The sequence below is a fragment of the Manis javanica genome, chromosome 12, assembly GCF_040802235.1.
Source record: "Manis javanica isolate MJ-LG chromosome 12, MJ_LKY, whole genome shotgun sequence".
In the NCBI taxonomy this organism is placed as follows: Eukaryota; Metazoa; Chordata; class Mammalia; order Pholidota; family Manidae; genus Manis; species Manis javanica.
The window spans coordinates 6,858,944-7,435,659 of NC_133167.1; the positions used below are offsets into that span (position 1 = coordinate 6,858,944).

General features: G+C 43.8%; 7 protein-coding genes, 1 long non-coding RNA gene, 2 other non-coding genes and 1 pseudogene across 18 annotated transcripts; 6 read left to right on the forward strand and 5 right to left on the reverse strand.

Annotated features, from left to right (window-relative positions):
- Positions 1-6,526: 6,526 nt before the first annotated feature.
- On the reverse strand, positions 6,527-11,192 carry ALPI (alkaline phosphatase, intestinal). The gene is made up of 11 exons (XM_036997834.2): positions 10,166-11,192; positions 9,966-10,082; positions 9,737-9,852; positions 9,368-9,542; positions 9,117-9,289; positions 8,724-8,858; positions 8,553-8,625; positions 8,282-8,416; positions 8,008-8,199; positions 7,666-7,782; positions 6,527-7,565 (listed from the first exon to the last, which is right to left on the reverse strand). The coding sequence occupies exons 1-11, from the start codon at positions 10,230-10,232 to the stop codon at positions 7,267-7,269; spliced, it is 1,599 nt and encodes a 532-aa protein (XP_036853729.1). The 5' UTR covers positions 10,233-11,192; the 3' UTR covers positions 6,527-7,266.
- A 3,708-nt stretch (positions 11,193-14,900) lies between these two features.
- DIS3L2 (DIS3 like 3'-5' exoribonuclease 2) lies at positions 14,901-384,679 on the reverse strand. 5 transcript variants are annotated; one of them, XR_012123461.1, is made up of 22 exons: positions 384,545-384,679; positions 336,322-336,467; positions 335,664-335,821; positions 327,528-327,581; positions 315,154-315,255; positions 263,068-263,302; positions 232,266-232,366; positions 227,903-228,150; positions 205,214-205,387; positions 165,840-165,919; positions 137,550-137,662; positions 110,907-111,014; positions 92,772-93,005; positions 60,237-60,316; positions 28,723-28,906; positions 28,032-28,118; positions 25,025-25,172; positions 24,508-24,638; positions 24,236-24,340; positions 22,802-22,903; positions 19,340-22,155; positions 14,901-18,497 (listed from the first exon to the last, which is right to left on the reverse strand). XR_012123461.1 is itself a non-coding variant. In XM_073217987.1 (22 exons), the coding sequence occupies exons 3-22, from the start codon at positions 336,371-336,373 to the stop codon at positions 22,006-22,008; spliced, it is 2,646 nt and encodes an 881-aa protein (XP_073074088.1). In that variant the 5' UTR covers positions 336,374-336,467; positions 351,442-351,598; positions 384,545-384,594; the 3' UTR covers positions 14,901-22,005. The 5 variants fall into 5 exon arrangements, 3 of the variants coding, with proteins under 3 accessions (XP_073074088.1, XP_073074087.1, XP_073074089.1); XM_073217987.1 differs by adding an exon at positions 351,442-351,598 and having other exon boundaries at positions 14,901-22,155; positions 384,545-384,594; XM_073217986.1 differs by having other exon boundaries at positions 14,901-22,155.
- Positions 112,692-112,818, forward strand: LOC118968232 (small nucleolar RNA SNORA25). Its single transcript, XR_005055789.1, has one exon. It is a non-coding gene; the product is annotated as a small nucleolar RNA SNORA25 (small nucleolar RNA).
- On the reverse strand, positions 375,865-375,998 carry LOC118968238 (small nucleolar RNA SNORA62/SNORA6 family). Its single transcript, XR_005055795.1, has one exon. It is a non-coding gene; the product is annotated as a small nucleolar RNA SNORA62/SNORA6 family (small nucleolar RNA).
- Positions 384,596-388,144, forward strand: LOC118968225 (uncharacterized). Its single transcript, XM_073217989.1, has 2 exons — positions 384,596-385,283; positions 385,836-388,144. The coding sequence occupies exon 1, from the start codon at positions 384,596-384,598 to the stop codon at positions 385,265-385,267; it is 672 nt and encodes a 223-aa protein (XP_073074090.1). The 3' UTR covers positions 385,268-385,283; positions 385,836-388,144.
- A 28,085-nt stretch (positions 388,145-416,229) lies between these two features.
- On the forward strand, positions 416,230-421,123 carry NPPC (natriuretic peptide C). Its single transcript, XM_017678328.3, has 3 exons — positions 416,230-416,597; positions 417,062-417,375; positions 420,531-421,123. The coding sequence occupies exons 1-2, from the start codon at positions 416,508-416,510 to the stop codon at positions 417,353-417,355; spliced, it is 384 nt and encodes a 127-aa protein (XP_017533817.2). The 5' UTR covers positions 416,230-416,507; the 3' UTR covers positions 417,356-417,375; positions 420,531-421,123.
- Positions 421,124-469,273: 48,150 nt separating this feature from the next.
- COPS7B (COP9 signalosome subunit 7B) lies at positions 469,274-494,544 on the reverse strand. 4 transcript variants are annotated; one of them, XM_073217992.1, is made up of 7 exons: positions 494,229-494,544; positions 487,733-487,910; positions 484,197-484,272; positions 481,623-481,711; positions 479,706-479,908; positions 477,335-477,440; positions 469,274-471,022 (listed from the first exon to the last, which is right to left on the reverse strand). In XM_073217992.1, the coding sequence occupies exons 2-7, from the start codon at positions 487,892-487,894 to the stop codon at positions 470,864-470,866; spliced, it is 795 nt and encodes a 264-aa protein (XP_073074093.1). In that variant the 5' UTR covers positions 487,895-487,910; positions 494,229-494,544; the 3' UTR covers positions 469,274-470,863. The 4 variants fall into 4 exon arrangements, with proteins under 4 accessions (XP_073074093.1, XP_073074092.1, XP_073074091.1 ...); XM_073217991.1 differs by having other exon boundaries at positions 494,184-494,543; XM_073217990.1 differs by lacking the exon at positions 494,229-494,544 and adding an exon at positions 489,490-489,636.
- A 211-nt stretch (positions 494,545-494,755) lies between these two features.
- Positions 494,756-539,774, forward strand: PDE6D (phosphodiesterase 6D). Its single transcript, XM_017678325.3, has 5 exons — positions 494,756-495,004; positions 535,609-535,697; positions 536,290-536,415; positions 537,126-537,231; positions 539,027-539,774. The coding sequence occupies exons 1-5, from the start codon at positions 494,955-494,957 to the stop codon at positions 539,106-539,108; spliced, it is 453 nt and encodes a 150-aa protein (XP_017533814.2). The 5' UTR covers positions 494,756-494,954; the 3' UTR covers positions 539,109-539,774.
- On the forward strand, positions 495,015-535,600 carry LOC118968220 (uncharacterized). Its single transcript, XR_005055757.2, has 3 exons — positions 495,015-495,724; positions 528,212-528,292; positions 529,948-535,600. It is a non-coding gene; the product is annotated as an uncharacterized lncRNA (long non-coding RNA).
- Positions 539,775-551,309: 11,535 nt separating the features above from the next.
- Positions 551,310-556,169, reverse strand: PTMA (prothymosin alpha). Of its 2 annotated transcripts, none has more exons than XM_036997790.2 (5): positions 555,953-556,169; positions 553,224-553,295; positions 552,860-552,953; positions 552,321-552,394; positions 551,310-552,065 (listed from the first exon to the last, which is right to left on the reverse strand). In XM_036997790.2, the coding sequence occupies exons 1-5, from the start codon at positions 555,995-555,997 to the stop codon at positions 552,018-552,020; spliced, it is 333 nt and encodes a 110-aa protein (XP_036853685.1). In that variant the 5' UTR covers positions 555,998-556,169; the 3' UTR covers positions 551,310-552,017. The 2 variants fall into 2 exon arrangements, with proteins under 2 accessions (XP_036853685.1, XP_036853684.1); XM_036997789.2 differs by having other exon boundaries at positions 555,923-556,169.
- Positions 556,170-558,713: 2,544 nt separating this feature from the next.
- On the forward strand, positions 558,714-566,324 carry LOC108408353 (tubulin-specific chaperone A pseudogene; annotated as a pseudogene).
- The last annotated feature ends 10,392 nt before the right edge of the window (positions 566,325-576,716 follow it).

Sequence of the window (576,716 nt, forward strand, 5' to 3'; positions counted from 1 at the left end):
TGGATGTCCCAGCTGGGGAGCAGCCACCCTGCTGGCAGTACTGTGGTCTGAGGCTGTGAGGCCACCAGAGACCCCTCAGCCTGACCAATCTATGCTGGGCTCCAAGGAGGCCATGTCACTGTCTGGCCCTGCTGGGCTTCTCCTCTGGGGAGAACCGAGGGAGACCCGAGGGCCAGAGGCAGCATAAGCCAGGGCATCGTGGGGACAGAGTCCTGGTGCTTAGACAGGGCCCACGAGGTTCAGACACAGCCACAGAATCCAGAGCCAAGGTGTGGTATGGCAGGGAGCCGTTGTGATGTGGTGGGTCACCCACTGGTTTCCACACTTTTCTGAACAGACCCTAAGAGCATCCTCGCTGCAGCCCAGTAACAGAACAACAGGAATGCCGTTAACAGATGGGAAACTGGAGTCATGAGTTGCCTGAGGTCACACTGGTCTCATCGGCTGAGGGGGGCCGTTGGCTGCTGAGTCCTGCTGGGGTCCTGCTGCCGTGCTGTACTCAGCCTCAGCTCTCAACGTGCTGTGTTAGGAATCATGCATGAAGGGTAGGCACTGGCCATTTTGCCGTCTGCCAGATCCTGTGCTGGCAGCCAGGCTGAGGATTAGCTGGCTGATTCTGCTGGAGTAGAGGATTTCAGCAAGCTCAGCACGGTTGCCCGCTGGGCCTCGGTTTCCCTTGTGAGCGAGAGGCCCTGAGTGCAGTGGTGAAGGCCCTTCCGGCCACAGAGGGGTGATTCCAGAAGTGCCTCAGGGTCGGTTAGTGTAGGGTTGCTCCCACCCATCTCCTGAGGGCCGGCCGTCCATGGAGGAGGCCTGGCTAAGCACCGGTCATTGGGATGACAGAAACCGGTCTTCAGCTAAGCATCTACTGGCAGGGAAATAGAGGAGCTCAGGGATGGTTTACACCTGCACTGAAGCTGAATGCCCACCTGTGTGCCCATGAGCAGTGGGCTGCACAGACCCCCACTCCTGCCCAGGGTCCCTGTTCTGCCACCCCCAGCTCTGAGACCTGGCCTTGAGCCAGGGGGTCCCTGCTGGGAGGCCTCTGCAGGGGGCTCATGCTCTACGGGCTCCAGGGGCATTATCAGCAGGCCTGGGGCAGGGTGAGCGGTGGGCCGGCCTGCAGTGGATTGACATGGCCCCCTACCCCCACCCCACCCAGGACTGCCCTGCGGCTGCCCCTGCAGGGTGAGCTGGACTCTGAGTCCTCAGGGCAAGGAAGCCAAGCCCTCGGCGCAGAGCCTGCGGGTGCCAGCTCTGCACAAACCTGGGAGTGAGCTGAAGCCAGTTGGAGAGGTAGGCTGGTGTCTAGGCTTCCCTGCCCAGATCCTGGACAGGACGTGGGCATTGGCAGCCCTGGGATTTCTGGGGCACCCAGGAAGGGCATGTGGTGTCTGGTGCCACTGAGCAGCCCTGAGCCCCAGACCTTTCTAACCAGCTCAGTGGAGCCCAGATGCAGGTTCCTGCCACCCGTGTGGTTGCTTCTGTGCTGACCCGGATGCCCTTCACCCTGCGGGTCCCAAGTGAGGTGACCTGGATGCAGTGTTTTAGTGGCTTAAGCTCCATTCCAAATGTGTCAGGAAGCCAGGCTCCCCCTTGTGCAGACACCTCTGGGTTGGGGGGGTTCTCAGGGACTTGGGTTTCTCCTCCTGCCCTTTCTTACTATCGTGCCCCCCATGGTGGATGGGCAACCCAATCCCTTTCCTCCCAAGACCCCCCATAAGCCTGGGTAAAGTCACAGATATTCCTGAGGTTTGGGGTACCGGGGGCCTTCACTGCCCCCCGCTCTCCTCCTCCCCTACGGATGCCTTGCCCCTCCCCCTTACTGCCTGAGAAACTCACTTTTCCTTGATTTATTGAAAAGAGCTGCTTTCCCTTCCCCTGCCGGCTCCAGGCTTGCCCAGAGGCTGGGCACTGTCTGTGCCCCTGAGGCTGTCTCCTCAGCCCACCGTGCAGCAGGACAGGGCAGGTGGCAGGGTGTGTGACATCTGGCTTCCCTCTCGTCCCCACAGCCTCCGTAGGAACTTGGGCTGATTGAGTTTGGGCAGCATGTCCCCGAGGGGCACCCCGGCAGTCTCGCTCTTCATTGAGTCCGGGGACAGTGGCTCTGCCTGCGGCTCCGCAGGGTCGCGGGCCCTGCCTGGAAAACCGCCAGAGGCGGGGACTCCCATGTCCCAGGGCCTCCTTCCCTTTGGGAAAACTAGCTGGCAGCTGGCCTGGCCTTTCCCGTAGAGTCCTGATACTGATCTGGGCCCCACCCGGGGTCCTGGTGGGGTCCCTGGCCTGAGACCCCTCCCTGCCTTGCTGTCACCCTGCACACCATTCATGCTTCGGCTCTGGGTCCCCTGAGGAACTCCTCCTCTGAAAGCCTGGCGGTGTCCAGCGTGAGCTCCTCGGGCAGGAGGGCAATGAGGCAGCGCCCGGACCCTGACCTCAGCTGCGGCTCATGAGATGGGCGCCTCTGGCAGCCGCTGACGCTGATTCATTGGGCAGCAGGCGGCTCAGATCCCAAGCCACTGTCACATGGTGCTGTTAGGCAGCATCTCTCCTTGTCTATACTCTGCATAAATAATAATAATAATAATAAGCAAACCTCCCACCTTCCTGCGGGACCAGGATGTCACGGGGGCTGCTGAGGGATCTGCCAGGAGAGGGTGACCTGGCTATTTCCCTCTCACCTGAGGAACCCAAGCTGGGAGGGCAGGGGAGGGGAGGGGAGGGGAGTTGAGGAGAGGGGAGAGGAGGGGAGGGGAGGGCCAAGCTGGCTGATGTGGAGGAACTTGCAAATTTGGTGAGCAAAGGAAGGGCCAGAACAGGACGCTGCGGCCTGAACGCCTCCTTGTGGAGGGTGGATAGAGGTCTCACCATTTGGGATGGGGTGGCTATTTTCTCCCTAAGGGGCAGCTCAGGAGACACACGACTGGTTCCTGGGCCCCACGCCAAGCACTGTGGTGCAGACTGGGTGTCCCCAGTGGCAAGGTTAGATAAAGGGGAACGCTGGCTGCCTGTTGTCAGTGCTGCGGCCTGCTGAGGGCATTGGGAGCAACACGCCAAAGCTCTCCCCAGCTAGGGTAAGCAGGCCCTGGGCCCCTTGGCTCAGAGGGCACGACTGAAAATGCCGCACAGCTTCTTGCAGGCCCCTGGGGGCCCCGCAGGGAGGCAGGGATGAGGGGGGCACCCCCAAAGGGGCAGCGGCCTGACACGCAGGTGCTGACCGGGTGGAGAGGCCTGTTTCTGGAACGGGAGGGCTCACAGCATCAGAGGGGCACGTCAGCGCCAAGGCCAGGAGGAGGCACACTGGGTATCCTAGCTGAGGCCCCCCCGAGAGGCTGCGAGGAATTGTGCCTTTTGCCCATCATGACACATCCTGTGTCAGCCACGGGACCTGTGCTGGGCTTGGGGCAGGGACAGGGGCCCAAGGGGACTCTGTGTCCTGGGAGCTCTGGGTGGAGGTCTGCTGGGAGTGGCCATCCGCAGTCAGAGGGTGTTGTCATCTGAGTGTCTGGGCCCAGGCACACCTGTCTCCCACGGATCTCAATGGATTAGGCTAAAGGGACACCACCTTCCTGAGTGCCTACTGGTGCTGGGCCCTCCCTGGGAGAGAGCACCCTAAAAACAGGAGTGAGCACTGTTCCTGCTTAATATCTTCCTCCATGCTAGCATTGTGACCCTGTCACCCGGGCCCCACCTCCAGCAATGGTGTCCTGGGGGCAGAAAAGGAGGGTGCCACAGGCATGGGGTGGCACAGCGCCCACCGCCATTCGCTCACTCCCAGTAGTTTGCAGCATAGAGTTTAGTGTGTCTGGCTAAGTGGATTTATGGATTATATGATCTAGTTTAAAAACAAACTAATCCTTCAACATGATCGAGTAGCTTACAAAAGATTCCTGTCAAGGAACTGCAAGTAAGACCAATAATCCACACCAGGTGGACACGCACAGAAGTGGCAGTTCTGACCTACATCCTTCCTGAGGAATGCTTGTCATCACCCATGTACGGACCCCTCAAGAAGCCCCAGATATAAAAATAAAACCAAACCGTTGGCAGCACCCCCACCTGCACCGTCGCTGGTGAGGCCTTTCCTGGGTGGCCTCTGCCTCAAGAGCTTGGTCAGTAGCAGCACGAAATCCTCCCAGGTTGGCAAGGCATTTAAAAATGAAGCTTCAGAACATGAAAACCCCCACAGCTTTTTCCCGGCAATGTTTAAAGTTATGTGCTGTTCAATCCGGTGCTTTTTGATACCTCCCTAAGCAATGATAAATATGTGGAAAGCTCTTTTAAAGTTCCTTGCATAATAGCATAAGACAAAAAACACCTACCACCAGGCAAACACTTATTCTTTCTGCTGCAGTAAAAATGGCAGAAACAATGGATGCAAAATGATCTGTCGGCAAACCAAAAGGCATTCCTCTGTCAGCAAATATTGTCGGAAGATGTAGAGACAACACTGCCGTAGACTGGAAGAAAGTGTTAGAGCACATTACCCAGTGTGGGAGCTTTGCTGCACAGTTGGCTGTAAGGACACATGAATCTTAGCTTAAGGTATTTGCCTGATTCTGTTACAATAAGAAACTACACAAACTATATTTTTGTGGGCATGTATGAGCTACCAAAGGAAAGACAGAGCAGAGAAGATATATCCCCTACAGTAAAAGCCTTGTTTAATAAAAAAAAAGTCACAGGGGGAACACAGCGTAAGTGTACCCACTGATGGATAAGGACAGGATTTTGTTTTTAAGGATTCTGGATAAGAAAAAGGTACAGAGGTAGCAGCATCTGCCAGATTCACGCATTGGCCCATCTGCAGTCAGACCATTTCAGGAAAGAACTTTAAGCCCATGGACACGTAAAGTGCTGTGGGAGCCGTCAGTCGTGTTAACCTGACAAAACGAAGACTGTCCTAGTAGACGCTTTTTATTTGGTAGTAAGATTGGGTGAGACCTTTAGTGGCATACAGGTGTGTGTGCATGCACACACACACACACACACAGACACAAGTGGCTTGTATATTCATTATTGGAAATAGAATTGAGCTCACGTCTTAAGCTAAGATGTGCAGAAACATCTTAGAGCTATTAGTCTGAGGCACCCAGTAAAAAGCTTGAGAAAATAAATGTACCTCCCCTTCAAGGCAAAGATGTTAAAACAGATGCTTGAAAAATGTTTCCATGGACATGTGATTTTGTGGTCAACAATGTGGGCGATTGATAGAACCCCTCTACCTACACATTAAAAAAAACTTGGATGCAGAAAATGTTTTTAAAAATTTAGATATAATTTACCTGCTATAATATTCACTCTTTTAACGTGTACATTCAGTGGGTTTTAGAATATTCAAAGTTCTTCAACCACCATCATTAGTTCCAGAATAATCTGTTTTTTACGCCTGTAGAGTTTTTAAAAGTAGACTTTCCTTGGGTTTTGAATCCGTTTATGAAACATAAACATACAAGACCCTCTCAAATAATTGACAACAGGGAGGACAGAAACATAGGAGCTGGATTTTAACAATTTTTCATAATTGGTGGGTGCAGTTTAAAAAGGAGTAGGTGGTTTAGCGAGCTTGGCTCCTGATGCCCTTGTCCCGTTCAGCTCCCATATTTTTGTGATAGCCAATAAAATCCAGAATTGAACTAAATTGCTTGAGAGCCAGGCCTTCAAATTTATGTTTTACCGTGTTCAATCAAGATTTTAGTAAATAAGAACAGTGTAACAACCTTGTATGGTGACAAATAGTAACTAGACGTATTGTGGGGACCATTTCCTAATGCATGTCAACATGGAACCCCCATGTTGTGGGCTTGCACACCTGAAACATAATATTGTGCCAGTTGTTTTGCCATAAAAAAGATTTTAGCAAGTTAGTAAGCATACTCGGTCATATGAATATTTCTAGTGAGTGCAAAAATGTTTTTTTGTATCTTTGTAAAGAAGTTTGTAAAATCTACTGAAAAATATGGTTGACTTCACCGCCCCCCCCCCCGAATTCTTCTACATGCTCCCTTTGGGCGAGATGCTCGATAAGCGGAGCTATATTGGAGTGATTGCTGCAGAATGTTTTCGGAAGGTCAGAAATGCCTGGGGTCTGCAGCCCCCCTCTGGCTTCCCAGTCCGCCCTGCGCCCCCTCCCTCCAACGAAGGAAAGCAGGACACTCCTCACTGCAATAACCAGTGCGACATTTTCCAAGAGTCCGGGCGGGTCATGTTTTGCCCTGCTGAGAACCTTCTGATCACAGACCGCCCTCTGGATGAAGTGCAGCCTCTTCACCGCCTTCCCCCCGCTACTCCCCCAGTACCTGTTAAACCCCTCAGATAGCACTTGCTGACTGCTGCCTCAGGGTCCTTGCTGTCTGGCTGCCCGGCTGTCCGTCCTGCGTTGCCTAACCCCTCACTTCTCTTTCCTCCAGGTCTGCTCCTCAGGCAGCCCCTCCCCACCCCCTGATCTGAATGATCTGCTCCCTCCCCTCACTCGTAGAAACTCTCTGTGCCCCCACGTTTTTCTTTTTTGAACAAATCCCTGCTGGCATAATATATAACAGTTTATTTGATTATTGCTCGTCCCTTCCAGAAGAACAGAGGCCCCGGGAGGGCGGGGAATCGCCTCTGTCCACAAATCAGTGCCCAAGGGGCCGCAGGGATGGGGCAAGGGCTGCTCTGGGGCTGCGGCCCTGCGCGCCCAGCCTCCCGCAAGCCCCTTGGATCTCCCGGCCTGGAGTGGGACTGGGGTTGGTGGTTTCAGGAGCTCAGTGACTTGAGACGCGTCTCCTCTCTGTGTCCGTCTCCTCTGCGTGCAGTGGTGCTGCTGGGGCCCTCGGGGGGGAGGGCAGCCGGGGGGCTTGGTGTCACGCTCCGCCTGGGCGGGCGGGCCTCAGCAGCCTGGGGGTGGGGGGCAGCAGGGTGCCTGCCGGGCCGGTGGCAGGTGACAGGAAGCCGCCCCGCAGCTGGGTGCCCGGAAGTGCCGAAGTCCTCGGGTCCCAGGGTGCTGCGGCCACGGAGGCCGGGAAAGGGACCGCGCGGGGTGCGGGACGGCGGCCACCGGGTCCTCCGGAGGGCGACCTGCGGGACGGCGGCCGGTCCCAGCCCCCTCCCTACCTGGGGCGCCGGGCGGGGAGTGGGCAGCAGCCCCGGAGGCCCGCGGGCGCCGCAAGGAGGCCGCAGCAGCAGCCTCAGCGGGCCCTGCGGGCGGGCGCCACCGGGCGAGGAGCGGTCCGGGCGGCGTGCGGGGGGAGCCCCGGGGGCGGCGGCCGGGGGTCGTGCGCGGGGCGCTCAGGGAGCGGCGGCCGCCCGCAGCGGCAGCAGCAGCAGCAGCAGCCCCGCCAGCAGCGGCAGCGACGGCGGCCCGGACCCTCCCCTCCCGGCGGCGGCGGAGGCGGGGGGCGCCAGGTCGCAGGCCGCGTAGGGCTCGAGGCAGGCGGCGAAGGCCATGACGTGCGCCACGAAGCTCTGCTCCTGCACGCCGTGCACCAGGTGCGCCTGCGGGCCGCGCGCGAACACCGCCACGTCCTCTCCGCCGTGCGTCTCGGAGGACAGCGGCACCGCCGCCTGCTGCTGGTACGCGGGGTCTCCTGGCCGGACGGGGAGGCTCAGGGCCGGCGGGGCGGGCGGCCTCCCTCTCCCGCGGGGTCCCTGCGGGGTGCCCACCGACCGCCAGCCCGCCGCACTCACTGCTCTGGCTGTCGTTGACCTCGGGCCGGAAGGTCCCGTTGAGAGCGAATCCCGGGCCGTTGCCGTAAAGGATGGAGGTGTAAGCCTTCATGTCGGAGGCCTTGCTGGGGGCGAGCCCTGGGGGGGCAGGAGGGGCCTGTGATCCCACCGACCGCAGCCTGTGCGGTGCCCTCTGTGTGCTACGCTCAGGTGCTTCTTGCCTATCCACTGCCTTGATCGTCACAAGAACCCTACAAGGCAGCTGCTGTTATTACCCCGTTTGACAGATGAGGCAGCTGAGGCTCCCAACAATTTCTGCCATATAATTAAGGAAACAGAACCTGCTACTCCCCCTGAGCCTACCGAAAATGGAAGTCCCGCGAAATGTGTAGCCACCAAAAGAGAAGACGTGAGAGTGGTCAGCAGTGACAAGGGTCAGTGTGTCCTTCTCGCTTGTGAGTTGGCTGGCCTTGTCAATGGCAGAATCGAACATGACAGCCTCGGTCAGGGCCAGATAAGCTGTCCCATCATGATGTCCATGGTCAATGCGGCCTCCTGCAGGAAGGCCACGTGAGAGGCAGGTGGTGTCCGGCTGCCCTCACCTCCCACCTCTGCTCAGCCAGGGGCTGCCACTCACCCTCCACAAAAAGGTAATAACCGCGGGGGTTCCTGCTCAGCAGGCGCAGGGCTGCCTCTGTCATCTCCATCAGGGATGGGTCCTGGGTGAGGTCTCGGTGGGCCTCATATTTTGTGTCTCCTGGCTCAAAGAGGCCTGTGGGGAAAGGGGCTGGTGTGACTGCAAGCTGAGGAGTGGAGAGGGTCGGTGGCATGAATGTGTGTGCATGTGCTTGGCCTTCTGAGGACTTGTGGGGCCAGGGCAGGACCGTGAGGGTGTGGGGGGTCATTACCCATGAGGTGTGTTACAGAGGGGTCCTGGGATGCCCGAATGAGTGCAGTGCGGTTCCACACGTACTGGGCACCCTGTGAGGAACAGAGCCAGGCTTCAGCCCATTGCCCTGTGACTTGCAGCCCCTGCCCCTGCCCCTGCTGTACCCCCTGCACCCAGGAGCCCCCATCACCTGGTACTTGGCCTGCCACTCTTGCACCAGGTTCCGCCCATCCAGCCTGATTCCACTGTGGTTGGCATTACTTGGGTACTCAGGGTCTGGGGTCCCCTTGGGAAACATGTACTTGCGGCCTCCACCCAGGATCACCTGGGGCCAGATTAGGGCAGGTGGGCTTTGGGCCTGGTAGGCCCTTTGCTCCCTCCTTGGACAACCCCTACCTCCCCCTACCAGGTCTATGGGAATGACCTGTCCCGAGCTGTACCTTCTACGCCCCCTGCCCCCCACACAAGCCCCCAGAGACCCTGCCAGGCCCCAGGGCTCAGGCTATCAGTTGCCTGAGACTGTGGCCTGTGTGGGGCCCCACCCCGTCTGGCTGGCCCTTGCTGCTTGCCCTTCATGTCGCACGTCAATGTCCATGTTGGAGATGAGCTGCTCAGCTATATCCTGGCAGCCTTCATTCAGGGCCTTAGGAGGCATGTTGGCATCCGAGTACCAGTTGCGGTTCACCACGTGTGCATAGGTGCCGGCTGGTGAGGCATGCTGCACCCTCGTGGTGGTCACCACCCCCACTGACTTCCCTAAGGGTGGCAGAAGTCAGGGTGAGTCATTGAGGTCTCTGAGCCTTCCCCTGCCTGCTAAGCTGGCCCCAAACCCACCTGCTTTCTTGGCCCGGTACATCACAGAGGTGACCTCATTGCCACGTGTCGTGTTGCACTGGTCAAAGCGGGCGGCTGCACTTACGCCAATGGTCTGGTAGTTGGCCTTGACCCCACACAGGTAGGCTGTGGCAGTGCCTGCACTGTCTGGCACCTGTCTGTCCACGTTGTATGTCTGGGGACAGAGATGCCCTTAGCTTTGCTCTGGGACAATCACCCAGATCCTGACCCAGGCCGCAGAGGTCCATCCTCACGGCCCCAGTACCCTAACTCAGGCCCCAACCCTTCTGGGGCCTTCCCTCCTGCTACGCTCCCTAGCCTTACCCTCACCCCTCTGGAATGGAGCAGCTTGTGGCCACCAGCTCTTACCTTGGACAGAGCCAGGTATGGGAAGTGGTCCATGGCCAGGGGTGTCTCAGGTCCCAGTTTGTAGTTCATCTGCCCTTTTAGGATCCGAGCGGCTGTCACCGTGGGTACCCCCATGCCTAAAGGAGCATGCTCAGTCAGGCCTGAGTACCCAGGGTTGGCCTGTGTCCACCAGCAGCCTTGGTGCTGGTGTTGTGGGGGCTACAGAGGCAGACAGGCCTTACACACTCACCATCCCCCAGGAAGAGAATGAGGTTCTTAGCGGCTGTCTCGATGGGCTGTAACTTCTTAGCAGCATCCAGGGCCTGGGCCGCCTTGCGGTTCCAGAAGGCTGGGCTCTCCTCCTCAACTGGCCAAGGGGAGAGTGGAGGCTGGATCAGCCGGGTGGGGGGAGCGCCCTGCCTTGGGGGTGACTGGGAGGCACTCCATTACCTGGGATGACGCCAAGGGAGGTCTGTAGCCTCAGGCCCAGCAGAAGCAGCACCCAGGTGCCCGGCATGCTGGGGGATGGTGGGAGGGCCGCAAGGCTGGGAGTCAGGTGAGGCTGGGACCCTAGTGAGGCCAGAACTTGGGTGCCAGCTGCAGTACAAGCTGCCTGGGCTGAAATCAGGAGAGGACTTTGTCCCTGGTGTAAAAGTCTCCATGTCCCTCCTAGTGCCCCAGGTGGCCCCCCTGACCCCACCCCTCCCTTGTGACTTTAAGCCTTGTTGGCAGAAAGGAAGTGGCAGGGTGTGGCTGAGCGAGACTAGGGCAGGGGCCCTGGAAAAGGCAGGTCCGTCCTGTAAAAGATGGGCCCCAGCCATCCCCCAGGGGGATCAGGGGCAGAGGTCCTCCGATGAGGAGCATTTGCAGTGTCTTGACAGGGGCCCCACCCAACCTTCTGCTCGCACAGTCTTGTGGGAGGACTGCTACTCCTTCATTCACTTCACTTGTTCTGGGTTTCCTGAAAGCCAGCTTCGGCCAGGCTTGCTTCTGGGTGCTGAGGGACCGCGGGCGCAAAGCACACAGCCTGGGCCAGGGGCCTGCATTTAGCTTCCTGATGCTGGGAAGCCCAGGCACACGGGAAAGGAGGCATGTGGGTGGCCTTGCTGCCCACCATGCACTCAGTTTCCCATCAGGCTTGGCCTGGGTGGCTGGATGGGTGCTGGCCTGGACAGGGCACCTGAGAGCCTGGGCCCAGAGTTCTCAGGCTGTGGGAAAGGGTGGGGCTGGTGGTGACAACAGAGCGGGGGCCCTGTCTGTGTCTCCAATTACCGAGGGCTGGGCCGGGCCAGCCTTCAGCGTGTGTGTGTGTGTGCGCACGTGCATGCGTGCATGCACCCACATGCATGCAAGGGGCAGGCAGGGGTGGGGCCTAGTGCTCTGTACATGAGCTTGACCTCTGCTCCCTTGGACAGGTAAGTAGAACCCAGGGTTGAGTCTGTTCTCTCCAGCGCCATGCACACCCACAGGTACTGCTTCTGATAAGAAGCTAAGCAGCGTCAGTCACTCCAGGCTGGGTTGAAAAGCATTCCTCCAATCCAGCAGTCGCACCCCTGGGTATTTATCCACAAGAATTGCAAGCAGTGTCTCTGGGAGAAGTTTGCACACCATGTTCATAGCAGCATTATTCACAGTAGCCAAAAGGTCTGAGCACCTCAGTGTCTGCAAACACATGAGTGGGTTATCGGAGTGTGGTCTATCCAGGCGAAGAAGAGCCTAAAAAGGAGGGAAATCCTGTCACTGCTGCAACATGGATGAACCTGGCGGACGAGATAGTGCTTGAGATGAGCCCGTCACAAATGGACAAATACTGTGTCGTTCCACTCACACAAGGCATGTAAAGTAGTCAGATGCCTTGAAATAGAGAGCAGAGTGCTGGCTGCCAGGCGCTTGGGGAGGGAGCTTGGGACTTTGTTGTTTAATGGGTACAGAGACTGGGTTTTACCAGATGAAAACTTGCTGCAGAGCAGTTGCATAACAACGTAAACAGATTGAACGCTACCAAACCGTACCCTTAAAAACGGTTCAGATGGTGAATTTTATGTTGTGCTTTTTATCTCAATTTAAAAAATGTTCCAAAGAAGAAAGCCTTGCTCCCAGCTCCGCCTGCTCCAGTGGACAGCGGTGGCCCCTTCTGTGCTTGCGCCTCCTCACCACCTGAGCTGCAGGCTTGATCTCCAAAACCAGGGCCATGCACTGGACACCAGCAGGTCACTGCCAAGCCCCACTCGCCACCGTGCCCTCTCATCAGGCAGACTTGCCCGGTCCTCCTCCCTTGACCTGGACCTGCTGTCCTGCCAGCTGGCCACACTACCCTGGGTATCATCGAGATCTCAGGAGGCGTGTCACTGGGGAGCACGCCTCTGGCCTCAGTTAATTGCCTGCGCAGCTCCTGTCTCCGGCATCATCTTGCTGTGCTAGGGGAATTCTTGACTAAAGGTCAGGGGAGAGTAACTCCGGGACGGACCCTGAATTTATTAATTTGTTCTTTTTACCAGGTTGTAGGTTGTAGGTTTGGTACTCTGAGATCAGCCATCAATCCAGAATCCCAGTCCCCTTTTTTAAATTGGGATTTTTGACAGAACTGTAGTTCACATGCATTTATAAGAAACAGTACACAGGTCCTTTGTATACTTGGCTCAAATTTCCCCAACAGTATAATCCGCAGTTTTCCAGATTTCAGTTTGGATTTCCCCCATTTGCAGGTACTCATTTGCCCGTGTGTGGGTTCTATACCATTTTACTGTATGTGGTGTTTCCTTTAACCCCCATTCCACTGAATGACGCTGAAGACGCTGAATGACGCTGAAGAGTTCCAAAGCCCCCAGATCCCTTTATACCACCTATGTCCCGCCCAGTGCCCAACTCCTGTCCTACATTTCTAAAATTTTGTCATTTCAAATAAGTTGCATAAATGGAATCATACAATCTTTTGGGATTGGCTTTTTTTCATCCAACATAATCCCCTGAAGGTTCATCCAAGTGTGGATCAATAGCTGACTCGCCCTTTGTCTTACTGGGTAATATCCTGTGGGGTACGTAGACCACAGTGGGCTTAACCACTCGCATGTCAAAGGACAGACATCTTCACTGGTTTTGGTTTTGGCTATTATAAAGCTGCTGTGAATATTCATGGGCAGAGTTTTGTGTGGACATACATTTTCATTTCTCTGGGATAAATGCCCAGGAGTGCAACTGCTAGGTCATATAGTAGTTGTTTGTGTATATATGTGTCTGTGTGTGCACGCGTGCATGTGTATTTTAAGGAAACTGCCAATAAAAGGAACCACCCAGCTGTTTTCTATCATTTTATATTCCCCTCAGCAATAGGTGGTCCAGTTTCTCTGCATCCTTGCCAACATTTGATATTGTTACTATTTAAAATTTTTAGTTCCATTCTGATAGGTGTGTAGTGTGAAATCCCTTTTCATGTATGTCTTATGATGACATTAAATAATCATCAGCCATTATCTGCCATGATTTCTATGAGTTTTGTCATGTGCCTGAGCAGGACTGGAGACCAAACATACAGTATGTGTCCCTCACAGTAAGCAAAGGATGCTTGTTCACATACAAAGTCTGGGGCCACTGGGGCATCCTGCTCCCCCTTCTGGACGGAGCCACCTGACTGTGATGACATCTGCAGGGATTACAGGGCAGCAGGCAGCAAGCTCTTCTGGTGTCAAGTGTGAGAGCACCTCCGGGGATCCTCATCTCGGTCAGGGGACAGCAGCCTCCTGCAGCCGGCTTGCTCTCCTGCTGTTCTCTGAGAAGGGATTGTCTTGTGGGGCCCCCATCTGGAGCCTTGGCACCTCCACCTTTGTCCCCATTTACCACCTGAGACTGCCAGGGCTGTGTCCCAGCCCCTAGCATGGTGCCCACGGTAGGCACTGCCAAAGACGGGTGATGCTGAGCCAACCCACAGAGGAGGGACTCATGCCTGCCTCCTGCTCTCCTGAGCTCATGATGACCTGCCTCCAGGACATGTGGTGACAGCCCGGTCACTTGGGAGAGAGCACACAGGAGCCGGCAACCGCTGTGATCAAGTCAGCCCTCCCCCCAACACAATGGGGAGCACTTCGGGGAGACAAGGCATCCCTTTCTAGGGGCTAACGCACACTGGGCCTCTTCCACCCCTTCTCATCTGAGCCTCCCCACAGCCCTGTGTCCCCTCACGCTGGGACGCTGGAAGCAAACGCAAGTTATGTTTTGCCCTCGTTTCTCTGGGCACTGTGTCGGGAAGACCTCATAGGGTTGGAGGTGCCCAGCCTCCTGAAGCCACCTGGGGGTCTGGCAGGCAGTGGGGTGGGCACTGGGGGTGAGGGTATTGTCTCAGCCCAGCTGAGAGTGGCCGTGCCTGGCCCTCCAGCGCTTCTGAAGACGTGTCCCCTCTCTGGCCAGGTGTGCCCTGCAGTTCTGGGGCCAAGAGGGGAGCCTGCCTGAGTAGAGGCCATCCAGCAATTAGCCCCAGGGAGGCTCACCATGTTCGCAGAGCAGGTAACTGCCTTGTAGCTGGGCAACTGATGCCCTAGGACAGCTGGAGAGCAGGTGGCCATGGCCTGGAGGTCACGGGCTCACTGGGGGGTCAGGTGGAGGTCACAGTGAAGGTGCTGACAGCAGGGGAGGGAGAAGGCCCCTGCCTTTTTTTGCAACTCCAGTTTGGGTGAGCATCTGCGGTTGTGCTGTGGGCCCAGGAACCCGGGCTCGGCATTTCCTGAGGGGCAGATGGGCACTGACTGGAGAACAGCCCTGGGAAGGGCAAGTTCAGGAAGGAACCAGATGGAACCACAGAGAGTTAAAGTTTGCTGAGATATGTTCTAGGGTTCAGCACAACTGAGCGCATCTAAGGCCGTAGCTGAGAGTGCACATTAGGGTGCACCTGGGGACCCCAGGGCTTACACTTTTCCATGTCACTTGCCCTCACAATGGGAATTTTGACCTGCACAAAGGTCAGCACCTGACTGGCATTTGGGGCTGGAGAGAGGTCACAAGGCCCAAAGGGCTCCCGGAAGGCAACTGTTATTAGAGGGAGCCCATTATACTGGCCTTGGAAATAGAGGCCCGGGAGGAGGTGCAGAGGCCCGAGAGGTGCAGCAGCCCGTGGTGGCTGCTGTCACCAAGCTGGCTGGGACAGGCTGGCCTCAGGGAGGGTCTCAGGGACAAAGACCAGAAGCTGGGCCGCTAGTAGTTGTTTAAAGGAGAGTTTAATCCAATTAAAATTTCTTGAGCACCAACAACATGTAACTCATCCTGGAGGCCAAATGAACCAAATCAGGCCTGACCCTCTTCCTGGCTCCCACCCTGAAGTGCCCCTCCAAACAGCCACTCCCCAAATCCCTCTTTTGAAGCTGCCATTTCTCTGCTAGCCAGTCTCCAATCTGCCTCTGACTGAGTTCCCCTTTCTCCTCCTACTGGACACGTTCTTCACACAGGATGATACCAAAAAGGTGTTCACATGATGGTTGGCAAAGACCAAAAAGCCCAGCCACAGCAGGCATTGGAGAGGCAGTGGAAGAACAGGAGCAGCTCACTGCAGACATGCATGTTCTCTGATAGCATTAGGATGTTCCAATCTGATGATGTAGTGCATCTCTGCCTGCCCAAATGTCCTGGAGAATCCATGGCACATGTGCCCCAGGATGTGTGTGCCAACACATTTAAAGCAGCAGCAGCTAAGCAGCAAAAAGTTATCAACAGCTCAAATGTACATCAGCAGGAAAAAGGATAAAGGTGGTTTAGGTCCATAAGTGGAATACTATACAGCAATGAAAATGATAAAACTTTTGTTACATGCAACAGAGGAACTGAATTTCACAAGCAATACTGAAAGATGTAAATCACAAAAGAATGCGCACAGCAGAACACCTTTTATTTACATGAAGCTAAAAAAATAAAAACCAAACGGTATGATAAGAAAGTGATTAAAAAAAATTTAGTAGTTCTTTTTGGTGGTATGGAGGGAAGTGTATGGGGTGGGATGGGGTGACCCTGACCACATTCTGCTTCTTGTCTTGGTAGTGGCAAATTCAGTTTTGATTTGTTATTTATTCTTTAGAATCATTCCTGTATGTTTTATGCACTATTCTGAATGTCTGACATATATCAGGAAGGATGGAAGGGAAGACCTTGAAATCTGATTAAAATTAGGTGTTTCTTTCTGTTCCTGCTGTTTGCCATTTTCACTTCAGCATTTTCCAAAATGCAGAACACCTGTATTTCCAGCCTGGTACTTAGTGAGATGGGGGATGTTTTAGGGAGTATCCAGGCAACATATTGAATAGCACTGCAGTTCAAAATGAGAGTTATTGTCTTTTTGATTTTCTCTCAACCTTTCTGAAAATGTCAAGGAGAGAATCTTGGTTCTAGAATGTCTTTGGCGGTACCCTGAGTTTGGCATCTCCCTTTTAACAAAGATGAAGTAGGCCTGAGGCTTAGAGCCCCGGCAGGCGTAGGGTGTAAGAATTTACTAGTTTTGCTCTTTTGTTTAAAATATACACTTGGCTTCTATTTATGATGAGATGGTGGTCTTCTGTATCTAGTGGTTTTAAGTTTCCTTCTCTAAATAAATTTAAGGAAAAACAGTTCACTTAAAGAAAAATATTACATAAATATTAAGTAAAAAAATGGAGTAATAATACAGGCAGTTTGTGGCTGTGGCAAACACTCATCAAGGTGATAGTGAATAGCTGGGTTTTGAGAAACACTGATTTGAAAGGAATGAACAGACTTGGGGCACGAGTCTCGCCAAGCTCTAATGCCCTCAGCTGCCAAATGGGGAGACTGACGGTCCTTACGGCACAGGCCGGTGTGGGGACTTACTCAGTGCAGGGCGGGGCAGCCGCCGCTCTGGAGGGGAAGCAGAAACCCTAAACCTTTGAAAAAGGTCCTGCTCCCTGTTAAGGTCTGTTTTACAAGCTGTTTGAAAGCCAGCGATGGCCAAGTGTTAGGCAGAGAGGCTCATCCTTGAAAGCAGGTCTTTGGAAATTCCTCATTAAGGTTCGTGCAGGCAGAGCGGTATCTGGGCCGCTGCCCCCACCAGGGAGGGCCACCCAGGAACTCTGCGTCCACAGGGGAGCAGCCGCCCCCGCCCACATGGCTCCAGGGGGCCCAGCTGCAGCCGCGGCTGGGCCCCCACTCCTGCTCAGTCGTCCTGCCCAGAGCCATGCAGGGAGGCAGGCTTCGGGGCTGACAGGTGCTCTGGGCATCAATGAATAATGTATGAAATGAAAGCCCGTGAAAGTCAAGGGCCTGTTGTGTTCAGTAATTTAACTGATTTTGTATCAGAAGAACCAGGAGGACAATTTTATTCCAGGAGCACCGTGGTCAGTTTGAAAACCTATTAAGGTGAGATAATCCGACAGAGTTTTGTTTGGTGTTGTTTTGCACTTGTTTCCATTGCTTTTCCACTACTTGGCTAACGCTTTCTAGCGCTGATGATGAACAGCTGATGAACACAACACAGTTCATGGAGCTGTTGGAGTAAAACAACTTTTTGAAGTAAAATAAATTATTTCAGGGGCTGTCCCTCTAAAGTGGCTCTCTATATAAAAACAAAAATGAAAAACCCCAAACCATAAAAACCCACAAAAAGAGACAGTTTAGGGATTACTTTAGGTAAGGTTTTAATTTGTAACCTAACTCATTATGTGCAAATTCCAACTCTTAATTCCAAGAGCGTAACGCACCCTCCGCACATCCCCAGAAACTTTTATTGTGAAAGGCATCTTCCCCCTCCTCCCATTCACCAGGGTTCACAGACTCAGCCTGCCTCCCACGCCTCCCAACTGCAGCTGACCCTGACATCTGTGATGAGACCTACGAACTCAGCTCCTCCGCAGCTCGCCCTTCCCTGGGACAGCGGCCCGGGGCCAGCCCCTCACTCGGGCCACACACAGCGAACATGGCCCCGACAGGCGCTGCTGATGCACCCGGGGCTGGTCCCCACCGAGCCTGCTATCTGAGTCTTAAGGAGATCTTAGGCAGCATTTTAACTGACTGGGTTTATCAGGTTGCTGGTCAGCAGGAATTGTACCTTAGTTTACTGGAATAATGGATGCTTTAATACATCCTTTGCTGAATGTACAAGAAGCCTTTAAACTAATTGTAGATCCATTCCTGCAAAGGAAAAATTATATATATCTTTTTTGTTTTAGTTTTGGCTTTTATTTTTATCCAGGTTATACATAAATGTAGTTTAAAGTATAAAATAGATAGATCAGGTTTGTTACACTCAAACAGAAACAGCCATTCCCTGTCTCCCTCCCTGCATTTTACCATCTTTGAGGCAACCACTTTTCACCTTCGGGCTTTTTATTTAGATATTTACCACTGTTTGTAAATCACATACTTCTTTACTTTTCAATTTTAAGCTATACCATTTATATTCTCTTCTTGGTACCTATGGTTGTGTAGTGAACCATCCCAAAACAACCTTAAGTGACATTTATTTGATCACAAACCTGAAATTCAGGCAGGATTTGAAAGGGACAGCAGTCTCTACTCTGTGTCTGGATAGGACCTGGGGGACTCTTCCAAGATGGCTCAGCCACATGGTGGGCAAACGGGCTCCTCTGCAGGGGCCTTCTGCACAGGAATGCTTGAGCCCCCCAGACAGGGCAGCTGGAGGCCAAGAGGCAGAAGCAGAGGTCGCCAGTATCTTCAGGCCTGGAAACGGCAGGGTCACTTCTGCCACATTTCCGCGTAGCAGCTGTCAGCGCCTGGCCAGACTCAAGCAGGGGGCACACAGGGTCCACTCGTATTTATTTATTTCATAGCTTAATTGCTGTATAATTGACAGATAGGAATGCACATAGGTAAGGTGTACAACTCTATGTTTTGCTGTATGTATACGCTGTGAAGTGACCACCACGATCAAGCTACTTAACACATCCATCACCTCATAGTTACCATTTCTTTGTGTGATGAGAACACGTCAGATCCACCCTCCTAGCAACTTTCAAGTGTAACACAATATTATCATTAACTGTATCACCGTGCTGAACACTAGGTCCCCAGAACTCCTCCTAAGTGAAACCGCACCCTTTGGCCAGCATCTCCTGGTTCTTCCCCTGCTGCAGCCCCAGAAACCCCACCTTACTCGTTCCCTTTATTAGTTTGGCTCTTTTAGCTCCCACATACACCCGAGAATGTGCAGGATTTGTCTTTCTCTGGCTTATTTCACTGAGCATGAAGTCCCCAGGTCCATCCATGTTATTACTGGCAGGACTTCCTTTTCTCGTGTGGCGAAATATTCCGCTGCGCACATGCACTGCCTCTCTATCCACTCACCTGCTGGTGGACACTTAGGTGGCATCCGTGCCTTGGCGATTGGGAATTGCTGTTTCTCAGTTCCCACCGACTTACCTGTGCCCTCCTAACCTCACCCTAGGGTTCTGCCTCATTCTATGAACTCCCAGCAGCACCCTCACAGGCTCTCTTGTGCCCAGGACCTCTGGCTTTTGCTTCTGCCTTTCCCCTGGCCCTTTCCTTTCCCTGTCCACTCCCCTGGGGACACTCCTCCCTGCCTGCTCGGTTGGGGGGAGCCCATCCTCCTTTGTGACTCCAGCACCTGGCCAGGTCCGCCTGGACCTCTTGGATTTGCTCCCTCTCAGACCTTCATCCCACCTGGTGTATGTGACCTGGTGCCAGCTTCCTTCCTGCCTGGTGGCCCATCGCTGCTCTGTGGTCACCGCAGCTGCAGCGGGCATCTGGTGCTGGGTCTCTGCAGCGGCTTCCCCTCCTTCTGGGACCTGCTTCCCAGCTTCTTGCTTCCAAACCACATGGGCCCCCAGGAGCTACCACTCTGTACCAGGACGCCTCTCTGAGGGGCCCGGGGGTGGGCATCTTCCTGGGGTCTCTCCTCACTAAAATTCGAGAGGGTATCAGACTCTCTCCGGGAGGGCAGGTTGCAAGGGATCGAAGCTCAGGTGTCCAGAAGGTCACTGTGGAGGAAGCAATATACACCAGGAGGAAATGAAGCAGAAACAGAAGGGAGACAAACGGCCACGGTGGTCTGAACTTTTCAGCATCACCTTGCACATCCTGCCTGCAGTTGGATGCTAGGGACCTTGACCTTCACAGCTCATGCTTATGCTAAGTACCTTCCAGCTTCAGTTCCTTGGCCCATGTGGAGCCACCGCCTCTACCATCTTCTTTCACAGCTGGGGATACACTCTCCAGCCTCTGAACATTACTAGAATCTCATCACAGAATCCTTGAGAAAGACAGAGCTCTGTGCTCTGGCCTTTGACCTGGGTGGGTATGCAGGTGTTCTGGGCCAGCTGAAGGAATGGACAAGTCTTCCTTTTTAATGAGGTTTTGTGTCTCATTACCCCCTTTTGTCAACAGTTGGCCACAGAAGAGGCTGTCCCCCTCATTGGACCCAGGGGCATGAGTCCTGCCAACACCCTGCACATGTGGACAAAGATGTTTGCTGAACAAATGGATGAAGGTGGAGGATTCAGCTGTCAGCAGCTGGGGAGAGTGCTGGGCCCTTTGCTTTGAGCCCACAAGCAGTGGGATGTGGTGGGCAGGTGCCTGAGCCCTGCTGTTGGCTGGGCACCATCTTGCTGTGTCCCCTTGGCCAGAGACCTGCCCCCTTCCTGGGTGCAGTTTCCACTCCTGCCCTATGGGCGGGGGCTGCTTGGGCATCCGTGCCCCTGGGCTGCATCAGGCGAGACCTTCTTTGCGGATGGAGCTGGCTCTCCTCACCGGGGACTGGGGGTCTGGGGTGGAGAGGAGGGCTGTCCCACTGGGGTCCATGCTGCCCTGCTTGACCCTCAGCTCCCACCCTCTGCGGGAGGCCTTGGGGACAGACCGGGGCTGCTCCTCCCTGGGTGGGGCAGCTGAGGGGACGGGGACAGGGCTGAGATGTCTCAGCCCGGAGCTGCAGGCCACCTAGGCTGGGAAGCACCTGGTAACCTCATCCAAATACCAGACCTCCAGACTCATCTGTCACCCTTCCAGATGCTTGATTCCAGGAGCAGAGACAGGTGGTGGCCTCTGGGACAGCTTAGGGGTGGCAGGATGGACAGAGGGAAGGCTGAGGGGCTGGCTGAGGAGCCGAGGGCAGGTTTGATGACGTGCCGTTCGGCCCCCTCTGGCACCCAGCCCAGCAGTGGGAGGACAAGGAGCCAAGCTGCCCAGCTGCCCAGCCCAGGCACTGTGTGGCCCTCCTACGAGGGACTGAAGTTTTCTTTGAAGAAAATTCACTGTAGCCAGATCAGACGAGCTTGCTAATGCCGACATCCCAGCAACGGAGCCAGGGGGACTGGGCCTTGTCCCGTGGTTTCCGGCAACCCCTCGGGAAGCCAGCCTGTGTCTCCCGCGTTTGGTCCGGAAGGAAAGCAGGCAGAAAATCAGGCCACCTGGGGAGAGAGGGCCACCCAGTGGCCCTCTCTCTCCCTGTGTTGCCAAGGCTGGGGCTACCAGTTGCCCGGTTTCCCCGCCCTGGCTGAAGAGGCCAGCCTGAGGCCTTCCTCCCCTCCGCAGGCCAGGCCTCTCTGTCCCCATGCCTGCCTGGCGCTCCTGGATACAGGACTGGCACTGGAGGTGCTGAGGCACCGGCTTGAACCAAGGTGTGGGGCCAGGGCCACCTGGAGCTCGGCCCTAGGGACTTGGGGGGTCGCAGGCCCCGTGCCTCCTCCTCAGGCTGTGCGGGGCCTGCAGGCAGAGAGGAAGTGGTGGGGGTGGGACGGCCACCCCCACAGGCAGCAGGGTGATGGGTGAGCCTGCCGTCTTGCATACTAATTACACTTCTAATCAGCCAGAATGAGGCGCTGACATCAATCTGCCAGGCAGCCAACTCTGCGAATCATACTGGGACGATGTTAAGGCTGAGGGGGCGACCCCAGCCAGCTGTGAGGGGCGGGGCTTGAGCCGGGCCCCTGTCCTGAGCTCTGAGCACCCTGCTGCCCTGGCCTCCCAGTGGTGCCCCACACACCAGATGGCACTTCACACTCGATTTTATTCCATGACACTGATTTGCTGAAAACCCCCGGTTTCCTGGGCTTTAAATGGGCAGGGAAAGCAGTGGACGGTCTGGCAGAGGGCGGCCGGCCGGCCAGGAGGACTGGGTCCTGCTCTGCTCAGATAAGCACTGGCCGGGCATCAGCCCCACCCTCTCCCCTCCAGTTCACTTAAAAACTGAATTGCAAAAATAAAATAGAATGAAAAAAATAAAAACAAAACCCTGAGTTGTTAAAAAACAAATTAAAAATCCCCTTTGGTGTCAAAGGTCCCATTCCTAAAAGCCGGCAGGTGGGGCAGGGGCATGGGCGGCGGGATGGAGGTCAGTCCTCTTGCTCGCTGTCGTTGTCACACTCCTCGTACTGTGGGCCCAGGAGACCCTCAGTGCCTGGCCGCTTCAAGATGGCACTGTACTTGAGGGCCGTGGCCTCCGCCTGCAGCACCACCTCCACCAGGCTGAAGATGCTGACCACCTGTGGCACGGCAGAGCCCACATGGTGGGCAAGTTTTGAGGGTGGGCCCAGGGGGACAGGAGCGATGGGCTGCAGACAGGAGGGACGGACTGCCCACCCTGGGACCACATGCTGTGCCCCTCCAGGCCCCCATGCACCCATCTGTAGGATGAGCCCACTCAGGTGCTGAGGACACGGGGAGAGGTCAAAGAGCCAGAGCCCGGTGCGCGCGAAACCTGGTGCGTGGTGAGCGCTCAGGGTCAGGGAAGGACCCTGGGCTCGGGCCATCTGCAGAGCTGCAGGTGAAAACCCTTTTAGAGAGAATTTCTTGGGGTAGGAGGTCCATAGCTTTTATCATTCTCAAAAGGACCCCAAAAGTTAAGAACCTTGATTTCGAGGGATAGGCGGAGCCCCCCACCTCTCCCCACAGTGGGTGCCCCAAGGGAGGAAGGTGGTACCGGAAAGCCGCGGCCCAAAGGAGGCGGTGTGGGTGAGCCATTGCTGGCCTTGGCATGTAGAGACTGGACTCCCACCAGGCAGCCCAAGTGCGGGGGTCGGGGGCCGGAGGGGACGCGCAGGGTGGCAGGGGGAGAGCCCACCCGGAGCTGGGGGGTGGGCCGGGGCACAGCGCTGGTCTGGAGAAGCGGCCCTACCCCCCGGCTCTGACCTGCCGCACCGGCTCCTGCTCCAGGTCTTCAGGTTCCCAGACGAGCGTGAGCTCCGGCTTCTTGCCCACCTTCTGGAAGTGGTGGGACCGCAGGGGCAGTGCCTGCGGGCGCACACACCGCGACTCAGGCCTCAGCACAGCTGCCCAACCTCTGACCTTTCCGCCGCTGCGTGGGGGCAGCTTCGGCCGACCTCTGACTGGGCTGAGGACCCTCCCTGCCCTGGCCCCCAGCAGCTGGCTGCTCGGCCACTGAGCGGGGACTGCCCCGCCCTCCTCCTGCCCCTGGCCAGCTGCGGAGACGCCCTCTCAGGGCATCTTTGGCTGAGGCCTCAGCTGAGGGTGACCAGGTACACAGGGACAGGGGCTGGGAGGGCCAGCGGCCCCGCGTTTCGCGGAGGAGGGGGGGTCTGCCCAGGCTCCTCCGGGTGGGCCCACGTGGGGCCGAGGGCGCCGGCATCTGAGGCTGGGGAGCGGCTGCCCCCTGCTGGCGCAGGTCTGTTAGCACAGACTGAGGGCGGGGCTGTCTGCAGAGACGGCTTAGATGGGAACTTCCTCCTTCAAGACGAAGGGCCTGCCCGAGTCCCCCTGGACTCCATTCTGTCTCTTCTGCTTTCCTTCTTTTTATTAATGCCATGTTTAGTCCACACTGTGTGCTGGGTTCTGCATGCCCCAAAGTGCTTTGGATGTTGGGAAATTCAAAGCCAGGGCCAGGGGCCACGTGGTGGTCTGCTAACCACAGGGTCAGCTGGAACAGGTCCCTCAGGCACCATGCACCCTTGGAAAGAACCTTCAATGAACAGCCACTTGGGGCAGGACCCAGGGCAAGGGCTGGCCTCCTCCTCCTCTTCAGGGGACACAGCTTCCAGAGTGGCCACGGACCATTGTCTCTGGTCTTTCCTTCCCTTACATCCCTAACACAAACACCTCCCAAGCCTGCGTGCTCGGCTGGGTCTTTGGGGAAAAGGCCCAAGTCCAACTCTTGGCCTGGATGCCTCATTCCAGGCAGGTACCACTGGGTGTCTTGGCATGGCACTGGGTCAGGGAGGGGAGCAAGGCGAGGGCCTTGGCCTCTGTCGCCACGTGCCCAGCACAGCTCGGAGCCAAGTGCTGGGTGTGGTGTCACCACCACAGCCTGTGTTCTCCGCGGTGGATGGGACAAGGCCTCTGCTCCCACCCTCCAGGCTTGTGTGTCTACCAAGGGTTGTCCCTAGGCCAGGACCAGATGCTAGGGACGTACAGAGGAGGCCCCAGCGGGGGAAGCAGGGGCAGGCAGGTGAAACAGCTGGGTGTGCCTGAGAGAGGAGGGAAGGCCCTCCACTGCAGCCTCGAAGCTTCTGGGCATTCATGTCATGGCAGATGAGCTTCTGCACCCACAGCTGCACTCTGCCTGGCCAGAAGGGCCCTGACCTCGGCCTGGGTGGCCCCCACACTCACGTTACAGTAGATGCGCTTCTGCACCCCATAGCGTAGCACCAGAACATCGAAGGCTTGGTTCAGGACACCCAGCACCATGGCTTCTGACTCCAGGGGGCCACTCTCCTGCGGGACAGAGCACCAGCCAAGGCTTGGCCATGGGCTGTGGCATCGCCCAGGGCCCCCCCAGATGTGGAAGCCCTTGCATTCCTTGAGGGCTCCTTGTAAGCAGGTGCCCAGGAGGGGAGGTGGGGCAGGGGCGGGGAGAGCGGGCGCCAGGCTGGTGGTCTCACCTTGACCAGGACGGCAAAGAAGAGGCCTGTACTGAGCTCCTGCACGCGTTTGGATGCCATGCGGCGGTCGTTGCAGTGTTCAGCCAGCTTTTGCAGGGCATCGGGCTCCAGGTCTGGCAGTTCCCTGTAGCCTAGGAGGAGGGTGGTTGGAGGCTTCTGACAGAGTGCTGTGTGTGTGCCGGCTGCAGCAGGTGATGGGCGGCACGGTGTGCCCGGCCCAGGCAGGCGGGGGCCTGGGAGGCCCATGCAGACCAGAGGCCTCCCTGATGCCCAGCTCCAGAGGGCTGGCCATAGCTGGGCCCTTGAGATTGGCCTTGCATAGGGCTTCACATGAGCCCTGTTATAGCTTCTCTTAGCACATGCTCACAGGAGGCAGAGTTTCCAGGCCCAGGCTGGCACCCCTTGGGGCCTCCGCAGCCACAACAGTATGGCCTCTGGCCACTGGGCACCCACTCTGGGCACTCACATTACATAACCAGGCACAGGCCTGCACTGCCCCCCGTGTCACGCCCCTTACCAAGCGCAGCGCCCAGAAGCCGGTGCACTATGACGTCGGCAAAGCGGCGGATGGGTGAGGTGAAGTGTGTGTAGAGTGGCACGTTGAGGGCATAGTGCCGGAACTGCGCCTGGTCCTGCAGCACCCCCGAGCAGAAGTACAACGCCATCTGGGGGTGGGGTGAGTCTTAGAGCCTAGCCAGGCTGGTCAGGTTTGATCTGCCAGGCTGTGTGACACTTGGGCAGTCTTGGCGAGGACTGACCCACCAGGCCACAGGCAGCTGAGCAGAGCCCTGCAGGCCCGAGGAGGCCAGGGGCCATGCCATGTAAGGGGACACAAGAGGGTGGCATGAGGCTGGGTGGAGCCACATGGTGCCCACGCCTCTCTCCTGATGAAGGCCTTGCCCTGGGCTGCCCAGATGCTCTTGTGGTAGCAGCACTGAAGACAGGCCAGAGAGCCCTGCAAGGGGTCCAGCCGCCTCCTCTGAGGACAGGGGGATGCTGGGAGCCCTCATGATGCTGGATGGCCTCCCTCAGAGCCCTGCGGGGCCAGCCACCTGAGCCCTTGCGGAGGGGCTGTCTATGTGCTGAAGTCTGAGGGCAGCCAGGAGGGAGCTCATCCCCCCCCAAGGCCTGCCACTGCTGAGTTTAAGGGGGCTGCTAGTGCCAGGAACACGGGGAAGAAATTTGCTGTTCTGCCCTTCCCCAGCAGGGCTGGGTGGCTGACCTGGGAAAGGGGAGGGGGTGAGGCGGCCTGTGGCCACGCTGGGCCAGGGGCTGCAGGTGCTGCCCTGCGGAGGCAGAGGTAGGGGCTGAGGAAGCCGCGGACTCTGCGAGGCCGCCAAGGCCAGCACCACTACGTGGCCGGAACAGGAGGCAGCAGAGAAGGTGTATCACCCACGAGAGCAAAAAGGGCAGTGGGCGCCTGGCTCTTCCTCTCTGGCCACGATCCCTGACCTACTGAAAGCCATACCCGCACCCTGGCACCTCTGTGTCAGGCCAGTCAAGGGGAGAAGTCTGCCGGTCTGCCAGCCTTAGCCTTTCTTGTCCCTGACAACCTGTCCTGGGGCCAAGACCCAGAGGTCTGAGTTCACAAGGCCCTTCTGCGGGACAGGAGTTACGACAGAGGCAAAGAGATGCTAGGCCTCTCTAGGGTCCAGCAGACGGCCCCACACTGGGGTGGTCATGCTGTCCTGGGGGCCTCAGGGGCCACAGTCCCTGGAGCTGCTTGCCCTGGAGTCCCCAAGCTGTCCAGGGTGGCCATCAAGGGTGCTGAGGCTGTCCAGGAGCAAGTGACAAGCTTCTTCACTGAGGGCCAGAGTCACTAATGCGTCCCCTGCTCGGCCCCCTGCTGCTTGCTCACACTCTTACACCCTCACGCCCTCCTGTGCACTTGGCCAAAGGGACAGCCGGCTCTAGTCACTCTGTGTAGGTCAGCCCTGGAGTCCAGGGCGCAGCTGGTGGTGACCTGCTCGGCTCCCCACGTCTGCTTCCCTCCCAGCGCCTGCTGGGCCCTGGGTTATACCCAGGGCAAGTCTCTGGGGGAGGTGGGGGCAGCCTCCATGCCCAGCCGTGTTTGGGCTTTGTTCTCAGCAGTGGCCCCACTCCCCAGATGAGCTGCCCAGAGGGCCGGGCTCCCTTCCTGCCTGGCGAAGGCATCTCTGGGCAAGATGGGGTGGGTGGGGTCCGTGGCTTCCGCACAGTGGCCAGCCATCCGTGGCATAGCCCCGGTGTCCTGTTTCAGCAGCTTGCTTGGGACTTCTGTGCTCACTGCTGCCTCCCCTGCCTGGTCCCGTCCCTGCCCCAGTTCCCAGAGCTGGGAGAACAGGGCAGCACAGACGCCCCAGTCACCCCTGCCAGCAGGTCCCCAGGCAGAGGCCGGCCTCTGAGGTCACCGGCAGGCAAGGCCAGTTGTCTTTCACAGGCTCTGGGTGACTCAGGAGAAGGCTCCTTTTCTTGAAGCTTCAGGGCTGGTTTGACCTCAGAAGTAGATGACATCTGGAGGCTGGGAGGCAGGGGCCGGGGCCCTGACGGTCCTGCTAGGCACGGTTGGGGGGCAGCTCTTGGGACCCAGGGGCTGCTGTGTCTTGGGTCAACTGGATGGCAGAGTGGGGTCGAGCTGGCAGCCGCTGGCACCCCTGCGCCCCACCATGGGGTGCTTTCAGGTGCTTAGTGGGGGGCAGACACTTGTGACTGGGGGCAGGATAGAGGCAGCCAGGCCCAAATGGGCGCTAATGGCTCCTTTGTGGCAGAGCTATGGGGTGTCAGAAAATAAATCAGCTGCGGCAGGGTGAGGGGATCTGGTTCTTGTGAACAGGTTGGATTTGCAGGGTGACAGAGCCCCCAGAAATGGTCTGTCACCTGGCTGGGCTGGCGGCAGACCGACCCCGTTAGCATCCAGCTCCTGCTGACCTGACGGTCCGCCGGGCTGGTTCCCTCCCAAGAGGCTCAGGCCTCAAAGGGCCGGGGCAGGCTGCGGGAGCGCCCATCCTCTACCTCCCGGGCTGGGAGACGGACATCGTGCCTGCGGACAGGCCCATAGCCTGACTCCTCTTCTGGCTGGTGAGAGGAAGACTTCTCTGCCTGGGGTCCGCAGGCCACACTGGGGGCTGATGAGCACTCCCCTGGGCGGGCAGCCACGGGAGATAGTCCGCTCCAAGGTCCCCTGGCCCCGAGTTGCTGAGCAGCCTCCACTCCCTTCCCCGAGCTGGTCTGGTCTGTGGGGACGGTGCACTGAAGGCTTGGTGCATGCCCTGTGGCGGCTCCCTGCTGTCTGCCGGGAAACTGAGCCCTAGAGGCCGTGGAGGGGGTGGGGAGCTCAAAGTGGCCCTCTGATGGGCCCTTGCAAGCTGTTCTCTAGCAGGGGAGGCAGGCGTCTGCATGGGGGGCAGATCAGGCTCCAGAGCCTGGGACCCCCCCATCCTAGGTATTTGCCAGGGGTACCCTGCCCCCTCCCTGGTCATCTGGCTGTGCGGAGGGCATGGGTGCTCCTGAGAGAAGGCTGGGGAGGGGGCCAGAGCTCTCCTTACCTGCATGGGCCGGGAGCACATGTTGGTGAGTACCTCCTTCCGGGCCAGTGAGTACTTGTCATCTCCAAATGTTTTGGTCAGACTTTTCTAGAAGCAATCCCATGTGATACGCAGTCAGGCTTGCGGAGAGGCTCTGGGGTCCCTGCCACCCACTGACCATGTGAGACCTGGCCCGGGGAAGGGTCAGCTGAAGGGCCCAGCCCTGCTCAGATGGCCACGGGTGGGGTGCGGGGGCCCCAGCCTGTGCTCCGAATATGCCTGCCTTGAGCGTCGCGTCTTCTTTGTCTAGCTGGCTGGCTAGGACAGACTGGCTCTCAGCTGTCTGACCCCTTCCCTAGTCCAGACTTGAGGCACAGATGGGAACGGTCTCCTTCTGTGGTCAGAGCTGAAGCATGGGTGCCTGAGCCTTATGAGGGTCAGTGCCAGGCAGGCAGCACCTGACACCACCTGCCACAAAACACATTCCCTGGCCGCTGGGTCCCTGCCCCTCGGCTGAACCCCGAGTGGCTTCCCTCGGCCTGGTCTAGTGGAGTGCGCAGTCAGGGCCTCTTTGAAGGCCTTCTTTCCAGGGCCTCCCTCCCTTGCAGGGAGAACCTGCTGGAACACAGTGGCAGCCACACCCCACCTTCCAGGCCCGCCTCCTCCTCCTCAAGCAGGGCTTCTCCCTGGGCCCCAGGCCCCCGGCACTCACATTGAGGGCCCCAGCGGAGCTGAAGTCCATGGGCAGCCCCATCTGGTCACAGAATTCCACCAGGTCGCTTAGCATCTTGGTCTGGGGTGGGGGGTGCCGGCGCAGCAGGGCTCGCGCGGGGAAGGCACGGTGGATCTTGTGGGCCACTGCCATGTTGGCCAAGAGCATGAACTCCTCCACTAGCCTGCGGGGGAAGAAGCTCCGGGTCAGGGCTCCAGGCCGGCTGGTGCTCTCGCCCCTTCAGTCTCAGCCTAAAAGTGCCCCCCTGCCATCCAAACTGCTTTGTTCTTCCCAGCTGCTTTCTCTCGCATGCCCCTCACTCTCTGCTGTTCCTCCCTTCTGATGGAGTAGTTTGTGTGCTGTCCCCCCATAGATGGGGCTCTGAGAGGGCAAGGACACTGGCCAGGCCAGCAGAAGGTGCTTGACGGAGGTCTCTGCTGAATGACCAGCACCCAGAACGCTCAGCCGTAAGGAGACAACGTGCCTGGGCCCGCCATGAGAGCCCAGGGAGCTCCCCGGGGGTGTGCCGAAGGAAGTGAGCAGACCCAGGGCCCCCTGCTCCCAGGAGTGTGGGCCCCCTTTCCCCTCGCCCTGGGGGAGATGAGGGTTTCTGAAGATGATCAGGGGAGTCACAGACAGCAAGAAGGGAATCACAAATTCTGAGACAACGCAAACATGTTGGTGCTGTGCTCCAACCCCAGAGTCAACCTCTTAGGAGTTAACACTCTAGCTTTGCTTCATTTGAGTGTTAGAATCAACAATAAGCAGGAACACATTACAGCTCCAAATGAAAACACCAGGGCACCCCAAGGACAGAGTGGGGGCGGTTATGGGCAGGGCAGGGACTGGTGGGTGATGGAGGAGGTGCACCCAAATGGAGGAACCCAGTGAAATGGGAAACTGGATCATAGAGGCCTGAGGCCAGCACACCCCCAACCTCCAAATCTGGAGTGGGAGGCCCATGTGCTGTGCTCCCTACTTGAGCCCTGTGGAAGGATAAGTGTAAGTGGATCAAAAGTGTGCGCCGGAGCTGAAGCCTCTTGGAAGGGGGCTTAGGCACTTCCTGAGCCATCATGGCTAGGGGACCTCGTGTGGGGAAAGCCCTGCCCAGTTTAGGGGAGACTCCTCTGCCTTTAATCTGAACCTCCAGGCTGCATGTCAAGTCTGTGCTTCTCCCACAGAGGAGAGAGGTCAGGGAGGGAGCTCTGGCTGACCTGGCAGCAGCCAGAGGCCTGAGAAAAACTTCCGCTCCCTGGAGGTGTGGGTACTGCTGCAGGGTTGGCCTCCTCGCCTCACCAAGCTCTTGGAAAGAAAAGCAGTGAGTGACAGGGAGAGAGGGCGTGACTGTGCAGAGCCCCCTTCCCCTCTGACTGGCCTGCCTGGGCAGAAGTGTGGCTTGGTCCGCAAGCTGTGGAGGGCACACCTTTCTCTCCTAGAGCCCTCTCTACACGGAAGAACAGCTGTGGAAATGTCGTGCTGGAAGTGTGGAAAGGTACCACCAGATGGGCCCGGGCCAGGCCTGGGCCTGGGAAGGAGGCCGCACCAAGTCCTGCTCTGCTAGTCCCGAGTCTGCAGGGCCAGCTTTGGATGGGCCCACTGTGGGCCAAGGGTACAGCTTGGGCATAAGACTGAGCGCGTCAGGCCTCCGCTGGTCCTTGTACCATGCAGGAAACCCCGTGTGAGGGATGAGGAGTTTCTTTATTCCCCCCGACTTAGAGCAATGGCCATTCTGCCTCCCACCCACAGTCCGTCTTTGTGCACATGTCACTTCCTGCTGAAAAGCCTTGAGTTCAAACACCTGAACCCAACCCGCACGTCTCCTACGAGCCAGCCTGAGTTCTGGCTCTACCATGCCCTTGCTGCAGGACCCTGAACAAGGCCAGACCTCTTCTGAGCTTCCTTTTCTCAAATGCAGAACATGGGTAACAGCACCTGCTTCATTGGGTGGCTGTGAAAACCGATGGGAATGATACACATCTTAAGGGCAGACCCTGTGCCTGGCATGGCATTGGCCTCAACACACGGGCGGTGCTTTCCTCTTTCCTTACCTTCCGTGCCAAAGAGCTGCCCCGGGGTCTTCCCAAGGTGCCCTGTGATTTTCATAACCGCCATTCATTCCCCTTTCTTGCCTTTCCCCACCCTTCCTGTAGGCCCTTTCCATGCCTCCGGGTACTTACTGCTCAGCCAGCCACTCGGCAAGAGGGGCCAGGCTGCTCCACGGTCACCCGCCAAAGTCTAGCACCTTTTGGCACTTTGTAGCTGGTTCTCATATTTACATCTTGTCAACCCAGGAGGAGTCTCCGTTCCTGCCTGACATATGTCTGGGTTGATATACTGTCTGCTTTTGGTCAGACACTAAAGGCTTTTTATCACCTAAATGTTCCAGATGCATACACTCATTTATTAGTTCATTCAACAAACATAACTGTGTGCCAGGCACTTCTACACGTGTCTTCTCAAGTATCTGGGAATCCTTGAGAGCAGGGGCTACACAGTCCACGGGAGCCTTGCAGTCTCCAGCCCAACCACAGGCCCGGTGAGGACGAACACCATAACCTTGGGGCTGACCCTGGGTTGCATTTTGCCATGGTGGCCAGCAGGGGGCAGCATGGCTCCACGGCAGGGTTGTGGTCAGGCTGCAGGCTAGGGATTGCTGTGCAGGGCAAAGTAGCCGGGCTGCGCTGGACCGGCTCCAGTATGTTCCCCGAACCCCCACTCTCACCTCGGGTCAAAGGCACTGGATGCTGGGGTCCGTCAGTCCCCAGGGAGGGCCGTGCTCCTGTGCCCAGTTTGCTGCAAGGCTCTCCACGGGGCCTCTCATGGTCTCAGGTGAGAACAGGAGGGAAGGGACGGGGAGGGTGGGGCCAAAGCCCAGGGCCCCAGGCAGTGTGAACAGAACCCAGTTAAGGTACTACTCCAGTGACCCCACTGCTTGTCCTCCCTGACCCCCACTGCAGTCCCACAGGTCACCTGAGGTGACAGACAAACAAGTGTGCTCCTGTTAACTCTGAGAAAAAAGTCTCGCAAAGCTTTGGACACAGGCTGACCTTGACAGGTCCCCTGGTGCCCCTGGAGGATTCCACTCTCTTCTGAGTGTTTCAGCCCCATCCTCACGACAGAGGGGCAGGAGTTACGAGGGCAGCCTGTGGAACCCTCTCTGAGACAGTTCGCTGATGCCAAGCATTCACCCCAGAAAAACATCAGTGTTACTGAGCTGGGAGGTGGTGCAGCAATAAGCCCAGATTCCCTGGGTGCTGCCATGGCTCATTAGTGCTCTAGGCTGGCTGCAGGGACCAATTCCCCACAACCTGTCCTTAAAATCCTTCTTCTACCAGCAGGTGGGAGCGGGAGGGGTAGAGAGAACACACAAACGGGTGAGCATGAGAAGGCAGAAGCAGCCGTGCGGGTGGAGCTGTGCTGGGGTTCGGAGCGTGCGGGCGCACAGGGGCAGGGAGGCCGAGGAGAAGCTAGGCGGCCAGTGGCCAGCTACTGAGCCCTGGATTCACTGCCCAAAATGCGGCCAGGCACCCCCAGGAGGGAGAGCTGGGCTGGCCAGTACTGGGGGTGGGGTTCGGGGTCACTGCCCTGATGTGGGGCCAACATAGGTCCCCCCTCTCACCCAGCTCAACAGGTCCCTGCCACAGGTCAGTTCCAAGGACAGGCAGCAGGGGGCCCCCAGCATCTTCCTTCCGCGGGACCTGGGACGTGGCAGGACCCACTCAGACTCCAGCAACTTGTGGGCAGGCAAGAGCCTTAGTTTATGCACTGCAGTCCTGCAACCCAAGGTCCAGGGGTCCCTGCGCTCCCAGTCAGTGTTCTTCCCCTTAATCAAAGGCAGCTCTCAGGCTGAGGGCTTTACTCAGTCGGGGGGAGAAAGGCAGGGAGATGAGGAGAGCAGCTCCAAGAGCCGGCCCCGGCAGCAAGCACCCCTTCACTCTTAGCTCCTTCCCCTTTCGGGGGTCGGAGCTGTGGGCACAGGCCTGGCAGCCACACTTCAGACGATGCCCTGCGCTATCCTAGGTGGTTAGGATGCACCCCTGAGAGCAAGCACCATGTGCTCAGGCCTGGGAACCCTGGCCGCAGCCCTTGCTCCTGGACTTGGGACCTGCCCACTCACAGCCCACCTCCACTCCCACGGCAGGAGGTGCAGGCCTGCCAGGGGGTGGGCAGCGGGAACTCAGCGACTGCCCGGCAATCTCTAAACAGGGGCTCAGGAATGGACACCACAGATGGAGATGGAGACAGGGCCATGGTCCCAGTCCTGGCATCTGCGGAGCAGATGGAGCCTGGTGCCACCGGGGGGCCATGACTCCCGAGGGCTGGAGTGGGCTGTGCTGGGGCAGGCAGCCGTAAGGCCAGCTGTGGGCAAGGCCAGCAGGTAAACCGGTCAGCAGGCATTTGCAGCATCCCACCTGCCTGTGTTCTGGGCCTCTAGGAGCCGGAGGGGAAGGCAGAAGGGGCTTCTCATCCCAGGGAGGACGTGAGCAGGCCTAGAGGGGTCAGAGCCCCTCCCTGCTGTGGCAGACAGCAGGGAAAGGCCACAGGTCACCTACATACAAGTATGCACACCTCTCACACAACAAAGATGACTTTGGTCTAGAACAGTTTCCCAGCCTGTGTTAATGTTATTTAAAGGAGAAAGGCTGAACACAAATGAAATGCCAGGCGGTTATTTCATCTAAAGTTTTATTACAGGAAATCCCCTTGCCTCTCAGATGCTAGTGCATCCTGACTTCACGGAAGGACTAGAGTGGCGTGGATGCAGTGCTAGGGGCTCACTAATGACTGAGCCTGTTTGTATTGCATCTTTAAGGACGATGTTTGGGAAAGGACACTACCTGGCAGGAATCAGACAGTGGCTACATAACAGGTGAAAACATCTGCCCTTTCTGAAGAAGGCTGCCCATCCTTCATTGTCAAGGAACTGGATTGAATGTTCCTCTGCTTATCTAGACGCCTGGCTCTGTTTTGTTACGAGGGGTCTGGTTTTATCTGTGGCCACGGAAGGCCCTCGGGTGGGATGGTGGAGTGGAGGACTAGAAATCTAATCGACATCGCCTGAATGCAAACCAAGTACTTTCATGAAGCTAAGTCTGGTGGCGGGGTCCTATGGCGAGGCTCCTGCTCCGCACCTCTCTGACCCCACCTCGCTCCTTGCCCCATGTGCACAGACCATGCCTCTGGAGAGGAGGAGAGGCTAGTGGTTACTAGCTCTGCACCTGGCCTTGAATCCCACCTCTGCCACTCACTGGCTGTGTGATTTCAGATAAATTTCTTAACCTCTCTGAATCTCAATTTATTTTTCTGAAAAATTGGGTTGTAATATATAAGTGCCTTGTCTTAAATAAACATTATGTTATTATGCATTCCATGGATGTGACTGGCCTGGGTGGCCTGGTGCTAGGATTCGGGCTAAACACACAGCAAGGTTCCTGGAGGCTTCTGCTGCTCTCCCAGCCTCTGCCACTGCCTTGGTGCAGCCCCCCACCCTTCCTAGCCGGTCTCGCTTCTCTGGTCAGGCTTTGCTCTGTTCCCTTCTTCACATCAAATGGTGCATTCTTTCTGGAAGGCAAATTTGGTCACATCCCTCTCCTGCCTAAAGCCCTTCAGCAGCTACCACTGTCTTCACGACAGTTCCACCTCCTGGTAAAATGAAGTTTTCCAGGTTTTTCTGTCCGGTGCCTGGGTCGCCTTCCCCTTCTCCCTGCTCCCATCCCTCACACTTTAGTCCTCCTGAATTCCTGTGGCCCTTTCTGGCCTCTGTCCTTTGCACTGCTGTTCATTTAGTCTGGAACCCACTCTTCTTTCATTTCTTTTTCTTCCTCTGGGTAGGCAGCATGAGGAGCCCACCCCATGCGCTTCCTGGGCATCCCAGGCGTGTGCCACCACAGCGGTTAGCCCACACCACTGTGACTGCCTCCTTGATCACTGGCTGCATCTCCCATCCCACAAGATGCTGTCTGCCCTGGTCCCAGTGCACAGTGTGGACACTCAGTGAATCTGTGAAGAAGGAAGGCTTTCTAGGACAGGGCACATTCAGGAGTCGGGAGGGCTGAGTCCCCGCCACCATGCCCTTTTCCACTTGGGGACACAGCCCACATGCATATACTTCTGACCCCTATCACTTGCTGCCAGGAAGGGTTGATAACTTAGAGCTGCACCTAAGGAAAGAGCTTGACCAGGTCCATTCCCAAACAAGGCGAAAGAAGCAGTAGCCCCGTCTGCAGCTCCTTCCCCATTCCTGTCATCTGGAGACCGCAGGGCCCCTCTTACAACAAGATGGGACAATGTTATTCAAGGCAGCCCGCAGTGGTAGGCCTCCCATGTGGGGCCATCCATCTGCTGGTTTGCTCTCACCCTCAAACCTTCCTGGAGCCGCTGCTCTGGCTTAAGTCAGGCCCCGGGTAAGAGAAGGAGGGGACACCCACTCGGCGCCTGTGGCACATGTCATGTCAGGTGCAGCCACTGAATCCCCCACAACCCCGGGAGGTGTTTCTATCCCTCTCTGAGTGAAGGGCTACTGAAAGTCCAGAAAGGAAAGGGGACGTGCCCCCCAAGTGCCTGGGCGGCAGCCGAGGCTCACACAGAAGGCCTGGGCCCGCCCTCGAGAAGCCGCCCCCTTTGTGGGGAGATACATCCACAAATGCGAGATCAGTTCCAGGAGATGGCAAGGAAATATTTAGGTGAGAGGGGTGACACAGTAAAGGCGCGGAGGTAGAAACACCACAGTGCCTCAGCCCTGCTTGAAAACTAAAGACGTAAGGGAAGAAAGGAGGCCTTCGTGGAGGGGGAGGATGAGCGGCAGGGTTTCGGAGAGCCCGGTGCGGAGCTGGACGTGGAGAACAAGAGTATGGTGCCCGTGGGGCACGGCGGGTGCAGCTGGGAGGAAAGCCGCAGCCTGAGGCGGCAAGAGAGGACAGGCTGCTGAGTCCAGAGATGCAGGAGGGGCTCTGGGGACAGGAGAGGCTGTCACTGGGCACAGAGGGTGGCAGGGTGGCTGAGAGGCGAGTGGTGAGAGAGGAGGGAACAAGGCCCAGCTGGGCAGTTGTCCACGGTGCTACCGTGTAGAGACCACTGGGTCTGGCAAGTAGGAGCACGTGGCATTGGCGATGGCAGAGGGGAAGCTGATTCAGAGGACCAAAGGGTAGAGGGTGAGGGGGGCCAGCCAATGTAGACAGCTCCAAATAGATTTGTTTGAAGGGCGGGTGAGGAGGAACTCTGATGATTTCTGATTGCCGTTTTAGGATCCCGAAGACTGCTCCGAATGTGTTTTCGGAGGCAAAGGACCTAACGCTGAGCAAGAACGTAGGGGTGAGCATGCGAGCGGCCTGTGTCCCGGTGGAGGGGCTGTCCAGGCAGGAAGCCCGAGGCCCCCGTGGGCTGAGAGCTCCCCGAGTGGGGGGAGGCTGGGCGGGCGGTCCGGGCGGAGAGGAGTAGCAGTCTGCGCAGTCCTGCCGAAGGGGGGCCCGGCGCGGCCTGAGCCTCTGGGAAGGGAGGGATGCTCCCTTCTGGCAGCCTGGAGTCCCAGTGGCCTTAGAAAAGAGCCTTGCCCAGGGCCACAGCCAGTCAGGGGAAGTGCGGGGCTAGGCCCCACATTCCCTGGCCCTTTGTCCAGAGCTGTGCCAGTGGCGCAGGGGACAGGCAGCCCCAGAACTCCTGAGTGAGAAGCAGCTGGGTAGCCTTGGGGCACTGTCCCTGAAACTGTCTTTTCAGGTTCACTGGGCATAGGTGAGAAAAAAAAGGCTTGTACCCCTCAGGTCAACAAAGACAGTGGCTACCTCAGAAAGGCCTAGGGACAGGGCAGCCTCCTTGCACTGGCCTGCACTGTGGCAGAGGCCGGCACAGACCAGACAGGTTAGCACTGGGTTGACCACAGCAGAGCTGACTGTTCTCCCCTCCGAGAGCTCAGCCCATGTAGGCGAGTGGACAGCAGCTGACGCTGGCGGGAGGGTCTCTCTTCAGCACAGGCCTGGCGCTGACAGGCAGGCTGCACTCCCAGCCCTGACGGTGAGGGCCCCTGACCGGCGCACCTGCCCCTCTGCACTTACCCTCTCAGCCCTGCCTGGCCTGAGTGGCTGGGCCTCCAAAGACGTTCCATTTCCAGATCTATTTTACCAGCTAAACCAGATGAGAAACTCACCCTGCCCTTCCATACCCAGAACACTCAGAAAGTGGCTCTGGAAACAACTGGGAAGCTGGGCAGCCAGGGAAGAGTGGCATGGCTGCTGCCCAAACCTGAAAATGCATCAACTTTCAAAGACCAGAACCAAGCAAGAGACTAAAACTGCCTCTTCTGCCCTCAGCCCCCAGGGCACGTGTCACAGCTCTGTGGGAATCTCATGCAAACAGAATCAGGCCATGCACGGAGACTGTTCAATTAGCTCTTCGTGAAAACTGCTAACTTGGAAATTTGGTAAGAATCCTGTCAGCCACTTTTAAATTCCTTTCTTCTGAAGACCAGTTCTCCTCACTTGGGCACATCCTCACCATGGGCTGGGAGCCCCTGGGCCCTGCAGTGACCGTGACGCCAGCTCCTGGGCCTCTCGGCAGAGCTGTGCACCCGTCCTTGGCCCCTTTTCCAAGGCTGAGCAGCCTTGGGGGTGGGGGCGGTGGCCACCCTTGCAGGGGACCTGCTGCTCTCCCAGCTGCCCTACGTTGAGCGTAGTGTGGTGGGAAACGCGAGGGCCCTGGGAGCTGGGCGAGAAGGGAAGGCAGCGGCCGGGTGAGCAGTGATGGGAGAGGTGCCGGGGAGGGGTGACTTTAAGAGATCTTTGTTCTCTCCTGGCCAGGCCAGGGTGGAGCTAGTGGCCTGGGAGCTGGAGAGTGGAGGCCTGGAGAGAGGGAGCTGCAGGCAGAGTGGGTGGGGTGAGTGGGGGCGCACCAGAGGAAATGTGGCAGACCGAGCAACGGGTGCCCACCCACAGCCTGCTGGGCACCCTGCTGTGTGCAGCCGAGTGGAGGGAGCTGCCACCGTGGGCTGACCACATGTCACAGCTTGGGCCTCTTGCTGACCCCTTTCCTCTTGTGCTTGCTGCAACCTGCTGAGCGTTTTGGACATTCCCATGAAACCACAGGGAAATGAATGGGGCCTAGTTCACAGGCATGGAAAACCCCAGAGGAGAAGGCCTCTGGAGCCAGACATAACAGGCCTGCGGGTGAGGCCGGAGCCAGGCTTCCTCTTCTGTGAGGCTGAACCCACTCCAGGGCCTTCTATAGGTTCAGCAGGCGGGGCGCAGCCGCTGCAGGCACGTTTCAGCCGCTTGTTTTTGTAGCTCAAAAGGAAGTCTCCAGGGGCTAAGCGTCCGGAGCAAGGGCCTTCGGCCCTGCCAAAGGGAGGCCCAGTGGCTGCAGCAGGACCGGAGGGGGCCTCCCTGGGAGCAGGTTGATAGGCAGAAAGCCCTTTGTCAGCATAGCGCCAGTGGAGCCTTTCTCCCTTACCGAGGCTCAGGGCTCTGCCCGAGGAGGCAGAAAACCCCCCCTAAGCAGAACCAGGTGGCAGTTAGTGCCGTGCGGCCTTGCAGAGCTGGGCAGTTAGGGCTTCTGGCTCTGCGGGTGTCATGCCCTTCTCCGCTGCTGGCTGCTGTCCAGTTGGAATTAGAGCCGCTGACCAGGAGGCGTGGCCAAGATGCGCAGACACCCGGCCACCTTGGAGAGCCACTGTGGTGTCCCCCAACAGCTTTGCTGCCCTGCTCGGACTCCTACGTCCTTTTTTCATGCCCCCGTCCAACAATGGGGGCTGGCTCTGTAGCCTTGGACAGGGGACACAGCCTGGAAAGCTCAACGGGAGCCAGCTGTGTCGTCACTGACATTGGGAGGGATCACTTTTTATTTTAAAATTAGGCTTTGGGCATGAAGAAGGTACTCAGGAGAGAAGGGTTTTCTGGAATGCAGTCTCTCTCTCTCTCACATATATGTGCACATAAACACTACAAAGGACAGGTAAGATAGGACAAGGTACATGTTCCTGGCAACCCACTGTTCTGCTTTGCAAGTTAAAGCCACTTTTCTCACCTCCCCAGGGATGCTCTTGGCCCCTCCGGCAGGGCCGCCCACCCAGCCATACAGTCACTTTCAAATGCTGCAAGGAAATAAGAACAGCGGAGGGTCTCAGGCTGGGCTTCCTGTGAACATCCTCTCGTTGAATCCTCAAAAGCCTTGCACGGGAAGGGGCGCGTTGGTCCCAGTCTACCCTAGGGAAACCAAGTGTCTGAGAGGTCAAGTCTGGTGACCACATAGGTCATATAACCAGACTGCACCAGGGCTGTGTCTGGACACTGTTCTTTTTGACTCCAAAGTCTGTCCTCTGCCTTCAACCAGCAGTGTGGAGGGGCTGTGAGGGTAGCTGAGGCCCAGGCCTACCTGGTGCAAATGGAGGAAAAGGAAAGGAAGAAAAGGGTTTTCTCAAATGAGCAAAACAGGAATCTGAGTCCTTTAGGTAAGCAATGGCTCCTCAGCCGTAAAGACATCCGTGTTTCTGTGTCTCCCTAGGCCCAGAGACTGGGACCTGAGTGGGCAGCCCCGGGCAGCAAGGCCTAAGGAGGTGCTCAGTGCGTGGGAAGCCCTGCGGTGGGTGTGGCGAGCTGCCCATGGGCTGCTTCCCTGCCGGCTGCGGCCATCAGCCCTCTCTGCCACCCAGCCCCCATCACACTGACCCCTGTGTGCACCTGGTCCAAGGCCAGGGTTAAGGAGGAACAGGGGCAATGCCAGGCAGGATGTGCCCTGGCCTGGGGACCTGGTCAGGGCTCTATGAGCTGGGAAGCCAGCTCGGGAATCTGCCTGGGCATGCTGCGAGGGTTCCAGTCTCCCAAGGCACCCGAGGGATTCCTCACGACTTAAACATTCTCTTTATGGTTTTGGTGGTGAAAAAGACCCCAGAGTGGGCCACAACTCCAGTCATGGGCGGCGGGTGGTATCGCTTCCTCAAACACAGTACGTCTTATACAATCTTGCAGCCTGGTCCAAGGCGGAGTGAGGGTCCTCTGGGAGCCGGCGCTACAGACATTTAATATGTTCAAGGGCTCCGGGGGCTTCTGCACTCCCTCCCTGCTCCACAGCCTCTGCCCAGTCCAGCCCAGATGGGGCCAAAGACTCCACTTTCTGGTACTTTCTTGCTTATGCCCCTTTGCTCCTCGCTGACACAACCTACCCTCTCACACTGAGGCCTCATCCTGGCCCCGCTCATCGGGGTCTCCACTCACCAGCGCCTGGGATTTCACCTCCTCACGGGCCATTGGTACCTCTGTCCAAGACTAACCACGCTGGCTGGTTCAGACAGCTGTTTGCCTTAATTCCTAGGGCCTAGGACAATATCTGGCATATGGTAGGCACTCAACAAAATACATGTTTTTATCTGCAATTATTTGCTTTGTCTATACAAGACTAAAACCTCATATTTCTATGGCAATATATTGTTTTTTCAAGTCCTAGTGAGATCCCTCATTGTTCATATGAGCAAAGGGAGGCTCCAAGCTTGTGTGACTCCCCCAGGATCACAGACCAAGGGCACCAGATGCCTGTCCACTGCTTTTTCCTCAGGTGATGTTATGCTGCCTGCCAGAAGCTTCCTGAGAATTGGGCAGCGGGGTTTCCCTAGTGTGCCCGTCCAGGGCTCTGCTGGCAGTGCGGACTCAATACAGGGCCTGCCCCAAGGCCACACTGCTACCTGGGAATGGCCGCCTGAGGTGGTCTGCCACTTCATCACTGTCCTTCCTCCTGTCAAGAGCACCTCCTCCCTTCAGCAAGGGTCAAAGCAGCTGCAGGGCCAAGGTCACTCACCTTGACCTGGCTGTCTGCCTCCCCAGTGACCTCAGAGGACGGAGCTTCCCCCGGCTCTGCTCTTTGCCTCTGTGTTGGTCGCACCAGGCAGGCAAACATGCAAGGCCACCTTCGGGTGTGGCTGGACTGGGACACTTCCATGACCTCGGAAGCCTTATTTGTGGCTCTTGCTTCGCCTGTGCTTCTCTCTGGTTCAGCAGGACAAAGAGGGCGAATAGTACTAAAATCCCTGCACTGCCTCCACCTCCTCATGCAAGCTCTTCATCTCTGCTGGGGCTCTGGCCTCTTTTGGTGTCTGGGGTATGACTGGGATGAGCACAGGTGTGGACCACATTTGTTCTTCCTGTTCCGTGACCCTCCAGCCCTGCCAGTAGCTATGGGCTCAAAGGTTCTGACCACTTCATCCTATTTCATCTGTGGACCTCTTTTTGGGTAATGCTGCTCCCACTCCAGCTGTGGAAACGCGCTGGCGCACGGGGTCACAGGGAGGGCAGAGCCGTCTGTGGGGCCATGGCCGTAGCGGCCCTCAGACGCCTGGGTCTGGCAGCTTACCCTGGGAGCTGCCGCGACCCCTTGGCAGCTTCACACAGCCCTCTAGTCGGTCCCACGGGAGTAGTTCTCACTGAACTCTGAGCTGGGCAAAGAATTCAGCCACTTGTCATGTTTACCCTGGCAGGTCCCACGCTGTCAGAACAATTTCAAATAGCCTTGTAGGTCAGCCCCTTGCCCAGCCCCTGACAGGGGACAGGGTCCTCAGAGGGCTGAGCTCTGAGAGGGCTTTGGCTTCTTGCATCAAGGCTGCAGCTCACTTGGCCCTGCACACTGCCTTTGGCCTGCTCCTGGCCTCAGCCCAGCTCCCCACCAAGTGACAAGGACACTGGCACCTCCACTCCCTGGCTTTGGGCTTCCTCTTGGGTGACGGGCGCCCAGACTCTCCAGGACCCCTCTGTGGCTTTTATGCTGCTCCTCTGCCTGCCACACCCTAGCCCACCTTTCTCCACTCAGTCATGTTGAGTTTTCAAGGTTCAGTTCAGGCCCAGACCTCATCACTACATTGCCACGGCCACTTTTCCAGTCTGGGGACCAGGCCTCACTCATCTCTGTATCCCAGGGCCAAGGGCACAGGTAGATCCTGGCGAAATGTTTGGGGAACAAATGAAGTATCTCCGAGAGACAGTGTGCTTGGTGCTCTGCAGAAAATGCAGAGGGGAAAACAAGGCCTGTTCTTGCGGCAGAAGGAGAGTCCCCCCCAAGACAAGGCCTAGGCATGGCGGTCACAGTATCCACAACTTCCATTCAGCTTAGCCCTGCTGGAGCACAGGCGCATGAACTTGGCAGACAGAACCTATGAGCTTCTGTCGGCCTAATGGGACAAGTTGAATTTTGTTTAATGAAATTCCCACTTGCCTGTAGATGTTATCATTTAGATCCAACACAGGATGACACCGTGGCTGGGGATCACTTGTTAGGATATCTCACAAATGACTATTCTTGTCCAAGGGCAGACTGCCTCACTCTAAATATGAAACCCAGCAGACTACAAAAAAAACATCTCCTCCTGGGCTGTTTCCATTGAGCTAACACTTGTCTTATCACCCACTGGGATGCAGTCTGTTGAGTCTGGCAGAGCTCTTCATCAGTTAAGTGACTTGTAAAATACTGACCCCCAGTTTTATGAACTGGCTCCGAGTGGTTTAAGTGGCTATATTCCCGTCCAGGGCCTCTGGGCTTCCCCAACCTTGTCATGTCCCAGCACACAACCTGCCTCCAGGACACACTGAGGCGCTGGCGCTCTCTGCCTTCTGGAGAGGTGGGCGGGGGCGAGCAAGGACACTGCTGGTTTTCAGCCCCACCTCCACCTGTGTCTGTGTGAAAAGCACTCTCAGACGCAGGCTGTGTGAGGTCTTCAGCCCTTTCTGGGTGCCACCTTCAACTCTACCTTAGACCCAAGGCCAGAACAATTTGGATTAGGCCCTTTATCCCTCCAGGTGAGCTGGGTTGATGGGGAGGCCAGAGGATGCCAAAGCCTGACCGACTCCATGGTTCCACTCCACTGAGTTACCACTGCCCGGGATGCAGAGGAGAGCGCTGTTTACCCAGGACTTAGAGATGCTCTATGAATACTTGGTAACTGGGATGCTGAACAGACTTCTACATCAGCAATGGCCTCTGCGAGCTTCTTCACAGACAGCTCAAGCCAGGCCAGGGCAGTCACTCATCACTGGGTGGACCAGCCCACTGCATCCAGGCCTCCCTCAGGGGAGAACTGCTCTTCCTGACAGAGGCCACAGCACCCAGGGCCCTCCAGCCTCAGCTGGCTTACCTGGGAGGAGGCCTTGCCCAATGCCCTGCGGGGTCCTATGTGGCTCTCTGGCTGTGGTCATCCTCCCACGATTGGGCCTCTTATGTCTCCTGTGCAACCACTGCAGAGGTAGGGAGTCTGCACTCCCTAGTTAATGGTGCCTGTGCCCGTCCATTTACCAGAAAATCACTGGGAAACTCAAGCCCAGTGACTCACATGGAACGTTTGGGCACTGGCAAAATTACTGCCAAAAGTCATTTGTAGTAACAGAAAGACCTGGCTGCTAGTTTCGCTGGGGTGCCATTACAGGCAGCGGGCAGCTCGGAGACTGCCTGAGGGCTGCTAAGCTGTGTGCCCAGGGATGCTGCAGCCGGCCATCCCGGGCAGCTCGGGACTGCCTGAGGGCTGCTAAGCTGTGTGCCCAGGGATGCTGCAGCCGGCCATCCCGGGCAGCTCGGGACTGCCTGAGGGCTGCTAAGCTGTGTGCCCAGGGATGCTGCAGCCGGCCATCCCGGGCAGCTCGGGACTGCCTGAGGGCTGCTAAGCTGTGTGCCCAGGGATGCTGCAGCCGGCCATCCCGGGCAGCTCGGAGACTGCCTGAGGGCTGCTAAGCTGTGTGCCCAGGGATGCTGCAGCTGGCCATCCTGGCAGCAGTGACACTCATCCTGCCGAGCATCAGGGTAGAGTGCGCCTCACACCTGACACAAAGAGCTCTGAGAAGGAAGTGGCTGTGGACGGGCCCCACCCATGTGTTTTATCTGGGAATACCCCTGCTGGGTGGGGAGAGCCATTCTCCTATTCACAATCCTTAGAAGGTCCCTCTCATTCTGACAAAGGCTGACAAGACAGAACACAGACGCCTAATGAGCTAGTTCTCAACACTGAGCTCACTCACCAGGGCCCAGCCAGCCTCCTCTCTCATAGCTCCTGTCCCCTGCCCTCGGCTTGCCACCTGCCACGCAGCACTTGTCCTACAGCCTGTGGGGCCCCCCACACTGATGCCCCAGCAGAGAGGAGATGGAAAACCAGTATGTGGGCACGGAGTGCATGGGCTTCCCCATGGCAGGTGGGTGTGTCACCAGGAACTTGCTCCCCATGTTGTCCTTTGTGCACCTCCGCCCTGCCTTTGTCACTGCTTGTGAATACTCTTTCATACATTCTGTATTCCCCAGTGGGCTGTGTGCTTCAGGGTGGAGGGGCTTTCTCACCACCCATGCTTGGCACAGCAGGTGTCTAATAACATTTGATGGATAAACAAAGGAATGGTGTCTAAGTCTGGGCTGAAAACACCCGGCACCTGGTCCTCCGATCCAGGAGCCCTCAGGGCCCTTCCTGGCCTGTTGAGGAATTTGCTAAGTTTGGCAGTAGGAAATGAGCCATCTGGCACGTGACACATTCTGAATATAAGGGTTTCCTGAAGATTTCTATGGTTCTCCCCCTCCAGTTTAGCTTTAACAGGGCTCTGACCAGCGCTGGTGTCAGGTTCAGCTATCAGAGGACGGTCAGAAGACGGTCAGAGGGCTCTAAGGAAGAACTGCCGAACATTGGAAATGCACTAACCATTCAGTTCAAAGCCAATTTAAAAAGCATATACTGCACTTATCTGGAACTCAACCACACACAATCTTGAATATTTGGAACATGGGCTGAACCAGCAACCAACCAACCAACCAACCAAGTCTGTGAGTGGCCCACATGGGTTCCGGAGCCAGAGTCAAAAGGGATGCACAGGCAAGTGGCCCTCCACTCCCCACCTCCAGCCTTCTCTCTTCTCGGGTGACAGTTCTCACCGCGCCACTTGGCTTCCTACACCCGCCAGGACCACATGCTCACAGCCGGCCTGGAGAGGGAGCTGGCTAACAGCTTCCGGACAGCAGTGGAGGACAGCGAGCTGTCCCTGGATGTAAAGGGACCCGAAGGCAGACAGGCCAGGGCCTCAGAGAGGGCAGAGAAATGCTGTGGCACCGTGTGCACGCAGGGGGGTGGCAAAGAGCACTGAGCAGTGCAGGAGACCCGGAGGAAAATACTGTCATGTCACAATATAAATGTTGCAAATAATCTTGAATCATTAGCAAGGGCTACTTTATGTCCAGTACGCCAACAGTAGGCAGATAAATTAAAACAGAAATTCTGGTGCTTGAAAGAATAAATCCATGTCCAGGTGAAAATATGGTTCTACAGAAGAATTCATTCTCTGAGGTCCAGAGAGCTCAAACGTGAGAGTATTTATCTACTGATGGCAGCTGGCCTTGCCCTGTGTGAGACGCTGAAGGGAAGCCGTGGGGAAGTGCTGTGTGAGGAAGCCACAGGGGGGTAAGAGCTGGGGACGCTCTCGAGTCTGGTACGTACTCCCACTGACCACTGGGCCTCGCAGGGCAGACACTGCGTCTTGCACATCTTCTGCCTTGGACCTGGCCCAGCAGTGCCTGGCACAGCCTGGGGGCAGCCAGAAATGGGGTCACATGGGGCTGGCCTGGGGGTGGCTCCAAGTCAGCAGAGTGCTCTGTGCTCTGTACAGAAGCTAGGCTGTGCTCTGCTGGGTTTTTGGAACAGCTGCGTAAGGTGCCACTTCCTTTGCTGGACTTGATGGCGCTTGCTCTGAGTCGCTCTGAGATTTTTTTCCCACCCTGGCTCCCCACCACTGGAGAAGTGTGCTCAGAAGAGGGAGTAATTGTGTTCAATTCCTCCGCAGTAACTGAAGCGGCCTCTAAGTGATTTATATCAATTAATGGCTTTTGTCATCAAGCACAGCAATTCCTTCAGGCTCTGGAGGCTTCCTGCCTAACCACCAAGAAAAAGCCACAGTGCCCCAGAGAGCTGAAGAGTGGCAGTGAAGACAGATCAGAAACAGTTCCTCACGGAAAGCACAGCCAAAAGCTGAGAGTGCCAAGCATGGTCTGGTTACCTGCCAGGCAGCTGCAGGAGGTGACAGCCATGGGCACCTTTCTTTGGGCTCACCCCCCCCGAGAGCATCTCAGACCTCTGTGTCCTAGGTCTGGGCTCTGGACTTCCAGGTACCCAAGAGGGGCTGTTTATACAGAGGCATTTGCTACTCTTAGTACCTAAACCGCTGGCATGCAGGGGGCCACAGGCCCATGCCCGTGCTGCTTCTGAATGGGCCTGTTCCCCAGAGAGGGCACTGGCCTGAACAGCACCAGCTTCTTCTAGAAATCCCTTAGGATTTGCAAAGGCACAGGCCCTCTTGGGTCTAAAGACTGCCCAGCTGAGCCATCAGCTCAATAAGCTAGGCTTAGGGGCCAAACAGCAATCTTCCCCCTGGGGTGGGAATCCACTGGTGGACAAATACCCAGAGGCATAAAAAAGACATGATTTGTGCCAGGAGATTCTGCAAAAGGTGTGGACATGACGGGTAGGGGTATAGAGAAAACAAATGTGTTAATTCTCTCCATCCTTTCTCACTGGTCAAAGCATGTTACCACATGCTGAAAAAGCATCTAGAAAAAAACAGCTGAAGGGCTCCAAGTCCCACTGGGCCGCTGCAGCCCCAGGAGGCTCCCTGGGTCGGAGACAACTCAGTCCGTTGCAGACGGATGAGTAAAGGGAGGGGCAAAGTTGTACAAAGGAAATGTAACTCAAGAGGGAAAAAAGTTGTTTGCTTAATGTTACCCTGTGTTAAATCAACCAAGGAAACATTTACTCTCTTTATAAATCTTTGAGAGCTTCAAAGTCTTTAATTTTGAAAGATCTTGGTGTCCTAGAATTCTCTGTCTTGCAGGGAAATCTCCTGGGTCATCCTTAGGTCGCCATGTGGCTGTGACAGGAGGAGTATGGTCATAATGGGGGGCATTCTCACTGAGGCCGTGGTCCAGGGAGCCCTGCCAGCCCAGGGCCTGCTTGGGATTGGATCTCTACTCTGCCTGTACTCTTCCTTTCTCAGTCTCAGCAGAGGAAGAATCTGTGTGCACAGGATCCACCGTCCTCAGATTGGATAGCTGAGACTATGAAGGGCTTAAATATGCACAGTTCTGCTCCATACGCCAAGCAGCCTGGCTGGGAGGAAAGCCCTCAATCCCCGCCTCCCGAGCCCTGGAAGCAGATGGGCCCAAACAGCAGCAGAGGCCAGCGAAGGAGGCTGAGGGGAACTGTGGGGGCGGCCGCAGGCAGGCAGGGAGGGCTCCTTCCAGCAGGACATCCGCAGCCACCCAAGCCTGTGTCCATGGCAACAGAATCCGAGCAAGGTGGGAGGGGGCCCATGAGGCGACACAAGGAGATCCACAAGAGGGGGAAGGAAAGGATATTAAATATTCCTGTGAGGCAGTTTAACAACCCTTCTCCTGGAGATCTATGACAGAAGTGATCTTCTTTGTGACCTCAGGGTTTTTATATGTTCAGTATTCTACCATGGAAATCGGTGAGTGGGACGAAGAGCCTCTGCTTTGGGTCCAACGAGTCTGTGAGAATCCCTGCTCAGCTGTAACAGCCAGAGAGCCTCCTGTGGAACGGACAGGGCAAAACCTTCCTCCCAAGACTAAATATGGGGTCAGTGTTGTGATAAACATCAGTTCCTTTTCTCTTAAATAAAAAAACCAATTCTGTCGCCTAGCTCCTAGCCTATAAAGCACCACTGCCACATTTCAAACTTAAAAGCACTCTATACTGAATGCTCACCTTGGGGAAAACTAAATCAAGTATATACTAGAGGGAATTCCAGTGCAAGCTTTCATAATCTAGAAGTCACTTTTGGTAAAAAACCTTCTTTCCCAGATCTGGAACAGCACATGGATGCCTGCCTCCCTCACTTCCACTAATCACTACACTGGGTAATATGGCAAGTGAAAGACATGCACAGACGAGAATGGAAGAACAAAGGAAAACGGTTACCATCTGGAGATGATCTGACTGGGTATACAGAAAACCAAAAAGAATCTAGAAACAAATTATTTGTATTTAATAAATTTAGCAAGGTCACTGGATACAGGGACAATAAAAATAAGTTGTATTTCCATATATCTGCCAAAGAGAAAGGGAAACTTTAGAACAGTATCACAAATACCCAATAAGTAGGAGTAATCCAAGAAAAGATGAGCGAGACCTCTATGCAGAAAATTATAAAACACTATTGAGGAGAATTAAAGACCTAAATACGGAGCAGGAATACCATGTTTGTGGTGTAGAAGACTCAATATCATGAAAGTGTTAATTTTTCCCAAATTGATTTATAGATTTAAAGTGATGTCAATGTAAATCCCGTTGAATTTGTGTGCATGTGTGTGGCTCCTATCTGATTCTAAAATTTATACGGAAACAGAAAGGGCCAAGGATAGCCAAAAGCCCTTTACAAGAGGCGCAAGGAGGAAAGTCCAGCTCTACTGGCTCTCAAGACTTTTGACAAAAGTACAATAATTAAAAGACAGTGTAGTACCGACACAGAAATAGACATCCAACTCAGGAAAACAAAATGAGTGCAGAAATAGCCCTGTGCATATATGGGCACCTTTTGACAAAGGGGGCATGGTGGAGTGGTGGGAAATGACGCTGGATCAATTAGACATCCATATGGAAAAAAATGACACTTGCTCTACTACATTCAGCTACCATTTCTGAGCAGATTACAGATGTAAAACTTAGAAGGTATTACAACAGAATTTCTAGTAGACAATGTAGGAAAATTTTGGTGGTTACTTTTATGTATTAACTTGATTGGCTGCGGAGTGCCCAGATTAAACATGATTTCTGAGTGTGTCTGTGAGGGGGTTTCTGGTCTCTCAATGAGCCTTGAATTGGAAGACTCACTAAAGTGGACTTCCCTCCCAGTGTGGGTGGGCACCATCCCATCTGTGGAGGACGTGAATCGAACAAAAAGCAGAGGAAGGAGAAATTCACCCCTTTTCTCCTGTCTCATTGCTTGAGCTGGGCATCTCATTTCACCGCCTGCCCCCAGACTGGGATGCACACCGTCAGCTTCCCTGGCTCTCAGGACTGTGGGTACTAGATGATGCCCCTGTTGTCCTGGGTCCCCACCTGCAGCTGGCAGATCATGGAGCTTCTCAGTCTCTATGGCCACACAGACCGATTCTTCCTAATAAATCTCCTTATGCATACACGGATGTAATGGGTATCTATTTATGTATCTACACCCCATGGTTTTCTTTCTGCAGAGGACACTGGCTAACATGAACATGTCTTCAGGATTTTGACATAGATTTCTTAAATGGGGTATAAGAAGAGATAACCATAAAGAAAAGACTGATACATCGACACGAATTTCTGTTTACCAAATTCCACCAAAGAGAGTAAAAAAACAAGCTACTAAGTAGAAGATATTTGCAACACATACAACCAACAAAGGACTTATATCCAGAATAAAGAGAACTATAAATCAACATGAAAAGCAGAAAACCAAGTAGAAATATTGGCATGAAATATGCAAAGGCACTCTACTTTGAATTTGAGATTTGAATGGCCAAAAAACATATGAAACACTGCTGGTGAGTGCATTAAACAGGTACAACCACTTGGGAAACCTGGCAGCATCTACTAAAGTGGATATTTTCTCCATGATTCAGCCAGGTATACACTAAAAAAAAAAATACATGATATGTGCACCAAAAGACATGTGCAAGCAGAATTACTTGTAATTATCCCAAATCAGAAACAACCCAAAAGTTGATTAAACTGTGATGTCACCATACAAAAGGAATTCTCACAGAAATGAGAACGAAAGGACTATAGGTAGATGCAGCAACCAAGATAGATTTACACGAACATAATGCTGGGAGAAAAACGTCAGACACAAAAGAGAATATACAGAATGATTCCATTTATATAAAGTTCAAAGCCAGGCAAAACTCATCTTGGCGTAAGAAGTTAAGATGGTAGATTCCCTGTGAGGGCACGAGGGAAGCTTCTGGGGCACTGGCTGAAACATTCTGTTTCTCAATCTGCATGACAGTTACATGACAGTTTCATTTTTAATACTACTTTGAACTAGATGCACACAGTTTGTGTACTTTTCTCTATGCATGTCATAGTTCAGAAATAAGCTTTACAAAGTGAATTTAGTGTAAAAATCTATTTTTCAGTGTGTGCACTACAGAAGAAAATAGAGTGCCATTACATCACGCTCCAAGCTTAGACGTGGGTCGGTGCGTCTGTGAGTGTGGCCTGATGCGTCTGCATCTGGTCTCTGTCCAGCACTATCTCCGCACTGCTGCTGGCTGCCACATTTTCCCATTCTGATCAGTTCTGTCTGGGCTTAGAAAGCCTGCAGGAGCCAAGCAGCTAGTGCTTTCTCTAAGGGGCTGAGCACCTCGGTCCAGCAGCACAGGAAACCTCCACTGAGGCAATTCAGTGCTTTAAGCCATGACCGTGGCTCCAGTCCACCCCATCCTCCCAGTCGACAGGGAAAGAGCGCTGACTCAACACAGCTGACGAAGAGCTTCTCCCTGCCCTGGCCACTGGTGGGTCATGTTACATTTGTGGGAGACTGGGTGACTGCAACCCAAAGGTAATGTAAGCAACACGGGAGGCAGCACGCTGACCCAGGGCTCTCTGCCCTGCCTGCCGGGACCCACCGGCTGCTCGCCATCACCCTGTGTAGCTGCCCCAGGCCCTGTCCACCATGTGTCACGTGGCTGAGGCAGCATCCCAGGGAGAAGCCTACTGGCTCTACCTCTTGTTTACAGCTTGACCTTGGGCAGCGCACCACTCAGGGCATCAGTTTCCCTCTTTGTAAATGGAACTATTCTTATCTGTTTCCCTTCCTGTAGGAAAAATGAAGTCAAATGAACACTGCATTTTGGTATCCCAGCTAACATTGTTGCTGCTCAGGGGGGAGGTGATGGGAGGGAATAAAGAGCCACCCCACCATGTCTCTGCACGGTGTGGAAAACGGGAAATGTATCCTTCACTGACTGTCATCTTGAGCAACTTCCCAGAGTCGTGCCTCCATCACGCTGATGCCCAGCACACAGGCTGTGAGGGGCATGGAGAGCTGGCACCTGCACTGTCAGCGGCCGACTCCAACACAAATGCTACGGCTGTAGGCTCACTCCCGGGAGGTCACTTCTGGCACCTCTCTCTGGTTGCACTGCCTCCAGTTTCCCCCAAGCCCCTCCTCTCCCTTGATTTCCAGCTCCCCTTCTCCTATGTTCCTTCATCAGGAACAAGAGAGACGTTCTTCATTCTGGCCTGGCAGTGTTGGTGGGAGGTCTGGAGGCTGTCAGGCACATCACTGCTTAGCCTGAGAACTGGCATCGGGTCCAAGGTGCAGACACAGTGTGTCATTTCCAAAGTACTGGGAATGTTGGTGTTGGTCTGAATTTGTCAGGGCTGCTGGGAAGTATCCCCTCTGCTTATTTAGGTGAAGGAAGAGGACAAGAACCTCTCAGGCAAAGAGGATGCTCTTCTGAGTGGCATGTAGGGCATGGAGAGTCCCTGGCACAAACTGGTGGCCCAACTCCTCAAAGATTTGCCAGCAGTGACCTGGGAAAAGCTTTTGCTTGACTGTGTTGATTCAAGCATGTGAAAGCCCAGCAGGCTCAGTGTCTGAGCCTGTGGAGTTGGCTGGTTCCTGGGAGGGTGTACTGATGCCCAGCAGAGGGACAATGACAGCCTGAAGGCCCTCCTCAAGCAGGTAAAGGCTAAGTGGTAGAGGCAGGGGACAGCTTACCGAAAGGTGAGCCATTCTTCCCTCAGCAGGCTAATGACACCCCTGTGCTGGAAGACCCACAGAGGTCTCTCCCCTCTCCTCAGGGGTGTCCCCTACTGCCTTTCCAGCTGCCAGGCCCAAATCAGAGTAAAATGCTAGGGTTATCCTGCTGCGGGCCTGATAAGGGAGGAAAGAGATTCTCTGTCAAGAATGAGAAGAATTTGCTAGCAGGATTTTTGAGGGCCTTGATCAAGGGAGCCAGGAAATAAGAAGAGATGAACAGGACTTCACTGAGTTGGGGTATTTTCATGGGATGCATGGATTAGCATCGTGGCAACGACCAGAGGATAAGGCAAATCAGCTCTTGGGGTGGCCCTCCGACACCCGGAGAATGTGACAGCTGAGCTTGCGTGAAGTGGAAGGCATGGATTGCCCCGGCAGACAGCACAGGAAAGAATAAAAAGGCTGACAGAAGGGGCTGGAACGCACACATTACTGAATCCAGAAGAACCAGAAAGGCGGGTCTATATTTTGTGGGAGGGCCCGCAGGACACCCCCTTCACCAGGGTCATCAGAAATGCACCGGGGAAAAGGACGCCAGCATCATTAAGGAGTCTGGCAGCAGCATTCCTCTGCAGGCTGGAGAGGACGGCAGGAGAGGCTAGGCTCGAGAACACCCTTGGGGATGATGGCGCCTGAGGCACTAGAGGCCAGGGGGTCACGTGGCACAGGCCCCTCTGAGCTACCAGGACAGCTACTTCCAGGATTCTTTGGACTCTGTGTGTCCAGGGCCAGCACATGAGAGGAGTCATCATCACGGGGGAGGGTAATCAGCCCAGATCAGGGGAGGGTGGGAGAGCTGTGTGGAACCCAAGGGAACGTCCTGGTACTCTCTTGCCCCCTGGGAACAGACATGTAGACATATGTGTCAACCCTGGCAGGAGAAGGATATGACAGTCAAAGGCTCAGAAATCTCACACTGAAGGTTTGGGTCACACCAGATGAGCTGCCAAGACCTGCGGCAGTGCTGGCTGAGGGTGGGAGGAACTGGAAATGAACAGTGCGCGAGGGATGCGTAGAGGTGGGCCAAGTGGCCCTTGCGTGCCATATGGTAAAAGTCGTGGAAGTGGTCCTAGTAACTTCTTTCTGAACTCCTCCTGGAGAAGAGAGCCCATGGGAGCCACAGGGGAATTGCTCCCTACACCAGAGTGGAGAAGTGGCTCTGTGCAGGGCAAGGGGTAGACTGTGACTGTCACAAGAAGGCGCCATTTAGACAGATGGCCCGGTCCCTTTGGAGCCACATGGCATTCGCACAGGCTGTGCCCAGCAGTGACTGAGCGTGGCAGGGTCCCGAGGCAGGCCCGTTCCCACAGGACGTGAGACTCCGCGAAAGAGCACTGCCGGCTTAAGGATGCTTCACTGGGCAGGCCGAAGCCTTCCTGGAGTTGTGCTGCAGGCTGAGACTCTGCCTACCAGAGCAGCCTTGTGCACTTTCCTCGCCACTGTGCGCAGCCTCGCGTCCTCCCCTACTTCCTTCCTTCACCCCCACTCTGTCCTCCTGCATTAGTCCTGTCTGGACTCTACCATCCCTGGACTGGAACTGACCCATGCAGCCTCCACGATGCAGACGAAACAACAGGGTCCCTGTGTGACCCATCCTCAGCTTTGCCTCTGGGTTGGTTCTGCCTGTGTGGAGAGTGGCCTGAGACCACGGGTACTGAGCCAGCCCGCCCCTGGAGGCAGGGCAGCACACTGTGAGGCTCTCGGACCCAGAAAGGACTATGTGCTCAGGAGCTGGGGAAAGAATCAAGGTAGGTTTGCAGGGTCCCAAAGCCCCGCCTCTGCCCTGGCTGTTGCCCTTGACCTGACCTACAAGATGCTCATGGGCTGCAGAGAGGAGAGGCTGTGAGGGCCAGAAGTGCCCTCTACTCCGCAAGGCCAGTGTTGCTGTTCTTCAGTGTGGGTTTATGAGGGTGGGGAGGCACTTCAGCTGAAGAAAATCAGTCCCACTGGGAGCCTGTCTGATAAGACCTCTAGATATTGGCTATTTGATGATATGAGTTTCAAGGTACCAAAATGAGTCATCTAGCTAGGCAAGAAAAAACAAAACATCTAATTTCATTAGCTTAGCAAACTAACCTGTCCCAAGAGTAAGGTGGAGGTTGTGGGCTGGCTGTGGGCATGGAGGGAGTCTGCAGACTACAGCAGGGCACGGCTGCACTGCAGGGAGGAGAAGAGCGCACCCTGAAGCTAGAGCCTGGGTCTGCCGGGCCCAGAGCATGGGCCACTCGGCGGGTCCAAGGGCAAACACCATGCCCAACTCTGAGGTACCTTCCAGTTTGCAAAGCCATGTCCCACCCCACCTCACTCCACTGACCCCCAATTTCATGTTCCTAATGCAGAGGCTGCCTCGCAGAGTGGAGAGTGACCCGCCATGGAGAGTGACTGGCCTACATCACATTTATGAGGATAAGTTGGGAGATCCTTCTATCAGACAAGGTTGTCCACCCACCCAGGGGTCTACAGGGACCGGCAATCCCAGGAGTTCCCAGACTGAGAGTTTCTAAGACAAACCCTGTCAAGAAGAGGCTAGAATTGGAACTCCCTCTAGTTTTAAGTCACAGAGAGGAAGTCGGGTGGTGTGAAGGTACAGCATGCGCTCTGGAATGTGCAGGAGCTGGGGTAAAATCCAGGCTTTGCTCTTGACTCGGGTGTGACCCTGGGCAGGTTAACCTCTCTGATGCTCAGTCTCGTTTTGTTTTTATTTTGTAAGCTGTAAAACTGTAAAAATAATACAACCTCTTTGACTCTCAGTCTTTTCCAACCTGTAAAGCTGTGAAAAGATCTGTCTTGAATGGTTGGGAATTAGAAATAACCTGGGTAGCCCCTAGCGCACTGCTAGTGAGTTGCGGGCATTTAGGAGGCGGTAGCTCCTGTCACTCTTATACTAACTACACGGATCGGAAACTTAGGAGGTTGGGGACAAAGCACAGCCTTGCAATCAAGTCAGCATCCATGACTTTGCCTGGCATATCTAATGCTCTTTGTAATTACCACTATGCCTCACTATCAGGCAAAACAGTGGTAGGCCTTTGAGGTAAATAACAATATTTAAAGACTTAAACCGAACTTTTACAGCTTCTTTCTTCTACATGGTAGTTCTTCAGAATTCATACACTATGCAAGGACAGTTTTCTCTGATGTCATCTGTAATGTAATCCTCATCATAATCCTACGAGGGAAGAGACAAAGGCTGGAAAGAGATTTGGCTCCCCAGCAGCCAGGCTCCCTCTAAAAGGATTAAAATTGTTGCCCCCACCCACTCCCTTCATCAAACATTGTTTGCCAGGTCCTGGCATGGGCACTAGTGTACTGACCTGAACAGAACAAGGCCTTAACTGTAAAAGGACTCGACGCAGGGGAGGCAGCAGACAAGCAAACCAGTGCCCGAAATGCACTGTGGTCAGCAGGTGTAGCACAGGACCCGGCAGAAGGTACACCCGAATCAGCCTTCAGTGATGCTTTCTGGTGGCTGGAATGGCTTCCCAGAAGTGACACTTATGCTGAGAGTGGCAAGAGGAGCAGAGGTTACCAGATGGGTGGGGAGGGAGCTGTGGGAAAGAGCAGTGTTCTAGAAACAGGGAATGACCTGGTCACACAGAGACTCACTGCCCACGGGAGGCTCGAGGTGGGCTGGTGGAGCTGACCGAGGCTTCGCTGGAGCAGGTCAGCGCCCAGGCGCAGAGCCGTCTTGCTGGTGATGGGGGCCCAGTCCCTTCCACTAGCTCTGAGCCTCTGAGGGCCACGTGTTTACTCAGCTCTGTGGCCTCAGTGCCTAGTACTGTGCTAGTACCTAGCAGAAACTCTCTGTATGCTTGCTGGATGAGTGAATAACCAGATTCACATTTTAAAAAGTTTATTCAGACTTCTGGTTTTGACAAGATGGTAGACTGAATGGCTGTGGACCTCTTTCTCAACAAAAATACATAGAAAATATACCGAAAGAATAATTCAAATATATAACTAAGCAGGAAAGAATAAAGAGAAAATTCCCAGTTACTTGAAATAAATAGGAAATGAAATCAAAGAAATGATCTTTACCACGGCAATGGGAGCTGAGAGCGTCAGACTTTGACATAGGAGCTGGGATTTTACTGCCCACAGGAGGTAGAAGACCTGGCCAGGGAGCTGGAACTGAGAGCCCCACAGGAAACCAGGAGCATGCGAGGCTACTGGTTTTTGAACAGGCACCAGGAAGACCTTTCCACAGCCCAGAGGAGAGAGGTATGTAGTACAGAATGGAGACATCTCCTTGGTGGAGTGGAGACCCCATGCCTGCCTCACATGTACGTGTGGAGGCTGGGTGCACACACCCAGATTCTGGGGATCCTAAGCCTAGAGGTTAACGCCAAACTAGCAGGACTTATGGAGCTCCTGGGGCCTGGGCTGAACAGATGCAAAAGCAATGAAGGACACATTCACAGTCCAAGGGTGTATGGGGCTCCCACAGTAAAAACAATCCCTGCTTAAGAGGAGCTCCTGAAAAAGAAGAACAAACCACGTGAGGAAGTGAGCCTCCAGAAAGGTGAGTGAACAGACACAACACACGGGAGAACTGGTGCACTCACAACTAGAAATGGCTGAATAACCTGAAAGAGGCCATGATGTAACTAAAGAGATGAAAGGAATAGGAATCACAGGAAAAACTAGGACACTAAAATATGAAAAACAGAAAAATAACAGGCTGATTTTAAAAAGCTCCAAAGAGAATTTCTAAAAGTTCAAAATAAAAGCTAAACACTTAAATTGGGAAAGAGTATTAAATAGCAGTTTATAAACAGCTACAAGGGGATTAGTAAACCCACAAATATTTTTGAGGAAATGTTCCAGAAAACTCCACTGGCAGAAAAAGAGATGGAAAAGAGAGAGGAAAGACAGAATAATATAGTAGGTTTCTAATAGAAGTACAGGAAGGAGAAATTGGAGAGAATCAAAGAGATAAGAATTTCTAAATGGGAAGAACTACACTGAGTCTTAAGCCAAGTAATAAACATGAATATACTCTTAGACATAATGCAGTAAAAGTGCAGAACACCAAAGACAAAAATAAGGTCTCAAAAGCAACCAGAAATAACAGACATGCAAAGATCCCTCAGGCTGCAGAGAGGATAGGCTGGCAGGCAAAGAGCTGAAGAAAGGGGGACAGTTTGCAAAGTAGCTCTAAGGCCCTGACAGTGAGAAGGCAGGTAGTGGGGATGGAGTGAAGGGAGTGTTTGGGACGAAGCTCTTTATCTGTGGAGGTGACTACCATCCACATGGTTGCTTGGAAGTCAGAAGCAGTCACTTTCCTTGTCATTGCTCCTACAGCACTTGCTTCTTACTACCCTGAAGCACACGTCATCTCAGAGGGTGCTGTAGTGCATTCTGCTACTTATATGAACCCCTTGAGGCTGTGGACCATGCCTAATTCATCATGTGTGTACTAGTACCTAGCACAACACATTGTATGGAGCAGGGGCTAGGTAAATGTTTACCTGAATCCTCATGAATCACTTACCCTTTCAGGCCTGTTCCTTGCCCCATGAAGAGATCTCTAAACCCCAATTTGAGAAATATGACCCTCACTCAGTCCTTGACTCACTGGATTTCATATTAAAGGCAGGCAAAGTTTTCTGTAATAGAGAAAAAGGACGAGGTCCTCTGGTCCATGGGTGGTGATTGGCAGTACCTGCTGGGGTGGAGGGCAGGGCCTCACAGCTCTTAGATGCAGATTTGAACCATTTCTGGGAGGCTGACAGGATAATTTGGGATGATGAGCTTTACCAATCTAACCCAAGGCACAATAGGGCAGCTTCTTTCTTCGACTGACCTTGGAGCTTAAGAATGTTTACCTGAGAACAATGCCCTCCAGCCCAAAGGGAGGAAGGGTCCAAGTCCTTTCAGAGATGGCCAAGTCCCAGGGCCTGTCCTCTCTGGAACCCAGAGCCAGATATGAACCCCTTTACATAAAAGAACGAGGTAACATGAAGCCAAGGAGTAGTGCTACGAGGATGTTCCTGGGAAGGAAGCTGATAGGCAAATCCAGGGAAAATAAAACTGCGGTGCCTGCTTTCAGGGCCACTCCATCAGCAAGGAAAGACCACGAGGGAGGGCTGTGCAACGGCCTCACAACTTCTTTGCTGAGGGCCTGAATCTGGCAGAGATGAGCACTAAAATGATTACGAATTATACTGCAGGGACTACCCAGGTTAAAGTAGTAGTTTCAATAATTAATTGTACTAAACTAATATTCAGATATCAAGCTAATTTCTCTCACAGGCAGAAGTTCATCTCTTGGCTGCTGTTGCCTTCGTGTGCTGAGACAACACGGGGTCCTTAGGGCCTGAGGCAGAATATCCTCATTTCCTAAATGCCATGATTATACCAATAATGGAATTCAGGCACTCCAGATGAAATGCTCTAAAAGTGCACAGAGGAAAACAGACAGAGCAGAGGCAGGGGAGAGGAGAGGGTCACAGGCAAGCTCGGGGTGTTCTCGCCAATTCACCGTCCTCAAGTGAGGAAGGGTTTGCCTTTGGACAGAACGCACTGCGAATGGCAGAGAGCTGTCAAAGGCGTGTGCGCCTGCCTCCGCCCTCCTCAGTACTCTGTCAGCTGCAGCGCTGGCTCATGGATGCAGGCCTGATGGCACTGGGAAAACAGAGTGGGAGTCAGGAGATGACTTTCTGTTTGGGAAGGAGAGGCTCTCAACACTCACTGTGGGCATCGTCTATGCTGGGCTGGTGAGGATGACTTTAACATGTCATCCCATTCAGTTCCCATGACAATCACGCCAGGAAGGTATCATTAGTTGCACTGTTCTTAACAGATGAAGAAACCTGAGGCTCAGAGAGGTCAGGAAATTTGTCCACAGACCGAGAATGAATTCCAAGACTGCCTCTAAGACAAGCAAGAGAGAGCCACAGAGAGGGGTTGTGGAGGCATTTGATTGCCACACTTGCCTAGAGCATGGCGCCTGTCCAAATGCTTTCTTTTACAGGTTTTTCAGGGCTCAAGCTTTTCAATACTTACAACCCCTAAATTCTCCCCTTATATCGCTTACCCTGATAATATGCCAGGAGTTGGGGACTAAGCTGAGAAACCGAGCTAGGCTATTTCCTTCTCTCAGCTTCAAAGACAACCTATGTTTTGTTGTCACTGGACCTCTGAACTGACAACCTGAAGAAAGGCTGGTGCCCTTCTCCCACTCAACAAAGACCGCGCCAACCTTTTGTCCAAATAGCAGAAAGTCACACTGGGATTGGAATCTGTAAACACGTCTGGGCCTGAAGATCTGACTGCCATGATCTCTGTGTGTGGGGCTGTCACCCACTGTCACCCAGTAAGCACCAACCCAGGTAGTGCTGGGTTGTATAGCCCCTCCCCTCTTTGGCACAGACACCTCCTTGACTGTGGAGTTTGTGAGGCAAGGAAGGTGGCAGAATGGCATGCCAAGCAGTTTGTGGTTTATGCTTGTCTCACTTCCTAGCGATGCATGCCCCTGCTGTCATGGGACTCATTCCATTGTCCCTGCCAGCCCCTGGACCCTAGAGAAGTCCAGCCTTACTTCTCTGCTGAATTAAGCATTATGAGAAGCTAAAATGGTGTCTCTGACACAGGGCCTAGGAACCCTGGAAGTGTCTTACAGAAACAGGGCCATCCAAGAGGAGGAATGATGGTGTTAAAGGACAACCTTGGGTCTTTTCCTAAATGATGAATTTGATGGAAACTGAGGAGACACAATGGCTTACTATGGAATCCTCTTCAAGATAAATTACTAAGAGGAATAACTGAAATCTGAAAAGGAGATTTGGTCATGAAGGCATCTGCTAACCCATCTTCCACCCTCAAGAGTTCCTGAGGAAGCATGAGTTTCTCTTCTGGAAAGCAGAGTTCCACTGGCATGTGCCTATTGATTCCTTCCACTGGATAAAATTACCTTGGATACTGAAACAATAAGTCTTGGGGCTCTTCTCGTCATTGGGGTTTCCAAGAGTAGCAACTTGGGACAACTGTCTTTCATGCAATCTCTTCCCAGGGTAGATGTGATAATGTTGACTCTGCCTCAGATGGCTGCAGCAAAGCAAGTGGCCTTGAACAAGTCACTCACATCCCAGACCTCAGCTTCTACAAACCCAACAATAAAAGCAAACTCTTCAGGTTGTTCTGAGGATTAAATGGGATGGATAACAAATATTATGTCTCAGTGTTTGCCTAATACATGGCAGAACTCAGCGGCGGCTGTCATCAGCATCCGTCACCATCGTCATCACCGTCATCACCAGGCCATACTCCTTTGGCCTCACTCACCACCGCTGACACTGCCTCACAAACTCCACAGTCAAGGAATGTGTCTCTGCTGAAGAGGGGAGGGGCTATACAACTAACAAAAGGTGCCACCTTTCTAATAGCAAGGCCAGCAACTTGAATCTCTGTTAAGTACCCAGAAATCCCCCAACTATGACATGCACCAGGTAGATTATCACAACAAAACCTATAAGCCTATGTGTAGTCAGAACAGCAACAAAAGCTGAAGTCCCACAGTCAGCCCAGCAGGCCCGTGACTGGAGACTAAGTGGGGCAGGGAGAGTCCCATGACGGCAGGAGAGCTGGAGCCTCGGAAGGTGGCCTTGCTCTTGAAGACGCTTCCAGTACCTCCTGTACAAGGACTTCAAGTCCTATGTTGAGGTGCAAGAGAGATTTTATAGGAGTATTTTTATGCCAGCTCTTACGTAGTGCATTTGTAAAAAGTGATTCCCCGTCTGACAATCCCTTTGAGTGGCTTACTTGTTGCTGTCACGGTACTCGTAGATGTGACATCCTTGAGGCAATCCAGTCTCATGGTCCAGAGTGAAAGCAAGCTTTAGCTGAATGAAGAGAGAAGAGAAAAACAAGTCAGTTTCAGGCAGCAGGCTCTATTCATTCTGAGAGCTGAAATGAAAAATAAAAGTCAAGCAGAATCACACTCCCTCCAGCTGCCGTGCTATGGAGGACCTGGGCCTGCCCTCTCTGGAAGAGCCCACACCTTCCAGGGACACTCCCCATGGGGAATGTTACCAGGACTCTACTTATTCATTCCGCATGCAACCAATTAGTTATTAAGCACTTATTCTGTGCCACACTCTGAGCTCACTGGTGGGGAAAGAACAGTGAGCTGTAGCCGAAAGGGGCCTCCTGCATGGATCTTAAAGTCTAGTAGCGGAGACCAAAGGTCGTCAGATAATCACATGAATGAATGAATATATATATAAAACATCAAATGAAAATAGGTTCTCTGAAACAGGAAAAGAACTCCCATGTTTCTATAGAAGTAAATACCCTGATGTAGAGTGGGAATGCGGGAAGAAGGAGGGATTATCTAGACCATGGGGAGGAAAAGGAGGACAGAGAAGAGGGCTCGCTCCGGCAGAGCATGGCCTATATATAGAGAGGCCCTGGGGCAGAAGCTCCAGGAACCGAAAGAAGGCTGGTAAGCCGGACCACCACAGACACAGGGGACATGGTGGGTGGGATGTTGGACAGGAAGGCCACAGCAGAACCCGCAGGAGCTTGTTGCACATCAGAATTTTTTACTTTTACCTTCATAGAAAAAGAAAGTCTTTGACATGTTTTAAGGATGACATGATCAGAGTTATTTTCAGCAAGATCCTTCTGGCTACGGTGTAGAGCACAGATGGGAGGGGAGAGTGAAGATGCAGGGACCATGCAGGAGGCCACTGAGCAGTGCAGGAGAGCAGTGATGGGGCAGGGACGAGAAGGTGGGTGGGCGGGAGGCAGGAGAGAAGTGGGCAATATGAGATGGATGCGAGAAGTACACTTTTAGGAGTAGAACTGACAGGATATGCTGATGGATTCAATGTTGGGAAGTGGCCAGGATGGAAAAGAAAAAAATCAAGGACTGTTTAATTTTGATTGGAACAACCAGGGAGGTGACTGTTCCACTGCTGAGTGGAAAGACTGAATTTGGGGAGAGGTAGGGAGTTAAATGTTTGATTTTGGACATGTTAACTTGGAGGCACTCAGTAGTTTTCTCTGATTAGAGAAGATGGGGAAAAGGAGCTCTGGCGACGAAGTCTCGGTTTCCCTCTGGATTCTGGTGGGGGTGCTCGGGTGAGTGCAGCCCTCCGCCTGGGCGTCCCCGCCAGCCGGGCTGTGTGTCCTGCTACAGTCCAGCTGGTTAAGGCAGCTTTAACATTTCCAAACGCAAAGCCAATAACCAGATGTCCAAATTCACCGGGTTTTAAAATCACCAGGAAATTTTAACTAAAATTAACCATACATTAGGAGGATATATTATTATAACTTTTTTTTTTACTGCAAGGTTGTTAACAACAGATCTGCATCATTAGATGCTAGATGATTTTTTTCTTCATTAGAGGGAAACAAGCTTGTATGAGTGGCTTGTCCTCTTATTGACCCAGATGAAAATACAAAAACAGAAACAAGCCCTTCTTTACCATCATGAAGATAGGAACTTCAAGTTGAAGTCATGTTTTCCCTACAGAGCACTGCTTGGATCTTCCCAGACCTTTTTCAGTAAAACAGAAAATAATTATTTTAAAAAATCTGTTAATTATAGCCCTTTTCTCTTCACCTCCCTCTTTACAGCTGAGGTCAGGCTTATATTAATTTAGTCCATTTTGAAGGCTTTAAAAATATTAGAAATATTTGACTCAGTTCACAACTGACACAAACTCAATTCAAGTTGTGAGTTTATGGCTTAGCAAAATTATGATAAATGTAGGAGGAATATAGCTTTTTTTTTGCAGAACTGCTCACCTCATTATTATTTAGTGGAAAGACTCTAAAAGACCAGCAATCACAAAATGGCTAAATGAACTATACTAGAGTCATATGCAAAATAATATGCAGCCATTAAACTGTTGATGAAGAATTCTAAATAACCTGGGAAAATATGTGGGTTAGATGAAAAAAAATAAAGCAGGATACATACTTGATTATATACCAAGAAAACAATGTGAAAAAAGATAAGACCGTATAAAAGAAAGATTGGAAGGAACAGTATCAAATTAGCAAGAGTGATTGTTTTACTTTCTTTGCATTTTACAACTTCTTTATAAGCATGACGAGATACAAGCTGTCGTCCTAAATCACGAAGGAATTATGGGAAATTTAAGTCCAGGGGGCTTCTCAAGGTCAAGAAACTACATATACACCAATTCAACAGTAGGGTGAGTAAGTAGAGATGGTAATGGGGTGGGAGGAATGGAGAACTCGTATTTATTGAATGCTACCAAATAAAAGGCTCTCCTTTATCCTCAGCACAATCATTTGAATTAGGTATTGCTATTTTTTCTCACAGGTGGGGAAGCCGAGGCTGAGAAAGATTAAGTAATTTGTCCAAACCACAATCAGAATTTCAACTCAAATCCACGTTTTTTCCACCTCACCAGAATTAAAGGACACGGTGGTGGTCTGGATAAAAAGTGCAAGAGAGGGAGGAGTGAGGCCTAAGATTCAAGGTCCTTTGCCGCGGCCGGCAGAGCGGATAGCGCTGCTACTCACTGTGACAGGGGAGAGGAGCAGGTCTGGGAGAAGAGATGGAGCTGACTTTGGGAGTGCTGACTTTAAGATGCCTGGGAGGCACCTTAGTGGAGATGGTCAGTAGGCAGTGTATAAACAATTCTGAGTTTTATAAGCAAGACTGTAATTTGGAGGTACAAGTTTGTGAACCTTTGGATGGTAAAAGTAAGATAGCAGTTGAAGCCATTAGAGGAGATAAGGTTGTCCTGCAAGAGTATGTAGAATAGAAATGAGGTCTTCGGTAGAACAGCTGTACTTCAGAGCTAGACAATGGGCTGTGAAGGAGCGGCCATGGAGTTACGGGTTATGATACAGGAGCCAAGGGGAGAACATGTCTTAAGGAGGGGCAGTCAGCATCAGTAAATCCTTCTCAGAGATCAGGGAAAAGAGGAACAAGCATCCAAAACAAAGAATCCATTGGATTTACCAACAAGGACTCTTAGGAGAATGCTGGAAACAGAGATCAGGGTGTGATGGGTTGAAACGTGAGAAGGTGAGGAAATGGGGTCGTGAGTGTGCGTAACTCTTCTTGCAAATTAGACAGTAGTGCGGCAGAGCCAAGATGAATGGATGGAGTGGGATAGGACACTAGGATGAAGAATCAAAGGAAAGTGCATTACGGGGTGACAGAGACCTGGTTAAAAGCTGATGTGAAGGAGGCACTAGAGGGGGTGGAGTTGAAGACATAGGGGAGACAGATAACTGGACAGTCCGGGTGGCTGAGATGACAGGAGGGATTAGAATCTGACACACAAGTGGAAGACCCTTTCTCCACTGCAGCAGTAAGGAAGGCTGGGCAGGGATGCAGATATATCTGTGGATTTGGCAGGGGGGTGATGGTGGTGGTTTGGAATGTTCCAGTCTGATTTTTGTTCTTTTCTGAGAATTAGGAGGTCAAATTATCCGCAAGGAATGGAGGGTTTGGTGAGGGAAGGAACGGACGTTGGAGGAAAGTGATGAAGGTTTGAAATTGCTTCTTTGGAGAATAGGAAAAACAGTTGACAAGGGAAGAGCATGGGCATTGCCAGGGAGTATTCAGGGTCCATCTGAGGCCACAGGATCTGAAGTTACTGTAGCAACCATCTGCCCCATTGTTGATTTTTTTTTAGCAACCTAGGCATTGGCATGAAGAAAGTTAGGTTGGTCCGGAGATGAGCATTTGCCAGGAAGGTTTGAGGGAAGAAGAATGAAGCAAGGGATTGGAGATATGATATTGGCCACAGATGGACCAGGGACTCTAAGGAGGAACAGGCAGGAAATAAAAATGAAAGGGGCTGGCTGGAATAAAACAGAAGGGTCTGGGTAGCAGATGTCTCGTATGGAGCTAATATTTATTGAGCATGTCTCTATCCTAAGCATCTTTCATATGTGACTTGATTTCATCTTCCCAACAGCGCTTTGAAGCTGCTTCCTATCCTTATGTCATAGAGAAGTTTGAGTATTTAGATGAAATCAGCAAGTAGCGGAACTGAAGTGTGTTCTACTTTGCTAACCGCTGGGCTAGACTGGCTTCCTCAGTGTCCATGAGGTCAGACAGGGAAGTTGGATGAGGGCATCCTCACTACTGGGTGAGGGCATGGGAGGGACTGGAGGCTGTGGTCAGGAAGTAGCCCTGTCTGACCTTGGAGGTGAGAAAATCACAAGATCCAAGGAGAAGTCAAGGGATGGAGAGTCAGAGGTCAGGGTTGGGGTCCTCCCATGAGAGGTTTGAAATTCACCCAGGATGACATGTTTCCCAGACAAAGTGATGCATAAAGTGTGTCCCTACAGGTATGTAGGTGTGAGTGTGTTTGTAGGTGCCTAACATGTGCAAGGTTCAGTGATTGAGTGAATAAGCCAAAGGCCTATGTAGCAGACATGGATGCATGTTTAACCATCATTTCCTCCCTCCTAAGGACACCCTAGTATCACTGAGCTAACTACCCTCTTACCCCAGTCCAGGGAATCTGGTGGAAACAGACTCAATCTCCAGGGCTGGGCCCGACAGTTCTAAGGTAATCTCATATACCTTTCAGTAATTGATTAGGAAGTCAATCCAATCAGTGCATGGCATTTCCTCGCCCTAGGAACTGGTTCAGGAATGGAAATGTGACCCAACTGAAGCCAACGAGATATGAGGGGATGTTTGCTAAGAGCTTCTGGGCATGAGGACTGGAACTGCTGCAACTGGCTTGCTACCAGCCTAAAAATGAAGCCAGCTCACAGAGGAAGCTGATTGAAAAGACCTGCTGAAGTACAGAACCAGAGCCTTGATCAAGCCTGGTATCTGCCAGCCTTCCAGACCTTTACTGTTCTTCTGTTAACTGCGCATCATTTCTCTTGCAGACACTGACACATGTCCACCCACTCCCTAGGTCCTGGCCTTCCTAATCCACTCTCCATAAAGCAGCGCACTAAATTACAAGCCTAATGACACTTTTCTCTTTAAGCACCTTTGGTGGCTTCCTGCTGCCTACATGTCAGATATAAAAATGAATTAAATGCAGCCCAGGCTTTCTGGGGGCAGGCTGCTTGCATGAACAAATATGGATGAGGTGGGCATGCGCTGAGAAGGTGTACCAACCAGGGAGAACCTCAGGGCAGATGACAGGCGTCTTAAAGGAGAAACACGAGTCTGCCCAAAAGGGAAGGGCACCCCATCCCTCCTCCTGCAGCAAAGCTCTCTGCACCCCTCCTACACTGCACACCTCACTGCATGAGTTCGGATCATGCCACACAGTCGGGCCTCTGTGCTCTTCCTCATGCCACCACTGCTTCCAGGAGAGCCCTTCCTGTCTATCCTAGCAGAACACCACATATCCTTTGAGTTTCTCTCTGTAAATGTGGGTCTTACTTTAGTCCCTCCTCTGGAAACTGGAGGCAGGAACTCTCTTCCCAGTGAGTCCAAGGGCTCAGGGTGGGTAGCCTCACCAGGTACCCTGGGCACTCAGCACCCTTATCACACTTTCTACAGCAGGTGCCCGACACATATCCTTGAGCTGAACTGCAGACTTGGAGCGTCTTGCTGGCCTATTCCCAACTAAACGCTCCAGCCATCGAATTACCGATGCCCCTGGAGGCTTCTCAGCGCGTTCTGATTCTGGTTGAGCAGATCTCTAGCCACGCGGTTTCACCCCTGAGTTCGTTACTTCTCCTTTCATGTCAGCAAAGAAGTTCTGCCTCATACTCGCACCCCCTTGGTAAAGGCCACCAGAAAGCAAGCAGTGGCTCCCATCTTCTCAGTGTCCAGATGCTCCTGGTTGGCCAGCGCCTCTGGAGAGGCACACAGTCCTTGGTTCTGCCAGTACCCACCAAATACGGCCTGAGAGCGGGCGTGCCTCCTGGCCGCCACCTGCGCCTGTGCTGGCTGCCTCAAGGCCTGCAGACCCTCCCGCGGAGCGCCTCAGCCTGGGAGGTCTGAGACCTCACAAGGTCCATTTTTCCCATTTTTGAAGGCAGCTGCCAGCAGTCAACCTTGTCCCTGAGAGGACAGTTTCCAACTGCACAGCATTCCTGGTACTGGCAGAGGAGGGAAGGAAGCACAGGGCCCAAGAGGCAGTGACAAGGTGACAATATGACTCCACTGGCCTCCACCAGCAGAGGAAGGAGGCCTATAAATGGTCTAGTCAGAGGCAGGGCTCTCCTCTGGACACAGACCAGACCAGTCTCCCCTGGGCTGGAAACGGAAGAGCTTTCTACTTGCAGACTAGATCACAGAGGAGGGCAGGCTCGGGGCAGCTGGAGTGTGACACCCCTGCCAGGACCCCTCTGGGCCAGCCCTCTTGCTCCAGGGTGGACCCCAAGAAAGTGGCAGTGTGGGTGAGTGGAGGCACTGGGGAGTGGAAGGGGCGAGGACCCTTGGGAAAGGAGAGTCCCTCCCCATCTGCTCTGGGAATGTGGGCTAAAGCCCTGCTGGGGCTGCTGGGCCTGCAAGAGGCCCTCCTCCAGCCCCTCAGCCCTGGGGGTGGTGGCAGGGGTGGCGAGGGAGGGCAGCAGGGCCGTTCTCCCTGGAGGTGGCAACAAGAGAGAAATAACAGCGACCGAGTCAGGACTATATAAGGCTTCTTCATGTTTCTCAGATGTTTCTCCAGGAAGACACTTCATGAAAACCTAAGGGGAAGAAGGAATACCCCAGGCTAGATAGCAGAAGGGTCCACTGAGTCATTTAATGTAACTTTTAGAGGAAATGGGACCCTATATGTCTACACAGTGAAGCCAATGGGCAAATGACATTCATAAGAATAAGCAAAAAAGTACTGGGATGGGACAGGAAAGGTGGTTGAGGGGGGTGTACCAGAGGTTCCCCTGGGCTAGTGGGCAAATCAGGCTTTGATACACTCAGATGCACAGTTGGCATTCCCAGACAGCCATGTTCCTGGAGAACATGAGGCACAGGTTACTTGGCTTTAAATTCCATTGCTAAGGAAGATACCAGCTCGGAGCTTCTGGTGCTCTTGAAAACATCTGCTGACCTTGGAAGGTCAAGAAATGCATTAGGAAGTTTAGGAGTTGCCTGTGTTGTCCACTGTAGCTCCAAGATGACCTCTGAAGGGCAACTGGATCTCTCTCTGACCATGGCCTGGACGGTGCCCGCCGGCTACTCCATGCCTGGGCATGGGGACCTGGGAGCCTGGCTCCGATTTGCTCCCAAAGGGGTGTAATGAGAGAGGTAGCTGGTAAGAGCAGAGCGCTAGTTCTGTGGCCAGGATTGCTCTAGTTCAAACCAACACGGGCTCTCCAGGAGGCCTGTGAGCTTGCTTCAATCTGCTAGCTATTAGGACCAAGGTTCAAACGCAGGTCAAGGACCAGCCTGGGAAGCCTCCAGCTGCTCCATGGTCGGCTCTTTCCCTCACAGTCCACTGGGCTTGCAGGGTGTCCAACTCTTTCTTAAGCCGAAAGTGGTAAATCCCATCATAGTTCAAACATCTCAGGTATGCCATTTATGACACTTAGAAAGGACACAAATCACCTCTACCTGAGCCTTGATTTTGTAATTGAAAAATCTTATTAGAAGAAACTCTTCACATTCTCTGAGGTGATCTTTAGTTTTTCTTCTTTAGTTTTCATTGTTTGGTTTGGATTTCCTAAGCATTATTTCTTTTTTTCCATCTCCTCTTTGCTTTCTTTTATAAGACAAAGATGCTGTGGACTTGGCTTTCACTTGGTTCACAATGATTCTATGGCAATGTATTAAGTTTCTTTCTCCTAAGTTCACTGAAGTCTTTTTGGACTTGGAGAGAGCTTTTTAAGAAAGAACTTGCTCATTCAGCAGGATTTTCCTCCCCACCCCAAGCTCTGGTTCTGACCTGGAAAAAATAAGAGTGAGAAAGAGCAAGAGAATCCTGCAGTCCTGACGCTCAACTTCACAAACCACAAAGAAGAACCTCGCTCCAGTAACGTAATCATGGAGATTTCTGGCACCTTGGCCTTTCAAGAAAAATACATCCATCTGCTGGCACAGGGACCCATCAAACTCAGTCCTGTTCAGCATGGAGTTCCCGATTCATTAGTGCTGGAAAGCCTATAGTGAGGCTGGCCGATCCCCCTGGATGACGCCTCCCTGCAGCACCGTCTGTGAGTCCCACAGCTGTGTTTTCACTTAAGGCCACTTCTCCTGACTCTGTTGCACCTTATTTCAGAGGCTCATTCTATTCTCATTGAGGTTAAAAACAATAGGACCAGAATTCTTCAATGCTGAGGTTTTACTTGCTCAGAAGCAACACGTCAGTCTTTAGAGCTCTGGTCAACCCGCAGGGAAGGCAGCTCTTCAGGAGGGGCCTCTGAAGTGACACTTGGCTCATCCTAGGTTTGCCTCAGTCCCCAAGCCTGTCCCAGGACAGAGGAGCCCTGGCTTCTCTTGCCTGCCTGTCAAGCTGCCTCTCTGCTGAGGGTCATTTCATTGCTCACCAGGAAGGCCAGGCAGGAGAGCTCTGTTGGCCACTGCCCCACACCACCTCTGCCTCTACTACTGGGTGAGCCCAGCACAGAAGAGCTCATTCTCCATCCCAGTGTTTCTGTTATCAGAACAGGAGCTCTCTCGCCCCAGCGTCCCTGATCAGGCCTTACCTGGTCACCGGGCTGCGTTTTTCCTCTCAAGTGTCTGAGCAATATGGCAACATTGAATACAAAGCATGGCAAACGAGTCTGCCTGTGTCATGGATGTGCGGCCAACCTGCTCACAGCTGGAGCCCTCATGGCGCTTTCCCTCCAAAGGCCTGCCTTTCTGACATTGATATCAGAAAATATGACGATCACTCACAGGCACTAGGCTCACTCTACAGATGCCAGATTACTTCTGCCTCCCTTCCTTGGGTCTGATTTTTGGTCTATACTGTACTCATTTCACTGTTTATTTCCTTTGTTGTAAGTCTTCTCAAATCCTTTTTGGAAATAGATGAGGGTATGCATACATTAAAAAAAGGTTCTCCAACATATAAGCCAAACAGACATAAAAGTATGAGATCCAGGCAGGTTCAAATACAACCTGATTAAACAATGATCGTGATGGTAGGCATTCAGTTTATGGAAGAAAAAAAATGGGACGTTTTCATACAATCCTCAGAGCCAGTGATCAAGCTGGCTCTCGTCTTGAAAAAACAGAAGAGAACAGAATGATCTTCCAGGAACTGGCCTCAGTTTCCAGGGACTTGAGGAGTTGGGGAGTTATATAAGCCCAGGCTGGGAGCCAGCAGCCCTGGCCTTGTCTCTGTTCTCTCCCAGACTCCGGGTGATGGTGGGGTTCTGATGGACTTAGCCTTTCCACCTGTAAAATGGAGCTAGTTCCTCTGAGGTAATCCTTGTGGTTTGTTTTATGGATGAATGTGGATACTTGTTAGGTTTACTAGAAGAAAACACCCACAATAATAAGTCCCTGCTACATCTGTTAGAAGAGAAGCTCTGAATATTTCAGAAGGACTGGTACTCACATCTTTAGATGGTTTAATGGAAGAGATGTGGCAATGAAGAATGCTCCTGCATGAGGCTGTCTTATGAAGCCAAGAGCAACTGTCAAAGTTTATGACTTGATTCAATGCTAATTCTGTTTCCTTCTTCCCAGACAAGGCCAAATGTCTGGATAACATATTCCAGGACAACCTTCTAAGGTCCTTCCTGGTCCCGGGGCAGCAGCCAGTCCGCCTTTCCCCTACTCCTGCAACCTGGCTTCCATCTGTAACAGAGGGCTTAGTATCAACTCCTGGCAGGAAAATCACTGTCAACCCCTATCTAGTCAGAAATTGCCTGTTGATCCGAGAATGTTTATTGGATTGCTCAGAACAATCTGGAAGGAACACCTCAGAGGCCCCTACCTGAGGTTACCTGAGGTTCCTATTCTCAGCCAAGATAATTACATCTTAAACAGACATCTTCTTTATAGAACAATGTATCTAATAGCAGTTTAATTATGGTAAAAACCAAAGAACATTCAGGTGTTATAAAGTTTTAAAAAAGCATAGAAAGAAGTTTACAGCTAAGATGAACTGCAAAGACCAAAAAAATTTACAGAGGTTAGTGGAGGGTATTAGGAAGGGCCAGGATCCAGTAAGAAGGAAAATGAACAGGCTTTCTGTTTGCCTTGCTAACTGAAAAATCAGCTTCAGTAATAGAGAATCCTTGGATAATCTCATAGTTGAAAATCACTTCAGATACTAGACATAATGTTAAATGTTAAAAAAATAAGTTTCACAATAATCTTAGGGGAACATTTTCATTAACCAGAAACTTGTTTTCCCCTAACCTTTGTTTAATATAATCTCTCTGGGGCTCTGGGCTGGAACTCAGGGCTTTCACGGTCTGCAGGGACCTCGGGAATCCTCTGGTCTAACTTTCTGCCCATTAGACTGGACAAGCTCTTTTTCCAGCACTCCTAAGAGCTCACACTTTTGCTGCAATCCTCTTGCCTGGGACACAGGCCTTGCTAGATCAGGAAGTTCATTCTACTCTTGAGCAGATGTACCATAAACCACAACCAGCACTGGGAGGTCACGCGGTACGGAAAAGGGTAGAGCCTCCTCAGGCGGTCTGGTTTTGAACCCTGGATTTACCCCAGGCAAGGTACTTTACCTCTTTGTACCTTAGTTTCCTCTTCTGTAAAATAGGGATGATAATAGTACCTACTTCATAGAGTCGGGAAAATTAAATGAGGCAAAACCCATTAGAACAGTACCTTCCCATGGCAGACACTTAATACATGTTCCTAATTTAATAAGGTGGTTGTTTCTAATAATGAGTTGAAGTCAAGATTTAAAAGATGATGCACTGGAACAAGCTGACTGGGACTCAGCAGCTCCAAATGTGATTACTCTAAAACTGAGGAATTTCAACAATAATAGGGTTCAATTTTTTAACTTGAGTAATATTTGGGAGGTTGTGATGCCTCAAAGCCTCATCTGTCTGCTTTGGCAGCCCTGCCAGCACTTGCGGTGCTCTTGGCAGCCATGCTGACACCAGGTGTCCTATCACAGGCAGCCCTGGCTGCATTCTCTGGTGACCAGGTCTCCCCTGAGGCAGCAGGCAGGGAGGCTGGTATGCCCTTAGATGAAGCTCACTACCCAGAAGGAAAGCCTCAAAGTCCCTGCCAGGTTGGCACATAGGTCTCAATGTGGAGGTTGCCCAGCACCTCTGCACCTGCAACTTCTCTGTTCATCTCCACCCAGGAAGGCAAGGCTGCAGTGACCTGCTAGAGCTGGCAGGGGGCTGGCTTCTGATGGTCTGGATGCAAGAATATTGATTCTACCATGGTCCAATTCTTCTCATGTGCTTTCAAGTTGGAACATGACCTCAGCTGTCTATTTGTTTAACTATCATACTGTCCCAACTAGACTGTAAACTCCAATAGGGAAATCCCAATTGATTACTCTGTGACTCCCCACAAGCTGTTATTAAATGAAGGATTTCCAGATGATACAGGGCCCTGCAATAAGCAGTAGGAATACAGGGTCCATATTCAACCAGACCCAGTGCCAAGAACTTCACGTGTACAGGTACCACCACTCCTAATTTAAAGGAGAGGAGACTGAGGCTCAGATGTTAAGGGCCTTGCCTACGTAAGGTCAGGCGATGTTTAAAGCCACCAGCTGGCAGATGCAGAAATGGAACTTAAACCCACCTGACTAAAGTCTGTGCATTTCCCCGGGGCCACACTTGCTATTTCTTCTCTCATCAGCAGGGCACAGTGGTGGCAGCCCCGGGGCTCCAACAATTTACTTCTCCCCTCTGGATTCTAACAGATATAGGACAGCAAATGGCATTCAGAGTGTCAGCTTTCCAAGGCTCGCTGGCCAAGGCTTCACTAAAGAACAAAGAGGGCCCCTTCCATCCACAGGAATTTAAGAGAAACAGCCTTAGTGAGAGGCTGAGCAGCCGGGCCCAGCTAGCTTCAGGCGGAGAAGCCGCACTGGAGGCAGCAGACTCCCAAGCAGGCCTGCCAGAGGCAGTCTGTGCTCGGAGACTGGCGGTGCCAGGTAAGCCCACTAAGTGAGATCAAGTGAGAAGGAGAGAGACAGGCTGGCTCTGATTTTCCAGTTCAGTGAACCTGCCCTCCAGTTGACATGGTTAGTTAGTAATGAGACCAGAGGTAGATCAAAGGGCTTCTCACCCTCAGGGTCTGCAAAAGGCTGAAAGAAGAAACACTATAGTCAGCTACTCACAATACTGGACAGCAAGAAAAAAGAAGAAAAGAATAGCAACAACAACAAAAAACTAAATTAATACAGGATCTATTATTATCTTATTGAAAAAAAATGGGTTGGGGACTCACAGAGCCAATTTCTACTACTTAAGTCACGGGCCCCTCACTAGGCATGACTTCGTCTGTACAATGACAGCCTCAGGAGAGATGTTCTCTTTGGGTCCTTCTGGCTAACCATTTTACACTTCTGTGAGCGAGCACTTGCTGAGCATGCTCCGTGTGCTGCTCGGCAGTGTGCCAGGCACCACGGGTGGTAAGGGGGAGAAAGGACAGACCGGCTGGCAGACGAGACTAAGTCACCCGGACTCCACCCATCAGAGTTCAGAGAAGGATCTGGTAGAATGGCCTGCATGGAGTAGATGATGTCTGAGGGGAGTCTGGCAAGACAGCAAGGATTTGAAAGACAGATGGGAGATTCCAGGTAACAAGAAAAAAACAAGACCTTTAGCTCTCCTGGGGCACAGACCACATGGGTCACGTCCATCGCTATATACCCAGCACCTACCAGAGTCTTCGGCAAAGTAGGCCTTCAATAAATAAACGTTGAAGGAATAAATGACCAAAATTGGAGAAGAAAGAATGAATATGCACTGTTTTGTGAATGTGTATGAGACGGGTCTGACTACAAAGTGGAGGGTACAATTTAGGAATAAATAAAACAATGCTGGTTATGGCAACAAAAATGGCCAATATTCGTTGAGTAAACTCAAATTTTACACAACAAACTTTCTGCTAAGCACACCAGTGTGTTCCCTTAACAACCTCATGGGGTGGGTGTTGTTCCCATTCCCGCTCTATAGCTTCACAGAGGTTAGGACGCCTGTCCCAGGTCACAGCCCCGCCACTGGAGCCCAGGGCCCAGGCTCTCAGCTCGGTACTTTCCTGAAACACCAAGACACCGGACGGGCTAAAATCTGGACCCTCTTCTACTCTGTGCTCTGCCCCTCTCCCCAGGCTACCTGTAGCTTCATGATGTGGGCTGCTTTCTGACAGCAGGCAGCCTGAGCTGAGTGACACCTGGCCTCCTCCCAGGTGTGAAGCTGGTGGCCCACACAAGTGCATAAAAAAACCCACTTTTGTTTGAGATAATTCTATATTTACAGAAATGGCAAAGATAGTAACAGAGAGGTTGAGTATACTCTTTACCTCATTGCCACCAAATGTTACATCTTACATAATTATAATACAATATCAAATCCAAAAAACTAACACTGGCACAATGTGTCTGTCTAGTTCTGTGTCATTCGGTCACACGAGGAGATGCATGTCACCGTCACTGTGATGGGGACGCAGACCTCTTCCCTCACCACAAGGATCCCCTCGGGCCTCCTTCCTCCCCCGCCAGCCCTGCCTCGTGGCAACACCACTCTGTTCTTTCTCCAGCTCTATGATTTCGTCATTCAGTAATGTTATATAAGTGGAATCATAGAGTATTTTATTATCATTATTTTTTAAATTTTATTTTGGTATCATTAATCTACAGTTACATGAAGGACATTATGTTTACTATCATAGAGTATTTTAAAATAGCTCTTCAAAGTTATCCTAAGAGTAGGACTTGATCCAGTATTTACATCTGTAGGAGAATACACAACAACAACCAGTAAGAGAAATTTGAAGACTAAACAGCGTAAGGACTGTTTCCATCTTAGTGCTGCCCCTTGTAGCTATGTGCTTTCTGACAAGCTACCTACTTCAGATTTCAGTTTCCTCACCTGTAAAAATGGGTAGAAGGTTTAGGGACTAAGTGAGGCAGCACATGAAAGCACCTGGCCAAGGGCAGGTGCTCCCTAAATTCTGTTTGTTATTATTTATAACAAGCCAAGGAAGCCTCTGTGCCTCTTTATAGAAATTGAGCCTCTTAACGGTCACAGGCGATTAAGGAAATGACCAAGTCAGCCCTTAAATGACCCCAGGCCATTCTTCCCTTTGCTTCCCAAGACTCCACTGTGGAGATGACTGGGGACTTTTAAGAGGCACTTCCAACAGGCGTCTTCACGCGCACCCACCCTGAGAGCAGGGGCACTCCCTGTGCCAGATTCGCTTGGGGGCCTAGAATTCCGAGAGCAGGAGAAAGGGCCAAGAGCGCTCTGTTCAGCACAGAATGTCTCCAGAGGACAGCCAGGGTTTATGCGGAGGCTCCCAGGGGCACACTGAGCACAGAGAAGGGGCTGGTGCCAGAAAGAGGCAGGGGTCAGATGTGTGATTGAATTAGGTGCTGCATGGATACCCCACAAAGCTCAGCATCACTCAAAGGCTGGATGTGCGAAGAGCGACAAGGGCCTGCACTACCCATGAGGTCATCTTCACTATGACTAGCTATGGAAATCTGAAAAAAAAAATTCTCCCCCAAATCACATGTGCAACGGCTCCATTATATAGTCAAGAGAGCACTCAACTTGGAGCCTTTGAGTAGCTGGGAACCCAGCACAAATGTCTGGCTATATCTTAAGCAATATGTCTGAGGCCCATTGAAAATGGACAAAAACGGGTATTCAGGATCCTTCATGATTTATTGAAAGTGCTATTGTTTGTGCTGTTGCATGGCACCAGCAGGGGTGGGGCTGAGGGCGCTCCTCCCGATGGCAGGGTCACCCCATGTGTCTCCTGTTCCCTTGGACTTTTCAACTGCCCTGGCCCACAGTCACTCACTCAGTTCTTCGCCTTTGAAGTTAAAGAATACTGCCTCATCTATCACTGACATACTGGTTTTCAAAAGGACTGGGAGTGAATTCACTCTTTTTTTTAAACAAATGAGAAGGGCTCAGCTGGGAAGAGAGAAGGAGGTAAGGAGGGAGGCAGGGAGGGAAGAGAGGGCTACGGATGGCCACTCTCCTCCAGCTCCACGCTCAGGGAAGCCCGCACTTGGTGTCTTGGCTCATGGTGGGGGACAGAGGCTTTCGTGCTGTGTCACATGCTGCCCCTCAACACCTGTGTGTGCACACCCAGCTTCTTTCTCATTAGATTTCCTATGTAGTGTCTGGTCCTGCTGACTATACTTTGAAAGGCACATGTGTTTCTGGTGCTGAAGAGAGGAAGACCCCGTGGCAGGTACTAAAGGCACAGGGGACTTGTGCGGCTGGCTTCCCTGTGGGTGTCTTTAACCAGATGGCCCCAATGTCCTCAAGCTCAGAGGGCCCCTGACTGATGCCTGCTCTTCCTCCCGGGGAGGGGGCACTCTCCTGGGTGGCACCACAACCCCCCGACTGCCCAGGCAGAAGCCCAAGAGTATCCAGATGCACTCCCTTTGTTCTTTGGTTCTGATTCCACCTCCTCAGTATCTTATCTGTGTCTCCCAGCAGGTCTCACCTGGATTACTGCTACAGCCATCTAACTGGATTTCTTGATGTCTACCTTGACCCCTTCTAATTTCTCCTTTAAAAAGCTGCCAGAGATCTTTCTAAAAAGCAGGTCCCAACCCAACACTTCCGTGTGTAAATGCTTCAACAGCACCAAGCTGAATTCAAGAGAACACTCATTATCACAGGGCACAGCAAACAAGGTAATCCAAATCAGACCCTGGTTACATCTCCAGTAGCATCTCCCATAGCCACGAAGAACCCTCCCTACGACACAGCCATGCTAACAGCTGGCACATCGCAGAACATACCAAACACCTACACTGCTCTGCCTGGAACATCCTTGGAAAAGCCATTCCCAGCCTGCTCTCAACTGTTCTCCTTTACAAGAACAATCTTCTCCCAGCTCATAGAACCCTGCACAGAGCATGTTCCAGACCATGTGTTCTTGGAGACAGGGCTGTGTTTTGCCAGTCTTGCAATGACTGACACAAAGCTGATAATCAATGTTGTTTTCCAAATCCTTTTGCTGTAGTGTATTTTCCCATGGATGAAAGATGGCAGGCCTCTACTTAGCTTGGCTGAGGTTGGCCATTTCACAGATTTCTATCAAATGTTAGCTGCACATCCTTCCCAGGCAAGCAATCCTTGGCCTCTCACCCACATCAGGCTTTCTTCCCACCGAATTACACTCCAGCTGTTCTGAGGAAAACCCAATTCCAAAGGCAGTCATAACTGCCTTGTTGACTATAATTTTTAAAAGCCTCTCAGTTCTGAGATTAAAGCATGATTGGGTGAGTCACTGACATGGGTGTTTGCATGTAATTGACAAAGTACTGGGCTTGGCACCATTCACCATCCTGACTTTGTGCAGCAGTCAGAAGGATTTATCTCGAAAGTTTAGAGGTTCTTCTCTTATCATCCTCCCTTAAGATATAATCTTCACTTTTATGCCAAGTCTGAAGCCAGAGAAGCCTCATATCTGTTTAAAAGCTACTCACCAGGCAGTTTTTATGTTCACACCTCCTTTTCAGATGGCTCCTGGAGGCCACCATGCCTGGCAAGGCTTCCAGGACCGACTCCATCCCAAATCTACTCAGGTATGCCCATCTCTGTTATTGGAACTGTTTTCCAAAAGAAACTTCTAGGCCTAGGAAATTATTAAAAAAAGAGTGGAGAACCTAAATGTAAATCCTAAAACTAAAACTTCCAGAAGAAAACAAAGGAGACAATCTTTGTGACCTTGAGTTAGTCAAAAGATTCCTTAGATTAAGACACCAAAAGCACACTCCATAAAAGAAAAATTTGATAGAGTGGACTTCATCAAAATTTAAAATTTTGCTCTTCAAAATAGTATGAAAAGACAAGCCAGACAGAATGAAGAAACAAGAGAATGAAAAGATAAGCCAAAGACTGAGAGAAAATATTTGCAAATCACATATCTGATAGATTTATGTCTAAAACATAAAAACACTCAAAAGTCAGTAATAAGAACCAAACAATCCAATTAAGAAATGGGCAAAAGATATGAACAGGCACATCACCAAAGAAGATATGCAGACAGCAAATATACACATGAAATTAATATTAGGGAAATACAAATTAAAACCACAATGAAATACCACTACCACCTGTTAGCATGGCTAAAAAACAAAACAACAGAAAACTAACTACCAAGTGCTGGTAAGTATGTAAAGAAGCTGGAACTTTCATACCTTACTGGTGAATGGTATAGCTACTCTGGTTTGGCAGTTTTTTATAAGGTTAAATATCCACTTGCCACATGATCGAGCAACTCCCCCTTCTAGGTATTTACCCAAGCAAAATGAAAACACACAAAAGATGTAGGCAAATGTTTATGGCAGCATTATTCATAATCACCCCAAACTGGAAACAACTCAAATACCCTTCAACTGATAAATGGATAAACAAACTGTGGAACATCTATACCATGGGATACTACTCAGCAATAGAAGGGAATGACTGCTGATACACATAACCACATAGATGAACATCAAATGCATGATGTTGATGTCAAAGAAGCTGAACTCAAAAGGCTACCAACCATATGATTCCATTGGTATGACATTCTGGAAAAGGCAAAACTATAGGACCATAAAAACAGATCAGCGGTGGAGGGGAGGGGAGGGGAGCAGAGTACAAAGGGGGACACGGGGATTTTCTGGGATGACACAGTATTCTGTACCTTGATTGTGGTATGTGTAGCTTGCAGAACTGTACACTAAAGAGAGTGAATTTTACTGTATGTAAATAATATCTTACTAAAGGAAAAAGGAATTCTGGCTAAAAATGTGGCTGGTGGGTCTAGTGCTTAAGGTGTTAGGAGATTGTAAGTGCTAGTATACAAAATCTGCCCTTTCGGAGAAATGGAATGAGGAGACTCGAGAGTTAATCAATCCCAAAGCAGTAAAACAAATGCAAGTCAAAACAATCATAAAGCACCATTTCCAATATATCATATTAGCAAAGATTAAATAAAACCACAAACTCTCAATCTGGTGAGAGGCAGTGACAATGTACTATTGTTACCTGCTGGGAAAAGCCTAATTTAGTCTGAACTTTCTGGAAAATTATCTGACATTATACAAATGGGATATTCGGTATCTCTTATTCGAGTAACTGAGAGCATGACGTGCCCACTCCCAGTTACTCCTTCCCTTACCTGCTCACAGATCTTGCAGGGTATCCCGTTAACGAATCCAGTACCAACTCCCAAGTGCTTCATGCCCCAGTGGGGTCACTTTCTGCTGCATTCCCTCCACACACCCAGTGGTTCCCTGCTGCTTCCCTGGGGAGCTAGGAGAAGACCCTTCCTCACCTGCACCTCCATTTCAGATCCTCCCCCTCTGCCCAGGCCCATTTGAAGGATCACAAACAAGGGTAAGCTTTTCTAGCCCATGGCCACTGGAGGCCACCACCCTAGTACTATTTGCCCTTGCTGGGTTCTTCCTGTTAGATGGCTCTTTTGTGAGGACAGAAATGGGGCCTTTCTTAGCATCTGGTCACACAGCTAACAGTGTTAGGCTCAGGCACTGTTCTGAGCATCTTATGGGTACAACTCATTTAACCTAACAATGTCCTTTTGGCAGGGGTACTAGTATCATCTCCATTTTATCAACTGTTACCTCAGGGACATGGTATCTCATTTTACTGATTATTATCTTAGGAATCTGAGGCACAGAAAAGTTAAACTTGCACAGCTAAGTGATAGGATCAGAACCCAGGTGGTCTGATGCAGGGTTTACAGCTATGCACTGACTGGAAGCTGGTGGCAACAGGTGAACTGAGTCTGGGCCTGAGGCAGTCTGGAGCAGAAAGCATGTGCCAAAAAGTAGTTCGAGGTTGGCCCCTGAGCAAACAGGACAGATCTCCACAGGGACCAAGAAAGAGCCCTCAGCAACAGAGAGTCAGGACTCCAGGCCAGGAAGTTGGCCAGCGGTGGGCAGAGGACAGGGAGAAGTTCCGCGGGGCGCTCTGCTCCCACTCTGCCTGAGCTCAGAAGCACGTTGCTGCAGGCCAGCCAGAGAGACAGGCAGCACTGGGAGCTTGGCTGGTAGGAAGGGCTAAGTCTCAGCACTTGGCTGGGCTGGAGGTCAGGGGAAGCAGTGGGGAGAGCTCCTTGCGATTTAGAGCAAATCAGTTTCAAACTGCCTCATGGTCCAGCAGACGCTCTTAGAACTCAGTAATAGCTCTCTGTTCAACTGTACTTCAAATGCAATAGACTGTTATTCATTAGCAGATTTTCTTATTTAGGAGATTGCCAATTTAATGCTGACAAGCAGATAAGAAACCTGCTGGGATTCCCTCCCTGGGTGTTGCCCTTTGGGTCTGTACTCTCGCAGATTTCCTTTACCCCGGGGGAGGGGGGGCCGTGATTCAAGGGGCGATTGAATAATTTCTAATTCATTTTCATCATTTCTAGCATTTTCTTACAGCAAATGCTAGTTTCTATTTTGTTTAGGAGAAAACTTTTTAAACAGATTGACCCTGTTTCTAATCAACTTTTAAAGAAGCCCCTTGAAGCAAGAGCTAGCGTTCTCATGTAGAACACCAAAGCAGCCCCTTCCACACTCCAGCTCAGAATCAGGATGCTGACCGGGCTTTCCCCTTGTTCTGTTTGTGTCTCCATTTCCTCCACGAAGCTAATCTGAGGGCTGGGACCATGTTCTCTTGTCTTAGCTTTGTCCCCAGTACCCAGCACAGTATCTGTACCTGGGAGATATTTAAAAAGATGTGGGAAATTAAAAAGATAAGCCAAAAGGGATATTCTACAGTCACAAAATACATTTTCTTAAATGCTCTTTAGTTAAAAAATGTCTACAATATGCTACTTAAAATGGGAACGGAAGAGGAGTTAACAAAATAAACAGTACCATTTTTTAAAAGTGTGGGAATTTCTTAAGGAATAACAGGACCACATCTGCACGTTCTGGACTGTGAAATGGGCCTGGTAGCCTTGAGCATCACTGACCTCGGGTGACACTTGGAGGGCTGGGAACAGCTTTTCGCATGCCTCTTCTGTGCCAACACCATGGATTTATGGGTGAGAAAGAAGTTGCAGTAGGTTTCTCTCTTCTACAAGCTGATACTCAAGAATGCAGGCAGGGGGGAGAGGAAGGGAGTAACGAAGCGAACTACAAAATGAAATGAATGAAAACTTCTGAAGAACTGCATCAGGCGCTAAGAAGCGGAGACGGGAAAGGAGGTCAGCAATATTTGGAGGGGGAGGCAGCCTTGCGGGAGCAGGCTTCCGGAGAAGTGGGGTGTGTGGGACTGGGGGAGCAAGTAGAGGCCCAGGCCACATGGAGGCAGGGAAGGACAAGCGAACAAGGTGCAGGGCCTGGTGGGAAACGGGAACATCAAACACAGGCCGCATCACAGAGGGCCTCCAAAGCCAGGAGGCGCTTGGATCTGATGGAGCGATCCAGCAGTTCTCAAAGGCTGGTCTGAGTCAACAAAATGAGAAAAAGGTTTTCCAGAAAGCTCAATCAAGTCAATGTAAAAGACTTCCCCATCCTGTGAAATTACGTCTTTCCTTCATTTTGGTGCAAATTGTTTTCATTTATAAAATCATGGAGATAGTAGACAGTAACTGGCTTTTAAAGAAAATATCCTTGTTTAGCAAAATAAAAAACTAGCAATCTTATATCTTGTCCCAGGGTATTACTGGAATTCTACTGGTCCATGAAATTTGCTTCATGGGAGTGCAGATTCTTGAGTGACACGTGAATGCAGCATTTGGGGAGACACAGTCTAGCAGTGGTGTTTAGGACAGATAGCAAATAGGACAGATGCAAGGGCCCTGGCTCACTGAACCACAAAAGCTGAATTCAACTGGGCCTGCCCCCAGCAGCAGTCACGGTTGATATCTAAGGATCAGCTGCAAGGGTTCCCTTTTCCCCAATGCAGGTTTTACTAGCGTCAAAAGATTCCACATCTCTTATGTAGCTGTTTGGCTCACATTCGAGTGACGTGGGTGTGACATGGGGGCAGGGTGAGGATGTGCGGAGCATCCTGTGAACAGAAAAGGGAGAGTTCAAGTGCTTCCTAATACTGAGCATAAGTACCTGAAAGACAGGGCCTGGAGGAGCCAGATCTGCCTGTCTGTCAAGGCCACTACCCTGAAAGGCTTGAATCTCAGATATAAGCAGTGCCAGCCACTACCCGGCTCGGCCCCCAGCAGTTTATTATATATCTTCTTGTCCGCATGAGAGCCTTTTGTCTCATATCACTGTCCCCTGGAAAGGCTAGGAACTTAAGTTTGAGTCATCTGGGCACATTCTCAACTCTGACTGTGATGTGAGTTACCTTCCCTCCTCAGATGGTCCAGCAGCAATTAACACAGAACCTCTGTCTTGTGGAAATCATTTCCATTAAAAGCAAAACTAGGCTCTGATCAAAATTCAGAGGCAGCACCAGACTGGGGACCCCACTGGGGTACACAAATCATCTCCACCTTTGTCATGTGGGACGGTGATGGCAGCTGATATGAGTTCACCCCATGCGGAATCTTTCCAAGTGGGAGGTTGGGAATTTGATGCCTCACCCACCTTTCCCTTCTGGCAAGCCAGGTCCCTGACAAGCCTAAGCATCTCATTTCCCAGGGGGGCACCCTGGGGGTCTCTTTGCTCTCCTCTGGAAAGCTTTTTCTACCAGGCTCCCAGAGGGGCACGGCTTGGTCTGAGGACATAGAGGTGAACACAGAAGTGCCCAGGAACACCTTAGAAGCACTGCCAGCCCGCTGGGGGGCTGAAAGCTTCTTGGATCCTCACACCTGTCCAGGCAGCTTCACCCTCAGAAAGTCCTCATTTCGCCCTGTTCTAAACCCTGTATGCCCTGGCAAGTAATCAAACACCTAACCCTTTTGTTCAAAAGGGGAGAAACCTCCAGGATTTAATATATGCACTTATTTCTCTTATATAAATACTCCTCTCTTCTACAGCTTCTCCCAGATAGCAAATATCATCACCTTTTTAAAGAGACCAGTATGTGGAGATGCTTAGAAACACTGAAACACCCAGAAAAAAAGGTATTGTGCAGGGGCTGGAGGTGCAAAGATGAATATGATGCTGTCCTTATGGCTAGGGTCACAGTCTCAGAGATGGAGACAGGGAAGTAAAAATGGAAATGACAAGGCAATGTGACAATGTGAGCAAGACAGGTGGTGATCGGCATAAATGAAATGCTAGGGGGACCCTAAGTGGGAGGACAGATGGGCTGGCTACCCAGTGCAGGACTCTGCAGCAGCATTTGGAGTTTCAATCTTCAGGTTCCCGGAAACTAAAAGGTTTGGGCGGGTGAGGCAGCTTTTCACCTCTGTAAGAGATGAGCCTGGGTAGAGGCAAGCAGGAAGAACCAGAAGGCAAGTGAAAAGCTTCTAGAAGCAGGGCAGGAGCCAGGTTCTCTTTCTAAAGTTATATAAAAAGCAGTCTTCACAGTTCTGCTGAGGATCTGCACTGGCCATTCTGACCAGGAGCAGAAGCATCAGCTGTTGGTCCTCAGCACAGCCACCACACTGGGGGGCAGCTAGTAGCAGAGATCGCACTGGGGCTATCCCTGGGCCCCCCGTCTGCTAAGGCGCGCACTTCTCTCCATCTCTGGCTACTTTCTGCTCCCGCTAATCACTCCAAGCAGAGTTTCTTTTTACAATACTAACTTCGGGGCTGTTCCAGATGCTTGAACCTGCTCAAGCTGCTTTCTCTAACCCAAACTTTCTCAGTAATACATGGAATATTTTGATTGCAGTTGGACTTGTGTGTTTATTTCCCTGTGGCCTCAGAACTCAGAGGAGAGAGGAGTTGATGGAATACATCCCTTGAATCTCAACAGGGCTTCACTGCCCGTGCTAGCCTTCTCTCGCTAATCCCATCCCATCCTATGGCCACCAAGTCTGGTAGTCCTGCAGCCTGTGTAACTGGCGATGCCCTTCCTTGCCTTTGTCTTACTGGAGTTTCTTACAAGTACACAGAGTTCCTCGCAAATCCACTGTGCACCTTTAGGATAGAAAGTCTGTCTTCTGCTGCCTAAGGCTCCGTCAGAGAACTGGGGCAATACTTGTAACACAATATGAACTCAAGAAGTATCTGTCCAGTGAGGGCTGGAGATCATGTCTGAGTGTATTTTTAACAACTTCCAGAGTAATACTACCCATATTCCTTCTAATTCTTGAAAATTATGAGGAAATGACTATGTGTCATGCCTAAAAGGACAGTGAGCACATGTGGAGGGCAGGGTTGTAATAATAAGGTTCTCAGCAAAGTTTTTACTCTGTCACTTAATGATACAAGTTAGTTTTTATGTGTATGTTAACAAGCCACAAACAGTGATCAGCTCACACAAGTGGCTGTAATTAGTATTACTTGTATACGACTAGGTCAAGTTTTCAAGTCTGTCTCTTGTTCATGCCTTGGGATGCATTAGTATGGGTTACCTGCCCATGAAACTGGAGTATGATAGCTAAATCAATTTTCTTCTCTTAAAGGAAATTCTGGGGTCCCCAGACTGGGAATTCCTGTGCTTCCATGTTCTTCCTGAAGCCAGACCTGCAGCTCGTGCTGCTTCAGCCACTCCCCTCCCCCCCCACAGGGGCCATCCAAGGTAACCTGGGTGCTGAGTGGCTCAAAAGAACACACACTCTTGGCTGTAGATTTATTTATAAATGAGATGGATACATTTGAGTGAAAAACTTGCTAATATGTTATGAAACTGGTAATTTGGAAATATAGGAGGATGAAATACAAGCAGATATTCTTTAAGCCTCACTGATGCTGTAAGTGTCTCAATGGCTGAAGTAATGGCCTGTCAACATTTAAATAGAAGCCCGGAACTTCCAGTAGAAACCTCCCTGTACTGTTCATCACTACCCTAAAATGAGGCACAGCAATTCTCATAGTGACACAGATTTCACAGAGCCGCTCTGCTCTTTAGTCTTGATTCAACCGGATTTCCTTAAAATTATTCCCGTCAAGTCAGCCTAAACAATTCCTAAAAGCTATTACACACAGGAGGTAAGAGCAGCAAAAAAAGCTAGTGAAGTCACCAGTGTCTCTGAGGATCTGAAAATGTAACAATATTTCTCAGCACCATTTCACAAATAACGGGTGTGCACCAATGCTGATGAGAGGAAAGGACTTCACTTTGCTGCAGGAGGCCTCTCTCCAGCCTCCACTTTAGGAAGTTTAGCAAGCTGCTTTCAACCACCTCTCTCAGTCATTTTCAGTTTTAGGACCTGCAAACAGGAAGAGTCTATGGGATAACACATTGTACTCTTTGTAGGAAAGACTTCATGAAAATATAATAAAATATGAGAGATGAGGGAGTAATCCAAGACCACAGTCACTGGGACATTTCAGGAGACCTAGACATGACTTTGAGAGAAAGAAAGAAGAGACGGACAGATAGACACCCCATGCAGTCAAAGGACTCTTGACAGGTGTTTCCACCCGGGTGCCCTTATTCACAACTACTGGAAGGAGTGTAAACTAGTACAACCTTTCTAGAAGGGAATGTGGCAATGTTTCAAGATTCTTAAGTATGTCTATATGTTTGACCCCATCATCACAGTTTCAGGATGGTCCTAAGGAAATAATTAGAAATCAGGGCATATATTTATGCACACAGGCCATAAAACTATTATTCATAGTGTCAAAAAAAAATCACAATCTAATAATCTACAATTGGGGCGTGGTAATGTGTAAGACTATATTCATAAGATGGAATATTAGACTGGCATTATAATGTTTTTGAAGGATTTTGAATGACATGGAAAAACTTATTCTATAATATTAAAAAGCAGAGTATAAAAATTGTATGTGTTATGCTAACCACTTCTCCCTTCTGCCATGAAGTGGTATGGGGAAATTCATAAGGAATTATAATATACCAAAGTATTAGCAGTGGTTATTTCTGAGTGATGGTATTATAGGTGACTTTGAGTTTCTCTCTACACTCTTACATTTTCTAAAGTTATAATATTAGAATATACTTACATACTTTTATACAAATATAAAAATATACTTCCTCATTTATAATCTGACATAAAGTTTCCTTTCTTAGGAAAAAAAGGGGATCAGAGGGGCCTAACCAAGAACTGGGACAGTCGGACGTGTCTCACCCTCTCCTGTCCGCCTAATTCCACGCGGCTGCTCTTCCATCCAGAGTCAGGACCCCGCAGGTGCTGCGGGCGGTCGCCTGCAGGCCGGCCCTCCCAGTCACCCCGGGCCTCTATGCCCAAGTGCTTCTCCCACATTCCCTCCTACCTGTCTGTCTCCAGCTGGCTCCGCAAACTCAACAGCTGCTTCTCAACTCTCCTACCCAGGTGTTTCCTGGTCAGGACGCGGTACTACGTCAACCCAAGTGCCTAAACCAGAAACCTGATTGCTCGCCTCCCCCTCCCTCCCTGCCCCCCTCCCTTCCACATCCAATCAAAATGGCCTATTTGTCACAGCTTGCCAGTTTTCCTTCCTCTCCTGGATTTTTCTCCTCTCCTGTCATTTTCTCTCACCCCTTAGGCTCTGTCCCAGGCCAGGCTGTCACCATTTCTCTGGTGGATTACACACTTTCTCTGTTTTGTCCTCTCTCAGTCCGCGCTCCGAACTGCAGTCAGGAAGCTCTTCTTAAAGCCCAGTCCTGATCATGTCACTTTCACATTTCAAATCATTCCATGGCTCCCCAGCTCATTCCCGCAGGCTGCAAGGTCTGGCCTCTGCCTTGTCCTCTAGCTACTCCTCTTTGCATCAACACTACGCAATCTGGAACAATCTGCCACTGCCCAAATGTGCCTTCTCAAACCCCTTCCATGCCCGTACCAGCAGTTTGCTTGAAATGCCCTCCCTATGCCCTCAGGCCTTTCAAAAAGCCCTAGTGCACACACGGTCCTTGCAGGGATCTTCCCTGGCCCTCTGCGACTGAGCCAGGTCTCTTCAGTCCAGTCTGTGGCACTCTGGGAGAGCTGTCACCACACTTTTAATTCTCTGTGTATGCTGGCTCCTTTACTACGCTATGCACTTGGTAACCAGGACTGCGTCTTATTCCTTCATCCTTATTTCCAGCACTTAGCATATACTATGTAACCAGTGGCTGCTTCCTGAAGATGTGCTGAATGAAGGCCTCTATGGCTAAGAAAATAGAGACCGATTCTACAAACATATCCAACCACCTAATCAACAGCTTACTCTTGTACGTAAGTGATAGTAAAAATAATAAGACCAAGGAAGAGCCAGACAGGGTGAATCTGCCCGTCTTACTTACCTTGCACCAAATATCATACTGTACAAAAATTAAACAGCAGAGAGCTGGGAAGCTCATTTCCTGAAAACCACTACATTGGAGAGAAGCAAAAGAAACATTCTGAACTATAATTTTTAAATGCATGACTCAAGAAAATATATTGTTCCTTATAGCAACAGGAGTAGAGCAAGGGAGAAATGCCATACGGCTTCCTTACAGCCATGTTTTGCCATGAGCAGACCCCACTTCTGCTGCGGTGTACACCCTAAGATGGCAGAGCCAGCATCTCCGCAAGTGGGCTGGGCACTCAAGGGAGGGGCTCGGGGACATCGGGTAGGTGGGATGAGACCTAACTGTGAAGAGAATGCCAAGCTCGCAGAGGTGGGAAATTAGAACCACAGCTTTTTGGCTTCAGGCTAATTAAAGCTACCTGACTGTAAACAGAATAAGAGAACTAACTGGTGCTAAACAGATTCATTCCTCTACTTCTGGCCTCCAACTGGACCTGCTGAGCATGGTGCTCATCAAAGGGATAATTTACTTAATTGCATGGTACCATCCTGAGGGCTAACTTAGCACTGACTGTTCCCCATTTACCCAGCCTGCTTCGCCAGAGCAGTCATGATGAGTTGCTGCGAGCTGGCTGCGAGCTGAATTTCACCTAAGCAGGGGTCAGCAAACCATGGGCCACAGGCCAAAGCCAGCCTTCTGCACAGCCATGAGTTAAGAATGGTTTTTACATTTTTAAATGACTGAAAAATAATCAAATGAAGAATATTATTTTCTGACACGAAACTTATGTGAAATTCAAATTTCAGTATCCTTCAAATTTTATTGGAACACAGCTGTTCTCACTCGTTTGCCTGCCTCTGGCTGCGTTCACACTACTGTGTTCACACTACAACAGCAGAGTTGAGTAGTTAAGACAGAGACCATACAGCCCACAAAGCCCCAAATATTTACTATCTGGCTGTAGATAAAATAAGAGTTCCTGTGGCCAGGATTCTCACCTGGCCCTGGTTGACTAGCTCACTGCACACCTGTGGGCAATACATGGCTGTTGACTCTGTATAAAGAGCTCCACCCAGTGCTCTAGGCACAATATGTTGGCAGAGCTGCAAGGCTGCAGGAGAGCAGAGCAGATGCTGGAGGAGTGGCAGCACTGAGGACAGAGGCCCAGAGGACGGCTGTGTGGGATGACTGTGCAGAGAGGCCCAGAGGACGGCTGTGCAAACAGAGGGGCCCAGAGGCAGAGACTGGCTTGCTGCATGCAGAATCGCTCTGAGTGAACGGGATTCTAGTGACTGACCTGCCACCTGGAAATAAAGTTGGGTATAACCCTTTCACCCTAAGAACATTTTGCTGTCAATTTCTTTGGTCACACTGAATTCATAGCGAACTTGCCCGGGGCTGAAACCCATTGGCAAGACACTGGCCCTTCACAGAAAGTCTTCCAACCCTTGACTTAAAGGCTGGGCCAGGCCAAGGTCATTCATAATAGTATTCCACAGCAGCTTGGGTCCCAAGGTATTTAAAAATTATTTCACCGACAGGTTTATCTTTATAATCAAGTCCACTCAAAGGAACTGCCTGAACTTTCAAAACCGTGCCAGTTGGGATTCATATAAGAGGCAGCTGAGAATTTAGTAAAGGCTCCTTTAGTTTGGAGGAATTTGCCTAAGAAGATGGAAATATCAAAATTTCTTCACTACAATTTTCTCTAAACTCAGAAAGTCAACGGTTCAGTTGCCTTTCACATCCCCTGACCACCTGCTGGGGGACCCAAGAAGGGGTGGCTTCCTGCAGGCCAGCATGCTTTTCCTTAGAGAGAGGGTGGCCTCTCTCTAAGTGCTACCACCTGGCTGAGGAATGTTGGGCTGGAGAGAAAGCCCCAGAAAGCTATAGGTGTAGTTTCCTGAATACAATCAGTATTCCCTAAGATGTTTTTGTTTTGGGGTTCTATTTAGCACCCTGCCACCCTCCCTTCCGGTCCTTTTGGAAGGCAGTGGCTAAGACACAGAGCTCCCACAGGCCCTATCAGATCACAGTCAGGCAGTGTCATCTTCCTCCACAGAGGGGAGGCTGCTTGGAAGCAGGCTTTCTGTCAGCGTGAACAGAAGTGCCAGGGAGCTGTGCACACTCCCAAGGCCTTTCAGGCAGGGCTAAGCCATGCGCAAGAACCAGAGGGAGGCGTGAGGGCTTCTCACAGTCCCTCTTTGCCAAAGACCGAGATTCACATATGCTTACAAACCATTATGATTACTTTACTACAGAAGCAAACAAGTCTGGGGACCCTTTATGCTTAAGAAACAGGAGTGGCATATGTTACAATAAAACAAGCATTTGTATTAAATTCTAGAATTAACATAGTAGCAGAAAGCATGAAGATGGGAAGAAACTCCTGGAAGGGATATTATTCAATTCACCCAACCAAAGAGCACAAAAAATGCTTTTGGCACCTGCACTCTCTGTTTCACTGAGCTAAACAGAATCTCTTCGAATTAGGTTTGAGCTTTAGGTAAAAGTGATATTTGGAGCAGGTAATCCAACCTCAACGGCAGTGCTTCCCAATTTGTTTCCCATCACAGTACCCAGAGAGCTTGCTATGGTCAGCACACTAGGGTAAGCAGACAGGACGGCTGGCAGGGGTCCGCCAGGGGGCTGGAGCCAGCCCAGGAGGTTGAGAGTGGAGGGCGCACCATCTCAGCTGCGGGTTCTGCTCTAAGCTGTTGACTGCCACCTCCCAATGGTCAAGCTGCTCTGTATTCCTATGGTTGCTATGACCTCTGAACCAGTCTGTCCTTGACAAGTAGGTATATACTAGTTAGTGCCCGCCACCTCACTCATTCTGAAGATCCTCATGGTAAACTGACTTTGTGGAAAGATGAAACTTCTAGTTTAGCAGATTTATTCTGCAATCAGGGGCATACTGTGTGACATGGACGGTGTCCCTTCACATAGAGGCCTCTCAGAGGGCCTCTTGTGTGAAAGGACATCTTTTTTTAGGACTGCCACCAAAATGTGGACATAGTGAACTGAGGCAAACAAAGCAGGAGAGAGCTACTCTAAAGAGCAGGCCGTGCCAAAAGCACCAAGGAAAAATGGATTTTTGTGGGGGCAAATGCAGGCAGGAGAGGATAGGAGAACAAATGCAGCGACTGCTGAATGGGGTCATTCAGCTGATTTATAAAGGCTCTCGCCAGCATCCCTTGCTGTGGGAGATTGATGTGCTCTTCCTTCCAAAGCTGGGGTCCACACACTTGTTTTCTGGGGAACCAAGGAATCAACTCCAAGGATGTATATCCATTGTTTTCAAACCTTAATTAACTGGAACCTAAATAGGGCTTTTGAGGACTTTTTTCCTCTCACTTTGAAGGAAACTTTTCTCTCTTAAGTCAGCATGATGTAAATGGAAGAAAAGTGAACAAAGAGTGAGCTATCTTGATTTCTTGCATTTAAGCAATTCATTTAATCTTTGGGGGCTTGAGCTTTCTAATTTACAAAGTGAGAGGGCCATTGAGGTGTAAATATCTAAGGTTATTTTCAGCAATAAAGTTCTGATTCTAATTTATGCCAGCAGATCAGTATCAATCAACAATTTGTGGTTTTTCTCCTACCATGACTACCATACCCCTCCTAACGTGAGTGGAAATCATCTAACAGTCTCCTATTGTTTCAGAGCATTTCACATATTTAATTCAATCAAACCTTATAACAAGCTGGTGGGGCACAGTTTTTCAAATATCGTAACAGAAACTCTCCCATTTGATGCACCTGAAGCTGTGGTTGGTTAGTTATTCTAGGAGGTGGCGTGGGGAAGAGATAAATATATAACCAAACATTTGTTTTAACTTAATTTATAAAAACATACATTCATTCAATGGTTTTTTTAACATATAAAGCTTTTAAGAGTATGCTAATTGGATTTTTACATACTATTTTCTAAAAAGCTATACTCATAATTCATTGTTTATAATTTATGATTTTTGTTCCTATAAAAGAACTTAGATATTTTTAAAACTATCTGAGTACAGAATTCTTTCTGAATTTTATGATTGTCCCCCTACTCTTTTGTAGTTGTCATGCCCAAACAGCAGAATTTTTGAAATTCCATACTTACCAAGTTCTTCAAAACAATTTTGGTTTTCACAGAAATGACGGCTTTCTTTTTTATGCTCTTATTTGATCTAATATCCAGTTAAACTGCATAATTACAGCAACATGTATAACTGGCATAACCAGACTTGGGAATAAGTGGTAGGACTGACCCTTGATACACACAATTCCTCTGGTGGGATCCCGCCAAGGCAGAAGGGAGCATGAGCCTGTGTGTGTGGCATGTCATGGGCACTGACCACTGTGTCCTGGAAAATGGGTGATGGGCACTGTCTGAGATGACCATGGGCATCCAGGGGAAAAGCTCAAGAAGGTGCGGGGAGAGGCTTGTTTGGAGCCTGGGAAGGAGGGCAGGGCTGGAGGGAGAGATTTTGGCATCATCAGCATTTAGTTAGTAGTTAAAATCCTAAGAGCAGAATTCATTCAGGAAGGGAGTATGGATGGAGGAACAAAAAGAGGATGGGGCAGGCCTCGGGTGGTGCCAACCCTAAATGGGTGAGCAGAGGAAGAGGCTTCTGCAAAAGGACCAGCAGGGATATGTACAAAGATAAGCAGAGAACCAGAAGGCGACTTCAAAGGGACAACTACAGGACCAGAAGTCCGGGAAGCACGAACTGAGAAGCATCCTTGGATTTGACAACCAGGCAAACAGTGGTGAGTGAGAATTAGTGGGTCTGCACCCCTACAAGTGATTTCACTGAAGGAAGGAAAGGAGATGTTCCATTATCTCCCATGCCGCTGGCCGGTCCCTCTCCCACCAGCTTTGCTGTCTTCTTCAGCAGCCACTCCTGCCTAATGCCTGCCCATCAGCATGCAGGAGCAGCTGGTCTGCTCAGGTGGCCTGAGACCAGACAAGGGAAGGAGGGGCACGAGAGCTCCAGAAGACACCCTGATGCCCCAACACAAGTGGATCATGATCCATTTGTTCCAAGAGCTGCTAACTTATTGGTAGGCCCAGGGCAGAAGCTAGTTGCAATACCTGCTGAGAAGCATTAGAGAGGTTTATAACAAAAGGTGGGATGAAATAAAATCTTTTAATTAGAAAATTTAAAACAGTCTTTTGAGATTGCTCAAGCTGAAAGGCTCAGAGAAAGAAATCTCTGTGAGGCTGCACTCTGCCAATGGTCTGATGAACAGCTCCATCAGCCAGTCTTGCTGTCAACTCATTTTTCAAACACCTAGGGATTCCCCACAGCATCCAGCGACCAGGGAAAGACAGTTCTCTGGGGTTAGGTAGGGAACGTAAGTGAGAAGACGCAGAACACAGGCTCTGCTCTACAATGTACTGACGAGTCATGAGGAAAGAATTCCTGGATCTTAAGAGTTACCGACTGTCAGGGAAATTCGACCAGGTTTGAGTGACAGCTGCCTAAGTCCCAGAGGACCACTGGCGTAGATGTGACACTCAAGAGCCATCAATGCCATTATGGGCCATCATTTTCTTCAACAGCCAACATACTAGTCTCCTCAGTTCTCCGAGTCTTCTGATATTAATCTGGGATTTGTACACATATAACTTTCAGGAACACAAGGGATAAGAAGAAATACTTTTTTTGTAAGCCCTGCCATTAGATACTGGTCATCAGTCTTCTAAACTTCCATGTTTCCTGTTCCCAGTTCCATCAAGAGGGATTTGAGGTAGCAACTAAGGCGAGGGTCAAATACTGGCTACAGGCTTACCAGGGAAGACCAGCTGGCAGTTCTGGTCACAGAGCCACCCACACGACACCACCCTCTTGCTTTAGCTCACATCGCTGGGCCTCGTGCGTTGTGACCTTTGGAGGGTGGGCAGGAGTTGGTTCCTGATGCCTCAGAGAGCGCTGCGTCAGCGCGGGGACCTGGGAGAGGACGAGGGGCGTGCCCGACGCTGCCGCGCCGAACCTCATGTGCTTGGGTTCAGGCACAAGTCAGAGCTGTCGGCTGCGCCGAGAGGAAGAGGTGACTGACCTGATCCAAGCGCAGTGCGCCGTCCACAAAGCGCTGCCTGCGTAATGCCTGCGCGATTCCGTGGAGACTCAGGACAGCCTGCTGGATCTCCTCCCCGCTGTGCTCCGGGCAGATCGGCGGCAGCTCCTGCTCAGGGACTTTCTTGGCTGGGCTTTCGATCATGCTCTGCGCATGCTCATAGCTCAGTTTGGTGCAGGAGCGGATGACGGTCTGGCCAAACCATTCACTAAGGATCTGCAAAGGCAAATTGTGAGGAGAATTTTTTCCAGGCTTTTCTTTCATGCAACCATTCATCCATACACAATCTACAGAGATTTACTGAGCACTGACTTTGCTCCGAATGGTGCTGGGTTCCAGTGAGACAACAAGACCCATCAGCTATGGAAGCTGCTGCCCTCAGGAGGCAGGGCCTGAACAGGCAGTGGGGGTGGATGCCAGGTCTCCGAGCACTCAGGCGACACAGGCGAGGCCAAGAGGAGACCTGAGGGGAAGGGCCTGTCGGAGGCCTTTTCATTACTTCGGGCTCTGAGTGGTTGTCAGCATAAACACTGAAGAGAAAAAAGGGATAGATGCCAAAGCTGTGACAGCTGGGGGATGTGCGGGCGTGGTGCCGGGTGAGATGTAGGGTGAGGAGAAAGGTGGGTCACTGGCAGAAGCGGAGAACACAGGTGGAGAAGCAGGAGGGAGGTAGAAAGAAAAGAGCGATTCCTTGTTCTCTTTGGGGCATTAATATGGAGACAAAGTGCCGAATGGCGTCTCTCAACCTCAGCACTACTGGACTGACGAATTCTTTGTTGTGGGGGCTGTCCTGTGCATTATAAAATGTCTAGTGATATCCTTGGACTCTACCTGAGAGGTGCCGTAGCACCCTGCTCCTAGCCCCCTGAGCTGACAACCCAAAATGTCTCTGGACATCGCCAAACCCCCCCCTGGAGAAACGGCCCAGGTCGAGACCTGCTGGGCTCAAAGCACATGTATCCCCATTTCGTGGTGTTGCTTGCTGAGTGGCAGGATTATTGTAGATTTGTATTTTATCCTTTCAATTTGCCTGTATTTTCTATAATGAGACTTTACTACTTTTAAAACAAAAAGAACCCAACATTAACATATTTTTGGTACTCCTGAGTCTGAGGTGCAGGGAGCAGAAGCAGACGGAGACAGTGGCAGGAGTCGGGGGTGGCAGGGCCAGGGAGATGGCTGGTCCGGAGGCGGGGAGATGGCACTCACTGACTGGAGGGACCAAGACAGAAAGAAAGGCTAGGTGGGAGGGTGGACGCTGCATTCTCTACCGCCGGCAATTCAGGGGGCAAAGTGAAGCTGAAGAGTGAAACCGAATGAAACACGGGAGAGCTCAAAGAGACGGGGGGAACATGGGGAGCACCCTATGTTAGGCAAAACAGGAGGAAGGGGCTTTAAGAAAGGGCCCTGCAAAGCAATGAGACGCTGGTGTAGCGCCTACGATGAGAGGCACTGTTTACACACTTTCCATAGAGCAGCCAGTGAATTCACATAGCGACCTTGTGGGTGGGTATCTTATCCCCAGTCTGTAAATGAGGAAACTAAGGCACCGGCATGTTAAGTAACCTGCCCAAGGTCATATGGCTGGAGACTGGCAAAGCCAGGAACAGAACACAGGCAGTCCTGCCAGCCCCAAAGCGGAGCTCTTAATCACTAGTGTACGTCAATGCCACTCGGACATCAAGAAGGATGAAAACAAGAAAAAGTCCTTGCATTTAGCATTTGCTTTCTGGTGGCCTTCAGGAAGGCTCTCTTAGCGGGGACAGTGTTGGGGGGGAGGGTGGCAGAGTCAAACTGTAAAGATTTCCAGCATGTGTGAATGGTTTACAGAGATGCTGCCGTAGTGGTTCCTCTTGTCCTCGGGCAGCTGGACAGCTCTGCTTCCCTCAGCCCGGTGCACACCCCTGTGTGCCACTTGCACAGCAACATCTGTGTGCGTCACAATGGGAAAAGGTTTGGGAGGCTTTGGGTTAAGGATGTATGGACGGTGGCAGTGGCGGCAAGGCAGTGGGCGTGGTGTGGGTGGCTGCTTCCCAGAAGGATGGCAGGACCGGGCTGCTGCTGCGTGCGCGGGACAGGGGAATGTGCTGAGAGTGCTGCACGCAGGGGGAAGCCGGAACAGGAGGCAGGCTGAGGATGCAAGAGGATGGAGGGGCCCAGGCCAAGGGGAGGACCCAGCTGGGGGAAGGAAGAGTGGCAGGGAGAGGAGGCAGGAAAGAAGGGGAGAAGCGGGAAGCTGAGAGCACCCACATCAGATGGCCCCAACCATGGGGTCAGCTAGACAGCAAAGAATGAGGGACCGGGTGGGGCTCAAGGGCATGAAGAAAGTGGACAAGCTGAGATGAAGGCTGTGGGGGAATGTGATTCATGAGCACGGAAAAGCCAGATGTGCTGAGTGGCAGAGGAGGCTTGGGAGAAGGGAGGTGCTCCAGTCAGCAGCACAGCCTTCCAGCCCGGGCTTGCAGACATTCCCCCACTCCAACTCCCCTCCTCACCAGCCAAAGCATTCTATTCACAATGCTTCCCAAAAAAGGCCCTGTGAAGGATCCAGCTGGTCCCAGAGGGGAGAGGAGAGAGCCCAGCCCAGAGGGGGCCACGCCACATAGCCTCTGTGGAACACAGCTTCTGCCCCGAAAGGCCAGCAAGACCCCTCGGGTACCCTCACCTGCCTCTGAAGAAAGAATCAATATTCTTAGAGGGCAGCCATGGAGCACAGGAAGAAAATGGTAGGCACTATTCACACTTTTCTTTGATTCACTGCAAACAGTCTTATCATAAAGAGTCTTGGATCTGTAATATCAGACTTTTCTTTCACAAAAATTCTCAAATTATACTTTCTAGATTTTTCCAAGAACCACTTCTATCCAGAAATACAAGAGATTCAAATACTGTGCTCATTACTTTTCTGCTGCGGCCAGCAGGTCCTGAATTTGGCTGTCAGAAGTGTCTGTGTACACACTCAACACAAGAGAGACTGCAGAGCCAATTCAGTGTCACTGCATGCTCCCAGGGGGGAAGTAGTGCACGCAGGTCTCAAGAAGAGCCCCTTTCAAGGCCATCCCAAGCTTGTCCTTCTATCACGTCCACATTTCCTGCAAACTCCACACTGATGGAGTTGCTCCAACCTCCTCTAGAATGACAGGGCCATGACCTATTCGTTCTTGTGGTCACAAAGTTTTCCCCTGGAGAGTCAGCTTGTTTCCTTTCCTACATTTCATTCCAAACCCACTCAATCCTCCTTCTTCCGTGTCTACATTTGGTCTGACAGTCTGTCTTCAGTGTGCCAGAGGGCGGGGAATGTTCCTTCACCTCTACCCCACACTTCTCGTTTCACAGCCTCTACCATCAGTTTTGCCGATTCCCTCGGGCACCAGGTCAGAGGATATCCAGCCTCCTAGGGTCTGTTCTCGTTTCCTAGAGGCTGCAGGAAACTACTGCACACTTACACGGGGTAGCCAGCACACACAGGTCAGGGAGACTCAAGCCACCCTGACTGGGCATCTATTTTCACGTAAACTGGTGGGTCAAGAACTGCTTTAAGAATCTAGTAGAAGTACCAGGTCCTCTCCCCTGAAATATTCATGCACACAGTTTTGCATTGAGTTCCCTGAGATTCCTAGATACTTGCCACCCCAAGCTGGTTTATCTTGGGCACTGGTGCTCCCTCAGCTTGCTTCCTTGCCAGTCAGTGATGGATACCTACACTGCTGCACACACGAACCCTACCAAATCTGAGACCACAGTGTTGACGAGAAGCTTCCTACAGCTCTTTCATCTCCCCTTAACACCTGCATTCCAGAAAATGTGTGCCAGCCTTCCTTTTGAACATGCCAAGGGCTGAAGTGGAAGCTCTGAGTGGCCATCAGGAACATCCTGGCCCAGCAATGGTGGCCTCAGACAGCAGCGGAACCTACCCTGCTTTACCACAAGCCCGTGATTCTGGGAATCAATCATACCTGATACACAGAGAAACAAAATCCTGAGGCCAGGAAAACAGGCCTCTCAGCCTTACACGGAGAGAGGCAGCAGGAAAACAAACATCCAAGTGGGGGCAGAGGGGGTTCTGGGGTGGAATGCCTTACAGTACAGGAGGAAGGCCTCTCTGGATGCAACACCTCATTAATTTCCAATGTGGAAACTGTGTTCACATCAACGCCTGGTCTGTAACCAGCGCCAGTGGCAGAAGACAAAAGGACAAAGAGTTTTTCATGGAGAAAGTAAAAAAGCCACAAGGCGCTTCATCAACAAAACCCTTCAGAAAGAAGATCGTGTCCTTCCTCTTTCCTTTGCTTAGTTACAGGATTTGGAGCACTCCCTTCTGCAGGAATCAAGTGTCCCGCACAGGGTCTAGGACGCCGCTGAAACAGTGTGCCAACACGGACTGAAGGCATAAGGCTGGGAGGACTCTGGTGAGGAGGGAGTAAATAATGCAGACCTTAGGACAAACTTCCGGGTACCAGGTAAGACCAGAAAAGCAGAGCAGTTCAGAGCATCTGGCCCCGTTCAGTGGCAGAGCAGTCACACCACTGCCTTTTAAAATCTCTGTGATGCATCTGGGAGGAGTGCAATTCAGCCCATTTTACAGGTAAGAAAACAGGCAGAGGGTTTGTGAAAAGTCACACAAACTCCTAAGTGGCAGCCAGGATCAGATTCGTGTCTAAAGCCTTAAGACTCAAAATCTGGCATTATTTTTATTGAAGTACACCTCAAAAAAATCTCAACTTTCTATATCTTACAGATACAAAATTGTGAGGAAACCATCCCTTGCAAACTCTTCATTTTTATTCAAATGTACCTTAAATTTTATCATCTAAAAAATGTCAGTGCTCAAGAAATTTCTGGTCTAAAAAGCTGTTAATGGAGTTAAATTGTGATTTTAAGTAATTAGTTGTAAAATTACTTTTGCAGCAGCTCTGAGCTTCTGTATGTAAAATATTTGGTTAAAAAAACATACCAGGAAGAAAAACATTTTCCTCACTGGAACAAAATCAGGCTGTTGGGGCAGCCGTGGTGGAGTGGGGCACATTTGTGCCCCTCTTACACCTATGACCGTGAGGCAATCATCCCTGGGGAGGAGGGCACGGCGGTGAGAGGAGTCAGGGGGGCCAAGAACTAGGAGGGGCAGATAATGACATGCCTGTGATGGGAAGGCGCTAGCGACTGCAGTGGGCAGAGGCAGGGGTGGCAGCTGGCTGAGGAGTAAGCAGGGGTCTCCTCTGCTAGGCCCACTCCTCACACCAGGGCCACTGTGACTGGGGAACAGGCCACTTCTTAAAGAAGAACTGAGAGGCCCCTGGTAGGGTAACTAACAAGATGGAGACACCGTCAGCAACGCACTTCATTGCGCCCTGGCTATGGCCTCGCCTACTGTGTGGAGAGGCTCTGAGGCTGTGCTCGGCCCACACAGACAGCAGAGGGCTGCATGTCTGCCAGCCTGCTTTACTTTTCAGAAGGCTGTTTATGTGCTAGAACCTTCTGTAGGGCTTATATGCACAGATAACAAGCCTAGCCACGTAAACTGTGCTCTGTTCTACTGTCTCAGGGCACCTGCCATCAGCCTCCATGGCTGACCCCTGCACTGCAGTTGGGTCCCTTCCCATCTTGCCCTGGAGGCAGTGGTCTAAAATGCTGAGCCTCGGAGGAAGGAAATGAGGAAATTTCCTCAGGTGTTTGCCTGTGAACCTAGGAACTGGCAGGAATGTAGATGAGCCTAAAGGCCCAGATGTGATTAGGAGGTAAGAATTCCATTCCTAGGAGAGAGGCTGAGGGCACCCTGCCTGAGCAGTCCTTGAGAAGTGCTCCTTGTAAGGACACACGGCAGTGGAGGGAGCAGGAGGTGGTGGTGGGAGCCTCAGGCTGGCGAGAGCAAGTCTGAAGTGGGGGAGACGGAGGCAAGTGTAGGGGAGCAGCAGAGGGTGTCTTCCCAGGCCTGTGTTTCGGGCAGACCTGGGAGCCACAAACCACAGCTCCCAAAAGCCAGTGAGCCTAACTCGGCCTTAGCCTTTCGACAAGACCATCTCTCAACCCAGTTAAGCCATCTCTAAAAAAAAATCCAAAAACAAAAAACAGAGGTTCATCCTTTTAAAGACATGCAGCAAGCAACCTGGTATGTTGTTTATAACCTTGGGACCCAAGTCCTTAGCTTTCAATCAAAATCCACTATTAGTAACATCAAAATGCAGGAGAAAACCTGATTAAAAATAATTTTTAGCTCTTTGCTTGACAGTATTATAAATACATTTAAAAAATTTCTTGAAAATATTTTATTTTGAATTATTTTCATTCTAAGGATTCACAGCAAAATCCATGCTCAGACTACAGTTTGGTCTGTTGTTCCCTGAAGCGGCCTGAGGTAAGCCTGGGACTGTCTTGCTCTGACATTCGCAGACTGGGACCCAAGGGACCAAGAACACAGCAAAGGCTCCCAAATACTCCTCTGGTCCCAGGTTGTCTCTGCAAGTCTGAAATTAAACAATTCTGCCTTGCCTCTGCTAAGGACTAAAGATTGCTATTCCGGGAACTTTTCTATTATCATCAGAATCAGCCTTTGAAGTATTGTCTCTCCCGGGAGCTGCTTGGGCAAGATTTCCACGGCCATGTCCGAGGATGAAACACCAAACCTAAGGCGGCGTTTCTTTACCATCTACCGAAGCCCCGAGTCACACACACAACACTACGTGTGAGCCTCGGCTCTGTGAGCTTGCTGCAGACACCATGGGGACCCAGGAAGAGCGCAGCAGTTTATTTCTTAGATGTTAGAGGGCTCCCACGGTGGCAGCTGGGGCGGCAGCAGCAGGGTGAGCATGGAACAGCAACGGGGCGCGGGGCTTCCTGGGGCGGCAGGCAGCAACCTTGCTGGCTCATGCGGCTCGCGCCTTACGAAGCCCTCCCCAGCGCCCGGGCTGTGGCTCAGGAGGGCTGAGAGGGGGCTGGAGATAACACCTGCCTTGCGAGGGGAACCATTCTAATGAAGCAGACCATAGAAGCAAAAAACTGTGAAAACAAATAAGCAATTCACTTACATCATTTTTTGAACATGTTGGGGTACATTCTGAGCATCTTTGAGCACTGGGCTGGGTGTGGGGGAGATAAAAAAAATTAAGAATGGGCTCTGTTTGCAAGGATGTTAACATCAAGGAGGACAAGAGCTCTGTGCACCAGTGGCTCGATAATGCAGATGCTGGAGGGACAGTGGGGGAGGAGGGATGGGAAAATGGATTTGGGGTGTGGGAGGGTTCCCCACCCAAGCACCTTCTCAGCCCACCTTCCCAGACTCCAGCAGGGGCCCCACTCTTCAGCCCCTCCAGGCCGGTGGAGTTGGTGGTCCTCTGCATTGGGAGCTGGTCTCCCACCTGGGGTTTGGGTCTCGAGCTCCCCGCTTCCTTTGTAACCTGGCTCCAAAAATCTGTTCCTTGTTTCCTCATCTTCAACATCCCCTTTTCTACTTGCTTTCCCACGCAGCCTACAAACGTACTCCAGTATCTCTCATCTGCCTATTAAAATAGAAATAAAGCCTCAAAATAATTTTTCTTTTCTGTTTTTACAATGGTAATATGTATTTATCACTGAAAACTTAGAAAATACAGATGGAAAAAGGAGAAGGGAAAAAAATCAGGAGATAGCTACTACTCCGTTTTGGTGCATATTTAACACCTTGTATGGTGTTGGAACAGAGCCAATATTCCATGAGTATTAACCAAATGAATGAATGAAGGGCTCATAACAGTTTCATGGAAGAGGTGGCATGTTAGCTGGATCTCAAAGCATACGTAGGTTTCATGCTGGTAGAGATGAGGGGAAGGACATTCTAGGCAGAGGAAAAAGCATATGCCAAGTGTCAGAAATGTGGCAATTCCACACCAGGCCAAACAATTCCATATCAGGCATCAAGAGTAGAAGCTGAGAGAACTGAGGATAGTGGCAGATGGTCATGTAATGGGGGAGGAGTTGGTAGAGGTCTTTGCATGTCAGGCTCTGGAGACTGGACTGTTGTGGATAATCTCAACCCTTTGTGGATAGTCATGCTGTAAGAAGACGTTGAGCTACAGTGTGATAGCAACAGACTCAGCTTCTAGAAAGTCATCTAACACCACTGGAGAAACAGAGTGGAGAGACCATGAGTCTCTCCCAACCACCCTGGGAAGGATGGCAGGGGCTTGAGTGGGGCCAGTGACTGTGTTAACAGAAAAGAGACGACTGATTAGAGACACTTTAAAAAGTAGAAGCGTTAGCACTCAGCACTGCTCAGACATGGCAGATGTGAAGCAGGCTAGAGACAGATCTGAGTGGCTCGGAGGAAGATGATGTCATTAAAAGATCTAGAGAACACAGGGTTGAAGCTCAGGCTGGAACAGGAGCACGTTTTACTGCATCGAGAGGCAAGGGTGAGGAAAGGCAGAAAGTAATTCTGACTCTGAAGTGGGCACTTCTGTAGATCAAGCTGGCTGGTCACTCTGGTTTCCAAGAACTGAAGGTCGTCTCGGGAAAGGGAAGATCTTGGAGAAAAGAGGAGTGGAAGGAAGGCAGTTGAAGGCTGGAGCCAAGAATAGACGTTTAAAGGGCCGCATGGCAGCACCTAAAAGGATTCCCAGGTAGCACCGCAGGCTCAGCTGAAAACAAGATAACCCAAGCGTGCACATACCAGAGTTCTCCCACAAAGTCCAGCGCTCAGAATGGGCTATGTTAGGCAGGTCCTGGAAAGATTTTCCTAGAGCTACAAGGAACAAGCAGACACTTGACGGATGTTCTGAGACAGTGGCCAGGAAGGTCTGACCTCCATTAAAGTCAGGTCGTGGAAGCTGAGGTGGGAGCTCAGTTACATGACCCAAGCTGGATATGCCCAGTGAGCCAAGATGTTCCAAGAAATGAGGAGAGATGACTCTGTAGTCCCTGTATTTCTGGCAGAGAAGACAGAGAGAAATGGACAGGAAAATCCCATTGTTCATAAAGACTTTAGATTTTATTCTGAATGAGACTGGAGTGATCTAAAACAGGAGAGACAAGGCCTAATTTCTGATTTAGAAGGATCAGTCTGACTACTGTGTAGAGAGAAGATGAAGGGGGGTAGGAGTAGAAGCTAGAGCAGTTAGGAGGCCACTGCAGTCCAGGCAGGGGATGGTACTCGGACCCAGGTGACAGTGCTGATAGTGGCAAGGAAGAGGGCAGGCTCTGGAGGCAGTCAGAAGGCAGAGCTGAGGTTATTGACTGTGGACTGGATGTGGGGGTGAGAGAAAGACCAAAGCCAATAATGACCCCGTGGTTCTGGCCCATGTGAACAGCTGAGATGAGGCTGCCACTGACTGAGGTTGAAATGGGCAACTTCAAACCAAGTACACGCTCACACTCTACCTGAGCGAGACAGTATGTGGCAGGGATGCTGCAAGGAATGCAAGCTGGGGATACCTCCTGTGACTGTGAAACCCTCCCTTTATTATTCTGATCTTTGACCCTGAAATTTTATGGTTCTAAGAGTTATCAAGTCAGATTCACTGCTTGTGACTTCTTTAAAATGTTTTTACAAAGGTGACTTCGAATTAAGATGCTTCTGATGAGTGGAGTGCATAGATGTGGTCTCTGTTCTGCAGGGCTTTAGCCCCACGTGAGACAGAAGTGCCAAGGTGTTCAGGAGATAAGAAGGTCACTGGACTGACGTGGTCAAGTAGATTTCATGGTACTAGAGCTGGAGCTTATAAAGCACAAGACTTAGTTGGGTTTGTCTTCCTTATGACAATATTTAAACACAAATGTCTAGATCAGAGGACAATGCTCTCACTATCAATATGTGGGAAATATACCAAAAATAGATCTTCAGAGTCTGTGATTTAAAAATCTGAGCACTGCCTTCATGAAAGCATATATGACCAAGATTTTCTTGTGAATATTAAAAAAATCTAGTGTTTAAAGAAAGTTGAAATAGCCTTTCTATAGCTGACCATGCCTGCTCCAGAAAGTGAAACATTCCAGTAGACTAAGGGAAATACAAAATGTTCTTCACTCTAACCCCAGGTGAGACTGGTGGCCAAGCGTGGTAGTACGGCATGATGCCGGTGGCCCTGCTCTGGCTTTTTCTAAGTCCAAGCCCTATGCCAAGAGAAATCACCACCACACACTTCCAGCCCAGGTGTTAGCCGCCTTTCTCCTCAGTCATCTGGTTCTTGATGCCGAGCCATCTCCCTCCTTGTTGGCCTTCTCTGGCTCCCTGGCCCTCTCACCTGCCTCCCACCACCCCTGGCTTAACTCAGGCTTTCCATGCCCGTGTCTGGAACAAGCACCATCCCTTGGACTTGAGTCTGGGATCTGACCTCTCAGTTCATGCATCTTGACTTATGAGTGAGAAATATTCATGTGTCGCTGTATCCCAGGACTAATCTACCAACCAGGTCCGCCCCTCCCCACCATGCGGTCTCCTGGTCTGGGTAGGTGTGGTTAGTGGGTCTTGTTCCACAACTGTCCCTAGTCCAAATCCTCACACTTCCTATTTGGCTTGGTTTGAAGGAGGCCCGGCCTCCCCTCTTGGCCCTGAGTCCACTTCACACCTGCTCTCCAGCCCCCTCTTGCCAGAAGGCTTGGTCACCAGACACTGCCTCCAACAGGAACCCTAAAGACCAACTGAGTTTTTAGAGTTTGCCTCTTTCTAGTGCTTCTTTTATGACCCTCATATTTTAGAAGCTCATTAGATTAGGCAGCTTTTTATTTCTTGGGTCCGACCCTGGCAGGCACAATTCAGATTCAAAGTTCTTTTCTGTTGACCCAAGTTAGTTTTCTTCTATGGGCTTTTATTTTCTATTTAGCTAAACTTTCGCAAAGATAAACATTCATAAAAATAGAAAGGTAATACATGTTTTAAAAAATATGAGAAAATACAAAAAAAGTAGAAAAAATTACTCACAGTCTTAACTAACCAAATACAACCACTATTGGCATTCTATTTTATTTCCTTCTGGTCTTTTTCCATTCATTTTTTCCCCATGCATGTTCCCACCCCCACCAAAATATGATTGCTGGCATACTGTCTTTACAATTCCTTCTTTGTATTTCAAATATTATTTGCTTCTTGACTATTAAAAAGGAACTTATTGTCAGATATTAGGAGTTGTAAAAACCAAATGTAATGTGTATAACTTGTTTTGATTCTAGTTTGGACAAATCAGTTGGAGACAATTTGGGAAATATAATTATGAACTGGGCTTTGGATGACACCATGGCATTATGATTGTTAGGTGTGCTAACAGCATTGTGGTTATGTAAGAAAATGTCCAAGTTTTTTAGAGTCACATACTTCAGTGATTGTATGTATCAGTGAAATGACATGGTATCTATGGTTTGTTTTAAAATACTTTAGCAAAGAAAAGATTGATGGTGGTTTAATCTGGGGGATAGAGATGGTGGTTTATTATGTTATTTTCTTCATTTTCATGTATGTTTGAAGTTTTCCAAAACAAATATTACAAAATTAAAGTATCCATAGTTTAAACAGTCAAATAGTTTCAAGGCTTGTTATGAAACAAAGCAGCATGCTATCCCTCTCCCTCTTCTAACTTCCCCAAAGGTAACCACTTTCACCTCTTCTAGCAGATTATTTTGATATTTACTTTCATATTTCTAAATAACCTGTTTGATTGGCACTTCTCAATTTTTCAGTTTTAGGCATTATTTACAGACTTTTCTCTGGAGAAGATGAGGATTTATTTTTCTTTCCACATATATTCCCCTCCCCTAATCAAACCTACATAACTGTTTCAGGCCCTCATCCTCTAATAAAATTACATCACAACTGACAGAACTGAGTATATGGTTATATAAATACCAAGTTTTCTTTCCTGCACAACTTTAAATTTTCACTGAAATTAATAACTCTCATTTTAATTTTCTCAGTTTTTCTGTATACTATGTATATTAATCCATCCTAAATTTCCCACCAGTTGTCTAAAACAGTGTTTTTTTTTTCCTAATAATCTTTCCACCTTCACCTCTTTCACCCATTCTCCTACTTTCCTCCCCTGTGGCAACCACAAGTCTCTTCTCTGTGTCTGAGTTTGTTTGTGTTTTGATTGTTCATTTTTAAAAATACCATATATAAGAGAAATCATATGGTATTTGTCTTTGTCTGACTGACTTATTTCACTTAAATATTACCCTCTAGTATCTGTCCATGTTGTTGCAAATGGCAAGATTTCATTCTTTTTTATGAATGAGTAATATTCCACTGTATATATGTACCATATGTTTTTTATTCATCTATTGATGGACATTTAAGTTGTTTCTGTATTTTGGCTGTTGTAAATAATGTTGCAGTAAACATAGGGGTGCACATATCTTTTCAAATTAATGATTTTGTTTACTTAGGGTAAATTCCCAGAAGTGGAATTGCTGGGTCATACAGTATTTCAATTTTTAGTTTTTTGAGAAACCTCCATACTGCCTTCCATAGTGCCTACACCAGTTTACAATCCCACTAACAGTATATGAGGGTCTGCTTTTCTCCATATCCTTGCCAACACTTGTTATTTCTTTTTTTGTTCATATTTGTTGATACTCTTGATTGGTATGAGGTAATATTGTGTTTTTTATTTGCATTTCCCTGATGATTAGTGCTGTGGAGCATCTTTTCATGTGTCTGTTGGCCATCTATGTCTTCTATGGAAAACATATTTATTCGGGTCTTCTCCCCATTTTTTGGTTGGATTATTTGTTTTTTCGTTGTTGAGTTGTATGAGTTCTTTATCTATTTTTTACATTAAACCCCTTATTGGATATATCATTTGCAAATATCTTCTTTCATACAGTAGGTGGCCTTTTCATTTTGTTGATGGTTTCTTTTGCTATGCAGGAGCTTTTTAGTTTGATGTAGTCCCACTTGTTTATTTTTGCTTTTGTTTCCCTTGTCTGGAGAGACATAGCCAGGAAAAAATAACTAATGCCAACATTCAAGAGTATACTGTACTTTCTTAAAGGAGTTTTATGGTTTCAGGTTTTATATTTAAATCTTTTGTCGATTTTGAGTTTATTTTTGTATATGATATACTACAGTATCCAGTTTCATCTTTTTGCATGTAATCGTCTAGTTTTCCCATCACCATTTATTGAAGAGATTGTCTTTGCCCATTCTTGCCTCCTTTGTCATAGATTAACTGACCTTATAAGCATAGGTTTATTTCTGGGCTCTCTATTCTGTTCCATTGATCTATAGGTCTGGTCTTGTGCCAGTACCATACTGTTTTGATAACTGCAGCTTTTCAGTATAGTTTGAAACCAAGGAGTGTGGTACCCTCAGCTTTGTTCTTCTTTTTTGTTTTTCTTTTGCTATTATTAATGTACAATAAAACAGTGGTTCTTGAAGTATGGTCTGTGGGCTCCTGGATGGTCCTTGAGACCCTTTCAGGGGCCCATGAGGTCAAAACCATTTTCATAATAACACTAAGATATTATTTGCCCTTTCTGTGTGCTGACATTTACACCGATGGTACCAAAGCACTGGGCAGGGGTGGGGTGGGGAACTGCTGTGGCCTTGGCATGAATCAGGCAGTGGTGACAAACAGTGCCAATGGTCAGGGTGTTCCTCATCACCTCACAAGCACAGGAAGAAAAAAAAAAGCTAGTTCACCTCAGTGTGTCCTTGATGAAGCAGTAAAAGTAATTGACTTTATTTTGTCTCAAACCTTGAGTACTGTCCTTTTCACTTATGCTATGTGCTGCAGCATGATGGTTATCTTGAGGAAAATCATTCATATAACTGAATTGTAAGCTGAACTGATTGCTTTAGGGAACACCATTTTTATATGAAGGAACAGCTAATACAAACTATGGTTGTTTGGCACTTTAAGGAAAACAACTGACATTATTTACTGCTAGTGATAAAACTCAAGCTTTCACAAAATTAGAATTTTGGAAACCTTGTATGATACATGTTTCCTAACAAAGACTTGTCTAAGCTTGATAGTGATATTAATAAATGTGGTATTTTGATAGCTTATCATGAAATGTGTTCACATTTAGAAGACTGGCATAATGAGCCAATATTTTCTAAATGATCTAAATTTCTAAATACATGATAAAAAATCATTGCATGGGTGAAAAATTCAAAGTATAAGGTAGACCAATAGATCATAGTGTAACCCAATAAAAAACATTGAATTGGTATTGTATAGTCTGCTAGAGCTGCCATAACAAAATACCACAGGCCTGGGGGCTTAAATACCAGATATTTATTCCTCACAGTTCTGGAGGCTGGGAAGTTCAAGATCAAGGTGCTGGCCAATTTTGTTCCTGGTGCGAGTTGTTTCCCTGGCTTGCAGATGGTTACTTTCTCACTGTGTCTTCACATGGTAAAGAGAGAGAGCAAGCTCTCTGATCTCTTCTCGTAAGGACATCAATCCTATCAGATCAGGGCCCCATCCTTACAATCTCATTTAACCTTAATTATCTCCTTAGAATCCTTATCTCTAAATACAGTCACACAGGGGGATCAGGGCTTCAACACACAAATTTGTTGAGGGACACAATTCACTCTATAGCAAATACGGTTTCAGATTCTAGATTGCAACTAACTAAAAAAGCTATCCAAATCTGATGGAGTATAAGGATGAATATATGCATTATCTGGAAAAGCTACTAAAATACTCCTTTCTTTTCTAACTTACATCTCTGTCAGAAGCTGGATTTCTTTCCAATGCTTCAACCAAAATAACTTTTTCCAACAGATAAAGAGAAGCACAGAGAGGAACCAGTTTAACGTCTTCTCTAGAACAGATGGGAAAGAGATTTTTAAAAATGTAGAACAAGATTCTCTCCTAATTCTGTTTTAGAAAATATTTTTCACAAAACATTTATGTTAACATACAATGAATTGGTTTATGATTATTTTAAGTGACATAAGGAAATGTTTGAAATTCTTATCAGTTCTAATTTCTAATAGGGTAAACAGTAGTAATCCACATACACACAAGCTCTGAGGTCCTCAATAATTTTTTAGGGTAACAGGTCCTGAGATTAAAAAGTTTGATAACTGCTAGTCTCAAGAAATTCAGACACACTGATGGTTTAACTCTTTCATTTTCTCAAAGACATCTCTCCTCAGACTCGGGCCAGCCGCGACCTGGGTCAGCTGCCTCCTATTTCCCATATGGAGCTGGTTCCCTAGGAACTTTCTTCACCATCATCTAGGTTAGGTATCAGCAAATTATGGCTTGTGGGCCAAACCCAGCCTGCTACCTGTTTTTAAGTAAAGTTTTACTAGAACACAGCCATACTCATTCATTTATATATCACCTTTTTTCATGCTACAGTGGCAGAGTTGAGTAGCTACAACAGAGACCGAATGGCCTATAAAGCCAAAAATATTCACTATCTGGTCGGTCCTTTGTTGGACCTTGTTGGACCAAAGGAAAAGGACCTTTGTGTGATCTAGGTGATTGTTACACTTCTTTCCAAGGCTTGTTAATTTGTTTCCTGAATCCTATGTCTTCCTCCTTCCTGATTTACTCCTTCGTTTTGGTGAAGCACGTCTTCTGGTAGCTTCCTGAGAAAGGGTGTATGAAAGGTACTTTTTTTTCTGAGAACTTGCATGTCTGAAAATGTCCTTTCCTACTCTCACAATTTATTAATAGCTTAACTGGATACAGAATTTTAGCACAGAAACCATAGTCTTTCAGAAATTAGGAAGCTTTGCTTCATTGTCATCTAACTTCTAGGGGTTATGATAGAAAAGTCTACTGTACATGGCCCCTTTTTTCTTTTTCCTCCTTAGAAGCCTATATGATCTTTTCTTTGTCCTTGGTGTTCTGAAATTTTATGAAGATGTGGCTCGGAGATGGTAAGTCTCTACCATTGCACTGGGCACTGGGCTCTTTCAATCTGGAAAGTCACATCCTCCAGAAAAGGGGCATTTCCTTGAAATTATTTTGTTGACTATTTCTTCCCCCTGTTTTCTTTGCTGTTCATTAAACAGATATTGGATATCTTGGACTGGTCGACTGGTCTTCTAACTTTCTTATCTTTTCTATCCTTTTCCAGGACAATTCCTCAAACTTTATCTTATAACCAGAATCTTGAGTTTTCTTCATCTCTTCTACCACATTGTAAATTTCTAAGACTTCTTTTTTTCCCTCCTCTGAATGTTTCTTTTTTAAAGTATCTAGATCTTGTGATATATTCCCCTTTAAAAAAAATTCTCTGAGGATATAAATGATAGTTTCTTTTCCCTGTACAGTCTGTTTTGTCCTACTTGCTTTTTTATGTTTATAGCTTTGGTTTTCCTATTTCACATCAGAGGCTTTCCTCTTGGTTGTCTCTCCACACACCAAAGTGAAATACTAAAAGGCTGAGTTTTAGTGAAAGCCTAAAAAGCTCTACTTTTGTGGTGGAGTCTATTAAGCTTTACTGTAGGAAGATACAACTGGGCTGTTGGTTGGGAAACCCTTGAAGTTATTTCCTTTAAATTTTCTTTATGCTCAGATTCCTCAGAGAAAGACTTTCCCATCTCCTGACTCAAGGGTATAGGCTTGGCAACTAGACTTCTGGGGTTGGCTGGAAAAGCAAGCCGGGACTCCCGACATTTGGTCTGCCAGCAGCGTTCACTCAGCCGCTGCCATCAAGTGTGCTCAGTGTCCTAGTTCACACATCCTTTACTTGATCCTGTCCAGAGAATACATTTTTGATCTTCTAAGTTATGGAAGGGGCAGTCTTTTAAGATGAACTTTCAACCAATATAGTCTCCTCTTTGCCCACTTCTCCCCACTAAGAGTTACCTGGTGCTGTCATTTCTGAATTTCTTTAGGGTTCTGCTTTGTAAAATTGGGTTGTTTCTTGGCTTTCTTTACTGCTGTCTCAGGCACCAGCTCTCTGGGACCGCTAAGTCAGTCCCACGCATCCGCTTCCCGGCTCCCAAACCTTTGTTGCTGTTGTCTCTGCTCCCGTTCTCTCGTCCTTGTGGGTTTATGTCTTTAAAAAAATCTCTTCACTGTTGTTTTAGTGAGGTTTTGGGAAGGAATGAAAGTAAATGTGGGTATTTGATTCTCCATCTTTATTTGGAATCTCTTTATAATTAAATTTTTTTTTTTTACTTCTATTTAATACTACAGCATAAACATTTCCCCTATTCTTATATGGTCTGTTACAGCTTTAATAACTGCATCTCATTCCACTGAGTTGTTGCCATTACTGAATTGTTCCCTATGTTTGGATGTCTAGAGTTGTTTCTGGGGAGGAGGGGACAAGCTTTTCCGGAGTCGCCTCCATTTACCTAGGAACAACCTGTTGACATTTGTTGACATTTTCCTCTCACTCTCAGCTCCTGGTTTCATTTCTGCCTTGTATCCTGACTATGGCACTACCTTGTGCAAATTTAATTCATCTTTAAACTGCCAGGTCATCCTGCAAATGATGCAGCCCTATTCCTTCTAAAATGTCAGTTTTCTCATGACACTTTGGAGGAACCCTAATGTCTAGACTTCATTTGTGACAGGCATTTGTGGTACCCACAGTTTGATTCTGTCCCACCTACCCAAACTTATCACCCTCCCTGAGATGTCCCCCTTCTGACAGGGCCTGCTTTCCTAACCACAGTGCAAGCTGCCCCCTCCTGCGGCTGCCAATCCATCCTCACCTTCATTTCGACCTTATCTCCTGCACTAAGCCTCCCCCACATGACTTTGCTGACCATTTCTTCCTTCACCCAATAATGATAAGAAACTAGTAACTGTTTTCTAACTGCTTAGGGTCAGTCTTGCCTTTTAAATGGACTGATGGCTCTTCAGAGGCAGAGGCTCTTTTTTTTTTTTTCATTATATATAATTTTTATTGTTATTTTTTTATTAAGGTATCATTGATATACAATCACACGAAGGTTTTACAGGAAACATTGTGCTTACTCATTCACCCTTATTATCAACTCCCTCCCCACCCCACTGCAGTCACTGTCCATCAGCGTAGTAAGATATAATTGAGTCGCTACTTGTCTTCTCTGTGCTATATTGCAGAGGCAGAGGCTCTTGTATGTTCTGTATGGCAGCTGCCCCTATACTGGCCCCATCCAACCACCATGGACTCCAGCCCAGTGCCAGGCACACAGTGGGTGCTTAACAGGGACTCAATGGAATGGACATGCATGTATGTTGTTACCTTGCCCTCTGGAGTCAGCGTCCAGATCACAGAGAAAGTCAGTTTGTCTGTCATGGGATTGAGACTGCACAGCTCCTCACACAGCAGCCTGGGAAGCATGGGGATTACCTGCAAAGAGAACAGGCCATGAGCACTTCCTCCAATCCAAGGGAGTCGGCCTCAGGCTTAGAAGCAGCCCAGAGGGCAGGTTTGGGTGAACAGCTTGAGTTTTCAGAGTGAGCTGAAGATGGAGGCTACTCATTTCCCCAAAGACTCTGCAGAAAGAGCACACAGTCTGATACCCTTCCATGGGCCTCGAGAGTCAACTGGGAATGTGAACTGGAAAAGTGAGAAGAGCACATAACAAAGGGGAAAATATACATTATAGCAATGAAAAAATAACTACATTTTACAATACAGTTGATCCTTGAACAATGTGGGGCATTAGGAGTGCTGATTACCATGCATAACCTTTGACTTCCTCAAAATTAATAGTCTACTGTTGACCAGAAGCCTTAGTAATAACATAAACAGTTGACTTAAACATTTGGCGTAAGTGTTAGATATCTATATTCCCACAATAAAGTAATCTAGAGAAAAGAAAATGTTTTTCAAATTGTGGCAAATCTCCAAAACTTTCCACAGAATTTATTGAAAAACATCCTCATATAAGGGGGTCCATGCAGTTCAAACCTGTGTTGTTCAAGGGTCAACTGTATACTAAAACCGAAGCTCTAGACTCAAGAATGACTTATATTTTTGGATATAATTTCATTTCAACTACATACTTAAGAACCAAAGATCTTATAGTTAAGTCTTCAATTAATTTTGAGTTAATTTTTGTGCAGGGTGTAAGCTAAGGGTCCAGTTTCATTCTTTTACATGTGGATGTCAGTTTTTCCAGCAACATTTATTGAAGAGACTGTACCTGCCCCTTTGTGTGTTCTGGCACCCTTGTGAAAGATTTGTCAACCATATATACATGGGTTTATTTTTGGGCTGTCCATTCTGTTCATTGGTTGATGTGTCTGTTTTTATGCTAGTAGCATACTGTTTTGATATTGTAGCTTTTTAATAAATAGAGTTTGAAATCAAAAGTATGATGCCTCCAGCTCTGCCCTTCTTTCTCAAGGTTGCTTTGGCTATTCAGCGTCTTTTGTGGTCCCATATGTTTTTTAAGATAGTTTTCCTATTTTTGTGAAAAATGCTATTGGAATTTTGATAAGGATTACATTGAATGTGTAGATCACTTGGGGTAGTATAGACATATGAACAACATTAATTTTTCCAATCAAAGAACACAAGATATCTTTCCACTTATTTGTATCTTCACCAATTTCTTTCAACAATATTTTATAGTTTTTAGTGTATGGGTCTTTTACCTCTTTGGTTACATTTAGTCCTAAGTATTTTATTATTTTTGATGCTATTGCAAGTGGGATTGTTTTCTTAAATTCTGTATCACCTCACATCTATTAGGATGGCTATTATCAAAAAGAAAAGAGATAAATGTTGATGAGGATGTGAAAAAAAGGGGAATCCTTGTACATTATTGGGGAAATGTAAGTTGGTATAGACATTGTGGGAAACAGTATGGAGGTACCTCAAAAAATTAAAAAAGAACTATCATACGATCCAGGAATGCCACTTCTGGGTATTCATCTGAAGGAAATGGAATCACTACTTTAAAGAGATATATGCATTCCCATGTTCACTGCAGTATATTCACAATAGCCAAAACAATTTAAGTGTCTACTGATGGATCAATGGAATATTATTCATCCATAAAAAAGAGGACATCCTGCTGGGTCATTTCAAAGAGGGCTTGTGGGACCAAAACCAGGAGCTCTTAACGGTGTGACCAAATACTGAAGTTCTCCATAGGATGTAATAGCCACTAATGTAAGTGCTGTTTTCCTGAGGAGATACAAGATTTAGCCACTCATGTCTATATCCACAATTAAAGTCTAACCCATGCCTACTCTCTTTAGGGCTATTTTTATTGAAGATCACGCCTCACTTTGGAGAAGCAAAGGCAATTGGCAGTGGAAGGAACCACACCATACTAAATTCTTTAAAAATTTATTGACTTATGTTACCTATGTTACATAATAAAAACAACCCTTTACAGTTAAAAAAAAAAAAGGACATCCTGCCATTTTTGACAACACGGATGAACCTAGAGAACATCATGCTAAGTGAAGTACGCCAGAAAGAGAAATACAAATATTGTATTTTATCACTTGGGTGCGGAATTTTTTAAAAAGCTGATTTCATTGAAACAGAGGGTGGAATGGTGGTTCAGGGCCTCAGAGGGAGGGGGAAATAGGAAGATGTAGGTCAAACGGTCTATACTTTCAGTTGTGAGTAAGTCTGAGGAGCTAAGGCATAGCACGGTGACTCTAGTTAATAACAGAATTTTGTATGCTTGAAATTTGCTGAGAGTAAATCTTAAATGTTCTTACCACACACACACACACACACACACACACACACACACACACACACACAAATTAACTATGTGAGGTGAAGGATGTGTTAATTATCTTGATCTTGGCAATCATTTCACTATGTATATGTATACCAAACCATCATATTGTATACTTTAAATATATACAATTTTATTTGTCAATGATTTCTCAATAAAGCTGGGAAAAATAAAAGAACCCGAGAGATAATCTGTAAACTCATGACAGGGTTATCAAAGTAAAATTACTGAATCAATGCTTTAGTAACTGAAAATACCACAACTGATCAAATCACATGTTGGAACACTAAGTGAATACTCCAATAAAATATCACTGGATCACGCATCATGGAAAGATTCATAAATCTAAGCTCTCTAGATGGAATGCTATGGTCAACTAGTCCCTCATTTTACAGATGTTCCCTAAATCATTTCTTTCCTTTATTGATCGTTCTATCCCCATAATAAACTGATTCAGTGGTATACCCTCTTCAACTTCCTTTCAAATGATGACTTACAGTTATCCCATAATGTTGTTTTCTTTAAAATTTCAAAGATAAAATGAGTATCTCTATGTGGATCTCTTGGAGATACTTCAAACTCTTTCCTGCCTACCTTTAAATATATTTCTTCTCTGATATTTTTCTTGATTGATGGCATCATCATTCACCCCACCTCCCAAACTAAAAATGGCAGCATTAACAGCCATTTATTCAACACACTTCCTGTAGACCTACTTAATTTGTGGTGTTAAGCACAGGTAACCCTGTAACCCTGTGTGGAGTAATAGGAAGAGAGGCAACTAGGCACCAACTGTAGTAAAGTTATTTGTTAGTTTCTTTATCAGCAAAAACAAAACAAAACCCAGTGGTTTCTTGCTCTGTGTGAAGTGTCTGTAATTGTATTCTGTTTCAGTACAGTAAATAACCTCTGGTACGGAAAAGTAAATTCTAGAATGCATGACCCATACCGGTTACAAGTAATTAATAATTGTATGGCATTACTTGGTATTATTCTAAAGGATGCAGTATCTCTTTAACACCTAGGTAAAGTCTAATGACTACGTTCTGAGGATCTAAGAAAACTGCTGGTAACAGCTTCTATAAGACAAGCACTTTTGAAACTTTTTCTTGCTTTAGCTTTTGCACCATGTGTTCAGATGACACTATATTTTATTAACTTACTTAATGAGTATTAAAATGTGATCCAATAGTTGACATTTTCTTGCATGTATCAACTGTTTTACGAAATAATACATCTTCACCTTCATATACATATTATACAGAATGGAGAAAGTTCTAATACCATATTGTTTCATCACAGAAACTTTCGGTTTTGATCACGCATTATGACCTATAAACAATCAGGTCAAATATGAATATTCTTTTGATTTTTGTACTTGATTTATATGTTGATCCCACATTTCTCCCTTTATTATTATTATTATTTTTATTTTTAATAAAATGCTGAAGTGGTAGGTAGATGCAAGATAAAGGTAGAAAACATAGTTTAGTGCTGTAAGAGGGCAAATGTAGATGATCAGATGATCAGGTGTGTGCCTATGGACTAAGGCTAGACACGGGCAGCAAAACATCCACGGATGCAGAAGATTTCTCTCAAAGCAGGGGGGGTGAGGTTCTGAGCCTCACCTCTATTGATCCCCAAATTCTCACCTCATGGCCCCCCTGCGACTGTGCCTGTCATGACTGATTTTTAAAGATTTTTACATAATTTCAGCCTTTGAACGATGCTATTGACAGAACTGTGTGCCCCCCCAAACTCCTAGGTCCAAGCACTAACCCTCAATGTGACTGTATTTGGAAGTGGAGTCTTCAGTACATAATTCAGGTTAACTGAGGTCATAAGGGTAGAGCCCTAACCTGATACAAAGAGATATAACTGCCCCCTTCCTGCCTAGCACACACACACAAAAAAAGGCCATGTGAGGACACAGCCATCTACAAGCCAGGATGAGAGTCCTCGCTAGGAACAAAGTTGGCCAGCATCTTCATCTGGGGCTCCTAGCCTCCAGAACTGTGAAACAACAACAAAAGTCTGTTGGTGAAGCTGCCCAGTTGATGGTATATTGTATGACAGCCCCAGTGGAGTAAGACAGACTATACTGAGTTTGTTGAATGCATATTCTTGCATTCTGCTCTGGGCTGCATTATCAGATTATTACACCAACTGCACTTTGATACAGGCTCTCACCCCATATGCTTATAATCCAGGGCTTAATACCTCTTTCAGATAGCTTATAGTTCTATCTGAGAATGTAACAGAATTCCTGACTTCATATTTTTAGTGCTTGTCAAAAAAATGTCATTGCAACTAAATGCAATGTGGTACTCTGTACTGGACCCTGAAATAGAAAGATGACATTAGTGGAGAATACTAGTGAAATCCAAATAAAGTATGGATTTTAGTAAATAGTAATGCTCCCACATCAGCTTCACAGTTCTGACAAACTATAAGATGTAAGATATTAATAGGGAAACTGGGTGTGGGGAAATGGGACCTCTCTGTATTGTCTCTGCTACTTCTTTATAAATATAAAATAATCCCAAAATAAGAAGCCTGTTAAAAAGAAAGCTACTGTTTTTACTAATTGATCTCCTAAGTGTTATACATCTAAGTATGGAAGAAATTTATGCTAATGAGATATAACCCGGTCTATTTTTATATATTGGAGTTTGGGGGTTAAGATTTCATTTGCAAAATGGCCTTTACTACTGAAAAAACAAAGTCTAAAGACCATTAGCCAATAGAGTGAGGTCCACACTCATGAGCAGCAGAATGCCCAGACAGACGTGGGGTCTCAGCCTGAGCCCACCACTTCCTACACACTTCGGGCAAGCTAGTATAATTCTGAGTCTCAGCTCTCTTATCAGTAAAACAGTACTGATGCTCAATGAAAGTGAACTCCTGGCCATCCCACCGCCTACCTGGCTCAGCCCCCCTTCAGCCATAGCCCTGGTGCTCCCTTCCTGCACAGCGGCCAGCGCCACAAGGACCTGCCCACGGCACACCCATCACCTGCCAGGCCTGCCCGCTGCTCCAGCTCTTGCACATGTTGCTCCCTCTTTCTGGAACACCTTTTGAGTTAGCATCTAGCCAGCTTTTGCGCATCCTTTAAGACTTAGCTCATCATCATCTCTAAAAGACTCATCTAACTCCCCCAGGTGGAGTGAGCGCTATGCTTTGTGTACTCCCCACACCCGCCACCTACCCGTTACTTCCAAAAGGATTTGAGGCAGTCCTAACCAGTCACTGCGTCCTCCCTGCTCTTGCATATAGCTCTTCTATAGCTCTTAACACAGTCCCCCCGATTGCTTCTTTATGTACCTCTCCCTTCCACCAGACCCCGGAAGCTTCAGGAATGAGGACCAGCTCTTGCTCCTGCTTTCTACCCAGCACTCAACACACAGCAGGCACTGCTGGTTTGCAAATGAATGACTGACTTTCACCCAGGAAATAAAACACCTATTTTTTCTGTTTACTGTTCACTGCATCCCATAAAACATTTTATGAAATACACAGTGGACTTCTATTTAGACATCTTTACATAAGAACTTCATAGGCAACTAGTATTTTAAGTGTAAGATAGTTTAGGCTACTCTCTCCTAAAAACTATTGGCATACTCAGCAGCCGCCCAGGTCAGAAACATTGCTTGGTATACTGTGCTTACACTGAAGACAACATTTCAATGTTCACCCTGCAATGGTCAGATGCCCAAGAACCTCAGTGCTCCTGAAAAAGCTAAACGGTAAAACTTTTCAGGCAGCAGGATTATCTGTAATTTTAAAGGGCATTCCTTTTAATTCCTTTAAACCTTCACCAACTCTTGGAGGAGAACTCAGAGAAAACAGTCTTTATGTCCATATAGTTTTGTAAATAGGTGATTATTTCTCTCTCTTTCCAAGGAAAAGGAACAAAGATGCTAAAATTGCATATGTGGTTTGGCATGCCATGGCCTCTCATAAATTGGGCCTGATTTCTGCCGGGGTCACTGGGAATGTGTTGCACGGCACATGGGTCAACTGCATAGCACAGTTAAGCAGGGATGCCCATGGATGCATGGCTGGGGAGACAGGCAGCCTCTCTCAAACGCAAGTCCTACTATTTCAGGGGAGACCTGCCTGCTCAACAGCACAGAGGTCAACGCATGTGCATCAGTGACGTAAGATCTGCCACGGTACCTGGAGAGACTCGGAGGCAGGGGTGATAAGTGCAGAACACGATGTATAAGCGGCAAAGAGAAACAAGGTCTCCCCAGCAAGTTGAGAAACCACTGGCTGTCATCAACATGGTGTGAATGCTCATGCACCCCCAACCCCTGGATAGCTTTCCCCACTCACGTCCTGCCTTGCCCTCAGGGGCTTCACTACTCAGTGGGGACCACATGGATAATTCCTTAAAAGGAGTTCCCTCGCTTGCACTGCCCCTGCTCTGCAGACCCCACGAGCAGTCTCACAACCTGCCTTTCTACCTTCATGAGTCATGGCTGAGCAGTAATGGGCAAGTCACCAGATCACATGGGTGGGTCACCAACCAGCCTCAGCCCTTCCTCGGTGGAGGCTGCCAGTCCGCTTACTTGTCTTTGGTTAGTTCCTTCCTCCATGCCCCAAGTTTTACTATTCTCCTCAAACCTACCCAACTACCTTCTCCCTCATTCTCAGCAGAAAACCTCAACTCCTTTTACAGAGAAACTGTTCACGTCAGACTCGGCCCCTCCCAAGCATCCTTCCAGCCCTCTCCTTCAGCAGTTTCTCCCAAAGCTCCCACAACTTCACCTGTGTGCCTCAGTCCCCTGATAGCTCACAACAAGTGTCCTCCTGCCCAAAGCCTGGCCCCTGTCCGTGCTTCTGAGCCATCCCCCTCTCCACCAAAGCTCTTCCCCATGAGCTGCCCGATCTGCCAGGCTTTGTCTTCTGCATAAACCCTAACGACACAGCCGCTGGTCCCCCATTCCTAAGAAGGTCTCCGATTCCTAAGAACAATGAACGCCTGTCCCTGGTCTAGGTCTTCCCCAACCCCCAGGCCCTCCCTTCACTTCTCACATAAGATTCTCGAGCTTCTTATCTCCATTCTCACCTTCCTTTCACTTCGCAATCCAATGTGACATTTTTAAATTATAAAAATTACATGTTCAAACCAAAACATGAGAATGTTAACATTTTGAGGTGCTATGCCTTAGAATCAACAATGCTAAGGTGTTGGTAAAGAACCTTTGTCTTTTTTCCATGCACACATAAATGACTACATATCAGGGAAAATGGCACACATTATAGGTTCATGTATTTTTGGAAACACAAAACTAGTAGACACTCTCAGATTTGCCTCGGTATTGGTCCCCACTGGACTCCTATCCTGGGCTGGTACCTTAGACACAGATGATCCACCCTCTGTGCCTTTTTCCTTTCTCATGGCATTTCCTCCCCGGGGGTCACTCCTGGGTTTGCACTACACAACTGAAACACGAATCCTGTCCGCATATGCATTTCTAGCCCTGCCTCTCTATCCCTGTTAACTCCAGATCCCTCCATTATGCTGCCCTCCGGACAACTTGATTTGAATGTCCCCGGCATTCTTCAAATTTTGCACAAAGAAGACAAGGTTCAGTAGCAACCCCTAATCCCTGCACCTGCTCCCCAGTTAAATAAGCAAGCAAAAAGAAACAACACACACACACACACACACACCCTCCCACAGAACATGACTGGGTATTATCTCATGATTTCTCTGGTCAGTTTGAGTCCCACAGGTTTTACATTCTAAATCTCTCTCATGTTGGCAGCTGTGCTCAGAAAATAGCGCCCCATGCAGGGCAGCCGGAAGGCCCCGAACTTCCTAATGAGAAATCATCCCACACCACTAAACTACATGCTAATTGCGCCTTGGCATAAGGACCAATGAGACCCACCAAATGGTTATGCTAATAAGGCATATGGAGCCGCACCAACCAGGTCAGAGCATGAGAACTATATAAGCAAGCCTCTCCTTCCCCTCTGGGTCCTGCCCAACTCATTTGTTTCACAAAGAGCTGAAGAATAAAGCTTTCTGCAGAAGAATCCTGCTGTTGTTGCATGCTGTTCTTGCCGGCGAGGACAGGGCACGCGACAAGTGGTGCCGAATCCCGGGAACCAGAACATCACCGGCACAGGGAGGACCCTTCAGACATCTGGAGAGGATTCAGAACTGCAGGTCAGAAGAAAGCCCGGAGGGGTAAGTTCCGAGAGGCCCCTGCTTTTTAGGATAATGGTTGATGGTTCTCTGTAAATAAGGAGGCACCATGGGGAATGCACCGTCATTAGTCACGGCGCTGCAGACAGCTCTCAAAGAGCGAAACTTGAAGGTCTCCAGCAAAGTCTTAGGATCTTTTGTGAAGGAGATAGACCGTGTGGCCCCCTGGTTCATTTGTTCAGGGTCCCTCTCAATCCCGAGCTGGGACAAACTGGGGAAAGATCTTGATAGAGAGGAGGAGGAGGGTAGCCTGAGGGGAGGCACCAGGCCCCTCTGGAAACTGATTAGAGCTTGTCTGCAAGATGAGAGATGTGAAAAGGTAATAAAAGAAGGTCAGAGAGCATTGACAGATATCCAAGAGAGCATGTCAGAAACGGAACGGGAAACAGAGAGCGCGCGCGGCCGAAAAAAGGCCACAAAAACGAAGGTAAAGAAACCTCAGAGTGAGGGAGAAAGCCCACCTAGGGCAAAAGCGAAAGAGCCCCGAGAAGCGAGTGACGATCGCCTCGGAGAAAATAGTAAATACCCCTGGAAAGAGTTGAGGGACCTCCAACTCTCCAACAGGGAATCTGAGGAGGAATTAGCATCCGCAGAGGAAGGGGAAGAAAATAAAACCGCAGAGTGTAGAAGTAAGGGAACCAGCAAAGTTGAAAAGCGGACCAAGGAAAAAATGAAAGCAGGGTGTCCCCCGACGCCCTTTGCCCCGCCACCTTATGTGAGTGGCGCACTCTCCTTTTGCCACCCAGATACTCTTCAGGCAATTAGACAAATGTTTCCTGTATTTGAGGATAACGGTGTACGCTCTCACCAGCCCCTGAGCCATAAACAAGTTAAGGAGTTAGCAGAATCCGTTCGGGCTTATGGAGTCAGTGCTAACTATACCATAGCACAAGTTGAGAGATTAACAGAGACAGCCATGACACCCGCAGACTGGCAATATGTAACTAAGGCATGCCTTTCTAGTATGGGGCAATACATAGAATGGAAGGCATTGTGGCATGATATCAGCATGACCCAGGCACGCGCAAACGCGGCCGAAGGACAGCCTGCGTGGTCATATGATATGCTGACGGGCCAAGGACAGTGGGTAGCCGACCAGACCGCCTTCCCCTTACAGGTATATGCACAAATAAACACGTGCGCCGCCAAGGCATGGAAAGCCCTCACCAACAAAGGAGAAGTATCAGGCAATTTGACAAAAATTATTCAGGGGCTGAGCGAGCCATTTTCTGACTTTGTCGCTCGTATGATAGAGGCCGCAGGCAGAATATTTGGAGATCAGGAACAAGCAATGCCCCTAGTGGAGCAATTAGTATTTGAACAATGTACCAAGGAATGCAGACAGGCGATAACACCCTGGAAACAAAAAGGGATACATGCCTGGTTGAAAGCCTGTAGAGAAATAGGAGGGCCACTCACCAATGCGGGCCTAGCCGCGGCCATATTACAGAGCCACAAACAAGCCAGGATCACTAACAGAAGTATCAAATGCTTTCAATGCGGGAAATTAGGACATATAAAGAGAGAGTGTAGGAGCCCAGCTTCAGAACAAACAACCCAAAAGACCCCTGAGTTGTGCCCTAAGTGTAAGAAAGGCAGGCATTGGGCTAATGAGTGCCGGTCTATTAAAGATATAGAAGGGAAACCCTTAGAGTTGCCAAAAAACGCCCAGAGGGGCCCCCGTCACCAAGGCCCGCAAATATATGGGGCAACCAGCACGCAAGTGTCATTCGGGAACAACCAGGCCCCCCAAGGAGAGCCACTTCAGGTTCCGCGGGATTGGACATCCGTGCCACCACCAGAATAGTGTTGACTCCACAGATGGGAGTTCAGCCTATCCCTTCAGACTTTAAAGGCCCCCTACCACCAAATACCATTGGGTTACTCCTAGGGCGCTCTTCTGCTGCATTGAAAGGCCTGGTAGTTCATCCCGGAGTCATAGATCAAGATTATGAAGGACAGGTAAAAATCATGTGTTCGGCTCCCAGAGGAATCTATCCTATATCCCCGGGAGACCGCATAGCCCAGCTCTTAGTTTTACCTAGTCTCCACGCCAATTATCCTGCTACCAACACGGAGAGGGGAGAAAGGGGCTTCGGCTCCTCTGACTGGGATTCAGCCTTCATAGTATTAGATTTAGCAGACAGACCAAAATTAACTCTTCAAATAGAGGGAAAGAGCTTTGAGGGAATCCTAGACACTAGAGCAGATAAAAGTATTATCTCTGCAACCTGGTGGCCCTCCAAGTGGCCTGTGACCCAATCCTCACATTCATTACAAGGTTTAGGATATGAGTCAAGCCCTTCAATTAGTGCCAAACCATTGAAATGGCGAGCCCCTGAAGGACAAGAGGGTACAGTCACCCCTTATGTACTCCCTCTACCGGTCAATTTATGGGGGAGGGATGTCATGAGAGACTTAGGCCTCAAACTCATTAATGAATACTCCACCCCCGCCCAAGGCATGATGATGGACATGGGATACATCCCTGGCAAGGGGCTGGGGAAACACCAACAGGGACACATAGAGCCCATCCTGCCCAAAGTAAAGAATGACCGTCACGGCCTGGGTTTTTCATAGGGGCCATTGAAGATGCCATGCCCATACCTTGGCTCACAGAGGAGGCCGTATGGGTTCCTCAGTGGCCCCTATCCTCTGAAAAATTAGAAGCAGCTCATTGCTTAGTGCAAGAGCAGCTCCAAGTGGGACACCTAGAACCCTCTGTGTCCCCATGGAACACACCCATATTTGTAATCAGGAAAAGGTCAAGATCATAGAGGTTGCTTCATGATCTGAGAGCAGTAAATGCTCAAATGAGAATGCTTGGACCCGTACAACGGGGACTGCCACTCCTCTCTGCCTTACCCAAAGAATGGAAAGTGCTCATAATAGATATTAAAGATTGTTTCTTTTCTATACCTCTAAGCTCCAAGGACAGGGAAAGATTTGCTTTTACTTTGCCAGCTATTAACCATGAACAACCCGATGCCAGATTTCAGTGGAAGGTCCTCCCTCAAGGAATGGCAAATAGCCCCACCATATGTCAACTGTACGTTCAGCGAGCGCTAGACCCAATTCGTAAGACCTATCCCACGCTAAAGATCATCCATTACATGGATGACATCCTTCTTTGCTCCCCACAACCAGCGGAAATAGAAGAAGCATATATAGATCTCACTAAGTCCCTAGAAAATTGGAGACTGAATATAGCAAGCGAGAAAGTCCAAAAATCTAGTGTTAGCAAATTCCTAGGAGCAACCATTTACACAGATGTAATTTGCCCCCAAAAGCTTGAAATAAGACATAATCAATTGCGAAATTTGAATGACTTCCAAAAACTCCTAGGGGATATTAATTGGTTGCGCCCATACTTAAAGATACCCACCACTGAATTGACTCCACTATTTAAAACCCTAGAAGGAGACCCACAACTAACGTCACCGCGCTCCCTCACACCTGAGGCATTACAAGCCATCCGCAAAGTAGAACAGGCTTTGATGACAGCACAATTAAATAGAGTGCAATCGAATGAACCCTTTGAGTTGTGTGTCCTTCCCACCCCAGAGCTGCCAACAGCAGTCTTATGGCAGCACGGCCCACTGATCTGGATTCATCCCCAAGCCTCTCAGGCTAGGACAATAGAGTACTATCCAGCAGCCGTGGCCAAACTTGCTTTGAGAGGAGTAAAAACCTCCATGACACATTTCGGAGAGGCTCCAGCTAAAATTATAACCCCTTACAGCGTAGAACAGATACAAGTATTATGTGCTATGAACGATGATTGGGCCATACTTGCTTACAGTTTCTCAAGAACCTTTGATAATCATTTCCCTAAACATCCCCTCATCAACTTCGCCAAAAATCATCTCCTAGTATTTCCTCGGGTCACTAGCCTAACCCCGCTGCCTCATAGAAAAACAGTTTACACGGACGGGTCTAAGACAGGCACAGGTGCCTATGTCCATGATGGCAAAGTTGTGACAAAAGGCTACACGCCTGACACTCCACAAATAGTGGAATGTCGCATAGTCTTAGAGGTCCTACAAATCTTTCCTGAACCTTTAAATATTGTGTCTGACTCCTGTTATGTAGTTAATGCAGTCAAATCTCTAGAAGTGGCCGGGCTAATCAAAGCGTCCAGCCCAGTAGCCACTTTGTTCAAACAGATACAATCAGCACTACTTCATAGGCAATCTCCTTTGTATATAACTCATATCAGAGCACATTCAGGCCTTCCCGGGCCTATGACCCAAGGCAACCACCTGGCAGACCTCGCAACCAAAAATATAGCTTTTCCCCTGCTAGACCCTATCACCACAGCTTCAAAATTCCATACACAATTTCATGTCACTGCCGAAACACTGCGCAAGCGGTTTAGCATAACCAGGGCCGAAGCTAGGAACATTGTCCTTAGCTGCCAACATTGCTGCAGCTTCCTTCCCACACCTCATGTTGAGATCAACCCCAGAGGTATTAGGCCTTTACAAGTTTGGCAAATGGATGTGACGCATATTTCGTCTTTTGGGAAACTGAAATATGTGCATGTATCCGTAGATACTTGTTCAGGAGTCATCTTTGCCTCCCCATTGTCAGGAGAGAAAGCTTCCCATGTCATCCAGCACTGCCTTGAAGCTTAGAGCGCATGGGAGTTACCACAGATTCTGAAAACAGACAATGGCCCAGCCTATACCTCTACAAAATTTGCTCAATTTTGTCATCACATGGAGATAAAACATATCACTGGCCTTCCCTACAACCCACAGGGTCAAGGGATTGTGGAACGCGCGAACCGCACGCTCAAATCCTATTTACTTAAACAAAAAGGAGGAATTGAAGATATACCCCCCACACCAAAAACTGCCATAGCCCTAGCACTTTTCACTATAAATTTTTTGAATCTGGATGCTCAAAGCCATACAGCAGCGGATCGCCATAATCAGTGGCCAAAAGACCCACAAGAACTAGTAAAATGGAAGGACGTGTTATCTAACCAATGGAAGGGCCCGGATCCAATCATAATCAGATCCAGGGGAGCTGTGTGTGTTTTCCCCCAGGGTGAAGAAAATCCCTTCTGGATCCCGGAGCGCCTAACGAGGAAAGTCCTAAACAAAGGAGATGACTTCGCTGTACCTCCTGACCCTGCTCCTGACACTGGAGACCCCGACTCAGGGAGTATTGAGATGGGGAATCCTGTCTGCCTTTCCTAAGCCTATGCCTGTCCGTTTCAATGCAGCCGTTTTTCCGCGCTTTTTCACTACCAATACTAGTATGAACTTGCCCTACTTAGTTAAAGACACCCTAGTAGCTCCCCTGAGAGAAAACCGATCCTTCGTAACTAATGGGTCATTATGCTTCACCACTCAGAATCTAGCTGGCTGTATCTCCCTGAAACGGAGGAAATACGGATAGTTCAGTGACATAATTCTAGAGGCCAGTAGCCTCCCCGTTATGTCAGCTAAATTTGAAGGGCCTAATAAGGAAGGGAGCCCGTCCTATAAGAACATGACTATCCACCAGATGGTTCTCTGGATCAATGGCACATTTGTACACTCTCCCAGGAACAATTCCACCGACAGGCCTCGTCAACCCAAATATGCCTCCCATTGTGTGGGCGACTATGAGGGAGAGCTGTGGCCCTGGACTGACTGTCAGTCAACTGTAGTAACGTGGGCAACTGAGAGGCAGGAGTTTACCATCTCCCCAGATATGGAGGGACGGCCAGCCAATGAGGCTTGGTGGCCAGTAAAGGTGCTCGAAGGCGAGTTTCGTCAGCAGCTGAGCATGAACCCCTTCCATAAATGGATGCTGTGTGGAGTCAATGGCTCGTGTACCGACCTCTCCCCCTTTTCCGCCCTCCAGGGTGGGGGAATCGGTGTAAAAAATATCACCTTTTGGTGCGAGAATAACCACATGCGCGCACACTGGAACATGATCATGACCCATAACAACGAGAACTACACGTGTTCAGCAAAATCAGGTCCAGAGTCACCTAATTCCCTTTTTCCACCTTCTCCAGTATGCGTATACCCCCCATTTCTGTTTATCTTATCCAATAGTAGCTTTGACTCCTGCTCCAATGAAACCTGCTTTCTGTCTCAGTGTTGGGATGCGCGTAACTTTACCAATGCTTTGGTAGTCCGCATCCCCCGTTGGGTCCCTGTTCCCGTAGACGCCCCTAACACCATGACTCTGTTTCGAGAAAGGCGCGATTTCGGTGTTACAGCCGCCATAGTGCTCCTGATCTCCGCGACCGCGGTCGCAGCCACCGCCGCTGGTATAGCTTTAGACACCTCCATCAAATCGGCTACAGAGCTCAATAACCTTGCAGCCTCAGTAGCTTCTGCCCTGGACCAACAGTCCACACTTGATGGCAAACTGAAAGGAGGAATAATGATCCTCAATCAACGCATAGATCTCGTGGAGGAACAAATGGAGGTGCTCTGGCAAATGGCCCAATTGGGATGTGAGCGGAAATATCGTGCCCTCTGCATCACTAGCATTCAATATAAAAATTTTACACGGGCAGCTAATCTGTCACGAGACCTGTCCCAGTATCTTTCAGGAAACTGGTCCCAAGACTTCGATGGGACACTAGAAGAGCTGCGGCGAGAAATTATCCACATCAACTCCACCCGTCTAGATATCTCCGTAGCGGAAGGACTCTCTTCCTGGTTCCTCAGAGCTCTCTCCCACGTCAAGGAGTGGGCGGGCATGGCTGGGATGGGCGTGTTCCTGCTTGGAGGTCTCATGCTCTTACTCTGGTTGTTATGCAGACTCCGCAACCAACATAAGCAGGACAAGGTGATCCTTGCTCAAGCCCTAATGGCGATAGACGTTGGCGCCTCTCCCCAAGTGTGGCTCAACATGCTTAAGAAGGAAGCTCGGCTTTAGCTTGAGGTAGCTCTTGCACCCTGAGCCCATGTGGCACTGCACCAGGCCCGAGTACCTCAATGCTTAATCACAGCTTTCTTTAAGAAGCTCATGGTGCAAGAGGGTTGAGAAAAAGAGTCCAAACCCTTTGTACCAAGCGGTCCCAACGCCAGCCAGAGGATGCGAGGCAAAGCACTGCAAGAGGTCTTGGACCCCTCTGAGAGGCATGCCTGACTGCATAGGGGTAGATGCCCAGAACCCCTCTCCAAAAAGGGGGCATCAGGAAGTATGATGGAGGTCAGGCCTCTGTCTCTGCCTCTGCTGGCAAGTTCCGCCTTGAGCTTCTGTTAGACAAAAAAGGGGGAGATGTTGGCAGCCGTGCTCAGAAAATAGCGCCCCATGCAGGGCAGCCGGAAGGCCCCGAACTTCCTAATGAGAAATCATCCCACACCACTAAACTACATGCTAATTGCGCCTTGGCATAAGGACCAATGAGACCCACCAAATGGTTATGCTAATAAGGCATATGGAGCCGCACCAACCAGGTCAGAGCATGAGAACTATATAAGCAAGCCTCTCCTTCCCCTCTGGGTCCTGCCCAACTCATTTGTTTCACAAAGAGCTGAAGAATAAAGCTTTCTGCAGAAGAATCCTGCTGTTGTTGCATGCTGTTCTTGCCGGCGAGGACAGGGCACGCGACACTCTCACGTGAGTCTTTTCCTCTGCCGTCTTCCACTGGTAAGTGCAGCCGCCTTTGCTCCCTCAGGGTGTATCCTAACAGTCTCTAACCCAGCAGCAGAGTTCTGGGTTAGAAATTCTGAATAAGACTCCCTTACTATTCTCCAAACTTATGCATCTTCTTACTAAATTCCAACCAATAATAACCTCAAGTCCCATTTATATTAGGAAACATTGCCTTTACCTTCCCCAATAGTTGATGAGCTGAATTTGGTAATTTGGTTTTTTACCTGCCCTGCTAACAAGGGAGGGCCCTTCAGCGGGGCCAAGAGGTCTTCAGTAAAGCCTAGGCCCTGCGTGTTCAGGCGCCAAGGTCACAGGCAGCCAAGAGCTCTCAAGGAGAAGCTGGAAGAGGGCTTCCAGACCTCATTTCCAAGACAAGGTTCAGGCAAAGACAGCAAATGGAGCTGACTTCTCCCAGGCGCCTAGCCCGACTCTTTGCTGTGTGATCTGGATGGCTAAATTAGGAGGGGATGCAATTTGGGGGTTCCTTGTTCAGGATGTCCATTTTAGAACCAGGCTGAGGACATCTGTTGCTCTTGTCCTCCTGGGGTCTAGCTGGACACCACCACGTTGGGAAATTCTCCTAAGATTCCATGAGCAAAATCCCTGTCTGTTTTGGGGTGGTGACTCAAAGCCATGACGGAGGGGAAGGGCCCTGGTACTGATAACAATTTTCCTGCCTTTAGCCTCACTATTCTTCAACCACATGGCTACTGAGGTGGTTTTCTCTCTTAGTCAAAGGAGACCATGCCACTTCCCTCCTTGGCCTTGAGATGAAGTTCAGGCCCTTTAGCCTGCCACTCCAGGCCTCTCTTTGTACAAACTTCATCTGCTGGCTTCCCCTACAATTCCAAACTATACGCTGTTCCTTGAATGTTCCACGCTTTTTCTAGCCTCTGCCTGGAATGCCCTCTTCACCCACTTTTGTCTGCCTAGAAATTTCTCCTCATGATTTGAAACCCTGCTCACAACTCTAGCTTTGTGAAGCCTTCTTGGCTCTCACAGACACTCCTTCCTACCAGAAAGCCAGGCAGATACAGCTTCTCTGCCCTCTGTGATACTTCCTCACTTTTGGGGGTACTTCTGTAACCGCAGAATACTGTGGATTGTAGCTGTCTGGTTCATGCCCACCTCCTCCAACTTCCCCAGCACAGTATCAGCATCTCTCTCATCTCTGTATACCTAACAACTGATAGCACTTCAGGCAACAGTAAAGGAAAGGGGCTTAAAGGGTGCTAAGTCTTTGTAAGCATGTCTGAGATCAAAGGTGGGTCAGGACAGAGCTTAAAAGCTGGCCATGGGAAAAATGGGACATAATGATAGGACACGACTTTCTAAGCATTCTGAACTAGGGTTTGAGACAGTTGAGAAATTGATCAGTTAGGTAAATACACCACTGCCCAAGGCAGCTGGGTGGGGGTACCAACAGGACTATAAAATTTTGTATTAGCATCAGAGAGCAGAAACATCTGCTAAAGCCACAGCAGGCGGGCTGGCCAAGTTCAGCAATGGGTTAGCCAGGACAACCCTGTGACCAACAGAAAGGGCCACAGAGGGGCAGAATCAATCATCTAGGAATAGGCCAACTAGCAGTAACCTGGGGGCTACAACAATTCAAGGGGGCCAGATGTCAACAACCCACTTGGGGTTTCCCAGAGCCGGGAAGGGCTCCTTCCACCCCTTGGCCCACGCCTTTGCTGGCTCCCAAAACTCCCTCACACCTTCAGTGCCCACTGGCTGGCTAGGCCTGAGAACTTGGTGGTGAGTTTTTCTCCTTTTCTCTGAGGACTTCGAGGTTTTAACAAAAAGGTACTCAGCAAGCTCCCCAATCACACACAGAAACATCTTAAAGGAAAGAGATAATTCGGTTGCCAGCCAACATCTTTGTTTAAAGAGTTTTCTTTTTCATATCAACACTTCCATGAATTCTGAATTTGATCAACTCTTTGCTACACAGTTTGACATTAACAAAACATCAACACTCTGACAACCTGCTGGGGTCAGAAGGAAACATCTTAAAACTCTTTGGACTCCACATTAAGACAGGCTTCCAATCCCAATCTTTGATCTTTATTATAAAGCAGTACCAATAAAATATTGTAGAGATTTATGGGTGAACTTTCATTTGAGCTGTTTCACACCTAAAATAACACAAGTACTTGGGCCAATAGGCAGAAAATTCAGGTTTAGATTTCAACTGTTTAGGTTTTCTTTTACTTTTAAAGTTCAATACACTTACTTTAAAAATTACCTTAAATTTTACAGTTACATTGTATTTCTCTCTGAGATACAGCTGGGAGGCATTAACTAGATAGATGTCATGTCCTTCTGAGGACAGGCCTAAATTTGGGTAGACAGTTATCCCCTATCCTAACAGATATCTATCTTTCGTCAAAAAAAAAAGTGTGTTTTTTCATGGGATTTAAGTGGACAATGTTTAAAATTTGTCTTTCCTCCTGAAGACATCCTATTGTTAACATAAGTAACCAAATATGTGTTACTATAAATAAAATCTCAACAAAAAGAATTTCATTTTGCAGACAGTAAGGTACTTGGATGGTGAGATGGTATTTGGATTCAAGTTGTGCTTCACTGTATAATGTCCTAATCTTTGGGATAATTTCCTGAGTCAAATTTAGATTGTAATTCTGACATCAGTTACTTATAGATCACTGGCACTGAATGAAAATAAATCAGTGCCACATCCTCTCACAGACGGGAGCCCAGCTGGCACCCCCACCCCAACCAGCAACACGCAGACTCCTTCCTCTGTCTGGTGAAGTTGGGAGAAGTGATTCTGCCTAATGGGGAAGCAGAGGGTCTGGAGGAAGGGGAGAGCAGCTCACCCAGCCTTTAAGACCTTTATAGGCAGAGTAAAGGGAGAGGAGCAGAAAAGTTCCTGGACACAGTCCTCGAAGAAAAAAATGAGTAGGAAGAAAAGTCAGAGCAGTGGTTCAAAGGCCGCGGACTGCACGGCTGCTGCTGTCCAAGGTTGTGGACTGGTGCCCCTCTCTCCTGCCAAGCTGGGGCAGTGCAGGCAGCAGGAGCCCGCGGTCACTCAGAGGTACCTGGATCCTCCCTCAGTTCCAGAGCTTGGAAGCAGAGCCCTGACACTACCGTCCCCAAGAGAAATTCTAGAACAGTGACAATCATGAAACCAAAGTAAAGAGAACAGAAAACATGATTGGTTATTTAACCAATTCCACTTTTTCATTTTCTGATTTTGAAACACAATCCCTACTTATAAAAGGAGAATGTAACAGCTGGATAAGAGAAAGCTACCTGTTTAGAAGAACCTCTAAATAGTATCTAAATTTCTCAAAAATCTGCTAAGAAGAACAGAGTTAAACTTTTCTATGTGGAGAGAATATACATTTATTCACTTTGTGTAGTCTTTAAGAGATAACAACTTCTATTTCTTTTTCATCGTAACAGTAGTTTTGTAGATAAAAGCAGTTTTGGAGCCTCATCTCCCTCCTCTAAGAGGTCTTGGGCCAGGCAAAGGCTGCGTTTGGCCAGCTGCTTTTTCAGGCAGGAGGTGTAGATGGGGTGTCTCCAACCTGAGATTATATTAAGCGTAGTCAACAAACAAATAGCTGTGTTCTCAGGAAGACCAAGTCGTAAGTGAGATAACCTGGACTTCGATGTGGTTCCTGTGCCTAACTAGGTTGGATACACAAATTAAAAGGAGCCAGAGTGGTGGGGAAGTTATCCCCAGATAAAAGCTTCAAAATAAAAAAGTACATTTTTACTTAGTATAACACACACACGCGTGCATGTGCACAAGTCATAATGGAAAAGCTTGATGAATTTTCATGGAACTGAACACTCATGTAATCAGTGCCCAGATCACGTATTATTATTGGTGCCCCCACCACACGGGCCCTCTCTCCCAAGGCGAACCACTATCCTGACTTGTATCAGCTTTGCCATTTCTGCACTTTATATAAATGGTCTCATGCAGCGTATGTGTCTATGACCGATTTCTTTCATCGTGTATGTGTGGAGCTGTCATCCACCACTCTCATGATTGTATAGCATCCCACCATGTGAATACAACAGTTTATTTGTTCATTCTGCAGATGATGGACATTGAATAGTTCCTAGTTTTTGGACCATTTTGAATAGTGCTGTAACAAACATTCTTATACATTGTTTTTGTAACATATGTGTGTATTTCTTTTGGGCATATACCTAGAAGTAGAATTGCTCGGCCACAAGGTAGGTATACAATCAACCTGAAAAGATACCACCTGTCTTACTCCAACCAGGCTGCTGTAACAAAATAGAATACCATAGACTGGGTGGCTTGAACAACACACACTTAATTCTCACTGTTCTGGAGGTTGGGAAATCCAGGAATACAGTGACGGCAGATTCAGTGCCCAGTGAGGGCTGGTTTCCTGGTTCACAGGTGGTGCCTTCCTGCTAGGTCCTCACATGGTAGTTGAAGGACCTCCCTGAGGTCTCTTTTATAAGGGCATTAATCCCATTCATGAGGGCTCCACCCTCATGACCTATCACCTCCTCCCAAAGGCCCCACCACCTAATACTATAACATTGGGGGTTAGGATTATACCAGCTGTTTATTTTTGTAGGGAGGGGGGACACAAACACTCAGTTCATAACATGCTCCGCTTTCCAAAGTGGTCGCACCAATTCGCCTTGCCTGCAGGAGTGGGAGCTCCCATCACTCCACATCCTGATGGACACTTGGCATTTTGTTTTTATTTTAGCCAACCTGATGGGTTCTGCACATTTTGGAGGTGAGAGTTGGGTTCCCTGTCTTCCTTATTCTTTTCTTAGTGAAGCAAATACCAATTAGTTGTGACATTTCCAGGTGTCACAAGCTAGAAGATAACTTGGGCTGTCTCAGGCTATCCAAGCAAGTATTGGTAAGCCGGATGCAATGTGGAAGACCAGCCAAAGTTGGCAGCACTCACTGAGAGAAGTGGGTGAAGTTGGCAGGCCATGGATTCAATGACCTTTGGCACTTACAGGGATCCAGTGTATCGGTACTAAAAGATGGTGTGTGTGTACTTAGAGAAGGGTCAAACAGCATCTTCCATACAGATGTCTTGTGAGATCCAGGCTTGACTGATATATTCCTCATTCCCATCCTTGGTCTACCAGAAAACAGAGAGTCCTAGATAACTCATGGCTTCTCAGGTATTGGCTGACTACTCCATGCTGGGGGAGCTCAGAAGTTGAAGCCACTGTTATTACAAATGGGGATATTAAGTAAAGGAGTGAAAAAAAAACCCACATGGACAAGGAAGGTTGCCAGTAAAAAGGGGTGTAACGCTAATTCTTCTTTGTCCCAGGTTCATAGATCTTGCCTGGTGGGAGTGAAGGTCAGGTGCATATGAACTTGAAAAATGTGGAACAGGCCTTCCAAAAAAATACCAACACTGCAAGACTATGTGTGAGGGGAGCTGTTCACGTAGATGACAATGGAATGGTGATGGCCGAGTCCATGGCTGTAGGAGGGGAGGTCAGGGAGGAAGTCTCGTGAGCTGATGATCAGTGAGGTAACAGGTTTGTCCCCTTAAGCAACTTCCATCTGCCCACAGTTTGGGCAGAGGAGTTAACAGACATTGTGAAGAATGGAGGCTAAACACGTTAAGTTCTTAAACACTCCCTTTAGGCTTAAACAGGCCATAAAGGCCAGATGGGGACATAGCTGCTCTGACACAAGTAAAGGCTTTGGTGTGAATGTCCCCTGCTTGGATGAGGATACAGCTAGCCATTCTCTCTGAGAGTTCCCTGAAGGTTCTGGATCTTTTAGGCACCGCTGTGCACAGAGGTCAGCAACTGCTCATAACACACTGTTGATTATAACTGGGTTTGAATGATCATGTAGCTTCAGACTCAGAATTTCACAGCTCTAATCAATTCCCTATCCCTCTCCCCAAGTGTTCTAATTTCTGGTATGGCAGAAAACACCTACTCACTAGTTCTGATCACTTAGTAAAATGGCAGGCAAAGCTGAATCTGTGAAGAAACCAGATGTCCAATTCTACTGGAGCCGGCAGTGCCCTAGGCTTTTTAAATGTTCTAGGTTATAGTGATCAGAAAGTACTGTTATGAGGGCAGGGGTTTCCCTAGGGAGGGCCTCAGGGATTGTCAGATGACAGCTCTGACAATCATTTGGGACAATGTGCATTTGTGCTTTGGAGAGGGAGCAGAGGATTCCAGACAAGGCAACCTTTGCCATGGGGTTGAAGATATCACGGTCCATTGTTGGCTGGGCTACATGGAAGGAGCCAGCCTTGGGCCACAGGCAATAGCCTCTCCAGCCTCTAAGAGACATGGCTTCCAGAATCAAGGCCTAGAAGGATCCCTTCCTGTCCCCTGCCCTTTAAGAAAAAAAAATTTTTTTTTATGAAGACAATTTTTTAGAGCAGTTTTAGATCCATAGCAAAATTAAGAGAAAGGCACAGAGGCTGTCCACACATACACAGCCTCTCCCATTATTAATATTCTCACCAGAATAGTTCATTTGTTATAACTGATGAACCTGCAATGATACATCATTGCCCCAAGCCCACAGTTTACATTAGGGCTCACTGTTGGTGCTGTACATTCTATGGCCTGGGAAAATGCATAATGATATGTACCTACTACTGCAGTAATCCTACAGAGTCGTTTCACTCTCTGAAGATCCTGTATGCCATACTGATTCATCCCTCCCTCCCTACTAACCCCTGATCGTTTTATTCTCTTGATAGTTGTACCTTTTCTAGAATGCCATATAGTTGGAATCTAATAGGACTTGGCTTTGAAGACTGGCTTCTTTCACTTGTAATATGCATTTAGGGTTCCTCCATGTCTTTTCATGGCTTAACAGTTTACTACCTTTTAATGTCAAATAATAGCTGTCTGGTTATACCACAGTTTACCCATTCATCTACTGAAGGACATCTTGGTTGCTTCCAAATTTTCACAAATAAGAATAAACCTGCTATAAACATCTGTATGCAGTTTTTTGGTGGTCATAGTTTTCAACTCCTTTGGGTAGATACCAAGGAGTATGACTAATGGATTATAAGGTAAAAATATATTCTGTTTATAAGAAACTGCTGAATTGTTTTCCAAAGTGGCTGTACATTCCGCATTCCCACCAGCACTGCATGAGAGTTCCTGTTGCTCTACAACCTCATCAGCATTCAGTGTTGTCAGTGTTCTGGATTTTGGCCATTCTAATAGGGGTATAATGGTATCACACTGTTATTTAATTTGCATTTCCCTAATGACATATAATGTGGAACATCTTTTCACATGCCTATTTGCCATCTGTACATCTTCTTTGGTTAAATTTCTATTGACATCTTTGGCTCATTCTTAATTGGGTTGCTCATTTTATTGTTGAGTTGTAAGATTCTTTGTATATGTTGGCAAATAGTCTTTTATCAGATACGTCTTTACAAATATTTCTTCCTGTCTTTGGCTTATCTTCTCATTCTCTTGACAGTGTCTTTTGCAGAGCAAAGATTTTTAATTTTTATTAAATTCAGCTCATCAATTCTTTCTTTCATAGATCATGCCTTTGGTATTGTATCTAAAAAGTCATTGTCAAACCAAGGGCACCTAGATTTTCTCCAGTGTTATCTTCTAGGGTTTTATAGTTAGGTCTATGATCATTTTGAGTTCACCTTTGTCTGTTTCCTTTTAAGAGGTTAGTTATTCAGGTGGACAAGTTGGAAATACGAGAGGAATTCTCAGTAACATTTGGTAAATGTCAGAAACCCTAAGAACTTTTGGATTGTCCTGGAGGACTTCTGCTCTAAAAGCCAACACATTTGTGTGAATCATGTAGGCGCTTTGCTAGGACTGGAGTCAAGTCCATGATTCTACAACATACCCTTCTTGGAGTCGGCATGAAGACTGCTGTTATAAGTGGTCCAGGATCATGTGTGTAAGATGGGGGGAGTGCTGGATCTGTACAAGATTGGGTTGGGAAAATGAACGTTGATTCTATTGTGTGACAACCTTTCTGCTCAGTAGAGTTCTGTGCTTTTTTTGCCAGCAGATGGCTGGGGTACTAAAGGGTCAACGGACATTATAGCTTCTTAGACCTGGTAGAAGTATATCTGGAAGTCCATCTCCCACATGTCACATATGCTGCCAGGTATGGCTGAGGTGGGAGTTGTCCTAATCCTGTACCTCAGAGCACATCCACAGAAGTTCTTGTGACTGTGGGGAAGGGTGGGAACTTTAAATGTCAGCTGTGTTGAAGCTGTAGTAATCCTGGCAGAAGTGGGCTCCACAGGAGAGGGAGAGGCTAATAAACTCCTGACATAAACTGATGCTCTATTTGTAAAAAGCCTTCGTTTCAGGCTTGAAAAGACAGTGTACTATGATTGCTGGGTGGATTTCTAAGCCTTGAGCCCCAAGCCAATGATGCATGTGGAATATGGGCACAGTTCCTCTGTCTCCAAGTCTGATACATAATGGTATATTCTGGGCAGTGGATTGGTGGGGAGATGGTGGGTATGGTGGTAGTGCCACAGGACCATGCAGGAGGCAGAACCGACATGATGTAGTCAGTGACAATGTTCAGAGCCCTAGCTAGGAAAAAAAAGCTAGGAAAACACGGTCTCTTGGAAAGGCCCACTTCTCTCTTTAGCATTGCCAGGATGACCATGCCAGGTCCCTGGCATGAATATGAGCATGGGATTGGCTTCACGAAACCCTTAGGGGTGTCTCCAGAGTGCACAGTGCATGGGGCCCTAGCGGCCTGCCCTGCCAGAGTCTAGACAGCCACGTCCACAAAAGAACCAACCATTCTGGGGAACAGCAGGAAGCGGGAGTTCAGATGACCAGGAATATGAGTCTCTCAAGCCCCTGCGTGGAAGGAATGCTGATGACCAGAGGTCAGTGAAAGCCAAGAGAAGGGAAATGCCATCCTGTAGACACGTCTCAATGCTGTGCCAAGACCTGGAGGCTCATAAAGGTCAGGGGCTCGGGGAAGCACCCTTCTCGGGCCTCTCCAGGGTACCTATGCTGGTTGTTTTCTCCGACGCCTAGCTCACTAAAGTTGCATCTGGAGCAGGCAGCAGGGTGGATTCATTCCCACGGGTGTCAGAGAGGCAGTAGCCCGAAGCACAGTGGCCTATGAGGCCTTGCTACTTTTGGAGGCAGTGCTCAGAGCCTAGCTTTTCCTTCAGGCCTGCTGGCAGTGGGAGCTGCCAATCAGATTAGGCAGAGAAGGGAAACGAGGCAGCTGGATCCTTTCCCTAGGTGATGACATTTGAAGTTTCCAGAATGGAGCAGGTTGGCACCTGGGCTGATTTCTTGCCCCAGAGAGATGGGGCCAGGTAAACAGTTCCCAGCTCCCAGAATGCCATGGTATGTGTGGGTGGTTTGTGGGGATATACCTCTGAACCTAGTGCAGCCAAAGAACAAATACCAGAAGCCATGTCCTAGGGCATGGGAGGCAGGAAGGTTCAAACTAGTGTAGGCAGCAGTCCAAACCCAGATCCCTGGGTTTAAGGACATTAGGCAGGATGTACAAGTCATGATACAGTCTAGGAAGTAAGATGAGCCAAATAAACCGATGAATGGAGAGTCAAAAGCAGGAGAAAGACACCTAGAAGCTTACAAGCTACAGTAAGAGGTAGAAATAGCTCATGTGTGGTCTTCACCACTGCCTGGCAGATAATTGCTGCTCACTGGATACTTGTTAAAGGTGGTCTGTAGACTCAGTTACTTACCAGGAGGGGCCAGAATCAGGACTAGAAGGAAAAGGCCGGTGTCTTCCTTGGCTCCCTTTGCTTTTCCATGTCTGAGATTTTAGGTAATTTTGTAAAGGGCAGGTTAGGAGTAGATTGGCCCCCACTCTTCAGACCAGGGGTTGAAACTTTTTCTTAAAAGGCTGATGGTAAATTTTCATACCATTCTCCTGCTATAACATGACAGTACCGTGGACATTACATAAGTGAATGGGTGTGACTGTGTTGCGATAAAACTTTATTGAAACGGTGTTGAGGGTGAGCAGAGTTTGCTGAGTCCTGCTGTGGAACAACAGTTTGTAAGCGGTCACCCTTGTGCACCCTTTCAGAAGCGGACTGCGAGTCATGCGCACGGCCAGTCTGAGGGCCTGGGATGGGCAGCTGGGCCTTGCCTCAGGACATCTTCAGTTCCGTTCTTCTTGAGCACAGAACGGCCAAACAGGGAAACGTGCAATAACAAAAGCAAAAACTTCCCAAAGAAAATCTTTTTAAAGACCTTATTAAATGTGAGAAACAGTTCAGACAAGATTGCTATTCCTTGTGAATTTTTTTTCTTAAAGAAGAGAGAAACAAAAGAAAGGAAGAGCACTAAATGAGAGTGATGTTACCTTCTGCACCAGGTAGACGCTTGTAGCTCTCTCAGCAGCCACTTCATCCAAATCAGACCCCTCGGGAATAAAGTAACTGACGTCGGCAATGTGAACTCCCACTTCAAAGTTGCCTGTAAATGTATTAGAAGGTGGATCAGCCTGGTAGGAAGGTGCGGGCCATCCTTCCCAGGAATCCTTCCTGAGAATGCACGTCACTCTCAGGAGCCACGGAGCCACGGGATGTGAGGCACAGGCCACTGTTTCCGGTCTTGCTCTCCCCTGTGATTTACACTAGTGTTATTCTCCTCACTGTACACCAGCAGACGATGAGATTCTAATCCTGAGCAAACAACATTAATCATTTTCACAAGATGTTTCCCATTTCTAAAGATTTCTTGTCTATGAGTAAGTATCAGTCGACTCGCAAAAGAAGACTCATTTTGGATGATCAATAAATACTTCCAGGTCACTAGAAGTGAGTCCCCCAGTCCTGCAGATTCTGCCTCTGAAAGCTCTGCCCTCCCTGTTCATTCTGGCCACAGCCTTTATTCAGCCCCATAGCTGGCCTTCCCACCTCGATTCTGCCCCCTTACCTAGCCCTCCACACATTGTAGGAATCTTCTGAACGCACGGATATGGTGATGCCTCCCAGCCTATTATTCATGGCCCGGCATGGGCTCTCCCCAATCTAGCTCACCAGCCTTACAGCCTCATCCTCCATGTACTCTGTATGTAGCTGCGCTGGGAAGCTTCTTTCCACTCCCAGAATGTATCTTACCTCATCCCATTCAGATGCTTGCTTGGCTCACTTTCTTTCTTACACTTAGGATAACTTCAACAGGATCTGCCTATCAGAATCCTTCTTACCTAATAAGGGTCAATTAGATGAAAATCCCAGAAAAAGAAGACACAGATACTCTGCCTTCTGTTTCTCCACCTGCACTGTTGAATCACCTAATCCATAACTGAAGTTGCTGACCATGGTCTTTTCTTCAGAGCTCTCATCACTACCAGATATCATAGGGTACCTTTACTGGCTTGTGTGTTTACTGTCTGCCTCTCCCCCTACAGTGTAAGCTCCAGCCAGGCAGGGCCTCTTGTGCGAAATTCACCTATGTAGGCTCAGAGCCTAGTAGAAGCACTCTGTAAATATTTGTTGAGTGAATGAATCCATATCGGCTTGTTTGCCTGTTGTCTCTTCCCTTCTGGTCAAAGACCTACTTTTCTTCCATCTTAGAGTTGCCTTTTCCCTTCCTGGTGGAGCTGTTTTTCAACAGGCCCTGCCTTCCCTACCATTTCTACAGAGAGATAGTCAGGTGCCTCAGGCTAAAGTGGGGCTGGGGGGCTATTAGGTCATAAAGTCAAGATATACTCTTGAGCATGCCATCAGTCATCTATCAAGAATACAGTCTATGTGATTACACACACACAAATGCACACATGTACATATGCAAAGTAAGTATACGGGTTAGAGCATCACGGGCAGATGGAAGCACAGTGATGATACAAGTACAGGGTGAATTTGCCTAAATCTAAATATATGCTTGATGTAATTCTATTATACCCCATCTTTGTTCATAGGCATATGACCCAACTAGATTTTTCTGAGCCTGTTTTCAGGAATTGATAGAGATTTCAGGAAAGAGGATCTCTCCTGGACTGCAGCTGCCAAGAAAGCATCTTTGTCACACAATCATGCCAATATAGAAAATAACAGGTCTAAGAAATGACGGGAAAATCATGATGCCCGAACTTGAACACTGTGATCCAGCTAACCTTGAACCTAGTCTAACCTACAGACTTGGCAGTTTATGAGCCAATCAATTCCCTTTCCGGTATGACTGACTGACAGAGCCCTGACCGATGCCCAAGTTGACTCAGGAGAGCTTACTAACACATCACTGCTTCTGCTCTGTTCCTCTGGATATGGAGATAATCAGACCTAAGGTATCACACATTTCATCTGCAAATTTTATAGCTATTTATTATCCTCCTAGTTCTTCTTCACTGGGAATGATACTTCCCTCAGCTTTTAAAATGAACAGTTGTTTAAATGTGGGGTGGTAAAAATAAGGGGTTAAGGGAAGGAAAAGAATTTAAGATGCCCCGTTCTTCACCTGTCTCACATCAGAGACCACCCTCCTACAGGGCATTCCGTGTGATTTTCCCACCCAGCGCTGTAACATTAGTACATTAGGGAAAACCTGGGACCTTCTAAGAGATCCTGGTTGCTATGGGATAATATATATAATACACCCATTTCCCACAGAGAAGAGGGCCGCCTGGAAAGCTGAGAGAAAGCAGTCCGGCTCAAAGTTCATCTGCCTCATTCTGAGAGCCACGCAGCTGTTCTGTGGGGTCCCTGGGAGCAGTGAGACCTGCCCTGTGATGATCGAGGAACTCAACCCCAAGAGAAACTGGCCAAGACTCTGAGACGGCTCAACTTCCAATTTGATATTACAAGTATCTAAAACCAACATGTGGAGAAGGTAAAATAAAGTGTCTTCTTTTGAAGTCAGAATTATAATATATTGGCCTAACAGGTAAATATTGACTAAAGGAAAAGAGGATTATTGCATCATGATACAAGCCATAATTTTACACTCAGTCTATGTGCTGTTACTACACATGAACTTTCTGTCCTTAGTTAAAATTGACAAACTGACAAAGAGTTCATTACAGAAGATAAAACATGTAGGAGGCCAATCAAAACATATTTCGGAGGCTTAAATTTCAATCAGAATTCCCAGCAGAGCCTCTCAAACCAGCAAAGAGAAGCTCTCTTATTCTCTCTTTTGGACCTTTTTTATGGAAACCCTAAGTAAATATTTTATTACATATATTTACATAATGTGAACTTGCAGAACTCTTGAGGTAGTGGCACTAAAGTTTTACCCTATGAAAGCGAAGACATAAATCTAAAAGGTTATGTGGCATATGCCGCCAAAACATTTAAGACCAATTTGATGTTTTAAAAAGCACTGTATTTCTTATAAAAAGTGTTGTTTACAATTTCTTTTAACATAAAAGTTTTCATCCAGTGGGCCTAAGGTGAGGCTTGCAAGTTTTGAAGAGCTGTGGAGGCAGAGGGAGGAAGAGGCTGACCACGGCCGGCTTACTGTGCACAGGGCCCACAAACCTACGTGAACACAATGCTCCTTTGAATGAACTTGACAGGACAGCAGAACTGCTTCATCCAATTAAAACACTAATAGAACCTAAAGCAGGAGCTTAAAAACCCTCTCTTTTAAATCTGGTCTTCCAGCCAATTCAGCTACTTGCCAACAGTGTCTCTGCCAATATGGCCCCTGGGATATCCTCAAGGGCAGGAGCTCACATCTTGAGGCCACTTGCTCTACTTCGAAGAGCTCTGGTTGTGAGAAGGTGCTTCCTTACATGGATTTAGGATACACGGAAATGGAGCCTCTAGTTTATCCCAGCACTGGGCATCCATGGGAGGCAATCTCTCTGCTTTAAGGGGCTCACAGTCTAAAGGGGTCAGCAGATTGACCAATGAGGTGACAGTATCATATTACTAGTGTTATGACAGAGGAAGGTTACAAAAACCTTACTGTATGTGAGTGAGTTGAGCCGAAATCTGTTTTCACTTCAGTGAGCAAGGTGGGGAAGTGTTTTGTGATCTAGAGCCACTACATGAATGCCGTGTCAACAGTGACCACAAAAACGGTAAAAACAGCAGCAGTTACCATTTAACGTCTCCTCTGTGTCAGGGGCTCCACATACATTAATCTAATTTTGACAATAGTCCTGTAAACCATATTTCATGGATGAACCATTTGAGGTTCAGAGAGGTTCCAAGTGACATGTCCAAGGTTACCTGGCTAGTAAGTAATAAACCCTGGATTCAAAACTGGGTCAGAGTCGGAGTCGGAGTCTTTGCTCCTTTTATTATCCCCCTACCTCCACGGTCACCATAACTCCAATATAAGTTCATACAACCCAGTTTTTTGTCTCAGTGAACCACAACTCAAAATCCCTCTCTACCTCTTATGATTCAACAGAAGCCACATTCTTGGCTATGGATCCAGAAGTCCCGTCAGGGACCGTCCCCAGCCCCGCTCACAGCTACATCCTGTCCGGGCAGGCTTTTTGATCCCCACTGCGAATTTCCTTCACCACTTGGAGCAGGGCCTGATTATAGAACAACCACTAAGCTACTGACTCTAGTTCTATTTAATTGTAAGTCTTTAAGACCCAACAATTCGTCCTAAATTTCTAGCTCATAGTCATCTTTAGTTGGGGGTGGAGTGACGGTCCTGAGCACTTGAAAGAGCGGTGCCTACTGTAGATGGGAACATATCAGCTTCCCTTACCAGGAGTGAGACTGCGGCCTTCCAGACTGGGGTCACTTGAATTCACCTTACCACACTGCTGAGACTGGACAGCAGGGAGAGGCTCTTCTTGACCCACTTGGACACGCGTTTTAATCTGGCCACAGGCGAACAATGCTACTAAATACACCTCACCAGCAAAAACCAACAGCTTATGTCCAAGCCACTAGTGGCTTTTATGTCACTAAGACCAAACCTTTTTAGGCCTGACCTTATAGAGCATCTAAGGCCTGGTGATCTCACCCTCCTTGAGACACTCTTTCTTCAGCTCTGGGCCCCACTCTGGGTGTCTGACGTGACAGCTGCTCCTTCTCCGGCTCCTCTTCCCTCCTGTCCCTTACATGCTGTGTGCCTCCAGGCTCTGCCCCAGGCTACCTTCTCTTACCATTCTGCCCTCTTTCCCTGGACTGTCTTATCCATTTCCAGGAGTTCAGGTGTCATCTCTGTGCTTTGGTCTCTACCAGCCCAGATTTCTCGGAGCTACAGACTGACATGTCCCCCTCACTGGGACTTGCCCCTTAGCTGTCCTACAGGCATCCACATCTCACACCTGCAAAAGTACCCCACCACACCCCCCAAACCCCTTCTCCTCCTGTGTTCTCCATCCCAAAGAGTGTGGTCACCTCCACTAAGCCAAAATGCACACCACCACTGTCTAAACCTAGAGGGAGCCCAGGCCTGGCTCCACCTGCAGCCGTCCATCACTGGGGTCCCTCTCTCCCAGCTGGCTCTCAGATATGCCCGTTGCTCTTCCCACCATCACTGCCTTGGCTCGGGCCACCCACATTTCTTGGAGGGAAGATCTAATAACCTCCTCATTGTTCTCACTGCCATTTCTCAAACCATTTTCCACACCAAAGACGGTTCTCCTTCCAAAATACAAATCTCCCAGTCACCTCTCTGTGTAAACCCCTGCAGAGCCCCTGCTGCCCTCAGCCTGCAGCCACACTGGCTTCCTAGGCCTCGCTGGCCTGGCCCCTGCTGCCCGCCAGTCCCTCCACTCATTTCTTAGCTCCTCCCTCTGACCACTGTGCTCTATCCCTGCTTCACAAGGAGGCAATACTGACAAATGCATCATGTGGGTCTTCCTGGCACTAACCCCAAGCTGGCCGCTGTGACAGAACCCAGAGCTGCTCACACCTCTGCGGCTGCACTGCATGCCCTTGACAGGTGTTCTCCCCACTTCTCTTCCTGACAACTGCTCCTGGTCCCATACACCACTCCGGAGCCGGCTCCCTCTGGTAGGCTTCCCTGGTGACCCAGACCACACTCACCCCCACCCCCAGCCCTTCTTTGTCTTCCTACCACACCTTACACCCTCTCCACCCCTGCCACTGGCCGCCTCCCCACCAGGGCTCAACACCACTTACTGCAGGTAGGTCTCAAGCTAGCTCCCCCACCCTCTGTAATCAGCACGACGGGTGGGGAAAGAGCCGAGTGCATGGTCAGTGTCTGACGTTTACTGAATGAATAAGAAACAACATACATATAGGTAGACTCATTGCCACTCTGGCTTGACTGTGGTTGCAAACACTGCCTGGCCTAACTGTGCAGAGCCCTCCCACACCGGATTCTTCCCAGAGTGCATCTGATCTATGTTTGCAGACCTCAGGTGACTTAGGAATCACTCTTCCCCATACAGTCCACTCCATCCTCAGACTGCAATGACAAAAAAAAATTTCCCCCTTTAAAAAAGCCAAAATATGTCTCAGAGTTTCTACTTGCTGGCCCATTCTATGTGACGGGGCTGCCCCGAACAGCCCACTCTTTAGGGGATGGCAATCTGGCTAAGAGAAACGGATGAAGTGGCAGGTGCCTTCCTGCAGGGCTGCGCTCTGCTTTTGGGGTATACCAGCTTTGGGGCCCCTGGGACCTTTTCCCCTTCAAGCTAAATACCCACATGCTTGGGACTGAGTCACCTCATAATCCTCAATATCTTTGTCCAAACATGTTGTAATACCTGCCTTCGTTCATCCAACTAGCCAATCAGCAGATACTTATTCAGCTCCTACTGTGTGGCAGGGACTTTTCCAGGTGCTGCGGACATACAAGTAAACCAGACTGACAAGACCCCTTCTTCCATGGCACTTACATTCTAGTGGGAAGAGAAAGACAACAAGTAAGCAAGTAAAGGAAAATATTACTTATGAGAGTAAGAAGGACACTGAAGACAGTAAAATTGGGTGGGTGATGAGAATGCCCGGGGTCTACCTCGGATTTAGTTAGGAAAAGTCTCTCTGAGGAAACAAACTAAGACCTGTGTGTCTAAAAGGGACCACACCACATGATGGCATGCGGAGACCATTGTGGGCAGGAGGACAGCCACAGCCAAGGGCTGACGGTGGGAGCAGGTGGGCACATCTAAGGAATAGAAAGAGGTTGGAAAGAAGAGGAGAATTGGGACCCAGGAGGCTACTGAGGCAGATGGAGCCCCAGTGAGAGATGCTCTGTGGGGCCAGATGAAGCATTTAGATCTTACTGCAAGTACAATGGGAAACCACTGGAGAGTTTTAAACAGAGAAGTGACACTGACTGAAATGCCATATCCACTTTCCTCTTTTGTCACCTCCTCCATTCTGCATACCATGGTACCCGTAATGCAGTCAAAGGTCATACTGAACTGAAAAGAAGAAGCCGGAAGAAGACCACACTCGCTTAGGAATGGCAGACAGGCAAACCAACGAAGGCACTCCTTCAGGGAAGTTCTGCGCTTGGTAAGCAAAGGTCGATAATGAAAACAGACATGACCTACTAGACACACTGATAGGTGCGACACCCGTTGGCTCTCTGGCCCTGCAGACTGGTTTCCATCTCGTGTACGAGATGGGAGCAGGATGTTCCTGTTTGGGTCTTCCTCTTGACCCTGTGGCCAGTGTTCCCAACAAAATGAGCCTTAAGAGGGATAGCAGACAGTGTTTTGGAAGCTCAGAAAGGGTGACCCAGTGGAGAGGGCTGAGAGAAAGGGACTTTCTGCTGTCCAGTTGACCCTGGCAGTGAGGGGCCTCACTCAGGGCCATACACCCAGCTGGCATGCAGGTCTCTGCCTTTGTTTGGTCTCATGGAATTTTAAAGGTGGACTCCATAACTGAGAAACAACTGGGCTTGGATCACTTTGTAGTCCCACAATAAACTCCATCCTTTAGTTGGAGTATGTGAATTTCCTCTGATTTTGGTGGAAACACTGATTAGGTAAGAGAGACAACTCAGACTCTGACATCTTCCAACTCTGTGTGGTATTTGGTTATGTAATCAAACTCAAAAGTTGCCCACTGGTACAGCAAGCCATGGCAGCACTCCATGGCCATGACGTGGTGATGGTTTGAGGATAGTTCATAAACTTAAAAGGAGTCAAAGTAAAAAATTCTGGGACAGTAAATCTGAATACACTGCAGGGTACCCACATGTGAGCAGAGGGTCATACAAGATGATTTCTCAGGTCCTTCTGAAGGTCATGATTTGAGGAGTCAGTCGATTGTCTTAAAAGAAAATTTCTTGTGCCATCCAGCAAAGGGTTAAGGAGGACCTTTAGCTGCAAACTCCTTAAGTGGTGAGCTCACCTTCTGGAACTACACAGCTCCGAGAATCTTTTTCCTTCATTGTTACAAAGGCTCTATCAATCTGCAAGTACTCAGCGAAACTGCCCACTCGGCAGTTTTTGTCATGTTCAATCTAATTCTCAAGAATCTAAGTTTAAATTTATGTGAACAGCATAGAAGAGGAACACCCAGGTAGTAAATTCCACTTCTTCCCTTCCAAATGATCTGAGCAATGGCCTCCTTCATTAACAGGAAAGAGAACGAGGAGCTGAACATGTGAGGCTGGCACACCCAGTGTCTAGGAATTCCCAGCAGTTCAGAAGTAGTGGGGAAAGCCCAGGTCAGCCGGTCAGGCCTGGGACACAGAGCGGAGCCCAGGCTCACGAGCAGCCCGGAGCGGGAGGGCAGGCCCAAAGAGGCAGGAACACCAAAAGAGACTGACGTCAGAGAGGCTGAGAAGGACCCTGAGAAGTTAGCAGGTCCAGGTAATAAATGCTGCAGGTGTGGGTGGGTGGGTGGGGTGTGACCTGGGGAGACTGGCCACGGCTTCAGGGTTGCCGGGGCTGCATGATGCGAACAAGGGGTTTCATTATGCTGTTCTACTTCTGTGGATGTTCAAAATTTTCTATACAAAAATTAGGGGGAAGAGAAGTTTGCAAGGGCTGAAGGCAAGGGAAGAAAAAGGAAAAATTCAGTTATGTAAAAACTAGCTATGACTTTTAAAACAAAGACAAGCCAAACAGAGGCATGAGAGGGTTACCACTTAAGAAGAGCAGTATTAAAATGTCCCCAGTGGGACCCTCCGGTGGTTGAGGATACGGGGACTGCCTTTCTACATTTACACATTTGTCATGTTTCCAGCTTTCAAAGGCTGGAAAAGCAATAAAGATAAATAGTATAAAATAAAAAACGCAAACCCGGCTTAAAAATGTCTGGGAAGAAGTATATCAAGATGATAACGATTGTTTCTCTGAGTGGTAGGATTATGCATTTTTCCTTTTGCTTATATGTAAATTCTGATTTTTCCATCATAAATGGATTACTTGTTTCAGTTTTGGTTTTCAAATGAAAACACACCAACTAAATGCTGTGTACCCCCTCAAGCACCGCCCTGTCCCTGGTCCCTCACCACACTGCAAGAGAAAGCACCGCTGGCCAGCCTGGACAGAGGGCAGTGGCAGTGGGGGGTGGCTCACCTGACAAGTCCCCTGGTAGCTAATGGCTACAGAGGCACTTGGCGGGCACATTAGATCAAGGTGAGCTCAGAAAGGGAAGCTGCAGGGCCTGGGCATGCCCCATCTGAATAGGAAACTGCTATTTTCATGCCAGAACTGTGATTCCAGTCTGTAGCAGCCTGTGGCTTCTGTCACTACTTTCTAGGCTCAGCGTGCATGGCCAGGAGGTGGGATCTATTCTGCTTTCTGCCTGCAGAGGTGTGGGGATGCTTGTGTGAGAATGCCGAGAAGACTGGCTCCTCACAGATGGAGCATCGAAAAGAGAATTTCAACACTCACTTGTGGATTTCTCTACAAAAGCCTCTCTATTACCAAGACACATCACTATTCTCTAATAGCCAAATTTAAAAGATGTTCAATTTTCAACAAAGTTTTAAGGAAACAGAAACATTGATATATTTAAATGCCTATTCACTAAATGTTAACGGTTATCAATAACTGCTTAATCCAATCCCAGCCCTCCGTTCAGCTGAAATTAAAGCCATTTTCATATTCACCTTGAATTCTGAGAAGTAAAGGCTTTATATTCTGGTGACAAAGCCCTTCAATAGCTTCTCGCTCATTCTGAGGAAGCCTTTCGGGTTCTTGTTATTTTTTCACCATACCCAATTAGCTCTTGCTGAATCTCATTTCTCAGATTCATTAATTAATCTCATTGTATGAAGGAGAAACTGTTTTCTGATCCCCCAAGGCTTCCCAAATATTTACAAATAATTATATCCATAATTTATGCATACTTACAATATGAATCACCATGTGTCCCGCCACAAGAGCTTATTGGCTGTTTACTTTTCAGAGCACTCTGGTTGTACTGATGCAGTAATTCCTCTTGATGCTATGAGACAGACCTCTTCCTACAGATGAGGAAACTGAGGCCCAGGGAGACAACTTGCATCACCTGGCTGCTGAGCCTAAGCCCTAACCATTACTTTATGGGATTCGTCCCTCAGCATCAGGTACTTGACTAACTCATAATTCCTCCTTTCTTAACTCCTGCAGGCTACAAGGGCTCTCAATGTAACATTTTTAAAAGGATCATTACATATACTTTGCAGAACACACATTTTAAGACAAATAAGTAGAACACAATATGATTTTTTAGTATGATCAAAAGTTACTCCTTTATGGGGACAATAATATTCACTGAAACAAAAACTTTGCCATGCACTCCTGTAACCAATGGTCACATTCCAGTTTTGATCTATCCATGTATCAGTTATTACAGCTATAACTCGGTTTTCCAGTATTTTTTCATAAACTCAGTTTTCATATAAAGTATTCTGAATTGCCAAATCTTCTAGGCAACTGAATGCCAACGTTTTACTCATCAGTCCTTCATGGTTGGAAGATTTCTGGATGAAAATCCTCTATAAATGTATTATATAATTCCTTTTCTTCATGACACAATATAATTATGTATTAATAACTTAGGATCATTAGTATGATCATTTGAATTTTGCAACAGATGCTGATGTGGTACACTAGGGCAATGCTGTCCTATTCCCAGAGATGTACTCTTAAATTTACTTGACACTTCTGTCACTAAAATGGAATTAAGACTGTTCAGATGCAAAACCTCCTGGCTAATTATAACACAGTTATCATTGATTGGACCTAGTACATACAAGATATTCAAATTGATTAAATGAATCATCTTCACAAGAGTTCTATGGGGTAGTGCTATAATATTCATATTTTACAGATGAAGACATTCAGGCTCAGAGAGGTTAGATGATTTGCCCAAAGCCACACAGTAAAGGTAGAGCCAGGATTAGAGCACTGTTGGACTCCAGCAGCAGTGTTCTCAGATGTTATACCACAGGGCCACATGGTACACCCTTTTCCTAAGGGGTTTTCATCATTCCACAGTTATTCGTTATCTCTTGACTTTTTGTTTCATAGTAGCATTACTGAAATTTAATTCAGTACTATACAATTCGCTCATATAAAATGTATAATTCAATGTTGTTTATATATGCAGTTGTGCAACCATCACCACAATCAATTTTAGAACATTTCTTCACTCCCAAAAGAAACCCCTATCTGTTTTCAGTCACTCCCTATTCTCACCAACTTTCCCAGCTCTAGGCAACCATTAATCTCCTTTCTGGCTCTACAAGTGTGCCTATTATGGACATTTCATATAAGTGGAATCATACACCAAGTGTGTAGTCTTTTGTGATTGTCTTCTTTCACCTAGCATAATGCCTTCCAGGTTATTCCATGTTGTAGCATGCACCTATACTTCATTTCTCGTTATGGTTAAATAATATATTTATTTAACTGTTCATCAGTTGATAGACATTTGGGTCATTTCCACTTTTTGTGCCCCTTTACTTTTTAAAATAAACTCTTTATTGAGGCATAACACATAAAGATACAAACTTTAAGCATATGGCTCAATACATTTTTACAAAATGAACACTCAGGCAATCACCCCAGTTCAAGAGACAGAATGTAACCAGAATTTCAGAAGCTTCTGTAGTGCCTTCCTCTCAGTCTTTGTACCCAGCAAAGATTGATGTTTTTCTGACCTCTACAATCTATAATTATAGATCAGTTTTGCCTGTCTCTGCACTTTATATAAATGGACTCATATAGTATGTATTTGTGTGTGTGTGTGTGTGTGTGTGTGTGTGTGTATCTGGTTTCTTTCACTCAACATGTTTTCAAGACTTCATGTCATGTTTTAAATTTGCTCTGCATCATTACTGTATATATTCTATTGGGAGAGTATACCATAATTTATCCATTTTATTATTGACAGATACTTGGGCTGTTTTCATTTTTGTTCTACTATGAATAATGCTTCTATGAGCATTTTGTACATATATATTCTTTTCTGTTGGATATATATCTAAGAATGAAACTACTGGCTCATGAAAATGAACCTCTTCAGCTCTATTACATACTGTACAACAGTTTTCCAAAGTGGTTGTACCAGTTCATATTCCTACTCAGTGTATGAGAGTTCTAATTGCTCCATATCCCCACTAACATTTGGTCTTGTCAGCTTTAAAACATTTTTAGCTATTCTGTTAGGAACATAGTATAATCTCACTGTGGTTTTAATTTCCATTTTTCTTGTGCACTAATGATCTTAAGCACCTTTCATGTTTTTGACCATTGGCTATCTTCTTTTATGAAGTGCCTGTTCATCCCTTTACATATTCTCAATAGGAGTCTTTGGTGTGTGTGTGTGTGTGTGTGTGTGTGTGTGTGTGTGTGTGTGTGTGTAAAACAAATATCTTCTACTCTGGTTTCCATTACTTAATGGTGTCTATTGATGAACAGAAGTACTTAAATTTAATAAAAACTAATTCATCACGCTTTTCCTTTAAAGTTAATGCTTTTTGTGTCCAGCTTAATAAATCTTTTCCTATCCCAAGGTCATGAGGTTATTCTTCTGTGTTATCTTCTAGAGTGCTAAGCATTTCTAGAACAGTTAATACTTTACCTTACACACTTAGATCTATGAGCCATGTGGAACTGATTTTTATTTAAGGTGTGAAGTCGGAGTTAAGGCTCTTTTTTTTCCCCATATGGATATCTACTCGATCCAGCACCATTTATTGATAAAAGCATTCTTTCCTTATTCAGCTGCAGTGATATCTTTGTATGTGTGGGTGTTTCTGGATTCTCTATTTTGTTCCCACCTTAACTCCTCAACAGCAATTGAATGTTTATTATTTTAGCATAACCTTACTAAAATTCTGTATCAATATCATCTTTTTCTTTTTATATTAACAACAACCTTCACTGAGCACTTACTTTTCGTCTGGCACGGTTCTAAATGCCAGGGATTATTTCATTTACTCTACCCAGCAATTATAAATGAGGCATTATTACCCCCACTTTATAGATTGGGATATGTGAGGCACAGAGACATTAATTGTTTCCTCTGGAATATGGACTGTGCTTCTTCTCTTTTTGTCATACCATCTACTTTTGTAGAAAAGAATCAGGAGCATCTTCAACTTTGGGCAGTTACTACTAATATCTTTAAAGCTTGGTTGTGATTTTGCAACAACAGGCATAAATGGAACTTTTGTAGCTTTCCATATACTCAGTATTTTGGAACTGAAGACACTTGAGAACTTGTCTAGTCCAAGCACCCACATAACTGAGGAAAGAAAATTTCAGAGAAATCTCAGACATGCCCAAACTTAACATGATACAGTAGAGGTAAAGATTAGACAAGAACCCAGTTCTCCTGCTCCTATTCCAGTGCTCTTTCTGTTATACCATAATTGACTCTCATCATGCAAGGAGTGTGTTGGATTATTGAGACTCCTGAACTGGCTTCCAAGCCCACCGTAGTGCCAGACACTTGAGGATGGCTGACTGGTGGGTGCCAAATTATCTTGGCTTTAATGAGCAAGGAAACTGGAACCAATCAGCAAAGCTGGAAGCAGATGAACAGGCCACAGTCCAAATTTGGTTTAACAAGGTGCACTGAGACATCCGTGAAGAAAAGAAAATTTCCGAAGCTCAGACCCCACAGAAATCAGGCTAGGAAGATTTGAATGGAACATAGGAATAAGACTTAGGGAGGTGGAGCTGTCTCTCCACTTAATCTTTCCACTTAGAATCTGTGCACTCAAAACAGGAACTCATTGGCAAATATCCCAGAAGCCCACTTCCATGCCAGAGGCCTTGCGTGACTATTTGGTTACTTAGATTTTTGAGTCAAGGTATGATTCAGTTAAAAATGACCATACAACAAGGACAGTTAAGATTGTTCACTCATCAATACCCCAGATAAATGGAGAAGACATGCACTTCCTTATGAGCTGATGCTGTATAGAATTTTCCATTTCTCTTCCCAGGTTCATTATCAAGAACCATAGTATGAAAATAAGGTCTGTCTGAGATCAAATACTTGGGTTGCCTGGGATTTGCTGAGGTCAGAATGCCCTCTGACATAAGAGAATGCAAGAGGAAAAACCAGTGTTTCAAGACTGGGATTAGAAATGACTTCTCATAGAAGAGGGGTGTAGGACGAAGAGCGCTCAAAGCACTGGGCATCCTGAAGATGTCAGAGACGAAAGCCAGAAGTGTATCCAAGGAGAAAAATGTCCTGAAGTGGAATTTTTCTTTTCCAAAATCTATGTAAGAGTTATCAAGTGTTCTTTTCTGGAACACAAAGAATAGATTTTATATAACTTTTGGGTTTTTTGTGTGTGTGGTGGGGGGCTAAATTAAACATCACATATAGATCTCATTTTTAAGCTGTATGTGGCCTATGTTTACAACAGCTTATAGATTCAACTTTCCTAATTAAATCCGAGTTGCCTCTTAAAGCACAGTGTCCAATATTTAGGAAGGACATGCCTTTGAAACTTGGTACTTCAGAGTCCAGCCCGCTGAAGTGTATGGACCAGGGAGAAGCTGAGAATGTGGCAGGCTGAGTCTGGGGGTTTAAACCTAGGCACTGTGTCTGAGACAAGTCAAATTCCGTAAGACGAGGGAGGGCCTGAAACAGGCCAAGTGCACGAGCAGTAGCTAGAAACTGAGGACAACTTGAGGTGAGAAGAATGGCTGAAAGGAGATGTATTTTCAGCCTGTCTCAGGAAGAGAGCCAGCATGTGCTGGGCTGCCCCTTGGGGGCCTCAGGAGAATATATAGGATTTATGTCTATATACATGTATTTGTCCCTGTGGGCCCTCCTGCAAGGCAGGGCAGGGATGGAGCTTCAGCAGGTTCACACAGCAAAAGACTGTGGTCCTCTCTCCATAGCACTTGGAGTAAGATCTGATTGTAAAGCCTATTTCCCTACCCAATGACCTAAGAGATAAGAGCTTAAATTCAGTCTTTCTGTTCCCTGTGAACCTGGGGTTTGTGAAGGCATGGGGTTTCAGGCGGGGCCCAGCTGAGGATTGCAAGGCCTGTTAAAATACCCTGTGCATGACGGGGTGTAATGCAAAGCACAGTGGGATGTGCTTGAGGTCACACCAGGTTGGGTGGTGTATGCAGCCGCAAAAGGTGGGTGCATACAGCAGTAAAAGCAGCAGCCAGGTCTCCTATTAGATGTACAACAAATGACCTTTGGCTTCTCTAAGAATATGGCAATTTTACTGCCACTGTAGCACACTGACAAGACAATTCTCACGTAGAGGCTTGCAGAGCAAGGCATGGGCTTATTCTTCCCCAAAGGGAACAAATGCCCCTAATAAGTGTTACTCCTCCTGGGAAGGTGCCAAGTCCTCAGATGGGAAATGTCAAATGAAAGAAGTAGTCCAAGTCTCTTTCTAGAATCTCTCAGGTCTAGACTTTCAAAGGGCAGATGTTGGGGTGTGGGTTCCTGGGTGACACTCGGTGTGGAGACAGGTCAGGGCCTAGGTGGGCCTGGATCTGGAGGCAGGGGAAAACAAGTCACTTCTTGATCCTTTATGTTACTCTGCAGATCTTTCTTTTGCTAACCTTTAACCTCCAGTGAAGTCCTGTTTGAAAGTTACAGTCAAGTTTCAGTTGTGCTTGAGGTGCTAAGCAGAGGACTTGTGGGGACCATACTTGGACCAAAGTGGTAACAAGTTCTGTCAGCTCATAAAGTCAGCGAGCAGAGGAAGTGGTGATTAGTAAGGAGGAAGTGGATGTTCAAGGGGACACCATCTGTGTGGTCCCTCTGCCTTCCCCATCCGGGAATCCCTCCTCTACCGCTAACCTTTGGGAATCTGAGTTTCCTTTATCAAGAAGGTGGTCTCTTTTTTGATGGCTTTCAAGGCTTTCAAGCAGTTCCTGGCTTTCTGGTGGGGAGCCTGTGGATCAGCATGGATCATATTTCAAAGAGTCAGGAGCTCCCGGACGGTGTGAGGAAAGCTGGGGCAGAAACCTTAGGTCCCACGCAGGGAACATTCCGTCTTCTGGGTGGAAGACCATGATAGGGTAAACTCGCCGTGAGGCGGCAGGTAACTCACTCATCATTCAGGCATTCACAGGAAGCATAGCACCAGGTATATTCTGATTTATGCCTGTCATCTGGCCACTGATCTGAGAGAGAAGCGTAGGAGGTGGTATTTAAATTTTCCAAATGTACCGAAGTTTTCTTGAGTTAAACATATTTCTGTACTTCTTATTTAATTGTACTATGATCCAAGAACATGATCTGTATGACAATTGACTTCTGAAATATGCTTAATGGTTTAATACAAAGTCAATTTTTATAAAGTCTGTGTGCTGAAGAACAATGTGTAATCTTCATTTGTGGGTATCACATTCTAGATATGGTTATTAGAACTAGCTTAATTGCTAACTGTGTTGTTCAAATTTTATATAGTTTTACTGGATTTCTTGTTTGTTTGAACTATCATTTCCTGGGAAAGGCATTAAATTAACCTACTCTGATGATGAACTTACCAATTTCTCCTGTATTTCTTTCAACTGTTGTTTTATATATTTTGAAGCTATATTTTTGATAATGTATGTTTAGACAATATATTTTCCCAATGAATTAACGCTTCTAACTTACTGATTTTCTTTCCATTTAGTAATGTTTTTTATCTTAAAAGCTATTTATCAGACATTAATTTAAAATACCCTAGCTTTCTTTCACTTTGTACATCACTGGAATAGCTTTTTCTACGTTTCAAATTTTAATCTTTGTGTCTTCATGTTTTAAGTGTGGCTGTTACATAAACAGCATATAGCAAGGTTTATATAGTCTAACAGTCTTTGCTTTTTAACTATACAGTTAACTTTGATGTGCTTATTAATTTTTTTGGCACCTTAATATGTGCTTTTTATTTGTTCTGTTTCTCTTTCTTTTTTTCCCTGTCATGTCTTTTAGATTGAGGTGCTTTTGTTTTTCTTATTCTATTTGCCTCTCTCTACTAGTTTGGAAGTTATTTACAGTATTTCTATAATACTTAAAAGATATTTTGAAGTGTTTATGGAACATGAACAGTTAAATACAATAGGTATAGTATAAAATATAAAGTAATGCAGAAACTGAATAATAAAAAGCATATTTCTATTTCAAATTCTATTCCAAAGTTAAATCCTAACATGCCAATTTTTTTTCAAACAATTAATGGTTTTTGGAAGAAGACTTTGTCCTGACAATTAATAGCACTCTAATACAAGAAAAATAAAATGAGATCTAATAGCTGTGTTTGATATTTTGTGTCTACTTTTTAAGATTCCCATTTGGCAGGGCCAAAAGCAGAAGCAGGAACTTTTCTTATTCAAGTAAATCAATTATGTTTCTCACCATGACTTGCATGGTAGAGTTTGGTTGTCCTGCGTTTTCTTATGGGGAATGGAAAAGTCTTCTATGGTTACAGTTATAATAGATAATTCCCATGTTTTGGTTCAGTTAGTACTTGTGCCCACAGTATACATTCATACAGAAAGCCATCTTATACTTCCCCATATATCTGAACATTTGTGAAGCTAATCTTCATAGGCTTGAAATTTCACCTTCTCTAATGTGGTACTTAATGCTATAAATTGTCCTCCATGGGTTGTTTTAGCTGCCTCCTTGCATGTTTCATGACATTTATGTACAATTACATTTACCAGAACTTTATCTTTGGCAGATTTTTAAGGCTTTCATTGATGGTTAACTCCTCCAGAAAGAATGTACTTATGATTTTTCCCAGCTTCTGGAAACACTATCTGGTGGCACTTTAAATAAATACTTGGCTTGCAATTTTATAGACCATGAAGATAGCGTATTAACTTAGGTCTTGAGCAAACTGTCTGGGTCACTAGGTATCTGAAGACACTGTTAGGTTAGCTATTTTAGTGCATGCATCCTTCTTTGGTTATTTGCTTTTGTTTTACTCCTGGCTTCTAAGGACTTGCCATACTTTCTTGCCAGCTCAACCAGACATTTTAAAAATAAGCATCATTTTAAAGAGTTTTATTAAAGAAGGGTTTTTCAGGCTACCATTCTATAATATTACGACATGTAAGCCCTATACCAAATATTGTATATAATATTTTTGTGCTTTTTAAAAAATACTTGTGCATTTTTCTGAGCAGAGAGTCCATAACCACTGTAAAATGCTCAAAGGGATCTGTGACCCTAAAGAAATTAAAACCACTACCATACATTCTATTTCAGCCTTATGCAAACTAAAATAGCAGATTTTACCTGATGTTTTACAGATCTCCAGGTGAGAGAAAATTCTGTAGATAATCATTTAAAGTTGATTTTCATTTTCAAAATGTCACCAGATTTCTACATTTTGATATTTCCTTGGCATGGTCTCCATATACCAACCTAACCTCCAAATGTTCCCAAAGGAGGGAAATGAAAAACAAACTTATTTCAACTTTAATGTCTCAACACAGCATTAGTTAAGACCTATCTGCTACCAAAGGAATACTTAGATTTTTGTGATACCAACTTACTATTTCTCTAAACCGATGAATAGAGAAGCATCTTGCCACTGCAGATGTATTTGGTTGTTAACAAACCTTTTCTTAACTAGCAAGCCTTTTACCAAAATTATTAAAGGGGAAAAAAATCTGTTTTTTATCACAAACTGGCTTTGTTTATTTTGTTTCTGCTATCATGTTAGGTAAGGTTCATTCAGGCAGCCAATTTTATCAGAAAATTAGCACTCACTGGATTTGGAAACGGCAAGGATACAGACAGGAGGGAGATGGAGAAAAATGACACACTAAAACCATGAGACAAGTTGCTGTAGAATAAGAAGAGCAGTGCAGGCCGTGACCGAGACTGAAGCAAGCACACAGTGGGGAAGACTTTGCCTGAGCGAGGCCAATTCCCAGAGCTGGGCAACAAGACAGAATTCAGTGGTCTCGCACTACCACTGACACATGATGAGACAGACTGACTCACCTGTGATAAGGGAAAGGCAACAGACCTGTTTTAGAACAGCACATGAAATAGGTCTATATATCAGCATATAAGCCCATAGGCAACCCATAACAAGAGGGTAGAAGCACGGTGGAAATAAAAGAGGCAAGGCAAGAAACAGACAGAGTGAACACGGAAGCCAGGCTGCCTGGTTAGACTGACTAGATAAAACTGCTTTAAATACAGGGTACCATGCATGATACTCAGGATATAGAGATATCCAAGGAGACAAGGAAAAAGTGGGAAAAAAATGTAGAAGCAATGATGTTTATTGCTGCATTAGAGACATGAAGAAAATGTGCCAATCGCATAGGAACAATTCATTCTGTCAGAGTGAAAGGAAAGCTCTGCAGAGGTTTGTCTTACTCTTGAAGGGGATTTCATCTGACACAGATGCGGGTAGGGAGGCCAGGCACTCTAAGGAGAGGACAAAGGCAAGCAGAGGCTCAGAGGTAGTATGTGCAGAGTGCCATGGATATGCAGAGTGTGGAGTGCTCAGATGCCATTAGGGATTCTGTGTGAGTGTGTGTGTGCATGTGTGTGTCTGTCTGTCCGGAGGTGAGGAAGGTGGGAAAGGAGACTGGGAACTAGTCTGAAAGGGCTTGGACAAAGCTTCACTAAATAATGAAGCTTGGGACCATATCCATAGTTACAAGAAGATTTTCAAGCAGAAAAGTGACATGATCTGGTCCTCGTATGTACATGATAGAAAAGACAACTGGGTAGCAAGGTAGAGGGTGGCCAGGGAGGATGTAGGGAACAAAATTATGGAAAAGGCCATAACAACAGGGTGGAGAAAAGAGGAATTAAATGTCATTCCAGGATTCCTTAAAACAAAAACAAAAAACTCTGGTTGACTAGGTGACAAGTGATGTCTTTATAAAAGGAGGGGACAGAGAGAAAACAGGCCCAGAGGGGAAGCAATGACCCCACACCCTGTGCCCACCATGCTCTCCCTCCCAGCAAATCCCCAAATTTGGATCATTGCAACTTCTGCTCCCACACCTGAGGCTGAGCATTTTTGAAGAAAAGCATCCGGACTTGGTAGTACGCCACACTAGGCACACCTGAAGTGTGCTGGGAAATGCTCTGCGTGCTGTTTCCAGTCTTCCCCTGCCCTCACCCTCTCACTAGGCCCCTCCCCACCTGCCCTCGGCAGGAAGTTGGCTTCCTCCCCAGGTTAAAGCGGCTATTATCAGGGGTGAGCACTCAGCAGAGGCCCACGCCCTATGTCTTGTCTCTGTATCTCAAAAGAAGAGATGCTCACCTTCCACATCTTAGCCTCACTTTCTACTTATACTCTGAATTCATTGCCACCTTGTTCTTTAGGACCTTGCAAACAAATCAGTTCCTCTCATTCCTATATATTCAATTTCTCCTTTTCCAAAGGCTCTTATCTTTCAATATATAAACATGTTGAAATCACTTCCATCTTAAAAACAAAGAAAAAGCCTCCTCCGACCCTGCCTCCCTGTCTCCCATATCCGTCCCAGCCAAGCTTCCCATGGAAAGCAATCTCCATTCCTGGTTTCCACTCCCTCCTCCACCGCCTGCAGCCCAGCTTCCCCTCCCAGAAGCCAGTGGCACTAATTCCACCAAGGCCACCAGTGACATTCCAGCTGCCAAACCTGAAGACTTTTACACGTTCTCCTCTACCTGCTTCACGATCTTCACCATTCAGCCCGCTCTGCCTGCCTCCCTCCCTCTCTGCTTTGCCTCTGCTCTCTGGCCTCAGACTCTTGCTTATTCTGTCGGGCACTTTCCCAGGGGTCCGGCCTAGTCTTCCTCTCAGTCTGTGACTTCTCCTGGGCACCTCTCCAGCCCATGCACTGAGGACTCCCAAGTCTCCCATTTCCGGCCCAACTCCTTTTACTTGTCCCCTTGGTAATTTGTACCTGACTTTCTCTCAGGGACTACAGATTAAACCTGTGCTTAACTCATCACATGCTCTTTCCCCCAAAAACCAGCTCTCCTCAACATTTCCCATTGAATGGAATCATGTGCTACCCAGTGCCCAAGCCAGAAACTTGGATGACCTTTTAGATTCTTGCCTTATTTACAGTATCAAAAGTTTATTAACTCCTTTCTTCCTTCCTTCACTAACAAACATTGCCATGTGTAGGTAACACGCAGTGCTCGGGGCACTCAGGGTTCAGGGACGACATCATGACGTCCCTGATCTCACGGTGCTTGCTGCCCAGTGGGCCAGACCAAGACAAGCACCTGAAAGGAACTGAAGGAGGAGGAGAGGAAGACAAGATCGCAGCAGTGGGGGTGGTGAGGAAGGGTCTCCTCGAGATGACGTTGGAGCAGGACCTAAGAGTGGGGGGGACCTCGGAAGAGGGGGTAGGCGGGGCAGCCCGGCGCGTCCGAGGGCCGACAGGGAGGCCCCGCGGCTGGAGGAGAGCGAGCAGACACAGGCTGCGGGGAACATGGTTGGAGAGGCGGAGACAGCAGTAGGTCACAGTAAGGGCCCGGGCTTCTATCCTCAGTGGGACAGGAAATCTTGGAGGGAGAGGAGCAGGGGAATGACCAGATTGGGTCTACATTTTGTAAGGCCTGCCTTGGCTCCAATGTGGGAGGATAAAAGGGCAGGCGCCGAAGACCAATTAAGTCACCCAGTCCTGCCCCGATTTCCTTTCCTGGCTAATTCCTCCCCCAGTTCTGGCTCCACTGCCTCTGCCCCGGTTGGGGCACGTGTCACCTCTTACCACGACCATTTTAATGTGGCTGCTCTAACCCAGCGTCCTCACCGCTGCCAGTGATCTCTCCAACCGACAGTTTGGGTCCCGCCCCTGCCTGCTGAAAACTTCGCTTAGCTTTACACTCAAGATAAAACTCCCGCTCCTTAACAGGGCCTGCGAGACCCTCTCCTGACCGACTTCACAAGCTCCTCCTGCCCCACCAGGTTTCAGCCACACAGACTTCTGCTTCCTTCTGGCACCAAAGTCACTGTACCTCAGGCCTCCACACACTCTATTCTTTTGGTCCAAAATGTACTCTCTTCCCACCCTTTGTCTGACTCACTCCACTGATTCTTCAAGTTTGGGTTAAAATGTTTCTGTCCCCACCCTGCTCCCACATCTAAATTATGGGCCATTCCCACATTTACTTGTTTAATGTTACTGTTATAACCTGGGGAGGATACAGAGCTTGGCAAGTGTTTTCCTCTATAATATATCTAGCACAGAGCACAGAGCTTGGCCCTGAAGCACATATCTTTTTTTTTATTAAGGTATCATTGATATACACTCTTATGAAGGTTTCACAAGAAAAACAATGTGGCTATTACATTCACCCTTATTATCAAGTCCCCCCCATACCCCAGTGCAGTCACTGCCATCAGTGTAGTAAGATGCCACAGAGCCCCTATTTGTCTTCTCTGAGCTACACTGTCTTCCCCATGAGCCCAAACACACCATGTGCACCAAGCACCTAAAGCACATTTCTTGAGTGGATGCTGTTGCTCTCCAAGTCAGAATGCTGTTTTCTCCCTAAAATCTAAACTTTCTCTCAGGGCGAGAAAGAATTCCTGATCTCATCCAACTTTATCTACAACTATCACCCAACTTGAACCTCAGGCTCTAGGTATTCTCAGCTTTGTGTGATTCCCTCCAGAATACCAAGCTTCTGTCACCCTGTGGGACTTGGCCCACACCCTCCCCACTGCCCTCCCCTCCTGAGCGCCCGCAAACACCAGCAACCATTTGCTGATACTGCTCCGAGTCTTGCATCTGAGGCACCGAATGCAGGGCAGCTAGAACGAAACAAGGTTAGCCAGCCAACAGTACTTAGCGGGTGATGAGCGGTGAGGAAGAGGTCAAGCAGGGAGGTGGAGAGGAGGTGGGGGGGCGGTGGAATCAGAGGCGGAAAGGCCAGGGAAGGCGACCAGTCAGATTTCCCATGCAGCTCTCCGGGGAAAGGGCTCTGGAGGCAAAGGAAATACAAGCGTACAGGCTGAAGAACATGGCATGAAGGGGGTCAGCGCAGAAGGCCTGCAGACCCCCATGAAGAGGCAGGGAGAGAAGAGTTAGCGAAGACAGCTGGAGGAAAGCAGTCTGAAAAGCAGAACCACGGGCGAGCAGGGCCCCCTGAGTCCAAGGAAGAGCGAGTTTCAAGGGGAAAAGCAGACCAGAAGCCAAATGCTACACAGATGTTTGGTGAACTGAGGTCAGGGCAACCCGTGTCCATGAACTTCTGGAAGCAACGCTGCACAGGGACTAGGACCAAACGGGCAGAGGGAGCGGCAGCAAGCACAGACTGCTCTTTCAGGGCGTCTTCGTGGACCAGGGGAGGTGCAAGCCCCTGAGGAGCAGCAGGGCAGGGAAAGGTTTCACAGGACAGCGGCGACACCCGTATGGTGAGGAGGAAGCCAGGCCAGAGGGGAATGAGAAGGGGCAGAGGTGGGAGGCTGGCGGGGTGATCTGCCCAGAGGTGAGCGCAGAGCCCAGGGCGAGTCTAGCCTGGGGGCGGGGATCAGCTTGAGCCTCTCCCACCCGCCAAGCTCCACGACTGACTCTCGCGTGCCCTCTTCCTTCCCGGGAGCAGATGCAGACTTCAGCTCAGCTCTTTGCTCTTTAAAACTACTACTACCCACTCTGTTCCTCAGGTTCTGTGGTCCAAACCTGGAACCCGGGGGCACAGTCTCCAGCTCCTACTTCTGCACTGCCTACAAAGCCCATGAGTCACGACAAGAAACTCTCAGCAGGGGACAAATAAAACCACATGGGGAAGTTACAGAGTTTCGGAATTCTATGAAATTCATACAGATTTTGGTCCTAGTATCTTGTTCCCATTCCCTGGGACACAGCTCCCAGCCCATCCTCCTCGGGGAAGGGAATGCCATGCAACCAGGAAGACAACAGGGCAGCCCAGGCAGGAGAGCGGTGCCCCCTACAGCAGAAAAGGCAGCTAGCATTCCCGAGGCCCCTCACGCTGGACGATACCCATTTATCTGAGCATTTTCTTATTTCCAGATAGTAGGACAAATCCTTCTTTTCTTGAGTCAGGTGGCTGGCTCTGTAGGGAAGGAAAATAAAAGCAGGTGGCTGGACAGAGGGGTGTGCTCTTTGGGTGGGAGTTTTGTGGTTCAGAGATGAAAGCAGCAGGGAAGAGAGACAAACAAGAGGGGTGTCAGTCCCTATGGGCATCCAGCCCAAGCATCCCACCAAGACTTCTGCTATGCTGTGGTTAAGACTAAGGTAAACTCTTCACAGAGCTCTGAGGATGAATGGATTTGTTTGTTTATTTTTATTCATTCATCCATTCACTCATTTTTCCCCAGTGGCTTTTAGTATATTCACAAAGTTGTGCAACTACCTAATTCCAGAATATTTTCATCTCTTCAGAAAGAAACCCCAAACCCATTAGCAGTCATTTTCTATTCCCCCTGTTTTCCTAGCCCAAATTCTTTCATTTCTCAGGCCTGGTCAGGATAATCCTGCCGGGTATAATGGCAGAGCTCTCATCAGAGAATAAAACATTGTAAAAACAAGATGCTTCTGAAGCAGATAACATTGATCTCTTGTAGGATCTGTTGTAAGTCTGAATAAAGGTCACTTGTCTGGCTGACAGTTTCCTGTCTCAGATACTAAAGCAAAGCAACAAGGCATGTTTAACTGAACTGAATGGATGACTATTACTCTGGCCTCAGGTCTGCACGTTAAGGCAAAAGTGGCCGGGAGAGTCCCATGCCGTGCCCCGACAGCCAGGGAGAGGTCCACAGGCTGCCATGTGCCTTAGACCTCATGATGGTAGAAATGATTCCATGACATGGGAAATGGGCTCAAACTTCAAACTATGGTACATGGAGAATTATAGGAAGCTTAGCTGAGAGGCTGTGACTCAGAAATACATGTTAGCTGTTATCTAGTATATGACAGGTCATCACTTGAGAGATAAGACTTGTTCTGTGGGGTCCCAAGAGGCACAAATGGGACCAGTGGGTGGGAAATTACAGGAAGACAGCCATAGATCAATCAGATCATTACAAGGAAGGATTTCCTAGTAGTCACACAATCTAAAGGTCGAATGGGCTGCCTATAAGGTAGAGTTAAAATGCAATCTGGATATGCAACAAATGGATGCAGTAGAAGTAATTTGAAAAACAGGGTGCTGTGACAACTGTGGCATTCCCACACGAGTGGCAAGGTCAACTGGGAGGTGTGTTGTAAGTGATCTGTTACATTAATAAAGCACTGGAGTGTGTGTTTTACTGTCTTTAGATTCTGGGCTATCATTATAACACTGCTCTTATTCACTTGCATTATTAAATATTTTCTTGAGCAAAAGTGAAAGAAACCAGTTAAAGTTAGTGGGTTAAGTAATGCTCATGGGAATGTTCCACTCAAGTCTGTTTACAGGCTATAGGAGGCAGAGAATTACCAGGCTGGATGACTAGTAGACCCCCTTCCAAGGATGAGAGTCCTTGAGGCAGGGGGCACCCCCTCCTTAGCCTTCCAACCTAATCATGACCTACTAGAGAACAGGTGTGGTGGGTTTCTGTAGAATGTACCTGAAGACTGTAATGTCTAACTCCCATACCTATGGGAGATACTGGTAACAAGTCCTGGAGGTACATCTAAACTTGGAAGGGAGACTGAAGACTAAATAAGTTTCTTTGTCGGCATGTTTTATTTTCACAGAAGAGTCATTCAGATAATTTCAATGGGACCAAAGGAACGTTCAACTTTCATATTTTCTTTAAATAAAAAGGTTATAGATTATGTAAATATATCCAGAAAACATTATTTGCTTTTTAAAACATTAAACATTTTTTCCTCTAAGCAAGAACTGACATGAACTGGTAACTAAGAGAACCTGAACTTAGCCAACCTCACCCTAACCCAAACTGGAATCAACTTTCACTTTTCATCCCTCCGGATAAATGGCCTTGGAAGAAACTGCTGTCACAAAGGCCAACTACAGAAGTGCCACCATAAAAACGCTTAACTCACCAACTCAGGCCTTTCAGATCCTTCCCTGACTCCTTTTCTATGTCCTTTTTCTGCGGCTCTGCCAAATGACCAGATGTTAATTACTCCTCTGGGAATGCAAGAATAACCAAGCAGATAGAAGGCATCTGATCACCTGGTGCAGTGTGCTACTGGGCAGCCTGTGATTTCTGGCACCCGTAACTTTTTTTATTACAAATTTTTTTCAATAAAACTTATTACCACATTATAAAAATTTGCAAACTAGAGAAAAGAGAAAAATAACTTTATGATCCTATCATCTGAATAAAATCGTTTTTTGCATTTTGGTACACTGTCTACTTTTCTTAGTGCTCTCCCAGTACATAGTTACACAGACTGCATGTATTTAGCTTATTTGCACCCTGCCTCCTCTGGGAATGATTTGCAGCAGCTTATGTCAATGCATATCATCAGACAGATAATCCCACGTAGACACAGCTTTTCTCTCAACCAGCTTATCCTCTTGCGTTCTGGACTCTAACTTGTGGATTTCATCTCCTCATCATCCACGCTGAAACTTTTGCCCTGTCTTGGGCTCTTTTCCCCTCAACTCCAACATTAGATGCCTTTGCGTCTTCTGTTATTACCCCTCCCTCACATCTGTCCTTCCTACCCCCAACAATACAGCCACCACTGCCAGGCCAGCTTCTTATTACCTATATCCCTAAACAATTACAATGTTTCTCTGCCTTTTCCTTCATCTTGTACTGCTAAATTAGTTTCCTGATTTTGAGGGCTTTTCCTGAACAAGAGATAGAAAACAATTGGTTTCCAGTTATCTGACAACATCCTTTGGTCGGAAATGTACAAACATGTACAATTTGTTCCCAATCTACTTTTCCTGCCCTATCTTTTAACACTTCTCTACATGAAACCTCTGCTGGTAACCTGGCACCCTAGGCATGAAACACAGTGTACAGAGTGAGTGGGGTAGGATATGGGTTTGCTCCCTGGGGTCTCTGCAAGGGGAACATCATCCCGGCCAGCCGAGATGCAGTAATATTACTCGACCTATCCTTCTGCAACTGACAACTATGAACATGGACAAAATAAACTGAGGCAAGTGTTTTCAAGCATCAGACTACAAACACAGCAGAGCTGTGAACCTGGAGAGAAGGAAAATGCAGGGAGGAAGCTCACATGGAGAGCAATGCGCCCAAGCCTTTGCACTCGGCAGACACTGCTTGGAATACAGGAAACCAAGCCACTATTTGCTTTTTCAAGTAGGCTGCTCAAAGTTTTACTTGAAAAATATATAATTCCTTAAAATTTCCATGGGGACTTCTCTCTCTTTTTGCTTTACCTTCTTTTCAATTTTCTTTTGTTGAAAATAGTGAGCAATCTTGCCTACAGTTTCAAGGAAGACTCCCACAACGAGACCATAAAAGTATTTTCAGGCAATAATGTTTTCTGTTTCTCAGCCTTTCACCTACTAAGCTTCACTGCCTACTACAGTAGAGAAGAGATTACACCGTGAGCCTACAGAATTTTGCATCAATGACATATGCGAACACCTATGCAATGTTTTAAAAGACTGGGCCACTGGGCCATCGGGCCATCAACTCTTTGCAGCAGATTGAAATGACAAGGGTGGATACCCATCATGGGCAAGCCCTCAAAGCCCATGTTAGTGCCAAAGCTGTATGTGAGAAAGACTAAAGCCAAAGCAACCACTCAGACAGCACCCTAGAGAGGGAAAAGGAGGAGCTGAAGACTGTAAGCAGCACATCTGAGGGGCATCAGAGAGAGGACTGCTCAGGTTGGCTCTGCTCACCCCCACACACTTTCCCCTCTTCCCTGCTGGAGTATTCAAAGACCACTGGCCTCAAATCCCACTTTCTCCTGCTTAGCTCCAGGCCCAAAGAACGTTTACAGAGTCCTGAACAGCTGCCGGGTCAGTGAAGGCCTGCTGGGGGCAGTGGCTTCTCCAGCTCAGGCCTCGAGGGGCAGTGCTCCGGCACGGTGCTCCTGCCACCCGAGCTGAGCACGCCTTTGGGTCACCTCACTCTGCTGTGAGGTTTGGGTAAAGAACTTCTTGTGAGCAGAACTCAGGGGCTTTATTCTGTATCATGACACCCAAACTGGAACTCCTGGGAGGGCCAAGGCCTGGAATTAATTCTGTCCTTACTGCTGCCTCTTCTGAGGCCTGAGAGGGGTCCCAGGGAGAGGCATTTCTTATTCTTACCTTCACCAAATCACCACAGGAACACAATCTTTAGGTCACATATTTGTACAGGGGGCCCAGGGGCCTACGACAAATCCAGGAACAAAGCAAACCCAACCCTGCATATTACACTGCCTGGGGAGGACATGGCAGCCCGCTGACTGCACAGGTCTGCAGACCACCTGCTACCCAGAATGGCACAGAAAGCTCCACCCTACCATCAGCGAGTGGCTTGCAGGAGAGGGCGTCATCAAGGTCACGGGCAGTTGATGGGTCAATGGTGAAGACACAGTCTTTCCTAGGAAAAATTGAAGATATAGTTAGCAATGCCCCAAGTAACAGAAACTATACCTCACAGACTACAGCTTGAACAACAGTTATTTTGCAAACATGCAAATGGTAGGCAAAGTGAAGAGTCACTTCTACAATGTTTCTGACAAGAGGATCTTCAGTAAAATATGAGATGGGGGAGAGACAAATGGGGGAAGAAAACAAGGCTCAAGACTGTCATTGAGTGCCTTTCTCTTCCTCTACATTTCCCTGATCCTCAGCTAGAGTAGGTGTACACAGGTGGAAGTGAGACAACGTCCACGAAACAGGCTCCCCAGAAGACTACCTGACAGGAGGGCAAGCCCCTCCGGCAAAGTACTCTCCGGTCATCAGTGCCTACCTGCACTTCCCTGTCTTTCCAGGGCCGAGAGGAACCTGTCCTTCAAGGACCTATATGAGGATGACTTACTGTTCTTGCTCCTATCTTGCAAAAGTGGGCTATGCCAAGAACAAATCACCTGACTTGTGACATGGGGGACAGGACCCAAGAGTAAGTTTTGCAAAAAACTAGAGGCCATACAGAAGCCATAATACAATTCTACTTGGGAATAGCCCTAATCAGTATGTTTCTATAGAATAATAGTCCACTTCCTCCAAGCTCATGTAATCAAGTGTATCCTGTGCCGTGTGTCTTCACACAGTATCCCTGTGCACGCTCTGAATTTGTGAAGCCCAGGACATTCCCATCTTGCTTTAGAGTGTCCCAAGTAACATGCCCTACCCAGACCGCCCATTCCTACCCCGTATCTACTGGTGAACTGCAGTCTGTCCTCTGTTCTCCACACCTACTGCCCTTCCCTCCCCAGGCCTGGAGGTTGGGGTGTCCTGTAAGAACCCCTTGCTCCCCACATGGCCCTTGAGTCAGTGCTCCCTGCCTCTACTGGATTCTTCCCAAGTTCTTCCTCTATTTCTGACAGGACCAGCAGGGCTGCTGCTGCCATTCCCCAGTCTCCTGACTCGTTGGCACTGATGATGGCAGACAGGCCGACACTCAACAATTAGACTGACTTTGTTCACAAAGACTTCCTCCTTGGGTCACTCCTCTGCTCATAACCTCCCCAAAGCCACAGAGGCTGCTCTGGGCACTGGTAGGCAAAGCTCTCAGGGCCTTCCTTCCTCTTTTCCCTTACTGCTCATCTCCTTTCCTCCTAATAACCCAGACAGCCCTCTCTGATCCCTCACACTCATCACCTCACCAAACAGCACCTTGATTCTAAGATAGTATTGATTCCAAGATGCACTATCAATTCAACAATAATTTTTTTGGGAAATAACTCCCAACACATTAAATACACACATCGATTTTAACATACTTCAGTATTTCAGTATTTCAGACATATCCAAATGTTAAACAAAACCTCTTAATTGATAAGTAGATAGACAGACAACCAAACTATGGTATGTTTATACAATGGAATACTATCTCAACAACAAAAAGAAACAAATTATTCATACACACAACTTGGAAAAATCTCAAAGGTATTAAGTTAAGGAAGTGACTCTCATAAGCTTTTATAACTTATGATTCCATTTATATGACATTCTCAAAAAGACAAAATTATATGTCAGAGAGCAGATCGGTAGTGGCCAGAGGCTGGGGCAGGTGTGACTACTACAAAGGGGTGCTTGTTCTGGGGAAACAGAACTTTCCTGTATCTTGATTGTGGTGGTGGTTAGTTGAATCTATATATCTTAAACTTCATAGAACTACACAACAAATAAAAGGCAATTTTATTGTTTATTAATTTCGAAATTAAATATTTTAAATGTGGTTTTTGAATTAAGGAAAGTACAAAAATACGTTAATTGTTAATAGAGTTGATCCATGGGTGCAGGAATTATGGATTAACTTTTTTATACTTGTCCATATTTTTCAAATTGTTCACTACAATTATGTATTTCTTTTATAAATGGAAAAAAATGAGTGCTGTAAAGAATCTCCCACCATCGAAAAATAAGTATCCATCACAAACACAATACAGCTTCTAAGTGTGTTTAGTCATCTTATAGACTCATATTGTGTAATAGTCAATAGCTTTAAAAATTACTAATCTGGTGATACTACGAACTCACAGGTACACTACCAGAAGAGGGTGGGGAAAGGTAGGTGCCACTCTGGTGGAAGGAACAAGAACATTTAGAGCACAGCCCCAGGAAGAGTGGTTTATCAGGGGATCTGCTCTTCTCACTAATTACTTCAAGAAGAGGCACACACAATGTGGGGAACTAAATGTTGAGGTCTCAGGATATAAAGAAATGATTTCTGTGCCATTATATGAGGTCATATTATGCCAGAGTGCCAAAGGAAAAGAGAAACACTCATGTCCCCTGGAAAGCAACCATCCCGGAAGACTGTCCCAGTGCTACGAACAGAGGCTGTCACTGACAAGTGTTCACTGAATGAATGCATGCATGCTGACAGGAAGAGACAGCGAGGTGAAATTAATCCTGACACCACAGTAATGGACTCCAAATTGGTGAGGATCTTGACCTTGATTCACAAGGTAAGGAAGGGATTGTTTGCTTCCTGTCCCTTTCTGTATCCCCCATAAAAGCTAGCAAAATGCTTTATAACTACAGAGTACTCAATAAACACTTCTTGAACTGACACTGAAACGTCAGCCTTGGTGGTAGGAACATTTTGGTCCTTTTTCATCACACTGACATCATAAGCTGAAAGGATATCCCTCTAGTCAAAAATCAAACAGAACACTCTGTTAGCTCAGTGACTGACACAATTTACTGGTTTACTTGGATAATTGACTAGGAAGTTATATTTTCTTAAATTAAACAGCTCTGGGTATTCTGACTTTTATTTCTATGAATGAGTGATAATGTTTTCCAGCCTCAAACTGATATAGCCTTATGTGACAGAGTAAGACTCTATGCTTCAGTTATTAGTTTGTTAATGTCTTTGAGAGGACCTACAAATTGTTTCTGAGAAAAATCTTAGACTAGCCTATAAGTGTTCATATGAATTCTCTAGTACTTTTTTTTTTACAATCTTAAACCAAAAACATAAAAGTCTAAATTAAAACAACTGTGATTAAATCAGTTTGGGACACACTGAGCCAATTTCTAAATTGTAAGACTCCTCAGAGCCTTGAATATGCTGGTATCATAAAGTTCTTGCTAGACCCATTTGACCTTGGCAATTTTTTGTGACAGAGCATCTCCAGACACAAGGTTCCTCAGGAAAGTGCCCTTTGAGAAGTGATGAGCTGCAATGAAACACCCTGCCCAGGCCTCCAGCGGAGTCCTTGACCTGGATACGGTCTTGCCACCAAGCCTATCCCAAGGGTCACTGCAGAAGCCAACAAAATGGCTATGCTATTGTAGGGAAGCTGAGGGCCTTGCCCATTTTATCACTCAGTGTCCCCTTTATAAGCACTTATGGGAGAAGTTCATGACATTCAAAGACTCACTCTTCTTCTCTGGAGCTGATGGTTTGTTTGAATCTGACAGACATATGAACCTTATCCTTTCACATTTCTCTCTTTGCTTTGACTACTAGGAAACTCAGAAAAACACCGATTTGCTTCAAGAGGATCTTATTTACAGTTGGAACTTTGTGAACTAACCTTTATCCTGGCTGTGCCTAATTTTCCTACTCACATACTCCTTTTGCCCATATCCTAATTTTTAAAAAATTCACTACATTTTATGTGTATGTGCAAGCTGCCTTAAATCACTATCATAAAAAGCAGGGTATAGATAAATACATATGTATACTGAGGGGTTACAGTATTTCAGAATCATGAGTTCAGGGATGCTGAAACAAAAAGACATTCGGCATGGGCTACTAAGAAAACTGACTTCTAGACAGAGTAAAACTTGGAGAGCTCTCAACAAGTATTTGTACTGTAGCAGTGGACTCCAAAGTTGCTCTTCACTATGGAAAATTGGGGAAGGCAAGGGAACAGTGAGTGACCCTGACAAACCCCAGTCCTCAGTGCTGTGAGCCAGCGATTTAATCTGTTGTCATCGCCACAATTACGAATCTGCCACGATGTAGTGCATGAGGGCTCCTTCTGGTTACGGGCCACAGTGGCCGGCAGTCGCTGGCCTCAGCAGTGGGGAGCCCGGCCCCACGGGGGTGATGCCCCATGCAGCTGTTACACTCTGTTAACATGCTTAGGATTTTACTGGCTCCTTTTCTGGAAGGCTTTGGTCTCACAACCTGCAGGGAGCAGCCTGGCCTGCCAGCTTTTAAAACCTGTGAGACCAAACATTTAAAGAGTTCCGCAACAATGGTTAGAAAGAAGCTAACCCTGACCCACAGAAACTGAAATGCCAGGTGGGGGAGGAACAGCCGGGGCTCCAGCTCGTGAGGCTGCAGAATTCCAATTCAGAGCAATGTTATGTAACCGAAATTTCCGAAGGCACGTGACTGAAGGGGGCTTAGTAGAACCTTTTAAAGTGACAGAAAGATTGTTTCACTCAAAGCCATTGGTCCAAGAGAAGAACACATGAAGAATAACTAAAGGCCTCTTTAATCCCTTAAGACTTGGCCCAAATCCCAGGAAATAAAAGCATAGAAAGAATTTCTGTTCCTGTCACTCACACACTCTTCTTTTGACCCTGTGTCCTCTTCTCCCCCAAGGTACCCATAACTACCTCTTTGCAGCTGGACACAGCCACCTAGTCTCCATAGCAACATTTATTCACCACTTTGTCACTATTCACCTCACCGGATTGTGGCCCATGGCCCCATCACATCACAAAAGTTCTCTCCCCAAGGTCATGGATGCTGCCAGGTTAATCATCTTAAAGCATGTGTCCTGTCAAAAACCCTCATCAACTCTTCATTGAGTAAAATAGAATTTCAGCTTAGAATTCAAAGCCGTTCATGATACAGCCTAACCTGTGTTTCTCCAGTTAGACTGCACACTCCCAAACATGCACCTTGTGTGCTAAACCCTTTTTTCCTCTACTTCTCATCTGTGAAACACTGCTCATGCTCCCCTAACACTGGACCTTGACCCCACCCATCTCCAATGTTCCGACCTACCGAGCTTCTAAAGGTCTCACTGCAATGTCATCTTTTTTTCAGGGAATCTTCATGACCCTATAGAGCGGAAGGTGCCTCCTCCTACTATCCTGCCCATCCCTGCAGCCTGCCCCCTCTGACGGCACTGGCCACTGCCCTCGGCATGCTGCTGCTTACCTGTGCACGTGTCTTATCAGTGCAACAAGGCTAGGGGCTCCTCGAGGTTGGGCTTTGCTACTGGCCTGTCTCTGTAGCCCCTGCAGCACACTGAAGGCACCCATGTAATGAACAACTGATGGATAAGTGAATGAAAAAATGACCCAAGGGCTCACTTTAGCACTTTTTCATTCCATTTTGCCACTGTGTCTTGGGAAATACATTAGCATTAGAACTGATGACCTCCTGGTGTCTAACCCTGTGGTCACACCACAGTCTTATTGTTTCCAAGGGTGTCCTTTTCTGTCTTCATCCCATCTTCTTTTCTCATAAAGCAGTGCTTTACAAACTGCGGTTCAGGGACCGTTTCCAGACTAACAAAATTTATAGAGGCCCTCCTCTGTCCATGATTCTGCATTTGTCTCCTTGCTAGCAAGTAATTCTGGTGAGAAGGACCTAGGTTAATGGTGGTGAATGGGTGAAAGGGAATGGAAAAAATCTTGAGAAATAACCTTAAGAGGAAAAAAAATAAAATTTTTATTCAAACACTTTCTTAGATTAGATAGTAGAGTTTATAGAGAAACCAGAAAGTTTTATGTAAACTGTAACTGGAAAGACAACAAATAGTGGAGCACTCATCCATGGTGGTGGGCCTTTAAGGGGCACCCAGAGGACAGCCCTGCCCCTTGGGTGCTGGGACGTCCGTCCACTGAGATGCTGAATTCACCTGAGCTCTCAGGTCACCCCAGCTTTCCACAGGGATGGGCCTACCTCTCCTCTTGCAGGCGAAGGTAGAGGGTCGTGTCTTTCAAACTGAGGCCTGCCCCTTGGGGCAGCAGGGCTGGACCTTCTATTTTTTTTCTGATGGCAGCTGTGGATATGTCAATACTCTCACTCGCTCCTATGGCCAAAACAGATGCTAAAAAGGCTGACACGAATCACAGATTTTTCAGAACAGAAAAAGACTGAGGTCTATTTAAAGCAGAGAGAGACCCTGGCCCGTCTGTGCCTCCTCTTTCCTCTTCCCCTGTGGTGGTGAGTGACACGCGAGGCCATAGACCGGGCAGAACGAATGGAGTGAGGCAATGCTCTGGGCAGGCTCTTTTCACCTGACCAGGGTTTTAGTCCAGGGTCCATGGAAGGTCTACCTCAAGCTTTAGCAAGATTCTAGACCAAGTGAACATAACTATTAGGTTACTTTCTAAAGGAAAGTGATAGAATGGGATCTGAACTGGCTGACATGGTCTCCCGTTACATTCTTTACTCACTCACTCACTGGACTTCTCATCATTCTGTGCCTCCTTTATGCCTCAGAAAACAGCACTCCAGAGCAGAGGCCAGGGGACAAAGCTGGCCTGGCACTGTGGGAGCCAGAGACCATGGCACAGGCCAAGGAAAGCCAGGGTTTAAAGTCAGAGAATGTGCTACAATTAACTTTCTTTCCCTTAATTTTCATTTTGAAAAAATGTTAAACTTTTGGGAAAGTTGAAAGAATAATAACATGAGCATCCATATGCCTCTCGTCTTCATCAACTGTCAGCAGTTTGCCATTTTTTTAAAGCTGAACTATTTAAAATTCTGTTGCAGACAGCAAGAGGCTTTACCCCTCCATGCTGTAGCACGCATTTTCTAAGAATAAGGGTGCTCTTCTACAGAACAGCAATACTTCCACCATAGCCAGGAAGATTAATAATGCCCTATATCCAGTTTACAGATCACATTTAAATGTCCTCAGTTGTCCCCCAAAAGTTCTCTTTAGCCTTTTGTTTTCCTCCTGATGTAGGATCTAATCAAGGTTTATACACAGTATTTGGTAGTTATGTCTCTTCAGACCATTTAATATATAAGTCTCTCCATTTTTTTTTTTAAATATAACATTGCTTTTTTTGAAGCGTCCAGGCCAGTTGTCTTACAGAATGTCTCATGTTCTGGATTTATCAGCTTGTTTCCTCATGGAAGAAGGAGGAGAGGAAGAACAGAAATAAATCAAATGGGGCAAAATTAATCTCTGAAATTCCTATAAACAGAAAGTTAGGTTTTAAGTCTTGACTAGATTCTGGGTGAACATTTTGGCTTGCATTTACAAGTCATAGTGTGTACTTCACATTGCATTTCATCAGGAGACATACAATGTCGGGCTGCCAGATTTGATTACTTGGCTAAGGTGCTCATAGCATGATCTTCCTATTTCAAGTTACCTTTTACTCTTTGTAACTAATAAGTAATCTGTGGAATAAGGCTTTTTTAGGTCATGTGAATATCCTGGTCTCTCAAAAAACCTTTCAATCAATGATTTTAACATCCACTAATGATTCTTACCTGAATCAATCACAACTTTGCAAGTTGTAAAACCGTATATTTCTAATCTTATAATACTTTCTCCATTTATTATCTGGCTCTCTTCTTTCAAGAGCTTTTCCTACGCTGCCCCAATTTTTGTCATTGTTTCCTGAGTCATTACAGAGTCACTGATTTTAAAAAAAAGTTCAATGTATTATAATGCATTGGACCATTACTCTTCTTTTTGATACTCAGATTGTCCCAAATTAAGCTGGTGGGAGGCCTTTGAAATGATCCCATGTCCTTGTGGTATGTCTCCATAAGTCTTTGAGCACTTTTATGCTTTTTGGCAAAGTGAATGTCTCAGGTTCACCTTATATACATTTTCTGCCCCAGACTAATAATCACCCATTTCCCTAAGCAGCCCAAATTCCTTTTGGTGGGGAATGAATGGTAATTATAAACCAAGACGAGGCACTAGATTGCTATGCTTGCTGCTACTGGGGTGTCCTTGCTGCTAGGCCCTGCTAGCAGAATTAGAAAATACTGAGTAAATCACATGAACATTGCTGATATTTGACTACTTGTGGCCTAAAAATAGGCAATCTTATGTGGTTCAACCTAACACTATTTAAAAAATCACAAGTTCATATTGACACACCCAACTGGGTTCCTCATTTTTTCTTATTCCATCTTTATATCTTCATTCTCCCAGTGAGAACCTCAGCTCCCAATGGCCTCAATATTCAAAATAGTTTTAGAATTGCAATCACAATACCACTAGCAAAAAAGAACCTATTACGTTGAAGATTTCTTTAGAGTTTTATCCTTATATTGTAGTTACTAAGGGTATACAGTCATTACGCTCAAAAAAAGTACAGTGTCCAAAAGTTACTTGAGTTAATTCCTCTTTCTGTATGTGGTGATGCTTTACATTTGATAAACATTAGAACCATTTGTTTTTGTTTTATGTCAGTTTTAGAGATATTGCTTTTACCTCCTTTAGGTTTAATTTTGTTGGAATATTTAAAACATTTAAATGGTTCAAAAGTTACAATGTACTCAGAGAAGGCTTATTCTCTCTCTACCCTCTACCGTGTCCCCACTCATTCCCTAGAATTGACTATTTTCATCATTTTCTACTTTATCCTGTGTTTCTGCTCTTCTTTTTGGTGTACACTTTTTTCTTTTTTTCTCCCTTCTCACACAAGCAGTCGAATACTATAAATTCTCTTTTGCAACTTGAGTTTTCACTTAAAAATAAATTCTGGAAAATACTTCACTTCAGGTTAGAAACCAGTTATAGAATCCCTGGAGTGGGAAGTTCCTTAGAAGTCACCCTAGTCCAAATCTTTTCTCTAAGGCTTCCAAACCAAAATCAATCAAACAGATCAACCCACATCTTGAACACTTGGGATAAAGGGGTGGTGGAGTTCACTGCTTCATTAGGCCATTCAATTTTAGAGAAACTTCATAATCCAGCCCTCTGCAGCCTCAAAGAATAGTTGGCTGTCCCTTTCACCATGCAGCCCTTCAAACAACTCTTCCCAAGAAATAGGTCCATCCCTTTCTTATTCTAAATGATTTATAACTGTGTGTGACTGTAAATTTTCATAAATATACACTTATTTTGAGTCAAAAACAAATCAAAGTTTTAGAAACCACATGAAAAAGGTATTAGAAGTCAGGAGAAAGGTGGTCAGAATTTCTTAATTCAATATTCACTGGGCATCTACTGCTCTAGGTGTTTGGGAAACATCGGTGAACAAAATTCCTACCCACTTAGAGTCTAGTAGGGGAGAAGACAGAAAATAATTATTGTAATTAAGTGCTGTGGAGGAAGAAAAGAAAGATTAGAACAAGGCAAGGAGGGTTGGAAGGGCTAATGGCAATTAGGACAGTCAGGGTAGGTAGGCCTCAATGAGGAGACGACATGTGGAAATGACCTGAAGGAGGTGAGAAGTGAGCTGTAGGCTTTTTGGGGAGAAAGACTTGGACAAAAGCAAGAGTTAGTGCACAGGCCCCAGATCCCCCAAGTTAGTTCACCAGAAGGCACTCAACTACTCGGTGCGACTCGACCAAGAGAGTTTATACAGAGATCTGAGGTGGCTTGGCGTCTGCACTCTTTCACTTTCTGTCCAAGAACTAAATCTAGGCTTGCAGGTGCTCAGGATGCAGCTCTGCGTGCCTAGGGGAGCAATGAGAGCAGCTGGGTCCCGCCAGGCCGAGAAAGTCTTTCTATCTGAAGTTCTCTCTGAATATCTCTTCTTTTACTTTTTTTTACCTTTGATTTAAATAATCCAGATTTAATATATCAGACTGGGGTTATTTTAAAACAGGCCACAAGAATACTGACTGACACAAATTAAGTTTTAAAACTAGACAACATGAAGTAACTTCCAGGAAGAGCTCCCACAGGGATCAAATACTGAAACACCTAAATATAGAGTGGTAAGAGGTTAAGCATAAAAAGCTCTATAAATGTACAAAATCTTCATAGAGTATAAGCATACTAGAGGACTTCAGTATATGGGAAATCTTGCTCTCATTAAAAACATTTTATCTCCTAGAAATCACCTCTTGAGAGGACAGAATTATAACAACAATGGGTATTATTTTTTACTCTCATTTTGTGGGTGGGGAAACTGAGGCTCAGAGAGATTAAGTAACTTGCCTAAAATCATGGAAGAGCAGAACTTAGATTTAATGGGAAAGGAATTCAAAGGAAAAGTGCTGAAAGAAGTAGACCAGGAAGTTTTATTTCAGTGGAAGATGCCATCTCCTCTAGTTACCCTAGCCTCATACTTTAAGATTTAAATCCCCCAGAAGCATTTTGGCTGAAGTAATAATTACCTCAAACTTCTTTAAAAAAAGTTTCTCTATGGTTGACAATGACTTCATGTTTGGGTGCCAAAGCCTAATGTGCAACTTTCACCCTCAACCTGAAAATCCACATCCACAGTTCTGGTATCAAGTCTATTCAAAGTGGATATTCCTTCGTATGTCAGAGAAAGTCAAGTCCCAAATGCATTTTTTTTGCAAAGGGTACAAGAGCAAAAAGTCGTGAAAGAAACAATATGCACAGATGTATTTTCACTTAAAGGTACTTTATTTTTAAATTTCCTGTGCAAGTTGCAGAAGAGACATAGTCAATATGTGAAAATAAAACAAACTACAACCAAATTTTAATATGACTTTACCAGAGACCTAAACACAATGGAGTAAAGACCAGTATTTAACTGATTTAAATTCTAGTGAATGTAATTAAGAATAGTCACAAAGTCAAGGAATTAACTATGTCTAGACAGCTCTCCTAGATTTCTATATGAGGAACAGTATTTTTTTTCCCCTCATCCTTTGAATTCCCAAGCTAGGAATTCAGGACCCGCTGTTGAAAGGATCATCACCCTTAATTCTCAATCCATTTATCAGGCTAAAATGTAAATGTAAGTGGTGAATACACTTCAACAGCCCTGGCCCTCCAAAGAGCCTTCTCAGGGAACATGCTGGGCTAACTGGGGAAGGGTTAAGCCACCCCTATTTTTCAGATCTGAAAACAGTTGTTCTGATATGAGAAGAATCATTACAATGGTGCCAGCTCCTTTCTATAAAAGCTATACACATTTTGTGCACAACTGTATGATTGTTATGGCAACCATAAAAATGGAACTATCATTCTTCACATTACACACTACACATACTGGATTACCTACATACGTTTGTTCTTCCACATTACCCAGAATTTCTTTTCAGAGAGTGCTGTGTCTGTCCTATAGATGTTTAGGAGCAAGATAAAGTGGTCTCTCTCAAAGGGAGATTCCACAACAACGAATCTTTCAAGGCCTAGCTCTTCAAGAATTCTAGGGCTTCCCTATCAAGTCTTTGAATTCCTATGGTCACTGGGAGGCCTCAAAATATCCCCCCTAGGAGGCATGGGAACTGCTGGAAAATGTATTCTTCAAATGATTGTTTTTTATTAAGAGGATGATTAAAGCACCATGAATGGGCCTTAACAGACCTTGCACAGTTCTGTAAAACACTGAGAACACTTATTGGAGTCTCAGTTTAGTAAAGTCAGAGACTTGTTTAAGAGCTACATACTAGCATTTTAATTAAATTTACTGCTGGATATAATACCAACATGAATATAGCAAAGAAAAATACCAAAATGATTTCAGCTATTTTTCAGGATGATCAGGAACTCTATTATCACTTTGGTCAACATGAGTAGAACTCTAACTATTAACAGAAAAAGAGTATGAATTTTTTCTTCTCATTAATGGGGAAAGCAAAGTCTAGTCATACATATCTTTTAAATATTCATTTTGAGCCAAAATTGTTTCAGTGTTCACAGAGCTGATTCTGTAACTTAAAAAAAAAACAAAAAACAAAAGGTTGGTAATGACTTCCTACCTGATTTTAATATTACTTAGATTCTGAATGAAAATGTAGTCATAACTACAGTTTGCTCCAGGTTTCCTAACTAGGCACTGAAATTCATCTAGCTTCCCTTTCTCAAAACAAAACCCACACCAAACTCTCCCTCTGCGGTGAGCAGGACAAGTCAGCAGCAGCAGCAGCAGCACTCCTGGTTACGGGGAGCACCCTCTTGGCTGCAGAAAGGAGTGAAGTGCAGAGCGCTGCTTCTCCAGCCCCAGCCCATCGTCGGGAGCAGGGAGCCCCCAAGTGACCCCAGATGACGTCCACAGTCTGCACCTCTTCCTGCACTGCCAGGGCCCCAGGTTCCCAGCACACTCCCTCCACCTCAGCCCAATCCCCACCAGCAGGTCCTCACCAAGCCTTGGACTGGCCCTGAATTCATAATCCTTCCCTCTTGTCCTGACTGGAGCAGCTCCGCCCCAACTCCAGCCTCTCCTTCTCTCCTGCCTTTCAGATCCACCAGCATTTGGCTGCCAGGATGAAGCTCCTAAAACAGCATACTACTTCCTCAAAAACCTTCACTGGCTTCCAGCTATCTTGATACTACAATCCTCAGCTTGGCATTCAATACCCTCCACGAACTGGCTTCAAACTGCTTTTCTATTCTTACTTAAGATGACTACCTTCATTAACATGGGACCTTAGTAACTAGTTCTGCTAAGCATCCTGAATTAGTGATATGGGTAGACTCATCACTTCTTCTTCTAGACTTTTTTCTCGTTGAAGGAAAGGACTGTTTCTCTCAATTATGTATTTTTCAATTCCAACAATAACTATTTCAGGGTCTTACAAATAGTAGAGATAATATTTACTTGAGTCCTTAAATGGGCTTCTTTAACTCCAACCACTAAGAAAAAGGCTGTGACTGTAGTAGAGCCATGAGTGGTTTGCACCAGAAGCACCACATCTGTGAGAGTAGAATCCACTTCAGGTGATGCCTTGGAACCTCCAGCCATGGCCTGGGAAATGGCCCTGCAGAATTTTCTAGGTTTAGAACCAAAGTCTTTGGATTTCGAATATACTGATACACAAAGGTAGATGAAAAAGGGATAAAAAAGGGGAGAGGGATAAGAGGAAACAGACTTTGAGGGCACAAAGTAGTTTGAAATTTTTATTCTACAAATGACTTAAACATCTTCTTGGTAACTCAGTGTGCCTTAATGCTCACCAGAAAGAAAGAAGGGGCAGCATTTTATCAAGCATAATGTATATCAGACCCTGTGCTTAGCATTATTCACATTATTAGGTTTAATCCCTTCCACAACCTCAAGAGAAAGATAGCACCTACACACCCCTTTTCACTTGTAAAGAAAATAAGGCTCAGAGGAGTTATGCAACTTGCCCCAAATACATTATCTAGTATGTGACAGAGTGAGTGACGATTCCAGTCAAATTTGGCTCTAAATCCTACGTTTCTGTATTTTACCCTGTGATATGAGGGTCCTTTAAATTTTTCAAGCTCCTGGGACAGGAAAATAATCAATGACACTATGCAAAGAGGAAGGAGGGAACACAGCTGTGGTGCACTGTTAAGTGTCCTGATACCCGCTTTTCCAAACTGGCATGTGACCCAAACCAGACCAAACTGATCCTCAACCAAGAATTTGGAATTGGAACAGAGAAAGGCAGAAGGAGATAAGGAGTAAGGTGTGCAAGGAGAGAAGAGGGAGAGAGAGATCAGGCTCGCTCTGGGTGGCTGGGGTAAGGCTAGGTGGCAGACGTTCCACTGAGGAGTAGGAAGCAGAAGAGGCCTGAGCGCGGGGAAGAGCGGACCGGATGTGCAGAGAGCAGGAGAGGCAGAGACCGAGAAAGAAGCCTTCTGGGTTTCCGGCCTCACTTCAGTCCCTGGTTCCCTGCCCTCGGATTCTGGGAGTCACCACAGGATCCTTAAAACAAATTCCCTTTTCTGCTGAAGCGAGCTCCAGTGGTTTCTGTTATTTGGGACCAAAAAGTCTTAATTAATGCAACAGCTGTGGAAAGTTTCCTAGAGTGGCTAAGCTGTCACGGCTTTCTTCAGTGCTTGCTCAAGAACAAGCCAGGCAGGATGTTACAGCTGATGCTTCCACACCTCCCACCCACCACCCCAGGGGGCATGGTGAGTGTCTGCAGGTGGGGGGGCTAGGGGAGGGCCTGGCAGAATATTAATATCAAGTTTCTATTTAAAAAACACATTAAGTTTTAAAAGATGGCTTTTGTAATTCAAATTACACAAAGTGCATGCTATACCACTTTTTGGCCAGTAGGGATCTGAGGATGACTCAAACTTCTTTTTTCTCAATATGAGGGAGGTGGGTATTCCTGTTTGTTTGTTTTTTGTATGTGTATCAAAGGCATGGGTTTAAGAAGGTGGAGACATATGAGGATGATGGGTAAGAGCTTCCTAGACTGCAGACCTGAATTCAAGTTCCCAGCTCTGTCCCTCTCAGCCCATGTGACCTTGAGCAAGTGACTACACTCATAGTTTCTTCATCTGTAAAAGAGGGATAATTATTTCACAGAGTTGGTTTAATGATTAAATAAGGTAATAGGAATGATATATTTAATGCAATGAAATAGAAGGGCCTTGAACCAAGAATACTGTATCCAGCACGATTATCATTTAAATATGAAGGAGGGATTAAACAATTCCCAGACAAGCAAAAGTAAATAAGGTAATAGATAAGTATTAAATAATTAAATGAGATAAGATACTAAGAAAGTATCAAAGACGCATTCAATAAATTTTATGTTTTGGTACATATGTGTATTGCCACGTTAACAAGGCTAAATGAAAACTTCAAACTTTTACATGTGTTCCCTTATCCCGGATATTTTTGGCTGAACAATAATAAAGATGATCTCCTATTAAGGAATTGATACTTCTCCTGATGTGTCCTCTGCTGTGGATGAAGCTCCCAAGTAGAGGAGACTCAGTGGGTGCCCACTATGTGCTCAGCACTGTCTCAGGTCCTCCAGACAGTCGCTAGTGATTTAATATTTTCAAACTAACTTTATTTCAAAAAGAAATGATTAAATATGACTATAGAAAAGGATAATTGAACACACATTTAAAGTATTATTATGGTTGTGGGAACACTCCTATCCTAGGAATTCTAATTACATCTGTAAGACCACAGGAGAACTGTTTAAACAATCACAATTTGAAACTCTTGATTCTCCCATATACAAACTGGTATGATTCCACAAGTCACCTCTCAGGCAAAACGATTATAGGGTAACTTTACATTTGCACAGTAAGAGTAAATATAGTGTTACAAGATCAATTTCTTCATACACATAACAGAACTTCTATCCACATTAGTGTTGCCTCAACGTTACAAAGTGATTCCGTACACTTATTCACATAATGCCACAAATGCTCAAAAGATTTTGGAATTCTTTAAGAACTATTTTCTAAGCCAATTCATGGGCTTCACAAGAAAATCAATTTTACTACTTTATAATTGTACTTAAATTTTTTTGAAGTGTATTATCCAGCTTGATCACCCACCTGATTTACTACTCCTGGCTCTAAAGTGACTTGGCTATTTCCAAAAATCAAATCCACTCTCAAAAGATGAAGATTTGCCACTGTTGAAAATGTGCCTTAGACTCTGAAGGCAATTTCCAAAGAGGAGTCCAAATATGTGCATGTCCTCCCCTGGCTCCTTACCCTACTCCCTGCCAGCAGGCTCAAATCTTCCTCATTCTCAAAAACATCTTCAGGACCCTGCTTGTATGAAGCTCCCTCTCACCTCCTCTGCACCACAAAGCTCCTTAAAGAGATTAGACTTCATGTCTCCATTTTTTCACCTCACCCTCCACTCTTCAATTGATGACAATCTGCTTTGGCTCCCATCACTCCACTGAAACAACTTGTGAGATATTCAAAGGACAAAGAAAAGGCCTTGGTGGCCAAATACAATGACTGCTGTTCCAGCTTTGTACTGGCCGCCTTGCTTGGACCTTGTCACTAACTTTTCCTTTTCCTTTTCTTTAACTCTTCTAATATCCTCTTTCTGTGCTCCCAACCCAACCTGTTCCTAAGAACCCTCCACCCTATAAACATTGGAGCTCCTCAGAGTCCATCATTGGTCCTCTTTCTTTTTCAGAATGCATGCTCACTAGGGATGTTCATTCATTATGGTGGCTGGTTATTTTCACTGGAAATATATTTTACATATATAAATTAGTTGGCTGACTGGGTTGTTCAGATATCATTGCTGATTTTCTGAGAAAGATGTTTAAGTATGCAAATATAATTGTGGGTCTATTTCTCCTTTCAGCCCTATCAGCTTTTGCTTCATGTAATTTGAGGCTCTGCTGCTTGGTGCATACATATTTAAGATCATGTCTTCTTGGTGGAATGATCCTTTTAACATTTTGTAACAGCCCTATGTCTCTAGTAATTTTCTTTGATTTGAAGTCTACTTTATTTGATAATAATACAGCCACTTTTGTTTTAAATTCATATTTTCATGGTATATCACTTTTCATCTTTTTGCTTTAAACCTATGTCATTGTATTTGAAATGAGTTTGTTGTAGACAACTAATTGTTGATTCATGCCTTTTTAATCCATTCCACTAATCTCTGCCTTTCAATTAGAATATTTAGGCCATTTACATTAAGGGTATTTATTAATATATTGAATTAAGTTGCTATTTTATATTTTCTTTTCTGTTTGTTTCCTCTCTTTCACATTACTGTTTTTCCTTCTTACCTTCCTGTAGGTACATGCACATTTTTTGTATTCCATTTTGATTTGTTTATAGTTTTTAATATATCACTTCATGTAGTTTCTTAGCACTTGCTCTAGGTACTACAATATATGTAAGTTATACAATCTACTGGTATCAACACTTGACTACTTTGGGCAAGGTGTAGAAACTTTAATTCCATTTAGGTTTGTTCCTTTATCCTCTCCATACTCCTAGTTACCTTAAGTATTTTTTCCACAAACACTGATCACTACATTTGTAGTGTTATAATTTTTGTTTCAGTCATCAAATATAATTTAAGAAACTCATGATAAGGATAGTTTATTATATATGCCCCTATTTTTACCCATTCTGATGTTCTTTCCATTCTGAAATTCCAAGCCTTCTTCTGGTATCATTTCCTAATTGTTTAGAGAACCTTAGTTATCTTTTCAGGATATGCTGGTTAGCAATAAATTAAAAAATATTCCTTTGTCTGAGAATGTTTTTATTCCCTCTTCATTTCTGAAGGACATTTCCATTGGAAACAGAATTCATGATTGACAGCTCTTTTCTTGCAGTACTTGAAAAATATTGTATCACTTCTTCTGGCATCCATGGTTCCAAACAAGAAATTACTATCACTGGATTGTTACCCTAAAAGTAATGCATTATTTCTCTTTTCTTCAAATATTCATTTCTTTGCATTTAGTTCTCAAAATTTTAAATATGATATGTGTCTTAGCATTTATGCCTTTGTGTTTATGCTGTTTGGGGTTGTGATTTCTACTAAGAAATATATATTTGACCTTTGTTCCTGTTTCTGGCACAAAGCTCATAAAACTCTTGGAATTTCCTAAATGGTAAGAGCAATAAAGATGTCTTCTGATATTTATAACAAACCCCTTTCCACCACACCTGAGTTTGTATTAATGTGATGACTTTTGGAAAGTATTTAAGGATAGGGGTTGGTTGTCAGGGACACCAACCATGTGACTAGAGGGCTAGAACTTCCAGCTTCACTTCCCAACCTCAGGGGAGGGGAGATAGGAACTGAAGATTGAGTTTAATCACCAATGGCTGATGATTTAATCAATCACGCCTAAATAATAATGAAGCCCTCCATAAAAACCCAAAAGGACAGGTTTCAGAGAGCTTCCAGGCTGGAGTACATGTGGAGGTGCTGGGAGCCTGGCATGCCCAGAGAGGGCATGGAAACCCTGCAACCCCTTCCCACATACCGTACCCTATATACCTCTTCCCTCTGGATGTTCCTGAGTGGATCCTTTCACAATAAACTAGTAATATAGAAGGTAAACTGTTTTCCTGAGTTCTGTGAGCCACACTAGCAAATTAATCAAACCCAAGGTGGGTCTGGGAACTTCTAACTTATAGCTGATTAGTCAGCAGCACTGGTAAAAACCTGAACGTCCAATTTGTACCTGAAGTGGTGGGAGGTGACAGTCCTGTGGGACTGAGCCTTTAACCCGTGGGATCTGATGCTATCTCCAGGTTGTTAGTGTCAGGTTTGAGCTAAACTGTGGGACACCCAAATGATGTTACAGAATTGCTTGATGTTGGCAAACCACATATTTGGTGTCAGAAATAGTGTTGCAGTGATATATTAATAGTAGAGGACATATAGGAGGACTGTGTTTTTTCTTTATATGGGTTCACTCACCTTACTGAATCTGTAGGCTTATCTTTGGTCAAATTTTGGAAGTTATCAGCCATTATTTCTTTGAATACTTTCCCAGGCCCAATGACTCTTTTCATTCTTGGCTCCAATGATACAAATGTTAGCTCTTTCGTTATTAACCTATAATCCCTGTTGCTCAGACTAGGTAAATTCTGTTGATCCGTCTTCAAGTTCACTAATTCTGTCCTGTCATCTCTTATCTACTATTGAGCTCTGATTATTTTTTTTATTTTGGTGACAGTATTTCTCACTGATAATTTCCATTTGGTTCTTTTTTAAAATTTCTATTTCTTTGAGATTTTCTTTTTTTTCCATTTGCTTCAGAAGAATTCATAATTATTTGCTAAAGCATTTTCATAAAGGTTGCTTTAAAATCCTTGTCAGATAACTGCAAATCTGATTTATCTTGGTGTTTTATGTTATATATTTTATGTTATATATTTATCTTTTCTCAAATAGTGATTTTCTTGGTTCTTGGTATGATGGCTGATTTTCAATTGTTTCTTAGACATTTTGGATATTATACTATGAGACTCTAATCATTTTTTAGTAGGTAGTTCCCTACTGAGTTATAGCACCAGGGCTGGAGTGTGTGTGTGTTCAGCTTCCTGCTGAGTACTGCTACTAACAACCCAGAAAAAGTGAAGCACTGACTCACAACACCTCACTGCAGATAGTAGGTGAGCCCAGCTCTCCTGTCAGCCCTGCTGACACCTTCCTGGTGGAGAGGCACCGATTCACACTTTCTCTTCCTCCCAGTGTGGGTATAAGCTTAGCTTCCTGCTAAGCCCCGTGGTCACCAAGAAGGGCAAAAGCTAAAGTTTGACACATACTGCTTGGTTAGTACAGTAGACTACACCTGACATTAGGGGAGGGGAATAGGTGAGTGCCAACTATCTCTGCCTCTCCCCCAACACCATTTTATTTATGCTGGTAAGACGCAAAGGCTCAGTTTGCACTGGGTGCCACTGATACCAGTGGGTGTGTTGTGGTAACTAGCCCTCATTCATTAAGTCTATTTGCTGCCAGATAGGGAAGGAGGCTCATCTCACCCTGGAACCTGCCAGCATTACTTTCTTGGGACAATTGCAACATTGCCTACTTTTGCTGGATGGAATGACAGAGGATCAACTCCACTCTCAGCTCTGCCAATGCTATTCAAGAAGGGGAATCAGAATACAACCTGTGTCCACTGGATGGGGAATAGGGACAGCTCCTCGCTTGGCCCCACTGATACTATCCCAAAAGAGAAACTGGAGCGTCCCTGCTTCTACTGAGTAGGGGAAGAACAGCTCCATGCTTGGTTCCACCGACACCACCCTGACAGGGGAATTACAGCACTACCAACTGCTTGTGCTATGCAGGGGATGAAAGACTGGCTCCCTGCTCAGATCTCCTGACACCTCTCAAAGGGGGAATCAGAGAATCACTTGTATGTGGCAGGCAAGATGGAAGATTAAGTCACTGCATGGCTCCACAACACTGCCAGGTGGGAGGAATCGGAGCAAGGACACTTTATCTCATGGGATAGGATGGGGCTATGTGGAATATCAGCATCTTGTCTGGCCCCACTGAAACCACGGCATGTGTGTGCATGTGTGTGTGGCCTTTCCACTGATGTCTGGCTGAAGTACGATGGATTATTTCCCAAAAGGTTTTCTATTGTCAGACTACACTTTCCCTAGTCTTTTGGCTACAGGAGAAAGGTTTCTCTTGGAGATTATTATTCCCCTGCCTTTTGGCCATTCCAGGTCAGCAAATTCTGTAGCACCCGACCTGGATTTGTAGTGGCAATAAGGAAACTCGGGGGAACCACTGGCATGTTGCTTCCTAAGTCCTGAGACCCCTCCCCCAGGCACTCTGCCTTCTTTTTTCCACCTTTCAGAATCTTCCTATGCTTGTTTGTTGTGTTATGTCTGTGTTTTGAATCGTAATAGCTCAGGAGGAATGGGTATATTCCATCTTTGTTAGAAACAGAAATTGTGCCATATTTTATTATAATAATTTTAACATTTTATTCCTTAAGATGTTTTCCTACCTACTTTTCACAGCAACCTCTTTGAAGGCACTGGACTGTGTCTTATGTTATAGAAGTATTTACTTTCCTAGGAATACCAAAAAGAAACAGGAATGAATTCCAACACTTGCTTCAAAACATGTTATATTGAATAAATTAATACATATTCTGCAAATTCCTAAACAAAGTCTTCTTTCTTCTTTTCCTTTTCTCCCTTCTTTTATCCTACACATGCTTATTTACATATATATGTAATTTTTTATATACAAAGAACTGAATTAGATTTTAGAAAGAGAAAAACAAATAAAACCTAGCCCTGGGTTTTGAGAATGTCACTATCCATTAGGAAGATAGAGTCACTTAGAGGTAAATACGGCAAGTGCGATAACATAGGTACGAACAAAAACAGTCAAGGGAAAGGAGCATGGGGCATGACTAATTCTTCCTGAGTGTGATGGCAAAAGCTTCACAGCCATTAAAATAGACCCTGAAAAACGGATGAAGTGTAGTACAAGGCACAGTCAAGACTGTAGAACCATGACAGAGTAAAATGGTTTGGGGAAAGATAATGGGTTGAGTGCAGAATAGGATACTGCACAGGAAGCTAAGAAATTTATTTTATTGTTTCCCTATTGTCAATAAAGTTGATCATTTCAGTTTTTTTAGTGTCAAGCTATCCAATATTTCCTAATATTCAGAATGACTTGCCCGTACAAGTATTTACTTCTCATGGCTTTTATTTTCAAATTATTTCTTCTTTTCTCTCTCCCTGTTCTTTTTAATGGGAGGCTTGTTTCTTCCCAAAAACTTTCTGCTCAAAGTTGTTTCATTTTATCTCCAACCCCAGCATGAAAAAGTGAAGAGACTTCAGCGTGGCCTCTGTGGGACTAGCAGACTATGGACCTCTGAGAGCCACTATTCCCTACGAGGATTGATGATACTGGCAAAATTGTCAAAATCAACCTTTTCATAACTCTGGAAATTAACCAACGGCTTGCAACAAATGATGTACATTTATTCAAAGAGAAATGGCTAAATCTCAGTAAGAACAGTGAGCTCTGTAAGGTTTTTACTTGCCTTATTTCTATGTCCCTCTCACCAGCTCTGCAGTAGCCTTGAAAACCAACGGCCTTCTAATTATGGTGAAAACCAGCAGCCTAGCAGCCACTGGAGAAAGCAGAACAGATTTAAAAGCTAACCAAAAATAGCATTATAGAGGAATTGTCATTAATTTGCCCTGTTTAGCAGTTTCCTGAAAAACCCCATTCACATTAATTCAGCCTGATTTACTCCTTAATCAGTACAAAGTGCCTTGTAGCCCCAGGGGTGTTTGTTAAAAACAATCAGCAGTAATTATTTAACATTGCAGATTTCTGGCATAGCGATATAGTGGGCAAACCAAAAAAGTTAAAAGTTAAAGCTGAAGAATAAGATGTCCATAAAGACCTTGAAAATGCCTGACAGATTCCGGGGGATTAAGACAGCCACACACATATACAGCACTGTGGACCAACCGAAGAATGAGCATTCTAACATCTGGCTGATCTTGAAGCACAGGCAGGAAGTGAAAACTAAGGCAGAGTTGTAAAGTGCATGTCTGAGCATTGAAGTTATATCCCAACACATGCACAGAGGCCCTCAGCAAAAGCTGGAAGACTACTAGTTCTAAGCATTTCTGGAAATCTCTGTGCATTCATCAGCTGGCCACTAAGCTAGCCAAGCAGAAACTTTAGTGGCTTCAACAAAGAATACAGACTCTACAGTTTAGTTCTAGTAGGTAAAAAATAGCAGCAAAAACAAACAGTGACAACAACAAGCCTTGGTGGGGGAGGTGATCTGATTTTCAGAGTTTATACATTATATTATGTAAAATGCAATAGATACAGATGTATCTTTATGATATAGATGCCATCATGAAAACAGTAATAAAAGAATAGCTGAAGCAGCTAAACTAATAGCAAAGTAGATTTCAAGATAAAAGATATTAATAGAGACAAAGAAGAACACTTTTTAATGATAATAGAGTTAATGCATATTGAACACATAATAATTATAAACACATATGCACTTAACAGTACAGCCACCAAATACATGAAGCAAAAATTAACAAACTGAAAGGAGAAATAGAAAATTCAACCATAAGAACTGGAGATTTCAATATTCAACTTTCAATTAAAAAAAATTAGACATAAAATCAACAAGGAAACAGAAGACTTGAACAATAATATCAAACATCTGGATCTAACAGATACCTAGAGTGCACCCCACCTAAAAAAGCAGAACGCATATTCTTTCAAATGTGTATGGAACATTCTCCAAGCCATAAGCTAGTTTCAATAAATTTCAAATGGCTAAAATCATACAAAGATGTTCTCAAACCCAAGTGGAGATTAGTAACAAAAGGAAACTTGGAAAATTCACAAATATGTGGAAATTAAACAACACACTTCTAAATAACCAACTGGTCAAAGAAATCACAAGGGAAATTAGAAAATATTTTGAGGTGAATGAAAACAAAAACACAACCTACCAAAACTTATGAGACATTACCAAAGCAGTGCCTGGAGATAGATTTATAGTTATAAAATATTTACATTAAAAAATGGGAAGATTTGAACTCATTAACATAACCTTCCACCTTAAGAAACTAGCAAAAGAAGAGCAAACTAAGTTCAAGCAAGTAGAAGGAAATAATAAAGATTGGAGCAGAAATAAATAAAACAGAGAATAGAAAAATGAGCAAAAATAAACAAACCCTAAAGTTGATGTGAAAGGAACAAAAATGTTGATAAAATCTTAGCTAGACTGACCAAGAAAAATGAGAAGATTCAGATTATTAAACTCACAAAGGAAAGAACAGACATTACTACTAACCTTACTGAAGTAAAAAAAATTACAAGGGAATACTATAAACAATTGTATGGCAACAAATTATATAACCAAGATAAAAATATACCAACTACTGTAAGTGATTTAAGAAGAAATAGAAAAGTTTAGTAGACAAGTAAAGAGACTGATTAATAATAAAAAAAACTTCCTACAAATAAAAGTACAGAGTCAGATGGCTTCATTTGTCAAATGAACCCAACATTTAAAAAAGAATTAACACTAATTCTTCACAACCTCTTCTAAAATTCATTCTATGGGGCATTATCCAAAAAAAAAACAAAGACATCATAAGAAAACTACAGACCATGATATCTTAGAAATATAGATGCAAAAGCCTCAAAAGAACACTAGCAAGCCAAATACAGCAACATAAAAAGGATTATACATCACGATCAAGTGGGATTTAACCCAGGAATGCAAGGTTGGTTCAACATATAGAAGTCAATCAATGAAACAGGTCATATTTATAAAAAACAAAACTCACATAGAGGCAGAAAAACCACTTGACAAAATCCAACAGCTTTTATGAGAAAGACTCAATAAACTAAGAATAGAAGGAATTACCTTCACTTTAATAGGAGGCTTCTATTAAAATACCCACAGCTCTCATTATAATTGATGTTTTAAGACTGAATGGTTTTCCCCAATATGAAGAACAGGAGACAAGGAGGTCTACTGCTGCCACTTTTATTCAACATTGCACTGGAAGTTCTAAGAGAGCAACTGAGCAGGAAAAGTAAATAAAAGCCACCCATATCAGAAAGAAAGGGCAAAACTATCTCTATTTACAGATGACACGATCTTCTAAATATAGAAAATTCTAAGATACTACAAAAAACTATAGTAGAACTAAAAATTAGTCCTATAAAGTTACAGGATACAAGACTTACATATAAAATATGAATTCTATTTCTATACATTAGCAATGAACAATCTGAAAATAAAATGAGGAAAATAATTTCATTTATAATAGGATCAAAAAGAAAAAAATACTTAGGAATAAATTTAACAAGAGATGTGTAAGCAGTATATACTGAAAACTACAAAACATACTGAAAGAAATTAAAGACCTAATAAATGGGAAGATATCAAATGCTCATGGTTTGGAAGATATAATGACAACATTTCCCAAACTGACCTACAGAATCAACACAATCCCTATCAAAACTTGACCCCTTTTTTTTCTTTTTTCTTTTTTTGGAGACAGGGGGTGGTGGAAGAAAAATTGACAAGCTGATCCCAAATTAACATGGAAATGCAAGAGATCCAGAATAGCCAAAAAGTTCTGGGGGAAAAAAGGGAAGTTGGAAGATTCACTTACAAAACTTAGACTAAAAAGTAACAGTAATCTGGACAATGTGGTACTGACATAAAGACAGACCTATCAATGGAATAGAATTTTGAGAGTCCAAAAGTAAACATATAAATTTATGGTCAATTGATTTTTTTTTAAAGGGTACCAAGACAATTCAGTGGGGAAAGAGCCATCTTTTCAACAATAGTCTCTTCCTATGGTGTTGAGACAACTGTATATCCAGGTGCAAAATAATGAAATTGACCCCTACACCACATCATATACAAAATTAACTGAAAATGGATCATAAGCATTAATAAAGAAGCTAAAAGTATAAAACTCTTAGAAGAAAACAGGTGTAAATCTTTGTGATCTTGGTTTAGCCAATGGTTTCTTTGGTATGACACCAGACATACCAGCAACCAAAGAAAGGTAAATTAGACTTCATCAAATATAGAAATGTTTGTACTTTGAAAAATAGCATCAAAAAAGTGAAAAGACAACCCCATCAACAGGAAAAAATATTTGCAGATCACATGTCTGATAAATAATGGTATCTAGAATATAAAAATTACTTATAACAATAAAAGGACAATCCAACTTTTAAATAGGCAAAGGATTTGAATAAACACTTTTCCAAAGATGATATACAAATAGCTAATAAGCACACAAAAACATGTTCAGTATCATCAGTCATTAAGTAAATGCAAATAAAAACCATGAGATACTAGTTCATATCCAAAAGGATGACTACAATTACAAATACAGATAACAATGCTGAGGATATAGAGCAATTGGGACCCTCAAACACTGCTGGTGGGAATGTAAAATATGCAGCCACTTTAGAAAACAGACAGTTACTCAAAATAGACTGACTTCATGAACCAGAAATTTCACTCTTAGGTAGATATCCAAGAGAATTGAAAACCTATGTCCACATAAATATTCACACCAGCATTATTCATAACTGCCAAAAAGTAGAAACACCCAAATGTCCATCAAAGAATGGATAAAGTATGGTATATCCATACAATGTAATACTATTCAGCCATAAAAATGAAGTACTGAAAATGTGCTACATTATATATAAACCTTGAAACATTATGTCAAATAAAAGAAACCTGAAATAAAAGACCACTGATTATATTAATCCACTTATGAAATGTCCTGAATAGGGAAATTCACAGATACAGAAAGTAGATTTGCTATTGCTAGGAGCTAGTGGGTACATGGATAGGGGAGTGACTGCTAATGGGTATGGGATTTCTTTTCGGGTTGATTAAAATGCTCTGGAATTAGTGGTGATGGTTGCACAATTTTGAGAATATACAAGAAACTACTGAATTGTACACTTGGTGAATTTTATGATATTTGAATATCTCAATATAAAAAAAAGTGAAAGGACTCTGCCACCCCGACATTTAAATACCCCTATAGACCCTAGTAGTTTACTCCAAATCCTAGGCCACCCAAACAAAAACATTTTTTCATATCATTATAGTATAATTTCCATACAGATTTTATTTAGAATGTACAGAAATTAGTCATCTTTCCTATGCACTCATATTGTCACAATGCTATAAAATTATTTCTGGGTACAAACTGAAATACTGTCTTATCTTACAATAGGCATTTTTCACCTGTTCAGATAAGATCTACTGATCTTTGAATATCTGTCTTTTCTAAGAGTGATGCTATTTATCAATATAAATTTTATGTGTTGACCAACTACTCAAGTACTTACAATTAAGAAAATCCAGTTGTGGATCTACTTTAGTACTCATTAATCTTTGTTACTATCTATGACTTTCTTGTAATTTCATAAAGTGAGTTGGGGATTTACACAAAGGAAATAATATTGCTATTAGTTTCCAATGACAATCACAGCTTCCCCATTTAATGCAGAACAGCTTAATCTTGCTCCCCTTTAAGTAAGTTAAGAAGGGGCTCCTTTTGCAATGGAAGGGCTGAGATTTAAAGCATGATCCTTAAATTTCTTGTGTTGCCCACAGTGAGGCACAGTCAATATTTATTTATCAGGTAGATGTAGCAAAGAGCCACAATTTTCTTTCAAATCCACGAATGAGATGGCTCTGAATGACCCAAAAAGGACTGCACTGGGGTATGGGTGGGTACTTGATAATATGGGTAAATGTAGTAACCACACTGTTTTTTCATGTGAAACCTTCATAAGAGTGTATATCAATAATACCTTAATTAAAAAAAACTAAAAAAAGGATATCTCAAACAGAGTAACACACCTTAGAGGTAGTACATTCTAACAGTAAATATTTAGTTGAGCAATTTCAAAGGGTATCCTAAGGAACATTAGATCCATGAGAAGATACATCAGAAAAAGTTCTAAGATATCTATTAACCCACTGCTTTCCAAAAATACTTGGAATCCTTTTTTTCCATAATACCTGTTAAAATCCCAAAGAACTTGTGACCTACTAACATGTTTTGCAAAATCCTAACCTGGTCAAATAATCCATTTTACAAAAGATGAAACTGTTCTCTCTCTCCAGCTCCCCCAGTTTAACTGATTTGCCCAAGGTCCCCAGGTGGTCTCTAGGAAAGCCAGGACTACCTTCCAGGGTTCCTTCTATGCTGCCACACTTCTTTACCAGAGGAACCTCTTCTAACGGCAATGTGACCATACCGAACTTCCCAATAAACAGCAAGATCATTAGTCATTTAATGTTAGTTATGTTTGAAAGCTTTCCCACAAAAGGGTTGAGCTGAAAGAGGTTGATATTATATGTCTCTCCTTTCAAGTTGCTATTTCAAGGTTGGTTTTACCTGGAGTGAGAGGAAATTTCTGTCTATTTGGAACAGTTCCATCTTGAAGATATTTCAATATTTCTTACCACAACACCCTTTCTGTGCTCAGTATTTTTAGCACATTGTTTTCTATTTTGGCATCAGAGAAGCTGCAGTTTGTAATTTTACCTCCAGCTTCATATTTCTTCTTAAAAGTGAATACAATGTCCTGTTTATAATAATAAAATCACTAGTTGGCAGAACGACATTAAATGGAAAAAAAAAAAGAGAGAAAGCAATTGGAAAATTTAGAGCAAGCAATTTTAAGTGCCAAGTTTCACATTTGTAATGGTCCAGTGGAGGTCACTGGGCTTCCTTTTTATTGAGGGAATAGTAAAGAAATAGATATCCACAAGTTATCCTGTTAAAAACTATAGAAATCACCTCCACTCAATGAAGCTCATAGTTTTACTGTAAAGTGACATGATCCAAACTTCCACAATATTATTAACTGTAGGGAAAATTTAAAAAGCAGCTTAGCATGGTATTTCCCCCCTCCAATATTTAGGTTTTCATTTTCCACTTTAATTGAGCTTTTAAGCTTTGGTTTCCTATTCCAGTTTAGCAACAAAGGAAACAAAACAAGTTGACTGAAATTAGAAATAATTGGAGCCAGTCTCAGAAATAACCGTGGGGTTTCTTGAGCTTCTGGTGCAACCCCCTTCAAGCAGTTTCTTTGGATATATTCTCTTTCTGATCCCCAAAAGGCTTGTAGTATTAATGTTGCTTTTTTGTTTGTTTGTTTAACCTCTGATGCCCTGCTAAAGAGAGCTCAGGTCTAGGCCATGCAAGCAGAGATTCTCCACAGACTGGAGCTGAAGGTCCTGAAAAATGGTGCTCCCAATCAGAAGGGCTAGATCACCCCTAGGAGTTCACACTAGCCTTACTTCTTGAAAATTGCTAACCAACCATTTTTCTTTTCAAAATAAACACTATTTCTCTCAACTTCAGTTTGCAAAATATTACCCCAATTTCACTGGACTAAAAAACTGGAATTTTACTGGCATAATTGGATTATGAGGTTTAAAGATTGATGGAACTTTTCTGTTCCAAATATAATTGTTCAAATACCAAACCTAAACAGGGATGTAGAAGCCCTTACGTAGCTAGAGCAAGAGTAATATGGCAGGCTCATGGCACGGTGGCCCAGCAAAGGGGGTCAAGAAGCCATCAAAACCATAGGAGTTGTGGGTCCTGTTACGGAAGGATCTGGGAGTCTTAGGTGAACACATCACCTTTTCTACAGCCACAGCCTATCACTAAAATGAAGACTACTTTAGTCACTCTAGTTCCCTCACTGCTTGCTCATTTCTAAGACCTCAGCTCAGGTAAAAATGACCCTGGTAATTTGTTCATATTGATAGTATAGCACTTGCCATACTCTGCTACAATTTATCTAAGTATAAATCTGTCTCCCTGAGGAAGAGTAATGCCCTGAAGAACAAGGGCTGGACCTTACTTATCTTGAATTTTCCAGTAACTAACTTAGTACTTGGCATATATTATATATACACATATATATTCTATATACACATATGTAAATAAATGTATATAGGAGAGATGGGAGAAAAAGGAAAAAGACATAGAAGATTTTATTTAGGAGTTTATAGAATAGGTATTAATTTATTCATAGTACATGTATTTTTTTTGGCATGCACAGGGACTCATTCCTAGGAAAATTAATATTGATAAAACCTCTTTGAAGGCACTGGACCTCTGAACAGAAGAACTAGTATTATACTCTTGTACCAAGTACCTCTCTTCTCCACTATGATTGCATATTTGACTAAGGCTTAAAATGTCTGATTCATGCTCTTCTGCCACAAGACTGAGTTCCATAAGAACAGAGACCACATCTATTTTAGTTCATTGCTGAATCCCCACTGTCCATGGATGGTGTTCAATAAACATCTGTTTGTTGAAAAACTGAATAAATCTGTCATAAGACCAATCAAAGACAAGGAAAAGTTCAAACATTTCAGCATACTATGGGCTTCTCATTATGTTGATCTTTTATTGTAAAAAATAAGAAATCAATTGTGACTACATAAATACATTAACTAACCCTGGTACCCTCACCAGATGAATGGGTTAGGTAGTAAGTACGGTGTACAGATGAAAGAATCATCATTCCGAAAAAAGGCAATGACCCTGGCACTCTTGTTAGTTCCTATGCTTTCAGCCAACTGTGATTAATGGGTATTTATCCATGCCCAGTACATGGATTTATGGAAATTACCTAGGTTTAGCTAACCTAATCCTTACAAAATAGGCAAGTGGCTAAAAAAGACTGTTGCAAAGATCCACAGATTGAAGATAATACTAAACTAGTAATACTGTTAACACAAAGAAAATAGCAAAGTTGACATTTCTTCTATTCCTAATATGAATTTATCATCAGCCACATGATGATATCAAAACAATGACTGTCAATCATATGCTACCTAGCAGACACTTAGAAAAAGAAATAAACACAATCTGTCCCTTAAAGGTAAAATGATTTTTTTAACAATGAGAAAAGATATTACTGCTTCTGAAAAAATAAAACAAGAAACTCAAAATTTGAAGATAAAATTTTTTAAATGGATGTTTTGAAATGTTTCCACTGTTACACAATTTGGGGGTAAAAAATGGTCTAAGAATATAAAACAAAAAAACTACTTGTATCTACATTTAAACTTCCTAACAGAATTTTCTAACTAGTTTTTAAAGATGCCAAATGAAAAACAACACAGGATTATGAAACCATTTTTTAAAATGTAGCACTTTTCAGTTAGTTCACAAGAACTGATTGAAATGAAAGATGGAAATTTATTAGCTGGCTTTCAAAATGATTCTGAATATAATCAGTGAATAGGATTGAAAAATGAGTATTATGATTTAGAAAGTTCAGCTCACTTCTTCCCAAAATACAATGTATCTTTTTCTATAAAGAAAATTAAAATAAAAACTGTAAGTTATAATCAGACCTTTCTGTTTCCTGAAGCAAACTTTAAAAAAAATCAGTAAAGAATATTCATTCACATTGCTTTTACCAAAAGTAATTTGATTAAAATGAAGTCTCCTATAATTTTTAAGTAAAATTAAAATATTTTAAATTTATTTCATTCTATTTTCCATTTTATGTATGTTTATAATGTACATAATAAATTAGTAAAGTGGTAAGTACACTTGTAATTCAAAATAAAGACACATCATTGGAAATGCATGTTCAACAAAGTTCAGAGATTTCTACTTCAGACATCAGGAAGCAGGTGAAAGATTTTAAGAAAACAGGAGTAAAACAAACCAGACTTGAATTTTAGAAACAATCCTAGAGATAACAGGCAGGGAGAAAGTGTTTGGATGTTAAAGCTATTTTTAAAAAAAAACCCTGTTAGGATTAAAGATGGTGGCATAAGAAGTGAGACAGAAACCTCCTCCCAAAACCACATAGGGAAATAGAGAAAATATATCTAATCCTGAAAGAGCAACAGGACAGAAGGCTACAGCAGACTGCCTACACCTGGGGAAAATGGTGAAGTACCAAAGCCATGATCCAGAGGGACCCAAACCCTTCCCCCACCACAGCTCACTGGAGGGAGGAAGAGAAAGGAGCAGGGAGTGGGTGGAGGCCTAGGACTGCTGAACACCCAGCCCTGGAGATCTGCTCTGGGAGCACGAACCTACATTACATGGTGTGCTGGAGAATAGTGGGGTTGGAAAGCTAAAACAGGCAGAATACTTGGAGAAACTGAGATTCCAACCACTTGCAGAAAACACATATCCACAGCCAGCCACTCTGGCACAAAAGAAAAGTAAGCAGTCTGAGAGACTTCCTAACAGCAAGAGTGTTGCTAAAGGGGAAAGGATTGCACAGAGCTTGCTGCTCAGGAGAAAGGACAGGTGGACAAAATTGTCTGGGTGCACTGTGCCTAGCAGGCTGGGAATTTTCAGAAGCTTCAGGCTGCCAACACAGCTATGAGGCTGCCCACCACAATAGGCAGCCTGCTGTTCCCTCCTCCCAGCTGGCACCAGCTTGCAAACTGGCTGCACCCACCATTGCGCCAGGCCAGCCAGAGGGTGGCCCCGCCTACAGCAGCTACAAGTGCAAAGCATAGAGGATTCTCCCTGTGCTCTCTGCCCACCAGACCTGGCTGTGGAGACAGGTACTGCAGCCAGGAAGCAGGAAACAGCTCTTTCCTCCTCTCCCCACAGGCACTGCTTAACTGAGACCCCTACCATTGCTCCAGGAGCTGAGCAGCTCCAAGGGGCACTAAAGGGCTCCACCTACAAATATGAAACATCAAAGGAACTGGGTTCAAACCAAAATCCCACAAACACCAGAAAGAGGGCCAAGTGAAACCGAACTCATCAACTTTCCAGAAAGAGATTTCAAAATAAAAATCATTAACATGCTCATAGAGTAACAGAAAAATATTCAAGAGCTCAGGGAAGAATTTAAGAATGAGACACAAATGTTGAAAAATACAATACCTAAAAAGAAACATACAATGAAGGGATTTAAAAGCAGATTGGATGACGTACAGGAAATGGCAAATGAAATAGAAATTAGAGAACAGGAATACAAAGAAGCTGAGGTACAAAGAGGAAAAAGGATCTCTAGGAGTGAAAGAATATTGACAGATAGTCTCTCAGGCCATGGAGGTGCACAGATCTCCCAACACAAGGGACCCAAGGAAGACAACACCAAGACATATAATAATTAAAATGGCAAAGACCAAGGAGAACGACAGAGTATTAAAAGCAGCCAGAGAGAGAAAAAAGATCACATACAAAGGAAAACCCATCAGGCTATCATTAGACTTCTCAGCAGAAACCTTACATGTCAGAAGGGAGTGGAATGATATATTTAATGGAATGAAGAAGAAGGGCCTCGAACCAAGAATACTCTACCCAGCAAGATTAACATTTAAATTTGAAGCAGGGATTAAACAATTTCCAGATAAGCAAAAGCTGAGAGAATTTACTTCCACAAACCATCTCTATAGTGTATTTTGGAGGGACTTCTTTAGATGGAAGTGTTCCTAAGGCTAAATAGCTATCACTAAAGGAAATAAAACTACAGTAAAGAAAGGAGACCAATAAATTACTAGGCAGATGTAAAATCAAATCAACTACCCCCAAAGTTGTCAAGGGATAGACAAAGAGTACAGAATATGATATCTAATATATAAAGAATGGAGGAGGAAGAAAAAGAAGGAAAAAGAAAAAAGAACCTTTAGATTGTGTTTGTAATAGCACACTAAGTGAGTTGAATTAGACTGTCAGATAGTAAGGAAGTTACCCTTGAACCTTTGGTAACCACGAATCTAAAGCCTGCAATGGCAATAAGTATATACCTATCGATAATCACCCTAAATGTAAATGGTCTGAATGCAGCAATCAAAAGACATAGAGTCTCTGAATGGATAAAAAAAAAAAACCTGTCTATATGCTGCCTACAAGAGACTCACTTCAAAACCAAAGACATGCACAGACTAAAAACAAAGGGATGGAAAAAGATATTTCATGCAAATAATAGGGAGTAAAAATAGGAGTTGCAGTACTTGTGTCAGACAAAATAGACTTTAAAACAAAGAAAGTCACAAGAGACAAAGAAGGACATTACATAATGTTAAAGGGGTCAGTCCAACAAGAGGATATAACCATTGTAAGTATCTATGCAACCAACATAACAGCACCTACATATGTGAAACAAATTCTAACAGAACTAACGGGGGAAATAAAATGGAATGCATTCATTTTAGGAGACTTCAACACACAACTCACTCCAAAGGACAGATCAACCAGACAGAAAATAAGTAAAGAGACAGAGGCACTGAACAACACATTAGAACAGATGAACCTAACAGACATCTACAGAACACTCCACCCAAAAGCAACAGGATACACATTCTTCTCAAGTGCACATGGAACATTTCAAAAATAGATCATATATTAGGCCACAAAAAGAACCTCAGTAAATTCAAAAAGATTGAAAATTATACCAACCAGCTTCTCAGACCACAAAGGTATGAAACTAGAAATAAATTACAAAGAAAACAAAAATGCCCACAAACACATAGAGGCTTAAGAACATGCTCCTAAATAATAAATGGATCAAGAAAAACAGAGATCATGCAAAAAGTGGAGACAAATGACAATAACTTAACACCGCAAAAATCTGTGGGATGCAGCAAAGGCTGTCCTAAGAGGGAAGGAAGTATGTTACAATACAGGCTTACCTCAGGAAAGAAGAGCAATCCCATATGAACAGTCTAAATTCACAATTAATGAAACTAGAAAAAGAAGAACAAATGAGGCATGAGGCCCAAAGTCAGTAGAATGAGGGACATAAAGATTAGAGCAGAAATAAATAAATCAAGAAGAATAAAACAATAGAAAGAATCAATGAAAGCAGGAGCTGGTCCTTCAAAAAAATAAACAAAATAGATAAACCCCTAGCCAGACTTATCAAGAAAAAAAGAGTCTACACACATAAATAATCAGAAATGAGAAAGGAAAAATCACTACGGACACCACAGAAATACAAATATTTATTAGAGAATACTTTGAAAAATTATATGCTAACAAACTGGATAACCTAGAAGAAATGGACAATTTTCTAGAAAAGCACAACCTTCCAAGACTGACCCAAGAAGAAACAGAAATCTGAACAGACCAGTTAGCAGCAATGAAACTAAGTTGGTAATCAAAAAACTTCCTAAGAGCAAAACTCCTGGACCAGATGGCTTCACGGCAGAATTTTATCAAACATACAGTGAAGACCTAATACCCATCCTCCTTAAAGTTTTCCAAAAAGTAGAAGAGGAGGGAATACTCCCAAACTCATTCTATGAGGCCAGCATCACTCTAATACCAAAATCAGACACAGACACCACAAAAAGAAAATTACAGACCAATAACCCTGATGAACATAAATGCAAAAATACTCAACAAAATATTAGCAAATCTAATAAAAAATACATCAAAAATATCATTCATCATGATCAAGTAGGATTTATTCCAGGGATGCAAGGATAGTGCAATATTTAAAAATCCATCAACATCATCCATCACATCAACAGAAAGGAGGACAAAAACCATGTGAACACCTCTACAGACACTGAAAAACCATTTGACAAAATTCAACATTGATTCATGATAAAAACTCTCAACAAAATGGGTATAGAAGGCAAGTACCTCAACATAATAAAGGCTATATATGACAAACCCACAGCCAACATCATACTTAACAGTGAAGAGCTGAAAGCTTTTCCTTTAAGATTGGGAAAAAGACAAGGATGCCCACTCTCCCCACGTTTATTCAACATAGTCTGGAGGTCATAGCCATGGCAATCAGACAACACAAACAAATAAAAGGCATTCAGATTGGTAAGGAAGAAGTTAAACTGTCACTGTTTGCAGATGACATGATATTGTACATAAAAAACACTAAAGAATCCACCCCGAAACTACTAGAACTAATAACTGAACTCACCAAAGTTGCAGGATACAAACTAAATACACAGAAATGTGCTGCATTCCTACATACTAATGAAGAAATACTAGGAAGAGAAATCAGGAAAACAATTCCATTCACAATGGAATCAAAAAAATAAAACACCTAAGGAATAAACCTAACCAAGGAAGTGAAAGACCTATACCCTGAAAACTACAGGACACCCATGAGAGAAATTAAGGAAGATACCAATAAATGGAAATACATCCCGTGCTCATGGAAAGGAAGAATTAGTATTGTCAGAATGGCCATCCTGCCTAAAGCAATCTACAGATTCAATGCAATCCCTATCAAAATACCAAAACTCTTCTTCAACAAACTAGAGCAAATAGTTCTAAAATTCATATGGAACCACAAAAGACCTCGAATAGCCAAAGCAATCCTCAGAAGGAAGAATAAAGCTGGAGGATTACGCTCCTAGACTTCAAGCTCTACTACAAAACCACTGTAATCAAGACAATTTGGTACTGGCAGAAGAACACACTCATCGATCCATGGAACAGAATAGAGAGCTCAGATATAAACCCAAGCATATATGGTTGATTAACATACAGTAAAGGAGCCATGAACATACAATGGGGAAATGACAGCCTGTTCAATAACTGCTGTTGGCAAAACTGGACAGCTACATGCAAGAGAATGAAACTGGATTATTGCCTAACTCCATACACAAAAATAAACTTGAAATGGATCAAACACCTGAATGTAAGTCATGAAACCATAAAACTCTTAGAAGAAAACATAGGCAAAAATCTCTTGAATATAAACATGAGCAACTTTTTCCTGAGCACAACTCCTCGGGTAAGGGAAACAAAACAAAAAATGAACAAATGGGATACATCAAACTAAAAAGCTTCTGTACAGCAAAAGACACCATCAGCAGAACAAAAAGGCATCCGACAGTATGGGAGAATATATTTGTAAACAACATATCTGACAAGATATTAACATCCAAAATTATATAAAGAACCCACATGCCTCAACACCCAAAAAGCAAAAAACCCAATTAAAAAATGGGTGGAAGATATGACACTTCTCCAAAGAAAAAATTCAGATGGCCAACAGGCACATGAAAAGATGCTCCACATCACTAATTATAGGCAAATACAAATTAAAACCACAATGAGATATCACCTCATACCAGTTAGGATGGTTAACATAGAAAAGACTAAGAACTACAAATGCTGGCGAGGATGCAGAGAAAGGGGAACCCTCCTACACTGCTGGTGGGAATGTAAATTAGATCAACCATTGTGGAAAGCAGTATGGAGGTTCCTCAAAAAACTAAAAATAGAAATTCCATTTGATCCAGGAATTCCACTCCTAGGAATTTACCCTAAGAATGCAAGAGCCCAGTTTCTAAAAGATATATGTACCCCTATGTTTATTGCAGCACTATTCACAATAGCCAAGAAATAGAAGCAACCTAAGTGTCCATCAGTAGATGAATGGATAAAGAAGAGGTGTTAATATACACAATGGAGTACTATTCAGCCACGAGAAGAAAACAAATCCTACCATTTAGAACAACATGGATGGAGCTAGAGGGTATTATGCTCAGTGAAATAAGAGGCTGAGAAAGACAAGTACCAAATGATTTCCCTCATTTTTGGAGTATAACAACAGAGAAAAACTGAAGGAACAAAACAGCAGCAGACTCACAGACTCCAAGAAGGGGCTAGCAGTTACCAAAGGGGTGTGGCAGGGGAGGGTGGGTGGGGAAGGAGAAGGGGATCGAGGGGTATTATGACTGGTACACATCGTGTGTGTGGGGATCACAGGGAAGACAGTGTAGCACAGAGAAGACAAGCAGTGACTCTGTGGCATCTTAATACATTGATGGACAGTGACTGCAATGGGGTATGGGGGGGATTTGATAATATGGATGAATGCAGTAACCACAATGTTTTTCATGTGAAACCTTCATAAGAGTGTGTATCAATGATTCCTTAATAAAAAAAATCCCTGTTACTATGGTCATAGCAGAGTGTATCCTATAAGCTCCCCATATCCTTGGATCTTTTCACAAGACACACAGGTGTGTTTTAGCAGAGGACTTCTACAGGGCGATGCTCCAGTTCCACAGTCTAACCCAGAAGACAATGGAAGCCAGAGGAAAAGGCAAGGCGGAGCACACTGGGAGAGCTGAGAGCAATAGGGGGCTCTGACTCCTCAAGTGCCTTATTATTTGTCTGTAGGCTAGGAATCGGGCTTGAAAAGGCTGAGCACCTCTCTTTTCTGATATTCCCACTTACTATTATTGAAAGCTATGAAAGTTATTATTAAAAATAATTTGAACAGTGGAGCAATTTATAAAATGAAAAGTAAAGTACTGCCTCACTCCCTCCTACTGCTCCCCTGAGCCCGCAATGGCGATCAAGTCCAGTTTGATGTACTTCCTTTCAGACCTTTTCTGTGCATATACATTTACACATGTACAGATATATGTACATGTATGTATATATACACTTACATAGTTTTTATGTTATTTGAGCTTATAAAAAATAAACTTATATTCATAGTATTCTGCAACTTGTTTCTTTTGCTTCACAGTATACAACGGCCATCCTTTTAGGTCAGTCCACATGGATCTAGCCATTTTTCAGTGGGAGGAAATGCTCTTTTTGATATGACAGGCTATTTAACCATTCCTTTATTGATGGACATTAGCAGTGTCACTTTTATAATAAAGCATCAGTGAACATTCGTGCACATATATCCTGGTACACTTCTTTGAGTAGGACGGATTCCTGGAAGTAGAGTTTTTGCGTGAAAAGGTAGGTACATTTAAAATGTTGATAGCGACTGTGGAATGGCTATACTAACTTATACTTCAAACAACAAAGTTCAGCCAGTCATTCTGACTTTCTTTTCTCATTAATTTTTCTTTTTATAGATTCCTAGGTATAGGAAAAGATCTCAGAAAACAAGCCCCCCAATTTGTATATGAGAAAAGGAAGGTTCAGAGAGAGTAAGGTTATGGGCCCAAGATCTCAAAGCCTCTGACAAGATAACTGAGCAGCAGAAGTTCTATGAATGGTGGTTAAAGCTGAAGCCAGGATGGCAACTCGAGTTGACTGACTTTAAACATCATGTGTGCTCTACTGGAGCTACTAACAAGTAGGAAAGGGGAATGCCTTCTCCTTTTTCTTGCTGACACTCAGCAAGAAAAGAAGAAAAGGCAGTAAATTCTTAAAATATACAATAAGCAAGAAGGAGCAGAGAAGGAGGATTCTCAAACTAGGTGGAGTAACGGACATCAAGAGCAAAAGGCATCATAAGTTCAGCTGCATGAAGTGAGCAAGTGTGGTAGAAAAGACTCTGACATGGGATGACCTTAACAAAAAACCTTCCACAGCCTCAGTGGGTTGTACGAAAAGTTTCTTGGTTCTAAATATCTCCATGTGGCATCCAAAATGAATGCCAATACTGAAACCAAATTCTGAAGCGAAATATCAGAAAAGAACTAACATCCCACAATGAAGAAACATCTTCAAAGAAGATGTTGTTATAAAAATACCACAAAAGTACTTTCCACCAAATTCCAGACCTAAAAGTAAAGCTTTAAAATGAAGTTCCAAGCACAGAAGTCTTGAATCCTTTGCTCTGTGCCTAAAGAGTCCCATTTAAAGGAAGGCACTTCTAACCAGATAACGCTGTCTTTATTTGGCCAGATCTATGGACCAGAGCAATGAGCAAAGTAGGTGGCAACTGTGTCTTTTGAAATTAGAATGGTCTAGAACAGGAGTCAGCATACTTTTTCTCTAAAGGTCCAGAGAGCCAATATCTTCGGCTTTGCAGGCCATTCGGTCTCAGTAACAACTATTAAACTCTGCTGTCATAGTGTAAAAAAACCCAAGCCATACACAAAATATGACCAAATTAGCATGGCTGCATTACAATTCAACTTTATGCATGCAGAAGTTTGAATTTTACGTAATTTTCATGAAAGATTATTCTTGTTTTGATTTTCTTTCCAACCATTTAAAAATATAAAAACCATTCTTGGCTCAAGGGCTAGATTTATCTTGCAGGCCATAATCTGTGAACCTCTAATACAGAGCACTTAATTCTTGACTGAATTAAGTGATGAATAGTGATGGAAAGATGGAGTAAAATCACAAGTTACTGGTGAGAATGATCACGAAAAATAAGGAGAGAAAAGCACAAACTATCAATACGAGGAAGGAGAGAGGGGGCATCATTATAGGTCCCACCATCATTAAAAGGATAATGAGGGAATTATGAATGACTTTAAGCCAATAAATGCAATATTTTAGATAAAATGGATAAACTCCTTGAAAGATATACTCTGTCAAGATTATTCAAGCAAAACCAGTATTTATATTCCCTATATCTATTAAGGAAACTGAATTCATAATTTAAAACCTTCCCACATAATTTAAAACCTTCCCAGCTTGTAGGAAAGTTAGGTTAGAAGGTAGAAAGGTAGAAAGAAATACATTGCTCTTAAAGAGTTTCAGATTGTTACCTTAAATCTCGTCTCTTTCTGAATTCCTCTGGTGGAATTGCCCAGGGCAGGCCTTGAGGGAGACATTTTAGAACCTCTGAAGAGAAATCTGAGAAATCCACACCATACTCTGTTAGTATTCCTTCTGTTTCAGGCTCGATTTCACCAGCCTGCCCAAGACTCTTAGCCAGCTGCCTGTGGACAAGGCACAGAAAAACAACCGTGTTAGTGAATAAATGGAACGTAGGCACCTGTTTCCTCTCTAAAAGCTCTGAGGGTAACAGGGAAGTCTTCAAAACCTCCCGCTTACCCCAGCAACAATACTATCACCAGTACATGGGGGCCAAACAGAAGAGATAATGACACTCTTGTCCTGTTAAATCAATGACTAGACTATAGTATAATTTTATCTTTCTTCAGGAATTGTAACCTGAGAAGGAGGGGCCATACAGCCTTTTCTTCTGACTCCTGCAATTGTTTTTCATGGAGAAGTCGCATATTTATACTGTTAAAAGCTTTTGTTAATTCTTTTTCTTGAAAACACCTTTAGAGGCAATTCTGACAACCCAGTTTGCTGTTAAATCATCAGTTTCACAGTGCCTATTCCTTAAGTTATGCTCACTAGATTAGATCTGAGGTTTACAATTACATTTCTACTAATTTTTTTTTTCTGGTTAAATGCAGCAGGTTTTATTTTAGTTTTTTAAATTGAAATACAGTTGATATACAATATCATATTAGTTTCAGGTGTACAACATAGTAATTCAACAATTATATACATTATAAAATGCTCACCACGATAAGGGTGGTTACCATCTGTCACATACAAATGTATTACAATATTATGGACTATGTTCCCTATGCTGTACTTTTCATTCCCATGATTTATTTATTTTATTTTATTTTTTCCACCCTTTATGCATATTTTTCTTTTTTTTTTTTTTGAGAGGGCATCTCTCATATTTATTGATCAAATGGTTATTAACAACAATAAAATTCTGTATAGGGGACTCAATGCTCAATGCACAATCATTAATCATTAATCACAATCATTAATCCACCCCAAGCCCAATTCTTGTCAGTCTCCAATCTTCTGAAGCATAACGAACAAGTTCTTACATGGTGAACAAATTCTTACATAGTGAATAAGTTCTTACATGGTGAACAGTACAAGGCAGTCATCACAGAAACTTTCGGTTTTGATCAGTTCTACTAATTTTTAATCTCAATAATTTAAAATATTTTATCTGAACACAAAAGTAATATATGTTCCCTGTAAAGAAGTTAGAAGATACAGAAATGCAGTGAGAGGAAAATTAAAATGATCTGTAATCCAGTCACCCAGCAAACTACCACTCACATTTTGGAGTACAGGTCCATTAAATTTAAGACTGCATATTACAGGATAGTCCTAACATTATGAGTAGGGTTCCACTTTTCAGAGGGCAGATCTTACTCTTTATCAGTGAGTCTTCTATACAGACACATATGCCAAATTGATAGCCTTGTTCAGTAAGTATTAGCATGCCACATACAGACCACAAGTCTATATGGTGAATACAGTCAACAAGAATCATGATATGCGTCTTGAAATAGCTGCCTTTGTAGAGGGTGTTGGGGAGACCAAAAAGAAGGCCACCTCTTCTGTTGTGTATATCTACTCACCCACCAGGAGATTCCAATAATCCACCCACAGCTGTTCCTGCAAGGATTTTGGCTCTGGCATTAGGGCCTTCTCTGAGGCCATTGAGTTTCTTTGAAGAATATTCATTTCCTACATAAGAGTAGATGCCTGGTTGCCAGAGTTCTTAAGTGCACAGTGGTGGAGAGGGATTGGGGATGTGGCTGACTCATAGGCAGACTTTTACTAATTCCCTTCTTCAGCCTTGCTACCAGAACACAGTCGTGGTGGCAGCAGGGCTGGTCCCATTTCTCACATGTCAACCAGGGGAGACCAGCCCACAGCCCACACATCCACCTGCCCACCGGCATAGGTTCTAGGTGGCCTGTGGGCTGACCCGTGGACTCCTCACAGAATGTGGATTCAAATCGGTGCTTAGATGGTGATCTCCTGGAAATTACATCAAAAAGCCAAAGACAGCAAAAATATGAGGGAAGAATATAGAAAGGTATCAGGAAGATTTACAAATATTTCAAAATCAAGGAACCCATGAGTTAAAAAATAAATTTAAAAAGCCAAAGACAGCAAAAATATGAGGGAAGAATATAGAAAGGTATCAGGAAGATCTATAAATATTTCAAAATCAAGGAACCCATGAGTTAAAAAATAAATAAAAAGAGAATTAGAGAAGATTTTGAACCTAATGAAATGCAACATATCAATATTTATGAGAAGGAGTTAAATCAGTGCTTTGAGGGAAATTTACAGCATTACTCATACTAAAAAAGAAAAAATGTGTAAGCTCAATTACCTAAACTTCTACTTTAAAAAACTGAAAAAAGAAAAGCAAATAGATCCCAGGGAAGCAGAAAGAAGGATATAATAAAGAAACAAGAGTCAATGGATAGAAAATGAACAAACAATAAAGAAAACCAAACAAAATCAAAGCTGACTCTTTGAAAAGAGAACAAAATAGATAAACTTCTGGTGAGACTAATCAAGAAAAATAAGGACAGAAAGACACAACTATCAATACCAGGAATGAGAGAGGGGATACTGTAGTCCCCACAAGCATTAAAAGAATATTTAAGTCAATAGATTCACCACCTTTGGTGAAATGGATAAACTCCTTGAAAGAACAATCTGTCAAGATTATTCAAGCAAAACCAATATCTAAATATTGCTGCATCTATTAAAGAAATTATATTCACACATTAAAACCTTCCCACAAAGAAAACTATAGCCCCAGATGGCTTTACTGGTAAATGCTTCCAAGTATTTAAGAAAGAATTAATGCCAATTCTATACAAGCTCTTTCAGAATACAGAAGAGGACACAACACTCTCCAACTAGTTTCATGAAGCCAGTGTTACCTTGATACCAAAATCAGACAAAAGATTCTTGAGATCAATATGCCTCATGAACACAGACTTAAAATTTTTGGAAATACAGCCATAAGAAGAAAACAAATCCTACCATTTGCAACAACATGGGTGGAGCTCAGTGAAATAAGTCAGGTAGAGAAAGACAAGTACCAAATGATTTGACTCACTTGTGGAGTATAACAAAAAAGCAAAACTGAAGGAACAAAACAGCAGCAGAGTCACAGACTCCAAGAAGGGACTAGAGGTTACCAAGGGGAAGGGGGTGGGAAGGGAGGGAGGAGAGGATTAAGGGGCATTATGATTAGCACACATAATGTAGGTGGGTCACAGGGAAGGCAGTATAGCACAGAGAAGACAAATAGTGACTCTACAGCATCTTACTATAGTGACTGCAATGGGGTGTGTGGGGGGGACTTGATAATATGGATGTATGTTGTAAAAACCTTCATTAGATTGTATATCAATGATACCTTAAGAAGAAAAATATGGCAAAAAATTCCTTAAGAAATATTAGTAAATAGAATTCAGCAACATATAAAAAAGGGTAATACATCATGACCAACTAATTCAAGATTTGTTCAATATTCAAACCTCAATCAATCTAATTTATCACATTAGCAAACAATGATAAACATAAAATCACCTCAATAAATTCAGGAAAAGCACTGGATACAATCAACACCTATTCATGATGAAAATGTTCAGTAAATGAATAATGCACAGAAATACCCTCAACTTGATTAATGGCCCTTATGAATCCTAGAGCTAAAATCAAACTTAATGATGAGTGAGTAAATGCTTTCATCTCATCAGGAAGAAGACAAAGGTGATTACCCTCACCAAAATTATTAAACATAGTTTTGAAGGTCCTAGTGAGTACCATAAAGAAAGAAAAGGCCCCATCAAGCTATCATCAGACTTCTTAACAGAAACCTTACATGCCAGAAGGAAGTGGAATCATATATTTAATGCAATGAAACAGAAGGGCCTGGAGCCAAGAATACTCTACCCAGAAAGATTATCATTTAAATTTGAAGCAGGGATAAACAATTTCCAGATAGGCAAGAGCTGAGAGAATTTACCTCCCACAAACCACCTCTACAGTACACTTTGGAGGGACTGATATAGATGGAAGTATTCCTAAGGCTAAATAGCTGTCACCAGGGGAAACAAAAATACAGCAAAGTAAAACAATTAATTACTAAGCAGATGCAAAATCATATCAACTACACCCAAAGTCATTCAAGGGATAGAGAAAAATTACAGAATATGATAGCTAATATATAAAGAATGGAGGAGGAAGAAAATAAGGGGGAAAAAAAGAACTCTTAGGTTGTGTTTGTAATAGCATACAAAGTGAGTTAAAATAGAATGTTAGATAGTAAGTGAATTATCCTTGAAACTTTGGTAAACACGAATTTAAAACCTGCAATGGCAATAAGTACGTACCTATTGATAATCACCCTAAATGTAAATGGACTAAGTGCAACAATCAAAAAATACAGAGTCACTGAATGGATTAAAAAAACAAGATCCATCTATATGCTGCCTACAAGAGACTCACCTCAAACCCAAAGACATACACAGACTGAAAGTAAAGGGATATTTCATGCAGCTAATAGGGAGAAAAAAGCAGGAGTTGCAGTACTTGTATCAGACAAAATAGACTTTAAAACAAAGAAAGTCACAAGAGACAAAGAAGGACATTACATAATGATAAAGGGGTCAGTCCAACAAGAGGATATAACTATTACAAATGTCTATGTACCCAACACAGGATAATCTACATATGTGAAACAAATACTAACAGAATTAAAGGGGGAAATAGGATACAATGCATTCATTTTAGGAGGCTTCAACAGAACACTCACTCCAAAGGACAGATCAACCAGACAGAAAATAAGTAAAGAGACAGAGGCACTGAACAACATATTAGAACAGACAGACTTAAGGATATCTACAGAACACTCTATCCAAAAGCCACAGGATACACATTCTTCTCAAGTGCACATGGAAGATTTTCAAGAATAGATCATATACTAGGCCACAGAAAGAGCTTCAGTAAATTTAAAAAGATTGAAATTGTGCCAACCAGTTTCTCAGATTACAAAGATATGAAACTAGGAATAAATAACACAAAGAAAATGAAAAAGCCCACAAACACATGGAGGCTTAATAGCATGCTCTTAAATTGCCAAGAATCAATGACCAAATAAAAACAGAGATCAAGCAATATATGGAGAAAAATGACAACAGTAATTCAACACCACAAAATCTGTGGGATACAGCAAAAGCCATGCTAAGAGGGAAGTGTATTGCAATACAGGCTCAGGAAAGAAGAACAATCCCAAATGAAGTCTAAACTCACAATTAACGAAACTAGAAAAAGAAGAACAAATGAGGCCCAAAGTCAGTAGAAGGAGAGACACAATAAAGATTAGAGCATAAATAAATATAATCTAGAAGAATAAAACAAAGAATCAATGAAAGCAGAAGCTGGTTCTTCAAGAAAATAAACAAGATAGATAAACCTCTAGCCAGACTTATCAAGAAAGAAAGAGAGTCTACACACATAAACAAAAACAGAAATGAAAAAGGAAAAATCACTATGGACACCACAGAAATACAAAGAATTATGAGAGAATACTATGAAAAATTATATGTTAACAAACTGGATAACCTAGAAGAAATGGACAACTTTCTAGAAAAATACAACCTTCCAAGACTGACCCAGGAAGAAACAGAAAATCTGAATAGACCAATTACCAGCAAGGAAATTGAACTGGTAATCTAAAAACTATCTAAGAACAAAATTCCTGGACCAGATGGTTTCACTGCTGAATTTTATCAAACATTTATTAAAGACCTAATACCCATCCTCCTTAAAGTTTTCCAAAAAGTAGAAGAGGAGGGAATACTCCCAAACTCATTCTACGAGGCCAGCATCACTCTAATACCAAAACCAGACAAAGATACCACAATAAAAGAAAATTACAGACCAATATCCCTGATGAACATAAATGCAAAAATATTCAAAATATTAGCAAACCAAATTCAAAAATACATCAAAAAGATCATCCATCATGATCAAGTGGGATTCATCCCAGGGATGCAAGGATGGTTCAGCATTCAAAAATCCATCAACATCATCTACTACATCAACAAAAAGGAGGACAAAACCACATGATCATCTCCATAGATGCCAAAAAAGCATGCGACAAAATTCAGCACCCATTCATCATAAAAACTCTCAACAAAATAGGTATAAAGGACAAGTACCTCAACATAAATAAAGGCCATATATGACAAACCCACAGTCAACATCATACTTAACAGCAAGAAGCTGAAAGCCTTTCCTTTAAAATCAGGAACAAGGCAAGGATGCTCAATTGCCCCACTTTTATTCAACATAGTTCTGGAGTTCATAGCCATGGCAATTCGACAACACAAAGAAATAAAAGGCATTCAGATTGGTAAGGATGAAGTCAAACTGTCCCTGTTTGCAGATGACAGGATATTGCACATAAGAAACCCTAAAGAATCTACTCCAAAACTACTAGATCTAACATCTGAACTCAGCAAAGTTGCAGGATACAAAATTAATACACAGAAATCTGTTGCATTCCTATACACTAAAGATGAACTAGCAGAAAGAGAAATCAGGAAAACAATTCAATTCGCAATTCCATCAAAAAGAAAAAAATACCTAGGAATAAACCTAACCAAGGAAGTGAAAGATCTATACTCTGAAAACCAGAAGACAATCATGAGAGAACTTTAAGAAGACACCAATAAACGGAAACACATCCCATGCTCATGGAAAGGAAGAATTAATATTGTCAAAATGGCCATCCTGCCTAAAGCAATCTACAGATTTAATGCAACCTGTCAAAATACCAACAGCATTCTTTAACAAACTAGAGCAAATAGTTCTAAAATTCATATGGAACCACAGAAGACCCCAAATAGCCAAAGTAATTTGGAGAAGGAAGAATAAAACAGGGGGGATTACAGTCCTAGACTTCAAGCTCTACTACAAACCACAGTCATCAAGATAATTTGGTACTGGCACAAGAACAGACCCATAGACTAATGGAACAGACTAGAGAGCCCAGATATAAACCCAAGCATATATGGTCAATTAATATATGATAAAGGAGCCATGGATATACAATGGGGAGATGACAGCCTCTTCAACAAATGGTGTTGGCAAAACTGGACAGCTACATGCAAGAGAATGAAACTGAATTATTGTCTAACCCCATACCAAAAAATAAACTCAAAAAGGATCAAATACCTGAATGTAAGTCATGAAACCACAAAACTCTTGGAAGAAAACATAGGCAAAAATCTCTTGAATATAAACATGAGCAACTTTTTCCTGAACACATCTCCTTGAGCAAGGTAAACAAAAGCAAAAATGAACTCATGGGACTACATCAAACTAAAAAGTTTCTGTATGGCAAAGGATACCATCAACAGAACAAAGAGGCATCCTACAGTATGGGAGAATATATTTCTAAATGACGTATCTGACAAGGGGTTAACACCCAAAATATATAAAGAACTTACATTCCTCAAAACCCAAAAAGCATATGACCCTATTAAAAAATGGGCGGAGGATATGAACAGACACTTCTCCAAAGAAGAAATTCACATGGCCAACAGACACATGAAAAGATGTTCCACATCGCTAATTATCAGGGAAATGCAAATTAAAACCATAATGAGATATCACCTCATACCAGTTAGGATGGCCAGCATAGAAAACACTAGAACAACAAATGCTGGCAAAGATGCAGAGAAAGGGGAACCCTCCTACACTGCTGGTGGGAATGTAAAATAGTTCAACCATTGTGGAAAGCAATATGGAGGTTCCTCAAAAAGCTTAAAATAGAAATACCATTTGACCCAGGAATTCCACTCCTAGGAATTTACCCTAAGAATGCAGGAGCCCAGTTTCTAAAAGACATATGCACCCCTATGTTTATTGCAGCAGTATTTACAATAGCCAAGAAATGGAAGCAACCTAAGTGTCCATCAGTAGATGAATGGATAAAGAAGATGTGGTATATATACACAATGGAACATTACTCAGCCATTAGAAGAAAACAAATCCTACCATTTGCAACAACATGGATGGAGCTAGAGGGTATTTGCTCAGCGAAATAAGCCAGGCCAGACAGAGAAAGACAATGATTTCACTCATGTGGAGTATAAGAACAAAGCAAAAATTGAAGGAACAAAACAGCAGCAGACTCACAGAACCCAAGAATGGACTAACAGTTACCAAAGGGAAAGGTACTGGGGAGGGTAGGTGGGAAGGGAGGGAGAAGAATAATAAGGGGCATTATGATTAGCATACATAATGTAGGGGAGGGCATGGGGAAGGCAGTACAGCACAAAGAAGGCAAGTAGTGACTCTATAGCATCTTACTATGCTGATGGACAGTGACTGTAATGGGATATGTGGTGGACATTTGATAATGCCGGGATTCTAGTAACCACAATGTTGCTCATGTGATTGTATATTAATGATACCAAAATAAAAAAAAAGAAAGAAAAGGCATATATAAATTAGAAGGGAAGACTTCCACATTGCATATTAAATGGGCCTAAGGACTACAGTTACCGTTATAGAAGTGACCAGCCTCCTACAACAGGCTTGGCCTCTTAAGAGAAGACCCCTCTCACTTTATGAAAAGCAGCTGCCAGCATGCTGTATATGACTTAGATTGCCTGTACTCATGACTTTGAATGTTAAGAGAATGACACAAAGACAAAGAGGTTCCTAGGATTCATTCAGAGTAGCTAGAGTGGTTTCTAGTGATAGCAGTAGCCAGTGGCGATGCTGGTCTGAAAGAGCAGTGGTAAGAACTGTTGGCATCATGGCCAAGCTAATCCTGATAAAAGATGACGGTTGGACTTCTTGTTCTTGGCTCTCCAGATATGCCTTGGTTCCCACCCACAACTTCCTCAGGACATTCAAGATTCTTACTGTTTCTGTGAGCCCTTCAATATCCTTCTAATAAATTCCTTTTCCAATCAGAGATGGTTTCTCTTGTTTGCAACCAAGAATCCAGACAGTTACTCAGGTCTCATTAATTTTCAAAATGAGTACATTATTACCTGTGTTCACTAGATTAAGTTCCCATTGAGGATTTGGGTAACTTGTCACTGCCTTTGAGGTTTGTAGGACATTTCAGAAATAAACTAGTATTTTGAAAATTAATGGGACCTGAGTTACCTCTGATGCATCTAACCCATTTTATTACCCTCACATGTTTCTGAAGTTCTGTATTCTACGTCCGTCTCCTAATACTAATGTCTTTACCTGTTGGGGTTCTTTGTTGCAAGCAATTGAAACTAATTCTAGTTGGAAAAGGAATTTGTTGGAAAGATATCAGAGAACTCACAGAAAGAGTGAGGGACTTGGAGAACCTGAAAAAGGGAGGTGGAAACAGAGAATTACCTACTAACTCAATTAATTAAACTCTTGATTCCAGGCTAAGATGGAAGTCACAGACTTCCAATGTGGATCAAAATAGTACTCTCAATCTCTTATAGCTGCCAGGATTATATAAAACAAATTTAAAGGGTAACATCATTGAATTTAGGGTCTCATTAAGTCTCTTGAGTGAGTAGTAGTATCATTGTCTTACTAATGACAGAGACTAAGACTCAGAGAACCAGATCATTTGTACACATATTTATATAAATATATATAAGTAATATTATCAGGAGAATGCAGAAAGGTCTGAGTACCTTGGATGCCTAGTTCCAATTGACCATCCACTGTCACGAGCCATTAAGTGGACTATGACAGCGTTACATCCATTTTAAGGGATGGTCTCTGAAAAAATAGTAGAGCAGAAACTTCCTCCTTGTGGGAAGAACTTCAAGTAATATATCCATGGTCTACTTTGGCTTAGGAAAGATGGCCTGGTGGGCAGTGGCTACAAGTTTAGCCAGATGAATAGGGACCTGAAAGGAGAAAGATTGGAGGACTGGTGACAAGGACATCTGGGGAAGAGACACATGGAGGAAATGGGCCTACTGAAATGAGCCTAGAGTATGACTATTTGTGTTTCATGAGAATGTTCAACAAAAGACTTCCACTGTGGAGGCAGGATGATCTGCCATGAGAATGCCAACAAATCTTTTTCCCAACCACTGCAGTGTTTGTTCAATGGGCATAGGAACCAAGAAGGTGGTAGCGGGAAATGAGCTCCTGAGCATGCTTTCCTTTCACTAGTGACGCCCTGGCTGCCACCCCTGCAGGATGCCAGTTTGACAGCAGCAGGAACCAGCTCTGAGCTCTGATGTGGAACCACAGCAGGAGGACCCACTACGTGATGCTGCACTGAGTTCACTGAGCTGTTCGTGATGGAGAGGGCAGTAAGCTCTCTCCGTGAAAAGAAATAACCAATTCTCTGTTTGGGTTTGCCACCTTCATTTGTTCTATACACTTTACTTAAATGAACACCACTATCCATAGATTTACCCTGATACCTTTTAAGCTATTATGTTTTGTTATTCAACATTGTTTGTAATCAAGGAGTTTATCTTACAGAAGTAGCAAAGTCCATTGAATTCACTGATTAGAATGGTGTAACAGTGTACTGACAGACTAAACCAGAAGGCAACACTTTATGAAATCACAGCGCCATCCTCCAGGATACAGTGTTGCTCTTAGGGTCTTGGGACTGTGCACATGGCTGGCAACCAAGTGTGGAAGGCGGCAGCTGGGCTTTTCAATATCATACCTAAGACCTACTGATAATAATACTCACTTCTACAGCTGAGAGCTTTCAGTATCTCTGGGGGAAGTTATGAGTCCTCTGAATTGGAAAACTAAAGACTCCAAGAATCCAGACTGATAAAACAAGGCATAATATATACTACCCAATTCCTGAAAAAATATACTTGCAATTCAAGCCAGCTATGAGATGATTCAGAAGGAAAGATTCAAGAACGGCAAGTAATGACATTAAGAGGTTAACCATATATTATGTTGAGAATATGAAATTGCCAGTATATTTGACCATTTTTTAACTGTAATACACAATTTCACATGATTTTATCCTATAGTATTAAGATTCACATAAAATACATATGATCAGATAGCATACCATACATAGCTTCTGGGATCAGTATAAACAATGAGGTAGATCATATATACGTTATTAGAGAATTAGACTAATATGGAAACCCATTCTTCCATGTGATGGGAATCTCAGTAACAGTCTCTGTGAGGATACTTAAAATTCACTGCCATCTTACTCTTACTTGATGAGGTTGGAGTGGCCAAAAACGATTATCTTATGCCTAAGGTGGAAAAGGGCCTACACCCTTGAACAAAAAGGCATTTTATAATATAGCCAACTTTTAAAATATAATATTAACAGCCAGGAAAAACTCATTATATAAAGATGAGTGGAGGAGCCATCCTAGGCATTCTATTTAAAAAAAATACTTACGTAAAAAGGAAGTGAAAGAAATGACAGAACGTAAAACATACTCTGTCAGCATATGGCCACAGCATGTGACTATCTTGACCAAAGGTATTTGCAAGAACACAAAATTTGATGAAAAATATTGCTGCTCTAAGGGAAGAGCTCACAGCAAAGATGCAAGTGCATAATAAATAAATTTCATGATAGGAAATTAAAACTAGTGTTTTAGACCTAAGAAATAAGTAAAAGAAAAAGAGAACCATCATAAAATGAAGGTCATATAGGAGGTAACTAAGAAAAACTAAAATTATTTGAAAAAAGAAAGGGTCATAGAGAAATACCTTGAGAGAAGTGAGGAAAATAAAATTGGGAAGTACAAAAAGTTAAATAAAAAAGACTACAGAGAAAACAAATGAAAGGCAGATGCAAAAAAATCCAACATTGGCGTGACTGGTAATCCTGAAGGAAGGAGTTGGATATACAGAAAAGAAAACATTTCAAAGATATCATTAAGACAGCCTTCCTGAAATAAAAGAACTTTTACAGACAGAAAGGTTACACTATGTCTCAGGAAAAATGAACACAGAAAATCATCATTGAAACATATCCTCGTAAAGTTACTGGATTTCAAAACTGAAGACTTCTAAATGCAAGAACTCAGGGAAGACGGTTCTCATAAACCCTTTCTGAAAACCTACTGGATGAGGAGGTATGATAGGAACTGTGAAGAGATGGAAAAACTTCTCCAGAAGGAAGACTAGTACTGACTATTGGATCCATTCCTGTGGGGGCGGGAAGGTGAAAAAGAGGGAGGACAAGAGGAAACTGGCGGTAATGGACCTAATACGAACTGTCAGAACCAGTCACTGCAGTCATCGGCTCGTCACTGAAATTTGAAGAAAAAGAAATCTATCTTTAATTTTATTTTACTTTATCAGTGCTTTGTGTTCTGGCAAATTTTTCACCAGGCTATATTCTGAGTCCAAAGAATCTTAATTTGCTTACTGAAATTATAACATGGCTTATTAAAACAAAGTTATGTTTTGGTTATGGCTTCCAAATATGATCAGTAACTCCAAGTTTCTATTAGTAGTAATTAACATTTATTTTACTAAGTTCCATTGAACATTCTCAAGTACCTTATTTAAATAAATTCATTATAGATTTTCACTGGAGATATATTTGATAGCAGAATAGACTGGACAGCTTGCAGAAGATAAAAATCTAACAGGTCAGCACGCTGAAAGAGCTTATGTATTTGGGCCTTACATGCCCCATTAAGAATCTTAGGCTCTCTACTTACTCATAAATTCTGCCATCACCCCTAAACCCAGAAAACCTCGGGATCCAAATAAAAGCCCAATCTACTAAGGAACTGACTTACACGTTGTGTATTTGTTTTACAGAAAGATTTTTTATTTCAGTGTAAATTTTATTTAAACTGAATACTGAAAGCAACTTCCACTTCTATGTTGAACTAGGTCCACAAAACATAAACCAAGTGTATTTCACTTTCACGGAGTATAAGCAGCGAGGCCAGGAAGTCATCTCTGTGCCCTACAGCAGGTCGCGCTCCTCAGTACTGTCGTTCTCCTTTGGTTTTACCTCCTTCTGGCACATGCCCCTTTCTAGCTGTGTTACAGTGCTTTAGGCCTATCTCTTGCTTTAGGCATATCAACAGATGAGAAGGATCATCCCAGAGAGAATAAACATTATTTCTTACACTGAGCAAGTACATCTTAAACTGAGATTTGCTCATCTTAGATGCCCAAAATGTGATGGTTGAGTGAATAAAGGAATAAACAAATTACTGCTTTTAACCTGGAAAAAAGGCAGACTATTCCTCCTTGGAACTCCAAAGGAAAACTAGGAAAACTGAAGATGGTAAAAACAAACAATCCAAAGACATGTATTTAAACTCAGTCCTTTAATAAACAGCCGCCACATTATCAAAATTATTAAAAGTAATGTATCAAAAAAGTCAGGAACAACAGAAAAAATGCCTACCACTATTGCTTTCCTTCAAAATTGAACTCTCATCACTTACTACTGTAGGAAATGTCTCCTTCCCAGTTGTGAGTTAACAGTTCAGGAAGATAAAAAAAAGAAATAAAAGTTACAGGGATTAGAAAGGAAGAAACAAATCTGTCATTAGTTACCAATGATGTGATTATCTACATAGAAAATCCAAAGGAAACTATATCCAAAATATGAAAATTAATAAAAGGATTTAGCAAGATGGTTGGATATAAGATTAATATACAAAATTAACTGTAAGTCTATATAATAGCACCAAAAAATTAGAATATGCAACTTAAAATATCCATTCTTCAGGAGTTAACATTAATAACATGAAAACACAATTCATAAACTGGGGAGAAGATATTTTCCATATTAGTAACTGTTAAAAAGGTTGCTTTTCAAAATTTAATGCCAAAAAAATCAAATGACAAATTGCCCAATTAAAAATGAATGCTAAAATGAGTGAGTGAACGTTTAAGCAGAAACAGAATAATTGCGTAGTCTAAAAAAATCTTCCCCAAAATAGAATAATTACAAGGGGAAAATAGTAAGTTAGGAATCCTGGCAGGAATCACCTTAGCCAAGTGATCAAGGTTAACATCACCAATAACATCACAAGGTTAACATCACTGACATCATGTACCTCCTCATATGATGTACATCACCTCAGTGGTATCTTTCCCAATGATGCCTAATCTCAATCTAATTATGAGAAAACATTAGAGAAATCTAAATTGAGGGAAATCCTACAGAAATCACTGACCAGTACTCTTCAAAAGCATCAAGGACATGAAAGAAAAGGCTGAAGAATTGTCATTAATTTTAACTACAGCAACATGAAAACTAATTGCAATGCGGGATCCTGGACCAGATTCACAAATAGGAAAAAGACATTAGTGGGAAAACTGATAAGATCTGAATAAGTTCTATACTTTATTTAATAGTATTGTACCAAGGTTAATTTCTTAGTTTTGATAAATATTGTGTGGTAATGTAAGATGTTAACAAAAGGAACTCTAAGAAAAGGTATAATTTTTATAATATCTGTAAACCTAAACTATCTCAACAAAAAATTAACTGAAAAAATGTAAGACATAAATGTATTTTCTAGAAGAGAAAACATAATAATATAAATACATGAAAAGTTGCTCAATCTCATTACTAAGTAGAAAAATATAAACCAAGATTACCATTTTACACCCACCTGATTGGCTAAAGCTGAAGAGTCTAACAATATCAATTGTTGCTAAGAATGTGAAGCAATGGAAACTCATACACTGCTACAGTAGTAGGAATAAAATGGGTGGTGCACTTTGGAAAATTGTTTGGCTATAAAGTTGTAAAGTTAAACAAGCACATGTGTGTGATGCAGTAATTTTATTCAAGTAGAATCAAGAGAAACTTAGGAAGCACTGGAATGTTTAAGTGTATTATTCATAACAGCAAAACCTCAGTTCAACCCAAATATCCATTGTTAGGTAAGTAAATTGAATGTATGGTGTACTTCAGGAAATGGAAAAGTTGTTAATTAAAATGAACGAAACATATAACTACATCTTAGAAACATAATATTAAAGGAAAAAAGTCAAAGAAGAATATATATAGCATGGTATTTTTTATAAGGTTCAAAAACAAGCAAAACTAACTTTCAGGGATACATACAACTATGGATGAGTTATAAAGAAAAGCACATTCTGAGTAGCATGTCTGAGATAGCAGCAACCTCTCCAGAAAAAATTAGGGATTAGGGGGATAGAGAGGAACACACAGGGTGCTTCAACAGTACTGTGATTTATTTCTCAATCTGAGCTGTGAGTCCATGGGTTGGTTTTAATATCAGAATTTAAAATTATGTGTTACATATATTCCTTTATCTGTGAAAGATCCTTTGCAGTTAATGTTAATCACTACTTTTAAAACATTTTAGATAAATATATTACAAACTCTTAATGTGGTTATTTCTGGGGGTGAGATTCTTGAAATTTCCACTTTCTATAGTAGATGTTTTAAACAGTTTAACAATAAATATGTAAAATGTATGTATTTGGGGAAAAATTAAATTTTTTTCTTTATTTTGATATTGTAATAATAAATAGTTGTGAGCTAGAAAGCTTTCCTCATTAGAGTAATTTAGAATGATAACGACTCCCATCTTTGTTATTTAGCAGAGCTCCTCCACAAATACTGTTCCCATTCATAATCAGTGACATTACAATTGGGTCCTACTGTAAAATTAATCAGGAAAGTGATGAAAACAATATTCCCAACTTCTTACCATTGATAGGTGGGAGCTGTGTGTGTGTGTGTAAACATTCTATATATATAAGCATGAGGTCCACTATTCTGGGTGATGCACAAGTAAAAAGCTTACTAAAGGAAGAGATGGGCTACAGATATTAAGAAAGTCCTTCAAATTGGCCTTAAAGAAAATAAGAACATTTGTAACAGTCAACATTAATGTTGCAAGGCATGCATCCTCCTTTCTCTACCACATATTCTCATCTCATAAAGTTTTAGCCTTAAAACCAGGCTATACACAGAAAGACAGTTATGCGTCTAGCAGTGATTACAACTATCATTATCAGTCTTCAACAAATGCTCTCATGCATATTGTTCCTTAGAAATTCCATGCAAATGCTGTGGCATCAGATCCCTGAGAACCTGAAGCAGAGAACAATCAAACATCAGCTACACCTACGGTCCAGAACTGCAGCAACAACACACAGTGAAAACAAAGTGTGGCAGATATATAAAATATACAGCCAAATACAGCAGATACATAAAATATACAGTCAACTATCTCCTGGAAGATATACCAAATATTGAGTACTAAATAGTAGAAGTATTAGCTATGATGTGGTACATAACAAAAAGCAGTGATCCCTAAAAACCAGCGAGGGTTCACTAAGAGCAGACTGATTACCTTAGGTTTTTGATAGCATTATAGGACACCAAGAGCGTGAAACTGTGGTAGGTGTGGTATACTGAGATGTAATTTTCTACAATTAGGAGTATAAAACATGTCATTTTCTCTTTTTCTGGCTCAGTGTTATGACACAGAAGGCAGCAAATAAGGAATGGGGAAGAGGCGACGTGTGGGCAGATCAAAGAAAACTGGTAACCAGAATGTGGAGAAGATGCAAGGCTCAACAACACTGAATGATTTTAGGTAAGGCCCTGAAGCTTGAGAGCCAAGAGCTTCATGTCTGATGCGAAGGGAACAAAGAGGAGAAAGCGGAAAGCACCGAAGGAGTATAACGGGAAGGCTGACGGTAGCTAAGGTTCTCGAATACTTCAAAATATTATTTTCAAGAGATGTACTAGAAATTTGGATGAAGCTGACAACCAGGGAAGAAGCATTAACGACTGTACACAGTTCAAGGAGAAGAACAATTTGGCTACCAAAGCCTGCATCAGGACCATTCTCCTCCATTCCTTTTACTTTTGCTCTGCTTTGACCAGGAAGTTCTCACTGAAGACGCAGCTCTTTCCAAAACTGATCCTTACAGGCCACCAGGTGGAGCCCAACCGTCACAAAAAAAGAGCCCCCTCCTCAGCCTGATTCGCTTTTTGTCTACCAGCCGGTGAGAGAGGCACAGCCCCCTCAAAAGGACTTACAAGGTCTGTTTGGTAATACAAGTTCACAGCATTATATAATTCAGCCTCTTCCTCAGAAAAGTCTTCAGATAAGGAACATACTCCTGAAAAGGTGAAATACTCCTTTTGCACAGGGGGAAAGACTGGATAGAGCTATTTTTCACTTCCCTAATTTTGTAATCTATGCCTCAGTGAAGCAAACTATTTTCTCCTGGTTTTTCTACCAACCTAGTTGCAGTTTAATTTTCCTACCAAATATAATTAAATGTAATTTAATGACTTATAGCCATACCATGTCCCTAATTCATATCTACCTCATAAAAAAATTCAGTATTTATCAACACTGAATAAAATGGTCAAAGTAATTGCTTCCAATCAGCTAACAAATATTTCTGATTGTCTGATAACTGACAGCTTATGGGTGCAAAGCTGGGAGATGAAGAAAATAGCAGAACAGACCCCTCCCCCAACTAACCACTTCCACCACGACCACCGATCAGAACTCCATCCTCTCCTTGCACCTCGCCCAGTGGAACCTGCTGTCCTTCACTCTCATTAAAATGAGCCATACTGCAACCCATTCTCTGATTCTCATTCAACAGCCTCCCATTAAGCCTGGACAATCCCACATTCAACCAACAATTTTTCAACCCTGCTATACCTGCACTGACCTATTCATCTGTCCTCTCCATCCCTTAAAGCTACCAAAGTTTGTTGAGGAAATAATACAAATATGTCCCTTTGCTCTAGGTCAATTCATATTGTGTATCTTTAGTAGGTCTTCAATGTTGCCAAGAAAGTTCCTCACAGTAGCTGCTATAAAACTTTTCCATTTTCTTCAAGATTTATCTTTAAATATTTGAGAAGAAGACCCCATGACAAATCTAGGAGACTGTGACCATGGTATCTTCATGCTCATGAGATCCTGGAAGGGAAAGCTGCGACTGTAAACTCTAGACTTTAGGACAGCAGATTTCACAAAGGTCTAAGCAAACACAGGCACGAATCCCACTGCGTGAGGTTCTAAAGGGAAAGATGATTTAAGAGAGTTGGGAAGCTCTTAAAACAGTAACTCTGATTATATAATTACAAATCTTTCCAGCAAGGAAGCCAACATGGCTTTTTAAGTATCCTGGAAGAGATACCAAATATTTAATACTAAATAGTACAAGTATTAGCTATGATATGGTACATAACGAAAAGCAGTGATCCCTAAAAACCAGCGAGGGCTCACTAAGAGCAGACCGATCACCTTAGGTCTTTGATAGCAGTGCAGGACCAAGAGCGTGAAACTGTGGCAGGTGTCGTATACTGAGATGAAAATGGCTCGAGTCCTCTCATGAAAAGATGAAAGTTATCTAAGAACAAGATGAAATATGACTTTCCAACAACAAGCGGTCTCCAGCACTGTTAACCCTTTTTGGGCTCCCCTTGACCGGAGGCACCAAAGTGCCAATGGGGGTGCCAGAGAAGCAATGCTTATACAACAGAGGGCCCCAAGATTGAGGGCTCCTTAAGGCCCCTTCCAAATTCCAATTCCAAATTCCAAACTGAAATTATTTATCCTATTAATATGTACATTCTATTTAATCTTTTTATAAAAAATTCTGCATTTGGGGTTCTCCATGTGAATTTACATATTGGCTGTACTGTGTTATCAAGTGTTGACTTTGAAATCAGAACTTTGGTTCTCACCATTTTCTGTTCCAAACTCCGCCTGTGTTTTCTAGCCTGATTTATGGTACATCTCCTACTCAACCTGGCTGAAGACCTCAGGGTCATCAAATCATTTTCATATACCCATCTGACCAGCCAGCAAACATTCACTGAGTATCCTTGTCCTAAAGGAGCTCACAGCCAAGCAAAAAACTTACATAGGCACTTACAAAATACAAACAGATGAAAGCTACAATAACGGTATTATCAGAAATGATGGGAGCACCCAAGAGGGAGGACTCCAAGTCAGGGAGCCATTTTCCTAGTTGACAACTGAGTTAAGTTTAAAAGTTGAGTATTTCATTAAACAACATTGGGAGAGGAGAAAGCCAGTGATGGGAAAGGAAGGGTAGAGTGCAAAAGTTTGGAGCTCTGGACAAACACAGTCAGCCTGGGAAATGGCAAGCAACGAGGCATAAGAGAAGGAATGGTGGGAGCCGAGACTACTCTCAGTAAATTACCGTTAAATGCCATCACCATCTACCCAGTCACCTAAGTCGGAGGCCTGAAAGGTCATCCAAGATTCTGTCCACCTTCAGGCCCCACTGCTAGTCAGTCATCATGTCTGGGAACATTCGTCTTCCTCACCACCAGACTCCTTTCTTCCCTTTAGTCTCCTTCACTGCAACCCCTTGACTTCTGGTTCCCCCCATCTCAGTCTTAGAGTAGCAGCCTGCTAAGGCTGCTTGTTTCCACTCATGTTCCCTCCCATCCCCTCTGGACTCTCCATCTGAGTGAACTTTTAGCAAAGAGGTTCCATTCTCTAAAAATCAATCCTGGATTTTCCTCCTTTAAAATTCTAGACAATTATTTCATTCCCACAGAAGAACTTACAACATCCTGCTTCCTACTCTAGTCACAGCTTAAAGAGAGGCAATCCAATCTGCGTGCTTTGTCTGCCCTCTGTCCCAGAGAGTCAAGTACCACAGGCCCTGCTAATTGGGCAGAAGGTCAGGAGACCTTGGGCCCCTACCTCTGCCCTAAAACTACTGACCAGGACAAACAACTATCTTAAGCTAGACATGTAAGATTTCCTGCCCCAGAGATTCTGTACTGTGACCTAGACTTCAGTATGTGTCCTGCAGAGGGCTGGCAGTGCCATTCCGGGACCGTGCATGCTGTCGAGCAGGGAGATGGCTGCTATACGGAGAGAAGCAGAACACAGCTCTTGTACAGAAAGGGGCAGAAAAAAGATACCACGTGGTGGCTGGACTTGTCAGGGTGATTAAGAGAGAGACTGTGATTCCTTTGCTGCCTTGTTAGTTCTGAGTTCCTCGTAAGACCTGCCTCCATTTCCTGCCCTGGGTTTTAAGAGAACCAACAGTTTCTTTTATAAATCACCAATTTTATCGAAATTAGCTCAAGTAGGATTCCAATTCCTAGAATAAAACTAATCCTCTGACAGTTATGTACAAGTCCTTCTGCATTTGGGTGTAATTTCTTTGAACAAATAAACCACTGCTTGGATCTGTGGCATCTTACTCTGCTGATGGGCAGTGACTGCAATGGGGTATTGGGGGAGGGAGCTCGATAATGTGGGTGAATGTAGTAACCACATTGTTTTTTCATGTGAATCCTTCATAAGAGTGTATATCAATAATACCTTAATAAAAAAGAAAAAAAGAAACCACTGCTTGTTAGCGTTTGTGTTCTCATGTAATGTAGCAAAGTGACTTACACAGAGTTGATCAACATCGGACTGGTGAACTGAATTTAACTACAAAAGAAGTAAATGACTCTGGACTTGAATAATTAGTAGCAATTACACAGGCAGAAGTTCAATACTTTGAAGAGTGGAATGTAGGGGCAGGGAAGAAATTCAGAAGGAAGCCACTTTGGCTAAACTTGGTTCTTAGGCATAGTTTGTGTGAAAGCTAACCACAAACACACCCAGAACAAGTACTACCTTCACGCTCCTGGTCAAAACCTGGCCGAGAGGAGACGGGGAAACCCACGCAGTCACAGCACAGCATGTTCCAATTGGGGAACGGTGACCTCAGTTCCTAAAGATCAGTAACTGATAGCCAGAACGAAATGGCAAGGCGACCACCAACAAGCTCAACAGCTGCAATCCACACCCCTCACGAGGCACACAGCTCCTGAGAACTTCATCATGAAAACCGGCCACATTTCATTTAAGATACATTTTCTTTTTCACAATGATTTTAAAAGGCATATTTCCATAAAAGACAATTTTTAATGTATTTATAAGAAGGTAGAGAAAATGGCAGTGCAGTTTTCCATCTAAGCATCAGAATCTTCTTTTTTTGTATTTTGAAAAGTAGATGATTAATATATGGTTATTATTTTCAAATATTCTCTCTTTAGATTCAGTGGAAACCTGTACTGCTTCAAAGGCCTGACTCTTTTTCTGATAACTGTATTCTACCCACAAGAAAAGAGTTCCTGATGAAGTAATGGCTCAGTTGTAAAAAAGGAACCTGCAAGACCACTGGAGCAATAAGAGCAACTCATGCCATGAATATTTCCTAACTACACCCTTACAACTGGAAAACTAAGCAAGTAGTCCAATCAAGCATACACAATGGAACAGGACAGAAGGGCAGATAAAAGACAAGGCTGGATTTCCTGCTTTGATGTGAAAGTCTTTCCTTTTCACTGCCAAGCAGAGAGTGGCAGGCACAATCAACAGGAGCCAGGTGGCACAGGCCTTTTGAGTTAATGGTGAGAAACTGGCAAGCCTCAGAGAAGGACTATTTAGGGCTCAAGGGGTTGACGTCACTTTGGGATAATGAGTTAGGCTTAAAGATGATGACATTGCAATCACAGCACTTGAGAGCAAAAAGGAAAGTGCAAGTGTTCCCTGAGTGGCTTGGAATCATATGAATCACACTGACCTTCCTTTTGCTGAAAAAAACGGCACAGGGCAGTGTTTCTGAAATTGCATAAGGTATGACAGACAGGCTTCATCTGGCTTACTTTGCATGGCATAAGAAGCTAAGTATGGAATAAACCTGACAAAATCAGCACAGTGTGGCCATCCTTTCAGGGTTGGCACTCAGAACCATAGAACATTCCCAGGAGGGCCCATCCTGTACAAGCTAGGTGACCAACAAGCAAGTCACCAAACTGGTCTAAAAGGGTCAGAACGAACTTTTCCAGCTTGCAAGCTTTTATTTTCATTTTGTGTGAAGCGTAAATCAAACACCATCCATAGCAAAGGGCTGAAGATAGAGCTAAAATTTAATATTGCTTTTCTTTCAAAATGAATACCAGTTGCAAGAAGAAAATAGGCAAAGCATTTGATCAAACAGCTGGGTCGAACAGTTTCTTCAGATCAAAATGAAGTAGCTATCCAGGATGCTCTGTGACTACATAATCTATGTTTAAGTTAGACTGGTTTCTGACAGCTTCCTTAAAAACACGGTATCCTCTTCCTGTTTATAGTAGGTTGATTCAATTTTTAATGCCACAAGTGAGACCAATACCAAAAAGCATGTTACTCAAACATACCTTCATATTCATATTTGAAAGCATGGGAAACTGGATCCCCTGACTATGCCCAGAATTTGCATATTTTAACACTAGCAGGTGAAAAGGGGGGTCTGATTGTTTGATGCAATACATTTTTTGCAGTTCTCAAGTACGAACAGGCATTCATGACATAACAGAAAATAAGTAAAGGCTTAGAATGAGCTTATATTTTGTGGCCAAAAATCAAAAACAAAAACAGTTTACTGCCTAGTAATTAAATGAAAAGGGGACTATAGGTGACTGGTTGAGGTGGTAGGTAGCTAAGGGCAATATCTGAAGAACCAAGACCAAAATATGCCAAGTACTTATGCTTTAATAAAGAAATAATAATTAAAATATACAAAAACATTGACCTAGGAGGCCACCTAAACTGAGTTCTGACTGGGATCTGTGATTTTTCTTGCCAGAGATCACCTACCCCAGTGCAAAATTGCTGTCCTCCTTCCAGTCCACGATGCGGCAGATGAACAGTGTGTTGGCATAATCTTTAGGCCGGGTCACAAAGTCCTGGGGACAGTCCTTGAGAGGCACATAAATTCTAGGCACTCGGTGGTCCGAGGGAGAAAACAGGGCATATTTCCTAAACAGTTCACTGTTCTTATCAGTCAAGAGTTTGAGAAAGCCAGTTGCTGCTCGGGAATGTTTTTTCTCCAAGATGTAAACCACCTGAAAACACCAAAGACGGAGTCAGTGTTGTTTATCTACAGGACTGGGTAACAGCTGGAGAAGTCAGCAGGATATCTGGCCAGCTAGCCGAGTCCTGCAGTATCTTTAGGCTCAAATGAAGTGCCTCTCACTGATGCTCTGTGACTAAGTGATCTACACTAAAGTAATCCAACAACTTAAGTACTCAAAGAGCACATCTATCCCAGGAAAACTATGCAATAAATGGATGAATTAGACAAAAGTGCTTTTATAACCAAGACCTATGTCTTAAGGAGGTGAGTAAGATTCCAGCGGGAAGCTGGAACCAGGTATTTGTTCTGCATTACATTTTTCTCACGTGAACTATGCCAGTACCTCACATGTTCCACCCCCTTCATCAGAATTATTTGCCAACGTTCTACTTAGTTCCCTGAGCAAAGGTGGAGACTGCTGTTGAGGTGGCTGCTGCTCTGACTCCATGTGGAGGGTTCAGCCTACCTACTGAGAACCTCCAAACCAGTTAACATGCCTCAGGTGCTCCTGGCCACTGCCCCATAGGAAGTGCATTACAGCACCTTCTTCTCACCCCATTGCAGTCCCATTATCTGCTCTATTTTCTTCCTAGCTTTCTTTCCTCCTTAGAAAGGACCATTCTATTTTGAACCAACTGTTGTGCCCTCTTTCAGGAATCCTCTACTCTCTCCTTGCATGTGCTTGTCTGTCACAAGGACTCTGTGATATCTGGCTTACAGTCAGCCTCTCCCAGCTTCATCCAGGTGAAGGACTCAGCCAACATCTTATCTCTACAGTTCCTCTCTTTCATGCCAATGGCCTTCACTTCCATTCAATTTCAGCAACTCAACCTTATGGCCACACCTCAGCATCATCTGGAAGTGGTCCAATCCCAGTCACCACAGACTGACCCATCCTCCAGCCCTGTATGCTCCTGTGCCCCTCCATGGACTTTTTCACCTCATCAAGATGACTAGTGCCTTGACCCTTGCTTGTTCTCTATGTCTATTAGCTGCTTCTTAGCCCTGAATCCTTTCCTAACTCCAAGAGACACCATGTTCCATCATTTCAAGTCCTCTTACCTATCTCATCAAATGCCTCACTCCCCCCTTATCCTTCCATTACACCCACTCTAAAAAATCCTCAATTCTGGAACAATTCAGCCACCAAAATTCTCTAGCCTTAAACACAAGCTATTGAGTCCACCAGCAAAGAAGAAAATCAATTAGACAGGAAAGAAGAGTCCACCAGCAAAGAAAAGAATCAGTTAGACAGATGGGTACCATTACACATTAATGTTATGTCACTGTTGCCACGACCTCAAAATCTCAGGTAATTTATTTGTTCCAAGTCAGCAGAATCTATTCTTTAAGCCCCACTCTCTCTGTCTGATACTCCAGTTATTGAATGTTGAGGCACTGCCCATTTTTTCAGTCTATTTTCTCTGTGTTCAAATTGGGTAAATCCTATTGAGCTGTCCTCCAGTTAACCAGTTCTACACTGAGTCACTGCTACTCTACTAGTGAGACCGTCCAGCAAGTATTTTATTTATTTATTTTTTTGGTTCCATTATTTCCATTTCTTTTCTTTGTAATTTCTGTTTCTTTCCTAAAATTTTCTATTTTTTCATTTGTTTCAAGAGAATTTTTAATTGCTTGTTGAAGCATATTTATGATGACTTTTAAAACTACTGTCAGATATTTGTAACATCTTGGTGTTGGCATCAGTTTCATTGTCTTTCATCACTCAAGTGGTGATTTCCCAGGTTATTGGTATGATGGGTGATTTTCTGTCATCTCCTGGCTTTTTGGCTACTGTGTTAGGAGACTCAAGGAGTCTTTTGAATCTATTTTAAATCTTGTCTTTTAGAATGCAGTCACTTTGTATAGGTTTAGTATGTAGACCCTGGATGGCTTTTGTGGGTTATAGTTCCAATGACAATTTAATTTTCACAGTGTTTGCACTAGTTTGATACATTTGGTTGACATGGTGCCACTGTGGGCTCCTGCTGGTCTCTGCTGGAACTACCTGAGGGTGTAGTAGGAATGTCCTCAGGTCGGCCACCAGGTCTCACTAGTAAATGAGGAACAAATCCTAATCCATGTCTGTGCAGAGACAAAACTTCCCTATTTTTTATTGTTGTAGTAGGCCCCCCTTTAATGGGTACCCAGCACCTCTGAGTGGGAGAGGGGTGTCTCAAGCCCGTGAGGGTAAGAAGCTTTACTGTACCAAATACCTGTTGTGGTAGGATCCCCCCTACTGGTGTCTCCTAGTTGCCAGATGTTTCTGGGGCTGGTGGGGGAAGGCTCATGCCTGTGAGGACAAAGGAGCTTCCCATGCTGGGCTGCTGGCTGTGGCAGGATCCCTCTAACTAGTATTCCCCAGCTGTTTGCTACATCTGGATAGAGGAGAGGAGTCTCAGGCTCATAAGAACAAAGAGGCTTTGGGGGCTGAGCCACTTCTTTGGTGGGATCCCCATTGTCAGAGCCACCCAGATGCCTACTACTTCTTGGTGAAGAGAGGAATCTCAGGTGTGGCCACTTATCATCAGCAGGGCTCCCAGTCAATCCCTCTTGCAGGTGCTGCCGGGACTGCCAGGCATTGTGGGAGGGACTCCTGTTAGGACTGAGTCTGCCTGGGCCCCTTCTATTGCTAGGTTAGGATCCAGAAACACTGAGCCTGGAACCACATCTGTTGGTGGGAGGGTTGTAAAGTCTCCCGCTGCTATGCTGTTCCTCTAGTCCTGGGGTCCCTAACTAGTTTGCTTGCCTCTTCTTACCTTTCAGTATTTTTTTATGGGTGTCTCCTGTTCTCCTGACAGGTTTATAGTTGTACTTAGTGGACAAAGAAGCAAGGACAAATGAGTCTACGCCTTCTTGGCTGAACCAGAAGTCCTTGCTTCTTGTTTTGATATTTAACAGTTTAAATGTAAAACACAGCTTTACATTACTTGTGACTCACATGTTAGTTGTCATAGAAATGGCTTTACCACAGCCTACAAGTGCAGTTTCGCCTTGTAATTTTAGATTGAATTCATTAAGAAGCTATCAAAAACAAAAACCTCCAACACCAACAAGGCAGACGGCACGGTTGGGGGCAGTAGCAGACTGCAGTACACAAGTTCCCTCTACAGAGGGCGTTGCCTCTATTCAACTCTGACTAAAGTCATTTAAGACTCTGGCCCCATGTTGCTGGATGTTTTGTTTTGTCAAAAGCCGTAAGTCTGAATTTTTAACTTAAACAGTTCCTTTTTTTTTAATTTAAGGTAAGCTACTAATTAAAAATTTTACATTTTGCCCAGGTCAAACAAAACACAAGTTTCTGAGTCAGATTCAGCTCACAGGCTTTCCATTCATTATAATCTTCCACACCTCGCATGTTGCCTGGTATATGGTTAGGATTCAAGATGCTTATTAAATATCTAGATAACTGGATGGACAATTGGGGGTAACATACATGTAATAGAAGTTAGAAACTTCTCATGTCAACGCCCAGGTGATAATGCTCCTAACCAGCTTGCTAGACTGGGTGGCCCAATGCATTCCCAGGCAACATGCTGACAGACGCCTCCGCTCTCACACCCCTTCACTCTGTCCTTGCAGCACCTCTTCCACCAGGAGCTATTTGCATGGCTAGGGTCCGCTGTGTTCGCATATCTGAATATGCCACTAGCATAAATAATTAAAAAACAAAAATGGGATACAAAAGCATGGAAATGGGTATAACAACAATAAAAAAAATGGAGCAAAAATCTACAAGGCGTCCACCTATGTTCATATTGCTTCGCCACTGTCTAAGCGCTCATTCCTCTTCAAATAACCCAAACTCGAAGTCACAGATAACATTTTACAAGTGCAGTTTAAGCAGAAAAAGATGATGCAGAACTTAAATAAATACACCCACATGCAAAGAAAAGACCTTGGCCCTTTATCTAAAGGTGGGCAAATGAATATATATGTATGCTTAACTTTATAAATAAGATCCATTTTTATGATTCCCTGCTTCCACTGGATTTTCTAATTAACTGACCAGCCACAGCTCTAACTGAACGACATGAGAGACCTCTGACAGGTAGTTCAGGTGACAGCCACTTAGACAAGTGGAGAAAATCTGTAGACAATGACCTTTGCTGATCTTTGCAGCAACTTCTCTGATGATGCTCTTGTGTCCTGAGACACGCAGGTGTTCTCATCTTTTTTAACTGGTGCATCCGCATCCACTTTTCCTTAATTAAAAAGAGAGAAAAAGAAGAGGAGGAATCGGTTAGACACATATATATTAGGCATGAAGACTCAGGATTTTTAAATTCAGAGCTGCAAGGATTCTTGGATACCGTTTACTCCAAACTACTCATGTTACAGAAAAGGAAACCCAGGCCCGCAGTGGTTAGGTGACTTGGCTAAGGTCAATCACACATCACCAACTTGTATTAATGCTCACACGCAGCAGGCCACCTTCCACCCACTTAGTGTTATTAAGATGTTAAGCATCATACAAGTGGAGAGCATCAAACTACATGAATCGAACTAAATTGCCTATGAGTCAAAATGCCCAAAACACTGAATGTCAAATACTGCCACAGCCCATAATGAGGAATCGAGATAGGTTAATTTATTATGCACATCTGTTGAAGTAAAACAAAATCAAAATAAAAGTTAACTTTTAAAAGTACTGTGGTATCAACCATAATAAACAAAATGGTGGAAAATAGATTATGTTTATCAAATAAATAAATAAGCCAATGCTGATTTTCCTGGCTTTTCTTGGTGACATTATATAAAGAGTAAAGTATTTAAAAGTCTCTTAATGTTTAATTTTCTTTCTTAAAAAACTTATAAAATACACATTCACCCAAAAAATTGAAACCACATCTCCCCAATAAAGAGAGGTTTAGGCTCTGAACCAGAAGTATTAAAACTACCCATGAAGCAGCAAATTACACACTTCTGAACATTTAATATTTTTTATTTTCATGTGTTACATTAGATTTCTTCCACAAAATATTCTTACCCATCTTATACTGGAGTTTCTGGATACTAGCGGTCATAGCCAATTCACGTGGGACCCACTCCCACTTAGATAACTAAGAAAGACTTGTACTTATCATCATTTTGACATTACCAAAGCCAAAATAAATTTAAAAAATAAATTCTTTTCAAAACTGGTTGCCTCATTGCAAAAGCTCAGCTTTAAGCCAACTTTTACCATTCTGGGCATACTCTAGAAACACTGACATGATTGGATGTACTGGGGCTTAAGAATGGTCAACTCATTGCTTTTCCATCTATAATGAAATATACCTACCATAGTTCCCACTGAAAGTAGAATCTCACTGTTTTCCAAAAAGAAAAAACAAAAACTTTCCCATTGTTGATCACCCTGTCTGTCAGTAAAAGAGGGTCATCATCCAAATTCATCTTTTATTTTAGACATTTCAGAATTCCAAAATCATCAGCTGCTTCCAGAACATCTTTTATACTCTCAGGGAGAAAAAAAAAACAGAAACACGCTGATCTATTCCATAACATATCTTGCCAATGTGTTCTGCAGAACACGGTAATTCAGAAAAGATTAGGAGGCTAGAATTATTAGTATACTCTAGCTAGATACCTGATATCTGAGTTTTTTATCTCAAGAGCCGGCAGTGAAGAGATAGCAGTGAGGGTATTTCCAAGGCAGCCGAAATCCTGGGCATGCAGCTTTCTGTGACAGGCACTTGTGGCCCCACTTTCAAGTACTATTGCTTTAGATTCCATCCTAACACCAAACAAGTCTTCTGTTCCAAAGTTATGCCATCCAAAGAAAGAGGGGGTGCGTTGGTGGTATAGTGGTGAGCATAGCTGCCTTCCAAAGAAAGAGGGCAAGCCATGGAAGTGGGCCCAGTCATGATTGTCAGATACCACACCTGAATATGACCTTTTCGGGTTCTGTGTTCATAGAGAGATCCTGGCAGAAATAAGGCTGTGTTCAAAGACACATTCTAATAAATTAAACTGAAGTTTATTGCTCTGTAGGTAAGCATCAAAGATGTTAAAGGAATGTGAAAAAACACAATACCAGGTAAGAAAGGTGAATCATCTTAATAGGTTTCCAACAATGACGTCCCGCCATACTGAATAGCAAAGTTGTCAATTTAATGAGAGAATCCACCACACTGTTGAGTCACAAAATCATTTATTTAGTCATTTATTCCATGTGTATTTTTTTTAGAACCAGGCATTGAAAATTTAGTGGTGAATAAGAGAAACATGGTCCCAGCCCTTATGGCATATATATTTTAATATGGGAGTGATATTCAATAAATAATTACTCAGTACATATAAAGCTATAAATTGTGATAAATGCTAAGAAGAAAAGAACAGTCCCAAGGAGGAGGCTGAGAGAATATATTATTTAGATTTAATAAGAGGTCAGGGAAAGGCCCTGTGTGGAAATGACATTTAAGCTGAGATGTAAGGATGGTATGTGCAAGAGTGCAAAAGGGGACAAAAGACCCCAGGTAGGGAATAACATTTGGGAAGATGCAGTGGTGCAAAGTTCTTGGCACAATCAAGCCGCAGAAAGAAGACATACAGCTGGAGCGCAGTGAGCAAGGACAGGCGGGGCAACTGGTGAGAACGAGGGGACAGGAGTAAAGTTAGGTGGAGCCTCCTAGGATTTAAGAATCTCAAATACAGTGGGAAGCTGACCTGGGATTTTGAAGGAGAAAGTAACATTGCCCAAGGGGAGTTTACAGCAGGCTGCAAGGGGATGTAGGGAGTTAACAGCTACTGCAGTAGTCTGGACGTAAGAGGATAATGCAGCAATGCAGGCCCTGGAGACGGAACTAACAGGATCAACTCAGGATGTATCTTGGAGTTGAACTAATAGACTTTGGGGGTACTCAGATATGAGAGTTTAGGGATTACTAGATATGAGAAGTGAAGGATTATTTACAGCTTTCCAACTTCTGCAGGTGGTTGATGGAGGAATCATTGTTGGCACAGAGAAGACTGAAGGAGGTGAAAATCAAGAGCTCTATTTCTGAGGTGGTTCTATTTAAGAGGCCAACATGAAAACCTTCACATGGTGAACCTGAGTAAGCAGTTCAACATGAAGGTCTGGAACTCATAAAGGCAGATCTGGGCTGTGGCTCTAAATATAATTTATGTGCTGAGAACTTTCATATCTGTACTTTCCAGCCCATGCTGCTGAGAAGAGATTCAAACCCAAGTGTGTTCAACTACTAAGTTCATGAAGCTCTTCCACCGCTACGTACTCAAGAAAGTAGTAATGTGCTGTTAAGGAGAACAATTCACTGAGGAAGTGACTTGGGTTCTAAAGGATGTATAGATGTTGTGAAGATAGAGAAGGAATGTAAAGAGCATTCCCAGTAAAGTCTGGCACTCTGCAAAGGCCCAGACCTGTCGTGACATGGTAAAGGGTTAGTAAGGAATTCACTGTAGCTACCAGAAGGTTGAGGACACAGGTAGGCAGGAAGGGGCTGGGATAGGGAAAGAATCAAGGCTCCGTAAGGGTGGACAGATCCCATGGCAGAGATTCTAGTTACTGCCCAATTATCTCTCCTCTTCTTTCCTAGTAATAAGAACTCAAATTTTTAACTGGGTATACTAGTTAAAAGTCTACATTCCTAGCCTCCTTACAACTAAGCATGCTTATATGTCTAAGTTTTAGCCAATAAGATACAGGTTAAAGAGTTGTAAGTGACTTCTAGGGAGTGTCCTTACAGGACAGAGGCCCAGCCCTCTTTCATTCTTCCTTCTCGCCATCTGGAATGTGGGTTTGATAGCTGGATCTCAAGCACTCATCTCGGATCTGGAGGCCACAGGACAAGGGGGCTTCCTACTGTGCAGAGCAGCACGACACAAAGAGTTGAAAACTAGGAAGTAACCTATAAGCCCTGGCCTGCCTCCCTCTGTTTAGTTTTATGTGAGATAGAAGTAAACTTCTTTTTTATTTAAGGCATTGATATTTTAGGATTTAATGTTATTCTCAATAGAATATACTTTTTAATATACAGGTCTAGATGATGAGACTGACAAGCTTAAACACTATCCTATGGAGCATTATAAAGGAAAGGGACACATACTTTTCAGGGCTATGAATCTGGCAGTAGCAGAGACCTTAAAAAGCTGGGGTTGCAGTCCAGGCAAGACACAATCAGAATCAGAATTAAGAAAGCAGCAGTGAGACTAAGATGAGGCAAGATTTGAGACGTATTTCTGAGAAGGGTGCTGTCAAGTGTGTTTCCATCACTATGAACCACTTAGTTAGACTACAAAAAATTGGCTTAAATTTTAAAAGTTTTTGATTGACAGATCAATAAAAGTCCATGATGAAAGTACTAGAATAGATGACAGTCCTTAACAAGGATAAAGGTTATTTGTCCCCACAGTCTTCTGTTTGACATATTGGAGGCAGAGCTGTGGTCCCTTCTAGTTCCAAGAATTCTAGAAAGCAGTGACTACCAAGTTTCTTCATCTAAAAGAGAGGATTTTGTAAAAAAAAAAAATAGATACACTTCTAATATAAGCAACTGTTTATATTATATTGCCCAAGGAACACTTTAGGAAGAAAAGTCCAGTGAAATCTTAATCTCTTCCTACAGATTACTGAAACTTCTATTTCTATTTTAAACATTTAAAAAGTAAAATGCCGTGGTTTGCTGGGGTTGGCACTGCCACTGACATAACAAGTGCAAACCCAACACCTCATTTTGATAAGAAAAATGATTCTGATTTCATCTTCTCATATATAAAAAACAAACTGACAGTCGGAAGATTTTTAACACTTTACAAATACACCAAAATGTTTCCAAATGACTACACTGTGACGCTCGGTGGGGAATGTGCAGAAAAAAGGATTTGGGCAAAAATGTGCTCCAATTTATCCAATTAAAAGGGTGACAAACACTGACAGACCCAATCTTTTTCCATCTCTGAATGAAGGGCTGTAGAAATTTATAATTTCCAACAAGAACTCAATGACATCTGTAATATATTTCATAAAGAAAATATTTCCCTTCAGACCTCTTAAAATCAACCAACCAGGAAAACTTATTTTATGGGCTCCTCTCCTCACTGAAATGTAGAAATGACACAAATTCTCATGAGGCAAGGTAACAGTCATGTTATCATCATTTGCTAGGCTGCCAGTTTGCCAGACATAGTGATGATGACCATTCGAGGACCAGCTCTTGCGAGGGCCAAGACTCAGGGGCACCAGTGAGTTTCCTGCTTCCCCAAATCCCCAGCCCAAGCAAGTCTCACTCTGAAATAAAGCTAAATGAAATTGTATGGTATAAGAATTTCAGTGTTTTCATGTCCATTACCTCATTTGATCCACACCACAACTATGGGCAGAGTAGGTATTGTTATTTCAGTTTCACCAAAGAAATGGGAGTAATGAAGGGGCAGAGCCAATCAACAGCATACAGGGATCCTGGTACCGACTGGTTACCTGTTCTCCACACCAGCAAGAATCAGAGCATTATGGGAAAAATCAGGAAAGTCTACATCAAGATATTGCTTAAGCGGCCATGGGACCCCCTGAAATGCTGGAGTTAACCCAGTGAAGGTCCTGAATACCTATGGAGGATCAGTCACTAAATGACCCTGACTATCCTCAGAAAGCTCATGTGCTAGGAATGTGACAAGATGCAAACAGATATTGAAAGTACATGGTGTTCGTGATAGCTGGCAACAAACACTGTGCCCACAGGCAGTGAGAAGAGAGCCGGGCAGTTTGACAGTGACCCCCCGAGCTGAAAATGAGAAGGCAGAACAGGAACTAGCCAGATGGATGGGCATGGGGAGCATTCCAGAAGGGAGAAGAGCATGTGCAAAGGCACACAATCAAGAGAACACCGAGGAGGAAGAAGGTTCTATTTGTCTAGACAAGTTATAGGGATTAGACCACCAAAGGCCTCATATCACATGCCGAAAAGTATGTATTTTATATTTTTGAGATGAAAAACCATTGAAAATTTTGAGAATAACATGCTCAGAATTATATCTGAGAAGTGAATGCTCAGTCTATTGTTCCTTGGTAGAAAATCTTTTCTACAGCTGATTTTAAGATTTATTCTTTGCCTTTGGTTTCTGTAGTTTTATCTTGATGTATCTAAGTTTAGATTTTCTTTTTTAATTCTACTTGCAATCATTGGTCTTCTTAAATATGTGGTTTGGGCCTCAACTGTTATGGAAAATCTTAGCCTTATCTTCAAATTTCACATTTTTTCTCTCCTCTCCTTGTAGGACTTCTTGAGACCTTCTTGCTCTATTATCCATATCTTTTACCCTTTTCCCTCTGCATTTTCTATTTATCTCTCCATGTCTCTCTGGATAACTTTTTCTTACCATCTTCCAGTATGTTAATTTTCTCTTCAGCTTTATCGAATCTTCTGTTAAATTTATTCATTGAGGCTTTTTCTTTAAGCTATTTAGTAGAATACACATTTTTCCTCATCTGCTGTGTTCTTAAATTCATTATAGTTATGTTTATTTCTAGAAGTTGTATTTGGCTTCTTTTCCAATTTGCTTTGTCACTTTTCATACTTCCCTATTCTTTGCAGATATCTTCAAGCTTACCTTTTATTTCTTTAAACATAGTAGTTTTTTATAGATGGCAATGATTCCAATACCTGATGATGTTTGTGAAGGGCTGTTTTTGTTGTATGTGGTTGCTGATGGTTCTTCCCTTGGGGTCTGGTTTCCTTGGGTGCCTGGTTATATTTATGAGCTGGTCACTGAATAATTTGAGGCCTAGGGTGAAGAAACCTTCCCTCTGAAAGAATTTCTACTTGATTTTGCCAGATAACTGGAGGCACTACCAGCCCTTAAACCAATTCAAGACTTAAGATCCTTTGGATGATCCAGTCAGCTTGAACCTGGGCTGCAATTCCACATGAGAGCTGGTATATTTCAGATCTGCCCTCACCCTGATGGTTTAGCCCTTTGGGGTCTCAGCTTCTTGTGAGGAGTCTGGGCTTTCTTTCTGTCCCCCACAGCTGCTGATCAGATCTGCAGGGTCAGCTGAGTCCTCCATTTCAGTTCTAACCAGGTAATGCCTGTCAGCTGTTTGAGGCTCCAAGAAGGTTTTTTACTTAACCCAAGTATTTTTAGTTGTTCAAGTGAGAGAGTGTTTATCTGAGTAAAAGCCCACCATTACTAAAAACAAAAAGCCCCTAGGATATATAGTAAGAAATACTTTACATGTGGCAGTATAGGGTAGTTAGGGAGCAGTGACAGGGGTGAGAACAGGGGAGGGGTAGTGGCCATCCACACAGGAAACACAACAGGGAGACAGTGAGGAGGCACTTGTGAGAGTGCCCAGCGTTACGTTTAGGCAGAAGCGTGAGGGACAGAGAGAAGAGGCAGGTATTCTCACATTAAGTTTTCTCAGCAACCCCATGAGGGAAGTATTACTACTCTGATTTTCAGAGAATAATAGTCAGCAGTTCAAAGAGGCGGAGTAACTAATGCCAGGGTCCATCCAAGGAGACAGTTAGTAGAGGGGGTGTCAGAACCCAGTGTGACTCCAAGTCCAAACTCTTCCCATCACAGTATGATGAGACCTGGAAGAGAGACAGGCGGACGTGGGTGGGCTCCAGTGAGGATGGGAAGGTTCCCAAAACCTTTACGATTCAGTAATAGACATTTTTGAAGTATTTTAAGTTTTAGAAGATGCCAAGTGATGAACACCTCTCCATATAATTTCACTGCTTCCACTTATAGAGATGATAATAAAGTAGTTAAAAAACATGAACTTTGGAGTCACAAGACCTAAATTCAAACCTAGGACCTCTGGCCCTGAACCAAGTTACTCCTTCTCTCTAAATTCCCTCCTTTGTAAATTAGGAATAGTTTACATGAGTTATGTTTATATACAGTGCCTTGGCACAAAGTACATTAACAAGAATTATTCTATGCTATTAATGTTGTTGTCATTATTCTTATTATTAGCAGTGAGGTTTTCTTGCAGTGAGGTTTGAGTGAACCCAACCCTGTTACCCTGTGTATAACTGACTGGACAAGACTGGTGTACAGGACATTTCCTCATCTGCAAAATGTAACACATCTTATAAGGCTAATGGGAAGATTAAATGAAATTCATGCAGGTAAAAGTGCTATAGTGGCTGGAAAACAGTAAGTACTCAACAACTGCTATATAATATATGTTTAAATTGCATAATTTTCCGTATGCTCGGTGCATTCTGTGCAAAGCAAAGAGGATTAAGAGATGGTGCTACATAGGCAGGCAGAGGCCAGGTCGACATTAAGAAGTTTGGATTTATCCCAAAGGCAAAGGAAAGCTATAGAATAAAGAAGTCAGGAGACTAACAAGATCTGTGCTTTAGGAAGCTCACCCTGGTCGCTGTGTGGGGAACAGACACAGAGAAGCGAGACGGGAGAAAGGAAGGACAGTTAGCAGGTGACTGCAGTAAACCAGGCTAGGCTAGCGGCAGAGAGGGTGGAGGGTTCTGGATAGAGAGATATTTAGAAGGCTGGAGGGAACTGGATGTGGAGTGGTTTCTGTCTCACTTCTTCAGCACACAAGTTCTCAAAGTAGTTTCCTCACAGCAGCATCACCATTACCTGGGAACTCTTAGAAATGCAAATTCTCAGGCCCTACCTCAGCCCAACAGACTCAGAAACTCTGGGGGTGGAGCCCAGCAATCTGTTGGGACAAGCCCTCCAGGGGATTCTGATTCTGATTCCGATTCACACTACAAGGTGAGAATCACTGCTGTAGACAAATGAGCAAAGAGCCATCACAGCGGGAGCATCTCGGGCAATCAGGAGGCTGTGTAAGTTCAGTGAGTCTGAGGTGATCTGATGCTCAAGAGAAAGGTCTGGGCTGGAGACGGAGATGAGGCTGCCACTTGTGTAGGGAAGGCAGAGAGTAAGTGGATGGGCTCCCTCAGAGATGGTTCAAAGTTAGAAAGGAAGCAAGCTTAAGTCAATGCAGTGAGGAACACCAACATCTAAGCACAAGTAGGAAAGTTTGCAAGGAAACTGGGGCACAGTCAGAGAAGTAGGAGAAAAATCAGGCTAATGTGGGATCAGAGAAGCAAAAAGAACAAGCATTTCAACAGGGATGATCAGCAGTGTGGCCTGACTAACAAGGTCACAGGCAACCCAAGTGAGACTAATTTTAAAGAACAAAACTGAGTGAAGTCAGAATGCGTGCATGGGAAGCTCAGTGGGAGGCTAAGCACAGAGCTGAGGGTGTGGACTGGACTCCAGAAGTCTGACTGTGAAGGAGTGGAATGATACAGGGTGGTAGCTGTAGAGGGCAGAGAGATCACGAGGTGGTTTTCATTATTTTATTTTTTCAAGATAAGGGAGGCTTGGACATGGTTAATTACTGATGGGAAGAAATCACTAAAGAAGGTGCGGTTGGGCACAGTTAGGAAAGGGAGGAGTTCCTGGGCAGGAAGGGATGGGTTCTAGAACCCAGGGGAAATGATGAACCTTGGGCACAAAGACAGGGAGATGCCAGCTTCATAATATCAAAATAAATGGAGGAGGGGATGAGTCCAAACACAAGCCATTTGTAAGTCTGGTAGCTGAGGGAGTCCAGGAAGGGGGATAGCTTTTGTTTCCTCTGGAAACACAGACACCAAACTCATGTATTGAAAAATGCTACGGGAGGTGGAGGCTACCCACTACACTCAGAGCTGGGTTCCACAGTTCCAAGGAGGATCAAATGCCAACTGCATCCCAAAACAGGGGCCCTGCACATGCCAGGCACTGTGCTCTGTGCCTTCATAATGACTACAGGACTAGTTACTGAGCACCCTAACACATGCCTGGCACTGTGTGGTAGGTGATTTACACACACACCACATTTAATATTCTCCAACAATCCAATGAGGTAGGCAGGTATTATCATGCCAATTTTAGAGGTAAGGGAAATGAGTCTCACAAAGATCAAATAACAGGCTTGCCCATGGTTACCTGTTAGGAAGCAGCAAGGACAGGATTCAAATGGTAAGTCTTATGAATGCCAACACTTCATCTCTTCCCATGGTGCCACACAACCTTAAGGATCCAAACAGGATTGATGGAAGTAAGAATGGAAAAGAAAACATGATTTTTGAGAGGTACGCCTGAGTCATAAGAAACTGAAACGTCAATTAACTCTGTTTTGGGATTTTCAAATTTGGGAAGACAGTGGGTTGAAAGGATGATGATGTCCTCCACCCAAGTTAGAGGTGCTACAAATGGCAGCAGAGGTTGGGAGTATCCATTTGATGATAACAATGTCTGAAAGTGGACACACAGACAGAGGGAGGGGAAAGAAGGTTTTAACGTATCAAGAGTAACAGGATGAGCAAGTGAATGAAAAGGAAGCTAATACTCAAGCATTAAGAGGAAACAAATCCCTCCACTACCCAATTTTCCTGCATTGTTCCAATTTGCCGACTGGTGAGAGACTAAGCAAAGAGGTACCCACTGTGGCAGGGTTTGGTCCTCAGACTGACCATACAGATGCCCCCAGGTTCCTGAGTTGGAGCCGAGCCCTGGACTGCGTGACTTTCAGGCCCAAACCTGAGTCCCTCGCTGGATCAACTTCTCAGATGGGGCTTTGCACTGATTCCCACTCCCAGCGGTGAACTGTATTAATCACACATCATCAACACTCTCCTGCTTTTCTCTGAGCACTCTCTGCTCCAAATCTTTCTCTTGCCCAGGAGAAACTACTTTAAAATTTCTCTCTACTAAAGCTTAATTAGCTTTTAGCCTCATGGCTCCCCAAAGGCCCAAAAAATGTAGGCACACACACTTACGTGCTCCCAACAGATGAGTTTTTCTTAAAGGGGCCAATCTTCACATTTTACTATAATGTGATCATCCCAAATCCAGAAACACAGTGTTTACTAAAATCAGACTGGTGTTTTCTTTACCTGCCTTTTAAGGGCTAGCTATCTATCGAAACTTCAAAAAATGAAAAAGCTGCTAAGCTACCTTAGAGGGTTAAGTAGAGGTTGGCCTTACAATACTGGAAGCTAGACTAGGCAAATTTTGCCATGTTTTGAGTCTATCAAAATCTCTCTCTCTTATAGTCCAAGCCTCTTAGGCACATGCAATATTTAATTATATTAAACATCTCCAGTGGGGATAGTAAGATTCAGCCCACTGCTTGGGCAAAAGAGAAAGAATTAAAATGCCACTTCTCCAAGAGTCAGTCCTTGTTATCAATTCATTTGCTGCGATCTAAAAGTAGCAAGACTACAAAGTGATCATTACCAGGCAAAAGAAAACAGTTTAATGATTTTTATAGACTGCATCATTTCTGAGATCCATCAGGCCTCCTAGGAAACAGAATAAACAGCTAATGTTTGAAGCATCTTTGATGGAAAATTGCTTCTCTTTAATAAGGTAATAAGCTCTAGCTCTAAATGCAAATCAGACTAATGTGGATCATTCCAGCCAGGTTATATAGAATGGATGAGTCATTGCTTTTGATGCCAAACTGGCAGATCTGAAGGTTTTGCAATGGATCTTATTTGACTGCTGTGGAGAAAAAGGTCTCAGATTTTAAACAGGAGGGCGACTAGTTTGGCCCTTCTTCAGTTTCAAAGAAGAGAAGGAAGGGGAGTCCGTTGCAGAACATTTGCTGCATACAAGACTGTCCTGGGAATTGCAAGTGGAAGAAAGATGAGCAAAAACAATTACATAAGGAAAGTTTTAGAAACATTTAGCCATAATAATATCAGTCAGGGAATGTAAACTGAAACAACAATAACAAATGATCTATGAAGAAGAGCCACAGAGGACAAAGATCACACATTTAGTAGGAAGAAATAAGTAAAGGTGTGTGGAGGAAACATCTTGGGGTGAGCAGACTCCAAGGTGGCCCCCAAAGATCCTCACACCTCCTGATCTTTACACTCTGGTACAATCTCCTCCTTTCGAGTGCAGAAAAGACCTTTGCCTTGCTTCAAACCAGCAAAAAATAGCCATGATGTCAGATCCATAATTAGATTACAGAAGCATGTAACTTCCATCTTGTTAGCAGACTCTCTCTTGCTGGATCTGACGACAGCAGCTGCCATATAGAGAGGACCATGCAGCAGGGAGCGGAAGGCGGCCTCCAGTCAGCAGCCAGCAAGGAACTGAGGTGAGGTCCTCGGTCCAAAAGCCCACACAGATCTGGATCTGGCCAAAACCCACAGAAGCCCAGAAGCAGATCCTTCCCCAGTGGAGCCTTCAGATGAGACACACCCTGACTGTGGCCTTCTGAGACACTGAAGCAGAGGACCAAGCTGAGCCATGTCCAGGTTCCTGACTAAGCAGGAACCTTATTTACTCACAATACTTCAGACACCAAAGGTATTGGTTTTCCATACCAAGCAATTCTCCAATTCTCTGTGGACACCAGCTGGGTATCTTACAATTTAAGTCAATTCTGACACTACCTGGAGGTGCACAGACCTCACAGCTTAAGGGCCTAACCCACAAGCCTGACCCCACTTCAAACACCAAATCCAAGTAGTGGGCCTCAAGGTTACCCACACTTCTGAGGTGGCTACAAATCAGGGGAACACTAGTGGTTCCCATGGTTCCCTACTTAGGTTTGATAATTTGCCATAATAGCTCACAGAACTGAGGGCAACACTTAACATACCCTTACTGGTTTAGTACAAAAACTAGAAAGGATACAGACGAACAGCCAGATGAAGAGGCTCACAGGGCAAGGTCTGGAAGAAGCCCAAGCACAGGAGCTTCTGTCTCCATGGAGTCAGGGCGCACTACACTCACGGCAGGCAGACGCATCACCATCCCAGAGGCTCTCCAAACCCCACAGTTCAGAAATTCTTACGGAGGCTTCATCATGTAGGCATGATTAACTCAACCTCTAGCCTTTCTCCCCTCCCTGGACAAAGGCGGATAGACTGAAAATGTTAAGCCTCTAATCATGGCTTTGACTTTCAGGTGACCAGCCCCATCCTGAAGCCATCCAGGAGTCCACCACGAGTCACCTTATAGAACAACAGACGCTCCTATCACTCAGGAAATTCCAAGGGATTTAGGAGCTCTGTGAAACACGTTCCTATCACCCCCACCACACAGGAAATTACAAGGATTTTAGCAGCTCTCTGTCAGGAACCAGGGTCAAAAACCAAATATTAGAACAAAAGATGCTCCTAGCACCCCTATCACTAAGGAAATTCCAAGGGTTTTAGAAGCTCTGTGTCAGGAACAGGGGGCAGAGGCCACATATATATTTCTTATTATGTTGCACTGGCAAGATAATATATGTGTTGTTTTAAGCCACTACGTTTGTGGCAATTTGCTACAAAGTGATAACACATATGTAAAATGACAGGTGGCACTTGAAGCTTGAAGGACTGTTCACAGGAGGAAATGGGGAATTAGGCAGCATTCATGGCAGAAACGAGGAGGCAGGACTCACAAGGCAGAAGAGGGAAGGGAGTGCTGAGGAGCAATGCAAGGTCTAGTTTGGCTGACCCTAATGTCTGAATGGTCAGGTGTAAGAACATAAGCTGGAGAGGCAGGCAGGAGGGCAGCCAAGGAGAGCCCATCACTGACATCACGTGGTCTGAGAACCTGTACAGGAAGATTCATTCGACATTTGTTGTTTCAGGAGACAACAGCCTTCAAAAAATGACTGGAAAATGCCCATAATGGAATGCTATGCTTTCTCCTTTGTAAGATTCTTTCCCATCCATTAGCTCTTTTGATTTATGCAAGAACCTGCAAAGAAGTCAAAACAGGTATTAATTATGAAGTGGTTTTTGGTGGGGTTTTTTTGGACAAATAAGGAAAATGAAGCCCAAGAGGCAAGATGACTGGCAAAGGTCCTTGAGCAGTGCTTTCTTTCCTACTAACAGTGTTGCCACATTTTGTTGGGTCCCCCTTCCTAGTAGAGATGCAAACTGGGCTAGCCAAACAGGTTTGGGTCCCGGCTCCAGGGCACCAGGGTGGGCCGGAAGAGCATATGCACCTAGATTATAGGTTCAATGAGGCCTGGGTGAACTGCAGAATCAAGAGTGTGTAGTACTCTAAGTTTCAGAAGCTGGTGTATCAAAGGAGCTTTGAAATAAGAAGGGTCCAAATGAGCATCAAAGTCAAAGTCAAGTCTATCAGGTTCACACTCGATCACCACCTTTTGCACAGGCAAATGAATCAGAGCTGAAGGGACTGGCCAAACGGGGTGAGCTAATTGGGAGCAGAGATGGGAGACTTTCTGTGCAGCTGAGTTTTCACTCAGGAGTCTAGGGAAAGAGTATGCAGGGGTGTGGGACGCTGGTTTCACTTGAAGGAGTGGGGTGTCTCATTCATCTTTTAGTTTGTTTTTTTTAAGCAGTATCTGAAAATCAAAGACAATTTTCTACTATAAAATATTAAATAAAATATGTCCTTAATGGTGGCCCTTCTATACCCAGAGTAGGACAGCTGTCAGTTCCCTCTCCCAATCCAGAGTCACACGATCCAGATTTTTTCCCTATAGGCTTAGTTGAAATCTTTCTGTAAATCTCAACAGGTTACAGCCACCATTGCTCTTGTAGCTAAACAAAGATCTCCCCAACATGTTGCTGCATGACTTGAAAAGCCTAGTTGGTAGTTCTGAATGGAGAATGGGCATTATTTGGAGTACCCAAAGGGGAAGTCAGTCCCAGTAAGATGGACGGACCTACAGGCACAGAATTCTGTGTAGCAGCAATGAAAGGGTCTCTAATAAAGCAAAAAACAAAAACAAAAAAAACTCATGAAACTTTAAGGAAGCAGCTTAAACACAAAGTTACAAAAAAAGGCTTTATTACTCAACTGAATAAACCTGGCATATGCCAGCCAAAGAATTAACAGAGATCTGCTTGACTGGACCCTCACTTCATGGAGTCTGAAGACCTGAAAACTAACTTCACAGTCAACAGTGCTCAGAATCCCAGGTAGAGAGAAGTGGGGATGAAGACACTAACTGTCCCCATTCTTAGCTGATTCTGTTCCCGTTCAATAAATACCATATTAAACTTTTCTTTTTCAATCCACTCTTCCAAAACAATGGTTAAATACAGAAAACAGACTGGTGGTTGCCACAGGGACAGGGTGGTGGAATGGACGAAGCAGGTCAAGGGGCAAAAAAAACTAGTGAGAATATTTGATATCTTGATCTGGGTGATGGTCACATGAGTGGATATACATGTCACCATTCATCAAGCTGTACCAAGATCTGTGCCGTTTATTGTATGTACCTCAATTAAAAAAGGACACACACACAAAACAATGTTAAATGCAAAGGAAAGGGGGGGCATTTCCTGAATAAAGGTTGATTTTTTTTAATTATGAGAATTAGTTTTTTTAAGTGAAAATAATCTTATTTGATACTAAGAAAGTGGCATTCCTTCACTTTTTCAAAATACTCTTCACTTCCTTCTTCCTTCTTAGTATACACTTTCCTGTTAGGTCTTGTACAAGGCTCTCAAAATCTTTATTAAGAGTTAGTTCCCCACCCTTACCCTTGCCCCTGAGTTTTCCACATCTACAAGCTTGGGCCTTGGTTTTATAGGACAATGACTATTTCAGATCATTCCATCTTCAGATAAATCTACTTGGTAATCTCACAGATTTCCCGTAGCTTCAACTGATGATGTTCAGATCTGTGACTCTCACCACTCTTTCTCTGGGTCTATACTTCTATTTCCAATTGTCTGCTGAATGCCACAACCTGAATGTTCCCCACATAATTCAAATTCAGCATGTGATCAGAACCCGAATTCACTCTCCTTCTCACCCCAGTCTTATTTTTCTCACTTAAGAATGTGAGCACCCGGGCAGTTGCCAAACTAGATGATCAAGCTAATCTCCGTCTTGAATGCTCCTCTGCCTTAAGTCCCATATCTGATCTGCCACTAAACTATCAATTCTAGTTCTGAAATATCTTACTTATCTATCCCTTCTTCTGTATTCCAGCTGCCAATGCTCTCAGTCAGAGCTTCAGGCACCTCTAGTCTTAGCTGGTCCTAAGCCATGCCCCAGTTTCTTCCCTCTTCCTAACAACCAGCCTCGTTTCCTTAACAGTTACCTTGAATGATTCCTCACTATCCAGATCTCTTAGCAGCCACAGATAACTAGGCAAAACCTCTCCAGAGCCTATTTTTCCAGTTTCCTCTCCAGAGTTCCCATCATCCATCCTGCAATGTTACTACCGTAGATATTACTCTACCTGCCACCCGCCTCTGTGCCCCTGTTCACACCAAGAACATTTTGCACTCTTTATCACCTGGCAAACTCTACTCATCTTTCAAGACCCAGAGATCAGACTTTTCTTCCTCCCTCTTCTTCCCTCCTCCTTTCACCTTCTCTCCTTCCCTCTCTGGTTGCTCCTTCCCTCCTCTGCAAATCTGGTCCTCTTCTCTACGTGCACTGTCTGTGGTCACTAATAGTCTCTGTTTCCTGATGACTGTGTCCAGCCCTCATTCCATGTGACGTTTTAGCCCCAGAGTCCTCAAGCTGTAAAGAAAAAAATCTAATGGGTCACTGGCCACTCAGTGTGTCTTACTTGAGTCAAGAGTTCACTCATGGTCTAACTAAAGACCTATGGACAGGGGCAGATTCTCTTTACCACTTTAGTAAAGGCAATTCCTAATGAAGAAGATTGAGGCAGGCAAGACGCAGAACACATGTCTTTTACTATATCTTCTATTACAGGGGGATTTCACCTCAAGGACAAGCATCCAGATTTTACTCTTTAGGCAGCTTTCTTTTCCCAGCAAGTAGCATAATGCCTGATGTGTTATTCCCTCCGTATTTGCTTAGACACTCCTGGTTGGCATGACAGGACATTCAACACAACTGGCTTATTTACCAAAGGCGACTGACTGACTCACTGGCTTATGAAGTTGGAAGTACAGAGGGAAGGCAGGCTCCAGGGTCAATTGATCCAGGGCCTACTAATGACTATAGGGGCCTAGTTTTTTATGGTTCTCCACTCTTCTATCCATAACACTTAGCAACTCATAGGATAACAGCCAGTAGCAACTAGGGGTAAATGCTTCCTGTTCATATCCACCAGGAAACGACTTAACATCCCAGAATTCCAAGGAGCAATTACTCTGATTAGTCTGCTCAGGTCATGTGCCTACAGGAAGAGGAAATGGTATAAAGTTATAATGTCCAACAGAGTAGCCATGAACCATATGTAGCTATTTCAAATAAAATTAATTAACATTAAATACAATTAAAATTCAGTTTTTCAGTCACATTATCCACATTTCAAGTGCTCAACACCCACATGTGGCTGGTGGCTGCAGTACTTCCCAGTACATATCACATTTCCATTGCTGCAGAAAGTTCTGTTGGCATAAAGTAACCAGGTACACCAAGCAACTGCTACAAGGCAACCAAGAGTCAGCTTGGCAAGGAGGTCAACTTTCCCCAAAGTACAAGGAATCTGGGAAAGGAACAGATGTCCAGATGAAAATCTGGGTATGTATGGGAAAGGGAAAAGGTGAAATACACACTAGATGGGCACTGAACAATGCCCAGCAGATTCTTATTGAAAGAAATTAAATGGGTCTGGCATAATTTGCTGTTCAAGTAATATCACCCATGTGTAAGAATTGTCTGTTTTATAAAGTATTCTTCTTTTATGAACTCACTAACTTCCTGTGGGACACTGGACAAGCCAAGTAACTTCTCTGAGTCCCAGTTTCCTTGTCTGTAAAACAAAAGGGATGAACTAGATCAGTTAGTTCTAACCTATCAATCACATATTTTTTATAGCACAATTTTAAAAATCAAATTTTTGCCCTGTGTCTTACACTGAAGTATTTTTAGTTATTTAGTTTCATTGAAAATTAACTTGCTATCTCGTTTTTTTAAATCAAAAACATATAACTGTTAATTAGAGCTCTGATCAGCACAAAATGCCAATGTTACCATGGTATTTATTGTTTGTATCAAAAATGAAGTAAGTTTTACCTTGCAGTCGTACTGAAATCAAATTTTCTACTTTCGTTTAGAGTTATAAAATATTTATAACTAATGTAAAGTGCTCCCACTGAGAGCCCCTAGAGGCAAACCATCACATGTCAAGAAGAGTAATGACCTTACAGGACCTGTGCACAGCCAGAATCCCATGATTTCTATGGTAATATACTGTAAACAGAGAGGCCTCTGTCACTAGCATGCACTGGCCTGACCTGACAGTATCAGAGAGAGAGGGGGCAATGAGTGGGTGGACTAGGAAGATTCCAAGGGTGACTGAAATCTAGTGAGCACTGGCCAGGAAATACGGAGAAAATAATACTATCACACAAAGATGCTGATCTTCCCTTTTCATTACCAGTAAGCCTAAGATAAGCCTATTATTAAATAATCTAGAGAGCCAACTATAAAGCTTAAAATGGACAGCAAGCAGGAGAATCAAGAGTGCCATAGTGATAAGGGGGCTAGAAGAGCCATGGGGAGAGGGGCTCCAGAAACATTCAAGTCTTCATTCACATTCACTGAGATAAAGGGCAGGCATACATAGGGACTGATGTGCTAGAGACCTGGAAACAGCCATTTCCAGGTAACAGCATGAACAATGTTTATCACAGATTGATTTCCTTTTACTTGAATCTCTATAATTTTGTGTTAAAAGTACTAGGAAGAAGACTGACAGGCATGTCTATCCTAGGAGCTGTGAAGGATGGACTGAGGCAGAATATATTCTACAAAATAAATTACCTACAATGTTAGAAAAATGTTCTGAAAGCCAAGCTCTCTAGGTCTGCTGATGTGTCATATGGAAACTAGGCAAGTAGGTAGGTGTGAATCCATGATAAAAAAGGGGAAGAGAAGGAAGTGAAAAGGACAAGCCAGAGAAAGAACTGGGTAAGCTCCAGTTCTATTTCAATAAAGAACAGATGTAATTTATTATTATTTCAAGATTTCTTGTAATTCATCATGATTTTTCTATTTCTGTTAACCCTTCTAATAACCATGTATTTAATAATAAATTTAAAAATCTCTTTAAAAAAACCCATATTCCTCAAACAGCTAAATATAGGATTACCATATGGCCCCATCATTCTAATCCTAGGCATATGTCCAAATGAATTGAAAACAGGGAGTTACTTAGATACTTACACACCAATGTTTACATCAGTATTATTCACCATCCAACAGCCAAAGGTGGAAACAACTTTAGTGTCCATTAACATGAATGGATACACAAAATGTGATATATACCCTATAATGGAATATTATTCAGCCATAAAAAGGCATTCTACAGCATGAATGAACCTTGAAATAAGACAGACACCAAAGGGGAAATATTGTATGATCCCATTTATATGAAATACCAAGAATCGAAAAATCTGCAGAAAACATGTCAGTCTGTGGTTATTGGGGTTAAGGTAGGTGAAATAAAGAGTTACTGCTTAATGGCTATAAGGTATTTGTTCAGAACAATGAACATGTTTTGGAATAAATGGTAGTAATGGTTGTACAACATCATAAATGTACAACAACTGAATTGTATACTTAAAATGGTTAAAATGGCGAATTTTATTCTATATATATTTGCCACACACACAAAGTTTTTAAATCCACAAGAGCTTCAGCCACAGAAACTTTAGGGTAGGGGACAGTTTAATAAACAATATTTATTGCTTTCAAGGAGGAGAATCAGGGAGCAGAAGAAAACAGGTGGGCCCCTGTACTCTGACAATTCCTTAAAGGAATTCTTAAAATAAAGAGGTTCTTAAAGGAACTAACTAGATGCCAAAGACTCTTTAAATTCCTTTTCCAGTCCAAATTTCTGTCATGAACTTCAACTTGCATTTCCAACTACATATGATCAACTCAGACGTAACATGTCTGAAAGAAAATCCTTAGTAATAAAATATAAAACTAAAATTACTTTCAATAAATAAAAATTAAAAAATGAATCGCTATTAAAAATTAGGTCATTAGCTAATATAATTTAAAATGATGGGAAAATTAAAAGGGGTTATAATCATAGATGCAAAGAAAATTAAACTGAAAAGGTTTCATACAACTCTAATATATTAGATTTGTGGTGAAAATGTATGATTTTCCTGGAAAATATTAATTATCAAAATTAATGCAAGAAGAAAAAACTCCCTAGAGATCAATATCATTAGAGATATAGAAAGTTGCCAGCTAAAGAAAACCCTAATCCATGCTTTGAGTATAAGTTCTTTAAATTAAAGAAAAAAGAAAACTTGCTCATTCTCAATGCTACTTTAACTGCTCCAAAGTAGTGAGAAAAAGGCTTCTCAATTCTTCCTACAAAGTTAACAGAGCTTGATACCAAAACACAACAAAGACTGTACAATAAAAAGAAACCACAGACCAATCTCATATTTTGTATTTTAAATCCAAAAACCATAAATAAATTATTAGCAAACAGAACTGAGTTATATGTTAAAACATTATATACCATGACCAAAGAGGGTCACGGTCATATGAGGGATACAAGAATTATTCAGTGTTATATGTCATTATGTAAACAAACCAAAGGGAAAAACAGCATCTTGAAAGAAGCTCAAAAGACACTTGAAAAAAAATTCAACACCCATTCCCAATAGAAACTTTTAGCAAAAAAGAAAGGATACTTGGTTAACTTGGTCTTAAGCCAATACTGGAAGCATTCCCACTGAAGTCCACAAGAAGGCAATCACCGCTATTATGTAATACAGTTCCTAAAGCAACAGCCAAGGAAACAAGGTAATAAACAAGAAGCATGAAATTAGAAAGGAAGAGGTAAATTATCATTTGCAGATAAAATTGTTTTATACCTAGAAAACCAAAATACAGCCAAATTACTAGAAATAATAACAGCACTTATTAAGGTATACAGTTAAAAAATACACAAAAACAGCCCCAATAGCTAGCTTTCTTATATATCAACAACTACATGTGGAAGAATGCTAAAAAAATTTTCCTTTCAAATTAATACCAAAAATACACAAAATACTTAGGCTTTTCTCTGAATAAGAAATGTGTAAGATAACACTATATATAAACAATTAAATTAGAGAATCTAAGATTCCATAATTCACAATATGAATAGGTTAGATAAATTAAGATGTACACAGACCAGGCTATAGTCAAAAAAGGAAAATAGGGCACAAACAGTCCCCAAAAAACACCCCACATTTGAACAAAATGATTGAGGAAACAGATATTAGCCTGAATTATTATAATTAGCACTCCACAGGAAAAATAGCAAGAGACAAAATCAATCTAATAATCATATAAAATGAAGGAACTTAAAAAGTGCTGAACTTCCTAATAGTAAAGAATAATTACAACATGCACTAATGTACTGTTCAGCATCAACTATCAATTTCAGTAGTTTAAACCAGTGGTACTCCAAGTGGGGTTTGAGACCTCTGCCAGGGTCCACAAGATCAAGACTCTCTGTCATAATAATACTGAGACAATATTTGTTCTTTTCACATTCATTCTCTCATAAGTGTAAACTAGGGGTCAGCAAATTAAGCTGGTCAGCAGGTCAAATCCAGCTGTGCCCATTCATTTACATATTCTCCTCAGCTGTCTTCGGTGTACAACAGAGCTGAGTAGCTGTGACAGAGAACATGTTCAGGTCCACAGTAAGGATGGATCACGAATGTGGGAAGTCTCTGTCTCTGTATGGCCTACAACACTGGAAATATTTAGTATCAGGCCCTTTATAAAACATCTTTGCTAACCCCTGCTCTAATGACTAATGGAATGTGTGCTTAAGTACTATGTATTCTAGAATTTTCTAAGATATAAACAGGTACATTTTAAAGGTTAATTCTCCTTTTTCCTCAGTATTTTGACTGTGGTTATATCTACTATAATTTCATTAACCTCATTAATGCCCCCAAAATCATCATTTTGAAATCTGTAATTTTCCTTAAATGTACATAAAGACACTTCTAGAAGAAAGTACACTTATTTTGCACTAGAATATCTATCTTAAAACTTCCTTGGTTTTAATTTTAAATACAGAATATAACCTACATACACAAAAGACTTTGGGGTCTTTAATAATTTTTCAGAGTATAAATAAAGCAAATAACCTGAGAACCACAGGCTTGAATATAATTATCTGCTTCTTTAGCATTTACAATGATAATTTGTTTCGATTTCCGTAAGAATGTTTAATATTCTCAGCAATGTTGCTAACGAAAAAAAAGGAAATTGCTAAGAAAAAGTGTTGCTTTAAAGTTGAAAAAAATTACACATACAAAATAGAAGCAGAAAAGCACCCAATTTCATGAACATATTCATGTCCACAGTAAGGATGGACCCCTTTTTTTGCAAAAACTTCCAAATAGACTGCCATCATATCTTTTATGCTGTGTAGTGTTTCAGACTCTCAGATCACAACTGCTAAAGGCCAGAGAACCCCTGGTGAAAAGATGAACTTGCAGAATATGGAGGACTGGCCCAGCATTTTGTTTCTGCAGCTCATATGCTCCAAAGTACAGGACAAGAGGAGAAGAGGGTAGCAGCAGGGCCAGAGATCCTAGACTGGCTGTGTTCTGTGAGCAATGTAGCACAGATGAGATGGTATTGAAAAGCTTTAATGAAAACCCAAAACAGAGTATACCTGATAACAGGCAATAGCAGAGGCCACTGTACAGTGAAGTAAAAAGACGTAAATTGCAAGCAATTCATACAAATTACTGTAATCCACATTATCCTTCCCACTGCTGAACAAAAAAGCTCTGGGGTCAGCTGTGGGGAAAATAGGGGGGAAGAGACATCTGCAAAGAGCTACCTCTTAAAAGAGATCCTCAGCCACCAGGGCCAGAAAGCTACAGAAGCAGCCTGGTACTTGGCAGGCTCGTGGTAAAAATATTTTAGACAGATGGATGCATGCACGCTTCATCTTCATAGGGCCCGTCAGAGCATGAGGAGCACCATTATCACTCCATAAATGCTAAGAGAATGAAGAAAGGGGCAAAGGCAAATGACACAAATGACACAGCTGTAACGGTTAAAGAGACAAAGCAGGTGCAACAGAAGAACACCCAGACCGTTTCTGTCTATGATCGACCGCAGCCTCTCTACATCCTTAACATTATTGAAAATATATTTACTCAAAGAACTTTTTAGCTAGAAGAAACTTCTGACATAATTTTGCCCAACACCCTTATTTTATAAGCAGAATATTCCAGCATTTCTCACTTTACTCCAAGTCCACTGCTCTTCAATTGTCTCAGGCTTCCACTAAGTGAATGCCTGCTCTGTGCCAGGTCAGAGACAGAAAATATAAAATACCTGAAGATAATTCACTCTAAAAAAATAAGCACAAGGTAAATTCACTTTAAAGTGGGAACCAAATTTTGTAGCTCAGAGGGGAGAAAATATATTTTATAAAAATAAAAATTTTTGTAGTAATTTTAGGTTATCAATGCAAACGTGCACTGTGCAGAACAAAGACTAGAACAGCAAAGCTTTTGCATAATTTTTTAAAATTGTGTTAGTGTAATATGACCTCATTCTGTTTGACTTTTATATTTACATTCATAAAAACAATAATTTTTGCAAAAATATTTGAAAGCCTTATTAATTTTCCCAAGAACCTCTATTAATCCACTGTTATAAAATAATTTTGAAATCTTTATCGAAGATTTTCTTTACTTACACTATGTGTGATACCCGGGTATTTTTAATGGGAAATAAAATTGTGATTCTTTGAATAAAATAAACTAGGAAAATACCCAATTGAAAACAGCAGACATAACTATGTTAGTTTTTAACAATAGCAGTAATGACTTCATGTTCTAGAACACTTCAGCACCAAAGCCTTGAAAAGACAAATGCCAGCTCTCATAACCACCCAGGCCACAGAGCGTGACAATTCTTTTTCTCTTTCAGTAATGCATGCGGCATTCTTCACTCAGTTTTTTATTTTAAAGATTTTTAGATATTACAAACACCCACTGATTCACCAAATGTTAACATTTTGCTACATCTTCTTCTCTTGCCACATCTGCTTTCTCTTCCACATGTGTCTCTGTGCATGCACATGTGCACACACACACACACACACACACACACACACATACAGAGTTTTGTTTTGGTTTCTGATCCATTTAAAAGTAAGTTAAAGGTATCAAGATACTTTATCCAAAGCACTTTAGCCAATAATATCCTCAGAATAAGGACATCTCCTAAGAATTAGGATAATTCTCCTATTTTCAATATGTTATCATCCCTAAGAAAATTAACAGTAATTCCAAAATGCTACCTACTATACAGTCTAAATTTAAATTTCTTCAATTACTGTTACCATATTTTTCCCCAATCCAAGATCTAATCAAGGTTCACACATTATTTTTGGTTATGTTTCTTTTGGTCTCTCTTCCTCTAGAACAGTACCCCTTGTTTTTTTGTTCTTCATGACAATGACTTTTCTTGAAGAGTACAAGCTGGTTGTTTTATTGGTTATCCCGCACCCTGGACTGACTCACCTTATTATTTCTCCCATGGTGCCATTTAATTTTTTTCTGATATCCCCTGTATTTCCAGTCTTCTATAAGTTAGGGCTAGAGGCTTGATTCAGGTGAAACTTTTTGGCATGAATACTTCACAGATGATGTATGTAATGACGCATCCCAGTAGAAGGCACAAAAGGCCAGTTGTCTCACTATTACTGATGCTAAGCTTGACCACTTGGTTACAGTAGTGACCAGCAAATCTGTCTTCTATGAAAGTACATTTTGCCCAGTGTTACTAGGTAGTAAGTCAACTGTGGCATGATACTTTGAGTCTGTGTGAATAACTTAGTATCCAACAGCCTTTCACCCAATGGGGTTAGTACCTATTGATGATCCTTGACAGAACCAATTATTACACTGAGGGTTGGACTACCATGAAATGTTTATGAAGAGACTGCTATTTATGAAGAGAGACATAACATAATGATTAAGAGGACAAGTCTAGGACTGTTCATTTCTGGCTACACAATAGAATCCTTAGCTTTCTAGAGAGCTTTTTAAAAATACCAGATCAACTAGAATCAGAATTTCTAGAGCAGTCACTGATATTTTTTTAAAAAGCTATCACAGGATTCTAAAGTGTACTTACCAACTATGTAACTTTTCTGTACTTTGGGAATAAAAACTGCAGTATCTCTGAGAAGATACTATTAATATTCCTGAACTAGATACTACTTATGTTGTAAAGATTAAAAAATTAAACATAATGAGGATTAATTATAAAGTACTTACGGCCTTCCATATCATAAATGTTCAATAAATATCAGTGATTATTACATATAAATACATATGTAGGTATGTATACCAAAATATACCTAAAGTATATCCTAATATACACATATGCACCTAACAATAGAACTTCAAAATATATAAAGCCTTAGCTGACAAGACTCCAGGAGAAATAAATGACCCAAAATTTATAGACATATATTTTTAAACACCCCTCTCAGAAAGTAACAGATTAAGTAAAAAAATAATAAATAGCTTACAAAGAGAAGAATAATATAATTATATGTTAAGCTTTTGGATATATATACATATATCTTTCTTTCAGAGCATACATGGAATATTTAGAAATAAAGACCATGTAATAAAAAACTATAATGGAAGCTTCAGTAAATTATAAATAATTAACAACATACACACCCTGTTCTGACTATAATACAAAAAAATTAAATAATAAAGTCAAGAGAATAGCAAAAAATTAAAATTAAATAGCCTTAATAACTAATCTAGTTACATAAGAAATCATAAATGATATAAAATACTTATAACTAGTAATAAAAATACTGCATATCAAAATCTGTGGAATATAGCTAAGGAAGTATTTAGAGAAAAATTTATAGCTTTAAAAACATTTTAAAGTTAACAAGAAAGGTTAAAAATAATAAGCTAACTATTTTCATGTGAAACCTTCATAAGAGTGTGTATCAATAACACCTTACTAAAATAATAGTAATAATAATAATAATAATAATAAGCCAAGTATTCAATTCAAGAAGTTGGGAAAGGGGCAAAAATACAAACCTCCAAAATTAGGAATTAAATGACAGACAAGGGCAAATATCAATGACATAGAGAATATCATCAACAGAGAAAAATAACACAACCAAAAGACATGTTCCTTGAAAGGATAAATAAGACAGATCTCTGGCAAGCAAGAGCTGTCAAGGAAAAAGAGAGAAGATTCAAATAATTAAAATACAGAATGAGAAGCAGGGGGGCAAAAGTACAGACACAAGAAGATTCTTTAAAAAAAGAATATTAAAGAGTATTAGGAATACCTTATGACAATAAGTTCAAATGGATAAATTCCCATTAAATTATGCCAAAATTGGCACAAAAAGAAATAAAGAATTTGAACAGCCCAATTAGAATGAGAAATTAAATGAGCAAAGGTCTTTCCTCTTGAAAAACAGCAGGTGCAAACAATTTTATAATGAGTTCTACCAAATTTTAGGGAACAGCTAATTCCTGTCTTAAACAAGCTATTCTGGAAAAATAGGAAACTGTCAAAAAAACTGACCAGGACATTTCATGAAGCTAACATAATAGTAACTCTAAAAATAAGACGCTGACAAGAAAATGATAGATCCATTTAACATACAAAATTCATGCACTATTACCTAAGTAAATCCAATAGTATATTTAAAAAATAATACCACATCAGGATTAAGTAGGATTTATCCTAGGAATTCAAGGATGGTTTGACATCAAAAATTGATTTAGAGGAGAGAAACCAGATGATATCTCAATCAATAATTAGCATAAAGTTCAGCAAAAGGTAAAATTGTGAAGTTAATAAAAGATTTCATGAGAGAATATCTATGTGATCTAGCAACAGGGAAAAACTTAAAAACCCCTAAAGTGTATGATTAATTTTACCACATTAATATTAAGGGTTTTTGTTCAATGGAAGACACACAAAGTTAATAGACAAAAGACTAAATGACAGAATGGGAGAAGATATTTGTAATGCTTAAAATGGAAAAGAGATTATTATAGAGAAAAGATTAAGAAATTTTTGCATATCAACAAATAGTAACTGTAATAGAGCAATGGACAAATGATGAAAAGGCAATTTACAGAACTTAATCTCGACTACAAAAATAAGAAAGTTGGATAATTTAACTGTTGGTAGGAATGAGAAGACATGAGAAGCCTCATGCATTGCTAGTGGAAGTTAAGACTGGCTAATCATTCTTGCTTGGGTCAAAGCCTTACTTAATAAAGAACTGTTCCTCTGACTTGTCTTGCCCTGTGTGCATATATTTCTTCAGGGGACTTCACAGGGAGCAATGGCTGGGTGAGCACAGGATTTGGGTCTTAGACACTGTAGATCCTAACCAACTATCTCTACCTGAGTCACATCTGATATAAACACATTGTCCACTCAGTCTAAAACACAAGGATGCAAAGATTCCCACTGCAGCCTTCTAAAATAGGTCTGGGTAAGGGTTTACTTTTTGTTAATAAGATCTTAAAACACTGACACAAAACACTGAAAATTGTGGTTGATGGGAAATCACTATCCATATTTAATTTTTAATATAATTTGTGAAGCAAATGTTAACTGTTAGCTGTACTAATCATCATTACACACAGTAGAGAGTTGAGAAACAAAAGATTAGGGAAGATTTGATCTCAGAATCTGGAAACATTAGCAGAAAAGAAATGGAGAAATTTAGCTCCATGAAAGAAACAACAGACAGGAGAAAGGTTTCTTGGGATTTTAACCCAGAAGTATCACAGAATAATCATATAGTCTGCTTTTTTCACTCAAAGGGAATACAATTACTTTTCATCCAAGGAAAAAGAACTTAAACCTAGTCACTACAGGCCTGTTGTTGGAAGGGTATGAATTTCAGGTGAGAAAAAAAGGCTCTTCCTGACTCGTGAAGTTAACTTGGGTAGGCCCCAGAAGTAGTAGTTATGGATGGATTTGAATCTCACAAGGCATTGAGGATTCCCTGTGGATTCGCCCTTCAGGAGAAAGTGGGAGGTGGTCAAGAGAGAGAAGAGAGAAGCGAAAAGGTCACCAACTCTACATGCAAACTTAGGTTCAGTCTTCAGAGTATGGGTAAAGCTTTTCTCCAGCCTCTGAACAAGATATGTACATCATGACCTGATAAGGTGAAGATCACCAAGATTCAGAGACCAAAATTATTCTTAAATTCCCAGTGTGAAGAAAGATACAGAGCTACCGTATCACTTGGCTGTGATGGTTTTTATCCTTTGGAGTTTGCTAATGAGGTAACTGTTACCCAAACATTTGATACCAAAGAATATTTATCTAGGTTGTCCCCAGGCTCTACACAAATGGCAGATTTCTGTGCTGACAACAATGCCACTGCCTAGAAAGTCGTCAAAGCTGAACTTCAGGAGGCTGTGGGCCTGGACCTACAGAAGGGGCCTGGGTCTTTGGCCACCGCCTGTCAGGGGCTGAGTACAATGCAAACCTATGCTATCTTACTAGAAGAAATTACTGCATAGGTCTGAGATGGCCAGAGAAACTTTTCTTAATGTGATGACAGGCACTTGCTGCAGACAGCTGGGGCTATCTGCTCACTAACCAGAGAAACTGGAAGCTACAAGGAGAAGATATGAATGTCTCCTGGGCTAGGAATTGGGATGCACAATGCATATATATGCAATATGTAACATTTGCTTTGGGTAAAGAAACATGATATTAAAACAAAAATAAGTAAAAACACTCTTTGAACACAAGAGTGAACGAAGATTAATAATCCATTTACAATTACAACACAAAGCAAAGAATCTTTCTAGAAGTCTTAGGAAAAGTTTATGATATTCTTAAGGTTATGGTTTGTTTCAATAACAAACTTCAAAACCTTAAATGGTGCAGAAAGTACTAACATCCTAACTGTAACCAGATTTTATATTATCCAAAGAGAAGAAAAGTTGGTTGAAATATCCTAAAAAACACTGTGATTTTTAAAAGAGCAAATTGCAATTTTCCTAAATATCAAGAGGGCAAGAAATGAGAAACAGCCATGTGGTTTCACAAACTCTCTATTTAGAGGCTAGCAGGAAAGAGAAATTTGTACCAGATACTGAAGAAGGATTAAGGCTGTTCCCTCAGTCAGGGCTAGTAAGGAAGCAATATAAATAACAGTATGATAGTAAGACTGTAAAAAGCGTGAGGAAAAAGCATGCACACAGTGAAATGGTAAAGCACTCCATGATATTTACTTGTAAGAGAAAAGGGGAATTACAGTGGAGGACAAATCAAGAGTAGGTCTGGCATCAGAATTTCCCAAACAAAGGGCAAAGTGAATTATTAGTATCCACCCGGGCATCCACTCTGCCATGACTTCCATCCATCAATATTTCCTTGACCTTGAATTATTACCAACCACTAATGAGAAATCAAGGCATCTTATCCCTTCAACTTGGAACCCAGGGGAAAAGAGGTTGCTGAGGTCTGCCAAGTACAATCACCAGAGCTAGGTTTCCACAAACTAGTTTTGGGCCAAATATTCAGTAAGATTTAAAGTGCTCCTTTTCCTGGCTTTGTCCTACAAGTATCTCTCTCCTTTGGTGATCTTGTTGATGAGGGATTTGGCTAGTTAGGGACCTGCTTATTACCCTCTCTTCTCATAGAAAAGACATGACTCACAGTATTGAGGCCATTACGGTAATAAACATGCACTCTCAGAACAGGGTCACAGTATCCAACTGTTTTTAAAGGAGGAAAGAAGAAACATCAGAAGAATGAAATTTCAAGGAATAATATCCAAATTAAATCACTGGGCCCTGGACAGTGAAACCACTAGTTACCTAGGCAGGCCATAAACAAAAGGAACCTGGGTGCTCTCAGGTCAGTACACCTGGTGGGGCAGTGAGGAAGCAGTAGCCTTTTTTTTTTCAAAAAGAATTTCAAAGTTGGGAAGTCCTCTGGAAGAGTCGTACTTTGGCACACGTGCATTCAGAAAATGCTCACTGCCCCAGGTCACTGCCTCTGTCAGCAGTGGAGAAACAGATTGATCCTTATGCCGTCACTTCCTGAAATCACCTCCAGCTAGCTTCAGGATGCCCGTGAGGTGTGCTCACCAGGCTCTATCACAGGGTGTCTGCTGAACACCCTCCTTTAGTAATCTTCTGGCGTTTCCTCTAGCCTTTCACAGGGACTACGCCAGAAACGTCTTCCTGATAAAAAAAAAAGCTCACAAGCTAGCCAGCCTAGCAAGGTCACTCTTTTCCATTTTGTAGTATACGTAAAATTCAGTTTGTCTGGAAAATGTATAACCTGCTGCGCTTAGAGCCTCTTAGAAATCTATACATTCTATATACCAATCTTTATTGCTACTTTCCCTTAAGTTTCCCAGAGTGTGGTCAGGTAGGGCCCTTGGTCACAGCTCCTCACCCCTATACTTGCAACTGCCTTCTTCTGCATCCAGAGGACCCATGGCTTAGATTTTGATCAGTGAAAATAAAACTGGCTTTTTTAAGGTTAAGAATCAAAACACTCTGTAAAGATAATCTACTTATCAAATTCAAGGAGACCCCACCACCAAGGACAAAAATACTTTTAAATGTACTGAGTTATAAGAAAAATCCAGGGTAAAATGAAGTGCTTATTTTGTAAGGATTTTAAAGATCAGTTTAATTCTGTTGATATCAACCACAGGGTGGGATTGGAGTCATGACAGGAAATTTCAAGGTCAGCTATCAACACAACTCAAAACCTAGTAGGAAATGACAGCAGTAACCACTGACCACATGAACCACCACCAGCAGCATTTCTGTCCCCTCCTCATAACCAGCATCTGGAAGCCTGTCAAAGATCTCCCTTTCCTAAAAGCCACCACGCTTAGAAATTGGGAAGGTAGCAATGATATTGTGTGACAGAGTCTACAGAACAAAGAGAACTTCAATACTTAGTTTCCTACAATAAAATGTCAGAGATCCGTACTCACCTCTTTCATGAACACCGACTGAGAGTTTCTTAATATCATCAACCAGAACATTCTGTGTGTTGCCATGTCCATCTTCTAAGTCGCTGTCATCAAACTGAGCCTCTATAATGACATCAGGACTCTCACTATAGCCTTTCGGGGACTGTTGTGGAAGAGGGCTTCCACAGAGCTCTTCGGGGAGATACAATTCGTAGGCACCTTCTGTTTCTTTGTCGTTGCTCTCTGGCTTAATTACCTGAAGAAAATAGAAAAGTTCTGCTAAATCATCGAAGGAAAGAAAGGGAAAGAACAGGTTTTTCTTTTTCCATTGTTCTTTTCTAAGGAAAAAAACTACACATTCAGAAGCTCACTGCACTGGACACTTACCATGTAGTTTGAAAAACGATCTTTATTTTCCAGATGCACAGACTACCTTATGGAAATGATCAACTCAGCTCTTCAAGATGCCCAAGATTAATGCCACATCCATTTCTCATTTTTCTGATGTACATTTCATCCCCTCTCTCTCCTAATATCAGAAGTACCATGTTGCTCCAAAAGGGTGCATCACATGGAATCAATTAGTATGTTGGGAAGTGATAAAAGAACTCAACACAGTATGTTATTGCACTCCCAGATGAAACCACAAGAATATAAGATGAAATGGAAAAAACATTAAGTGTGAACAAAATTTATAAAATATTCCCATAAAAAACACAAACCTTTAATTCTCCATTTTGAGGCCTATATAAATCAGTATAGAAAGAACACAACTGATGGATATTTGCACTAACAATGAGAATGAAGCATTACACAATATGTAAAATGTTTCCAATTACAAAAATGAAGCAAAGAATCCAGATACTAACCCACTTAATGAGTATGTCACATGACAGTCATATTATAGTATTCTGATTTCTAGGGGCTCTATATTAAAATACACCAGGTGTTGTTTAGTCACTGGAAAAAAAGCAACCTTATACATAAATCTGCCCATCTGCATTAGCAAAAGAGATAATAGCAGTTTTGTAGGTTCTAGATATTACTTAGAACACCACATCTTTTATATATATGTGTGTGTGTGTGTATGTGTGTGTGTGTGTGTGTGTGTGTGTATAAAATGTAAAAACAGAATTTGATCACTATTGGTAGCACATTCACTTCATTCTTTTGAACACATGCTGTAAGGCCAACCCAGTGACAGGCACCTTCATGAGGCCTCCATTCTAGCAGGGAGACAGATGGTGAACAATTTACTCATTCAACTAATCTTTACAGAGTACCTTTCACAGTGCAAGGCAGTGGTGTTGTAGGGGACAGTAGTGTACACAATCAAAAATCTAAAAGTGATAAATACTAGTAAAAAAAACACATTGTACAAAAATGCTGGTTATGAAAGAGTGAGGCTGCTTTGCTAGAGAGTAGTTAGGGGGTGCCTCCTGGAGGATGCAACATTCGAGCAGAGACCTGAATGAAGCGAGTGAGCTTCCCTCGCTGTCTCTCTATGTGTTTATATTTGAGAGGTCTAAAATTTTTTGTTTAACCTTGAGGTTTCAAAATAGATGCTTGCCTTCAACAAATCGGATTAATGTTTGAATTAGGTCACACAAAGATCATGGCTAACAGAAGATCTTCATCTCATATGAGGCAGAAAATGTTATTAAAGGAAATCTTTCCCAAAACATTTGAATGTCACAGATTCCAATTAACATAACTATCCCCTCAAAATATTATCATACCCACCCAGAAAAATCAAAGTAAAATATTAAAAAGGTATTCACAATCAGAATACAGACTCTAAGAATATATTCCCAAAGTTTTTCTAAAAGTTGACTTCATGAAAATGTGATAACGGAAAAACTTGTAAACAATGGTTAATTTTTCTGAGCAAAATTGTGATTTTTAATAAAACTTTTTGAAAACCTGATTCCTATTTCTGAATATATTTAATGAAATCTTCTTTCAACTCTTAGCACATTTTGACTCTTGTCAGATTCACTCATTTGTACCTTCACTCGTTTGTTCATTTGTAATTACTTCTATAAAAAGTTTAAAATAAACAAGGTTCTTTGATGGTAAAAAAAAAAGTTCCAGCTAGGCCAGGATTCTCTAAAAAGATTCCCTCAGGCCCCATCCTACATGAGAACATATGAGTGAAGCCACAGCTAATTCTATAAATTAATATACAATTATAAAACCAGCTCTCCTCTGTGCACTTCCGCCTTGCCACATAAGTCCTGCTTTCATACCTGATCCAAAGTAGATCATTCAAACACTAGGGAATTCACTGATGAGGAGTTAGAAAAAAAAGAATTTGGTATCACTCAAATCACCAGATCTACTCCATTTCCTTAAATGTGCCTAGGAAATACTGTATTTGGGAAAATCTGACCATCCCCCAAGAGTCAACACAACTTTGGATGCTTTCAGAACAGCCCAAAGCACAGCCAGGAGGCTCATATATGTACTCCATATACCTACAGTGCTACGTGATCACTGACCTGCCACTTTTTCCATTTTATCCCCAGAAATACTTTACCTTAGAGAGAAAATAAGTGGGAGCAGGGGTAAATGAAAACAAATGAGATGCTCGAGTTAGACTAGCAGGTAAAATGTAGTTTTCTGTAAAGATGAGTTAAGCATGGTCCAGAACTTTAGTTTCTATTACATATGTATTTCTGCCACTAATCATTTCACAATGGATTTGGCTCCCACAGGTCATGGAGAAAATATTACAAGGGCAACTAGAAATCTGACTTTATCAAATTTGAAGGCTTAACTATCCCACAATGAAAGACAGTCTTTCTCTGTAGATATGTATATACTGTGTATGTAAAATATAATGAGAATTCTGTAATCACTGTGAATCTGCCCACCTACATATTAAGAATTGTGCTTTGGCTCACACAGAATTCAAGTAAAAGACAATGGGAAGAGATGAGCAGGAAGCAATAACCAGGGTACAGCAAGCTTAATTATATATAGCACATTTTAAAACCAAACCAGTTCTGGCTTTACATAATCTCTAAGATTTAGATTACCTACACTCAAGAATTAATGTTTCAACGTTTGAATTAGATCACACAAAGATCACGCCAAATCAAAGATCTACATCTTACACAAGGCAAATTGCTAGAAATGTACAATCTTCCAAGACTTCCCCAGGAAGAAGCAGAAAATCTGAATAGACCAATTACCAGTAACAAAACTGAACTGGTAATGAAAAACTCCTAACACACAAAAGTCCAGGACCAGATGGCTTCATGGGTGAATTCTACCAAACATTTAAAGAAGAGTTAATATCTACCACTCTTGAAGTATTCCAAAATATAGAAAAGGAGGGAATACTTCCAAACTCATTCTATGAGGCCAGCATCACTCTAAAATCAAAACCAGACAAAGACACTACCAAAAAAGGAAATTACAGACCAATATCTCTAATGAAGAAAGACACAAAAATCTTCAACAAAATATTAGCAAAGCAAATTCAAAAAATACATTGAAAGGATAATCCATCACAATGAAGTGGGGTTTATTCCAGGGATGCAAGGATAGTATAATATTTGTAAATAAATCAATGTCATATACAACATTAACAAAAAGGATAAAAAGCACATGATCATCTCAACAGATGCTGAAAAACCTTTTGATAAAATTCAACATCCATTAATAATAAAAACTTTCATGAAAATGGGCATAGGGGGAACATATCTTAACATAACAAAGGCCATATACAACAAACCCACAGCTAACATCATAATGGCAAAAAGCTGAAAGCTTTTCCTCTAAGATCAAGAACAAGACAAGGATGCCCACTTTCAGCATTCTTATTCAACACAGTACTGGAAATTCTAGCCACAGCAGTCAGACAAGAAAAATAAATAAAAGGTATCCAAATTGATAAGGAAGAAGTAAAACTGTCATTATTTGCAGATGACAATATACTACATACAGAAAACCCAAAAGACTCCATCAAAAAACTCTTAGAACTAATAAATGGATTCAGCAAAGCCTCAGAATACAAAATCAATACACAGAAATCTGTTGCAGTCTCAAAAAGAGAAAGAACCAAAGTACTAATAAACTAGCAACAAGCTAGCAGAAAGAGAAATCAAGAAAACAATTCTATTTACAATTACATCAAAAAGAATAATATACCTAGGAATAAACATAGCCAAGGAGATGAAAGACCTGCACTCTGAAAACTCTAACACATTGATGAAAGAAGACACAAATAAATGGAAATCTATCCTATGCTCACAGATAGGAAGAACTAATATTGTCAAAATGGCCAACCTGCCCAAAGCAATTTACAGATTCAATGCAATCCCTATCAAAACACCCATGACATTTTTCAATGAACTAGAACAAATTACACTAAAATATATATGGAACCATAAGAGACTCTGAACAGGCAAAGCAATCTTGAGAAAGAACATCAAAGAACAAATCACACCACAATGAGAAATAACCTAACACCAGTTAGAATGGCCACTATCCAAATGACAAGAAATAACAAGTGTTGGAGAGGAAGTGGAGAAAAGGGGACCCTCCAACACTGTTGGTAGGACTGCAAATTGGTGCAACCATCATGGAAAGCATTATGAAGGTTCCCCAAAAAACTAAAAATAGATATACTATAGGACCCAGTAATTCCATTTCTAGGAATTTACCTGAAGAAAACAAAATCTCGGATTCAAAAAGATATATGCACCCCTATGTTTATTGCCACATTATTGTGATAGCTAAGATATGGAAGCAACCTAAGTGTCCATCAATAGATGGATGGAAAAGGAAGATGTGGTACATAATATGCAATGGAATATTATTCAGCCATAAAAAGAAAGAAATCCTTCCATTTGCAATAACATGGACAGACCTAAAAGAGTATTATGCTCAGAGAAATAAGCCAGGCAGAAAAAGACAAATACAATAAGATTTTATTTATATGTAGAATCCAAAAACAAAACAAAATGAACAAAAGAGCTGTAGACTCATAGACACTGAGAAGTAACTGGTAGTTACAATGGAGGAGGAGTTGGGGTGAGAGGGTGAAGCAGGTGAAAGAGATAAAGAGGCACAATATTCTAATCATAATATAAATCAGTCACAGGGATAAAAGTACAGCATAATTTTGTTCTGTAACATCTTTTTATGTTGACAAATAGTAACTACACTAGTTGGGGTAAGCATTTAATAATGCTGCTTGAATCACCATATTGTATACTTGACACCAGTAAGATATTGTACATCAAATACTTCAATACAAAAAATAAACCGCAGCAGCAACCAAGTGCGGGGAGTGGGGGCCGGAGGCCACAGAACCAAGCAGCTCTCGCTGAAACAAAACTGTGCTCCAGTCTTCAGACATACTGAGTCTCTTCCTAAATATAGGTATGCACTTTGACTCCCAGAGATAGGTATTCTGTCAATAGGTCTTGTGACTAGCTTCATGGGAAAACGGAGAACAAGTAGCACAAAAAAAAAACAGATTTTTGATGAAATGGGAAAAAAAGAATTAGTGTTTTAGACACTAAATTCACTTTTGAGTTACTAAAGCAAAAAAATGCTATAAGGTAGCAGGACTAAATGAATGAATCAAGTCATTCAAAACTGTGTAATTAAAATATAAACTAATATATTGCATTTTTAAATTATTTTCATTCTATTTTGTTATCCCAGTACATACAAGAATAGAATAAATATTATGGGGGGAAAAAAATCATCATGAGACCACAGGATGCAAAGGTACTCTAAAACCATTCCACACTGCATGGTGGATAAAAGCGAGGGTTGTGGGACTTCTCAGAGAAACAACTAATTCAAGGCAAGCACAGAAACTATACAAGGTGGACCCAGATAATCTTCTCATACCAGGAAAACAAGGTACACTACTACGATCTTGTCTAACGGACTCAGGAATCATCATAAAAGAACTCTCTCCAGTCAACCCTATAAAATTCTAAGCATTTATCTACCTTTCCTGTACAAACTCTACCTCAGGTTGACCAAATAGCAGATGAGGTAAAGTTGTTCTTCATAAAAGAGTTTCAGCTGATTAAGGAAAGACATTCACTATAACCATTTTGCCATCCCTATGGAAATAACAGATTCAGGAAATGGTCAACAATGGTTGCTAAAACCAATTAAGTCATGACCTGATGGGGATGGAATTTCATAATAGGTGGACCAGAGTGGCCAACCTGAACCCACTAATCAACATAAAATATCTTAAAAAGAGAAAGAACCAAAGTGCTTCCTGATGCACTGTAACAGGAAACACACAACAAAATCTGTGTTTCTCCCACAAAACAGAACTTTAATCTGATTAGATACAGAGAACACAGGACAATGTTAAATACTAATGAAAGGATCCTGTTAAACTCATTCCTTAGCTGAATTCAACCAGTTTCATATCTTTAAATCTCTCTACATGCTACTAACTCACCAAATTAAATGCCCAGCCTTAACCTTTCCTCTGAGTTAGACTCATATCCCACTGACTACTTGACATATGACATTTGGAAGTCAGTTGCCACCTCAAACTACAGAACCCTTGGCTGCTGCTCCCCTCTCAGAACCAGGATCAGTTCCTCTCTCCACAGACGGCACTAGACTATGTCATCACCCTTGTTTTTTATTAAGGTATCATTGATATACACTCTTATGAAGGTTTCACATGAGCAACATTACAGTTAATACATTAACCCATATTATCAAGTGGCCCCACACACCCCATTTCAGTCACTGTCCATCAGCATAGTAAGATGCTATATAGTCACTACTTACCGTCTCTGTGCTATACTTCCTTCTCCATAACCCCCCTACATTATGTGTGCTAATTATAATTCCCCTTAATCCCCTTCTCCCTCCCTCCACACCGACCCTCCCAGTCCTCTTCCCTTTGGTAACTGCCAATATCTTCTTGGAATCTGTGTGTCTGCGGCTGTTTTGTTCTTTCAGTTTTACTTTCTTGTTACACTCCACAAATGAGGGAAATCATTTGGTACTTGTTTTTCTCAGCCTGGCTTATTTCCCTGAGCATAATACCCATAGCTCCATCCATGCTGTTGCAAATGGTAGGATTTGTTTTTTGCTTATGGCTAAATAATATTCCACTATGCATTTGTACGACATCTTCTTTATCCATTCATCTACTGATGGACACTTAGGTTGTTTCCGTATCTTGGCTATTGTAAATAGTGCTGCAATAAACATAGGGGTACATATGTCTTTTTGAATCTGGGATCTTGTTTTCTTTGGGTCAATTCCTAGGAGTGGAATTCCTGGGTCAAAAGGGATTTCTATTTTTAGTTTTCTGAGGAACCTCTGTATTGCTTTCCACAATGATCTAATTTACATTCTCACCAACAGTGTAGGAGGGTTCCCCTTTCTCCATATCCTAAACAGCATTTGTTGTTCTTAGTCTTTTCTATGTTGGCTATCCTAACTGGTGTGAGGTGATACCTCATTATGATTTTAATTTGCATTTCCCTGATAATTAGCGATGTGGAGCATTTTTTCATGTGCCTATTGGAACCTGAATTTCTTCTTTGGAGAAGTATCTGTTCAGATCCTCCACCCATTTTTTAATTGGGTAATTTGCTTTTTGGGTGTTGAGGCATGTGCGTTCTTTATATATTTTGGATGTTAACCCCTTATTGGGTACATCATTTACGAATATATTCTCCCATACAGTAGGATGCCTTTTTGCTCTGCTGATGGTGTCCTTTGCTGTACAGAACCTTTTTGGTTTGATGTAATCCCATTTGTTCATTTTTGCTTTTGTTTCCCTTGCCTGAGGATATGTGTTCAGGAAAAGTTGCTCATGTTTATATTCAAGAGATTTTTGCCTATGTTTTCTTCTAAGAGTTTTATGGTTTCATGACTTGCATTCAGATCTTTGATCCATGAGTTTACTTTTGTGTATGGGGTTAGACAATCCAGTTTCATTCTCTTGCATGTTCAGTTTTGCCCACAACAGTTGTTGAAGAGGTTGTCACTTCACCATTGCATCCATGGCTCCTTTATTGCATATTAATTGGCCATATATGTGTGGGTTTATATCTGGGCTCTCTATTCTGTTCCATGGATCTATGAGTCTGTTCTTGTGCCAGTACCAAATTGTCTTGATTACTGTGGCTTTGTAGTAGAGCTTGAAGTCGGGGAGCATAATCCCCCCAGCTTTATTATTCTTCCTTCTCAGGATTGCTTTGGCTATTAGAGGTCTTTTGGGGCTCCATATGAAGTTTGGAAATATTTGTGCTAGTTCATTGAAGAATGCTGTTGGTATTTTGATAGGTTTTGCACTGAATCTGTACATTGCTTTAGGCAGGATGGCCAATTTGACAATATCAATTCTTCCTATCCATGAGCATAGGATGTATTTACATTTATTGGTAGCTTCTTTAATTTCTCTCATGAGTGTCTTGTAGTTTTCAGAGTATAGGTCTTTCACTTCCTTGGTTAGGTTTATTCTTAAGTATTTTATTCTTTTTGATACAATTATAAATTGAATTGTTTTCCTGATTTCTCTTTCTGCTAGTTCATTGTTAGTATATAACAATGCCACATATTTTTGTATATTAATTTTGTATCCTGCAACTTTGCTGAATTCAGTTATCAGTTCTAGTAGTTTTGGGGTGGATTCTTCAGGGTTTTTTATGTACAATGTCATGTCATCTGCAAACAGTGACAGTTTAACTTCTTCCTTGCCAGTCTGGATGCCTTTATTTCTTTGTGTTGTCTGACTGCCATGGCTAGGACCTCCAGACTATGTTGAATAAGTGGTGAGAATGGGCATCCTTGTCTTGTTCCCGATCTTAGAGGAAAAGCTTTCACCTTCTCACTGTTACGTATGATGTTGGCTGTGGGTTTGCTGTATTTGGCCTTCACAACATTGAGGTACTTGGCCTCTATATCCATTTTGTTGAGAATGTTTATCATGAATGGATGTTGAATTTTGTTGAATGCCTTTTCAGCATCTATGGAGATGATCACTAGATTTTTGTCCTCCTTTTTGTTGATATGGTGTATGATGTTGATGGATTTTCAAATATTGTACCATCCTTGCATTCCTGGAATAAATCCGACTTGATCATGATAGATGATCTTTTTGATGTGTTTTTGAATTCAGTTTACTAATACTTTGTTGACTATTTTTGCATCTATGTTGATCAGGGATATTGGTCTGTAATTTTCTTTTTTTGTGGTGTCTTTGTCTGGTTTTGGTATTAGAATGATGATGGCTTCATAGAATGAGTTTGGAAGTATTCCCTCCTACTTTTTGGAAAATTTTAATGAGGATGGGTATTATGTCTTCTCTATATGTCTGATAAAATTCAGTGCTGAAGCCATCTGGTCCAGGGGTTTTGTTCTTAGGTAGTGTTTTGATTAGCAATTCCATTTTGTTGCTGATAATTGGTCTGTTCAGATTTTCCTTTTCTTCCTGGGTCAGTTTTGGAAGGTTGTGTTTTTTGGGAAAGTTATCCATTTCTTCTAGGTTATCCAATTTGTTAGCATATAATTTTTCATAGTAATCTCTAATAACTCTTTGTATTTCTGTGGTGTCTGTAGGGATTTTTCCTTTCTCATTTTGGATTCTCTTTACATGTGTACACTCTTTTTTTCTTGATGACTCTGGCTAAAGGTTTATCTATTTTAATTTCTCGAAGAACCAGGTCCTGGTTTCATTGATTATTTTTATTGTTTTATTCTTCTCAATTTTATTCATTTCTTCTCTTTATTATGTCCCTCCTTCTACTGACTTGGAGCCTCATTTGTTCTTCTTTTCCTAGTTTCATTAATTGTGAGTTTAGACTGTTCATTTGGGATTGTTCTTCTTTCTTGAGGTAAACCTGCATTGCAATATACTTCCCTCTTAGCATGGCCTTCTCTACATCCCACAGATTTTGGGGTGTTGAGTTCTTGTTTTCGTTTGTCTCCATATATTGCTTGATCTCTGTTTTTACTTGGTCATTGATTCATTGGTTATTTAGGAGCATGTTTTTAAGCCCCCATGTATTTGTGGGATTTTTTTGTTTTCTTTGCATTATTTATTTCTAGTTTCATACCTTTGTGGTCTGAGAAGCTGGTTGGTACAATTTCAATTCTTCTGAATTTACTGAGGCACTTTTTGTAGCCATCTATGCTGGAAGATGTTCCATGTGCACTTGAGAAGAATGTGTATCCTGCTGCTTTTGGGTGGAGTGTTCTGTACATATCTGTTAGGTCCAGGTGTTCTAATGTGTTGCTCAGTGCCTCTGTCTCCTTACTTATTTTCTGTCTGGTTGGTCTGCCCTTTGGAGTGAATGGAGTGTTGAAGTCTCCTAAAATGAATGTATTACATTCTATTTCCCCCTTTAATTCTGTTAGTATTTGTTTCACATATGTAGGTACTCTTATGTTGGGTGCATAGATATTTATAATGGTTATACCCTCTTGTTGGACTAACCCCTTTATCGTTATATAATGCTCTTCTTTGTCTCTTGTTACTTTCTTTGTTTTGAAGTCTATTTTGTCTGATACAAGTAATGCAACTCCTGCTTTTTTCTCCCTATTATTGGCATGAAATATCATTTTCCATCCCTTCACTTTTAGTCTGTGTATGTTTTTGGGTTTGAAATGAGTCTCTTGTAGGCAGCATATAGATGGGTCCTGTTTTTTATCCATTCTGTAGCTCTATGTCTTTTGATTGTTGCATTCAGTCCATTTACATTTTGGGTGATTGTTGATAGATATGTACTTACTGGTATTGCAGGCTTTAGATTTGTGGTTACTAAGAGTTCAAGGGCAGCTTCTTTACTATCTAAACAGTCTAACTTTACTTGCTTATTATACTATTTCAAACACAATCTAAGGGTTCTTTTTTTTTCTCCCTTCTTTTTCTTCCTCCTCCACTCTTTATATATTAGGTGTCATATTCTGTACTCTTTGTGTATCCCTTGACTGATTTTGTGGGTAACTGATTCAATTTTGCATTTGTTTAGCAACTAATTGGTCTACTTTCTCTATGTGGTTTTATTTTCCTGGTGACAGGAAGTGCCCTAGGAGCTCTTCTGTCCATATCAGTCCCTCCAAAATACACTGTAGAGACAGTTTTTGGAAGGTAAATTCCCTCAACTTTCGCTTATCTGGATATTGTTTAATCCCTGCTTCAAATTTAAATGATAATCTTGCTGGGTAGAGTATTCTTGGTTCAAGGCCCTTCTGCTTCATTGCATTAAATACATCACTCCACTCCCTTCTGGTTTGTAAGGTTCCTGCCGGTAAGTCTGATGATAGCCTGATGGGTTTTCCTTTGTATGTGATCTTTTTTCTCTCTCTGGCTGCTTTCAATATTCTCTCCTTGTCCTTAATTTTAATTTGTCTTGTCTCTCATTTGCCATTTTAATTATTATATGTCTTAGTGTTGTCTTGAGTCCCTTGCGTTGGGAGATCTGCACACTTCCACAGCCTGAGACACTATTTCCTTCCAAACCAGACTGGGAATGTTTTCAGCAATTATTTTCTCAAAGAGACTTTTGTCTCACTTCTTCTTCTAGTACCCCTATAATGCAAACATTGTTCCATTTGGACTGGTCACACAGTTCTCTTATTATTCTTTCCTTCCTAGAGATCTTCTTATCTCTCTGTGCCTAAACTTTTTTCCTGTTCTCCCATTTCTATTTCATTTACTGTCTCTTCTACTTCATCTAACCTGCTTTTAAATCTTTCCATTGTATGTTTTATTTCAGATACTGTATTTTTCAAAGTTTCCATCTCTTTCTAAGTCGTCCCTGAGATCTTGAATATTTTCCTGTAGCTCCGTGAGCATTTGTATGATTTTTAGTTTGAAATCTTTATCAAGAAGATTGGTGATTTCAGTTTCACTTAGCCCTCTTTCTAGTATTTGAGGGATATTTTTTGTACAAGATTCTTTTGCTGTTTTGTATTTCTAATGGTTACTATGGAATAATAACTTTGTGTAGGCGATGCCCTCTAGTGCCCACAAACTCTACATTCTGGAGCTGCCCAGTACCTGGAGCAATGGTGGGGGTTACAGGCGAGTGGCGCCTGTGCCTGGCAGGAGGAAACAGCTCTTTCCTGCTTCCTGGCTGTAGTGTCTGCCTCCCTGCCAGGGCCAGTGCGCCAAGCACACTATGAGGAGCCTATGTGTTATGCCCTTGTAGCTGCCGTAGGTGGGGCCAGCCTCCAACTGGCCTAGTGCAATGGCAAGAGCATCAGGTTGGCAAACCAGTGCCTGCTGGGAAGAAGGAGTGGCAGTCTGGGTATTGCAATGGGGGGGTCTGGGCACTGCATTACCAGCCAGGGGGATGGAGCATCTGAAGCTCCCAAGAGTTCCCAACCTGTTGGGCTGAGTGTGCCAGGACAATTTTGTCCACCTGCCCTTTCTCCCTGAGTAGTAAGCTCTGTGTAATCCTTGCTCCCTTTGGCAGCCCTCTCACTGTTAGAAAGTGTTTCAAAATGCCAACCTTTCTTTTGTCCCTGAACAACCGGTTGTGGGTACCTGTTCTCCACAAGTGGCTGGAATCTCAGTCTCTCCAAGTATCCTGCCTGTCTTTGCTTTTCATCCTCACCAATCTCAATCTCCAGAGCACCATGTAACGTGGGATCATGCTCCCAGAGCAGATCTCCAGGGGAGGGTGTTTAGCAATCCTGGCCTCTGCTCCTTCCCTGCTCTGTTTCTCTTCCTCCCTCTGGTGAGCTGGGTCAGGGAGGGCTTGGGTTCCACCAGATCGCAGCTTTGCTACTTTACCATTTTCCGTGAGGTCTTCTCTCTTCCCCAGATGTAGGTCATCTGTTGCACTCCTTTTTCTGATTGCTCTTTCAGGATTAGTTGTATTTGCTGTATTTTTATGTTATATGTGGTTTGAGGGGAGGTTTCTGCCTCACTTCTCACACCGCCATCTTTCTGCCTATGTCATCACCCTCTTCTCCCTCCCTCTCACACTCTACATCCAATCCATCAGAAGAGTCCATTGGCCTCTCCTTTAAAATGTATCTTCTTGCCATTTCTACTGTTATTATGAAGTCCAAACAACTTTTATCACCTTACTGAACTACTGTAATAACTGGTCTCCTGATTTCCATTTTGGACCAACACAGCTGGGGTGGTCCTTTTAAAACATAAATTTGATTATGTCATTCTCCCAACTGCTTCCCAACATCTTCTATCACCATGCCACAAGACCTTGTCAAATATGACCTGTATCTACTTTTCTATTCCCGTTTTCTACTTCCTCCATTGCAAATTACACTCCAATCCTAGAGATCTTGCTGTTTCTAGAATACTAAACCTTCCATCTTGAAGTTTTTGCATTTGTTATTCCCTCTATCTGGAAAACTCTGCCCAGCTATTCATAGGGCTCACTCTCTTCATTTCATTTAGATCTCTGCTCAAATATCCTCCTTTCCAAGAGGCTTTCCCTGATCATAGTAACTAAAACTGCCCCCACCTTACTGTTATTACTGTCCTTTTACTCTGCTTTACTTTCCATAACAGCACTTATCACTACCTGACAATATATTTTATATTTATTTACTTTGTCTCCCAACTAGAATGTAGGTTTCATGAGCACAGAGGCTATATGGCCAAGAATTGAGGGCAACACTTAATAGCCACTCAAATACATGTTGAATGAAACAATGAATAAATATAGCAATTAATTATAAAATGACTTGTTCGGAGTCTGTTTTTCTTGATAAATTGTAAACTCCATAAAGTGCCTATGGCTAGGTCTGATGTGTGTACTCAAGTCTCATCTGAATGAACAGGGAACCAGAGATGGCACACTGTGTCTAAAATCTTAACACATCTGAAATCTCCTCATCTCTCAAGACCTACTCTAAGCGACTTGGATCTTTATGACCCAGAATCTACCACATAGTCTTCCCTGTTTCTCCCCATTCCCTACTACCTGTCCCAGTCAAGATTAATTTCTCCCTTGTCTGAAATTCCAAAGTACCTCTTCAATGGCACTTCTCAAATTCTTCAGTGTATTAGTGTTGCTATGTATATGATTTACCTCATCTATTAAGACTATATGCTCACCAATTATGTCTTATACATCTTTGTATACTCTATAGCAACTTGCATAATCAATCTAGGTGCTCAATATCTGATAAATAAACAGATGGTAGAAAAATGAAAAATGAATATAAAAAATGGTCAGGATGTAAGAGAGCTTTCAGAACAGTTTCCAGACACAAGAGTATGTGGGTTAGAAAATAGCAGCCCAGTTTTCCTTGAATCTGTAAAGTAAGAGGCTTTCCTCCATAGGAGTGACCTCGAAAACGTTCAAGTCTAGTTCAGTGGTTCACAACTTTGCAGATCCCAGTGAGAATCAAATAAAAGCTATTAACACTTCCTCCACAGAAAAATGTATTTTTACAAATAGGTTGAAAATACTCCAGAAGAAAGGAGACTAAAGAGTCTGGTGCTAAAGGCTACAAGTTCAGGTTGGTAAATATTTTGGACTCTGCGCTCAGGTAAAAGGAAGGGCCTGAGGAAAATGGACATACTACTGACGTGGTAAACTGAAGACTTTAAAAATTCCTTTGGCTTCCTCCATAGACCCGAGAGAGTGGGGCAGCTGACTGCACTTAGTATTCCGAGTGCATCCTGCAACTGGGATTATTTCTCCCTTGGAGATTTAGTCTAGTCTCTGGAGGATAGGACAGAAGTGTATTAGTGAAGGGATCAAATTGCTGGGTCACACAAGACTTTTTTTACTCTCTGTCTTATTCCATGAACAGGTAGGATAAGCATAAACCCTACTAATAAAAATAAAAAGTGAAAATATAAGCATATATCAATTGGGTAGTATTGATATGATATAAAAGTGTTACTTGCAGCTACTAAAAATGCTCAAGAAATAGTACACTACAATATTTATTAATTTTAACCTCCTTGCACCCTGACCCCTCTCCAAATACAAATGCACATGCATACATACACATAGAACATTTGTCAGATATACCATGGCTCTCCTACTTACTGGCTATACAACTTTAGAAAAGTTATTTAAACTCTTGAAGCTCAGTTTCATTATCTTTAAAACGGGGTCAAGAGTATCCAATATCAAAAAGTTATTGTGGAACTGAGATAATATATGAAAAGCTCTTAGCATAAGTGGCTAGAACATGATAGGAGCTTAATAAGTGAATTTATATAAAGGGAAATAAATTAGTGTCTAGACCCAGGAAGTCCAAGGTGCGGAACATCCAGGCGGTAGCTGGAAATGTAGGTCTGGAGATGGGAAGAGTGTGATGCAAGACAGAAATCCAGATCAGGGGGTTAATCACAATAAATTGGCAGTTAGGTGAAGGTGTCCCAGGACCAAGTGTCAACTGAAATGAGAAGCTAAGAATGGAGCCCTAAGAAAAAACTCAAATTAAGGGGATTCAACATGAAACAGGAGTTAGTGAAGTAGAGAGAATTTAAATATAAGGAGGAATATGTTAAACACTCAGGCTTTTACTATCACTCTTCACATTCCCATCGCACAATGTTCCCTGTGCTTTTACACACATTAAGTGGCTTAGACCCACACAGTGACCCTGGGTGATACACAGGAGAATGATGATCTCCGTCTCTTAGAGGAAAAACAGGTTCAGACATATCACAATCAGATAGCTACTACGCGGCAGAGCTGTGACATGCACACTGATCCAGGACTCTAAGTCTAGTGATCTTAGTCCTGGACACTCCTGTGGGAGATTTCCTGCAATCAGACTCAGAGAGAGCTTTGCACATACTTCTCCCACAACTAATATCCATTGCATGAAATGTCTCTGCATCTCTTGTCTGCCTGGCAAATAATTAAAATTTAAGACCCAACCCTTCTACAAATGCTTCTCTGACTTACCCCCTTCTCTTAAGATATGTTCTATTTCCTTCCTTTGTTCCATTGTTTTTCCTTAACTATTCTTTCATTATAAGGTTTCTTGATCAGGTTATATTCCATTTATTTGCTTGCATATTTCTCTCTTACACTAAACAGCAAACCATGTCACATTCCTTTTTTATATTCTCCAGACATTCCCAATATGTTTGGCATATAAAACATGTTAAATAAATATTGGTTTCCTTTTCTCTACTGAAGAGAATGGGAATGACTTGAATAATCACCTGTAAAAGCATTCTAAAAAGAAATGAATAAAATAACTTCAGCAAAAGCCAGCTAAATTCAGATGCTTGTCTACATGATATTGCATGTTACTGCATTGTGCTCCATTAACATACTGTGTCTGGAAACCAGGAAAGACTCACCAGTTATTTTATTATAATTGAAACATATCACCATAAGAAATAAATATAAATACAAATGAATAAAGTTAAAAGACATTCAAATAAATGCATTTTTCTGTAATAATTCTGGGCCTTTACACCTAAATTATAATTCTAGTTTCAAAACAGATAAACTCAAATGTAGCCATAAAGTTACCAGCCCCCCAATTTAAAAACAACAGAAAAGGCACCACTGCATAGATAAAGAAGAGAAAGTCTATATTTAGGCACAGCTTACAGGACATTTCCTGATTTCTACAGAGTTGTGAAGTACTGATCTATCACTTAGGAAGGGGTGGGGCATCTATGATGAGCTGTAAATCAGATCAGCTGCAAAGAGCAGCTCAAACTCACCAGAATCAAGAAACTGGTCCCTTCAAAACTTGATTAGATTTTTTGGTGATTTTTTTTTTTTAATGATTAGATTTGGTTAGATTTTTCTACCCCTTCTTTCAAATTTAAAGTAATGGATTTCAAAACAAGGGAACAACAGAAAGAGTCCCTGTAACCAAACAATCCAAATGGACTCCTAAATAAAAATGCCAAGTAACATTTCCATTGTGCTGGCTTAGCCAAACTCTAAGCATGGAACATTTCATAGTTACCCTGCTTAATGAAATAGAAAAACCCTACTGCCTTGAACATAAACACCATCTTTGAAGAGTGCTATTTTAAATCTTATAAAAAACAAGTCTATATTAGTATTGAAAAATTCTGTTCTAGCAAATAAATTCTATTACTTTCTCCTGGGCCATGGGGCTGTTGTCAACTTGTGGTAATGGAGCTTTTCCAAAGATTTACATACATCGATGTCCACAGGCATTTTCTGCTGAAAGGGTGGTTTACAACAGTGTCAGCTGAAGACTTTGTGCTTAGGAGATAATGATGCCCTGATTTTCCCACTACCTGAGCCTCTGATTCAGAGCTAATGTACATCACCAGGCTCACCTAGGAGCTGCTGTTCCTTTCTTGGCTCCTCTAGCTGGGCTTAAGTGACAGTACCCACTTGGCGCACATGTTTTAACAAACTTTCAAATCCCTTAATGGCACACTGGGACAAAATAGAACACACTGTTCAGGAAATACCTTGGAGCCAAGAAAAGCAATTGGTATTTCCACAGGGAGTTCTTGACAAAGCTTTGCCAATAAGCTTCCTTCATTATAAAATATGACCATGGACACTATCATTTTAAAGACATATTACAGATGCTCTTAAAGGTATATGTTATTGGGAACTTTGCCTAAAGTAGTTATTCAAAAGTACCTTTTATTTAGTTAACAGGAACAAAACAAACTATCTCCATTCTTTAGTACTTATCACTACTGAGGACCCTGCACATGATGTTTTACTTACATTTATGTCTTTCCCAGTGAAACACAAGCTCCACGAAGGCAGGGACTCTTCTCCTTGCCGTTATATTCCCAGCACTTAATATAGTACCTAACACAACGTCCTCCCTCACAGTTCCATCTTAATGTGCTGCTATCACCTTAAACTCAAAACATCAAAAACCATTCTAGTCCTTCCCTCAAAGCACTTCCATTTCCTGTGCTCTTTCTTTTCAACACCACCACCACTTTCCTCCAGGCCTTTCAAATTCAAAACCTCACAAGCACATTTGGCTCCTTCTCCTGCTGAACATACCGCTTCACCAAATCCTTCACTTGTCTTTTTACAAGTGCTCTTACAGCTCCACAAATTCCCTGGTGTTCTGTGCCACCATCCTACAAATTTCCAGAAATAAAAAATATTAATAAATTACCTTTTCCATGGGTTTCTCTTCTCTAGAGAAACTAATTCTCTCTTCTTTGGCTTACCACTCAAAGCCCTTGACCCTCTCAATGTCCACTGACCTTTTTGACCATTTCAAACTTACCTGCCAATTCCTTCCTTTAGACACCATTCACCTGCCCCTGCAAACTCTTTCCTGGCTTAGATCACACCAACTCAAAAATAGGTTTCTCACAACTTAGAACAGCGTGATTTGTCTCCCTCTTTCTGTTTCCCTGACTGCAGTCAGGGAAACTATATAACTCCCTTTAAGAATGGTTCAGTTTTGTTTTAAATATTGTAAGAAAAAAGGAAAAGCGTTCTTGGAGAAATAATTTGTATCTGTCTCAGAGGCCTCCACTGTGTAGACCAGGCTTGGACCGCAAAAGAGGAAGAGTGCGGAAGCCTGGCTTTACGATCTCTGGACACTGTTCCTAAGAGGTAATGGGACCGGGAGCAGAATTAGGGATGTCCTGTCACGCACCCTTTCCCCTCTTTCTCGTGGCCACCACAAGCAACCAACAAGCCACAAACTAACTCTGGGACGAGAAGAGTAAGAGGCGGGCATGCCTCCCTGTCAAGGAGACACAGTTCACTCAACATAACAGAATCCAAGTAGAGTAATCTCAGTAACAAGGTATTAAATATACTGGTGCCAAAAGTGAACAGAGAGCTAGAGAAGAGAATTTAGCAGAATATCACAACAAGTTCTGAAGGTCAGGAACAGATAAGGTCAGGCAAGAAGCTGAGGAGAAGCAAATCTGGGAAAGCAAGCCCCAGGGAGAGTTCCTAAAAGAGACAGAAGAACTGGACAAAAGAACTTCCAAGAACAAGATTCATGGAAGAATAATTATTGAGATTTAGTTGAAAGAAGATATACACATACATGTATGTGTACATCATGGTTGCTATTCTTTGAATCTTACCACTTACTATATTTTGACTTAAGTCTCTAAAACAAACTCAATGTATTCATAATGACTGTTTTAGCTACAAGAGACAGAAAACATAACTTGAATTGGGTTTTTTAGTAAGTTATTAGTTTATGTAATTGAGCCTATCTGATCAGATCAACAGGTTCATTTGATATTTGTAGGGGTGTGTGTGTGTATAGCAGCTCAGATTTCCTCAATATTAGCTCCATTACAAGGGCAGCCTATCTCCTCATAGTGTCAAGGAAGATTCCAGTAGTTCCAGAATTATATCCTATCTGCTTGGGGACCCTAGTGAGAAAAAGAAAAACTCATGTCTAGGTACTCTGCAAAAAAGTCCCAGAAGTACTCTGGTGGGGTTGATCTGGGTCGCATGCCTGTTCCTGAAGCAATCACTAAAGCCAGGAGGTAGACCAGACTGATGCTCCCGTGTGGCCAAGGAATGTGGCCAATTTTGCAGTCCTAGTAAAAGACAAAGTTGAAGTCTCTTTAGAAATCAAAGCAGGGTCCTTTTTAAAGACAACTGTCTGTATTTTATTCACAGTAGAAAACTACAGATATAATTTCTAACTGTTTCTATGAATCAAAGATCATTCTACTTTTAGAATCATAGCAATTATTGATATGGAATCAAAACAGGGATGTAACATCAATCAGAAAAGAAAATAATATGAAAATTTTAAACAACATGCTCAAGGATGTGAAGCACATATCAAATAAAGATTACTTGTATTAAAGTTTTTACATGTACAGAGACTTAACTACAGTACCTGACCTCAGGTGCCTCCCCATCACATCAACTTCCAACAAAACTGATTTCACATCCTTGCAACACACTTCAATATCCTGGACCTCACTGAAAAATAAGCTCAGTTCGCAGACCGTTTCAAAAACCAGACAGTATACATAAAAAACCTACAGGACAAGAGAGATTCAGGACATTAATATAAAGGCCAGAATCCCAGAGCCTAATGATGTTCCATATAACCAATTTTCTATTAACAGATTATCCACAGTTATCTGAGAAGTCAACCAACACTTGAACTACCATCCTCATACACTAATAATAAAAACTGAAACCATATTTCTTTGATTAGTGGTTGCTGATTATAGTGTAGTGATACAGTGGTTTATATACTGTAAACTCTGTACCTATTGCTAGATTTTTTAAACAGATTTAGGGTATGGCCCACTCTAAAAATCTACTTTTATCTGCAACCATGCTTTTCTTCGTCCTGCCTGAAAACACAGAGTAATCTAGTTTTGAATACTATATTTTGCCTTGCGGGCTTTGCTCACCTCCACCCCCACTATTTCATTGCCCTCTTCTTCTCTGTGATAAACTGTTCTCATACCAGAATGATGTTTCCTATCATTTCCCACCTTTGAAAACATTCTCATAAAACTGGAGTAGCTATATTAATATCAAAGTCAATTCAGGAAGAAAAGGTATTATAGGGTCAAAGAGAAAACACTTCACGTTAATAAAAGAGTCAATGCGCTAGTAGGATACAATGATTTAAAATGTCTTATGCCCCTAAAAAAAGCTTCAAAACAGGGGAAGCAAAAACTGACAAAAGGAAAGGGAGAAATAAAGAAATTCCCAATCACAGATATTTTAACATACAAGTTAAAATAGATTATTTTAGACCAAAAAACCAGTAAAGACATAGGAGATGTGAACAACATATACATGTATATATATCAAAGAGCTTTCATCCATATTACATAAAGGAGTCTTACAATTCTTTTTCTTTTAAATTAAAAAATAGATACAAAACTTGCACAGACACTTCAGAAAAAACAGTATTTTCTTTCTGAAGTGAGCACACACACAAAATGTTCAGCATCATTTTGTTATCAATGAAAAACAAAAGATCATAAACAACTACAATAATTAAAAATAAGTATTACTGTACACCCACCAGAATGGTTAAAATGATATAATACTACATCCTGATGAGGATGAAGAGAAACTAAATCTCATATATTTTTAATTGGAGTGAAAAACAGTACAACTACATTGGAAAACAGCTTCATGGTTTCTTATAAAGATGAACATATGCTTACCATACAATCCAGCAATTCTGCTTCTAGGTATTTATCCAAGAGAAATAAAACCGTATGTTCATACAAAGACATGTACGGCTATGTTCATTGCAGTTGTATTCTTAATGGTCAACAACTGAAAATGATCCAAATCCTTCAGCCAGCGGATGGGTAAACAAACTCTGGGACAACCATACAGTGGAATTCTATTCAGCAACACTAAATAGCATGGACGGATCTCAAATGCTTATGCTCATAGACAAATGCCACACTCAAAATAATTCCATTTATATGACATTCTGGAAAAGGCAAATCCATAGGGACATAAAGCAGATCAGTAGTTGGCAGGGGCTCTGGGGTGAGGGGAAGTGTTGACTTAAAAGGAACACAAGGGAATTTGGGAGGATGATGAAACTGTTTTCTATCTTGACTATGGCAGTGGTTACATGAATCTATAGAGGTTTTAAAATTCATAGAACTGTATGCTTTTAGCATGAATTTTACTGTATATAAATATGTGAACTAAATAAATCCATTCTGTACCTAAATGTGTATGGGGGACACAATTAAAACATCAAAAATATGAGTCAAAGTTATCAATTTAAGATACCAAATACTTTTCATTCTGACAAAAATCCAATAAACATTTACCAAAATCTTGTAATGTACAAGGCATCTATTAGACATTAAATAACACTAGTGAGGTGACACTTAATAGTTAACAAAACAGTCAAAACTATCATCACTAGTATTGGCCTACTGTTACGTAGAAATAAGTAGGACCCACAAAGCATATCCCCAAATATATTTAAGCAGAAGTAAACATCGCTCGAAGTAAACATCGCTCGAACGGCGTAAGTTCTAGGCAATGAAAGGAATGATTGCTTCCTAATGAGATGGCCACGGAAGGGCTTATGAAAGACAGTGGTAACAGCATGGGTCAGGGAAATGGATACTAATGAACAGGATGATATAGAAAAAAAACCAAGAAATAGGTATGTTTAAATAACAAAGAGACTAGTGTAATTAGAGTTGGAAGCTTCTGAAAAGCCATTAACACTCCCCAAAGTAAAATTCACAAAAGGAGACTAGGCTCTTTCCTGCCAAAGAGAGCCCTAAATTTGTCATCCATATGTACCTTAAAATGCATATTCCTACACACAACAGTATTTTTCTTTTTTAAAAACTTGATGCTTAAAAGAAAGATAGCCATCAAGATAGAAACTATATAACACTCTAAACACAGGTAGAGCTGAGGTTTCTCTACACCAAGGAAGAAAGAGAGAAGGAAGAAACAGAGAGTGAGATGAGCGCATCCACATACATGTATTTCCTAGCTCCGTTCATTGAGAAGGCGTGGGAGAATCTGGCTTTCTCCACTAAAAGGAACCATGCCAGTTCCAGGGCTAGCATAGGGACAGTACAAGATGAGGCTGGAACATCTCCAGAAAATAAGGAAGTAGTCAAAGCATAAGGATAGCATGTCAAAATGACACAGGAGCCAATCTGGGGGCTCCCACTGGCCAAATCTGGGGCAACTGAGACAAAATAATGATAGTAACAGATTACTCCTCTGGGAAATTACATAATCTGCTCTTTCCTAAAAAGCATGTCTGTAGTATAAATATCCCACTTGTCAGGAACTGTGACCTCTAACATTTGCTCAGTGGTACCTTTCTTTCCCTTAAGACACCAAATATCACTTCCTTACCAGTGGGTCATGACATGAGCACCTGCTCTCTCCCTATAATAAGCAATCTAAAACTGGACCAGGCAAGGATGGGGAAGTGGCCTCTCTGCAGAGAGAGCTCCTGAGAAAGCGACATGCCTCAATCTCTTGAGGTCAAGGCAGGCTTTCTACTTCAGCATGCCCAGAGCTGGAGCCCCCAGCAGATGGGACAAGATGACTCTAAAAATCTAAAGCAAATTTCCTAAGATCTTTGAATAAACACTGACCTGATTTTAAAAATACATTTGTTAAGGAAGTTGTTTTCTTTAAGAGCAAAAACTAAAGGTTTTTTGTTGTTGCTTTCACCTTACTTGGCCCTAAGTATGGTACAGCATCATTATTTGGACAATGAGAGGGAGGGATCCTTTCCCTAATGAGGAGTTCTTCTCCACCATACAGACTACATTTCTGAAGAAGTGTATACCACCCAACATCATTTCTAATCCATATTTCACACAAAGTCATGTTTCCTTTCAAATCAACAAGACCTCCAATGTTCCCTGTGGGAGCTATGTACAGGAACTGCACTTCCATGGTTCAGAAGCTGACACACAGAGGAAGCCACTGGGAAAGCTAAGACCAGTCTGGCTGTCACACAGAATTACCCCTGGAGGTGATCTGCTTGAGATTTAACTTTGAAGCATAAGTAGAAAAGAATAAAAGAAGAAACCTGGCCACAAGTAAAGTGCATTACTGTATGTGCATGTGTGTTCACAATAATAGAAAAGCAGAGAGCTTACCTACATTGCGGTGGATATTCTTTTCAAGCCAAGACCTGCCCAAAGCTTTGGTAACAAGGTTACACTAACGAGAAGCTCTCCATCTTCACTGGGAAAGTCTCTAGTCAAGCAAGGAACATGTCTTCGCCTTCCTATTAGCACTTCCTTCCTTGCTTTGCAGACAGCTAAGCTTAGGTACTCAACAGAAAGCTGTATTTCAAGCTGAGCCCAAAAGAACCTCTTTAGGGTTACACAGTCACTAAGCAGCCCCAAATACTGCTTTGAAAATCAGCTGCTAAAATCTGGTCTTAAAAGAGTTATCCTGAAGTCATCTAGATTTGGGGCCTATTCTGGGTTTGGTGGTGCTCTTATTTTTTATATTTAAGCCAATGGTGAGTTCTAATGGTAGAGTAATTTTTTTAACCAACAATTTTCTAAAAGCACAAGGCTGGAAATACATTTTTCATATTGTTTTATTTCAATCACTTTAAAAGCTGTCATCGTTATCCTACTTTGATACAAGCATAAAAAATGAGTTCAGTGTAAGCTGATTCTGCCATATAACCTCACAGTTTATGCCACTGCAAAAATTCTTCTGAAAATTATCCTGGGCAGAGATTTTTGTATACAAAGTCTCAGCCAAGAACAAATTTTTACAGCTGACTTCTAAACCCTTTAAAACTGCATTTTATAATGGAAATACTGACAGATGCTTTACCCTAGAAGCACTATTTTAATATTTCTAGTTTCCAAAATACAATACTCTGAACTCAGGATCAGAGATGTAAAAGAGAAAAGTCCGAAGTTATAAAGCTGTTTTGAAAATATAGGCACAAACAGAAATGGTTTATGGACCAAACACATTTACATGCATTTACCTGCCGTGACTATTACATTTAATTTTGCAAATGCTCTCTTAAACCATTTAGTCAGTATTTCAATCTGTGGATATTTTACCCAAAAGATTCTTTGTGATCAATGACTGACTTAAACCTGGCTTTACACTCATTCATCCATATACAGATGAAGTCCAGTTCTGGTGCCACACTTGGGAAAAGTAGAAGCATTATCTAACTTTATGCTAGTTCAAGGAGGAGGCCAGAGACCATTGTGAACATCAGAAAATCTGAAAGAGTAGCAAGCTATTTCTGGAAAGTAGTACCCAAAACAAAGAAGATCTGTGACAAACACATCCCAGTGCACACACAGCATAAAGACAGGCACAGACAGACACAAAACAAATGAATATTCTCCCACACCCTCTACAATCTTCAATATCAGCTTATAGCTCCAATTAGAACCAGAAAAACTTACCCACTCTCAGTACCCTCCATCCTAACCCAAAATGCACCCACAACATAACAACCAAACAACATTCACTTATATCCTCTGTGGTATGAGGAAATGGACACAGAACTAGAGCCCTCAAGAACTCAGGGCTTTGCTCTTTAATACTTAACTTGAAGCATGTCACATTACTTCTAACTTGAAATATGTCCCAGTTTCATCACCTTTAAAATAAGGAAGTTACCACATTAACAAAATAAAGGATAAAAAAATAATATAATCATCTCAATAGATGCAGAAAAAGCATTTAATAAAATTCAACATAGTGGGTATAGAAGGAACGTACCTCAGCATAACAAAGGCCATAAATGACAAGCACATAGTTAACATCATACTTAATGGTGAAAACTTGACAACTTTTCTTCTAAGATCAGGAACAAGACCAGGATACCCATTTCACCACTTTTATTCAGAATAGTAAAGGAAGTCCTAGCTAGGGTAAATAGGCAAGAAAAGGAAACAAAAGGTATTCAGGTTGAAAAGGAAGAAGTAAAACTTTCTATTTGCGGATGACATGGTATTATATACAGAAAGCCCTAAGGACTCCACCAAAAAAAAAAAAAAAACTGTTAGAATAAGTGAATTCAGTAAAGTTGCAGGACAATAAATCAATATTCAAAAATCCATTGCATCTCAATACACTAATAATGAATTATCAGACAGAGAAATTAAGAAAACAATCCCATTTACAAATGCATCAAAAAGAACAAAATACCTAGGATTAAATTTAACCAAGTAGGTGAAAGATCTGAACACTAAAAACTATAAGACACTGATAAAAGAAATTAAAGAACACAAATAATTGGAAAAATATTCCATGCTCATGGGTTGGAAGAATTAATATTTTTTAAATGCCCATACTAACCAAAGCAATCCACAGAGACAGTGCAATCCCTATTGAAATTCCATTGGCATTTTTCACAGAAACAGAACAATCAATCCTAAAATGTATAAATAGTCAAAGCAATCTTGAGGAGATGAACAAGGCTGGCATTACCATCCTGATTTCAAACTATATTACAAAGGTATAATCATCAAAACAGTATGGCATTGACATAAAAATGGACATATAAATCAATGGAGCAGAACAGACAGCCCAGAAATAAACTCACATACATATGGTCAATTAATTTGCAACAAAGAATATACAATGTGGAGAGGAGAGTCTTTCAATAAATGGTATTGGGAAAACTAGACAGTCACATGCAAAAGAATAAAACTAGACTACTAGCTTAAGACTATGCACATAAAATAACTCAAAATGGATTAAAGACTTGAATATAAAACCTGAAACCACAAAACCCCTTGAAGAAACATAGGCAGTAAGCTCTATGACATCTGTCTCAGAGGTGATTTTTTTGGATCTAACTTCAAAAGCAAAGGCAACAAAAAAATAAACAAGTGGAACTACATTAAAGTAAAAAGCTACTACACAGTAAAGGAAATAATAAATTGAAAAGGCAACCTACTGAATGGGAGAAAATACTTGAAAATCATACTTCTGCCAAAGGATTAATATGCAAAAAACATAAAGAGCTCATACAACTCAATAGCAAAAAACCCACAAAAAATTAGACTTAAAAATAGGAAGAGGGTCCAAAGAGACACTTGCCCAAAGAAGACATAGAGATGGCCAATAAACACATGAAAAGAAGTTCAGCATCACTAATCATCAGGGAAAGGCAAATCAAAACCATGATATTACCTCACTGTTACCTGTTAGAATGGCTTTTATCAAGAAGACAAGAAATAACAAGTGTTGGTGTGGATGCGGAGAAAAGGGAATCCTTGTGCATTACTTGTGGGAATATTAATTGATACAGCCACTATGGAAAACAGTATGGAGGTGGCTCAAAAAATTAAAAATTGAACTATCATATGATCCAGCAATTCCCCTCCTGGGTATTTATCTGAAGAAAATGAAAACATTAATGCAAAGATATATGTTTTATATATGTTCACTGCCGCCTGATTTACAATAAACAAGATATGGAAAGAACCTAAGTGCCCATCAATGAATGAATGGGTAAAGGAGATGTGGCGTGCACACACATGCACATACACATCACACACACACACACACACACACACACACACACACAAACTGGAATACTATTCAGCCATTTAAAAAAGGATGAAATCTGACTGCAATGGGGCATGGGGGGTACTCAATAATAAGGGTGAATGTAGTAACCACATTGTTTTTCTTGTGAAACCTTCATAAGAGTGTATATCAATGATACCTTAATAAAAAATAAAGTAATCAAGCTATGTTAAAAAAAAAAAGAATGAAATCTTGGCATTTGTGACAACATGAATGGACCATCAAGGGCATTATGCTAAGTGAAACAAGTCATACAGAGAAAGACAAATACTGTATGATCTCACTTATTTATGGATTTAAACACAAACAAAAAACAAGCTCATAGATACAGAGAACAGATTGGTCGTTGCCAGAGGTGGGGGGGGGGGTGGACAGGTAAATGGGTGAATGAGGTCAAAAGGTACCATCTTCCAGAGAAAAAATTAATAAGTCATGGAGATCTAATATATAGCATGTTGATTATAGTTAATAATACTGTACTGAATATTTGAAAGTTGCTAAGAGAGTAAATCTTACAAGCCTGCATCACTAGAAAAAAATTGGGGGAGACCTAAACACAGTGATAGATGTTAGCTAGACTTATCATGTTAATCATTTTGCAATATATATAAACACCAAATCATCATGCTGTACACCTGAAACTAATATAATCTTATATATCAATTATGCCTCAATTTCTTTCAGTGGAAAAATAAAACAGAACAAGGATGTTAGACTGGAAAATCATTGTATCTTCAGCTTCAAGACTCTTGACAGAGTGAAACCACTGAGGGTAAAATGTAAGCGCTATGTCAAAAACAAGGCAAGGATGGAAGGTGAGTTCATTCATGGAAAGGAATATTTTAAGTTAATTTATGACCAAACCTGCTTGTGGTCAACTTGACCAGTATAAGGACAATATAATTATTTGATTATATCTGCACACTGATCAAACGTAATTTCGGAGAAATGCTATCAACTTTTTTCTTGTTTTAAAGTGAACACTTTTATTCAATATAATCCATTTTTATTAATATACAGAAGTATACAAATCATAAAAGTATAATATAATACATTTTCACAAAGTAAACATACACATCCATGAAACTACTACCAAGATGAAGAAATAGAGCATTACCAGTATATCAGTTTCCTATGCTGCCTAAACACTTACCACAAATTTAGTAGCTTAAAACAAGATACATTAATCATCCCACAGTTTCTGTGGATCAGGTATCTGGGGAAATGACTTAGCTGGGTCCGGAGCTAAGTATCTCATAAGGCTATCATCAAAGTGTCACCTGGGGCTACTGTCTCATCTATGGTTTAAGGATCAAGGTTCCTATCAAAAGTTTGAGTCATTGTTGGCAAATTCATTTTCTGACTACAGAATTCATGGCAGCTTGCTTCTTTATGGCCAGGAGGAGAGTATCTCTGACCTCTAGACCTTCTTTTAAAGTGCTCACCTGAGGCAGTTAGACTCATAAGGGTAATTTTCCTTTTGGTTAACTTAAAGTCAACTGAGTAGGGGCTTTAATAACACCTGCAAAATCCCTTTACCTTTGCTAAATAATTTACTCACTGGAGTGACATCCCACCCATATTCACAGGCCCCACTCACTCAAGGGGAGAGGATCATATGTGGTATGTGTATCAAAGGAAGGGACTCTTCAGAGCCATCTTAAGAATTCTGCCTACCAAAAACAACATCCTGGCAACTGCTCTCCTACCCCTTTAAGTTACTGAACCTTCAAGGATAAACATCCTCACAATATCATAAAATAGTTTTACATGTTTATAAGAATAATGCCATAAAGTCTTTTGCATCTTGCTTCTTTGGCTCAAAGTTGAAGATTCATACTTAATTATTACACATAGCTATAGTTCATTCATTCTTGTTGCTATATAATCTGTTGTATGCATGTACCACAAGGTAATTCAACCATGCTACTACTGATGAAGATTGGGTGATTTCTAGTTGGAGTTATTTTATATATGTTGCTTTGAAGATTCCTGAACATGTTTTTGATGCATATTTTGATGTACCCATTTCTGCTGAGCATTTATCTAGGAAAGGAACTTTGGGGTCATGGGGTCTCTACAGCTTTAGCATTAAGGCCAAGCAGTTTTCCAAAGGAGGTATACTCACTGACATTTCCACTAGCAGTGTATGAGAGTTCCAGTTACTCACACCATCATATCAACTCATAATACTGTCTGCTCTTTTCATTTGTGTACTTCAGGTAGATTGTGAAATGGTACTGCATAATGGTTTTGACTTATGCTTTGCCCATAACTGATGAGGCTGAGCATCTTTTCATAAATGTATTGGCCATCTGGACATCCCTTTTTTCTGTGAAGGTCTGTTCAAGTGTTTTGCCCATTTTTCTGTTTGCTGTCTGTTTTTCTCAATGATTTGTGAGAATTCTTTATAAACTTTACATATGAGTCCTTTGCTGAATAGATGTGTTGCACATGTCTTCTCCCACTGTGTAGAGATCAACTTTTCTTTTGGTGTTTTTGATGAAAGATTAAAAGAATCCTTTAATGTACTCCAACTTACTAATTTTTTTTCCTTTGTGATTAGTGTCTTTTTTTTTTTTTTTTGGTCCTGTTTAAGAAATCTTTGTTTCTTAAACCCAAGTTTATAAAAATATGCTCCCATGTTTTGTTTTAAGAGCTTTACTGTTTCACCTTTCATGTTTGGATCTGTAATCCATCTAGAATTGATTTTTATGTATGATGTGAGATAATGGTCAACATTCCTTTTCCTCATGTGGATATCCAATTGGCATTTGTTTTAAAAAAAGCACTCTTTCCCCTACTGTGTTGTACTGTCATCTTTGTCATAAATCAAGTGACCATATATGAGTAAGTCTGTGTCTGGACTTTCTAGTCCGTTCATCAGCTTATATGTGTTTCCTTGTATCAATATCATACTGCCACAGCTGTGCTCAGTTTCTGGTAAATCCTGATATTGGGTAATGTAAGAACTCCAGCTTTGTTCTTTGAAATTATTTTTGGTCTTTCCATTGCCATCTATATTTAGGATCAGCTGGTCACTTTCTATACACACATAAAAATTCTTGCTGAGATTGTGATGAATCTATAGATCAATTTGTGAAGAATTAACATTCTTAGCATATCAAATCTTACGGTCTGTGACATTCAGTTAGGGTACCATAAACTTCTCTTGACAACATTATGCAGTTTTTAATGTTGAAGTCTTGCAAATCTTTTATATTTATCCTAAGGTATTTATTTTTTATATTCAAATACAAACAGTATCATTTTAAAATTATTACTGGTTTGTTGCTGATATATAGGAACACATTTTTTGTAGGTTAACTTTGTATGAAGCAATTTAATACTTTTGGGTTTTCCATGTATACAATCAAATAGCTTGAAAATAATGACCACTGTCTGCCTTTCCCAATCGTTATACTTTTTTCCCCATGCTTTACTGCATTAACTATGACACCTAGCACTATGTGGAATACAATTGGTGATAGTATCTATTTCACTCCCATTACCAGAAGGAAAGTTTTCACAGTTACATTAATTATGAAGTTTTATAGAGTTTTTTTGTAAAAAGCCTTTATCATATTTAAAGGGCTTCTTCTAGTATTAGTTTGCTAAGAAGTTTTATCAAAACTAGGGATTGAATTTCATGAAATACTTTTCTGTAAAATCTCAGGTAATAATGTGATTTTTTTTCCTTTCTTCTGTTAATATGGTTAATTATACTGACTTTCTCCTGTTTAACTCCTTCATTGAGATATGATTGACACATACAATGTATATAACTCAATGAGTTTTGAGGTAAATACACTGTATGGGGATAATCCATTTAACTCAATATATTTATGAGGATAAATAATGTAACTATGGCCACCACCATCAAGGTCACAGACACATCTATCACCAAGTTTTTTCCCACCCAGTTTATTTTATTTTTGTGGTAAGAATACTTAACATAAAATTACTCATCTTAGCAAATTTTCAGTATAAAACACAGGATTGTTAACTATAGGCACTATGTTATATAGCAGATTCCAGAAGTTATCTTGCATAACCAAAACTTTGACCCTTAGACTATCAACCTCCCCTATTAATTGAGTTTGGACTAGTAAACCAACCTTGCATTTCTCTAATAAATCCCACTTGGCCCTAACATATTATGCCATTTGTTCCTGGGGTTTTCCTTGTTTAAAAGTAAAAAATATTGACTTAAAGATTCAATTTCTTTACTAGATAGAAAACTATTCAGATTTTCTATTCTTCTTTTTGTTGTGCATTTCATGAAATTTGTCTATTACATTTAAATTTTTACTTTACTTTTGAAAAATACTTTCACTGGGTATAGATAATCTAAATTGGCAGTTATCTTCTTTCTGACCCTTAAAAGATAGCATTCTGTCATCTGACTTCCATCAGTTTCCATCTGAAAAGTTAGCTGTTAGTCCCCTTCTTGTTCTTTTGAAGGTATCTTACTTTCCAATCTCCTTTCAAGAGTTTTCTCTTTCGTTTTCAAAAGTTTTACTACAGTGTGCCTACATATGATTTGTTTTTACTAATCCTCTTTGAGCTTTCTTGAGCTTCTCCAATCTGTGGGCTGACATCTTTTTGAGTTTTGAAAAATTCTTGGCTATTATTTCTTAAAATACTACTTGAATCTCATTCTCTCTCTCCTTTCCTACTTCACTCAAGTTATACAAATGTGAGGTCTTTTCTTTGTGTCTAGTATGTATTCTATGCTCATTTCTGTATTTTCTATCCTTTTATTTTATTTTCCATGTGGCTTTTTCTAAATATGTTTTACTGAGCTATGTTCCAGTCCACTAATCCCCTCTTCTACAGTATCTATTTTATAGCTAAACACATATACTGAGTAATCAATTTCTATGAATTTTCAGTTCTAGAATTTCTATCCATTCTTTCTTTAGGTACCAGATCTCTAATAAAACTCTCCATCTTGTCATCTATTATCTTGAGCCTTTTAACTCAGTCAAGTTAAAATTAATTTCTAATAACACTAAAATCTGATTTAACTGTGGGTATGCCTCTATTGTTTATTTTTTCTAGGTTTTCAATCATTTGCCTTATCTCCTGGCACACAAAGTAATTTACTAAATGCTGCACATTGTGATAAAAAATTATAAGGGCTTTAGAAGATACTCCCTTCTCCAAGAGAAGATTGACTCTGCTTTTAGCAGGAAGTTAGAATGGAGACAGATCATCCAGATGCAATCAGAACTGAAATGATTTGAGGATGTTAAGTATACACCCTCAGCCAAACATTTCTCTTGTCGGTGAAAATTTTACAGTACAAAATATACACCATTAATAAATGAATTTAATTAAAAGGGCAAGAGTTCATGGAACTTAGAAAGTGTAAGACTGGCAGAGCTTTTGGGCAGTTCTCATATTACAGATGTTCTTCTATATACATGTTTATATGAATTTTATCTTACTTGCTTTTTTTTTCCACCACTAATTCTCCATTTGCAGGTACCCTCCAAATCCGTGGAAAATTCTCCCTGCAATACATACATACACATGTATACATTCTATGTCTCAATTCACATTCAGGATTCAAGATGATGGCCTACAGAATGGGGAGGCAGGAAGAGACTAATTCCCTTTCCCAATGCTGCTGCGCAGAAACAACAGCTATCAACAGAAAGCTTCAAGAGAAAACAGAAGAAAGGAAAATAAAATAAACAGTGATTCATTCTTTAATCAATTTTATACTTCAAAAAAGATCAAATAATTCTAAAATGAATGAGTTTAAGGAAATCATTTAATAAGCAACACACATAATACTCAGAAGAACACATCAAATACCACTATAGCACTGGAACATGAATGGAGACAATATGAAGGAGATATGATGGGAAGGCTTCCCAGATTCAACAACCTGTGAGTCCAGTTTTAAAAGATGAGTTGGGGAGAGAGGGAGAGATAGAAGCAGAGAATTAAAAGCAAAGGAAACAATACGTGTGAAAGGAAAGTGCAAGCATGCAGCTGCATGTCACACAGTCAAAGGCCTCCAATCTGTGGTGCCAAAAACTAAGGGTACACTGAAGGTTGCCCAAAGGGCAGAGGGCAGATCGTGGAAGACCTTCACATCACACAAATGTAACTGGTAATAGAGAGATAAAAGACTCTAATCTGGGCTGATACTAATTGAGAAATAGGTAACCTACAGCATCTGGGGCCTTCGGGAGACTAGAGACTATTCAGGAACAACTGAAATCTACAACCATACTTATTTAACTCTCCTTAAGAAAATTAGGATGGAAAAAAAGACTATCTGCAAACATTAATGAAGAAACATTACAGAAGATATTTATCATCAACATAGTCTATCTTTGATATTCAGGGGGAAAACTTACTTGCATCCAGCTCCCAAGTGCAAACATTCAGCAAGCCTGACCTGATCCACTATTGTGTTTTTTCCTCCAATGAAAGTTAGTTCTTAAGAAAACAAATTGCTGCTTTGTAAGACCACTAAAGTTAATGAATTCACCCTGTGCTTTTTAGTTACAAAATTTTACATCAAAAGAAAAGAGCATTCATTGTTCAACAAGTATTTATTCTCCACATACTGTACACCAGTTCCTGGGCGACTAGACACCAGGGAAAGGAAATGAAAGAACAAAACACATTTCCAAAGCACCTACTTGTCAGACATTATTTTATCAGGTGCTTGTAGCCCATTAATCCTTACCAACAAACTTACAACCATTTACAGAGGAGGCCCCTTAGAGCCAGGAACTGAAGGGTCTAGTATGTGAACCTTGATCTGACAAGAAAAGCCCATTTTCTTTACACAATGCCATGAATATAAACATAAATAACACACAACTCTTGCCCTTACCAGCTTAAATCTGGAAGGAATATATACTTATACTCCTTTGAACATACAGTGCCCTTGCCAAAATACTCTCCTTTCCCCTACATTTTCATTGAAAGGCAAGCTCTCCTTTCAAACTGAAATTCAAATGTCATCTATTCTAAGAAACTGGAACCAATGCCCTAAGGCAGAGCTGTCCTCTCCCTTCCTCCCAGCTCTGGCATTTGTGTTCAAATCTCTCTTAAGGAGTACATCAAACAGCACTATGGTGCTCTGTTGACATATCAGATTTCAGCACAGGTCTGCAAGTTGATCAAAGGTGGTCAAAGTGTATTCATATTTGCATCATCAGGACCTAGGCCAAAGCCAGGCACAAAATAGCCAATCAAAAAAGGTTTAGAAAGGAATGGATGGTGGAAATCAGCCAAATTCAGTTCCATTTAAACGGAATATACATAAAGGCTTCTGTGGGAAAGAACAGAAAGAAAAAAAAGATGCCTTAGGGCAGGAGATTGGGAAACGTCTACAACTAGGAGGAAAAGAGAGAGAAATCAACAAAGAAGGAAGAAAGAAGGAAAGAAACATAACTAGGCCACAGAGCTAATGAGGCATTATCACCAAGAAGATGAATCTCATTGGTCTTAAATCACTGTAGATAGCACAAGGAAAATGAAAACCAAGAAAATAGCCAATGAAAATGCATGGGATATCAGTGACCACTAGGAAAAAGAAACTTTAATAGGCTGGTGGGTAAGAAGTCAAACTGCAGAATCTAGCCTACTGTTTAGAAAGAGGCAAAAAAAAAAAAAAAAAATCTGGCTATAAAGAAGGAGAGAAAAACGAGCATAAAATAAATGTCTGCACAAATAAGGATCTGTACACTTAAGAGAAATACACTCCTGCCCCTGACTTTGGAGTATAGATTCAGCCTTATGCTTCTGTACCCACCAAAGAAACGAAATCATGCCAACACAACGTGCTAAACACAGAAATAACACATTTAGGAGCAATATTAAAAATGATTAAATCAACATTCAAAGTATCAACAAAGTCAAAGGATAGATAGAATTCAAAAAGGTAAAAATTAATGAAATCAATGCAGAGTCTTTTATTGCTTTGTTTTAATTATTTAATTAAAGGATGGGTAAGACTAAGTAGTACATAAATATAATTTGAATAATGTGCTTACCTTTTGATCCAATAATTGTACTCTGAGAATTTAAGGAAACACAGCCAAGAAATAAAAGTTGTATATTTAAAGATGTACTCCACAGAAATGAGAAAGGAAAAATCACTGTGGACACCACAGAAATACAAAAAATTAGTAGAGAATACTAAGAAAAATGATATGCTAACAAATTGGATAACCTAGAAGAAATGGACAACTCTCTAGAAAAATACAACCTTCCAAGGCTGACCCAGAAAGAAGCAGAAAATCTGAACAATCCAATTACTAGTAATGAAATTGAATTGGTAATCAAAAACTACGTCAGAACAAAACCCCTATACCAGATGGCTTCACTGCTGAATTTTACCAAACATTTAGTGAAGACCTAATATGCATCCTCTTATAAAGTTTTCCAAAAAGTACAAAAGGGGGGGAATATGTCCAAACTCATTTTATAAGACCTAGATCACGGTAATACCAAAACCAGGCAAAGACACCACAAAAAAAGAAAATTACAGACCAATATCCCTGATGAACATAGATGCAAAAAATAATCAACAAAACATTAGCAAACTGAATTCAAAAATACATTAAAAAATTACCCAATATGATCAAGTAGGATTTATTCCAGAGATGCAAGGATGGTACAATATTTGAAAATCCATCGACATCATATACTACATCTACAAAAAGGACAAAAATCACATCGTCATCTCCATTAATACTGAAAAAGCATTCAAAAAAATTCAACATTCATTCATGATAAAAACTCTCAACAAAATGGACATAGAAGGTGTGTATCTCAATGTTATAAAGTCCATATAGAACAAGCCCACAGCCAACATCATACTTAACAGCAAAAAGCTGAAGGCTTTTCCTCTAAGATCAGGAACAAGACAAGGATGCCCACTCTCCCCACTTTTGTTCAACATAGTTCTGGAGGTCCTAGCCATGGCAATCAGACAACACAAAGAAATAAAAGGGATCAAGGTTGGTAAGGAAGAAGTTAAAACTGTCACTGTTTGCAGATGACATGATATTGTACATATAAAACCCTCAAGAATCCACCCCAAGACTACTAGAACTTTTAACTGAATTCAGCAAAGTTGCAGGACACAAACTCAATACACAGAAATCTGTTGCTTTCCTATACACTAATGATGAACTAGCAGATAGAGAAATCAGGAAAACAATTCCATTCACAATTACATCAAAAAGAATAAAATACCTAGGAATAAACCTAACCAAGGAGGTGAAAGACCTATATCCTGAAAACTACAAGACACTCATGAGAGAAATTAAAGAAGACACCAATAGATGGAAATACATCCCATGCTCATGGATAAGAAGAATTAATATTGTCAAAATGGCAAGCTGCCTAAAGCAATCTACAGATTCAATGCAATCCCTATCAAAATACCAATAGCATTCTTCAAAAAACTAGAACAAATAGTCCTAAAATTCATATGGAACCAGAAAAGACCCCAAATAGCCAAAGAAATCCTGAGAAGGAAGAATAAAGCTGGGAGGATTATGCTCCCCAACTTCAAGCTCTACTACAAAGCCACAGTAATCAAGACAATTTGGTACTGGCACAAGAACAGACCCATAGATTCATGGAACAGAATAGAGAGCCCAGATATAAACCCACATATTTTTGGCCAATTGATATACAATAAAGGATCCATGGATATACAATGGGAAAATGATAGCCTCTTCAACAACTGGTGTTGGCAAAACTGGACAGCTACATATAAGAGAATGAAACTGGGTTATTGTCTAACTCCACACACAAAAGTAAACTCAAAATGGATCAAACACCTGAATGTAAGTCATGAAATGATAAAACTCTTAGAGGAAAACATAGGCAAAAATCTCTTGAATATAAATATGAGCAAATTTTTCCTGAACATATATCCTTGGGCAAGGTTAACAAAATAAAAAATGAACAAATGGGACTACATCAAACTAAAAAGCTTCTGTACAGCAAAAGACACCATCAGTAGAACAAAAAGGCATCCTACAGTATGGGAGAATATATTCACAAACAACATATCTGATAAGGGATTAACTTCCAAAATATATAAAGAACTCACACACCTCAACACCCAAAAAACAAATAACCCAATTAAAAAATGGGTGGAGGATCTGAACAGATATTTTTCCAAAGCAGAAATTCAGATGGCCAATAGACACATGAAAAAATGTTCCACATCGCTAATTATCAGGGAAATGCAAATTAAAACCACAATCAGATATCACCTCATACCAGTTAGGATGGCCAACATCCAAAAGATAAGGAACAACAAATGCTTTTTAGGATGTGGAGAAAGGGGAACCCTCCTACACTGTTGGTGGGAATGTAAATTAGATCAACCACTGTGGAAAGCAATATGGAAGATATTCAGAAAACTAAAAATAGAAATAGCATTTGACCCAGGGATTCCACTCCTAGGAATTGACCCAAAGAAAACAAGATCCGAGATTCAAAAAGACATATGCACCCCTATGTTTATCGCAGCACTACTTACAATAGCCAAGACATGGAAGCAACCTAAGTGTCCATCAGTAGATGAACAGATAAAGATGTCGTAAATATGCACAATGGAATGTTATTCAAACATAAGAAGAAAACAAATCCTACCATTTGCAACAACATGGATGGAGCTGTGGGTATTATGCTCAGTGAAATAAACCAGGCTGAGAAAGACAAGTACCAAATAATTTCCCTCATTTGTGGAGTGTAACAAGAAAGTAAAACTGAAGGAACAAAACAGCCGCAGACACACAGACTCCAAGAAGATACTAGCAGTTACCAAAGGGAAGAGGACTGGGAGGGTCGGTGGGGAGTAAGGGAGAAGGGGATTGAAAGGCATTGTTTGGTGCACATGGTGTGTCTGGGGGTCACAGGGAAGACAGTGTAGCACAGAGAAGACAGGCAGTGACTGGCATCTTACTATGCTGATGGCCAGTGACTGCAATGGGGTATGGGGGTGACTTGATAATATGGGTGACTGTGGTAACCACAATGTTTTTCATGTGAAACCTTCATAAGAGTGTATATCAATGATACCTTAATAATAAAAAAAATGTTCTCCATGGTATTGTTTCAAAAACAAAAAAGTATAAACAACTGAATTGTCCTATATACATAGGAAAGTTATTTAAAATAAAAAACATCCATTTGGTGAAAAATAATGCAGCAATTAAAAGTGATAATTTATTTAAACACTTATTGAGTGCATCAATGTGTCTGAAAAACCCTAGTGATAAACTACAATAATGTTTAAAGCATGTAAAGAGCTCACAATACTATACTATATACATATATAATATGATTACATATTCATTGTATATAGGCATTTTGAAAAGTAGGTAACAATGACACAAAATGCTAAGAGGACAGTAGTACTTGTGTTGGGTAATGAGGCTGATCCACATCCTACACTGTATTCAGTAACATACTATTTCAACAACAACAGTAATAATAATAAACAACCTCCTTCAACAATAGCAACAAAAACAAGCTGGGCACATACAACTCTTATTAAGTGCCCACAGTATTTTTTAAAAGAGAACTTCTGATGCTCTGGAAGTAACTCAGAAAACACTGCTAACAGCAAGGGCCGTCAATTCACAGGTAAGTGACACAGGGGTGCCACCTAGAATGTGCAATTAGAATTTTCCAATTTATTAAATGTTAATAAAATGAGCTAAATACCAAAGAACACAGATCATTTCAGGACCAACGTTGTGTATATATTTCTAAGACTAATTCCTTTTGGATCAGAAAAGTTTGGGGACAGTGTATTTCAGTCATCTACGTTACAAAAATCATTTTTGTTAAACATGGAGTCACCACAGGACCCAAGAGCTGTACTCTTAGGTGTATATCCCAAAGAACTGAAAACATGGGTTCACACAGACACTTGTTTGTGAATGTTCATAGCAGCATCATTCATAAAAGTCAGATAGATAATGGGGGTGCCTTATTTATTAAAGAACTCTTGGAAAACCTCAAATACAAACATTTGAACAATTTCAGACTGCTTTTGTTTAAATTTGCTTCTTCTAATTCTTTACCCTCTTAGCTATATTCTTCTTTTTCTTTCTAATCCCATCTGTTGCAATAGCACATGATACTATAATAGCATTAGGCACAGGGCAAAGTAATAATGCTCAGGCTATTAGGAGCTGTTTCATACTGGACTATTTATTTCAAGATACAAAATTCTGAATGTTGAAATAACTTTTCAATATTCTATAAATTTACTTTTCAAAAAAACTTTATAACATGCTACAAGCTACTAAAAGCAAGTCTCAAACAGTGTGTTAGGAAAAAAGATAAAGAGCCTGCATCATAATAAACATGTGTTAAACATAGTGTAAGGCGTAATTCCTCAGGGAAAAAAAATGCATGAAACTGGAGACTAATAACAAATGACATGACTGTTGAAATTAATAGAAAATGATCTCCTACCAATGGGGGAGGAGGCAGGTTACAGAACACTTACTGGAATAAAAACAACTCATGATATAGATTGGTATCTTTCTTTTCAATAAACTAATTAGTAGGTTTTTTCCCACTACAGGTATAAGAATAATCTCTCTATCCTTCATCTGCTATAGTTAATTAGGGAAGGAATGTAGGGGGAGATATCAGAGTCTAATTCCACTAAAACAAGAAAATCATTACTTCAAATCCCTGAAGCTCCAACACATTACACTGCACTCATGACTCTCCCAGAATCAGCTATGCCATATACGTGTGCCTCCCTCCTTTCTCTATAGCACCAAAACAATTTTTATTTTAAAAGAATAGAAGAGTTAATTATTTAATTAGCCTCCATCAGTGCTTCTCAAAATTTAATGTTTATGCAAATCACCTGGAGATTTTGCTAAAATGCACATTCTGAGTCAGTGGGGCTCAGGGTACAGCCTGAGATTCTGCAATTTTGCTCATACCCAGACCACACTTTGAGTTGCAAGAATCCAGATTATCCCAAAAGAAATACCACATCCAACACCAAGTAAGTACTGGAGAGGACAGACAGAAGGCCCAAAGCAATATACCCAGATGCCCACTGTCAAAATCTTACCCCAAAGGATCTGAGACTGTGGTTTTCTAGGCAGAAGATATTCCATCACAGTGCATTACAAACAAGGAAACCTCACTACACCGATGGTCCCAGGAAAAGCCTTTGCCAGTACTCAGTGAGCAGGAGCTCCTGGCAAGGCAAACAAGGACTTCTCTCTGGCCACCACTCTCCCTTACTGCCACCACTCCAACTACAATAAACAACTTTTAGGATTTAGAACAGGCCAGGCTCTCCTTTCTATTAAGCCTTCTCTTCCCTATTCTTCATGTGGTTAAAACTTACTTTCCATTCAGATTTCACATCTTCCAGAAATTTCTTGCCAGACAGCATTCTTTGACTCTCCACAGGCTAGCAGGGCACCCTTAATATGCACACCCGTAGCCCACCAGGACTTCTCTATCACCACACGCAGCATTCTGCTTTGCTACACCAGACTTTCTCAACCTTGGTTCTCCGAGAAAATTAAGCCCTCATACAGTAAGGCGTTCATTAAACATAAAGAATTAACTTTTCTACTCTGCATTATTTAAGTACCATGTTTGGGAAAACTGAGAAAGCTGTCCCTCAGGCCACTTTCTATGTTCTGTCATATAAATGCATACCAGATCCTGCCTATCTTATTTCATACAATATTCCTAAAGTATAGCATGATGCCTGACTCATAATTAAGCACTCAAAAACAGCTTAATGGAGAAGCTGCCTGAGTGGGCCAGCCCCCCACCTTTGTTGACAGTCTATATTTTAATCCATTTATTTCAATTATTCTTTCTATGTTTCAATCTGCTAGAAATCACCTTGGTTCCTGACCATGAACTCACTTACAGTTTACAGCCTTAAACTTACCCCTTTAAATTATCCTTGTCACTTGCCTTGAGGACTGACCTTTTAGTTGACCTACTACTGTCCTTTTCTACTACATGCTGTAACCCTGACAGTTTTTCCACTGACACAAAAGGGGTTGGTTCAGCACTTAAAACGGACTGAGTGAAGAACTGCTTATCTTCTCTCTGATCATTGCAAGCACCAAGTCATGCTAACCACTGCTTAAATAAAGGGCAAAAAGAAGGGCAGAGCCCAGTGGGCACTGTGTGACAAACCAAATGAAGCCGGGACAAGCTGCAGTAAAGAGAATGCACATCAGCAAGTTAGGACAGTTGTGCTCCCCATTCAATCTGCCCTGCTTCCGGAAAATACTAACTTAGACCTTATTCTGCAGGATCTATTTCTAATCTGATCAAAAAGGATCTAAAATTATGGCAAATGCATGCAGAATTCTTAATAGGCTGCAAGCTCAGTGTTCACATATAATTTATTACAGAGAAAACTCTAAAAAAACAAAACATAGAATCCAGTCAACTAATTTTCAAGAGCCACAGAGACTTAGCATTTTAACTCTTTAACATTTTCTGATTGAAAATCATAAGACTCAAGAAATACAAGCTTGAATCACTGAAATTGAGTCAAAATAGGAAGACCTTTCCCAGAGCAGATGTTATACTGTATAAGGACAGTCTGTGTACGGGCTCGTGTGGTTGTTCGGTAAGGCAGGAGGAGCACAGACCTTCTGCAGGTCCTTCTGGACCCCTTCTAGCACAAGGGTCAGCAAACTACAGCTCATAGGCCAACACCAGATGCTTTTGTAAATGAAGTTTTACTATAACCATAGCTACTTTCATGCTACAAGGGCAGAGCTGACAGAATGGTATGGCCCACAAAAGCCTAAGTCATTTACTATCTGGTCTTTTACAAAAAAGATTTGCTGACTCCTGCTCTAGAAGGTGCTCCCCAAAATCACCCTAGGGACATCTCCCTTGTCCTGGTTAATTGCCCTCAGGGCATTTGCTCCTAAACCCTGACCTGGCTTTCTCTGGAGCACGTCCCTGTTTCTACCCACAGTTCTGTGCACTGCATTATCAGTTCAATCTCTTACCAGTCAGTCCCAACCTCCTGTAGCTTTAAATCTACCTCATTCTCATTTTCTGTCCTGTTTTCAAATTCTAACTTTTGATCTATGTTGTGATTCTACTAGTTAAATTTTAAACAATTTGGTATATTTCAGGAATATTTTCACAAAGATAGACTACTTGGGCTAGATACTAATTCAGGCTCTGCCTCTAGGAAACCCAACTTAAGATACTGTAAGTAAAGTTTCTCTCATATCAAAACAATAGTAACCAGCACCTTTCTGTCTCTTATTCTTGAATCATTACCCTTTCTTAGCTTCCTTCGAGCATACCTTCTCTTAGGATGGTTTGATTCTATCTCCTCTACGCCACTAAAACTGCTCTGATCAGAACCACAGTGGCTCCATATTGAGTAAATCTAACTTCTCATAAAATTTCTCATTGAATCTACCAGCAACAGAGGGAGGCCCTATTGACCACTTCCTCCTTCTTCAAATGCCCCCTATCTTGACTTCTGCCATAACATTCTTTACTGGTTTTCCTCCTTCCAGTAAAGCCAACACTTCTAGAATGCTCTACTAGTATACTGTACTTCCTCTCCATACCCATTAAGTGTTGGTGTTCCTCAGGCTCCATCCTCAATGGTCTTATCTCTCCATAAAAAAATCCCCAGGCCGGTTTATTCAAATGCCATTGAGGCTGCACATATCTCTACCTCTAGCCAAGACCTCACTCCTGAGCCCCCATCCTAACAGCTAACTGCCTTCTAGCTTTACCTACATATCCACAGCATCTCAGATTCAACATGTTCAAACGAACTCATCATCTTATGCTGCCCCTGCTCCCTTTCCTATCTTGGCAAATAGTAGGAGAAATGTAGTAGCTTCTTCCTTCTCCCTTAATTCCTACATCCACTCACCATGCTCTAGCTTATTAAACAGCCTTACATTTATCTCCTTGCAATTCATAGCATTCTAACTCTTACCATCTCTCACTGAGACTCCCCTAAATAATTTTTTTGTCAGTTTCCCTCCAATTTTGTCCTTTAAATCCTCCTCCTTACCACCAGAATATTTTAATATGCAAATCGAACTATGTCACCCCTCCTGAAAATCCTTCCCCATTGTCTATGATAACAGCTGAGGACATTTCATGTGACTCCCCTCACCTGCCATCTACCAACCTGGCCTCATCTTCTGCCACTTTATAGCCCTAGCTTCTGTTTTAAGTTCCAAAACACTAAAATGTCACTAAATACCATGTTCCTCTCCCTAGTTGCCTAAATTCCTAATACAGTTATGTATATGCCCTAAATCATTACTAGTTTCTATAAAACATGGGATAAGATATATCTATTGAAATTTTTCAAATAAAAAAATGAAAACTTTGACAATAGCAAGGAACAATATCACAATACCACTATTACTGATAAACCTTTTGTGGCTTATAAATATTACTGCATAAATGCCACAGCACTTCATTAAAACATAACTTCCTTGCTTTTCACATACAAAAACCTCACCATTAACTTAATTCATAGATCAACAAATTTACATTATATTATACATTGTACTTTAAGGCAAAAATTATAACTAAGGGTGATCTTAAAGACCATCTAGATCATTTTCAAGTATTTCTGAATTCTTTTTGCATTAGTGGAGATGAATTTGTAGTAAGTGATGTACAAGCTTTGCCTAATCTCCATAATGACCAAGGGCATCACTTTTCAGATGGCTAATCAAGACTGCAATATACAATGAATATAATTAATCCACATGACAGTTGTTGGTGCGGTTCACCAGATATATCCTGTTATCCCTACTCACAGACACTCGGTAGGACTACACCTCTTAGCCCTCGATGGTTGAGCAGGGCCAGGTGACTCGTTTTGGCCAATGAGTTATGAGCAGAACCAATGGAGCCACTTCTGGACAAAGGCACTTTAAATGTGGCCTTCCAGGGTTTTGTTTCCTTCTGCCATAGAAAAGGGGATGGCAGCTGTTCCATGCAGCCAGGGCTCTAGAAGGAAGATAATACAAAGCAAAGCCCTAGGTGATCTTGATGGGCAAGGAGCGTGAATAAGAAATAAACCATGTCATTCCACAGTAAGATTTTACTGACCACACAACTGTCCAGCAATTTACATTATTCAAAGAAATGCACACTGAGACACCAATTTTTTATGCCTGTTGTGAGCAAATGTGATCAGTGGTAAATTCAAGAACTAGGAATAGTAAATTTGAGTTATCAGGTGATCTTGGCTGAACTATGACTCTCGATCCACATTTCAAAGAATAATAGTAATATCTAATATTTCTTGAGCACTTAAAATGTGCCAGCATTGCTGTACTTTATCTACATTAACTCATTCCTTAAAATGAATGTGAATTTCAATACCATTTAGATGGAGTTAAGGCTGTATGAATTAGTTTTCTAGCAAATAATCTTGAAATATTAATTGGGAGTTTGCCAGCACAAATAAGCTACTCTATCCTTAAATGATACTTTCCTTATTTTAGACATTTCAATTTGAATTACAGAGATCTGAAGGCATGTTTAAAACAGGCAAGAACGTGAAGTATTTGATCTCAGAGCTGGCAATAATGAAAAGAAAAGATGATTGCTAAAAATAAGCTTGTGTATATAACAATTCTGAGAAAATCTGATCATGGTAGGAGACATACCTTACCTACCAAACTGCTGTGGGTGGAGGCTCCAAACACCTGCCCTCCATCAATAAGTACCTTCCAAGTCTTTTTTGGGCCTGCCATGCAGGCCAAGAGACCAAACAGTTCTAAGAAATACTAATTTCACTGGAATTGAGAACAATCCAAAATGATAGTGGTTATATAAGAGATTGGATTAAATATAATCCAATATGATGGGTGCATATTTAAAGAAGAACTTGGAAGACAAAACTTTAAAACAATCACTTGAAGGAAAAGTTAGTTGTCAAAGGAAACAATTTACTGTACTAGACCAATTTCATGTGACCATAAGAAGGTTTGGAACAGCCACTGAAAATTAGGGATTAACTGTGCACTTTGGTTTCTTTTTGTTGTCTGTTTAATTTAGAACAAGAGTAATTACTCATATCAGCATTTCCTTTATTCTCTCAAGTTCAAGTTACTTCTTTCTTTCTGTGCCAATCTCCTCCAGAATAGCTGTCCATAATTTTATTATTCCCTTAGTATCTCTATATAAAAATGTATTTGATCAGTAACTGTATAATAGACATGTTAGAAAACACAGAATCATTGTCCCTGCTTCTCCATCCTCCTTAATTCATGTGTAGACTTCGCTCTGCTGTAGGTGAAATAATCCTGTCCCAAGAGAAATTTAGGTTAAGTTTACCCTATTATTTTCTTCTCTTAATATTCTAATATGGTACCTTACAAAATAAGCATATATAAACTCTATTCTCACTGTATCCTATCACTATAATGCAGTTGTTCAGCAAATACCCGGGGGATAAATATCATTAGCATTTTCCAGTGGAATCAACATATCAAATCGACACTAGCTTATCTTACACTATTTTTAAATATTCAGACAAAAGAACATAGAAGCTAAATTCCAAAGAGTAGAAATTTCACTTGAAATCCACACCTGAGTCTTCAGCTCATGAGCTTCTGTTTAACACTATTTTACCTGATTGAGTCTAATTTTAATAAGCTCTTGTCAGCCTCTTTAATTCTGATTTTCTCCGGCCCACTTAACTATGGCTGCAACAACTGAACTGCTCACCCTAGCTCCCAATCAAGCAAGGTGGGCAATATTTAAATAGCTTTGACTCTTTCTATTTGAAAATAATGTAAAGAATAATGTAGAGAAAAAGCTATCATGTCTCTCTAGTCTTAAGATTCAGCCACTAGAATTCTAATTATATTAGGCCTTTGGTCATTTCAATTGATAGTCATCTTCTTTATTCATAATGGCAACTAAAGATATTACTTAATGCTAAATCATACTTTCTGGGTTTATGCTGATTTTTATGATACCTGACAACATCTATCTACAGATCCAATAACTCTCTTCTTTATATCTCTGGGAAAACAATAGCAATGAAATCATGAAATAAGGAGATGTGAATCTGAATCCCAATTCTGCCATTCCCTAATTATATGTTCCCTAAATAAGTAAGATGTTTAAACTAAGCCTCAATTTTCTCATTCCCTAAAGTGGGGTAGAGATAACAGCAGACTAAATAATTGTATGAGGCACTACATATAGTTTCTGGTACACAGTGAGCACTAAAAAGTTAGCAATCACCCAACATCCATAGAGTTTATATATGCTTATTTGTAAGGTACCATATTAGAATATTAAGAGAAGAAAATAATAGGGTAAACTTATTACAGTTAGCAAAAAAGATGAAGGACAAGATTGTTCAGTAGTTATGGGTGATGAATTTGATGGAAGAAAGGAAAGGAAAATAAAAGAGGAGAGAAGAAAGGTGAAAGGAGGGGAGGGGATGGAAAATGGAAGCAGCAGGGTAGAGATCAAATAAGTGACAACGATTTAGAGTTTACAGAGCAAAGAGCAATATTCCGTGAGCCTCTGTAAAGGGGGCCAGGGACATTGTTCCCCTGCTTTTGCTAGTGTCTGGGAGAGTTGGTTGAGTGGCTGTAGCACTTAGCCAATGGCATGGCACTAAGAGAGAGCCTTACCCCCATACGTTCCTCCCTGAAAGTAGAAATTTTCACAATCCTCTCTTGCCAAATGATTCTCAGATCAAATCATTCTCATCCTAAAATTAAACACAATTTCTCTCCTCCATTCCCATCCCCTTGCCATCTGACCTAGAAGCTCCTCAAGAGCACAGCCTGTGACCTAGTCAAGTCTGCACCTCCAGCATCTAGCACAGGGCAGGATGGATAGAAGATAAGAAGCCACCAGGTACCCTGTACCGCTCCAGGCAGAATCGTCTGGATCAACGGCTCCTAACCATTTGGGGGACATGTCCCTGCTCTTTGAAAAACTAAGCCACAGACCTAGAAAAATACATATACAACACACTCACTCAAAAAAGAAGAAGAGCAGTAAGCTAAAAATCAAGAGATCTGGATTCTACTTTCTCAGATCAATGATTTGATCTGAGAAAAAATGATTTGATCTGGAAGAGATCTAGTTCTTCCAAAAACTCCAAGTTCTCAAACAAGTCAATTAATTTCCCAATTGACAAAATGATGAAACTATCATTTGCCCCTCAACTATCTTTCATTAGTTGTCTGTTCTAAAAAATACATCTATATACTAAAAATGTGGAACATTTCTGAAATTAAAATTGTTATATAAGACATTCTTTTTATTATTGCCTCACAGCTTGATACTTTCACAGCTATCTATTTTGCCAAAAAACATGCTGTGAAATAAATTGACTATTTACTCTTACAGCTAAAAGAACTGTTGTTTTTTCTAAAACCCAAAGGCCCTGTAGTTTACATACCCAAGAGGGGTGGGCACAATAAGCATTAAGAAGCCAAGATGAACAATCCAATTAATTCACATTTGCTCACACCATTGCCTACAGATTCCTTGCATAACAATATGCTTTTGTACTAACAAACCTGCAATACAATTGGCCAGTATGCTTTGGGATGTTTATATTCTACATGTCAGGGATTCTTGATGACAGTCTGAATATTCTCTTCTTTCTAATTTGACCCTGTCACTAACAACTGTCATAGGTGGACTACAGCCAATTGAAAGCCCCTCTTCAGAATGGGAAACTGTGAAATACTTACTCTACCTAATGAGGCCTAAGAGACATACCTAATGGGGCTGATTTTAATATAAAAAGCAATTGTCAGGCAGCCATTGTGAAGACGCTTAGGGAGCTCCACAGAAATAGAACAAGTAAGGAACCCCGGGCCATTCTATTCATTTCAAATCTTCTGGAAGCTGAAGCAGGCCTATGTATACACCAAGGCTGTCCCTCTGGCATTTCCCCTACTCCACTCCTACTCTAACTCAAAGGGTAATGTCCTCCCTGCCAGTCTAGGCCTTTCTCTCTGAATTCATGCTGATACCTGCTCCTGCTCAAGAGGATGTCATCACTAAAGAAAGGCCCAGAATCCAGTCTATTAGGGAGGTTTTGTGGCTAAGCCACACCTGTTAAGGTTCACATTTCTCATTCAACATCTTTCTGCCAACTGGAGCTCAGATCCAGGGTCCAGAGAGTTAATCCCCAGGCTCCCTAGCTGGTCCATTCTTTTTTTCCCTCCTGACTCACATATTATAGTCTTTTGTTACTCAAAATGTGGTTCCCAAATGAGCAGCATCAATGCTGACTGGGAACTTATTAGAAATGCACAATTTGGGGCACCACCTCAGATCTGCTGAATTAGAACTTATATTTTAATGAAATCTCCAGATCAATCATTTGCAGGTAAGGGACAAGCACTGGTCTCAGTTCTAATGAAGGATCCCCACACCCATCTTTCAGCTTTGCTCTACATACCTCTACCATGAATGTCATCTTCTTTCCAGACTCCTGAATTCCATCAGGCCTTCTGAGCCCCTCTATTTCCCTCTGCCCATCTGTCTGGAAACCCCAGGGCTGCCCTTTCTCACACAGGACAGTGACCACCATGATTCATGATGAAGTACCTGGCTCACCTGCCTGTACTTCTGAAGGCAGCCTCCAAAACCAAAAGGGCTCTGAAGCTCCTCTGATCTGTGCTGATTTACAAGTCTTAGGCACTAGTAAGAAAACAGTCAGAAGCTTTTTTACAATTAAGCTCTAGCACCATTTCTGAGGTTCCACCCAGCATCTAGCACCTAAGATTTAAGGACTCGGCCTATTTCCCTTTGACTTGAAAGATGCCCCAGTCCATTCCAGCCCCTGGAATATTTCTCTCCACAAGATGGGCTATTGAAGAAAATCAGACTGGACAAAACCAGAAGAAAAATACAAAGACCTTTTGCATTTTAAGAAGTTTACTGTTGACTGGGAAATAGTTTTTACACTGTAGGGAAATGCAGAAATAATGCATAAGGAACATTATAAATTACAGCCAACAGGCTTTCATCAAAAGTTCCTGCCTCTACCCTCTTTGAATTTGGCTTCCTACTCTTACTTCTGAGAGTAGATTTCACTCAACATGTTCCTCTTCCTTTCTTAACGGCTAAAGGCATTCTGACTCCTTCCATGAAGTTTCTTCTTGCCAGAGATAGGCCTGAAGTAGTCAACAAAGTAAGTCAAAAAATGCTTTCCTACATTAGAGCAGGCCATATGGACTTCGAGAGCCTGAGTTTGGTGACACCCATTTACCTGGACTTCTGTCCTCTACACCCTCAGAATGCATCAGCTTTTTCTCTAAACCAGACACAGTTGAAATTTTAACTATCATGGCATATACATACCAGGGCAAAGGCTTCTCTTCAGTCTCCTTAGCTGACCTCTAAAGAGGCCCTCATACTGTCCTATGCTGGCTTGCCCAAGAACTAAACATGCAGCCTTCTCTTTTTAGCTACATTCTCTAAGTAACTTCATCCACTAATGTGGCTTCAACTCCACATATGCTGCTGACGCCCAAATTTACAAATCAAGCTTCAATCTCTCCTTGGTGCTCCAGACTCATTTGTCCAAACATCTTTTGTTTATTTTTTCATTTTCAGTATTTTTATGGCTTTATTGAAGTATAACTGACATACAATAAACTACATATGTTTAATTACTACATGTTTAAAAACTACATATGTTTAAAAACTACAAATTAATTAGCCTTGACATACATACAATTATGAAACTATCCCATAAAGATAATAAGCATCCGTCGCCTCCAAGTTTCCAGGGGGACCCTTGGTAATCCATCTCTCCTATTCCCATCCTAGACAACCCAATGACCTGCCTTTTGTCACTATAAACCGGTTTGCATTTTCTAGTATTTTATACAAATGGAATCATAGAGTGTGTATTCTTTTCTGCCTAACTTCCCTCACCCATCATAGTTATTTTGAGATTCATCATATTGTTGCATGTATCAATAGTTCATTGATTCGTTTTTAACTGCTGAGTTGTATTTCATTCAAGGATACACCAAAATTGGTTTATATGCTGATGGACATTTAGGTTGCTTCCAGTTTCAATTTATTCCTAAAAAAAGCTGCTATGAATATTCATAGGTAAATCTTTATGTGGAAAAATGCTTTCATTTCTCTAAGGTAAATATCCAGGAATGGAATGGCTGGGTCATATGTTAGTATATGCTTAACTTCTTAAGAAACTGCCAAATTGTTTTCCAAATGACTGTACATTTTATATCCCGCTGAGCAGTATGAGAGTTCCAGTTGTTCCATAACCTCATCAACACTGCTTATGGTCAGTCTTTTTAACTTTAACCATTCTAGTGGTTTTATAGTAGTATTTTGCGTAATAGTATCTTCTGCTTTTAATTTGTATTTCCATAGTGACTAATTGTGTTGAGTATGCTATTTGCATATACCATATATCTGATATAGTAAATTATCTGTTCAAATCTTTAATACAGTTTCTAATTGGGTTGTTTGCTTATCTACGACTTACAAGAGTTCCTTATATCCTAGACAAACATTTTGCAAATATTTTCTCCAGTCTGAGGTTTGCCTTTTCATTTTTGTAACAGTGTCTATTAAAGAACAAAAGTTTACAATTTTGATGAAGTCAAATTTAGTGATTTTTTTCTTTGATGTTTCATGTATTTTACATTATATTTAAGAAATATTTGCCAAATCTAAGGTCACTAAAATTTTCTCCTCTATTTTCTTCTAGAATATTTATACTCTTTACACAAACATTCAGATCTGTGATCCACTTCAAGTTAATTTCTGTACATGGTACAAGGTAAGGGTCAAAGTTCACTATTTTTTAAATGGCTACACAATTGAAATAGCACATTTGTTGAAAAGATAACCTTTCCCTATGGAATTACCTTTTAGAAAATCAATTAGTCACATATGTATGGGTCTATTTCTGGATTCTCTATTGCTTCACAGGTCTCTATGTCCATCTTGATAATACCACTCTGTCTTGACTACCAGAGCTTTATAATAAGCCTTGAAATCAGGTAGCATGCATCTTCCAACTTTGTTCTTCTTTATTTTGGCTATTCTAGGTCTTTAGCGATTTTGTTAATTTCTGAAATGAAGCCTGCTAGGATTTTGTTTGGGATTGTGCTTAGTCTCTAGATTAATTTGAGTACAACTGGTCTATCTACTCTCAACCCTTAAGTCAAAGGAAGACACCATCTTTCTTGTCCCTTCTTTGGCTCATCTGCGCTACAATGTAGCCTCTTTACTCCCTCAAATGACCTCTAGGAATACCTTCCTTGGTTGACCAGGCCCTAATGTACTCCTCTTGTCTTCTAAGACCTGTTGAACATGTACTATATGATGCTTTCAAGGAAAGAGGAAGTGACCTAAGTTAATCTATATTCTAGAACTTGGAGCCAACCCTTAGCAGTGCTTCAAGGAATCAAGGGAGGAGACTATTCAGCAAGAATATGTGAAGACTGTGATCATTCACTATAGCATAGAGAAGACAAGTAGTGACTCTATAGTATCTTATTATGCTGATGGACAGTGACTGCAATGGGGTGTGTGGGGGGGTACTTGATAATATGGGTGAATGTTATAATCACAATGTTGCTCATGTGAAACCTTCATAAAACTATTTATTAATTATACCTTAATAAAAAAAAAAAGAGCCTATTTTTGTCTGCCAAGAGAAGTCCAGTCACCAAATTTGATTCTACAAAACTAGGTATGCGTTGCCTACATTTTCCACTGGTGGCAGCAAGAATATGTGAAGACTGTGATCATCTCCATGGCCTTGTCTTTCCAGTTCTCCCAGCATTAAATGTGGGGAAATAATCATATCAAGTTTGAATGTACCCTATAAAAATTATTTTATCTTAAAAATTACCAGAAACCCATGCAAGGCATGTGACAGGGAAGACAGGTCACAGGGGACAGAGCAAGAAGAACAATTCAAATTGTTAGATATCTGCCCACCAGATGCTTCTAAGCCCCAAGCATACCGTGGCTTGCCTCTGAGGCAACCACGGAGCCTTTCGGGTCTGTGACTGCTTCAGTTGATGATGCCTCACTGATGCACCATGGAATGCAAAAGGCCCTGAGAAGTCTACAATTTAAAAAGGAAAGTTTAACTCACCTTCCACTGTTCCTCTGGAAGCAGCTTCACAACCACTAGATCTCCATTCAAGGATCTATTACGAGCAACAACCCCATCAATAAAAATGTCTCGATCACCATCCTAGGTTGGAGAGAAAAATAAAATAGTCAGCTTAGAAAGGCTTGGAACCAACTTCCTTGGTTTGAAAGTTTTAGACTCTACAATCTGACCACTAATCTAACAACACTAGTACATAGCCACACACAGATCTGGGCTCCTAGAGGGAGCTCAGTTTCTTCAGAACTAACAAAAATAGTGATGAGCACCTAAGAGCAGAATGCTAAAAGTCACCAAATAAAAGAAGATGTTCAGGCAGGCCAAACAGACAGACAAAAACACATAAGGCAAAAAACTGAGATCACATGCTTCCATAACTGAAATGAGAAAGGAAGAGGTTATCTGTAGGTTATCCTTTTTTGTTTTAAATAAGATAAAGCATGATGATACCATACCTTTTCTATACTAACTAAATTTTTTTTTTTTAACAATCAAGGAAGGGTAAAAAATAGAAGGTTTTCAAGAAAGCCGAAAAACAAAACATATCCCCCAAGAAAAAGCAGCTGAGGGCAGGAATAGCAACCAGCTCTAGGACTCAGGTTCTCTATAAGGAAACCAGCAAAATCATATTCCCCACCAAGAAGTGGCAGAGAGCAAATGGTGACTGTTTTTATGGAGATCTAAATAGAAGGCAAAGAAAAAGAAAGAGACTGAACATAAGATGAGATTGGTAACTTGGTCTCATGCTCCCTCCACGTCTCCTATTGACCGAGGACCAGGGTGAACTGCCAAGCATGAACGCAACAAGGTATAATAGACACCTTCAATACTCCATCACACGCTTACAAACAGTCCATTTTAAGGGGTGCACTCCAGTGAACTCCCCAATTGCCAGAGAATTTCTATTAAGTCAAATTACTTTGGAAAAGCTTTTAAGCGGAAAAGATAGCTAAAGAAACACACACTTTCAGCAGTAAGTCATGGAGAAACTACATATTTTCAAAATGTTTCATCAACAAACATGCACTCATCCTGCTATCCCTCCAAAGTTTACACTACATGTTTCTTTTCAAAAGATAAAAGAGAAGTAAAATGTTAATTTTTCTTAAAGGAGGTAATAGCAAACAGGCTTGGAAAGCCACCACTCAAAATTTTCTAATAGAGACACTTAAGATATTAACATTCAATAGACTGAAGGTAATTACTGTGACATTTTAGTTAAAATTAAAATTAGAATTCCAAGATTTTGTTGATTTAAACAATGTGTCAGGGTGGAAGGCCCAAGATGGTGGAGTAGGAAGGCAAAACAGAAACCTCCTCCCACACATACAAAGGAAGAAATTACAGCAAATACAACTAAACCTGAAAACTGCAGAACAGACCACCTACACCTGGGGAAGAAGAGCAGACCACACGGGAAAGGGTAAAGTGGCCGAGCTGTGACGGAGCGGGATGCAAGCCCTTCCCCCACCCCAGTCCACAGGTAGGAGGAAGAGAAACAGAGCAGGAAGGGGTCAGGTGACCAGGAACTCTGCACACCTGGCTCTGGAGATCTGCTCCAGGAACATAAGTCCACACCACATTGGGTTCTGGTGATTAGCAGGACTGGACACCAGGGACAGTTGGAACACTATGGGAGGCTGAGACACCAGCCACCTGTGGAGGACAGGCATGCTCTGCCGGTCCCACCTAGACCCAACATAGAGGCAGCAGTTTAAAAGACTTGCCAGCAGTCGGAGGGGTGCCAAAGGAGTGAGGGTTGCGCAGAAATCTCTCTGCAGGAGAAAAAACAGGTGGATAATGCCTCCCAGCACTCCCTCGGCCCAACAGGCCAAACACTCTCAGGAGCCCCAGAGAGTCCATCTGCCCCGCTGGCAGCTCAGCCCCAAGGCATTTCCCTGTGCACCACCCATGTACCAGCCCACTCAGCCCAGCAGTATCAGACTTTGCTGCCTAGTGGGCAGAGGGAGACTCTTCCAGCTTTCACAGTCCTATTTCAGCCCAGCTGGGAAGGCATCTGCAAGAACCAGCCCCAAGAGCTCCTTCCTCCCCATGGATGGCCAAGCTGGGTGCTGCTAGGGGCCTCTAGAAGACTTGCTACTGCAGCAGGCAGCCTCCCACCGCGTCACGTGCTACCACTGCTCGCCTCTGTAGGTGCGTGCCTTCCCCACCACCCATGTCAAACTGCCCCCACGAACTCATGTGCCCTTCCACCATGGACTTGCTGCCTCAGAATTCATGCATCAGAATGCGACCCTCCCAGCACATGGTCACCACCGCTGCTATGCACTTTGCCAAGGCTGTGGGCCTCACTGCTGCTGTTGCAGGACCATGCACCCTCCCACTGCCTGGTTCACTGCCACTGCGAAGTGCTTGCTACCCACCTCACAACTTGCCCTGCAACCAACCCACCCACCCCATTAACCTAACAGCCTAGCCATTGGTGTAGGGCAGGCAGAGGGTGCCCTACCCATAACAATCCCAGCATAAACCAGTGCTCTGATCACATAGGCCTGGTTGAGGCAAACCACAAGCCTTGGCAGACTGAGATAAACCACTGCCAGCAGACAGAGAGAAAAGTGACCCTGCCCATTGCCCACCAACAGCAACTGGGGCTTCATAGCAAAGGAGAAGCTGGCACTGGACAGGAAAGAGTCCTGAGCTTCTGGGTACCACAGAATGCCTTCTTCATAAAGCCATTATACTCTAGATCAGGAAGCATAGCTGATCCACCTAATACAAAGGAAGACACAGAAACCCTGACAAAATGAGAGGTAGAGGAATATGTTGCAAACAAAACTACAGAATAAGACACCAGAAAGAGGTCTAAATGAAACGGAGATTACCAGTCTTCTTGATAAAGATTTCAAAGTAAAAGTCATAATTATGCTCACTCATCCGTAGAAATGTATTAAAGATCTCAGGGAGGACATCAACAAAGAGATACAAGGGCTGAAAAATACAGTTAACTGAAATGAAACATAAAATAGAATGAATGAATAACAGATTGCTGCAAGTAGAGGAGACAATCAATGAGATGCAAATTAGAGAACAGGAACACAATTAAGGTGAAGAGCAGAGAGAAAAAAGGATCTCTAGGAATGAAAGAATGACAAAACAGAGCTGTGTGACCAATCAAAGTGAAACAACATTTGCATAATAGGGGTACCAGGAGGAGAGAGACAAAGGGATAGAAAGTCTCTTCGAGGAAATAATTGTTGAAAACTTCCCCAGTTTAGGGAAGGAAAGAGATACTCAGGTCATGGAAGTGCAGATAGCCTCTAACAAAAGGAACCCCAGGGAAACAACACCAAGACAAATAATAATTAAAGTGGCAAAGATAAAAGATAAGAGGAGAGTATTGAAAGCAGCCAGAGAGAAAAAAAAGATTACTTATAAGGGAAACCCCATCAGGCTATCAGCAGACTTCTCAACAGAAACTTTACAGGCCACAAGGGAGTAGCATGAATTATTTAATGTACTGAAGAAAAAGGACCTTTAACAAAGAATTCTCTACCCAGCAAGATTATCACTTAAATTTGAAGCAGGGATTAAACAATTTCCAGATAAGCAAACACTCAAAGAATTTTTAATAACTAAACCAGCATTACAGGATATGTTAAAGAGACTACTGTAGACAGAAATGTTCTTAAAGCTGAATAGTATTGATTATGACATCTAAAACATAAAGTGTGGAGGGGGAAGAAGAAAAAAAGTACGTTTAGGGTGTATTTGAAAGACAGCAGTCAGCAACTTAATATAGACTGTTACATAGTCAGGAACCTTTGGTAACCACAAATCTGAAGCCTATAATAAATATACAAAAAATTAAAAAAGAGAACTCCAACCACAACACTAAAGAAAACCATCAAATAACAAGAGAAGAGTACAAGAGAGGAAGAAAGAAACAGAGAGGAGCTATAAAAATGAGCAAACAATAAAATGGCAATAAGTACATACCTATCAATAATTACCTTAAATGTAAATGGGTTGAATGCACCAATCAAAAGATACAGAGTGGCAGAATGTATAAAGAAACAAGACCCATCAATATGCTGCCTACAGGAGACTCATTTCAGATACAGAGACATATAAAGACTAAAAGTGAAGGGATGGAAGAAGATATTTCATGCAAACAATAAGAAGAAAAAAGTAGGAGTAGCAGTACTTCTATCAGAAAAAATAGATTTCAAAACAAAGAAAGTAATAAGAGACAAAGAGGACATTACATAATGATAAAGGGGTCAGTCCAACAAGAGGATACAACCATTATAAATATCTACACACCCAACACAGGCACACCTCAGTAGGTGAAACAAATACTAACAGAATTAAAGGGGGAAATAGATTACAACAGATTCATTGCAGGAGACTTTAACACATCACTCCATTAATAGACCAACCAGACAGACAATAAATAAGGAAACAGAGGCACTGAACAATACATTAGATCAGGTCAACCTAACAGGTATCTGCAGAACATTCTAACCAAAAGCAACAGGATACACATTTTTCTCAAATGTACATGGAACATTCTCTAGAATAGATGATATATGAGGCCACAAAAAGTCTCAACAAATGCAAAAAGATTGAAATTGTATCAAGCAACTTCTCAGACCACAAAGATAAGAAACTAGAAATAAATTACAAAAAGGAAACAAAAAAGCCTACAAACATGTGGAGGCTAAACAACATGTTTCTAAATAATCAATGGATCAATGAACAAATTAAAACAGAAATACAGCAACACATGGAGACAAATGAAAACAAAAATACAACAGTCCAATATTTGTGGGACAGTCTAAACTCACAATTAAAGAAAACAGAAAAAGAAGAACAAATGAAACCCAAAGTTAGTAGAAGGAGGGAAATAATATCAGAGCACAAATAAATAATATAGAGAATAAAATAGAAAAAAATTAATGAAACTAAAAGCTGGTTTTTTTGAGAAAATAAATAAAATAGATAAACACCTAGCAGACTTATCAGGAAAAAAAGAGTACATACATTAACAAAATCAGAAACATAAAAGGAACAGTAATAACAGATACCACAGAAATTCAAAGAATTATTAGTGAATACTATGAAAAATTATATGCCAATAAATTGCACAACCTAGAAGAAATTGGACAACTTCTTAGAAAAATACAACTTTTCAAGAATGACCCAGGAAGAAAAAGAAAATCTGAACAGACCAATCACCAGGAATTAAAAGGAATTTGTAATAAAAAAAAAAACTCCCAGAAAGCACAAATTCCAGGACCAGATGGCTTCACAGCTGAATTCTACCAAACATTTAAAGAAGAGCTAACACCCATTCTTCTTAAAGCATTCCAAAGAGTAGAAGAGGAGGAAATACTTCCAAACTCATTCTGTAAGGGCAGCATCATTGTAATACCAAAACCAAAGACACTATAAGAAAAGAATTATACACCAATATCCCTGATGAACATAGATGCAAAAATCCTCAATAAAATATTAGCAAATGAAATTCACAAATACATCAAAAGGATCATCCAGCACAATGAAGTGGGATTTATTCCAGGGATGCAAGGATGGTATAATATTTGTAAATCAATCAACATCATATATCACATCAAAAAAAAGAAGGATAAAAATCAAATGATCATCTCTATGCTGAAAAAGCATTTGACAAAATTCAATACCCATTCATGATAAAAACTCTCAACAAAATGGATACAGAAGGTATGTACCTCAACATAATAAAGGTCATATACAACAAACCCACAGCTAATATCATACTCAATGGTAAAAAGCTGAAAGCTTTTCCTCTAAGATCAGGAACAGGACAAGGATGCCCACTTTCAGCATTCTTATTCAACACAGTATTGGAGGTCCTACTCACAGCAATCAGACAACACAGACATAAAAGTCACCCAGATTGGTAAACAAGAAGTTAAACTCTATTTGCAGATGACAATATCATACATAGAAAATCCTAAAGACTTCACCAAAAAACTATTAGAATAACTGGATTCAGCAAAGTTCGGTATTATAAAATTAATACACAGAAATCTGTTGTGTTCCTATATACTAACAATGAACTAGGAGAAAGAGAAATAAGGAAAACAACTCCATTTACAACTGCATCAAAAAGAATACCTAGGAATAAACCTAACCAAGAAAGTGAAAGACCTATACTCTGAAAACTATAAGACACTCATGAGAGAAATTAAAGAAGACATAATAAGTGGAAATCTATCTCATGCTCATGGATAGGAAGAATTAATAGTATCAAAATGGCCATCCTGCCTTAAGCAATCTACAGATCCAATGCAACCTCTCTCACAATACCAACAGCATTCTTCAACAAACTAGAACGAATGATTCTAAATTCATATGGAACCCAAATAATCAAAGCAATCCTGAGAAGGAATAACAAACCTGGGGGATTATGCTCCCTGACTTCAAGCTCTACCACAAAGCTACAGTAATCAAAACAATATGATACTGGCACAAGAACAGACCCACAGATCAATGGAACAGAACAGAGAGCCCAGATATAAACCCACACATATATGGTTAATTAATATACGATAAAGGAACCGTGAATATACAATAGGGAAAAGACAGCCTCTTCAACAACTGGTGTTGGGAAAACTGGGCAGCTACATGCAAGCAAATGAAACTGGATGATTGCCTAACTCCATACACAAAAGTAAATTTAAAATGGATCAGAGACCTGAATGTAAGTCATGAAACCATAAAACTCATAGAAGAAGACATAGGCAAAAATCTCTTGAACATAAATATGAGCAGTTTTTTCCTGGACACATCTTGGACAAGGGTAACAAAATAAAAAATGAACAAGTGGGACTACATCAAACTAAAAAGCTTTTGTACAGCAAAGGAAACCATCAGTAGAACAAAAAGGCAACCTACAATATGGGAGAATATATTTGTAAATTACTTATCTGAGCAGGGGTTAACTTCCAAAATATGTAAAGAACTCACGTGTCTTAACACCCAAAAAGCAAATAACCCAATTTAAAAATGGGTGGAGGATCTGAACAGATACTTCTCCAAAGAAGAAATTCAGATGGCCAACAGACACATGAAAAAATGCTCCACATTACTAATGATCAGGGAAATGCAAATCAAAACCACAATGAGATATCACCTCACACCAGTCAGAATAGATACTACCCAAAGACAACAAATAACAAGTGTTGGTGAGGATATGGAGAAACGGGAACCCTCCTACACTGTTGTGGGCAATGTCAACTGGTACAGCCACTGTGGAAGGCAGTATGAAGTTTCCTCAAAAACTTGAAAATAGAAACACCATTCCACCCAGTAATTCCATTACTAGGAATTCACCCAAAGAAAACAAAATCCCTGATCCAAAATGATAAATGCACTCCTCTACTTACTGCCACATTATTTACAATAGCCAAGATATGGAAGCAACCTAAGGGTCCATCAATACATGAATGGAGAAAAAAGATATGGTACATGCACACAATGGAATATTATTCAGCCATAAAAAGAAAAGAAATGTTGCTCGTGTATATACAATTACATATTAATGATACCAAAATTTTAAAAAAAGGAAAAGAAATCCTGCCATTTGAAACAACATGGATGGATCTAGAGGGTATTATGCTCAGTGAAATAAGTCAGGCCAAGAAAAACAAATACCACATGATTCCATTTATTTGTGGAATATAAATACACAGCAAAACAGAATGAAAAATGTAACAGTAGACTCATGGACACTGAGATGGGACTGGTGGTTACCATTGGGGGGGGTTGGGAAGGGTGGGTGGGGAGGGTGATGGGGATAAAGGGGCACAAAAATTCTCCAATCATAATGTAGGGTAGCCATGGGGATAGTAGTACAGCATGGAAAATATAGCCAATGATTCTGTAACATCTTTCTATGTTGAAGGGGAGTGGTTGTACTAGTTGGGGTAAGGATTTCATAATATAGGTAACTGTTGAACCACTCTGTCGTATACTTGAAACTAATGTAAGACAGTATATCAATAAAAAAATTAAAAAATTAAAATAAATTTTTAAAAAATTAGCATTCCAAATTCATCAAGCCCTCCCCCACCCAAAAAGTGTGGTTTTAGAGACTCAGCATTTTTTATAGTTTTCAATTGCAAACCACTAGGGATCTTTTATTCAGTCTCCAATCTGTAGCCTGCACACTTTACCAAATCTGACCCAGCCTTGTCCCTGAGGAAGAGCTACCATGGTAGATACAAGGCAGAATTACTGCAGTTGACTTCATGATGAGCTTCTTAGAGAATAAGGAAGAGGCAAGCAGTAAATAGAGAGCCACTGAAGTGCGGCCCATCATCTTCATCAATAGCTGCCTCCTACAATTTATATCCCTGGAATGAAAGGAGCTGTTTGAAGGTCATCCTAACCCATTATCATGTGTCAAACATGCAATGACAGGTCTCCTTCATAAGCAATTCCACCACCCTGAGACAGCTCAGAGATTTAAGATGAGAACACTCTGGTAGTCATATTCCCATCCCAAGAAACCAAGAAGGGCTGACTTGAAATGAACATCAGATAACACACAGATCTACAAAAGTGCGTCACTACTCAGCTCTCACTTGATTCATTCAGAAACCTGTATCTACTGCAAAATCTATTTTAAAGATATTAACCTTGGGAACAGCTCAATATTAGAAGTGTCACTCATCCCTCTTTACTACTTTTAAAGGCCAAAGAGTTCACTCTTTATTTGAATACCAAAGAACTTGCTCTGCCCACAAGAAGAATAGGGAAAAAAAGAAAAATGGCTAATGAATAACCCTAGAGGAAATATAAAGGGACCTGGGAAAACCTCACTAAATACTTAGGAGGCTAGAGAGGGGAGGACAACCCACATATGCCATGATGGTCCTCTGTCAATGGAAGAGCTCCCTTTGGGCCACAGATAAATTCCACAGATGTTCAAAGGGTACCTGCAATGCTGAGATGTACAAAAAAAGTTAAAGAACTTCTTTATGCAACAACATAACCCAGAATGGAAACTGTGCTTTTTTTAGAAGGCCAAGTTTTTAACCACTGACCCATTTCTCCTCTTTATCATAAAAAGGCATCTCAATTTATCTTGGTTTACTTGAAAGTCACATGGTTTTATTCCAACTCTATATCTTACTGGGAACCACAGGAGACTGGTATGTACACATATAAATGATTTATCCCGTGTACTTTGGCTTTGTTACAAGAATATGAAAATCAACTTTCTATCAGTAGAAATCATAATGAACCTAAGTCAAATTCCCCCCTCAAAAAAAAACTTTTTTAATAACCAATGATCAATTTACTGTTCTTAACCTGTTCACTTGAGTAGATATTTTAACATAGCAAATGACATTGGTATAAGTTCACAACTGTTGTTAGTAAAAATAAACCTAAATAATTTCATCAAATCTAGTCTATTTTTGTCTCTACAAAAGCTTTAAAATTTTGATGTTGGAGGAATGTCAGACAATATTTAGTCTACCACTCATTTTACAAATAAGCAAACTATTTCCTGCTATCAGAGCAGAGGGTCTACCTTCTTTAATATAAATTTCTGCCTTTACTCTCCCTACTAAAGTAGGGGACAGGTAACATCCTACCTCCTGGTCTACCTGTGAGCATTTTTCCAGTTCATGCAAGTTCACACTTGACATGGACCTGAGTTACATCTACTCATAAATCCAGATCAATGGTAGCTGTAAGATTTATCTACATGTAATTTATTGCCTCTACTACCTCCCTCTCCGGTGCTTTCTATGATGCCTCTAAAAACTGAAACTGACCAAAAACTCCACAGAACAGAACCCTGGACTGTTCCGGTGTCCAAAACTAGGGTACCTAGAATCACTTACAACTGGGCCTTGATAGAGCTTTTATAGTCTGTTCTTAATTATTTAGAGGTGATTCATTTAGTACTTTTTCTCCCTCTGAGACAATATACTACTCCATCAGTGGTCTGACAGGAGAATTAAAATGGTACATAAACAAGCCAATCCTAATATCACAACTGTCTAAAAAATTCTAAATAGGACATGTCAGGAATACAATTTTAAGTAAAAGAACAACTTGAGCTTTTGAAACATGAATAACTTTTGCTTCTAACTTCCTTTAAAAAGCCAAAGTAAACAGTGGCAAACTTAGATCTTATGAAGTTAACTTACAGGAACCTAACTAGGCCCCATATTTTAGAGGACCTCTGCTCTGGCCCTCCTCCAGCCACACCCCTTCCCATCAGGTAAAGGAGCTCTCAGGGTCAAATGAATGGATGTGCTGAAGTCATCAGCCCCAAGCCCACCTCCAGGGCATACACAAACATCTTCCCCAGGTCTTTCCAAAGGCACAGCACATTCATGGTTGGCACCCCCTGGACTTGACAGGTGTCTAAAGGGTGGAGATTTCTAAGGAGTGTGGACAGAGCTTGGACATGTGGGATAAGATGCCCATACAGGTGCATGCAAGGGTCTTTGTTAAATAGGGGGACAGCAAAGAAGGGACAGGCAACCAGGACTGGGAAGGGAAGAGGGGTAAGCCCTCTCCATGCAGCCACATTTAGCATGGAGCTCCAAAGAATCTGAGAATTCTACAACTGAACCGGGGTACACATCAGTATATTTGGCAAGAACTATATCATGTCATGAACGTATCTGAATGGTTTATTAGTCAGATTTATAACTGTTAAATATTTAATATAAAGTATATGTGCCTCGTTTGTACTTTTGTCCTGGGTCCCACATTCATCAGAAGCCAGCCTAACAGGGACCTAACTTAGGGAAATTCAATAGTGTATACTCAGGGAAGAGAGAAAGGAAGAAGTAAATTTTTCAAAATGCTGTATGTAGTTCCCTTTATCATTCCAATCAATGAGAGAAAACCTCATTGTGCAGAGGAGATAGGAGATATGAAATCTGTTCAGCTCCTAGGTGCCTGTCAGGAGAAACTCCTTACTGCAATGGGTATATGATTCTCATGCTTAAAAAACTGTATTTTTCACACACCAGGGCCCCAAATATCATCAAGCTCCTTCAACTGGCATGTCAATGAAGGAACAGTCATTCTTTTCCACGTAGAGAAAGCACTGGTTATGCTGGACTTACTAGAGATGGTTTATCTGTCTCCAACATGGCATATTCCTAAGAGACAATCATGGGTAATTTTTATGATTACTGATTTTTCACCTTATGAGCAAACTCTGGACTCTAACACCCATGTGAATTGTGCTTCCACTTTATGATGGAAATTCTCCCACAGTTAAGTCACTACACCTCAAAGCTGACCCTCAATTCTACAATCCAAGTGCCTGGGTCGGCACTTATCCATGTTCTGTCGCAGGAGCCAAACATGACTCAGAGAGAACAACTTGACATGTCAGGGATACTTTTTACCCAATCCAATAGGGAAGACCTGAACTTGAGATATAAATTTGGATCCTTGGCTTCTGGAGGACAAGGGAAAAAAAGGATTAACCTGAGTCTGAGAATAGGTCTTAAAATTGTTATGAACAACAATAATACCTACAAAGTACATGACTGAACTTGTATACTCACTAAACTTGTCATTTAACATAATAAAACATTGACTAAAATATATGTATTTACTCCATTTCCTCATCTATAAGCAGAAGTTTATTCCTATCGTCTCTTCTGCTATGAAAAATCTTTAATTCTATGGCAGTTCTATTTATGGAGTCTTGGAAAAGTTAGGTCACGAATTTAAGAATATTGCTCTCCCAGCTTTGCACAAGCAAGCCTTACCCAGAGACCTGCTGCTAACTATATGTCAGAGCAAACATCCCCTTAACAGGAGAGAGCCTGTTAAAATGAGTCATGAACATAAAAAAGGGTATAAAGACCCAACGGTAAAGAGCCCTGTACCAAGTCCTATCACCTGCAGAAAAGTGAAGTGAGAAACTCTGACCAAAAAGGAAAAGCATTACACATTATTTTTGGAGAAATCTGCAGATTAGCTCATGCAGGAGATTGAAAGTAGATAGCGTATTTGTTTAGGAAAGATTAACTTAAATCAGTGGAAAAATCCATAAATCCTTTTAAACTATAAACCAAGGGCTTCCAATTACACAAACTGGTGGGTGTCTGCATGGGTTCAGCTGCTCTCTACAGCCTCATAACAACTGCCATCCCTTTCATTTGAAGGGTGATTTTAAGACTGGCAGAAAGGGTTGTTAGCAAAAGGCAAATTTTATTTATTTAAATTTGAAACAAATCCTTTCCCACCCTCAATTTTGTTTTACTACTCTGCTTTTCAGTTAGAATATATGATTTCAGTTTCAGAGCACATCTAAAAAATTAAATGTGACATTAAGTTTATTACAAAGCTATTGAACTTACCGGGGAAGGAATGAAGGCTTCATGAAACTTCTTTGGGTTAATTCTCAATACGCCCTTTAAAATAAAAAATAAAAAATCTGTGAAAATTTAACTAGGTATATACCTAACGATTTTTCCATGAGTATATTATTCTCCAATAAAAAGTTTTTAAATTGATTAGTTCAATCTAGGAAACAAGTTAGACAAATGAGAACTATTCATTAAATGCATAAAACATGATTTTATTGCTGTCTGTTACACAGGGTTCCATCAAAAATTGAAAGCTCACAATGGCACCTTGCAGTGAAAAGGCAGAGGTGAGAAGCCGCAGAGCTTGCCGTGTAGTGGGCAAGTGGCGACTACTGAGATTTTATGTGCCCCTGTATGCTAGTCTTCAAATTTAAGCTTTTCCTTTAAGAAAAAGACAATGTGGGGATTACACCTCACTACATATTGGCCTTTTTTTAATTCTCTAAGACCTTTCCACAATTGCTTGTTTCTGTGACAATCTTCTAAGTGATACAGGTTAATTTCTAACCTGGATACACAGCCTCAAGGGACTGGATGCATACTTTTTACTCTGGCCCCTCTGCAGAACTGAATGAGTCAATAATTCAAAGAGGCCCAGAACCAGCTCTTAATGTAAATGGGAATCCTGGCTCCAACAGCCAGGCCACCCAGTCTGCCTTCAACTTGATGTTATTCCAGCATCAAATCAGGGTCTGTTTCTATTTATGCTCAGGGGAGCAGGTGGGGGCTGTCTTCAATAGCAGTTCAGTGTCTGAGGCTCATGCAGGAAGCTGTAACCCTCCCCAGGTTCCAGCTGCATTTGAAGGCCACTGGAACTCACGGATGGAGGCAGCTATTTTCCAAAGGAACAGACTCAAAGGGGGTCTTGAGAAAGTGTTTTAAATAACATTTCCCCCCCTCAAATGTTGAAAGATTGGAAGATACATAATTAACAAAATAGGTGAGGGTATAAAATAAAGTAGAAATAGATCTGTCTTTCAATAGCATACCATGTTTAAATTACAAATTTTCATGCAATAGTTTATACTATTGTTAACATCCTAAGTAGACTACTACAAATGCTCATTCAGTCCTTAAGTCAATAATTATTTATTGAAACAAGACAATAAACTGTTCAAGACCTTGAGACAGACAATGTGCAAGTGAGAGTAATGACCAAGCTTGGTCCTTGTTTATAAAGAGAAACATGAGGAATGCTGTAAGTGAGGACACAGCTTCCTCTCAGCCCGGGGGAGTAGGGAAGACAGGCTCCAGCATCAGCGTCTGATCTGGTCCTTGATGGAGGAGAAAAATTTGCAGATGAATCAGAAGGGAAAGGTAGGCGAATGCAGACGGTGGTAAGCAAGAGTGGTTCAAAGAACCACGACTCTTCCCTGTCCTACTCTAACTCTGCTGAGGGTCAGAGAGAAAAGGGCCCAGAAACACAGCTGGCAAAGCTCCCTGAGTCCAGTGCTTTTTATGACTATCTCTGCAACTTCACTTCTAGAACAGCTGTTTCTTGTTGGGCAGGGAGGAAAAGGGCTAACTTACAAGTATCCTAATTCGGCCACTTAATCACCAAATATGTCCTGACGACTAGCATGACAGGTACTATGCGAGTGATGGGGACACAGAGGAGAGTAATAATGAACAGTCTCTCCCCTCACAGAGCTTACAATCCAGTGAAAGAAAGGCACTGCAAATAAATAAAAGGAAATTCATTCAAGTTAACTTTTTTAAAAATTCATTTTCTCACTTGAGGCATTTTTTTCTGACTTAAATTTGTCTCTTTGTTTTCAATTGCTATTCTTATATTCTTATACCATCCTTGTAGCTCAGGGAATGGTTAATAGATGAAGTATAAAGATGGGAATGCCTTCTGCTCTGGAAGTGCTTTTAATTACAGAGTGCTCAGAGAGACCAAGGCTGGGCTCACGAGACAGAGACAGGCTGCTCAGGGCCATATCTAGGCTCTATTTCAAAGAACAGATATTAAAAGGACCTTAAAGATTCTGTTCTTGCATGTGAACCCCAAACTTCCTGATATATAAAAGCCTACAGGGAGGGATAGAAGCCTTGTTCAAGAAAACATATGCAATTTGGCGCATACTCTTAAGAACTGGATCTCAGGAACAGACTCCCTTCAGAGTGTAGACCACACTCAGGAAGAAGAATCTCTAACGGAGTTCCACAGGAGACTGGAGTCACCCCTACAGCCCGATGGGAGATCAGCAATGTCAGCGACTAAAAGAGACTTCCAACAGATGTTTATTTTACTCACCTACTGAAGTCCAGGACTTCCATCTCCATATTTTTATGATTATCGCCCAATCTGCCCCCATCCACCATCACTCACTTTCCTCCTCAACCCTTTTCTAGGCCTGGAACTGGGTCGGTGAGGCCCCTACATCCTGCTCTTCTCTGAATGCTCCTGTACCTCCTTGCCTTAACTGAAACCTGGCCACCCCCTGATACGATCACTTCCCTTGAAGTGCTCTCAGAGGGAGCCCATTTTATCTCTCCTATCCCATGTATCTCAGGGACCAGAGGAAGAATGTTTTCCCCTACTTCCCCATTGTGGCTTTAAAATTATTTTTTCCTCCATTTTCTTTTAAAACCCTCAGATCCTTTAAGTCCATGTCATTAGCTCCTGCTCTATCTTGATGCTATCATCTCCAAACCTTCAGGTAGCATCCCTGATTGACTAACACTTTGATCCTACCTTGCTGTCTTCCTCTCCAACCTTACTCCTATGAACACTCACAGGACTTCATATCCACATGGATGGCCAGGCAATCCTGGCCTGTCACTCTAGCCACCTTTTCCTTTACCCACTCAAGCCAGCACCTCCCATGTTTACAGCCTGTATCTTGTCATGGTTGCTCATTATACCACCCCATAACACAAAAACATCAGTATCACACTTTCTGATCACAATCTTGTATTGCTCTAGCTCACTTAGGGTAGAAACCCCACCTCACCAATTCGTCGCCTTCACTAAGACCTCCATGGACCTCCACATTTTTACCAATCCTCCTCCTCCCACTATGTTTATTCCCTTCCTGGCCACGCAGGTACCATATCCTATCATTACCTCCTGCCTTGCAAACTGAGCCTTGGTCCGCTCTTCCTCTTCTACTCAACTAGCAAAGCCCCACTCTCGGTTAACCCCAACTATCTGCCTCTCCATGCCTACACCCAAGGAGCTGAATGTCACTGCAGACAAATACCACACAACTGGGCTAATCAGCCTAACTTGGCAATCACAACATGTTTTATTTGGCTTACAGGATGCTTGAGATGCTTAAAACTAAGGAACTTCACACATAAATATGTATTTCCAAGTTTTTTGAAAAATCAGCAACCAGCTAAGCTGAATAACAGATGCTTCTCTTAGAGCAATAAAAACAATCACAAATAACACACTGGCAAATTACATTTCATACACTGTTTAGGGACCTTTATGTCTAGCAACTAATTTAACCCTGAGAACAACCCTATGAGGTAGACACTACTATCCACTTTTGTGCGAGAAGACTGAGGTCCTGAGAGGAGCCCATTTCACACCACATTCAAGCCCAAGCAGCCTGGTTCCAGAGTCCTTGCCCCTAATGACTGCAGGCTGCCTGTCTGCTGGTCATCACAGGGGCCTCTTCCCATATTTATGCCATCTGCTCCCTTCCCCTCAAAGAACCAACACGACATTCCAGCCCTCAGTCTTCTACCCTGGTTAATGGCATCATCAACCATCCAGTTGCTCAACTCAAAACTTAGGACTCCTCTTTTACTCCTCCTCCTGCCTCACCTTCCCCATTTACTCCATCAGCATGTCATGCCAGGTCTAGCTCTGTGTCCATCCACCTCTCTCCATCTACACTGCCACCCACCTTGTTCACGTCTTTGTATTTCCTTGCCTGGTTTACTCTAACGGCCTTCTACATGGTCTCCCAGCTTCCACTCTCATCTGTTTGTCTCACAACTGCCAGAGAAATGTTCTTAAAGCATAAAATAGATCAGGTCCTTCCTCTGCTTAATAACCTTCAATGACTCCTCACCATCCAAACCAGTCTGGAGGGCCTACCGATTTGCCTAACCAACCGGTTTATTATCATACCATAATTCCTTTTGCTCGCTATGTCCAACAGGCTTCCCTTCTTATTCCTCAAAAACACCAAGACTTTTTCTGCTTGCTCTTCTACCAACAGATCTCTCTGCCTTTATGTTCTTTTCCTAATCCTTCAAATGGTTGCCTCATTCTCACGCTTCAGACCTCAACTTAAAGATCATTCCTCAAAGTGGCCTAACCACCCTCTGTAAGTGCCTTGCCCAATTACTCTCTCACTTTCCTTACTTCCTTATTAGCACTCATCACAAGCTGCAATTTCCTCTTTACTTCTTTAGCGGTTTTTGCGTATCTCTCCCAGTGTATTGCCTATCTTGCTCACTGACAATATGTTTGTTGGCACTTAGTAGGCAGTTTCTTAATAGACGAGAAACATTAGTTGAGCTAATTAATTAATGTCTGCAAAGCTGACATTCCCCTATCACTCCTGGTATTAATGTTATGAGTATCATCTGTTCCTTCTCAATGGACAGTCTACTGTAATGTCACCCCTATTATCTTCAATTCACACCCAAATGTTCTACAGCTGATTTCACTCTTGGCAAATTGAAGGTCCTAGAAACTAGCCCATCCTGTTCTGTCTTTCTGGACTAGGATTTCTTTCATGATCCAATAATAAATTTACACTAATATTCTATTCTAGGGGGGACACTAGTATCTTGCCTCAGATAGCTCTGAGGCTCAGCCTAAGCTACTTTTAACCAAAGCATCATCTGGATTGTGAAATCTGCCAATTCTACCATTTTCATACCCCTCTCACTTTAGTCATGACCCCAGACCAGAGCCCCTTCAAGGCCTTTCTATTACATACTGTCATTTCTACCAGTATCTCCTATGAACTCCCAACCTCCCAATAACTGTACTTACAGAGAAAGAAAGGAAATATGTTCTTTGATGTGAGAACTTATTTACAAAAAAAATTTCAAAACCACATGTACTTGCTTATGTTTTATTGCTGGTCAGTTCAAGCACAGGAAAGAGATTTCTTTGGTCACTGTGGACTCCTCTCCTCCACTCCCCACATAGGGCAAAACAATGTCAAATTATCAGTCAAGTATTGAAAATGAAATAAAGTATTACTCTACTCATATTTTAAAATATCTTCATAATATTCTCTATAAAAGTTTCTTCTCTGGATGGGAGAAGAAAAAAGATGGCACTATAAACTTAAATTTGAATATCAAAGTCAACAAATGCTCATAAGCATATTTAATAAGTTTAGTTTTTCTCCAACAGCATTCAAATTATCTTTTGTCTAGCTTTCTACCTTGCCCATCAAGGCCCGCACACATCAAGTTTATATCAGAAAGCAGATGGCCTCTGTTTCTCTGCCTATGAAAATCTTATTTACAGTGTTGTATATTTCACATGGTGACCTCATATCTGGAACCCATTCCTTTCCCCATCTGCAAAGAACAACTGTTCTCATCTGTGGGGGGAGGCTCTGGCTGCAGAGTCTCATGAAGTCACAGGCCAGAAGGAATCACTTATAAACTCCTGGGAATGAGAGTTGTTACATCGATCAGCTTTTTTTGTTTTAATATCAGCAAAAAGTTGCCTCAAAACCAAAAAATTAATAGGAGAAAGCAAAAACTAATACCATTGCAGAATATTTCCCTCACTTTACCTCTATAAATTCTATAACCAAAACTATAAGCAATTTTTCTTCTAAGTTATAACAACCAAGGTTCCCCTCACTCTTCTTCAAAAGACAGTACACCTTGATCCTTTATTCATTTGGTCAGCAAATAAATATTTATTCAATATAAACTTGTTAAGCATCAATCAAATGCCAGAGTCTGGGTTAATGTGTGGGGAATAAGACGTGACCTGCCCACAGTGAAGTGAATAGTCTATTTGAGGACACATAAATGCCAAGAAATGGTAATGAGTTTACAATAAAGGGTACACAGAGAAGTCAGCTTCAGGACAATGACAATGGCTGATTCTGCTTGGAAAATTACAGTGAACCTTCTCAAAACAGGGTAATTTTTAGGTAGGGACTTAAAGGTCAAGCACAATTACATCAAGATAGTGGAAGAAAGCTTTCCAAGTATCAGGAACAGCACGTCCAGAGTCACACAGGAATCAAAAAACAGAGTTTTTACATGAAAAGTCTTGAAGCTCAGCGTGGACGGAGCAGCATGCACCTGCGGGAGAGGGGCGGCTATGAGAGCAGCACAGTGGGTCCTCGTGCACAGAACAAAATGGGAGCCAAGAAGCTTGTAGATAAAATGGACTCCAGTATGTGGGCTGAAAGATAAACAGCAAATAAATGGATAAATGAATGGACATATGTCCAAATGCAGCTTCGACTCTCCCAAGAGAGGCCTTGTCAAAGAAATTCAAGGGAAGCTTTATAAAAAAAAAACCAAGAGTAACTTTAAAAGCAGAGAGATCAACTAATTTGTTTAAAAGTGTTCCTTTCAAGAATCAGCAAAAACACTAATTCAAAAAGACATCTGCATTGCCATGTTCAATGCAGCATTATTTACAATAGGCAACATGTGGAAATAACCTAAGTGTCAATTGATGGATGAATGAATAAAGAAACTATGGTAAACACACACACACACACACACACACACAGGAATATTATTCAGCCATGAAAAAAGAATGAAATCTTGTCATGTGCAACAACATGAATGGCCCTCAGGGGCATTATGCCAAGTGAAACAGGTCAGACAGAGAAAGGCAAGTACTGTATGATCTCTCTTATATGCGGGCTCTGAAAAAAACACAGCAAGTTCATAGATACAGAGAACAAATCAGTTGCTGGTGGGTTGGGGTAGGAGAGTGGCAGGGGGGTTACTAGAAGGGGGTCAAAAGGTTAAAAAAAGAGATTAATCAATGTGCACTTGAACACGGGTAAATACAAAAAGGTGATAAACACGAAGAGAAGATAATAGAATCTGTCAACTGGCTAGGTCTTTAGCCAAAAACATAAATATAGAAGCTGGAGTCTCAGAATGAGAAAAAATGGAACACAATCAATATTTTCAAGTAAGCCAGGTAACAGATGACAATATTTCTATACTAATCCAAGAACTATGAAACAGACTTAATTCAAAGAATATGTGGCCCTATTTTCCTTTCCATCTCATTACCTACTACGCGCCTCATATTTCATGCATAAGGAGCCCAAAGCTGCCTTACTCCACGTTGTTTCACACATTCATGTTTTCATTAATGCCAACACCTCTCCATACCTCCTTCCCACACAAATATCACAAATTTAATAGACTCACCCTTCATGTTCACTACAGGAGACACCTCTACAGTTCCCCAGTCACCTCTGAACATTCTTTTATCTGAGCACTTACCAATTACCCCTAAATCATCCATTCACATGACTGTCTGACCCCACTGGGCTCCAAGTTCAAAGTACGGAAAGACAGTCTCAGCCCCTTCATCTCAAGAGCACCCATGAGGCATGCTCCTCACTAAGAACTATTCCTGGCTCACAGTGGATGCTCAATAAACATTTGCTGAGCCAAACCACTTGAACTAGCTTGTAAAGGTATTTTGCAAACGATAAAGCACTCAACAAATATTGTCTGCTGCTGTTTACGGTTTCCTTTTCAATCTTATTCTTCATCATTCAGCTTCCATGTGCTCCAGGCAAACTGAACAATCAATATGTTTCTTATAACCAAAACCTATTTCTCACTTCTGTCTTAGTAGCTCACACCAGTCCCTTTGTGAAGCTCTTTCTCTTTTATTCATTTGTTCAAACCACACCAAGCCATGGCCTAGCTCAAAAACATCCCTTCCAATAAAACATTCCTAGGTAACCTTAACCGGAAATAATGCCCCCTCCTTCTCAAATGTCAGAGCACTCTCTCTATCTCGAGGCACTTATCCCCACTCATGGCACTGTAGGTCTGAGAAGTGGGAATCCCTGTGCCTGTTGTATGTCATTTCTCTCACAGCATACAACACAGAACAGTAAACAGTTTAATGAGTGATAGATTACTTCTGATTCCACATGTTCCAGGGATAACCTTCTAGTATGTTTCAAGCACCTGGATAAGCGTTCCTCTCTTCAAGCCTTCTGAAACATCCTCCTTAGACATGTAGGTTTCGAATATGCTCTTTTTCTTCCCTCGTGTGGACTTGTTCTTTGACTTCTTGTCACCTGGCGAAGCACCAACACCATGTGAGCCAACCGCAGAGGACACACCTAGAAACATGAGGCAGCAATCAACTCTTTCCTCAAATATCTCTGTACTTTTAAAACTGGAGATATTTTATCTTTAAAAAAAAAAGACCAACTAAAGAATGAAACTCCCTGATAATGATTTCAAATAGTCACAAAAAGGAAAGAATGAGTAAGGAAACATGAATAAAATGTACACAGATAAGACAGCACTACAATATGCATGGAACATAATCTGAATAATGGGTTCAGTATGCTTTGCTGTTTATAAACACAAACTTTATAAAAATAAGAATTACTAAAAGATTGTCACTTTTCTGGAGGAAATTAAACAGCTGTACTGAATATAACAAACTAAGACAATAAGAAACTACTTGATTCTAGAATAAGTAACACGGGAGAATATGTAACAGGTCACCCATGGGAATCACAGTCTCCCATAGACCTAGACTGCCCTGTGCCTCCATTCCACTTTTATTTCAGGTCTCCAGTCGCTAGAACAGACTCCATTTTCCCTTTGCCACCTCTAGGGGTTCCCAGGGGCCGGAGGTTCAGCCTGCAGTCAGGATGGCTCATTGCTGGTTCCAAGGCAGCCTCTTCTCTCCGGGTCCAAGGGGGCCTCCACCGCTCAGCTCAGAGTTCTGGCCTTAAGTGGCTCAGCTGTCACTAGCTGAAAGCAAAGAGAGATGGGTGACTGAAGGGCAGGTACCTGCAGCCTCCTCTGTGCTCTCAGAGGTTTAATACTTGGATGCACAGCTGACCCTTCACCACCATGGGGGTTTGGGGCACAACCCCACACGCAGTCGAAATCCATGTATAACTTGTGACTCCCCCAAAAACTTTACTAGTAGCCCACTGTTGACTAGAAGCCTTACCAATAACATAAACACCAGTCGATTAACACATATTTTGTATGTTATTACATATTACACATTGTATTCCTATAACTAAACTGGAGAAAAGAAAATGTTTCTTCAAATTGTCACAAATTTCCAAAAATTTTTCCAAATATTCACTGAAAAAAATTTCACATATAAGTGGACCTGTACAGTTCAAACCTGTGTCATTCAAGGGTCAACTGCACTTGGACAGCAAAAGCAATGCAGTGCCCCTCGCTGGTCCTGGCATCACTTTCTCCTAGAGAATCAAAGACAATGTCTGTCCTGAGCTTCTTTTCAAGGCACTCGCCCTCACAGGTATCTCTAGCCTGCTTGTTTGGGCCACTTCAACTAAAAACCTCTACAAATAGGGCAATGAGATAGAAAATAAGGGGTTCTGAAGTTCTATTCAGCTTGTGAAATGCACAAGAATAGGAGAGAATGTGGTTTTGGAAAATGGTATAATAATCTAGAATATAAAGGCTGTAATGAAATAGGTACTAAACTAAGGCTCAGGAGATGCAGCATTTACTAAGATGTACCTTAGACAAATAACACTCATTGTAAAAAATCAGGAAAATCAATTCTTTAGAGTTCAAAAAAACCTAATTCACTGCCGTAACCTAATGTCCAAAACCATGCAGGGAATCCCGGATGGCTCACTAGCATTCAAAAACTGACAATATTGCAGTGAGACATCTATTTCCCTACTCTTACCTGCCATCACTTTAAACCAGGCTCAGGCAGATGCACCTGAAGAATACAGGCAGCTGCCTGGGTCAGCAGCCTGGAATAGGAGCCCTGCAGCTTGGCCCCTGACCCTACACCTGCACTCCGAACACATCATCACACCTTTTATTTCTATTCTCTGCTGGCTGCCAGCCCAGAATTCCAGCCAATATTTGCAAATTTCCAAATTCCTGGTGGGCAGCCTTCTTTCCCATAAAATGGATCAAAATGTCATTGTGAACACTAGCTTCCATTTCCTCTAAATTTCCCACACATATCCTTCACCAAAATGGTATTTTTCTTTAAACTGAAATTAATGCTAACTCAGGAGATGAAAAGCTACACAGACAAAGAGTAGTAGGCCACCTAACTGCCACATGAAAAGATTCAGGGATAAAGTAAAAAAACCTGCAAGAGGAAGAGAAACATGGTCTCAGATAAACACCAAGATAGTTGGGCAGGCACATAGAGGAGTCCAGACTGATGGTTTGATTCAGAAATGCATTCGTCCACTCAATAACTTAACAAGTGATTCTGCAACATACTGTACTAAGCACAATGAGGCGTACAAAAATTATCTATAAAAATTACACTGAAATAACAATTAATACCAGTTGAGAAGTGATAAGCACTATGCTCTTTTAAAGTACAGGTAAATGCACATATGATGGAAGAGAGAATCTTCAGGTCAGGAAATCTGAGAGAACTTCAGGAAAGATTTCAAGGAAGAACTGAAAATGTGAGAAAAGCATACTGTTGGCAAAGGTAACAAAAATGGAGACACAAACAGGAAAAGTACAGGCTGGTTCTTGCCACATTAATTCCATTTGGACAGAGCCCAGCCCATACGAAGATAGGCAGTGGCAAGGAAATTAAAACAAGTTGGAAGATCTAGAAAACCAGCCCAGTTTTTCAAAGGCAGTAAGGAACTTTTGAAGCATGAATGTGCAGAAAAACAACAGATCAGAGTTGTGTTTCAGGAAAAATTAACATGGCACAGGATTCAGAGTCATCAGGACTGAGAAAGACTAGCGGCAGTTGCACCTTAGGAAAGAACAGACTGGGTGAAAAGAAAGAAAGGAACTAGAGTTGTACAAGCACACACTGAAAACAGAAGAAGCCCCTAGCACGGTATTACACAGGACAAGCGGGCACCACTTGCCCACCAGGAAGATCTGGAGGAGAGCGAGGAGGCTGCAATTGTGTGAGATTTCAAGTGAGGACATTGGGAGACGATAACTTCACTAAGTTTGAGAAGATAATGAATTATCCGGGGTATTAAATACATGGAAATACATACCTCTGTGTATATGTATACACATGGAAATACATTCCTCTACACATATCTCTACACCAAATACTTGGAAACTGAAGCATAACTTAGAGAGATAAATTAGTCAGCCATTTGCATAATGTTGGTAACCTGAAGTTTTCTAGAATGACCAAGACTGTCAAGAAAGGGTAAACTGAAACAAAAGAGGACCTAGGACAAAATCTGGGTTAGGGCAATTTTTAGGAAAGGCAAATAGGAAAAAATATAAAATATAACAAGCTAATAAAGATGTAGAAAAAGAACCAACACATTTGATGTCAAGAAAACAAGGGAGAAAATAACTTCCAAAGGACGACAGGTTAATGATCAGGATTTGCACCCACTATTGAGTAAGAATAAAAATAACGGCAGCCTGGGGTGGAGCAAGGGATTGGGGGCAAGAAGAAAATCCAAAAACAACAGCCAGAATTGAAAATGGGTACATCATATCAAATCCTGATGCAGGCAAGAGTTCAAAAGTAAGGGGCATTACTACGAGCTAAGTGAAATGAGACAGAGATCTCAACTCAAATAACCGTAGGTCAGCTGCATCTGTAACTTCCCTTTACAGCAAATATCCAGGTGGTGTGATTTACACCTAAGTTGTCTCTCTAATTCAGGAAGACAAGGCATGTTTGGTTGGGGTCACTGTGGAAACCCCAGTGGCCCACAATAACTAGGATGGAAGTAATATTCACTACTTAAATGAGTGATTAGTTTTCATGCACAAACAGTAAGAACACCAAGCAGAGCAAGGTCATTCAAGGAAGCCACACTAAAAACAAGTCAGCAAAGAATGGGAAAAGAACACAGGACCCAGGAAATAAAGTTGGCAAAAAATAAACCACATAGTTGGGCAGGGAGTCAAAGCTTGCCTTTGGGTACTGGAAAGAGATGTAAAGATTCCAAGCATATAAGATGCTAAGCAGAATGAATGAACAAGCAGCCTTCCTTTCCCAGCAACGTGGTTGTGAAGGCCCATTAACCTGGGAGAGATCCTGGCCGCTCCTACCCTAACACACTGAAAGCACAAGTCAGTTTCTGGTCCTCACCAGCTTCCATAATGAGGACCATAACACACTGCCCAACTGCCCACTGGTTCCTAGAAAGGTGTTTCATCATGGAAATAGCTGTACATCCTCACACCCTGGGGTGAGGATGAACAAACAGTATGGTCAATAATGTCCATGGTACAAAAAAGCAGGAATGAGGAAGAATGGGGAAAAGTCACTAGACCCAAGAAAGATTAAATCTGAAGAAAACCTCAGAGTGAAAGAAGTGTCTTGAGACCCTCTGTATTCCCCAAACCTAGGACAATGCATAGTGCAGAGCAGGTGCTCAAAATTTTGAACAAATGAAGCCTATTTAGGACAGAAGCCAGGTTATAATGAATATGCTCTAATGAGAAACATGAGTAGCAGAGCCAAAACTAGGGTGAGGCAAGCCAGGCACCTAAGATACAAAATTCATAAAAGCAAAGCCATGCAAGTACCAACCCTGCACTTGCAGGATTCCGAGAGTGAGTGTCTCCATAAATGTTTGTGCCTCGGGCATCTACTAGCCTTATCCTAGTCTTCAATGCTGATGCGTAGCAAGAGCAGATGAAATTTATGAACCTGGGTAGTGCAGGAAACTCAAGGAGATAAAGTCAAAAGAGAGGTTAAAGAAAGAAAAGGTTGAGCCCATTCATAAGCTAAGATGGAGCCAAAGGAGAACAAGAGATGGTATAAACAAGTAAAAGAGGACAAAATTGATAGAATAAAAAAAAAAAAAGAGGATAGGTTCAAAGTAAATCTCACTGAAATTAATGAAATAAACAATTCACACTACACATCACTGGGAAACACATGAAATAGTCACCAAGAAGTGGTAAGACTTTTGCCAATGACGTTTTCTTCATAACTTGTTCTGAAATAAAATTCAACTTTAATAAATAGTAAATGTTTAAAATTGTAAGAGACAGAAACAGACAGCAAGACATAGATGGAGACAGAGAGGAAAAAGCAGGGGAAAGGATGCCCAGAATGGTTGAATTAGGTGTTTAACAAATCCCCAAAACAAAAACAACAATTAAACTGGATAAATTTATAAGAACTACCTATTTAAGGATCTGGGTATTGGCAACAAATTGAGAAGTATTTATTACAGAAAATCTACTTAATTTCAGTAAGAATAATAGAAATGTATGACAGTTTATTTTTTATTAAGGTATCATTGATATATACTCTTATGAAGGTTTCACAAGAAAAACAATGTGGTTACTACATTCACCCTTATTATCAAGTCCCCCCCCCATACCCCACTGCAGTCACTGTCCATCAGCGTAGTAAGATGCCACAGAGTCCCTGTTTGTCTTCTCTGAGCTACACTGTCTTCCCCGTGAGCCCACACACACCAGGTGCACCACTCCTGGCATTCTCACCATCCCACACCCACTTTCAGTTCCTTGGTGTGGAAGTCCTACTGGGGCAGGGCAAGCTGTGAAGACTGGTAGTTCCATGTAGTAAGTAAGAGGAGTAACATGCAGAAGAGAAATGAGAGGGCCCTAGAAAGCTACTCATCCTTGGATGAATGAGCTTTGTAAATACAGAAAGCAAAAGCGAGGGCAGACTTGTAAGTTCCTCAGTTTTGAATGCATTCCCCAGGTGTCACAAGAACCACTGAAAAAGGATGGCGGCTTCATTGTTTCAAGGAGTTTAAACACAACCTCTGAGCAATCATAGGCTGACCACTAAGATACAACAACCGAAGGGCAACTGCTAGAAAGTCAGGCTTAAAAATGAAAACAGGAAAAGAAGAACTGACATCAGTAGCCACATACTACAGAAGAAACAGACTCACAGAATTAACGCAGGCAAGTCACTAAACAAACAAAAAGACCAATCAACTCCTGGGAAAAAGGAATCAGAATGCAGAATATATTACCAAAAATGTCCAGGTTTCCAAAATAAACTGTAAGATATGGTAAGAACAGAAAAGTATAACTTAATACCTGGTGGGGAGGTGTTAGGCAGTTTCAGTAAAAATTGTTTCTGGGGGAGCCTAGATTTTGGAGTTAGGCAACAGAGACTTCAAGCAACTATGAGAAATATGTTCAAAGAACTAAGAGAAACCATTTTTAAAGTAAAGTATGAAGCTAACGACTCATCAAACAGAAAATACCAATAAAAATAGAAATTTTTTTAAAACGGAAATTCCAAGTTGAAAGTTAGGAGAACTGAAATGAAGAATTCATTAGAGGAACTCAATAGCAGACATGAGCTGGCAGAAGAAAGGATCAATAAACCTGAAAAAAAAAGGATCAATCAAGATTATCCAGTCTGAAGTAAAGAATTAAAATGAAGAAAAATTATTTTTTTTAAATCCAATTTCATGGTTTGTAATAAAGAGTTTGGCTCAATTTTGTGATGACTGACCACTGACTTATTTTAAGCCTTACCTCCCCTTTCCCCTTTAACCTATCTGGACAAGTTGGTAAGAAAATCCATGTGTCTGGTGTGGGGGAAGTCACGGGAAAGACAGCATAGCACAGAGAAGCAGTGACTCAGTGGCATCTTACTACACTGATGGACAATACTTCAGTAGGGTATGGGGGTGGGACACAATAATATGGGTGAATGTAGTAACCACATTGTTTATCTTGTGAAACCTTCATAAGAGTGTATATCAGTGATACCTTAATAAAAAAATAAAGAAAAGAAAATCCATGCATCCCTACCTTCGGCCCCAGTGAGAAATTCTAATTTCACAAACCCCCAGTCTGCACATGGAAACTTCTCTCCAATCCCCTAGCAATTTTAAGGGTCTAGCCCACTTCTGACTCACTCAAGCCAGGGCAGACAAACTTAAACCCACCTTATTTTCCCCAGGTGTCTCTTGGTGATTAATGACTTTTCTCTCAAATTATCTTGGCATATTGAATGCAATTAGCTTAGACACCCTACTAATTGAAAAAGAGTCCAATTCCACCTCCACAGGGTGACCACTGAACAGTAATGAAAGAGGGGACATCTCTACTAACCTTACAGAAATGAAAAGGATCATAAGGGAACACAACAAACAACTTTACGTCAACTAGACTTCAATGAAATGGACAAATTCCTAGAAAGACACAAATTATTGAAGGTGATTTAAGAATTATATAATTTAAACAGCCATGTAACAAGTAAAGAGACTGAATTAGTAATTTTAAATCATCCAATAAAGAAAAACCCAGATTGCTTCACTGGTGAATTCACTGAAAGAAAAACACTGAAATAAAAAATAATACCAATCCTTTACAAACCCTTCCAGAAATTAGAGAAAATATTTCCCAAATCATTCTATGAAGATGGTATTTCCCCTGAATACCAAAGGAAAACAAAGACATGAAAAATAAATTAATTAAATAAATAAATAGCTTTTTGACATATAATCTGGATTTTTTAATTTCCTATGGGATAGTAATCGGCATTTTTTAAGGAATTTGTCAATTTCATCTTTTTTGGAGGGTCTCCCTTTTTTTGCAGAATATTGGTCAAAATATCCTAATGAATTTATTACTACCTATAACAGTGTTATCCTTTCTGAAATAATGGCAATTTTTAATATCTATGCTCTCCAGTAGCCACATGTGACTTCTGAGCATTTTCAAGAGTAGCTAGTGCAGCTGAAAAACTATCAAGTCTGAAACATTTTGTGTTTCATCTTTATTCTTGTAAAATATTTTCTCAGGTTTTAGAATTCTGGATTGTCAATTCTTTTCTCTCAGTAATTTAAAGATCACTCCATTGTCTTCTGGCCTCCACTGTTCTGCTGAGCAATCAGCGTTAGTCTAATCCCTCTCCCCACCTCCAGCAGTTTTTGAAATTTTTCTCTTCATCTTTGGTTTCTATATGTTTACTACTATATAACAAGGTGTAGATTTCTTTTTTATCATTTTTAGTGTTAGTAAGCTGTATTGAACCTACTCCTTGATAACTTTCATCAGTTAAGGAAAGTCTTCAGCCAATCTCCTCCCATATCACTTCTACCTAATCTTTCTCAACCCTTTGTCTAGGACTCCAATTACACATTTCTGACCTCAACATCCCTATTTCCCTACATGTCTTCAGTAATTCTTCCACTTCACTAATTCTCTCTTCAACTCTAGCTAATCTTCTATTAAACTCATCCATTAAACTCCTAATTTCAGTTACTATGTTTTCTATTAAGTCTATATTTTCCATTTTGTTATTTGAAGGTTTCCAGTTCTCTCTTGAAAATGGCAAATCATGTCTTTTATCTCTGTGAACAAGGCAGCATAGCTACATTAAAGCTGGCTGCCGAAAACTCCAATATCAGAGGCCCTGTGAATCTAATGTTATCTTCTGTTGCTTCTGTTTTATTTTGTTCATGTTGCTGATCATGCTGTGCCAGTCTTTTTTTATTATTATTATGGGCTGGACATTTTATTTCCAAAATTTTTGTAGTAGTAATTTCAGGCCCTGTATAATGTTATCATCTTTCAAAAAGGATTTACATTTGCTTCTGCCAAGCACCTGAGACAAATACAATAAATTACCTCAATTTTTTTTCAGGATTTAAATGTTTCAGAGTAGAGTTATAGTTCCTGTGAAAGCCTGTCTACATCCAGTTTACCCTTACTTGTAGGCTGTAGCCCCTCAGGGTCCCAATCCCAAATAAGAGTGATTCATCAGGGCCACACACTCCCCATGTTAGCAGGGTCAAAATCCCAATCCTTCTCTCTCCAGCCCTAAGAGAGTATCAAATGTTTTGCTCAGTTGTTCAGCTTCTTAGTCTTTCAGCTGATCCTCTAAAAATCAGTATGCATCCACAGGAGACAATCACAAATTCTAGCCTTATCTCCCTAAGCCTTTATTTTCTCTTAGATATTCACTCTCTTATTACCTCTCAGACACCTTCATCAGATTACTTGAGGGAGGCAGGGGTAAGCCTGCTATCCTAGCTGTTGTCTGAAGTAAGACTGGTTTCCAACTAGTTTTTATACCATAGCTGGAAGTGGAAGTGTCAACCTCACTCTTAACTCTCTTGTTCTCAATCAATGCCTTAAATTCCAAACTCCCCCCTATTTGGATCACTCTTCTGACAAAACTTCCTTCATAATTTCATCTATTCTCTCCTCCCTTCCTGTATGAGAGGAAGAAATGTTCCCTACATGTTTTCAACCTAACTTGTTGAATGTTCTTCAGCGTTTTTCATCCATTTTTATCTAGCTACTCTAGACACAGTTGCCTTCCCAACAGTGTACAGCCAATCTCAGGCTCTGGCCCTGTTCACCTTCTGTCCACTTCAAGCTACCAGCTACCATTCCATTCCTCTCATTCCCATCCCTGCCATAGTTTTAAAATGTGTCTAGACTGATAACCTTTATTTCCTTTATGACATATTCTTTAATTTCCCTTGGAATAAGACTTTTGCCCTCATTTCTACAATGAACTAAGGGTTTCAGTACTCCTAGGGAGAAAAATCTTCATTCCATAAAATAATGACATACTCTCAGATTTTTTTTCCCTGCCACCTCTAGAACAGGATGCCACTGAACAGCCCCTGGGACTACAAACTCTCCTTCCTTTACCTTCAGAACACACCCCAGTCTCCTGGTTCCTCCAACTCTCTCAGCAAATCTCCATTTTCCTTGCTGACTCCTCTTCTTTCACTTACCTTTTAAGTTTTGCCACTTGCAAGGTTCTATCCTTAAGCCTTGTCTCAATTCTCTATTAAAGAATTTTAAATCTACATCTCCAGCCCAGCTGTCTGAAGCTCTTCTTTAACTTTCCAACTTCCTACTGAATAATGTTGGCAAGTGCTTTTAATGCAACATGTTTCTAATTCAAGTTATTATTCTCCTCAAACTAGATTTTCCGCTTGCATACTGCATCCAGATTAATGACATCATTATCATCCCTAGGCAGCAAACGGTAGTCATCTAATCTCCTCCTCTCCATTAATAATGCTCTATTACCAAATTCTATCTTTTCTACTTTCAAAACGCACCCTAAATGACTCCTTCCTTTCCAACTTGATAAGCACTATCTGAATTCAGGTTGTTGCAATAGTATAGCCTAAAGATGACAACAGTTTGTTAACAGATCTTTCAAATACTAATTTCTTTTCTTCAGTTACCTAACACATGTTTCACCTAACACAGAGAAAACATTTCATGAAGTGACTTTTCAAAACCCTTCAGAGTTTCTCACTGCAACTCTGTAATCTAACTTACTATAATGGCTAATTTTATGTGCCAACTTGATTGGATCACAGGGTACCAGGTATTTGGCTAACCATTATTTCACAATGTGCCTGTGAGAGTGTTTCGAAATGAAATTTGTATTGATGGACTCATTTGGCAGTAAAGTACTTTACCCATCTCACTGTGGGTAGGTAGGCATCATCCAATCTGTTGAGGGCCTGAACGGAACAAAAAGGCTAAAGAAGAAAGAATTTGGCTTCAAGCCTGAATACTTGAGCTGGAACAATGATCTTCTCCTGCCTTCAGCACTCCTGGTTCTTGGAACCTCAAACCTAGATGGGAATCTACATCACTGGTTCTCCTGGTTCTTAGACCTTTGGATTCAGACTGAATTATACTACCAGCTTTCTTGGGTCTTCAGTTTGCAGACAGCAAACTGTAGGAGACTTCTCAGCTTCCATAACTGCAAGAACTAATCCTTATAATAAATATCTTCCTGTATCTATATCCTATTGGTTCTGTTCTTCTAGAGAATCCCGACTAAAACACCCACCTTTCAGGTTTCATCTCTTACTAAAGGGTTTGTCAATATCACAACAACTGAATTCCTGATGTAAATGGTAATTTAGGAGCACCCACGCTTGGCATCAACCCCTGGAAAATAAACTGAATTAACAACTATAAACTCTGAAGGAAAGAAACATAAAAAATACCTACCTGAAGATTCTGAAGAATAAACAAAAGAGGGACATTATCGGAAGGAGTAGAAATTTGGAGACAGGACTGGCACTAAAATGAGTTTCAAGGTTTGGGTTGGATTTCTTTTCTTTTGGTGGGGGTAGCAGGCAGCTTTGCCCCAAGGGCAGACCACACTCACAGGAGTGGTACACTACAGGCAGCTAAAACTTCAAGAGAAATCCCAGACTGCCAGTCCAGACACAGGGAAAAGAGCCTGGGCAAGCACAGCTGGCCGCTAGTGGCAGTCCAGAAGAGGAGAGAGCTAAAGAAGGAATTCCCCTCATTTTTATAAACATGCACAAATCTCAGGCTGGCTCCTTAACAGTGTAGATGTATAGAACAAGCTCAGCACAGCATCATACAGGCCTAAAAAGTTGAATTGAAATTTGTACCTACAGGAGACAAGGCTTATAGTCTGAACTTACTGGGGTCTGAAGCTAATTGTCAATGAAATAAAAAACATCAGCATTCTTCAGTGGAATTTAACAGAATGAAGACAATAAAGATATTTTTCAGATAACAGAGAACCAGGAAGATCCATTATCACCAAAAGTGGACTACAACAAACACCAAAGGAAGCTCTTCAGGCTGAAGGGAAATGATACCAAAGTAAACACTGGGTCTCCAGGAACAAATGTTAAGCATTGGAAATATTTAATGTGCATACATTATACCTCAGTAAAGTAGTAAAAAAAAAAAATTTAAGACAATTACTCCTAACCTGGAATTCATAATCACGTATGATAGTGGAATAAAGACATTTTCAGAAAAGCAGATCTAAAAAAATTCCAAGAAGCTACTGAAGTATGTACTCCACCAAAATGACAGAGGAAAAAGGAAACAGGATGATATGGGATACAATGAGGAGAAAACACAGTACAAAAGAAGTACCTTTGAACTTAGGAGGCATTAACCCCACACACAGTCCAAAATTCATATATAATTTTTGAGTCCCCAAAAACTTTACTAATAGCCCACTGTTGACCAGAAACCTTACTGATAACATAAACAGTCGATACACATTTTGTATGTTATAGCTAGAGATAAGAAAATGTTTTTTCTTCAAATTATCACAAATCTCCCCAAAAGTTTTCCAATATATAAAAAAAATTCTATTAATAAATGGACCTGCACAGTCCAACCCATGTTGTTAAAGGGTCAACTGTACAAAGTTAATTTCCCAGATTATGATAGAGTAAGGGGGTCCCAGGATGGCAACTGTGCATCAGGCACAGAGGGCAACCTCTAGATTAGAGGACAACAGTCTACATTACAGCAGGATCAAGAGACAGATTGGTATCACCAGATCTCTGCTATCAAAATATTTATTTTCTTTTGAACACATGGCAGAATGCCTAGGGGAGCCTGATCTACTCCCTTCTTGTTCTTGGTTCAACTTGACCATAACCTGATGAAACTCCTACTTGCGCCTCCAGTAACTTGACTCATCTGAGGCCACCCCCTTTGCCACACAGAAGTGCTCTACTTTGATCAACTCCTGAGCTTGTGAATTACAGGATATGTAAAGTATGAATCTACAGTATGCTTCCTTTTAGGTAACAAGAAAAAAAAACAAGTATTACACACAACTGTTCACTTGTACAAAAAGACACACAGAAGAGTAAAGTAGAACTAGTGAGAATGATTACCTACAAGGAGTAGATGGAATAGGATGAAAAGGAGGTGAGAACTGGGTAAAAGAAATGAATGTGGAGTAACATTTCCCTGCTTATACCTTTTTGTAGGTTCTGACTTTGGAAACCACATAAAATAAGAATGGAGAAATAGCCTAAAATACAATTCAAATAAAAATAAGTGATCCGTACTATATTTAAAATGAAACACAACATACTAAAGGGATGGGGGGGAACTAATCCAAGCAATTTTTGGGTACAGTACTCAACTAAACTCTTAAGTTAAAGACAAATAAGAAGTGTAAATAAAAATTAACTCTAATCAATAAATTACTATTTCTCAGAGGTATGGGTTAGCAATTCTAAATCTACTTTCTGTATATTCTAGGATTCAACAAATATATTGTGGATAATAGGAATCAGGTTTATCAATGTTAGAGAAAGAAATTACAAATGGTGGAAAGGCTAGAATAAACCCTGTGGTATTAAAATGGAATTGGAGATATCGCTATAACTCTATGGTTTATAATGTAGATAAATATGGAAATATGGATGTGTCTGTATACATACACACAAAAACTTATACAGTATATATGCATACATTCTTACATTATAGCTCTGTCTTCTAAGAGGGCCTAGAACCAATAATATCCCAGTAACAATGAGCATATCTAGCGCCCCGACCTCAGTTTCTAAATTACATTTACCACTAAGAGGAATGAGGCTCCTCAGAAAAATGGCCAATCCTGAGACTGCAGTAGGGAAAGTACAGTACAAGCCTAGAAGAGTCCACAGGCCAAATCCACCTGTCCTTGTAAATAAAGTTTTATTGGAACACAGTCGTGCTCACTCATTTATGAATTGTCTATGGCCGCTTTCCTACTGTGAGGGTAGACTTAAGTAGTTGCAACAAAGACTGTATCGCCTGCAAATCCAAAAATACTATCTGGATGCTTACAGAAGTTTGCCAAGCCCTAGCCTAGACTATCTTGTTGTTCCAGAAAGTAAGGATTCACCCCAAAATAATGGGAACATGTCAAATGGTCGACCACAGGAGTCAGTTGAAAAGGCTCCTATCTAAATGACAATTTAGGTATCAAAAGTTTTAACTGGTAACAGCTTATAACCCATTAACTAAGAATCTATGAGTTCATACTGATAAAAACAAATAAATAAAAGGGGAAACTCTTGATTATATTAGAATCCCAACATTGTGTAAATGTAGAAAAAATTATGGAATTAGAAAATTATCATTAGCAATCATCATCATCCTAATTAATTCAGATTCATCAATGGATGTTAAAACTACTGGGTAGAAGTTTGAGGAGTAATAGAACATTAAACAGTCTCAAAATATCCTCAATGATACTTATTAAATCCACAGAGGAAAAGCCTATCTTGACAGTGGGGAAATCTGGCAGAGCACTTTAACCAAGTGATCACAGTAAACTGTAATGGAACAAATCATCATACACCTCCCAATAAGATCCATTAAGAAAAACCTGTCACTTGTGAAATATTAGTTAGACTGAAAGTGAGGGACCTGCTACAAAATAACTGGCTTGTAAAATTCAAAAACATAAATTCATGAAAGGAAAAACTTTCAGACTAAAGACACATGACAAACACAATACTACCTGTGATCGAGGTTTTTCTTTTCATATAAAGGACATGACTGGAAAATCTGAAGATATCTGAGTAAGATCTATAGATCAGCTAATGGCATTAAGTCAATATTAATTTCTTTATTTTGCTCATGACACAATAGTTACAAAATGGCTTTGTGTTACAGAGGACAAGTGGGGGGGGCATATTAATGTAAAAATGATAAAATGTAATACTGGGGAATCTGGTGAAGAGTATAGAGTAATTCTTTATACCATTCTTGCATCTCTTCTGTAGTCCAAAATGTTAGGCTTTTGAAAAGAATCCAAGTCTTTAACTATAAAATCATATCTGTTTGAATTACATTTTTTCTCATGCTAAAGAACATTCTCAACAACTGACAATATAACCATTAAATGCTATACAAATCACGTACTAAATTAAAGAAATTCAAATAATCAGTTAAAAACTGCATTGGCTACAAGATCATTCTATCCTGTTTCCTATCAGCCAAAACAGATTTATTAGCTGCAAGCTCAAATAAAGTGATCTCAAATGAGAGTTATGTCAGTAACAACATGGCCTCTCAACACGTCAAAAGTGACTTTATTCACTTACATTTTACAAAATATTTTGAGGATTTAAAAGATTAAATGTCCCTGAAAGGGACAACAATCCAACACTTTTTGTAAACACAGCTGTTGGTTAAAGCTCTTGAGGAAAGAAAAGTTTTGGAATGGGAATCAGCTGTAGGAAGATAATGGTTATAAAATATTAAGATGATTTTGGAATCTTATTACTCTAATAGCTGACTTATTTCTAAACAACGCTTCATTACTATGCCAGGACCTCTTTAGGCCACAGAGCAATAAATGCAACATGACCAACAAGGTCCCTATGTTCCTGGTACTCACAATGTAGGGGTCAGAGAAGACAAACATGTAAACAGGACAGCTCAACGAGGCGTGAAACAGTGATGAGACTGACAAACGGGGCGGGGAAAAGAGGACACTGCTTTCACTCTGGTGATTAGGAAAAGCCTCTATTAACGAGGTAATACTGAACCTAAGATCTGAATGATGAGAAGCCCACTGTGTGAAGGTCTCAAGAGCAGAGCCTTCTTAGCACAGGGCATGACAAGTGCAAAGACAACAGAGGAGAAACAATCTCAATGTGTTCAAAGGAGTTTAAAAACAAAAGGCCTTCCTAATACTCTCAGTATGACAGATGGTACCAAAGAACTGCAATTTTCTATCAGGTATGATAATGGTATTATGACTGTGTATGAGACAATTTTCACATTGCATAGAACATATATGTATATGTATGTATATGTACAATAAATGAGGCCAGGAATTTTGTTAAAATATTTCATCAAAGGAAAGAGAAAAAGGGATGAATGAGGCAAAATGTTGAAAAATTCTTTTGGTGAAACGGGTGAATAGGGGTTGATGAACTACTACTCTTCCTAGTTTTGTAAGTTTGAAATATTTCATAATAATTTTTAGAAACTCCACAGACCAGAAACTTCCTGTTAAACCAGCAATAACTCATACCTTCCTTCTTTCACTTTAACACCCCAGCTCAGCTCTTCCCTCCTCAGTTCTGTCTTTTGCTGACTTCATTTGAGGAGAAATAAATGGAAGCTTCAAGGATAGGTACTCAGTGGACAGGCTCTCCACTCTGTGGCTGAGTCCAGTTTCTCTGACAGAGCTAATCAACCAAAGGCACGGTTGAAACCCGGAGGGAATGAAAAGAAGAAAATATAAAATAAACAGCCACATACTTATAAACAACAAGTTATTATTCGGAGAAAACTGGGAATCGTCTAGGACCATCCTCCCAGAGATTAGAACACAACGGGCTTCTTCCCCCTCCATTCCCTGGAGCCCGCTCTGGCAAAGACACGCGATTGTGAAATGCCACTGTCCATGTTTAGTGCTGCTCTTACTTGACCTTGCTGAAGCCCTTGCCACCTGTCATTCCCCCTCTTCTTGAGCCTATTTCCTTGGCGGACATGACAGCAGTGGTAAAGATACCCATAATCCTTCCTTTCAAGGACAAGTGTCACATCTACAGCTCCTCCTGAGAAACAGCACACAATGTCTGCCTCAGGTGACCAGTTCGGAAAGAATCAGGAGGTGGGTCCATAACCCAACAGTCTATGATCTAGTCTGGAAAACCTTCTGATACCGAATTACTACAACTACTGAACAAAGTAGTACCAACTTTTTGAGAGCACATTTGAGCTCTAAGAGAGAAAGGAAAATCCCTCGGAGCTAAAACTCAAAACCAGAATATATAGAAGCTGAGGCTACTGAGACCCTGGGGTGCATGTTCTGGTGTCAGTGCCAGTGGCTTGTAGTTAAAGCTGCAGGAGGAACAGAAAATAAGTTTTTGACCCTATGAAATGAAAAGAAGTAGAAATTAGGCCCCTCAAAATATCAAAACCTTTAAAGGGCAACCAACTTGGTGAAAAGGTAGGCTAGAAGAAAAATGCACCTACTGGTGAAGAAAAACCACCAAGAATGTGTCTTATTTTTACCTGGGCTCCAGTTGGGGGTACAGGCGTGCTTCCCCTAAAAATTTATAAACATGGCCTTTCTGTCATGCCATGTAATCATGCTAATTCTAAGCAGGTACACTAACTTAAAGTGATCCCAGGTTGGTAGTGTTCCCAGGTGCTAGCTCAACCAAAACATCCGCTCAGAACTACCCCCTTCAGAATAGTCCCTCAGTCATTTTCCCAATAAACTTACACAATACATGAGGAAGAGAGCCATCATGATTGAGATTCAGGAAAAAACAGCAAAATGTGGTACAAAATCACTTCAGGTCATAAAAATGACAGATACACAATATTTTAAAACTGTAATGTGTAAAAAAAATAAAAGAAAAAGTAAAACAAGTAAAAGAAGCTTAGTAAAATACAAATTTTAAAAGAATTACATAGAACTTTCAGAAGTAAAAAGAAACTAATGTTAGTGGGCAACTTTATAGGTAAATGTAAGACTATCCTCCCTGAGTTGTTGAAATTACATTAGATGTTCAAAAGCAAAAGTATGATATGATACTGATGTGGTTCTCAATGTATGCAAAGGAGATATTTAAGACAACTAATTACAGACGATAAAGCGGTCTAAATGGTGGTAAGGTCCTACATTTTACCTGAAGTGCAAGATAATGACACTAGTAGACTATGACATAGTAAAGATGCCAATTCTCCCCAAACTGATCTTTAAATTCAATAAACTTCTGATCAAATCCCAAGATTCCTTGCAGATACAGACAAGGTTATCTTAAAGTTTATAGGGAAATGCCAAGGAACCAGAATAACTAAAATAATGGGGAAAAAAGAAATAGAAATTTAAAGGAAGCAGACTACCCAATTTGAAGCTACACAAGAAATCTAGACAGTGCAGTATTTTCAAAGGGACAGACACACAGACCAATGGAACAACATAAAGACCCAGTAAGAGACCCATACAAATATGCCTAAGTGAGTTTTGACAGAGGTACAAATGCAATGCAAGGGAGGAAAGATAGCTTTTCCAACAAAAGGTGCTGCAGTGACTGGACATCAAAAGACAAACAAATAAACCTTGACCCAAATTTCACATCTTATACAAAAATTAGCTCCAAATGGATCCTAGATCTAACAAAAAAAAAAACTATAAAACTTTTAGAAGAGAACATATGAGGAAAACTTTTTGACCTAGGATTAGGTGAAGGGATCTTAGACATGACACTAAAAGCATCCATAAAGAAAAACCTGGATAAACTGGGGCTTTTTTCATTTCTAGGACATGGTCATTAAACGCATGACAATATAAGAAATTTTCCTCAACATGTTGAGTATTAGAGCTCTTCTCAGAATACCAAAAAGAGTAGCTGGAATCTGAGTTCTCCATTTGATCATTAAGCAGTAAAGAGACCAAGTAAGAGGGACTTATATATAATTATTTCACTTTAATGAAAGATATTGGCTGGACACCATTTAGCTACAACCTATCATTTTAGGATCTTACTGAAAATCTCCATAAAATTAAACTTAAGAGTTTCAGACCCTCAGAGCTAATTCTGGGACTACTGGCATCAATTAAGACTTACTGATAAAGAAAAAAGACCATCTCAGGAATGTAAGTTGGTGTAACTGTTGTGGAAAGCAGTATGGAGGTTCCTCAAAAAAACTAAAATAGAAATACCACTGGACCCAATAATTCTACTCCTAGGAATTTACCCAAAGAAAACAAGATCCCTGATTCAAAAAGACATACATACCCCTATGTTTATTGCTGCACTATATACAATAGCCAAGATGTGGAAGCAACCTAAGTGTACATCAATAGATGAATGGATAACGAAGATGTGGTACATATACACAATGGAATATTATTCAGCCTTAAAAAGAAAAGAAATCCTCTCATTTGCAACAACATGGATGGATCTAGAGACTATTATGCTCAGTGAAATAAGCCAGGCAGAGAAAGACAAATTCCAAATGATTTCACTCATTTGTGGAGTATAAGAACAAAGCAAACTGAAGGAACAAAACAGCAGCAGACTCACAGAGACCCAGAAGGGACTAGTGGTTACCAAAAGGGAGAGGTTTGGGGGCAGGGGCGGTAGGGAGAAGGGGATTAAGTGGCACAATAATTCGCAATCACAATATAGGTTGGTCATGTGACAGTAGTACAGCACGGAGAATACAGTTAATGACTCCCTAACATTTACTACACTGATGGACAGTGACCACACTGGAGTGGGTGAGGACTTGATAATATGGGTGAATGTTGAACCACTGTGTTGTGTATTTGAAACAATCATAATAAGATTGTATATCAATGATACTTAGAAAAAAACACTGAAAAAAGTTTTACAGTTTTATGTTTTATACTTAAAGCTATGATCCACTGAGTTAATTTTTGTAAAAGTGTGTGCGGGGTTTAGATTGAAGTCCATTTTTTTTTACCTATGGATGTCCAGTTGCTCCCATATCATTTGTTGAAAAAGCTATCCTTCATTAAACTGCTTTTGCATTTTTGTTGAAAACAAAAAAAAAAAGACCATCTCACATATTAGAACAAGACTGATGCCATATCATCTTGAACTCTAGCTCTCAAATGCTCCTCTAACTTGTAAAGTATAACTCTTAGTGGAATTTAGGTTTAAATAGTTTTAGTCTAAGTTCAAAAACCATTATACTAGAATATATAATTAAGAAACTAAGATTATGAAATATTTTATTCCCTTCTGCAATCCCAAAGCCTAGCAAAATGCCTCAAGATAACAGCTCAATTATGTCAGTGAAAATTACATTTCCTAAGAGAAGATGAAATACTGAATTTAAGAGAATGAAATAATGAAACCCACTGAAATTTGTCACCTCAACCTATCTGCCACAGTCAAATAGATCCCATCATTTTCACCCTATGTGTACTCTACAACATGTGACAGTATCTCTGTCATTGTTCCAGTTTTGGTCCATATTGCCTCCCTCCTAAACTAACACTTAACTTTTGCTGCGAGCCCCTCTTCCTTCACATCCAGCCCTGAATCTCCCAGGTAGTTTTACCCTTCCTAATATGTGGTTCTGATCATGTCACTGCCCTACTTAAAACTCACACCATTGCTTCAGGAGGTCCTTCAGCATCTGCTAACATTACTTGCTACTTTTCTGTCACTTCACATATCCTTTCATGTCTTATGATTTTGACTGAAACGTTCAGTTGTTCATTTATTCATTCATTTAACAAAAATGCATTGAGCTCCTATATTTAACCAGGTACTATGCTTGGCCCTGGGGAATACACTGCAAAGGAAGAAAAAAAAGAAACAGACCTTCTTCTCATGAAGCTTATAGTCTAGGGTAGAAGAAAGATATGACTCAAACAATAACACAAATTTACACCCTGGAGTGGGGGGTATACAACACATACAAGCAATGTGGCTACAAAGGTGAAAGATTAAGCTGGAGGGGAAGAAGGGGCCACACCATGCTGGAACTTGCAGGGTATATTAAGAATTTGGGTTTTTTTATATAACAAAAAATGGGAGGTACAAAAGTGTTTCAGTCAGGAGGAGGACATGATCAGATTTATATTCTGATAAAGTCCCTCTAGCTTCAGGGTAGAATATGAGCTGGAGATAGGGGGACAAGAATGAACAAGAATGCCCCCCATCCCATTAGGAGGGCATTTGACCAAGTCCACATAAAAATGATGGTACTGAGATCAAGAAATTCTAATCAAGAAATATTTAGGAAGCCAAACCGACAAAACGTGGTGATGGACTGGACATGAAGAGGGAGGGAAAGAGGATGATCAAGGATAACTTCATGTTTTCTGGTTTATACAACTGGCTGGATGATGGTTACATTCACTGGGACAAGGGTTTTTGGACTGGGGTAGAGGGTTAGAGACCATCAGCCTAGTGTTGGACATGCTGAAGGAGATGACTTGGTAACACTAACATATAATATCAAACAGGCAGCTGGATATACAAGCCAGAAGCTCTGACACCTGTGCTAAGCTCAAATTGGGAATCACAGAGATCAAATAGTAATTGAAGTCATGAACAAAGATGAGATCAGCCAAGAGTGTGAAGTGGAAAGAGAAGGAACCTAGGATTGAAACTTGAGGACCCTCAAAGTTCAACAGTCAGGGAAAAGGAAATCAAAATTACAAAGGCAGAGGAGGCATGGCCTCCTCCCCAGAAGATAAAAGAGGAAACTTGGGAGAGTATGAGGTCAAGGACATCAAGGTCCCAAGAAGGCCATGGACAAAAAGTGTGCTGCTGAGAAAAGTGAAATAAAGAGTTAAGTGCTCATCAAATTTAGTGACACGAATGTCACAGGGAGCTTGGTGAGAGCTGACTTGGTGAAGCAATGGGAATAACAAGCAAAGGGAAATAAGCTGAGGCATTAATGGGCGGAGAAGATGGGAAACTAATGAGTTCATTCGACTCCTTTGTGAAGTTTGGCTGTGACAAGGCAGAGGGAAAATCAAATAGTAAGAGTTATTGCCACTGTTTTCATTAAATGGGAAACTTGAGTGTGTTGAAATACTGACAGGAAGAAGAACTGAGAAGGTGGGGTCAAAGATAAATGGCAGCATCTGTGAGGGAAAGAGGGAAGAGAGGAATGGGTACCTTTTGACTAGTGCCCCCAGCACACCCTGTACTCCTCAAGCTCATGCAATTTACTCACCCTCCACTCCAACCTCACTCTTGAAATTGTACCCATTAAAGCACAGTTCAAATTCCGTATCTTCTCCCCTTTGTGAACTGCACCTAAAATCTCTAGCCCTTGGAATCCCTTCTCTGCAATCCCATGGCATGCTATGTTTTCCATATTTATTTGACCACAAAATCATTTAGCACGTTCCACAGAATACACCCTGGGAAATGATCATTCTCCTTCCTCTCCAGCTCACGTCCTATCCCCTCCAACAGCCTTTTTCCTAACCATACCTAAACAAATACCTCCCTTTCAAAATCCTGAATGATTATTACAGGATTCAGCATGTTAAGTATTTAAGATCCTAGGATGTAAGCTCCACCAGTGTGGGACCCTGTCTGTCTGGTTAACCACTGCACCCCCAGTGCCTAGCAGGGCTACAACATAGGAGGCACCCAGGAAATGTTTACTGAATTAAGTAATTAAGAGAGTGTCCATTACTCAACAACTGCAGATTATTGAGGAGCACTGACTATGTCTTATTGCAGAGAAGGGATTCCAAGGGCTTATTTTTACACAATGCCCTACAATGTAGATATTGAATAAATATTCTTGATAACATGATGATAATTATTATTGTCTAATGTCACAATGGGAATTAAAAAGACAGAGCTTGGCAATATACCTTGACACTGATGAAAAGGATGAAAAGCCTAAGTAATGTTCTCAACTCTAATTTTAAAAGATAATAAGTATAGTTAATAATAGCTAAATAAAAATACTAAAATATTTCCTCATATTCCAAAGTTTAAGAAAACATTTAAAGACAATTGAATTACCATTTTTTAAAGACAATTGAATTACCATTCCACTGCCTATAAAATTATTTAATAATCTCATATAACACTCTAGGTTCTTGGTACCTATTATAAGATTTATATGAATTATGAAGTTTAATATTTGCATATCATGATAACACACAGTAGTACATCAGTAAAGGCAGGAAGCACATTAAGGATATAGCTAGAGTGGATCTAAGTATCATCTCCCTGCCTAAAAAAGACAGAATCTTTTTAATGTCATTGAAGTGCCAGAGTTCTGGTCATAAATAATACAACAAATGTAAGATTCACAATGATGCAGCATACAAAACCAAAATCGAAATCACCCAGGGTCTTCTCAAATGTAAGCCTTGCTACCAAACAAGGCCCCAGAATTTTATGAGGTGGAAACTGCATCATTTTTCAACAACAGCTTCAGTTCTCATGTGTACTTTGCATAGGATTATATTATAAATTCAAGCTCATGTTTTGCTTCCATTTTTTATTACTACGATTAAAGTCATCTACAGAATTACTATATTGAAATGAACAAGATTACTACTTATGCTTTAAAGACTTTCATACCAGTTGGTATTTTCAATCCCCTGAGATGTATTCTATCTTCTCTTTTTGGGAAAAATGTACAGACTTTAGAGACAAATTCTGGACAAAGTAGCAAAAGGCACAGGTCAAAAACAAGTACCTGCAGAAACAAGAACTCTCTCTTCATCTAGTGAGGGAAGGCACAGAAAAACTTGTAAAATCTAAAAGGACAGGTAATAAAAACTTCATTTTTTTTAATGGAAATCAGAACCTAAGGAAACATAGGAAGGGTACCCATTTGTGTCAGAATTCATGCTCAGCTCCAAATACCAAAAGGAAGTATCTCAAAAACATGAAGGGTTTTATTTTCATAATATGTGAGTGATGATATTGGAATATCTCTGCCTTGATCGGTAAATGTGAGCAATAACAAGTTAAAATAATATTCTCTCTCCTGAGATAATTCAGGGCAGTCCTTCAATGGCAATGAACTAGCCACCCTAGAAGGTACTAGAAAACATGACACATAATTTCATTAACTCCTAGTCCATGCTATTAAAGTCTGTCTGGCTTCTTATCACTTTTCTTCATTACTTTTTGGGGAGACATTTCATCTCTTTATTTTGAAATTTAAAAACACTATACAAAGTAGAAAGAATGATGTATGCTCATCACATAAATTAAGCAATTACAATTAACAGGGAATGTTATTTCATCTACACACACACACACACACAACTTCATCTCCCCTATACACACACACACTAAATTACACTGAAGCATGTGGGAAGACTTTTAAATTCCCTTTTAAGAACTCTAAATTACAGGTCATAAATGGCAAAATACTCTGTTCAGCAAACAACTCAGTGAAAACTACTATTATCACTTAAAGCCTTTACTTCCTTTACTTATATAAAGAAAAAATTTTATGGAGCAAGTTTATCATGCAGGTATAATCCAAATTTCATGCTGTGATACAGAAGCAGCTATTTAACAACAGAGCTGAAAAACAACTCATCCACCATCTATATGCATGATTTAAATGGTAATAAAAGCCATCATCTACTCACATATACTAATCTCAAAATTAGTAAAGCAAAGGAAAAAGAGCTGCAGAGCTTATCCACACAGCTGATTTTACCATGGCAATTTGGAAAAATATGTAGTTTTCAGAATCTATAATCAACTGAACAAAATGACTAAAATATACAAGAGTTGAAAGTAGTTTTCCCAAGGCTCATATTATTTCCAATAAAATGTCAGTTTTCATGAAAACTAATTTTTTTATTTTACATAAGAAAGTAATATCAAACTGGCTTCTGTACTGTTCTTTACTTCTTTTAAAAACTCTATCAGTTGGGGCTCGGAAAAAAGATGGCAGCATGAGAAGTGGGGCAGAAACCCCCTCCCAAAATCACATAAAACACAAAAATACAGCAAATACAACTAATCCTGAAAAAGTGACCTGAAGACTGAAGAGCAGACTGCCTACATCTGAGGAAAAAGAGATGACCTCACAGAAAGGGGTAAAGTAGCAAAGCTGTGATCTGGTGGGACCCAAGCCTTCCCCAACCCCAGCCCACAGGTGGGAGGAAGAGAAAGCAGGGAAGAAGTAGAAGCCCAGGACTGGCGAACACCCTGCCCTAGAGATCTGCTCTGGGAGCACGAACCCACATTACATGGTCTCTGGAGATTAATGGGGTTGGAAAGCAAAGGCGGGAAGAATATTTGGAGCGACTGAGATTCCAGCCACTTGTGGAGAACAGGTATGCACAACCGGCCCCCCAGGACAAAAGAAAGGAGTGCAGTTTGAAAGACTCCCCAGCAGCGAGAGGGGTGCTAAAGGGGCAAAGATTACACAGAGCTCACTGCTGAGGAGAAAGGTCAGATGGACAAAACCATCCTGGCAAGCTCAGTCCGGCAGGTTGGGAACTCTTAGGAGTTTCACACGCTCCAACCACCTGGTTGGCAAGGCAGCCCCAAGGAAACCCACTGCAACATGCTGACTGCTGCTCCTTCCTCCCAGCAGGCACTGGTCCCTCATACCTGCAGCCCCCACCATCACACCAGGTCAGACAGAGGGTGGCCCCACCTATGGCAGCTACAGGGGCATAGCACAGAGGCTCCTCCCTGCACACAGCCCACTGGACCTGACAGTGGAGACAGGCGTTACAGCTGGGAAGGCAGGAAACCCTCCCAGCCAAGCTCTTTCTTCCCAGCAGGAGCTGGATCCACTTGCCTGCAACCCTCAACATTGCTGCAGGTGCATGGCAGCTCCAGAGAGAAGAGCTTCTGGACACTACACAGTTATTACTCCATAGGAAACACTAAAAAAATGAAATGGCAAAGGAATTTGATCCAAACAAAATTACAAGAAAAAAACACCAGAATGAGGGCTTAATGAAACTGAAATCATTGATCTTCTTGATAAAGATTTCAAAATAAAATTCAAAAACATGCTCACAGAGCTACAGAAAATATTCAAGATCTCAGGGAAGACTTCAAGAAAGAGAGAAACTTTGAAAAATACAGTATCTGAAATGAAACACACAGTGAATAGATTTAAAATTAGATTAGATTAGGTAGAGGAGAGGGCAAATGAAATAGAAAGTAGAGAACAGGAAAACAAAGAACCTGAGGCACAGAGAAAAAAAGAATCTCTAGGAAAGAAAGAATAATAAGAGAGCTGTACAACCAATCCAAAAGGAACAATATTCACATAATAGGAGTACCAGAAGAAAAAGAAAGAGAAAAGGGGATAGAAAATCTCTTTGAGGAAATAAATACTGAAAACTTCCCCAATCTGGGGAAGGAAATAGTCACTCAGATCATGGAAGTGCAGAGATCTCACAACACAAGGAACCCTTAGAAGACAAAACCAAGACATATAATAATTAAAATGGCCAAGATCAAGGACAGAGTATAGAAAGCAGCCAGAGAGAAAAAAGATCATTTATAAAGAAAACCCAATCAGGCTATCATCAGACTTCTCAGCAAAAACTGAGATAATTTACAGGCCAGAGGGAGTGGCAGATATATTTAATGCAATAAAACAGAAGGACCTCCAACCAAGAATATGCTACCTGGCAAGATTATCATTTAAATTTGAAGCAGGGCTTAGACAATTTCCAGATAAGCAAAAGCTGAGGGAATTCACCACCCACAAACCATCTCTACAGTGTACCTTAAAGGGGCTGCTCTACATGGAAACACTCCTAAGGCTAAATAGCTGTCACAGAGAAAATAAAACCACAGTAAAGGAAGTAGACCAATTAATTCATAAGCAAATGTAAAACTAAATCAACTACTCACAATGTTAGTCAAGGGATACATCAAGAGTACAGAATATGACACCTAATACATAAGGACTGAAACAGGAAGAAGAAAAGGAGGACAAGGGGAAAAAAAGAACCTCTAGATTGTGTTTGAAATAGTGTAATATGTGATATAAGGTAAACTGTCAGATAGTAAGAAGTTATCCTTGAACCCTTGGTAATCACAAATCTACAGCCTACAATGGTAATAAGTACATATCTACCGATAATCACCCTAAATGTAAATGGACTGAATGCACCAATCAGAAGACATAAAGTTGCAGAAAGGAGAAAAAAAACAAAACCCATCTATATGCTGCCTACAAGAGACTCCTTCAAACCCAAAGACATACATAGACTAAAAGTGAAGGGATGGAAAAAGATATTTCATGCAAATAATAGGGAGAAAAAAGCAAAAGTACCAGCACTTTCATCAGACAAAATAGACTTCACAACAATAAAAATAACCAGAGACAAAGGACATTACATAATGATAAAGGGTTCAGTCCAACAGGAGGATATAGTCATTATAAATATTGATGCACCTAATATAGGAGCACTTAAATATGTCAAAACATACTAACAGAACTAAAGGGGAAAATAGAATACAATGCACTCATCTTAGGAGACTTCAACACACCACTCACACCAAAAGACAGATCAACCAGACAGAAAATAAGGAGACAGAGGCACTGAACAGCACATTAGAACAGATGGACAGCACATTAGAACAGACATCTACAAAACACTCCACTTAAAAACAGCAGGATACACATCCTTCTCAAGTGTACATGGAAGGTTTTCCAGAATAGATAGATCACATAATAGGCCACAAAAAGAGCCTCAATAAATTCAAAAAGATTGAAATTGTTCCAACCAGCTTCTCAGACCACAAAGGTATGAAACTAGAAATAAATTATGCAAAGAAAACAAAAAAAACCACAAACACATGGAGGCTTAACAACATGCTCCTAAATAATCAATGGATCAATGACCAAATTAAAACAGAGATCAAGCAAAATATGGAGACAAATGATAACAACTCAATGGCCCAAAACCTGTGGGACAGAGCAAAGGCAATTCTAACAGGAAAGTATATAGAAACACAGGCTTACTTCAAGAAAGAAGAACAATCCCAAATGAATAGTCTCAACTCACAATTAATGAAACTAGAAAAAGAACAAATGAGGCTGAAAGTCAGTAAAAGGAGGGACATAATGAAGATTAGAGCATAAATAAATAAAATTGAGAAGAGTAACACAATAGAAAGAATCAATGAAACCAGAAGCTGGTTCTCTGAGAAAATAGAGACAAACCCCAAGCCACACTTATCAAGAAAAAGAAAGTACAACGTAAACAGACTCTGGAGTGAAAAAGGAAAAATCACTACAGACACTATGGAAATACAAAGAATTAGAGAATTCTATGAAAAATTAAATGCCAATTAATTAGATAACCAACAAGAAATGGGTAAATTTCTAGAAAAATACAACCATCCAAGACTGACCCAGGAAGAAACAGAAAATCTGAACAAATCAATTACTAGCAAGGAAATCTAACTGGTAATCAAAAAACTACCTAAAACAAAAGCACTGGACCAGAAGGTTTCACAGCTGAATTTCATCAAACATTTAGTGAAGACCTAATACCCATCCTCCTTACAGTTTTCCAAAAAAGGAGAAGAGGAAGGAATACTTCCAAATTCATTCTATGAAGCCAGCATCACTCTAATACCAAAACCAGACAAAGACAACACAAAAAAAATATATAGACCAATATCCCTGATGAACATAGATGCAAAAATCCTCAACAAAATATTAGAAAACCAAATTCAAAAAAACATCAAAAAGATCATCCATCATGACCAAGTGGGATTTATTCCAGGGATGCAAGGATGGTACAATATTTGAAAATCATTCAGCATCATACACCACATCAACAAAAACAAGGACAAAAATCACATGATCATCTCAATAAATGCTGAAAAAGCATTTGACAAAATTCAACATCCATTCATAATAAAAACTCAACAAACTGGGTATAGAAGGTATGTACCTCAACATAATAAAGGCCATATATGACAAACACACAGCCAACATCATACTTAAAAGAAAAAAGCTGAAAGCTTTTCCTCTAAGATCAGGAACAAGACAAAGATGCCCACTCTCCCCACTTTTATTCAACATAGTACTAGAGGTCCTAGCCACAGCAATCAGACAACACATAAATAAAAGGCATTCAGATGTCACTGTGTGCAGATGACATGATATTGTACATAGAAAAACCTAAAGAATCCACCAAAAAGCTACTAGAACTAATAACTGAATTCAGCAAAGTGGCAGGATATAAAATTAATATACAGATATCTGTTGCATTCCTATATACCAACAACAAACTAGTAGAAAGAGAAATCAGGAAAACAACTCCATTTACAATTCCATCAAACAGAATAAAATACCTAGGAATAAACCTGACTAAGGAGGTGAAAGACCTATACTCTGAAAAACTACTAGACACCCATGGCCGCAATTTAAAAAGACACCAGTAAATGAAAATACATCCCATGCTCATGGATAGGAAGAATTAATCAACAAATGGCCATCCTGCCTAAAGCAATCTACATATTCAATGCAATCCCTATCAAAATAACAACAGCATTCTTTAACAAACTAGAACAAACAGTTCTAAACTTCATATGAAACCACAAAAGACCCTGAGTAGCCAAAGCAATCCTGAGAAGGAAGAGCAAAACTGGGAGAAATTACACTCCCTAACTTCAAGTTCTACTACAAAGCCACAGTAATCAAGACAATTTGGTACCGGCACAAGAACAGACCCATAGATCAATGGAACAGAATAGAGAACTCAGATGTAAACCCAAGCATATATGCCCAATTAATATACAATAAAGGAGCCATGGATATAGAATGGGGAAAAGACATCCTTTTCAACAAATGGTGTTGGCAAAACTGGACAGCTACATGTAAGAGAATGAAACTGGATTATTGTCTAAATCCATACACAAAAGTAAACACAAAATGGATCAAAGACCTCAATGTAAATCATGAAGCCATAAAACTCATAGAAAAAAACACAGGCAAAAATCTCTTGAATATAAACATGATCCTGAACACATCTTCTTCATGACCACATCTTCTTAGGCAAGGGAAACAAAATCAAAAATGAGCAAATGGGACTACATCAAACTAAAAAGCTTCACTTCTATCCACCTAAAGACACCATCAGCAGAATAAAAAAGCATCCTAAAACATGGGAGAATACATTCGTAAATGACTTATCCAATAAGGGGTTAACATTCAAAATATGTACAGAACTCACACACCTAAACACCGAAAAAACAAATAACCCGATTAAAAGATGGACAGTGGATCTGAACAGACACTTCTCCAAAGAAGAAATTTGAATGGTCAACAGGCAAATGAAAAGATTTTCCAGAGAAGCCAAGATGGCGGCATGAGTAGAGCAGCGGAAATCTCCTCCCAAAACCATATATATTTTTGAAAATATAACAAATACAACTATTCCTAAAAGAGAGACCAGAAGATATAGGACAAAAGCCAGGCTACATCTACACCTGCGAGAATCTAGCACCTCACGAAGGATGTAAGATACAAGCAGTAGCCTGGGTCGTGCCCCTCACCCCAGCTCCTGGTGGGAGGAGTTGGAACGGGGAGGGAGAGGGAGCCCAGGACTGCTAAACACCCAGCCCTACCCATCCGCACAGGGAGTGCAGACACACAGTCCATGATGTGCTGGATACTAGGGAAACGGAACAGTAAAACCTACGAGCGGGTCCCCTCAGCCAGCAACCCTGGGACAAAGAAACACAAGTGCCCTTTGAAAGTCTTAAAGGGACAGGGACCCCACAGCTAGACGGAAGTGCCCCAGCAAACTCAGCCCAGCAGCTGGGATTCCCGGAGAACTCCGAGTGCCCTAACCCCCTGGGTGGCAGCGTAGTTCAGATGCCCCTCATGGTGATAAATAGCCTCCTACCCGTTTCCCCTCCAGTGTGGCTCTGCCATAGTGGAGCAGCAGCCTGAGGTCGGCCATGCCCACAGCAGCAGGGCAAAGCTTCCTTCACAGCAGCCAGACAAGAATCAGAGACCCCGTCTGCGTGCAGCTGCCCAGCACAAGCCACTAGGGGTCGCTGTTCTCCCAGGAGAGGAAGGCCACAAACTAGCAAGAAGGGACATTCTCCCAGCTAACACACGCTCCAGCTACCCACAACTACCTCTATTGCCATGAAAAGGCAGAAGAACTTGATCCAGACCAAAATCACAGAGACAACCTCTGAGAAGGAGACTGGAGAGATAGACCTAACCAATCTTCCTGAAAAAGAAATCAAAATAAAGGTCATAACCATGCTGATGGAGCTGCAGAGAAAAATGCAAGAGCTAACAGATGGGAGGGGGACTACAGAAATAAAACAATCTCTGGAAGGATTTAAAAGCAGAATGGATGAGATACAGGAGGCCATTGATGGAATAGAAACCAGAGAACAGGAACGCATAGAAGCCAATGCAGAGAGAGATAAAAGGATCTCCAGGAATGAAACAATATTGAGAACTGGGTGACCAATCCAAAATGAACAATATCTGCATTATAGGGGTACCACAAGAAGATGAGAGAGAAAAAGGGATAGGAAGTGAATCTGAAGAAATAATTGCTGAAAACTTCCCCAAACTGGAGGAGGAAATAATCGCTCAGACCATGGAAGCACACAGAACTCCCAACAGAAGAGACCCAAGGAGGACAACACCAAGACACATAATAATTAAAATGGCAAAGATCAAGGAAAAGGACAGAGTTTTAAAGGCAGCTAGAGAGAAAAAGGTCACCTATAAAGAAAAACCCATCAGGCTATCATAAGACTTCTCAACAGAAACCTTACAGGCCAGAAGAGAACAGCACAATATATTTAATGCAATGAAACAGAAGAGCCTTGAACCAAGAATATTGTATCCAGCACGATTATCATTTAAATATGAAGGAGGGATTATACAATTACCAGACAAGCAAACGTTGAGGGAATTTGCCTCCCACAAACCAGCTCTACAGGGTATTTTAGAGGGACTGCTCTAGACGGGAGCACTCCAAAGGCTAAATAGATGTCACCAGAGAAAATAAAATCACAGCAAAGAAAGCAGACCAACCAAATACTAACTAAAGGCAATAACTAAAATCAACTACCCACAAAAGCAGTTAAAGGAAACACAAAAGAACACAGAATAAAACACCCAATGTATAAAGAATGGAGGAGGAGGAATAAGAAGGGATAGAAATAAAGAATCACCAGACAGTGTTTATAATAGCTCAATTAGTGAGTTAAGTTAGGCACTAAGATACTAAAGAAGCTAACCTTGAACCTTTGGTAACCACGAATCTAAAGCCTGCAATGGCAATAAGTACATATCTTTCAATAATCACCCTTAATGTAAATGGACTGAATGAACCAATCAAAAGACACAGAGTAATAAAATGGACAAAAAGGCAAGACCCATCTATATGCTGCTTAGAAGAGACTCACCTCAAACCCAAAGACATCTACAGACTAAAAGTCAAGGGATGGAAAAAGATATTTCATACAAACAACAGGGAGAAAAAAGCAGGTGTTGCAGTACTAGTATCAGACAAAACAGACTTCAAAACAAAGAAAGTAACAAGAGATAAAGAAGGACATTACATAATGATAAAGGGGTCAGTACAACAAGAGGATATAACCATTATAAATATATATGCACCCAACACAGGAGCACCAGCATATGTGAAACAAATACTAACAGAACTAAAGGAGGAAATAGAAAGCAATGCATTCATGTTAGGAGACTTTAACACACCACTCACTCCAAAGGATAGATCCACCAGACAGAAAATAAGTAAGGACACAGAGGCACTGAACAACACACTAGAACAGATGGACCTAATAGACATCTATAGAACCCTACATCCAAAAGCATCAGGATACACATTCTTCTCAAATGCACATGGAACATTCTCCGAAATAGACCACATACTAGGACACAAAAAGAGCCTCAACAAATTCAAAAAGATTACAATTCTACCAACCAACTTTTCAGAACACAAAGGTATAAAACTAGAACTAAATTGCACAAAGAAAGCAAAAAGGCCCACAAACACATGGAGGCTTAACAACATGCTCCTAAATAATCAATGGATCAATGACCAAATTAAAATAGAGATCAAGCAATATATGGAAACAAATGACAACAACAACACAAAGCCCCAACTTCTGTGGGACGCAGTAAAAGCAGTCTTAAGAGGAAGTATATAGCAATCCAGGCATATTTAAAGAAGGAAGAACAATCCCAAATGAATGGTCTAATGTCACAATTATCAAAATTGGAAAAAGAAGAACAAATGAGGCCTAAAGTCAGCAGAAGGAAGGGCATAATAAAGATCAGAGAAGAAATAAATAAAATTGAGAAGAATAAAACAATAGAAAAAAATCAATGAAACCAAGAGCTGGTTATTTGAGAAAATAAACAAAATAGATAAGCCTCTAGCCAGACTTATTAAGAGAAAATGAGAATCAACACACATCAACAGAATCAGACACGAGAAAGAAAAATCACGATGGACCCCACAGAAATACAAAGAATTATCAGAGAATACTATGAAAACCAATACGCTAAAAAGCTGGAAAACCTAGAAGAAATGGACAACTTCCTAGAAAAATATGACCTTCCAAGACTGACCAAGGAAGAAACAGAAAATCTCAACAAACCAATTACCAGCAACGAAATTGAAGCGGTAATCAAAAAACTACCCAGGAACAAAACCCCTGGGCCAGATGGATTTACCTCGGAATTTTATCAGACATACAGAGAAGACATAATACCCATTATCCTTAAAGTTTTCCAAAAAATAAAAGAGGAGGGAATACTCCCAAACTCATTCTATGAGGCCAACATCACCCTCATGCCAAAACCAGGCAAAGACCCCACCAAAAAAGAAAACTACAGACCAATATCCCAGATGAACATAGATGCAAAAATACTCAACAAAATATTAGCAAACCAAATTCAAAAATACATCAAAAGGATCAAACACCATGACCAAGTGGGATTCATCCCAGGGATGCAAGGATGGCACAACATTCGAAAATCCATCAACATCATCCACCACATAAACAAAAAGAAAGACAAAAACCACATTATCATCTCCATAGATGCTGAAAAAGCATTCAACAAAATTCAATACCCATTCATGATAAAAACTCTCAACAAAATGTATATAGCGGGCAAGTACTCAACATAATAAAGGCCATATATGGTAAGCCCACAACCAACATCATACTGAACAGCGAGAAGCTGAAAGCTTTTCCTCTGAGATCGGGAACAAGACAGGGATGCCCACTTTCCCTACTGTTATTCAACATAGTACTGGAGGTCCTAGCCATGGCAATTAGACAAAACAAAGAAATACAACCAATCCAAATTGGTAAAGAAGAAGTTAAACTGTCACTATTTGCAGATGACATGATATTGTACATAAAAAAACCCTAAAGACTCTACTCCAAAACTACTAGAACTGGTATCAGAATACAGCAAAGTTGCAGGATACAAAATTAACACACAGAAATCTGTGGCTTTCCTATACACTAACAATGAACTAATAGAAAGAGAAATCAGGAAAACAATTCCATTCACAATTGCATCAAAAAGAATAAAATACCTAGGAATAAATCTAACCAAGGAAGTGAAAGACCTATACCCTGAAAACCATAAGACACTCTTAAGAGAAATTAACGAGGACACTAACAAATGGAAACTCATCCCATGTTCTTGGCTATTAAGAATTAATATTGTCAAAATGGCCATCCTGCCAAAAGCAATATACAGATTTGATGCAATCCCTATCAAATTACCAGCAACATTCTTCAATGAACTGGAACAAATAGTTCAAAAATTCGTATGGAAACACCAAAGACCCTGAATAGCCAAAGCAATCCTGAGAAGGAAGAATAAAGTGGGGGAGACCTCGCTCCCCAATTTCAAGCTCTACTACAAAGCCAGAGTAACCAAGACAATTTGGTACTGGCACAAGAACAGAGCCACAGACCAGTGGAACAGAATAGAGACTCCAGACATTAACCCAAACATATATGGTCAATTAATATTTGATAAAGGGGCCATGGACATACAATGGGGAAATGACAGTCTCTTCAACAGATGGTGCTGGCAAAACTGGACAGCTACATGTAAGAGAATGAAACTGGAACACTGTCGAACCCCATACACAAAAGTAAATTTGAAATGGATCAAAGACCTGAATGTAAGTCATGAAGCCATAAAACTCTTAGAAAAAAACATAGGCAAAATTCTCTTGGACATAAACATGAGCGACTTCTTCATGAACATATCTCTCCGGGCAAGGGAAACAAAAGCAAAAATGAACAAGTGGGACTATATCAAGCTGAAAAGCTTCTGTACAGCAAAGGACACCATCAATAGAACAAAAAGGTACCCTACAGTATAGGAGAATATATTCATAAGTGACAGATCCGATAAAGGGTTGACATCCAAAATATATAAAGAGCTCATGCACCTCAACACACAAAAAGCAAATAATCCAATTAAAAAATGGGCAGAGGAGCTGAACAGATGGTTCTCCAAAGAAGAAATTCAGATGGCCAACAGACACATGAAAAGATGCTCCACATCACTAGTCATCAAAGAAATGCAAATTAAAACCGCAATGAGATATCACCTCACACCAGTAAGGATTGACACCATCCAAAAGACAAACAACAACAAATATTGGCGAGGTTGTGGAGAAAGGGGAACCCTCCTACACTGCTGGTGGGAATGTAAATTAGTTCAACCATTGTGGAAAGCAGTATGGAGGTTCCTCAAAAAGCTCAAAATAGACATACCATTTGACCCAGGAATACCACTCCTAGGAATTTACCCTAAGAATGCAGCAGCCCAGTTTGAGAAAGACAGATGCACCCCTATGTTTAACACAGCACTATTTACAATAGCCAAGAAATGGAAGCAACCTAAGTGTCCATCAGTAGATGAATGAATAAAGAAGATGTGGTACATATACACAATGGAATATTATTCAGCCATAAGAGGAAAACAAATCCTACCATTTGCAACAACATGGACAGAGCTGGAGGTTATTATGCTCAGTGAAATAAGCCAGGCAGAGAGAGACAAGTACCAAATGATTTCACTCATATGTGGAGTATAAGAACAAAGAAAAACTGAAGGAACAAAACAGCAGCAGAATCACAGAACCCAAGAATAAACTAACAGTTACCAAAGGGAAAGGGACTGGGAACTATGGGTGGGAAGGGAGGGATAAGGGTGGGGAAAAAGGAAGGGGGCCTTACAATTAGCATGTTTAATTAGGGGGGTCATGGGGAGGGCTGTGCAACACAGAGAAGACAGGTATGATTCTATAGCATCTTACTACGCTGATGGGCAGTGACTGTAATGGGGTGTGGGAGGAGGACTTGGTGAAGTGGGGAGCCTAGTAAACATAAGGTTCTTCATGTAATTGTAGATTAATGATAACAAAATAAAAAATAATAATAAAAAAAGAGTTCCACATTGCTAATCATCAGGAAAATGCAAATTAAAACTACAGTGAGATATCACCTCATACCAGTTAGGATGGCCAGCATCCAACAGACAAGAAACAACAAATGCTGGCAAGGGTGTGGAGAAAGGGAAACCCTCCTACATTTTTGGTGGGAATGTAAATTAGTTCAACCATAGTAGAAAGAAATACGGAGGTTTCTCTAAAAACTTAAAATAGAAATACCATTTGACCCAGTAGTTCTACTTACAGGAATTTATCCAAAGAAAACAAAATCCCTGATTCAAAAAGACACATGCACCCCCTATGTTTATCATAGCATTATTTACAATAGCCAAGATGTAGATTAAGTGGCCATCAATAGATGAATGGATAAAGAAGACATGGTACACATACACAGTGGAATATTATTCAGCCATAAAAAGAAAAGAAACCCTCCCATTTGCAGCAACAAGGATGGATCTAGAAAGTATTATGCTCAGTGAAATAAGCCAGGAGGAGAAAGACAAATACCAAATGATTTCACTCATTTGTGGAGTGTAACAGCAAAGCAAAACTGAAGGAACAAAACAGCAGCAGACTCACAGACTCCAAGAAGTATCTAGCAGTTACCAAAGGGAACGGGTTAGGGAGCGTGGGTGGGGAGGGAAGAAGGGGATTAAGGGGCACTATAATTAGTAATCACAACATAGGTATGTCACAGGCAAGGCAGTACAGCACGGAGAAGACAAGTAATGACTCCATAGCATCTTACTATGCTGACAGACAGTGGTTGCAATGGGGTAGGGGTGAGGACTTAATAATAATGACATGGGTGAATGCTGAAACCATAATGTTGCCCCTGTGAAATCTTTCATAAGATTGTACAGCAATGATAATTTTCAAAAGAAAAAAAAACTCTTATCAGTTACATCATTACTTTCTTCTTGGGAAAGTATTGCTATACCAATGCCTACTCTCAGGGCTGGAGCCACAAACATTTGGAATTTACTACCTACAGACTCATTCAGCCCCAAGCAAGGTAAGGCCTGACTAAAGACCATTTTCCTGCCTACAACACAAGGTCCCTGTTGTGTCTTGCAGAACACTCCCAAAGGAAGATATGAAAAGTCACAAGCAGTTGTACTGTCTGCTCAAAGTCAGAGAATAATGTAAGACACTAGAGGAATTCAGAACACAAAATTTTAAACAGTAAAAGACTATGACTAAATCCAAACCACAGTTAGAAAGATGGGGAGCCTTTAAGGACCCTTAAGCCACCCTGCCAATTTTGGGTCTGCTCTATTAGCTGGGCGCCCTGTACTGGGGGACATGCAAGAGACCCTAACAAAGACAAACTGATGCCAGCCCTCCTTTCTGGAGAGAAGTCAGGTTCACATTCACTCCCTCCAACATCAGTGAGTTGAAAGATGGTGACTCCAGTTTGTGACTTTTCAAAATTCTCCATTTTCCAGATAAAAACCTCTACCACCCATTAAGGGCATCACTGTGAATTTTAACAGTTAACAACTTCAGGTAGACAGCAGAGAACTAGGACAATCTAAGAAAAACAAAAACCAAAATAATCCCCAAAATACTGAGATGCAACTAGACAGACCTGAAGCAGCTCTTCTCTTTGCTGCTTCAAAAAGAAAACTTAAACAGCAGCTTTGGAATCCCTACTTCTTGGGGAGACGAAACAAACCTGAGGTCTTCGGGCCCCAGGGAAATAAGCTGGGCCTCCACTGCTACTCCAGAGCTCATTTCCGTGTTGACGCAAGCCTTGTGAGCAGAGGAGCACAGTGTGAGACACTGGTTCCACAGCAAAATTCAGAATCCTAGGATTATTTTTAAACTTCTGGGTGCGAGTGTTCAACTTGTCATTTATGGGGAAGCTGCATCACTAAGGTCTTGCTATCTCTAAATGCACATAAAATATAAAACCTATATCCATACAGAGCCTTTGTGCACATTTCTGTAATCCAGATGTGAAGAAATCCAAAGTTATGATTCCCACAGCAACTGCAGTCTTGGCAAACCCATACACATGTAGTTTGTAATACTTCACAAGGTAGTGTGACCTTAAAAGACACTCAGAATAAAGCACATTTTAATATCCATATCTAATTACAAAGAAAAACTCTCCAACAGATCAGCAATTAGAAAAGTGCCTTCCTTCGGGGGTAGGGGAGCTCTTGCTTGGAGTCAATTAACAAAGACTGGATCAAGCACTGAAGAATGGGCTGCAAGAAATAAGCCCTAGCTCACCTGAAGGACAGGGGCCAGAAAACTTAAAGGGGGTTCCTCTAAACTCTTTTTTCTCATTTTCTAAGACAACCAACTGTTTGATGTTTAAAACTTCATTTCAAATATTCAATACTTTCAAAAAGCACCTTACATGCTAATCAAATGAAGAATAGAATTTACTTTAGTGCCCACTTGAAGCAACAGATGAAAGCATTGAAGCAATCACAAAATGGGTCATCCGCTATAAAACAAGCCAAATAATAACTTGCTCATGTCACCTAATACAGAAAATGGCTTCCCTGGTTCTTAGTTCAAGGTTAAAATGCCAGTTTCTGGAAGGCCAAGTGTTACTACAATAGGCTAAAAGATTAATTGGAAGACAGCAAGAGTGTGGTTAAGAGGCTTCTGCAGCCAACATGCCAGGTTTGAAACATGGTTCTACCATTTAAAAGCTGTGGCTTTAAGCAAGTTCTTTAATATCTCTGTAACTCTGTTTTACCATTCAAAGGAGGCAATAATAAAACCTACCTTCTAAGAGTGTCTTGAGTACTAAATGAGGTAATCCATGTGAAGTTCTCAGAACACTGCCTGGCAGATAGTAAGCACTCAATAAGCATTCACTACTATTAATGTAAGGTCATTTACTTCACTTTGGCGGCAATTTTTACTTATTTGATAAACACCATCATCCACACTAAAAAAGACCAAAAAAGTCCAAAAATAAATTTAATACCACGATAGTACTTTCAGCAGTCTCCGCAGCATGACGATAATAAATGACCTTCCCTCCTCTTGCCTCCTTCCTCTACCCCTCTTTCTAACTAAAGACAAAGTTTGAACCCCTTAGCCATGATTCAAGTAGCTTCATAACCTATTGGCCCATCCTAGGTTACTGCCTTCCCTTCTCCTGTAAGAATCTTCTGCTTCAATCAAATTAGTTTTCTCACAATCCTCAAAATACACCTGTTTTTCATTCAACAAAATTCTGAGAATCTATGGTGACAAGCATTGTCCTAACACTACATGCAAAGTTGAAGACACAGCCATTGCCCTTAAAAATCTCATGGTATATCATAGAAAAAGAGAGACATGTAGAAAAAATTGTCTCAATAGAATATAAGTACAGTCACAAAGGAGCAAAGGTAAGGCAGCTGCATGGAGAGGAACTGATCAATTCTGCTGAAGAACTCCCCTCAGGGAGGGCTTCACAGGAAAAGGTTTGTGAGAAATGCTCGAGGACAAAGAGGAATGCGCCCAGCTGAGAAGAGGGTCAAGGGGCACACTCTGGAGAGCAAATGCTGACAACCACGGGCAAAGGAATTCTGGGTATTGAGGTGCAGCTGGACCGCTGAGGACTGACGGAAGCTAACAGTTGGAAAATAGGGACGGGCAAGAGGAGTCTTGTCCCCTAATCAGAAGCATTGGGGGAAGGCTTTGCCCTGGAACCACCAATAAATTCTGAGCAGGGGCCTAACATGATCCGATTAGCATTTTACCATGATCATTGCAGCTGCAGTTCAGAAGCTGATTTGGAAGGAGAGAATGGACAACTGAAGAGTCCAGGCAGCAGCAGGGATGGAAAAAAGGAGACAGATTCAAATGCAAGTTAAGAACAGAATTGGTAAGACTTTATGGGCAGAAGAAGAAGGAAATATCTAGAAGACTCAGAGTTTTCTAGCTTGAGTAACTGGATAAATGGATGAATGGTGACAATATGTGGACAGGATAAAGAGTCCAAGATCACAAATGCAAAGCCTGTGTCTTTATTCCAAAAGCAATGGAGAGCAGGACAGGTCACAACCTAAACCTAAATACATCTTTAACCAGAGAAGAAACCAGAAAATGCTGCCAAGGAGCCACACGCTCCCCACAAAATGCACCATACCAAGATGGTTGTAGAGATAAGTAATTTCAGCATCATTTAAACTGCCAAAGTGGTGGGGGGATGTCAAAAAACTTTACAATTTATCCTATGAAGCTAAATAACCCTGATATCAAATCTGACAAAGATTTAAGTTCATACACACACAAACTCTCTTTCACATGCAAAATCACAGAAAAAATTTTATGAACATAAATGTAAAACTCAAAATAAAAAAATAAAAAATCTAGTCAAACATTAAATTTTAGAAAGTATATACCATGAACACATGGTTTAGAATGTTTATTCTAAGAATGCAAGCATAGTAACATTATGAAATTTGTTAACATATTCATTATGTTAGTAAATTAATAGAACAGAACAAAATCATCATCAGGATAGAGACTGAAAGGCTTCTATCAAGTCCAACATCCTTTTTTTTTTTTACCTGTAGTGAGGATTACTATCAAACTCCACTCACTGGGCCAAAGCCCCTTGCACCTCATGTAGCACACTACCAAGACTTGTGAGCTCATCGGCCAGTCAGTGGCCTCAACTCCAGGCTCTAACAATGTGTACCCAATACCATTCTTAAGTAAGACTTCTTAGTAAACTAGGACTAAGAAGAAATTTTTCTAATGTGATCATGTATTTCACAAGGAAAAACACCTTTCATGTAGTATTCAGGCCAAGAATAACACATAAGTCAAACCTAATCATGAAGAAACATCAGGCAAGCCAAATGAAGGCCCTCATTTTTCTTTTTAAAGGACTGTATTCTTCAAAAATGCCAATGTCATAAAAGACAAACAAAGGCTAAAGACAAGTTATGAATAATGATAAAACACTAGAGGCATTCCTGTGAACTGCAACAGAAAAAGGCTGCTAGCTATAATAGTGTTATTTAATAGTTCTGAAGGAGCTAGTAATTGCTAAATACAAAAAAGGTAATATAAATATTAGAAGAGACAAAATGATCAAACATAAATGAAATCACTATGTACCTAGAAAATCCAACACAATCAAATAAAAAATATTAGAATCTGAGCTCAGTAGTGTCTAAACACAATACATAAAAATTAACAGCCTTTGAAAAACCTTTCCTCCTAGGATTCAAGATGGTGGCGTGAGAGGTGAGACAGAGAATTCCTCCCAAAACCACATATACTGTGAAAATATAGTTAGTACAACTAGCACTAAAACAGCAACAGGAAAGAACGCTGCATCAGACTGCATACAGATCTAACAAACAAAGACCTCACAAAATGGGGTAACGTATGAAAGCATTGATCCGCCGGTACCCGAGCCCTTCCCCCACCCCAGCTCACCGATGGGAGGAAGAGAAACAGAGCGGGGAGGGGGTGGAAGCCTGGGACTGCTGGGCACCCAGCCCTGGAGCTCTGCTTTGGGACCGGAAACCTACACTGTGTGGTGCTCTGGACATTGGGGAGCTCAGACAGGTGGCGTGCTTGAGAGTCTGAGATTCCTGCCATTTGTGGAGGATGAGGATTGACACCCGGCCGCTCTGTGTCAGAGGAAAGGCAGGCAGTCTGAGAGGCTTCCTAGCAGCGAGAGGGCTGCTGAAGGGGCAGGGTTTCCACAGAGCTTGCTGTGAGGGGGAGAGAAGAGCTGGACAAGGTTGTCTGGGTGAACTCTGTCCAGTGGGTTGGGAACTATGAGGAGCTTCAGGCGCCCCATCCCCCTGGCTGGCTACTCAGCTCCGAGAACCCCCATTGTGACATGCAACCTGCTGTGCCTTCCTCCTAGCCTGCCAGCACGGGTTCGCAAACCTGCAGTCAGGCCAGCCTGGCAGTGTCAGGCCAGCCAGAAGGAGGCCACACCTACAACAACTAGAGACACAAAGCACAGAGGCTGACACCTGTGTGATCGGCCCACTGGCTCTGACTGGAGACAGGGACTGCAGATGGGAATCAGGAAACAGAACTTTCCTCCCCCAAGGCACCAGCTCTGCTCCCCTACAACCCCCAACCTCACTCTAGGGGCTAAGCAGGTCCAGAGACTGAAGCTTCTGGGCACTAGTGGGCACCACACAGAAATATGAAACGTCAAAAGAACTGGTCCAGACCAAAATCTCACAAACCCTAGAAAAAGGATCAAATGAAACTGAACTCACCAATCTGCCTAAAAGAGAGTTCAAAATAAAAATCATAAACATGCTTATGGAGGTACAGAAAAATATTCAAGAACTCAGGAACTAATTTAAGTTGGAGATTCAATCATTAAGAAATTCCATATCTGAAATGAAACATACAATGGAAGGATTTAAAAGCAGATTAGATGCAGTAAAAGAGATGGTAAATGGAAAAGAAATTAGAGAAGAGGAATACAAAGAAGCTGAGGCACAGAAAGAAAAAAGAATCTCTAAGAATGAAAGAATATTGAGAGAACTGTGTGACCAATCCAAACGTAACAATATTCGTATTATAGGGGTACCAGAAGAAGAAGAGAGTGAAAAATGAATAGAAAGTGTCATTGAGGAGGTAATTACTGAAAACTTCCCCAATGTGAGGATGGAGATAGTCTTTCAGGCCATGGCAGTGCACAGATCTCCCAACACAAGGGACCCAAGGAAAACAACATCAAAACATATAATAATTAAAATGGCAAAGATCAAGGATAAAGGCAGACTTTTAAAAGCAGCTAGAAAGAGAAAAAAGATCACACACAAAGGAAAACCCATCAGGCTATCATCAGACTTCTCAACAGAAACCTTACAGGCCAGAAGGGAGTGGTAAGATATATGTAATGCAATGAAGCAGAAAGGCCTTGAACCAAGAATACTTTACCTAGCAAGGTAATCAATTAAATTTGAAGAAGGGATTAAACAACTTTCAGATAAGAAAAAGTTGAGAGAATTTATCTCCCACAAATCACCTCTACAGTGCATTTTGGAGGGACTATATATACTATAGATGGAAGTATTCCTAAGGCTAAATAGATGTCACCCAAGGGATAGACAAAGAGTACAGAATATGATTCATAACATACAAAGAATAGAGGGGGAGGAAAAAAAAAGAACCTTTAGGTTGTGTTTGTAATAGCACACGAAGTGAGTTAATTAGACTGTTAGATAGTAAGGGAATTACCCTTGAACCTTTGGTAACCGCAAATCTAAAGCCTGCAATGGCAATAAGTACATACCTATTGATAATCACCCGTAATGTAAATGGACTGAATGCACCAATCAAAAGACAGAATCACTGAATGGATAAAAAAACAAGACCCATCTATATGCTGCCTACAAGAGACTCACTTCAAACCGAAAGACATACACAGACTGAAAGTGAAGGGATGGAAAAAGATATTTCATGCAACTCACAGGGAGAAAAAAGCAGGAGTTGCAGTACTTGTAACAGACAAAATAGATTTCAAAACAAAGAAAGTAACAAGAGACAAAGAAGGACATTACATAATGATAAAGGGGTCAGTCCAACAAGAGGATATAACCATTATAAATATCTATGCACCCAACATAGGATCACCTACATATGTGAAACAAATACTAACAGAATTGAAGGGGAAAACAGAATGCAATGCATTTGTTTTAGGAGACTTCAACACACCACTCACTCCAAAGGACAGATCAGTCAAACAGAAAATAATTAAACAGACAGAGGCACTGAACAATGTATTAGAAAAGATGTACCTAACGGACATCTACAGAATGCTTAATCCAAAAGCAACAGGAAACACGTTCTTCTCAAGTGCACATGTAACATTTTCAAGAACAGATCATACACCAGGCCACAGAAAGAGCCTCAGTAAATTCAAAAAGACTGAAATTGTACCAACCAGCTTCTCAGATCACAAAGGTATGAAACTAGAAATAAATTACACAAAGAAAATGAAAAAGCCCACAAACACATGGAGGCTTAATAACATGCTCCTAAGTAATAAATGGTTCAATGATCAAATAAAAACAGAGATCAAGCAATATATGGAGACAAATAACAACAATTCAACACTGCAAAATGTGTGGGATTCAGCGAAGGCCATGTTTAGGGGGAAGTATACTGTAATACAAGCCTACCTCAGGGAAGAAGAACAATCCCAAATGAACAGCCTAAACTCACAATTAATGAAACTAGAAAAGGAAGAACAAATGATGCCCAAAGTCAGCAGAAGGAGGGACATAATAAAGACTAAAGCAGAAATAAATAAAATCGAAAAGAATATACAATAGAATCAATGAAAGCAGGAACTGTTTCTTCAAGAAAATAAACAAAATAGATAAACCCCTAGCCAGCCTTATCAAGTAAAAAAGAGAGCCTACACACATAAACAGAATCAGAAATGAAAAGGAAAAAATCACTACGGACACCACAGAAATACAAAGAAATACAAAGAATTATGAATGCCCACTCTCCCCACTTTTATTCAACATAGTTCTGGAGGTCCTAGCCACAACAATCAGACAACACAAAGAAATAAAAGGCATCCAGATTGGTAAGGAAGAAGTCAAACTGTCCCTGTTTGCAGATGACATGATATTGTATATTAAAAAAACCCTAAAGAATCCACTCCAAAACTACTAGATCTAATATCTGAATTCAGCAAAGTTGCGGGATACAAAATTAATACACAGAAATCTGTTGCATTCCTATACACTAATGATGAACTAGCAGAAAGAGAAATCAGGAAAACAATTCCGTTCACAATTGCATCAAAAAGAATAAAATACTTAGGAATAAACCTAACCAAGAAGGTGAAAGACCTATACTCTGAAAACTACAAGACACTCATGAGAGAAATTAAAGAAGAAACCAATAAATGGAAACACATCCCGTGTTCATGGATAGGAAGAATTAATATTGTCAAAATGGCCAACCTGCCTAAAGCAATATACAGATTCAAATTACCAATAGCATTCTTCAATGAACTAGAACAAATAGTTCTAAAATTCATATGGAACCACAAAAGACCCCAAATAGCCAAACCAATCCTGAGAAGGAAGAATAAAGCAGGGGGAATTATGCTCCCCAACTTTAAGCTCTACTACAAAACCACAGTAATCAAGACAATTTGGTACTGGCACAAGAACAGACCCATAGACCAATGGAACAGACTAGAGAGCCCAGATATAAACCCAAGCATATATGGTCAATTAATATAGGATAAAGGAGCCATGGATATACAATGGGGAAATGACAACCTCTTCAACAGCTAGTGTTGGCAAAACTGTACAGCTACATGTCAGAGAATGAAACTGGATTATTGTCTAACCCCATACACAAAAGTAAACTCAAAATGGATCAAATACCTGAATGTAAGTCATGAAACCATAAAACTCTTAGAAAAAAACATAGACAAAAATCTCTTGGACATAAACATGAGCAACTTCATGAACATATTTCCCTGGGCAAGGGAAACAAAAGCAAAAATGAACAAGTGGGACTATATCAAACTAAAAAGCTTCTGTACAGCAAAGGACACCATCTGTAGAACAAAAAGGTACCCTACAGTATGGCAGAATATATTCATAAATGACAGATCCGATAATGGGTTGACATCCAAATTATATAAAGAGCTCAAGCATCTCAACAAACAAAATGCAAATAAGCCAATTAAAAAATGGGCAGAGGAGCTATACAGACACTTCTCCAAAAAAGAAATTCAGATGGTCAACAGGCACCTGAAAAGATGCTCCACATAGCTAATAATCATAGAAATGCAAATTAAAACCACAATGCGATATCACCTCACACCAGTTAGGATGGCCAGCATCCAAAAGTCAAACAACAAATGTTGACGAGGATGTGGAGAAAAGGGAACGATCCTACACTGCTGGTGAGAATATAAACTAGTTTAACCATAGCGGAAAGCAGTATGGAGGTTCCTCAAAAAACTAAAAATAGAAATACCATTTGACCCAGGAATTCCACTCCTAAGAATTCACCCTAAGAATGCAGCAGCCCAGTTTGAAAAAGACAGATCACCCCTATGTTTATCAGAGCACTATTTACAATAGCCAAGAAATGGAAGCAACCTAAGTGTCCATCAGTAGATGAATGGATAAAGATGTAGTACATATATACAATGGAATATTATTCACCCATAAGAGGAAAACAAATCCTACCATTTGCAACAACATGGATGGAGCTAGAGGGTATAATGCTCCGTGAAATAAGCCAGGAGGAGAAAGACAAATATCAAATTATTTCACTCCTCTGTGGAGAATAAGAACAATGAAAAAACTAAAGGAACAAAAGAGCAGCAGAATCACAGAACCCAAGAATGGACTAACAGTTACCAAAGGGAAAGGGACTGGGGAGGGTGGGTGGGAGCAGAGGGGTAAGGGGGAAAAAGGGGCATTGTGATTAGCACACGTAACGTAATGGAGGGGGGGACATGGGAGTGGATACATCTGGTATGGTTTCACTTATATGAGCTATCTAGAGTAGTCAAAATCAGGGAAACAGAGAGTAGAGAAGGGTGGTTGTCAGGAGCTGGGAGAGAAGGAGAAATTTATCCAATGGTACAGAGTTTTAGTTTTGCAAGATGAAAAAGTCCTAAAGATCTGTTATATAACAATGTAAACACAGTTAACACCACTTGCACTTAGAAATGGCTAAGAGGGTAAGTTTTATGTTTTTTTACTACAATTAAAAAGTCACCAAAATTAATGCCCTAGCAGTCATACAGATGCAAAAATATTTCAAAAAACTAACCACGTCATTCCCTAAAATTCCTTTTCTCCCAATTAAAAAAAAAAGGATGTGCCTTGCTGGTGGAGAAGGTAGCTTCCCCAGCTACAATAAAACTGCAGGAACATGTTAAGGAAATAAGGAAAAAGAAGACAAATACTAAAACATGGCAGAAATACAAAGCAACTATTCAAACACAATCTAACTGTGTCATCCCACACACAATCCAGCCTAAGCCTTTAAGTAAAACCATATAAAGACTTCGTTACTCCAAGGATAAGGAAAAACTTCTCAACCTGCTTATCAGTCCAGAACCCTCTGGCCCTCCTCTCCAGCCTCACCTCCCACCAGATTCTTCTCACTCCTCCTGTTCTACACATAGAGCTGTACCTTGAGTCCCCAGTCCTTTCCACGAACCCTGTCATTTGCCCTCGCTATTTGCTCTGTGCATCCTTCAGATCTTAGTTCAGATGTCACTTCTGTGACTTCCCTAAATCAAATACTTGTCACAGTTGCAGTTTTATATTCATGTGATTATTTGGTACCATCTGCAGAGGACAGGGACCATGTATGCATTCACTCTCTCCCATTTCCAATAACAAACACAGTGCCCAGTACCAAATAAGCACTCAAATACTTGTTGATAAACTAAATAAATGGGCATTGAACCTATAAGAAAGCAATAAAACATTTTAAGACATCTCCTTAAGAGTTTGTGCATCTTCACAAGTGAATCTTTGCAGGATGCCCAAAGCAATGGAGCCTAAAATCTTTAAAATCTTTATTCAACTCTATAAAAACACAGTCATTTTTAGATACCTATATAAATTTCTCTGGCCCTTCTATGTTTCTAGACAAATGATGACCATCAAAGGCTGATAAGTTAAACACACACACCTACACCACAGTAAAGCCGAAGTACTAGTTGCTGAGTAACTGTTGCTTGGGTATTTCCTGATACAGTACCTGCTACCTGGGAAGCCCTCTGAAAATCGCTCTCAAATGAATAAAAAGCAACATTTCACAAGACTCTTAAGTGTGTTGAGAGTGTCTCATAGAATAGACAATCTGCAGAAGCAAAAAAATGAATTCCTAAGTGGCAAAGCCTCCTGCCAGTAGCCTCATTATTTTAGATCTCAAACAGGAAAAATAGTAGAGTTGTACTAAGAATGAAAGAAACAGACATTGCAATCAACTGACCTTAAAACTTTAAATAAAGACTACAAAATGTCACATGAGGCTATTTCTCAAACTCCTAAGAATATAAGAAACTACTTAGTATCCCCTGCCCCCTCCCATACAAATAAAAATTTTATCTGTACTTTAGGACAAACAAGAAAATCTATACTTTAAAGATACAATCCATAAACATATTCCTGAAAACTCCAGCCCATACTGATCTCTCCTCCGATTCTGCATTTAAACAAATGCTACTGTATACTTTTCTTAATAATTTAATGTATATTGTCTCTTATTCTTTCAAATGCATATAACAACTATTCGTGCTTAACGTATACTTACTGAACTAGATGGAATTATACTGTGTTGAATAACGGATTTTAATAGAGAAAACACCGACATTTTATTCCCAACTGTCGTATATCTTAAACCGAAAATTGCTCACATGACTCAGTTTTAGCTCCATCATCAATGGATTAAATATAAAGTCATTATCTAACAATGTTCAAATAAGGCTTAGAGCATTCTTGTGCTATTCCTTCAAACTCAGTTAAGGGAGGTATGCAGTTCCAGGGTGTGTTTCAGATGTAAATAAGAGATATGAACAATGCCCGCACCTACTTTTCTTCAACATAGTAAATTTCATTTGACATTTTTCCCAAACCTAGTCAGTCCTAAGAAGAGTTCCTTCTATAGAAAATTGGAAGACAAAAACCTAAGCCTCGTAATACTTGACGTATATCACTAAAAACTAGAAAACTAATTCCCCACAAAAGGTAAGTTCAAAATGTTCAATTAGATGAGTCTCCATTATCAATAAAGCAGATGAAGTATATCATTCTGGGAAGCGCAAAACAGTAAGCAAGCATCTTGTAGTTGAGGGGCTGCATGCTATGCAAGAATCCTGAGGCGCCCGCATCCCTGCCAACCCCAAACATCCGTGTCAGGGCCCACGAGAACGCGCCCACAGGTGACCCGAGGCTGGGAAGCGTCCTCTCTAGTGCAACAGGCTCTCGTTTAATTCTGGCTTTGCTGGCGGGCCGGCGGGGCCTGGGCATGAGGAGCGAGGCCTGGGAGGCCCGGTCGGCCGGGAGCGGGGGCTGTGCGGTGGGCAAGGGCGAAGCCCGGGCAGGGGAGCGATGCCAGAGGCAGAGGGCGCTCGCCCGGGGCCGCCGGCGCAGGTGCTCCGCGAAGCGCAGCGAGGCCCCCTAGGCCGGGCCCGGGGTCGCTCACGGGGAAGGGTCGCGGTAGGGCGCGCGGGGCGAGGGCCGGTAAGCCTCACCGTTGCGCCCGGGAAGCCAGCTCCGCGGCGGTGCCGCAGTTGCTAAGGAGAATGCCCTTCCGGGTCACGGGCGCGGCGTCACAAGAACAACGGTGGCCGGCCGGGATCAAGAGCGACGCGCGTGTGAATGCGTGGCGGGGCTGTGATCGTCGCGGTCCCGCGGCCGTGGGGGCCGCGTCGCCGGGGGCAGAGCCGCCGCAGCTGCGCTGGGCTCGCCTCCCTTGGGGACCGGCGGTAGCCGGTGCCGCTGACCGATGCCCTCTGAGACAGCTTCCGGTTCGGCCCAGGCCCGCTACAGCCCCCCGCTCTCCGGCCAGCGACCCGCCCGCGCCCTCCCGCCCCTGCTCCTGGCCCCGCCCGGCCCGGGCCTCCAGCTTGTGTTGCGCTCGGTCGGCTGCCACCCCGCAGTCGCCGCCAACCCTGAGGCGTCCCATGCCTCTTCTAGCGCCCGGGTTGGCCGTGCAGGCCTTCCCTGTGACAGGGTTTTGCTCATTCGTTCATTTACGCCACGCTGCCCAAGGCTCGTGCGGAGCTGGCATTGGAGAGAGAGAGAGATGGGCAACCCAGGCGTGGTCCCCTGTCCTCAGAGTGCACAGGCTGCTGGGAGGCAGTGACCTGCACACTGGGATGGGCGAAGAAAAGGAAGCTGCGGCGGCCTGCCAGAGGGGGCCCCGAGATGGGCCGGGGAAAGCTGATGGAGACCCCCATCAAGTCAAAGGGTAGGGGGAGACTGTTTCAGGTAAGAGAGGAGTAGTCTGTTGAGACACCCACTGGTGGTCAGTGTAGCCTGCCCAGGAAAGTGCATAGAGAAGAGAGGATGGCTAAGGATGGAACCTAGGAAACATCAATATTGTAGGTGAAAATAGGAAGGTGATCCCCCAAAGAGCAGCCAAAATGTCCAACTTAAGGACCACTGAGGAGACAGCAGCAGAGGAAAGAATTCAGTAAAGGTGGTCAGTGTCAAATGCTATGGAGATCAAGTACCCAGTGATGACCATAGAAAAATCAAAACTCCAGGAATATGCGGTCAAAGTCGACGGTGGCTTGAGTCAGCCTAGTGAAGGAGTCCAACACTACATGCTCCACACTGAAACAAGAAAAAGATTACATTTATATAATGTTTTTTAAAGTATTTACAATTTTGAGGATTCCTCTACCAGTAACGGAGCTCCTTGAAAGTGGAAAATATATAACGTGGCATCTACAGCGCTGCCATACACAAAGGCCCCAGTGAATGGTTGTTTAAAGAGTAAATGAGCCATTGAGCCTTATTTTTTTAATGTGCACACAGGTCCCTTCAGAACCCTCAGCAAAACTGCCATGGTGGCAAATGTCTATTCAAGCTGTAGAGGACGAGAAAAGCCCAAGAGCAGGAGGCAGAGGGTGGAAGAGGGCTCAGGAGAGCCAGGTTTGGGGAATCCAGAAAAGAAACAAAAGGATTGAAGACATAGAAGCTGAGGTTTCAGCACCAGAAATGGGAGACCAAACCAAAGACACTAAAAATACTTAAAATCAGGAATAAAAGAGCAAGGACAACAGCAAAGGAAGGGCAGTTATTGTACATAAAGTCAACGGGCAGATCCCATTGCGGTCGGACAGCTGGCAGAAAGTTTTGTGCCAGGTCAGGGCTGAGTGGACTTTTCCCCACATCCTTTCAGTGGCATGAGCCCTGGGCTTCCTCGTGTGGACCAGAGGAAAACCACAACTCACCCTGAAGTGACTTGGGGTGAGAGGCATACCCACAAGTGTACCAGCAGTCCCTAATTCCAGTACATTCCTGTTATATCAAGTGTTACAATAAGATCTCCCAAATGAGAAATACTCTTCTCTGAGAGACTAAATCTGCCCACAATGGATGTAACCAGTGGTCTGTGGAATTAAACCAGGAAATGCAAAATGTGAGGCTGAACAGTAGAGGAACACCCAGCGCAGCAGCCAAAGGGGGCTTAGGCGTAACAGCAGCAAGGCAGTGCCAGAAGATGGCTACAATTTGATCAAAAGAAGCTAATTTAGCTTCAGCTGTTTTGTGAACAGAATGGACAGTCAACTTGTTAAACAGAAAAAGGAAGCCCCAAATATATGAAGTACAATAGATAAAGTCTATCCCCTATTCTCCTGTCAGCCTTGAATACAGAATTTAGTCTAAAGAACTATTCTGTTGAAGGGTCAAGGTGATTAATTAGTGTCAATTTGGGTGGGGTTTTGGGAATTTCAGTGGTGCCTCAAGAGATAGAAACTTATCAGCCATGAAGGGCATATTTCTAGGGAACTACAGGACACTGTGAGTGAACACTGTACTTCCAGGGTGGTGTGGGCATAGAAGCATCCAGCTCATGTGCTCTGACTTTGGTCTCTGGATGATGGATAACAAATTAATGTTGCAAAATGCTTTGAGGAATGCCCAGGGTATGAAAGGAGAACCGTGGTTACTATGCCCTGTTGGTGTATGAATGGAGCTATCCACCCCCTCCAGAAGAATTCCATTTTGGTATTGGGAGGGACTGTGTCTATTATGAAATCCAAGCTTTCCTGGGAGTTTAGGGATTGTGGACAACAGTAGTTGTTCCAGATCTTTTCAGGCCAAGCCTAACGCTGATTCCTAACTACTGCCACCGCCAACTTGGTCTTCTGTACTAACTACACCTAGTCACAAAGGCAAACACCCAGACTCATGGGAATCATCCTTGACTCCTCCACTACCCCTCATCACCACACCCACACCCCAACAGCCCAGTCAGAGCAAGTCCTGTAGATTGTCTCCCACCCAATTCCACTGCCACCAATTACAGGCAAAGGAAAGAATAACCAACTAACTCAGGGTCACTAAGAAGTATTCATCTCAAAGTGAAGCAAAGGTGATAAAGGCTGTGTGTGCGTGTGTTCGCACTTCCACACAAGCAATGTAATAACCAAATACCACAAAAATTTCAAGGAGATGAGCTGAAATCAAGTTCATTCAACATGTTTTGATTGCCTTTCACATGCTAATTTACCTGGAAGGAAGGAAGAGATATTTAAAGAAGACTATTAAATAGACTAAAGAAAAAGTAAAGTAGAATTGAACATATTCCAAGAACCAAAACAAATGAGTGTCTGCTGGCCTGAGAATGCAGCCTTGGAAGGCCCCAGCTCCGGTGTGGGATGCATCAGAGCGACAAAGCGGGCTGAGCCTTGTCTTTGCCGGCAGGCTGGTGGTGCTGTAGGTGGAGAGTGCTGTGGGTGAGCAGAAAATGCGTCCCATCATCACCGCATCAATTGTACTTGACTTCCAACTGCAGCAGCTAGACCCACCCAGACCAGAGTTTCCAACTTGACAATCTTTGCCTGATTATACTCTATTTTTGTTCTTGTCTCACTTTACACTCAATTTTTAAAAATGCATTTTTTTTCCATCTAACTTTATAGTATCATTTTAATCTTAGCAGTTTAAATATAAATCCTTTTGGAACATTCCCATTTTTTGCCTCCTACGTCTTAGCTTCCCTTAATTTCTTCTACCTTCTAGCTGCTGTTTAAAGCTTCATCTTTTTAAATATTTTTACTGTTAATTTCATCAGGATTTTATCAACAAATTATTAAATTTTTAGGTTTAATTTTCTATTTTCGAATTCTTTGCTCTTTTTATTTTTAGTTTCTTTTATTTTTTAATATATGCTACTTTAAATGTGAGTTTTAGAAAATTCTCTTCTACAGTGTTATTTTTCCTAAATTTTTTATTCCCACATTTTTAGCTTTAAATTTGTCTTAATTTTTATACTCTTATCATCCCATTTTAATATTTTCTTTGTCTGATCTTCCATCTTGCATATTTTTTCTAGTTTTAAACTTTCTCTTTTATTCACAGATAGATCTCAGCAGCTGCAAATGGCACCCAGCAATTAATACACTTTAAAAGAGAAAGAATAGCATTAAACTCACCAAACCCCAAACACTTGTACCTTTGTTTTGTTGGAGAATTCATGGCAGAGGGATTATAAGACAAGATTTTATTTTTCTCCTGTATCTTGCCACCTGCCAGATACCAGCCTCATAAGATGCTAGTATAAAGGAAAGGGTTCTCTCATGTTGAAATTCTGATACACCAGCAATGCAGTTTAGCACTTAAAAACCAAACTGCTGGGTTCAAATACAACTCCTCCAAGTACTCACTGTGTGACCTTGGGCAAGTTACTCAACCTCTCTGTCTCCATTTTCCTACCTATAGAATGTGACTGATTATAGTAACACCTCCTAAGGTTGATATGAGATTTAAATGAGTCAATACATGTAAAGTATTTAGAACAGTGCTTGGCACATAGTTAATATATATGTTTGCTAGTATTATCATTTAATAAAAAGTTATCCTTAACAATAGTCACATACACATCACCTTGTAGGTGATGGTCCTGACGAGCAGCTTTTATTCTTTCTCTTGTAGCAGACACTGTGGCCTACAAGATCTTTGGCACTCTCTCTTCCTAAACAGAACCCTGACTTTTTTTTCCCCCCAGATAACAACATTCCTCCAAGAAGTCATGTGCAGGTGGGTGGGGGGTGGGGTGGTATTCTCTGTGTGTATGTGTGTGTGTGTGTTGGGGTGAGGGTGGAAACAATTTCAGTGAACAACTCCCTTTCCAGTACCCAATGCTGATTGAGTCTCTGCATTCTAGAATTCTAGAGAGAAAACATCTGATTGGTTCAGGCCAGCCTACGAATTGGGTTAGAACTCCACTGGAGCCAATAAGCTGAGCCAGGGAAACAGATTCACCTAGTAGAATTATGACTGCTCAGGTCTACACCTCCCTTAGGGTGTGTGTGTGTGTGTGGCTCACCATGAAGCCCACATGCATTTTGGAGGAGAAAGATGGCGGGGTGGAGGCAGGGCAAATTTCAACAAAAGGTGTACAGGGAGAGAGAAATTATAATCCCATGCTGTGTATAGCCTATCTGCACAGGAAAACAGGGATCTAAAATATCACCTGAAAAGCAGGGATCTAAAGTATAGTCATAAAGTGTGATGATCATATTTTAAAATATTTAATACTAAACTTTTCAGAATACCAAAAACAAACCAAGAGGACTTAATTAAGGAGGATTTGGAGAGAGTGAATGACAAAAAAAATTATGAATCTATTTATGAGAAAAAAAAATTTTTAATTAAAAGCAGATATAAAGAAATGAGCATGGTCTGTTTTTTGTTGGGTAAGTGAAAACAGTAAAACAGTAGGATATTGGATTGTTCAGAAAATGTTACGTTTGATCTCATTTCTAAATGAACCAAAAAACATCATTCAATAGAAATCCTTCTATTAAGTTGAAGAGAAAGCAAAGAATTTTATTTACTGAGAAAAATACAGACTTTTTTTGTAAATGTGGCATAATTACAACAATTATAAGATGACATGTAAATGGACTAAATTCTCCTATTTAAAAAACAGAATCATAGACTATTAAAATGGCAAAATCCACACCTATGGATCTTATAAAAAAACACATTTAAAGAAAAGGGAGGTAGAATAATTTAAAAACCTGGCTCAGATAAATCATGCTTGCACGAAAGCAAGTGAAGCGGGTGCCAGCTTGACTGATTAGGTTATGTTCATCCCAGGGCATACCTGGGCATGCCCAGGACACCAGTGGCAGGACACACTGGAGGTCTCTGCATGAGAAGCCAGCATTCTAGGACAGAATCCCTTCTTCAGGCAAAGCCAAAGAGAGGTCCAAGGACAGGAGGTCAGTACGATGGTGTGTACAGCAGGGAGGCTGCAGGGAGAGGGGGTGCCCTCAACACAAGCTGTTTGGCCTAAGGCTGCCCTGCTCTGCAGATTTTCAACAGAACGGGTCACCAGCAGGGGAAGGGTGCTGTTGGAGCATGTTGGTATAAACTCTCCACAATGCTCCATTCATTGGCCCTACACACAGGCTCTGCCCCAGCCCACTGAGGGATCATGGGCAAGTCCCTGCACCTCAGGGGCCTCCATTTCTTCTACAAAAGAAGGCTATTGGAGGAACTGATCCAAAGAGGAAAAATTGGGAAATAAAGAGCTTTCTCAAGTGTATATCAAGCTTTCTCACAAGACAATCACAGTTGTGAAGGTAGATATTTGCAATAGATACACACAGATTTTACACATTTCTCAGACTTCCGTACAATAAAATTGGAGGGAAAGCCAATACACCGCTCACTTGTACATGACCAGGCAAGAACAGAAGAAAGACTCTGTGATCGAACAATTCAGCTGAAAAGACAACACCAAATATGGGGAAGCTATTCTGAAGACAACCAAAAACAAGATTCCATGTACCCAGTTAAACCTGTATTGGAGGAACTTTTGTATCTTTCTTGCCTGTGTTAATAGGAAAGCAAAAGGGAAAAATAATTAACTACATCTACACCTAAAGTTTTTAAAGATATGAGGAACAAATTTAAAAGTTAAAGCAATAAATATGAAATCAATTACATTTAAAAATAAGAGACTATCTGTTTAATATCCAAAACTGAGATAAAAAAATTAACTAATGTAATATTTACAAAATATTAGGACAGCCAGTTAAACACCCAAGAGAATTTAAGAGAAACAAAATTCAAAAGACTGTATAAACACCAAAAAAGTTTCCATTATTAGGAGATACTAATCAAAGTTAAACTCTAATGAGTTTTAAATATTAAAGGAAATTTACAATTTTCAGAACAACTAACACAAGAAGAAAAGGAAACTCAGAACAAGGAAAGATGAGCAAAAGGGAAAGGTCAACGAAGAAATGTGGAAATGTGAAAGACTTACTCAGATTTGAAGGTTAATTTTTAGAAAAAAGCACCTAGAGTTGGTAGTGTTGACATTAACACTTCCAATACCAAATAAACAAAAAACAAATCCATTTTGTGAGACTAATATGGTCCTTTCCCTCCCACTTGTAATGATAAAGATTATGATACAAAAAAGTTTCAAAAAATGTTGCCACTTTTGCACAGGAATTCTCATTCTGTTTCTAACAGAAACTTTGTTTTCTATACAGTTACATTGCACCGTTGCAGATTGTGCAATGATTTTACATCCCTTCTTCTTTTATAAGTTGAAGCTTCGTATTTTCCATGTTTATTTTATGATTTTCTTTTACTTTTTTTCTTTATTATACACATGAGAAGTGTTCATTGAAAACATGAATTTAGGTAATATACTTGATTATGAAGAAGCAACTGAAAAATTATGTGTCATTCCACCACCCAGGGTGAGAGACAGACAGACGTGGGAATTTGGACTGAAACATACTCTTTTGAAATTTTTCAATTAAGATATAATCCACATAACATACAATTCACCATTTTAAAGTGTACAGTTCAGTGGGTTATCAAAGAGCCACAATATTCTGCAATCGCTGCCAGAGTTTCCCATATTGAAACATTAAAACATTTCATCACACCTACAAGAAACCCCACACCCAATAGCAGCCACTTCCATTTTTCCCAGACCTAGGCCACCACCAATCTGCTTTCTGTCTTTATGAATTTCCCCACTCTGGACATTTTATATAAATGGAATCAGAAAATACAGGGTTCCTTGGGACTGGTTTCTTTCATTTAGTATGTTTTCAAGTTTCATCCATGTTGTAGCATGAATCAGTACTTCATTCCTTTCTGTGGTTAAAAAATATTCTGTTGTATGTATATCCCACATTTTGTTTATCTATTCATCAGTGGACATTTGGGTTATTTCCACTTTTTGGCTATTATGAATAATGCTGCTATTAACATTTAAGTACAAGTTTTTGTATGAACATATGTTTTCAATTCTTTGGGGTATATACATAGGAGTGGAATTGCTAGGTCATATGGGCTGGATCCTATGATAACTGTGCCATTTTACATTTCCACCAGTAATGTATGAAGGTTCCAATTTCTCCACAACCTTGACAACATTTGTTTTTTTCCATTTTTTTGTTACAGCCATTCTAATGGAGTAACATTTCATCTAGTAGGGCAATATCTCATTGTTTTCAACTTGTCTTTCTCTGTGGCTATTGGTACATCTTTTCCTGTGTATATTGATCATTTGTTTGTCTTTTTTGGAGAAGTGCCTTTTCAAGTCCTTTGCCCATTTTTTAATTGGGTTGCCTTTTATTGTTGACTTGTAAGAATTTTCTATCTATTCTACATATTAGGCCCTTGCCAAATACAGAATTTGCAAATATTTTCTCCCACTTTGTGAGCTTTTTACTATCTTAATAATGTCCTTTGATGAAAAAAAGTTTAATTTTCATGAAGTCCACATTATCTATTTTTTTCTTTGGTTGCTGTGCTTCAGGTACCATACCATAAAACTGTTAAACTAATCCAAGGTCATAAAGATTTTTACCTGTTTTCTTCTATGAATTTTGTAGTTTTAGCTCTTATTTAGATCCTTGATCCATTTTGGGTTAATTTTTGTATATGGTATGAGGCAGGTATTGAACTTTACTCTTAAATGTGATTATCCAGTTGTCCCAGCACCATTTGTTAAAAAAAAATATTCTTTTCCCATTGAATAATCTTGTCACCCTTGTCAAAATCAACTGACCATAGATATATGGGTTTATTTCTGGACTCTCAATTCTATGCCATTGATCTATATGTCTATCTTTATGCCAATGCCACATGTAGGTTTTGAAACTGAAAAGTGTAGAGTCCTCCAGATGAAGTATACTTTAACATTGTTTTGTAACTTTTTCACTTCAATATGTCAAGAAATATAATTCTATAACATCAATTTAAATAAATATTTAGTATATGACATTATGAATTTTTCATTAGTTGACCGATATTATACCATTTTGTTAGATACATAATTCCCAATCTTTTGTGATTATAAGAAATGTTTAATAAACATCCATGCAACTAAATCTCTGCACATGCATTATTCCCTTTGAAAAAATATTTTCATTTATTAATTTCAGACTTTAATATTCCATAAGTTTATGTACAATAATTTCATTCAGTGTTTAAACATTATAAGTAATAGTGCAATATCATTTTTGTATATTTAGTTAATCTCCTTTTGGATAATTTCCATAGATAAAATATACTAACATGAGATTCCTCAAAAAGTATAAACATTTTTATGACAATTGACATATATCCAATATATATTCCAAATATATATATCAATTTAATGCTGCCCTAAAGCAATGTATATGAATTTCACTGTAACTATGTCTGAATTGGGTATTATACTTTTTTTTAAAACTACTTCAGTGATTGAAAATAGTGCTTCATTTATGTTTTAATTACATTTGTATGATTACTGAAGATGTTTTGACTCTCTTGGATGTATAAATGTATTTTCTTCTGAATATAACCTTTTGCTGTGACTTTAATCAATTCTCTCTTAATGCCTTCAATCCAGCTAATTTGTAAAGTCTCTCATTAAAGTATAATATTAACTGTTTTTTGTCATTCCTGCTGTAAACAATTCCCTGTCCATTTTTGCCTCAGTTCTTTTTCAAGTAAAGAATGGAACAGCAGCCCGGGCATCATGCTCGCCTTAGAATATTTATTTTGGAAAAAAATGAAAACTGAAGCTAAGCTGATTTTTGATCCTTCAAAAGAGGCCTTTTATTCTTCTTAGGAGATATTAGCCCTTGTCATTTTATGTATTTATTTTGAAAAGTAATATATTCATTTATTGCAAAATTCAGAAGGTACAAAGGGGTAGCCAGTGAAAAGCCACCCCCATCCCTGCCCAGCAGCACCCAGTTCCCCTCTCTGTTACCCATTTCCTCTACCTCAGCATCCATCATCCAGCCAGCCAGCCAGCCAATTAGCATTTTCATGGGGTGTGCTCTGTATGAAGGCATCCAGATACAGTGCTTCGGAGAGGTTTGAATCCCAACAAACCTCTCTGAAGGTTAAACACCAACAGCCCATTGCTTGGGCAAAATGCTGGGTCAAGCCTCAGTTTCCCCATCTGTGAAATGGGGATAATGATATTTACCTGAGTATCACTGAGAGAATACATAGTACCTGGCAGAAGACTGGGTTGTAATGAGACTGCTGCGAGCAAGCCAAGTGTCGCCTGTACCCAAGAGCTCTGCTAAGCCTTCCCTCTCAGGTCTGCATCTTGATTCCCTCTTCTCACCTTTCCCCCACTGGATAGGGGCTGTTTCTCTTGCTGCTGACCTAGAAGCCTCCATGTCCACTTCTCCAGTTGGAAGGAGGGCCCTCCCCAGGGCCAAGCCCTGCAAACAGCCCTGAGGAAGAAGCTTGGGGCTTTCCACTGCCTCATACTGTCCATGAGAATTTTTAACCAAATTCTGAAACTTCACGGTCACCAGAATTATCTTGTTATATGCAGTAAAAACATTTACACTTTTGCCTCAACGTTATGGATGGGAAGTGTTCAGCCACAGGGAAAAAGTTAAGATTAAACAGTGAATTCAATCACCTTATCAGGTGTCATTGTTTTTGTTCTCCTTGAAGAAAAATAGTCACTGAACTCTGAAAATGATGGCCAACATCTTCTCCACCAGCTCTGCTTTCTGTCTGCAGAAAAGAGCAAGTTTCCAGCCTGAAAATATCTATATCCAAACACATACTTATCTCTTACCAAGATGGTCTCATTGTACTGCTGAACACACTAGGAAACTCGAGGAGGGGTGGAGGGGGTCCTGTGGGAGGCCAAGGGAGGGATGCTGGTGCATTTGGGGGAGCAGCAGCCTGGAAGTTAGTCTCTTCTTTCATTCCTCCCCCCAGCAGGGAGCTGCCGCCTGTGAGATGACAAGGCTGTCCCCAAACCACACAGCCCCAGGAGGAAGCTTAAAGCTTCCCTCTGCTCACCAGCATAATGTCTGAAGGTGCAGGCAGCCTGGCCCAGGAGGGATCTCTTGATCCCCCTTCTCTCCAAGCACAGCATAGTTGCACTTTATCCAGCTCAGAGGAACTAGACTAGCTGCATCTTAGGGAGTGGCTCCACCAAGAACTGGAGTTTTAGTGGAAACCCAGCAGCAAAGCCCATGGCCTTAAGTATTCAGGATATCCCCAGAAGGTCTCCCAGGATCTAAGGTTTTTCACTCTTGTAACAGGCTGTGACTGGTGAGACTGGCAGGGTGACAAGGGAGTGCTCGGTGCATCAGTAAGCGGCATCCACTGATGAACTGGCTGCTCTAAATAGCAGATGCCTTCTTACTATGAGCCTGTTTTATCTGGTTCATATGTGGAAATTTTTAACAATGCACCATTGTCATTTTAAATATATTTGTCTGATCCAAATAGTTGAGACCTGCCTTTATAAATCTGGTCCATCTCTGAACCTCCTGTTGTATATTTTCAACCTATCTAGTCTTTTATCAGTAACGCATCCTTGATTAGTATTTATAACATATTTTTATATTTAAGAGGACATATATTTCTTAAGATTTTTCTTTTTAAAAAATCTTCTTAACCATTCTCATGAATGTATTTTTCCTGAGAAAACTTAGAAACAATTCTTCAGCAGCCACAAAGCCATTGAGATTTCATCTGGAATCATGTTGAGTTTATGCAGTAATTGACAGAGAATTAGTAACTCATGGAAACACATGGTACAATTCTCCATGTAGTCCAGTGTTCCTTCTTGTACCATAACATTAAATTATATTTAATTTTTGATATGGCTGTTGTTAATGGGATTTTTACACATATTTGCTGATGGGTTGTTACTTGGTTTTTATGTTGTCATGTTTTGCATATAACCACTTTTACTTTTCCTTTAAAAGTTCATTTTATTAAACTCAATAGCAAGAATTGGAAAACAGGGGATCATAGTATCATCATTTGCCAGTGATTTGACTATATACAAAAACCCAAAAAGACAAAAAACAAAGAACAACCAAACAACCAAGAGAACAGAATGGAAAACTATTACTACTGTAAGAAAAGTTATTACTCCAAATTTAAAATTCATATGTGAACATTAATAGTTCCATTTATATGTCCACAATAACCAGTAATAAAACAATTTTTAAAACTCCTCAGTAAGAAAGCAGCAATTTTAAAATCCCATTTATTATAGCCACAAAACCTATAAAAAGCCAGGAATAACTTAATAAAATGTGTAGACCTACATGTGGAAACTCTGAATGAAATGGCTCCTTGGATAGGAAAACTCAGTATTGAAAAGATGTCGAGTTTTCTTACATTTATGTGTAAATTCAATAAAATCATAACAGGTTATTTGGGGAACCCAGATAAATTATTCTTATGTTCTTCTGGAAAACAAATATGGAAAAAGAGTTTTAAAAAATCCTGAAAAAGAAGAGTGTCTTGGGGATGGCATGCCCTACTAGATACTGAAACATAATTTAAAACCACAGTGAATAAAACAGTATGGTCAGGAACAAGCAGGCGAAGCAATAAAACAGTCTAAAAGTTTATATAAGTATATATGAGAATTCAGCATGAAAAGAGTGAAAGTTTAAATTGGTGGGAGAAAAATGCCCAGAAAGTGCTACAAAACTCTGTAAGTGGTGTTGGGCAACTGGTTATCCATTTTGGGGAAAAAGTAGTTGTATTCTGCACTTTAAACTGAAATAAATTCCAGGAAGATAAAAAATATAAATTGTGGAAGTAGAGTGTACTGAAATAAAAAACACATAAATATCTCTATACTCCTTTGTTAGAGTCACTGAAGATTGAGATTTCTTTCCTCAAGGACACTTGTCAAAATGCAAATACACAAGTCTTAGTCAACAATTCTTTGCAAAAATATTTTAGGCATAACCTGAGGGTGCTGAAGGGTGGCATATGGGACAAATCTGGGGGTGAGTGGGGCTTTGGTGAAAGGCTGACTTTCCTCCTAAATGGGGTGAGCACGCTTGACTTTCTGATGCTTAAGTGCTCCTGCTTCCCACAATCCTTGATGATCATTCTCCCCTGGTCCCGCCTCAGTTTCTCCCCCAAAACACACATCTTTTCCACCCCTGGCAGAGCTGTCCTAGCTACAAACTGCCTTTGGGGTAGAAGTGGTGAGTTTACTGCTTTGAGAAGCTGAGGAGGTCAAGCTACTTTCAAACTCTGTTAGGAACTGTTTGCCTGGGATGCTTTCTTAGAACTCTTTTAGACATGCCTAAGGGAAATATTTCTTCTCTCACCTCTTATCAGCAGATGGTCAGGAAATTAAACATGCTTTCATCTGAATATATGAGACAAGCCCACTAAAGGCTATCAGGCAGCCCAAGCCAGCAGGGGAACAGCCCCTGGAGAGATGCAAAGACAGTGCGGAAGAATACAGAAGCTGTCTAGCTTCTGCTCTAAACTAATGATTGCTTCCTCCGACTTGGGAGAGAACCTCCTGGCGGCCATTGGATATTTGTGGTATGAATTTGGGCAGGTTTTGGATGATCATCGGAGGCTTGCTTGTCCCAGTTTTATGAAAGGGTTTGGTTTGCCATGTGGTTTCAGTAAACAGACCAGACACATTTCATACACCTTTGTCAACTCCCAGATCAACATGACAGAAATTTTATTAATGAGTACGAACTCTTGGAACTAGACTTCCTGGGCTTGAATCCTGGTTTGGTCATTCTTAGCTATGTGACCTTGGACAAATGACTCAACCTTGCTGTGCCTTAATTTCCTTATCTGTGAAATGCGGGTGAAAATAGGTACTAGGATTAAATAGTTAATAAGGACTGTCTCAGTAAAAACTTGGAACAGCAACTGTTGTTCTATATAAGCTTTGTTTCTAAAATAAATGATAAATTATTTAAATGATAAATTGTTCCTTCTGATTTTTCCCCCACTTTCCCCTCACCGGCATCTGTGCTGATATTTCTCACAATGTAGAACTGTGTAGAATCTGTAGGGATATTTTCACTGAGTAAAAAGTGATGATCAAAGACCATGAGAATATACATAGCAAAATCTCTCATTTAGATTTCACTATGTATAATTTATGATAATTTTATTAGGCTGGGATAAGTTTATGTTTGCCCAATCTTAAAAGTTTGCTTATACTATATATAGAAAAATAAAATGGATAGCTATGTTTAACCTACTAAGGAATGTTAACATTGATAGATTAAATGTACATAGTTACTCTAATTGCAATTAAGTATATTATCAACTAAAAATAATCCAATATCATACATGAGATTATTTAGCTCTCATCATTATTTTCATTAAAGAAGTCTTACTTTCTTCACACCCACTAGGATGGCTATAATCAAAGAGACAAATAACAGGTACTGGCAATGATATGGAGAAATCCTCAGAGCCCTCTTACACTGTTGTTGGGATGTGTGGTGTAGCCATTTTGAAAAACAGTTTGACAGTTTTTCAAAAAGTTAAACATGGGCTTACCATATGATCCAGTAATTCCACTCCTAGATATATACTCATGAAAATGAAAACATATGTCGATATGAAAATTTGTCCATATATATTCATAGCAGCATCATTCATAATAGCCAAACAGTGGAAACAACCCAAACATCCATCAACTGGATGAACAGATAAACAAAATCTAGTGTATCCATACAATGGAATATTATTTAGCAACAAAAAGAAATGAAATACTGGTATGTGCTATAACATGTCTGAATCTTATAAACATTTGAATGTTAAGAAGCCAAACATATAAGGCCATACTTACCTGATTCCATTTATATGAAATGTCTAAAATAGGCAAATCTATCAGCACAGAAAATGGACTGGTATTTGCCTAGGTGGAGGGAGGCATGAAGGGATTGGGGGTTGATGGTTAAGGAACACAGAGCTTCTTTTGGGGGTAATGAAATGTTCTAAAATGGATTATGGTGATGATAGCACAACTCTGAAATACTAAAAGCCATTGAACTCTACATTTTAGATGGGTGGATCGTGTGTTGTACAAATTATATCTCAAAACGTTTTTTGAAAAATTCTTGCTTTGTTTCAAATAGGTGAAAAGTACCTTTGGGTATTTTAGTTTACTTATTACAACCCTCAGTCCATTGTATCTACTGATCCTAGAATAATCACGACACTAAGTTTCTCTTCATGCTGACCTTTAATATGGGACTTGAAAAGCAGTATTAAACCAATTTTGACAAATTTGGAGGAGCTGGTTCTTTGTTGAATATATATTTCCAACTTTCAAGTCAATTTACCTAAAGCATTGACTTATAGTAAAAAATTTGGTGGGAAGCCCTTTTCCATAGGGACGGTATCATAGGAAGGATGTTTCTTGTGATTAGCTGAACTCACAGCTCTCAGCCAGATAGGGTGAATTTTCAAAAGGCCATCACTGTCCCAGGTATTTTTCAATCGCAGTGTTGTGGAGATAAGTTGATGGACTTCATTAGTCCATTCCCAGTACTTTCCCTGAGAAACACTGATTATTTTTCACAATATCAAAACCAATGTAATGGGAAAGTCATCAGCCTCACCTGTTTGGCAGACAAGATCTCATTTACATTCAGGCCCAAATTACCCTGACTCTGGGACCTGCCTGTCCCCTTGCCAGCTGGGAGGCCAGTCGACAGTCAAGAGGAGGTATAGCCTCTGCTAATACATGAGGGCCTCCTGTGGCACTTGGATATGTCCCTGAATCTGTCCTCCTACTGCTGCTCCCACTGCCTGCAGAGGAAGTGGAAATCCAGACAAGCGCCTCAGGGACCAAAGCCCCCAGCACGGCAGGTGTCCACCCCACCTCCGCTCCCACCCCTGCCTCGCTGGCTGGCTTTGTGCCTCCAGCCCTGGAGGCCTGATGTCCTAAGGTGGATCTGCTGACTGGCTCTGCTGGCCGTGGGGCAGATACACAGTTCCAAGTGCTAATGCCTTTCCACCACCTCTGCTGCCACCGTGAGACCAGCCCCCACTCCATAGTCCCTTAGGTGAAAGGAGAAGGCACAGCTCCCCGCCCCCAATGTTACCAGGGTGCCCAGGGAAAGCACCAATTCACAAACAGCCAAGCCCCCAAGGCTCTCCCGAGGTGCCAGCGAGCTCTGCTGATCACAAGACGGGAGCGCACTCCTGCCCAGGAGGACTCGATTCCCTAGACCCGGGTAAGGAGCTAGGTAAGACCAGTGGTCACAGGTTGGGGGAGCATTTCAGGACCCCTATAAGTTCCTGTGCTGGTTTTTCTCTGCTTGCTCCCCTTCAACTCCCCAGTCCCTTCTCTGAGTGCTCTGCTGTGGTTCTGGCAGGGTGGCTGTCTCGGTGGTTAAAAGTATTATTAAAAGGCTTACCTTATGCTGCCAGCTCTGTCACTACCCCCCTTGTAGTTCCCTTATCATGTATGCAGTCCCCTGCGGTATTCTCCCAGTTAAACCCTCTGACTTGCCACAAATCTGACTCCAACTGCCCCTAGGATTCTCGGGGTATCCTAGGGCAAAGAAGCGACTCCCCAGAATGATGAAACTGACCATCCTATTGAGACTGATTTAGAAAAATACAGCATTTCATACAGGTCAGTGTTGCAGAGCAAATCCACACTGTACCAGAGTTTGATGTCCATGAGCAATTGAACTGTTTATTGCCTGGCCACTCAGAGGCCTCTACTCTTCAACACCCTGTGAGGAGATTTTAGGAACACAAGACAGTTAATCGGCTTGACTAAAGTCTTCTTGCCTTTGGGCTCCAGGGACAGAATCAGTGAGGGTCTGAGCCCCATGTATTCAGGAAAGGGCCCAGTTCCTGACACAGATGTGGGGTTGGAGATTAAACCCCACAAGTTCCTGGTCCGGGCTGTTTTGGTTGCAAAGGGAGACACTGATCTTGAATGGAGTGAAATGGTTGGATTCTGCCCTCCTTCTCATTGAGTTGCACTTTAATGACTTGACATAACTTTGAAATAAGCTGGATACTCCCCTCTCCTCACTGCAACCCACCAAGAGCTGTGCTAGAGAGAGTGAAAAGGTAAACATCTTCCTGCGACATGGATTTACTGCTGTGAGCTACTAGGGACTCAGTGAAAGACTTGCACTGCTAAGGCCAGGAAAAGCTGATTGAACATCACAATTTTTTAAAAATCATAATTTCTGGGAAAAACTATTTTGACTTCGATGACAGGCTTGTAGCTAAACAATCTAGTAAAGGAATTCAAAATATTTAATTACTGAGTCTAGCAGTGTGTTTTGTAAATAACGTTAGCCTGGAGGTGTCATAAGGAAATAACATTCTCTAAAGTTAGATGTCTTATACTTTATTTGGATTTTTTAAAAATGATTGTAGTAGGTGATTGGTAACACTTGCTTTAAATTTGTCCATGTTAAAAAATAAAGCTGGGTCCTACCTCACACCTTAGTAAATTCTAGATGGATTAGAAGCAAAAATATACACTATCCCGACACACACAAAACTCCATTAAAGTGCTAGAAAAAATAGGTAACAGGAAGTGAAGGGACAGGAGTTTCTGAAAATGACACCAAAGCAAGAAACAATTTAAAAATATGTTGGATTTGACTAGCTAAAAATTTGAAACTTCCATATGGCATTCACATGTATTTAAAAGTCAAAGCAGAAACTGAGAAACAGTATTTCAATGTGAGAAGCAAAGGGACAATGTTCCCAATATATGGATAACTGACAAATCAATTAGGAGCTAAAGAATGCTCCAGTAGGAAAATGAGCAATGGCTATGAGGTGGTAATTGACCAAGACTTGCAAATGCTCAGTGACCTCACGAGAGGATGTTCAACTAGTAACCAAGGGAAGATTAAAAAAAGAAAAAAAGAGAAGGAAAACAAAAACCACACACAGCACCACCCCCACAAAAACCATAGGATGTCTTTTCTTATTTACTAGATGAGCAAAGGTGGAAAAGATTCTAAAACCCAGTGTTGGTGAGGGTTCGAGGAAAGGACTTCTCACACTGTTGGTGTGAAGAGGGTAAATACGTACAAACTTTTTGGAGAGCGGTCTGACAGTATGTTTCAGAAGCCTCCATCAGTGAATACGTTTTGACCTAGGAAGGCTCCTCTTATCCCTGATCTGACCTTGAGAGAAGGGACATATATCCCTTGGCTACTCCCTCCAGAACATGAGACCAGCTCCTCCTCTTAATTCCCCCAGCAGAACAAAGGTCGGGTTCTCTAGGGGCACTGGATGCTGGATGACAAACACAGTTCAGACAGCAACTTGATGGCCAATACAGCCCCACCTCCAACCCCAGCCCAGGGTCACTCACTAGCCAGTCCTCACCTCCCTCCAGAGCTGCCCCAGGACTCTCCTTATGGCAGAGCCAGGCCCTACTGACCCAACCGTCAGCTCCAGAGGGGACATTCTTCCACCACCCTCCCCTGTTCTTCACTTCCTTCCCAGGACACCTGACAGTGGGAATGCCCCATCAGTCCCTGCAGGAGCAGCCCCTCTCCCACCTCCCTGGATGGGGCTTGATTCGCTGGCCCCATGAGCATGATCACAATACACTGCAAGATTTAAGCTCATCTGTGGTCATGTTGTTACATTTATAATAGTAAAAAAAGTGGGGAAACAACCTACAAATCCATCAATAAGGAAGTGCCTAAATAAATTATGAGACCTCCATACATTAGAACGCCATGGAAAATGATGACATAAACCTATAGACAGTTAGGTGGGATAAAGAGAATGGGAAGACTGCATGAGTCAACGGTGTGAAGTGCTCAGGGCAGCACAGGACTCACAGAAAGTGCTCCAAGAGTGTGGTTAAGTGGATAAAGGGGCTACCAAACAGTGTTACAGCTCAATAGCATTTTATTATTAAAATATATGCATCTCTATGTGTTCATATACATAGAAAAATATAGGGAAGGATATAAACCGAAATGTGAACAGTGCCTGTTTTGGGGTGGTGGGCTTAGAGGTGTTCTTCTTCATATCCATTTGTATCATTTGTGTTGACTGTGTTATAATGAACCTGTGATACACTGTTTTTTTGTTTTGTTTTGTTTTGTTTTTTGAATGATTCAGGAAATGGACAAGAAAAAAGATTTCAAGAATTTCCTGGTCAGCCTTACCTTAACATGAAAAATCTTGACATAATAACTTGGTAATGCATAGGTTTCATATTAATCAGGAAAAAACCCTATTTTCCTTTTTTAAGAGCTAGAATAAAATAAATACAAACTTTCATAATTTTTTTTAACATTGCAATGCTTGGAACCACTTGTGGGACTGGGACCCTGGGAAGAAATTGATCCCCCACCAGCCCCTGGGATACAGGGGACCAAATTGCTTTCTGCAGAAAGGTCAGCTGCCCTAAGGTACTTCCCCTGGTTCAACTGGCTTCAGCATGACAGAACTCAGGGACTGAATGCCCATGAAGGATGACTGCCTTACGCAGTACAGAAAGGAGATTTCATCCTTGCCAGCTCCAGGTAGAAAAACAAATCCCTGGGAGTTCTGTAATGGGTCTGCTTTGGATTACATGCCCACCCCTGAATCAGTCAAACAGCCAGAGGGCTGCAACCTGTTGTAGTCAACTCTTGTTCTTCAATGCCAGGCACCCCTTTCCCTCCTTTTGGTACCAGTAATCAAATTTCCCTTGGAGACCCATTCTTTCCTCCTTCCCCTGGGTTGACATTCTCCATACCCCACCCCGTGGTCCCAGAGATGGGCACTGGAGCTAAAACTGGACAGCCTGGGAAAAACCATCTTCCTGACCACAGTGATTAGAGATTAAGGTCAGACCAGATCAGTTAGCCCTTCTGTAAGATTCTGTCTAGACATTGAAGGAAGATATCTGAGGGCATCTCTGTCCTCGCCTCCACCCCCTAGCACATGGAGATAGATCCCCTACAGTGGGAGAGAATATGGTGATGACACGGGAACAGAAAAAACTCATGGGGAGAAAGAGAGACATCATGTGAGTCACTGTACCTGGTTATGATCACCTAATAGCCCCCCCACCAGTTTTGCAAGCAATGAAGTCCCTTATAGCTTGAGGTGGCCTTCAATCATCAACCAGTTCAGGAGCCTGAGCCTGGTGAGACCTGAACAGTGCGCCCATTCTGTGATCAAAGGGAGAGGCCACTGAAATTGGTGTACCCCAATACAACCATGGGGTTAAAGCAGGGGAGAGGTCCCCAGAAGAGGGGTGCTACGCAGGGACAGAGCAAACAAAACAGACCAGAGAAGCACTGGAACATTGTTTATCAAATAAATGGGGGTTTTGTCCACTTCCACTAGCCTATTACGAATCAACTGCCAAAACAAAAAGTACATACAATATTCAGTTAGTAGAGATGCATATATTAAACTCTGAACCCTACAAAGAATAGTACTAATTTTAAGTGCCCATGAAATATTTATAAAAATAACATGTTCAGGTACAAAGAAAATATTAGTAAAGTTCAAATCCCAGAAATATTATAAGTCGCATTCTCTGGTCACAATGCAAAAAATATATGTATATATGTAAGTTTAAATGAAAATAAAATACAACTAACAGTTAAGATTAACTTTATAACAGTTTATAAAATAATATTAATGATTATATGGAAAAACAACTGTTAAGAAAACTTTTTTATTTAAGGCAAAACCAGGGAAATACCTACTAGCCTCTAGAACATGTAGTAGTTGTCAAAACTTCATGGTAAAACAGATGTGAACATATTTATCTGGATTAATGTATAACAAATCAAGTGAAGAATTTTAAATGATGAAAGAAAGAATTATCGCTACATTCATATGGAAAATGGAGAATGAGGACATGTGAATAGCCAGTCCTTACTCATATCATTTACCACAGAACATTCCAGAAAGGTTAACATTAAATACACACACACAACCTTAAAACAAGAAAGCCCACAAAAGAAGAATGTAAAAGTGTATGTTCACTCAAGTGTATGCTGAGACATCAGTGTCAGGACAAAGTGTGGGTTTCGGGACAGACAGGCCTCAGTTTTGGTCCCATGTGAGGCACTTACTCACATGTTTAATGTCTCTGAGCTCAATTTCCTATCTGTGCAATGTAGGTAAAAATATCCCAGTTAACCAGAATCAAAGTCCCTTCCCGATCCACTTTAATTCCCATAGGACTTCCCAAAGCTAGGTACTGCGGCTTCAGGGGGCACCTCCTGGAATGGATGGCCTCTGGGGGAGAAAGATCTCAGCCAGGTAACTGTCCAAGCATGCAATTAAAAAAAAGTCAGGAGGCTACGGGGATGTAATACATTTAAAAAATTTGTAAACATCTAAGAGTGCGAAAGAACACTTCATTGTAAATATGGAAAAAATAATTTCAAAATATTTAACAAGCTGATAAAAATATTTTTAAAAGCCCTTAGAAATTAGAGGAAGACAACTTAAGGCAACTCTGGAGGTCCCTGGCAAACACAAATATACACCAGGTCATGCCCATCCGCCCAGGGCTCGGAAAGGGCTCGCAGACTGCAGAGTGCTCGTATCATCAGATCTTCTGACCAGCAATTCCTCTGATTGAAGAAAGAGAGAAAGAGAAGAAGAAAGGAAGAACAAGGGAAGGAAGAAAGGAAAAAACTGAGGGAGGCGGGGTGGAAGAAAAGAGAAAAACTCTATTTGTAAAGAGATATTTTTACCTGTATAATTTGTAAGCACTCAACGCTTATAACAGTGAATTATTATATTGCAGACTATGTAGATTCACGGACAAGGCTGTACAAAATAGTGTTACATGAAAAGTTGATCATAGAGACCATGCGCCCTTACACTACAGGGAGGCACACAATTTTGCCAGGAGGATCTGAAAATTCAGTGGAGTAATAAGGCAGATCATGTTATGTTGGTGGAGGTATTTGTACATTTTGCCATGAGTTTGATATTTCTGTCGATCTTGCACTGTAACACTGGGTAAATATTCTATACCAAAAAAATACTGACTGAATAAAAGAAAGTTCATCACGCCACCCAAATAAGCTTTATGTTGCCCATGTCATCTTGAGGCTGGGCCCCTAGGCCTCAGCTCAAGGTTTCCAAGCCAGGTGTGTGGAGGGCAGAGTCCAGGTAGGCCAGCAGCAGGGGCTCCTCCTGCAGGACACAGCTGCCTGTGGGGTCCTGGCTCAGCGCGGCTCGGTGAGGCCAGGGGAGTCTCATCGCATGAGCTCATGTGAAAGCCCCGCGCCTCCAGGTCTCCTGCGAACATTTGCCTTGCCTTTCCTGTCACCACCCAGCTCTGCCCTTGTGCCCATGAGCTCATCGTTGCTGCACAAGTCCTCTGGGGTCAGATAACTGCAGAGGCAACTCCCTTCCCAGCCTCCTGCCCCGGCCCGCTTCCCCAGGGGGCACAGGGCTGCTCGGACTCCCGCCCTGTGGTTCCACACAGAACTGAGAGCTGTGTGGGCTCAGCTGATGTCCTGGGGGCTGCCCAGGCTCTCCCACCCCAGCTCTGCCCCCTGTCATGGTCTTGCCTTGCTTTGCAACCTGCTCAGCCACCAGGGCCAGACAGGCCCCACCTGGGCTCCAGGCCCAGCCCACCTCTGCGCCGCTGTCTCGTCTGTCTCAGCCCCAGACTCAGCAGCAACCCTGAGCCCAGTGTCACCTCCCAGGGGGTGTCAGCCTGAGGAAACTCGGGGGGGAAGGGAGTCAGAAAACGGAGATGGAGGATCTGTCCCGCCCGGGTGCTGGCCTCTTTTCCCCAGCAGCCTCTGGGCCCCACCCCAGCTGGTGGAGGGGTGAGGGTGTCTTCAGGCGGGTGAGAACTGGTTCATTCATTGAGGGACTCAGTGTGTGCCAGGCCCTCGGCGGCTGGGAATTCCAGGTGAGTCCCACTGCGCTTTCTTTTAAGGTTAACCAGAGAGAGACCCCGACCCACCCACCCACCAGCTTTGCACCTTTCCTGTGTATGCAGCCCTGGACCTTTCAGACCCTGCCCCAGCAGACTCTGACCCCAGACCTCCTAATCCATGCTGGCCACCCCAGAGGGCTGCTTTCCTGACACTAGAGCTTCCTGTCTCCCCAGACCGCACGACCACAGTGTTCCCAGCTGCTTTGGCCTGTCCTCTCCAGACATCCCAGAAACAGCAGTAGGAAAGAATGGAAAGAGATAGTGTGGCCCCAGAGAAATGACTGCTGACAGTTATGACAAAGGCCCCAGAACTCTGAGCACCCCCACCCTGAAAATGGCCACGGGTGGCACAGGAGCTGTGTCCTTTCTCTGCCAAGCCACACACCACGTTCCCACGGGAGCCTGTCAGCACAGGGTGGAAACAGCTGTTCCTCTCAGCAGATGTTCTCGCGGGAAGCAGGGCACTCGCTCCCAACCCCGATCCCCATGACACACTGGACACACAGAGTTCAGCCAGCCACCCTCCCCCGCCCCTGCCTCCAGCCCCCTTAGGCCGGAGCCGCCTGCTGAGCCTGGTGTGCGGCTGAGGGCAGATCAGGCAGCTGTTAGGACCCTATGGCCCCAGCAGCAAAATCAGGCTGCCAGTCGCTTCCCCAGGAACTTCCTTCTGTGAGGGCAGAGGCTGCCTCTGTCCCTGCTGCACCCCCAAGAGGCCTAGCATGGTGCTGGCCTTCAAGCCTTGTTCATTTATTAAGCACCTACTGCGTGGCAGGCAGTGTGCAAAGAGCTGGGCCACAGGAGTTCCCCAGGAAGCTGACTACAGGGGAGAAGGAAGTCCTGGAGGTATTAGGGCTGTGGCAGTGATATGCCTGGAGGCCGTGGGGCCCTGAGGCCGGGGCCGCACTGTCTATGCTGAAGCAGAGGGGAAGCCGTGGGAACCGGTAGGTCCAGGGGCAGCCTCTGCGTTCAGCACATTCACCACACTAGAGGATACCCAGGCTGTCCCACATCGTTTCAGGTCCTGGCCAGGCCCTTCTGCCAGAAACCAGCTTGTCTTGAAGGATCTTCTGCCTCTGCAGGACTCAGAAACCAGTCCTGAGGGCCATACATCCTTCTCCCCTCCCAGGAGGGTCTCCATGAGCAGCCCTGGCCATGGCCCCCTTGTCTGACTGCTGCCCTGCTGCCCTGTGGCTGCACCAGATGAAAACTCAAGGGGACAAGGAGAAAGCAGCCTGGTCCAGGCCCAGGCCCAGCCCAGCACCTGGAGGCATGGGGCCAGGACAGCCACAGCACGATGCTTAACTCCCTTGAGTCCCCCAGCTGGGCTCCTCAGTCCAGGTGCTGTCCTCTGAAGCCAGGCTCCCTGTCCCCCAGTCTGGCACGCAGACTCCCAGCCCTCCCGCCCCCTGTTTCTGGCTCAGTCACCACCCAGCTTTCTGGATTTTCTCATAACACATCACTCATCACACTGTGTTTCTCTTTAGCTCCGCGAAGCCTATTCTGCTTGAGAAACACATTTGGATCTAATGGGGTAAGAAGGTGCTGAAGTTAGAAATACTTGCTTAATTTAGTAATACGTATGAGAAAATGTCACATTCGTTTAACAGAAGTAAACCCCCCCACTCACCCCTCAGGCTGTGAGGTAGGGTCAGGAGTTGTCTGATTCTATACAGTCAGTGTGATACATTTAATCATGCTGTAAAACAATTTAAAACATGATTTTTTGAGACAACATAGCCAGCAGGGTCAGCCTGGACCCAGGCATCGAACATTGTCCTGATGACCTGTTTTGCCATTTCCATTCAGGAACCACTCAGACCCTCCTATTGTGCTTCTCTATGCGTTGTCCCTTTGGCCCTTTTATCCCTCACACCAGCCCAGTCTGTGGGAACAGCAGCGCTCTGGAAGCCTGGTTTTTCCAGGAATCAAGTGCTGGGGAGGTCAAGCAGTGGGCGCCGAGGGTTCCCTGGGGATCCAGCAAGCTGCTTACCTGTAAGCAACAGAAACTGACTCTGGCTGAGTGAAACAGAAAGGGAATTTATTAGAAGGGTCTTGGGTAGCCAAAAAGGCTTGAAATCAACCCATCCAAGACCAACCAAGTCCCAGAATGGGTCTGGTGAAGCCCTTAGTGCTGCCCTTGTGACCAACACTTATGACAACACTGTGTCACTGACAACCCTGACACAGGACAGTGGATGCTATCACCATGGCCACTGTGCCCTAGGACTGCTCTTACAGTGTGATGGAGCGTTCTGCATGGCTCTGGCTTCTCTGAGACAACAGCTCCTGATTGAAAACCTAGGGCTGCTGCATCTGCCTCGGGGAGTCCAGGTCCCGCACCCACGCAATCTGCAGGAGAGGTTGGGCAAGCAAGCATTTAGCATTTCAGCTTCTCCAGTGGGCTAAGAAGCCTGGCAGCAAAAAATCACTGACATGTGCCCAGTACACACAGATACTGCCTCCCCTCCTTTCCACCTGCTTGGAGCCCAAGATCCCAAGGCAGCTGCTTAATTGGCAGTTCTGAACGCTACTGAACTACTAGCCAGGGCCTCCTCTCTTTAAAACATTTCGCCCACGAGGCAAAATAGGCCATCATTTTGGGGGAAGGATCCTTCTTCTTCTTGACCAGCTTGCACTGGGACATAGGGACCTTTCCAGGAAATCAGGAGGAAAGGTTTCCTGTGTGATGTTGCATACGGGGCCCAGAAACAATTCACACAGGCACAAGGGTGGTTTTCAAATGATTAATGGGCTTTGGGCCCTTTGGGGGCAGAGGGCAGGGCTTTGGGCTTAAAGGTATTTTCCAATCCCTGTGGAGCCTAGAATTACAAAAAGTATGTCCCTCCCAACTGCCTCAGCATCTGGCTTGGTCATATCTCTCTTCTGTTGTGTTCTGGTCATTCCCCTTTTAGAAAATGACTGCTCACCAGTGAGTAGTTGGTGATAACACTACTCCTGGGGCAGAAATCTGCAGTGAACTTTCTGGCTTAGAAAACCCAGGGATGTGGCTCCTTGACCTGACTGGTGGCCCTGGATCCCTGTAGGCCCATCCCGTGAGCCTTTCTGTGAAGGTACCAAGTTAGGAGGCTTCTATAAGACCACTGGGGCCCCTTCTATGTGCAGGCAGAGGCCCCCTTCCCTTGAAGACTGTGGTCTCCAACAAATCTGAAATATGGTCCCCACGATGAGACAATGGACAGCCTCCTCCTGGTACACACCACGAAGGGGTGTGGACCCCCAGAGCAGCAAGGAACAGCTCCTTGCTTGGAAAAGCTCCATATGACCATCATTTTACCAGAGCCCAGCCAAGGCCAGCCTGGTCCCCTGGGCACAGAGCCTGGCAGCAGACCCTTTCCCTCTGCAAACATCTGGTGCATGCCCCTCCCTGAGGTCGGGAGGCCGAGTGTCTTCTGCTGGGAAGGCCCCCTCCCTCACCACCCTGCTCGTTTCTCAGGGTCTGGTCCTCGGCCTCTACTCCCCCACCTGCCTGGTGATAGCCACACGGGGAGCAGTTGTTCCCTGTAGGGAAATGAGCCTATCTGTTGAGGCGAGCCATCAAACCTATCTTTTATTTTCGAAAAAGAAAAAAAAAAGGGAGGGATAAACTCTGACGACATGAGCTTGCGTAGGACGGCAGGACTGGAGGCCATCTGGAGCAGGTGCTGGCAGGGCCCCTGGGAAAGGAGAAGGAGGGCAGCTGGCTCATCAGGTGGGGGTGTCCTGGGGTCAGACAAAGACCTCACGGCACAATGAAGTTAAGCTTTCCTGGAATTTCTGGCCCCAGAAAGATGGATGACGCCTCCCTGGCCTCCAGTTCCTCTCCTAAAGCCAGGTCCCATAGGTGCAGGGCTCCTGGAGGAGGCACCAAGCTCCGGGAGATCTGGCGAGGCCATGGTCTCTGTGTCCACGGTGGGGGGCAGTGTGCTCCCTCTTGGGAGTGTGTGTGCTCCTGAAGTAACATTCAGATCCTCTTCTGCCCCGGCTGCTTCCTCCTGCCGTCGTCAGAGATCTTAAGCCTCTTGTGGGGCCTCCTTATTCGCTCTGCCCCCGTCCAGGAGGCAAGGCCAGCTTTTCCCAATTACAGGTGGTGAAACTGAAGGACTGAGCAGTGATGGGACTTGGCCGAGGTTCTGCAGCAATTTCCCTGCCCAGCCTCAATGGGCTCTGCTCACTGCCTGTTCAGTGTCCTCTGTGGGAAGTTATGCAGCTGGAAGGGGGCCCCTGGGATGGAATAATTGCAGAGAAAACAGATGGGCGCTGAGCAATCCTCCCCTCCTGTGTGCCTGAGAATACTCCACTTTCGCCCCAGGGCCAGGAGGGGGTGCTGTCACGCAGGGAGCTTGTTCCCACCTCCTGGGGCCCAGGCTGGACAACCCTGTCTTTGCCACAGTTCCGATGCCCCTGTGCACACCTTCTCACCAGAGGTACCCTCGTCAAGACCCCCTCCCATCTGCTGTAGGGTGCTGCTAATGGACTGGATGTTGGCTCTTCCAAGGAGGGTCCCCTCTGTTCTCAGTGGCCCCAGTCTTACCTTGCCCTTTGTGGAGGATGGGTAAATGGGAAGAATCACCCACAAGAATGGGGTACTTCTCTCCATGTCCTCACCCTTCAGAGGCCCAGGAGCGAGAAGCGGGTCCCAGCCATGCGACTCTCTGATGCCCGGGGCTCAGCACACCAGCCCGGCTCTGACATTCCCCACTCCTTGCTCCCCCTCTCTGTCCCTCCCCCACATTCTCCCTTGAATTCATCTCCATCCCCACTCCACCCCCCCACCCATCAAGCTTCATACCCCTTCCCCTCCCCAGGAGCACTGTAGGCTTCTATTCTTGGACGACAAGCCTTTCCCCTTCTATCTTCGATATCTTCTCCCCAGCCTCCTTCCTCTGGGCATCCCTACCAAACAGCTGCCCCCCACCTGAAGTCCCCAGGTCAAGGCAGGCAAGGTTGGGCAATACCAGCTGCTCCTGCTTCCTCAGTTTCACTGGGCTGCCCTTTGGCAAAGCCTCTTATTTGATCGGTTTTCTTTTACTGCACCCCTCTAAGCCTGAGTGCATGCCACCATTAGCCCAAAGGGAGTTGCTCTATTTTCGACCTAGGTTTCCCTCCCATATCCCTTCTCTCCTCCTGCCTGCCAGGTCTCCTTTCCGCACTTGGCACAGACTTTTCCTTCTCCAGGAAGCCCACCCTGCTAGCCCAAGCTGGGGAATCTGAGGCAGGGGGCTGCGCTCCCTCCCTGCCATAGTCCTCTTCAGCCTACAAAGCTAGGGTCTGTTTCCTGGGGACTCTTCCCTGCTGGAATGGAGCTCTGAAGGCTGCATGGATGTTCAGTGGATACTTGGAGAGTTGATGGATGGATAAGTGACAAATGACAGGATTTTCAACAGAATTGCCAGGCTCCTGAGGCCCAGTGGTCTGTGCCATCAGAAGCTTTCACCCTGAGCATTTAATAAACTGCCACAAACAGCTCATGTTCAGCTGCTCTCTGGGTCCAACTTTCCTGGGCCTTGCCCCTGAGGTCAGAGCAGAAGCAGACCTAATGAAGAAAAGCAGCAAGAAGTGTCCTGAGACCCCAGTCAAGGCCCAGGAGGAAGAGAGAGCCTCTTCCGCAGCGTCCTGTGGAAGGAAACCGAGGGGCAAATGAAGCCGTCCATTGCCAAGGCCGTCATATTGTTGCCGAGCAGCTGAGTCTGGGAGGTCTCTCCCTGCACACTAGGTGAAACCTCAACGTGGACTGGGGAGGGTTCTTGACTCTGATGGAGAAAGAATTCTCAAACAGGTCAGACAGGTATAGGTAAGGAGGGAATTCATTAAAGTGAGAGTAGCAGTGGATGGCAGCAGCCATGCAGGCAGCAGAGAGCAAGGAAGGGCAGAGGAGGAAAGGGAAGTTCACTGAACTCCTGCTCAGCACGGGGCAGATGCCTTGCCGACTCCTGAAGCCAGGGTCACCTGGCATCCAGTGTCTGCTTGAATTTGCACAGTGTGGGAACTAAGCCCCTAACCACCCCAGGATTTCAGGGAGCCACAGAGCACTGGATGGAATGAGATTATGTTCTGAGAACTTTCCAAAGGCAAAGAAAGGGGATTATCAGGCAGGCTACTGAAGACAATGATCATGCAGCTGCAGTCCTGTCCTGGTCACACAGGTGATAGAAGTTGTGAGCCCAAACTGGAGATCTCTGTTGCCTTTCCCTACTTGTCTGAAGTAAGAGAAAGAGAGAAGACTTGTGCTTAAGTCTAGAAAATTGAATGAAATAGCAAAGTAACAAAGATGCTTGCCCCTGGGAAAAGGGGTCTCTTATTAGCCTCCCAAGAGGCTTGGAAGAGTGCAGAGACAAAACACAAAAAGTTGAGCAGCAAGAAGTCTTTATTTAAGGCAAAGTACACACTCGAAGAAAGGGGAGTACGGAACCTCAGAGAAGAGGCACGTTAAAAGGCTTGGGATTCTGGCTTTTAAGGATTTCAAGAATGGGGCCAAGAGCCACAGGATGTAGGCTGGACATGTGGTCTCATGATGTCTATCTCCAGTGAGAGATATTATGTCATTATCCATAGTAAGTTCTCTAGATATTCTGCAAGATAAACTTAACACAAGAAATTCATTGATACTGTTCTCCAAGATAATGGTTACCCTCAAGCAGAGGAAACATACCTTTTAGGACTTAATGCTTGCCCTGCCTTAAGATAGGGTCAGTTGTTGGCTAATTACCATAAAATATGTTAGGAATCTTACCTCCCAACTCCCTGATTTTTAAAATGGAACCTTAGGCTTAAGATGGAGTCCCTTCTGTTCTTACTATACTATTTATATCTTGGCATTTTTCATCATAGGCATTAAAAATCATGAATGCTTGTCCCATGTCCCTGCCCTGCCTCAATATGCTAACTACCTCCTTTCCTGAACGTCCTGCCAACCCATTCTTCTAACTTCTACACACCCCATTCCCGGGCCCCAGCAGCCTAGCTGCTGCACCACAGCCTGCCCTAGTCTGCCGTTAACGCTCCCAGATCTGGTCTGCTCCAAATGACCACAGCCCAGAGGTCAGAAGTGGGAGCTTACAAGCAGATTCCTCTTCCAGAGAGGGGAAGTAGAGTCCAAGGTGTTGGCTCTGCCCACACTGGGGTGGGCTGAGGTCAGATTATTTAATTTAGTCTCAAAGCACAAAGAGAGGGGAGGCCTAGATAGTTACCCGGCTATCACCAAGTACATCCAAAGGACACAGAAGACAGAAAGAACCAGCCTACAGACATTCGGACAGAAGGAGGTGACCATGGAACATCAGAAGCTTCCAACCTGTCCTTAATAAGGGGCTTGAGATGATGTAGTTGTCGTCCCTGGAAACCAGCCCAGTGCCAGGGTCTAGAGTCAATCAGTCCTGCTCCTTAAACTGGTATAAAGTTCCAGATTGGTAACACTACTCTTTGTCCAGTAGGCAAAGAGAAGAGGGGACTTTCATCGCCCACCTGGAGATTCCTCTCTCTTCCTTTCTCCTCAAATGAAAATAATGGCACTCTATGAGATGTTATCATGAAGAGGCAATCAGGAGGACAGCCTGGAGGTGGTGAGTCACCTCACCAGAACTCACCAACGATGCCCTGTTGATGTCTGAATCTTCTTTCAGATCAGCAGATTCTGCTACACCAAACTCAAGCTGGAGGTGTAGGTTGTTTCCTAAATAAAGGGACCTACAGCATGCTTGGACCACACGTTCTTACTCAGAATGAGGGAATGGGAAGGAGAGAACTGAGAGCTGACCATGTGGTCCATCTGTCTTCCTTCCAGCGTGGGCCCAGGGTCTGCTAAGGAAGCCACCGCATGACACCGAATTCTCCTGGCCCCTCTTGACTCCAGTCTACTCCCTCCCACCTCAGAGAGCCAACTTCTGCTCCCTGAAAAGGTTCATCCAGGTGCCTGCATCCCTCCGCGTCTCCGAGTGGCGTCTCTGAGTGGCCTGGAGAGTGCCCCCCGCGCCCCTGTTCTCATCTCTCCCGCTGAGTCCTGCTTGCCAGGCGGCAACAGTCATAAATTTCTGCACCTCACTCAGTTATCAGGATGTCGGACTCCCTCTCTGGCAGCCCATTCCGGCCGAGACGCCTTGCCCAAGGAGAGGGAGCCGTGAGCTGCAGGGATAGATGGCCATGTCGCGACAGCTTCGACGAGGACCTCTCTAAAGCCCAAAACTCCAAGATACAGCTCACGGAAGCGAGACTGGGCTCGGAGCTCCGCAGCCTGTGCAGGTGCACAGGACACAGAATGGGGCGGACAGCCCCACGCTGAGGATCCTGGCGTGGGTGCAGACAAGGTCAGTCACGCAGCCGTTGGTGCGGACGGAAGCCATCTGCGGGTCAGACCCGGGGCCTTTCGGAGCTGCTGACCCGGGCTGATCGCGCACTCGGAGGCAGTAGAGCACACGGTGCTACCGCACAAGTGCATGGCACCCGTATTGGGCCTGCCCTCCTAGCCCACCCATTAGCGTTCGCCCTCAAGCACACCTGCGCAGGTGAAAAGTTTGCATTCTCCTGTGTAGGACTGGCGCTCCTCTCTGCGGCCGGGGCAAACCCCGCTCTCCCTACATCTACCTCCCTGACCTTCGCCTGAATCCTCTGCCTACTCAACCTTAAGGAGTCTGTAATGTTTGAACTCCCTCCCCCGCGAGCAGTTGAAAGATAGAACCGCAGCTCCAGGCCCGCGCCTGTCTGGTGCCTAGGGAAGAGTTTGGCAGCAAGACAGTGCTGCGTGGATTTCAGGCTGTGCCAACTTTCTGACTGTGTGTCTTTGTGCAAGTGACTTAATTCTTCTGAGCCTGTCTTTACACCTGCAAAGAGGGAAACTGATCCCTTCCAGTGAGACCGCATGTGTTGAGGTCCAAGCGTGTACGCAGCGCATCAGGAGTACCGACGCTTTGGCATGCCAGGGCGTGCGCTCACTGCAAATAGAGTTCCCTTGTGCGCGCTGCTTTGCAGCTCCGAGTGCCCCGGGAAAGAGCCCGCCGAGCCGCGGGATCTCCCGGGGGTTGGGAAGAGGGTGGAGGCAGAGGGAGAGCCCCCGCGGCCCCCACCCGGCCCTCGGCGCGTGTGCCATTGGCCCGGGCGGCCGGGTGGGCGGGAGGATGACATCAGCGGCAGGTTGTATTATAAAGGCTTGAGCGGAGCTGCGGGCTCAGAGCGCACCCAGCCGGCGCTGTGCAGCACTGGGACTCGCTCCCGCACCGCAGCCCGAGCAGTCTGCTCCGCGTCCGCTTGCCCGTCTACCCGCCGGCCCCGCGCGCTCTTGCTGCCGCCGGTCTGCGCCCCTGGACCCCACCGGCACCATGCACCTCTCCCAGCTGCTGGCCTGCGTCCTGCTGCTCACGCTACTTTCGCTCCGAGCCTCCGAAGCCAAGCCCGGGGCGCCACCGAAGGTCGGTGCTGTCGCGGGGACGTCGGGACTGTAAGGGGCCTTGGGAGGGCTGAGGGCCTAGGAGGATGCAGCGCGCAAGAGGGAGCAGAGAGGGCGGGAAGGCAGCCCTAGTCTCCGAGATGTGCGTGGTGAGGGCCTGGGAGCCCTCGATGCTCGGACCCGGGGATCTAAGTCCCCAGTCTCAAAAGAACGTCAGCATATGCGCAGCCCCCGCCCCAGTGTAGCCAGCCGGGCAATGGGCAAAGGAGGGAAGGGCAAAGGGTTCTCGGAAGAAGCGGGGAACGGCGGCCCCGCGGCAGGTGGATGCAGGGTCGAGCTGTCCCGCATCTCTGCGGGGAGCGCTCAGAGGTCCAAAGGGACAGACCGAGCTGGTGGGCTGGTCGGACGGGAACATCAGGGTCCCGGCAAGGTACCCCGCGCTGCCGCCGTGCATCCCTTCACCTGCAGGCTCATTTCCTCGGACAGGTCCAGCGAACTCCGCCCGGGGAAGAGCTGGCCGAGCCCCAAGCCGCGGGCGGCGGTCAGAAGAAGGGCGACAAGACTACTCCCGGGGGTGGCGGAGCCAATCGCAAGGGCGACGGGTCGCGACTGCTCCGGGACCTGCGCGTGGACACCAAGTCGCGGGCGGCATGGGCCCGCCTTCTGCACGAGCACCCCAACGCGCGCAAATACAAAGGAGGCAACAAGAAGGGCTTGTCCAAGGGCTGCTTCGGCCTCAAGCTGGACCGGATTGGCTCCATGAGCGGCCTGGGATGTTAGTGCGGCGCCCCCTGGCGGCGGTGAGTACCTCCAACCTTGGCTGCCGGGCGCCCCTGCACACCGGCTCCCCTCGCAGCGCCCGCCAGAACTAAGCCTGAACCCCGCAGGCAGGCCGGTTCCTCCCTGACCCCTCGTCCTGGGACAGTTCCGCCTGCCAGCCTGCCTTTGGAAGGGAGTCAGGCGATTCTGGCACGAGATCAAGTGTGAGTGCTAGGCCTTTGCCCCAACCCCACTTATCATCCCATTTTACAGGTGGAGAAAGTGAGGGAGAAAGTAGTCAGGGAACTTGGGCAAGGTCAGAAAGGGCTCAATGGACGAACTCACCTGGCTTCCTCTGGAGAAGCAGAGACAGCTTGGTGGGGTCCTGCCAACCCCAAGACCTTAAGCAAACCAGCACCACTGGCCCCAACTCGCCAACTGGGGGTATTGAGGGGAGGTCGTGGATTTGTGGGAACAGAGGAGGAAGGGCATACACACAAGTGGAGGGTAAGTTTATCTGCCAGACATTGTGGCTCGGGGCCGGAGCAGTAGGCAGTACCAGGTGTCCTCAGTGGCCCAGAGGTCAGGACCACTTCCTGGGTCTCTTGTCCCTGGAGTGGGACAGACCTGGAGAAAAACTGGCCTCGCGCGGCGGAGAGAGCTGCCATCACCAGGGAGCTCTTCCGCCCCAGAGCGTTCTGATTCTTGACCCTCTACACGGAGGCTGTGGGCAAACTGGTCTGTCCAGGGTCCTGATGCTGCTGACGTCCTTGGGACTTCAGGATCAACCACCGTGTTTGTGGCGCTATTTCAGGGCAGGAGAAAAGAAAGTAAACTAAATCTTATTTTTTGCCCCAACCTGGAAATCAGCATGTCCTAAACTGAGCTCCTCACCAACCTTCCCACCCCCATCACGCCTGTGCTCTTGTTTCTGGCATGGCCTCCTCACTGCACCAAGGCTGGAGACCCCTGTGCTACCTTCAGCCCCTGCCAGGGGCCACGTGCTGGTAATGTACTGTGCAAATATCCCCCCCTATCCCTGCTCCCTATTCCTGCTGCCCATCAGTACCCACAGAAAAACAGTCCCAGCCTCTGGTAATGACATTCATATGCTTTAGGATCTGACCCCCGCTCGTTTCCAGCCTTTTCTTGCAGCCTGGCTACTGCCATGCCCTGTCCCACAACGTCTGTCCCAATCCAGGCCATGGGAAAGCTGCTCTCTCATCCAAGAAGCCGTATCAACGTCCACACTATCTTCCCCTCTTTGAAATTCTCCAGCACATTGCCTAAGCCTTTCATATAGCATAGAACACCTTTTCAACTGAGCTATAGTTGCTTGTGAACCTATTCACCTCCCCAAATTAACTCATCAGCAACTTAAGGGCCAGATGCTGCCCTGAGGTGATCTGGGACCCACAGCACCCCCAAAAGGACTCTTAAAAATGTCAAGGACCAGAGAAACCTGCCCCACTCAGGGGTACCCTGCTCCCACCTGCACTGGTGTTAGCCAGCATCCTTCCTTCGGCTGCAGGCTGTGTGCTCCTTCCCATTTCTGCAGGGGCTTCATATGTCTGAGAGCTCAGCTTGCGCCTGCTCAGGGACTGATGACTCTGGCACTTGGGGCCTGGCCTTTAGCGGCTAGTTTGCTCTTTTGTCTACTGCCTAAACAATGAAGAGATGGAGACACAGCCTCAACTTTTCAGTTTGTGGTTTAAGCACCAAGCTCAAGCTTTAGAATCAAAACACATTATTCTATAGGTTAGCAGATGAGATAAGGGCCTGGAAAGTGCCTGGCATGCACATCGCCAAGGGTCCTTGGCTCTTGAATGTGACTCCCTGGGGAAACCAGGTGACGGTCCAGCAGGTGTGAGAGGGGCTGTGCAGGAAGAATCCAGACTGTAGGCCTCTTGGCCTCTCTGGCTAGGGAGTTTGCCAGCCTCCTGGAGGTTCTACATTTTAGCTGGACACCCACCTCCGGCATCCTGGACTTCCACAACCCCACCCTCACTCCCAGTCCCCACAGGAAGGCAGAGCATTCTCCCTGTTGCAGAAAACTACCGAGTGGAGATGCCCAGGATCTCTCACTGTCTGAGCTTAAAAGAGAAAGAAAACTAAGATTCTTCACATTAATGAAACCTCTTCTGAGGTTGTGCCCATTTCTCCCCTCAGAGGTTGACTTTGGCTCTAAGCAGCCACCATAATGACTGTTGCTGATGGTTATAGTCTTGATTATAAAATGCTAATAACAGAGATGGGGTGTGGCTGAAGCCTGAATGAGCACCTTGCCCATGGGTTTCAGGGACATTGCAGACATCTGTCATCTGTTTAAACACATGGGACGGCCAGAAAAGGGAGTTCGGGGTCAGTTCACCAGGTCATTGAGGCCCAGGATCCCTCTGCCTGTGTTATGCTCTGGGGGACACCACACATCCCAGAGGATGTCTTCCTCGGGCCCCAGAGCACGACACACCATTAGCAGAGACTGGGTATGGCCCTCATGAAAGGGCTCGGACAAGTCTCAGCCCAGCAAGCCCAGCCTGACCATTCATTCCCCCAGGGCTGGTGTGAGACCTGGGGAAGGAAGTGCTATTTACTGAGTTGGCAGCTGTGACCCAGACACTCTGCCGATGCCGAATGCATGGTCCCCTGTTGAATCTCAAAGCCAGCCCTGGGAGGTGGCTATTATCCCATTTTATGGGGTACCGAAAGCGAGACACAGCTATCCAGGGCCATCCAAGAAGTTAAATGTCAGAGTCGGGATCGGAGCCCAGAATGCAGACTCATCAGATGTTCTTTCCCCCCTCCCTCCACTGTCACCAGACACAAAAAGCAAGGCAAGCCCCTGAGGGTTTGTGTTGCAGTGAGAAGGGTATTTTCCGTTCTTCCCTCACTGTGTCACCCTGAATGCCAAGGGCGAGGCCTGCAGTTAGACAGCAGGGGAGGAGGGCTGGCAGACACTCTGGTTCCACCTGTCCTGGGGCAGGAGTGCCAAGGGCACAGCAGGAGGTGAGACCGGGCCTGGAAAGGGCCTCTCCCACCCCAGGAAGGCCTGTGTCAGGGCCTGGAGGGCAAAGGTGGAGGGACGTTGTTTCACGCTGCTGCAGCGAAGGGAAGAAGATTCTAAACTGCCCCGTAGGCTGGCCTTTCTCAGCTAAGGGGCCGACACTGAGTGTCCCATGTCCCCTCTATGTTTCAGGATTGGGAACTTGCACCGTTTTGCTGAGGTCATCCTCGGTCATCAGCCTCCCAGCACCTGGAAGAACCTCCAACGCAATGTGGCTTTTACATTTCTTCTTTTTTTTCCCTGGTACTGGGAATACACAACACCAGCTGTTTTATTATTATTTGGGATGGGGGGGTATGATTTTATTGTTTGGGGTTTTCTTGAAAATGAAAAATAAAAAGTTATATATTATATATATATTATATACATGAAACACACACCTACACCAACACGATGACAAGGGACAGTTTTTAAGAGACTGACAAAACCAGCTGTAAAACATTGCTGTTTGTAAATTCATGTCATGCATAAATGTATTTATGTTGTAAAGCTATTTATATTGTTTATAAAGAGATATTTATAAAAATTTTATTTATGTAACTAAATGAAAGAAGTCAATCATTGTAATGTTTTTGTCTTTACTAGTTGAAAGATGTCAAAAAAAGTCATTCCATGAACATCTTGAAAACTGTCTTTATTTGCTCATTGACTTTATTTTTTAGGAATTAGTCTGAGGAAGAGGGAGAATGTGAAGACAAAACTTTTGCCACTAAATGGATCCAATGGCCGTGTAATAAATTCCTGATTTATTAGTATCAGAATCCCCTGGGGGTCTTATTAAAAATACAGGTTCCTCCTCCCACCCACCCCCTGACCTACTGAACCCAAGTCTCCTGGGATGGAAATGGCCGTAGGGACTTTGTCCCAGGTGATCCTGCCCAGCTCGGCCAGGTCAGAAAGCGCTGCTCACAGCACGTGACAGCTGGAAAGTCAGATGCCGTGAATTAAGTTAAAATTGAATTTAGCTAACTAAGGGTCCTCTAAATCTACCCTACCTTCTCTGTTATTAGAGGAAAGAAATGCTGGAAAACGTCCCTTCTGTTTTGGGGAGATTTAGAAGGTTTCTGCATATCTTGCAGAATCCGTCCAGTGACCTTATGCATCCTCACTCGCAGAAGCACAGGCAGGTAGTTTTTACCTCTGGAAAAGCCAGAGTCAGCAGGGGCCTGAGGCTGAGGCCCTCAGAGAGGAAGGGACGGGTTCGTATTTGCACAGCGTGGTGCACTTCGCCACGGCTTGTGGTTTTTCTTTTCACTTGAAGCCACTTACGATTATGGTTTCTATGCCCCATGGAGTCTTGAATGTGAAATTATGAATATTTAGAATCTCTTTCCCTGAAACCAGCAGGAAACTTAAATAATTCTGAGGTAATCGTGTTACATCCAGTGCAGCCTTCCCCATCCGTCTTCCATCCCCACTGTTCGGTGAAAGGGGCGACATAAAGAGCCTTTTGGGCTGGTTACCTTGGGTGGGCAGGGTGGTGCTCAGGGGAACTGGGAGTGGTGTGGCCTCGAGGTCATGGGCCCAAGGCCTGGGGGAGTGATTCAAGAGGAAACCGGCACCAGGTGGCTGTGTTTCCGGGGCACTGCCTTCCCGTTGCCATCTGAACCCCAGGGCCTTTCTTCCCTCCAGCGGCAGGGAGGTGTCAGCTCTGCACCTACTGCGGAGGTCAGAGGGGCACTAGGGAGGCAGAGCCTCCAGTCTGCAGCCAGGCACTGGTTCCAGAGGTTTGCCTTCCCCCGCTGCCCAAGCCACGGGAGATCCTGCCTGGCAGCCATGACTCCACAGGGGTTGTCTAAAGTGGGGCTGTGCACAAGCAGGGGCCTCTGGGGGAGACAGAGAGGCCACGGTACCTGGCGAGTCAGAGCTCGCTCTCTGAGGAAGGGCTTAGCCCGAGCAGGTGACAGGAGCAGACAGAGGAGCCCCCCAACTCAGGGATGATGTGGGTGGGGATGGCAACAGTCAGGGTCCCTCCAGATGGAATTTAATGCAGATGGTTCACATGCAGAGGCCTTACTGAAGGACTACTTACAGAGATGTGGGCAGGGACAGCCAAGGAGCCCAGGGGGCAGTCAGTTGCTCCCTGGCTGAAGGGAGGAAGCTCCCTCCCTTGGAGCTGGGGTGAGAGGTCACCTGCAGGAGCTGTGCCACAGTCCAGGGTGCATCCCCAAAGCAGGCAGAATGAGGGAGAAATACCCCAGCTTCTCTCTCGACTCCCTTCCAGCCTCTTGCTAGTACCTCCAATTGGCTAACCCCACCAGGAGCCAACCAGCAGGGGAGCCTGGGTGATGTGGCTGCAGGGGTCAGCCTGCAAGGCAGAGAAGGGGAGGCACACAGAATCAACTGCACAGGAGGACCTTGGTTTGAGGCTGGGGCCTGGCACCCTTCTCTAGCAGGGCTGAGATTGCAGCAGGGGTGGGGGCTGAGAGCAACCTCCCTAGAGGCAGTCACTTGTCTTGATTTTGGAAGACAGAGGATTGGCTGGGTCAGAAGTGTGGGCACCACGTGCCCAGCAGCTCTGGTTTGGGGAGTGACCCCACATTCATAGCTTTCTGAGCTTGTCTAGCAGGTCACTGGCCCTCCCTCTACACCTCACTGGGACTGCCAGTCAAGTGTTCCCTCCCTTGTGTTAGATTGCCTGATGCTCTCTATCCTATCCTGGCCCAGGCCCTGGACAGATGTCATTTCCACAAGGAAGGGACAGGAACAGAAAGGGTACCTGGGGAGCCCCCATCAGTCCCCCCCCCAGGGCAGACGTGGGCATCAAGCAGCCTGCCTGACCCTAACACGGCCAGTCTTCCCCATCCCACCCTGTTGTCTCTTCTTTGTCCTATTCCAGAATTTGGGTTTGTTTTCACTTCCCTGACTTGATCTTCCACTGCACCAAGTCTGTCTTTAACTGCCTCTTGTGGCCTTGGAGTCACCATGGTATTTTCCCCTTTTACATTTCTTTGTTTTGTTTCATCTTGTTCCCTTTCTATCTCTGCTGCCTTTTCATTCTTTCTCCTCATTCATCAGAACTATGTCCTTCTGCATTCTATATAGAATGTACCACAATTCTCTAAAACTTTCTTCTAGAGTCTTCTGGAGATATATTTCAGAGGTCTGTTCTCTGTATATCCTGAAGGAGTGTGTGAATGTCACATCTCCCTCAGTTATTCTTATGAGTTTTCAATCTATACTTAGTTGGAGAAAGATGATGGACAAGTGGCAGAGTATCAACTGTGGCAGGAAAATGGCCAGCCCATCATATGGAGATTGACCAGGAGGTCAGAGCAGCTGAGCAGCTCCTGTTGGCCCAGAGCCTGGGACTCTGCATGGAGACAAGATTGGGAAGATGGACAGTTTTGTTCATTCCTCATTGAGGCATTGGGCCCATGGGCCATAGGCTGAGGCTGAGGGAGATGTTTCTCTCCCTGGCACCTCATTAGTTCAAGTTCTTTCTGATCTGGCATTACATTTTCTATTTCACTTTAGAGTGGCGTGAGTTTGGGCCCTCATCTACACCTTCCAATGGCCCTCTTCACAAAAACAGCTTTGGAACCAGAAACTGTTCGGCTAAAAATCACATTCAGATTTGTGAGAGGCAAAAGTTCATCCTTTCATTAATGTTCTTTCCTTTTCACAATACCAAGATACAAGCTCTTAATTCATTCCATTATTTTGCTATTTTGTAATCTGTTTATTTGTGCTTGTATATTTTGTACTTAATTTTATGTTGGTTTCCTTAACACTTTTCTGTACCTTTCTAAATTGATAATCGAACACTTATATCTGAGTATGGCTCTATTCATATCCCAAAGTTTTGTTACATGGTGTTCTCACTTTTCTCAGCCTATAAACAATCTGTCGACTTAATTTTTTTTTCTAACAATTCCAAGTGGGATTTAATTTTTGCTCAATTTATATTATTAATTTTAGTTTTATTGAGGTGGGGTTCACTGCTTGTACATTTTCTGCTTTGTTAAATTATTCATTTTATGTTTTGATCAATTTTTTAAATGTCACATGAATTTGAAAATAAGATGAATATCTATTTACACTGTTTGAAATTCTATAAACATTTAATCCATTTTACTCTTCATATTACCATGTCCAAATCTTCTGACCCTCCATTTGATTCACTGAAGACTAACAATGTGGGAAAAATGCATTAAGTTTTTTTCTACTTAACCTTACATTTTAATTGTTATATAGTTGTTATTTATTCAGTACATAAAGGTTCACTATTAATATATGTATCAGGATATGTTATACTGTGGTAACAAATAACCCCCAAATTTCAGGGGTCTTAAATATTTATTATATATCTTGCTTGTGCAAAGTCTGCTGTGGGTCTAGCAGCCCTCACCAAACAATGGCTCACTTCCAAATCTAAGAATGTTCCCTCCCTCTGTCGATGCAGCACAAAGTGAGCATACAGGGAGGTCAAGCTATCAAGGCCTTCTACTCAGAGGTGGTGCTTGAGTCTTATACTTGCATTTAATTGGCCAAAACAAGTCATACGGCCATGCCTTACTTTGAGGGTTCTCCCTAGGACCCAGAAATGGAGGAAACCCACATTTCAGGGAACAGGAGTGTGCCTGCCCCTGTATGTAGTTATCACTTAAGGAGTCCTTCATTGTGTGCTGTGTACTTCCTAGAAAATTCTACCTTATCTGATGGAACATTATCAGCCCTACTTTATTTTTATTTGTGCTTGGTATCTTTGCCTAAGCTTTGATTCTTTCCCTTTCTGTGTATTTTTAAATTTAAATGTGTTTATAATGTATTAGATTAAAATATATGTAATTTGAGACATTTTGCTTTTAATAAGGAAACTAGATTGTTTGCATTTTTCATTATTTCTTATGCTTGGGCCAACTTCCTCATCTGAATTTTGACTTTGTGCTTTTAAGATATTTTTGTTGTTTCTTTTTATTCAATTTTTTTTCCTGCTACTCTTATGTTTGCTTTTATCTTCTGCAATGATTTGGAAAGGAGATATCCTGTTTTTAATTCTGTTATGTTTCCATTCAGTTTTTCATGAAAATTATTAAACCCACATTTATAGTATTATCAAAATCAAAATCACAAACAATAACTTCAGGCTCCATTAGGAGAGAGCCAAAGAATTTAGCCCATTTGCTTCTTCCCCTGCCTCCTCTGCCCTTTCCGGGTCTCCATTAACATAATCCGAGGACACTAGCCTCAACTGGACAGTTAAAACCACCAAACACCCTTACACCCTTTCTCCAAAATTCCTTCAGCTTTCCTTTTGTTGCCCCATTTCCATTAGATATTTAAGCTTTCGGCCCTCACCCTCGTCCCCAGACGGGCCCCACTGCACACCTTAGTCTGGAGGCTCCTGTAGCCGCTGCCTGTCCTCCTCCGAGCAGCCCGGGCCCCTCCCGCAGACCTGGGGTGTGACTCAGCCCCGGGGAGGGTGCGGGGCGTGGGGCGTCGGTGCCGCGTTCCCTCCGCGGAGTTTGCCCGTCCTTCATTTCCTGAGCCTGAGCGCAGGCACCGCGCTGCACGGGGCTCCCGAGAGGAGCACGCAGCTGCTGCGCATCGCGCCTCTGGCCGAGAAACTGCAGATCCGGAGCTGGAGCATGGACAGCTCTGTCGTCTCGGGCTGGCCGCCTCTCCGAGGCATCTCTCAGGGGCCTCTCTCTCTCCGTTTCATCTGCTGGAGAGCCCCGTGACGGCCTTGAGGCTTCGGATGTGAGCAGAAAAAACAAGGTTGCAGGTGTCCTGTTGGTATGGTCACACAGGGTCAGAGAAGCACGCCACCCCTGGATGGACACCAGGGGGCGCCACAGCTCGGGAAGGACCTAGGGCTCTGCTGGAACAAAGGCAGACCCCGCCCAGGGTGAGGGCGGAAAGGCAGGGCCTCCAGGTGCACTGCGGGGCGCGTGTGGACTGGGGATGGACCCAGGCCTGGATGCTCCTTGTGAGATGGAGGACCCGGGTGGGCTCCGAGCTCCGGCGGGCGCTGCAGGGCTCCCTCTCCTGGCTTGGTGCTCCGAGTGGTCCGGGGCAGGCTCGGGGCCCTTCCCGGACATGAATGACCAGTGCTGGCGTGAATTCTGGGTGTGAGCAAAGAGAGGCAAGCCCAGCAAGCTTCCTGGACCCAGACTGCCCAGAGACGGACTAGGGGCCTCTCAACTGCCCCAGCTGCTCAGGACCTACCTCCTTTTCCTGACCAGAAGGGGGTGTGCAAACTTGTGCTCAGGCACCCAATCAGTAAAACTCAGGTATAATTATTTGCACATTAAACACAAGCACTTCTCGTTAATAAAATAAGATTATATGTATATATTCATACTTTCTTCCCAAGCTCTGAGATACCCCCACATGCGGGTGTGGAGACTGCAGGCCCAAAAAGGTCTCAGTGCCTTTCCACGGAAGGCCTGTCAGGGGGGATGCGGTCAGCCTCTTGCATGACCCATGGTCTGTGAGGAGGGAGGAAGATGGGTGAAGTCAAGGAAAAGGCTTAGATCATTCTGGGAATCTGGAAATGGCATGACACCTGGCAGGATGTTTGACAAATGGTGGCAGCTATTATCTCTAGGGGAGGGCCTTTGGAGGACTCTTTTTTTTTTTCTTTGTACATTTTGGCTGTACTTGCATTACTTGCAGTGAAGAGATAGTTTATGTCTGTATATGTGTATATATGTTATATGTGTAAGTGTATGTATATATACACACATGTTTATAGCAGCATTGTACATTGTTCAAAACAACACCAGGTTGTTCAAAAAGTAGAAACAACCCAAATGTCCATCAACTGATGAACTGATAAATAAAATGTGGTCCATTCCATACAATGGACCCTTACTTGGCAATAAAAGTGATTGAGGTACTAACGCATGCTACATAGATGAGACCTGCTACATAGCTTAACATCAAGCTAAGTAAAAAATGCCAGACACAGAAGGCCAACCAAGTATTGTATGATTCTATTTACATGAAAGGTCCCAAATAGGCAAAGCTGCAGAAACAGAAAGTATGTCCTGAGTGGTCACCCAGGACTGGGGTGGGGGGGGCTGGGGAAATAGGGAGTGATTGCTGACAGGTGTGGGATTTCTTTTGGGGGTTAGGAAAACAGTCCAGAGTTGATTGCAGTGGTAGTTGCACAACTCTGAATATACTGAAAGCCATTGAATAGTATATTTTCAGTGGGTGAATTGTATGGCATGTGAATTACATCTCAATAAATCTGTTATTTAAGAAACCATAAGGGTATTTCAAAAAGGAGAATTTTTTAAACTTCAACAAAACTCTTGGAATAAAGTCAAGCACTCAGAACCCAGCCCTGTGCTTGGTTAGACTTTTCCGGAAGAGCTTCCTGAGCTGCATGCTGAGGTGCGTGGACCAGCACCAGGTGTCAGGGGGCCTGGCCTCCTTTCCTAGTACCAGCGCTGCCAACTGGGAGGTATGGGCATGTGAAACCTCAGCATCCTTTTCTGTAAAACGGAAGCAATATTGAAGCACTGCCTTGTGGGGCTGCCACCGGGATGTGTGAGATGCTGCTTGTCAGGGTCTTTGCTCTGTGCCTGGCAAATGGAGAGCTGTCCTCATTACAAGACAAGGTGCATGACACCCCACCTGAGTGCCCAGGCTTCCTTGACGGTGAGCAAAAGTCCAGCCCCATTAACAGCAATCTCCATCTACCACAGCCTATGGGAGCTTGCCATCCCCCATAGGCACCCTACCAATTTCAGGGAAACCCCGAAGGCAGACATTTTCTTTCAGGTTGAGAATCAATGGCTCACAAGACCTCAAAGGGGACAGTAGTCACTGCCACATTGTCACTCTCCCCCAGGGATGCTGCTCTGCTGGGCACAGAAGCTCCTCACTGGGGCTACCCTGAGCCCTCTAGGCCGTTAGTATGGGGCTGGGGAGTCCCTAAGCAGCACTACTGGGCCAAATCCATAGTCTTTGTGAACTGCTGCTTCATGTGTCGCCACTAGTTGCTCTGGCCTTTGCACCTTGAGGCAGTCCACGTGGGCTGGGGAGGGGCAGTGGTGGAGAGACGCAGATGACCACACGCCTTCCTTCCTCCTCATGCCGTGACGTCTCTCCTTTGCATTGTCCTTAGAGCCCACCCTACACCTTCCGAAACTCCCCCAAACTTTCTTCCTCCTGCAGCCAAGCAGCAAAGATTTTTGTGCTTATGGAAGCCTACTAATAGAAGGCCAGAGGGCTCTTTACCTCTGGTCCCTAAGAGCAATGTCATTTGGCCGGAGCCAGATGTTCTGTTGTCCCCCCAGAAGTGGTTTCGAGTTCCTCAAAGGCAGGGACAGGGTCTTTCTGGTTTTGATGTTCCCGGTGTCGTGCCACATCACTGATGCTCAACGAAGTCTGTGGAAGCCAAGAGCCATGAAGACCCCAGCGCTGATCCCCACAAATGGGAAGCTGGGTGACTCTCCCAAGTGAGACCCCTGGGGTGACTCTAGGGGGCCGCTTACAGAAGAGACAGGTGGCTGTGAGTAGGCCACATTGTGAACAGTGAGTAGAGCAAAGGGGCTGGCCTGAGGGTGTTGGCTTCTATCCCTTAACATGGTCTCAGAAACCGAGCGGGTCAGGGCCGCTCTCCACGGCACGTGATGATGGACAGCCGGGTCCAGGACATCTCCTCAGCATGGGGCTTCCTCCCTGCACATCTCCGGCTCAAAAGCAACAGAAATGGCTGCTCAGTCTCTGTCACTGCTGCTATCAAAGTTTTAAGACTTCCTTTATGACCCTGCAAGCTCATTTTCCCTGGCTTACTGCTTTCACCTGTCTTCTGGCAACGTTCCCTCTCTGTGGTCTTTTCCTGTGATGAGAAAGTTCTCTCTGACCCTTTGGACCTAAAGCAAACATCTTAGGAAACACATGGTTAAACAAGTATCTTTTTCCCTCTGAGCCTTGGTTTTGAATCTGTAAAATGAGAATACCACCTAATTCCGAGAGCTGCGAAGAGGATTGGATACCCTAATAATGTCTTGGCTGTGGGTGTTGTCAGGCAGCTGCGTCTGGGGAGGTCTCTCCCTGCCCTCTAGGTGAAACCTCAACTTGAATGGGAAAGGGTTCTTGACTCTGATCAAGAAAGAAGTCTCAAACAGGTCAGACAAATGTAAGGAAGGAAGGAATCCATTAAATCAAGAGTAGTGGTGGATGGCAGTGATGCCGGGGTTCTTGTTTGCGGAGTCTAAGAATGAACTTAGCAAACACCAAAGGTAGACGAGCCAAGGGGAGGCTTTTATTGAAAGGTACAGTGAGAGGACAGAGCTCCTGGCTTGTGCCAGGAGGGGACAAGAGAGCCCGGGGTGGTGTGTTGTCCAGGAGATTTATAGGCAGTTGAGAGCCAAAGGGCTAGGGATGCAGACCTGCTAAGTGGTCCCCAAATGTTTATCTTTGAAGAGACACTACGTTTCTTATCAGTCCTTCTGGATTATTTTGCAGAGTTAACACAAGAGATTCACTGCTCTGATTCTTTCCCAGAATAGCAGCCTCTTGGTTTGGGAGCACATTAATCAAGACTGACTGTCCTGCTCCCAGGCTGGGCTGGGGTACTGTCTGTTTGCTAAAGAGTAAGTTAACAATCTTACTTCTTAACGTCCTGGGTGTTAAAATGCAATCTTATCTATAAGGTGGAATCCTTTCTGCCTTCTACTACGTTGTTTAAGGCTGGGCCTGTATGCTCTATTAATTGCCCAGGTTATACATTACTTGATGAGGCCTGGAGGAGCAGCAGCAGCATCTGGGCAAAGTTAAACCAGATAAACTAAACTGGGCCTCTTGGCAGGCTAAAGTAAATTTTACAATAGCCTCATTTAATTGACACAATGAAGACATGGGCTATGCTGAGGTATTTTCTTATCTGGGGGATGTTCAAACACTCCAGGCCAAGTTACTCCTGGCTTTTTAGTTTCAACTAATCTCAGTGAAGAAAGCTTATATTCCTAGTTTGATATTTCACTTTAGAGAATTAATGTGGCTCTGAGTTTGCTTAATTATTCAATACGGAGTTTTGGTAGGGGTCTTTTTCCAGAGGCCCTCACCCTACTGACTACACCCACGGTCCGTGTCTCAGCAGCAGCCATGAAGACGGCAGAGAGCACGGAAGAGCACAGAAGGAAAGGAAAGCGCGTTGAACTCCTGCTCAGCACAGGGCAGATCCCTTGCCAACTCCTAAAGCCAGGGTTACCTGGCGTCCAGTATCCACTTGAATCTCCATGGCATGGGAACTAAGCCCCAAAAATATCCCAGGATTTGGGGGAGCTGTGGAGTACTGGATGGAGAGAGATTATGTTCTCAGTACTTCCTAAAGGCAAAGAAAGGGGATTTTCAGGCAGGCTGCTAAAGAGCGTGATTGTACAGCTGCAGGCCTGTCTGGGTCACCCAGGCGACGGGAACTTGCAAGCCCAAAGCAGAGATCTCAGTTGCCCTTCCCTACTTGCCTGACATAGGACAGAGAGAGTGAAGACTTGTGCTTTGGTCTAGAAAATTGAATGAAATACTGAAATAACAAAGACCCTTACCACTAAAAGAGCACAGAGGCAAAATGCAAAAAGTTGAGTAGTGAGAAGGCTTTGTTTAAGGCAAAGTATACTCTTGAAGAAAGGGGAGTGCGGGCAACCTTAGGAGGCACATTAAAAGGCTTAGGATTCTGTCTTTTAAGGATTTCTAGAATGGGGCCAAGGGCCACAGGATGTAGGTTTGACATGTGGTCTCTGATGTCTATCTCCAGTGAGAGACACTGTGTCATCATCCACAGTCCTCTAGATATTCTCTAAGATAAACTTAACACAAGGAATTTATCAAAACTGTTCTTCTCCAAGATAATGGTTGCCTCCAAGCAGTGGAAACAAACCATTTAGAACTTAATGCTTGCCCTGCCTTGCGATAGGGTCAGCTGTTGGCTAATTATAAAATATGTTAGGAATCTCACCTCCTAACTCCCTGGTTTTTAAAATGGAATCTTAGCCTTAAGATGGAGTCCCTCCTGTTCTTACTATACTATTTATTTCTTGGCATTTTTCATCATAGACAGGAAAAATATGATGCTTGTCCCATGTCCCTGCTCTACCTCATTGGCACAGTCAATACTTAATAAATGGCAAGAAGAATAAAATGTTCATGGGCTACTCCAGCAAAGTGCATTGAATACAGAGCCCTTTGCACAGAATGTAAATTTCATAGAAGCAGTATATAGTTATACTATATACTAGGTTATAATTATTTCATGTAAAAACATATTTCACAGACACAGAATTTTAAGGATACAGAAATCATCTAAATAGAGAGGTTTTAATTCATCTAATATAGATGCAAATGCTATTGGCCCTATCGCCAAGTGCATCATGGATCTGATTATATTTTGCCCCACCTCTGCTCAAGCCACCTCCATATCTCATGCCTGGACATTCGCAAGAGACTCCTAATGGGTCTGTTACAGGGAGCGGTCTTTCTCACCCCTCCTCTGGTGCACACAGACAAGGAATACAAAACAAAATGAGAGGGCTAGAAGACAGTTTTATTGAGCAAGGAGAAATTACACTCCCCAAAGGAGAGTGGGTGGCCTGAGAGGTCAGGACCAGCCCTGCTAATCTGATTACTTATTGGTTTTATAGGAAGCATGGGGGGTGAGCTAACAGGTTCAGATTATAATCACTCTGGCTCTGTGCATGATCTTACTCATCATGCACAGAAAAACCCAGGGGGGCACAGGGAGCGGAAATTCTAATGATCATGTGAACGAACCAAGGTTGTTCTCAGACATGTCTTGGTGTCCTTTGTGCAGGCATCATCGTTGGGGATTTCCCAGCTCTGTCTTACTGCTTGTTTTAGGCACAAGGTGGGTGTAAACCCACCTAGAAAGCTTACTAGCTTTCTGCTTCTCATATCTTACCATCTCCTATAACAGGTCTCCACACAGAAGCCCATTCCCACCCCAGGGCCTTTGCACTTGCTGTTCTCTCCGCCTGGACATCTATTTCTCCAGACCTTCTCACAGTACATTCACTTATTCAGATCTCTGCTCAAATGCCAATGCCTCAGACAAGCCCTACGTGACCATCTTATCTGGAATACCTATCTTCCCACCTTCCTGCCCCATGTACTGGTTATACACCCTTATCTTGCTTTTGTTTTCTTCTGACATTTTAGTATGTACTTATTTGTTTATTGTTTGTCCTTTGCACAGAATGTAAATTTCATAGGGGCAGGATTTTGTTTCATTTACACTGAAAGTCTAGCATCTAAATTCTAGAACAGACTAAGAGTTCGATAAATATTTGTTAAAAGAGTAAATAATGATACTTATAGCCAAGTCCTGGATAACAACTCAGTTACAAGTTAAAAAAAAAAAAAAACATGTAAATTAATGAAAGTGATTTTTAGCCAGTTCTGAAAATCTAATCTGTCTTAAAGGTCCTGCAAAGCCCTGTGAACAGGCAGCCTCCTGGGGATACCAGGGAGGTGTCTGGGGGCTTTGCCAACAACTCACAGAAACCACTGACTTCTGAATTCTCAGGAAAGAAACAGGGCCATGAAGGAGAAATTCAAATGCCTCTGGGAAGTGGCAGGAAACTGGACCTCTCAGTCATTCCCTGTCCCCTGTCGCCCTTTGGGAAGTGCTCAAGAAGGCCCCCAGGACACGTCCAAGGGAGCCTGCCTTGTCAGGAACCCACTTTTCTGAAAGCAAGTTCAGAGGACCTCCAATGCTAAAGCAGCAGCCAACCCTGTTTGAGGCTGGGTGGAAAAAGAGACAAATAATTGGGTCTATTATAAGTTTCATTATTTAAAAAACTCAGTGGAGCCATGGCTTCATTTGTCAAAATTCATTGAACTTAAAATGCATCAAACACTTCCAATGCATGTTCTCCAGTCTTACTTACATTTACTACGTGTAAATTATGCCTCAGTACAGTTGACTGGAAAATAACAGAAAGAGGTAACCAGGGGGAGGGGAGGGTGGGGAGTCGCTGCTGGCAGCCAGGCCCTCAGCCTGGGGACTCCGCTCCTGGAGGTACCAAGTCAGGGCCCGCAGGGGAAGCAAAAGGAGGGAACAGGCCTTGGTGAGGCTGTATTTGCTTTTTATAGAATATAAACTTTTAGTAGGAGGTAATCTTTTTGCCGACCCCAGTGCTTTTACATGTCTTTATGTTCCAAACAAGTGTTATCAAGCGTGTTCCACTACCATCAAAACACACTGGATCCACAGTTACACAAGGACTAGAAAGACAGTACAATTTGGGCCAAACATGGCGACATTTAAGGCCAGACAATAATTTCCAACATATCGTCATTCTTTATTCAAAAAATTCCTTGCCAGGAGACCACAGCCCAACAACATATGCGAGGTCTTAGTATCATCGCAGGTGCTTAGAAAATCTGAAAGCGGGCCGCGGTAGCGGGAACCCCCAGCCTGTGGTGCCCTCTGGTGGTGACGTGCCAGGACTGCATGGGGCTCAGACGGTGTGAGCGAGCCCGCTTCAGATCTGTTACAACAGCCAAACCCGTTTCTAATTTTGAAGGTCGTGGGGGGGACCTGAGAGTGAGCATTTCCAACAAGTCCTCAGGTGCCACTTCCTCTGCTGCCCATGGGGCCACACTTTGAGAATCCTGGTTTAGGTTTAGCTACCCCAACACCTTGCTTCTATCATACTAGACTGTAAGCTCGTAATTTTAATTTTAAATTAATTAAAACAAGCACTTTTCTACATCTCCACGGTAGCTTACGGGTGACTTTTTTGGTTTTTAATCTCCCAAAGTTTTGCAGTGGGTTTATAACTTAAAAAAAAGAATCAAAGCACATCAGTTTTGTTAGAGCTGTTGCCACAGTGCCCTTCCAAAAGGCAGGCCCACACCACTGCCAGTAGGCGGGACCCTTCTGAGCTTGGGCCCTTCATTTTTAATAGCCTCCCTTGAAGGTCCCACTGGGAGGGTAAAGATTGTGCCCCAACTCTGCAGAGCTGGCTCCTCAAGCACAGGCTCAGAGCCTGGAGGCGCCACCTCTCCCTCTGGGCTGGCACTCTCCCCCTGGGGGTGAGTCTCTTCCTGGGGGATGCCAGACCCCTCTCCTCTCGCTGCCCCAGGCCCTTGCTGTTTCTCCCCGTTCCTCCACGAGTTTTTTGAGACCCTGGGCCAGCACCACCACCACCTCAACTTGTTTACTGATGGGTCAGATTAGGGGCTGCAGCTAAGGAGACTCTCAGCTCCCACTGGCTTTGTAGGAAGACCTCCCAGACCCCTCAGCGACCAGGAGAAAACAGGCTGTGGGGGCAGGAATGGGGTTAAGGTTAGCCAATACTGGCCAGCGTATCAGCAGTCATGGCCAAAGCCACAGGGACTTCCTCTGTATCAGCTCTGGTTCTCTCTAAGGGTCAGCACATTCTCTCAGAGCTGCTGGAACCATGGACTTCACAGTTCCCACACCTCCTAGCCCTACCATCAGAGGGGGCTGGGGATAGGAAGGGAAACATTCTGGAGGAAAAATCCCAGGGATAGACCCCAGTTGGCTTAGATGGGGTCAAGGACCCACCTCGGGCCAACGGACTGCAGCTGGCATTCAGGGGTCTTGTGATGGGAACCTGCCCCCTTGGGACCACTTGTAATTGGTCAGCTTGGGACAGGATTCATCCTCCCAAAGGGGGCTGGGCAAAGTGAATGCCCCTTCACCTGGGTGGGCGCTGCCACACAATTCCCCCAGCTCCCAGGGGCTGGAATTGAGCCTGGTCCCGAGGCAGTGCCCGTGCTGGGCCAGCTCTTCCTCAGGCCGTGGGCATAAGCCTGCTGGGCTCTGCAGCTGGCTGTACCGCCCCTTCCTGCAGCATGTGGCAGCACCCGAGGCCAGTGCCCACTGGTAGGTGCTCTACACCACCTGGCCTGAGCAGAGTGGCCCCACCATATACAAGTGCTGGTGGGGGTGAAAAGAGGCACCCTGTGGGGCCTCAAGGTGGCCAAATGATGGAACTGTCACCAATGTCCACCTCTTCATCAGGAGACCATGGACCTTGTCTCCCACTCTACTGAGATTGGACAGGTGAGGCAACTCCTGCTCTGGCTGATGCCCAAGAGATGGGCCTCCTCCTCATGGTGGCTGGTCCTGTTGCTTATACATGTTGGAGTCCCTGCCTAGGTTGTACCCGGCCCCAGACTGAAACCCTATTCTCAGTCCCAGCGGCAAGCTTTCCCTCCTAGAAGCATAGAGGCTCCAGCCTCCTCCCCAGGCAGAAATAGTCATAAAGGTGAGTGTTCTGTATCTTTGCCAAGCAATCCTGCCCATGTGGCCCAGCTCCCCACCCAGCCCGAAGCCTCCCCACGCACATGGGTCTTGCCCATCGCTACCTTGCTGGAGCCCAGTGACCCACAAGACAACCCCCCAGGGCACTGGAGAGGTCATCACGAAGCAAGCACAGACCTGGCCCACTGCTCACACACCCCTGGTAGGTCTTGGAAAACCCATACTCTCCCCTTCAGGCCAGGATGGGCCACCACTAAGTCTGGCCCTGCCTGCCCTCTTGGGTCCTGGAAAACTACAAGATCTGCTCAGAAGAGCTCTGGACTCTGGAAGCCCAGGAGCAGTATCCACACTAAGTAAGATTAATAACAGGCCCTCACCAAGATCCGTGTCCCAAATGCAACTGGCTACTTCGGAGATAACTGGCGTGGTTATAGCATCAGACTCCCATCTTTTCAGATTTGCTCAGCAGTCTATGCATGGGAGGCAGAATAATGACCCCCATTCCCCAAAGAAGTCCATGTCCTAATCCCAGAAGCTGTGGATACGTTGCCTTACATGGCAAATAGGGTTTTGCAAGTGTGATCAGATCTCAAGGGTGTAAATCTCGAGATGGGAAATGATCCTGGATCATCCGATGGGCCCAACCTGTTGACAAGGGTCCTTAGCAATGGAGAAGGAAGGCAGATGAGTCGGTCAGGGGGAGAGGTGGCTGCAGGAGAAAAGCACAGAGATGCAACATTGCTGGCTTTGAAGATGAAAGGGGCCACAAGTCAAGGAAAACGCCGGCAGCCTCTAGAGGCTGGAAAAGTCAAGGGAACAGATTTCCCCTAGAGCTGCCAGAAAGTAACGCCAACACGTTGATTTGAGCCCTGTGAGACCCACCTTGGACCTCTAACCTACAGAACTGTAAGATAGCTTTGTGTGGTTTTGAGCCACTGAGTATTGGTAACTTGTTACAGCAGCAATAGGAAACTAATATGCCATGGCAGCCTGGCTGGTCAGGAGAAAATTTCAGAGCTGCCACAGAATTTAAAATTTTTTATTAACAGCTTTATTGAGATATAATTCAGATGTTATACAATTTACCATTTAAAGTGTACAATTGACTGTAGAATTTTCAGGGTTGTTTTACAACCTCTGGAAATATCCACCATTAACAAATTCCAAGTACATCTCGAGGGGCTTATAGAAGATATTTTTGCATCTTATCAGTGGTTATTAAACACAGCTGATATCAAATAGCACATCCTTGCCCAGTTGTGCTTCCTGACTGAGGTTCAATGTTAGGTGAAAGGAAGTGAATTTGTTCTTAGCTTAACATCTGGCAGCAGAGGCCCTCTTGGCAGAGATGCTGTCTTTGTTACAGAAAAACACCTTGATCTGCTGGGGGAAAGGTAAGACCTGAGGACATGGAAGGTGACAGGCTCCCAGTCATCAGAGCTGGCTGAGTTGTTCTAAGAAAAGAAGGGGACCCACTTTACTCCAGAGAGGGAGAGAGAATGAAGACAGAGGGACGAAGAAGCCAGGGGCACGGGGTTGTGGGGGTGGGGGGTGGAAGCCAGAGAATCAACCACACCAGCAGAGGAGGAGGGGAGAAGCTGATGCAGAGCAGCAGCCCAGGCAGTGCGAAGCCTTCTTGCTGAGATGCAATCGTCCTTGCTGAGAGTGGGCTTTTGGGGGTGGGGATTAAGGAAAGGCCTGAGCTGTAGGCTCTGATCCCTGCTCGTCACTCAGCAGTGACCTGGGATTCTAGCTCTTCTAAGGCCAATTTTCCAGAAGCTCTACAACTAAAGCCCCCTGTTTCTCTCAGGGATTCTCTAAAGGGTTGGTCAGATTTCTCTCCTTTAAACTTTTGAAACAAGAGCGCCTGTTACTGCCCTTTGCCGTGGTCACAGTCCCTCCTCCAGGATCGGGGCCCTCTTGTCCTGCCCTCGCCCCGATACAAACTCAGTCAAGGGGCACAGGTGGGGCTGTGCTCCATGAATCCAAGAAAGTTGTCTGACATTCTCAAGAAGAGAGACAAAATATAAACTTAGCCTCTAAAAGAGCACCCTGACATTCCTATAATTCTAAGTTTAATTTTCAGGCAAAGATAGTGAACATTTTGTATACTTTAAACCACAACGTGTGTTTATTATCTGCTTTTATACTATTTGGATTACTTTAAAGCATTAGCAGCACAGTCATATATTTTATACTTAAACTAAACCAAGCATTATTTTATCATATGTCAAAAATATGGGGAAATGACAGCCTCTTCAACAACTGGTGTTGGCAAAACAGGACAGCTACATGCAAGAGTGAAACTGGGTGACTGTCTAACCCCACACACAAAAGTAAACTCAAAATGGATCAAAGACCTGAATGCAAGTCATGAGACCATAAAATTCTTAGAAGAAAACATAGGCAAAAGTATCTTGAATATAAACATGAGCAACTTTTTCCTAAACGCATCTCCTCAGGCAAGGGAAACAAAAGCAAAAATGAACAAATGGGACTACATCATGCTAAAAAGCTTCTGTCAGCAAAGGACACCATCAGCAGAACAAAAAAGCATCCTACATACAGTATGGGAGAATGTATTTGTAAATGACATATCTGACAAGGGGTTAATATAAAGAACTCATGCACTTCAACACCCATAAAGCAAATAACCTGATTAAAAAAATGGGAAGATATGAAAGACACTTCTCCAAAGAAGAAATTCAGATGGCCAACAGGCACATGAAAAGATGCTCCACATCACTAATCATCAGGGAAATGCAAATTAAAACCACAATGAGATATCACCTCACACCAGTAAGGATGGCCAACATAGAAAACACTAGGAACAACAAATGCTGGCGAGGATGCAGAGAAAGGGGAACCCTCCTACATTGCTGGGGGACGTAAACTAGCTCAATCATTGTGGAAAGCAATATGGAGGTTCCTCAGAAAACTGAAAATAGAAATACCATTTGACCCAGGAACTGTACTCCTAGGAATTTACCCAAAGAAAACAACTTCTCAGATTCAAAGGGACATATACACCCCTATGTTTGTCGCAGCACTGTTTACAATAGCCAAGAAACGGAAACAACCTAAGTGACCATCAGTAGATGAATGGATAAAGAAGATGTGGTACATATATATATTGGAATACTATTCATCCATAAGAAACAAATCCTACCATTTGCACCAACATGGATGGAGCCAGAGGGTATTATGCTCAGTGAAATAAGTCAGGCAAAGACAAATACCAAATGATTTCCCTCATTTGTGGAGTATAACAATGAAGCAAAACTGAAGGAACAAAATAGCAGCAGACTCACAGACTCCAAGAAGGGACTAGCGGTTACCAAAGGGGAGGGGTGGGGGAGAGTGGGAGGGGAGGGAGGGAGAAGGGAATTGTGGGGTGTCATGATTGGTGCACATGGTGTGTGTGCAGTCATGGGGAAGACAGTGTAGCTCAGAGAAGACAAACAGGGACTCTGTGGCATCTTACTACACTGATGGACAGTGACTGCAATGGTGTGTTGGGTGGGGGGGCTCGATAGTAAGGGTGAATGTAATAACCACATTGTTTTTCTTGTGAAACCTTCATAAGAGTGTATATCAGTGATACCTTAATAAAAATAAATACATACATAAATCCAGAATCTCCGCTCCAGGCAGGCAGTAACTTTGGCCTGCTGTGTTCATCCCTGCGTCCCCAGATTCAAGAAAAATGCCTGTCACACAGTAGGTACTCAGGACATATTTGCTGAAGGAATGGAGTTACCAATTAAACAATTTCACACATTTAAAAAATACATTCAAATATCTTTGGTACTATAACTGTTTCCTTGCTAAAGAAGTAATATAATGCAGTCGTTTTCACATTCGTTTTTAAGATATTTAATCTATCAATTATGTCTTACCTTACATGGTTTTAATATTTGATTAAGACAAGATTGGAGAGTCCTCTGCATTCAATTTATCTTCCCTGAAATGAGAGCATAATACATAAGCATTAATAATTCTGACATTTGCAAACTAATAGGAATTCGTTGGAGAAAATGCTAACCATGTTGGCTCTATGAAAGTGTTACGTAATAAGCATTCAGAAGACGGCAAGTTAACCCCTGATTGCACCACTATCTCTGTGACATCAGGAAGGTATTCTGAACCTAGGACTTTTTGTATATAAAATCAATATAACACCTTGCCTTCCTACTTTACGGAGTTGTTACACATTTTGTAAAACACCACTCAAAACTAAGCAATCTTAAAGAATGAGTGTCTGATTCCACATATGGATAGATTTTTAAGTCAGTCAGATAGCTCAACAGTACTTAATCAGATGGTTAAATCATTTGTATTTCTTTGAACCCCACTGTTTTTATTGGCCATTGATTAAAATGGCCTCAATGAATGGCCTGTTATTCTTTGCCCATTTTCTTTTTGGATATCTGCCTATTAATTGATATTGGTAGCTTTTTCTCTATTTAGCCTATTTACTCTTTCTCTGTCATGTATGTTACAATTATTTTCCCTAGATGATTTTATTTGCCAGATGGACATTTTAGATTCTGTCAGTACAGTTTATCAACCTTTTATTACATTGGCTTTTTTTGATCACTGCTTGAAGAGAGCTCTCCAACTTCAACATTATAAAAATTGTTATCTATTTCCTCTGACAGATTTCTTTTGATATTTAAATATTTAATCTAGCTGTCATTTATTTCAGCAAAAGATAAACAGTAGGGAATCTAACCTCATTGTCCCCCAATGATGAGCCAGTCGTCCCAATGCCATTTATTAGCTGATCTGTACTTTCCAGAATGATCTTGACACCTTTTTCATTCTAAATTCCCACTTGAACTTGGAGTCGGATCTGAACTCTGTTCTGTTCTACTGATCAGTCTATTTGCCAGCCTGACACTCTTAATTTTTATAGGCTTAATATTTTAATATCTGACAGGTGTTAGATATCTGTTATATATAGATATCACATCTAATATCTATAGGCTCAATAGATCATTAATATCCAAAACCTATAAATCTCAGATAATTATTCTAACTGAAAGAAGCTGGACTTAGAACATTTTTGTTAGATTCCACTTAGATGAAATCCCAGAACAGGTGAAACCATAGTCACTGAAAACAGATCAGTGGCGGCCAGGGTCAGGCCCAGCATGGGGAGCCGGGATTTGGGGGCAGGCGAATTGTGAAGGGGCATAAGGGAACCTTCTGGGGAGATGGAGATGTTCTATATTTTGATTAAGGTGGTAGTTTTAACAATGTATACATTTACATGTCAAAACTCATGTAATCATACCTAAAACTCAATAATTGTATCATATGTAAATTGTACCTCAATTTAAAATATCTGATAAGGCAAGTCTGCTCCATATTTCATTGCTGTTTACAAATATTGCTTTTCTGTGCTTACATAATTACTCTTCTGGATGAGTTTGAGAATACCTTTATAAAATTTTTTAAAAATTTCATCAGGCTCTTGATAGGACTTGGGTTAAATTTACTTATTAATTTGGGGTAGAACTGGCATTTTCATATTAAGACTTTTCAAACACAAAGAGGATGTATCTCTTCATTTATTCAAGTCTTCTTTGGTAAATTTGTCATTTGGGGAAAAGTTCATTATGTATGGCATATGTGCGCCAAAAACATTTCTTATGAAGTTATTTTAGGATATATTTCATACATGGTTGTTAGTGTTAAAGGATTATTTAAAAATATTTCCTATTTGATATATTAAAAGGCTCTTGGTTTTTGTTTACCTATCTTGTATTTGGTCACATTATATAAATTTCTAATTGTTTCAATACTCTATTAAGCTGATTTTATTTTTCAGGTGGTTAATCATTATCTGGACATCATCATGCTTTGTCTTCTATTTTCCAATTTATACTTCAACTTCCTTTTCTTAATTTCATCACCTGAAACATCTAGGGCTTTTGTATAATTGCAATGAGTGGGCATTTCTGTTTTGTTCTTGATTTAATGAGTTGCCTGTTTTCCCTTGATGAAGCAGTGTTTGCTGCTGGTTTCTGAGAAATACTTTTAACTATGCTAAGGAATCACCGTCTTGTTTTTAGGGTTCTGAGCATTTTTGTCAGAAACGGATGTTTAATTATACATGGTATCTTTTCAGCATTTACCTAGGTCAGTGTCTCCCAGTACTGGCTTCACAACAGAATCCCTGGAATCTTAAAAAAATACTGTTGCCTGTGTGCCTTCTCATCCACATCCTGATTTAATTGGGCCCCAGTGGAGTCTAGGCACCAGCATTTTTAAAGTTTTCCTGGTAATTATAACATCCACCCAGGGGTGAGAATTACTGAGTTAGAACTCTGCGTCCGTCTCGCCTGAAGGTTTCAGTCCCGGCAAGTTCACTCTGGAGACTGAAAAATGAAAACCGAACGTCATGGGAGTTAAAGGACTTTACCTGGCATCATTCTCGTGGTGGCAGGTCAAATTCCAATGGCCGCAGGACAAGTCTGCATGCAGTGAGCCCATCTTGGCTTCTAAGCCTCCCCGCCGCCTCGCAGCCCTAGCGCCCTCCACAGAACTCTTTATATGGAGTCAGTAATAGCCCATCGCCAACACATGGGTAAGCCTGCGCCTGCGAGCATTGCACGTGCACTGTGGGCAAGCAGACCAGGGTCAGGTGAGAATCCTGGCCATGGAAACTCCGTTTCCTCTAGAGCCTCCCAGACTTTATTGTGCATAGGAATCACCTGAAGACCTTGCTGACCTGAAGCACACGAGTCAGGACGTCTGGGGCTTGAGATTCGGCGTTTCCTGTCGTTGTAGGCGGAGTCTGTAAGTCGGCAGCGCTGGCATCATCCAAAAACTTGCTAGACATGCACACACGTGGCCCCATCCCAGACATTCTGAATCACAATCTGCAGTTTTACAGGGTAACTCTTAGATGCATTAAAGTTTGAGAAGCATTGAATACATGTGAGGTTTTTTTACTTTTATCCTATTAATGTGAGAAATCACAGGACCAAATTTCCCAAATATTTACTCTTGCACTCTCGTAATAAAACTGCGGCTTAATACACTGATGAATCAGATTTGCTAAAATTTTATTTATGATTTTTATATCAATACTCAGAAAAATCGATCCATATTATCTCTTTTGTGCTGATTTGTCAGGTTTGGGTATCAGGGGCTGCCTCGGGGTTATTTCTCCATTTTCATGCCTAAGTATGTGTACTTTTTCTTAAAACTTGCCAGAAGATTTCATTGTTTCTTGATCTTTGCCAGGGATGAAAAAAATTAACCCCTTTTTACCTCTTTATTATATGTTGATGTCCTATGTGTCCTAAGATCTACTTCTAAAAAACACTACTGTATTGAAACTATCACTTTTTGATAGTTCTTTCACTCCATTTTAATGATTGTAGCTCTGTGAAGCACTTTAGTATCCCTTACGAAGAGATGATGGTAAATGCACTGAGCATTCTAAAACTTCCCATTCTTTTCTAACTCCCTCACTGACCCCAGTCATCTGGGAATATGTTAGGAGATAATGACCTCACTTCGGGAAGTTCTCACTAAGTGCCACTCAGTTGTTGGCTGGCAGCTGCGCCTCCAATCTGTCAGGCCTGAAACACATTTATCTTAAATAATATCTTTGCCACATGTAGAAAAATCCTGTAAAGGAGCCTGAGATTCAGGGACCAGTCTGGCCAAGAACACTGTGTTCCATCTTCCATCTTAATAATGAGATGCTGACCGCCTGTCTGCTAAAAGATGCACAATTTATTTTTAAATATATGAATAGGATGATTGTTTAAAAAGAGTTCCAGCTGGTTAAATGTAGCTTCCTGCCATAAAACTGTCCTCTGGCACATTCTCTGGCTTGGGGCCCCAGAGGGCTGCAGGTTCTCGCCACTGAACGGGAGGCTGTGGTCTTGCATGTTCAGGTTTCCCAGTGATGGTTTTAATGTCCTTCGTCAGGACACCAGAGACCACACTGGCCTCAAGAGGACTTCCTCCATGATGCGAGCAATCCCTTTCTAAACCATTCTTGCCAGTTAGGAAAAGTTTCAGTCGCAAAAAAAACAGGCGACCACGTTCCCTTGCCAGGACCAGACAGCTCCGTGATCCCCTTCTCCTTTGAATGTACTGACTTCTTGATGTCCACCTGCCAAGGAGAGAAGGGCCTTCGAGAGCTCTAAGCTGCCACCAGATGTCAAGTCCTGGTTTTACCAGGCCTTGTTTAGCAGGCTCTCAGATTCACTTAAAACATACCTGGTGTCCAGGTGGGTCTCCTCAGGGCCTCTAGGCTGCCTGGCCTCTTCCCTTTGTCTCCATTGCCCCTTTGAGGGCTTTTTCCCCCCCGGCTTCCAACATCCTCTCCTCTGTACCAGGAGTCACCTGGGTCCTGATAACATGGGGATGGGCCAGGGAGGGTGCTCAGGGGTGGCATGGGGGTGACACGGGGCAGGCAGGACTGGATGTCAGAGGGATCTGGGTCAGGAGCAGGAAGGGCTTCACCAGACACCACTGCTAACAGAGGGACAGAGGGGCAGGGAGGGACCAGGGTGACGGGGAGGGTGTGGGAGAAGGAGCATCACGGAGTTTGCTGTTCTGACAGCACGTGTTCAGAAAGAGGAGGGGGGAGGGGCACTATGTTGGTTGTCTTTGTGAAGCTGGGGACTTAATCAGGTGGAGGAAAGGGGTTAGGGGGTAGGTATGTACACGTGACTTCAGTGTGCCTGGAATGGAGGTTAGTAAAGGGAAGAAGAGGGAGATGAACTTGAAGTCCTGGTTGCAGTTCAGGTGAGAAGAGCCCTCACTGCGGCGCCAAGGAGAACGGACTTCATCAAACAGGTCCCGGGGACGGGGGTGATTTAAGAAGTCTATTCGGGCAGCAGTTTGCGAGATGTCTGCTATCCACACTGTTCTCATCCTTCGATCTTGAGAACATTGTATTAGGCAGGATCTGGCTGAGTTATGCTGGATAACAAACAAACTCAGGAATCTCAGTGGCTTAGAGCAGCTATCATCTATTTCACACTCATGGCTCTGTAGGTTGTCTGGAGTAGCTCTCCTGCAGGCTCTAGGCTGCATTTAGCTCTCCTCTGTGTCTCATTCTGGGCCCAGTGGCCACCTGGAGCACGTTCTTCCCATAGTAAAGAGCAGGAAGTGCAAGAAGGTGGGGGGAAACACAGATGCTCTTTGGAACTGGTGTATTTGCCACTTCTGCTCAGATGCCAATGGTCAGAGCAAGTCACATTGCCAAGCCCAACGTTCACGGAGAAGAGAAATATACCCTGCCTACTCTAGTGGGAGGCAACTCAGCATCTCACAGCCAAGGGCATGGATATAAGATTGGAAACAATGGTTTGATTACCACTAACACCAATTAATTTCTTCGACAACTTTAGCTCCTTGGTTCGCCAGTGGCCAGGTGGTGTAACAGAAGGAATACTAGGGTCTGGAATCCCAACTTCAACGCTGCAAGTCATTTTGTCTCTTACACCTTCAATTTCTCTTCTCCACAAAGATGATCATTTGGGATGGCTCTCAAGGTCTCCTCAGATCCAGCCTTAAGTCTTCAGTGCTCAAATGGCCCCATTTGCCACAAGCAGGATGGCTTTGGAAGGGACAGAGCCCAGAGGCAGGCGATCTGTGATGAGCGTCAGGAGTGCAGGCACAGAATGGAAAGAGGGGCGTGAGTTTGCAAAGCGTCAGGGAAGAGAATAAGGAGATTCTGGTTCTGGTAAGCAAATGTTACATGCTTGATTCCTGCTCCACATTCCAGGTGACAGGTCCAGTGATTCCTAGCTGGGATTATGCGATATGTGCAAGGTTTTTAGAGGGAGAGCAGGCCTGAGTGATCATTTTCTAAGCATTTTAAGCAGATGAATGAGAATCAGAATACACACATAAGTTCTGTGACCTTTTCATTATTCCACAACCTTCCAAATGGGTTCCAGTTCATGGTCAGGAGCTATTTTGAAACCAGTTGTGGTCTTCACACTCTTGAATCTGTCAGCGCTGTGATAATGAATGGCCCTCCACAGAATTCAACAAATGAGTGTCAGTTACAGGTCCTGGGTTGTAAGTAAGGGAGAGTCTGTGACTGGTCAGCTGAAGCAGAAGAAACAAGCTCAAAAGCAGAGTGGGGACAGGACTGAACCTGCAATGAGCCCACATTAGACCCTTCTCTTTTCTGTCCTGTGTCCTCTACTTGTCCTTGCATCCCAGAGTCCCAGGAGAGTGATGGACACAGCATAGGTCCTGTGCCCCAAAGACTCGTGGCCAGTGTGAGTTCTGTGATGGGCTCTGAAGACACCTTTGGTTTCTTCAGCAATGAGGGTAGGAACTTCTTGGTCTACTGCTTCCCAAAGACTGTAACAAATGGGATAGGGGCACTCCCTCCACACACAAAGAGATCGAGGCTGTTAAAAAAGGGGAATGGATGGCTGATAGCCATAAAACAAATGCCGTAACAAATGGGTGGAAGATCACAGAAATATGCAGTTGCAATGGTGGGAGATAACAGTCTGAGCCATAGCGTTCAGAGGTAACTAAGACCCACAGAGCTGCCAGTAGGGATGTCTGCACATCCCAGGCCAGGCAGCCCCACAGCATCCCTTTCTGTGCATTCCTCTGGAATGGCCAAATGGCTAGTATTTGATACGCAACAAAATTATCCAACTCCTTTCCTATCTTCTACTTCACTGTAAAAATAGCTAATATTTATTAGTCAGTTACTGTATGCCAGGCACTACTCCAATAGTTAATGTATATCATCTCATATAATCCTCACAACAGTCCTATTAGGAGATTACTATATTTATGCCCATTTTACAGGTGAGGAAACCAAGGCATATGCCCCAGCTCACTAGGCTGGTGAGAGTTAGAATGGGGATTCGAACCCAGATAGTCTGGCATAGAATCATCAATCCGTGCATGAACAATCCTTCTTCAGCCAGGTTGCCACAAGCACAGAGCTCACCATAGGAACTCAGAACAAATACTCCTAGGTCTTAATTAGGGGAAACTGGGACTATTTTGCAGGTGCCTGGCATGGAAGCAACCATGAGGCCAAAGGAGGAAAAAGATTGAGAGAGGACAGTTTTTAAATTTACAAGATAAAACAAAAGGTGGAAAGCTTAAAAAACCCTTGAGGATTTCTCCAAGTGTTGAACTAGGGAGAATTGAAAGAGCTGCTAATGTCACTTCATTCCTGCTTCAGCTCCTACCTGGCGAGGAACTTGCATTTCCTGTGGGTTCCCAGGATGGTTTCTATTCCTTCCCTAACTCGTCTCTCCTGCGGCCTGGCCCGTGTGCGGGGCCAGCTGTGGAGCCTGAGCACAGCTGGCTCTAATCTGAGGGGCCTTCTGCCATTTTAAGATGACCTCACCTCACTCCCTTCACTTTTTAATATGCAGTTCACACCACTTTTTAAACTTTGGGTAATGATTCATTGGCTTTTTTTCTTCTATTGTCCTGCAGCATGAGGTTTTGTTTAGGGACTTGATAACCATTCTTGATAGGAGTTTTATAAATATATCTACTAGAGAAGTGCTAAAAAAATAATACTTTATTTCCACCATTCTGTTCATATTTCAGTCTTGGCCAAAGTATTCCTTCCCATCCTCCTGTATCTCACACATGTACCTTTGATAGGCCAATGTAGAATAAGGGGCTGATGTTTTAAGTGGCTTTGGCATGAACAGACCTGGATTTGCAACTTGCATCTGACCCTGAACAGCTGTATGACTTTGGGCAAAAGAGGGGCCTGTACTACACAGTCAATCCCAGGAGTGGTGGGATGCCCACCCGCCCCCACGGTCCTGTCTGAAAGGAGCTGTCCCTGGTGAGGAGGCTGCTCTCACTACCCCGACCGAAGCTGCCTGGCAGGTAGGGTATCAGACCTACGAGCATGGACGATCAGATTCCTTTTCAGATATCTGAACTGGGGAAAATAAGGAGCAAATCCCACAGTTGGTAGAGGGGTGGGCCAGGGACCAGGCACCCATGTGAGGCTGGGCCTCAGCGGGCAGGGATGAAGCCTGGCCAGGGAAGCCACCCACACACAGTACGCCTGGTCCTGGAGCTGCCTTGAATGACGCCTCATCTCCAAGGGGCCTGTGCACAGTCCCTGAGCTGGGAGTGCAGCAGGACACCTCCAGGTCCTATTATATAGGAAAACAGGCCACGGCAGCACTCCTGCCTGGGTCAGGGGAGGGACTGGAAGGGGCAGCCCACTTCCCGTCAGTGGGGAAAGGAGTCTACATGCTCTCCCGGCCTGGGGACTTGTGGGGAAGGGAGCAGAGAGGAGGCGAAGGCCTCGGGAGTTCTTCAGGCCTTCCGAACACTGCTAGTCAGATACTCCACAAAGCAGAAATATGATTGGGTTTGGGGAGCCCCAGGGAGGCCTGGAACCCAGCATGGGGGAGGGTTCAGCTATGTGGCATAACGAGGAGGGGGGGTTTGAAGGAGACAAAGGCAGGACCCTCAAAATGGAATCAGGGCATGCTGGGGGGCGCCTCCTCAGACATTCAGGGGGTTTCAGGCTGTCAGGGGAGGCACACAAGGGAAGCTCCCGGAGGAGTTTTAAAACTATAAATACATTCAATGAAACAATTCACATCCCTGGGAGGTAAATCTTTTGCCATCCAACACCTTCAGTAAAATAGTACAAAATAGCCATTTAAGTAATGCCCCAGAAGACAGGGCCCCTGGGGTTTCTGGCCCACCCAGGGACCGCCCACCGCCTGCAGCTGCTGGAGAAAGCCTCTGCTCCTGGAACCAAAGGAGTCTGCCACAGAGCCTTCCCTGCCGGGGCTCCAGGGACAGAGGAACAGTGTCTGCTGACTGCCGAGCATGGCGCCTGCCACAGGGTAGGTGCCCGGCACAGCACTGTACACAGGTGACTCAGTACCAGCTCATGAGAGCCCAGTGCCGGAGCAGAGACAGGGCACAAGAGCAACAGCTTTGTTGACATAAAGGTGAGAGGACACAGGAATTTGTCAGGAGAAAATCAAGTGGCCCTGAAGCATCTTCATCAGGTGCTAACTGCCTCGAAGGGATCACAGTGCCGCCTGAAAGACAAATGTGCTCTGCTGTCGTGTGGCCCAGGTTTCCCCAGGCCCCACCAGCCCTTGGCACAGGCATGGAAGGCACCTGTATTCCCATGGGAATAACCCCCACTTACTCCCAAGGACTCTCCCCTTGCAAAGTTCTCTCCAGGCATTTTCCAGGAGACCCCAGAGCTGATCACACCTGAGCTCCCGATAATCCCAGTCAACTCCAGTGAGTGTGTGAGTCACTCCCCGTACAGAGCACGGACATCTCCCCTCAGCACAGCCTTCGATGCCCTGGCGGGGTTGTAGGATCCCCAGAACAATGCTCCTTAACCCAAACTGTGAGAACAACCAAGATAAAAGGCTATCAAGACAGACAGTGAGGGAACAAGCTTTAGCCCTACTAGTGAGTTTGGTCCAAGAATCGCAGTCATGAACTCATTCCCCTACAAGAGAAATGTAGTCACCCATTCATTCATCCAAAAAACATATTTCGTGACCTTTGACCGTTTTACATTGAACTTGGCATTTCAAACCCAACTTTTGTGCGGAACACTCAATCTCTTGTGATAATCAGTGTGATGTCTGAGACACAGACTGCTGTCTGTTCACCAAAAGATTTCCTCTTCTTCGCAGGTTCTTTGCTGGACTTCATTCCCCAGCCTCCATTACAGTTGGGTGTGGCTATGTGACTGAATTCCTGTCAATGGAATGTGGGCAGAAGTGAAATGTGCCACTTTCGGGCAAGGCCCATGAAATCCTTGTGTGAGATCCTCCATGCTTTTTACCTGTCGGTCCACTTGACGTGAACAAGTATGGTGACCCTGGATGCGACATGCCAAAGACAGCAGAGCTGACAGATGACATACCGACAGATGATCCTGGGGCTGAGAATCCATGCTTGGGAGGAGAGCCAGCCTGCTGAGCACGACATCCCCTTTGGACTTTCCATCGTGTTTGAGCCCTGTGGATTTTGGGATTTATTTGTTTCAGTAGGTATCATTCCCTTAAGCCAGTTGGAAGGTATGTTTGACCATTAAAGAAAATGTTCTGTTCTAAATCTTGGAAACTTAGATGTGCTTGAGGTAAATATGTTTCCTTCCTTAAAGTTGCCCAAATGAGCTTGATTTTGCAAAATACTGAAAATTAATACATGGTGCTAAGTACATGGAAAGAGTCCCGCCCACTTCACCACTTAGCATACAAAGGGATTCGCATATCTTTGAATTCTAATCATATGTCTACAACCCCCTATCAGGCGGAAGTTCAGAACATCCACCCTGAGGCCTCCCTAACACAAACCCCACCCAGGCCAAGAGGGTCACTGCCGTCTTTGCCTCTGATGCTGCCACCCTGCACACTGTTGAAAACAGGTCCCAAAGTCTGCAGGATGCTGTGGACTCCAACTGTGATGCCCCTGCTGGTCCTGACCTAAGGGCACCCCTCCTCTGGGCACCAAGACTGCAGTTTCCTTAAGTCATCTTCACAAGCTTGGGATTCTCCCCACACCACACCAGCAGTGTGGTTGAACCCAGGGACCCCCAAGCCTCAGCCCGCACTGAGCTGGGAGCAACATGGCCAAGTCAGCCAGGCAAGCTTAGCAGAGTCCACCTGATGACCCCACAGACCCCCCTGACTTCACATCTCAGAGAGAAGGGGCTGGGGGTCTTTGTTTGTTCCTCCCAGGAGGCTCTTGGTCTGTTTGTGCCAGAACTCTGCACACCAGGGAAGCCAGCTCCTGCTAAGCCTGTGCTAAGCCTGTTTTCCTACCCCCACCAGGAAAATGAGGGCCCCCGTCCTTCCATCAAAAAGACAAAGGAGCCACCCGGGCACCCCCAGCAGACCCAGATCTACTCTAAGATGTCCTTCTGTTTCAGCTTGTTCAAAAAAGCAGCTGGAGCTTTATCTTCTCTATTAAAAAACATTGCTGCATATCACATTGAGTTGAGTGGAATAGATGCCGAGCCCCTGGGAAGATATTAATTTCTATTTTGTTACAAAAACATACAAGAAGACTGCTGAGAATCTGATCCCCTCATTTTGCTTGTAAAACATGTTTTGTATTAGTTCATTCCTTTTTCCAGAGTATATTAATTTGCATTTCTCCTTTTTTGAATTGGTTAATGGCTTTTTTTTTTTCAAGACTGACCAGAAGGGAACTTTTCTTCAAATAAGCATAGTGTTAAATCCTCCAAAGAACCATCCCCAAAAGAACTCAGGAGCCCAGCAGAGCAAGTGTCCCCTCTCTGAGCCCTTACTGGTCACCTGTGCCCCCACTGCACCCAGCCCGGGGTGTCTGATCCCCAAGTGCTCTGGCCTGAGGCCGGGCAAAACCAACCACTTGCCCTTTGCTCTACCAGGGCGAAACTTTAAAAAATTTGTTTTAATTAAAGACAAGCAAGACAGAGGGAAAGGAAGACAGTGTACACGGTATATAACTGTATGGATTTACAAAACATGGGTGTGAGCCCCATGAGAGGGTGCCCTTGCTGCTCGCCTCCAGCTTTGAGCCTCTCTCTCCTTGGATTTGGGGTCTGCTGGGTGCTTTCCTCATTTTAAGACTACTCCACCCCAAGTATTTCGGGGGTACTGGTTGGGGCAAGAACTCTAGTCGGGAGTCCACAGCCAGTGGGTGGCCAGGGGGTCAACAGAAACCCCCCTCCCGAACCCACCTGCCCCCAGTGTCTGATGGGAGGAAGCGCCGGCTGCCTGGGGGGCCTTGTTCCCTTCCCCCACCCTGCAGAAGACACATTTCCTCCCAGTGCTATTGATTAACTTTATCAATTTTCTCTCTTCTTCCTCCATTTTGTTTAAATTTATTACTTCCTTTTTCTCCTTTCTCTTGGTTTGCAACTTAAAGGGAACAAAGTTCATCAGATATCACTTGATTTATTGTTTCTCTTTTTTTTCTCCTCCCTAATATAAGCACTGGGAGCAATAAATCTCCTCTAAGTACTGCATTGGCAGCATCCCAGAAATCGAGATATGTCACTTTCATGGTTTTTGTTCTTTAAATATTCTGTGGAGTCCTAAATGTCTTCCCTAATGAAAAGTTTATTTAAGAAAAGATCCACTCTGCCAAACTCAGTAAGAAAAAGATGAAAAAGAGGTTCAACTAGAGGAAGGAAAAGGAAGATAAAATGATCAGTTGTCAATAACATGATTTTATTTCTAAAATAATGAAATGAAAAATTCTTAGGATTTATGAGAGTTTAGTTAAAGTGAATAGATACCAAATAAGCATTTCTTTCCTCTATACCAACAATTAGAAAATAAGAGTGGGAGAGCCCCTCATACATAATAGCAAGTGTATACCCAAGAAATTAGTTTAACAATAAATAAGCAGAAACCATATGAAAACTGAGTTATGAAAGAAGACAAGAAAATAAAGAGACATCATTCTTGTGGTAAGACTCAGTATTGTAATGATTTAGCTTCAACTTCTATGTATTTAGGTAATGTCAATCAAACTCTCATTGGAAATTTTTGGGAAACATGCCCAAATGATTCTGAAGGACATCTGAAAAAATAAAGTGACATGACATTCCCCACCTCTCCTCTTGGGGAGGTGGAGGTCTGGACAGGGTGAGGGGGCATAAAGGCAGGGTTTGGAGGCAGAGGGGGACAGAGGACTGGCCAGCATGGGGCCTTGTGGTTCCTGAGCTCTCAAAGTGACCCTGGGGAAAGTCTTGGATGTGACTTCGGGCATTTCCCAGAGGGGAGGATGCAGGTTATTTTAGTCATTGAACAAATATTCACTGAGCATCAGGCACGATTATAGGAACCAGGAACAAAGTGCTGGACAAGCAAAGCCCCTGGCCAGGAAACTGATGCGCCAGCTGGGGAGGCAGACAACAGCTGAGAGTAGGTATTAGCACGTCCAGGTGCTGGGGGACTAAGCAGAGCGCGCCTCTAGCCAGAGTCAGTCGGCAGGGGAGCCGCTCACTGGAGATGGGATGGTTGCCATGGGATGGGCCTGGTGAGGGCATCTCCAGTACGGGATACTGGGCAGAATGGGGAGCAGACAGGCAGGGATGGGCTGCATCAGACCCCTGACACCATCACCTCCCTTTGCCTCCTCTTTTTGCAAAAGCTTTTCCGCCCTGGAAGCTGTGGATCCACAGGGCCGTGTCTGGTTAGTGAGACACCTGACCTGGGGCGGCCAGGCAGTTTCACCAGGAATTTGAAATCTGGACCCAGGACTGAGTGGAGCCCTTGAATACAGGGCCCTGAGCAGCAGGGGTGGGGAGTGAGGCTCCGAGCAGAGAGGAAAAGGGGCATGACTATCCCCAGGAGAGAGACAGAGAAGGACAGGGACACACAGAGAGGGAAAGAGCAGAGAAACATTTAGAGACAGAGACAGAGAGGGACAGAGGCAGAAAAACAGAGAGAAACAGAGAGATGGAGAGACACAGAGACAAGAGAAAGACAGAAACACAGTGTCCAGCGGCCCCAACACTCAGTACTGAGGGTCTCACAATAGATTCTAAGAGAATCCATCTTTTATCAACTGGTCCCCGAAGACCAATTCATCAAACTCAGCTAGAACACTGACTCTCCAAGCACTTTTAGGGAATATATTTTAAAAATATTTCATATTCTTCTTTAATATCTTAATAGCATTTTAAGAAATGTGCACATTGTTAAAAAACTAGGTCACGTTAGCCCTTTTTACTGCACTCTTTATGTGATGATATTACAAATTTATAACATTTTGAAGAGGTTCAGAACAAGCCTCCCCAAAATGTGCTACTATGGCATGTGGACTATTTTGAGATGAAGGCAGTGGAGAACCTGCAGGCTCAAGAGAAACATGCCCCTCCCTTAACTACCTAGAAAAATCTAAATTGGGGTCTTTCCCCAAATAAGAGTTATAACCAGAGCTAAATTTTATCTGAATGAACCATCTGCATGGAAGGGCAAACATCTAATCACCAAGTATCTGCTCTTCTTATTGCCGTGTGAACAGTCCTCCCACACTTTGAAGTCCCAGGTCCCGAACCTGTTCCTCAGCTCAAGAAACTTCTTTAAACATCTACCTCACTTTACCTTTCTGTCTTTGAACCTCTCATGTATGTGGGGTTCTTGTACACCTGTAATTAAATTTGGCTTACTCCTGTTATTCTGTCTCATGTCAGTTTAATTCTTAGCAAGAACCTTGAAGGGTAGAGGGAAATTTTTCCTTGACAACAATTTCATATAAGGATTTTCAGTGTATACTTCTCCTGAGTTCCTTTAGAAGTCATTTTCTGTTTTGCCAACATTTAGCATTTTTAGGGTTCTTTTACCAGTTTCTCTGAATGACCAATCTGATGGATTTAGCAAATGCACAGATGACTAGACTTGGTGAGAACAGCGGACAAGCAATTTGTATTTTATGGGATGGTTTTGAAAGAACTAGAAAGGAGTTTTGATTTTGTCTTCAGGTGGCATTTTAAGGAATGTCAGTTTGCCCCGATCTTGGTGCTACAGATGAAAGGGGAGAAGGCGGCAGGGAGAATCAGCCCCCGGGAAGGGTGGCTGGGGTGGAGTGGGGAGGGGAGCCACCAAGAGGGGACGGTGAGCTAGGCGCCACTGAAGGGTGTCAGGAGCAAGCAGAGGTCAGAGCGGCGTGCAGGGGGCTGTGGGAGAGGCCGGCAGGAAGCCCAGGGAGGAAGGTCCAGAGGCCTGTCCCAGGCTGCAGACCCCTCGCCACAAACCCCACGTGAGGCTTTCTTCCTTGCAATTGGAAAAATCAAAGTAGATCACAAGTAAATGAGATATTTACCTAACCCCATGCACATGTTTCTGTTTTTTTCCTATTATAATAATGTCATATTAAATATAATTGGACATTGAGCTTTTACTATGTTTAGAATTATTTTCTTGGGATACAATGCCTAGAACTCAATGGCTCAGAAAGCTCAAACACCAGTGTTTATGCCAAAGGACTTCCGCACTGGGAGAAAGGGGTTTTACCAGTTGATGCCAGCAATGTCTGAGAGAGCCTGTTGGCCTCCACCCTCGTGTTCAATGAGTATTTGCTCCTTAAAATACCCTACGGTTTAGAGATCAACAGCTGCACAACCTGGAAGGACAGTTTCCATTTTGCTCCTGAAACATCTGTCAAGCCCTGTTGTCAACAAAGTCTCTCTTGTCATGCGTTTCACTTCACGGATTCTAAGTGAGTGAAGGGCTGTGTCTTCTGGCAGCACTACTGCATCTTGCTTGTCTCTCTTCCAAACCCGATCTGCAAACGCTCACCTGGAGATCGGCATTCAAAAAAAAAAGGCAGTGACTGCTGTAATTGTGGGCCATTAATATTCTCAGAAGCAGACTAACTGGAAGATGAAATCCTGTCATGGAGGGAAAAGTATATTCTAAAAGGCAGAAGTCTGGGTGGGAACAGCAACAAAATGCACGTTTAGTTGGAAATTGAACAGAGTGGATGGAAAACCCTCAGGTCACCATCCTGTGGTTGATTCTACTGTTTGCTCTTCTGTGCTGAGAGGAGCACGTGTGTGGAGGTAAAGGCGCTGGTAAAGCCGCAGCCCATAGCTACCCAGAGACATCACACCTCAGTCATTCACAGAACATCTACTAGATGCCATCACATGGTGACGGCCAAGTGGGGTCAAAAGAGTGGGCCACGCAGGGCAGGGGCCTCTGTGTTGATATGGAAAAATTTTGAGATGTCCTAAAACTGACTGACATAAGGGTCAGAAAATGGGGAAGAGAGACAAGGGAAATAGATCAGTTAATAGCCGCAGCCCATAGCTAGCCAGAGACTCCACACTCCTGAATGAGGTCGTTTTGGCAATTATTTAAATCGCCCGCAAGACTACTACATCCCTCTGACATGGAAACAATCCCTGACCATCATCTCATAACCTGTCCGTGAATCTTCTCTGGACTAACCACCTATCCTCGGACTTTCCCTCGTCCTGTTAGTCTGCCTTCCTTATCTGTAGCCAATGTGAATCTCAACAACTTACTTCCCTTGAGACCCCTTTTAAATGCTCCCTGTTTCTTGAGTCTGACGGACAAGTTGTTTTCTGTGAACTGGCCTTGCTGCTGGTCAAGCAGAAACTTCCTGCACAGGCCTCACTCCGTTACTTGTCTAGCATCTGCAGAGGCTCAATAACCCTTTTATTTCAGAGACCTCTTGGTCTCTACAGAGTTTTTGACTTGGCAGTGTGGACCCTGATGTCTTTGCATAAGTGACTATCCTCAGCAACAATAGACAAGTTCAGAAACCACAGTTTGTCTCAACTGAAAAATCCACATTGGTTTCTGTTTTGAAGTGCTCTTAACTTAATGTTCTGATCTGAAGATGTAAACTCTTTCAGAAAACCATTTTTGTCTGAGGCAAGTATGGAAATGTTATGTTTCATGGTTGCTAGAAGAATTACTACCCCCAAATCCTGGATTTCACACTCTTTGCCCTCTTTCAGTAGATGAAGAAAATGATCAAGGAAAAGCTTTTGACTTCATGCTGCCACAAAGGGAGCAAGCGCTGTCGACACCTGGATGGAGAATCCCAAGATCCTCCAGTCCCAAACTGGTCCCTGTTGGAATCCTCAGGCAGGTGGCAGGGGCTTTGTTCCTGGGCCTTGTGCACGGCCTGCACGCTGACAGTCAACTGTCTGGAAATCCTTAGGCATCAGGGACTCCGGGTGACCAGCGGGAGGGCTACTGGAGGCCAAGATTCCCAAAGAGGGAACAACAAGGTCTCTCTGCTGGGCCCAGACCGAGGCCCCAGGATTGCCCCAGGATTCCATCAGGGCCCCAATCCCCCTGGAGAAACCTCATCCACCCAAACCAGGCTCCCTCTCTGAAAGGTGCTGTCACTCCTGGTCTCACCTGCCCCCTGAAACAGCAAAGGTCTGGAAGAAAAGCCAGGAACAGTAAGTGGAAGCAGAGCTTAAGGAGACCCGTAATCACAGTCCCTAAGCGCAGGACAGCCCTGGGAGCTGGACTTTGCTCCTTGCTTCCGGACAGCTCAAGGAGTCTCACTCTCCACAAGGAAGGGGTTCATCACACCTCAGTCATTCACGGAACATCTACTAGATGCCATATACTCTGCTAGGTGCTTATGTATGAATAAACACAAATATAATTTTTAAAGTTAATTTTTGATTCCCTTAGTGCCAGAAGACAACTTTCCTCCTCTTAAGCATTCCCTGTAGAAAATGTGAAATTGGAATGCTTTCTCTCTTTGAGATGTACGTAAGTATTTTTTAAGGTCAGATGTGTCTCTTGCTAGTTTTGCAGTACTAGGAATGCCTTTCTTGGGGGCTTGAAGCCATCTCTTTGAAAAGTGAGCATCAAGAAGGGTGGCCCCATTCTGTCTCAAGAGAAAATGACAGATGTTGGAAATAGGCAAGAGCATCTCTGAGAAGGAGACTCACAGCAAAGGAACGGAACAAATGCTAAAAACTAGAAGTCGAGGGCACTTTCCCAAAATTAAAAAAAGAGAGGGAGAGAAAAGGTTTGATACTACAATGCATTAGTCAGAATCCATTCAGGAGAACAAAACCACAAAATAATTTGAATAGGGAAAGTTTCCTATAAAGAAATTACTAACTGTAACAGGATTGGAATAATGGAGGAAGAGCTAGTAAGGAGTCAAAGTAACTTTAAAGGATATAGACTAGCAGATAAAGGAAGAAGCCTGTTCACCTACTGCCAAGACAGGAACAAGAAAAGATCCCCTAACCCCAGAGTTGAGACTGAGACCTTGGAAGAGAACACGGTGACTCGTGGATGATGGAGACGTTTGCGGAGGCCACCCAAGGGGGTGCCAAAGGAAGCTCTCCTTGGGGAGGTGTCCTGGGCTGCTGACCACTAGGCACTGCTGAGCTAAGAGCAGCCTGCACAGCAGGGGCCTGGCGCGGGAGGCAAACCCAAAAGAGGTCCCTCCTCCTCCAGCGCCCTTACAGCGCCCTCTACTGACAAAGTTGAACATTGGTCAGCTCTCAAAGGAGAAAGGTAAAGCGTCTGCCTTCATTATCGCCACGCCCACAGTAAAGGATTATCTTTGGGAGCCTGAGACACAATAGATTAGTAACTGGTACATATATATTAAAAGAGTACATGATATGCCAGAGAAAACTGACTCAGAATGAGTAACACCAAGACATATTTTAGTAAATTTACTGGATATTAAAGGGGGAAAAATCCTTTAATCATCAAGGAGAAAAGGAACAAGTAACCAAAGGGAAAGAAAATTAGATTATCATCAGAATTTTCAACAGCACTATTTTGTACCATTAGAAAATGGAGTGGCCTATCTAAGGGGACATAAGTGTGAGCCAAGGAGTTCCTATTCAGAAAAACTGACTTTTGAGTATAAAACATGCAAACTGTTATCAAGGTATAAGAACTCAGGGAATATTGTCCCCATGAGCCGTGCTTGGAAGAATTTACTACAGAGACAGCCTCAGACTGCCGAAATTACTGGACACGTCAGTGTAAGAGCTAGTGGGAACATCAGGCCATGGCAGAACCAAAGCTATATGAGGTTTAAGAGGGAGAGAATATGGTAGATGAGGGCTAGCAGCTCTGCTGATGTAGATGCAGAACAGCTGTAAAAATTGGGGGAAGAACCTGTGAACTGTTTTCAGTTACCATTCCGGTGGGAGCAGCATTAGTATTACAATTCCCTGTTGTGTGTGTAATGTTGCCTGAAACAAATGAGTAATTATAGGATATATTTTAACTATCATCCCCTGTGTCCTAAAAATCAGGATTCTCAGTATGGAAGAAAGCAGATACAGCTGTGTTTTTGAAGATTAAATTAAAAAATCAGCAGTCCTTGAATTTAACTGGAAGTAACAGGATGAAGTTATGAAGTATTTTGTTTATCATTCTATCTAAATCTGTTAGTTCTGGCCACTGAAAAGGCCTAGAAATGATGACCAATCTAGTAGCCATGAGTGTCCCTGGAGTCCACATTATGGTCAGAAAATGCCATTTCCAACTAAAAAATCAGGGCTGAATGGAGAAATGACTGATTGCAGGTCTGAGGAGAAAATGTACTAAAGGACTCTGAAACATCTTGACCTAAACAATAACACACAAGCCATCTTAGAGAGGCTATGTGTAGGCTAGGGTAGCGTCAAAAAACACAGAAGCCAGCCCACAGACGTTTCCACTAGTCAAAGACAGGACAATTTGAGCTTGCACACAGTAATAATTGCAACAAATTGAAACTCACCAGATTTATTTAAAATCCACAAGTAAATAATGATACTGAAAAAAAATGAATTGGTCACCTCCAGAGGATAAGGAATCCGTTCATTAGTTTGCAAACTGGTAAATACAGGGAAAAAAGGAAGCCTTTATCCTGCCTCTCCTGTATGATGCACCATTGCGTAGCCTCATGGTTGATGAAAGGAAACATCTGTTTATAAAGAATTCCAGCAAATAAATGAAATAGAAATGATGGAATTAAAGTATCATCATTCTGTTGGGGTGGCAGCTGGGGTTCTTTTCATTATCTTACATAAAACCCTGAACAGCCTCATCAGTGTTGCCATGATCTGTTTAACACTCTCAGTATATTTTATCCAAGACTATTTACTTATAAATTGTGTGGAATGACAAAATGAATAAGCAATAAAATGGGAATCACATCACAATGAAAACACTACATGTCACTATTTTGGACCTGCTGTGAATTAGTGGATCTAGGGACTGAGCATCTATGGCCATGGACACCATAAAAGGAGAGGCTGCCTGACATTATGTGGCCCCTGATGAAAAAGTGTCAGCACCTAGAGTCTTGCCAAAAAGGCAGAAGCTGAGTCTGATCAAGCGTCTAGATCCGGCTGACAATGAGCAGCAAATAGAGAGGGCAGTGGAGCATACAGAACTGCCCCTGGGCGAGCAGCCGCAAAACCCAGACTGCTGGAAACTGCACTCAGACAGCCTGGATTCTGAGATAAAATGACAACAAATAAAATGCAAGGGAAAGAAAGAGATGAGAACCTGTAGATTAAAGAAGAGGTAGAAGATACATTTTTTAAAGTGGACAAGTCTGAACCATAGTTTATAGGGATGCACATTTGGATAATATATCTATGAAGATATAAAGAAACCCAAGGAAGTGATTACTATAAAAGCTCCTGCAGCCAGGGGTGTGGGGCAGTGAGGGGAGCAGTGGGAGGAGAAATATGGAGCTGCTCCTGGGGTGGCTGTAGCATCTCTTGGGTTACAAGAGCATTTGGGGTGTTTGCCTTGTAATACTTAATTGGGCTCTACCTTCATTTTGTATATTTTTCTGAATCTCATATTTTACAGTAAAAAGATTATTTAAAAAGCAGTGTTTAAAAATTGATGCATATCATCTTACTATGCTGACAGTGATTGCAATGGGTGGCAGGGGGTGAGGACTTGATAATATGGGTGAATGTTGAAACCACAATGTTGTTCGTGCAAAACCATAAGATTGTGTAGCAATGATACTTTAATTTTTAAAATTGACGCATTATATATTAACATAAAATGTCACATACCACAGAGGTATGAATAGCATGCTTTGGGAAATGACCTTTTTCATAAGCCTGAGTGTTATTGGGCACAAGAAGCCACCTTACCCCAGGAAAGTCTGTTGTAAAACCTCTGTGCCCATTTGGAATGGGTGGCAGGTGGGGAGGAGCACGGTGGGAAACTGATGTCTATACTGGACAGCTTGGGGATACAAGGGGCAGCCAGTGGGCAAGTGTGGATGGGGGCTCCTATCTAAATACATCTTAAGCCCCTCCCAGTATACACAGCTGGACCCCAGGATCCTGCTGTAACTACAGAATCTCCTGGACAGCCCGTTGGGCCCCTGCCGACCTGCACCAGGCTAGTAGGGATGGCTGGAGACGCCACAACAAGCTTCATGTCCTGAGGCATGTGGAGCCCTGCCGCAGAACAGGATCTTGGAGGCCTGAACCATTACTGTGGTGGAGAGCTCCTGGGCAGTCAGGCTGGCTCCCCCCGTAGGCAAGAATTGCACCCCCATCCCAGACATGCCTGTATTAAATGATTCTGTCCTCCTGGTCACAGCTGATTTGACCAGAGAGGGACACAAGACCTCATGATGGAGGCAATGGACACATGTGGTTTAGTGTCCATCATCTTTGTCCCCTCCTTCTGGTAACAGCACTTCAATTTTCTTTTGGGACACCTCCCCTCTCGAATTGTGGTCAGAATGGGATAACTCCATCACCTGTTTGAGTTTAGATTAAGTCAATAAATTATCCCTATCACCAGGTGTTCACAGAAGGGTTAGGAATCCAGGCACAAGCCAATCAGTGTATCTTGTTCCCTTGGCCCCATGATTGGTTGAAAGATGGACACCTGACTGAGGCTGATCCAGGCAAAATGGATTTTAGGACTCCTACAGGGAATGATGAGATTCCCCCCATTCTCTGTCTTCTGGGCGTTGTGGGGTGAAGACAAAAGGTCTGGAGCTGCCATTGCTACTATTGGCTTTTGAGGAAAAGTACCTTAGGAATAAAGCCAGAACCCAGAGGTGCCCAGAGCTACGGATATTGCAGAGAAATTGAGCAAGCTCTCTGGTGGCATTCTGAACCTCTGAGGCCAGTTCAGTCACTCCTCTGGATTTTATTACATGAGCCAATATTCTTCCCCTTCCTTTTGTTTTTTAAATCGAGCCAGTCTACATCAGGTTTTCTGCACCTTGCAACTGGGTATATGTTAGGAATGTTATGGCTGCAAGTAACAGAAAATTCAACTATGACTAAAACAAATGTGGGCATACTTTTTGCACAAAACAAGTCCAAAAGATGACAGTCCAGGACTATTCACATAGCTCAGCAATGCCATGCACACATGCGAGCGCATGTAAAAGTCATGGTGTCTAAGTCCTGGATTGTACCAATGTCAACTGCCTGGTTTAGCTACTGGGCTACAATTATAGGAGATGTTACCACTAGGGAAAACTGGATGAAAGGTACCTGGGGCCTCCTTACTATTTTGGCAGCTATGTATGAATCTGTAAGTATCTCAAAAGTTTAAAAAGAAGGTATGTAAGTGCATAGACAGTTCTATACATGATTTCAGTGTCTTCACATCTCCCTGGAGCTCATCTAGCTCCTAGGGTGCAAGGAGGCTTAGGCAGCACTCACAGGTCCTCCACCCTCCACAACCCCACAGTCCAGCATCCCCCCTGGCCCAGGCCCTCCGTATTAAGCTGCTTCAATTTCCCAATGAGATTGAGAACAAGACAGCTCAAAGAGAGGGTTGCATTCGTGAAAACTTACTCAACTACCTTTGTGAAGATAACAGGGAACACCTGCATGCACACATCTCCCCCCACCCCATACTCTGGCAACAACCTGGAACCCATACAATGCCACAACGGCATGAAAAGTGCCCTCCATTTAAAAGGTTCTGGAGTCTCCTATCAGACAGAACTCATTTACCGCCCTGGGATCTACAGTCTTGACCTTTCAAAGCCATCTTCTAGTTCCTAGCCCACCCACAGACTTTCGGATAAACAACTTAATTTAGAGAGAAAATTAGGCACCTTGTCTAAGTTTCCCTGAGTACGTTGATGCCAGTGCCCCACGACTCAGGTTCTGCCTTTGTCCAAAATATGCCATTAAGTTCGGGTTCCGGCGCCATTCCCTTGGTACCCTGATGCACTGCTGCCCTCTGCTGGTGACTTCTGGGCAGTACATAGAACGTCATATAAAAAAAGCGTGGCCCCAGAGGAGAAATAAGGACAAAAATAGACTCACAAAAGAAATGTAACGAGGTAATCAGTATATGAAAAATATCTACCCTAAGTGGTAGTTAAAAAATGCAAACTATAATACCAAGGAGATATTATTCTCCCTCAGACTAGTAATAATGGAAACGACAATGACAATGTCTAGTGCTGTCCAGGGCTGGGGACACACAGCTTGTCACAAGGCACACAGAAAGTGATCACCTCAGCAGGGCCCTTTCTAGAACCCCCTCAGGCTCTGGCCCCCCAGCCCCCCACTGTGAAGCTCTGGCTTGCACAGCTCAGGGGAGTGCACCTGTCAAGGCCTTCTTGGGGAGTAGTTTGGTTCTAAGTTCCAATGGCCTTACGAATTCCAAACACTCAGAATCTCAAACATTCCACCTCTAGGAATCCTTCCTCAAGAAGTTATCAGACAGTTGAGTGAAGAACTTATAACCAGAAGAGCCCGTCTTCATTCTGCCATGTTCTCAAGCAAGGTGCCCTACTCCCAGAAGCCAAGCACCTGCGCACTGCAGCTCCCAGGGAGCCCCGAGCTCAGGAGCACCAGCGAGCAGCCCGCTTACCGCAGCCTGGACGGGCTGGGCAGGGAGGGCTTGTCTCAGCCCCATTTGGCCCCAGCCTTGGAGGCTGGGTGCCGGAATCAGCAGAGGGCTCACCCACTCACGCAGCACCTGTACCGCGAAGGCTCCTTGGGCGTCGCCATCCTTCCTCCTTCCCTCCCTCCCAGGCGGTGTCTGCAGCAGGAAGGCGTCAGCAGAAACTAAGCCACGGCAGTCACCCCTAGAAGGACAGAGCTCGACAGAAGCTGTACTGCCGTTCTCAGCTAGCCTCGGATGTCACTTGGCCTCACTTCTGCCACACTCTGTTCAGTAGAACTGTGTCCCTGAGATGGGCCCATACCCAAGGGGAGGGGAACTAGGCTCTATCTTTTGTGGGAGGAATGTCAAAGAATTTGTATACATTTAAAGACTACTACAATGTGGAAAGATGTTCACAAGATATTAGAAGGAAAAAGCAAATTAAAGAGTCGTATGGACGGCCTGGCAAGGCTAGTGCCTTTGCTGTCTGCCCACACCCAGTCTCAGGACCTGACCCTGGCCACCCCCAGCTTCCTAGCCACACAGCCACGCCTGAGCTTCAGGCTTCCTCTCTGAGCCAGATTCAGATAGAAATTCCAGCTCTGCCACATCTCAACTCAGGCTGCTTCCTCAGTAGTAAAATTGGAGTTGTAGGAGTACCTACCTAGAGAGCTTGCGAGGATCCAGGGGGCTGCCACAATTAGTGTTTAACCCGGAACCTGGTGTGACACAGTAAGTGTTCCAAGTGCTGGCAGCTCTACCTGCACAGACCTCCACCCTGGCAGCCAAGGCCTGGTGGTTTTTGGCAATGCCAGGATGCCATTCCACTGGTGAAAGCCCCACAACACTGGAGTGACTCCAACTTCTGGAGCTCCAGGGAACCAGAGCAGCCACCCTCCACCCCCACGTGGCCCAGTGGTGCCTTGGCCAGTTCCTGTAGGACAGGCACCGTGGGCTGGGGGAGGGCCTTCCATGTGCTGAGCATACAAGAAGCCTTGCAGACATGAGAGCACAGCCCCTGCTCTCTAGGGGCTCGCACTCAGGGGGCACCAACAAATTAACAAAGGCCTCCATTGCGGGAATCGGGTGGGAACACAGAAAAAGGTGGGGGGTACAAATGGTGCAGAGGGAGGACTATCTCTGACCACGGGAGGTCAGAAAAGGGTTTCACAGATGAGTGTTTGCCAGGTGGACAAGGGGGGAGGAAGGAAACCGTGGTAGACACACAAAGGCAGAAGGCAGATGGTGCACGTGGACATGGTGCCTGCGAACCACAGTGGCTTAAGGACATGTAGTATATGGAGTGAAGAGAGGAGTGACATGTGACAGGGCCTGGGTCCCCAGCTTGAGGGGCTTCTTAAGCCCTGACAAAGACCTGGCTTTATGAAGGGGACACAATAGGAGAGTCTGCAGCAGGGACTAACGTTGAAAGACCACACAGGAGGCGGCAGGAGCTTGCGCTGATGGCTGCTGCTGTCTATAGCAGAGAGTGACGGAGGGGCTGAGGGGGTGGGCGCAGAGCGGAGGGGAGGAGGGAGGAGCAGCCAGCATGGGGATAAAACGCTGGGGTGCGGCAGATTTGGGTAGCGCTGTCAGCCTGATTCCTAGAGTCCATATTGCTGAAAGGTCTCCATTCTATCCTGAAATGATCAAGATAGAGGCCCCAAAATGTACTGTGCTGTGATCCTGACCGCTAGTGAAATCTGAACATCTACAACAAAAATATGCTAACAATGCCAATACCACCAGGGCCATAACCGCCACTACTGCCTGTGCTCCCAGTGGCGAGTCCGGCTTGGCCTGAGGTGACCTCCACAACCCCTTTAGGAAGGGGGCATTACTAGTTGGCTCTTCCCAGGAGGAGGAGGAGGCCAGAAGGGTGGGGCACACTCCCCAGCAGGCCTTTCCCCTAACCATCAAACCAAACCGCCTTCCGCTGGCCCTGCCCTGCCCAAGACCCCAGGTGTTCAAGGGACTTGAATGACTGAAGGTGCTCTAGGTGACAGACCCGTCAGTCACCGCTCAGGCGCTCAGTAGTGGTGCAGCAAGGCCTCTGCTTTAGTGGGGACACCTTGATGTATCGCTGAAATGACGTCGTGGTCAGCGGCTCTAAGTACATAAAATACCATGTTAAGAGAACATCCTTTGCTTAGCATTCTTAAATATTTTATTGTGATTGTATGTCTCATTTCATAGAATTCCTTTCATCTACATTAACAAGACTTTAAGAATGAAAAAAACCTATCTTTGTTGGATTTTAATTGAGTTTTCTACTCCTTTTTTTTTAAAAACCTGGCCAGCTTCTGATGAACAAGGGAATCACTGAATCCTTTAATAACAGGAATCCACCCACTAAAAATATGAGCCCAGAGTCTTTTTTAGATACATCTTCAGTAATATATTTCATTTCTTGATTTTTAGCCAGTTTCAGTATTTACTTATGAGTAAATTATGGTGATGTACATTTTTCCAGGAAGTAGTTCATATCATAGTGTCAGATGGACTGACAGTGGGTAACATCTTGTATTTTTTAAATAACTGTTCTCTTTACTCATTGTCTTTAAATTTTTCAGGTACACTTTTCATTATTTAAAAAAAAATCTCTTAGATTCTAATTTTGATTTTGTCAGTTAATTTATTTCCACATTCATCTTTATCCTTTCTTCCCATACACTTTTCTTAATGTTACATTTTTAACCTTCTTTGGCTGCATCTTTAGCATATAACAGACATCCAGAGTATACTGAATTAATTGAACCTTCAAAGGCTTGAAGTGGAGATAAATGAAAAGGATGGGCTCAAAAAATTATAGAAGCAGAATAAAATGTGGCAAAGCAGTTTTGGGGTAGAGAGGAGTTAAGGGTGAACCCGAGGTTCTGGCTCAGGTGAGTTCTACGAGTATGTTCTCTCAAAATTCTTATGTTGAAGCCTTAACCCCAATGTGACTGTATTTGGAGATAAGCCTTTAAAGAGGCAATTAAGGTTAAATGAAGCCATAAAGGTGGGGCTCTAATCCAATATGACGTCTCCTTATAAGAGGAAGAGACACCAGGGATGTACATGCAGAGAAAAGGTCAAGTGAGGACACAGTGAGAAAGCGGCCGTCCGTAAGGAGCCAGGCTCCAGCTAAGACAAGCCTGTCCATACCATGATCTTGGACTTACAGCCTCCAGTAATGTAAGGAAATAAATACCTGCTGTTTAAATCCCCTAGTTTGTGGTATTTTATCATAGAGCAGTCCTACAAATATACTTGGTGAGTGGTAGACACGATTTACCGAGTAGACATGGGAGATGGCAAGTAGAGATGCCCAGCTGGCTACTGACTATTCAGGTTGGCAGAATAAGCCAGAGATGGAGATGTGGGTGTTACATATGGAAGTGGAGCCATGGGAGTGAACCATATAACCTATGGAGAATGTACAGAAGTGACAGGTTACAATGGAACCCTAGTAAACACCTCCAACTGGACTCTAAAGAGAGAGATACCCCTGAAGAAATTTTAGAATAGGAGAAACAAAAGGAAAATCTAGAGACTGGCACCATGAAAACTATGAGGATGCCTACAGAAGTGGGCTCACTAGTGCCACTTGTAATGTAAAGATCAAACCAGATAAAAGACTGAAAACCAAGTTGGAGATCAAGATCTCGTTAACAAGAAAGTCATCAGTGGAAGGCTGACAGTAGGAGTCATCTGGCCAAGAATTTAGGTGTGGGTGAGGAAATAGAGACAGAAGTGGTAGACAACTCTTGAACTTATTAAAGAAGAAAAGGGGCTGGAAAGGGACATCAGGTCCAGGGAGGACTTCATCAATATGTAACATCACATGCAGCCATTAGAGGAGAGGCGAAGGCTGCGGAAGTGAACACTCTTGGGAGAAAAGAAAGGGTGGATCAACACCGCACAGGGGGACGAATTACACTCAGAGGTAAGAACAGATCCTTCTCCGCTGTGGTAAGAACAGAAGAACAGAAGGCTGGATACAGAGGATCCTGTCAGGTGGAAGACAAGAAACAGGGTTTCCCCACCCAGTGTCTTCTATTTGCACTGTGAAGAAGGGAAATACAGTCATCCACTCAGAGTGAGAATGAGAGGGTAAAATGTTTAAGGAGAATGGTAATACTTTGCAACTGCTGTAGGGAATGGATGACAGCTGACTAGGGACATATGATGGGATGGCTCAACAGCTCCGAGGACCCAGGTAAGTTCAGAGATGACAAATGTGTGGTGGCACCACCCTGCAGCTGTGCGATTACTCCAGCAGCTGGATGAGGTGTTGGATGAGGCTCGTCTCTAGATTTTCCTTGTTTTTCTGCCTACCTGAATTTCTTCAGGGGCATCTCTTCCACCTAGAATCCTGCTGGAAGTGTTTGCTGGAGTTCCACTGTGACCTTCCTGTTTTACTTCTGTACATTCTCCATAGTTTCATGATTTGCACCCACGGCTCCACTTATTTCCTTTGACTCACAACTTTGGAAAGGTAATAACTGGAAGAAACTACAGTGGGGTTTTGCTGAGGAAAACATAGAGGACGGGCATAAATGACCCAGGAAGAGTTGAGCGGCCTCCTCTGCTGCCCTATCACTTACCTCCTTGTGGGTTTCACCCTTAACCAAGAACAATTCTCATCCCTAATAGACACATTTCCTTCTTGTAATAAAGACTTTCTTAACACGCACATTGACCTCATGTCCTAACAGACATAAGTTTGAAAGATTCATTTAATGCCCTCAGGGTGATGTAAAATGAGACAGAATAAAAAATGTATTTCAATCTGTAAATCTCAAGCATAAGTACAAGAAAAGACTTAATGAACTAGTCAGATGCTCACACAATACACAGAACCCCCAGGAAGACAGGTCCAATCACAGACCAGCCAAGGGATGCTACACTTGAAACTCAAATACATGAGTAGTGTGACAGTTCAGGTCCAGTAAAAATCAACGAGTTGCTGCATTAAAAAATTGTTTGACATCTCCAGCTCTGCTAGAGTAGCTTTTACTCTGACACTAAAGAACTGGAACGTGGTTTGATTCCACACTACTCAGAGAATCACAGGTAGAGCGAAGAGTGAATCTTTAAAACACCACAAGCTGTTTATCACCTTAGCTCCTTTGGTTGCCGCCCATTTCCTATGATGCGCAAGTTTGGTGGGGGCTATGCTACTTACTATCAGAGCGGTCATCTCGGGTCTGGAATATAAAAACAGCCTGTAAAAGGGGCTCTGACCACTCCCTAATGCTACCCATTAGGAACTATTATGCCTCTCACCTGGACAGACAGTAAGGAGGACCAGAGACAACTTCAGGAGGCAGATAGCTTGGGATTAAGAATGTGGCTAGAGTCAGACAGGCACTACCACCGAGCTAATTCTGTTTAATACTGCAGTGTCTCCTTCCTGACCTAAGATGTTTCCCTGTTCATGAGGATACCTCTTCTGAACACTGTATTTTTTTTAAAACACATAGGCACATGTCAGACACATGAGCCAGATGGAAAAATGCAGAGCTTGGCAGGCCTCTTACCAGAGTTCCAACAGAGCAACTGCCACAGTTCCTGGAGCCTCACCCCACACTCTGCTTCCCCATAAAGTGACTGAGTGGGTTTGGGGAGCAGAGCCTGTGGTGTGTTGGGTGTCAGTAGCAGCAGGCTGAGCCCTCAGAGGAACAAGCAGATAGACGGGTGCCAAGGGTCAGTTTGGGAAGCAGACTCTAAAAGAGAATGTAACACAGAGAAGATGGCAGGAGGGACAGTCAGAAGATCCAGGAGTCTTACCACTGGGGACTCTGAGCTTCCACTTGGTCCTAAGTAACCTGAGGATGACTATACGACTACTTACCCTTACCAATCTCAGAAGACTGTTTGGTGGGAGGGATTCAATGGCTTACTGCGCATGAAGACACTTCGTAGTGTACTTTACCAATGTGTTATTTATCGTCATTACTATTTTTAAGGAAGCAGAACCACTGGGAGATAAACCTAAAACTCCTCAGAGCCAAGAAGCTGTCAAACAAATGGTCCCACATTTCATACAAGTCAAACCACACTTCCTAGCCCACTCACAAGTGGGAAAGACAAGGATGAAAGAGCACTTTCCACCAGCGTGAGTACCTGTTTTGGGTCTAGAAAAAATATGTGGAAAAACCTATAAGGCTAGGAGTTGTTTTTGAGAAATACAATGTTTCCAAAAATTTCCCCCACATGTATTTCACTGGCTGTTACCAAAAAGGCTTTGGTGTGAAATGAGTGTGGGAACAGGCTCCTTCATCCAGGCCTTCTCTGAGATCTCAGTAATGAATTTCCAATGAGGATACAGGATGCAGGGTGCGCCAAATTTATTTAACAACAGAACCCCTTTTCCACAGAGCATCTGTCAAGTCTCATGAAACATACTTTGGGACTTAAACTCTACAGTTGGGCATAGTGTTATGCGGGCACATGGACCAGTGGAAAAGGGCAACGAGAATACTTTGTTGACGTTTAATCAATGGCAGGCAGCTGCTGGACATTTTGGAAAAAGAAGAAATCTATTTTGTAACCATAGTACTGAAACAGCTTCACATTTTCTCTGAATCACCCAAATACCAACCCCTAAAGATCCAGCAGCTATGCAAGCCCGCACTCCAGTCTCATACATTAACTCTATGCTTTTATTTTTTGTTGTAAAATGTGCTTTGTCTCTCAATGAACTTTCTAGTGTCAGCCGAGGACCTCCACCTCCCCTTTAAGAAAACACCCCACCACACGCACACATACACACATGCCACCCTTCAACCAGGTGAAAACTCCCCAGTGATTTTTCTGTAACAAATATCAACACGAGGGGGGAAAAAGCACGTTGAAATGTATTAGAATCAGAACCTGTACAAAAAAAAAAATTAAAATATAACCTGAAACTGTTCAAATTCGGGAAGGCTAGTCAGGTCCTTTTCTCTTGCCAGGAGAACGCCATCATCGGGCGGCTCTGGGTCACCAGCCAAGGAGGGGTGGAAAGAGAGACATAGAAGCAGCAACAGGTCCTTTCCAGACAGAGCGGCTTCAGCACCACCATCCCCACTGTGGAGGCAGCCGGGAGGAATTAAAGATCTTAGGAGAGCAGATGTTGGCAGACAGCCCCAGTGGGCAGCTGGGACCTTCACACCGAAAACCAGTCTGAGCGGTCAGAGGCAGCTCGAAGCGCGGCCAACAAGAACACCAAGCCGGAAGAAACTTCTGCCACCCAGCAGACCCACAGCGCCCCGGACTGGTGCTCAGGTACCGGAGGTTAGTCAACCCAGCACTCTCAACTAATGAGAGATGGGAGCTGGGCCTAAGAGGCTGAAAACCCGCAGGTTTAGTAAACATAGCCCAGCATCACATCCCTCCATGCTCTGATCAGACGCTGCCAACAGAGGTAAGGCAGGGGAGGGAAAATGAAGCATTCTGATACCTGGCTAGAGAGTGCCCGTACCATTGTGGGTACTGCAGAACCTAGGGCTGGAGAAGGCATGCTCCCCACCCTCACTCAGAGAGGAGCTTCCTTCGCAGTCATCCCTGCAGGCCAGGTAAAGCTGCCTCCAGCTTATGACCAGCCTCACAAAATGACAGGGAGCAAAAGAAAACCTAGGAGGGAGACAAGCCCTTAAACAGAGACAAGAACCTCCTCGCGGGAAGCTGGGCAGTGTCTGACCCTGCTGGGATGGCATCAGTGGAGCCCCTGAGTCTGAAGGAACAACTGGGGAAGGAGGGAGTGGGTGAGGCCAAGGAGTTAACGGTTCTTCTGGAACAGTACCAGCAGGGTGGAGGCGCTGGTGAGGGGGTGGGCAGGTCTGGAACTCACTGAAGGTAGAGAGGGGAGGAAACAGGCCCTTGGTGTCGCCTCCCCACCTGACCCAGGCAGGCCTGGTGAGTGCCAGCTGCCCCAGCCAGCCCTAGTGGCGGCTGGAGACCAGACCTTTCACTTTGGACATCTTCTTGGTGGGCTGCCTCTGCTCAGCATGAGGGGGACACTCGCGTTCAGCTAACTGTTGCTCCATTTCCTGAGCTGAGGAGGATGCGGTGGCTTTGAGTGTCTTCTTGATGTTGGTAACCTGGAGGGAGATACAGAATTGGTTGCTCAGCTGTAAGCACGAGACACTCACCAAAACTTACTCTCACTCTAATGAGGGCCACATAGGGAAAGGCCAGCAGAAACCTCTGCAAGAAAATCTGAGATTATCTTCAGAAACCCGGATGAGAAGAAACAAGCAGGGGCTACTCATGGACTATATGAGGAAATGAGTCAAGCAAAACAATGGAATTAATGTTTTCTTGGTTGAAAAGATGGAATAAGCCAAGAGAAATGGACCATTTGGCAAAGAGGCACAACACATCAGGTGAAGAAAACACTAGTCGAAATTGCATTAGAAAAAGAAATAGCTCCTATATCTGCAATATGCCATACAAGGACAGGTTCTATAGTACAGAAGAGGACACACACAGGAATAGGTATTATAGGGCTGACGAGCACATGCATGGGAACAGCTGCTACAGTACAGAAGACACGAGCACATGCACGGGAATAGGTACCACAGTACTGAAGAGCACACACAGGAATACCATACAAATACAGTTTATAAGGATGCTATACTCAGCTAACGGTGGTTCATGTATGAAATTACAAAAATGTCACAAGAACTTCAGAAATCCAGCTCCATGAGCCCTTCACGAATAAAGAGAATGAACTTCAGCCAACTAAGTGATAAATGATGAGAACGGAGTAAAATAACTGGCAAAATGCAATCACACTGTTTTCAGCACACCATTCCTCACTTAACAAAAGAGAGAGCCTCAAAACACTTAAGCAACTCGTGAACATTTCTCCATGTCAGAACGCACATCCTCACCAACACCTGTGTACCATGCTGGGCGTTGCACCATTCTTCAATTAGCTCCCCGTTTGTTTTCACTTGCATGAAGTGCTCCCAGCTACAGCATTCTATGTTTACCTTTGCATACTTTTTGTGAACATCTGTTGACATATTCCTAGAGGTGAGCTTTCCAGACCAAAGGGTTTGCACAATTCACATCTGAGTAACTACTGCCATACTGCTTTACAAAGCGACTGTACCAACTTGTGCTTCTACCCACTACGACACCCACGCCCATTTACATATACAGTCCCCCAGTTCTAATGGACCCCTGTGCCTTTGACCTTCAGCTAGATGACAGGAAGAAAAAGAGGAGGAGAGGAAGAAGAGGAAATATTAGCTTTTTTAAAAAAAGGCGTCAGAAGAAGAAAGAAGGTTGGTGCAGACTAACATCTATGTTTGTTGATGACAATAAAGGTGCTCCCCCAGTTTGATGGCTTCCATGTCCTCGGGGATGCAGGTTTGGTTTTCTACAGAGCAAGAAGGGAGTTAGAAGGGTCAAAGGTTCTTAATAGAACATCTGGAGCTTGAGTAAGAGAAAGTTTAAATGCAGAGATGAAACAACACTGTGGACAGAAATTAGGTTCCTGGAGATCTATCATCCACAGAATGAACGTCAACTAGACTATAGGTCATTTTTTATTTTGGTTTCTGTTGTTTTGAGCTACAAGAAGAGCCATGCCCCAAACTACTGTCACCTCAATCAACACCACAACCTTTCTGAAAGGGGTGTCAACAGAAAAGCATGGGCTGGGCCTATGAATATGTAGGGCAGCCTAAGTGAAGTCTGGAATCATCCCTGTCCTGCCCGACCAAGCCCTGCTGCCTCGGACCTCAGGCACCCCACCTGCTTTGGTATCTCTTGTTCAGAAGAATTACTTGGTGAGATAGTGAGTGAAGAATCTGGAGCAAGTGGATGGTTTGCCATTTTTTTTCTTATAAAAGAGTTATTTTAGTTTGTTTTACTTTGAGGCAAATTTTGATGGCCATGGAAGAGGATTAAGAAATGTGTTATCAGTTATCACTGCTTTATAAAATAGCATTCCAAGGCTTGTCCAGTTTGATATGCTTTCTAAGTAATACGAGGAAAATTAATTGAAATCTGAATAAGAGGTCACAGGATCACTTAAGTTTATTTCTTTGCGAGTCAGTTATCTTTGACTTCAAACATGCTGAAAGATCCTGCAACTTAAAATATATAGTAGGAAAAGGAAAAACCAAGATTCATGCCTCATATTTTCAATATCTGGGAGGTTGCTTGAGGGAATTTGTTTGAAGGTTTTCCCAAAAGCTGACAAAACCTCATTTAAATAAAACATTAGAAAACTAACAAGCTTTCATTACAAGGCCTGTATTTTCAAAAGTGGTATCTTTCCAGGCAAATGATTACCTTTCCCACTGAGCAAAACAGCTTTATTACAAATAAACAAAACAAAAAAGTATAATTTCCTTAATTTCATCTTGGCTGACAAATATCACTTAACCTTATTTCCTCTAGTTCTTTGTACAATAATTTTTATTAAACAATCAGCTTGTACTACAGTGTTTTCAGTATTCTTTCATTTAATATATCTTAAATTTAGTGACAGTCTAATAATCCCTACATGATAAGGAAAAAGTAATCAATTCTCAAATAATGGTTCCATTTTCAGTCACTTGCACCTGGATTTCTGTAGATAAGTCATTACAAGCCTGGCAGAAATTAGCTGGCATTTCTCTTTATATGGTGGCCTCAGGTGACGTGGGCTAGCTTTGGAGTCCAAGTATAGTATCCATGACTGAGCTGAGAGGCCAGCTCCTGACCTGCTAGCCAGGGGAGCAGACTCTGCCCTGTGGCACATTCATCCCACATACTCCCCTCCCCCAACCAAGGCAACATTCTCGAGTCAGCCTCTCAACTGACAATCAGCTCAATTGACCCCAACTCTTTTGCTGTACATACGCTTCTTTATTTTCCCCAAAGTTCAGCACTTCCAGTTTCAGATCCTTTGTAATAACATGAAATCACTCTATCCCAGTTCCCAAGGAAGCCTGCTTACCACTCTCCTCCATGCACAGAAGGGCTGCTTGTACCTTCTGTCTATAGCATCCTTCCTGTCTATACCATCACTCCCCACCATAGGAATGCAGCTTCCCCAACTCATGGTGACTCAAGTCTATTTAAAAGCCTTTGATTCAAGATACTGTCAAAGATTTTTGGCCAAATACACAGAGGCCAACACCCTCCTCCCCCCTTCATTCAAATGCCTATTTACCTCCTTAAGCTGTTTTCCTTATAGTAACTACCCTCCCAAGAAGCTATGATTTTAGGTGCTCAGTGACTGTGGCACCTCAGTAAAAGAAACAATACCTATCCCATGGGTAAACCTGGTTCTTTCTCCATTCTGAAACACCACTCAAAATCCTGTCTCTTCCTTTCTCCTCCATGTCACACACAAGGCCTGCACTGGAGCCACACTCCCCCGCTGCGTCCTCTCAGAAGCAGTCACTTCACTTCTGCCCCCGTGCCTCCCTTGCAGCCACCCTGGCATTCCAGACTCAGCAACCCTCCTCTGACCCTACCTGGAGAGCGGGGCACCTCTTCCATACACCTGCCCTGCCTCCCCTCAACCTGTCCCCGCCTGGCAGAACCTCTCACTCCGACGTGGACGGCCAAGAACACTGCTGTGGCTCCTTTGTGTTTCAGGTGTTCAAGCATAGCTTCCAGTAAGGCTACTGACAAATATAAGCCCTCTACACCCCACAGAGGACAAAGAGAACTTCTTGTTCTTAGCCTAAGAAATGAGGCTCTGAACAAAGCCTTGGCCTGGATGGTGGAGTGAGGTGGCCCTCACACTGGGTTCTATTACAGATGTCTTGCTCAAGCCTACGGGGCTATTAGCATTTTAACACAGAGCTCACAAAGGAGATAAAAATATACTCCTGAGTCAAATATAAATGAGGAGGTGCTCTGTGATACCTGGACTTAATCATTACCTCCCCTCCAGAGCACTTGCTCAGAGATCATGAACAGCTCATAAAGTTACAGTTCTACCTTCCCCAGGTATGCTGGAATTTTAAGTAACTAATGTGTTATTTCTGAAAAAGGCTAAAGGAGAGACTACTCTTTGGCAGTTTGGTGGGACTGACTTCATTAACAGGAAGGCTCTGGAAGCTGATACTCAACAAAATAAAGCTGCTACTATAAGGTTTAGGGGAACCTTATAATAACAGCAAGTTTTTTCCTCTGAGAACAGTCTAATTTAAGGAAAAATAAAGAAAAAAACTCAGTTGAGAAAATGGTTTTAAAAAGCTTGATCAAGGGTAACAGGAGAATAAATACAAGCAGAATATGACAGAATTACACCTTTGTTAACCTGGCAGGTTTGTTTTCTTTTCAAGGCAACAAATATGTCATGAGTACTTTCTATGTGCCTTAAGCTGGGGACAATCAACATCCTATACTTAGCAGCCAGATCATGCATTTACTGCGTGGAAAAACTGACAAGGCTCTGGGCTTTACCCATGCTCTCTTTCTTTCTGAAACTGGTCTGTGCCAGATTTTCTAGAAGATTGTTAAGTCAGTAGATTGTTTAATTGGGGTGAAGGTGGCCCTGTTCTTTTCCTCAACTTTTTCTCCCAACTTAAGTATTTACTGCCACCTGGTGGACCACGGCACCTGGTAGCATCAGGCTCTGCCAGCAGGGGTAACTGAAGAGCTGTTTTCTAACAGCAGACCACTGATAACAAACCCACGGGTGCTGGCTCTGTTTTTCTCCATAACTATAATTTAAAGAGCCCACACTGTTGCCTAAGTGCTGGTAATGTCTCAATATTAGTCAGTGCCTTCTTTCATCAGATGCCATTTGTCACAGGAATAAACTTGAACCATTCAAAATTCTAAAACTGGTACCACACATCTTTGCCAGTAACCACAGTCCAAGCCCACCAACTATCACACAATTAGCAACAGTCCAGACACAATGGGGCAGCTGACAGTGACTAGGTTCCTCTCAAGATATCAACCAGGTTAAAGATGGTTTGTTTCACACAGGCTACCCTGGGGTGGGGTTCAGGGGTGCATTTCATCTCCAAACCTCATTTGTTTCCAGAGTATGATTTACGGGGAAGACTCGAAGAAGAGGAAAAGAGTGGTTAGCCCTTCCTACTTTGCTCACACATCAATCCCAGGTCAGAGAAGAGGCCACAATATTCAGAGGTGGATTACACAGCTTATTAGAAAAGCAGCAGGTTTACTTTCCTAATTGTATTTACCTTTGCCAAATGCTAAATTAAAGGTAACTCACACTCGTATGGCTAGAAGGTTAAAAATTAACAATGGATTGAACATCACAGAGTAGCTATGTACACATATGTACATAGGGGCACGTGTGTGTATCTGAAATAAATTCACTTCAGCTCATGAAAAGCAGAGTTCAGCAGCTCAGCATCACACAGGGTGCGCCAGAAATCCTATAAGCAACACCTGAGCACCTACTAGGCCTTAGGCATGGGACAAGGAGCTGGTCTTACAAAGACAAGACATGGGTTTTATTTTCAAGGAGTACATATAACAGAGTAAAGGAAATCTTCAAATTTCACAAATCCCCCTTTGAAAAGCTCATCTATTTATTTCTTACATTCTTTAGCTGAAACTCTGGGCCTCATTCTGCCAGTCTCAAACACCTGCTTTATAAAACTCATTAAATACCATTAACATCTCAAGCTCAATCACACTAGAAAAAGACGTACAATGATAAAATTTTTATCTGAAGGGCTCCAAATAAAATCTAATGTTGCTCTCCAGATGTCCAGACTACAGGCACACAAACAAATGCCCATTAACTCAAAGCCTGGAGCCTCTGTCTCTCCTAGAGGCTAAAAGTGTCCTGAACAACCAGGTGTCACTGAAATTACAGACACTTTTATCTCTACTTGCATATCATTCACTGAATTTTTTCCCTTGCTTTTTTTTTTTGAGGTGTCTGTGCCACACCACTCCGTGGCCTTTGGGTCCATCCCTTGCTTTTTTAGGATGAAGTATATCATGTATTTTAAAGTTTATAAAATATATGTAACTCAGAGAAGAATAGAATGAACACTGTGCTCCCACCTCACAGCTTAAGGTACAGCAGGACCAAGGTCTTGAAGCCCAGGTGTCCCTGCCCAGCTGCTCACCTCCCTCCACCCTGCCTGGGAACCACCATCCTCCCACACATCTTTAAACTCATTTATTTTGCTCTACAGCTACACAGGGCATGTGCACTAAGGAATTACGTTCTGTTCTCCAAGCCTGCACACTCGCTGGCGACCATGAATCAGAAAGGAGACAGAGGGACCTCTGCCGCACCCCTGACGGCAGGGACCACGCCACACCAGTCCTACCCCAGCATCTAGTCCGGTGCCTGTTTGCTGGTGACTGTGGTGACTACTTGTTTCACCTACACCAAGACTCAAAAGGTAGGGCACAACTGGGGAGACCCTGGAGCAGGGCACAAACTTGCCCTTCCTTACCTCTGCCTCTACCTGCTGCTGAGTTCGGCTGTGGTTCTCCTTGTACTGGTTGGCTCGCAGAACTTGCTGCTCGATGCCTAGCAGAACTGCTTCGCAGCCATCACACCTATGGAGGAGATAACCAGCCCTGAGCTGCAGAAAGGCCTGGGAGCTCTCCTCCAGCCTCAGAAATCTCCCTCCCAAACTCCTGACAGGGACTTACAACACCCCGCATGCCAAGGCTCCTATCCCTTCACTCTTTCCAAAAAGGCGTTTCTGAATATAAAACATAGGGCATTTGGAAACAAACATGGAGGATGTGGTGGGTTTCTTAGAATACAGCTTTAATTTCCAAACTTCGTACTGGGAAAGTTTTACAAAATATGTGACTAAAGGAATTAGGAAAGACTACAGGTGGCACTAGATGAATCACTTTTGGCAACAGAAAAAAAATTTTTAAAGCATCCTATGTTGAAGATCACCCCTTTTCTGAGAGTTTGTTACTTAACTGCCATTCCCCTCATTATTTCATTTTCCCACTTATTTTGAAAATTTTAAAACCTAAAAATAAAGGTGAAAAATAATACAATGAATGCCCACATACCCTCCAGTTCACAGTCAATAGTTGTGAGCATTTTGCCATATTTGTGGTATTGCTCCAAACCAATTCTGTTTTAACTCTAACTCCAATGCCCAAACACAAGTTTTAAGAATTTATACCAGTAAACATCTGGGATGGGGGTTAGGATGGCACCTCTGAATACAGGTAGACAATAGCTGTGAAAATTGTGTCAGCCATCTCAAAAAGGGAGTAAGACAGCCAACTTCAGTAGGATTGGAAACCTAGATTTTGTATGGCAGACCACTTAACATTAGTGGTTATTTTCTATGTTTATTCTGATTTAACAGCTTTATATCTTTTGAAAGAGCCTGCTTGTGTCTGAGTTGTAAAGGGAAGGTGTTTGGGGCCACACTTGGGACAGAAGTTAGGGTAAGGGGTGGATAGTCATGCCTTGGGGTCCAACAGTGGCTGAGGGAAGGGAAATTCAGGGTTTTGTGGACCCCTGGGTGTCAAAACTGGGCTGTTAAATCCCTGGATATACTCCTCTTAGGGATAAGCCAGAGATCCAGTCTCTTTTAAAGAAAACAATTTGCCTACCCCTCTGTACAAAGCTTGCCTGCTGTTTCAAGTCCTCCAACATGCCACATGCCCGCCTGGGCACATGCTCTCCTCACCTTCAATTATACTCTCACCCTGGCCCTCCTTCAAAATTCTGCTAAAACCTCTTCTCTGACTAAGCCCATTTGGCTTTATAAGCCCCAAATCATTTTTTTTTTTTTTTTTTGAGAGGGCATCTCTCATATTTATTGATCAAATGGTTGTTAACAACAATAAAATTCAGTATAGGGGGGTCAACGCTCAATGTACAATCATTAATCCATCTCAAGCCTAATTCTCGTCAGTCTCCAATCTTCTGAAGCATATCGAACAAGTTCTTATATGGTGAACGAATTCTTACATAGCGAATAAATTCTTACATGGTGAACAGTACAAGGGCAGTCATCACAGAAACTTTCGGTTTTGATCATGCAATATGACCTATAAACAATCAGGTCAAATATGAATATTCGTTTGATTTTTGTACTTGATTTATATGTTGATCCCACATTTCTCCTATTATTATTATTATTTTTATTTTTAATAAAATGCTGAAGTGGCAGGCAGATGCAAGATAAAGGTAGAAAACATAGTTTAGTGCTGTAAGAAAGGCCCCAAATCATTTAAGTAATTCATAACCAATCCTGAAAGAATGTGAAACAGCTCTTGCAAACATCAAACTCCACTAAAATACAGAGTACATGCAAATGTCCCACTTACTTTTATATACCAGAACATGGTCATCAAATATTCTGTGTGAGTCTGTGTTCCAACTTAAAAGTAATCCTTGTCTTCAGTATCCCTCATAATGTTTTACAAACAGTAGCCCAAGGTTACTGACCATGAACGAATGTTCTTTTATCCAAAGATCTTACCAACACTACCTTCGTGAGCTTGGTCAGACTCTGAGGCTGAGTCGCAAAGCACAGGATCAGTGTCAAACAGCCAGGCTTCAGAGACCCCACCTGCCAACCCAGGGCATTTTACAGCCTGCTGCTAAATAGCCCCAGCTGCACTAGGACAGAAACTATGTCACAATCAAGGCACTATGAGGCCTGAAATGACTCCTGTTGCTACACAGTGGTAGTCACAAAAGCAGCCCCACTCTCCAGCCCCAGCTCCCAGGCAGCCCCAGCTGATACCTGGAGACCACAGTTCCCAAGCAGAGGCACAAAGGGCATGCTAGATATCCCCCTCCCTAAAGAGAGGGACCCGGCCACCTTCCAGCCTCACCATTCATGCAAGGTCTTGACAATATTACTGATATCCTTCTTTCGGATGTCACGGCCAATGCAGAAATCCACTTCCAGAAGCTGGTTGCGCTGGTCCAGCTTGCCCTGGATGATGTCAGTGTAGACAGCCTCAATGATGAGGTCTTCTAATTCCCGGAGATTCCGCATTTCCAAGTCCTTCAGCAGCACGGAGTAGGGGATACACTGTAGAAAGGGCCACGTCATATTCACAACAAACAGTGGCAAACATTAAAGAAAATGCAGGTATTATCGAGATACCAACAGCTGCCTCAGGCTTTGGGAAATGCAGTCAAGTGGTGATTACTAACATCTGTTGCAACAAGAGCTGGATAAATGAGCCGTGACCCACAGCACGTAGGAGTGCATTTTCCTAGAGATGCTCTGCCTCCTGGTTTTGCCCAGCCTTAAGCATTTAGACTGTGAAGCATACTCCTAGAGATCCTAGTGACTCTTCCCACAGGATAAAGAAATACTCAGTGTATGTCATTTTGCCACCTTTTGGAAGCTTGCAGACTTTGCATAAAATTCCACATCATCACAAAACTCCAAACAATCTCAGATACTGGAAAGGAGTATTGACTGTTTGCCCAGCAGAGCGCAAGCAGAAAAACTTACAGGCTAACATACCCACCTACAGGTGGCCAGTGGGTACTGCCAGCTCAGAGATCTTCCTGGAGTTTGTATCTTTCTCAGAATCTTGCAACCAGTATCAATTCCCCAACAATAGCCTTTATTGTGCTGTACCAACATTTTGCATTTACCCAAAACAACTGGATATCTAAATGTCAAGATTTCTGCAAACCCTCTGACACATCACTATTAGCTCAGAAATTAACACAGCAACCAAATCTGCAGAAATAGAGGATGAAGATGCACATGGAGAAGAGAGTAATAGAAAACATACCTAGAGGGGTTTTCTGTGACCAAAGAAATCCAGGGGTGGTAGATGGGCTTTAATGACAGGTTGCAGAAATGAGGGGTAAAGTTACTCCTATTCTTTGCCACACTTGAGAAATCCATGATCAGGACAAAAAAAAAAAGCCAGATTTTCATTTCCTAACATAATAGGCCTCCCACCTGAAATGTCAGGCTGAGAATCAGAAGTTTGTGATTAGAACAGGTAAATGGATTTCATCAACTGAAATGACAATCCAAGAATAAATACACATTTCTACAAGCTCAATCAAAGATGAGAAATGCAAAAAAGCAAACTTTTTTTCAAAGGCACAGCCCTACAAAAACTTTGACAATTAGGCTAGGATTGGGCAGAATGCCAAAATTAACTATAAATTAATCAAATCTGAATATTCTTTGTTAATGGTTTTGAGAAGCTGGCTGAGACGCTTCTTCCAAATCAAGTGGGGCAGAAAACTCAAAGATATGGTGGAGTGGTCTCTCGCAGAAGGTTAGGGTCTAAAGTTAGCATATATGGCAAAAATTCTGCTTAGTATAATTAGCCTTGAAAATCCCCAGAGGAAGGCAGCAGATTAAACATCTACCTCTCATTATGCCCAACACAGCAAGTGTTTCCTCCAGCATTGGCACAGTTCACTGTTGCACTGAGCAACAGATGTAGTGGTTAACTCGCCTTGAGATACCTTGCTGTTTGAAAAATACGCATCTTCAAGCAGCATGGCAAAACGCTCCCGCCATGGGAGGCACCACGGCGGCCAGAACTGAGACCTGCTGATTCATACTCACTCCTGGGCATACTTATGCTGTATGGAATGATGAGTAGTTATCTACATTATTTTGTTATCTTTTTCGCTTTTGTCCTTTGCCAAGCAAATTGTATGCATTTATGATGTAATACTATGTGCTGGCAGTTCCCATGCTGATGCCAATGAGACCCCTACCTTCGGGTGGGGAGGAAGACAGGAGAGGTTTGGGGCTGTACCTTCATTCTGGACGCCAAGCTCACGATGGTAAGGTGCTTCAGCTTGTTCTGCTGGACTGTGCTCAGTTCTGGCAGGCTCTCCTTGTTGGCTGCTCCATCCCACCCACCACAAAAATCAAGACAAAAAGCACAGTTAGGATTTCTTTATGAAACAAGCTCACCAACTCCCCACACCAAATTTACTACTGAATCACTGTCCTGACTCTGCACTTACTCATTAGACAAATATTCCACAAACACCTCCTGTCTTCTTTGGATGACCATGGGATACCAAAGAAAAGCCTCAGTCTCTACACACAAGCTGAGTTTCCTGAAAAGCCAGGCGTGAATGCCCAAAATGGTATGACAAGTATTTTAACGGAATACTATTTTTGCTCTTTGTGACATTCAATTAAGTTCAACATATCTTCACTGGGCATCTGATATGTGCAAAGCATGATCTTAAGTGATTCAGGATAATCAAGGGTAAATAAGATGGGCCTTGCCAGGGCTGCTGTGCTACACAACTCCAGGGGCACCAATTGCCCAGAGTTTGCAACTCAATGGCCTTAGACCTGTCCTCAGTCTTATAATCAGATGCTTTAACAATTACAAATTCAAGACAGAAACTACCAGAAGAAAGGTTCACATACCAGAAGACAGCAAGAGGGTTAGGAGGAGAAGAGGAAGACAAGGAGAGAAGGGAAAAGGGAGACAGGGAGACAGGACGACAGACAGAGAGGGGGAAACGGAGAAAGGGGTACAGGCAGAGTAGGGAAAGGGAGAGGGCAAGTGAGCGCAATCACATTGGGAGGTATAGGAGAGGAAAAGAAACTTGGGGTTTAAGATGAGCCTTAAAGGATGAGCAAAATTTTATTGATAACAATGATGGTAACAGCAACAGCAGCAGCTGGTCACATGTACATACACACATCCAGTTAGTCCTCACAACAACCCCACAAGATAGATTCCAGATGTCTTCAATTCCTTATCCATACATGGATTCCAAAAAGGTGAATCCAACTTGATTTTTTTCTATAGCATTGTGCTCAAATCAATCTGGGGGCAATTCCTGACCTGAACTGAGGCAGGCTTTTTATCCTACTTGTGAATATTAATTTGTTTTGCTGTAAAACATGAATGTGTTTGACTATAGGCGTTGTCCACACTCCTCAAGGGTGTTATTTTAAAAGGTATGTGTATTTACCACAATATAGGTAGGTCACAGGGAAGGCAGTAGAGCACGGAGAAGACAAGTAATGTCTCTATAGCATCTTACTGAGCTGACAGGCAGTGACTGCAATAGGGGGCCAGTAAGGACTTGATAATATGTGTGAATGTTGAAAACACAATGTTGTTAATATGAAAACTTCGTAAGATTGTATATCAAAGAAACTTTTAAATTTTTTTTAAAAGGCACTCTTTCTAACTTTAATAAAACTACTATTAACAATTAAAAAAAAAGGTATATGCATATCACCTTTTTAAAGTCTCCAGAATTCTTCTAAATTGTGAAAAATCTAGCCTAAGGAATGCAAGTAAAGGATTGTGAACTTGTATTATTACTATTTTACAGACAAGGGGACTGAAGTATGGAAGTTTATTTGATTTGCCAAAGGGCACACAACTAGTAGAAGTGGAGCTAAAACACAATGCAGGCAGTCTGGTTCAGAGTCTGGAATGTTCTCTTTAGTGAGGATGGGAACAGAGTTGATGCTCACTGGAACAAAGTGAAGGTCAGAAAAATTAGCAAGTGGCAAATTGTCCAGTCTGAAACAGCACAGAGTAAGAAGTGACCAGCGGGAAAGCTGGTACAACAGAAGTCCGGGATATGGCAGGGAATGCCCTGAGTCATAGCACCGAAATGAACTGCCAGGCCTCCGTCATCCACTAAAATGAACTAGGGAGCCAGGCAGAAATGGCTTGGGTAGAAGGTAATGTTTGGACATGCATGCACCTCATTACTGATATTTAAGATTTGAATTTAAAACTCAACCTATGAAAGAGAATGGGCTAAATAAATGATAGAGTATTCAATTATGGAATATTAAAAATGACTACAAAGATTTTAAAAATGGAAAAATGCCTATGAAATAAGTGAAAAAAGATAGAAAATTTATATATAACATAATTACAACTACATTAATAGTAAGCACAAGGGGGAAAAGTCCAGCACCAAATGTTAACAAGAGTTTAATGGGGGGACAACTATGAGCAACTTTTTTCCTGTTTTCTAAGTTTTCTTCAATATAGTGATATTACTTTGATAATATTTCAAACACTGAAATACTTCTGACATTTCACAACATTCCAAGTGTTCTACACCAGTCCTCAAGAATCTCACCTGGAAATAAATAAGGGCTGTGTTTGTGAATAAGCATAAACATAGTCCCCATGTGACCCACTGAGAAATAAAAGGTGAGAAGGGAAAGCCCTCACGAGGTCACCTACAGAGCACAGTAAAGTGGGAATCAGCAGGTCAAGACGTTCCCACTCCACGCTTCATATCCCAGACCTCGGTGATCCTCACAGAGGCAACGCATCCAGACAGAGCGACATAATTAAGAAGTTTTTGGAGGATCTTAACCAACTCACCTATGTATTCTGGGTATGTTCCATAGGCAAACAGGTTCAGCAACCGCAAATAGGCAGCATTAGCTCCTTCGGCAAGCTGAAGAGGGGAAAAAAAACAGTTCACAGGCCAGGCTGTCTACCAATCACTGCCTGTGCAAGCAGAGGGCAGAGATCATGTGCCACAGTTCCGTACTGTTTTATTAGTTGGTCCCGTGCAATTCTTTGACTCTTTTGGAAAAAATAAGTAAGATTATTAAGGCCCCAAATTTAATTTTTCTCTCTTACGAAATATTTGTTTTATACTCCATATAGCATGCCCAAGTAACTGCTTTTGTCACACAATCAAACACACACACACACACACACACACATACATACATACATACATACATAAATACACAAAGCAGTTAAAAGCAGTCCAGGTTTTCTCAGGATTCCCTCACCATTAAAACAAAGACTGGAGCAGCCCTGTCCACCCACCAGCTTGAGAGAGTCAGCACGAGTTACTACCAATCCAAACTGAATATAGAGTGTAGCGTTGGTTCCAAGTTTCAGGACTACTGTACACCATGAACACTGGGAAAGATCAGCACAGCAAAAGGTGTCATGAAAGCCCATCTAGGACAGGAAACTCCCAAAGCAGGCAGCCCCAAATAAAAATTTTCACAGAAATTACTTATTTCTCACTAGTACTAGCTAATGGCAAAGAGTCATCTCTAGAAGAAAAAGGAAAGAGGTACTGCCCAGCACTGATCTGCTCTGCTGTCATTTACCTTAACTGGGTGTTTCTTTTACTCACAAATATGTACCTGTTACTCTTCCAATTTTCCAAACTCAGTAAAGTCTAAACAGGAAGAGCCAAGTGGTATTCTGTGGACATCAACAGTAATACTACTGAATTTTAACCATCGTTTAAAAAGATTCCAAGAACTACATCTGTAATAGATCACAGAAAAGGTGACTAACTTATTCCCAGCTCATGTATAGAAAAAAACAAGCTGTGGGGAGATAAAGGTGATTTGCTAAGCACCCCAATGAGAAGCCTGGCATCCTAGTACCCCAGTCTACCCTCTCAGGTCATCAAGAACCTCCTGAAGCCCCGAATCACAGGTGGAAGAGACCACCCAATCTAGCCCCCACTTTTCAGATAGACAATTACAAAACTAGCTGTAAAAGACTATCTTCTCTAGAACAGATATGCCAAAACTTCTCACACTGGCCTAAATCAGTAAGGTCTTTCTGGCTTTAATTTTCATCCATCTCTTAGCCAATCTTCCACAGCAATAAAACAACTACTTCACATATTCATTCAGGCTCTTCATGAACCTGAAGGAACGTATTACCCCCTGGTCATCTCTTCTGCTGAAAAACAATGAGCTATCAAGCCATGAAAAGACATGGAGGAAATTTAAAGGCATACTACTAAATGAAAGAAACGCACCTGAAAAAGCTACATATTGCAAGATTCCATGACATTCTGGAAAAGTCAAAATTATGAAAATAGGAAAAAGATCAGTGACTGCCAAGGATCTGAGGGGAGAGAAGGATGAACAAGTAGAACACAGTGGATTTTTAGGGCAGATAAACTACCCTGTATGATACTATAATAGTGGATACATGTTGGACTAACAGTTACCAAAGGGAAAGGGACTGGCAAGGATGGGTGGGAAGGGAGGGATAAGGGGGAAAAGGGGGCATTACGATTAGCACACATAATGTAGAGGAGGGGGGTGGGCACAGAGAAGGCAGTACAACACAGAAAAGACAAATAGTGATTCTATTGCATCTTACCACGCAGATGGACAGTGACTGTAATGGGGTATATGTGGGGACTTGATATTGCGGGAGTCTAGTAACCATAATGTTGCTCATGTAATTGTACATTAACGATACCAAAATAAAAAAACATAGTGGATATATGTATTATACATTTGTCCAAACCCACTGAATGTACAACACCAAGAGCGAACACTAGTGTAAACTATGGTCTTTGGGTGAAAATGATGGGGCAATGAGGTTCCACACCAGCGGGGATGTTGGTAATGGGCAATGCTACATATGTAGGAGGGGAAGGGGACTACTGGAAATCTCTGTGCCTTCTTCTCCATTTTGCTGTGAATCTAAAACTGCTCTAAAATGAAAGTCTCTTTTAAAAAAATGAATCCAATTTCTTAAATTTTCTTCACAGGATTCCTTTTCCATCTCCGGTAAATTAAATTTTTACTAAAAGCCCACTGTGTCAGGCTACATATTAAGCTCTAAGGAAACAATGGTGAGCACAACAGACCTTACCCTCAAAGAGCTCACAGTCTAGCAAGCAAGTCTGACATTAAATAAAAATTCACAATTAAAAAATAAAAGTGGCTCTTTCTGTCTCCAGCTGTTGCAGAGAGAAGAGATGATAACGTGTCCACACATCTGCAATGGGTGATCATGGGGAATTGCTCCTATTTCCTGATCAAGAGGAATAGGCAGATAGATGTATAGCAGCAAGTCCAATAACCTGAAGGCTTACAACTCCTTCTGCTACAAGGGACTGATCCACCACAGGGCTGTAGGCATGAAGCCAGCAGCCGATGACAAAGGTGTCCTAGTGGTCATGAGTGAAGAACCAGCCAGTAAAAGCCAGCCACCTACCATGTGTGTGAACCAACATGAACAGGGATACCCAGACCACCCTCAGCAGCAGCACACCCATGATCCACCAGAGCAAGTACTGCTCAGGGCTGCACATGGTGTCCATCCACAGAGCTGGCACAATCCTCGGCAGCCAAAGAGAAGCTCTGATGGTGAAAAGGAAGCATAACCACCTCATCATGAGCTGCTGAGGACAACCCCCAAAGTAATAAAGATGTCACCAGACTTTCCAATCAATCAATATAAAAACATCAATCGATCAATATACAAGAATTCAAAGTGAGAAGTAATGTTTGAAAAATATAAGTTGTGTCACATACTTCTACCTGGTCATTCTTCACCAGATCTTTTCATTTTTAAGACACAACAACCAAAATTAAGTACCCAAAGTTTTAATAACAGACAATCAAAGCAAAAAGACTATGTCCCAGCTTTTCATGTATCTTTTTTACACATCTACTTCAGCACAACATTGCCCTTTTACACTGTCCAATCCATTCCTTATTCATGCCCATCTCACGTTCAATAGCAATCTTTTTCTGCTAAGTATGTACCTGTCTGATCTTATCTATATTTGCACCAGAGGCTTTTTCCTGTCCCTAAGAATGCCTGAAACTACCCCTGTTAAACATCAGTCCATACTTCTACTCTGCTTTTCTAATTCATCAGGTTCAACTGGATTTTTCCCCTGTATTTCACATTATTAGCAACTCACCCCAATTTTGCCCCAAGTTCTGATGAAAATACTGACTAGAAGGAGCCCAGATCATCCTTGCTTTTTTCTCCCCTGCCCACGAATTCCCATCCCTTCCTCAACAAGTCACTTCATAGGTCCACAATGCTTCAGCACTGAAATTCCTTGGAAACCTGGAGAATCACAACGTTTAGAACAAGATAAATTGTTTGAAGACTGCTCTTACCTCCTGCACATTGGCCAACTCCAGCAGTTCTCCAAAGACATACACTCCAGGAGCCTCCAAGACTTGGCTTATAAGAGTAGTGAGAGCTGAGCCACTAGTACCTTTGGCTAGCAAAATAAACTGTTCCAGGAGGTTACTTGAAGGTTTCTGTTCACCTGCCATTCTCCAACCTTGAGATCTGTCCAAAAGAAAAGTGTTTCAGTCATTCTTCCTTCTCCAAAGTCTATGGTTATGTAATGCTGGATCAGACATCAGTATACTTAAGTTTTAAGTATTCAAAAAAGAAAAAACAGCTCCTGAGTCCAGATGCTATGACCACTTTATGAGGTGGGTAGGATTCAACCTGGAGTTAAACGGATTCTGTCCTTTTCCTGAGGTTTAAAACACAGTATAAGCCATTTCATCCCCATCTGACGACACTCCCACAAAGGCAGCACTTTCTAAGCCCTTAAACCTAACCAGCACCTAAAGAAACACACACATTTCTCAGTAGCTGTTTTCTATTCACCTCATTTATAGACTCTAAGAAAAAGAATCTTGCCCACACAGAGGCAGCAGATATAAGCAAAAGCAATCGGTTACATCTTCCAGTACGTCATTAGAATCCCACCTATAGCCAGATACAAATAAAGAAGGACAAGAAAAGCCAACAAAATGTCTAATTTAATCAAAGAAGTCATTTATGCACAGAAAAAGAGGGAAAATCATTTTGAAAATATTCAAAATAAGAAAATACATGTTGTGTAAATCCATGAGGAAAATCCCTCTATTACGTGGCATTTTACCAAACATGACTTCAGAATTTGTACAAAACCTCAAGAAAACAATAAAAAGATTTGGGAAAACAATGAAGATATTGTATTGCCATCCTGAAGACACTGGGACAGGAGGGTCCCTCAATTTCAATAGTATAATTACACATTGAGTATAGGTAAACACACACACCGCATACCTATTCTACAGGAGCCCTGCATAAGATTATGCAGTGTGAAAAATGAAAGAAAACAGATATGGTGGAGTGAAGAGAACAATTCAAAGGACAGTTTGGTGCAAGAAAAACGAAGTTTTCCCGCGAAAGCAGGCACAAAGTGTGGTAGCCCTTTCAAAGTATTAGAGAAAAACAACCATTATCGCCTCACTTAGGGTTACCTAAGAAGGTTTCAGAAACAGAAAAAGTGAAGTGCTAGGGAATAAAGGTTGAGGAGGGAAGGGGAAAGAGGCAAGGGGAGAGGGTGGGAGACAGGCGGCGGGAAGCTGATGGGGAATGAGAACCTCCCTTCCAAGTTCACACGTGTGAAGAGACTGAATGGGAGGACCTGGGTGGATATGTGGAGAAAGATATGGACTGAAACTTCAGTCCCTGAAAAAAATTTCAGCCTAAGGAGCAAAGCCCGTGGAGGAAAAGTGGTAAGGAGGCGCCAATGGTCGCTTTTTTCTGGAGTGGGAGGGCCGAGGCGGCGGCTAGGGACACAGGGGAGATGAATTCCCGCCATGGGGGGCTCTATTTTGATGGACGGCAGAGGAGCAGAGGCGGCCTTTGGGGGTGGGCAAACGACAACAGCCGCGGTGCAGGCGCTGAGGTTCACAAGCTGGGGTGGACTTCTGGGCGGGCGGCGTGCTCCGGAGAGGGCCGCGGGGCGCGCTGCCCGGGGCGGGGGCGGGACGGTGTGGCCGTGGGTGTTTTCGGCGGCTGGCGCTAAGCCTGGCGACCCAGACAAGACTGGCGCGCGGGGCCCCGCTGTCTCGCCGGCCCCTACCTGTCCTCGGCGCCTCTCTGTTCTCTCGGTCGCTGGCTCGGCCTCCCGGCGCCTGCCCGCAGGTTGTCAAGCGTCCATGATCGGCCCGGTGTCCGACGTTTTTCTGCCTCCGCCGACCCGTTGCCCTTGCGGCTCCCCCGGAAGCCTCCCACCGCAGCACTCCAGTTCCGCCCACACTAGGTTCCCCCCGCTGAGTTTGCCCCCTCAGGCCTCCAGAGACGCCCCGGCCAGGGAAAGAGGCTTTCCCGGCCCGAAGAGGGCTTGTAGCCCAGGAAAGGGGTGGGAAGGAACCTGAGGAAAGGAACACAGCCTAAGCAGTACTGGGGCCCAAACCATCGCGATCACCGTCCTGGCCTGAAATCCACTCCTTTGGCTGAGCTTTAGCCTTCAAGAGCTCCCTATGTTGACTGCAGCTACCCGGGGCCACCGAGACATACATTAACAACTACCGTTTATTAAGCATTTTCCCATGTGTCAGGTGCTATACTTCGACTCACTGAATTCTCAGAATAACTCTATTGCTTGTAATATCACTCGCATTTTTCAGGTGAGTTAATTAAGCCTAAAAACCTAAAGCCTAAGTGGCAAAGTCAGCTTTGGAACCCAGACTATGTGAGGCTAAAGACCATGTTCTCGACCTCTATTTAGAAACATTTTTTTTTTTTAAATAAGCAAGAGATGAGTTGACCCAACAATGGTTCCGTGATTAAAATGGCATTCGTGTGTTGCATTTGGTACTTACCTCCCCTGGAAGATGGCTAAGAATTGCTACATAACTGAACATTTAAGCTGATTCTTTTAAAGTCTGCACCACAGGCTTTCAAGTCTTGAAATGAGGAAAATACCCGATTTGCTTTTTGCACATTTCAGTGCAGAAATCAGCTAGACAGATGCAAAGGAGCCTAGCACCAACCCATTTATTTATTCAAAAAATGTGTTTAGCACCTATTATGTTCTAGAAGGTTGTATAAAGATAAGACAAGGTTCTTGACCTCAAAAAGCTTCAATGCATTACAAGCTAGAGAGAGGTGACAATATTTTGGAAGCACAGAAAATAATGTGTTGGGGTAGAGAAAATAGGCATTTTCCAGGCAAAAAGGGGAAGAAAAGGGTGCAATGGGCATAGTCACAGAGGTTTGCACTATGCAGCATATACTGATTCAGAAAAGCAACCGAGAGTGGCTGGAACCCAGGGTCCATAGGTGAGAAATTAGGGCACCAGAAGAGAGTCAGGTCATCAAGGATCTTGGAAACCACTATACCCAGTAAAAACCCAAAGACAGCAAAGTTCCCACCTGAGAGAGTACCCTAGGAGAGCCAGGCCTGTCTGGCTATGACAGACAATTGCCACAGGCACTCTAGGGGTACCAGATAAGGCTCTCCTAACAAATGTTCTGGGGAGAGGTGATTTAACGCAGGCTTTTGGAGTAGATGAGGTTTGAGTTGAGCCTGGAAGAATGAGCAAGCAAATCACAAAGGGTGTAAGCCATGTTAAGGAGTTTTTATTTTACCTTAGGGGCACTGGGGAGCTATTTAGGATTTTTAAGCTGTGGAAGGTATGAACAATTACCACTTTAGAATGATCGCATTAGCTGTTTTAGGGATGGATTGCATGTGAAAGGAAGTAGAGGACGGGAAACTCTTGAGATGACTAATACAGTCCAGAAAAGAGATGAGATCATGAACTAAGGTAGTGGCAATTGGGCATGAAAGAGAAAGGACTGGAGACATTTAGATTATAAAATCTATCAGATTTGGTGACCAGTTGAATGCATGGATAGAGAAATAGGTTACCACTCAGGATTCTGGCGGGGGAAGGCAGAGCTCTCTGAGGTGATGTTAAGTGAATAAGGCTTCAGAAGAGAAGGGGCAAATTTGGTGGTAGAAGGAAGACAACTAAATTCTGTTTGAGTTCATAAATATCCTGGCAGTGCCTCCACTTCCTCCAGAACAATGTCTAGACTCCAAGGCTTCAGTTAAAGCCCTTTACAGTAGATCTTCCTCCTTCCCTTCCATCTTTGTCTCATCCCACCCTCTTTACAGCCCAAATCTCAGGCCTTCCTAGGCCTGAGAGGACTTACACCTTCCCTCTCTGACACCAGGGCCTATGCTTAAGCTTGCCCTCTCTTCTTTTTTGTAATACTCTTCCCTCATATTTGGCTGTTAAAATCCTAGCAACCCTGTCGGCAAAGATTTCTTAAACTCGACGCAAAAAAAGCACTAATCATAAAAGAAAATACTGAACAGCTGCTGAAGAACCATTAATAACCCTGGTGCTGAGAAACACAGGAAGCGGTTCCTTCTCATTCTCACCTTGGGCTCTGTGATTTATAGACAGGTCAACATTGAGATGAGGGGGCTCATAGACTCTTTACTCCAGGTCAGGAGATGAAATAGTTTGAAAGACAATGTATAAAATGAGAAGGAGTTTACTCCTGAGTTGGGAAACCAGAAACAAGAAGAAGCGATGATACAAACATTAATCTTTTTGCAATTTCTTTCCCAAACTGATATATACCATTTCTTCAAAACAAATGTATATCATTATCCCATTCATTTAAAATTATATATAAATTATACATACGTTAAAGGAGATAAAATTAATAGAATAAGAATACTAAAAACATGAAAAAAAAGCACTGAAGTATTGCACTACATTAAAATTAAGAATTTCTATTTATCAAGACACCAGTATGAGAGTGAAAACACAAGCCACAGACTTCGAAAAGATACGTGCAAAGCATGTATCATACAAAGAACTCCATATCCAGATGATACAAAGAACTACAAATCAATACAAAGACAAAAAACCCAGTTTTAAAAGTGGGCAAAAGACAAACAAGCACCTCACAAAAGAGGACATTCAAATAGCCAACAAACCTTTGAAAGAGTGCCCAATACCACAGACAGCATAAATAAAACCTATAATGAGATACCACATTTAGCCAAAAATGGCTAAAATTAAGAAGACTGACACACCCTGTACTGACAAGGATAAGAATCTTGAGTCAGTGAGTAACTATACTTACCATGGTGACCATTTAGTAATGTATATGATTATTAAATCACTATATTGTATATCTGAAACCAATAGAATACAGTATATCAACTATATTCCAATTTAAAAAAGAGCTAGAACTCTCTTAGGTTGCTGGTGAAGGCTAAATTGATACAAACACCTTGGAAAACTGGCAATATCTATTATTGCTGATCATATGAACACCATCCAAGCCAACAGTTCCTCTCCTAGAAATGAATGCATGAGCCCACAAAAAGAAACACATAAGAATGCTCATTTCAACTTTCTTAAAAAAAGCCAAAAAGTGATCATTGAAAACCTAAGCATCCATCAACAATAGAAGAAATAGTGCTATATACATACAATGGAATACCACTCAGAATTTTTTTAAAAGCTACCTGTTACAATATGGAGGAATCTCACAAAAATATTAATAAAAGAAAAAGCCAGATTCATGCTGTACATACTGTATGATTATATTTAAATGAAATTCAAAAACAGACAAAACTGATCTATGGTAATAAAAGTCAGAATGGTGGCTGACCAGGATGGGAGGATGCAGTACTGATCGACAAGGAGTACAAGAAGAGCTGGAGATGTTTTGTATCCTGATTTGGGGGTGGGGACACAGGTGTACACACAGGCAAAAACTGTGCCTTTATGTGCTGTTACCTTATTAACAAAAAACTTTAAGATAAAATTTTTAACACAGAAAAAAAATCCTACCTATCCTTCAAGTTCAAATGCCATCTTCTCCATCAGGTTTTGCCAGTTGGAATAAACCTCTCCATCAGAGCCTCTGTAACATTTTGATGTCCTTTCTTTTAAGCTATTTATCACAGTCCATTTTGAATTTCAGTGGAGTCTCCTTTTTCCCCTAATTACATGGCTATCTTCCTGGTGGCAGTGACAATGCCTTTCACCTTTTACAACAGAGAGCTGGACAAATAACAAAAGCTGAAAAAGCTTTTTGTTGAATTACATGGAAGGAAAAATTGGGTGGGTGCCCAGATAAGGTGAACGGGGGACAGGAAGAGGAAGGAAGGTAGGCCTAGGAAAAGAGGTAGATCTCCAAGGAAACCTTGGCTTATACAATTTTACCCAGTTCTTGAAATCACATTAAACGTCACCTTGAGCAACAAACAAAGAACAAGTCAAAACACCAAGTTCAACCTAGACTGAGATAAACATCACACTCCTTTACTTGCAGGAAATCCACCAAATAAATGCTTACCTAACCTCTGGGTGTTTCAACCTAGATGGAGAGACGACCAAGGAAAATAATAATCACAAAGCCATGCTGCTAAAAATACCTCCAACCCTAGTGTGGTGCAAAGAGCCCAGACTGCGTTTCAGGAGACTTGGGGCCGAATTCTGACTCTGCCCGAAGTTGCTGTATCCCCTGAACAATCTCTTCGCCTCTCTGGGCCTCAGTTTCCTCACATGTACAACAACAGGGGTTAGATGAGCAAATTCTCTAAATTCACTTCCTGTATTGATATTCTGAGTATATACAATCAGTTCTCTCTCCCAGTCCAACACGGGGGCACACCAGAAACCCCGGCAAAACACGAAAAAGGCGCCCCAGACCAACAACCACGATTCAAAGGAGTCAATTTGTTATACATTATCTTTTCATGGTTTAATCAGTGGTTCTGTTTGTTAGCAGCCTTACCATGATCTGCAGGAAATTTCTGAGTTCCATGTAAACAGAAGTTACCTCTCTGTGGGCTGTCATCTTCTTTTGAGGGTGAAGAGGGTCTTCCCACACAGTTTCAAGTCTCCGGATTCAGAAACCACCAAACCTGAAGGAGAGTTTAGGAATTTGCGCACACTGAGCGGCACACTGGAGTCTAAGTTCCAGAGGAATGGGGTGCAGGGAATTCTGGGATTTGTAGTCCCTGGGCCTCTCTTGCGTGCTGGGATCTGTGGTTCCCCCCAGCGAGCCCCTGGGACAGTGGGAAATGTAGTCTCTGTCACATCGCACAGAGCAACCCGCCGTCATCTCAGAGCCCTAGTGTGCCCAGCGGCGGGAGCGGGCCACTCGAGCCTCGGCAGAGCTGAAGCCATCCCTCCGCTGGGGCAAACACTAGGCAACAGCGCCGAATGAAAAATTTGTCCTACGGGACTTCCCGGGGAGGGCCCTTCCCATTGACGCTCTTCGTTCCCTGCGAAGCCGCTGAGTGTTTCTATTGGCTAATCAGTATGCCAATCCCCAAGGCGGGCTTTCCATTGGCCTCGGGAAGGGCGCTCCGAGGCCAGGGGCAAGGAGAAGGGATCAGGAGCGGGAGCTGAGGGGAGGGAGAGGCCGGTCCGGGTCTGGCCGCTGCCGCTGCTCGCTCGAGGTCTCCAGGCCCGCTTGTGGCTCTGTCCTCGGCTTCTGGGCACCGTCTGGGAAGCTCCGCCGGGCCAGCGAGGGACAGCCGCGCGCGGCGGCCGCCGCATCATGTCAGCCAAGGACGAGCGGGCCAGAGAGATCCTGAGGGGCTTCAAACTGTATCCGCCCGGGAGCGGGGCGGGGCCGGGAGGATTTGGGAGGCGGCCGCTTGCTGAGGAGACTGGCCGGGGGCCGGGGCCGCTCCAGGTGGGCACCTGGGGAGGAAAGGCACGGCGTCCCGGGCCCGCGGCGGGACCCGGCGCTGCAGGCGGGGAAAGGGGCGTCCTGAGGGAGGAAGGGGACGCTGACAGCAGCCCCGGGATGTGGAGGTGGAGGAGCCCCGGAATGGGTTTGGGAGAGACGCCGGGAGTCGGAAACCGGTGTAGGGAGGCCAGCTTGGGTCCGAGCTCCGGCCCGCACCCAGAGGCCGGGAGGGGGCAGCGGCCCGCAGTGGGTCGGCCCAGCCGCTGCTTTGGTGGGAAGCCCCCGGCCCACGGGGGCGCGCAGGGAAACGTGACTTGGAGTGAGTGACCGTGTGGGGGGCAAGCGCCAAGCTTGCGTGGGACTCCCTCGGGTGCCCTCATCGTCCCACCCCCATCTTGTTTCCACAACTTCTCCGCCTCACTTGTGGCTTCTTCCAGGGCTGGAGCAGAGGAAGGTGGGGAACGAGGAATCCGAGTTGGACCTCATCTTAGCTCTGTCTTGGCCTTTTGAGCATTGGATACGGTCGCTGCTTCTCCCTCAGCCCCACAGTTTACTTTCCAGCGAAATGAGGACCCTAAACTTGTGCGTGAGGTGCCTTGAGGTGTTTTGGTCTTGCACCGGGACTTCTGGCAAAGGTATCTTGACTCACTCGCCTTTGTTCGGTTAACGCGGAGACTCGATGGAGCTGTCCAGCAATTATTTGATTTCGTGGGTGATACGGTAGGATTTAGTCGGATGTAGACATCAGTGCCTCAGGCCTCGTGGTGCCGCTCATGCCGCCTTCCACCCCTAAGGTAGTGAAGAAGCCTCGTGTTTTAGCGGAGTGTCGTCTGTACCCATATGATTCTGATGAAAAAACGCAATCTTGTACATTCCGATTTTACATTTTCTTGCTGAGCTTAATCTGTTTTTACATCTTATTCATACAATATGGAACATTCTTAAATCCCTCTCTCAGGGAAAATGTGTAGTCATCACTTTAGGACTCCTTCCCTGGAGGTTTGGTAAAGCGCTGTTCTCCGAAGTGCCTGTGTGTTTTCATGCCCATTTCACCTCTGCAAATGTTAATTGCTTTGTCACAATCAGAAACCAAGTTGGTAGTAAATTTTAAAACACAACCTGCAAAAAAGTTACAGGAAGTTTTGGGTGTGCATGAAAATTTTCAACTAGAAGCTGACCTATGCCTTTTTAATGACAACAGAAGGCATTCTCACCTTTGCCTGTGGACGTACATGATAAACTTTCAGTACTTTTATGTAGTGAGGTTTAGTAACAGCGTCTTTTATATCTTCATGTGCCTTTCCCTGTTTCTTCTCATAATGGTGCCTGTAAGTAGATAAGGACAGCTGAAGATTTGGAAAGCTATGACATGGATTTTATTTTTCCACTAAGTTGTTTATATTGTTGCTTAACATGTATGCTGTAGACAGTAAAATGGAGACTGAAGAATTGAGAGATTTCAGAAGCAATGTCTGTCTGATAGGAATTGACATATTGCTGAAAACAAGAGTCTTTTAAGTGACTTGAATAAAACAAAGGGAAAGTTTGAACTCACCTTTAGTCTTAGCTCTTCAACCTGTTGAGAAAGAGGCTAAGGGACAAATATGGAAAAGAGTAGAAAGCAGAACTGCATCAGCCCACTAGAAGGGAAGGTGAATTAACCAATGCAGTGAGGATGTTAGTGTATCAAGAAACAGGCTTTCAGGGAAAGTTTGACCTGTGCTGATTAATCACGAGGAAAGCAGCCACGTAAAAAAGTTAGCATGGGAGCAATGGGGTGCTCATCGTCTCATAGCCTTATTGGCACCCAAGGGTTAAGAGACAGAAGGAAAGGAGTTCCAGAATTTGGTACTACCTTCAGGAAAAAATTATACTAATGTTTTAGCAAGAAATTACCTATTGTCTACCTTTTATTGGGTAACTTGTTTTTCTGAACTTTATTTCAGAGTATGTATTTCTGTAAGAAAAGTTTTTACTACAAAACAAAAATGCTGTTACATTCTCCTATCAACAGTGTTGACAATACTCATTTTCCACATTGACTGTGTGGGTCTTTTTTATTTTTGCCTATTTGGACAACAAATGATATCTTGTTTTAATTTGTATATCCCTGAATACCTAGATCCCTGGAGAGGTAATATAGCATAGCAGTTAGAGTTGAAACTGAACTATAGAGTCTTAACTGCCTGTATTGGAATATCAGCCATGTACTCCTGGTTGTGTGTTCCTGAGCAACTTTAACCTCTGCCTCAATTTCCTCATCTGTAAATGGGGATTGTTGTGAAGTTTAAACGAGTTGATATCTAAAGCATTTAGAAAAGCACGTGTTACCTAATAAGCATTATGTACTAGCTATTATTGTTCTCAGAGAAATTACAAAATCTTATGTTTGACCATTTATCTTCTGAGCTGCTTGTTAATTTTGCCTTTGCTCATTTTACCATTGAATCGTTTACTTTTCTTATTGCTTTGTATGTGTTTTTCATTTTGATTTCAATCCTTTGCCTGTTATATATGTGGCAAATATTTTCTCTCAATGTATTGCTTGTCTCCTTTTTTGTTGAAAACTTTAAGTTATCATTTCAGATTCATCAGTATTTTCCATGTGGTTTCTACATTTTGTGTCTTACTTAAAAGAACTTCCTTATCCCAAATTTAATTAAATATTCTCTGTGTTTTCTTGTCTTTTTAATGTTTAGCTCTTAAATCTACCTGGAATGTATACACACATGGTATGTGATAGAAATCTAACTTCTGCTATGTGGGTAGCCAGTTGTCCCAGTACTATTTACCACCGTTTTGAAATGCTATCTTTGTCATATACTAAATTTCCATAAGACATGGGTTTATTTCTTAACTAGTTCTGTTTCATTGATCCATTTGTCTCTTCCTGTGCCTGTGCACATTGGTTTAATTATTACAGTTTAATGATATGATTTAGTATAGCTTACAATAGGATTAATATGTCGTGAACAGAATGTATGTGTTTAAAGTCATAGTGTAAGGTCCCTATGTATATTTGTGTCCCTTTCATACACATAGAATCTTGCCATATGCCCGTAATAGAGATTCAGTAAGTATGAATAACATACTTCATAAATCAGGGATAATTTTGTGTCTCAGAGAATTCAGTGTAAGCTTTTGTATTTGCCATAATTTATTTCAAAAATAAAATATTTGTAAGATTTCTTTCTTGTATCACATCTATCCCACCCCCTTCCAACTCATGCACATTAGGTGTATTATATTTGTTTCTTGTTTGTTGGAAGTATAACATTTCCTAATTGAAAATTAAAGTTATTAATAAAATATTAACCTGGAGAACAAATGTGATTCTCCTGCAAAGGTTTTGAATTTGAGTATTTTAAGAAGCCGATACAGAGATTGTGTTTGTGAATATATGTTCCCCATTTCATTCATTCAACAAATGTCTGTTAGGGGACTTCTGTACAGGGCACTGTGTACTTGAAGGATACAAAAGTGACTAAGCCACAATCCCTTCTTTCCAGTAGCTTAATCATCCTTATGTCTTTTTAGAAGGGATATCTTCAAAAGCAGTGCATTTTTAAAAATAGTATTTAACTTTTCTATTATAAATTCCAGCCACTTAGGAGGGATCTTTGTTAATATTTTAATATAACCTTCTAATTAGCTAAATCATTTGCTCTTAAAAAAAATAAGTATTACTTTGTAACTTACTTTTTTCACTTAATAATATATTTACCATCTTCATAACTTACTTTTTTCACTTAATAATATATTTACCATCTTCATAATTTCCAAAGATGGTTACTTTCAGTTGCTTTCCATGATCATAGATTTGTCAGAATTCTCTTACACTAGTCTTTTAGTATCATCTGTAATGCACTGTTCTATTTGAATCACTTTTCCTCAACATAAATATGTAACTTTATAAATTAATATCAATAAACTGGCAACTGCCTTAAGAAAGGATTATGCTTTTATGATTTCACTATTTTAATCCATCTGGAATTTGCTTTGTTATAAGGTATGAAGTAGTGATTTAACTTTTTTTGAAGATCACCTAATTTTCCCCATTTGTTTATATGTGTGCTTGTACTCCAGATGTTAATATAACATCCAGAATATAAATGGCTGCCTACAAATCAATAAGATAAATATTTAACTCAAAATAGGCAAAGGATATGAACAAACAGTTCACAGAAGAAAAATACAAATGACCAATGAATAAATTGAGGTGTTCAACCTTATTAAAACAACAAACTATCCCTTTCTTCTCAATTAATTAGCAAAAATTTCAAAGACTGATAATATCAGTTGACAGCTATTTGGGGAAAGGACACTTCATTTGCTCTGTATGTGTGTATGTGTGTGTGTAGACATTATGGAGAGTAATTGGTATCTATCAAAAGCTTTTATGTAACTGCAGTAGAGCATGGAGCACTGACAAGAGCATGGACTCTAGGTTCAGACATACTGCCTCCACCATTGTGACCCTAGACGGCACTGAAACTTTGAATGTCAGTACCTATATCATTTCCTCAAATGGTTGTTAAGAGAATTAAGTAAGACTGCATATGAAGCTTAGTGTGGTGCCTGGCACATAGTGAAAAATGCTAACTGCTGTTATTGTTTTATTAATAATTATTAATATATTAATAACAATAATGTTAGTATGACTGTAAAGCCACTTACTTTTCTGAGATATAGCCAGTGCCTTCATACTAGTATTCTTTTCTTATTGAGAAACTATAATATTGCTGTTTCGCCTCTTTGAAGAAATGATTCAACTAATAAGCATTGATATATGTTTAGTGTTTATCTTGTTTTCTGGGAACTAATTACATTCCAATTTATGGCAGGTTAGCAAAAAAAGAACTAGTTTGGCTCAGAATTTTTCTGAAAACACTTTTCACTTGTGCTCTTGCATTTCCTCTCCATAGTTTCAACCAGGGTCCCCTGTATCCCCTTTCTCATAGTACCTTGATCTTTGACTTTAGTTCAAGTCTAAAGTAGTTGGCTTTACATCTTCTATTTACTTAGATTTCCTTATTAAGAATAAATAGTACACTGTTGAACTTTTCTGAATGTCAATATTGCCTAATAGATCCTTTGGCCAAGTGTTAAAAATAAGCTTGAGGTTTATGATTTATTATAGATTTATTCCCTAAAATACAGTTTTTGTCTGTCAACCCAAATTTTGGGAAGCAGCCAAAACCTACTACCTATACAGCCAGTGAACATTGTTGACCACAGATTGTCTGGTCATGGACTTGATGTAGACTATAATTGGTAGTTTATTTTCTAGGATCCTCATGCGTGGACTCTGAGAGGTTATTGTTATCCTGAATGGATTAAATGAATATAATGTCCTATTGATTGTGTTATTTGGGAATTTTTAACAGGCATTCCTGCTTTCACATTTTGGGGGGGAATTTGGAGTATAACTAGATACTTAACAGTCTTCTTCAGACCTTCTAAATTTCTTTCCAGGATTATATGTATGGTTTATAGTGAAACTTTATAGTAACTTCTGAAAAAACAGAACATGGTTAAGACTCTCATGGAAAATTCTGGATGTGTCATCACTGTATTTGATAAAGGTCTAGCATGGTGCTGATGGTCGGCAGGTCTAGGTTCTTAGTTGGCTGTTAGCCTCACAAGCCTCACTCATCAGCATTCTGTATCCACATGATGGAGAAGGACTTGACCTCTGAACATATGGACCTGTCCCTGTCCTGAGCTTTAGGAACACAGGAAGGGAGTTTAAAGGCCATCTCATCGAGTAATCTGTCCCATCCATTGTTTGAATGCTTAAAACTCAAATTGTCAAGATTTTAAGAGCAGCATTCTTTCTTGCTTTTATCTGCTGATAATTTTGAAGCTGAGAGGAAAGCAAATAGATTTTCTAACAGTCCAGTATCCATAAACATTTCGGTGGACTGGACTAAAGAAGCACACTGTATGTGGCAAAGAAGGTGATAGTCCCAATGTAAAAACACACATGAGGAACCTGTTTAGTCCACAGTGTGGGTGGGCATACCTAAGGGAGCTGATTCAGAGGAGAGGCAATTGAAACATGCCATATGTACAATAATGGAGAAATGAAGTTTGACCTGAAGGTGAAAGAGCTGGACAGTGGGCATGAGTATTTCTTCTAAAATTTAAAAAGTGTTCTAAAGAGGAAGAATTAAATGTGTTCTGTAAAACTCTCAGAGGAAGTACAGACTCAAGGGTAGAAGTTTACAGGAAACAGAGCTTATTTAGCCCAGTTTCTAACAATTAGAGTTACCTGGAAAAAAAACAAAAATAAAACATTTTCCAGATGTATTTTAAGCAGCAGACGGATGCCTGTTCATCAGGAGTATTGCATAGGGAAATTATGTATGCATCAGATGAGATGTTAGAGTAGATGATCTCCAGTACTCAAATCCTTTTCCAACTCTGCAACTTTTTGATTTGGTGACAACCTTTCTTAGTTAACAAGAATTCTTTTTAGCAGGTATTTCTATTAAGATATGTGCTACACCTAAAATAGGCAAAACGTTTTTTGTGAATTGATATAATTAAAGCAAGATACCATTTCTTTTTTGTTTTTCAGACAACTCTTTCCTTAGGTACTCCATAGTGATGCAGTATTTTCGTTAGTGTATTGTGGATCCACTGATTCAGTCATGAAGAGCAATTATTGCTTCTGAATTGAGATAAAATCTAGAGAACTAAACATAAATACCTCTAATATAAATAAGACTATAAATATAGCCACAAGAAGAAAGAGGGTGGCCTAATAATATCTGATATTCCTTTAGTCTCTTTCCATTTTTTCAAAGTACTTTAATACATTATTACATTATCACAACAACTCTAAACATTATTATCTTCACATTATTTATGGGAAATTAAGGATTGATGGGATTATCACTCAGATAATGACAGAACCTTAATTTAAACCTTGATTTGTCTTTCTATAAACTTCTGGTTTCTACGGTATACCATGATGTCTTTCCAGAGATTTTTTTTTCTGTATTACTGATTTTGAGTTAAAAATTTTTCTTCAGTGTCTAAGTTACAGATTTGTTTTTTACTTGAAAATTATTCTTTTCCATTGTGGTCATATCCCCTATATTCTTCGTTGTTTTTCCTTAACTCTCAGATACAGAGGGCAGGGTGTAGCCTGGGATGAAGAATTTTCTAACAATTAAAGTTACCTAAAAAAAAGGACATTTTCCAGAAAATATTTAAGTAGCATGTACTAGTCTGCTAGAACTGCTGTAACAACATAGCACAGACTGGCTAGATTAAACAACAGATATATATTTTTCAACAGTTTTGGAGGCTGGAAAGTCCAAGGTCAAGGCACCGGCTGTTTTTTTCCTGGCAGGGGGGCTCCATTGTTGGCTTGCAGATGGGCACCTTCTCCCTGTGTCCCCACATGATAGTGAAAGAATGGATGGGCAGGTTGTAGGAGAGTCATAATTATACCATGTGTGGCACCACTACCTGGATGATGGTTCTGTTTTGAAAGGATGGTTTCTGGAGAAATTGCTCCTAAATGAAAAATACTTTAAAAGGGACTAAACTTGATGATCTGGCCTGATCACTTTCATGGAGTAAGACTTCAGAAATTTAATTTTAAGCCTTTGCTTTTGAGCCATCTTCTGTGCAGAGAGCAAAGGCAGAGGAGCTCTGGCTTTAGTGCTGCCATTCACTGACCATTCATTCAGACGCTTGTTAGCAGGCTCCAGAAGTACTAGTGAATCTGCTAAACCCAATGCAAAAGGGAGAGAGAAAGAGGCACTAATAAGCAGAATACAATGTAATAAGTGCCTGGTGATATAAAATGCTGTGGAACCTCAGGGAAAGAATGACTATTGCTAGAGGCATTGTGGAAGACTTCAGAATTGTTTTTGAATAGGATCTTGAAAGATGAGTAGGCATTAGTATTTTTAAGATACTAGAGAGTAACAGAAAGGAAGGAAAGTGATGGTGTGATAAATGAGAGAAGAGAGTATTACAGAAGGGAGTTGGGATCAATAATGAGTATGAAAAACAAGTCCTTGGAATTGCTGGAAATTTTACTCATTCAATAAATACTTGAGACTCTTCTAAGAGTTCCATGATACTTTATAGGCCATTGGTGATTTTTGTGAAAATAGTAAATATTTTAAGAAACAAATTAACTGTAATCTGCCAAGATTAGAAAATGGCTAATCAATGAGGAAATGAAGTCAACAAAAATAGATTACTCTTTCAGAAAATCTGGCAATTTAGGAAAGCAGAGATTAGAGGGGTAGCTTGAGTAGGTAGAGAAATATTATTAAAGACTGGATATCACTTATTTAAGCTACCCAACTTCATGCAAGTTGCTTACCGTCCACAAAACATGAGTAATGCTTGCCTTATCTGACTTACAGAAACATTATGAAATTTGAGGGAAATAATACATGCCAGCTCACTTTAAAAACCATAGCTCTACAAATACATTATGCTCATTATTACATTTTTACAATTACTTATTTATCTTTGATCTAAAGTTCAGGGTTCCTTTCTATTTTGCAAAGTTCTAGGTTTCATGTTTCAGGGTGTTGATAGTGCCAGAGTTTTAGTGATTGTTTTTGACTCCATCTTAAACATCTGAAGCCTATTTTCACAATTTCAGGAAGTAATTGTGGCTATTGGAGTGAAAGCAAAGGACACACACACATGTCCCATGGAAAACCAAAATCATCTTTGGCTTTGCTTTTATTTTTTTAATAGAGTTATAACTTGAGGAAGTTGATTTCCCTCTCAATACTATAACATTTTTAAAAACTATGTAAAATTCAGGATTTCTGAATCTGAATTTTAATACGATTCAGAGCAATATCCCTGTGCCTCCACATAACATGTTAAGAACCAGTGGCTGATCCTTTTGGGAATGCACCCTTGGGAAAAGGCCTTGTATTATCTCTTCTTCAATCAGGAGGTTCTGAAAAGCAAGAAAATGCAAAGGGAGTCTCTAAGACTCTCTTTGGCTCCTTTCTAGCTTGCTTCTGACCAGTTTCAGGCACATAACTGCACATATCAGTAGATTAACAGACCTAATAGAAAAAGAAAGTTTTGTTTAATTGTTTGACATTGCTAGTGAGAACTGTGTTATGTTTCAAATAGTGATCTTTTTCTCATTACTAAATTACTTGCCTCCACTGTACTCCAAGCCAGTTTGAATTTTGATTGTATGCTTTCCAAGCAGAGTACCTTTGCCAGGGCCAGAGTATTATTTCACAGGGAGATCACCACTGATTAGAGTGCTGCATATTATGTTTCAGGGATACTGAAACCTACTTTCTCAGGGATCCATTTATATTTTCTCACCTTGTCCCCCATAAATGGGAATAATACCACACAGAATATCAGTGGGAAATTATTGGATAGAGAAAAGATGTTTAAGTGTCTGTGAATTAGAATTGGTTCTTAAGATTGTGCTAAAAGGTAGGATGCTCAGTAGAATCAGTGCTAGTGCAGAAGCCTAGAAGGAAGGCTTTGACAGAAGTGGTTTTAAGAATTAATAAAGGTGGAAGTAAGAGAGGGAAATGAGTTCAGAAAGTTAAGAAGAAGGAAAGTTTGAGAAGAGAAAGATGAAGGCAGAGTGTTAGAAGAAGAAAGAAAAAGAAAAGGCCACAACCAAAAATTAGGAAAGCAGACCAAAGAAAGGCATTCTGCTGACAAAAATGCTCAGGGTACTACTAAATAGAAACTCTCTTTGTTTACTGCTAGTCACTGCAGCTACTTCCACCCCAGAGGAATGAGAAGGGAAAAGGTTTTCCTTCATGCCTGTGACCCTGGAATTGAAGCTTTGCCTCATATTGCTCTGGTCTGCCATGGGAGGCATTAGCATACATCATTATGTGCTTCGTCAGACACTTTGCCTGAAAACTGTACTTACCTAGAAATTCCTCAGACTATAGGTAATGAGCCACATGCCCATATATCATTTACAGGTACTCTGCCAAGTCATGAATTCAACTTAATGTAGAATGGGCTTTAAAATTCCAATGTTTTTGCCTGTAGTTTGGCTGACTGATTTGGCTGTTCTTTGGGAGAATGGGGTTTTTTGAGTTTTGTTTTGATTTGTTTGCTTTTTGTTTTTTGCTGAGCTCAAGCTCTCAGTTGCCCTTTCCACAGCCTGCTGAGCCCTGAATGAGCAACTTTGTGGTTTGGCTCTGGACTCCTCAATGAGCCTTGCTTTCTGGTTGCTTGGTCTGAAAGAGAAAATTCTAATCAACCCCTCTGACAGTCACTGTGGCTCAGCACATATTTGAGGGCCAATTATGTGCAGAGCACTGAGAAGAGAAGAATAAATAACATAGTGCCAGTGGAATTTGACTTGCAAACTTACATGTACAGTACATTGTACTAAGTACTGTGATGCAGGTGTAAACAAGTGTACACTGAGGAGGGATCAAATAGCTTTGCCATGGGGTGTACCAGGGACCACAGTCAGAGAGGAGGTTGACATAGCACTGGGTTTTTAAGGAGAGCACTGGAGAGTGTGATGTACATTCTGAGCAGAGTGGAATAGTTTGTGCTGAAGTACAAGAATATATATCTCTGGGAGGTATAGCAGTTGGGTGTGACTGGAGGATAGGGTGCATCTGGGGCCTCAGTTAGGAGGTGACTGAAGAATGGAATGGATGGCCGAGCCTGGACTCAATGTCTTCCTCCTTGATTATCCTCTTGACTTCTTTACTTCAGGTTTATTCCTGTTGATATTCTATTTTTTATCAAATTGTCCTTTCTACTTGATGATCCTTTCTTATCTCACCACTCTCTATAGTTCTTATAACCTACTATTAACATATAACCCTTTTTTTAAAATCAGCTTTCCCCAGACCTATTCATAAAGACTGAACTTTATATGTTCTTCAGAAATATGTATGTCTGAGGATAGAAGGACTTTTTTTATTGGACCCTTTAATAGGATTAAACTGAGACCGTATCAAGAGCAGAGGTCTTGTCTTTCTATCCTCTGAAACAGTGCTGCTTAGACTATCACTAGTAAAGGGCCAGGTTGTTACTTCTAATACTTCACAAACCAATATTTTTATAAAATAAATAAAAATGAGTTATTAGGAAATGACATACAAAATAAAAGTCAAAAAATTTTGTTAGACTCAAACAAATTACTCTGCTAAATTTCTGTTAAAAACTTTAAACCCTTATCTTGTTACAGCCTGTTAACAAATGGATTCACAAGTCAGCACCAGTCTATGGGCCGCATTTTGAGTAGCACAGCTATAGAATCCCCACACAATTTGTGCCTGATACACAGCAGAACGTGAGTGCATGTTTGGGGAATAAATAGGTGAATGAGATGATTAGCATGATTATAGTAGGAAGGAAAAGATGTAGCAGCTCTCTTTGGAGATTTGGAGGGAAATGATGAAGTGAGAAAGCAGAGTCCTACAATAAAGTCGCCCTTTATGTAAGAAATTTTTTCTCATCATTCTCTCTGAACAGTGACTCTTTGGCTCTCTTGCAAGGCAGATAAATACTAGTAAGTCACTTGCATTAATTTCTGGGAATAATAATTTTGATCTTGCCCAAATATGTAAAACTTATTCTAAATATCTGCAGAAATATGTCAACTCACTTAACCTGAACTAGCTCTCAGGAGCAAATCTACAATTGGCTAGGATTTCAAGTACTCACCACTGCTCTTCACGTCAAAGCATTTATCCATGTTGTAAAATAGACCATACTACCAAATGCTTTCCCTGCCCTAGATTTTCTTGTTTCCATAGATTTTCTTTTCCTGCCTTAGATTATCCTTGTCTTCTCAGAAGTTTAGCTAGAATAAGAAGTCTTTTTAACAAAAACCTTCTAACAGACAACCAGCTTTCTCTGTTGAGATAACTTCAGATTGCTTACAATACTGCAAATTTTTAGTTCTTAAAAGCAGATTATAAGGTCTTGAATCGCCTTCAAATAAGAGAAATTCGTGGTTTTATTTGGGATAGGAAAGCAAGTTGACTTTTTAATATTCAAACACATAGGTACATTCAAAGCACTCAAATAATATTTGAGTACAACTTAAAATAGGAAAGTTTTATGATCATAAATGGAATTTTGTTTCCACGGTGGATCAGTATAGCATTGACAACTTCATACATCATCCTCATTGTCTGTTAACCATATTCCAAGAGAATGTTGTTAGGAAAGGCAGAAGAACCATTGCCATGGTGTATTCTGGGGGTCTGCCAGGCCCGTCTCACCCTGTCATCAGTTCTTCAGCTCTTCTATCTCTGGACGCCTGCCCTCACAAAGATGCCCAGGACCCTGAAGCTTCCAAAAGGCACTTCTTTCCAGGAGTATGTAGTGTGGACAGATCTCTCTCTCTCTCTGAAAGCTAGTTATGTTATTTACTAGTTGTGAGTTCCTAGAAAGGGAACTTTTTTTACCTTTTGAGAGCACTGCTGTTTCATGTGAGTGTCAGTATTAAATGAAACGAGACTGAAAATAGAAAACAGAGGGTCTCTTAGTACAGTGCTTGGCATATATATTGAATGTGGGTACTCAAATGTTAGTTCTTTTAACCTGTCTTCTCTTCCTTTGCAGACTAACTTTAAGCAATGAATGTAGCCAGATACCAGATAAAGCTCGAAGTACTGTTCACCTTTTCCCTGGCCTTATACTGTCTGCAGTTATCAAGTTAAACAAGACTGTTCTGAGGCTAGCTATGAGAAATGCAAGACTTAGGGCTTTGTCTGCATTACTGATGAACCATAGATTAAGAATTATTGACCTTTGTAGCTATCATTAGGCTAATACAATCAATGGGGTTTCCCTAAGCCTTTGGAGATTTTATAGAAATGTGGAAGAAAGACCAGAACCTCAGTCTTGCACTGATTTCTGTTCTCTCAATCCTGACTGGACTAGAATGTCCACCCACACTCCTTACCATTTGAATGTGGAAGGGACCTGTGAAATACCTCTCAACTGATGCTAGATCTGTCATCTGACACTGTTGCAGCTCTGTCAATTTTATAGTTTTGATGTGGTTCAATAGTTTCTGAAAAGTTTGCCTAAGCTAAAAAAGAGTGTCTCTAGTCATGAAACATGTCCTCTTTGTAAATGCGTCTTTTACCCATCAAGGATATAAAAGATCGAGAATCAGGGACCCCAGATGAGTTCTGACCTGTGGAACACACTAACAGCATAATCTGAGCTTGTATTCTACAACACCAAAGTCATCATGTATTCTGCATTTTTTGGAAGTGCCTTTCCAGCCTCCTGTCCTGGATAGACTACTTGTCCTGTACCATGAGCTTGGGGATCATGACTTGTTCATAATCTATTCCCCAGTCTTGAGTATAGTCTCTCCCTGGTACAGGCTGGGCATACAGGATAGCTAATCATGTCAAAGAAATACTAAGAGCATGGATGTTGAAATCAGGCAAAAACCAACTTTACTACTTACTGGCTTCATGGCCTTTGAGCAAGTTTCTTGCCATCCCTAAACCACAGATTCCTCACCCATAATAGGGCTCTAATAATAATGCCTACTTCATAGGGTTGTAAGGATTAATTTTTATATGGCTAAAGGGCTAAACCCAATATCTGGCACTCAGTACATGATAGCCATCATCATTATACAGTAATCAGGTGCTGAATATAAAGATCAATACTACTGTTATAATTGCTCATGTTTCTGTCAAAGAGTCATACATCCAAGAGATGTGTAATGTGAATCATCTAACAAAAAAATTCATTCCATTTCTTAGTAAAATCTTTCCCTTTCTGTTCGTTCAAGCATAAATGTACTTAGATATGACCCATTTGATAAGGAATGTCTGATAAAATGTGCCAACTGATTCATATAATTCTTCCAGATAATTATATATGAAAGTTTCCCTATTTTATTGTTTTGAGAAATTATTTTGAAAGAATAACGGTCTGTTAGTGACTTGTGAATATTTTATATTAAATATGTGTGTTGTTGTTCTGAAAGCTGTACTAAACATTTCCAATTTCCATGGGAAAGCCCTCAGGAAAAAAAAGCTTTTCTCCCCCCTTTTTTTTTTGGTTACAACTCTAGTGAAGTTTAGAAATTCGGGAAAAGGTATTGCCAACAAGCTGCAAGGACATTCATGTTTGAGCTCCTTATTGTTCTTTCTGCACACAAAGAGACATTTAGGCAAGTAGTCCATGTTTGTTGTTGGTTCCTGAAGCCCTCCCAGGGGAGACTTATACTCCTGGGGTCTCTGCTCACCGTCCCAGGAGGGAATTGAAGGGAGATGATTATTAATCTACACAAACTTCAGTGTATTAGCTTTACTGGTTCCCAAACATGTTTTTGGCAGAGAAATAAATTCTGCAGATGCCCTTATAGTGTTTCTCTCTCCCTTTCCATCGTTATAACCATGGGTTTTACTTTTTCAGTAACAATTTTATAGATGTTTAATCTTTTTCTCTCACTGCCCACCTCTCTTTTCCCTCATGCTTGCTTGCCCTCCTTTGTGCACACAAACTATATGTTCCAATAACTGTTTTCCTGTGAAAAATGTGTTATTTCAGACTTTCTTTCACTTCCCTAAAATCTATTTCCTAGAAACATCTTTTAATTCCCAGTATCAGTTATTTGTTCATCCTCTGTAGACCACCCCTCCCTATCTGGCGGTGTAGAATATGGGCTTCAGCAGCTATAATTTTTTCATTCTGTTCTTTAAAAGAGTTTTCTTTCCCAGAACCCTAAAGCCACTCAAAAGTATCGTCTCTGGGCCAGTAACACTGGCATCACCTGGTTACTGGTTAGAAATGCAGAATCTCAGGTCCTACCACAGACCTACTGAACCAGCATCTATGTTTTTACAAGACCCCCCAGGTGATTTATATGCACATGAATTAAGAAAACATTGCAATAAATCTCTTTTTTTTTTATTGTCTCAAAGGAGGAAAAACTGTCAAGTAGGGGCTCTTACCCCTGACTGTTCAATGGAATCACTTGAGGAACTTTGAAAATTACTGGCCTAGTTGCCATCTCCAGAGCTTCTGCTTTAATTGGTCTGGGGGTGGTCTAGGCACTGGGAGTTTTAAATGTCCCCAGGGGATTCTATATGCAGCTAGGGTTGAGGACCACTGTTGTGCATGAATCTTATAATATGCCCTAGTTGCTTCGAATGCCATGCATATGTCAATCAGTGTAAGACTAATGACCATAAAAACTATATATTTTACAATTGCATTTATTGGGAGGGAGTAAATGTACATAGAGAAGAATTCAAAATATATATACCAAAATAATAAATGACAATCTCTGGGATTTTAGCTATTTCCTATTTTTTGTCCTCTATCTTCCACACTTTCTATAATAGCTATGGATTTGTTTGATAAAGAATCTTCATATGTGTATATATATTTACTTTCTAATAAATGTGAAATTATATGTTTTATAAATGGCTCTTTAATTTTTGAAATGTTTATCCTGCTTTCTCACATCAGTATATCATATCAATCTATTGTAAATATTTTCCATTAAATACTAAATAGCATTTACATAGGTTTTTATATTGTTCAAAGTGAATCCTGACCCAGGATGACTGAATTTTTACCTTAAAAAGTATGTTTACATACTGACTGTTGTCTTTAAGAGACTATTTAACTCTTGGAAACCTTTAGTGTTTGGAAGCTCTCCTTATCCACAGAACAGGAGGTGTTTAAATGAAGATGTTAAAACCCCAGTGGAGTCAGATTATACCTTTCCAGCTGCTTTTGCAACTGTCATCAGTTGAGTACCAGCATATTTTTGAGGTCTTAAACCTAACACACAGAACTATTGTCCCAGAAGATGCTGCATGCCAGGAAATTCTTAATGATGTTTGGATGCAACTTATGTGTCCTCTTAGAGGGAATTATATTTCTAAACTTCCTCTTCAAATCCTTTTTTGGGTTAGTTGGAATTGTTCTTCAAGACAACTAATATCTCTTACAGTTTGTGTTTCTTCTGCATTAATTATGATATGGAAAGCTGCAAGATCCTTAGAGCAACTTACTGAAAACCTCAATTGTGTGGAGTTGGCCAAGCTATGTTGTAATCAAAGGAAGTCAAATTCGTCCTCTTTCCCAAACGTTGGGAATAAATACCAGTCCTACAACTTCAAAAAAATGCCTATAAAACTGTTCTGTCCTTAACCCAGTCAAGCTGTATTATATGGGAAGAATGGTTTCTTTACCATCAGAAGAAAAGGGACATACATTCTGCAGTTGGGAAACCTTCAAAGATGCACAGTAGCTTACTCTGCAGGAGAAGTGCTCTACATGTCATCTTTTTACCTTGTTTAACCTTTTCTCTACCAGAATCTATACAAAAGTTTCAAAAGTATGCAGTTTTTAGCTTCTGAAAAATAGGCTTAATATTTTATTCACAGAATTGAAGTTCTAACAGAGCTTTTAAACTTAACATTTCTTCCAGGGAGAAAGGTTCCCATACTTCACAACCTAAATACTTTAAGAGCTACACCTGTTGACCAAAGTCATGACAAGATGTTTGTCCCTTTGAGTCGTGTTTGATCTGAGCTTCTCTTTAACCTGAGATGGTAGCAACTATCTACCTTGACTATCTTGTCTGAATATGCAAATCAGAAAGAGATGCGACACCTGGATATGGCACAGTGTTGAAAGGTGATATAAGTTAGTGAGTAGATACTGAGCTTTAGAGGCATGTTTTGGACAGTGATGCTTATCTTATCTCACAAGACCTGATCACAAACAAACTGAAGATGGTACTTTGTACAAGCCTCCATTATAGATAGCCCTTCTCACATTGCACTGTTATTACTCTTTTACCTGGTGGTTTTCCCTACTTGAAAGAGAAGTCCAGGGAACATGCATGGGAACCATGTATTACTAATCACAGTATATCTTAGCCTTGAGCCTAAGACTCATAAATCTTCAGTAAATGTTGGACAAATGAGATGTCCAATTCAGCTTTGCTAATGCAAAAATTCTTTGGTCATATTCAAATCTGGATTAACTTGATTTTTTTTCTTTTTTTACAAATTATAAGTTGATTCATTACTCAGCATCAGTAAGTGTGTAAGACTGCAAAGTAGAGGACTATTCTGGACATTCTGGAGAGATATAGAGGAAAGATAATTATGGAACTTTTTATCTAAGATTATATCAATATTTGGGGATTGATTTTTAGACCATATTTATTTATATTCAGAATGATACTATGTGTGAAGGATGTGTATAAACTACACTGTCATCATAGTACCTTAACTCTTAAATAAGTTATGAAAATACAAATTGAAAAAATATTTCTCTGACCACTGATGTTACTGTGTTAAGTAACATCCATTGAATGGAATGAGATGTATTTGATATTTAGTCAGCTTGGAATTTCATCCAGGGTAATCATTTTTTGATTTTTGAAAAATGAAATATATGATTGAGAGTAGTGTACAATATATATTATGCTGTGTATTAAACTATGCTTTAGCATTATACTAAAATACTAAATACATTTACTATTTAAAATGAGTTCCAAATACTATATGTAAGAGAAAGGTTACCAAAAAAAAACTAGTAAAATAAAGGAATCTTTTGTACAAAACAGCAAATTTCTTATAAGCTTAGAAGGTGGCTTAGTAGAGGTATTAAACTTAGTAAAGCAATGGTTTAGAAAAACATTAGGGCAGAACGTTTAAAGGGCACGAGGAATAACTACTAGAAGCTTTTCATACCCCTACAGAGTCTATGTACAGATCAGACTTTTTTTGTCATTTATACAATAAAACTGCAAAGAAAGGTGAACCAGGTTGTGTTAAGATTCTCCTAAATGTTTTTATTCCCAGCTTTATTGAGATATAATTGACATATTAACATGTTTATGTTCTTGTTTTCTATTTTTTAGAATAAATCCAGACCAGGAATATATTTCATCTTTGTGCTAGATCCTTTCTATTACTACAGACCCTTTTTTACATGCTTACCATGAGTATGATTCTTTATTGGTTTTTTGTGTTTGAAATATTTTATGACCCTTTTATTAATTTTGAAGGCTTTTTTGATATCTATAATTCTTTTTAAAGTATGTGTAGCAGCTTTTTTGAAATACAATTCACCATTCCATATAATTCACCCATTTAAAATGTACAGTTCAGTAGTTTTTAGTGTATTCACCATGTTGTGCAACCATAAACACAATTACTTCCAGAACATTTTATCGCCCCACAATGAAACCCTGTAGCAATCATTCCCTATTTCCCCTGACCTCCCGCCTCAGCCCTAAGAAACTATTAATCTACTTTGTCTCTATAGGTATGCCTGTTCTGGATATTTCATATAGAATTGATCTTTTGTGACTGTCTTCATTCACTTAAGATGTTTTCAAGGTTTGTCCATGTTGTAGCGTGTATCAGTACTTAATTCCTTTTTAATTCCAAATCGTGATCTATTGTGAGATATACCACACTTTATCTGTTCATCAATTGAACATATGGGTAGTTTCTACTTTTGTGGCTATTAAGAATAATGCTGTGGTGAAAATTCATGTGCAGGTTTTTGTGTGAACATGTTTTTATTTCCCCTGGGCATATGCCTAGGAATAGAATTGCTGGGCCATATGGTAATTTTATGCTTAACCTTCTGAGGAACTACTAGACTCTTTTCCAAAGTGGCTGTACCATTGTATATTTCCACCACTAGTGTAGAAGTGTTCCATTTTCTCTACATCCTCATCGACACTTGTTACTGTTTTTTTGATAATACCCATCTTGGAGGGTATAAAGTGCTATCTTGTGGTTTTCATGTGCATTTCCCTGATGACTAATGACGTTGAGCACCTTTTCATCTGCTTATTGGCTATTTATATATTCTTTTTAGAGAAATGTCTGTTCAGACTTGCCCATTTATTAACTGGGTTATTTGTCTTAACGAATTGTAAGAGTTCTTTATATATTCTGGATGCAACTTCCTTATCAGGTCTGTGATTTGCAAATATTTTCTCCCATCCTGTGAGTTGTCTTTTTGATAGTGCCCTTTGAAGCATAAGGGTTTTTAATTTTGATGAAGTCAAATTTATTTTTTCTTTAGTAACTTGTGTTTTTGTTGTTATATCTAAGAAGGTTATACCTAACCAAGGTGAGAGAATTATTCCTCTATTTTTTTCTAAGAGTTTTATAATTTTAGCTCTTACATTTAGATCTTGAATGACATTTACATTTTGAGTTAATTTTTATCATATGAAAGTTGTGGGGGGGCTGTCCAACTTTATTTATTTATTTTTTTGCTTCTAGATATCCCATTGTCCCAGCACCATTTGTTCAAAGACTGTTCTTTTCTTCAATTGGATTGTCTTGTCAAAATCACCCTTGTCAAAAATCAGTAGCCATAAATGTGAGATTTAATTATGGACTCTTAATTCTATTCCATTAACCTGTATGTCTTTTGTAATGGCAGTACCACACTACCTTGATTACTATAGCTTTGTAGTAAGTTTTGAAATTAGGAAGTGTGAGTTGCCCAACTTTGTTCTCTTTCTCAAAATTGTTTGGCTACTCTGAGCCCCTTGATTTCCATATGAATTTTAGGATTAGTTTGTCAATTTCTGCAAAAAAGCCAGCTGGTATTTTGATAAGGATTAAGTTGAATCTGTAGGTGAATTTGGGGAGTATTGTCATCTTAACAATATTAATTTGTCCAGTCCATGTGATTCTTTTTTGACCTGTGGTAGAGAATAACAAAAAACATTGTAAAGAAAGTAGTTCTTTGCCTTCCCTTCACAAGTAAAGAGCCTCTGAGGAGAATTTGACAAGTGGACAAACAAAGGGGGAAATCTCAGAACCCATATTATTCACCCAATAATTCCAGTCTCTCAATTCAGGGAGTTAGAGACATGTCCAGAGTTTCTAAAGGTTGACAGTGGGCTGGTCCACTACTGATGGGGATGTGTATTCATTCCCGTCCTGACCTCTGAAATATCCTGGGCAGTTAGTGACAGTGGAGCAGGGAAGGCATGTTTATTTCTGAAGTAGATGAACCTATTATTTTTGTATCCTTTAAGTCTTTAACTTTCCTGGACATGAGAAGTTTGCTTTTTGTTGTTCTGTTTTGTTTTATGGCTGTTGGTTTCTTTTGTTTGGCTGTTTTGGAATTCTTTAAATGTTGTCAGCCAAAACAGTTTGAGAGTGAGCAAGACAAAATTTGCAGGTTTAGGCCATGCTTTTTCAGTCTGGAAACTATAGGCTCCTTAAGAGACCTGAATGTGTGATGATTCCACTGGATATCTATTTGTAAACATAATTACAATATCAGTTAATATAATGGTTCATTTTTGTGTTCCTTCTAGCTGTATGTAGTTGCACTCTCATATAATAGTTCAGAGTGAAAAATAAATAGTAGTGGGTCTGTTCTTCCCATGCCCTTTAGGGTTTTGTCTTCTTGATCCTTAAGACTCAGACTCTTAAATGTTACCTTTGGGAGAAGTTGGCCTCTTCTGTACTCATGAGGCTTGGTTCTTTCTATTAAGAGCCTCTTTTTTCCTTAGAAAACTAAAGGAGAATAAAGGATGCTTTTTGTTGATGGAAATGTGGTTTTTGTTCTTGATCCTGATGGCATGATTTCTGACTCTGGAAATGATCTTCCTCTCTTGTTATAAAAACCACAGGGCTTCTAATATGCTTTCTGTCTGAAAGTTAAAGCATAAGTGCAGTCCCTAGAGGAAACAATAGGCTCTGGCTGCTTGGGGAGTGATGTTGAAGCCTGATCTACTGACAGTGCTCAGTTCTCCCTGGGGGGAATCTCCAGTTAAGGGAGGAATGGCAGAACTGGCTGATTAGCACTGCCCAATGATCAGTCATAAAAATGCTAGGCAATTTCCACTCTTAAAAATAAGCTAATCTAAAAAATCACCTGCATCTTCGTTCCACTACAGTTGACCCTTGAGCAATACAGGTTTGAACTGAGCAGGTCCACTTACATGCGGATTTTTTTAATACATTGGAAAATATATTTTTTTTTAGATTTCTGACAATTTGAAAAAAATATTTTCTCTAGCTTACTTTATTTGAAGAATACAGCATATAATACATGTAACACAGAAAATATATGTTAATTGACTGTTCATGTTATCAGTAAGGCTTCTGGTCAACAGCAGACTGTTAAATTTGGGGGGAGTCAAAAGTTATATATGGATTTTCAACTGCCCAGGGGCTCAGTGCCCCAAACCCTCATGTTGTTCAAGGGTCAGCTGTATTTACTAGCTGTTTAATATTACGTAGGTTTTTAAAAATCTCCAAAACTTTGTTTTCCCATCCAGAAAGTTAAGTAATAGAGGTAGCAATACCTAACTCAGGGATTTTGAGTCTATAAAGCACCTAGTTCAAGGCTTGGCACACCAGCTGTTAATGAGATGAAGTATATGAAGTTTGAGGGAACAAAACAAAACCTAAATATAAAAAATTTAAATGTAGGAGATAAGGTGACAGTGCACACAAGCTATTACCAGCTAGAAATAGAGATTTTATACTCAGAAATAGTGCATTTGAGCAATAATACTACTAACCTAGTGAGTACTTACTGTGCTCCAGGCACTATATTAGTTCAAATACATTAATTCTCATTGCATCTTTGAAAAAGTCGTGTAAGTACTTACTACATTTTGTAGTTGAGGTAAAAAGCCTTAAGAAACTAAGCCCAAAGTTGTAAAACTATTAAATGGCAGAGCCATGCTTATAACCAGGGCTGTTGGACTCCACACCTGTCCTTTAACCATAGTGTGTACTGATGGGAGGAGAGGGAGTGAAACTGAATAGGCAAGAATACTGGAATATGGAAAAGGAAAAATAAAAGGGTATTTCTGGTAGGAAATCAGGCTTAGGAAAAAATTTAAAAAGGTCTCAGGGGACAGTGTCACAAATAGGGATAGGTCAGTAACTGAACCATCTTAGCTGCAGAAGATGTTTTTTGAGGTGAACTGGAGACACGTCAGAGTTAAGGATGTCAGAAGAGGGTTTCTACACTTGATCAGTAAGTGAAAGATTTCTGAACAAGGAGATGATACGATCCAAGAGGTATTTTAGAAACAATAGTCTGGCAATAGCATGCAGTCTGGATGGAAAAAAAACATGAAACTGCATTTCAGTGGAAGAAATAGCAAGGCTTGGTGACTAATTGGAAAGGAAGGTCAGCGGGAGGTCATAATGAAGGTCAGTGCCCAAAGAGACAAAGCCCTCGGGCAAGTTTGAAACCAAAATAATTTGTCAAATTTGGAAACCTTGAGAACAGGCTATAAATGACTCCATTATTCTCCTTCCTGTAAACTTTCTGTACCTGCTAAAATACAGGCTTCTCCAAGCACCAGTGTTTTCTAGTGGTCTCATCCCTTTGCTTTAGATTCGGTTCAGTTCTCCCCAACACCACTCTGTCAGAAAGCCCTTTCCATTCAGAACCAAATCCCCTTCGAGTGCCTCACTCCCATGTGCCTGCGTCACTGAAACCTAACCATCCCTCAAGGAGGCGGCTTCCCTGGGAAACCTGAAGAAGAGAGCTCTTCCTCTCCCACCTACTCTAGGGGCCAGGCTCAGGGAGCCAGTTTGACTGTGAAAATTTGCATTACCCCCTAGTGTCTTCCTAGTGTTCTTTTGAGGCATTTTATCTTTTTCTTATGTAAGTACTACTTACATAGTGAAGACTTTTTCCCTTTGCTTGTCATTTTATAAATATTTTTGTAGTTTTTCAGTTGACTTACTAACTTTATGATAATTTTAAGGCACAAAAGGTGTTACGTGTCTTTACTTTTTGAAATACTTTTTAAATGAAATTTAATTCACCCAGTTAATACACAAATATACTCTCCTTGTAATAACTTAAAACCAGTTGAATAAACGAGTCTCTTCTTTTATTAATGTATTACTGATACACACTCTTATGAAGGTTTCACATGAAAAAACAACGTGGTTACTACATTCACCCATATTATTGTATCCCTCCCCATACCCCATTGTAGTCACTGCCCATCAGTGTAGTAAGATGCCACAGAGACACTGTTTGCCTACTCTGGGCTACACTGTCTTCCCCATGATCCCCCCCACACCATGTGTGCCAATCATAATACTGCTGAATCCCCTTCTCCCTCCCTCCCCACCTGCCCTCCCACACCCCTCCCCTTTGGTAACCACTAGTCCCTTCTTGGAGTCTGTGAGTCTGTTGGCTGTTGTTCCTTCAGTTTTGCTTCGTTGTTATACTCCACAAATGAGGAAAATCATTTGGTCCTTGTCTTTCTCCTCCTGGCCTATTTCACTGAGCATAATATCCTCCAGCTCCATATATGTTGTTGCAAATGGCAGTATTTGTTTCTTTCTTATGGCTAAATAGTATTCCATTGTGTATATGTACCACATCTTCTTTATTCATTCATCTACTGATGGACACTTAGGTTGCTTCCATATCTTGGCTGTTATAAATAGTGCTGCAATAAACATAGGGGTGCATATATCTTTTTGAATCTGAGAAATTATATTCTTTGGGTAAATTCCTAGGAGTGGAATTCCTGGGTCAATGGTATTTCTATTTTTAGTTTTTTGAAGAACCTCCATATTCCTTTCCACAATGGTTGAACTAGCTTACATTCCCACCAGCAGTGTAGGAGGGTTCCCTTTCGCCACCAGCATTTGTTGTTCTTAGACTTTTTGATACTGGCCATTCTAAATGGTGTGAGGTTGTGGTTTTTAATTGCATTTCCCTGATAATTAGTGATGTGGAGCATCTTTTCATGTGCCTGTTCACCATCTGAATTTCTTCTTGGAGAATTGTCTGTTCATATCCTCCACCCTTTTTTTTTTTAGTGATTTTGTTTTTTGGTCTCATTAATCTACAATTACATGAAGAACATTATGTTTACAAGGCTCCCCCCTTCACTAAGTCCCCCCCCACATACCCCTTCACAGTCACTGTCCATCAGCATAGTAAGATGCTGTAGAATCACTACTTGTCTTCTCTGTGTTGCACAGCCCTCCCCATGCCCCCACACACACTATACATGCTAATCATAATGCCCCCTTTCTTTTTCTCCACCCTTATCCCTCCCCTCCCACCCATCCTTCCCAGTCCCTTTCCCTTTGGTAACTGTTAGTCCATTCTTGGGTTCTGTGATTCTGCTGCTGTTTTGTTCCTTCAGTTTTCCTTTGTTCTTATACTCCACATATGAGTGAAATCATTTGGTACTTGTCTTTCTCTGCCTGGCTTATTTCACTGAGCATAATACCCTCTAGCTCCATCCATGTTGTTGTGAATGGTAGGATCTGTTTTTTTCTTATGGCTGAGTAATACTCCATTGTGTATATGTACCACATCTTTATCCATTCATCTACTGATGGACATTTAGGTTGCTTCCATATCTTGGCTATTGTAAATAGTGCAGCGATAAACATAGGGGTGCATCTGTCTTTTTCAAACTTCCTCCACCCATTTTTTAATAGGGTTATTTGCTTTTTGGTTGTTGAGGTGTGTGAGTTCTTTATCTATTTTGGATAAACTAGTCTCTTTTTTGGGGGGGTATCATTAATCTACAATTACATGAGCAACATTATGGTTACCAGACTCTCCCTATCGTCAAGTCCCCCCTACATACCCCATTACAGTCAGTGTCCATCAGCGTAGTAAAATGCTATAGAATCACTACTTGTCTTCTCTGTATTATACAGCCCTCCCTTCCCCCCCCCTACATTATGTGTGCTAATGTAATGCCCCTTTTTTTCCCCTTATCCCTCCCTTCCCACCCATCCTCCCCAGTCCCTTTCCCTTTGGTAACTGTTAGTCCATTCTTGGGTTCTGTGAGTCTGCTACTGTTTTGTTCATTCAGTCTTTTTTTCTTTGTTCTTATATTCCACAGATTAAACTAGTCTCTTTTTTTCTCTGTTCCCAATCTTAGTCCTCTCTCCCTCTTGCTGAAACCACTCAGGTCCTGAAATTTTTCTATGAAATTATATATACTTTAGTCTTTTTATGAGTTCTTCTTCTGCTTTTCTGCATAGAGAGGCCTTCCTCAGCCTTAGGTCATATAAATATTCATCCATATTTTCATTATATCTAACTCTTGAGGCCAATCAGAGTACAGGTATCCACCACTTTGCAAAAGTTTGAATTGAACCATTTTGCTTTTAGGAAAGACGTATCTTAGTACCTATTTCAGCTAACTGAAAGAAATCTGAGGAAGATTTTTCCTTTTACAAAAAAAAGAAAATAGCTTTGGCATTAGTTTTTCAGAGAGCTGTCATAGAGGCAGTGCACACCTTGAGCAGCAAGAGGGGCATGCTAAGCCCCTTCCCCAGGAACCCCACTTAGTGTCGCAGCATCAAGCCACCAGAGCTTCGAACTGTGTACTCATCTGTGCTTTCTCTTGATTTATTTCACATGTCCATTAGCAAGGTATGTCCTAAGGTATCAGAAAATCCTAAGAGAAGTTACTTCATAGACATAGGAAAGCTAAGAATTTTTTCCATATAAATTAGTGGTAATTACCTCTTCGATTTATGCTATTTCAGCATATGAAAGATTTCATAAGAATGCTCTACTTTCAGTTATCGGGGAAACCTGCATCTTATAGTAAGCAGTGTGAGATAATTGACCATTTTTATTCCCTGATTTGGAATTTGGCTTATAGAAAAGTCTTAATATATGCTAGAGTCACAGCTAGGTTTTCTACTATATCCATCTGCCAGTTTTATGCTAGTACCATACTAATGATTATAGCTTGAAGGATACTTTAGTGTACTTTCCCCCACTACCACCTGCATGTTCTACATTAACCTAATTTTTTTATTTCATCCTTGAAGTCGTTGAAGAGCCTCCCCATTAGCATCATCCTTCAGGCTGGTACTCCTACCCTCCTCTTTAAAGTAAAATCAATTTTCTGTCTTGAATTCCTTAATTTTTATTAAGTACCATTACTTTTCTAGTTACCCAGTTTCAAAACCACCAGCAGCTGTTTACAACTCAACAGCTTTCTCCACAACTATTAGCTCTAACTCATCTTTGTCCCACTCGCGAATCTTGTCATTCTAAGAGTGAAGAATAAACCCCAAGTCAAAAGAGGAACAGAACATCTGCCTCCTGGCCCTTTCAACAGTTTCTCTTCAGTTTCACTTGGACTATACTCCAGGCCTCTTTGTGCCTTGTTTTCCTACTGAACTTTTTGTTATATTGCTGAAATATGATTTACTCTGATATTACTAAAGAAAAGTACTAACTGATAAGGTTTAAACATAAAGTAAAACAACAATGGGATATTGAAGGCCGTAAGTAAAAGCATAGCCTTGGAGTCTTAAGTGTTGTCCTGAAATTAATAGTGTGGATATACATATGGGTGTCTTTGTCCATTTTTTTAACTTCATTTTGAAATAATTTTAGCTCATAAAAAGTTGTAAAAATGGTACAGAGAGTTTCTATGTACCTTCATCCAGTGTCCCTTAATGATAATATCTTGCATAGCCATAGTGTATTATCAACACCAAGAAATGAGCACTGATACAATACAGTTAACTACTGTCTTACCTGGATAACATACATTCTAGAATAACCCTTAAGAGTTCATTTGGTAATAACCACGCAAAACAGTCATGGAACCAGCAGCTTTTCAGCTACCTTATTTACAGTCAGACTGTGATATGAATTAAAAGAAATGAGATGTTCAGCTAAGAAACACAGAGTGCCAAGGAATCTAGTGGACTTTCTTGTCAAAGCTAGCTCTACAGAGTTTCCCTTTGTTCCTTCCTGTGACAGACATTTCCATGTTCCCAAAGTGTCATGGAGTTACTCTTTCTGTTTGGTAGTTCTGTCTCCAGTTTTGCCCTGCTTCCAGGGGAGGAGTCAGGAGTCATGTTAGGCAGGGGAGGGAATCTGTAGCCTCTGCTGTTGTTACAAGTCAAAAGCAAACCCTGTAGCCCTCCCCTGTGGCTTCTGACTGAGACAAAGGAAAATAATGTGACAGGAACAAATTGACAGCAGCCAGCAATTCAGCGTAGAATTTCAGGTTCTCTTGGTCAGTGCTGCCTGAAGGGTCTTGGCCCTTACTTAAGACAATATTGAAAGTGTATGCTTATTATAAGGTGCCATTGATATGACAGTGATGCATTTCAGGTTCATTGACTTTTTTTTTTTGGTATCATTAATATACAATTACATGAGCAACATTGTGGTTACTAGATTCCCCCCGTTATCAAGTCCCCACCACATACCTCTTTACAGTCACTGTCCATCAGCATAATAAGATGCTGTAGAGTCACTATTTGTCTTCTCTGTGCTATACTGCCTTCCTCGTGACTGCCCCCTACATTATGTGTGCTAATCATAATGCCCCTTAATCCCTTTGTCTCTCCCTTCCCCCCCACCCTGCCCAGTCCCTTTCCCTTTGGTAACTGTTAGTCCATTCTTGGGTTCTGTGAGTCTGCTGCTGTTCTGTTCCTTCAGTTTTTGCTTTGTTGTTATACTCCACAAATGAGGAAAATATTTGGTACTTGTCTTTCTCCGCCTGGTTTAATTCACTGAGCATAATACCCTCTAGCTCCATCCATGTAGTTGCAAATGGTAGGATTTGTTTTCTTACGGCTGAATAATATTCCATTGTGTATATGTACCACATCTTCTTTATCCATTTATCTACTGCTGGACATTTAGGTTGCTTCCATTTTTTGGCTATTGTAAATAGTGCTGTGATAAACATAGGGGTGCATATGTCTTTTTGAAACTGGGCTCCTGCATTCTTAGGGTAAATTCCTAGGAGTGGAATTCCTGGGTCAAATGGTATTTCTGTTTTTAGTTTTTTGAGGAACCTCCATACTGCTTTCCACAGTGGTTGAACTAATTTACATTCCCACCAGTGGTGTAGGAGGGTTCCCCTTTCTCCACATCTTCGCCAACATTTGTTGTGTGTCTTTTGGATGTAGGCCATCCTAACTGGTGTGAGGTGTTATCTCATTGTGGTTTAATCTGAATTTCTCTGATGATTAGCAATATGGAGCATCTTTTCATGTGCCTGTTGGCCATCTGAATTTCTTCTTTGGAGAATTGTCTGTTCAGCTCCTCTGCCCATTTTTTAATTGGATTATTTGTGTTTTTGTTTGTTGAGGTGTGTGAGCTCTTTATATATTTTCGATGTCAACCCTCATCAGATCTGTCATTTATGAATATATTCTCCCATACTGTAGGATGCCTTTTTGCTCTTCTGATGGTGTCCTTTGCTGTACAGAAGCTTTTTAGTTTGATATAGTCCCACTTGTTGACCTTCATTGACTTTTACAAAAAGGGGGACATTTAATTTTATGAAGACATCAAAGGAATTTTTTTTCAAGAGAGAGGTCTTGTGCTGTAGGGAAAAGTATATAACAGTGTTATGACCTTAAGTTCTAGCTTTTTAGATGGTTCAGTATCTGGAATGTGATTATATCTCAATAGGATATAATCTTTAGAAGTTGTTATCTAATATGACTGGAATTCTTCCCTATCACAACAGAGACTTATTATGAATATGCCCTGCCTAAAGAAATCACAGTAATCAGAAATTCACTTAGAACTCTCAAATTGGGGCTTTAGACATTAGTATGATAGATTTATTCCATTTATAAGATAAATCATTTGGTACCTTTAAAACAGTAAAATCTTACAGAGCTTTTTCTTTTTAAAGGCATTCCACACCTGGCCCCCAATGCGCCTGCGCAGCTTGGGGAGGGCGAAGCCTCTTACAGAGTTTTTTAAATGGTGTAATTTACAAAAAAATACATTTTCACATAACTTTTAAATTGCTAAAATTAAATTCACCTGCATAAAACAATGTGTGTTCTTAAGGCATCTCATAGGATCTCATATGTGGTAACTTTTCTAGTTAAAAGTGTTTATTCAAATGACCAGCAAACAGATATACTCATTTATTTTTAAAAGCTAGCAAATCTCTAAAAATAATATGCACATATAAAGACGAATCTTCTCTTTATTTATGATAATTATTATTTTTAATAATTCTTTTGCACCTGATCAAGTTTCATGCTAATTGAGCTAATGATCCTTGTTTCTATGGTGTAGCTTTAGGAAAGTACCCCTATTTTGACTTTGGGAACATCATTAACAGACTCCATTTTCCAAAGCTTATAATTCTAAACTGTCCTTAAAATAGGCAAGGATTATTCCTAGAATCTGATTATTTTTTTTAAATAGACTGAAAATAAGAATCAAGTTCTAGATAAATAAGAACTGTATAATAACTTGAGATACCTGTTAATAAGTGCCATGAAAAAGAGAAAAAGTAATTTGGACTTTTTACAAAGTAGAACAAAACAAAATACTGATTAAGAAATTAATCCCTTTTTTGCCTTAATTCAAACATAATTCTAAAATGAAAATCCTTCATAAGAAAATGTTCCCTATAAATATTGACTATCCTTATATAGAGTACCCCAAACCTAACAGTTGGTAAGCAATTTCTCCTTTGTTTGTCCTTTTTAGCCATATTACCCAGAAGAAATTAAATCTTTGCTAAGTACCTTTGGTACCCTAGAAGTTACTGATGTGACCACATGCCAGGAACTCACAGCCAAAGAGTTTCCTGCTTTTGCTATAAACTTAATGAGAAGAAACACCTCTGTCCTCAAGAAGCTTCTAATCAAATTAGGGAGACAGTAACTAGCACACACAATGCCTGCTAAAAGCACTATGAGGGGTCCGAATAAACAGAAGTGTAATGGAAAACAAGTAGTAGAAAATGAGGCAGAGGAAGACAAGAAATAGGCATTGAGGAGGTGCCATTTGGCAAGTGGAAGCTGACTTTTTTAGGTGCTGATTAGTTCAGAGATGTGGGATTATAGTGTCTCTTTTAGCCAGGAGGTACAAATGTATGGCCTGGTAACTCTGCCCCTCTGTTTAAAGAACACCTCTGCCTTCAGTGAGATGAAACCAGTGACACCAGAGTTGACATGGCAGAAGCTGCTGCACAGAGTAATCTGGTGAAATACAATAGACCCTGCTGGAATCCTTCTTGAAGGAAACTACTGTGTATTAGAGTAATGAGCAACCCAGGCCCAGACCATCACTGAAGATCGTTTATAATGAAAGAAATCCAAGGGGCCTCAGGTGTGAAAAAGTAGGCCTATCCTTTGGATCTCCCCAGATCAATTTTATTTTTCAGTTTAAAAGCTGGACCAATTTTTTATAAGAACCAGAAGGAGAACTAAATATTCACCTGCAGCTCTATGTCACTCAAAGACCACAAAACTCAGGTTATACAAGAATGAGCAAATGAAGGGAGGCCTAAACTGCTAATGGTTGAGAAAGGATTAAAAGCTTTGTTTGTGAATCTCATAAGCACTCAGGTTTGCCTACAGTGTGAGTCTGTGACTGAAATCAGAATTGCCATTGGTTTGGTGTTTATAGAAGCACTTAAGAGTTAGTTTTCTTGGTCTTTTTACAACTAGGTTGTCTTTTTATTTCATTAAGGGAAAAAATACAGTAATTTTAAAAGTTGTAATAGAAGTAAAGATGAATTTTAATCTTTGGAGGAAAGGCTAAGAAAGGTAATTGCAGTGCCAAGAATAAGGTGGTGGAGAGGGCAGGGGTGTGTGTGTGTGGATAGTTGAAGGAGCTTGAGCTTCAGAATCTGACCATCACTCCAAATGCTGACTGCTACTTCTCACCTGTGTGACTTTGCTTAGGGTACTTAACAATTCTGCTTGGTTGCCATCTTATTAGTCTCATCACACAATGAGAAACTCTGACATTCTTTGTAGTAAATTTTATTGCACAGCATTTGTGGCATTACATAAAAAAACAAATGGCAAGGAGTGGGAAGGGAGGGATAAGGGCAGGGAAAAAGAAAGGGGGCCTTTCGATTAGCATGTATAATGTGCGGGGGGCATAGGGAGGGATGTGCAACACAGAGAAGACAAGTAGTGAGTCTACAGCATCTTACTACGCTGATGGACAGTGACTGTAATGGGGTTTGTTGGGGGGGACTTGGTGAAGTGGGGAGTCTAGTAACCATGATGTTCTTCATGTAATTGTAGATTAATGATAATAAAATGAAAAAAAATGGCATTTCTCTCAGCTATGTCAGACTTGATGTATTTTATATAGATTTTCTTGGTGGCATATGGATGGCTTTGCTCTGTAATTGGGGGTTACATCTGGGGCAGTTATAGCCAGCCTCTGCCCACTGTAATTACCATGTCTTTGTTACTTCCATTTTCTCTGTCATGGTTGCCTCCACAGGGGTCCTCTAAACTAAAGAATGGTTTCTTCCCACCTCCTTTAATCAGTTTGTCTCATGTGCCCTTGTGGTAATCATAACACTTGATTGGGTCTCCAAAAGCAACTGAACTTTTGATTTTGCTGCTTCTCTAATGAGAGACCTCAACTGAGTATCCCAGCTGACCAGAGAGCATAGTGGTGCATAAGGGCACAGTATATTCACTGTGCCTAGATGAGAGCGAGATACAGTAAAGGAGTGTGAGGCAGAGCGGATGACTAGAGCCATGTTAGGGCCACAGTGTGAAGAATTTTAAATGTTAAGGTAAGAAGTTAGGACTTTACTCAATAAAAATCTTTCATAGGTTTTTGAAGGGGATGCAATGATACGATCCAGTTTGTATTTTAGGAATATAGCTGTAGTCACAGTGTATTAGATTGTAACAGCTAGACTAGTGGTAGGTACTTCAGCTTTACTGCACATAAGAATTGCTTTTTAAAATGAATGTTACCAAGCCTCACCTGGAGAGATTGTGAGCTAAGTAGGTCCGAGATGAGTCCTCCAAAACATTTTTAACGAGATCATCAAATCATATTTTGAGAAATAATGGACTAGAAATCTAAGGAGAAAAATCAGTTGGGAGGATGGAGCTAGAGGGTATTATGCTCAGTGAAATAAGCCAGGTGGAAAAAGACAAGTATCAAATGATTTCACTCATATGTGGAGTATAAGAACAAAGAAAAAAACGGAAGGAACAAAACAGCAGCAGACTCACAGAACCCAAGAATGGACTAACAGTTACCAAAGGGAAAGGGACTGGGGAAGATGGGTGGGAAGGGGGGGACAAGGGGGAAAAGGGGCATCACGATTAGCAGACATAATGTGGGGAGAGGGACACGGGGAGGGCTGTACAACACAGAGAAGACAAGTAGTGACTCTACAGCATCTTACTACACTGATGGACAGTGACTATAATGGGGTGGGGAGGACTTGATGATAGGGGGAGTCTAGTAACCATAATGTTGCTCATGTAATTGTGGATCAATGATACAAAAAAAAATCAGTTGGGAGGCTATTGTATCAACAGTGTAAAAGAAAAAATGCTTTAAGAAAACTAGCTGAACAGAAAGTGCCAAGAGGAAAAAAAAAGAAAGAGGAGAAAAATATTTTCTAATAATTTTTCTTAAAGAAATCTACCTAACTCTTAATTTTAGTTAGTATCAGTCCTGAGTTCTGTGTGAAATACCGGTAAAGTAGAAAATCAGAAGGAATTAAAATTAGGTTTTATTTGAAATGCTAAAAACTAAGGGAGGCATCCCTTCCTTTTATTTATTTTTAGGTACTCAAACCCCTCATATATAATTTCTGCTCTCTATGTATCTAATATTAGTAGATAAGCATTTAAAAATTATAAAAGTAGAATTAGGTCTTATCTGTACTCTTAAAACGTGAGGATGCAAGAAGGGACACAACATATAAGCAGCACAAAGGATGGTAGCATATTTTCTAGGAACCATAAGGTTTTGAGTGAACAAAACCAAAAGTCAAACATTAATTAGTACAACTAAGCTTTCAGTGACTTTTCCCTTAATGAAGATTATGTAGCATTTGAAATAGTATGTGCTTTTATTAAAGAATTTGAAATAGCTCATAAGAAATTACTTCCATAATTTTTTTTGCTTTTCCAATTCTGAATAATTATGATATAATGTCCTATGTTTCATCATGTTTTTTATTTATATAAAACATTTTTGTAGGCATTTCATACAATCCTGTAATAACCTTAAGGCTTTGGTATTATTGTAGTTTACAAACTAAAACTCAGGTTAAATAGCTTATCTAAAAATCACACAGCTATTATATGGAAGAAACTGGACTCCAATCCACGTGTTCTGCTCTGAACCAATTTTATTTTCCTCTCTCTCAGCTCTTCCTTGTAACTCTACACTGATATACCCTATGGTCTCTGTCTTCCCCCACAATCCAAGTGAATCCTTGAGACTTAAAGGTGAGCATTTAAATAAATATTTTTAAGCAGATTGCTTAGTGTCGAAATATTTTCACGTTGGAAATGAAAATTTAAGTGTCAGCACAGTCATTTGATAATAAAACCAATTGTATGGATATAAATAAATAATTGAATAAAAAGTAAATAGGAAAAGAGACAAATCTTTTCTGCACAATCCCTAATTATTTATATAGTTTCTTGCCTCAAGGAGGTAGAACACAATTTCCCACCCCTTAATTTGGGCTGTATCCAGTGGCTTCCTTCCAATAGTACAATATGGAAAGGAGTGAAAAGATTATCTTTACAGTGGAGAAACCTGAGAGGCAGTATCTCAGCCAGGTGATCAAAGTCAACATCGACAGTGATAAGTCATGTTGACGGTATGTACCCTTGACATGATGGGGTGAAGATGGCACTTTACCTCAGTGGTCTTCCTCCCAAAAACCCACAACCCAGTCTAATGTTAGAAAAATATCATACAAACCCCAACCTGACCAGTTCTCCTCAACACTGTCAAGGTCATCAAAAACAAGGAAAGCCTGAGAAACTCTTAGAGCCAAGACGAGCTTCAGGAGACATGACAACTATATACAACATGAGATACTGGATGGTATCCTAGGTCAGAAAAAGAACATTCGATTAAAACTAAGGGAATCTGAGTAAACTGTCAACTTTGGTTAATGATAATGGATTGATCAATATTGGCTTATTAACTGTGATAAATGTAAGATGTTTTTAGTAAAAGAAACTAGGTGGGGATGTATGAGAACTACTATTGTACAACTTTTCTCTAAGCCTAAAACTATTCTAAAATTGGAAGTTTATTTTTTTTGAAGGACTAGAATAGAGTAACACCTGACAAACCAGTTCCCTTTGTAGTGAATTGTTAAGAATTGAAATGTTATATATCTTCCATCCCTAGATTGGTAATCAGGATTTGAGGTAATAGCATTAGAGAATTACCTCAGTTTCATTGAGAATTATCCAGCTTGAGTATGAATTATTTTGAAGAAGATGAATAAGTTAGTTCTTTGGTTTTAAGTAGAGGAAACCCCCCAAATTGTCAGAATAATGCCCTAATATAAGGTGACGCTGAATTGAAGGTTATCTCTTATCTTTCCAATGAAAAATATTTTTAAAAAGGGGTGTGGATGGAATAGACATATATTTTTTCACATACATATTTAAGATCATAAATTTTATAAAGCAATATATGAATTTAGAAATATTGTCCCCCTCCACCTATTATTTTTTATGAAACAATATTGCCCACATTTTTTATATATGACTTTGATGTCAATACCTGGCACATAGTAGATTTTAATAAGCATTTATTGAATGAGTGATAATTTGAGATCAGATATATAGAGAGCCCTGGATCAGTTTGTGAGCATTCATTGAAGGTCTTTGACCAGGAAAGTAACACACCAGAGGAGGAGTGGGATCCAGCCTCTTCTCAGGGAAGATGTCTGCTTAGGGTAGGCCAGTGTTGGCCAGGTGTTGGCATGGAGAACACGGGCAAGAGCACACAGGCAGGCTCCTCAGGCAGAGGAGACTCCAGTATGTGGACAAGGAGAGAGGAAGTCGTTGCAGCTGGAGCATGTAACTGGTGGCCTTGTAAACCATGGAAAGGTTTGTTGTGTTTTGTTTTTTAGACAAAGGAAAACCAGTAAATTGTCATCTAATTTACAGTTTTATGAAACTACTTCCTTCTGTGAAGAGAATGAATTTGAGGAAGAGGTAAGAATGGAAGCAAGGAAACCATCAGGAGGGTAGATAAGAAGATAATGAATAAATAATAGTAATAATAATAATAACAATAACTAACACAATGTTTACCAGATGGCCAGGCACTATTCTAAGTATCTTACATGAACCATCTTACTTAAGTGTGCTATCCAGTTAGCACTCTCTTTCATTCTCAACAGTACTGGGATTTAGAAAAAAACTTACAGGAAACTATGAATCAGCTAATTAATATTTTCAGAGGGACTTAACAGTCTTCTTCTACCTATCAATTGCAAACCATTCTATGAAGGCCACTAACCTAGATAACTATAATATAATATGAAAATAGGAAAAACTGGACTCTCATCTCCAAACTTCCTGAGCCTCTTCTTTTTTGTTCCCTTCTGCCCTGGCCCTGTGTCTTGTTTCTGAGTTATATATGTGGGCATTTCTATTTGTCTCTTTTTCTCAGTGTGTATTTTCCTTTCACTCTTCCCTTGTGTCTCTTGCTTTCCCTCTGTCTGTGTGGGTTCTGTGTTTCTTTGCTCTTTCCCCTCTGCCTTCTCTGTTCCCTTTCTATCCTACTCTAATCCCTTCCCCTAGTCTCCCTCATTCTTCCTCCTCCCTCAACTGACCAGTGAGGTGCTGGCATGTACAGTGTATCTGTTCTGTTTAACATATAAAATTGATTTCCATTTAGAACTAAGATTTCCAAGAGCTAGTGTACTCATTCCAAAGTGCTTCTAGATGATTGTTAAAAAAAAAAAGAATAATTTTAAACTATTTTATCATTGTGCCTGTGTTCACATGTCTCAAGGAGATTTACTTTTTTTTCCCAATCCCCAAGCCTACTTGTCCCACTCTGCCACCACCAACCTGCCTGCTCTCTTCTGTACCTCGGGTCTGTCCCCAGCTCCTGTACTGGACTGCACCAAAATCAGACCACATCATATCTGTTCTTTAAACAGAAGAGGATTGATGTAACCTTCTGTGTTGAGCCAAGTCCCTTTTGTTCTTCCATAATGTTTATTTTAGTTTACTTCCTTTTTTCCCCTCTCTTAAGGCTTGACACTTTACGAACTATTGATTTAGCTCTGAAGCCTATTGTTTGGGCTCTGAAGCTTATATTTAAGATGCCCTTACTTTTACACGCAAGAGTGCCTCTCTTGTCTGCCAGATTCCAAGGGAGAGACTACCAGGGACAGCTCTCCTCTGAGCAGAGGCCTTCCCCTGTAAAGGAATGTCCCTTTGTGTTCATCTTGTGCATAAATCGCCAGCGAGCTTTTAAATGAGAAAAGACCTTGCTGACCCAGAAGGTGGTATTTATAAATAGTCCTCCAGTTCCCCCTCCTTAAAGCTTGTCCACCTAATCCCCTCCTCTCAAGACTGGAAGTGATTTGACCCTTGAGTCTTAAAACTCAGGCTCTTCTTCTCTGAAAAATCTGGTTAGCAAGAAGCTCTTAAAAATGTTTTCAGCCAGATGAGGATTTAGCCATCAAAGGTTGCTTTCCACTTCCAACATTTTTAGCCAAATATGCTTCCTCCTTTGAGGAGAAGCTTTTATTAGTTATTATTTTAAGACACCAACCTCAGTAATTTTTATTTCTTTTTACTAATAGGCTATCATGGATTTGTATTTTCATGATTTATAAAGCTGTTCCCAAATGGCTGCATCTCTACTATGAACTAAGAGCTGTTTTCACCTCTAATTTACATAACTTGGAGGGACATTATTAGATGGGAGTTCCATGTGCATTTCTCTAATTTTGTATTATTTATTGAAGATAAAATCTTACAGATTTTGTTAGGATTATAATCTGAAGCACATGATATAGATACTGATAGTTTTCCAGATTAGGGTGCATGCTGGAAATGCCTGATTGTTTAACTGGCCAAATATTTTTTTTTTTACTGTATTTCCCAAAAAGATAAATTAAGTCCTTAACCTGATTATTTATAAGAAAAGAGATACTTATATTAGGAAGATAAACCATTTATTTTTAGCAGCTTCTCTCCCTTGCTATACAATGAAGGAATCTTATATTCAGTATTCACTATTTGAGAGAACACTCTAATTTAAGACTCTTTCTTTTTACCTCCTAAAAGACTGAAGAGTAAGTCCTCATCCCAGAGGTTTCTTTGCTGACCTGGACCAGTGGCAGTAATGCTTTCCTGGAAGCTGTGAGGTCTGATCCACAGCTTGTGCGGGGAGCCCCTTCTCCAAGGCTTTTCTTGCAGTAGTTTTGCTAGCATGCCGCACTTGTATGTGAACCTTAAACTTCAGGAGTAATTTTAGTTTTGTTTAATCAAGAAAGTCTGGCTGAATGTCCAGTCCAATGTGGCTGAATTGGTACATAAGAGACTATCTGTAGAGAAAGAATGGCAAGCATGTATGGGGCAGGTTGAGTGAATTCTGTCATCAGAAAGCCTTGAGCTTAAATGTCTGCAGCAGTTCTATTTAAATCTGAGCTCAGAGTGGACTGGCTGGAGCAGTAGTGTCTTGTTTTACTTCTCCAGCTGAAGAAGCTTTCTCTTGATATAAGGAAAACACAGAATGGGTAAGCACATGTGTGTTAATTGGAATTGTAAGACATGGCCTAAGCAAGTATGTATACTTTTGACTTGTTTTAGAATTTAGTTGTTAAATAAAGTGGAGTTTAGAAATACAAAGCAGGGGAAAGAAACCATGTGGGTGTAGAACAGCAATATGTAGCAGTCTAGTGAGCATACAAGGAGAGTTTGCTAGATTGCGCTCATTGAGAGGAGAGTGGACAACCAGCACAACTTCAGAGCAGTGGTAGGTTCACTCACGGAGAACAGCACAAGCAGGTCGGGGCTCAGGAGGTTAGGGCAGCCATCATGTTCAAGGCACTCTACTGGATAACCTGTGGTTATCTTTGTGGCTTTTCTCACACAGCAGCATAACCTAGAAAGAATCTCTCTAGAGGGTTAAATGTAGTGCCATTACATGCATAATGATGCTGCTCAACCATGTTCGGGGCTCTCCACTGCAAGCTACCCAAACAATGGGAAAAGCTGAAGGCTCTCTGGGCCTTTCAGAATTGACAGGCAATTTGGAAGACCAAGACTGAAGCCACCTCTGCACAAGGGAAAGGTCAGGTTGGCATACCCACTGCCTCACCCTGAAAAGCTGACTTTACTCAAGTTCTTGTGTGACTACAGCTTCAGGGACCCAGAACTAGGTACCCTAGGTGAGCCTAGGTCATGTGCTTTCCCCCAGCTGCCCCAGAACCAAGTACAGAAGGATCTGGATCTTCTAGTTGCTGTGGTGCAAAGCCGTCACTGCCTCTCATGGGGGAAGGGAGGCTGCAGGGTGCTGCTGGGAAGAGGGTTTGGTTGCTAGGCAGAAAAAAACAATACATGTAAACTCTATCAGCTGTATTTATCAAAGCTCAGTCTCTTTACAAATATTAACCACCTTTTTTAGACTTAGTCTCCATGCATGGATAATATTAATTTTCTTTCCCTTTAATGATTTGTCCATTTTTTTTTAATTGGAACTATCCTTTTAAATGGAGTCTTTATTGTTATCAAATTTGTATGTGTACATCATTTAGCGTCATAGTTGCATTGGCTTCTAATGAAGAACTGTGTTCCGAGTCCACCCATCCCTATTTTCTACTCCCCAGAGAGAACTATTTTCACTATTTTGAATTCTTTGTAGCTAACTTATTTGATATTTATCTTACTATTTCTAAATATTCTACTCCCCAGAGAGAACTATTTTAATTTTCCACTACACACACACACACACACACACACACACACACACACACACACTTACTTCTCCTTCCCCATCCTCTCAGGAGAACTATGTCAACACTGTTTAATGAAACTATAGTATACTGTGACTACTTATTTCTTCTAGTACCACCTTTGATTTTTCCCTGATATTAATATTGTCTTAGTTTTTTATCCATTTGCTTTGATTTTTCTGTACTTCAACTTTAACCCTCAAATTCCTTAATTGTATAAACCTTCTTTCTTTATAAACAAATTAGAATTTATGAATTCATCTTCTTAAAACAAAATCTCTCCCTAAATGTTCTGACCTGCTGTTGACCTGACCCTGGACTAGTCACCTTCCAGGCCTGTTAAAGAGCTGTTGTTCTGGGGTTTCCTTCACCTCACTCCAAAGACTGCTTCACCTGTTTCTTGTTTTAGATCCCTTGTTTCCTGAGTCCAGTGTCATCGTCTTTAACTTCCTGTTGTTTTGAAAGAGCATATTATCATTAGTTTCTTGAGAAAGTAATTTTTTAGTTCTAGGAATCATTTCCCTGAGAATTTTAAAGGTGTTACTCCATTTCTTTCTACCCTGCAGAATCCCTGTCGAAAAGTCTGATTCATTCTGATTATTTTTTTTTCCCTTTCTGATTTTGACTGTATGTGACAACTTGTTTTCCCTCTGGGAGCTTCTCTTTGAGCTTGATGTTCTGCAAGTTCACAATGATGTGACTTGGATGGACTTGCTGGACCCTGTCAATCTGGGATGGTTTCTTGAATTAATTCTTGATGACTTCCTCTTCTTGTTTTTTCTGTTCTTTCTTGAACTCTTGTTAGTTAGATGTTGGACCTCTTAAACTGATGTCCAGTTTTTGTATCTTCTCTCTCCTACCTTATATCCTTGTGGTCTTTTTCTGTTTCTTTCTGACAGAGTTTCTCAACTTTGTCTTCTGACCTTACATTGAGTCTCTTGGTTCTGCTATCAAGATGTATATTTTTCTAGCGTCTTTTTTCTTCTCTGAATGTTCTCCATTTAAATAATATTATTGATTCATTTATTGTATGATGAACAGTACAGAAACTAGAAAATAAAAAATATGTAAAGACATTTTCTGACTGAAAAAGATTATCAGTTGCCCAGCCTCAAAAGTTGTAACTTTGAGCCTGCAAAAAAATCACCTAAAATATATGAAATTCAATTGTATGTAATTTTTAGTGTCTGGAAAGGTTATGTTTTCTCTGATTGTTTTTTGTTTGTTTGCTTTTAATGATCCTTTTTGAAAGTTTGTATTGTCTGTAGTCTCTTTTTTCTTCTAAGTTGCTTTGTTCTATTTGTTTTGGTCTGTCTTTGGTAGTAAATGCTTTCTTGACTTTCTGATGATCCTTGGCTCTCTTCTCATACTTAGGAGCAGGTTACTAAGAAAGCTACTTGAGAGCTCTGGACTTGTGAGTAAAGTTTATGGACTGTGATCTTCACTGTAAGGGATCTGCCTGAGATGTTTCCTGGGACGCCTCTCCTACCTGTTTCTTTTGGTCTTTAAGGTCACCTGGTCAGATTTGTTTAACATATTTATTTTGCACTGTTCTTTTTCCACCTCTTCCTGCGGTTTCTAAATGTGTACTGTCTTTGGGTCCTTATGTTATAGAAAAAGTATCTCCTCTGGGTCTTTACTTCTTCCTTTAGATGCCATTTGGATTCCCCTACACATTCTTATTTGCTTTCATGATACTCAGCAGTTATCTGAAAAGTAAAAACAAGAGTTGGTAGGAGCAAACCTGAGACACCTAGGGTGTACAGTAGGATTCCCTTTCAGTGCCTTCCTTTTCTTAACATATTCGATCAGAAATTGGATGAACCTTCGGGATGCTGAGACAGGGAAGATACTCTGGCAAGGAACAGAAGACCTGTCAGTCCCTGGAGTGGAGCATGAAGGTATTCTCTTTTGTCTGCCTAGGGCTGCGATAATTCAATTTGGCAGCAGGGCGTAGGTCTCAGGGAGCCAAGTTAATACAGACCAAAAGAGGGGGCAAGCCCTGGAGGTACAACATGTTAACCCCCTTGTCACTGAGGTTTCTAGCCCATCTTACCCTTCTTTCTCCACTTTCAAAACCCCACTCTGTGCTGAAATTTTAGTGTTAGAACATACCCAAAGATATAAACTAAACTAAGATCTCAACTGAAAAGAAAATTTGCATTTTTATCTCCCTGAAATCAAAGAAAAACTAAAGGGTTAAAACCAGTAAGAACAGACCAAAGAGAAGATGCCCATTCAGCCCCTTCCTGATGAGAGTAAGGCCCTCAGATGCACTTAATCTTGTGTTCCCTGAAGATCTTTCAGTCAAATGCACTAAACCAATTGGGGATCTCTGCCTTTATTTTAAAGGTGCAATTCTGTTACCAAGGCATTCTCTGAAATTTAGCATAGATAGTGTATGCTCTAAATCAGCTCTAAGAAGAAACTCCAAGAACAATAGTCATGTGGTTTTCACTTAGAATGGCTTCACTATTTCTTTTTCTTTACTAGCCCGTGTTCCCAAGAAAATCCTCAAGTGCAAGGCAGTGTCTCGAGAATTGAACTTCTCTTCAGCAGAGCAAATGGAAAAATTCCGCCTGGAACAAAAAGTTTACTTCAAAGGGCAATGCCTAGAAGGTATTCTGCTACCGACATGCCTGAAATCCAGGCTTAAGGTGCCAGGAACAAAAGGCAAAACTAAGTGAAACTAAAGCACTGCTTTGATAACATTCATCCTGCGATTCTGTTTGTGATAGGATTCCTCCTCCCTAAAAGATTGAGGACCCCCAGTAAGAACAAAAACAGTCAGTCAGGGCTTTGAGCCCAAGAAAAGGGTTTCTGATGAGCCTGGGCTGTGTGCCTGCTTTGTCCCTGGTATGGTATTGTAACATGGTCATGTGGAAGCTGCTGATTAGGGCCTGGTACAGTGCTCTCTATACAGTCTTACACAGATTGACTGGCAAGGCCACTCTGCATTGAGTTTTCACCATGAAGTATAAGAGTGTGCATATGTGTGTTCTTAGAGCTGAAATTCCAAGTGGAAAGGCCTGTTGTGTACTAATGTTTATAATGTACATCCAGCCTACTTCTGAGAAAACACTGCTTCTTACACATACCTACCTACCGGCCCTAGCCCTTTAAACCCCAGAGCACAGGAAACAGGCCTCTGGTATGGTTCAGAGGGCAGCTTGAAGGAGGTTTCCCTGACCTTTCTTACGCTCTGGCCTAGGAGGTTTCTCAAGACTTCATTGGTGGTTTTCAGGGTAGGAAGATCACTGTAAAGGAGGGGTCAGGAACCCTGAAACTGTCTGGGGCGCCCACTCACCCGCTTGTCCTTCTTCCTTCAGAATGGTTCTTCGAGTTTGGTTTTGTGATCCCTAACTCCACAAACACCTGGCAATCCCTGATAGAGGCAGCACCCGAGTCCCAGATGATGCCAGCCAGCGTGCTAACGTGAGTGGGCAGGATGCAGGAATGGTGGGGTGTGTCTAGAGGCAGGCATTCCAGGAAGGTGGGACTCACGGTCCCGCTCAGCAGGCAACCTAGGTTGAAAATAAGGGGAAAGAGTATGCAGGATATTGGAGTTTACAGGTCACTGACTTTTGTCATATGAAAAAGACAGTGTGATAGAATGGAAAGAATAAAAAACTCCACACCTTTAATTCCTGATTAACCCTAAGTAGCTGTGTAATCTCAGACAATGTTTTTACCTTTTTGGGCCTTATTCTTTTCCTCTCTAAGCATAGAATTAATGATTTCTTTTCACAGAGGTGTAGTGAGGATAAAATGAGATGACACAGAGAGAAACTGGCATATGATATATATTATATCCATGCAAATTTGCCCCCTTTCCTGACTACCAAACTTCTGGTACTCTACTTTTTTGAATGGCCTTTAACAGAATCTGGCAAAGTCCTAATTTTGTTTTAGAGTATGATGTTTGATTATGATTTTGCAGACTAGTTTACCATTTTAATAGCTACGCTTCTTACACAAGAAATAGTTTGTCCTTTGCTCCGTTTGTCTAAAAACACTGTCAATAATTGCCCACCTCTCATCTTCTCTTCAAAAGATACTAAGTTTTCAAAGGTTTCAGTAATAATGCCTACTAATGATTTACAAAGATAATTGTGTAATATTGGATGTCTCTTTAAATGGTTCCTTATGAAATCCACATGGAATCTGTAAATAGAGGTTATTTTCTTTATAAGTCTTAAACAGATTTTTAATTGTATTTGATATTTGTATATTCAGCCATCAGATCTTGAGTTCCTTATTTACCTACTTTATAACTAATTGCCAGCAAAAATCTATCTGCTGGCTATTAATTACCAGTGTACTATATAAAAAGGCATTTTTTAGATTTTACTAACCTTCCTTTGACTTCTTGGCCAGGCCTAATTTCTTTCAGATACTAAAATCAGTAAGTCTCATAACATGTTTAGTTTATTTAAGTCATGTCTTACTTTTTAGAACCCAAAATTAGTACCTCTGTTTCCCTTAACTTGGTTCAAGAGTGGTTTGGTTTGGAAACACTGAGATACCCACCAAGAAAAATGAAAGTCCACTCTGCACAAACCAGCATATCATTTTGCCTTCTTTCAGTGCAAGCCATAGGAACTGACTGTGACCAACAAGACAGGGTTGAAAGGGTAGGGCTGAGACTTGGAGAACTTGATATATGCCCCTGGCAGGGACCCGTGGACAGTTTCCTCAAAAAACAGCCAAATTATATTGACCCAAATTATATCCTGTGCCCAGTCCTATGCCAGGTTGGGGAGGGGCCACTTGACTGACCCATGGGCTGGAGATGGGGTAGTTCCCCAAAAGAAGAGCAGAGTGCTATTACCCAAAGTGGGGAAAATAGATGCAGGCCAGGCCACAGATGTCCACTAGCATGGGTGTTTTAGGGAAAGGTACCACCCCTGAGGTCTGCAAGTTTCCATGGGTATCAGAAAGTCAGTTGTATTTAGCACCTATGTGCAGAGCACTCTAAGGGCCTTAATGTACCAAGAATTAAGACATGCACTCTCGTGATTTCTGAACTTGTGGAGGACAAACCTAGTCACATAAGTTGAATGTCATGTTAGACTTCTAACCCCATAGGAACACAGATTTTAATGTCCTCAGGCCAACATCTAGGTGGGTGCATGTGCCCGGGCCTAGCCAACCCAGATTGAAACCACTTTGTGGAGATGATATCTATTGTCTAACACGCTACTCTTCTGCCCTCTCTTCTTACTTGTAGTGGGAATGTTATCATAGAGACAAAGTTTTTTGACGACGATCTTCTTGTAAGCACATCCAGAGTGAGACTTTTCTACGTTTGAGAGAAGAATGTGTATGCTTTTCAAGAATTTGGGTTTTTTGGGGGGAAGGAGGAAACTTTACATTTTTTCCTCCACACATTTGATTTTTGACACTTCCACCCCTAATTCCTCTATGGCAAAACCTGCCTGCAGCCACCAGGGGACCAGCTCTGTGTAGGTAACAGATGACTTTTTTCTTTCAAGCCACCATATTCCACTGACCAGACTAAACTCCCAACCCCAGACCAGGGCAAGAGGGTGTGTCTGGACTCCTTCCCAGGGTGAGCATGGGGACAAACATACCAGAGCCTATACTGTTCCCAGCTCTGGGGAAGAATGTGCGTGCATTTTAAGAATTGGGGATTTTTGGAGGGAAAGAGGAACTTTACTTTTTTCCTCCACACATTTGATTTTTGACACTTCCACCCCTAATTTCCTCTGTGGCAGAGGGTGTGTCTTGACTCCTTCCTGGGGTGAACACAGGGATGAACATACCAGAGCCAATGCTCTTCCCATCACCCTCCCTGCCTCCTCCTTGGGCCCTGCAGGTTTTGGAAAAATTCATGTTCCTGACCCATGTTTACTTTTTTCCTACCATTTCTATTTCATACATTCTCATACATTTAACCTGTAAAATAGACTGTGATATTATTACATAATGAATTAAAACATATGCATTAAAATGTTCCTAAAGTCTTTAGTATGGCACTGCTTTCATCTCTCCTTTTTCTGGAACATGAATATGACTCCTTGATGGGATATATCAGGCCCTAGGATCACAAGAATGTTTTACTCTAGAGAGCAACAGACAGATCGTAGGATCCTGAAAGCTAGCTCCACTGCTGCTTTCAAAAGATGTACAATGTACCAGAACAAGACCCATGACCTTAACATTTGTCTTTTAGACATGATATTTAGCAATTCTCTTCACAACATACGTGCACCCTTTGTTTTGTTGTTAATTTTTTCCCTTCCTTTATAATTTGCATTTGCTCAAGATGTTTCCAGAAAGAGTAGAAGTTCTAAATTGGTAGAGTAGGGACTCTTATATCACTAAGTGAGAGAACAAAAGTTACAAACTGAAGAAATCTCCCTGAAGCTAACTGGAGAATGATAGGAGGCCTTAAAAACCAAGGTCAGAGGAAGTCAGTGTGGGAAAAAAATTATTATATCTGCAGTGCTTTCAAGTCTGATGTAAGAGAGAAAACTAAAAAGGGTTCTTTTCTAGGAACTTACCTCTGAGCCTCCAGTAGTCTTCACTGTCCATTACAAAATACCAACAATTAAAAGTTGTCCCACAGTAGTCTGAAGCCAGAGAGGAGGAGACTATGCCAAGAGACAGGCCTCTTGTCCAGCCCCTGTCTCTGGTTTCTCACTCTCCTGTCTGCTACCAAAGGATCTGTTTGCACCTGTGGATGGGGAGGAGAAGCAGTGTATTTTTAGTATACTATCACCATCTTTCAGTGATGATTCTATCACATTAGATCTGTTATCTTCAAAAACTAATTTTTAAATACCAAAGATAAAATAAAAAAACAAGCATTTCTGAAAATGCCTTCTGTTTTCTCAAAGTGAACCTGTCTCCTTCCCTTTTCCTGAACCATATCTGCTCCCCAGAATTCCATCAGGGAAGGCTCTCAGGACACATTCGATTGGAGAAAGGGCTTCCCAGAGAATGCTTCCCCACCTGCTTAGAGCCTCCTTCACTGCCCATCTTTGCTCACCCACCCTGCCAGAACTTCTAGGGACACCCTTCTTTGCCAGCTTTGAGAAAAGAATTATAGACCAGTCGTTTTTAGAAGTTTACCATTTCTTTGGATAACTACATATGCTCAGGAAATATTTATTATCAAACAAGCAAGGCAAAAAAGTGTGTGCTTCAGGGACAGTGTTGATTGAGGAGTCCCAAGCTGGGCAGGTGGAATTTGAGCCAGCCAGGAGGGTGGCTGAATGCCGTGATAGGAGCAGGAGATGGGGAGCAGTACAGGCCTGGGGTAAACACCGCAAAAAGAGAAGACCTTTGGTAGATCAAGGTCAGCCCTTTTGTGTGGGTGGAGATCCAAATCCCTGAAGATCTGGGGGCTTTGTGGATACATGGTAGGCCACAGAATGTTATTGGAAGGAGAAACGTACAGACCAGGCTTGGTACAGTGTACAACTACTGATTCTCAGACTTTTATGGGTCTCTGCCTTACCCCCAGAGATTCTGATTCAGTAGGTGTGGGCCCCAGAAAACCTGTTAAAGCACCCAGGTGATTCTGATGCAGCTGCTCTGTCTGTGACCATACTTTGAGAATTACTGGTAGAGGCATTGATTGATGTTAGAGATAGACGTATGTGCATGTGTGACTGACTGTAAGAGAAACCAAGGTCTCCAAGCAGCATGCTTAAGGAACAAAGGATGGTCCCAGTTCTGACCTGTGCAGGCTGACGGGAAGTGTTTGTTGCTCAGGGCAATCAAGAGAACGTTTAGAGTCTGTGGAGGGGAGGAGAGGACAGGATCCCAGGCAGCACAGTCTTGGAGAAAGACTCAGGAGAGCTTAGAGACTCTTTTGAACATCGATTGCTATCTAGAGAATTTGCTCAAAGTTTGCTGTGTGACGTGCAATAACCCTCTCATCCACCTCTGCATAGCTGTTACTTGCCAGTGTTTTTTTTTTGAGTATTGGACTTCTGGGATGGGGCATGTAGTAAGCACTGAGTCTGCCCCCAGTTGAGCATGAGAGGGTTGAAGGGAAGCAAAGTCTAGCCACATTTCAGGACACATGGACAGGCCTAGTATATGTGTCAAGAAGTGTGAGGCAGGGCCTGCCTTTCCAAGCTTTGGCCCTAGGAGAGGGATATGTGTTGTTATATATGCTTGCCATCAGAGGGGTACAAGGTGGGAATTCAAGAGAGAACACACAGTTCAGAAAAATCGGGAAAGCCTTCTCTTCTCCAGATCCTTCAACTCTCAGCCTATAAAACATGTTCAGGTCACCCTAAAAATCAACACATTTTAAAGATAAGGGTTTCCTTCAGTCCTGCATTGCCTCCAGCTCCTGCTCTATCCTTCTCTTTCTCTGTAGATCCAAATTTCTTGGAATTGTCTCCACTCACTCCTTCCATTCCCTCCCTCTCATTTACTCCTCACCCACTGCCGTCTGGCTCCAGCCAGCGGCCTCCTCTCCTTCCGGACGCTGACGGACTCCACCGATGCACTGCCCCCTTCCAGGCCTTGCTTTATTCGCTGCATTCCCTTCTTCTGATGCCTCCTGGAAATTCTCTTGGGTTCTGGGTGTCCCTTTCCTGGGGCTTCTGCTCCTTGCTCTTTTGCAGGCTATGTTCTCTCAGCTGCCTTCTTCCTAAAATGTTTATTGGTAGGTTTTGGATTTTTTTTTTTTTTAGCTATTTTATATCGAAAATGTGCTATGTGCAAATTCTTTGAACATTATATACGCACTCCACACATACTAATTGAGCACTGTTCTAAATGATGGAGCTACTTGCTGAACAAATGAAGTCTGTACCATTAGATTCTAATGAGAGGAGATGGAAAGCAAATAATTTCACATAGTTAATCAATGCTCTGAAGGAAAAAGGATGGAGCAGTGGCAGCGTCAGCTTGGCGTGAGGAGGTGAAGAACGAAGTCAGCATTCAACTTTTGACCACCAAAACAGTATTGGTGAATCCACTGCAACACCCTGGAGAGCCAGGCTTTACTTGAAAGAAAAGGTTTTTTAAATCCCTTAAACTGTCATCAACAAAGCAGGAACCAGGTGTGCCATGCTTAACTGCCTAGTTTACTGCAAAGAACTCAGGATATGACAGGAAAGGCCCTGCCTTGTGGGAGGAGTGAAAGCCTGTCCCTTCCAGCCTGGTGTAGGACGGAGAGGACAAATGGGGAACAGGTAGGGCAAGGAGCTCAGATGCTGATGCCCTTGCCTGCCTCCACCCCCAGGCTTGGGCAGCAGGGGCAGACAAATTTCGGCCCGGGTGTGGGGAAAAGATGAGAATTTCAGGGGTTGTGACCCACTTCCTGGAGGTTAGCAGGAGGGTGGGCTGCCCTACAATCCAGCAGGCCAAGACCTGTTGCCTTAGCTCCATAAACATCTCCCCTCTTGTGTCCTCCGTTCCCACTGCCCCTGACACACTTCCTATAACTAGCTGGGGCCCATGGATCCAGCAGAATCACCTCCCCTTTTGATTTATCCTTCACATCACAGCCAAAGAGACCCCTAAAACGTGCATCTGATCGCCAGTCCTCAGTGTCGTTTATTTTTAGAATTTCTTACTAGTGACCTGGCAGTTGTTTACAGCTTTCAAAACGAACTGTTAAAATGGTCCTCAAAGTAAAGATATAATCTGGCCTAGCAATTTTTTGGTGCTTTTATTTGGTCTGAAACTAATTTTGAATAAACTGAGGAGTGGCGCGGAATTGAGTGCAAAGCAGAGATTTGGTGAATGCATTTGGTTCCCAAGCTGTACTCAGGCACCCCAGGGCACTGTGGCAAGTTCACCATGGGTGGGCGGGGTGGGGTGTGCCACAGGAGCTGTTAGTTTTCAAAAGAAAGACAGCCAAACGGGACTTCTGTTACACTCTGCTCAGACTATTAGCTCAAGATAGTTCAGTTTTGACATTAGACCATCCTTCATTCTTTTTGATGAGACACCTTTGGGAAACTGGGTTTTTGGAGGTTTGGGTAATAAGCAGATACTCCTAAAAAATCAATGGACAGGAAATGAGGGTGGGTGATGTCCAATCTGATTCCAAGGTTGAAAAAGTTACACAGTACCCAACAGGCACACCCCGTTAGTAAGTCATTGGGATTATAAATAAAATAAAAATATTTTTTCTGTCAATTTATGTGGCTTTTCTTTTACCAAAATAATATGACCGCTACCAAGTTAGGGCATAAATACTTAATAAGTTGTTTGGACCTAACTACTTGATAAAAAGAATTGTTAGTTACTTGGTCTAGTTGTACTGTGAGAAAATTATTGAGACACTAATGGTGCTGTGAACAGAGAAAGTTTGGGGACATCTGGTAAGCCCTTAGTTTTAAGGTACGCCTTTCAGAGGATCAGAAGCACATATACCGCCATCCCTGGCAGCAAGAGCAACGAACAGGTATTGATCACCCACCTATGAACTCTGAGACAGCTCCTGGCTCCATGGAACACTTTTTAGTTCTTGTACTTACTTAAGGAAATGTATTCAAAGAAAAAGCATTTATTCATATTTCTTAGAGCAGCTTTTAAAGTGATTTGATTTATTCATCATTCCCCAAATAGCTCAATTATAAGAGGATAAACAAAATCATTGTCACTTGAGTGTTTATATATAATTATTACTTCTAAAGTATGTCTGTCAGAGCTATGCAGTGCACAATCTGAATATGTCGTGGAGCACTGCACACCCCTGCATAATCGAACTATACATAACTGGTTTACCTATTTACAGAACTTGTATTTTCATTTCACTATTTTACGTTATTACAGAGGTTAATAACGGTCGTTTCTTTTCTTTCCTGGTGCATTGCTGGTCAGACACATTGTTTGCTCAGTGCCCAGCCCTTGGTCAGAATTGGAATCCAAATCATCTCTTCTGGCAGATTGCCTACTAATTGTTACTGTCTTTTAATTGGCTTATATTCAGCAACAATCTACAGTGCATTTGGTAGGATTAAGCTAAGGTTTTTCTTGGAGTTCACATTTACTTAAAAGTAGATATTTTATAATATTGAAATGGCTTTATGATCATAGGGATCTTCAAATATTTCTAAGTTCAGATGATATCATGGTGCAGAATTCTGGGACCTCATTTTTGGATTTGGTGTTTTGGAGGAGGCACAGTCATTTGCTGAGGAAAACCTTTCCTCTGCCACAGGCATATCCTTGGCCTCCACTTGGAGTGGCACATCTAAAAAATGCCTTTGCATAAAAAGAAACTAGCCATTTAAAAGTTAAGTCACTGTGATTTTGTCAGGTTCTTGAGCAGAGCAGGAAATAACAGAAAGCTCACCCATCTAATAATGGAACCCATTGGATGCCAGGGTCAGGAAATGTTTTCTTTAAAATGGATTCAGACCACATTGCCTCCAAGGACAGGAATGAGCATCTCCTGAGGAGAGATGCCTACTAAGAGGCTGACTAGTAGAGAGGCCAGCAAGCCCTCAAAGCTCACCAGGGGCAGTGTTGACAAGAGAGTCAGAATTGTAGAATCCACTGTTTGTAGAATGGCCGCACATGGAACCCACTCTCCTCAGCACCTTCAAGACTAGGTGACTTCCCATCATCACTATCCCCAGGCAGGCCACGGTCCCAGGCTCCAGTAGAAACCACAGGAGTCAGAGTTGGGACATTGACAGGAAACTGGTCAGAAGGACCCAGAGAATAACTATGTGGGAGGGAGTATAAGTGTCCCTAGGATACAGAATAAAGTTTCAGATGAATTTCTGGGTCAAAAAAGTATGTGCACATTTTTTGGGTCTTGATAGATAGGACCAAATGCTTTCCAGAAAGGTTTGTACCAGTTTCACCCTTTGTTGTCCCCTAACCTGCTGACACCAGTCACCTCCTGGGATGTGTTGATGACAAGGGGCACTGCAGTAAGCACAGAGCCCCAGAACACCTGCAACTGAGGGAGCCTGCATGAGGCCTTTGCAGGGTGCTATGAACCAGACAGTGGAACTGGTTCCCAAAAGAATCCTTCCCATCATTTGTTTAGTTCAGCAAATATTCCCTGAGCCCTGGTGAGGGTCCTTGTTGTGCAAGGTCAGCTTTTACTGGATATTTATGTCCTTCCATGTGTTAATAGGCTTTCTGTGAAAAAAAAATGCAGGTCAAATAAATTTGTGATGAGCTGCATGTTAAACCTTCCTCTTGAAGACTTGGTATATTTAGAGACCTAGTGAGTTCTGCAGAAAGAGAATCCTCTTAACATTGCTTCCCCCAGCCCTTTGCCGAACAGAATGACTCTCACTTCTCAGGCAGTCTGCAGCAGAGGGACAGTTGGGAGGCACCAGGCAGCATGAGGATGGGGGTCTCACCACGTATCCAGGAACCTCACAGAGCAGTCAAGTTAGTTCAGTGAGACTGTGTTTGGCTGCAAGGCATGGGTGGCAATGCTGTAAATAAGTAATCCCAGAAGGTCAGAAGACCAGAGAGCGCTGTGGGCTGGAGAAGAGGGAACAGGGGACCCCAGGCAGGGGATACAAGGTAGGTAGCTCAGATGACCCTGGGCCAACCCACCCAACCCAGCTGGAAGTAAGTCAAGCAATGCTGTTGAGAGATGGACCATGAGCCTTTTCTGAGGCCAGTTTACTTTCCTCTGTTGTAAGAAACCTGGAAACTACACCAGAGAAGTGATCCTCTGCTGTTCCCCTCCCTCCTCAAGCTGTCTGTTCATGGAGACCTGGTTGGCCTTGGAGACTAGAGCCCTGTATTCTCCTGTTTACTAGTGTGACTCAGAGATGACAGACCAGCTTAAGCTAGGAGGAAATTCACTGACTGGCATAAATGAAAAGTACTGAAATCCGTCTAGCTTCAGGCATGGCTAGCCCCAGGGGCTGAAGAAATCTTATCAGAATTGAGGGTTCCTCTGCCTCTTGGTTCAACTCTGCTACCTGTGAGGGCTACAGCCTCTGCCTGTCACTCAGCTGCCTAAACTGAAGGCCCAAGGCCCAGGCCCAAATTTCTTCCCTTCCCAGCAATTCAATCAAAAATCCCACGGCTCACTCTAATTGGATCAGCTTGGGTCATATGTCAGCTCTGAGCCAATCAGTATGGCCACAGGGGCCCTCAGGGTACTGACTAGCTAGGACTAAGTCACATATTCTGTCCATAGATCTTGATTGATAGTAGGGGAGGGGAAGTTCTCCAGGAGGCAAACTGGACACTGCTTCAAGAGATTATTGCTGAAAGAAGGTTGATAGGATGGCTGGTGGTGGCAAAAACAACATGTCCCCTGGTACCTTTTGGAATCCTTACTAGCAGCTCATTCCTGCAAGGGATGCGCTCCCTGCCATGAGCCTAAAAGCCAGGCCCCAGCATGGGTGCATATGAAATGAGGTTGTCTCAAGTGACCACCTGGCACTTCTTGTTGCTACGAGCAGCAGCCTTGACCGAGGGCTCATGAGAATATACAGCCTCCAAGCTGGGTCCCTTGGCTATGCTCAGGACTTCATTGAATCCACATCAGCCACTGGCTGCTAGGCCTTCTTAAATAATGCATGTATCATTCACACAGTATGAAATATCAATGTCCCAGGTCGCCTTAGAATGTTTCAGCCATATTTCCTAATTTGAGCTTTTATTACCTCTCTGAACTCAGAGCAAAACCTCTGAGTGTAGGCTGAGGTCTCTGCAGAGGAAAGCCTGCAGACAGCCCTGTCCCCTTCCCTGGCTGGTCCTGTCCTTGCCTTCAAAGGGCTTGGGGTTGGGGAGAGGCAAACAACCACACTACAAAATTGGACTACCCCATGTAAAGCTGGGACCAGGGTTTCTATCACCAGGCAGCAGCTTCCACCAGGAGGGGACCACAGAGTGGCTAGGGGCTTGAGGCAGGCAGGGCTGGCCTGCATCCAGGACACAGGAGGCCACAGAGGCAGCCTGGCAGAAGTAAACTGGGCATCAGAACCCTGGTTCTAGGAGGCCTTTGGCCCCCTGGACCGGGATGGCAGTGGAGTTGAGGTGGAACCAGATCTTGGCATTCAGACCTCAGGCAGCCGAGCAAGCAGTTCAGAGAATACCAGGGAGTACAGCTGGAGGCCCCAGTTTCAAGCAGCCAAAGGCCCTGGGGCTGTACTCAGGTCAGTGACCACTGTAAGAAGGCCTGCAATAGGACCCAGGGATGACCAAGAGCTGGGCCTGCCCTAGGAAGGCATTGTCCACACCAAACATTTAAATGGAGTTAAGCAAAAGGAATCCCAGGGGAACTGAATCCAGAGAAAGCCCATTACTTCAGAGGTGCCCACCCTGACCTCAGCTGTGGCTCTGGTGAGGCCTAGAGTCTCCCCTCCAAGAAAAGAAGGGCCAGATCCCTGGGATGGGCCAACACCTGCCTAGAAGGAAGGTTTGGGAAATGACCACTGCCTTGCACATCTCCCTGGGATTCCAGCAACAGAGAGGGAGGAAGGTCTTGTTGGATGTGGGAGGGGTTGAGGCTGCACCCCCGGGGCCCAGAGCCTCCTGAAGAGCTCTTTCCTGCACTGAGCAGAACCTAGGGAGCCTCATGCAGTTCCTCTATGTCCACCAGAGGGCGCGCGTCCCTAGCAAATCTTACAATTTGGGATACTTGGGTGGCCCTGTCCTTGCCCTTGGAGAGGACTGTGGAAGTAGGATGGAGGAGACGCTGGACCCTAAGGACAGGTCTCCAGACAGTGACAAATCATATGCTGGGCTCAGGACTAGAGGAAAGTGGGTTCCACTAAAGGGAGCAAGGGCTGTTCCAGACCAAATCTTTGGTGGGTTAAGGCTGGGCTGCTGGGACAAACGGTGCTGTGAGCTCAGCGCAGAGGTGGGACCCTAAGAAAGGCAGCTCGGGGCCTGGCCCAAGCTTCAAGCTCCTGTTCCCAGTATGCAGAGATTTCAGCCCGTCAAGTTTCAGTTACTTGCCCATATTAACGTGGCTGCCATGTCTGTGTCTGCACAAGGCTAAGCTTCTCACCTCCTTTCTGGGAGTTTTGGGGATAATAGTTCTGAGAAGGCCACACAGCCCGAGGGAGCTGGATTAGACCAGATCCCAGCTCTGCGCATCACCTGCTATGTGGTCTTCTCAGCCCCCTTCTCCCACCCTAGAGACCCACCCTGAGCTCTGAGGAACATCTGCAGGACTGAGCTGCCCTGGGAAGCAAGACAGAGCAGCTAGCCTTGCCTGGAGATACCAGTGGCCCAGCCTGTGCAAGCCGCATGGCATGGGCACACAGGGTCAGGGAGTCCCTCCTACCAAAGCCTCTCTCTGACCCTGACCCTGGCAGTAGTTTGGGGACAGCTGAAAGGGAGATAGGCTGCCTGTGACCTGAGCGACCTAGTGAGGACACTCCACACTGTCCTAACTCCACACTCCACAGGCCCCAGCCCCTGTGAAGGGCAAGGTCCTCCCGGAACACCACAGATGGAAGAGAGACAAGGTGTAGAATGGTGTCCCACGCCAGGAAATGTCCTGCCACGTTGGGAAGAGAGGTCTTGTCTCTCTTGCTCCTTTCTGGATCTCTGGAGCCTAGAATAGTGCCTGGCAGAAAGCATTTGGTATGTATGCAAACGAGTGAGCAAATGAATGGAATGGACAGAATACTTACCACGTGCAGGGAAATGCGGTAAGAAGTGGCCCCTGCCCTCGGTGGGGGGCAGCCAAAAAGCACACAGTCAGGTAAATATACAAGCAAAGGGAGAGAACTGGGGCCTTCTTCAAATCAAGGCTGGGGGAGGCCTCTCTGGGGAGATAATGTCACCCTGAGACCTAACATGGATTGAGCCAGAAGTCTAGGAGTCGGGCATTCCTGTGGCAGGAACAGCAAGTACAAAGGCCTGAGGGCAGGCCAACCTTGCCATGAACAGGGAGGCTGGTGGCTGGTGAGCAACTGAGGCGGGGCACTGGGAGGGAGACGACCCTCATCCTGGAGCTTTAGGAAGCCTGTCTGCCATCAGGTGCCCTTATCCCTGTGTGCAAAGCACCCTCATCTGTGGCCCAGGATAGTAGACTGCCCTACGTAGATTGTGGATGGATGCCCTGGTTTAACACTGGCATCTTCCAAGCCCCCCGCTGTAGGTGTCTTGAAAACAGATGATTCTTTAACACAGATGGTGGGGGCCTGCGAGGGAAGGAGGGAGGGTGGAGGAACAGTGGGAGGAGGGGGATAGGATGTGGATGAAATACCCCACAATTTCAGGAGGGGCTGGGCCCCACAGTCTCCTGTGATAAATGTGTCCCCACCGTCAGTTCAAAGGTAAGGCAAGGAACCCCCACATGGCCAGAATGGGGGTGGAGAGGATGCACAGCTCCTCAGTCTCCACCCCTCCTCTGCCCACAGCCACCCTGCTTGTGGGACACTCAGGGGCACTCCAGGTGGAGGAAACTGACCATCCTGAGCCAGGATCTGTGCCCTCATTCTAACCTCCCTTCCCTTGTGCCCCATGAGTGCACATCTCACTTTGACCCGACACCAGAGGCGTCTCTAGACCACATTCAGAAAGGACAAAGGCCAGGGTTGCCCAGCTAGGGGCAGAAGGGCAGCTAGGGGCAGGACCTAGGTCTTTACTTCTCAAACACATGTCCCCTATTACAGTCCTGCAACCTACCTTGCATCAGAAGCCCATTTCTGGCACCCTCACTACTGGAGTTTCAACACTCCCCAACCCAAGATAAAGCTCAGCTGACAAGGGGACACACTACGGATGTTATGCAGGGGCTTCTGCCACACAAGCTCACCTGTGGACCCCAGGCTAGGTAACAACCCAGAGTTCTTCTTAGTGGGCTCTAAGTTACCTCCACTTCCTGATTCCTGAGGTCACACCCTCAGTTTTCCTCACCTGTCACATGTTTGAAAATCCAAACAGCCCACCTACATCTCCAACTCTGCTCAGGGGGCAGGGAGCCCCAACCCATTAACCAAGGTACTGTTTGTTGGTTTCTTGAGGTCAGAGCTTGGAGAAGTAGGACAAGACTGCACAAGTGCCCCAAAGTCCCAAGGGACCAGAAGTGCCACTTACCACCACCAGGGGAGGCCATTTGGAGGCTGTGCTAATTGTCAAGCCGTTACCCCACCCCACTGCAAAGTGAGGCGTGTGGGTCTTGGCCCTGTGCTTATTCCAACTGTGTCACCCTCCACCTCAGGTTCCAGTCAGGTAGCCCCTCATGTGGCCCATTCTTCAGGCCTGGGGCTGTGGACACCTCCTTCCATGGCACCCAGTTCCACTTGGCCATCAATGATGTGATCTTGAGAAAAGGTTCTTGGGTGTACCATCAGGGACCGACCTGGTAAGCAGCTCCCGCTCCGGCCAGTAACTGGTGACCCTCACCGTGTCCCACCAGCCAGCTGCAGCTCAGTCCCTGACCAACCACAGCCACCCTGCTGCTCACAGTGCACACCCATCCCCTTACCCAAACTGGTTATTTTCAACCCACTGCCACTGTCCCCAGGAAAGACAGCTGAGCCTAAAATCAAGATTCTTTCCTACTACCCTTGCCCCTCTCCAGGTCTGAAGTGACTGAAACACAGAAAAACCAGGCTTGAGACAGCTTTGTTAGAACAACTCAGCAAAATAAAATTCCGGTTTATTGTTGGACAACATCGTTTCACACATACATCAAACAGGCCAAAAAAAATAAACAGCAACTTCATAGACAAAAAAGGAAAAAAAAAGAAAACCTTTTATCTTTGGCCTTTTTAACCATCTCATACAAACCAACTACTTATAGTACAGCTAAGTACATACACAAAAAAAGTTACTGGAATGCTCGGAATAAGATTGTTTTTTTGTTGTTGTTTTTGCTTTTTTTACAAGGTTTTTTTTCTCCTTTGAGATTATAATGAACATGGTCACACCACAAGTAAAGTCAGAAATAGGACAGAGAACGCTCCGGAGGCTGGTTTGGTCATCTGAGATCATTAAAAATGGCTGACCCCTAACAATATGTACAAAAATATAAAATGTAAATAAAAAATACAAACAAATTTTCCTTTTTAAAGTACTTTTAAGAAAAAAAGCAGGGCCTTGGAAGTTTTGGTTCTTTTTTCCTCCCCTGTTGCAAATTCACGTTGTGGTTTTGGTTGAGTGGTGGAGAGCGTGTGTCATCTGCGGGTGGCGCTGCCCACAGTGGGTGGGCGGGCCGGACTCTCTACTCGAAGGTGACCACGTTTAGATTCTGAGACGGGAAGTGGAGGGTGAATAGGTCACGGTGGCCTTTTTTTTTTTTTTTTTAAGTTTAACTTTTCCTTTTTTGCTGTCTAGTCATCCTCATCAGTCTTCTGCTTCTTGGTGTCAACATCATCATCCTGGGCAGGGAGAAAGATTGCGGAGGACTGACCCACCTCTCCAGTCCCAGCTAGGCCCGACTGACCACCTCAGCTCCCGCGGGCAGTGCCAGAGGCCTCCGGAGCTCTGGGATGCTGGACCTACGTTCCCTCCTGTTCCTGCTCAAAGTGGAGCCACTCAGAACCACACACTCCCCAGCTAAGTCCCATCAGCCCCAGTCCCTCCAGCTACAGAGCCCAAGACCCCAAACTCCCCTCCCGCAAACCAGAACCCACCTCGTCGTCTTCAGCTGCCCGTTTGCCTGTTGCTGACTCAGCCTCCTCATCTTCATCTCCATCCTCTTCCTCACCTGGAGAATCAAACCCCAGGTAAACTACACTGCCTTCGTGAGCCAGCCAAGGAAGCTTCCTGGTACTCTCCACGCGGGGGGGGAGGGGTGGGGGGGACCCGAAGCTCCTGCAATTCCCCAGGAACAGATTTGCCAGGGCAGTGTCCCTGATCTCTGCTCCCTGTCGAACCGGGAAGCCAGGGTTCCCACACCATCCACGCAGCCGTCGCCTTCAGAGAAGAGGTCCCAAGGACCTGCACACAGATCGGGGCATGGGGGGGCTCTCCCACAGGCTGAATGTGTGAGGGTGTCGGGCACAGCTTTCCGCCGTCAGCCTACAAAAAGGTTGGTCCCACCTCCACAGACACAGGACCAGTTGTAGGTGGTCCACCAGCCCCACACCTAGAAGCTCCCAATCCCCCACTTTGCCAGACAAGGCCAGGGAAAGATACCCCAAAAGGGGGGAGACACAAGGCTACTACTCACCATCACCTTCCTCCTCCTCCTCCTCCTCCTCCCCGCCTTCTTCTTCTTCTTCATCTACCTCATTGTCGGCCTCCTGCTCCCCATTTTCCTCATTCTCAACAGAAAACAAACCCGGTTAGTAAGGACAGAGCATAGCTCCCGCCCCCTTCCTCCCCCCAGGCCCTGCCCTGTGCTACCACGGCCCCAGGCCACCCAAGAAAACCCTCTTTAATTAATCCCCCTCCCCACCAAGGCCCCGCCAGACCTTGACACCAGAACTGCCCAAGGGCTCAAGCACGCAGCCCTGGCCTAAGCCCAAAACTGAGAGTAAGAGAACCTCTGGGCCAGGAGCCGCTAGGGAGTCCTAAGCAGGGCGAACACTTACAGCATTCCCATTAGCAGGTGCGTCTCTCCCATTCTCGGCCTCCTCCACAACTTCCTTCTTCTCTTTCAAGTCCTTTAGAAATCAAGAGGGGGAATCAGTAAGTCTCTGGGCAACCCAGGGCTGACAAAGGGGCCCAGGGCTAGTTACATATGTAGTGCTGGTCTGAGTGTCCTTAGAACAGCCGCATGGGCCACGTGCAACCAGTCAAGGAGGTGCCACCGTAGACCGAGTGTTTCAGGGGGTCAGCACTTTGTGACTCTCACCCCCTATACACACTTGGAGAGGATCCACTGTGGCTGTTCCCGCTGCCCCCTTTTTTCATGTTTCTTAGTTAAAGAGCCATGTGGCACCCCAACCCCAAACTCGTCCAGCCGGGCGGACAGGCCGGGATCACTTTTCACTCCCGCACACCTCAGCACGGATTGGTTCCCAGCCCGAAGTAGCTCCACCTCCCAAGCCCTCGGGAGGCAGCAGTAGGCGCCATAAACAACGCGGCTGATAGGACGGTCCCCCCGCTGCAGGAGACGTCCTCTGCGAGGCTAGCCCGGGAAGACAGGCGCAGAAGGCAAACTCGGGAGGTCACCTCACAGCCACCGTCCTCCAAGGCCCGGGCGGCGCTGGACCCGGCAAGCGCCTGTCTTTAAACCCAAATCCCTCCAGTTCTCTGGGACAGCTGTCCCAGGTCGCGAACTCGCTACCTGGAAGTGTGCGCGGGCTCCTGCGACAGGGGCCCAGGCCCGCATCCCTCCCTCAGAGGCGCGCCATCTCTGTCCCACATCCTAGCCTCTCGCCTGTCCGCGCAGGGTTGGTCGGGCTGCACCGCGCGAGAACCTCAAATCCCTGTAACTTTTCTCACCCCGCGCGGCCAGGGCGGCCGCCAACAGAAACGAGCATGGGGACACACGGCCTGGAAGTGCAGTCCAGCACGGACCTCGGGGCACCTGTCGGCCCGGTTTGCCCCGGCCGGCCGGCGGAGAACCCCAGCGCCGCCCGCTCCTGCCCCCTGGTGGCCGAGACCCCGGGGACAGGGTGGGGGCGGGGAGGTGGCAGCGCGCAGGCGCTCAGCCCCCGCCCGGGGGGCTTTGCGCGCGGGCCTCGGCACGCACCGCGCACGCGGAGCACGTGGCCCCGGGCCTCCAAATGCACCCCCGATCCTAGGGACGCGGCGCCTGGGAGCTCCCGGGCACCGCTGAACGCGAGTTGTGCGTCAGTCTTCCCGGGCGTCCCCTGCTACCCCCTTCACCAGGCCGGAAGCGCATGCCGGCGTCTCTGTATTTGGCGGGCAAAGTCCCGCGGGAGGCTACCAGTAAGTCCGCAGTCTTCTCACTCCCGCAACCCGAGGCCGTCGGGGACGCGCTCCACGGGGCTATTTACTGCCCCGGCGGGAAATCACCTTAGGGGGAAGCAGACGCGGACACTCGTGCTGGGAGGCGGCCGACTCCCCCCGCCCTCCCCATCTAGTTCCCGGTCTGGGCCCAGAGGTGGCCGGCGGGAGCCCCTGCGGAGATGCGATTCGCCAGCTCTGCTCCGCCGGGGGAGTCGCCCCTGGGAGAGAGCCATAGGTGACGCCAGGGGCACAGAGGTTAAGGAGACGCCAAGGTGACTAGCGTCCCTTCCTGCAGGGGCACGAGACAGGCTCAGGAACCGAAGATCAAAAAAGCCGGTCCGCCAGAGTGCCACGCTCCCGCCGAAGGCTGAGGCGCTGCCGGGGCGGACAGCGGAACGGACACTGCGCGCAGCAGCGGAGCTGCGGCAAACGCTCAGAACCTCAAACCCGAGGGCAAAACACCGGGCCTCGACAACAATCGGCACCCAGCTTAAACCCGCAACGGGCCGGGCCAGCCGCCACCGCAGTTTCCGTTCGCCCGTGTCGTCCTCGGCGCGGCCGCGCACACGGTACTGCCGGGCAGCCGCGGGGGGCGCCCATCGTCGCCCCGGCGCACCGCTCCTTCACTTTCCGTTTCCTCCCCTCCGGCGCGTGGGCTCGCCTCCTCCTCAGCCAAGCCCGGCACCGCTAGTGAATTATTGAAACTAGGCGGCTGCTCCCTGCGCTCTCCCCCCAGAGAACGCCCAACCCCGCCTCCCCGAGGGCACCCAGGGCGGTCCGAGACCTTCCACACCTCCGCGGAGACAACCGACGTCGGTCGAGACCGGCCCGCTACTCCCCTGCTTTAGCAGACTTTAGCGCAGACAAACGTCCTCGGACCCAGTGCAAGGCTCCCCACGCCGAACAAAGAGCAGCGCAGCCGGCTGGCGCTCGCCGCGGAGCCACCTTCCCGCAGCCGGGCCGCCGCTGCACACGCGCCCCCCCCCCACAACACTTCCGATTCCAAACGCGCTCGAGTTTCAAAGTTATTTTCGTGCGCTGTGCGGGCCGACGACCCCCAACCGGCCCCTCTCCTCCCGCCGCCGCTCAAACGAGTCACAAACAAGTTTCGGGAGTCGTGGAGCAGCCTCTCCCGGAGCCCTTCAAGCTTCGCGCCCGCACCCCAAGTCCCCGAGGGCGCCCGGCCCAGTCCCCGACGGGCTTCACGTCTGCCCGCAGCGCTGCCGGCCCCCTCCCCCGCACACACAAAGAGTGGGCTGCCGAGGAGTCCAGGCCAGGGTCGAGCGGGCTCCCGCGGGAGGGACCAATAGCGACTAGGGGCAGCCCAGCCGCCGCCCGCCAAACGCCGCTCCGGCGGCGGCGGCGCGCGGACCTCGAAGGGGCGGGAGGCGTCCAGCCTCACCTTGGTGGTAATCTCGGAGCTGGTGTCCACGGCCGCGTCTGACATGATGGGGCACGCCGGTGATCCGAAGCAGTGAATTTGAAAGAAAGCTAGAGTTCAATGACTCTGGCGATGAAGCTGCTGGAGTCCGCGGCGGCGGTGTTGGAGGCGCGCGGCAGAGGTGGCTGCGACGAGCGGGGAGCCGAACACGGGAACAATGCAAAGATGGCTTTTCAGAGCAGCCAGTGGGGAACTCACGCGGCGCCAGAACCTTTAATATAGATTAGTGGGCGGCGCTCGTCCTCCCTCCCCCGAATGCTACTGGCTGAGCGCAGGGAGCGGGCGCTCGCTCATTGGCTCGATTCCGAACAATGGGCAAGCGTGCTTAAAGCGGCAGTGCCTTGGTGCGTCCCGCGCTGCGCAGTCGCCGGCAGCACTGTCATTCAAGGCCTGAGTTTGCCAGGTCTCGGCGTCGGCTGAGGGGGGAAGCGGGGGCGCGCGAGCGCGCTCGGAGCGCGCGCTCCCGCCGCTGTTTTGCTGGGGCCGCTGACGCAGAAAGCCTAAGCGCGGCAAAACCGCCCTCCCCCGCCCTCCCCCTCCTCGCGGCTGCTCGGAAAGAGGAGGGAGGAGGGAAGAGGAGGTGGCGGGGCCCGGCGCGGACGACGGCTGCCCGCGAGGGGGAGGGGGTGGCCGGGTGCTGGGCTCCGCTGGCCAGTAGTAGTGTCCTGTGCAGAGCCGCGGAGATGGCCTTTCCCCCGCGCTTAGACACCTTCGACAAGAATTGCCCCAGCGCAAGTGGGCAGAAGCCCCAGCACGACCGAAGAGGGCACGAGGCTGAAACATGCGCACCTGGGCCGCCTCGTTTCTCTACCATGTCTACCCCGGGTGCCCCTAATCTTTGGGGAGGTGACCCCGTCGCCCGCCACCAACCCTGGTGTAGGCCGCGTATGCCAGTCGATGAGCGGGCTCCGTGTCAAGCACACGGGGATTCATACATCGAAGGGACTCGAGGGTCGGTGCGGGCTCCTGGCCTCGAGCAAGAAGTTCGCGAGCGTCGCACTGCACTACAGCCCCGGACACTCCAAAGTTCTGCATAACGCCTGCCCCGAGCGGTCACAGCCCTCGTGGCATCCTCAGGGAACCTATTCCAGGGCCCGGCCATCGAGTCTACCCCTCTCCCATTCCACTTGCAGGGCTTCGAGGGGCACATGAACTTAAATATTAAGGGATTATATGGGGTAATAACAGCCCGTTAGACTAGTTGGAATGGTCCTTGGGGGCTCCTTGAAGTTTGTAGCGCCATTTAGGGAACCACGCGGAGCCCTGAGAAGGGAACCATAAGGACGCCACACTCAAGATGGCGCTGGCTTCGCTTAGCATGGCGTGACGTGGCTATCCAACCCACGCAAAGCGTCCTAAAACTGTAGGTTATACCCTCCTTATCGTAACTACATTTGGCTGTCGAACTAAGAAACCAGCTCTGTGGGAAGAAGAATTAGAATAGGTGGAAAGATGGTACAGAAATATAATTGTGCCACACACAAGATGGCGACAGATAGGGTTCATCCTTGTGTTGCCAGAAGGGGGCGCCCGACACGGAAGGCGGGACTCCGGATAAGCGAACGTACATTGGCTGAGAGTGGCGGGCGAACACAAAGTTGACGCTTTGCGCCCTGCTATTGGCAAGTTCTACTGTCTGTCTCTTCGGGCCACCCATCTGGGAATGGAGAAAACCCGGAGTTTGGGATCTTGTAGTAGGGTCAGACGCCAAGTCCGGTAGAGGTTGAAAGGAGAAGTTAACTTGCTTTTCACGGTTTAGGTCAGAGGCCAGTTAGCCCCACTCCAACCACCAGACCCCTTTTGCTGAGCATACTACACCCTCGCCCAGTTGCCTCCCCCGGCTCTGGACTCCGCTACCAGGCTGGGAGGAGGCGCGGAGCGCTGGCGCGCCACGCGGGTCTAGGCCCCCTCCCATTACCTCTGTCCTGCACGCGTCAGGTCCGCACCCCTGCTCCTGTCTGGCCACTGGCCTGTGGGGCTTTCCCGAGCGAGTATGCTTTGGGGAGAGAGAGAGGTTCGGGCTCCCTGTCCTTTGGCCGGGAGAAAAGGGGGGCAGGTGCTGGACAGGGCGGAGGCACCTCACCACCTCCCGCTGCCGGGGGTTCGTGGTCCCCTCCGAGGAACGCGGTGGCGGAAGGGGCGCCCGCGGGGCTCTGACCTGTCCCAGGGAGCCCCAAAGGCTGGAGGTGGAATTCCCCCCAGGGGTAGGCGTGCGCCAGTCCAAGGGAGTCACAATGGTGTCCCCGAGGACCACGCGTCCCAACTCTTTGTTCAGTCCCCTCCCATCCGCCGCCAGCTGCCTTTAATGCTGCGCGGACCTGGAGCCACCCTTCGCCCCAGAGGAGGAAGGAGCTCTTCGGCCGCTGCCGGCGCGACCGCCTCCTTTGTGCCACATTCTCCAAAAGGTGGAGGGATTGTGCGGCATCGCCAATGGGGCAGGACAGCGCCCAGCACCGGTGATGCATCCGTTACTCTCCTGTTACCCTCGAGGAGATCGTACAGTCCCCAGAAACCAGATACCGCGAGAGCTTGATTTGTGCCACACCTAAGCGATTGAGCCTTCTTCCCTGTCTGGATGGCGACCTTGGGCAGTTGTCTCAGTGTCGCAGCTGTAAACGACGTTACTGTTAAGGATTTTGGCCAGGGTGTGGGGAAGGCAAACACCCAGGAGCAGCGAGGTGAATGTGAATTTCCCTCGGAGTACTACTTTACCTGACCCTGTCTCCATGCAGCTGGCTTTGCTGGAAGCAGATAAGGCTCATGCCCACCTGGTTCTGGAACCAGCATTCACTGAGCGCCAGCTGTGTACATGGCATTAAGCATTTTCATTTGTTCTCTGCATCTTGCAAGGTAGGTAGGACAATTATGGATCTAAATCATGTGAAACTGGTATTTTTGTAGGTCAAGACCAATTGAAAATCAGCAAATGTATAGTTTCAACCTCTAATTCTTAGTTGTTCACTATCCATTGAACAAGTCAAAAAAGCCGACCAAGGCAGTATAGAAGGGCCTTACACAGTAACCAAGTGACCAGGCTGGGGCTAAAATGCACATTGTTAGATGAGTCCTAGAGTAGAAGTCACCTCCTAGACCTTCTCCTTGACATAGAACTGTGGTATTTGCTCATAAGTGGTGGAATTTTTTTAGGCTATTAAAAGCCTATTCCTCTGGTGATAAGCAAGTCCCCACCTCCTTTGCAGTTTCTGAACGGGCTGTTCTTCCTGTCCCGTCACTTCCACTCACTGTTGCAACTCAGTCCTTTGCAGCTTCTGTGGCCTTTTAAACCCCCAAGACAAGCTGGCATATACTGGTAGACTGCATTTCTTGGCATGGGACTGTTTATAGCACAAGGGATACAGGGCTTAGGTTAGAGCTGCTCTCAGCCAGGGGCCCCAGATGGCCTCTAGGCAAGTTTTGTTTTCAGGAATTTGCATAGGGCCACCTCTGGGTTGCCTACACACTCTCCAGTTGGACCACAGGCCTCTCCCTACCCAGCCTGAGTCACACATTCATTTCACATGCCTAGCCCTGTAGGCACAGAAGTTTGCAACCCTTGCTGCTATGCCATTTCCAATGTATTTCTAATTGGTTGTCTCTAATTCTGCTTGATTGCAAAATAACTGAAAGAATATAAATAACTGTTAAAGCGGCCTGAGTTCAAGTCCCAGCCCTGCTTACACACTGGCTGTGTGAAATTGGGCAAGTTGCTTCCTGACCTAAGAAATTGAGATGACAATAACAGTACCTACTTTCCAGGGTTATGGTGGAAACTGAACAAGTTAATATTCAGAACATGCTAAAATACTGTCTGGCACATCCGGGGAAATGATCAGTGTTCTCAGACTCCCTTTTCCAGCTGCCATCTCTACCTAAGTGGGTTGGTTTCACAGTGTTTGCAGGCCTCTGGACAAAGGAACAATGATTTTAACAAATTCTTCCCATATTCGGTGGGAATTAAAAGCACTGGCCTAGCTGAGTTTCTGGAAGCCTATGATTTGGTGCCCAACATGCTTGGCAGCCCTCTGGCCTCAGAGGAATGACAGAGTCTAGGGAGGCAGCCTGAGTGGAGCAGGCCTCAAACAGTCCTGCCTTCCCAGCCTTCAGAAACCCAGGAGTTTCAGGCTGTGGTTTCTTTGCCCAGGCATAAGGGCCCGGGGAGCTGCCAGGGGCCTTTCGACTCTCCTGCCCTGCAGAGCCCTAACAGCATTGTGTAAGAACCACCCCCCCACATGCCTGCTCCCTGTGCAGCACTCCCGGGCCTGCTTGTCCTCCCAGGGAGCTATGCCCTTAGTCCCTGGTACACACACAGGTCTGGCTGCCTCAAGAGGCTCCTGTCTGCCAGGGAGAAGTTAAGGAACATCTCTTGATATTTGGGGGCCCATCGCCAAACTAATGCCAAACTGGAGCCTGGTTGGAGAGGACATGAGTCCAGGGGAGGTTGTGTGCCGTGTACCCGGCCACTGTCTCCTGAGCACACTTATGCTGTGGTGCCAGTTCTGGACTCCCTGTAGCCTCCTACAATGTCCCCAGGAATCTTCTTCCTGCCCTTGTCACTTCCTGGCCCCTCTTCCCTGCATTTGTCCATGTGTGTGAGCCTGTTAGCATAGCTCAAGCTCTGTGGGTGTTTTACTTAAGCTCTGGTTACCATTTGTGAGTGTGTGGGCCCAGCATCACTGTGGCAAGTGAAGGTGCCAGCCAGGGAGCATGTGTGCCAGCACACAGAGCTCTCAGGGAAAACAGCGTGGCTGTTCAGTCCCACTCTGTCCTGGGCTTTTCACAGGCTCGCAGCAAGTGAATGCCAGTGAGGACAGTGCACCAGAGAAAAGGTGGAACACCCAGAGGTGACCGTGAGGAGGCACTGAGCTGGGCACCTCCAACCTGTCCCTTCCTGCCACTCAGCCCCATATGGGAACCCAAGAAGACAAGATCCTCAAGTAGGCTGGAGCTGAGGGTCTGTGTGTCCTGGGCTAGGTCAGAGCCAGACCAGGTAAGCTTGAAGTGGATGAGAGGCAAGCTCTCAACATCTCAGAGCCTCCTCTTTGCTCTGTTAACCTCAGATGGGTCTTCTCTATCTTCCCTTCACCCCTGGTGGAGAAGCCGCCCCTAGTCTCATTTGGCAGGACTAGGTGTGTGGGAAGGAGGACACACCACCAGCCAGGATTTGCTACTCCCACCAAAGAGGAGTACAGATGAGGTGGCCAACTGTCCAGGTTGTGCCTGGACACAGAAGTCACAGTGCTGTACCCAGGAAACTCCCAGGCACACTGGGACATATCGATCCCATGCTGGTGAGAATGGCATTTCTGAAGAAATCTCTAATCACTGCCAAGAAGAAGGGTCCTGTGGCCTTAGCCTCCCACTTTGCCATGGAGAACCAGCTGACACTGGGGGCACTGGGTTTGCACATGGCAGAGCAGAAGGACTGAGGGGCATAGCAAAGATCACAGAGCAAGCTGGCAGTGCCAGGACCAGGACCTCCCACGCCCGCCCTGGAGGGCTCTTGGCTGCTATGTGAGGTGAAGGCTGCTATGCACAGTGAAGGTCATAGGCATGGGAATCAATTCATTTCTAGATCCAGGGGGAACAAGGGTCTTCAGAACTGGGGAGAAGAGATTTCTCAGGCTCCTTCCAAAAATATTCTCTCTTCCCAGAGGCTTTCTGAGAATCTCACAGGGGGGGGAAAGTGAGGCCCTCTCTTGGACAATTCTGTAGGAAAATCTCAAAGGTGGACAAAGTGTTACCCAGAACTCACAACTCCCCCAGGGAAGCCAAGGGGAAGGTGGTGACATCTTTTCTAGGGAAGTGCCAGCTCCAAGTGCATGTAGAGCCTGAGAGGAGACCTGGAGCTCACACACCTGGACTGGGCCAGCTGGTGCCTTCCGCGGCTGCAGCGTGTTCTCAACTTGCTGCCCTGTGGCCAGGCCTTGAAGTGTGACCGTTTGCTGGCTCTCAGCAGCTTTCTGCAGGCTCGCTGCTCTGGCCACTTAGGTGCTTTAAGAGTGTTACCTCGGAAGCATCAGCCAGACACTCGGCTGCTGGCAGAGTCGCAGTTTTTCCACTTACCAAACAGAAGAAGATGGCCCAGCTCCCAGGGAGAACAGCATGGCTGTTTGTCCCCGCTCTGTCCTGGGCTTTTCACAGGGCCAGAGTTTTCTGAGGTACAGTCCTTGTCCAAGACATGGTTTTGAGACCCAAAAAATATTTATCACAGTGGTAGTTATCAGTCTCCTCTTGGGCCATATGTGTTCCAGAAGGTTCTTCAGGAGTCACTACTGCTATGAAGCAAGGCTGAATTTGAATTCAGGAGCATTTCATGATGGAAACTAAAATGTGTTCTGAACACTTGCAGAGAAAGATAGAAGGAAAATTGGAAATTAACGATTAATGTTAATAAGTGAGCCTGTATGAAAGGAGACAGCTCTCAAAGCAGGGAGGGACAAGTGTTAGGAAACGTCCTTAGCTGAGAACCCGAGCTTCTGGTTACTTAAGGCTTTCAGCTTGTGTATGGCTGTCACCGGGCAGTAGTAGGGGGTCCTCTGTGCTTTGTCGTTTCAGTCCCAGCCTCTCTTCCTCTCGGAGCCCCTGACAGGAAGGAACACAGCACTCCAGAAACTGGAGGGCCCACTCAGCTTGACTGATGCTGGTTCTGAGCAAGTCCCTGTCCTGTCCCACCCTGTACTGTTCCTGTCATCCAGGCTGAAATGAGAGGGGATTTCAGGGCATAGACAGTCATGTAAACACCTCCCTGCACGTGCCGTTAGCTGTGAGGGTGGGCAGGGACAGGTCTGGCGTGTCCCCACTTGGCATGGCCCCACCGTGTACATCTGGCTACACTTCATCAGAACTGACTGTTCAATTTCTCTGAATCAAATGAAATTGGACCCATTGTTCCTTGGAGCCCCCATTCCAGGGTGTTGACGCCTGGTCTGTGCCAGAGAAGAGAAAAATTGAACACACTTCAAAGAGTTATGGCAGCACCCCTGCAGATGGAGAGGATGGGAAAGAGCCTCATTTACAGATGGAGATGCTGGGACCCAAAATGGGAGCCAGCCTGATTTGCCAGCAGAGTGTCCCCCTGGCCAGAGACAGAGCCCTCGTGGCCCTGGCTGCCAGGGCTCTGTGCCACCCCACCCTCCCCTCTCACTGAATGACTGGATCTGTGGCTGACATCAGGTCTGAAAACTCAGAGACCAGGTCAGGCCAGACAGGGACACTTGCTGGAGCAAGGAGAACTTGACAAGCACCTCCAATAACGGGCACAGCCTGAAGTCAGAGTGTGATGTGAGGGAGAGAGAAGGGGTGAGATTCCAAGCAGCTCCAACATGGAACAAGCCAGGCATGCACATGAATGGGACAGCAGGGCAGGAGGGTCAGCAGGAAGAGGGGCACCCCTGAAACCTGGCTTGCCCCAGCCAAGCAGAGACATTTGCTGCATATCCTTTCACCTCGATGCACAGCTACCAGGCTAGAACTCCGAAGACCTTCCCCATCGGGTGCAGCAGGTGACCGTGGACCCAGCCCCAGCAGGTAGAGCTGTAAGTGGAAGAGAGGCAACGGGAATGGCAGCTCCTATTTACCAAGCAAACTCTGAGCCAGGCATTGTTCTGAGTTCTAGATGCACATTAACTCATTCAATCCTATAAAGCTTGTTATCCTCACCTTATGAAAGGGAAAACTGAGGCACAGAATGGGCAGGTGTTGCTCAAAGTACGCAGCAGAGCTGGAACTTGAAACTGGCAGCCTGGCTCTGGAGCCCCAGATATGTGAGGTTGCAGGGCCAGATTCCAGCTTTCTGAGCGAAACGTCACTGGTCATAAGCAGCCCTACCATCACCAGGCTTGCCCACCCACTTCCACGATGTCACGGACAGGGGCTTGGGGGTTCCTCTGTTGATTGGTAAGGGGTTTTTTTTCCACCAGCTGAGGCCCTCATCCCCCCAGCAGATGCCTTTCAGAAGGCAGGGAACAGGGACGTCTTCCCAAATAGGTCATTTTCTGGTTATAAGGCAAGATCTTCCAGTGGGAACTGGTGACCTGAAAGAAAGGGCACTTTGCAACTATCACCAAGGATTCACCAGGGGTTTAGCCTCCTAAACCTGAGTTCTCCCAGGGTGCCCCATTGAGCTTCCTCATGGCATCAATGGACAATCGGTAACATCTGCCTTGAACATTTCTCCAAGCTGCCAATTCCATGGCCTTGCTCTGGGCTGTGGAAATACAACATTGCCTAATATATAGCGACGCACAGGACAAATTTCTCTTGGGCCTCAGCACCAGCAGGGCCGTGTGGTGTGGCGGTCAGCAGCACACCTCCGGGTCCCCCTCCTGGCCTCCCGTGTTAGGGGCTGGAGCCCCGCACCAGGGCTCCATGCCTGCCTCTGTGCTGTGGAGTGTGGGTCCTCAGGGCAGATTCAGCCTCCATGTCCTGTCTCCTCACCTGTAAAGTGGGAATCAGTAACAACCTCTTAACACTTGTCCCAGTCACTTGTCTCATTTTTTTCCTCACGGACCCTCCCCTGTCCTGTAAGTAATCACATTTCCCTGTCTGGGCTGCGGGAAGCTCAGCACCCACCCTGAGGGCACCTCTGGGTTCCAGAGCATACCCCAAGGTTGGTGGGACTAACCTACCCCTGGCTTCCTTTCATTTCTTACCGTATTTTCCCTTAGCCTAACTTCTCCAGTGATTTTTTTTTTTCCTTCTGGCCTTTAGGCCATTTCTAGAACTTTAGAACAAGGGCCTAAGTTAATTAAAGTGGTGATTAAATAAATAAGCTGGAGCCCTTGATACCTGAAGCACTTTCTTGCAGATTGTACCATTTAAGCCTCACACAAACCCAGGTAGGTGCCCCATTTACAGAAGGGGAAACAGAGGCCCCCAGAGGGAGCAGGTGGGTGGAAACAGGTCATTCCCCTCAACCCTGCCGCCACGCGTGGCCTCCCTTCAGCCCTGCCCTGGCCCGTGAATGATTGCTGCCCAGCCCTGCCATGCCCTGGCTCGGTGATTCTGCCCGCCCAGCGTCCCCCCACCACCACTTTGCTCCCACCTTCCCTTTTCCCATTATCATTCTCTGCTTTCTGAGAGATGGTAAAGTTCGTTGCATTATTTAAAGATGAGTGAAACATCAGCCACCCCTCTCCATGACCCCCTCCATGGCATTTATAGCAAATAATTGAGATCCGGCTCTCCCCCCAGGGGACAGGCATGTCCCCAGAGTGCTGCATGCTGCTCAGCCTTTAGGAAGTGTGGCCCAGACCTCCCAGGACCAGAAGCTTGGAACCATGGGAACCGACAGCCTCACTGTCCCTCTCTGGGACCATCAGCCTGGACGCTCCATGACGGGGCCTTGGCTGGGCCCTCAGAGAGCCCAAAGGCAGGCTGGGAAAGAGCTGCCACCCAGTCAGCGCCCTGGCACTCCATGAATGGGCTCCACGGTTGAGGGAAAAGGCCCAGGGGCCCTGAGGGGCTCACGGATTTCCAGTGAAATGCAGATGAGACCCTTTTAAAACCCCACCTGCCCTCTGAGGCTTAGAGCCTCTGGTCCACCTGAGCACCTGAGGCTCTGGAGGCACCGACTGGGCCCAGAGCAGAGCTGAGGTCAGGGTGGAGAGAGCTGAGCTGCTCTGTAGAATGTGGGGGCATTTGGGCTTTTGTGGGACACTGGGCAGCCGTTGTTTTGTTCACATCCCAATAACAGAGAGAGCAACCCACAACTCAGAACCTCTTGGTAATTGTATTAGTATTACTTGGTGGTAATCTCCCTTCTTGGTGTGCAAACTCATGATTGTTGCCCTTCAAGAAACCATGGCACTCCTTCCCGCGGCCCTCGAGGGACTATGGCTGGTCCCCGCGTGAGGCAGAGCAAGATCACAATCAGCGTGATGAAGTGACCAGTCAAAGAAAAAATGATGTATGAAAAAGAAGCAAGACAACAAGAAGAAAAGATTGAAAAAATGTAAGCTGAAGATGGTGAAAATCATTCCATTAAAAAACAGACAGAGATCCTCCAAGAGTCTCGGATGACGATCCCAGATCGCCAGCATAGGTTGGAAGCTGCACAGTTTAGAGAATGAAAAAGATTTAGAAGAAGCTGAGGAATGTACGGAAGCACGTTTAGTACTGGAGTCAGTGAAGTTAGAAGCTTGAAGTTTTTCTGTACAGGGTATCTTTTGCAGTAAATCTGAGATCCATTCCACAAGTCATTATTTTTGACCACAGCTGTGTGTTCAAATAGTATGAGAATGTGATTCTTTTTATGCACTTGCATATATTTTTCTTTGCTTAATTAATGTGTCAAATAAATAAATGAGTTCATCTAATAAAATGTTTCATACTAAAAAAGAAAAAAAAGAAACTGTGGCAATGCAGTTAGTGAGTTAGTGGTATTAGCTCCAAGGTCACCCAGCTCTGCCTTGACGGCTCTGATCCCTGCCCTTGGGTCCCCCACCCAGGTGGCCTCAGTCCTTATCTGTCCACAGTGGCAGAACCCACGTGTAAGTCATCCAGGAACCAGGGCCGCCTACTTCCCCGCTGCTGGAGGTCAGGGGACTAGTCTGGCAGCTGGTCCCACAGGAAAGGCCAGAAAAGAACCAAGGGTTACAACATGAAACCCCAGAAGGAGGGCCAGGGAACCCCAACACTGCTGGCTCACCTGTGGACTCTGGGTAGATGAGGGAGCCATCCTTGCCCATCCAGACAAGTGGGAGTGGCCACCAGCCCAGAAACCCTCTGCTGACAGGCACACAGTGGCCACACCCCTGGCTTCGGCCCAGCTTTTCTTCTCTGAAACAGGCCTCTTTCGAGTCCTTCTACATCCAAATTATGGGTGTGCACGTGCATTATAAGTACAACTGTGAACATATATCTATGTTGAGTGACATGTTTCATGAATGTGGGCCAGAGATGTGTGTTCATGTGTGTGCAGACATGAGCATGTGCCTGGGATGTCAGGTGTTGTGAAAGTACCCTTCTTATCTGCAGGCTGGGGTGCAAACCTGCTCCCCACAGGTACAGGGTATTTGCTTCATTCTCCTTTGTACTTTTCTGCACTTTAACCTTCCCCACAGTAAGCGTATACACGCATACTCACAGGGGCTCCAAGGCCTGCTCACCACCCAGTGGGGGAGGCAGGCACAGTCAAGAAGGTCCACACTAAGTGGGTCAAGGGCCACAGCAGTGGGAACCAAGAGAAGAGAGGAGACGAACTCTGCCTGAGTAGTTACGGAGGGCTTCCCAAAGGAGGCATTCTCTAGGCTGGGACTTCAGAGGTGAGCAGTGCCTTCCCTGCCAACCACCCCTCCCTGCCCTGCCCTCTCCTCCTGCAGAGCCCTTCATCCGTGGCTCCTAGCTGTGCGTCTCCATCTTCATCCTCACCTCACTGTGCCTCTGGGATAAATCCAGGTCCTTCCCTGGTGCCTGTTTTCCAACAAAAAAATAAATAAATAAAAGCAAATAAAAAAAAAAAGCAAATCAAGGAGCTAATAACGCAGCTCCCCTGGGTGATAATGGTACTTCAGTTCCAGTGGGAGCATTTCATTTGGCTCGGTCTTTTTCTAGAGTTTCCAAGCCACCTAACCCTAAGAAGAGAAAGGGACTGTGGAACTGACTTGGTCCCACATCCTACCCTGGGAGGAAGGAGCCCTCCGTAAGCCCCCTTTGGGGGTCACCTGGTCTCAGCCTGAACACCTGCACACAGAGGTCAGCGCACACTTTTGCACGGATGCCCATGCACCCAGCCTACCTGGTGCTGAGTGAAATGCCACTTCCCCTGTCAACCATCAAATCCCAGGTAGCCTCCTTGTCTCCTGCCAAGTTCCCTCCCTGTGACTTCCTCCCCTGCCTGGAACTGGGGACACAGTGGGGCTAGGGAACAATAGCCCCATGGTCTGGGAAGGGGTGAGCTCTGCCTCCTCCACACGGGGTGGTCTTGGAGAAATCAATTAATTATTCTGATCCTGTTTCTTTTTGCAAAGGTAGAAGATGAGGAAAAAGTTACAGTTTGTAAGTTGTAAACTGCTCTGCAGATACTATTTATTATGATGAAACAATCTGAGAACAATTACAGAGCAACCCATCAAGGATTACAGAATAATACAGGGGAAACTGTACATATAAGTGCCAGGGAGTCACCTCCAGGAAGAGCACTTTGAGCGGAGTCCTCTCGTGCCTGCCATTTGAGTGGTATCTCTGTGCCCTGCATTGCCTGTGCAAGATAAGAGGCCTCTAATCCTCAAAGCCAGCCTGGGAGAGGGGGACCAGCCCCACATGACCAGAGGATCTGTTGGCTCACAGACGTGATTACACAGCTCAACATGTAGACAACAGGCTGGGTCTGGAATTCAGGTCTTCTGGCCGTGAGATGGGGGTGCTTTCCACTCTGTAGCAGCAGGAGGACAATTTCCAAGCCAGAGAGATATGAGGTGACATGGGTCGCATGAGTTGATGAAGGGAAGTGACAGTTGCTTGTGGGGCAAGGGCATTCATTCATTCATTCATCAACACCTGCTTCTGAATACTTATTTCCTGTTGAATAAGTGAAAATGAGTGGTGGGGCAGGGAGGGTCATTGAAGCAACCTGTGTGGGCTCCTAAGGGCTTCCGTGGCAGAGACCGAGGGGGTGCCTTCCTCATCCACGTTAGTCCCAAAGCTGAGACCCAGCCTCTGGCTGGCGGGGACTGGCCACAGGCAGTTCCTGGGATCATCCTGTTGCATGCGCAGAGCCTCTGTTTTTCATCAAGACCAGTTAAACGGAACCTAGGGCTTTAGTTGAGGCAGTCAGGGAGGCACCAAGGGAGGGGGAAGAGGATGAGGGGGTCTCTCAGGTCACTCAAGGTCCCCGGGGGAAGAAGGAAGTGGGAGACAGAACCTGGCAGTGTGGGCCAGGTTGGCGGAAGCAGGACCAGACATAGACCCAGGGCTGCCAGGCCTACGTGAGGAAAGGGCAGACGGGTGGAGGCAAGCTCCAGCCCAGGGAGCAGAGAGCAGGGAGCAGCCTGATTGATAGGGTGATAGGGACAGCTGGACGGGTAGCCAGGGTTGCCCTGGGCACCATCCTCCCATTCCCCAGCCACAGCCAGGCCCGTGGTCTGGGGACAGGGACGCCACTGGCCTCTGGCGGGTAAGGCTGTGGGGAATGAATCACTGGCCTGTGCCAGGAGCCTGCAGGCCTCAGCACTCACTCCCCAAGGACCAGCTAATTCACTTGGAGTGAGGCGGCGCCACCAATGACTAAAGCAGCCGGCCCAGGCTCTGCAGAGCCCCATACACGGCTGACCACCAAACAAGAGGGCCAGGCAGCAGGGGACAGGTGGGCCCACCCCTGCCACTGGTTTGGCCAGGGCTCCCCACCTGCCTTCAGGAAGGCAGCAATGCCCGTCGGGGAGGAAAGACCCCCCCCCACCTGGGGCCAGCCTGAGTCTGGGGGTGGAGATGGGGCACAGAAACCCCTGCCTGAACTGCAAATAGCCTAATTACGGTGGGACAGTTGGGAAGGGTGAAGGAGGGCAGTGGACGTGGAAGGCCAGCACAGTCCTCCCCTTTTGGGGTACTGAGGAGGAGGAACCTTGTTCAGCCAAAGTGCATGGCCAGGTCAAGAGCTCAGCTCCACCAGGAATAGATGCTCAAGTCCCTCGAGAAACAAACCACTTGGAAAACAAGACCTGGTGTCTTGCCAGGCTGTCCCTGATGCATGTTGCTTGCTGGTGGCAGAGGTGCAGCATTCCCTGGCTGACTCCCAGCCTGTTCATGTCCCAGGGCTTCAGGAGCACATACTGCATGGCTCCCTGCTGGGGTCCAAACACTGTTCCAGAGGCTCAGCCAGGAAAGGACCCAACACACCGTAATCACAAGAGTCCACACCCTGGCCCTGCATAGCGGCTTTGATTGTCCTTATCCACCTGAAGGGCAGGGACTGTTAAAATATCCATTTTACAGATGAGAAAACGGAGGCTTTACAGGGTAGATCACTTGCCCAAGGACCTCTAACCCTCTAAGTTGTAAAGTGCAGAGGTGGGTCTTGAATGACTCCCACCTGTAATCTCTGCTTAGCGCAGCTCCAAGACTCTGGGTTTAAGTGAGGGTGGGGAGACCTTGGGCTTCTGTCTTGAGGAATCAAAGACCTCACCAGGGGCTTGGTGAGGCTGGAAGAGCTGGGCACTGGAGAAAGGGAAGGATTGAAGTGCTCGCCTTCAGGGGCCTAGCTCCTATTTCAGGGTTCCCAGGCCCTCCTCCCTGGCAACAACACCTTAACAAACTTTTGGAGAGACAATGGGGAAGGGGGAAAGGGCTGCAGGCCTGTGAGAGGTGTGGGCTTGCAGGGCCCTGGGAGCTGCATGGGGGGTGGGGGGGCCGTGGATGATAAGCTGACTCCCTCCTGGTGACTCTCCCACCCAGCACTAGGCACCAGCCTCGAGCCTCCATTCCTCTCATTGCTCCATGGCCCCCCAGGCTTATCTCCGGGGCTGAGATGAACATGACTTAGCAGGGCCTAGAGGACCCTGTGGCTGGGGATCCCCAGGCAGTGGCCTCCTCCTGAGTGGGGGAACAAAGGGGACCTGGCTTGGAAGGGCAGAACCATGTGCTCTCCCTCCTTCTGTGACTGGGGCAGGAGGGAAGGGGTCTCGGGCGCCCTCTGCCGGCCTGGTGGCTCTGGGAGGGAGGAGGTGGCAACTGCAGGCCTAGATCAGTTCTTCCTCCTGCACCTAAGGTCTGGCTAGGTGTGCTACCCATATGTGCATGTGTGTTCTGTTTGTGCAACTGTATGTGCATACCTGTCAGTGTGTGCCTGGATGTGGGTGTCTGTAGATGTGCCTATGTGTGGTGTGCATGCATGTGTGTGAGTGTATGCATCTGTGTGTATGTCTGCATGTGTATATCTGTGTCAGTGTGAGCATGTATCAATAAGTGTTGGTCCTTGTGCACATATGTTTTTGCATTTGTCCATGTGTGCAGAGGTGTGTGAGTGCCTGAGTCTGTGCCTGTCTGAGTGTGTACATGTCTGTGTGTCTGCATGTCTGATGAGTGTGTGTGTCCACCTGGGCCCAGGCCTGGGGGGTGTGAATGGAGCTGGGCTTTGGCTTGCAGTGGTTGCAGTGCCAGAGTTTGTTCAGCGGAAAGCAACCTAGCCAGGTGGTCCCTGGAGTGGAGAGCTCACACGGGCAATGGCAAGAAGCCGGGAGAGGCAGAGCTGGCCGCTGGCCACTCCAATGTTTATCTAGTGCCTATGAAGAGAGAGGAAGATACTGAGTTGAGTTCTACCCCTATGGAGCTTTGTATGTGAATAGTTACAATGTAGCATAATAATTAAGATGATATCTACAGTGGAGGTGCCTGCAAAATGCAGGGGGACCCTAGAAGGGCCTAAATTAACCTGGAGTAGTCCTGGGAGGATCCATGGAGTAGGCAAGCCTGAGCTGGGTCTTGAGAGGTAGGGAAAACTTGAGAACTGGCAGACAGGCAGCATGAGCGAGGATGTAAGGGGCCCGGTGGACTCAGGGCCCAGAGTGGAGAATGAGAGGGAGGTGGGGGCGTGCTGGGCAAGCAGAGGCTCACTGGGAGTCCAGGAGTGAAAAGCACGGCTAGAAGGGTAGGCCAGGTACCAGTGCTCCAATGCTGCCTGGTGTAGAAGGTCAAGCAAGGCAGAGAATAGCCACTGTGAGTACAAGGGTAGATGGGGGGCCTCTGCCTACTGCCAACACCTGGGAAGGAAGGCCCATGTTTTTCCCTTCCGGGGCATGTGGGCGCCAAGTCAGGCACCCTGCCTGCTACACAAAAGCACCTAAGGACAAGGATGTCCAGGGCAACCACACTGACCACAGATGCCCAGTCCTAAGCTCTGGATCACAACCGAGGCCTGGGGGTGTCCTCCTGCTCCCCCTCCAAAGCCTGGCGGTGCCCACGCTGCACCAGCTGCAGGCCTCTGGCTCCCCTTTGGCCATCAATGCCTCCTCTGTGGCCTGGGCCTGGGAGACTGGGCCGGGTAAGGCCTTGGGCCCCAGCCAGCCTCGTCCCCTCTCAGGGTGGCACTGGGCTGGCTTCCTTGGCACTAGCCTCGGGGTCTTGAGTGGGCATTTTCCATCCTTAGGACCTGGTGCTCCTGAAGCCCCCTGCCAAGGCTGGTCCTGTGCTTACTTCTGAAATCAAGCTCCAGGAAAATGTCCCTGAACACATACCCAGTCAGGATCAACAGAATGGGCATGTGTGCGCACACATCCGGGCAGGGGAGATGGGCTGCTCTATTTTTCCACACTCCAGTGGCCTTTTCATGTCCACTCACTATCCAGAATCTCATACGGTGCCCCCACCCTGCCTTTTCCCTACTGGTACCCAGGCCTTGCCTGGGGGGCCTCGGGGAACCTCAAAGTGCTTTCGCCTCTGCAAGCCGCACTCCAACACCCCTTGTTCGTGTCCGTCCACATGCCGCTCCAGCTGAGCTTGGGCTCAGGTACACGTCCTGCACTTGTGGGTCCCAGCTGCATGGCCACTGCTGTGCATGGCCCCCCGAGGGAGTCCACACATCTCGCTGTTCCTACTACAGCCCCCACACCCTCACCCCTCACCCGGGAATGGGAGTGAGCAGCAGGGCACTCCTCTGCTACAGGGAGGCCACCGTGTGACTGAGGAGCCCGAGTTCCCATTCGTGTCACTCCTCCTTCCCGCTAGTGACAGGAGCGCTCCCACGTGGTTACATCATCTAGCCAGCCCTGCACACCTGCCAGGGAGGCCTCCCGGTGTCCCCACATTACAGCTGAGGGCCTGAGGCCCAGGAAGCCTCTTCGTCTGGATTGGAATCCGGGTCTGTCTGACTCCAGGACACCAGGGCCACAGCTCTCCCACACCCAGACCCACCCACTACACCGAGACCGTGGTCTTGCCATTGTGCTCTCCATCTTGCTGCTCCTTGGTCCTCAGCTTCTGGGGCTCCCATGCCTCCAGGACAAGCTCTTTACTAACCTTGGTGTCCAAGGCTCCTGTGCTACTCGGCCCCACGCCTCCTCCTCACTGTGAACCTCGTCCCTGTACCCCTCTCTGGCCCATCTCCAGGCTTTGCCCCGCTCTCCCTGGGCTGCCCTCTCTCACCTCCTGATGCACCCAATCCCATTGCAGCCGTGAGAGGAGAGTGGAACTGCTGAGAAGGGGACTGAAGGGAACCGTCCTCTCCCTCGGCGGGCTCTAGCCCGCAGTCCACATGGTGGAGGTGCCCTCCCTGCTGCTCCCCGCAAAACTCAGCCCTGGGCTCCTCTGGGACTGGCCTACAGAAGCCCAAGTTCCCCAGATGTGCGGCTGCCATGGTCCCACCTTTGTCCTTGCAGCCTGGCACCAGGCTGACCCTCTCCTGGACACCCTCTTCAGGCGTTGGCAGGGAGCTCAAGCATCCAGGGAAGAGGATGCGGCAGGCAGAGTGGTGTGCACGGGCGCTGCCATCCCTGGTGCTGCCTCTCCTGGCCCCTGGGAGTGGTTGCTAGGCTGGCACACAGAGCAGCAGGAGCACATGCTCTTGTACAGGCACAGCCCGCCAGCTGCACCCACAGCGCACATGGCAGGAGCCAGCCGGAAGCTTGGGGTGGCTGTATGCCCGGGGAGATGCTGACAGGCCAGCCAGACCCTGGGGGCAGAGGGAAATGGGCACAGGTGGAGTAGGGCTCCAGGGCCACACACAGCTTTCTAGGTGTGGGTAACCAAACGGCGGGGGAGAGTTCCACTCCTGACACCCAGGGTCCCAGCTGGTATTCCTGGGACCTTATTTATCTGCATCCTGTCTGATACCCTTCTAGCATTCTTGGGGACCAAGAGACTGATGGGAGCCTCCTGGCCTTCCCCCCAGCCCTGGTTTGCAGCTTTGCCCCTGTTGGGGAGGCCCCAGGGGCAGAGGGCCTTTCCAGGCCTCCCATCTGGGAGCCTCCTCTCTTCTCCAGAGCTCCTCCAAGCGCCTTCATTCTGCCCAGGAGCTTGGAGACTGGGAGTGTGGGCATGCCCCAGCTGCGCCAGCCCCAGGGGAGTCCGTAGGCTTCCTTAGGCTCTGGCCCTCCTGCGGGCTCCTGGGGCTGCTCTCAGGATGGGTATGGCCGGAAGTGGGGGTTCGAGCCCTGGGCCGACTGGGCCCGGTCACCCGGCCTGAGCCCTTCCTGCCCTCCCCTGCTGCAGTCCTAGGAGCAGATGTAGGGCTGGGTGTGAGCAGGGAGGGCCCACAGTCGGGGCGGCAGAGGGAGGGCCACAGTGACTCTGGGCAGACTCTTCAGCTGGCAGGGGCTCCTGCCAAGACATTTCCCCACCCCGCCCCTCCACTCATTATCAACTTAAGGTTTGTGTGCAAACAGCAGCTGGGCTCCTTTGTCAGACTCCCCTCCTCCGCTCTCCCCCTGTCCGTCCCCTTTCCAGTGTCTCCCAAATGGCTCTTCCATCTTAGGCCCAACCCCAACCCCCAACAGGTGACTGGAAGCTGGGGCTCTGGGGAGTACCTGGGAGGGGAGGCAGCCCCTGCCCAGTCTTGGCCCTAAGTTCTCCTCTAGCCCTTCAAGGAGGCAATATGAGTCCGATTGAGGATGACAGCCAGAGAGGGTGACTAACAGAGCTGAAGTCGCAAAGTAGGCAAGTGCAGAGCCAGGGGCTGGGCCACGTGTTCCTGTTTGCAGAGCCTGTTTGCTGAGCCAGTCTGCCTCGAAGCCTTAGCTGTTCCTCTGATGTCCCAGTGCCTGGCACTGTGTCTGTTAGGGGGCCCAAGAGGGTAGACCCATTCCCAACCCTCCTGTCAAGGGCTTCAACTGAAGTAATTCTGTGTGCCTGTGGCTGAGACACGAAGGCAGGCAGGGCCTAATGGCAAGGTCTTGTCCCCAGTACCCAGGAATTGAGACTGGATGCCAAGGCAGTGGGGGGAAGGAAGCGTGCAAGCAGTGGGCCCTGCAGACTGCAGATGCAGAGAGGAAGGAGGCTGATTAGAACAGTGGGCCCGGGTGCTGGCCCTGGGAGAGCAGGGCAGCCAGATCTGGGAGCCACAGACTGAGTCACAGTGGATGGTGGGTGAGGCAGGTGGGGATGCACCGAGGTCTTTGGCTGGGCACTGGGCAGGATGGGAGTCCTTTGTAGACACAGGAGTAGACACAGCAGGATGAGGACCTTGAGTTTGAAACAAACTGGGTTTGAGATGCTTGAGGCCTGTCCAGGTGGAGGTCTCCAGAAGCCCCAGGAGACAGGGCAGGGCAGGTAGGTGGGGGTCTGGGAGTGGATGACTTCATGGTCAGTGGAGAGAATAAGGGGAGAAGGGGTCTGAGGATGGAGTCCTGAGCAGGAGGCTCAGAGGTCAAGGGAGGGGACTTCAAGGAAGGAGAGAACAAGAGGAGGGTCCGCTGGTTGTGGGAGTTGGGAAGTGGCAGTAGCTCAGGAGGGCAGGTCCCTGGCACGGCAGGAGCTGTGGTTTGTGAGGATGCCATGGCTCCTTACCAGACACTCTCTTCTTTGACGATTTTAGCTTCTAATTTTTTACAACAGGCCTGGGATAACAAGCCTCAATCTCAGGGGGAACCAATATTAGGCCTTAAAATGCTGTGTGACCCCCCAAAGCGATTGGGATGAGGGCTTGTTTCTGTCCCTTAAGCAGCTGTGCATGGAGCAACCCCCTCTGCCAGGTGCTGGCCTCACTGAGCCTGAACCCTGGGGTCACTGCTGTTGCTGGGCAAAGCCAGACCGCGAGGCGACCACGTGCCGGGTGAGTGGGGCACACCGCAGGGAGGCACCTGCCACGCCCCAAGCGGGATGGGGATCACGGAGGATGCAGCCCTCCAAGGTCTGGAATGAAGACTCCGAGTTCATTACTATCTGAAAGTTCGTAGGGAAGCAGCCTGAGCAAAGGCAAGTAAGCATGAGAGCGAGGAAACCGCGGCCCGAGAACGGGGCAGCCTGGGCCGGACCACCGCCCAGGAACTGGCGCTCGCCCGTGGCCCCCTGCCCCTGGTCAAAGTTCAGACTCTCTAAAGAGCTTTATTGGGGGCTTGGGCCAGGCCCCCTCCGGGGTCCCTAGGGCAGTCGCAGTCACACGACTGTGCAAGACCACGGACACGCTTGGGCCTGGAGGTGGGGCCGCCTAGTGTCCCTGGGGCGGACAGGGCTGGGCCCTGCACACGCGTGTGTGCACACACCGAGTACAGAGGCGCGTGCACTGCCCGGTGTGCGCGGGCCGGAAGTCACAGCGCCGGAGGCCTGGAGCCGGGCAGCAGGGGCCGCCGGGGCGAGCGGGAACAAAGGACGCGGCGGGGCGGGGGCGGCCGGGCCGGGCCCGGATTGGCGGCTGGGGCCGGGAGGTAGTGCTGGCCGGGCGATGATTGGCCGCGGCGTCAGCTGGCCCCTCGTGCCCGGCCCGCCCCTCGCGGCCGAAACCGGAGCCCAGAAGGGCGGCGGGGACCCTCTCGGGTCTCCTCCATCTGCGCCAGGGGTGGCGCGCAGGCGGGAGTCGAGAGGGGTCAGAATATAAGGGACCTTCAGGCCCGCCAGGGTCAGAACAATTGAAGGAGGCCGTAGGCTGAAGGATGGCTCAGAGGAGGGCCTGGATGGATGGCCTGCGGCCCCGGGCCTGACCCACTCCGGGAGCTTGAGGAGTCACTGAAGAAGCTGATGACGACGCTAGGACGCCAGACAGGGTGCCGGCAGGCTTCCGGGCAGGAGAGGGAGTTAATTTGAGTTCACTGCCAACCAGACCATCGCTTGGTGCTTAAGGACTTGGGAGCAGACCTTCTCAACT

Excerpts from the sequence above, each read along its gene's own strand:
- ALPI (XM_036997834.2), bottom strand. The coding sequence starts at position 10,232 with ATGCCGGGCACCTGGGTGCTGCTTCTGCTGGGCCTGAGGCTACAGACC. Across the intron at positions 10,083-10,165 it reads CTCCCTTGGCGTCATCCCAG|TTGAGGAGGAGAGCCCAGCC; the intron begins GTAATGGAGTGC and ends CCCCTTGGCCAG. Across the intron at positions 8,626-8,723 it reads AGTGGCAGGCCAAGTACCAG|GGTGCCCAGTACGTGTGGAA; the intron begins GTGATGGGGGCT and ends TGTTCCTCACAG.
- DIS3L2 (XM_073217986.1), bottom strand. The coding sequence starts at position 336,373 with ATGAGCCATCCTGACTGCAGGCTGAACCTCCGGCCCCTGGGAACCCCT. Across the intron at positions 228,151-232,265 it reads TGCTGCAAAGATCAGCAAAG|GTGGTTTACATCTTGGAGAA; the intron begins GTCATTGTCTAC and ends TGGTGTTTTCAG. Across the intron at positions 24,639-25,024 it reads GCTTCTGGGCGCTGCGCTTG|GCTACAGGGAACTGCCAGAC; the intron begins GTAAGGGGCGTG and ends CCCTCCTCCTAG.
- LOC118968225 (XM_073217989.1), top strand. The coding sequence starts at position 384,596 with ATGCCCTTCCGGGTCACGGGCGCGGCGTCACAAGAACAACGGTGGCCG.
- NPPC (XM_017678328.3), top strand. The coding sequence starts at position 416,508 with ATGCACCTCTCCCAGCTGCTGGCCTGCGTCCTGCTGCTCACGCTACTT. Across the intron at positions 416,598-417,061 it reads AGCCCGGGGCGCCACCGAAG|GTCCAGCGAACTCCGCCCGG; the intron begins GTCGGTGCTGTC and ends TTCCTCGGACAG.
- COPS7B (XM_073217992.1), bottom strand. The coding sequence starts at position 487,894 with ATGGCAGGTGAACAGAAACCTTCAAGTAACCTCCTGGAACAGTTTATT. Across the intron at positions 484,273-487,732 it reads AGTTGGCCAATGTGCAGGAG|CTTGCCGAAGGAGCTAATGC; the intron begins GTAAGAGCAGTC and ends TCCCCTCTTCAG. Across the intron at positions 481,712-484,196 it reads AACATACCCAGAATACATAG|CCAACAAGGAGAGCCTGCCA; the intron begins GTGAGTTGGTTA and ends GGGATGGAGCAG.
- PDE6D (XM_017678325.3), top strand. The coding sequence starts at position 494,955 with ATGTCAGCCAAGGACGAGCGGGCCAGAGAGATCCTGAGGGGCTTCAAA. Across the intron at positions 535,698-536,289 it reads CCCTGGAGTGGAGCATGAAG|CCCGTGTTCCCAAGAAAATC; the intron begins GTATTCTCTTTT and ends TTTCTTTACTAG. Across the intron at positions 537,232-539,026 it reads ATGCCAGCCAGCGTGCTAAC|TGGGAATGTTATCATAGAGA; the intron begins GTGAGTGGGCAG and ends TCTTACTTGTAG.
- PTMA (XM_036997789.2), bottom strand. The coding sequence starts at position 555,997 with ATGTCAGACGCGGCCGTGGACACCAGCTCCGAGATTACCACCAAGGTG. Across the intron at positions 553,296-555,922 it reads ACGCCTCCCGCCCCTTCGAG|GACTTGAAAGAGAAGAAGGA; the intron begins GTCCGCGCGCCG and ends TGATTTCTAAAG. Across the intron at positions 552,954-553,223 it reads CACCTGCTAATGGGAATGCT|AATGAGGAAAATGGGGAGCA; the intron begins GTAAGTGTTCGC and ends TTTTCTGTTGAG.